Genomic DNA, 576,716 nt, shown 5'->3' with positions numbered 1-576,716 from the left:
CTAAGATTTTTACTTGTCTTCTGTCCTTTATTCTTCACAAAAAAATGAAATAGAAATTATTATCCCCATTGGAGAAAACTAAGATTTGGAGATTAACTGATTTGTCATACAGTTAATGAGTGATGGGATGGAGCTGGCTCTCAAATCCAGACCTCACACAGGAGTCCACGCTTCAGAACAGCACAGCCTGCAAATACAACATCTCTACACAGATTGGAGAGTAAGAGCAGGGCTAGTGCCTTTCATATTTGTATCCATAGCTCCTAGGACACATCCTGACATAGAGCTGGCATGGACAATAATTAGACACTTAAACTTTTACTCTGACCCAGGCCTCCAAGGACTTTAAGTATATCAACTTGTCTCATCCTTGTAACAACCCTGTAAGGAAGATACTATTATCATCTCTACTTTTAAGATGAGAAAGCTGAAACTAAAAAGAAGGAGGGGTGGGGAGGGAGGGAGGGAGAGAGAATGGAAGGAGGAAGAAGGAAGAAAATATTTTGGAAGACAGAAGGTGGCCTCTGAGCAGATTCCTTCTGTGACCCTGCTCATGTGTGAAGCCAAAATATGTACCATGCAAAAGTGTTGCCACTGCTTTCGCTTTACCTGGTACAGAAACAATCAGTGGTTTTGTATTATTCAGAGCATATATCCCAGCTGCTTCATTAGTCACTGTTCAGATTTAAAATGTCACCAAAACTCAACGGCCTCTCTGGGAGTATAGGGACAGCTGGGCCATTCTATTTCTGTGATTTTGAGGGTGTTTATGATGTGCCACACTATCACTCTGTAGATAAAGTTCCAGCAAAGCTGTCTGGGTGTCATTTCAAAATAATACAAAAGTTGGTATTCATAAAGACACAAAGGGCAGCATTCTAGAGACAGTCAGGGAACAAGGACTGGAGGCAAGAGCAGGGAAAACTGAGGGACAGAATCCAGTTCCGTGGTCACTTGGATCCTAGCAGGTCAGGGAAACAGAGGTCTAGGTATGCAGGCTGGACCAAAGAGTCTGCAAAGGAAGCCACGGCTCCTTCATCACAGAGCTGCTGTTCAAGTCAGGTCTGCCATTCTGGGCGTCTTGGAGACACTGGCACGCAGAGTGGGATGTTGGGCACAAGTATAGGCAGGAGCTCAGCTACTAAATTTATGGTACAAGATCAGGCCATTTGATCTTAGTTCTTAAAACTAAAACTACGGCCAGGGCACACGGGGGAAGCGCCCATTTGCTTCTCCACCCCTCCGCCGCGCCTTCCTCTCTGTCTCTCTCTCTTCCCCTCCCGCAGCTGAGGCTCCATCAGAGCAAAGATGGCCCGGGCGCTGGGGATGGCTCTGTGGCCTCTGCCCCAGGCGCTAGAGTGGCTCTGGTCACAACATGGCGATGCCCAGGATGGGCAGAGCATCGCCCCCTGGTGGGCAGAGTGTCGCCCCATGGTGGGCAGAGCGTCGCCCCATGGTGGGCGTGCTGGGTGGATCCCCGTCGGGCGCATGCGGGAGTCTGTCTGACTGTCTCTCCCCGTTTCCAGCTTCAGAAAAATGCAAAAAAAAAAAAAAAACCTAAAAACTAGATGGGGCTCCTTCTAAGATTAGTCCCAGAATCTAGTATAGAGCTGGATTTTCAACATGTGTACTTGATTTGGGTTCAGTCATCTTCCTTATGTCTAATTGCTCTTCAGTTGATTCTCGTGGGTTTTCTAGTTAATGTATGGCATCCTTTGGAAATGGTGATCATGCCGCTTTCCCCCCTTCCCCAGTCATTATAACCTCCTGTCCTCATCTTCTTTGCAGTGAGTAGGACTTCAAGAATTCTATAGGCCCATCTATCTTCATCCAAAACTCTTGGAACCAGATTGTTTTTGGAATTCAGGACTTTTCCAATTTTAAAAAGGTAATAATACTGTTTTTCATTTTCAGGTATAAGGTAGCAGTCCTTAACCAAACATGGGAATATTTCTTTTACAAACAAAACAAATGTTCTAGGGATGAATAAATACTATAGCTTTCAAGGCAACTTTTGCTCAGTTTTATACACACACACATGCTCTCTCTCTCTCTCTCTCTCTCTCTCTCTCTCTCTCTCTCTCTCCTGGTTTTTAGAGTTCTGAGATTTCATAATTCCAGATAAGGGATTGTGAACGTAGAATAAGAAGAATTAGTGACTATAATAGGAATTAAAAAAAAATTATTGGGTGACATTTGTTGGTAACGTTATATAAGTTTCAAGTGCTGTTCCATAATACATCATCTGTATATTGCATTATGTGCTCACCACCTAAAGTCTAGTCTCCTTTCGTCACCATGTATTTGACCTTCTTACCCAGGGGTCCCCAAACTACGGCCCGCGGGCCACATGCGGCCCCCTGAGGCCATTTATCCGGCCCCCACCGCACTTCTGGAAGGGGCACCTGTTTCATTGGTGGTCAGTGAGAGGAGCATAGTTCCCATTGAAATACTGGTCAGTTTGTTGATTTAAATTTACTTGTTCTTTATTTTAAATATTGTATTTGTTCCTGTTTTGTTTTTTTACTTAAAAATAAGATATGTGCAGTGTGCATAGGGGTATGTTCATAGTTTTTTTATACTCCAGCCCTCCAACGGTCTGAGGGACAGAGAACTGGCCCCCTATGTAAAAAGTTTGGGGACCCCTGCTCTTACCCTTTCAACCCCCATCCTCCTTCCCCTCTGATAACCACCATACTTTTATCAGTGTCTACTTGTTTGTTTTGTTTGCTCATTTATTGCTTTCTGTTTTATATCCCACATATGAGTGAAAGCTTGTGGTTCTTGTATTTTGTAACTTATTTTACTTAGCATGATACTTTCAAGGTCCATCCATGTTGTTGCAAATGGCAGTATTTCATCCTTTCTTATGGCTAAGTAGCATTCCGCTGTATATATGTACCACATCTTCTATATTTAACCATCCACCAAAGGACAATAAAGTTGTTTCTACATCTTGACTACTGTGAATAATGTTGCAGTGAACACTGGGGTACATATATATTTACAAATAAGGTTTTCCAAAATTCTTTGATAGATAACCAACGGAAGAATTGCTAGGTCACATGGTTGCTCTATTCTTAATTTTTTGAGAAACCTCAATGCTGTTTTTGATAGTGGCTGTATCAATTTACAATCCCACCAGCAGTAAATGGGATTTATTTTCTCTCACATCCTCTCCAACACTTGTTATTTCCTGTCTTATTGATAATAGCCATTCTTATAGGTGTGAAGTGGTATATCATTATGGTTTTGATTTTCATTTGCCTTATAGCTAGTAAAGTTGAACATCTTTTCATATATCTCTTGGCCACTAGTATGTCTTCTTGGGAAAAGTGTTTGTTCAGCTTGTCTGCCCACTTTTTCTTTTCTTTTTTTTTTTTTTACTTTTTTTTGTGCCCCTCCCTTCCCCCCACCCCTCCGTCTCCTTACTCCCCCCCCCCCCAGTTACCATCACATTTTTGTCCATGTCTCTGAGTCTCATTTTTATGTCCCATCTATGTATGGATTCATATATTTCTTAGTTTTTTCTGATTTACTTATTTCACTCAATATAGTGTTATCAAGGTCCATCCATGTTATTGTAAATGATCCAATGTCATCAGTTCTTATGGCTGAGTAGTATTCCATAGTACATATGTACCAAAGCTTTTTAATCCACTCATCCACTCATGGACACTTGGGCTGTTTCCAGATCTTCACTATTATGAACAATGCTGCCATAAACATGGGGGTGCATTTCTCCTTTTGGAACAGTTCTATGGTGTTCTTGGGGTATATTCCTAAAAGTGGGATAGCTGGGTCAAAAGGCAGTTCAATTTTTAATTTTTTTGAGGAATCTCCATACTGTTTTCCACAGTGGCTGCATCAGTCTGCATTTCTACCAGCAGTGCAGGAGGGTTCCCTTTTCTCCACATCCTCGCCAGCACTTATTCTGTGTTGTTTTGTTGATGAGCGCCATTCTGACTGGTGTGAAGTGATATCTCATTGTGGTTTTAATTTGCATTTCTCTAATGATAGGTGAGGTTGAGCATTTTTTCATATGCCTATTGGCCATCTGTATGTCCTCTTTGGAGAAGTGTCTATTCATCTCTTTTGCCCATTTTTGGATTGGGTTGTTTGTCTTCCTGGTGTTGAGTTTTACAAGTTCTTTATAAATTTTGGTTATTAACCCCTTATCAGACATATTGTCAAATATGTTCTCCCATTGTGTAGTTTGTCTTTTTTATTCTGTTCTTGTTGTCTTTAGCTGTGCAAAAGCTTTTTAGTTTGATATAGTCCCATTTGTTTATCCTGTCTTTTATTTCACTTCCCCGTGGAGATAAATCAGCAAATATATTGCTCCGAGAGATGTCCGAGAGCTTACTGCCTATGTTTTCTTCTAAGATGCTTATGGTTTCACGGCTTACATTTAAGTCTTTTATCCATTTTGAGTTTATTTTTGTGAATGGTATAAGTTGGTTGTCTAGTTTCATTTTTTTGCAGGCAGATGTCCAATTTTCCCAACACCATTTATTAAAGAGGCTGTCTTTACTCCATTGTATGCTCTTACCTCCTTTGTCAAATATCAGTTGTCCATAGAGCTGTGGGTTTATTTCTGGGTTCTCTGTTCTGTTCCATTGATCTATGTGCCTGTTCTTATGCCAGTACCAGGCTGTTTTGAGTACAATGGCCTTGTAGTATAACTTGATATCAGGAAGTGTGATACCTCCCACTTTATTCTTTCTTTTCAAGATTGCTGAGGCTATTCGTGTTCTTTTTTGGTTCCATATAAATTTTTGGAATATGTGTTCTATATCCTTGAAATATGTCATTGGTATTTTAATTGGCATTACATTGAATTTATAAATTGCTTTGGGTAATATAGACATTTTAATGATGTTTATTCTTCCTAACTATGAGCACAGTGTATGCTTCCACTTGTTTGTATCTTTCTTTTATCAATGTTTTATAATTTTCCGAGTACAAGTCTTTAATCTCCTTGGTTAAATTTACTCCTAGGTACTTTACTTTTTTGGTTGCAGTAGTGAAGGGGATTGTTTCCTTAATTTCTCTTTCTGACTGTTCATTATTGGTATATAAAAATGCCTCTGATTTCTGAGTATTAATTTTATATCCTGCCTCCTTGCTGAATTTATCAGATCCAGTAGTTTTTTTACTGCGAATTTTGGGGTTTTCTATATACAATATCATATCATCTGCAAATAATGATAGTTTTACTTCTTCTTGTCCAATTTGAATGCCTTTTATTTCTTCTTCTTGTCTGATTGTTGTGGCTAGTACTTGGTTTTTTATTGTTGTATGATTTCTTTATACTTTTTGGATATTAGCCCTTTTCAGATGTATTGTTTGTAAATATCAACTTTCATTTGGTTACTTGCCTCATTGTTGTGTTGATAGTTTCTGTTTCTTTGAAGGTTTTGTTTGATGTAGTCCCATTTATTTATTTTTGCTTTTACTTCCCTTGCTTTGGGGATCAAATTCACAAAATCCTTCTGAGCAAAGGTCCATCATTAAAGTATCTATGTTTTCTTCTATGTATGATATTTTATTGTTTCAGGTCTTACATTTAAGTATTTATTTTATTTTCAGTTATTTTCATGTATGGTGACAAATAGCAGACTAGTTCCTTTCCTTTGCATGTATATAGCTTTCCACTTTTCCCAGATCCATTTATTGAAGAGGCTTTTCTCCAATGTATGTTTTGGCTTCTTTGTCAAAAATTATTTGCCCATATATGTGTGGGTTTATTCTGGGTTCTCAATTCTGTTTTATTGGTCTGATTGTTTTTCTGCCAATACTATATGGTTTTGATTATTTTCACTTTGTAGTATAGTTTGAAGTCAGGGAGTGTGATACCTCCAACTTTCTTTTTTCTTCTCAAGATTACTTTGGCTGTTTGTGGTCTTTTACGGTTCCATACAAATTTGACAATTTTTTTTGTTCTATTCCTTTGAAAAATTGGTATTTTGATGAAATTGCATTAAATCTATATATTGTTTTAGGTAGTTATGGCCATTTAACCATGTTAATTCTTCAGTCCATAAACATGGAATATTTTTCCATTTATTTGTGCCTTTCTCAATTTCTCTCAACAATGTGTTGTAGTTTTCAGTGTATAGATACTTCGCTTCCTTTTAAGTTTATTTCTAGGTATCTAATCCTTTTTGTTGTAATTAAAAATGAAATAGTTTTCTTCATTTCTTTTTCTGATTTCATTGTTAGTATATAGAAATGCAATGAATTTTTATGAACTGATTTTGATTCTGCAACTTTTCTGTATCTTTTATTATTTCTAATAGTATTTTACTGGAGTCTTTAGAATTTTATATAAATAAATAATCATGTCATCTGCAAAAAGAGACAATTTTACTTCTTCATTCCCACTTTTAATGTGTTTTATTTTTTTTTTTTCTTCTTGATTATTCTGGCTAGGACTTCCAGTAGTATATTGAATAAGAGTGGTAAAATTGGGTGTCATTGTCTTATTCCTGATCTTAGAGAAAACCTTTCAGTTTTTCACATTGAGTATAATATTAGCTGAGGGTTGGTCATAGATAGCCTTTATCATGTTGAGTAAATTCTTTCTTTACCCATTTTATTCAGGGTTTTAATAATCAATGAATGTTGTATCTTGTCAAATAATTTTTCTGCATTTATCAATATGATCAAATGATCTTTATCCTTTATTTTGTTAATGTGGTGTATCATAATATATTATCTTTAATATATTATTGTATATGATTTGCTATTATTTTTTGTTTAGGATTTTTGCATCTATATTCATCAGAGAAATTGGCTTATAATTTGTGTGTGTGTGTGTGTGTGTGTGTGTGTGTGTGTGTGTGTATGTTGCTTTTGCCAGGTTTTGATATCAGGATAATGTTGGCCTCCTAAAATGACTTAGAAAATATTTTCTCTTCTTTAGTGTTTTGGAGAGTTTGAAAAGAACAGGTATAAAATCTGTTTTGAATGTTTGATAGAATTCACCAGTGAAACTATTTGGTCCTAAACTTCTGTATTTTGGTAGGTTTTTAATGACTGTTTCAATTTCTTTACTGTAGATAGTTCTATTTAGATTTTCTAGTTCTTCAAGATTCAGTCTAAGAAGATTGTATATTTTTAAAAATTTGTTTATTTCTTCTAAGTTGTCAAATTTGGTGGCATATAACCTTTGATAGCATTCTTGTATAAATCTTTATAGTTCTGTGGTGTCCATTGTAACCTCTTCTCTTTCATCTCTGATTTGGTTATCTCTGTTTTTTTTTTTCCTTAATCTAGCCAGAGGTTTGTCAATTTTATTTAACTTTTCAAAGAACTCTCTTTTTTCATTAATTTTTTCAAATGTTTAGTTTAGTTCAAATTCTCTAGTTTAATTCTGCTCTTATTTTTATTATATATTCTTTCTACTGATTTTGGGTTTAATTTGTTGTCTTCTATTTTTTAAGGTGAGGCCCTGGCTGGTTGGCTCAGCGGTAGAGCGTCGGCCTGGCGTGCGGGGGACCCAGGTTCGATTCCCGGCCAGGGCACATAGGAGAAGCACCCATTTGCTTCCCCAACCCCCCCCTTCCTCTCTGTCTCTCTCTTCCCCTCCCGCAGCCGGGGCTCCATTAGAGCAAAGATGACCTGGGTGCTGGGGATGGCTCCTTGGCCTCTGCCCCAGGTGCTGGAGTGGCTCTGGTCGCAGCAGAGCAATGCCCTGGAGGGGCAGAGCATCGCCCCCTGGTGGGCAGAGCGTGGCCCCTGGTGGGCGTGCCGGGTGGATCCCGATCGGGCGCATGTGGGAGTCTGTCGGACTGTCTCTCCCCGTTTCCAGCTTCAGAAATAAAAATAAATAAATAAATAAATAAATAAATAAATAAATAAATAAATAAAAATAAAAATAAGGTAAAATGTTAGATTGAGGTTTTCTTGTTTCTTGATAATAGGCTTGTAATGCTATATATTTCCCTCTTAGTGTGTTTTTTGCTGCATCCCCCAAATTTTGAAATATTGTTGTATCATTTTTATGTCTCTATGTATTTCTTTATATCTTCTTTTATTTCTCCTTTGACCCAGTAGTTGTTCAGTAGCCAGCTGTTAATCTCCATATATTTGTGGTTTTTCCAGCTTTCTTTTTGCAATTAACTTCTGGTTTCAAACTGTTCTGTTTAGAGAATATGCTTGGTATGATTTTAATCTTAAATTTGTTGTAACTAATTCTGTGCCCCAATATATGGAAATATTTCTAAGGATGTTCTATGTGCACTAGAGAAGAACATATAATCTAATGTTCTGGGTGTAAAGCTCTATAAATATAGATCATGTCCATTTGGGCTAATATGTCATTTAAGGCTGATATTTCCTTATTGACTTTCTGTTTGGATTACCTATTCATTGTTGTTCATGGATTATTTAAGACCCCTACTATAATTGTATTTTTGTCTGTTTCTCCCTTTAGTTCTGTTAGTAGTTACTTTATATATTTTGGTGCTCCCAAACAAATGATAAATAATATACCTTCTTGATGTGTTGTCCCTTTTATTATTATAAAATGTCCATTTTTGTCTCATATTACATTTACCTTGAAATCTACTTTTTCTGGTATAAATATGGCCACACTTGCTTTTATCTAAGTGCTATTATCTTGGAGTGTCATCTTCCATCACTTGGAGTCTATGTTTATCCTTGCAGCTGAGATGTGTCTCCTGACTGCAGCATATGGTTGGGTTTTTTGATCCAATGAGCTGCTCTGTGCCTTTATATTGGTAAGGTCAGAACATTTACATTGAGTGTCATTATTGATATCTGAAGACTTCCTATAGCCATTTTATCTTTGTTTTATTTTTGGTTGCTCTGATCTCCATTTACCTGTGCAAATTTAGACTTTTACCCTCTCTTTTATGTTTTTGTTGTCACAAAGAGTTCCTTTTTATGCTGTACATTCAGTTCAAAATTTCAATGGCTATTGTCCTTTTATAAAAAATACTTCAACTTTGATGTTATATTTAAGTATTTAATACCCTATTCTGAATAAGAGTTGCAATTTCCTGCTTCTGACTATCTTTTTGTCAGCCTACTCATAGTTTTTCTTCCTTTTGTCTTTTTGTTCCAGGTAAAATACTTCCTTTTAGTCTTTTTTTCTTTTTTTCAGTGAGAAGAGGGGAGGCAGAGACACAGACTCCCACATGTGCTGGACCAGGATCCACCTGGTAAGTCCCTTATAGGATGATGCTTTGCCCATCTGGGGCTGTTGCTTTGTTGCTTGGCAACAAAGCTATTTTTAGGGGCTGAGGCAGAGGCCACGGAGTCATCCTCAGCACCAGAGGGCCAACTCACTTGAAACAATAGAAGGGGGGGTGGTTGGAGAAGCTCATGGTTGCTTCTCCTGTGTGCCCTGACCAGGAACCAAACCCAGAACATCCATATGCCTGGCCAATGTTCTAACACTAAGAGAATCAACCAGAGCCTCCTTTTAGCATTTCTTTTCATGCAAGTGTTATAGTGGTAAGTTGCCTCAGCTTCTGTTTGTGTGAAAAAGTCATTATTTCTCCTTCATTTCTAAAGGGCATCTTTGCTGGATATATTATTCTTGGCTGGTGATTTCTCTGTCAATATTTTTAATATTTGATTTCACTTTCTCCTACTTTGTAGGGTTTCTGCTTAAAAATTCAGTGATAATCTAATAGAATTTGTGTTCTTATTCTTCCTTGAGAATTATTTGTTGTTACCTTTTATAGCTTTGTTATAATGTGCCTTGAGATGGTCTTCTTGTATTGAGATAATTAGGTATTCTGCTAGATTCTTATATTTGAGAGGCCAGCTCATTCCTTAGATTTGGGAAGTTCTTGTTGATTATTTGTTTGATAGGCTAACTGTTTCCTTCTGCCTCTATTCTGCTTTTAATATACTCCTTAGTCATATATTATTCTCTCTAATGGAGTCATAGTTTCATGGACTTCTTTCATTTTTTAAACTCTCAGTTCTTTCTGTCCTTCCACCTGAGTCATTTCTAGATTTCTATCTTCAAGATCACTAATTTATTCTTCCATCTGGCCTACTCTATTTTCTTAGCTCTAATTAATACACCAAGTTTTTTATCTCAATTGTTGAGTTCTTCAGCTCCAGAATTTCTGTTTCTTTCTTTTTTTTTATTGTAGTTTCTTTCTATTTGGTAAAGTATGTCTTTTTTGTTTGTTGATTTTATTTCTAAGCTCATTGAACTGCCTTTTTGTGTCTTGTTAAAGTTTTCAGAACTGTTATCTTGAATTATCTATCATTTAAATCACAGTCTTCCATATTTTTATGTTTATTTTCTGGAGATTTAAAATTTTCTTTCTGAACTACATTGTTACCCTGGTTATTCACTGATGCATTACTTCTCTGACTGGATTATTTAAAGAAATAATTTTTTTTAAAAGTACTGTCTTGATTGTTTAGCAGGTTGTTAGAGGGTTTTTTCCTTTTGTTTTCCAGTAGGTGGTGCTATAGTGCAACTTTTTGTTTCTCTTACTTGCGCTAAGGGGATTTCTGGCATCTCTTTTGGATGGTGTCACCTAATCTGTGGAAAATGCCCCATATTTCCCAAGAATATGGTACCTCCTTAATAGCCCAGTCACCTGGGTTTCAGGGCACTACCTCCATGGTGGCTGTGGTAGGCAGTGGCACTCCTGGCCTGTGTGTTCCCAGTGCTACTTTCTGAAACCACACTGCACTGTCTGGGATGTCATATTTTCAGAAGGCTGTAATCTTGACCATGCCAGAGACAACATGGATTGACAGTTTTCATGACAGTATTAGCTAAAGGACATTTCTAAAGCATCATGGAAGACTTGAGAGAGTCTGAAAAGGATGGAGCATGATTCAGTTACTCAGCCCAACTAACTGCAGAAAGTGAGCAAACACTTGAACTCAATGATTTTTGAGGTCACTGCAATGGAGGAAGTGCTCCTTGAGCAAGTGGACTTTCTCATAAAGTAGTTCTAAGTCCTCTGAGTTCTGAATTTAAACACCATTGTAAAAATTCCTTTTGTGGAAGCCATTCAGAAGAAATCCTGTAATAACTACCATCCCATTATTCTCTTTTATGCTTCTCTTCAGTTCTCTTCATATATATATATATATGATCACCCCATTCTCTTTCTCCTTTCATCTTGCAAACCCTCAATCCTGCCCAGCTTCCACTTACCAGTATCCCTGTATTTTCACAGGCAACTTCTCTCCTGAGCAAGTGCCTGATGGAGATACACATCTGCCTTATTAACCCTCGAGTTAGTGTCCAAAATCAAACTCATCACATTATCACCATCCCACTCCTTGTCCTGACTTCCAAATGTAGTTGGCCCCCTCAACTACAAGGGAGATTAGAAAATACAGGTTGTTTTAGTTGTCATTTGTCATTCCCCCTGAAATTGAGATAGAAGTAAATAGGGTGAAAAGAATGTTAAGTTGGCATAATCAGAGCCTGCCAGTCCATTTTATTTCTAAAATATATTTTCTCCAACTAGTTCTTATCTTCCCAATAGTCAGCTCAATCAGTTGATTTCTCAGTCATGTATCAAGGCCTCGTCAGTATACACCTGCTTTGCGAATGCTTCCTAGTTCCTCTTGCCGTGGGTTCTCTCCCTCCTCTGAATTGCCTTCTATACCCTTGCTATAGCTGAATGTTATTATCTCTCAGAATTCATGTAGTAAAACCTAATCTCCAATGCCATGATATATGGAGTTTGGGGTCTCTGAGGGGTGATTGGCAGAGCCCTAATGAATGGGATCGGTGCCCTAACAAAAGAGACCTGAGAGTTCCCTCCCTCCTTTCCTGTGTGAGGACATATCCAAAAGACAGCTGTCTACGAACAGGAAGAGAGCTCTCAGCAGACACCAAATCTGCTGGTGCCTTGATCTTGGACATCCACCCTCCAGAACTGAGAAATCTCTGTCACCTAGTCTATGATATTTTGTTACAGGAACCCTGTGGTACTAAGATAGCACTTTTCTGTCACATTTGCCTTGCCTACATTTATGTTACCTAATCTCACTAGAAATTATAAATTGTTTGAGACAGATGCCATACTTGTATCCCCTTGGCAGGCCTCCAGGATTGCCAGCATAGTGTCCTGCTCACAATTTGATGGGCTCTATTTTTTTTGGGGGGGGGGCTCTATTTTTTATAGCATACATAGATATTTAAAATAATCATTAAAAACATGCATATGTATATAATAATATATAACATATATAATATTTTATGTATGTAATACACAGCAGGCATTGAAGAAGTTTCACTTGTGCAGTTAACATACCATGACTCTATTTTTCCTAGTCTCTTTTTTATACCAACCAGCAATGCAAATTGTCAAACTGTCTGGTCCTCATGAAACCCCAAAATGATTTTTACACACAGGTTTTAAAATGCAGAAGAAAAGAAACTTTCAAACCCTTCATTTAGGGCCACTGTCTGGCTTTCATTAAGCCTTCTTCCAGGCCAGGGTTCATGGACCAGTGCCTGTTCACCTGGCTGGCTGAGATTAAAGTGAGTAATAGACCCTCTGTGCCATCAGTACTGCTCCTAATGCATTTTTCATTAGGTGGAACTCCCACTTGGGTCCTTTCTGAGGTTCAGACGGAGGTAAGAGCAGTATGCACTTGCTTGTTTACTGGCATTTAAACAAGGTTGCTCTTTTCTCACAAAGAAGGACAATTTTGTGCTTAAGATTTCTGGAAAGGTAGAAACATTGTGTTTATTTGACCATCTGTTAAGAGAGCACTGATTCATTAGAAAAGACTTCCAACTGATTCATATTTCAGAACTTTAATAAAATATATTTTTTTAATAATTTTATTTTTTTTAATGGGGTGACATCAATAAATCAGGATACATATATTCAAAGATAACAAGTCCAGGTTATCTTGTTGTTCAATTATGGTGCATACCCACCACCCAAAGTCAGATTGTCCTCTGTCACCTCCTATCTTGTTTTCTTTGTGCCCCTCCCCATCCCGTTTCCCTCTCCCATTCCACCCTCCACCCCGTAACCACCACACTCTTATCAATGTCTCTTAGTTTCACTATTATGTCCCACCTACGTATGGAATAATACAGTTCCTGTTTTTTTCTGATTTACTTATTTCGCTTCGTATCATGTTATCAAGATCCCACCATTTTGCTGTAAATGTTCCGATGTCATCATTTCTTATGGCTGAGTAGTATTCCATAGTGTATATGTGCCACATCTTCTTTATCCAGTCATCTATTGATGGGCTTTTTGGTTGTTTCCATGTCCTGGCCACTGTGAACAATGCTGCAATAAACATGGGGCTGCATGTGTCTTTACGTATCAATGTTTCTGAGTTTTTGGGATATATACCCAGTAGAGGGATTGCTGGGTCATAAGGTAGTTCTATTTTCAGTTTTTTGAGGAACCACCATACTTTCTTCCATAATGGTTGTACTACTTTACATTCCCACCAACAGTGTATGAGGGTTCCTTTTTCTCCACAGCCTCTCCAACATTTGCTATTACCTGTCTTGCTAATAACAGCTAATCGAACAGGTGTGAGGTGGTATCTCATTGCCGTTTTGATTTGCATTTCTCTAATAGCTAAAGAAGATGAGCATCTTTTCATATATCTGTTGGCCATTTGTATTTCTTCCTGGGAGAAGTGTCTATTCATATCCTCTTCCCATTTTTTTATTGGATTGTTTGTTTGTTTGTTGTTGAGTTTTATGAGTTCTTTGTATATTTTGGATATTAGGCCCTTATCTGAGCTGTTGTTTGAAAATATCACTTCCCATTTAGTTGGCTTTCTGTTTATTTTGTTATCAGTTTCTCTTGCTGAGCAAAAACTTCTTAGTCTGATGTAGTCCCATTCATTAATTTTTGCCTTCACTTCTCCTGCCTGTGGAGTCAAATTCATAAAATGCTCTTTAAAACCCAGGTCCATGAGTTGAGTACCTATGTCTTCTTCTATGTACTTAATTGTTTCAGGTCTTATGTTTAGATCTTTGATCCATTTTGAGTTAATTTTTGTACAGGGGGAGAGACTGTAGTCCAGTTTCATTCTTTTGCATGTGGCTTTCTAGTTTTCCCAGCACCATTTGTTGAAGAGGCTTTCTTTTCTCCATTGTGTGTTGTTGGCCCCTTTATAAAAAATTATTTGACTATATATATGTGATTTTATTTCTGGACTTTCTATTCTGTTCCATTGGTCTGATTGTCTATTTTTCTGCCAAAACCATGCTGTTTTGATTGTCATGGCCCTATAATAAAGTTTGAAGTCAGGTATTGTAATGCCCCCAGCTTCATTCTTTTTCTTTAGGATTGCTTTGGCTGTTTGGGGTTTTTTATAGTTCCATATAAATCTGATGATTTTTTGCTCTATTTCTTTAAAAAACGTCATTGGAAGTTTGATGGGAATTGCATTAAATTTGTATATTGCTTTGGGTATTATAGCCATCTTGATTATATTTATTCTTCCTAGCCAAGAACAAGGTATATTCTTCCATCTCATTATATCTCTTTCGATTTCCCTTAACAATGGTTTATAGTTTTCATTATATAACTCCTTTACATTCTTTGTTATGTTTATTCCTAAGTATTTTATTTTTTTTGTTGCAATCGTGAAGGGGATTATTCTTTTGAGTTCTTCTCAGTTGTTTCATTGTTGGCATATTGAAAGGCTATTGACTTCTGTATGTTAATTTTGTATCCTGCGACCTTACTGTATTGGCTTATTGTTTCTAGTAGTCTTTTTGTGGATTCTTTGGGGTTTTCGATGTATAGGATCATATCATCTGCAAAAAGTGATACCTTTACTTCTTCTTTTCCGATATGGATGCCTTTTATTTCTTTGTCTTGTCTGATTGCTCTGGCTAGAACCTCTAGTACCACATTAAATAAGAGTGGAGAGAGTGGACAACCCTGTCTTGTTCCTGATTTAAGGGGGAAAGCCTTCAGTTTAGTGCCATTTAATATGATGTTAGCTGATGGTTTATCATATATGGCCTTTATCATGTTGAGATATTTTCCTTCTATACCCATTTTGTTGAGAGTCTTAAACATAAAATTGTGTTGTATTTTATCAAAAGCCTTTTCTGCGTCTATTGATAAGATCATGTGGTTTTTGTTCTTTGTTTTGTTGATATGGTGTATTACGTTAACCGTTTTACATATGTTGAACCATCCTTGAGATTCTGGGATGAATCCCACTTGATCATGATGTATTATTTTTTTACTATGTTGTTGTATTCGATTTGCTAGTATTTTGTTTAGTATTTTAGCATCTGTATTCATTAGAGATATTGGTCTGTAGTTTTCTTTTTTTGTGCCATCCTTGCCTGGTTTTGGTATGAGGGTTATGTTGGCCTCATAAAATGTGTTTGGAAGTATTGCTTCTTCTTCAATTTTTTGGAAGACTTTGAGTAGAATAGGAACCAAGTCTTCTTTGAATGTTTGATAAAATTCGCTGGTATAGCCGTCAGGGCCTGGACTTTTATTTTTGGGGAGGTTTTTAATGGTTTTTTCTATTTCTTCTCTACTGATAGGTCTGTTTAGGCTTTCTGCTTCTTCATGACTCAGTCTAGGAAGGTTGTATTGTTCTAGGAATTTATCCATTTCTTCTAGGTTGTTGAATTTAGTGGCATAAAGTTTTTCATAGTATTCTACAATAATTCTTTGTATATCTACGGTGTCCGTGGTGATTTCTCCTCTTTCATTTTGGATTTTGTTTATATGAGTTCTTTCTCTTTTTTCTTTGGTAAGTCTTGCCAAGGATTTGTCAATTTTGTTGATCTTTTCAAAGAACCAGCTCTTTGTTCTATTAATTTTTTCTATAGTTTTTCTGTTCTCTAATTCATTTATTTCTGCTCTGATTTTTATTATCTCCTTTCTTCGGCTGGTTTTGGGTTGTCTTTGTTCTTCTTTTTCTAGTTCCTTAAGGTGGGAAGTTAAGTGGTTCACTTGGGCTCTCTCTTGTTTGTTCATATATGCCTGAAGTGATATGAACTTCCCTCTTATTACTGCTTTTGCTGCATCCCATAGATTCTGATATGTCGTATTGTCATTTTCATTAGTCTGTATATATCTTTTGATCTCTGCACTTATTTCTTCTTTGACCCATTCATTTTTTAAAAGTATGTTGTTTAGTTTCCACGTTTTCATGGGATTTTTTCCCTCTTTTTTGCAGTTGAATTCTAGTTTCAAGGCTTTATGATCAGAAAATATGCTTGGTACAACTTCAATTTTTCTGAATTTGCTGATGTTGTTTTTGTGGCCCAACATATGGTCAATTCTTGAGAATGATCCATGTACACTGGAGAAAAATGTATACTCAGTCACTTTGGGATGAAATGTCCTGTAGATGTCTATCATATCCAGGTGCTCTAGTGTTTTGTTTAGGGCCACTATGTCTTTGTTGATTCTCTGTTTGGATGACCGATCTAGAGCCGTCAGCGGTGTATTGAGGTCTCCAAGTATGATTGTGTTTTTGTCAGTTTTTGTTTTAAGATCAATAAGTAGCTGTCTTATATATTTTGGTGCTCCTTGGTTTGGTGCACATATATTAAGAATTGTTATGTCTTCTTGATTCAGTGTCCCGTTAGCCATTATGAAATGGCCATTTTTGTCTCTGAGTACTTTTGTTGTCTTGTAGTCAGCATTATTCGATATGAGTATTGCTACACCTGCGTTTTTTTGGATGTTATTTGCTTGGAGTATTGTTTTCCAGCCTTTCACTTTGAATTTGTTTTTATCCTTGTTACTTAGATGAGTTTCCTGTAGGCAGCATACAGTTGGATTTTCTTTTTTAATCCATTCTGCTACTCTGTGCCTTTTTATTGGTGAGTTTAATCCGTTTACATTTAGTGTAATTATTGATACTTGTGAGTTCCCTATTGCCATTTTATATCTTGCTTTCTTTTAGTTTTGTGTCTTGTTTGATCCTTCTCTTTCGTTTTTCTATCTTTTGTTTTTATTTGGTTGTATTCCATACATCTTTCCTCTGTTGCTATCTTTTTTATCTCATGTGCTTCTGTGGTGGTTTTTTCAATGGTGGTTACCTTTGAGTAATGAAATGGGTCCCTACCCTGTTCATTGTAGCAAACTATTTTGTGAGTACTTTTGAACTCCATCGTCCTTTGCTACTGTTAATCTCCATCTTCTCTCCCTCTTTCTTTTTGTTGTTGTCAGTTTAAATTTGGTTTTATTATGTTCTTCTTGGAGCTTTTACTTGTGGCTCTGTTTTTTTTTTGTTCTTTGTATCTGATTGGAGAACCCCCTTTAGTAATTCCTGGAGTGGGGGTTTTCTGATGATAAATTCCCTCATCTTTTCTGTATCTGTGAATGTTTTTATTTCTCCTTCATATTTGAAGGATAGCTTTGATGGGTATAGTATTCGTGGCTGAAAGTTCCTCTCTTTCAGGACTTTAAATATTGGGGTCCACTCTCTTCTAGCTTGTAGAGTTTCTGCTGAGAAATCTGATGATAATCTAATGGGCCTTCCTTTATATGTTGTATTCTTCTTTTCCCTGGCTGCCTTGAGAATTTTTCTTTGCTTTGGTTTGTGTCAATTTCATTATGATATGCCTTGGAGTGGGTTTGTTGGGGTTAAGAAAACTCGGAGTTCTGTTTGCTTCTTGAACTTGAGGCTTTAGTTCTTTCCACAGGCTTGGGAAGTTCTCATTTATTATTTGTTTGAGTATGTTCTCCATTCCATTTTCTCTCTCTTCTCCCTCTGATATACCTATTATTCTTATGTTATTCTTTTTGATGGAGTCAGATAATTCTTGTAGGGCTATCTCATTTTTTTTTAATTTTTGAGTCTCTTTCTTCTTCTCTCTGTTGTGCCTCAAGTTGCTTGTCTTCTATTTCACTAATCCTCTCTTCTATCTGACCTGTTCTATTAGCTAAGCTTGTTACTTCGTTTTTCAGCTCGTGAATTGAGTTTTTCATCTCTGTTTGATTTGTTTTTATAGTTTCAATTTCCTTGGACATATATTCTTTGTGTTCATTGAGTTGTTTTCCGAGCTCCCTAAATTGCCTTTCTGTGTTTTCTTGTATATCTCGGAGGATTTTTAGGATTTCTATCTTGAATTCTCTGTCATTTAGCTCCAAGGTTTCCAATATATTAAATTTTTTCTCCATAGATTTTTCCTCATCTAGCTGTGTTACCTCTCTTTCTTTTGTATCCATGATATTCGATTTTCTCTTCCTTAATGGCATCTGAGGGTGGTTTTGTTGATAGTATTAATGAGATTTAATAAAGAATAAAAAGTTAAAAAAAATAATAAAAAAAAATAAATCGAAAAGAGTTGTTTTTTTAAAAAAAAATATTAATAATGAAATAAAGAAAAATAAAATAAAATAAAAATTTTTTAAAAAGGAAATTATTCCCCCCCTCCTTTTTTCCTCTCCTCTCCTCTCCCCTCTTTCTTAAGAAAATCTTGTGGTGAACTGTGAATTATAACAAACAATGCCTGTGCTGGAGGGCCTGAATTGGGGAAAAGTAATAAAGCGCAAAAAAAAAAAAAAAAAGAAAGAAAAACAAAAAAGAAAAGAAAAGAAAAAAAAGAGCATATGGACCCACAAAAAGCAAATAAGGAAAAAATTGGGTTCAAGAATAAAATGATTTGCTTTTAGGTGTTGGTTGTCTAAGAGTTATGATGAGAGGAATAAGAGGAAAACGGAAAAATGGGAGGACAAATTAAAAAATTACTATTGTATTTAGTGGAACAAGAACTAGATAAAATGGAGTGCCAGGGATGGGAGCACTGCTAGTGAGTTTAAAAGGTGAAGTAAAAACCCCCAAAATGCCACAAACATAAGTTTGAGTCCCAGATAAGATAATTTGTTTGTTATTGAGGTTTGAATGAGAGGAGATGTAAAGGAGAAAGGAAGAAACTAATATAGAGGGAGAAAAGAAAGAGAGAGAGAGAAAAAAAGAGGGAACCACTAAAAGAAGAAAAAAGAAAACAGAGGAGAAAGAGAGAGAGAGAGTTAAGGGTTTTGGAGTGCAACCCTCATAGAGAGAAAGGAAGAGAAGAGAAAAGATAATGGGAGATGTAACACTTATGGGTAGTGTAGTTCAAGGAGAGGAGAGAGTAAGACCGGCAGAGAGTTAATCGGCCAAATTGGAGGAGGAAAAAAAGTATCAAGAATGAAGATAAGAGAAACAAACGAACAAATATAATAAAATGGGATAGGTTATAAAGTCTGCAGATTATTCTTGATTTTGAGAGGTTATCTTCTTGCTTTTTCTTTTCTCTCCCTCTTTTTGGTCGGTGACTCTGTACCCCGGGTTCTGCCCCTTTGGCATGCTCAGGTAGAGGTTTGCAGTTGATAAGTCTCTATGGCGATGTCATGTATTGTGCTTTAGTCTCGTTGGCAGTCGAGGCTCATTAGCATTTATAGGCTCCGACAGTGAAAGAGTCCGTGTTCCTGGAGCCTTTCTCCTAGTCTTTCCTTCCTCAATTAGTAGCCTGATAATCCAGCTATGGGGTTGCTGCTGCCTCTGCCTGGATAGTAAGAGGCTCAAAGAGCTGGCAACTCCCCACTCTATTTCCACTCAGCACAGGGCTCTGGGTAAGGCTCAGTCAGTCAGAGCTGCTAGCATAATCAGGCGGGCTTTCCGCCCACTCAAAGACCTCTGGCTCTGTCTGCCACTCTGTCCGGTAACACAGGCGGGCGCCCACTTCCGGGGCGCTTGGAGGAAACTCTCACTCACTGGCTGCGCACGCAGACCAGGATATCCGGCCAGCAGTCTCACGCTCTGAGTGAAACCCCCAACTGCAGGGAAAAGTTGCAGCGTTGGAATTGAGTCTGACGCTCCATTCCCGTGCGCGGCTTTTGCAAGGTGCTGGGGCAGCCCGAGATTCCGATTTGGCCCACACAAAGGCCCCTGACTCTGCCCCTCTGTGCGATAACACGGGCGCGCACTCCCGAGGCACTCGGAGGAATCTCTCATTCACTATCTGCGCGCGCAAACCAGGATATGAGGCCGGCCGCGTTTCTCTCTGAGTGAAAGCCCCTCCAGCACGGAAAATCTCCACCGTTGGAATTAGTTCTCACTCCCTCCCGTGCGTGGCTTTCCCAGGGCGCTGGGGCTGCCCAGAGACTCTGCCCTCGGCCCACAGAAAGGCCTCTGACCCTGCCTCTCCGTGGGGGCAACACGGGCACCCACTCTCGGGGCCTAGGAAGAAATCTCTCGCCCACTAACTGCACGCACTCCGACCAGGAGACCGGGTAAAATGGCCGCCCCGCTTGTCTTTCTTTGTTTGGGTTTGGCGCGAGTGTTAGCTTGTATTGCCCGGGTTGCCACAGGATCAGTTTTTCCTCGGCTTGGGTCTCCGTGCCACAGCCTGGTTCGCCCGTTTGTGCCGCGGCCTGGATCTATTCACCCCCTTTGCCCACCTCAGTTTCTATATTCACAGTTACCAGAGAAAGCCGCCCTGTTTAGGTTAGTGAGAAAGGCGGAGCATTTCTTACTCCCTATTTCCTTCGGGGTTTGGTTATATATTTAGCCAATTTTTCACTCGACCATACCTTTGGGTGTATTGCAAAGCATCTGGAGGCTCCAAGTATAGGTTTTTCTGTTTCTGGTTGAAGATCTTGTTGAGTTTTGGGGGAGATTTATCGGTATCGCTTCCTACCCCGCCATTACTCTGACGTCATCTGCTTTAATAAAATATTTTAAGCAAAGGCTAGCTGGATAGCATTCATTCCATAAAAAAGTACCCAAACAAGTACACATACATACCCATCACACATTCACACATACATGCATATAAACACACATATGCATACCTATATGCATGCACACCATGCACATACACATATATGTCTATACTTATATGTACACAGACCCATCACACATTCTCACATATATACACTCACCCCACACACATACACTTATCACACATATATGTGCATATTCACATGTATATACACTCATATGTCCACACACATGTATGCACATACATACTTGTACTAGGCTAAAAAGTGGCACCCAGAAGTATCAGGACCTAATCCCTGGCATTCCTTATCTTACTTAGAAAAAGGCTCAAGACTAATGAGACTAAGGATCTTGTGATACAGACATTATTTGGATTATCCAGATAGGTCCTAAGTGCCATCACTAATGTCTTTATAAGAGAGAGGCAGGGAGAGATTTAACACAGAAACAGGAGAAATTCTGTGTGAAGACAGAGGCAAAGATTGGAGTGACGTGACCACAGGTAAGGAATGCCAGCAGTCACGAGAGGCTGGAAGAGGAAGGAACCACTTCTCCCCTAGACCCCCAGAGGGAGTGTAGCGCTGCCTACACCTTGGTTTCAGCCCAATAGTGTCGATTTTGGACTTCTGGCCTCCTTAACTATGAAAGAATATATTTCTGTTGTTTTAAGCCACCAAGTTTGTGGTATTTTACAACAGCTTCAGGAAACACCCATCAATGTATGCACATTCATGCACAGTCTCACATTTACACACTCAAATAACCATGCACACACACACACATAGATATACACCCATCACTCATATTCACAAACATGAGCATACATATTACATTCGTATGCACACAACTGTATATATGGGCTGACAGGCTAAGTTGTTATCTCTAAAACACCTTCAACAAAACCAAAAAGTTGAATCATACCCTCCTCAAATAAAATAAATATGTAAGAAAATAATGTCAAATATTAATAACAATTGATGGAGAAAATCATGAATTTTTCCCATAGTTGGTCTTATACAATAAAAATAACTAACATTAAATAAAAGCCTGTTTTAGGCTCAACCTTTTTTCTTTAGACTTTATTTATTGATTCTCAAAGAGAGAAAAGAGAGAGAGAGAAAGGGGGTGTAGGAGCAGGATGCATCAACTAGATGCTTCTTGTATGTGCCTTGACTGGGCAAAGGGGTTTCGAACAGGCAACCTCAGCATTCCAGGTCAACACTCTATCCATTGTACCATCAGAGGTCAGGTTAGGCTCAACCATTGTGCTAATTGTTTCATAATCACAATCATACATATGAGAAACTGAGGCGCAGAGACAATGAATAACTTGCTCAAGATCAGAGTGATAGAGCTGAGATGTGAACCCAGGCATTAGGAGTCCAGAGGTCACATTTTAATCAATAAGGTATTGTATCTTCTAAAATCTCAACATTTTTCTTTAATATTGTAAAAACCTATGTATTTGGGGCCACATTTCAACTGTGTCACTTGCTACTTTATTTTAAGTCATAGCACCTGTGCAAATGCTGGAATCCAGGCTAATTGGGTCATCTTTACTGCAATCAGAATCCCATCTGGTAAGGAACTGTTCTTTCTCCTGCTATGCCCTGCCCAACCCGCACCCAGGGTTTGGGCCTTCAGCCACTGGAGACACAAACCATGAGGTCACACAGACAGCATCTTGACCGCACTATTCAGGCACTTGAAATTCTCCCTCCACTGGGCAAGCTGGAACCACTGGAATGTGTTGGACCTCTTTCTTCTGATTGTGATTTTAGAAATACTCTTATCTTTTATGTTCCCTGTATATTGGTCACATATTCTGATGCACAAATCAAATCATTCTATGATAAATACATTTTTATTTTAAGGGGCAGGATATTATAAATTGAGTCTCCCTAAATATAAAGAGACATGATTATCATACTTACGACTCTCATCATGCAGCCATGAATGGCAAACAATTTTCAGGTCCAATATTCAGATTATAGCAAAAACTACTTCACTAAAGGTATGAGGGTGGAGGATAGCATATTATTTATACAAAAATAAGCCATTCTAGGATATTAAATTATAACTTTACTCATCTAAGTACCTATTTAGGGAATCCTTTTTTTTAGGGTACTCTGGACAATCATCAGATTCAGTATATTTCCAATCTAGTTTTTGAAGTCCTCAAATCATCCATTTTCTTTTTTAAAATAATTTATTTTTTACAGTGCTTTACAATGTTATATTAGTTTCAGGTAGACAATGCAGTGATTAGATTTCTATAACTTTATGAAGTGATAACCCCATTAAATCTAGTACCCGTCTGACACCATACATTGCTATTACAATAGTAATGATCATATTCTTTATGCTGTACTTTACATCCCTATGACTAGTCTATAACTACTAATTTGTACTTCTTAATTCCCTTCACCTTGTTTACCCATTCCCCCAATTCTCCTTCCCCCTCTCTCCCGCTCCCTTCTGGCAACCATCAAAATGTTCTCTATCTATGGGTATGGTTCTGTTCTTCTTGTTTATATTTTGCTTTTTAGATTCACATATAAGTGAAATCATATGGCATTTGTCTATCTCTGACTTATTTCACTCAATATAATATCCTCTAGGTCCATCCATTTGTTGCAGGTAGCAACATTTCATTCTTTTTTTAGAGTGGAATCATAATTTATTATATATATATATATATACCACTTCTTTATCTACTGCTGGACAGTTAGGTTGCTTTTATATCTCAGCAATTGTAAATAATACTGCAATGAACATATGGATGCATATCTGTCTTTTCAATTTTGTGTTTTGGGTTTCTTCAAATAAAAACCCAGAAGTTGGATTGCTGGTCCTTCCTTTGTCTCCTGTATAGCATTTGTTTTAAAGTCTATTTTGTCTGTTGTAAGTTTTGCTACCTCAGCCTTTTTTTTTTAATGGCCATTTTCATGAAATATCTTTTTCCTTTCCTTTCAATCTGTGTCTATCTTTTGATCTCAAGTGTCATGTAGACAAGGCCCCCAACCCCCAGGTTGCGAACTGGTATTGGTCCATGGGCCATTTGGTACCGGTCCGCAGAGAAAGAATAAATAACTTATATTATTTCCATTTTATTTATATTTAAGTCTGAATGATGTTTTATTTTTAAAAACTGACCATATTCCCTCTGTTACATCCGTCTAAGACTCACTCTTGATGCTTGTCTCAGTCATGTGATACATTTATCTGTCCCATCCTAAAGGCAAGCCCGTGAAAATATTTTCTGACATTTAACCGGTCCATGGCCCAAAAAAGGTTGGGGACCACTGATGTAGACAGCATATGTAAGGATCCTTTTGTTATCCATTCAGCCATGATATGCCTTTTGATTGGAGTATTTAATCCATTTCCATTTAAAGTAATTATTTATAGATATGTATTTATTTCCATTCATATTTTGATTTTTTTCCATTATTCTTTTTAAAGAAGACCCTTTAACATTTCTTGTAATACTGGTTTGGTGGTGATAAACTCCTTTAGCTGTTCATCTGTTCTATTTTAAGTGATAGCTTTGCTAGGTGAAGTAGTCTTGGTTGTAGGTCCTTGCTTTTCCTCACTTTGAATATTTCATGCCAATCCCTTCTGGCCTGCAAAGTTTCTGTTAAAAAATCAGCTGACAGTTTTATGGGAGCATCCTTGTATGTAAATAACTACTTTTCTCTTGCTGCTTTTAAGATTTTCCCTTTGTCTTTGACCTTTGCCATTCTAATTCTGATGTGTTTTGGTGTGGCCATTTTTGGGTTCACTTTATTTGAGACTCTATGCTTCCTGGACTTGTATGTTTATTTCTTTCAATCAGGTTAGGGAAGTTTTTCATCTTTATTTTTTCAAATAGGTTTTCAATTCTTGCTCTCTCTGTTCTTCATCTGGCACCTCCATGATGTGCATGTTGCTATGCTTGAAGCTGTCCTACAGGCTCCTTTAATGATCCCCATTTTTCTGGATTAGTTTCTCTTTCTGCTGTTCTGATTAAGTGTTTTCTTCTCCCTTATCTTCCAAATCACTCATTTGATCTTCTGTTTCACCCACGCTACTGTTTATTCCTTGTAATGTACTCTTAATTTATTTAGTGTAGTCTTCATTTATGACTGCTTCTTTATGGTTTCTTTCTCTATGTTTCCTATCTCTTTGTTGAAGTTCTTAAGTTTATCTACTCTTCCCCAAAGTTTACTGAGCATCCTTATAAACAGTGCTTTGACCTCTACATCTGTTAGATTGTTCATCTCCATTTTATTTAGTTATTTTTCTCCATTTTTGTTCTGTCCCTTTATTTGGGACATGCTTCTTTCTCTCTTTATTTTGGCTATCACCTCTGTTTGTTTTTATGTATTAGGTAGAGTTGCGAAGTCTCCTGATCTTCGTAGACTAGCCTTATATTATAGGTGTCCTGTAAGGCCCAGTGGTGCAGCCTTCCCCATCACATGACCTGCGTGTTCCAGGTGCGCCCACCTATGTGAGCTCTGTGTATCCTCTGTTAGTAGCTGAGCCTTTATTGCATTTGGCACATCAATGGGAAGGATTTACCCCCAGACTGATGGGCTACAGCCCTGGGCCTGATCCCTGTGAAGGATCTGCTATGCAGAGGCTGACCCTCTGGAGTAGGACTCACTTCAGCAGGGCTCTGGTGCCCACTGAGTTCACCCCTTGACTGTGTGGTGCTTTGGCATGGTCTAAAGCTGTCTGATGTGCTGGCTCTGGGGTCTCCTGGAATGTGCAGGTCAAGGTCAGCAGCCATCTGTGCCCTTCCTGGAGCCCCTCAGCATGAGCTAAAGAGCAATCTGCAGGTGGCTGCTCCTTGTGCTGAACTTGGAGGTGCTAGGAGAGGCCAAGCTGTGAACCAAAGCTGGCTGCCGCTGGTGCCAGGCCACGCAGTAAGGGTACGGGACACACTATGGCCAGATACTGCTTGAGAGCTTTTAGAAAAAATTCAAAGCATTAACCAAGAAAAGGCATTTGTATGGAAAAACTACTGGAAATGGCTTGATGAGCCTATAAGTTGTGTGGGGAAGTGTCTCAGGAAATCACTAGGGCGGGATGGATAGTGTTAACCAGGGTGATAGAGACTCAGATATAATACCTATCTGCCGGCTCTATAGAGGGAGAGCTTAGCAAAGGAAGAATGGCCTCTGCCAGCACTTCTGTCTTGAGGAGAGCTTCCCCTCCAGCTCTTTTGCTGATGCCAAACAGTTCAGTTCTTCCCTGTATGTCTCTGGTGCCTCTCCAGCTGCTGCCTCAGTGATGGTGCTCAGAGCCAGTGAGCTGGAATAAGTCCATGCTTGGGCATTTTAAGAGGAATGCCTGGGACTCCATCAGAACCTCCAACTCACTGAGCAACAATCCCTGCTGGTTTTTATAGCCAGAGTTACAGAGACTTTTCTTCCTGGCACTGGAATCTTAGGGGTGGGGGGATGGTGTGGGGCTGGAATCCCTGGCTCCTCAGAGGGGACCTCCACAGCCAAAAAATCCATTCTCATTTTTAACTGCCACTCCTACTAGTCTTGACTGGCTTTTTTGGTTTATTTGTATAGAACTTCTGTTCAGCCAGATTTTGGGTGGTTCTATTGTTTGCTTATAATTTTGTTTACTTGTTATAATTTTGATGTGGCTGTGAGCCAAATCGATTTTTAACCATTGGTCCTGACCAAAATTTTACACCCAAATTCTGACAGTCACATATTGTTTATCTCAATTCCCAAAACCATCTTTCTCAGGCCATTCTGACGACTTCCTTGCCTCGGCAACCCTGTGAACAGTTAGATGGTCCTGTTTTCCCAGTGTCTACGCTCAGTTCTGTGTCAGTGGGTGGCTAGGTAGGTAGGTAAGAAGGTAGATAAATAGATGATATTTAAAGACAGGCTTTAATACTCACCAAAATGTCTGGATCCTGCCTTTTACCAGCTGTTGTTTTTGAAACCTGGTTCTGTCCTTGAAGCCTGTGATCCTAACCTCAACGTGAAGACACTTGCTGTAAGGGTGCCTCTTCATGCCACACATAGGACCATAGATGGCTTTCTGCTCTAGGACGGGCCAGTAGCTAGGGACAGACAAGGGAAGTGAAACATTTGGGGGTGTCCTGAGGAAGCAGAAGCTTGTCACTTGCCTGCACCAGACAGAAAGGGCTGAGATAGCTTTTAGAAACAGAGAACTGATTTCTTTATTCTTTTCTGGGCATTGTTAAATTAATTAAACAGGAGACCATTAGACTGAGGTCACTCTAAGGTCCTGGTGGCCTATGTAAGCAAACCAAAATCTCTAAGCCTGTAAATGCCCCACGGCTGTGAAATCAATACACTAAGGACAACCAATCACAGTCAAGTAGGCTGGCAGCTCCAGCCAATCAATAATGCTTTACCTTTGCTTTGGCCTTTTCTCTGTAAAAGCCTCTCCTGGAGCTCCTGTCTGTGGAATGTGCCTAACCACTTCTGGCGTGATGCTCCCCGATTATAAATAGAATAAATTTTTGTTTAAATACACTCTAAAAATATTTACTATACCTTAGTTTTTTTAGTAGAATTAACAGACCACCCCAAACATAGACCATGCTCAAAGGCCGTCAGCAGCCCCAGCCAAGTGGCCCTAGTACAGTGGTACCAGCAGAGACAATAGAGGTTTGTCTTCATTTTTTTAAAACTATAAATACATGAGGAATCTGGCCCTGCTCTCAAGTACTTTCCTGGTCTCCTTCCCTTCCCTTCTCTCATTTGCTCTGGGAAGAACACTCAAGTGAAGGTGACAACCCTAATCAGGGACAGGTGTGCATTGCTCAAGCAAGTGGAAATGTCACAGTCGGCCAGGTCTTGGAGAAAAAAAAAAAGTGTAATTGCTGCATGTTACAGGAGGACATCAGGCAGGAAATGGCCGTTTTCTGGGAGAGAAGCCACAAGCTGCACCTATTATGGAGTGTCAGCAAATCCTCCTGCTGTGACCTGCAGGGTGAGCGACTATTGAAGGAAGACTACGTGGGGAAAGGAGGCGGTGGTACCCTGTGTGGGGGGGAGGTGTGGCTGTTATCTACAAAAAATATCCAAGAGTCACTCACTTCCATCCGTGAACAATGGAAAAATGGTGACATTCTACTGGGCCTTGCATGGGCTTTTGTACAGTTTTTGCTTTTTTCTAAAGTAGAATGATTTCCATCACTGGGATGGAACCTTCCCTTGTAAATAAAATTGATATCCAGTGGGCACTGTTGTGATGCTGTCTACTATATCGTAGGATTTAAAACTGATTTCTCTGCTTTCCACTTTCGCTTCTTTTGGTTAAAAATAGTTATAGTGCTAGGCTGTGGGTGTTTGCTCTTAGAGTATTTTGAAATCTTTAAGTGTTTCTTGAATTTGAAGAAAAAAATATTTTCACACAATGTTTATGTAATCTGTAAACTGAGAATTGAAGAAAAATTAATCTGAGCCTGACCAGGCAGTGGCGCAGTGGATAGCAGGGGTCGGGAACCTAAGGTTCTTGAGCTAGATGTGGCTCTTTTGTTGGCTGCATCTGGCTCACAGACAAATCTTTAATAAAAATAATAATAACATTAAAAATATAAAACATTCTCATGTATTACAATCCATTCATTTTGTACAGCTCATGTTCATGGTTGCGGGTGGCTGGAGCCAATCACAGCTGTCCTCCGGGACAACACCAAATTTTTATTGGATGATGCATAACGTACATGGGTCGTTGTATGGCTCCATAGAATTATATTTTAAAATATGTGGCATTCATAGCTCTCTCAGCCAAAAAGTTTCCCAACCCCTGGGATAGAGCATCGACTGAGATGCAGAGGACCCAGGTTTGAGACCCTGAGCTCGCCAGCTTGGGCCCAAGGTCGCTGGCTCAAGCAAGGGGTTACTTGGTCTGCTGTAGCCCCCAGTCAAAGCACATATGAGAAAGCAATCAATGAACAACTAAGGTGTCACAATGAAAAACTAATGATTGATGCTTCTCATCTCTCTCTGTTCTTGTCTGTCTATCCCTATCTATTCCTCTCTCTGACTCTCTCTCTCTGTCTCTGTTAAAAGAAAAAAGAAAAAATTAATTTGAAATGGGAGCGCAATGAAGAGGAACCGCCTTTATTTCATTTCTATCATTCTTTCCTACCTTCCCTCTTCCTTCCTTAGTTATAGATTATTAGCTGAAGAATAGCTACTTGAAGATTAAACTTGTTCCCTCTGTTTGGGGAAAGACATCAAGATGAACCCTTTGAAAACACAAATGTAAGGGAAATGTTTATCCTTTGTATTCAGAGAAAAGTGAGCACAGGTGCTACGGATGAAGTTATCATTTTGTTTTTTGCCAGACTGTCCCCTGGGAGAAGGAGCATGTTTTCCCTAAATGTTGTGTCGAGTATCCTAGAACTGAATTACTGACACTGTAGGACATAGACTACTAACCATTAGGGGTATATGAGCTGGACCATTGGGGTACACCTTACTTGTGCACCTTACTTGTGCTTTAATGGGACTGACAGGTGGTAAATTTGTTCAGATGGGAGCTTAAGGGAGCACTGGATTTAGAGAAGCAAGTTATAAAACACCACAAAGGTGACATGGAGGGCCCTCATATTTCTGTGAATTAAACAGTAGGCAGGCATATGTAGCCAAGCAGCAGGCAGAAGTTAAAAACATAAAATCATTCATTACAGATCCCCAGAAATTATTTAGTGGGAAAACATCAAGAAGAAAACTCACTCCTTTGCAGACAGGTCTTTGCATGTTGGGAAAGTATTGTTTAATCATTTTTAATGACCTTAATTTACATCCATAAGCATTGAAGTAGAATATATGGATTGCAGTTTATTTCTATTCATTCTTAACTAAACAAGTTTTGTAAATTGACATTTCATATTGAAAATTTTAACTGCAAAATTTACCAAATAGTTACACATCCATATACCCATATCTTAGGTTAAAACACAGAATATTTCTGGCCAACTCTCCCCTAGCCGAAAGGTAACCACTACACCAGCTTCCATCACTAGACAGTAGTTTTGCCTGGAATTTAGCTTCCCATGAATTGAATGGTACAATATGTGTTCTTTTTTGTGTCTAACTCATAGTATATCTGTGAGATTCATCAGGTCATGGTGCTCTTATTGTTATGAGGCATTCCATTATATGAATATATAAAAATTTATTAATCCATTCTAACATTGATGGATGTTTGAGTTATTTGGGGGCTATGAGAAATAACAGTACTATTTCTACACATATTGTTTGGTGGATATTAACATTAAATTTCAGTTGAGTATATGCTCGAGACTGGTGCTGAGGGTTAAAGGAGATGGATACATCTAGCTTTAATGAGAGAGTTTTACAAATTTTTTTAAACAGTTTGCACCTCCTCCATCCCTATATGGTTGCCAATATATGGCACTGCCAATTCTTATTTTAGACATTTGGCTTAGTATACAATAGTTTTACAATGTATGTATAATTTGAATTTTTTGAACTTATGATATTAAGCACCTTTTGGTAATGCTTCATTTGAAAATCTCTTTTGTGAGTCACTGTTGTCTTTTACTTTCAGTCATTTTCTCTTATTGATTTGTATGAAGAGATGAAATGAATAGATAGCTAACTGGGAAAAGACATTTAACAATGCATGCACCTAACATTATGTATTGCCACTGTCTTCCAGAATATAATTTGCTTTGTTACTTTTATTGTTGTATTTTGATTAACCAAAGTATTTAATTTCATGAAGTCCCATTTATATTCCTTTGTTACTATGATATTTTGATGTTAAAGCTCAGGAAATTATTCCTATGCTAAGTTCAAGAAGATATTTTTCTAATATCTTATATGACAAGGTTTATATTGTTTTGTCTTACACATTTGGGTCTATAATAAAGCTCACAGTAATTATTGCATATGGTGTGTAATAGGAGTCAATGTTAATTTTTTCCCACGTGTTTAACCAACTGACTCAGCACCATTTATTAAGAGACCATCCTCCCACACTGCTTTACCCCCACAAACTGCAGTGGCTTCTCTGTCATAAATCAGGTGACCAAATATGTGTGAGTCTATTTCTGGGATAATGCTATCTTCATTTCTATGGTTTTATAATAAACACATCTTCATATCTGTAGTGTAAGTTCTCTATCTTTATTCTACAAGTTTGCCTTGGCTACTCTGTCTTTGGCTGTCCATATGTATTTTAGACTTAGATTGTCAATATCACACACACACACACACACACACACACAATGCTGAGATTTTTAATGGGACGTTATTGAATCTACAGGTCAATTTAGGGTGACTTCATATCTTAATAACAGTGATTCTTTGTGAAACAGGGCAAGTTCTTTTATTTAGATCATCATTAATTCCTCCTGGCAATATAGTTTTCAGTATAGTGGTCTTATATCTCTTTCCTTAGACTTATTCCTAAATAATAAAGATTCTTGGTGTTCTTATTAAGTTCATTAGTAGATACTAAAGATTTTTGCTTTCTTAAATTGTAACTTTTAATTGGTTGATGCTAGCTAGCTTATGGAAATAAAATTGATTTTTGTATATTGATGTTCTACCCAGGAATCTTACTAAATTCATTTAATATAGTAATTTATTTGTATATTAGTTAAATTTATATATTATTTTATATTTTATATGTAATAGTGTCACTTGCCAATCATGACAGTGTTGTTCTGTCTTCCAAATCTTTATAAATTTATTATTCTTTATTGGCTTGTTGTACTGGCTAGGATCACCAGTTACATAGTTGAATAGAACTAGAGACAATGAATATCCTTGTATTGCTCCTGAGCTCAGGTGAAGTAGTCAATATTTTACCAGTAAGCATTGATTTATATAGATATGCTATAACTGATTGAGGATATTCCTTTCCATTCTTACCTTGATCAGCATATTTAATACTTAAAAATATTAAAATTTATCAATTATTTTCCTGAATATTTTGAAATATTTAAAAAAAATTTTGTGCATATGTGGAAAATTACATTGAAATGTAATAGTTAAATCAACTTTGCATGTTTTGGTGTAATCTCCTATTACTATATACTGGAACTGATTTGTTAATGTGTTTTTAGGATTATTTGTGTATGTGTCTATGCTTGTAAAAAAAATTACCCAGTAAGTTCTCATTATTATAATGTCTTTATTTGGCTTTTATTCTTATATTACATTAGATATACAAAATGATTACAAGCTTTTCCCTTTTCTATTTAAAAAAATTATATAGCTGATATTAATTTTTGTTTAAATATTTAAAATAATTCATCAGTGAAAACACTTGAGCTTGAAGTTTGTGATTGTTCTTGCTGTTGTTTTAAAGAAAATGCTTTTATAATTAGATTTGTTATTTTAAATATAAATATAAAAAGACCCCATTTTTGAAAATTATCAAGTAAGTTTCTGCCAGACTGATACTCTCACAGATATCAATTTTAAATTTTGGACAAACTACAGTTAAAAAAAATACTAGTGAGACAACAAAAGAAGCAGATTTTAGAGAGAAGTTGACATTCAGAAAAGGAGAATAGCATGTGGGGTTTCCCTTTTGTTTTTATAGCTGAAAGCCAGAGGGCAGGCCAAAATTGGCACCATATGTAGAGGTCTACATTCCAATAAAAAGCCTAGCATATAAGCTCTCTGGCCTAGAAATTCAGAAAACAGAATTCCATGGTTACTGGAAAATGAAGAGAAATTACTACAAAAGTAGATTTAGAGATAAGGAGTCCCAAATTCTGACTATGTCCAAAAATCTGGCCAAACCATGAACCATGTATATATAAGACAGACTGACAGACTGAAAGAAGCCCAACTAAAGATAAAAAACTAAACTGACACTTGAGCATCGTCTAAGACAGAGTATTTCAATTTAAACCAACCAAGTTTAATGTCTCAAAAACAACAACAAAAAATCAACACTCTTTGGAGGTTGTAACAGAATCCAGAGTGTCTACTATAGAACACCCACAGTGTCCAGTGTACAACCCAAAATTATTCAACATACAACCAACCAAGATAATGTGACCCATTCTCAAGAGAAAAGATAGTCAACATAATCAAACCATATAATGATCTAGAAGTTGTATTTGAAAAATAGTGATTTTAAAACAACTATTATAAGTATGCTTATTGACATAAAGAAAATTATGCTTAAGAGAGAAATACAAAATGTAAAAAAGTCAAGTGAAAATTCTACAACTGAAACACAATATATAAACTTAAGAATTCATCTGATTGGTTTAAAAATAGGTTTAAAATAATGGCAAAATAGCAGTAAATTGACAATTAAGATATATAGAAATTATTCCATCCAAAAAATAGATTTAAAAAATAGTTTTAAAAAATAGATTTGAAGGAAACTCTAAAGAATCTATGTATAGAGAATCTATGTATAGAGTCCCAGAAGGAAATGAAAAACATGGCACAGAAAAACTATATAAAAATAAATGGATGGGAGAAAGATATATCATGCAGTCTATTAGTTTGATATATTTAAAACACATTAATGTAATTTTTTAATTTTTTTAATTCATTTTAGAGAGAAGAGAGACAGAGAGGGAGAGAGAGAGACAGAGAGAGAAGGTAGGGAGGAGCTGGAATCATCAACTCCCATATGTGCCTTGACCAGGCAAGCCCAGGGTTTCGAACCGGCGACCTCAGCATTCATTAATGTAATTTTAACAGTTTAAAACAAAATACATTTATTACCTCACAGACTTGAAGTCTAGACAGGCTCAATTGGTTTCATTGTTAAGAATCTCACAGGTTGGCCCTGGCTAGTTGGCTCAGTGATAGAGCATCAATCAGCCAGGCATGTGGAAGCCCTGGGTTCGATTCCTGGTCAGGGCACACAGGAGAAGCGACCATCTGCTTCTCCACCCCTGCCTCTCTTCCTTCTCTCTCTCTTTCTCTCTTTTCTCCTCCTTGCAGCCATGGCTAGAATGGTTCCAGCAAGTTAGCACTGGGCACTGAGGATGGCACCATGACCTCCTCTCAGGCACTAAAATAGCTCAGTTGCTGAACAATGGATCAATTTCCTAGATGGCCAGAGCATCACCCAGTAGGGGGCTTGCCAGGTGGATCCTGGGTCGGGTGCATGCAGGAGTCTGTCTCTACCTCCCCTCTTCTCACTTAATAATAATAATAATAATAATAATAATAATAATGGATCTCAAAGGCCAAAATCAAGGTGTCCAGCAGCCCTGGCCAGTTTGCTCAGTGGATAGAGCATCAGCCCAGTGTGCAGATGTCCCAGGTTCAATCCCAGTCTGGGCACACATGGGAAGCAACCATCTGCTTCTCTTCCTTTCCCTCTCCCCCTTCTCTCTCTCTTTCCCACTCACAGCCAGTGGCTCAACTTGTCCAAGCATCAGCCCCAAATGGGGTTTGCTGGTTGGATCTCAGTTAGAGTGCATGAGGGAATCTGTCTCTCTATCTCCCCTCCTCTCACATAAAAAAAAATCAAGGTGTCAGCCAGGCTAGGCTCTTATCTGGGAGCTCTGGAGAGGGGCAGAGGGAGGATCTACTATCAAGTTTATTTCAATAGTTGGCCAAATTCAGTTTCTTGCAATTACAGGACTGGGTCTTCATGTTTTTCCTGGCTTTTGGCTGGAGGTCACTTTCAGCAATGTGAGGCTTTGTCAGATACTTCCATGTGATTCCCTCCATCTCAACAATGGAGAAACTTATTTTATGTCACATTCCCCTGAAGCTTTAAATCTTCCTGACTTCTGTGAGTAGCCAGAGAAAGCTACTGCGTTAACAAGCTAATGATTAGATCAGGTCCATCCCAATAATCTCCCTTCTGCCATATAATGTAGCATATTCATAGGAATGATATTTCTTCATATTCACAGTCCTGGGAACTACACAGTAAACCTTTGGGGACCACCCTGGGATTCTTCCTGACATAATCAGTAAGTATAAGAAAGCTGAGGCTTTCTTATATCAGGTACAGTAGAGTTTAGACATATAAAACAACAATTATAAATGGGTCAATTTAACAAGAAATAACCATAAATGGATATATACCTAATAACAGAGCTTTAAAATATATAAAGCAAAAATTGACAGAACTAAATGGAGATATAGACTAGACCTAATTTATAGCTTGTAATTTGAATCTCTCTTTCTCAAAAATTAGTAAAATAACCAGATGAAATTTAGTAAGATAGAAAACTTGAACACCAACATTCACATCTTGACCTAACTGGTATTTATAGAGTACTCCTCTTAACAACTTCAGAAGACAAAAAATTTAAAGGGTACATAGTATATTAATCAACCTAGATCATTTGTGAGACCATAAAGCAAGTTTAAATTGAAGAGGATTGAAATCATATGTTACTATGTTCTCATCATGAGATAACTAAAATAAAATTAATTAGAAAATATACATATATATAAACAATTTGGGAATTAAACAACATGCTCCTAAATCTATAGATTAAAGGATAAACCACATTAGAAATCATTAAAAAGATTTAAACAGAATAATGAAAATTTATCAAATTATGTATAACTCTAAGAAAATAAGAAAGGTAAAAAAAAAAAATCTATGACCTAAAATTCTACCTGAGAAAGAAGAGCAAAGGAAACCCAAAGTAAAAAGAAAGGAAATAATCAAGATAATTCAAGAAATCGATGAAATAGAATATGCACAACTGATAAGGAAAATCAACAAATCTCAAAACTGGTTCTATAAAAAGATCAACAAAATTAATTTTCTAAAAGAATCCCTACTTAAACTTATTAGATACAAAATAAGACAGAATATAAATCACCTTCAGGAATGAAAGAACAGTAATTACATAACCATTTAAAAAAAGACAACTATGAAAAACTTTATGCTAAAAAAATCAACAAATTAGATGAACATACTCTTTGAAAAAGTTACCTTCTGTAAGTTAACACAAATGAAACAAAATTTTAATAGCCCCATATTGTTTTTCAGAAATGGAATTTATTTTTTAAAAAAGCTTCCCATGTAAAAAGATACAGGCCTACATGATTTCACCGGTGAAATATACATTTCTTTTTTATATATTTTTAAAAGATATTTATTAATTTTAGAGAGAGAGAGAAAGGTGAGGAGAGAAGTGGGAAGCATCAACTCGTAGTAGTTGCTTCTCATGTGTGCCTTGACCAGGCAAGCCCAGGGTTTCTGCATCCCAGTTTGACACTCTATCCACTGCGCCACCGCCTGGTCAGGCAAGCCCAGGGTTTCAAACTGGCAACCTGAGTGTTCCAGGTCGATGTTTTATCTACTGTACCACCACAGGCCAGACAAAATATACATTTCAAGAAGAAATATCACTGAATTTATGCAAGCTTTTTAGCATTAGAGGAGGAAATTGCTTAACTTGCTTCGTGAGGTCAGAATTAGCCCTAACAAAAAAATATGGAAAGAAGACATCACAAAAAAATAATACAGATCATTGTCCCTCATAAACAGATACACTGTCCTTAAAAATACTAGCAAACTGACTGCAGTAATATACAAAATTAATAATCCATAATGACCAACTCGCGTTTATTCCAAGTAATACAATGTTGGTTTAACAGTCAAAAAACAAAAACAATCAATTCATTTCATCATATTAACAGAATAAAAGAAAATACACATATGATCATTCTCATAAATGTAGAGAAAGCATTTAATAGATTAAACATTCATTCCTGAAAAAAAACTCTCAGAAAACTAGGACTATGTAAAGATCTTTTACAATTTAATTTCCAAAATTAATTTCAGCCAATGTCATATTTAACCATTAAATATTTAACATATTTCATTTAAGATAGGAAACAAAACAATGTTACAGGGGGTTCCTGTCCAGGAGAGCAACATAGGAGGCTCTTGAAGTTGCCTCCTGCCAAGGACACACGGAATCTACAGCTATACACAGAACAATTCCCACTAAAAGAAATCCAGAAACCAACTAAGCAGAGACTTCTACACACAAATCACACAAATGAATGGGAACTCATAACTTCCATCTTCTCTTTGAATAATAAAGGGTTTTGACTCAACTTCCAGTGTCCCAACGTTTAAGACTCCCACCTGAGAGAGTTTTGACATACGTAGCATGTTTTCATGATCAAGCATTACTTTATCATTTCCATTTTGTTTCCTTTTTTTACTCATTGATTTTAAAGTATATTATAATTAGAGGACATGCTGTATATTATTTTAGTTGTTTGGAAATTGTTGTCTTAACTGTGGTCCTGCATAAGGTCTATTCTCGTAAATAAACATTTGAAACATGTGAACTCTGAATTTGTTGATTTGAGAGCCTGTATTCCAATTGGTCGAATGTCTTACTTGTAAAATGCAAATCTTCTGTATTATTAATGATTTTTACTATTTTGTTCGAACCAAGAGAGGTTCTCTCTTTCTCTAATTCTAAATATTTATTTATTCTTCCAATTTTGTCAATTTTTGCTTTATATATTTTGAATTTTGTTACTAGATATTTGTATTTTTCTGGTGGAATTGACATTAAATATTATAAAATCTTATTTTATGTTATATTAATATAGATATATTAGCTTTTATGTGTTTGTGCTTGAATTAGTTTTTTCTCTCCTTTACTTTCAACCTATTTTTTTTTTTTTTGGTACAATTCAAGACTTTATTCAGATTTCCACATTTTTACCTGCACTTGTGTGTGTGTGTGTGTGTGTGTGTGTGTGTGTGTGTGTGTGGTTTAAGCAATTTAATTACGTCTCTAGATCCATATAACCATCACCACAATCAAGATGCAGGATTGTTCCATCAACACAGGATACCTCTTGCTGTCTCTTCATAGTTATACTTTTCTCACACATTTCTTCCAATCCTATACCTATAACTTTGTCATTTAAAGAAGGTCAGTTACATAAAATCATACAGTATATTCTTTGGAGTAAGGCTTTCTTTTTTCAGCATAATTTGTCCTTTAATTTGTTCTTTGTACAAACAGTGTTCCTGTTTATTGCCAAGTAGTGTCCATGATTTGGGTTCATCACTATTAGTTTTACAATTAATCTTTTTTTTTTTTTTTTTTTTTTTAATGGGGTGACATCAATAAATCAGGATACATATATTCAAAGATAACAAGTCCAGGTTATCTTGTCGTTCAATTATGTTGCATACCCACCACCCAAAGTCAGATTGTCCTCTGTCACCTTCTATCTTGTTTTCTTTGTGCCCCTCCCCACCCCCTATCCCTCTCCCATTCCCCCCTCCCCCCCCCCGTAACCACCACACTCTTATAAATGTCTCTTAGTTTCACTATTATGTCCCACCTACGTATGGAATAATACAGTTCCTGTTTTTTTCTGATTTACTTATTTCGCTTCGTATCATGTTATCAAGATCCCACCATTTTGCTGTAAATGTTCCAATGTCATCATTTCTTATGGCTGAGTAGTATTCCATAGTGTATATGTGCCACATCTTCTTTATCCAGTCATCTATTGACGGGCTTTTTGGTTGTTTCCATGTCCTGGCCACTGTGAACAATGCTGCAATAAACATGGGGCTGCATGTGTCTTTACGTATCAATGTTTCTGAGTTTTTGGGATATATACCCAGTAGAGGGATTGCTGGGTCATAAGGTAGTTCTATTTTCAGTTTTTTGAGGAACCACCATACTTTCTTCCATAATGGTTGTACTACTTTACATTCCCACCAACAGTGTAGGAGGGTTCCTTTTTCTCCACAGCCTCTCCAACATTTGCTGTTACCTGACTTGCTAATAACAGCTAATCGAACAGGTGTGAGGTGGTATCTCATTGCCGTTTTGATTTGCATTTCTCTAATAGCTAAAGAAGATGAGCATCTTTTCATATATCTGTTGGCCATTTGTATTTCTTCCTGGGAGAAGTGTCTATTCATATCCTCTTCCCATTTTTTTATTGGATTGTTTGTTTGTTTGTTGTTGAGTTTTATGAGTTCTTTGTATATTTTGGATATTAGGCCCTTATCTGAGCTGTCGTTTGAAAAAATCATTTCCCATTTAGTTGGCTTTCTGTTTATTTTGTTATCAGTTTCTCTTGCTGAGTAAAAACTTCTTAGTCTGATGTAGTCCCATTCATTAATTTTTGCCTTCACTTCTCTTGCCATTGGAGTCAAATTCATAAAATGCTCTTTAAAACCCAGGTCCCTGAGTTGAGTACCTATGTCTTCTTCTATGTACTTAATTGTTTCAGGTCTTATGTTTAGATCTTTGATCCATTTTGAGTTAATTTTTGTACAGGGGGAGAGACTGTAGTCCAGTTTCATTCTTTTGCATGTGGCTTTCCAGTTTTCCCAGCACCATTTATTGAAGAGGCTTTCTTTTCTCCATTGTGTGTTGTTGGCCCCTTTATCAAAAATTATTTGACTATATATATGTGGTTTTATTTCTGGACTTTCTATTCTGTTCCATTGGTCTGAGTGTCTATTTTTCTGCCAATACCATGCTGTTTTGATTGTCGTGGCCCTATAATAGAGTTTGAAGTCAGGTATTGAAATTCCCCCAGCTTCATTCTTTTTCTTTAGGATTTCTTTGGCTATTCGGGGTTTTTTATAGTTCCATATAAATCTGATGATTTTTTGCTCTATTTCTTTAAAAAATGTCATTGGAAGTTTGATGGGAATTGCATTAAATTTGTATATTGCTTTGGGTAATATAGCCATCTTGATTATATTTATTCTTCCTAGCCAAGAACAAGGTATATTCTTCCATCTCATTATATCTTTTTCGATTTCCCTTAACAATGGTTTATAGTTTTCATTATATAAGTCCTTTACATTCTTTGTTATGTTTATTCCTAAGTATTTTATTTTTTTTGTTGCAATCGTGAAGGGGATTGTTCTTTTGAGTTCCTTCTCAGTTGTTTCATTGTTGGCATATAGAAAGGCTATTGACTTCTGTATGTTAATTTTGTATCCTGCGACCTTACTGTATTGGCTTATTGTTTCTAGTAGTCTTTTTGTGGATTCTTTGGGGTTTTCGATGTATAGTATCATATCATCTGCAAAAAGTGATACCTTTACTTCTTCTTTTCCGATATGGATGCCTTTTATTTCTTTGTCTTGTCTGATTGCTCTGGCTAGAACCTCTAGTACCACATTAAATAAGAGTGGAGAGAGTGGACAACCCTGTCTTGTTCCTGATTTAAGGGGGAAAGCCTTCAGTTTAGTGCCATTTAATATGATGTTAGCTGATGGTTTATCATATATGGCCTTTATCATGTTGAGATATTTTCCTTCTATACCCATTTTGTTGAGAGTCTTAAACATAAAATTGTGTTGTATTTTATCGAAAGCCTTTTCTGCGTCTATTGATAAGATCATGTGGTTTTTGTTCTTTGTTTTGTTGATATGGTGTATTACATTAACCGTTTTACGTATGTTGAACCATCCTTGAGATTCTGGGATGAATCCCACTTGATCGTGATGTATTATTTTTTTAATATGTTGTTGTATTCGATTTGCTAGTATTTTGTTTAGTATTTTAGCATCTGTATTCATTAGAGATATTGGTCTGTAGTTTTCTTTTTTTGTGCCATCCTTGCCTGGTTTTGGTATGAGGGTTATGTTGGCTTCGTAAAATGTGTTTGGAAGTATTGCTTCTTCTTCAATTTTTTGGAAGACTTTGAGTAGAATAGGAACCAAGTCTTCTTTGAATGTTTGATAAAATTCGCTGGTATAGCCGTCAGGGCCTGGACTTTTATTTTTGGGGAGGTTTTTAATGGTTTTTTCTATTTCTTCTCTACTGATAGGTCTGTTTAGGCTTTCTGCTTCTTCTTGACTCAGTCTAGGAAGGTTGTATTTTTCTAGGAATTTATCCATTTCTTCTAGGTTGTTGAATTTAGTGGCATAAAGTTTTTCATAGTATTCTACAATAATTCTTTGTATATCTACGGTGTCCGTGGTGATTTCTCCTCTTTCATTTTGGATTTTGTTTATATGAGTTCTTTCTCTTTTTTCCTTGGTAAGTCTTGCCAAGGGTTTGTCAATTTTGTTGATCTTTTCAAAGAACCAGCTCCTTGTTCTATTAATTTTTTTCTATAGTTTTTCTGTTCTCTAATTCATTTATTTCTGCTCTGATTTTTATTATCTCCTTTCTTCGGCTGGTTTTGGGTTGTCTTTGTTCTTCTTTTTCTAGTTCCTTCAGGTGGGAAGTTAAGTGGTTCACTTGGGCTCTCTCTTGTTTGTTCATATATGCCTGAAGTGATATGAACTTCCCTCTTATCACTGCTTTTGCTGCATCCCATAGATTCTGATATGTCGTATTGTCATTTTCATTAGTCTGTATATATCTTTTGATCTCTGCACTTATTTCTTCTTTGACCCATTCATTTTTTAAAAGTATGTTGTTTAGTTTCCACATTTTTGTGGGATTTTTTTCCTCTTTTTTGCAGTTGAATTCTAGTTTCAAGGCTTTATGATCAGAAAATATGCTTGGTACAACTTCAATTTTTCTGAATTTGCTGATGTTGTTTTTGTGGCCCAACATATGGTCAATTCTTGAGAATGATCCATGTACACTGGAGAAAAATGTATACTCAGTCACTTTGGGATGAAATGTCCTGTAGATGTCTATCATATCCAGGTGCTCTAGTGTTTTGTTTAAGGCCACTATGTCTTTGTTGATTCTCTGTTTGGATGACCGATCTAGAGCCGTCAGCGGTGTATTGAGGTCTCCAAGTATGATTGTGTTTTTGTCAGTTTTTGTTTTAAGATCAATAAGTAGCTGTCTTATATATTTTGGTGCTCCTTGGTTTGGTGCATATATATTAAGAATTGTTATGTCTTCTTGATTCAGTGTCCCCTTAGCCATTATGAAATGGCCATTTTTGTCTCTGAGTACTTTTCCTGTCTTGTAGTCAGCATTATCCGATATGAGTATTGCTACACCTGCTTTTTTTTGGATGTTATTTGCTTGGAGTATTGTTTTCCAACCTTTCACTTTGAATTTGTTTTTATCCTTGTTACTTAGATGAGTTTCCTGTAGGCAGCATACAGTTGGATTTTCTTTTTTAATCCATTCTGCTACTCTGTGCCTTTTTATTGGTGAGTTTAATCCGTTTACATTTAGTGTAATTATTGATACTTGTGGGTTCCCTATTGCCATTTTATATCTTGCTTTCTGTTAGTTTTGTGTCTTGTTTGATCCTTCTCTTTTGTTTTTCTATCTTTTGTTTTTATTTGGTTGTATTCCATACATCTTTCCACTGTTGCTATCTTTTTTATCTCATGTGCTTTTGTGGTGGTTTTTTCAATGGTGGTTACCTTTGAATAATGAAAAGGGTCCCTACCCTGTTCATTGTAGTGAACTATTTTGTGAGTACTTTTGCACTCCATCGTCCTTTGCTACTGTTAATCTCCATCTTCTCCCCCTCTTTCTTTTTGTTGTTGTCACAGTTTAAATTTGGTTTTATTGTGTTCTTCTTGGAGCTTTTACTTGTGGCTCTGTTTTTTTTTGTTCTTTGTATCTGATTGGAGAACCCCCTTTAGTAATTCCTGGAGTGGGGGTTTTCTGATGATAAATTCCCTCATCTTTTCTGTATCTGTGAATGTTTTTATTTCTCCTTCATATTTGAAGGATAGCTTTGATGGGTATAGTATTCATGGCTGAAAGTTCCTCTCTTTCAGGACTTTAAATATTGGGGTCCACTCTCTTCTAGCTTGTAGAGTTTCTGCTGAGAAATCTGATGATAATCTAATGGGCCTTCCTTTATATGTTGTATTCTTCTTTTCCCTGGCTGCCTTGAGAATTTTTTCTTTGCTGTTGGTTTGTGTCAATTTCATTATGATATGCCTTGGAGTAGGTTTGTTGGGGTTAAGAAAACTTGGAGTTCTGTTTGCTTCTTGAACTTGAGGCTTTAGTTCTTTCCACAGGCTTGGGAAGTTCTCATCTATTATTTGTTTGAGTATGTTCTCCATTCCATTTTCTCTCTCTTCTCCCTCTGATATACCTATTATTCTTATGTTATTCTTTTTGATGGAGTCAGATAATTCTTGTAGGGCTATCTCATTTTTTTTAATTTTTGAGTCTCTTTCTTCTTCTCTCTGTTGTGCCTCAAGTTGCTTGTCTTCTATTTCACTAATCCTCTCTTCTATCTGACCTGTTCTATTAGCTAAGCTTGTTACTTCGTTTTTCAGCTCGTGAATTGAGTTTTTCATCTCTGTTTGATTTGTTTTTATAGTTTCAATTTCCTTGGACATATATTCTTTGTGTTCATTGAGTTGTTTTCTGAGCTCCCTAAATTGCCTTTCTGTGTTTTCTTGTATATCTCGGAGGATTTTTAGGATTTCTATCTTGAATTCTCTGTCATTTAGCTCCAAGGTTTCCAATATATTAAATTTTTTCTCCATAGATTTTTCCTCATCTAGCTGTGTTACCTCTCTTTCTTTTGTATCCATGATATTTGATTTTCTCTTCCTTAATGGCATCTGAGGGTGGTTTTGTTGATAGTATTAATGAGATTTAATAAAGAATAAAAAGTTTAAAAAAATAAAAAAAAAAAATCGAAAAAAGTTGTTTTTTTTAAAAAAAAAATTAATAATGAAATAAAGAAAAATATAATAAAAGAAAAATTAAAAAAAAAAAAGGGAAATTATTCCCCCCTCCTTTTTTCCTCTCCTCTCCTCTCCCCTCTTTCTTGATAAAATCTTGTGGTGGACTGTGAATTATAACAAACAATGCCTGTGATGGAGGGCCTGAATTGGGGAAAAGTAATAAAGGGGCAAACAAACAAACAAACAAACAAAAAAAAAAAAAAAAAAAAAAAAAGAAGAAAAAAAAAAGAGCGTATGGACCCACAAAAAGCAAATAAGGAAAAAATTTGGGTCAAGAATAAAATGATTTGCTTTTAGGTGTTGGTTGTCTAAGAGTTATGATGAGAGGATTAAGAGGAAAACGGAAAAATGGGGGGACAAATTAAAAAATTACTATTGTATTTAGTGGAACAAGAACTAGATAATATGGAGAGCCAGGGATGGGAGCACTGCTAGTGAGTTAAAAAGGTGAAGTAAAAACCCCCCAGAATGCCACAAACATAAGTTTGAGTCCCAGATAAGATAATTTGTTTGTTATTGAGGTTTGAGTGAGAGGAGATGTAAAGGAGAAAGGAAGAAACTAATATAGAGGGAGAAAAGAAAGAGAGAGAGAGAAAAAAAAAGAGGGAACCACTAAAAGAAGAAAAAAGAAAGGAGAGAGAGAGAGAGAGTTAAGGGTTTTGGAGTGCAAGCCTCATAGAGAGAAAGGAAGAGAAGAGATAAGATAATGGGAGATGTAACACTTATGGGTAGTGTAGTTCAAGGAGAAGAGAGAGTAAGACCGGTAGAGAGTTAATCGGCCAAATTGGAGGAGGAAAAAAAAAGTATCAAGAATGAAGATAAGAGAAACAAACGAACAAATATAATAAAATGGGATAGGTTATAAAGTCTGCAGATTATTCTTGATTTTGAGAGGTTATCTTCTTGCTTTTTCTTTTCTCTCCCTCTTCCTGGTCGGTGACTCTGTACCCCGGGTTTTGCCCCTTTGCCATGCTCAGGTGGAGGTTTGCAGTTGATAAGTCTCTATGGCAATGTCATGTATTGTGCTTTAGTCTCGTTGGCAGTCTAGGCTATTAGCATTTATAGGCTCCGACAGTGAGAGAGTCCGTGTTCCTAGAGCCTTTCTCCTAGTCTTTCCTTCCTCAATTAGTAGCCTGATAATCCAGCTATGGGGTTGCTGCTGCCTCTGCCTGGATAGTAAGAGGCTCAAAGAGCTGGCAACTCCCCACTCTATTTCCACTCAGCACAGGGCTCTGGGTAAGGCTCAGTCAGTCAGAGCTGCTAGCATAATCAGGCGGGCTTTCCGGCCATTCAAAGACCTCTGGCTCTGCCACTCTGTCCGGTAACACAAGCGGGTGCCCACTTCCGGGGCGCTTGGAGGAAACTCTCACTCACTGGCTGTGCGCGCAGACCAGGATATCCGGCCAGCTGTCTCACGCTCTGAGTGAAACCCCCGACCGCAGGGAAAATTTGCAGCGTTCGAATTGAGTCTCGCTCCGTCCCCGTGTGCGGCTTTTGCAAGGCGCTGGGGCGGCCCGAGATTCCGCTTTGGCCCACACAAAGGCCCCTGACTCTGCCCCTCTGTGCGATGACACGGGCGTGCACTGCCGAGGCACTCGGAGGAATCGCTCACTCCTTATCTGCGCGCGCAAACCAGGATATGAGGCCGGCCGCGATTCCCTCTGAGTGAAACACCCTCCAGTACGGAAAATCTCCACCGTTGGAATTAGTTCTCACTCCCTCCCGTGCGTGGCTTTCCCAGGGCGCTGGGGCTGCCCAGAGACTCTGCCCTCGCCCCACAGAAAGGCCTCTGACCCTGCCTCTCCGTGGGGCAACACGGGCACTGACTCCCGGGGTCTAGGAAGAAATCTCTCGCCCACTAACTGCGCACCAGCCAGGAGACCGGGTAAAATGGCCGCGCCGCTTGTCTTTCTTTGTTTGGGTTTGGCGCGAGTATTAGCTTGTATTGCCCGGGTTGCCACAGGATCAGATTTTCCTCGGCTTGGATCTCCGTGCCACAGCCTGGTTCGGCCGTTTGTATTCACCCCCTTTGCCCGCCTCAGTTTCTATATTCACAGTTACCAGAGAAAGCCGCCCTGTTTAGGTTAGTGAGGAAGGCGGAGCATTTCTTACTCCCTATTTCCTTCGGGGTTTGGTTATATATTTAGCCAATTTTTCACTCAATCATACCTTTGGGTGTATTGCGAAGCATCTGGAAGCTCCAAGTATAGGTTTTTCTGTTTCTGGTTGAAGATCTTGTTGAGTTTTGGGGGAGATTTATCGGTATCGCTTCCTACCCCGCCATTACTCTGACGTCATCTCTCAACCTATTTTTTTGTTAACCGATTTCAGTGTATTTCTTATGAAGAACATACATTGGGTCTGAGTTTTTTAATTATTATTCAAGTTGAATAATTAAATTAATCTTAGCTTTTAATTAGATTGCTTAGCCCTTTATTTAACATTGTTAAAAAATTGGGTTTATGTCTAGAAATTTACTATTTATCTTCTATTTTTCCATATTTCTATGTTACATTATTCTCCTTTTTGATCAATCACTTTTATTATTCTTTTACTTATCTTAGTTATACATTCTTGTATTATTATTTATTGTTACCCTTGAGCTTAAAATACACATCCTTTACTTACAGCAATTTACTTTAAGTATTTTTGGTACTTCTCAAACAATGTGAAGAATTTACAAGCTTTTAATTTCATTTATATTCTTCTGTCCTTTTCTTCATTGTTTTCATATCCCTTACTTCAAACATACATTATAAACTCTACAAGACATAATTATTGTTTTTGTTTTAAAGAAATATTACATTATCTTTACCCACACATGCATCTTCCCATTGTATTTTATTGCTTTGTCCTTTCCTGTCATTTCTGTCAAGGATCACTTTCCCTCAGCTTGAACTTCAGCTAATACTTTTGTTCTGCAGGTGTAACAGTGTCAAACTGTCTAATCGTTTTCTTGTCTTAAAAAGTCTTTAACCTTTAATATTGAAGGACATAACCACAATGTACATGGTTCCAGGCTGGCAGTTCTGTCCTCCCAGCTCTGTAAAGATGACAATCCATTGTGTTCTGATTTTCAGACAGCCTGCTGCAAAGCTGGTCATCAAGTTCATTATTGCTACATTTTGGGCTAACATGTCTTTTTCTTCCCTGTTGACTTTTCAGATTTGCCTTTGGTCTCTTGCAGTTTGATAAATTCTGCTTTTATAACAGTTCTTGGATATGATGATGATTAAAACTATTTTACAAAGGTTTATCTAATTATAATATATGTAATCCTCAATGTTCCCAAAAGACAGTCTTCAAATCCAGTTAATCCCATTAACCTTCTTTAATAAGAGAATTCTTAACCACTTAATTTTCCCCCCAAACATTTTTCATGTGTATTACCTTATTCAATATTCACAAACAACCCTGTGAACCAGGTAGAATCAGATAACTTTCTAGGTGAGAAAATTAAAGTTCAGAGATTTACCCTAAATCATAAAGCTAGCAAGTAGCAGATTCTCTCTAACCTGATCTGTGCATTCAAATTCCATGTTCTTCTTATTCTCCCTCATTGACATGAGAAAAGACTTTTGTGTCCGTGGTGTGGCCTGTAGTTCTCTTATGTTCTGCCGAGGTGAGTTGGGGTGCTGGGCTGCACGGCTGGTCACAGTATAGTGTCCACATGGCATTGGAGTGTTCACTAGAGGTGGGACAGAGAGCACTGGTTACGGACTCCGCGGGCTGTCGATTCCAGTTCTGCCATTTTTGTCAGCCCTGATAGTCTTAAGCAAGTTATCCAACCTCTTTAAACCTGTTTCCAACTTGGTTAATGAAAATAGTGAAAGAACTCACTCTCAGGATTGCCGAGTAATAAAGAGATCACATGTTTAATGTGCAATGCCCAGCCCAGGGAAGTGCTGCAGGAAAATGTTAGTGCGATGCCAGTGTCACCGTCATTGGTGAGACCCATGCTTGCTATTACATGGCTTTCTCAGTCTGGCTGACTCTCCTGCTGGCTGCAGATTAATATCTGAATACTGGACTCTAAATCTATAGAGGAAAATCTAGAATACTCTTTTATTCTAGATTTAGAGGCCCTCCACAATCTCTTCTGTCTTCGGTGTTTTAAGACTTCTCCCTACATCTCATCACACCAGCAGGAATCCCACCAACTCAAGTGCACTCTAAGAGCCCCAAAGCCCTGTGGGCACGACTACCTTATACCACCAGTCACTGTATTTTGATGTGATTCCATCCACTGCTTTCTTCCTAACACCCAATGAAAGGAGAGTTTGATGATGAAGAAGGAGAGGGAGGGAGAAGTTTGGGTCAGTGAAGGGGTAAGGGACAATGGCAGAAGAGTTCTTTGGGCACCTGCAGACCGTGGCTGGGGAAGTAAAAAGAAAAGTCCATGGGAAGGTGGTGTATATGCCTGATTTACAGTTTTCATCCAGGTTGGGTCTACACAACCTTTATTTTCTTTTTTTTTTTTTTTTTTTTTTTTTTTTTTTTTTTTGTATTTTTCTGAAGCTTGAAACGGGGAGAGACAGTCAGACAGACTCCCGCATGTGCCCGACCGGGATCCACACGGCACGCCCCACCAGGGGCGACGCTCTGCCCCACAGGGAGCGATGCTCTGCCCCTCCAGGGTGTCGCTCTGTTGCGACCAGAGCCACTCTAGTGCCTGGGGCAGAGGCCAAGGAGCCATCCCCAGCGCCAGGGCCATCTTTGCTCGAATGGAGCCTTGGCTGCAGGAGGAGAAGAGAGAGACAGAGAGGAAGGAGGGGGTGGGAGTGGAGAAGCAAATTGGCGCTTCTCCTATGTGCCCTGGCCGGGAATCGAACCCGGGACTTCTGCACGCCAGGCCGACGCTCTACCGCTGAGCCAACCGACCAGGGCCCAAACTTTATTTTCAATAGTTGCTTAAACACAGCCTTGCACTGGCCAGTTTAGACATGAATATCAACCTCTGATTCCGGGAAGCACAGTCCTAATAGAGAGGACACTCAGCTCAGTGGGAATCTTCTAATAAACATCTTCACTACACTATTTTACATTGGATTTATTGGGGTGATGTGGGTTAATAAAATTATATAGGTTTCAGGTGTACAATTCTATAATTCATCACCTATATGCTGCATTGTGTTCACCCCTCCCCCAAGTCAAGTCTCCTTCCCACACCATTTATCCCCTTATTACCCTCTTCTACCTCTCCCCACACCCTTTTCCTCTTATAATCACCATACTGTTGTCTGTGTCTGAGTTGTTTTTTGCTTTGCTGAATCCCTTCACTCAGCAAACCCTTCCCTTCTGGAAGCTGTCAGTCTCTTCTTAACCATTTAAAACTGTAATCCTGCCTGACCAGGCAGTGGCGCAGTGGATAGAGCGTCAGACTGGGATGCAGAGGACCCAGGTTCAAGACCCCGAGGTCGCCAGCTTGAGCGCGGGTTCATCTGGTTTGAGCAAAAGCCCACCAGCTTAAACCCAAGGTCACTGGCTCCAGCAAGGGGTTACTCAATCTGCTGAAGACCCGCGGTCAAGGCACATATGAGAAAGCAATCAATGAACAACTAAGATGTTGCAATGCGCAACAAAAAACTAATGATTGATGCTTCTCATCTCTCTCCGTCCCTGTCTATCCCTCTCTCTGACTCACTGTCTCTGTAAATAAATAAATAAATAAAAATTATAAAACCGTAATCCTGAATCTCTCATTTTTAAAAGATGATCCAAAAACATTGTGGTTTTGGAGAAATAAGTCCCTTGAATAAAACACTAGGGAATTCTGAATCCTTTTAGTGATCATGTCATCTTAAAGTTTATCCTTAGTTTATACCTGCACAAAATTAGCAACTCAGGTATTAATCAAATATATAAATTGATCCTCACTATTCATAAATTCTGTATATTTGGTTTTGCCTACTTGCTAAAATTTATTTATCACCCAAAATCATATGCATGTGTTTTCATTGTCATTTGTAGATGTGCACAGACTAGTGAAAAATTTGAGTCACCCAGCAGGTATGTGCCCAGTTGAAGTCAATGAAACTAACCTTTGCCTTGTTAGAGCTCTCATACTTGAAACAAGTGTCCTTCTCTCTGTCTATTTAGTCCTAGGCTTTTAGCATTTTTGTTCTTTTTGTTGGTTATTGTGCTACTGAAAGCAGTCTGCAAGCACAGTGCTTAAGTACTGTCTAGTGTTCCCAAAAGCAAGAAGGCTATGATATGTCTTACAGAGAAAGTGCATGTGTTAGATAAGCTTCATTCAGGCATGAGTGTGCTGCTACTAGCTGTCAGTTCAATGTTAATAATTCAACAATATATATTAAATAAGGTGTCTTTAAAGAGAAACACATATAAAACGAAGGTTATGTGTTAACTGGTTGAGAAATTAATGTGCCCAGAAGCTCACAGAAACCTGATTCTGTGTTTCTCCCAGAAGCAGTGGTTCAGAATTTACTAATTCAGAGTTACGGTGATTTTGTAACTACCAGGGGTAACAGGAATCAGCTATAAATAGAAAAGTTTTGGGACAAGTAGTAAAGCTAAGTATTAAGCAGATATTGGTATTTTCAAATTTAAAACATTCTCCAGTTATAAATTAGTGATTATATTAAATCCAATGTAAATTAGGTTTAAAAAATAGTTTATTCATAATAATATATTCAGCAAGGACAAACTGGGTGGTTTGCTGGAAAGAGAAAATGAATTTAAACCCCATTTGTAACTTAATTTTGTTAGAAGGGAACTTTCTTTACCTGTTTAATATTTTTCTTAACTGAAATATATTTACTCTCAAAATGGCAGAGCAACCACCTAGACTTACTATTCTTATCTTCCAGTCCCTATTCCCAGAGACCAAGGTTGCTTGCAGGTGATACGAACACCTGTGAAACAACTCATGAAGTAGAAGCTACTTTCTATGAGGTGATGTTCATTTGACCTTGTTCTGGCTCTTTTGAGGCAGTGTAGTGGAGAGACTTGGAGCATGGGCTCTGAAGCCAGACATCTGAGCTGGCTTGGCTCTACCCTACACCAGCTGTGGGATGGTGAACATAATTATGTGTCATTGAGTTTCCTAATTTATAAATGATGATGAAAAACAATACCACCTCAATGAATTAGAAAGAAGATTAAGTTAACATTTTTAAAACACTTAGAAGAGTGTCTGTACCTCAAATGACAGAACTGATTCCATTCATTTTTCTTAGCAGCCCTGTGTACAAGATAAAGATGCACCGAGGGAGATGTGAGTGGCTGATGAACATGCTGAAGAAGGTGGAAGAGCGTGTTTGACCCTGCAGGACTGTGTCTTCCTCCCTTTCCTGCTCAGAATATGTATTCTAATACATGTTAGATGTAGACATTGATTTCCTATAGATCAAATCTACGCATGATGTAGAAATAGAATAAATTCAGTTAAATTTATTTTCTTTTATGATACATATACTTTACTGCTACCAAAGTTACCTTTTAAAAACTTGCAACTAATTTTATAATTCCCTCCTTGAAGCATCTCATAATTGCGAATGCATATAGAGAATGTGAAGCTCTTCAGTTTGTCTCCAACTAAAGATTTCCTGAATTCAACCCCTTCTATATCAAGAGAAACGGCTTACAAAATATAAGAGTAAAGAGTTTACCATACTTATTATGCAAGGAGCATAGCTAGAGTACTGGTTTCAGTGCTAAATAATATCCTCCCAAAACATCAGCAAATTTAAGTTTGAACCACCCCCCAACAAAAAAAGACAGGTAAGAAAGATCTAGCACTCTGTCCCTCTGAATAACATAAGGATCAGTCTAAAACAGGTAATAGGAAAGGAGCGGTGGGAGAGTCGTGTGTCTCTGTCTGCTGTCCAGGAGGGAGTGAGCGGAGTGTTCTGAACTGCTCCTGTGTGAAGATGGGGGAGTATGAGACCGACAAAAGGTGAATTTCAGTTCAATAGAAGACAACTTTTCAAATGATTTTTTAAATGAGCTAAAGAGGTTATCTAGTTTCTTAGAACTATATTCATCTCTGAGTAGTTTTGATGAATAAAGTGGGGGATAGAAAAATATGTCGTTAACTAGGAGCAGTAATTTAAAACCAAACTCTGAATCATATCCTTTATGGCTAATCATGAATATGCAATGTTCATGGGCACAGTCTATGCTTCTAGATAGTAAAGAGGAAATTGAAATACATAATGAATTTTATACATCTTAATACACCTTCCCTTTGCAAACTAAAAAGGTTTCCAAACTCTTCAAATAACAAGTGAGTTGTTACTTCTAAATTTAACTCATGCAAACATGGCAATAGGCTGTCATCCAAAATCAAAGGCCAGTTTTAATCAAATTCTTTATCAGCTCAAGTTTAAAGATTCAAATTAATGGAATATTTGGCATTCACAATTCCATTTCTTCATGTAACCTCCCTGATTGATTTTAATTCGATGTTTTTTTTATAGCTAAATTACAAAGGGCTAATTATAATTATCAAAGTAAATAAAAAATTTGCAATAAAGAGCCATATCTAATCTATGATCATACAGCCTCTACTGGTAGGTATCCATGGCTAACATTTTGCCAAATAATCAGGACAAAGACCCAATCTGTAACCCCAAGGAAATTTATATTTATCTATTAGAAATAGCGTGTTCCTCAAGATATAAAGATGATTATTCAGACACTCAGGTTCCTTCCTTGTGAGTTTGGATAAAGCTACCTACCATACCAACTCGTAATTTATTATTGTGTTTTACTTAGAGATGCTTTTGGTTGTAACTATCAGGGTCCTACTTACTACCTCTCAGCACTTGGATTTTCCAGTCACAGGTTTTGCAATGAGAGTACCTGCAACTCTGAACAGGATGTTCTCCTTAACTGTGAGAACTTGTTCTGCCTATGTACATGGTGGACAGGAGTGGCCAGAAGTTTACACTTAGCATAATATTTTCAAGGTCCATCCACGTTGATGCAAATGACAGTATTTAATCTTTTCTTATAGCTGAATAGTATTTCATTGTATATATGTAACACATCTTTATCCAATCCTCTATGAAGCGGCACTGTGGTTTTTTCCATGTCTTCATCACCATAAATAATGCTGCAATGAACATAGGTTGCATATCTTTGTAAATAAGTGTTTTCAGATGTTTTGGGTAGATACACAGAAGAGGAATTGCTAGGTCATATGGTAACTCTACTCTTAATTTTTTGAGGAAACTCCATACTGTTTTCCATAGTGACTACACCAGTTCACATTCCTACTAGCAATGAATGAGGGTTCCTTTTTCTCCAAAACCTCTTTGATACTTATTACCTGTTTTGCTGATAATAACCATTCTAACAGGTATGAGGTGGTATCTCATTGAGGTTTTGATTTGCATTTCTCTAATAGCTAGTGAAGTTGAGCATCTTTTTGTATATCTGTTAGCCATTTGTATGTCTTCTTAAGAGAAGTGTCTGTTCAGGTCCTCTGCCTATTTTTAAATTTGATTGTTTATTTGGTTTGATGTTGAGTTGTATGAGTTCTTTATACATTTTGGATAATAACCCCTTGTAGGAGCTATGTTTGCAAATATCTTCTCCCATTCGGTTGGTTGCCTTTTTTTTGTTTTGTTGGCAGTTTCTTTTGCTGTGTAGAAGTTTATTACCTAAAATCATTGTTATCTTTTAATCTTAGAAAAGCCTTAAAAAGGCAACAGCTACAAAATAAATGGAAACCCCATAGTTGATAAAACTTAATGCTTTCCTCACTCTTAAGGCTGAAAGATGGCGTTTTTATAGAGGAAACATTGTCTTATATTCTTTCTCACAAAATTTCTTCCCCGACACCTTTCATAAACTCATTCTCTTTGCAAAATTGCTGACATTAATATCCTGTAAACTTCCTGCCCCTACCAACTGTCTGTCATAGTTAGTGTGTGCTCACTCCTATTTCAAAACATCACTATCGGCCCTGGCCAGTTGGCTCAGTGGTAGAGCATCGGCCTGGCGTGCAGAAGTCCTGGGTTTGATTCCCGGCCAGGGCACACAGGAGAAACGCCCATCTGCTTCTCCACCCCTCCCCCTCTCCTTCCTCTCTGTCTCTCTCTTCCCCTCCCGCAGCCGAGGCTCCATTGGAGCAAAGATGGCCCCGAGCGCTGGGGATGGCTCCTTGGCCTCTGCCCCAGGCACTAGAGTGGCTCTGGTCGCAACAGAGCGACACCCTGGAGGGGCAGAGCATCGCTCCCTGTGGGGCAGAGCGTCGCCCCTGGTGGGGCGTGCCATGTGGATCCCGGTCAGGCACATGCGGGAGTCTGTCTGACTGTCTCTTCCAGTTTCCAGCTTCAGAAAAATACAAAAAACAAAAAAAACATCACTATCTCCAAAATCAGTATTTCTCAAACTTAGCATGCCTCACAATCAACTGGAGTCCTTGTTAAAACATAGATTGCTTGTCTTCATCTGCATGTTTTCTGATTTGGGACAGGTCAGACAACATACAGTGTATCTATAAAGTCATGGTGCACTTTTGACTGGTCACAGGAAAGCAACAAAAGACGATAGAAATGTGAAATCTGCACCAAATAAAAGGAAAACTCTCCCAGTTTCATACCTATTCAGTGAAGTTCGATGTGGGCTCACGCACAGATTTTTTAGGGCTCCTTAGGTAGCTATCCCGTATAGCTTCTACAGACTCATCACTGACTGATGGCCTACCCAGAACAGGGTTTCTCCACCAAACTTCCGGTTTCCTTCAACTACTTATCCCACCAAGTAATGGTATTCCTATGTGGTGGTGCTTCGTTATAAACACGTCAATATTCACATTGCATTTGGGTCACGCATTTGAATTTAGCAAGCCACAGAACACACTGAACTTTCCTCTGTACCGTCCACATCTTGACTGGCATGGCCGTGGGCTGCTCCACTGTATACATGGTGTTATGTCATCATCTGCGCGTGCGCACATGCTGCCACATCATCCTACAGAAACTGGGAGGGTTTTCCTTTTATTTGGTGCAGATTTCACATTTCTATTGTCTTTTGTTGCTTTCCTGTGACCAGTCAAAAGTGCACCATGACTTTACGGACACACTGTATATGACTAACAAGTTCCCTGGTAGAGATGAGGCTGCTGGTCCAAGACCTCACTTTGAGAACTGTCTTTTACTTCTGTGTGATTCATCAAGTGCTCTGGAGTTCCATTTCCCTTTGCAATCCAACCCTTACTGCAAGCATTTATTTGTGGGCTCTTTTGCTAACTCTCCTAAGAAGGAAGGAGTCTAACTGCTGTTGTATTATGCAAGATGCTCATTTTCCCCTTCTATTTTTACTCTCCTAAGTAACTCAGCTACCCACTTTGTTTGATATTACTTTTAAAATAATGAGTCCCAATAATCAAGTCAATTGATGACTATCTCCCTTTTCCTTTCTCATTCTCTCTCTCTCTGCCTTATAGGGTGGTATCTTCTGTTTTCTAAAGAACACCTGTATTTGAATCCCCTGCCTATCCTTTTTTGTGTTCAGATCCAAAGGTTTTGGCAGGACCCAGCCCAATGTCTCCATGAGCATCATGACTGGATGACAGGCTAGTCACCTCATCAGCACCTCTATTCTTTCTCATGGCTATATATCACAACACGCTTTACATTTCTCACTTTGCCTTTTCAGGCTCATATTCATAATTATATGCCAAGACTAAAAATTCTTTTGTTAAATAAAACAACTTCCTGCCTCACAGTGTTTACTCATTGTCAGTGCCTTTTTTATCATCTAAGAAATGATTCAGAACTGTTTCTTGCATCTGTTAATTGTCAGCATCAATACTGTCTACCAATTTGCTCACTTTCATGGTTGACCTCTCAAACATGCCCCACTCTCTACCCTGATCTTTCATCCTCCTCTTCAAAGTGAGGCCTTCTTTCTCTTGGGGTGAAATCTTTTAATATGGCCTAAAATTCACCTTTCCCACAGTCTTTCCAGATGAAAGTATCTCACTCCAGATCCTATAATAATTTTAGCAATCATTTGATAGTGAATACAACCCATACTTGTACCTGTTTCCGATGATGTGTTTATAGGTGGTGCTTAGTTCAATTAGAAAAATCTCTCGGCCCTGGCCAGTTGGCTCAATGGTAGAGCGTCGGCCTGGCGTGCGGGGGACCCGGGTTCGATTCCCAGCCAGGGCACATAGGAGAAGCACCCATTTGCTTCTCCACCCCCCCTCCTTCCTCTCTGTCTCTCTCTTCCCCTTCCGCAGCCAAGGCTCCATTGGAGCAAAGATGGCCCGGGCGCTGGGGATGGCTCCTTAGCCTCTGCCCCAGGCGCTGGAGTGGCTCTGGTCGCAGCAGAGCGAGGCCCCGGAGGGGCAGAGCATCGCCCCCTGGTGGGCAGAGCGTCGCCCCTGGTGGGCATGCCGGGTGGATCCCGGTCGGGCACATGCGGGAGTCTGTCTGACTGTCTCTCCCCGTTTCCAGCTTCAGAAAAATACACACACACACACACACAAAAATCTCCCTATGTAAGGAATTCCTTCTTTATGTCCTTTGGTATTGGTTCCATGAATACAGTTCTGACCATGCAATTGTCCCAAGTATAATAATTAGCAGTACCTTTTTTTTTTTTTTTAAGAATGTGGACAGAATAATGTGACAGACCCTTTGTGCAAGTGGCTTCAATGTTCCAACTGACTGGGCCCTGTGATCCTGGTCACAAGCTCAATTCCTGCAGTTATGGGAACATTATCTTAATGAAAACATGTTGTTTGCCTGCATCTATAATACAAATTATCTTGGACTGAGAACCATCAGAATATAAAATTAATAAAGGTCCAAGATTTAAACAAAGATAGATAGATGGATAATCAGAAGATAAACAGGTGTTAGATAATTAGGTAGATAGGTATATACAGGCTGGTAGATAGACAGGTAATATTAGTGAATAATAAGAGAAAGGAAATTCAATATAAAATAGCTCCTAGAAAAAGGTATATCAGATTTGTGTTACTTTTAAAACCAAAGTCACATTAACTCATTTTATGTAAGCTTAAGTGAAAAATGGATGAGGCTGCATAATAGAAGGTTTGAATTCATTTTTTAAGTACACATTTTGTGCCAGATGTTATGGATGCCAAGACAGTCCATCCTGGCTCTAAGGCACACACAGTCTAGCAGAGGATAAAAAAAACTACACTATAAGACAATGTGTCAAGTGTGTCAAGTTGTAGTATCAGACACTTGATTGCAAGAGGTTAACAGGTAATTAAAAGATGAGAAACTGAGTCTGGACTATTATTTTCAAGGTGTGAAATGGAGTAGAATAAAGAGGGAGAAAGATTTAAGTGGATAAACGAGATGGTGTGTAGGCTACTTGGGAAGAGCTAATGAAAGGAGTGATGGAGAAGTAACAGAAATGGGAGGAAATGATGGAGAGGAACACAGGCACTATTTTATTGATCAAGTCCTAATCACAGTATAATAATATTTTTAATCATTAGAAGAATAATTTCTAATAAAAATGCTTAGGCATTTTTATTGATGTGATCACGTTATTGAAATATTTAGATAAAATGATAAACTATCCTGAGAATTTTTATTAAAAGGTACATTTAAAAATAAATTATTGGGGAAATAACTCAAAATGCAGAAAAAATTCAATGTCACAGCATATTATATACTTTTTATTTTGTGTGTGTGTGTGTGTTCACTACCCCAAGTCAAGTCTCCTGCCATCACTGTCTATCCCCCTCTACCCTCTCCTACCTCTCCCACCCCTCCTTCACTCTGCTGCCTACAAGTTTTGTTTCTTTTGCTTAATCCCTTTACTTTTTTCACCCAGCACATGCCACCCTTTATCACAACATACTATGTAACAATCCATTTGAACAAAGGTCCAAGAGAAAAATGGTTAATAATAAATCCAAATGCTAAAATATTATCCAACTCTTAAAATTTTTATGAAGATTTTTTAAATGCTATAACTAGAAATTTTACTGCATTTAGTGGGAGAAAGTATATACAGTATGATTATGTAGTTACATAAGCTAGAGGGAGGGGGAAGAGGCATGAAGAAAAGAATAGTATGATAAATATGTAAAAAAAATCTTAAGCAGTAACCTTTCATTGTTTTTGTAGTGGAACTATAGACAGGTCCTCACAGGCAATCTGAAATGATTCTATTTTGTATCAATTATTCAATATTTGATCCTCTCTCAGCTGTGAGATGATAAACAGGGGTTAGTCTCTGTGTTTTCCTAGGTCTGTTCTTCGTAACAGTCATTCTAGAAAAATGTTAATAGCCATTATACACCCTAAAAATATAGTTTTGTGGTAAAAGAAGTTTGAGACATACTAGGTTATTCTGGTTTCTTAACTGCAGCAGGAATTCTCAAAGCCTTTGAGCCAATGGCCATCTTGAATCTCCAGTAGGGTATAAATTAGACAGCACTTCATCAATGGAGTTGACCACCAAACACTTCGATGTGTGTGAATTATTGCATGAAACTAATTTTCTGCCAAACACGTATAGAGGGATTTTTCACTTGCTATTAAGACATTTATTTTTAAGTAACAAAACACAATCACTTGAAGCACTAACAAACAGCATGTTTCTCTGTGATAACCAAGGTGACATTAGGGTAATGAATTTGCAACCCTTTTTCTGATATCTTCTCTTCAGCTCTGAGTGCAGTTCTATATCATTACTGCCAACAAGTCCCTTCCTGTTCATTCCTCTGGGGGATTGGGTGAACACACTTGCTAATGTTTCTATTTCCTTGCCCCCAAACTTGACCAACTCATACCATTATTTCAACTCAGAATCATTTCATGAACCTCATACTCAGGTCTCCAACTCCCTCCTAAATACCACCTTCTCAGTTTCTCATGACATTCATAAGTACCACAATATGACAAACTCAACCTACCTTCTGTCTTTCTTATCTGAATGATAATACAACTACCTACCCAGTAACTCAAGCCAGAAATCTAGCATTCTATCTCTTCCATAGCAGCATGCTCTCACTTCCACAGTATGCCACTAGTGACCAATTGGATAGCTCTATTTACTCTCAGTCTCTGCTCCCTCGTTGTTAAGTCTGTGAGACACCATATCAAAGACAATCTGGCCCTGATTCTTCCTCATGAATTTCCAGCCAACCATTTATTGCAAGACAACTTGTATCATTTACTAAATTTTTCTTAGTTCAAACTTAGAAAAGAAATAAATAGTCCCAATTTATTTTTTAATGGCACCACAAAGATTGCTGCTCAATCAATGAATCTGTGAGTCAGATTCAGGCACCTCTGGCCAAAATACTTATGGCAATGAGGTCTAGGTCACTTCTAAGTAGCTAGAAAAAAGAATGACACCGTAGATATTCAGGTGGCCACCAAACAGCATAGGCTATAGATTCATAAACTGGCATGGTAGAAATTCTAAAACAAAATAAAGAAACCAAGAACTAAAGAAGACCCTTTAGCATTTCAAGTAATACTGATTTGGTGTTGAACTTTAGCTTTTTTATATTTGGGCTGCTCTTTTTATGTCCTTTGAGTCTAAATAATATCTTTGCTGGGTAGAGTAGTCTTGGCTGTAGGTTCTTGCTATTTATCACTTAGAATATTTCTGGCCAAATCCTTCTGGCCTGAAAAGTTTCTCTTGAGAAACCAGCTGACAGTCTTATGGGAGATCTCTTGCAGATAACTAACTGCTTTCCTCTTACTGCTTTTAAGATTCTTTGTCTTTAACAAATGTCATTTTAATTATGATATGTCCTTGTTGTGAGTTGGGGGTGCAGAGAGAGAGATTAGCAGACTAAATTATTAAGGACTAGCAAAGGACTACCACTCACTCAGGCAAATGGCTACGAGTTCACGCTGTGTCCTATTTTTATTCACAAGACTTCAAAAAGCTTGTTTACTGAGAAATTGGCATAACATTAAGTATAATTTAAGTATAATTTTTACTTAAAGATACATGGAGTACACCTGCATGATAGCTTAATAACAATATAATATCAAAAGGCATTAATTGCTATTGCTTCTATGGTTCCCACAACATTCCTCTCTTTATCTCAAGGGATAACCTTGAAAAGAACAGAAATCATATGAGAATGTTTTACTGAGAAAAAAGCCCAGCAACTGCCTTCAGTCACATAGACCTGTTTCAGTGACCCGCCTTCAAGTCACAAAACAATTCTCTTGGCAAAACATTCTTTTCTTGTTGGCTGTGTTCCCATAAGGCCATGCAATGGGTTATTCCACTACATGTCCTGGTGTGGGCCTCTTTGAGTTCAGGATATAAAAGTACAGCATAGGAGTATAGTCAATAATATTGTAAAAACTATGTATGGTATCAGATGGGTATAAGATTTAATGAAATGTTCACTTAGTAAGTTACATAATGTTTAATTATTGGGATATACACCTGGAACTAATATCACATTGTATATCAACTGTAATCAAAAAATAAAACTTTAATGTCAAAAAAGATTTTTACTCCAGTACTATAAGAAAAGGAAAAATAGAAAAATTAATAAAAGAAAGAAAGATACCAAGAACTAATATTTTGCTACCTAAACTGAGATAGGAGTTAATTGACACAGGAAATAAGTCAAAGAAGAGCTCCTGGTAGAAACTCATTAACTTTCCATAATTTGAGAGAATGAGAACAGAAAGTAGAAAAGATGAGAACCACTATACTTCTGCTATTAATGCTCATTTAAGATCTGTTGTGACAACAGAACAATCAATGGCATAAAAAGAAAGTGTTGCCAGATGTGGTGGATCTCTTCCCTGCTGCAGTGGTTAGTAGTTCCAACTTAAAAAAACAAACAAAAAAAAAACAACAACAAAAAACTGGTTTTAGTCACACCACATTCCTGGACATGAAGCTAGGCTTACAAGCTAAGAATCCTATGTGAAGAACTTCACCTATATGCTATGACCTCAACTAATCGTAGAAGAGAAAATAAAGAAGAATAAAAGATCCCCTGCTGGGGATATCTATGATATACCCCTTCCCTACCCATTTCTGGCTTCTAGAGCTGCATTGTCCAATACAGTAGCCATGAGCCACATGTGGCTATTTAAATTGAAATTAAAATTTTCATTCCTCATTTGCACTTGCTAGGTTTCAAGTGCTCAATTGTCACATATGGCTAGTGACTCTCATTGAACAATGTGACATAGAACTTTATCAGATTATTTTTATGGATTTCAAAAGTCCATGTATAAATATATATAGGGAAGAACTTGCCTTGAAGTAGTATTAAAATACATGTATGTCCAAAGAAATAGAAAATAGAATAATGTACTACTTCACAGTACAGAAATATATCTAAATATACATGGGAATTTTAAAATCATAAAATGTGTCACTTCAACCACCGGTATGGGAACAACTAAGTATAAATTTTGGAAGCAAATGAAATAATTACTAGCTACTTATTTCACATCAATAATAAAATTTTATATTAAAGATAAAGATCTAACAGCATTTAAAAGAGCTTAATAATCTTGAGATGAAAAGGACTTTCTAAAAAAGACATGAAGCCAGGTATAATAGGCACAACTATAGATCTAACATAGGAGAAAATTCTTAGGTTTATAACCTGAACTTGCTAATTAAAATGATTTGCTTTGTAACATGCTTAGTAATGAAAAGAGGCCGTCATCTAAAAATAGCTTTAACATTTTCTGAATTTCAATGATAAGGAGAAAATTCTAAAAAGGATCCAAGCAGTAAGAAGTTTTCTAAAGAAAAGAAAACATTCTATTCAAGATTCTTTTGAGAAGTAACAAAAATTAAGTAATGAAAATAACTTTAAAATCCCCAAAGTAGAAATAGTATAAGGCCACTTTTACCACAGTGCAATAAAGGAAGAAAAAGTTTTAAAGCATAAATTAAAAAACCCAATCAAATAGGAAACAAAACCACACTGTTCTAAATAATTCCTAGGGCAAGAAAGAAATCAAGCTGTAATTCCAGACTATTTGGAAAATAAGAATAATAGCAAGCTTCAGGTTCCTGGCAAAAGAAGAAATAGCTTGAGCTACTGGGTTCCTCTGAACAAAATTAAGAAGCAAAGAGGAAAAGAGGAGAAGTCATATCCAAAGAACTAATCTGCGAGAACCCTTTTCATTGAAATGAAGAGTGATCTGGGATCTTCCAGATGGAACAAGAAGGAGAAGCCCATCTTTGTTTCTTTATTAAATTTATTAAAAGGTGTATAAGCTAGTGTTCAGGTTTACCACCCCTCCTCGAATATTACAGCAGAAATAGCTATAGCCCCAGGAAAACTGAGTCACAGGCAAAGAGAAACAAAGAAAACAGCTAAACAATAAGGAGTATGTGACAAATTGTTTTTTACAAAGATGCCCCACACCTGTGTGTTCATACATTCCCACTTGCTTACAATGTACTTGCCATTTCTCTCACCAACATATATAGTCTAAGTTCTTTCCTCTTGTATTTGGGCAGAGACTCATGCCTGCCTCCAACAATGGAGCAGGGCAGGGGGGATGCTGTGTGACTTCTAAGGCAAGGCCAAGGAAAGGGAAAACTATGCCTGATCTTCTCTTTCTATCTCTGTCTCTCAACCCAACCACCATGTTTCAAGAAACCTCAAGCCAGAGAGAGGTCACATCTGGGTTTTCCTGTAGTCAGCCTCAGCTCAGACTCCAGTCAACACCTGCATCAGAAATCACAGCACAGAAAAAGTGAAGGAACGCAGTTCCCATACATCTCTCCCCCAACCCTCAAGCACGCAGCTGCGGTCCCAAACACCAGGGAGCAAAGACAAGCCACACTGCTGTATGGTCTCTAAATTTTTGGTCTACAGAAAACAAGAGAAACAACAAAATAATTATGGGTTTTAAAATCTCTAAGTTTTAAGGTAATTTTTCATGACTTTGTTATGTGGCAATATTAATGCAAAGTGTATTCATTACAAAGAAGAGCTTTATTTCATAAAGTAAAATTAAGAACAGGAAAAGAAATTCGCAAAGAAACAGGGCAGATTATAGGAGTATGAAACAAGTACCTAAAGTCAAAAAGAAAAAAGAACCAAGTAAAAATATTGTATATTGAAAATGTAATAGTTGGAAACTAAATAATAAAATCTATAGTGACTAAGAAGGGACAAAGAGATGGAAATTAATAGATATGGATAACGGAATAAGATACCAACATTTATAATACAGATCCCATAAGATGACCAAAAAAGATGGGAGAAATAGTCAAAGATAACTACATTTCTTTGAATTACAGAATTGTTAAAGAATTTAAATTCAAAAATCTATGCAACACAAAATGCCCAAGTTAAGGGAAAACACCCACTCTGTACATGTTATAACAAAATTTAAGAACATCAAACTCATAGAAAATCTTTTCCTTTCTTGTATTCTTCATTGGTTTCCTGCATTAAGAAATTGTGATTCAAAAAATAACACAAAGTATTTGGAAAGGTTGGGTGTCGCTTTCTCCAGAAACCCTTCCTTATCTAGATTTCTCTGAGGACAGATTAAGTGTCCCTATTTTGGGATTCCATAATATCCTGTTCATAGCTGGAAATTGTTCTTCCCATGCGGTGTCTTTACCTACCTATTAGCATGTTGCCAAGTGCTGCTTAACTAGAGTGACACATCAAAACCTCAGAGAAATTGTTTTTGTCACTGATGATGGTGCTTCTCAATCTACTTGCCAAAGTTCCACTGCAGGGCTTCTGAACCTGAATCTTTAGCAGTGGAGTACAGGTTTTTAAAAATACTATAAGAATAGTCTGGGTTAAATCCATAAATGTAGAGGGAAGTAACTACATGTTTATTTCTCTATCCTACAACTTAGTGCCTGGTGTATAGGACATGATCAGAAAGAAATGTTTGTTGAATGAACATGTGAAATATAGACACACATTTCTGACATGTACAAGCTAATGACACTTGTCTCTTCAAACCCACAGCAATTTGTTTTGCTGTATAAGTCAGTGTCATTATTAATCCTAACGTTGTCATCTGTGTGGTCTAGCACTATTACTCATTCTTCAAAGATTAATCTTTATTTCATTATTGACATACTGCCTAAGACCTTGGTTTCAAAGTGAACATTTTTTTCTAATGCTAGGTACTGAACAGTAGCAACTGAAATCTTTCATGTACCTTGCATTCCAGATTTAGCTACAAAATTTATACATGTTTTAGTCAGTGAACTAGATTCTCACCTCCCCTAGAATAATATGATATAGGTTTCTAGGTAAAAAAAAAAAAAAAAAAAAAAAAAAAAAGGCACTGAATTTAGGATCTCATAAATGGAAAAGGGATTTATTGCTGAATTATCAAGAAACCAATAACTTGCCCTTGCTTGGAATTTTAATTCTGACTAGTGAATAATTACTAAATGTGGAAGATTTTCTAAAACAATTACTTGCTTTCTACTTATTTCTTTTGGGAAGAATCCACATAGGTTTCTCCACCCACAGTGATTGTTTTAGTTTTTAAATGGCTAAGAAAATCTGGACAGTCCCCAGCAGATTCTGCCCAAAGAAGCCACAGAACACGGGCAGTTACATATTTAATTGTCATGTACTCCCAAGTTCACCACTTGCTTCTTTCAGTTGAATTCCTGGGAAGAAGTATAGCCTCGACTATGTGAAACGACGAAAGAGAATAGATAAGGGACACAACATATCAAGAAAAGAGAATCTTCATATTCTGTTGTGATGTGCTTTTTGTGTTATAGTCACCTGAAGAAGTTTCTTCTTTCCACAATTTAAAAAATGTTTACACTTTTAAAAGCCAGTTAATGTATTTAGAAGCACAGCCAGCACTGGAAAGTAGGTATCAGGGGTTTCGATCAGGATTTATAGGGAATGGTTTCAATGTGGCAGAAACTTCGGTATTTACTATAAAGCCCATTTGATCTTCACTCTGGTCTTATATGTCATTTACATTATCCCATCTTTCAAAGAGCTAAGTGCAGAGTTTTATGTCCTGTACCAGCAATAATCATGAAAATATGTTAAACATGACCCAATGCCAAAGCTTGGTTTCATAAAAAGTAAACTGTCCATGATTCAGCCGGAGGTGGAGTGAACAGCAGACTGATAGCTAAACTTTTAGGAAGTTAATGCCCAGAGGAAGCATATAAGACAGATGTGGAAATTCACAGAGGAGTTCATTATAGGACTGTGTTGTAGAAATGGGAAAAAATTATATATCTTTTTCCATTTACTTATTACACAGAAATGTTACAGGAATGAACCATTGAACCACTTAGATAAGAACAATTTACCTCTCCCCTCCAAAAAAGATAAAATAAAGAAACATCTAAATTCCAAATATCTTTATAAAAATCTATGTAACTGACTAGATATGCAAGAGGGACAGAGTAGTGACTCTGTGAGAGTTTTCCTATTTCTTAACTTAGAGTTTTTAAATTTTATAAATTCAGGCTTAATTTTAATTCTTAAAAAGAATTCCAGTGGAGGAAGAATGAATAGCTGGTTCATTCTAATTCGGCGGGCTACTTTTCCATTAAAATATATTTTTTTTGAGCAGCCTTTAGCAGTGTTCCATGACTGTGTCACAGTCTAAGGACTGTGACATCAGATAACATATGCCACGCAGATCCTGAACCACATTGGTGGGCCAGTAGGTCATCCTGTTTTCATCCTCATACAGAAGAACCCACAATGGAGCTACTGTCTGCCTCAAAACCTCTCATTAACTCATTCATGGACTTTTCTCAATCAACAGAGCAGAATAAGAGATGCCTGGGGCTCAGAAATTACACACTCATTCATTTCAAACCATCTCAGATGCATGAGTCTCTATAGACTCCGGGCCCATACACAGAAGACAATCAACAGAACTCCCACATTAAGCAATTCTCCTCTCTTTTTATACCCAAGATAAATCCCATAGCAATATCTATGATTTCTACTTTAGCCAACTCTTTCAGCTGCACTTAGAGCTCTTTGGCAATGTAGTGTGGAGACCCAGATTGAACATGCCTTCTTCCACACCTTCAATCTCCTGAGCAATGGATTTCAGTGGAATTTACATGGTATTTCAATATTGGAATTAAAGTAACAAGGACATATTCACTGAGTATTCATTTTTTGAGTACAGACTATAAGCCAGGCACTTTGCTCATTTTAAGTATTTTATAGATTTACATCAATAACTTCAATTGCTTCAACCACATGATATATGCTAAATCATGCACGTGAAGTTTAGGTACGTCAAGAAAGACATCTCACTGAAAGCACTGGCACCCAGGAAATGACCGTCTAACTGCGAGTGGTACAGCTCTTACATCACGAGCTGGGGGAAGGGAGCAGAGAGAGGCCTGCTCTTTGCTGCTAGCACTCGTTCACGTGCCTTCTCACCAAAGGGTTAACCAGTTACAATTTGATGTTCCAAACAACTTAAAAGTTTATACAGAAATAGATAACCTCCAAATGCTAAGACTTTAAATTCCTCATTCCAAGATTTACACAAGATCCTTTTTTACAGCTAGCTGTAATTTACAGAAGCCGTGTCTCCTAACCATGAAGGTGTTAAGATAATATATTTTTGTTTATTATAACAAGACTGACTTAAAAGAAGGTAGGCTTTCCACAGTTAAACCAAATAGAGATAAACCTGCAAAGATCGTGATGAATAATAATAAGAAGAAATGAACAAGTCTGAGATCTTGATCTATCGTACATCTTCCTCCAGTATGAATGATTTCATTTGCTTTTTAAATAAATACAAAAACAGCATTTTCCCTTGGCAAGAAAGTAACTGTTTTGTATTATTTACCTAGACTGCATCTGTGTTTTTTAAAAGGACGGTAAATACATTTCTGGAGCCAGACATGTTTCTGTGATAATGTGAGTAATGCCTCTCAAACACTTTGGAGATTGTTAGAATGCTTTCAGGAAGCTGCTGTTGAACTCAGTTTAACAAGAACACAAGATAAAGATGAGAAGACACACTCAGCATTCTTCACTACACTATTAGTAGTGTGTTGCAGTTGGAAATGCTCCCGGAGGGCCTGGACTCTGCCCACGCATTTAGCACACAATCCGGTTCCAAGCCAGTCTCAAAGCCACATCGGCCCAGGCTGCCTCCTTCAGGAGGGCCTTCTAATAAACCACCCAGTTTGGGCGGCACCCTCACGCCACTCCCTCCCACCCCACCCCCCAGTGACTGGACTAATTTCCGTCCTGCCCTGAGAATGTGGATTCACGGTATGGCTGTTGCAATTCTCTAATTAGTGTCCATCTTTAAGTGGAGAGACACTTCACAAGAGTGTCAAAGATAAATAAAATAGCTGGTTAGATATATCGTGAATATGCTGCCACCCAAGCCACGGCAGACCTGGGAGAATCATGGCTTATAGCAGCATCTTTCTAGGAGTTCTCAGACACCATAGAACTGTGAGGTGGTGATAGCATCCATGTTCTCATCCTTCTAGACATGACAGATTAATTCTTTCATTCAACAAGTATTTACTGTACTGCTATTATCTTCTCTCATGGAGCTTATGTTCTTATCTGGGGAGCAGACAAATAAGTGACAAACTATAATATATACCTAAATATGATAATTTGGTTGATTTCACATAAATGTTATAAGCGCTATCAAGACAACAAGAGAGTGAGTGATACTAATTTCAATGCAGCTAGTCAGAGATCTTGCTAAGAATAAGCCACTTAAAGAAGGGAATTATATGAAGAATTGGAAACAGTGTTCGTTAAGTTCTAGTTACTCAGGTCTTCAAAGAAATTTTTATAAGTCACTACAAGGTATGAGATATTTTTCCAGAACTGTGACATCAGAATATTTTAATTTTCAAGTTGAGCTTACCCTCAAATTCAACGTTTCTAAAACTGAATATATTATTCCATCCTTCCACCTTCCTTCCAAATCAAATATTCCTGCTTTAATTCATCTTTTCTGCTTAAGGGTAGCATCATCATCTCTTTTACTGAGATTTAAAATTTTGATATCATATTTGAAAAGACAGGTGTTTGTGCTATTTTGTTTTTGAAGTTATTTCTATAGGAACATGTTTAGTATTTACTTATATAGATTTATACTTAGAGGAATGCTTTTAAATAATATTGCAACCTTAAAAATATTTTCAGATTTCATATATCAGTTGGTTAATTACAACTGGATCAGCAAAATTATATTCATCATGTCAGTTTCAATGGTAGTTGAATAGAATCAGCCTTCTATGGTGAACACAGCCTACCTCTTCTAAGAACAAAGACAAATTGCCTGACCAGGAAGTGGTACAGTGAATGGAGCATCCACTTGGAACACTGAGGACCCAGGTTTGAGGCCCTGAGGCCACCAGCCTGAGTGCAGGCTCATCTGGCTTGAGTATAGGCTCACCAGCTTGAATGTGGGGTCATGGACATGATCCGATAGTTGCTAGCTTGAGTCCAAAGGTCGCTGGTTTGAGCAAGGGGTCACTGGCTCAGCTGGAGCCCCCTGGTCAAGGCACATATGAGAAGTAATCAATGAACAACTAGGGTGCTGCAACTAAGAGTTGATGCTTTTCTCATCTCTCTCTCTTCCTGTCTCTGTTTCTCCCTTTCAAACACACAAAAATAAATAAATAAATAAAATTTAAAAACCCCACAAATCTCTAGAATCAATATTCTAACAAATATAGTTTTTTATATAAAAAAACTAAATCTCAAATTTTTTAAAATATCAATCCTTGGACCTACTGAAGCAGAACTTGGACTATTATAGAAAAATCCTATTCCCCTTTCAGTAAAAAGGTTGACAGAAATTCAACTTTAGAATGACAAGATACAAAAGTATACTTAGCTTAAATTTTTGGTTTTTAGCTTCTGCTTCCACATGGGTACATGTGGTTATTACCTATCTAGCTATTGGCAAAAAAAATAATTTTTGATACTTTTGCTACTGGTTCACATAACTTAGTGGACACTTGATCAGGTCACAACATTGACCATGGATCTTTATCTCATCGATTTGCTAATTAATGGAGAAGCTGTGTTCATGTTATCTAAACCCAAGATGCAAACATAGATGCTTAAAAACATATATGCTTTAAAATGCCTTTATTTCCTTTTTAATGCACACAGCCATTCCCCACCCACTCACCTGTATCCACATGACTCTGGTAAATATTATGTTATCTACCCAAAATTTAAGGTATAGTTTTGTTTTTTCTTTCAACTTAACTTTTTTTGACACACAAGCACACATACAGTCTCTAAGAAAAATTAAACTTCAGAGAAGTTGCTTGTTGAACCTCCCACCTGGAAGAATCATGCTCATTTGTGTATTAGGAAGTCTGAATGATCCCAGCTGTCTAACATCACTTCAACCCCTTGAATAACAGAATTTTTTTTTCAAATAACACCTTTAAGATATCAAAGAACAAGGCTCCTTTGGAAGACCCTGTGGGAAGCCTTTTCACAGAAGGCTGGATTGTTCTACTTTCTTATTCTCCCTTCCCAGAACTTTCCACTACTACCTTCTGACCACGGCCAATCACCCTCCTTCATCCTAGAAATGCACCTCATATCTCAAGATGTTGGCTACTACAGTGTGTCCGTAAAGTCATGGTGCACTTTTGACCGGTCACAGGAAAGCAACAAAAGATGATAGAAATGTGAAATCTGCACCAAATAAAAGGAAAACCCTCCCAGTTTCTGTAGGATGATGTGGCAGCATGTGCACATGCACAGATGATGACATAAACCGTGTATGTGGAGCAGCCCACCGCCATGCCAGTTGAGATGTGGACAGTACAGAGGTAAGTTCAGTGTGTTCTGTGGCTTGCTAAATTCGAATCTGTGACCAAAGTGCAACGTAAATATTGGCGCGTTTATAACAAAGCACCACCACATAGGAATAACAATACCAGGTGGGATAAGCAGTTGAAGGAAACCGGCAGTTTGGTGGAGAAACCCCGTTGTGGTAGGCCATCAGTCAGTGATGAGTCTGTAGAGGCTACACAGAATAGCTACCTAAGGAGCCCTAAAAAATCTGTGCGTGAGCCCACATCAAACTGCACTGAATAGGTATGAAACTGGGATAGTTTTCCTTTTATTTGGTACATATTTCACATTTCTATAATCTTTTGTTGCTTCCCTGTGACCGGTCAAAACTGTACCATGACTTTATGGACACACTGTATCTGTAACAGCTAATATTTCATGCAAAACTAAGGAAAAGGAATGGAGAAAAACATAGTGTGCCCTAATATCAGAGGCATGGCATTCCTGGAGAACCAAGGACATTATGGTAAATCTCATAAACCTTATCTCAAAGGGTTGGTACTCCTGTCATTTCGAGAGCAGGATTTATATCCGTTGTACAAATTTAATTGCTTAATAGGTTTAGGCGCTAAAATATACTGCTCACAAAAATTAGAGGAAATTTCCAAATGAACATGAAGTGATAAAATATCCCCTAATTTTTGTAAGCAGTATATTTATTCAATAAGTGATGAGTATAACATTAAATGCTGATTTATACCTAATTAGGTACTATGCAAATAAGTTATGAATATTGCTCTTGACTATAAAAAGCTTACAGTATGTGAAACAGAAAAGAAATATAATCATCCAGTAGCAATTGAATTTAAAAGTTATTTAACTCATATATATATATTTTATACCAAATAGTGCAGGCATAATAAAGCATAAATAGGCTCTTGCTGAATCCATGGAGCTAAAAGAAAATAGTAAAAAGAAAGTCACATTCTTAAAAGAAGAGAGGCATAGGATATTCCACAAAAGAAGCAGAAAATACAACACACAGCATGACAGGCAGATTCTAAGGAAGCTTTCATGATTCTTAAAGTGGTCATGCCTTTGTGTAATTATCTTCCCTTCAAGGTAGGCAACACCTGTGGCTTGTGTCTAACTACTAGAAAGTGGCAAAAGTGATTGTATGCGTATGATTACATAGATATTATGCAACAGCATAAAACCCATTTTATTGGAGTCCCTCTGTCTCCATTGCTGGCTTGTAAAAAGCAAGCTGCTATGAACCCTGAAGCTACAGAAAGATGCTTTCTGCCAACAAGCTGAGGGAGCATGGAAGTCGACCCATTCCCAGTTAGTCCTCTAGATGAGAACCCCACTAAGGCAGGCTGGCACCTCGATTACAGCCTGCTGGGACACTAAGCAGAGGACCAGCTTCTGACTTACAGAAACTGTAAGATAATATATGCATGGTGTTTTAAGCCACTAAGTGTGTGGTAATCTGTCATGCAAAAGATAATCAATACAAGAGATTCGAAGGAAAGTCTATAAGGTTGTAAGCAATAGGAAAATTTTCATTGAAGAGGTACCATTGTTATAGAGGTTATGAATGTTAAAGAATGGTTATGATTGGAACTTTAGAAATTAAGGTAACAAATGTCTCTTAATTGCAGGGACCTAGTAAATTTAATTTGAAAATTAAAAATTACTAAAATAAAAGCATAGCATGTCAATAAGAAACAGCTCATACTTAATGGTAAGAAAGTTGAAGCTTTCCCAGTAAGATTAGATACAAGGCAAAGATGTCCCCTTTCACCACTTCTCTCACCATGGGACTGCAAATGCTTGTTAGTACAATATGGCAAGGAAGGAAATTAAAGGTATACAAATTGGGAAGGAAGACATAAAACTGTTATTGTTCACAGATGACATAATCATCTATGTAGAAAACCCGAAAGAATCAACCAAAAAATTCCCAGAACTAGTGAGCAAATATAGCAAGGTTGTAGAATACAAGGTTAATATACAAAATCAATTGCTTTCCTATATACCAACAATGAACAAGTAAAATTTGAAATAAAAAATACACATTTAAATTACCTCCTAAAATATTAAAATACTTAGGTATAAATCTAGCAAAATATATACAAGATTTACATGAGGAAAGCCTCAAAACTCTGATGAACAAAATCAAAAGTATAGAGACATATTCTATGTTCAGATATAGAAAGACTCAATATTGTCAAGATGTCAGTTCTTCCCAATGGTCTATAAAATCAATGCAATCAAAATCAAAATCCTGTCAAATTATTTCATGGATATTTATAAACTGATTTTAGTGATTATATGGAGAGGCAAGACCCAGAATAGTCAACACAGTAGTAAAGGAGAACAAAGTTAGAGGAATAATGCTACCCAACTTCAGAGCCTCATATAAAGTTATAGTAATCAAGACAGTGTGGTGTAAGGGTCAAGACATGGAGGAAATTTAAAGACATATTACTAAGTGAAAGAAGCATAGCTGAGAAGGCTATACACTGTATGATTCCAACTACATGACATTCTGAAAAAGAAAAAACTCTGGTGGATCAGTGATATTGGGGGATAGGGTATAGCTGAATCAGCATAGAAAAATTTTAGAGCAGTAAAAATACTCTGTATTATATTTATAATAATGGATATATGTCATTATATAAATACATTCATCCAAAACCATAGCTGTACAACACCAAAAGTGAAATCTAAGGTAAACTATGAACTTTGAGTGATTATGCTGTGTTTATGTAGATTCATCCTTGGTAAAATATGTACCATTCTGGTGAGTGATGTTGGTAATGGGGGAGGCTAGGCATGTGGGGAGGCAGAGGCATAAGAAACATCCCTACTTTCCTCTCAATTTTACTGTAAACCTACAGCTTCTCTAAAAAAATAATAAAGTTTTAAAAAAATAAGAACATCTATAGCCCAGACTGCTTAGGACATAAAGTATATACCTGGAATGAGTAGACAATATTCTTTAAAGGATGACCCTAATTATTACCCTGAGTGGTGTGTAATTTATCTGAGGAGCAAATAGAAGTCAATGAAGAGTTCTAAATTGACAGTGATGTAACCAAAGATGTTTTCAGAGAAAATAATTGTGAAAATACAAAGGTTAATCATTGTGCTGAAGAAAAGAAAAAGTCCACAGAAATCTAGAATAACTGAGGTAAGGAAAAGAATTAGGGGGAGGGGGGTGTAATGGGAGAAGTTTCCAGAAGGTGAAAGTGAATAGTCTAGCAACTTCTGAGCAGGGAAGGGCAGAGTTGACTCAGAGGTTTCAAACGTAACCTTCCTTCCTCTCATGAACACACAAGAGACCCACGAATGGCCAAAAAGGAAGGAAAGAGGAACTCTAAGATGGTGTTGCTGCCAAGCTTTTTTATCTGTGTGTCTGGATAACAGTCTTATCCAAATTTCCAAGCACCTCACTGAAAAGTCTGAAAACAAAGCAAAACTGTTCTGTGTGACACTATGGGAAATAAGAGTGAGCCAAACCTAGCTATCAGCTATGTTCATGCAGTGTCTGTAATCTTCCAAAAATATGAACTGGAATTAATAATTTTATCATTGTATTATATATAGATATATATATATCTCAAATGTAGATGCAATATGATTTTTTAATATAATGAGATACCAGACACTTATCTGCAATGACGGGTGAGGGGAAAAAAATGATAGCTTAATATCCTCAGCAAGCTAATTACAGGCAATTCAGAGAAACTCCAAAATCCAACATCTATATTTCCACCATCATACACATCAAAACTATCATGACAATACTGTCATTCTCCTTTGTGAGACTGAGGAAAGATGGCAGGCCCTAAATAATGCATAAGCTACCAACATACCTGCTCATATCCCTTTCAAAAAATGGTGAAGTGTCTCTTTTATAGTCCACAATGAATTGAAATCACATGATGAATCTGGTAATTGCTCTCCGGAGGAGCTCTTGACACAAGCTGCAGGTGGTTCAGCTCACCCACGTCAGGAACACAGACTGCCACTGCATCTACAGGAGCACGGCATCCGGGGCTCCTGGCTGCCTCTCCCAAGGCTGAGGGGCCCCACACCAGCTCCAAATCCTGCCTCTTCCTCTCACTCACCAATGCGCAGGTCCCTCACCTTCTCTATTCCCTCACCCACCCCATCCCTTTCCTATAAAGTCAAGTTAATATTAAACAAGTCAACAGTGCTCTCAAGGAAATGTGCAACTCTTTTCTTCACCTCTGAATACAGACTTCAGTCTAAGTAGACTGAACACAGGATATAGAACCAAATATAACCAATTGGTAAATTAACACTAGCCCTCAATTACTGAGCCACACAGATGCACACTGACGTTTCCCTGCTACCCTGAGAGTGGGACCAGAGAAGAACTAGTGAGGAAGAAGGTGTGGCAGAAAGAAATGGGCATTGCCCAAGCATAGGTGTCTTCCTCTTTCCTCTTTTCTCATGTCTCTGGATACTCCCTGGGCTTTCAACTTTCAAGATGAATTCTTCTAAGATCACCTTCACCCAAACAGCCCACACTCCTTGAGTTCATACCAGCACTACGAACAAAATCCTCCTCTATGAGATTTCTTACAGTGTGGTTTGTTTCGGCCTTTAGTGTGTGTGTATGACCTAGTTTCACTACCATGACGTAGAGAATATATAAGATCTCTGGATTACCATTTATATTCCTCCCAGTGCACAGTACTGGGCACATAACAGGTTTTCAGTAAATATTAGTGAGTGGAATAAAAACTAACTTTAGAAGAGCCCACTTCCATGGAAGAATGGGATTAGTGACATGTACAAGGTTTATCAGAGAGTAACCATGTTATTGTACTCTTCTATGAGGAGAGGTAAATATAATTCCTAGAAAGAAAAGAGGAAACTGGGAATTAGGTACCGAAAATTCACATGGTCCATGGTGTATTCACTGCTAGGGCCAAATGTTTTAATTTAGCCCAGTACTGTGGAAAGCTCTTAATACTATCTAATAGAGATGTACATATCAAAGATTATAAAGAGAAGATAAATCAGTTTATCCAAACATTTTATTATTTGCATGAATTTCTTTTGGAAATGTATTTTCTAGTCATTTCTCTTTCTAGGCACCTAACATAGCTTAGTCTTTTGTCTCATAGCCCTGGGTGCTAGCATATTGGTTGGCTGATCTCACACACACACAGCAGTAAATGATCCTTAATCTACTCTGTGCAGTGGTAGGATTTAGCTGGCTCACACCAGTTTGGCAGAACCAATTCCTAATCTTTTGTTGAGTTCGGTGAACCAGTTGTTAAAATGGTACTTGTAATCAGGGTTCTCTCTAAAGTGGGAGACTGGGCATCTGCCCAATGTGGAAATCACAAATTTATATCCCTTATTCTTTTTTAACATTCATCTGCCCAACAGCATATTCTAAGCACCCATAGCAATGTTCATTTCATCCATAGGTGAAAAGAATTTGCTTGTAATATTTCTGCTCACAAAACTTAGGGGATACTTCAAAATGAATATGAAGCAACAAAATAGCCCCTATTTTTGTGAGCAGTGTATATATTCATTTGCTAAAACTCATTATACCTTTGATGAAACATTATATTTTAATTCCTTCACATTTGTTACTTCAGTAAACAAACATATAAGGTAAAGAGAAAAGTGCCAAACAACCAGGGGGCGACAAGCTATCATTTGTTTCAGCTCTGTGTTCCACCCAAAATTCCCCCGAGATGAGGATTAACTAATATTTTTTCATTAATATTTTAAAGCTCTTTCTTATAATCTAGTTTTATGCACCTCTTTCATTGTTCTTATTTAAGTATTAAATGCATGAAATAGTAAACTACCTTTCGGTATGTCGCTTTTTCTCTTTAAAGAGGTCATTAGGGCAGAGAAACAGTTTTAAATTATTTGAATCCCACCACTGACTCTACATATGAAGAAACAGGCAAAGGGGGACAAATATTTTTTTTTAATTTTTTATTTATTTATTATTTATTTTTATTTATTCATTTTAGAGAGGAGAGGGAGAGACAGAGAGGGGTGGGGGGAGGAGCTGGAAGCATCAACTCCCATATGTGCCTTGACCAGGCAAGCCCAGGGTTTCCAACCAGCAACCTCAGCATTTCCAGGTCGACGCTTTATCCACTGCGCCACCACAAGTCAGGCAAGGGGACAAATATTTTGTTCATGGCCTCATCACATAACAACAGAAGTTTCAAACTGAGCCTTGACCTTTTTTTTTTTTTTTTTTTTTTTTTTTGTATTTTTCTGAAGCTGGAAACGGGGAGAGACAGTCAGACAGACTCCCTCATGCACCCCACCGGGATCCACCCAGCACTCTGCCCACCAGAGGGCGATGCTCTGCCCCTCCAGGGCGTCGCTCTGCGGAGACCAGAGCCACTCTAGCGCCTGGGGCAGAGACCAAGGAGCCATCCCCAGCGCCCGGGCCATCTTCGCTCCAATGAAGCCTTGGCTGCAGGAGGGGAAGAAAGAGACAGAGAGGAAGGAGAGGGGGCGGGGGTGGAGAAGCAAATGGGCGCTTCTCCTATGTGCCCTGGCCGGGAATCGAACCCGGGTCCCCCGCACACCAGGCCGATGATCTACCGCTGAGCCAACCGGCCAGGGCCGAGCCTTGACCTTCTATGACACACTTACATTTAGTATTCAGTCACTACACATCACAATGTCAGCGTGGAGAAGTGTAAGTATGTTACAGACCTGCTTTTGAGATACTAGACCTACGCAACTTTGGGAAAGTTACTTTCTGTCTCTAAACCCCAGTTTGGACATCAAAAAATAAAACAATTCCTAATAGGCATATTGTGATCAAAGATACATCTAAAATAGTGATTCTCAAAATTCAGAGTCCATCAAAATTTCCTGCACAGCTTGTTAAAAGACAGGTTGCTGGGCCCTCTCCCTCCACATTCTGATTTGCAGTTCCATAGTAGAGCCAAGAGTTTGCATTTCTACCAAGTTTTCAGGCAACGCTAATGCTAAGGGCCTAGGGACTACATTGTGAGAACCCCTGGTCTAAAGCAACTAAAATATTTTGTTTTAGAATTATCGCAGCTACATATCTCTGTTGGGCTATTTCTATCAATGTGTAATCTAAACCTCTATTTACTCTTCTGTTAAATGGAAAGGAAAATGCATAGTTTTATAGTTTTATAACTCTATTTAATCTTTTGAGGATCAATTGAAACTGAAATTTATTATTTTATGAATAATGAAACACTATTTTTTTGTATTTGTTACATTTGGACATCCAGTAATCCATGGCTATTATTATTTCCAAAGCAAGAAAGCAGTTGAATGAAATGCTAGATGATGAGAAGGCATTGAACATCCATAGAAGATATAACCAAGAGCACAAGTCTTGCTGGCCTGCAGTAAGATAGAAGGTCATCTCAGCCAAAGTAAATCTGACAGACTTAAGAAGGAAGGAAGCATTGCTCTTAAGTTTTATGCTAGAAAAAAATATCCCTTCCTTTCATTTTTTAATAAATGTATGTAATGGCTCATGCAATACACTGTATGGAAATGATTTACATGGCTCTCTTCCTCCTCTTCATGTGTGACCTCTTCCGCTGAATGTGGTGAAACTTTAATAGCCACAGAGTTGGATGATTAACATTAATGGGAGTTGCCTGTGTTAATCCCTTGTGCATAACTGGAAGACCGGATTTTTATCTGTTAAACTTTTCCAGATTTAGCCCTTACATATGTAATATATTGTAGTGTCAGAAAAATTCTGTAAATGTGTTTTATGTAAAAGTGAACACATGGAAGTTGGAATGTTGACTCATAAATATGAAACGTGAAAATACTACTGAATATCTAAGAGGTTTAATTTTAAACAATGCACACATGTTGGAGCAATTTGAGAGAAAGAACTGCTTAGTGACACAAATATCTCTTTTGGAAGTGTATAAGCAAACAGTAAACATTGAACTAGATATAAGTTTATGATTTGAAACTATACCTCTGCTCCTATTTCTATTGATTCTCCCAGTCATCAAAACTTAGAAGAAGCAAAGATAGGACAGATATTCCTGTTATCCACCCTTTATATCTGAGACTAATTCTGTCCTCAACTTCTCTCTCTCAAATATCACCTCATTTTCATCTCCACTTTCCCAGTACAAAGCCTCATTACCTCTCACCTACATTATTTCATTAACCACTTAATTCATCATTGTTCCACTCAGGGCCATTTTACATGTAATGCCATATAATTTTTCTCATGTCAACCCTCTATTTATAAGGCAACAGTTTGCATTGTCCAATGAATAAAAGAATAAACAGCCTGGCAATCAAGTCCTCCATGATTTGACCCCAAACCCATTATCCACCGTTCCACTGATTTTGTTGGTTATATTATTGCCGTATTGGACAACCAATGACTTCGGACAAATTATGAGCTTTCATTCTTCAATGTTGCTGCCCATACTATTTCTATCTCTTTAAATAATGCATAAAATACTTTAATGCTTTATTTATAAAACAATTTTTTAAAAGTGGTCTCAACTGATCCTCAAGGGATCAAATAGAGTTGTAAAACTAGGCATTTTATTCCATTTACCCAAAGAGTAAATAGAGACTTATAGAGATTACACATTGATAGAAATAGCCCAGCAGAGATATATCTGCAATAATTCTAAAAATCAAGTCACACACACACACACACACATACACACTTGGGAATCATTCCAGCCTTAGACAATTTCATCATATAGATCATAATAAGAAAAGAAGTTGCAAGATCTATACATCAGAATAGTTCATCTGAGAATGTGTCTTGATAAAACCTGAATCAACTCAGTGATAATTACATTTAAGGCAGGCTGACGTAGAATGAATTCCAATATCCTGAATATGGATCCTCTATGATGCTACCAAATAGTCCTAATAAAAAGTTTGTGACTAATGTGTTATTTATGAATTTCAAACCTAGGCAGTTTTACACCTCCAACAAATAAAATTTCCCCTATTTTTATTTTCTAAATTTCTATAATCTGGCAGCTTTTATGTCTTCTTACCCCTCAAAAAGTAATCCAAAAGTCTGTGATAATGAAAGCTGTCTTCTCACTGTTTAATATTGTTGTCAATAAAAGACAAATTTATTATATCACAAAGAAATAGATAGATAGTAGGTTTTGAAGTATAGAATCTAATAGATGTAAAGTTTGACTGCAGGACCAACTATGTCAACATTATCTAGTACTTTGTTTTAAAAATGCAGGTAAAAATCAAAATCATATATGGTCCCCAGACCTACATAACTTCAAGCACTTCAAATGATTCTGATGCCCTTTAATCTTTAAGAAACAATAGAAATCTTTCTCTTATATCAACAATGGAAGAACTTGTATAAGACCTAGCTTTGTGCCATGGACAACATAAAACGTATAAAATACAAAAAGGCTATTATTAGAGGAACATTGCAAAGTACAGTATTTCTCTTAAAAGGCCTCTTTCCTCTACTCTCAGCATACTGAAGAAAGCTCAGCCCCTGGTTCAGGCTGTCCTTGAGGATGGGGCTGAACAAGGTCATGGGGAAGGGTGTGAGTCTAAGGTTATGTGTCGTCAGATAATATCCCATGAGGAGAACACAGAGAGGCAGGACAAGTAATGTTTAATTAAGCCCAGTTCAACTTTAAATCATAGTCTGTCTTCTAAACCAATAAGGCCTTCCTACTCTAGGGTGGTAACCAATTTTCTATAGTCTTACTTAGATCAGAATACACACATCTCCTAAAGGGAAAAAAAAAGTTTTAAGTCATAGGTAAGGCAGTCAAATCGCAGATTTGAGGTTGGGTTGGGAAGAACTTATATATATAATTCTTCAATTGCCGAGTTCTTTTACTATATCCAAATATAAATTCCTAAACTATACTCTTAAAATCTGCCTAAAATGTCCTTTTTTAGTTAATTTTCTAATGCTATATTTTCTAAACTAAAATCAAGTCATATGTGACTAAAGATGGCTGTCAAAACGTTTCCTTCTGAAACAAAGATTACCCCCATTCCTGTATCCTCCCAAAAAACGCAGAAATTATTTGCAACTCCCCAAAATGACTAATTTTCAATAATTTAAATAAATTAAATATTTTCTTCACTGAATACACATTTATAAAATATTTACAACAGTTCTATGAATAAATGGATATCTATCGTGTTTAAATGGCAAAATATTAAATAAACATGATACCTAAAACTGATACCCTGCACTGGACTCCGAGCCACACGAAACCCTATGGGATCACAACTTTCTTTCCTTGGACACTGTACTTTGTTAAAGTGGTCTACGATAGCCTCCGTGGTCTAAGGTAGCTTCAGCATTCTCGGTAACCACTTCACCGCTCTAACTGTAAACATTTTGGTCAGTTACATAGAGATTTTTTTCTCACATGAATTACTGTCAGGCAAAGTCTCTCTCTACACTTCCAGAATTTCTCTCTAACTTTAGTGCACAACTTGATATTTAGCCCTCCATTTCATCTTTCTCATTTTTGCTCATTACTCATCCATCAAATAACCATTTGGATCCTGTTTGTCTTCCAAATGTTAGCTATTTCCCATCAGTTCTATTACTCATGAACATTATTAACTTGCCTGCTACTTCATCAACATTGTTGAGGACATTTTTGAACAAAGTAGAGTTTCAGATGGGATTCTACTGCATGCCCCTAGAGACCTCCATGCAAGGCTGATCTCACCCCATTATTTAACACCATAATCCGGGAACCAGAAAACTGCAGCCCGTGGGCCAAACTCAACCTACCATCTGTTTTTGTAAAGACGGTGTATTAGAACCCCTGCCACACTCATTCATTTATGTATATCTGTCGCTGCTTTCATGCTGCAAAAGCAGAGTTGAGTAGTTCCAACAGTGGCCATAGGCCACAAAGTCTAAAACAGTTGCTTTCTGACTCTTTCTAGCAGGTTTGCTGACCCTAAGTGACAGGAGGGTCAGCCAGGTGTAAACATGACCCAGTGGTATTTCATCCCCATTGCGATCATATGAACATTTTTCAATTGTCATCTTGCTAAAATGAAATAACTATGTCAGCATTGTCCTGGCCTATGAAATCTCATAGTATCACCCAAAAAGGAAATAAAATTATGTTTGTTGGGATTTTCTGAGTGCACTCCCCTGGCTCCTAATAATTATTGCTTCCTTTTCTCAACTAGCAATTTTCCCTCTTAATAACTCATTCTAAAACAGGAATTGGGAACCTTTTTGGCTGAGAGAGCCATGAACACCACATATTTTAAAATGTAATTCCATGAGAGCCATGCAACAACCCGTGTACATTATGCATTATCCAATAAAAATTTGGTGTTGTCCCAGAGGACAGCTGTGATTGGCTCCAGCCACCCGCAACCATGAACATGAGTGGTAGAAAATGAATGGATTGTAATACATGAGAATGTTTTATATTTTTAATGTTATTTTTTTTTTATTAAAGATTTGTCTGCGAGCCAGATCCAGCCATCAAAAAAGCCACATCTGGCTCACGAGCCATAGGTTCCTGATCCCTGTTCTAAAACATGGCTAGGAGTCTTCAATCTGTTTTTAAATTTCCTTTGTCCACTTTTTGGAAGTTGAGTCTGCCCTACTTTTCTGGAATATCTACCATTTTCCATAATAATGCACAAGGGTTCTACAATCAAATAGGAATTGTATTTCATTTATCCACTGTAATAACAAAGCAAAGTAACTACTGTGGTACTTCTGTATTTAACTCCAAGATACCTGTGGATATATCAGTGTTTTACCTTTCAAGAGGATTTATATTTTGCACCATCAGCTGAATTAAATAGTGCATTTTATTGCAAATATAAATTTTTTTAAATGTTAGAAAGCAATAATAAATGTGTAAGGCTTATATATTAAACATACATTATAATTTTATATAAATTATTAGCTGCTCCTGGCTCTATTGCTTCTCTATTTAGCCCACTCTAAACAAGTCTCCTGAAGTCGTCACCCCTAATGTAGGTCAGAATGAGTTTCAGAACCTTTAAGCTGAGCTGACTTTCTAAATAGTTTTCAGGATAGCTGCCTCCCAACTGTAATTCTGGTCTGCAAAGTGGGGCCATGTTACCACAATTATTTCATCTTCTCACCAATCCATGGGCCCTGGCCCTGGCTTAGTCTATATTTTCCCCAACAGAAATATTCACCCTTTTTAGAGGATTCCTCCTGCCAGCTCCATGCTTAACCCTTTACCCTTTATTTGGAGTTGAGAACTGGGCAGGGAGAGAGAAGGGCCTGGTATTGCCAGGGCCAGGGGCAGAAGAATCACAGGAGTGGACAGGGAGGAGAAAGGAGGGAAATATTGAAGCAAAGAAGTCAAAGAATAAAGGAAAGCCTGACCTGTGGTTGCTCAGTGGTTAGAGCACAAACCTAGAATGTTCAGGTCATGGGTTCAAAACCCTGGGCTTGTCCAGTCAAGACACATGTGAGAAGCAACTACTTCCTGCTCTTCCCCCTTCTCTCATTCTCCTCTCTCTAAAATCAATAAATAGAATCTTTAAAAAAAAAAAGAATAAAGGAAACAGCTGTCCAATGATTTGAAAATTGGTATAACACTACTCAGATTTCTTTTATTTGGGTACTTAAAAATAGCGAGCTAAAGAATATAGGGACTTTATTTAGGTAATTTAAAATAGAAAGTAATATAGAAACATAAAAAAAAAAAAACAATCTGAAGGTAGTATCATTCTGGCACTCCTGGCCTGACCTGTGGTGGCGCAGTGGATAAAGCGTCGCCCTGGAAACGCTGAGGTCGCCGGTTCAAAACCCTGGGCTTGCCCGGTCAAGGCATATATGGGAGTTGATGCTTCCAGCTCCTCCCCCTTCTCTCTTTCTCTGTCTCTTCTCTCTCTCTCTCTCTCTCTCTTTCTCTCTGTCTCTCCCTCTCCTCTCAAAAAATTAATAAAAAAAAAAAACTTGCAGCATTCTGGCACTCCTTCTCCATCCTGCTAGCTTATTGCAGGCCTTTATTTCCCCTGGACAAATGCAGTGACCCATGAGGCCACCTGATTTCACCACACCGCCTAGGAAGGTGTTCCCCATCGCCCACAGGTGTGATGCCCAAGTTCCTAACACACTGCCCTCAGGGTCCTCTTCTACCACCTTTCCTCGTGGACCTGAGAGTCCAGCCACAACACATCACATGGCCTTGAGCACAGGATGTTTCTGCATGTTGCACTTAGTTCTTCTTTCTAGAAGGACCCTCGCTTTTCCTTTAGAGTAACGGCTATTGATTTTCCAAGAAAATGATCATTTTAACTTGTTAAGTAAACTGCTCTTCTAAGCTACATTAAGTGTTTCTATTCCAATAATACTCCATACAAGACTCTAAAGGGACTTGTCATGCCATATTATAGTTACTTATTTATACGTGTTTCCCTACTAGAATCTGAACTCTTTGAGGAAAGGGCCATGCTTCCTTCTGCTTTGTATTGCTAACTGCTCTTACCTCCCACATAGCCAGAGCTCGGTGTACATAATGAATGAGTAATCGGATGGGAAAACTCATTCAAAACAGCCTGGTCCTTTCTTACAACTATATTCATCTTAAACCACAATTACAATTTAACCATATTTATTTGCTCCTTTCTATATCAGGCTATAGTCACACCATCTGTAATTTCTATATCCACAGTACGCAGCTTCTTTAATTTCATAATTTGAAATCCATTTTAAATGGATCTTTTCTCCTATTTTACCTCAAGTCAAATAAATGGTAAATTAAGCCTGCTTGCTTTCACATCCATCAATGCCTTTCTTCCACTGGGGCTATTTCTGCTTCACAGCCCTTCCCCTGCACACATGACTGACTCCTCCCCGAGGGTCCCTTCCTGCTTAACCATGTGCCCATCATTATACTGGTGACTGTCACTGCTGACTCCCACCACTTTCTGCCCTATTTGCTGTTCCTCTTCCTCGTGTTCCTTTGTCTTCCCCACAAGACCCTTCTCTCAGCATCACCAGGCGACGTGATGGGAAGATGGGAATCAGAAAACCTACAGCATAGCTCCAGCTTCAAGAGCAACTGACTGAGCAACTCAGAATGACAAATCGCACCCATCACTGCTGTTGAAGCAACTAGAGATAATGTATTACATATTTCCCTTGTGTTCTGATTTAATTGTCAAACACCCTGCAAAGTATGTTGTTACAAATATCTCCATTTAAAAAACAAAAAAGGAAATTGATACCGAAGTGCATTATCCATAGTCACATGGCATGTACACTGTGAACTCCAGTGAGGAAGCATGGAGGAAACAGGCAGAATAGGGTTCAGATCCTGACTCTCTCCCTTATTATTGGGCCCAACACTATCCAATTCATCTTTTTTTTTTCTTTTCATTTTTCCGAAGCTGGAAACGGGGAGGCAGTCAGACAGACTCCCGCATGCGCCTGACCAGGATCCACCCGGCATGCCCACCAAGGGGCGATGCTCTGCCCATTTGGGGCGTCGCTCTGTTGCAACCAGAGCCAGTCTAGCTCCTGAGGCAGTGGCCATGGAGCCATCCCCAGCGCCCGGGCCATCTTTGCTCCAATGGAGCCTCGGCTGCAGGAGGGGAAGAGAGAGACAGAAAGGAAGGAGAGGGGGAGGGGTAGAGAAGCAGATGGGCGCTTCTCCTGTGTGCCCTGGCCGGGAATCAAACCCGGAACTTCCGCACGCCAGGCCGATGCTCTACCACTGAGCCATCCGGACAGGGCCAATTCATCATTTTAAGTGACAGTTTTGTATCTATTAAAACATGGATAATACTACCAACCTTGCAGCACTGTGTTTGGTGAGAGCAAGCATGTGCAGAGCAAAGAGCGTGGTAACTGATACACCTGGGTGCTCAGAAAATGGTAACTTAATGTAACAAAGTGACACACAACTTCTAGCCCAGTTATCAAGCCTGTGTGCCTACAACCTCAATGCCCTGCCTCTTAAACAATTAATTTCTCCATTAAATAAGGAATACGATAGTCCTAAGAATTGCGAAGACCTGGATTCTCCTAGCTTAGCCACTTCAAAGGTAAGCTTTCCACTTAATCTCTGAACCTCAGTTTTGTCACCTACAAAATGGTGGGGGGAGACTTCTTTTCTAAATCCTTGGAGTTGTTGAGAGACTGATTACAGAAAGTGGAATATTTTGAGAAATATTTTGAGAAATATGTAAAGGAATCCCTCTATGGGACTTAACTGATTCAGACTCCCACACCACCACCTCACAAATGTTTAGAGCTTAAAAGGGTAAATAAGAATATATAAGCTATAAAAAAAATTATAAATTTCTGATAATTGAGGTGCTAGAAATCAACAGGTAAGTATAAGAAGACAGTAGACTGATCGGTGAAGCACTCTAATACTATTGTGATTATATTTGGTTTCCAGTTCACAAATTCATACCGAACATAATTAGTGGGAATTATTTTTCTTGCCTAAAGAGCATATTTCAACTAGGTAAGGGGAAAACTGTTCTCTACAAAAACAAAACAGAGCAAAACAATCTCCGCAGCATGCTGAAAACGGGGTCCGACCTGCGCAGCCAGCACTGACTGCAGCGGGAATGTGCGTGGACCAAATTCTGGACTCCGGAGCAACCTCACACCCAGAAATATTGTGGGATAGTGGATGGAGTGGTTAAACATTTCATTGGATGTGATGGGTGTTATAATTTTGGAATCCACTGTGAAAGATTTGCTTGGAGAATGGCTGAGAGCTAAGGCATACATAAGGCCCAGTAGAGCCCGTGTTTCACTCTACACTCTGTCTGTTCTTGCTGGGCCTAGATGTAAATAAAGCTGACACAGGTCACTTCTGTATTACTCGAGAAACTTCCCATATTCAGAAAAGTCACAGCTATTTAATAAAGAAGCCTTGGAACTACTGATTCCAGCCAGCCTGGGGACAAGCTCAGGGTCCTACATTTCCCTGATGGCACTACAATTTTCCCTGTGACTCAAATATCAGGTTTGGCTTATTACCCTTACAGAAATAGGAAGATGTGGTACAAAACAGTAAATAAAAATTTAGTACATTCATTTTGTTCATTAGATTTCACATATGAGTGAAATCGTGCGGTACTTGTGTTTCTCTGACTGGCTTATTTCATTAGCATACAGACTCAGAGAGAGCAGGCTGACAGCTAGCTGTAGAGGGACTGAGCAAAAAATAAACAACAGAATTCATGGACACAGCCAGCAGTGTGTTCATTGCTGAGGGGAGGCAGGTGGGGAGCGGTGAGGGTATAGGGGGATAAATGGGGGTGGACTAACACCTGACTTCATGTGGAGAACACACAATACAGTGTACATGTGACGTGTTGTAAAGTTCTGCGCCTGAAATCTGTATTTTTTTTGTTAACCAGTGTCACCCCAATAAATTTAATAAAAAGGAAAAGATAAAGAGAAAAGGTTTGGGCAGATAGTCAGACCGACATTCAAGCCCTCCGTCCAGCTCTGCCTTCCTGTGCTCTCCTTCTCTCCCGAGCCCCACTCTGCAACCATGTTTTGAAGCCCATCCCTCCCCATCAGGTTGCCCACATCAGTGATGTTTTGTGTCTCATAGATTAGTCCTGCGGTCCTATTGTCTTCCCTCTTCATCTGTAAGAAGATTCTTGGGTCTGGGTGATACCTTGGCTCGCTCTGCCACTTCCTTCCTTCAAGGGCCATCGGTCCTCAGGAGCAGCTGGTTCTCTGCTGCTTCTGTCTCCTCATTGTACAGTCACAGATGCCTCCTATAATGTCATTTCTATTTCCAATTTGTGCTGAAAATACTCTTTCAGAATGTCAACACTAACTTTCTAAATGTTAGCTTCTACTCTGTCTAGTCCTCACACTATTGAGAGTAGGCCCTGTTGGGCCAATTTTACCCATATTCTTGAACCGTTTCTCCTTTGCTTCAGACACTGGTTTCTGTTGATCTTCTAAGACTCCTGACTATTTGTGTTTTACTCTTCTATTTCTCTGCTTCATGTTAAATGTCAGTATTCACCAGGAGTCTATCCATTTCCTCTTTTAATTATTTACTTATGTCTATAATGATAAATATAGTCACAACTTGGTTGCAACAATCAAGATAACTGTATAATATGTGGCATTTACCAAGCATTCAATAAATAACAGTAGTTATAACAAATATTTTCAACTTCATTTCCTGCCACACTCAAGTCATAAAATCTATGTTCCAATACACAAATTTTATGCTTTCAAACAATTTGGTATTTCTCAGACATTATCTTCATCATGAAATGTCTTTCCCACTCACCCAAGGACTTCTTACAGCCTTCAAAAATCTGTTTAAATATTACCCTCTCCTTTTTCAGGATCGTACCAGAATTTTACTCTGACCCACAAGAGCAAATTTCCACCCCCATTAAAACTAATTGCTTTATGTATTCAATGACAATGTAGACTTTCAAAATGTCAGAGTCTCATGTGACTGACATACATTCAAAAGGGAGTCCAGCAATCAAAATATTGAAAATATATTACCAATTTGTATTTTCATTTCTCCATTTGTACTTGCTCTCCAATATAAACACCACAATAAAACATCTCGAGAAGTCATTTTGCCAGTTCTCAGTTCTTCATTATCTTCAACTGCTCTAGCGCAACTCACACTCGCTGCCTTCCAACCTTCTCCCATTCACCCAGTATCGTGGCATTTCTCGCTTCACCTTCTAGACTGAGTCAGCTTCTTTTATGTTGTTTGTGTTTGGTTGTTTGTTTGTTTATTTGTTTTCATCAATCTTCATATACTCTTGATTCTGCATCTCCTAAAACTTAAAACCTTCCTGGAAAAGGTAGAACTCTTTTTAATGTCATAGGATGTAGATAATACAAAGGTAGGGCAAAGAGAAAACTAGTAACATTCATACATATACAACATTGCATTTGTAATTGTATGTTTTCTTCCCCATTATTTATAATGGAACTTGCAGGCTCTACATCATTTGCACCCTTGCAGCACCAAAGCACCCATAATTCATACATTTAATTGTAGAACATGTAGTATACACATCATGCAGTGATAGAAACTAAGATATGGGTATGGGTGGGGGAAGGAGGAGGAGGGATAGAAGGAATAAGATCGAGAAGAATATTCCTCTTGGAGAGTTCATGATAAGTGATCAGGGTCAATATGCCCAGCACATTAGAGATGCTCAAAAGTTATTTGCTGAATTGATTGCACTCCCCTAGCTACTCATTTACATATAGAATCTATTCTCTATTGCACAGCAAACTGCGTAGAAAATTTCATAAGTAACTTATCTGTCATCAACCTAGGTGCTATATAATTGGTTATGAGAATAATTTATAATAACAGTTAAATATTCAAATTTTTCTTTTCATTTTTAAGATAAATTAGTTATTCCTGTAACAAGATCACTTTTGCTTATTTGCTTGAATATACATTCTTAGTTGAAAGAGAAACGATTGGAATGAAAATCAGTGTGCTGGAAATTGCTCATAAACCTGTGTGTATCCATGAGAGTGTGTCTTTTATGTAATCACGTGAGTTTACAGGGAAAAAAATGCTAATAAAGCTGATGGTAAAAAGGACCCATATTTACTATTCCTCATAATAAACCAGCAAAGAAAGCAATCTCAAAATGACTAAAAAACTCTCTGCCATGTTCATCCTGTCTATTTGTGTTTTTCCTCTTCCTCTAATATTTTTATTCCTTTCACAAACTCGGTTTCTTTCCAAATCCCTCACTCCTGTTATGAACTCTCTTTTATTTTACATTTTCATTTTCTGCCACCTTATATTTTTCTTGTTACTGCCACGCTTTTTCTGCTTCCTGCCCCCACCGCATTCTGCAGCTCCCACTTGGAAAGCAAGGGAGCTCAGAGCAGCAGCTGTGGCTGAGGAAGCTGAGCCGGAAGGGGAAGAGGGAAATGACACTGATTAGACCTATGAACATGTCATTCAGGAAGGCTCGCCAGCTTTCGCTTACAGCAACTTTACAGAGACTATTGGGGGAGGTGACACAGAAGAGATTTAACCCAAGGGGAGATTAAGCATACACTGACTAACTGGTCAAGGTCCACTGGGGTCTCATTTTACTTAGAAAGATGCTCCAGGATGCCAAAATTTAAAGCCCACAGTTCTCGTCATCCACTCTCAGTTTCTTCTGCACAGTAACCGGAACGCCTTCTTCACCCTACACTTTCAAACATTTTTCCATTGCCATCTTTCAAAATCCCCTGAAACCATGCTAAATTTTCCCTCGATTTTGAAGGATTAGAGGCCATGTGTCCTCATATTCAACCTTCAATATATCATTTTCTATTCTAAATATGTTATACCTTGTCTTTACACATAATTATTTAAGCAGAGGCAGATTAAGGTCAGTTGAGGCCCTGGGCACAGAAGAAAATATTGGGCCCATTACATTAGAAAAATTTGTAAAGTTAGGGTGTTGTGGGGCCCTTCAGTAGACGAGGCCCAGGGCACATGCCCTGTGTGCCCACCATTAAATTTGCCTCTGTATTTAAATAAACACTACACTTATGACAAACTTCAAGGGACTGGACAAGGCAAATTATTTGGCTGACTAAAAATTTGCATCTCCACTTTTTTTATTTGTAAGGTTTTTTTAAATCCCTCTTACCTCTCCAAAACTTTTTTTCAACCTCATGAATACTTTTAGTGCCAATTTTCAATTCCCCAAACAGTTATTTTAAATCTCCATCTTTCTCCTCAAGACCTGATCAGTTCATTTCACAGTAGATGACTTTCCATTCTTAGCCTAAAGGTTTCCCAGAAAAACATACCCTCAGCTTCTCACCTCTCTTCATAGAAATGTATTTACATTCACTCCCATCCTTATAGCCCTCCTTCCAGTCCCAGAGGAAAAAAGCACCTTTGCAGAGCACTCGTACCTTATTCTCTCAAACTTTCCTACCATCCATTTTCCCCTCAGCCAATATACTTTCTAAATAGTTTTAGAATAAATATTGGGTAAATGAATTGATACAGTCATTAATCTAGTATTTCTGTTCACCTTCTCTCCTTTTCCTCCCTCCCTTCCCAGTCAATATTTTTGAAAATCTAGCTTACTATTTCCTTGAAAACCAGGCCATACTGACTTAACTCTTCTTTCATTTCCAGCCACTTACCATAAGGCTTCATACTAAAGACATTTAATTATAACTAGCGATCAATATTTACTTTCATGTAATAATATACAGATATACCAGTAGTTGAAAACTCAGTGTTAATAAGACTTTGCACAGATGTTTTCTGTTCCTTTTTCTTTGACAAGACAACCATCCTCAAATTTTACTTTTAGAATTTAGTTCAAAACTTTTAAATAATATTCATATACTGCTATCTCTTCATCAGTTTCAAGCAGTATTTGTTAAATTGCTATTATGAGAATTTATACTACTTTCCTCTCTACATCCCATCTTGTTATATAGTTACCACAAATTTTGGTTATTTTCATTTCAGTGTTTATAATTTTATGATCGTGCAAGCTGTTATTTAATATTGAGCCAAGCAACAAACTAAAATGAGATCTCCTTGAAATAGAAGTTCCAGAAATAAAACCATACACTTATGTTCAATTCCTTTTCACAAACGTACCAAGATACTTTTATGGGAAAAGAGTAGCCTTTTCAAAATGGTGTTGGGACAACAGGGTATCTACATGCAAAAAGGCACAGAGTTGGACCTCTGCCTCTCATCATACACAAAACTGTAACTCAAAGCAGATCAAACACCTAGATATAAAAGTTAACTATAAAAATCTTAGAAGAAAACATAGGCACAAATCTTTGTGACCTTGATTAGCCAGTGGTTTCTTAGATCTGACAAGAAAGAAAAAGCACAATCAACAAAAGAAGAAAACATATAAATTAGACCATTAAAATTCCTGTGCTTCAATGGACACTACCAAGAATGTCAAAAGACCACCCACAAAAATGGAAGAAAATATTTTCTTTTTTTTGTATTTTTCTGAAGTTGGAAACAGGGAGGCAATCAGATAGACTCTCGCATGCGCCCGACCAGGATCCACCCAGCATGCCCACCAGGGGGCAATGCTCTGCCCATCTGGGGCATCGCTCTATTGCAACCAGAGCCATTCTAGTGCCTGAGGCAGAGGCCACAGAGCCATCCTCAGCACCTGGGCCAACTTTGCTCCAATGGAGCCTTGGCTGCAGGAGGGGAAGAGAGAGACAGAGAGGAAGGAGAGGGGGAGGGGTGGAGAAGCAGATGGGTGCTTCTCCTGTGTGCCCTGGCTGGGAATCAAACCCAGGACTCCTGCACGCCAGGCCAACACTCTACCACTGAGCCAACCGGCCAGGGCGAATATATTTTCAAAGTATATAATCTAGTAAAGAACTGGTACTTGGAATATATAAAGAATTCTTATGGCCTGAACAGTGGTGGCGCAGTGGAAAAAGTGTCGACCTGGAAATGCTGAGGTTGCCGGTTCGAAACCCTGGGCTTGCCTGGTCAAGGCACATATGGGAGTTGATGCTTTCAGCTCCTCCCCCCTTTTCTCTCTCTGTCTCTCTCTCCTCTCTCTCCCTCTCTGTCTCTCTCTCCTCTTTAAAAATGAATAAATAAAATAAAAATTAAAAAAAAAAAGAATTCTTACAACTCAACAGTAAAAATACAAATCAGCCAATTAAACAATGGGCAAAGGGTTTGAATAAACATTTCTTCGAAGAAGGTATACAGTGGCCAACAAGATGATGAAAATATGTTTAACAGTTTTAGTATTTAAGAAAATGCAAATCAAAGCTACAATGAGATACCACTTCACATTCACTAAGTTCACTATAATCAAGATGAACAATAACAACTGTGAGGAGGTGAAGACATTGGAATCCTCATACATTGATGGTAGAAATGTAAAATGATGGTCACTTACTTTAAAAACTGTTTGGCAGTTGCTCAAAAATTAAATATAGAGTTATCATATGACCTAGCATTTCACTCAAGTAAACACTAAACAGAAGTTTTAAAAAAATGTGTCCAGCTTGACCAGGAAGTGGTGCAGTGGATAGAGCATCAGATTGGAATAAAGAAGGCCCAGGTTCAAAACCCCAAGGTCACCAGCTTGAGCACAGGATCACTAGCTTAGGCGTGGGATTGCTGGCTTGAGCATGGGATCACAGACATGACCCTATGGTCGCTGACTTAAAACTAAAAGGTCGCTGGCTTGAGCAAAAGGTCACTGGCTCAGCTGGAGTGCCTCTCCTTGTCAAGGCACACATGAGAAAGCAATCAGTGAACAACTAAGGTACTGCAATAAAGAATTGATACTTCTCATCTCTCTCCATTCCTGTGTCTGTCCCTGTCTGTCTGTTGGGCTCTATTTATCTTGCTCACTAAAAATAAATAAATAAATCCACATGAAAGATTATACATGAAGGCTCATGGCAGCATTTTCCACAATAGCCAAAGTGGGAACAGTAGAAATGTCCATCAACTAATGAATGGCTAAACAGGCAAACAAAATGTAGTGTATCCATATAAAAAAAAACATTCAGCCATAAAAATGGGAGATGATATTCACAAACAACAGCTCTGATAAGTGATTAATATCTAAAATATATAAACTCAAAGCTCAGCAACATACAACCATTCCAGTTAAAAAATGGTGAGAGGACCTGAAGAGACACTTCTCCCAAGAAGACATACAAATGGCCAACAGATATAAGAAAAGATGCTCACCTTGATTAGCTATTAGAGAAATGCAAATCAAAACTACAATGAGATACCACCTCTCACCTGTTAGAATGGCTGTTATCAACAAGACAGGTAATAACAAGTGTAGGAAAGGCTGTTAAGAAAAAGGAATCCTCATTCACTGCTGGTAAGAATGTAAACTAGAATAGCCATTATGGAAAACAGTATGGCAGTTCCTCAAAAAATTAAGAATATAACTACCATATGACCCAGCAATCCCTTTACTGGATATCTACCAAAAATCTCAAAATCTCAAAAAACATTAGTATACAAAGATATATGCACTCCCATGTTCATCGCAGCACTATTCATAGTGGCCAGATACAGCCAAAATGTCCCTCAGTAGAGTATTGGGTAAAGAAGATGTGGTACATATATACAATGGAATACTACTCAGTCATAAGAAATGATGACATATTGCCATTTGCAACAATATGGATGGACCCTGAGAACATTATACTAAGTGAAACAAGTAAATCAAAAAAAGCTAAAACTATATGATTTCACACATAGGTGGAATATAAAAATGAGACTCATGCACACATATAAAATGATGTAGTTACCAGGGGGAGGAAAGAGAGGGGGAAGGAGTAAAGAGGGACAAATATATGGTGACAGAAAATGATTTGACTTTGGGTGATGAGTATACAACATAAGCAACAGTTCAAATACTATAGAAATGTTCACCTGAAACCTATGTACTCTTATTGATCAATGTCATCCCATTAAATTTAATTTCTCAAAAAAAAAAAAACAAACAATTCTTTTTACAATTGCTACAAAATAGACAATAAAATACTTAGAAATAACTTAACAAAAAATGTGAAGGACCTATATACTGAAAACTACAAAACATATTGAAAGAAATTGAAAAAAGACAATGAAATGAAAAAATATTCTATGTTCATGGCTTGAAAGAATCAACATAGTTAAAATGGCAATATTACCCAAAGCAATATACAAATTTAATGAAATCTTCATCAAACTTCCAGTGTCATTTTTTAAAGAAATAGAACAAAAAAATCTCCAGGTTTGTATGGAACCATAAAAGAAAAATAGTCAAAGCAATCTGAGAGAAAGAGATTTAAGCCAGTATCACACTACCTGACTTCAAATTATACTATAGAGCCATGATCATCAAAACAGCATGGTATTGGCAGAGAAGCAGATTTATAGACCAATAGAACATAAATGAGAGCCCAGAAATAAAACCCTATATGTAAGGACAAATAATCTTTGATAAAGGAGCCAAAAACACACAATGGAGAAAATAAATCCTCTTTAATAAGTGGTGCTGGGAAAATTGGAAAGCCACATGCAAAAGAATGAAACTTGACTACAGTTTGTCCCCCTGCACAAAAATTAACTCAAAATGGATCAAAGACCTACATATAAGATCTGAAACAATAAGTTACATAAAAGAAAACATAGGCACTAAACTCATGAACCTTGGCCATAGAGAACAATTTATGAATTTGACTCCAAAGGCAAAGAAAGTAAAGGCAAAAATAAGTGAATGGGACTATATCAGACTAAAAAGCTTCTGCACAGCAAAAGAAACTGACAACAAGACAAATTGGCAGCCAACAAAATGGGAGATATTTGCAAAGAACAGCTCCGATAAGGGGTTAATATCAAAATATGTGAAGAACTCACAAAGCTTAGCAACAAACAACAATCTAATTAAAAAATGGGGAGAAGACCTGAACAGACACTTCTCCCAAGAAGACATACAAATGGCCAACCAATATATAAAAAGATGCTCATCTTCACTAGCTATTAGAGAAAAGCAAATCAAAACTACAATGAGATATCACCTCACATCTCTTAGATTGGCTATTATCAACAAGGTGTGTAACAACAAGTGCTGAGGAGGCTGTAGAGAAAAAGAAACACTCATTCACTGCTTTTAGGAATATAAACCAGTACAACCATTATGGAAAACATTATGGTAGTTCCTAAAAAAATTAAGAAAAGAACTCCCATATGACCCAGAAATACCTTTACTGAGTATCTATCCCAAAAACTCAAAAACATTGGTACATAAAGACACATGCACCCCTATGTTTATTGCAGAATTATTCATGATGGCCAAGACATGGAACAACCAAAGTGTCCTTCAATAGAGGATTGGATAAAGAAGATGTGATACATATATAAGTGGAATATTTATATATTCCAGACATAAGAAATGATGACATATTGCCATTTATGACAACATAGATAGACCCTGAGAACATTATACTAAGTGAAATACATAAATCAGAAAAAGCTAAGAACAATATAATTTCACACATAGGTGGGATAAAAAACTGAGACTTGTGGTCATAGATAAGAGAGAAGTAGTTACCAGGAGGAGGGAGATGTGGCGGAGGAGGTGAGGGGAAGGGAATGAAAAGGGACATATACGGTGACAGAAAATGATTTCACTTTAGTTGATGGGTACAAAACATAATCAACAGTTTAAATACTATAGAAATGTTTACCTGAAACCTTATGTACTCTTATTGGTCAATGTAACTCTTTAAATTTAATTTCTAAATAAAAATAATATAATGGAAAAAAAAAGAATGAAGTTCTGATACATGTATGCATGAAACTTGAAAACATGTTAAGTGAAAGAAGCCAGACAACAATCCACCTATTATATATGATTTAATTTATATAAAATGTCCAGAATAAGCAAATCCACGGACATAAAGCTGATTAGTATCAGTTTCCAGGAGTTAGAGGAAGGAGAGAATGGAGGTCGAACACCAATGTGTACAGGGTTTCTTTCTATTGTATATAAATTATATATCAATTTATTTTCTTTTTTGTTTGTGATAAGTTTACACAATGTTGTGATACAGTGGAAGTCTTTTTTTTGTTCATCCATATTTATCAGGACAATTTTTAGCTACCACTCATATTTCTTTTCATGTGGAGAGAATTACACTAGAGTAATTCTCAGAGCCTCTTGTGCATTTATTCATTCTACCTTAGAGGAGGTAAAATGATGGTCGTAGTCCAGACTTTATTTTTTTTTCCCTGTAGATAACATGCTTGCACTACTTCTCAGGCTCTCTTGCTTCCCTAACCTTAAAACTTAGGCTTCAATGGACTGTAATGGTTTATAACATTATATCAGATTTCCACTTACTTGGTAGTACTCTGCTCTGGTGTCTGAAATATTCAGGCAAGGAGATCTTGTCCTGTGTCTTCCCATACTTGTATTCAATTCCCTCCATATGGTGGTTCAATTACAGAGGCCCTCTAGTTTCTTTGTCAATAATAGAGTTAAAATTGTTTGGGGACTTTTGTTTTGGATGAATTTTCACTATCATCTTAACTCCACTTAACTGGAAGTATCCCAATAACTATTTAACTGACCTTCCTGATTTTATCCTCTATATCAGGGCTGGAGTGAACTTGCAACACAGCTGATCATTTCCTTCCTCTGCCCAACATTCCTTAAAAGACCACAATGTGTGATTTAAGTTACTTTGTGTGACATATAGAGCTCTTGAAGATGTAGTCTCTGGACATCTAATTCCTCCTCTCTTTTAGCCCCAATCCCTTCTTTTTTTTCTTTCTTTTTTTCTTTTTTTGTATTTTTCTGAAGTTGGAAATGGGGAGGCAGTCAGACAGACTCCCGCATGCGCCTGACCGGGATCCACCCAGCATGCCCACTTTCTTGTTTATACTCAAGCTAGATTAATACACAGGAAGTCAGAGAACTGCAAATATTTTCACAACTCCCAAAACTATGCACATGGTTTTCTCTGTAAACATCTTTCCTTCTTGTGCCCTCCTAGAAAACAACTATTTTACACTTAAACACCCATTTCAGGTCAGATGTCCTGTCTGATGTGAAGGCAGATAATCACTCTGTCTTCCCTGCTTCTGTCCCAGGTACCTGAAGTCATCACACTCCACAGAAATTATTTCCTTATATAGAATTCTCACTCCTTTAAAATTATTTGTCTTGTGTTTGTTAGACAGCCTTTCAACTCATTAAGTCTTTCAAACGTTTACAGAGCAACAGCTACATTCCAGATATTAAATACGAAGACAAATAAAAGTATTTCATGCTACTAAGGACAAAGCCAGTGTCATTATTCAATTTCATATGGTTTTATGCCATATATCTCTAAGTATATATATTCTAAATACTTTGAGGCAAGAATCGTATCATATACATTACTCCACAATTTTTGATGATTAACAGCTAATCTTGCATGCTGTTGAAATTTGATATTGCAATAGCCTAAAAATTGGTCTTCTGTCTTCAGTTTTGCTCTAGGCCCTACCCCCAAACTCTTTTTCAAAAGAAACTCGGGAAATATTTCTAAAATACATGGCTATATAAATCATTACCTGCTTTAAAACATTTAATAACTCCTCTTTTCCTTTAGGACAATATCTGTGTTCCTCATTAAACTATAAACTCATTAACAAGAACTTCTATTTCTTATAATCCCAATGGTCAGCAAAAAGACCTGGCACCCAAATACTGGATAAAAGATATATTGGTTGAATTTGAATAAATATTGGTTAAAATTAATGAATGAATCTTGAGATGACTCTATGTTTTATTCAAAGACATTTTAATTTCCCTTGATTTGGAGCAATTAGGACATGACTTGTATTTTAGCTAGCTATACATTTATATCCCAGGCACACCATTCTTACCTGTCCTAGTGAAAAGAAACCATGAATTATTATTTACAGTATGTAGGATCTAGCATAGTAACATGTTTAAATATACAGCAACTGTTCACAATGGTGTTACACTTGGGTTAATTGCCGAGTTTTTAAAAAGTAGACAGTAACAAAATATAGATTTTTCAATGCCATATTTTTTGTTTAAGTACCTTTTCAATTTTACAGTTCCCTGGACTCTGATAAATATTTCATAAAATAACTAAGGACATATATTTTTCTCCAAAGAGCTTAAAAGTAACTGTCATTCTTGATCAAAGGAGGGTACTGAGATGAAGCAGACGAGTGGTGATATGATCAAGGTCACAAATATAATCACAAGCTGCAGATGATAGTGACATAAACAGAATCAGATAATGATTCGCAGAATACAGCGAGGACGGCCAGGAATACAAAGCAGGGAATAACGGTAGGGATGTTAGATAATTCTACAAACTAACAAACCTCATTCTAAGTAATAAAATCCTGACTACACATGGCAAAGACAAAGTCAGGATAAGAGAAGCAAAATCTGAAACCCTGTGTAAAATAACTATCCTCTCACTAAGATTTTAACAAAAAATAAATTTTAAAAATCCTACAGACAAAAAAGGAAGATGATGCTCCCAATAGAGGTTTTTCTAATGTTAAGACGATGTTCATCAAGAATTGGCATCGCGCCCTGGCCGGTTGGCTCACCGGTAGAGCGTCGGCCTAGCGTGCGGAGGACCCGGGTTCGATTCCCAGCCAGGGCACATAGGAGAAGCGCCCATTTGCTTCTCCACCCCTCCGCCGCGCTTTCCTCTCTGTCTCTCTCTTCCCCTCCCGCAGCCGAGGCTCCATTGGAGCAAAGATCGCCCGGGCGCTGGGCATGGCTCTGTGGCCTCTGCCTCAGGCGCTAGAGTGGCTCTGGTCGCAGTATGGCGACGCCCAGGATGGGCAGAGCATCGCCCCCTGGGGGGCAGAGCACCGCCCCTGGTGGGCGTGCCGGGTGGATCCCGGTCGGGTGCATGCGGGAGTCTGTCTGACTGTCTCTCCCTGTTTCCAGCTTCAGAAAAATGAAAAAAAATAAAATAAAATAAAAAATAAAAAATAAAAATAAAAAAAAGAATTGGCATCGCTATTTTCTGAAGACAACATGGGTATTACATAGGTCAAATACAGTTTGTTTAGCCCTCTCTGGTACCCAGACTCTTTCTCATTTCGCTTCTGCAAACTGACCTATATTTTTCCTGAACTAATGGCATGGTACTTGATCTCACAGTCCACTAATGAACAGTTTTGGATTTAAAATGCTTTTTAAAATTTTTATTGAACTTATTGTGGTGACATTGATTAATAAAATTATTTGATTTCAGGTATACAACTCTATAATACAGCACCTGTACACTGTATTGTGTGTTCACCATCCAAAATCAAACCTCCTTCCATCACTATTTAAAGTGCCTTTTAAAAAGGTATGATCTCACCCTATTTTTTGGACTATTTGCATTCCTTTCTCTCCCTATTTTATTCCAGTCATGCTCATAAGGAACACTCTTTTCTTTACCATGGATTTAGGTGTCCAAAGTCTTTTTATCCTCTTCTCTGTAAGGACCTAATTAGTAGCATCCCCCTAGTAGTTGAAGTCACAGCCTTGGCAGCCCTGACCTGGGGAGGAGCTGGGCCTTCCAGTCAACTCGGAAAGTTCAAGGACTTCCACATTATGAAGGGATTTATGTTGAATTTATCAGAAAAACCAAGTTGTACGAGGGCTCACTAAATGTTTGTTTTCAAGTAGTTATTTCTGGCCTGGCAACTAAGAAAATTATTCTTTGAATTATTTCTTACAGAACCACAGGGAGCAAATATAAAGAAGCAAGCCCTACAGATAGAGTACAAGTCAGAAAGGAAGGGGAGCAGGGATTTCTGACTCAGCTTTATTAGTTCTTTTTGAAGGATGCCTTGTGGAAAGAAGCTGAGAGTTTCTCTTTCCGTCTAGACTCACATGTTAGCTATGTCGATGATCAATATACAAGGTACTAGAAATGTGTGTATTTGTGAGTGGTTCTTGGGAGTCAAGTTGTCAAGAAGAAAGAATATCATCTATTCCATATTAAGACTCACAGTGAGATTCTACTAAAAACCTCCTGTGCTGCTGTAAACTACCGCATTGTGTGTAAATTCCATGGCTTGAGCTAAGTGAACCCTGTTTTTAGAAACTCCTGGTTTTATCTTCAGAAATCAGTCCCTGCCCTGCCTAGCCTCTTTCAAAGTTACTTATCTATTCATTGCCCATTTGGCTGTCTTTCATCACATCTACACATCTCAACCAGAAAAGCATTTGATTATAATTGTTGAGTCACCTGTGCATTCTGACAAACAATAAAATCTCACTAATATGCCTCTAAGGTGGGGTTAGTAACCTTCCAAAACTATTAGGCCAGTTAATCTTTAGACCCTCTTGTTCTGGCTTTGGAGCAGGAAGTGCTCAGGCTTTGGGCAGGGCCCATGGGTCATGCAGTGGCAGATATGGAGGTGACCAATCCTCTCTCTGAAAGAACAAACCTTGGTTAATATACACTTAGCTTTGAGGTTAACCAAAAATATCTCTTCTACCCTGCCTGAAATTCCTTGCATGTTGTCACACAGCTCAACAGTCTGCCAACTACATTTGTTTGGGTAAGTAACATTTGCTTTTTAAATGTCGTGACTTCCAGGAGGCTCATTCAGTTACTTTAGTTCTAAAGTCAAACTCAGATCAGCCTTCACACACAAGACATTAATATGGACGTGGGAACAAAAGAATGGATTTTGCAGCAGACAAGACCTCATCCCAGGGTGCTAACATAATAAGGACTTATAGCCACTGGTCAGCAACAAGACAATGGGACCAGGAGTTGGAGGGGAACAAGAAAGGCTGTGCAATAATTAGCTCATTTAATCACAAAACAATATAATAAGGTGTTTTTTTATTATGAACTTTTCTTTTACAAATAAAAAATAATAGAGCTTAGAGATGTTGTCACTTTCCCAAAATCCATTGGTACATGGTCCAGCTGAGATTAGGGTTCTAGAATCATATGTCAGGCTCTAGAATCATGCCCTTAACTATAGTGAGCACCTCCTGGAACTGCCCCGGGGGGGAGGGGGGCAGTCACTACTGTCAATCACACTAGGAGCAGGGACCACTAAGGTTGGGCTCTTCCTTGCACTTTCCCCTGTTGCTATGGGTAATTAAACCTAATTCAACTATAATCTCTTCAATTGGTTTCTAGGACTCCATAGAACAATAAACTTGGGAAAATGCCACTTTTTTTTTATGGTCTTACTATGATTGAGTATCATCAATTTAGCATGAATAAGGTAACCAAAGTGTGAAGAGTCTCGGTTCCACCTTTTTGGGTCCCTCACTCACCTGCTGCTGTGCAAGGTGAAGAGCATGGACCACAGAATCAGGGTGCTGAGTTCTAGTCACTACTCTTTTACCAGCCATGTGACCTGGGCTAAGTCTTCAGCTTTGCCAGGCCTTAGTTTCCTCAGCTGAAAAATGGGGATGATGAAAATTTCTCTCTCTTTGAATGGTGGTGGTAATGTAGGTAAGCACATTTGGCATAGAGTGAGCACTTCCTAGAGGTCAGCTAAAGGTGGCTCTACTTGAAAACTTAATTCTTGGGATATTTTTAAACTCTAACATTTTAGAATTGTGTACCTTCATATATGAATACAGAAAATATTTTCGTTAACTTTATAAAACTAGCTTAGTGATTCATTTAATATAATAAAAAATAAGACAGAATTTTAAAGACAAAGGGAAACTATGTCTTTTAGCAGAGACTTTAGTTTTCATGGGGTTGGAAATTAAATTGCATAAGCTGCGTTATTCTTTTGTAGCTATTTTCTCAAATTTAGAACTATTCCTAGGATTATAGGAACCTGTGGTCTAAGAGACTAAGTATTACAGTTTGGCTGTGATAGTCCAAGTTCACTAAATCTAGATATTCAAGAGTGCTATATAAATTAACCTTGATTGGTCTAACTAGGTCTTTCTGCAATTTACATCTTCTTAAAATCAGTTCCATTCTTTAACACCATTTCATTAAGCTGTAGTATGTAGTTTAATGCTTTTTCTTCCAAGTGTAAAACACAAGCTTAGGAACAGCATGCTTACAACAGCACTTTGGATCTGGCAGTCCTCAGGCAAGAGCAGGTTCCATAAGCCGGGGCCGTATGGCGCCCCCAGCAGGTGAAAAAGCATGCTGCGAAGGCCGGGCTGACAGTTCTCACACCATTTTCAGTGCCTATCCTCTGCATCTCCTCTATATCAGAGAATATGATTTTACATATTTTTCTAGAGAGAATTAACTTTCTATGTTTAGTTTCCCAGTTATCATAAAATATGGAAAAGAAGCTATGAAAATGATCGACCAAGGTTTTACTTTGCTAAGTGGAAAGCACTGTGGTTTCAAGGCGGGTCGTAACCCTAGGCAACCTTTGCCATCCTTAGAAGTGCCTCATCAAACAGTGAGGAAATCATTGCCCATAATGGGCACTGAGTAGAATCTGTGTAAGTTCATCCATGTATAGCTGCTAGATAAAATTTTATTAGGACGCCGAAGTCTCCTTTCAAATAAAAGCAGTGGGGAATTAAAAAACCATGTAGTCAGCATTGTAAGTTTTGCCATGAATTTAACTGAATTCCAGTTGAAACTCTCGTCAGCTGAAAGATATGTATCAATTGCAAGATGTCTCACTTTTAAACATTTTAGCCATAGCATTAAATACACAAGAAAACAGAGCTGTAGATTGTCATTTTATTATAATTTGAGGCTTTTAACAGATAGTTCACAGATATATTGACTACCTTGTGTATTTTTATTATGATAGTAGCTCTTTGGAATTATTACTAGTAAAAATGCACCTTCTAAACCATTCTAGTAAAATGCTTCAGAAAGAAAAAATTTAACTAGAAAACAGGTAATATTCTTAATGATTGCTATGAACTAAAAGCTTTGTTTCCCCTAAAATTCCTGTATAGAAGCCTAGATCACCAATGTGATGGTCCTAGGGCAGGTAATTAGGTTGTGAGGGTGGAATTCTTATGAATGGGATTAGTGCCCGTATCAGTGTATGAAGAGACCAGAGCTCTCTCTCTCTGCTCTCCACCAAACAGCAAGATGTGAAACTACAACAAGAAGTTAGCCATCTGCAAAGCAGGATACGGGTCCTCACCAAAACACTGGATCTGCTGGAGTGCTGATGTTGGACTTGCCAGCCTCTAATACTGGGAGAAATAAATGTTTGTACTTGAAGCCACCCAGTCTATGAAATTGTTATAGTAGCCCAAACTGACTAAGACAGTGATATTCTTCCAAAAGTATTCATTGTTCTTCCTCAGCTTCCTCTCCTTCCTTTGCCCTCCATTCCCTTCCTCTGTCTTCCTGAGCAATCCAGTCCTAAAGGCACTAGATGGGGCAGGGCAAGGTAGGCATCCGTGCAGGAGAGTGTGGACTACGTAGGGTGACAAGGACTTTTATTGAGGAGTAGAAATGGAGAGCCAAGCAGGGTGAGGAAGGCATTCACACTTGAGAGTAGCCTGGTAAAGAATGTCAGAGCACAAGCAGGCCAAGGCTGGGGGACCTCGAGGAGGGAAGGATCAGTGCGGTGAATTAGACACCCAGCAGGGTGAGGAGGGTGTCTGCTGGGGCGGGGCGGGGGGCTGCCTGATTCAGAGGGACAGAGCCTAGGCCAGCTGAGGAAGGCAGCCACAGTGGCGGGGGAAAGTCACTTCAGTGTGGAGCAGCTTGACAGACACCACCATAATAAAGTGATAAAAATGACCACACTGTTCACCATCTCATGGGTGTGCAAAATACAGTATCACCTCAGTGACATCCTTGCCAAAGATGCAGCAGCAGCATTTGATTATAATGAAACATCTGAGAATCCCACAGTCAGTGGCATTCTACAGGGTCCGCCCCTCCTGCACCACTCGGCTATACCTTTACCTACTGTCACTGTGGAGGCTTTAGCTGGCAGGACCTCACTGTTGAGTTAGGCACATCTAGACTTGAATTCTAGCCCTGCTGCCTATCATTGGGCAAAATACCTAATGAACCTTAACTTCCATTTTCTCCTTTGGAAAAGTGACAAAAATGGCATCCAGTTCAAAAGGCTGTGTTGAAAATTAAATGAAATAATGTACCTGTAAAAAAAAAAGGGGGTACATAAAATGTTCTCATTTAAATAATTATATTACTCTTATTATTCTCTGCCCATTTTTTTCTAATATACCTGCCTGCTCTGAATATTATTTAACTCTCTCTCCAGCTATTTATTCATGAATAGCTGATTAATGATAAGTTTTATTTCTCAGCTGTCTTTAATTCTTTATGCTCAGAATATTGCTCATTATAATGACATATACATGACAGATGGCCTCCTGCTCCCCTAGAGAAAATGAGCCGGGGGAGTGAGGGGCTTTGCTGAGGTTAGCTCAGGGAGGAGTCATGACCAAGCTTTAGCTTTTGGACTATTTACTCTCACATCTGTTCAAATTTAATGCTGTGCCCACATTGTGTTACTAGAAGAGATACTCTTCATTAATGGACATATTCATATAGTCTACATAGAAAACTAGTGACTTTAATATGGTATTGAGAAAGAATGAGGACCAATATTGATGTGGATACTTCAAAACAATTCTACACAGATAGAAATTTAGATTCCTTTTCACTTCTTTGGCCAGTATTTCTTGTCACAGCAAACATACTAATGCAGTAGTCTTGTCACATGTCCCAACATATTTGGTTAATGTATCAACATAGAAGCAATTTTGCCATTAAGAATCAAAGTTAGCAGTTTCTAAAGATATGGGTTTTGTCTTCAGATAGATCCAGATTCAGATCTCATCTCTATCTCTTACCACATGTGTGATTGAGAAAGTACCTGAGTCCTGATTCCTTCACCAATAAAATGGAGACAATGATAACTACTTTATAAGGTGGATGTGAGGGCTAAATTACACATTACCAACTTTGCACACTAGTAGACACATAGCCAATCCTAAATACACTGTAGTATTGATAGTTATTCCAGTTGGTCTTGTAATTGTTCAAAGAAGACAATGTGATGAGTAGGGAATCAGCTGTCTAGCTAAGTTTGAAACTCAGAACTCCATTGTACAGTAATTTTCAAGCACAGGATACTGAAATATCAGGTAGACCATAAGATGCGATATAATTTAATTCATATGGTATTAACACACCCATAAAACATAGAAGAATACCAACTTCCTAGATCACATTTGACAGTATTTGCAGTATTACAAAGTAAAGAGCAACTGTTTTCTTGGTTCCTAAGATGACAGTCTAAAGAATGTAAATGGCCACAGCTACTTTTTAGATAGACCGAACACACTATTAGTATTTTGAATGGATGGGCCTGGTGTAATTTTATTTGTATTGAGGCCCAAATTGAGCCTACAGACATCTTGTCTGGAAACTTTAAAAATTGGTTGACTTGGTAACCAGGAAACTGCAATTATTTTGGAAACTGTAAATCAGGCTTTCAGCCAATATCCATCTACAACAGTGAATGGTTAGCATACCAATCTCTAAAGCCTGAATATTAGCCATAGGCTGAAAAGCCAGGCGATATCCTGGGGCTAGCAGTGATGTGCTCAATAGCCCCAGGCCTGGGTAGATTTCAAGCCTTAATAGTCTCAGACTGTTGCAAAAACAGTAGCAAGAAATCTGTCATTGGGGCATTTGAGGTCAGGTTCTGCTGAAAGGGTGATGATTAATGTATATATATATATCAGTCAAAGGAGACAGGGCTTTCTTCTGGCACTGCATCTAAAATACATGGTAAGCGACTCAATAGAAATATGAGGAAAAAGCATGAAGTCCGAAACAACTTTGAATTTCTTCCTGGAAGAGGGGTCAAATGGTGTTGCTCATCACAATTCAAGCCAGAGAGATTTTAACTGGATAAAGGCAGCCACCATCTGGCAACTCTGGGCCACATCTCAGTCAGACCACCAGACGATGCAACAATAATCTTCTTGACAAAACCTAAGTACCTATGGACAAGTGTCCTCCTTTGCACCTTAGATGTCAAAAGCCTGGAGCGTGGAAACAAATGAAGCAAGTGTCTTCTTGCATTATCTGTAAGAGATGGTACCCATATGAAACTTTAGCGTCCTCTCTTTATCTAACTGCTGTTCATTACCTCGCGACTCTGGAGTAATGAACCTGATTTTAGAAATAACACAGATCATGTATGATGATGACAAACAATCTAATTTATCAAGGTGTATTTTATTCTGTTCTGTTATTATTTCTTTTCATATTTTATTTTTAAATTGTTATTTATTCTATTAACACTTATATAGCATTTACTTTGCCAAGCATAGGTCTAAGCATTTTATGAATATTAGCTCATTTCTTCCTCAGACTGGTCTTATGACATGCATAGCATTACTAGCCTCATTTTACAGATGAGGATGTTGGCAGTGGTGTGCCTTGGGTTTCTAAGAGTTTCTAAAATTACTGAAATAAAGACACTCAAGGAGATTATAGATTTCTCCAAAAGTGACATTTTAAAACACAAGTAAGTGAGTGGTATTCTTATCAGCATAAAACAAGCCCAAGAATCTAGAGACAAGAGTATAAAATACCCCCACACCCCACCCCACCCTCTACAAAAGCCAAGTCCTAGTTCTTTTCATTGCACATCTTGCAACTTGCATGTGAGCCAGGTAGATTCAAATGCCTTTGTTTCTTCCTTCCAGGTTTTGCTTCTGACTCCATCAAGGAACTAATTATCAGAGGACTCCTCTCCCTCTGCTACATTGCAGTGGCTCACAAAGACGTTGGCTAGGAGGGACACCAGTATGAAAGGATGTACTTCAAAGGCACAGCACCTTAAAGTGATTTGTCAGGAAGGTGTGGGATCTTGCTGAGGTGGGCTTGCCTGGCCCTGTCTCCCCTCATCTCCTTGCTCCAATTGCTACTCAGGGACTAATCAGTGAGGGAAAATATTTCATAGCTCAAGCCTCCCTGTGCACCAGCTGGAGAAAGTGATAGATAAATACCAGGTGTCACATCTTTTGTTTTGATTAAGTGCATGCTCTCAATAGATATCGCTGAATAACACTGTCACTTAATTTTCCCGAGTTTTCTTTCTCTTTGAGGTATTTGACAGTATTTTTTAAATCAGATATCATAAATGCAATGACGATTTGAGACAGTGTGCCCTAGCGTGTTGAGTGATGTAAGACTTAAAAGTGAATCATCTGTGATGTCGTCAAAATTGTATTCTTAGAGCTGCAACAATACATGTTCCAAGAAAGGAAGCAAATGAACTTGAAAGAGCCTATTGTGCTACAAAGCCAAATAAAGACTTTATCTTCAAAACTGGGCAGTCTTGAAAATACAAATATCTCGATGAAAACTGAAGGACTGTGATTGTCATACTGATATGTCTGAAATATCCATACCTTAGCTGTACTTTAGCTACAACCTTAGAGTTGTTTATGAGTCTCTCTACTTCTTTAATATCGTCCATTGCACTTCCTTTTGCATTCTCTCCACTTCCCAGCCCAAACCTTGCCCTGAAAAGGGATAGTGAATATTGCCTGAATTACTAGTGATGAATAACAGAGGGTATATATGAAGCCCTTTGTGTGCAACTTTTCCATGGCTTGAAATTGATGTGGAAGATGTGGACCCCCAAAGCCCACTTAAAGTCAATCTCAGGAGAATTCTGGATAACTAAATGCTTTGCCTCTTATCTTTCGTGGAATTTAAATTATAAATAGTTGATGGCAACAAAAACTATTATGATACTTTCTACTCAGTCTACCAAATATGTGATTCCACTGTACAAACAGGGTAATAGAGAAGAAGTTGTAGACAAAATATTTATTTTGAAGCATATGATTGACCTGACTTAATAGAGGTTTCTTTTAACACTTTAAGTATATTTCATTTTTATATGTCTTGCATTATTATTAATAAGTATATTCTAAAAAAATGTGATTGACTCATGCCCAATGTCATGTTTAAGAAACTTAGAAAGATTGAATTTATTAGACCTATAGTGCTAATCCCATTGTTATACTGTTCCCAAAGCCCATATTTTTCTAAAGCATCTATAGCTTTGTATTTGCAGGGCTATCTACAATAGAAATTTACTTTTAATGTGTTCAGAAACTGTGTCAAACCACTACTATCATGAGCTGAAAAGTCCAGAACCCAGTGCAAGCTGTTTCTTCTCCTTGCCTAAGAACAAAACAAAATATAACAAAAACAAAAAGCTAATCAAATTACATGGTTATGTTATTTGATGTATAAAAAGCACTTGACAAAATCCAACACCATTGGTGATAGAAACTTTAATCAAATTAAGAATAAAAAGGTGTTCACCTCAACTTGATAAAAAGCACCTACAAAAAAACCTACAGCTAACATCATACTTAATGATGAAAGACTGAGTGTTTTTCCTATAACATCAGCAGCAACGCAAAAATGTTTGATGTCTATGCTTACTACCTTTATTCAATATGCTACTGGAAATTCTAGCCATTTTAATAAGGCAAAAAATAAAGGCATACAAATTGGAAAAGTAAAATGAAACTGTCCCCATTTGCATAAGACATGATTATTTATATAGAGTATCTGAAAAAATCTACAGAAATAATTCTAGAGCTAATAAATGAATTCAGCAAGGTCAAATTACACCACACAAAAGTCAATCACATTTCTACTTACAGAATATATAAACAAACATACACCAAAATTAAAATCACAATCCCATTTACAATTTCTCTAAAGGAAATGAAATATTTAGGTATATTCAAACACCAGCACATACAGGATCTATATGCTGAAAATTACAAAATACTGATGAAATAAGTCAATGCCTGAAATAAATGGAGAGACATACTGTGTTTATGGACTGAAAAATTCAACATAATAAAAATGTTAATTCTTCCCAAATTGATCTACAGATTTAATACAATGCCTATCAAATCTCATTGAGGATTTTTTTGTATTGTTTTGTTTTGTAGACATAGACATTTTATTCTAAAATTTACTGGAAAGCCACAGACCCTAGTATAGTTAATAAAAATTGACAACAAAGGACATAATTGAAGGAGTCACTCTAACTGATGTTACTGTTTATTATATAGCTATAGTAATCAAGAGAGTGTAGTATCAGGGGAGGAATAGACACATAGATCAATGGATAAGAATAGAGAGCCCAGTAGTAGACTCACACCAATACACTCTGCTGATTTCTAACAAAGGTACAGAAGCAATTCAATGGAGGATGAAGAGCCTTTTCAACAACTCGTGATAGAAATCATTAATGATGCATCTATTTGCAAAATGTGAATATCAACCTAAACTTCACATCTTATAAAAATCAATTCAACATGGATCACAGGCTTAATTGTAAAATGTAAAACTATAAAACATTTAGAAAAAAAGGAAAAATAAAAATTTTCGAGATATAAGGCTAGGCAAAGATTTCTTAGTTGTCGTCAAAAGCACAATCCATAAGAGGGGAAATTAATAAATGGGACTTCATCAAAATAAAAAAATGTTAACCATACAATAAAAACTTGATGTCTAACTACCTAGAAATAAAGAATAATGCTACATTACAAAGCAACATAAAGTGAAAGGACAAATTGAATACTAAGAGAAGATATTTATAATGCATTAACCTCCAAAACATATTAAGAACTCATAAGAAAATGGTAAAAACTATGAAGAGGTAATTTTGTGGAAGAGAAAATATGAACAGCCTACAAACTAAGTAAGAAGCTCAACTTCATTAATAATTTGAAAAATAAACATGATACCTCAATAAAATAGTATTTAACTCAAAATAGAATGGGAAAAAACTAATAAGTCTGTCACTATCAAATCTTAGGTCAATATTAAGCAAAGCAGTTAGTATGGGTATAAATTGATACAAACTCTTAGAAAATAAATTCAGTATTATTCAGTGTAGATGAGCACGTACATCCCCTTTCTCAGCATTTCCATATTTAAGCACATACACTCAGAGAAACTCTTGCCCCTGTACATCAGAAGATATTTCCATGAATATCAATAACAGCGGTGTGCCTTACAGCTAAAATTCAAAAAGGTTTATTTTTTTAAAAAACTTCCATATCTATCTAAAAGAGAATGGATAAAGTTTTAAAATGCAGTCAAATATGATAGAGTGATAAAAATGAATATGACTACAAGCAATGACATGAAAGTATCTTAGAAACAATACCAGGTCAAACACATCAAACACAGAAGACTGAATACTCTGAAATCATTTTGAAAAAAATTAAAACAAGCAACGTTAAACATTGTTTAGAGATACCAACATATGTGATGACACTACTATTTTTTTTTGTGTGTATTTTTCTGAAGCTGGAAATGGGGAGAGACAGTCAGACAGACTCCCGCATGCGCCCGACTGGGATCCACCTGGCACGCCCACCAGGGGCAACGCTCTGCCCACCAGGGGGCGATGCTCTGCCCCTCTGGGGCGTCGCTCTGTTGCGACCAGAGCCACTCTAGCGCCTGTATTTTGAAGTAAGGAAAAAACAAATAGGTCAGAGAGTTCTGGAAGGAAAACCAGGAAGGTTTAGCAAACTTGGAAATGACTGTGCATAAGTAAGGAATAGACTCACAAGTGTTTGTGTTATCTTGTTTTAAAACCTTCACATATGATGCTTATGACCTTTCCAATATATCAATCAAAAATAACAAAATCAAATTTTTAAATCATTTAAAGCTAAGAGGAAAAAAATCAAGAATAAGGTAAAGAACAAAATGTAGATTCATAAATTTCCCAGTATTCATCTCAGTAAAATGACTTTTAATGCAATCACATATAATATTTGAGTGGGAAGAACACTTGTTTTAGTTTAATAATACACAGATGTAAAACTTGGCCCTGAGAATCCCAGGTATGTGCTTAGTGATTTGGGACAAGAGTTATGCACATCCACCTTCCTCTTCCACAAAGAGGAAATAATCTCACCTACCTCACAAACATACTGTAAAATTGAGTTAGGAAGTACATAGCACAGCAAGCACAGGACCGCTGGTGAAGGGTAAAGTGTGTCCCATCTACGTAGTTATAATGTTATTACTGATCCTTTACAATTGGCTAATATTTTGACTTAACAAGCAATCACCAGTATCCAAGTTGTAGAAATCATCTTATTTTCATCACCTAGAATGAAGGAGTGAGGAGTTAAGTAAGATGGAAACTACCATTTATTGAACACGTACTACTTGCCAGGCATTATTCAGTACTAAGGATTTTATAGATAAAAACATTTAATTCTCAGGCAACGTAATGAGGACACCAAAACATCAAATGTGGAAGACTGAATATGATATGAAATCATTTTGAAAAAACTCAAAAACAAGCAAAATTGTGCCTTGTTTAGATGCAGTAACTCCGTTTTACAGATGAGGAAACAGTTTAATTATCTGGCTCCAGGTCATTCAGCTGGTCACTAATAGAACCAGGATTCACACGTATGGAAGTGGGCTCCCTTGTCCACATTCCTGCCACTCCTCCAGTGTTCCTACAGGCATGATCAATACCCTCTCTCGCTCTAACCTGAATCCTCCCCTGTGGCCTCCCTCTCCAGTGACTCTTTCTGTTTGAAGGAGCTGTGTAGTTCACAGCCCAATTTCAGAAAAGTAAAACTTGACGCCTTCGAATTCTTATAAATTCTTAATGACTTCCTTGATCAAGTTCCTTCTTTTATTTTGCAAAATTCAAATTAGCTTCCATGGGTGATTAAAGAGAGTGACTGAAAAATTCTAGCAAAGTTTTACATTATGGAAACGTTTATGGTTTGTGCATATATCATAAGAATGATATTCAGACAGTGTTATTACCATGAAAAAAACCTTAAATTTTATCACTAAATCTTAGCAAAGCTACTGGGGAAGGGAACAGAGAAAAGCAGGAATTAGAGTGACAGGTAGAAAAAGACAGGAAGACTGGAAAATTCTGAATTGAAACCCGGCCTGCTTAGCAACAGTGACAATGATGACTCTTACTCCTGATGACATTTTATCGTTATCATCTTCCCCCTACTCAGAGCTCTCCTCTGTGTTCCCATCTACTTCATCACCAGTCACTGGCATTCTCATTTTATAACAGTTTAAATTGTCCACATTTCCTTTATGTCTGTCAATTTACAAATGTTTTCCTCTGAGATGGTTGGTGGGTGGGTAACAAATTGATGAACAGTATAGGCTCTGGAGACAGAACTTAAGCCCTATCCCAGTTCTGTTTCTTATTAGATAACCTTGGTTAACCTATTTTAACTTCTGAGCTGCAGTTTCCTCATCTATAAAATGGATTCTAATAATAGCATCTCTCTCATTGGACAGTTGTGAAGCTTAAATGAGACAGTGTAACACCTCTAAAGGATGTAGCTCAGGATCCAGGTATACTATAAGTGCCTAATATTTACCGGCAACATTGGCATCAACATGAAATTGTGAGCTCAAAAATACCATAATGCTAATATATTTTATACAGAATAGAGTCCTATGTGATGTTTGATGATATTGATGATACAAGATGATGATGTTACAAGAAACAACCAAATGGAGACTATGCTTCAAGAGAATTTTTCAAAAATATAATTGTAAGATGGTTCACAACAGCCCTGTTTAAATAATGAGAGCTGTAGGTAGAGCCTGGCCCTTAGGTTTTCCATTTCTATACTGTACCCGTTCCTTTCTCTTTTTAAAAAATTGCCTCAGCTTATAAAATAATTCATCTTACTATAGCAAGGATTCCAACACACCACTTAGAAAATAAGACTAACTGGAAAAAAGAAAAAATGAGAAAACAGCACATTCTTTCATATTTTTACTTTGTTTGGTATCATTTTCCCCCAAATATGATATAATTATTATTCTGAAAAGATGTATTCTTGGCAATTTCAGACTCTATAAGAGTACAAAAAAAAAAAAACTTAGGGCAATTTATTTTATATCCATATGGGAAAATTCATTTGGCTTGAACTTTTTTTTAGACCCTGATGAGGCTGTGAATTTATTACTCTCCTAGACTATAAACCTACAAAATACATAACATAGAAAACACTAATTATGGTAATAAGAATCAAGCATGCATAATTCCATTAAAAACAGTCACCACTTAGTATATCATGCAGGTTTTTTTTTTTTACAACTCTTCTGTTCATTAGGAGAAAATTACCTTCTAGAATTAAGTGGACTATAATGTACTATTTACATTGAAAGCAGGAAAGGAAAACATAATGGTATATTTCAGGTAAAATGATTATTGCTATTGGTGTTGCTTTACTGTACTTCTTTAAAAAGGTATGTAATAAATTTCAAGATTTGCATGTGCTGAGTTGTCTGAGCGTTCATTGCAGAACAAGAATATCCCCCTTCTGGCCTTGTGGGCAGACATTTGAATCCAGGCTCATGTGATTTATCAAGTTACCTTCTGTGTTCTTACTTTCCACAAGGGGCAGGTGTTTTCTAACCATATTCAACTATTAAGACAGTTTAACTTCCTTTTTATTTCTTCAGAAAACAAACAAGAAACCATAAGCAAACTCCCAGGGTTTCAGAGGTTGATTCCAAACTTCTGGCAACCTAAAGACTTTCCAAAGATAGACACTTTCAGGAGAAGTCCACTGCCTCAAAAGGTAACCTGTTCTGATGAATAAGCTCATTGTTAAACAGTTTTTTGCTGGTGTGAACTCTTATAGACACAGACTAATGATGTGAAAGCGAAGGAAAAGTTAAACAAATTGAATAAATACCACAAGACAAGTAGGGATATTTATGTGCAATAAAAATATTAAAAATTGTCTAAATTTCTATTACCAAAGAGATACAAATTAATGTTTTTGAAAAGGAGTAAATGTTGGAGAGCTGAATGAAGAGTAATGAGTGGGGGATAAGAATGCCCATACAATGCCAGAGGAATGTAAATTGTTATAAGGTCTTTTTGTTTGTTTGTTTTTGAGAGAGAGACAGGAGAGGGACAGACAGGGACAGACAGGCAGGCAGGGAGAGAGACGAGAAGCATCAATTCTTCATTGAGGCTCCTTAGTCTCCTTAGTTGTTCGTTGATTGCCTTCTCTTATGTGCCTTGACCAGGGGGCTACAGCAGAGTGAGTGACGCCTTGCTCAAGCCAGTGACCTTGGGCTCAAGCCTGCTAGCAACTTTGGGCTACAAGCCAGCAACCTTGAGCTTCAAACCAGTGGCCATGAGGTCATGTCTATGACCCCATGCTCAAGCCAGTGACCCTGCACTCAAGCTGGTGAGACACGCTCAAGCCGGATGAGTCCCTGCTTAAGCCCACAAACTGAGGGCTTTGAACCTGGGTCCTCCACATCCCAGTCTGATGCTCTATCCACTGCACCATCACCTGGTCAGGCTTATTATACATTTTCTAATGTGCATTTTTGTAATAAGTATCAGAAGATTCAAAAATATATTTTCTTTGACCTCAAATTTTCATTTCTACTTACTCTAAAAAATATGTATACAAAAATGTTCATGAAAGCATTATTTCAATATAAAATTAGAAGACATAAATATCAATATTTTTCTGATCTTAATTCAAAGAAGTTCACGGGGTTTTCAGAGTTAAGTTGGTTTACACTGGATGCCTGAAGCTTTCCTGTCAGCTTATCCAAAAATCACTTTTCTGGGATTAACCAAAGCAGGTCTAGAAACTTACAAAAGAAGAAAGTAAGAAACCTTGAATTGCCAATCTGGAACATCCTCCTTCAAACTGCATCTTCATTAATTCTCATTCTTTGCAATAGCAGCAACCCTAAACCTTTTTCTTACTCACAAGAGTGACCATCATTTGAGACATTTCATGAAGATTTTCACAATTAGTTTTAATAGAGCAAACAATTGAGAAATACAGTCAAGTAGTTGAAATTTTTCTTTAACATTTTTAATGTGACCTGCTATGCAATCTTAATAGACATATACTATCAAAGGTAATTATAATTATTGAATACTTTAAATTAAAATTATTAATTGCTTATACTATATATTTTATTTTTTCTTTATTCATAACTTAACATTTCCAAACTGATTTAAGGAAAAATTGTAATACCGATTTATTTCCAACTTGTTTAGCAATAAGTAGATATCCATTGAGTAAAATGTGGATCTAAGATGTATAAGAATAGAGTGTTGTAAATGACTAAATTTAGGTTAACTTAATTGAAGTTTGCAAATGCTCTTTATTTGGGTTTGCTCATGGTAAATAATAGTCATCATGGTAGAAGTCATGCAATAATAAAATTTATTTTTGTTTAGCGAGAGAAAGAGAGAGAGAGAGCAGAGAGAGAAAAAGAGGACAGACAGGGAGAGAGATGAGAAGAATTAACTCTTGGTTGTAGCACCTTAGTTGTTCATTGACTGCTTTCTCATATGTACCTTGACTGAGGGACTGGAGCTGAACCAGTGACCCCTTGCTCAAGCCAGCAACCTTGGGCTTCAAGCCATTGACTATGCGGTCATGTCTATGACCCTGTGCTCAAGCTGGCAACCTCAGGGTTTCAAACCTGGATCCTCAGCATCCCATGTCAATGCTCTATCCACTGAGCCACCACCTGGTTAGGCAATAATAAAAATTCTTATAAGAAGCACTACTAAAAACACTATACTACCTAATTGAAAATAGGGATCTCAAATGAGGGAAAAAAAACCGCTTGCTGAGTACAAAGAGCACAGTGTCCATCAAGTCAACTGCATGAATGAAAATACCCACATATCACTTTAAAAGCAATGTAAATAAAATAGAGCTAAAAATCAATACAAGCTAAACTGAAGGGACTTGAAAACTGTTCTTCTGTAATAGTGACTAGATTTCTAATAACCTGGGGGAGGGAAAAAATAAGAATTTCTTTATAGGAGTCAGGGAAAAAATATGACATGAAAGCCAGAGGCAACTCTGAGCCAGTGAAATTGTCCATTATTTAAACTGCAGGTGATGACATGCACATAAACTGGTGTAGCAAGATGCATCGAAAGTGAGTGGATTTACTGTGAAATTCACTGTGGGATTCTATACTTCAAGGGAGGACACAAGTGTGCTCTGCCTTAGGACAACATAGTGCTGTAAATTCTAACCTTGAAAGGAAACAGATTAAAGGGTAAATCATTGCATCTATAATTTCAACCCTACTTACAGCTTATTAACAACTTGGCAAAATATTTGGGGCATTAAGATTTTAAAAGTATAAAAAAAGAAAAAGATAACAAGAAGATAAAGAGCAAACCAGAAATGTGATGGAAGAGGAGATAAAGAAAAATGAAGAAATATGCCTGACCAGGTGGTAGCACAGTGGATACAGTGTCGGCCTGGGACACAGAGGACCCACGTTCAAAACCCTGAGATCACTGGCTGGAACGCAGGCTCATCCAGCTTGAGTGTAGGGTTGCTGGCTTGAGTGTGGGGTTACAGACATGACCTCATGGTCGCTGGCTTGAGCCCACAGTCACTGGCTTGAGCAAAGGGTCACTCACTCTGCTGGAGCCCCGGTCAGGGCACATATGAGAAAGCAATCAATGAACAACTAAGGTACTGCAACAAAGAATTGATGCTTCTCATCTCTCTCCCTTCCTATCTGTCTGTCCCTCTCTCTCTGTTTCTGTCTCTCTTGCTAAAAAAGAAAGAAAAGAAAAATGAAGAAATAAGAAAGACTATAAAGACAAGAACTATATTCAAGATAGGTAAAAGAGATTACATCCAGTGTTACCAATGTGTTGGAACTATATTAATGAAAACATCCAAAAAAGTCTTCTGCTTTCAGAAAAAGACTATGAAATTGATGGTGTTGGTCTTTATTATGCCCACTCTCAGCCTGTATTTCAGAGATCATAAGTACTTTCTGTAAAGGGCCTGATCATTAATGTTTTTAGCTTTAGCAACTACTAAACTCTGCTGTTGTGACAAGAAAGCAGCCATAAAAAGGTGTAAGCAATGTTCCAATTAAACTTTATGTACAAAAATGGACAGTAGGCCAGATGTGGCCAAACTGCCTATAGTGTTCCAATCCTCCTATTGTACCTTCTAACACTTCTCACTAACTATTGCCCTATCACCCAATGCCCCATTGTCTTCATCGCCCAATGCCCCACTGACCATCCACCATTTTTATAATTATGCTCCTTGTCTTCAAAATTACCTCCCTGTTTCTTCTCATTTTATAACTCTTTCTGCATCATCCAGATAGCAACTAACCATCATCATGACATTTCCCTGCTTAGAACTCAGGAGAGAAAGAGAACTATGGTAGAGAGTGAACAGCAAGATCCTTCTATCACTCTCAGATGCTCCTATCCAACATCTACATCAGTGTTCATTCAATCAGTTAAGAATTTAGTGTCTGTTATGTACTTTGACCTATAAACAAAGAACACTTAGAAAGTAATTCTTGAACTACAGAAGATGGCAACAGAGTAGGCAGATGCACAGACTCCCAGCTCACACCACCAAACTGGATTGCAAATTAATTTAGGAACAATCAGCATGAAAAACCAACTCTGGAATACAAGAACAGCTCTCAAAAACCAAGGAGCAAAGAAGAAGCCACACTGAGCCTGGTAGGGAGTGATGAGTCTCCCAATCTTACAGGAACAAAGGGGTTGTGAGGCTGAGCCCAGAAGGGCTCTCATTCCATGACAAAGAGTAGTAAATATCACTCACAGCCACTTGCCTGGGGACCTGGGAATGAGGTGTGTTGAAAGGGCTGGCTTATCTTCCAAAAGGAAAGGGGGGAGAAACAGACAGATGGTGACTGGCAGAGGAATGCATGGGAGGACCTGAGAAGCTGACTCATACTGGAGGCGGCCATAGCAGGGGGAGAGGTTGATCCTTCCACATAACACAAGACAAGTGGTTCGGGGTCACCCATCTCAAGATATCTCTCCAGCTCCAATCAGTGCAAGAAGAAACAGCTGAAAACAAGAAGTGGGGAGGAGGGGCACTAACTCAGGTCTCCATAGAAATCTGAGATACACCTCCCTCTACTGAAGTGGAGAAAGCACTCTGCCCCCTGAAAGAGTAACTGGCAGATCAGGCCTTTAGAGTCTCAGGTTACATCCACCACATTCCTGGATACAGTTTCAAATAAGCCCCCTGCTGAGATCAGTAAACAAGACTACCACTGAGATAACTCAGAAGAAAACAAACAAATAAAGACTTCAAAGCAGCTCTACTAGAAAAGCCAAACCTGACAGTGGATTACAAACAAAAGCTGATAACAACCCAAGAAGACCTAGAAATAACACAACTGAAAATTGGAGACAGACAACACAAAACCTAGACTCAACCAGCCCTACAAACAACACACTCTAACACACAGACATGATGAGAAGACAGAGAAATGCAATCCAAATGAAACCACAAGAGAAATCTCCAGAAAAGGAACTGAGCGATATGGAAAAACCAAACAGCCAGATGCAGAGTTTAGAATAATGATTATTAGGATGCTTAGAGATCTTAGAACAACAATGGATGGTCATTACGAACACCTAAATAAAAAGATAGCAAGTATAAAAAAGGACATTGAATAATTTAAAAAGAATCAGTCAGAGGTGAGAAATACAATATCAGAAATGAAAACCACAATGGAAGGAATTAAAAGCAGGATGGATGAAGCTGAGGATCGAATCAGCAAGTTGGAGGACAAGATGAACAAAGGCACAGAAGCAGAGCAGAAAAAAGAAAACAGACTTAAAAAGTCTGAGGAAACTCTGAGAGAGCTCTGTGACAACATGAAGAGAAATAACATCCACATGATCGGGGTTCCTGAAGAAGAAGAGAAAGAACAAGGATTAGAAACTTTATTCAATCAAATCATAGCTGAAAACTTCCCTAAATTGGTGCAAGGAAGGGTCTCACAAGTTCACAAAGCACAGAGAACTCCATTAAAGAGAAACCCAAAGAAACCTACACCAAGACACATCATAATTAAAATACCAAAGCTAAACGATAAAGAGAAAATATTAAAAGCTGCTAGAGAAAAGAAGGCTATCACCTACAATGGAGCCCCCATAAGGATGACATCTGATTTCTCAACAGAAACACTTGAGGCCAGAAAGGAACGGCAAGAAATATTCAAAGTAATGCAGAACAAAAGCCTACAACCAAGACTGCTTTATCCAGCAAGGCTATCATTTAAAATTGAATGGAAATAAAAAGCTTCCCAGACAAAAAGAAACTCAACGAATTCATTACAACCAAACCAATGCTGCAGGAAACGTTAAGGGTCCTGTTGTAAACAGATCAAAGTGGGAAAAGAATATAGCAAAAAAGGAATATAGCTTTAAAGAATAAAATGACAATAAACAACTACATATCAATAATAACCTTTTTGTGGAGAAAAAGGAACCCTCATCCACTGTTGGTGGGAATGTAAAGTAGTACAACCATTATGGAAGAAAGTATGGTGGTTCCTCAAAAAACTGAAAATAGAACTACCTTATGACCCAGCAATCCCTCTACTGGGTATATACCCCAAAAACTCAGAAACATTGACTCGTAAAGACACATGCAGCCCCATGTTCATTGCAGCATTGTTCACAGTGGCCAGGACATGGAAACAACCAAAAAGCCTGTCAATAGATGACTGGATAAAGAAGATGTGGCACATATACACTATGGAATACTACTCAGCCATAAGAAATGATGACATTGGATCATTTATAGCAAAATGGTGGGATCTTGACAACATTATACGGAGTGAAATAAGTAAATCAGAAAAAACCAGGAACTGCATTATTCCATACGTAGATGGGACATAAAAGTGAGACCAAGAGACATTGATAAGAGTGTGGTGGTTACGGGGGGAGGGGGGAGAGGGAGAGGGGAGGGGGAGGGGGAGGGGCACAAAGAGAAATAGATAGAGGGTGACAGAGGACAATCTGACTTGGGTGATGGGTATGCAACATAATTGAACGACAAGATAACCTGGACATGTTATCTTTGAATATATGTATCTTGATTTGCTGATGTCACCCCATTAAAAATAAATAAATTAAAAATAATAATAATAATAATAACCTTAAATGTAAATGGATTAAATGATGCAATCAAAAGACATAGGGTAGCTCTTTGGATAAGAAAACAGGTCCCATATATATGCTGTCTACAAGAGACACACCTTAAAACAAAAGATGCATATAGATTGAAGGTAAAAAGATGAGAAAAAAATATTTCATGCAAATGAAAATGAATAAAAAGCTGGGTTAGCAATACTTATATCAGACAAAACGGACTTTAAAACAAAGACTATAGTAAGAGATAAAGAAAGTCACTACATAATGATAAAGGGAGCAATCCAACAGGAAGATATAACCATCATAAATATGTACACACCTAATATAGGAGCACCTAAATATATAAAGCAGACTTTGATGGATATAAAGGGTGAGATCAACAGCAGTACTATAATACTAGGAGATTTCAATTCCCCACTAACATCACTAGATAGATCCTCAAGAAAGAAAATTAACAAAGAAACAGCAGACTTAAAGGACACACTAGATCAACTTGATTTAATAGATATCTTTAGAACCTTTCATCCTAAGGTAGCAGAATATACATTCTGTTCAAGTGCTCATGGTACATTCTCTAAGATAGACCACATGTTAGGACACAAAAGCAGTCTCAACAAATTTAAGAAGATTGAAATCATATCAAGCATTTTCTCTGATCACAAGGGCATGAAACTAGAAATCAACAACAACAAAAAAACTAAAAAAGACTCAAACTCATGGAAACTAAATAGCATGTTATTAAATAACAAATGGGTTAACAATGAAATCAAAGAAGAGATTTAAAAAATTCCTAGAAACAAATGATAATGACCAAACAACAACTCAAAATTTATGGGACACAGCAAAAGCAGTCCTGAGAGGGAAGTTCATAACATTACAGGCATTCCTTAAGAAGCTTAAAAAAGCTCAAATAAACAACCTAACCATGCATCTAAAAGACCTAGAGAAAGAACAGCAAGTAAGGCCCAGAGGTAGTAGAAGGAAGGAATTAATAAAGATCAGAGCAGAAATAAATGACATAGAAGCTAAAGAAATAATACGGAGGATCAATGAAACCAAGAGCTGATTCTTGGAAAGGGTAAACAAGATCGATGACCCTTTAACAAGACTCATCAAGAAAAGAAAAGAGAGGACTCAAATAAAATTAGAAATGAGAGTGGAGAAATAACAACCGCACAACAGAAATACAAAACATTGTAAGAAAATAATATGAAAAACTGTATGCCAAAAAATTAGACAAACTAGGTGAAATGGACAAATTCCTTGAAACATATAATCTTCCAAAAATTAACTGGAAGAATCAGAAAACGTAAACAGACCAATTACAACAAAAGAGATCGAAACAGTTATCAAAAAGCTCCCAAAAAACAAAACTCCTGGGCCTGATGGCTTCACTTGTGAATTCTACCAAATATTCAAAGAAGAACTAACTCCTATATTTCTCAAGCTATTTCAAAAAATTCAGGAGGAAGGAACACTTACTTCCAAGTTCCTTTTATGAGGTGAGCATAATTCTGATTCCAAAACCAAGCAAAGACAACACAAAGAAAGAAAATTATAGGTCAATATCCCTGATGAATTTAGATGCTAATATCCTCAACAAAATATTAGCAAACCGGATCTAGCGATACATAAAAATATACATCATGATCAAGTGGGATTTATTCTTGGGAGGCAAGGCTGGTACAACATTTGTAAATCAATCAATGTGATTCACCACATAAACAAAAAGAAGGAGAAAACCCACATGATAATTTCAACAGATGCAGAAAAAGCATTTGATAAAATCCAGCACCTACTTATGATCAAAACTCTTAGCAAAGTGGGAATACAGGGAACATATTAAGGCCATCTATGATAATCCCACAGCCAACATTATAATTAATGGACAAAAATTAAAAGCAATTCCCCTAAAATCAGGAACAAGGTAGGGGTGCCTCCTTCCACCACTCTTATTTAACATAATACTGGAAGTCCTAGCTACAGCAATCAGTCAAGAAGAAGAAATTAAAAGCATCTAAATTGGAAATGAAGAAATAAAAGTATCATTATTTGCAGATGATATGATACTGTATATAGAAAACCCTAAAGTCTCAGTCAAAAAACTACTGGACCTAATAAACGAATTCAGCAAGGTGGCAGGATATAAAATTAATACACAGAAATCAGAGGCATTTTTATACACAAACAATGAACTGTCAGAAAGAGAAATTAAGGAAACAATCCCCTTCACTATTGCAACAAAAAATAAAGTACCTAGGAGGTTAAAGACTTGTACTCAGAAAATTATAAAACATTGATAAAAGAAATCAAGGAAGACACAAACTAGTGGAGGCATTTACCGTGCTCATTGTTAGGAAGAATAAACATCATTAAAATGTCTATATTACCCAAAGCAATTTATAAATTAAATGAAATACCAGTTAAAATACCAATGACATCCTTCAAAGATATAGAATACATATTCCAAAAATTTATATGGAACCAAAAAAGAACACGAATAGCCTCAGCAATCTTGAAAAAGAAGAATAAATTGGGAGATGTCACACTTCCTGATATCAAGTTATACTACAAGGCCATTGTACTCAAAACAGCTTGGTACTGGCATAAGAACAGGCATATAGATCAATGGAACAGAACAGAGAACCCAGAAATAAACCCACATCTTTATGGACAATTGATATTTGACAAAGGAGGTAAGAGCATACAGTGGAGTAAAGACAGTCTCTTTAATAAATGGTATTGGAAAAACTGGACAGCTACCTGCAAAAAAATGAAACTAGACCACCAAATTATGCCATGCACAAAAATAAACTCAAAATGGATAAAGGACTTAAATGTAAGTCATGAAACCAGAGGTATCCTAGAAAAAAACTTAGTCAGTAAGCTGACCGACATCTATCACAGCAATATCTTTGCTGATTTATCTCCACAGGCAAATGAAATAAAAGACAGGATAAACAAATGGGACTATATCAAACTAAAAAGCTTTTGCACAGCTATAGACAATATGAACAGAATAAAAAGACAAACCACACAATGGGAGAACATATTTGACAATACATCTGATAAAGGATTAATAACCAAAATTTATAAGGAACTTGTAAAACTCAACACCAGGAAGACAAACAATCCAATCAAAAAATGGGCACAAGAAATGAATAGACACTTCTCCAAAGAGGACATACAGATGGCCAATAGACAAATGAAAAAATGTTCAACATCACTAATCATTAGAGAAATGCAAATTAAAACCACAATAAGATACCACCTCACACCAGTCAGAATGGCGCTCATCAACAAAACAACACACGATATGTGCTGACGAGGATGTGGAGAAAAGGGAACCCTCCTGCACTGCTGGTGGGAATGCAGACTGCTGCAGCCACTGTGGAAGACAATATGGAGATTCCTCCAAAAATTAGAAATGGAACTGCCCTTTGACTTAGCCATCCCACATATAGGAATATATCTCAAGGACACCATATCACTGACTGAAAAAAGAAATGCACCCCCATGTTTATGGCAGCATTGTTTACAATAGCAAAGTTCTGGAAACAGCCCAAGTGTCCATCAGTGGACAACTGAATTAAAAAGCTGTGGTACATATTGTATATACAATGGAATACTATGGGGCTATGAAAAAGAAGGAAATATTACCTTTTGCAACAATATGGAGGGTCCTGGAAACTATTATGTTGAGTGAAATAAGCCAGGCAGAGAAAGAAAAATATCATATGACCTCACTCATTTGAGGAACCAAGGAATAATGAGAACTGAGGAACGGAATTGAGACAGAGGAGGGATCAAAGGACCAGAGGGAAAGAGGACAGAGGGAAAGGGGATGATAGGATGGGGTAAACCTGAAGGGAAGGGGGGAGGGCGCTGTTGGGAGGGGGGCAAGTGTTGTTGAGGGGAATAGGAGAGAGGGGGATGCATTTGGGGTGACCCTAGAATCTATGTAAACACAATTAATTAAATAAAAAATAAATAAAGAATAAAAGAAAAAAGAGAAAGGGCAAAAATCTAAGCCTCTGCTGTTGACAAATGCCATGGAAGAATTCTTCTTAACCATTAAATGCTTGTTGTTGTGTTTCAGCAAAGACTTTTCCCCCAACATGAACAGGATCTGGTAGAGAGAAATAAATTTACAACGGATTGCCCCCGCAAAAATGTGCTGCTAATGAAGGCAGAATTTAAGACTTCAGAGAAGGTTTGTGCCAAAAAGAGAAACAAGCCCCGGTGCCTGTGACCCAGGTGTCTCAGCCCTCCACGTCCCGAGTTCAGCTTCAGGTTTTGGTGCTCTCCTTGGGACTCCGATTGATAGCCAGTGTCTCTGCAGACACGACTTGAACTAATTCCCAGGATAATGACCCAGGCCGCCCATGATATACTAACTCACTGCTGTGACGCAGCCCCAGCAGGGCTGGCTAATCCCTTAATGGTCCCTGCAGTGTGTCCGGGGCTGCTCCGAAAATTCCACAGCCCTGCCTGGAACACTGAGGGGTATTGAATGCTCTCTCCCTCCCCCTACCCATTGCTTCTCCCTCACCCTTTATCTTATCAGGTAGCTAATTACCAAAAATTATTGTGTGATTCAGGCAGAAAAATAAAATTGCTCTCAAAGCATTAAAAAAAAAAAAAAAGTAATTCTTTTTTTTTTTTTTTTTGTATTTTTCTGAAGCTGGAAACGGGGAGGCAGTCAGACAGACTCCCGCATGTGCCCGACCAGGATCCACCCGGCACGCCCACCAGGGGGGGGATGCTCTGCCCATCCCGGGCATCGCTCTGTTGCGACCAGAGCCACTCTAGCGTCTGGGGCAAAGGCCAAGGAGCCATCCCCAGCGCCTGGGCCATCTTTTGCTCCAATGGAGCCTTGGCTGCGGGAGAGGAAGAGAGAGACAGAGAGGAAGGAGAGGGGGAGGGGTGGAGAAGCAGATGAGCGCTTCTCCTGTGTGCCCTGGCCGGAATCGAACCCGGGACTTCCGCACGCCAGGCCGACGCTCTACCACTCAGCCAACCGGCCAGGGCAAAAAAAGTAATTCTTGACCTCAGATGACTCAATCTAGTATGGGTAGAAATTACTCACATGCCCACTACCTTTCTGTATCTCCCAATCCAATCAAATCATTAGAAAACCATTAGTCATCTCAATAGTGGGAAATTGATCTGGAATGGGGAGGTTAGAACTAGGAAAGACTAATAGAGAAGACATTTGAAAACCAAAGACTTGTTGATTTAGCAACTAGTTCTCCCCTTAGGAGTTTCATTTCTGGTGGACAACAAGAACTTGTTGAGTAGTAGGCACCAAAGAAGCTCTGTTCCAATAGAGAAAAAAAAAGAAGAAAATCAATTTAACAAACAAAAGACTACCGTATTTCCCCATGTATAAGATGCTCCTACATATAAGACGGACCTTAATTCTGGGGTCCGAAATTTGAAAAAAATGTATTACATAAAGTTATTAAACTCAAGTTTTATTCATCATAAAATTCATACAACTCCTCATCACTATCAGAACTCCCATCCATTAGCTTGTCCTCATCTGTGTCTGATGACGAATCACTGTCTTCAACAATGAGTGCAAAAACAAGCACGAAAAAGCAGGAAATGCAAGTAAAATAATCTACAACCACTGTGTAAGATACATCCAGGTTTTAGACCCCAAATTTTGGGGGGAAATGTGCCTCTTATACATGAGAAAATACAGTGTATTTCTTTTTAATTTCGTCATTTTGCAAAAAACCTTCCAGATAGAAGTGGTTCCTAACTGCCGATCCTTGATACCAAACTACATTAGAATTTTTATTAGAACAAGTAAGATTCAAGAATCTACTTATGGCTGTGAAACACTGTAGTATATGAGGTTAATCTTCCCGGTAGGACCAACTAGAAAGCAGAATACAACATAAGGAAACCTGCTCAAAGGCAGCAAATGGCTACTATAGCAACAAAGACAACCACGGAGGTACACAGTCTGAACACCCTTTAAGAGATGTCAGTGAGCTAACAGCCTCCACATGTCACGCTTTGGGATCTGCTGAAGCACTCACTCATCCTGAGGCCACACTCTCCAAGCTGCTGCTGTTCAACATGAAAATCTCCCAAGGAGCACTCTACGAGCCAGCCGAGCCGAGCCTACCTCAGGGCCGTGCTGGTCTGAGGCTTTCTACCCAAGCCTCCTCCTTCCTTCCTGTGCTCTCACAGGCATCAGTTCTGCACTGCAGTCTCTCTGCCTACTCCTGCTCTCTCCACCCTCTGATCAACAGTTCCCAACCTCAAAAATAATGATACTTTCTCAGTTGTGTAGCCACATTCCACAGGATTGGAGGCTAAGTAATGGTATTTTAATAACATATTTTGCTTTGTAATATAACCAACAGCTTATATAAACAAAGCAAAATACTTCCTACCATGTAACCTTTTGGAGTGTTTTTGCCAAACAAAATGGCTACAGTTTTTTATTAGTGTAGAAGATTTCCTGAATGGAAATGCACAATTTAGTTTTAATAAGAGTTTTCAAGCTAAGCTGTACATACAAAAGTGTATTTCTTTTTTCCTTATGTTTATAGCACAAGATAAGCTGTAGGCCAATTTTATGTAGCTATTTATGTGCAAATAAGAGGTTATTTTTTGAATGTTTTCAGTTTTACAGGAGACAGGCAGGAGAATTTCAAATGCAGTTTTTCCACTATAGTCAGAGAGTTGACATTTCTATTTCTTACTTTCTGGGGGCATCTTTAGCTCTTGACTACAGATGAAAACTGTTTAAACATTAAAACCTGAAAAATGAATAAAATTTTATAAACCATTTTACTCAAAGTAAAAGGAGTTCATTTTGGCTTTTTGAGCAGGAGTTGGATGGTCAGTTGACCTCATCCTCTATTCAGAGGCAAGAAGCATATTCCATATGGATAAGTCCCAGGCTCCTCGTATGAACAGATGTGAGAATGCGCCTATGGTAATGGTAATTCAGGTTAATAATGAGACATCCTCTGCCTTCACAGAATTGGTATGAGGAATTCATTGGCTGACATTAGTGGCCACAAAAGGAGTTCAGAAGAGGATTCTGACATGAACAGTCTACAGATCCCAGAACTGGAGCTTTGTTTTTGGCAAGATGGACAGATTTGGAAGGCCCTGTAGTCCTAACAGAGCTAATACAGCAAGCATGCTGTTGATCCAGTAATTCTCCAGCAGGGACAAAATCTGCATTGGCCAGTGTGGCACACTGAAGAAGCCAGCAGCCATTAGGCAGAGGCTCAAGTAGGCAGGTGGTTTCTGTCAGTAGATGGCCTACAAGTGGACACAACAGTGCGGGGAAGGAGGGGGAAGAGGTACTTGATGGGTAGAGGTTTGGGCAGGCATCAATATGAACGTGGCACGGCAGCAGAAAGCAGAGATTCAGCATGATTGTTGTCCTGAGGTGACTGAACAGAAGCCAGTATCCCAAATCAAGATAAAAGGAAGTTCTAAGCAGGACTTGTTCCCGAAGACGGAACAAAATCTACCTTCAAGTAGTGTGGTAAAAGGCCACAGGAAACCTGCCAGCAATTCTTAGATGCTACTTAAGAGTACCAGGTCTGAGGAGGGGAGAGGGTAAGGAGGGTTACTGAAAGTCACAGCCCTGAATTCTGGGGGAAGTTGTAATAGGATGCCAGACAGAATGTGTGGAAGAAGGGACTGCGGGGGATTGTAAAAGAACAGATCCTAATAAACCTCAGCTCAGTATTTTCATCTGGAAAACAGAAAACAATATGAACTGCTAAAGTTATTGAAATTATTGAACACAAAGTGGCTAGCTCAGGGTTAGGACTCCAAAGATGTGAGTTAACCAGCCCTTCCAGTGATTCATGACCAAGGACATTCTATAAACTTGGGAGCTTTTTGACAGGTCAGAACCACTATGGCAATAATAATAGCTAACATTCATTGACTACTTATTAGACTTCTTACATGCATATCCTATGTAATCCTGTCACCCCTATGAGGTGGGTGGTAGCAACAACTCCATTTTACAGATATGAAAACCAAAGAACAGAGAAGTTAAGTGACTTACCCTAGGTTACATTAGCAAGTAGCAGTGCCAGGATTTTTTTTTTTTTTTTTTTTTTTCCTGAAGCTGGAAGTGGGAGAGACAGACAGACTCCCGCATGCGCCCGACCGGGATCCACCCGGCACGCCCACCAGGGGGCGACGCTCTGCCCACCAGGGAGCGACGCTCTGCCCACCAGGGGGCGATGCTCTGCCCCTCCAGGGCGTCGTTCTGCCGCGACCAGAGCCACCCCAGCGCCTGGGGCAGAGGCCAAGGAGCCATCCCCAGCCCCCGGGCCATCCTTGCTCCAATGGAGCCTTGGCTGTGGGAGGGGAAGAGAGAGACAGAGAGGAAGGAGGGAGGGGGTGGAGAGGCAAATGGGCGCTTCTCCTATGTGCCCTGGCCGGGAATCGAACCTGGGTCCCCCGCACGCCAGGCCGACGCTCTACCGCTGAGCCAACCAGCCAGGGCCAGTGCCAGGATTTGAACACAGGTTCAACATCTCCACTAATGGTTTAGTTACACATAATGCCATACTTCTACAGGGGGGTGGATGGTAAAAAGAGAGAAAATATCTATGTAAGATAAAAAAAAAATGGTCCATTAATGCTTCTTTGGAACACCAGTGGCAAACTGCCACAGTCAGACACAGAGAAAGTAGTAACATCATGGCAGGACATTTTTATGTAATTTTTTTCCATTAATCATTTCTCTGGCTATGCTGCTGGCGTGGAGTTGTCAGGACAGCCGTGGCAGGAACGGGGTGTTTACAGCCAGAAGGTTTTTGTATTGCCCAGCATGAGCAGCAGTGGTGTGTGACCAGCGTCGTGGGTGTGTCCTCCGTGGTGCACGACACAGGCGGCGGTTGCTTCACTTCCCCTGATCTATAAATTCCGGGAGGGCCGAATTCCACATATTAGATGGTCTCATATAACTTATCAACAGAAACTTTAAGTATCAACTTACGCCCTCAAGGATCTGGAATATTTAATATGGTTTCCAAAGGCATCAACTTGAAAAGAATTTCAACGATAATTTGCCAAAAATAAAATAAACATGGAAGAAAGAATTTTTTTAAGCAGCAGCCTCACTTCCAAGATATATCTTCTGTGAGTTAATACATTTTGATATCATTCTTTTTACTTTTACATAAACCGTGTTCATTTTAGATAAATTAGAACATCACCTAAAAAATCACATAAAATATTAACAACCAGAGATAATCATTACATTTTTATTGTTAAGCCTTCCAGTATTCTTTCATAGTCATTCAACATTTTGTAAAAATAGAAATATTATACAATCTACTGTATAACTGCCTCTCTCATATTAACTATATTAGGGATATTTTCTCATGTTCTATATAAAATTCTACTTCTTATGATGACATTTTTATTTTGTTTTATGGATGACCATAATTTATTTTATTAGTCCCCCATTGTTGGATATTTAGGTTATTTCCAATTTTCCTTATTTGCTTATGAGAGCATTTCTTAAATTTAACAAAGTAACATTTAATCTGTTATGTAGCAATATTGTTATCCAGTTTCTAGTTTGCCTTTTCACTTGATTGTGAGTTTGCATTCAGAAGTTTGTTTTTAATTTTTATGTAGTTGAGGTGCATGAACATTTAACTTGTGAATTCTACCTCTAGTGCCACACTGAGAAAACCATTCAAGAATAAAGCACACCTCCTTCTTCCTACGATCATATAAACATTCATAGATGCTTTCCTCCAACACATAATGGCTTCATTTTTTTTTTTCATTTTACATGTTTTTGAAAGAGTAGATACTAATACAATCTTAGAAAATCACATACTAAAAACTCCCAGCTAGCTGGCTTCCTAAAAGAACACTGAGATGAATCTGCTTTGCAAGCGAAAAAAGCTCTTGTATACAACAAACATTCAAAGTGAAAACATTGGAGTTCCTTCTGTGAAATGGTTTAGATTGCATTTCTATAAAAGTTGATAAAACTGTAATCTGGTTTTACAAACAAATATTACCTCTGGTGTCAATGTCCAGACGGAACTACCCGATCCGTGACTAACAAGCATATCCATTCCCTATTCCATCCAGTTGTAAGGATTCTTCTGAAAATGCTAACGCTCCAATCATTTTATTCTAATTCTGAATTGACTGTCTCCGTAGCCTCATTTATTTCTTCAGAGAATAGGAGGGATGTTTTTACATCAAAGAGTACACTGGTCCAAAAGAGAAACTAAATGTCATGGCTGCTACTCCTAATAAACAGTACTACATTTCCAAACCATGTAATTCGACCACAGCGATTTTAAGTAGCAGCTAAGAAATCTGGCATGTAATGCGCAAATTGCAAAGCCCTGACAAGACTCCGTATGCCTTTTTCTTTTGCTGAGTTGATTTCTAAAGCAATTTTTAAGGTCCTACAATGCCTCCACAATTAAACTTTAATAGCTTTAAAATCAATTCATTATCCCATGGCCTCCTTTAAGACATCTGTCAGTGACATCACTACCTTCCCAGTTTAAGATGTTTTCCCCTTGGAAGAATCTGTTCATTACAGTCGTCAACAACTACTCGGTTAGCAAAGAGCCCTGAGACAAGGCATGGGACAAGTTAATGGTGTAACAAATCAGTGGCTGAGCTAAATGGTCTGTTTGCACAGTACAGTATTATTGCTTTATTGAATACAACTTAAAGATTTACAGCAATTACAGATTTACTTTATTCCAGGTGCAAGATGCACAAATGAAATACAGGGAGGTGCAGTTTTGTTTTATGCTGCTTTCATTAAGAACCCAATTGCACGGCAAAATCAGTTAGTGTATATCTCGTTCCCTGTGACAGCCAATTTTCCACTGAGATTGGAAACTCGTAGAGCCTTTCAATCCTTGATCCTACTCTAGGAGTATAAGAAGTGGACATTGCAGCATGTTTTTAATTTTTCTAATGCAAAGCATCAGTGGTAGCAAGTGCTTCTTCCCGACTCCAGCAATGAAATGTCTGTGGATGACGGTACACAGCCTTAACTCCAGGTCTACTTTGATGATGAACTCTGTCTGGGACATACTTATGCCCAATATATTGAGGTGGGTATCTTTCCCAATGAATTTCTTTTCACCGAAAATATGTAGTGTTCCAAACACAGCTGACACCAAATAACTTGTGACACAATCAACTTGACCGTCAAAAGGCCCAAAGCTGATTACATTCTAATTCAGTTACCAGTTTTTTTTCTGCATCTCTAGTGTTTGTCAGGCACTTTCAGAGATCTAGAAAGAGAACGGGTACCCATCCTCATGGGGTCTATATTCTTGCAGAGAAGGCGGATTTCAAAAAATTAAATATATTAAACAGTAATTTTGCTAGCAATGAATGCTATAAAGAAAATAAAATATGCTCATGAATAATATTGGGTGGAAGTCAACTACTAAATGTAAGAAGTAAAAATTATATTAGTTGGAGGACTGTAGATAATCACTCCATCAAGGGTCCCATATGTAAAAAGAAAGATAAACAAGTATTTCACTGAACACTTATAAAACATTCTTTTATATGCTTTCAAAGTCTTCCCTGCTGCTTTCCATTTATCTTAGTAAACCCTCTTTCTCTTCACAACAGAAAGAGCTACAGCAGAAGACTAAAGCTTAGAGTTTAGGGATAGTGTGCACTCCAGTGCACAGCACCATGTAAAAAATGCTTTTTACAGCAGTAACAACAATGATGAGAAAGGTCAGTATAACTGGGGTTTTAGAATAATTGCTTGGTTCTGATCTATAAAAAGCTATTAAATCAATTCTCTAGAGAATAACACATTTTCTTTTCTTCAAGGGCCTAAGTTATAGTTCCCTAGCTTACGGACTAATTCTGGACCTCAGCTTAATATCATTTAATATATTTATGTTCTATAGTTGCAAAACCACAAACCCACTTTAAATGTCTTTAGTGGAACTAAAATACCACACAATAAACTGTTAGATTTTTTATGTGACTCAAATAACATCTGACAATTCTTACTTTCCAAAATGGGTACTTACAAGCTAGCAAAAAATAATAATTCTAGAAACTTTGTTCTCAAAAGTATACATACTATTTGAAACATTTTAAGAATGAATTCTTTCAGTAAGAGTTCTTTTATTTTCATATTGTGATTGGCAAAGTAAACCCTTGCTTTCACAATCTAAAGACTATGTAAGATGAGATTGTGAGATTGTGTGTAGCTCAAATCATATGGTATATTTGCACAAATATAGATGACATCATTTCAGGGTCTTTTAGTTTTTTGTTCCAGTGGACTTTTCCCAATATAGACTGACAGTGTTTCTGTACTATTATATTAATACATTTATAAAACAGGCTCAACAAAGCAAAATTCATTGTCCTTGCCCCTTGGAGCTCATTGAAAATTAAATGAGATTTTCCTGTCATAATTCTCCTGGCTTTCAGCAGAAGAAGGGAGGTGTCTCAGCCAGGGTCCCAGCAGGAAATGAAAGGCATACTCTAAAGGGTGATCCCACAGAGTGTAATGAATGAGACATCTTACAAAGGGTGCAGGCAGGCTAGGCAAGACCAGTATGGGGTGGTAAAGCAATCTGGACCTAGTGACAGCAGGGATCACTTTCACTAGGCTTAAAAGGGGAAGAGAGTATATTAGTTTCCTCCTTCTGCTGGAAAAAAAATTACCGCAAATTCTGTGGCTTAAAAACAATAGAACTTTTTTTTATTTTATAGTTCTAGATTGGAAGACCCAAATGTGTCTCGCTGGGCTAAAATCAAGGTGTCAGCCAGGCTGCTTGCCTTCTGGAGGCACTGGCAGAGAATCCCCCCCCCCCCCGCCCCTTTCTGCAGCATTGTAGCTGCATCCCTTGCATCCCTAGGCTACGGTCCCTTTCTTCTTCTTCAAAGTTGCCTGTGTGGCATCTATTCTTTCTGAGTTTGCTTCTATCCCTTGGTTTATTTCTCATCTATCTGTAGTCAAATTTCACTCTATCCCCTTGTTTTAAGAATACTTATGATTATATTTAGGGCCCACCTAGATAATCTAGGATCATCTCTTCATGTCAAGATCCTTAATGATATCTGCAAAGGACCTTTCATCTTATGAGGTAATATTCATGGATTCCAAGGAATAGGATATGGGTAACACTGGAGGCCCTTATTCAGCCTACCACAGTCAGGGAGCTGGAGCAATTACTGGACCAAAGAAAAACTGTAGCCATAGGAAAAGGCTTTCTGATAGGAAGGAATATGGCTTAGAACCACAACCACATGTGGGAGCAGAATGCAACCACTGCCAAGAGATAGTCAAATAACAATACAGTCTGGGAAATAAGTGCCCCAGCCGCTCTCTTAGCCCCCCCCCCCCCTCCAGTTTCTTTCTGCCTGTTCTTCTCATTGGCCAAACCCAACCGGGAATGAGAGGGCATGGGAAGCCAGACAAAGCCATTCATAAAGATCAGCCTGCTAGAGTTTAGAGGAGGGCAGAGAAGGATAAAGAGTGAATCCTAAGATTTAAATGGGGAACAGCCAGCAAAGATGGGTACTAGGAGGAAGCTGACAACATTTCTGAGGCCAGATATAGGAATGAGACCTAGGGAGATTTAGGCCAGGTTACCATAGCTAAAACAACTCCAACTAAACAGCCTGCATTCAGAGAAGTAAGGTTCAGAGAAGACCATAGTATACAGGCTCATCCCAAAGTCCAGAAAGTCTATTCTAGAGTTGAGGAAATAGTCGCTGAGCACCCATCGAACTCAACCAGGCTTTAACTCTGCAAGACATAGTTGAAGGTCTTAGAACCGTGGCCAAGTTTCTCAGTTAGAGGTTTGCAGTTTACAAAAAAAAAAAAAATTAAAAATGTATTTGTTTTACTTTGGTGGGAAGAATATAATAACTCTCACCTTGGTTTGAATTAATAATGTCATAAAAGTCAATTTTGTATTTAGACCCTCATTTTTCTCTAGAGATACTTGAGCTGAAATTTAGGCACATGAACTTAGGGAAAGCAAAACTTGGTTTTGTTTGGCATCTCATTGACTTTAAGGCCAGGAATCAACTTGGTTATATCAGGGACTGAATTAGTGTCATCTCTAGGCTAAGATCTCAGGGAATTCAATCCATGTTCCCCAAATCTATAAAACTCAGGATGCTTGGCATTTCTCTGGCCACAGTATTAAAATCCAAAGTAAGAGTGCCAATCCTTTCTGCAAAACCCAAGGGATAAAAATGTTATAAAATGGTACATAATAAATGAATTAAGTATTAACACTTTGAAAATAATAATTATTGCAATTTGTTTGGATAGTAGGAATTCTAAGGACTAACCTCATTCTTATGTTAAAAGTTAGTAATTTTGTTTTTGAATAAAACTGTTAAAAATATAACAAAGCTCCCTCAAAACAAAATGGTTGCAATATAAATAATTTGGTCTATAGGTACACCAGACACACTTAATCAGTAGAGTCCCAAATGACTTTGATTTTTATTTTTTTTCCTAGTTGATTGGAATATAGCTTTTATATAGAGAGAGAATCATGACCACAGGGGCCCCTCCTGATCCACACCTAATGAAGAATACTGCTGCTACCACTGCCAGAGCCCCAGGAGATCCATGGACAGGTACTAGACAATTCATCTGACCCCAAAATGAGACTCTTCCCTCACCTGCTTCTGCCAGTCTTGTTTTATCTTCCACAGTCTTGCTGGGAAAGAGGACTGCAAACTAATTATCAATAGCTCAAGATCTTAGAGTGGATGTAAAACAAGTGGAAGATTCAATAATGAAAATGGGGAAGCCAAGGTGGGAATGATGAGGCCACGGATTTATTGGAAGAAGGAAGATGTATTTGGAAACCTCAACATTGGCAGAAACATCTATCCTATTTACAAAAGGAGAGAAAAAAGATGGCATTGTGAAGTTTCTAATAGACTTGACACACAAGGGTACAGAAAGTGATTGTTAATAAGAAGCTTCATTTCATTATCCTCAAGATCACCAGTTTTTTGTTGTTGTTTTTTATTCTTTTTTTTTTTTTTTAGAGAGGAGAGGGAGAGACAGAGAGAGAGAGGAGAGACAGAGAGAGAAGGGGGGGGTGGGAGCTGGAAGCATCAACTCCCATATGTGCCTTGACCAGGCAAGCCCAGGGTTTTGAACCAGCGACCTCAGCATTTCCAGGTCGATGCTTTATCCACTGCGCCACCACAGGTCAGGCAATCACCAGTTTTATATCCAGAACATCGTAACTCTTTGCCTAAACACTATAGGGCCACTCCAGAAACAGCAACAGCAACTCTCAACTCATTCTTACTTGAGAACCCACGGGTCATGATTTAATTTCAAATATTTGAATGGCAATGTATTCCAAGATGTTATCTCCCATAAAAAATGATTAATGAGAGAGGACAGGTTAGATGAAGAAAATGATGTTTACATATATGTTTCTTGCTGGTTTGGGGCTGGTAGTCGTCATTGGATTTTATCAACTCCTATAGAAACCAAAAGAGATCTGTACAGAAAGTAGAAATGAAATGCACCAAACCAGATTAATACAAATGTGGGTTTCTTCCTCACACAACTTTGAATCATATTCATAAAGCTTCAACCAGAAGCTTTTCCAGAAAGCCAGCACAGAAGAGATCAACAGGATCTGATGAGTAAAATGTCCTTTGGGCAACAATTAAGTCTTTACTAAACTGCCCCAGTATTCTTCAGTTTAAAGGGAATTAATACGCAGAAGCAATATCACCATTGAAGGCAACTGCAACAGATGTGTGGATTGAACAATCAGAGTCAATGACTGTAATAAGCCAGAAATGTGCCTCACTCACTTATGTAAAGTCACGTCTTTGCTTTCCTAAAACCACTAGAATTAATGTGTGTGTGTATGTGCATGTGTATTTAAATGATCTCATCAGAATCATTATTGCACTACCTGAAGTATGCCTTTAGGATACTAAATATATAACTGTGTCTCTTCTTACTGAATGTTTTTCATATTTCTCTACCCAAATACAAAATATGTTTTCCCAACATGATGGTAGATTTCACACCTAGAACTGTATGAAAGAAAACAATATTTGTTCCCCCAAATGGTTTCAAATCCACATTGAGGACACAGGTTGATTTCCTTTTGTTGTTTTACAAAGAATACTCTAAAGACACAGGAGGAAAAGCTAGTTTTTAATAGTTTTTTTTTAAGTGCTATTTTCTTTTCTTGCTCTTTAATTTGCACATTGAGAAATCTTTCCAAGGGTTCAAGAAGTCCGGATGACCTTTCCAGCAACAAAATTGTGAAGCAAGAAAATTTCTGCTCATTTTGCTATATAAGCCAAATCCTCATTTTTTAACAAGAAGAAAACACACACACACACACACACACACACACACACACACACACACACACACACCCTGGGGACAAGCTTTGGGTTAAGTATAAAACACTGACTTAGGTAACAATAATTCATAAAGGGTTCACTATTAAACATTGATTAATGAACATTTTTAAGTTCAAAAAAGTACTTGTTAGTTTTCATAAAGTCTTAAATACATAATTTATATATTATAGCACTTATAGAAACTGAACAGATAATCAAGTAATTTTACTGAAATAAAAAATCTCAGAAACATACATCCAAATCAAAAGCTACCCTTTTCTCCCCAAACATCCTCTAAGTAGGACACAGACAGACAGGTAACTATCTTCACAAGAAGTCATCCTGAAGACTTTGGTCCAAATGTCATAATATTAGTCCATGACTTTAATTTGACTCCCTCTACAGATTTCCACTGAGACATCAAAAGAAATATAATTAGCAATCATCCCTGGAAAATAGGTTAGAGTGCCATCCACATGCTAAAAGGTGTTAAGAACTTTTCATAAATTACATTACAGATTAAACCATTACAATACAGATTAAACCAGACTGAGGCAAAGACCTACCAAACTACACCACTAGGGATGATGAAAAAGCCTGTGCAGGGAATAATTATTTTTAAATGCCCCAATATAATTTAACTAATCCCCTTCACCATTCCTCAACTTGCACAGAAGAGGAAGAGGGTCATCAGCTCCTAGAAAGCAGTAATAATTTAATCTAGTCACACTTAAAGCCTCAGGAAGTGATCAGATTTTAGAATCCACACAGATTCTGCCAAAGCATCCCTGGCTACCATCTGGAATGAGCAAAATGGTAAATGGGCCGAGCAAGGGACATTATTGTTTGTAATACAGGTGCATTTGCCTGTTGCCTGTTGGAGAAGGTGGTTCCCTTTAAGAGTGAGGAAAGAGCCTCAGTGAATGAGAGCTTCAGGGATAAGTTTGCCTTTGTGATTCTACCTTCATAGGTGATTCAATTGTTCTGCCTAAATACTTGTTCTTAAAACCAAAAGTGTCAACAGGTTTTAACTAAATGTAAGTCAGGTTTCATCATTCTGCTTGGTTTTCAAAATTCTTTGACAATTTCTTTTTCATTTCCCCTGTCTCTCATGTAAGTTTTATTATATTAATATTAGATATACATTCTCTATGTCTCTTTTCTTGAATTTTATATACTATTTTATGAATCTTATAGAAATTTTTGAGTTTGTCTTCGAATAAAGCATTTTGGTTTTTATAAGATACAATTTACTGTTATCCTTTTAATAGAATAAAGCCAGTACAGAATTTTTCCTGGTCTTACATTACCCCATTTTTATGTCATTAGATATTATTTTAGGAGAGCAATATCCTCTTAACTCTCACAAAGAAAATAAAGTATTGTAATTGTTTATTCTTATTTTTTATTAATACATAATTATCTATACAAATTTTACCAGGTAGACTTCTGTGTTTTAAATGACAAAATCTGCATTTTGCTTGTTGTTTTTCCTCTGTTTGATCATCCTTACCAGAGGGAATCTTTGTAAATAAAAATGGAAAAAGAAACTTTCTGACTTTTACTTTCCATAATATAGATTTATTACTCTGCTGTTCTGTTATCAAATTAAAATGAATACAAATAAATATTTACTTCAAAAACTATAAAAATGAAAGATAGGATAAACTTAAGAGAACTAGAAGGTTATTATTAATGAAGATTAAGAGCTGAACTTAATTAATTAAAAATAAGGAATTCAGTAAATTAATTAACCAAAGAGCTGCTATTTTGCAGAAAACAAATAATATAATAGATGAAACCTTGGTAAAAATTAACTGAGCAAAAGTAAGAAAACAGAATTATAACCAGAATAATATTATATTATTTTTTAAATAAGATTTAAATTTTTTCCCATATCTTTGAAAATAAAGAAATTTCTAGGAAAATGGGAGACACTAAAACTGACTGATTAAACAGTGTATTTCAGCATAGTCCAACAGTCATAGAAGTTATTTTTAAAATTGTCAAAGAAATACGACCTCCCACCTCTGTTCACCTAACCTGTATATTTTAATGGCTTAATAACCTGATCATTCCTATAATATTTAATGGTTCTGTAGCATAAAGTCATCCCAGTTTTTTTTAACTAGCTAAACCTGTTACCAAAGCAAAAAAAAAAAAAACATTAAAACAAAACTACAGAGAAATCTCATTTGTGAATACTTATTAAATATTTCCAAATAAAATATTATCAATTGACTATACCAGTAAGGTAGGTATAGTGACTGATAGTTTCATTGTTAGTATAGGAGATATGCAATCTCCTTGTAAAAACCAGACGACTCCAAAAAAGTAAAAATCACGTGAATTTTCATTACCAAGATCTAATCAAGACTAACATCTGAATAATCATTTCTACATTTTCTCTCTAGACATACATGTACACATAGTTAAATATAAACAACTTTGTGTGAAGGAAATCTTAATATATGTACATAATATATATATTCTGAGAGTTTTACTCAACAATATGGCATGGACATTCATCCATGTCAATAAATATAGATCTACACCATATGTAATAGTCACCTATTATTCAATTGTAACTATGTACCATAATTTATTTAACCAACTTAATGTATATTTGGATTGTTTTTTATTTGGTGCTATTATGAATAGCTCTATGATATACCCCTGGCACAAAAATTTTTCCATTTTGTGATTATTCTCTAAAAGTATATTTGCTGAATTATATAACAACCATATTTTATATATCCCTATTTCCAGATTGCCTTCTATTAAAAGTTATACTGATGTATAGTTCTATCAACTGTGCTTACAAGTTCAATTGCCCCACAGCTTCACCAGCACATGGCTATTTCGTAACAAGTCATTATTTGATAGAGAAATGGTTAGTTATCTAGTTAGTTTACTCATAGTTTTTGACATTTATTCAACAAATAATATTGGATATTTGTAGGTGCCAGAAGCTGAGCTATGCACTGAGAATATGGTAGTCTATAAGATAGATAGGGAGAAGGGTTTTTTGAGAAGAGTGAGAAGACACTAAATTAAGACATAAATAAATGAAGAAGATAATTACATATTGAGTTAGTTGTCTGTAGGAAATCAAGATATGTTGAGAACAACAGTAGCAGGACCTACTGTAGATAGTAGTAGAATTAGAAATTGAATCTCTAAAGAAGTGATATTCAAGCTGAGATGAAATTTGGTGTAAAAATAGGTTCCATGCAGAGACAGAAAAGGTAAGATTCCAAAGCAGAAAAAACAAGAGTGTGCAGGGAAGGAAGGGTGCTCAGAATAGCTGGGTGCAGCAGAATGAAGAGACTTCGGAGTAGGCAGGAACCAGACCACGAACAACTTTGAAGGCCACAATAAAGATAATGAATTATCTTCTAAGTTCCATGGGAAGTAATTGAAAGACATTAAATATGGTATAGTTAGATTTACCCTGTAAAAAGTCTCACTGTCAATTCTATAAAGATTAGTTGAGTAATTCCTGGCTTAGAAAGCTGAGTCAATAGAGATGCCACTCACTGAAATGGGGCATTACAAGGCACCAGTATTCATTAGCAAGTATCCAGTACCAATTTCCACACAACAAAAAATACCCACAAATCATGTGGTTAGGTTGTTTATCTTCTATATGTTACTACTTCAAACTTTAAATGAGCCCTGACTGGGTAGCTCAGTCAGTTAGAGCAGTGATACCCAACCTTTTTGGGGCCACGAACCCAAAATATTTTCAGAAAATATTTTCACAGACCGGCCTTTAGGGTAGGATGGATAAATGTATCACGTGACCAAGACAAGCATCAAGAGTGAGTCTTAGACGGATGTAATAGAGGAAATCTGGTCATTTTTTAAAAATAAAACATCATTCAGACTTAAATATAAATAAAACAGAAATATTGTAAGTTATTTATTCTTTCTCTGCAGACCGGTACCAAATGGCCCACGGATTGGTACCGGTCTGTGGCCTGGGGGTTGGGGATCACTGAGTTAAAGCATCGTCCTGACACACTAAGGTTGCAGGTTTGATCTGGGCCAGGGCACATACCAGAAGTGACCAATGAGTGCACAACTAGGTGAAACAAGAAAAGAATGCTTCCTTCTGTCTCTCTAAAAATCAATTAATAAAAAAAAATTTTTTTTTTTTTAAACTTTAAATGAATTGATACTGAGTCTTTCAAAGTTGCCTTGGATAAAGGAAAGAATGAGGAGGTTGTCCTAGTCCTATGATGCAGGCTGAGCACTTAAGCTGCCCTCCCATTTTATTCTACTCTAAGAGAAGCACACTAACATTCTACCTCGCCAAGACCCCCAGTTCCAAGAGTATAAAAAGGAATCCATGCTCCCACGGTGAAACTAGGAATCTTTCTTCCTCAAGAACACAGACAAAGCACCAGGAATCTGGCCTTTTGTTTCTGTAAGATTCCTATAGAGGGCGCCAGCCACTGCTAAACACTAGTCTCTGCAGATATGGCCCCTTCTGTGAGGAGAGTTATCATTACTGCTATTGTTTTTCCTCACTGGCATATAATTGGAAATGGGGAACTCAAGGGAGAATCCTGATTAGAAGCATTAGTCTGTATTATAAAAAAATGTAATTAGAGAAGATGATATCTATACAAGCAACTCCAGACATTGTAATACAGTGAACTACAACATTGCAGCCAAAACAACATTTCGATAATGATCAATTCCTATTACAATGGGTCAAATACAAGCCCAAAAAAATGGAAGATAAATTTATCTTTCAGTGGCCTGTGTAAATTCTCTGGCTAAGGGAGGGGGTGGAAATGTGAAATATCACTAAAAAAAAAAAAAATCAATATCTTTATTGATTAATCAAGCTCCTATGATTTATTGGGTACTCATTCATTTGTTTGTTATAGTCATTCCATGCATTGCTATGGCTGTGATAAATGGTCTGGGCTCTTCTTTGGGAAAGATAATATTTACAAACAGTTGTTCTTGCAGTGTGAGCCTACCAGATGCCTGTGTGTTTGCTCCCATGGCAAGTTAGAACCTACAGATTGCTGTCTAGTGTGTGGCTTGAAAATATCAAATTCTCCCAATATAAATTCCCCAACAGCAGTGCACGCAGACATCAACTCTGTGTTCATCCAAAATGGAAACAGAAAGCTAAAGCAGAAGAACATTTGATAGCCAGGACATTTAATACACACTGACCTGCCTAGGCATCATTGTCTCAGAAGGGGCCCTGCAATTTCTGTATTATTTACTGTGCGTGTTCTCATTGGGGCGCTAACAGCCTAATTACTACAGCCGCTTTGTTTTAAAGGTATTCTATAAATTTATTCTTGATTTCCAGATCCTTTTTAAATGTATTCAGTAGACATTATCCCCCTTGGCCTCTAGTCAAAAAAAAAAATGTGGCGTAAGACACATTTATCACTGATTATTGGGTAATAGGTAAACTTTGGTTACTTTAAGTTAATGCAGTGATAAACGCAGTAATAAGAATGTCTAGTCCAAGGTGTCAAAACACCAGAATTGACATAGTATCTTATCTTTATTTGATTTAGTATTGTCTTCTCTTCCTGCAACTGGAGGGAGCATGGCACTTCCCTGCAATTTCACCCAACAGACTTTTGCCAGTACTTGACTTCCAGCTGCTGCTTTTTCCCCCTGGCAAGGTGTAAAGCAGAAGGGAGTAAGGATGGGTCAGTTCTTCTCTGACCAGATGACTTCTCATGCTCTGGGCCTGCTAGATGGTCAAAGCTACATCCCTAAGTGGTACATGGCCGACTGCTAAAGGTGACCTTTTCTCTCCAGGGATGCTTTCATTGGCTCTTCAGAGGTTCCCTGCTAGATCCTACTGGCCTACAGTTTCTCTGCCATAGGTCTGTTCTAAGAGACTAGAATAGGGCTCTGTTTTCAGCCCCTGGCTATCTTCTACTGCTGTTCCCCTGCCTCTCCAGGAGGCCCTACTGGACAGGACTCAAGGTGACCCTATTCTTGCTCTCTCTTCCATGTGGCTCATCTCCAGACTACATGAAAAATTCAGGCCTTTCTTTATAAATGCTGGGAATGTAGGCAAATGTCAGCACAACATTTAGGGTGATAGATAATCCCAGTTTGCCCAAAATTGCCTTAGTTTTACTATAGAAAGAGCCTTGAATCAGGAAATTCCACAGGGCAAACCAAGACCATCCAGAAGAGTTTTCTTGGCTGCAGCTTGAATTCTTACCCTCTGATTGCCTCCTGGGGTCAGACCCACCCAAAGCTATAATCTACTTAAGCTTTCTTGCTCCTAAGCCTAGCAGTAATTCTTTGTGTCTACAAAGAGATTCACCTGAAGACCCTCTTTTTTGGCTGAGAATAGAAGGTAGCACTAAGCTAAGAGGGCACATCTCTCACGCCCTCAAAGAGAGGACACAATGAGCCCAGAGAATTTCTTAACTGATATGATTATCTAGGCAGTGAATTAATGGACTGAACACATCTTCCTGATAATTTATCCTAATTATGTCCAATTAAGTAGAAACTTCACATGTTCTTGAATTTGTATGACACAGATTCACTCTTTTAAATTCAGGAAGACACAAGCAACACACACCTCTGGTCCTTACTTTTCACCCCTTCCAGAAAGTACCTCCTGCTATCTGAAGTTGTACTTTATACACCTTACAGATATCTATTGGTAGAAAAGGACAAGCCTGGATGACTGAGTGTGGATTACTAGGTTTCCATTCAAAGTGCCTCCTCACATGGCACAAAATGACATAATACCCTCATGCAATTTTTATGACACCATGCTAGCTAGAATGACAGTGGCTAGTAGCTGAACTTGGTGCTCAAGACAAAACATAGCCCAAGAATATGACAGGGAGAGACACTGCTCGTATGGATAACAATTTGCTGTCACTATCCAGAGTTTCATAAATAATTTCCCCTCCACAGACTAAGGATCCCAGGCCCTTTCCATTTCACATCAGGACTCAGCTTAGTTGAAGTCGAAAAAATCGCTTCATTCAGCCACTCTTCCTCATGCAGCTGGTAAAATTGCTCTACTATAATTGTAGCAACATTTGGGCCTTTGAGACTAACTTGCAGGTTCCCTTAAAATTATACCATTAGTCAAAGGCTGAAATATTTCTTCCAGCAATTTCATTCTAGAGACTTGAGGCCTTTGACCACCCAGGCCCAGATTCATACTAGAGATTCAACTTGAAACTTCCCCTGTAGCTACTCAAACCCCCAAACTACAGTATTCTCCAACCATCCCTCATGAATTTCTTCAGCCTCTCCTATTCCAGGCTCAAAGCCAAATTCTCACATCTTATGACTGCATCCCTTTAACCCTATACATCTGTTCCGACTTTAGAACTTTTTTTCTAATAGGACGATTGCACAAATTCTGCAAATCAGGAACAATGCTTCCTGATTCTTCCCAAGTTGTTTGCGTCTATAGAGAAAAACCTTCAAGCTGTTTTCCAACGACCTACTTCAGCATCATTATCAAGGGCTCTCATTGACCTCTCCAAGATTATCATACCCTCCCTCAGAAAGCCACTACTCCAGACATCCAGAGTAGGCATACACTGACCAACAGAATAGCAGGAATGGAAATACACTTCAGTTCTTTGAGTTGCAGACAGATGAAGATAATGTTGATTTACCATATAAATTTATAAAGGTTGTGATATACAAAAGATCTGGTGCCATAATTCATATGCCTAGTGGCAGGATAATAATTTATTTTCCTCCAAATATCATTAATACAAGCTGATGGCATAAAGACCTTCTGTCTCCCTCTACTTGACAGGACAGAGAACAAGAATCTTAAGGTGTCTGTCTGTCTGCTAAGTGCCATACACTCAAATATCTGCAAAGATAAAGAAAGTGAGCTCTGGTAAACGGGTCTAAGTTTAGAGAATAGGGAGTTACAGATCTTTTGTTCTTAGGTGGTACTGTTCACTGATGGCCTCTGAATAGACATGTATCCAAGAAGATAAAAGGAAAGAGTGTGATCAGCAACCCATTGTACTTGCTGACACAATTTAGTTAGTTCAGTTTTTTATGCTTATTTCCCTAGTCAGGGCTTCCTTGGCCACTCACCACCCCAGGGCTGTTCCTTACATGTTCTTATATCTTTCTTCTTATATGTTCTTATAATGCCTCTACTTGTCTTATCACAGGATCTATTGTGCTTTCTGGTAATTGCTTGTTTCAAACTAGTCTACCTCACTCCACGGTGGCCTTTGAGCATGCTGACCCTGTCTGCCTCGTTTGCTGCTTGGTTGCCCAGGGCTCTGCATACTTCCTGAAAAATGGCACAGGCACAATACTATTTGGTGAAGAAATGAGTGAATGAAACTATGAATGAGCTGATCATCACCATAGATATTCAGAGGTTTATTTTTTTTTAAGTATGATTGTTTGATTTTGAGGAGATATAAATAAACGATACGTCATTGAACTGACACAGTAATACTTTATATGCTTATTTTTTAACTTACCTATCCAATCAGGTAAAATAAATATAAAATACTAACCTAACTACTTGATGAACAAATTCTAATGCCCATGTATACAGCTGATCCTTAAACAACACAGCTTTGCACAGAGCAGTTTCACTAATATGCAGATTTTTTTTCAACAAATACAGTTGGCCTTCTACAAATACAGGTTTCACGTCTGAGGATTCAACCAATCGCAGCTGGAAATCAGTATTTTCCATCCCCTGTTGGGACTCCACAGAAGCAGAGGGCTGATGGTATGCACTCATCAACACCATTTCATATAAGCGACTTGAGCATCTTCAGATTTTGTTATCTATGGGGGGTGGGGGAGGGAGAACTCAGCCTGAATCCAATTCCTCAAAAATATCAATGGCCTACTATAGTTAACTTTGGGGGGAACCAAAATTTATATGTAAATTTTCAACCAAGGGGGGAGCATTGGCCCCTAACCCTTGTTCAAGGGTCAACTGTGGTTTACATTCACTTTGCTCTGGACCTACCCGAAACTCTAGTACTTTGAAATTGAATTTGGATGGATAGAGTTCATTTTAGACTAAATTTTCCACTTATTTAATTTTTTTACATATGGTCCAGAATGAGCCATAAATGAAGAGTAAGTTGCAACTACCCAGCATTTTTTTTAACAAGTAGTTTTTTGAACATGTTACTACATCTCTGGAAATTTTCACCTAGTAACGCTTTGTTTCCAAGTCAGAAAAGTAAAGAGTTTTGGAAAATGGAAAGAGGAGATCTTCCCCAAAAGTACAAAATCTTTTCAGGCTCACAACATGCCCCAGCCACTGGCTGTGTGCGCCCAGTAAGCCAGGCAGCAGCAGATACAGCCCAGGGTCCGCTGCCAACGCCCCTTCACCTACAAAGAGGACAACAACGCTCTCAGAGACTGAATATGTTTCTAAAGGGGTAAAAATATGTCATTCCTCCTTCTTATTGTCTTTTTTAATCTTTTTCTCTCCCCAGTCTTACCAGAGAGCTGGGGGAAATTTCTCTTTGAGGCATTTGCATACTTGTGAATTTTAGATCCTGTCTTATACTCAAAGTGATAGCAGCAGCCAACATTAATTTGAACTGGTCTTAAAAAGACATATTTTCTCCCTGCTTTTGGCTTAGAAAGGCACTACTTTACTTTAGTGGATGGATTATGTGTTAAATGACCTACAGCAGATGGTTTAATAACATCCGCTTCACATGAAGAATTCTGCACATGTTAGAAAAGTCATCCTAAAGGCATCTACTCTTGCCAAGGACCAACAGACTTTTCTCAAGACTCTGAAGTCAGTAGCTACTGACATTTCTCAGCCAACCAAAAAGTCTCCCTTATTGAAATTAATAATTTAAAGACAAAAATAAAAGTGATACCCTCCTCTTGGGAGATAGTTGTTATCTCCGTTTGTTCCTGGATTGGAGTCTCCCCTCCAATCAAAGAGCATTCTCAAATGTTCTTCCCATGACTCTTTTCAGTACCCCAGTATATGGTTTAAACAAGAACCATCCAGCCTTCCAATACGTGACAATTTCCAAACTGCTGAAATTTTCATCAGAGACATGTTTAAAGACATAAATCAGTGAGTATATATGACTTGGAAAACCTCCTCTGGCATCTGCAAATATGCCCTCATTGGGAGGGTATAATTTATCTTTGTTATTAACTGTCATAATTATCTGTATTGTTTTATGAAACTAATAAAAGTACATAGTGTTTAGCAGCAATCTCATGATTTGATAGGAAAGATCTTTCAAAAATTAAAGTAAATTCCACTTGCATCACTATTCTAAGAGCCACAGAATAACCAGCCTAGAAACAGTGCATGTTTAACCAAAATCAGTAGGTGGGCAGAGTCCAGTTATATCTCAGTTTCAATGTAGTGGGAAATGACACTGCGGGTGACATGTCATAAATAAGAGGGAGTCTGTGCACTGAATGTAATCCATCCATCATTCTACAGCCTCAAGTCACCATCGACAGAGATCAAGAGGGGCACTCAGAACTCTGTAAAACGCTCATGCCCAACACTCATGTCCTGGCCCTGCTTAACTGTCTGGATACCATTAACTGACTATTAGGATAGTCATATCATCCAGCTCATCCCTCATCCCCAGGACTCATAAACATATGGCTCTTTCTTACCAGTGTTCTCATCCTCATTCTCTGCACCAACTTCGCTTCTGATTTCACTGTTAATTGAAACAATAAGAAGAGAACTCTACAAGCTTCCACCATCACATCCAATCATTCTCCTGCATTGGGGTCCACATCCTCTGCTCTCACTTCGGTTTCTGTGCTTTTACCATACTCCTAAATTCAGCCAACCCCCCAACAATTTATGTGTCAGATCCCATTCTCATTTAACCAAGATGATCACTCTAGAAAGCCTCCCCTCTGTCTTGTGCACCATCACTTTATCATTTTCACTGATTTTCTCACTAACATACAAAATACTACATATTATCACTCCCTCTGTAAAATAAAAGCAGCCCTCTCATGATCCTACTTTTCCCTCTAGCTACTTCCCTTCTCTTTCCTCCCCTTGACAGCAGAATTCCTCCAATGAGCTGTCAAAATCATTGTCTGAATTCTTCTGTTTTCCCCTTAAACCTACTGAAATCAGGATTTTGCTCCCACAACTTCACAAAAAAAATGTATTTATTATTGTTACCTATGTGTTCTATCATATTATCCAAAGCTTTAGGGGTCATCCTTTTCAATAAATAAACCATCTGTGTGACTTGAGGAACACTGGAAAAATCCACTGCCCATCTTGATAAATTGAAAATATCCTCTCTGGAAACCCTCTCTTCCTATAGTGCAAGGTCCTTCTACAATTGCAAATTTCTTGCACAAGCATATTACACAGATTACCAACTATATAGGTCAATGAATATAACCCAAAAGAACAGAAAAATTAATTTACTCCATTCCATGCCTGTTAGTGCAAATCTACAATGAAGGAACTGATGGGGCACATCAGTCAGCCTGCATGTTAGCACGTAAGCCTCTGTCTGCCTTATGGGGCAGTCATCAAAAAGGCAAGATTAATTTATTTGAACAGATTTGTGTCATTGTCTCTCTTAGGGAAAAAGGCCAGAAAAAAAAATCACTTTTGTTCAAAAATATTTCCCTCCCTAAACCAGGCCTATAAATAACTAAATTGCTAAACTTAAGGGTTAAAACAATGCTGTCCAAGAAGGTTATCAGTTGCCTAGCTAACACATTAACAGAGATTTCTTAAGTTAATTAATAAGCCATTGATACCTATTAATAGATATCAGAGAATGGGGCCAAGAAGAAGCAGAAACAGTTCAGGAGAGGGGAAAAACCCTAATGGGATGGTGTCATGTTGGGAAGCAAACAGGGGGTGGTCACTTAGAGGGTCTGGCTGGCTGGTATCTGAGGAACAAACACAATTAAGGGATATCACAGGGAAATATTTTTTAAAATTGGTAGAAGGATACCCAAGTCTCTTAGCTTCCTTCACACTTTTGCCCAAGAATAAGCCCATTTTGAAGATGTCTGGCATTCTATTTTCACCTCTCAAGTCTGCTATAGTTTTTGGCTCCAAGAATATTAAGCTCCTATGGAAACGGCATCAATAAGAAACTCTGAAATGACTTTTTTGAAGAAAATAGAGTGGCAGTAAAGTAAGTTATTTCTGTTGACTCAAATGGGCTTCCAATCATTCTTTCCCATTTAAGCATTATTACTTAAACATTAAAGGTCTCCTACCTCCTCTTTTTTGGACTTTAAGTCTAGCTTCTATTAAGTTTGCTCAAATATTGTCTTTTCCTTCACCTTGTAATGAAAATTCTCTACCTCCACTTCCTTCTTCTTCTCTAATTTACCAATTTCCCATTCACTGTTATTTTTCTCTTTTTCACAAATTACCTGTGCAATGTAACCAAATGGTTTTAATTCAGCTAGTGTAGTCTTCATTGCTGGTATATTGACTACTCTCATCTCATTGCTGGTAATAAAGATGACTCCTAAAAAAAAAAAAAATTAGGTGAAGGAACTGAGCCAGACCTGGGACAGAAGAGAAATTTATCTTCTCAGTCTTCTCAGGACTACAGTTCTCACCCTAGAAGAGTCAGAGGGAGAATCTTAGAATACTAAAGCCAGAGGAAAATTTAGAACTTATTGTTATACAACCCCCATTTCATAATGTGGATAGCCAGAAAGATGGATTTTTCCAGAATTTTAAAACTGAACTCTCACCAAAGTTGTGACTAGGGAATTTTCTTGGATCAGAGACCCCCAAGCAGATTCTGAGACAAAGAATCGTGTACAAATGGTAGAGAAATGTTCCCAGGAGAAGTTGGTGAGGTCAGTGATTAAAGCCTGGCTGGTGAGGGGGAGGAGGACTCAGAGTCAGTCTCCCGAGCCTCTGGCTTTCTGGCTGTGGGCAGCCCGCTGGCAGTCCGCTGAAGGTGCAGCTGTTAGAGGCTAACCCACACAGGAGCTGGGGGCTGGCTCGCCCTGCCCTGCCCTGCCCGGCCCTGCGGGAGAGGAGAACCAAGGGGATGTGGGCGGAGATCACTTCTGTCTGCTCTAGGAATTCTGTCCGACTCCACAAGTGTCCTCCTATCCCAAACTGATGGGAGAAAGATATGTTCCCCTTTTGTACCTTCATTCTGTTTTACAATTACTTTATAGTAGTCTACTTTTAAAATATCAACCTCAAATTTCACCTTAATAATTTTCTCTACTGTGCTTCCCTTTTGCTTAGAGATTCAAGCCCAAACACTTCAGCCTGACATTCGAAGCCATCAAAAATATTATCCTAAACTCCATTTAAAGCCTACCTTACCCTGGCTGGTTGGCTCAGTGGTAGAGCGTCGGCCTGGCGTGCGGGAGTCCCGGGTTCGATTACTGGCCAGGGCACACAGGAGAAGCGCCCATCTGCTTCTCCACCCCTCCCCCTCTCCTTCCTCTCTGTCTCTCTCTGCCCCTCCCGCAGCCGAGGCTCCATTGGAGCAAAGATGGCCCGGGCGCTGGGGATGGCTCCTTGACCTCTGCTCCAGGCGCTACAGTGGCTCTGGTCGAAGCAGAGCAACACCCTGGAGGGGCAGAGCATCGCCCCCTGGTGGGCAGAGCGTCGCCCCCTGGTGGGCATGCCGGGTGGATCCCCGGTCGGGCACATGCAGGAGTCTGTCTGACTGCCTCCTTGTTTCCAGCTTCAGAAAAATACAAAAAAAATAAAAAAATAAAAATAAAAAGCCTACCTTCCACAACTGAGAAAAATGTTCTATTTGAGGCAAATTGTTAGCCTTCTCTCTTACATCTGACACCTTCCCACCTCCATGCCCTTCTTATACCAGCCAGCCTCCCAGTTCTGCCTACTCAGCAGTGTAAATCAGTCTTTCAAATCTCGCTTAGAGAAAGTATTTTGTACAAACCTTTCTCACTACATTTGTTTGAAATAATACCTCCCTCCCCTGAGACATTACAAGTTTTGTCTGAACTATGCATTTGGACATACTATGCAAAATCTTTCCTGTTGTGTTCTTCAGCTATTTTATGTTTAACCAAGAGACTTTCCTTTTTAGAGCAGTTTCAGACTTACAGAAAAATTAAGTGGAAATTAGAGAGTGACTATTTACTCTCCGTCTCCTTTACCCTCGGTTTCCCTTATTATTAAAACCTTGCGATTGTGTGGTACATTTGTTACAAAGAATGAACCAGATCCATAACTATTAACTGAAGTCCATAGTTTGTATCAAGGCTCATTTCTTGTATTGTCTGGTTCCATGAATTTTGTCAAATGCATCATGTCATGTACCCACAGTGACATTTTCATACAGAAGAGCATCACTGCCCTAACAATCCCTGTGTTTCACGTATCCATCCCTCCCCACCCTCCCCCCAGGCCCCTGGCAGCCTCTGATCCTTTTACTGTTTCCACAGTGTTGCCTTTCCCAAATTGTCTTCTTCGGCTATTTTTTAAATATCTCACTATTGTTCAAAAGTGCACACGCCCGTGCCTTGCTTCCTCATATAGATGGGAAACTTCTCATTATGGTCCCATTAGCACCTAAGAGAGAAAGGGCCCTGTGCACACAGATCCTAGTGAATATGCGTTATTTCTGTTTGAATGAACATGGCATCATCTTTCTTTTTTCTTTAGAAAAACTATTAAAATACCTATATCTTGAAATGAAGAATTGGCTTTCCAGTATAAGGTAGAAAAAGATTGCTAAAGATAAAAAGTCTTTTCTACCAAAGAGAATCAATTAAAAAAAAAAAAAAACACCTGCCAATATCATTCCCAGATGCCAGAAATAAGTTATTCAAAATATAAATGTATAAAAGATTGTGAATAGTCTTAAAAAATGTAAATATGTCAGAAAATTATCCCTAAGATATTTTGCTGAGAGACATAAAAAAAACCATTTTAATAAATGATGAGTGAAGCATATTTATGGACAGAAAAGCTCAGAAATATGAAGAAGTCAGTAATTCCAAGACTAGTTTATGATTTATTTTATAGAACTTAACATATTTCTTAAGTTCATCTGAAAAAATAAATGATATGAATACATAAGTAAGATGCTCTTTTCTGACAGATATAAAACATGTTAATGATAACAGTAAATAATAATTAAAAATTACTATAACCTCTTTGTTTTCTAAATGTGTTAAGAGCTAAAAGTTTCATAATTCAAAAAATAATAATAAAGTTAATAAATGAAAGACATAAAATCCATAAAATAGAAATAAAGAACTTTAAAATAAATAAAGAATATTAATAGATATAATAATACTAAACTAGGGTATAGTGGCTAAAAATTCTGCATAAAGAAGGTGGAGCAAAAATGGCCCTGGCACATTGGCTTAGCGGTAGAGCATCGGCCCTGCATGAGGATTTCCCAGATTCAATTCTCGGTCAGGGCACACAGGAGAAGCGCCCATCTGCTTCTCCACCCCTCTCTCTTGCTTTTCTCTCTCTCTCTCTCTCTCTCTCTCTCTCTCTCTCTATCATCTATCTATCTCTATCTCTATCTCTATCTATCTCTCTCTTTTCTCCTCCCCTCCTGCAGCCATGGCTCAATTAGAGCAAGTTTTCCCCAGGTGCTGAGGATGGCTTTGTGGCCTCTGCCTCGGGCACTAAAAAATGGCTCTGGTTGCAATAGAGCAAGGGCCCTAGATGGACACAGTATCAAGTGGGCTTGCCGGGGGAACTAGGTTGAGGCGCATGTGGGAATCTGTCTCTGCCTCCCTTCTTCTCACTAAATAAAAAATAAAATTTATATAAAAAGAAATTTTAAAAAGAGAAGGTATAGCCAAAAAATTACTAAATTCTTCAGTAAAATATGCTACACAGAACCGTACAAACATGCCACAAGGAAAGAACCCTGAAGATTTAAGAAATAGGCCATGTATCAGCCATGTTTCAGTACAGGGAACAAATAAAAACACTTCAGACATTTCTAGCAGAAAGGAATATAAGAGAGCATATTCGGTGCTTTCAAAATCTTCAGAATAGCTGGAAAACTGAGAATCAGGGAGACACAATAACTTGGATCTGGGATCCAAATTTTGCTCTCCTGGTATCTTTGCTGCTGACATCACAAAAGCTCTATCTATGAAGCTGGTGACTAGACTTAAAATGTGAATTCTGGGCAATGTCAACAACCACATATGCTGAGGCCACTAGTCCACCAGCCCCACTACAGAAAGGGAATATAAGTCCCTACTTTCACCTGTCAAAACTTGTGCTATACAGCTCGTTTGTACAATACAATTCACATGTAGGGACTTGGGGAAATTCAAATTTTAGTTTCCCAACCACTCAGAATAGAAAAGGGTTAAAATGAAGATTGAAAAAGCCTTTATGGCAAGAGAAGTGAAGGCAAAAATTAATGAATGGGACTACATCAGACTAAGAAGTTTTTGCTCAGCAAGAGAAACTGATAACAAAATAAACAGACAGCCAACTAAATGGGAAATGATATTTTCAAACAACAGCTCAGATAAGGGCCTAATATCCAAAATATACAAAGAACTCATAAAACACAACAACAAACAAACAAACAATCCAATTAAAATGAGAAGAGGATATGAACAGACACTTCTCCCAGGAAGAAATACAAATGGCCAACAGATATATGAAAAGATGCTCATCTTCTTTAGTTATTAGAGAAATGCAAATCAAAACTGCAATGAGATACCACCTCACACCTGTTAGATTAGCTATTATTAACAAGACAGGCCTGACCAGGCGGTGGCACAGTGGATAGAGTGTCGGACTGGGATGCGGAAGGACCCAGGTTCAATACCCCGAGGTCGCCAGCTTGAGCACGGGCTCATCTGGCTTGAGCAAAAATCTCACCAGCTTGAACCCAAGGTCGCTGGCTCCAGCAAGGAGTTACTCAGTCTGCTGAGGCCCCCGGTCAAGGCACATATGAGAAAGCAATCAATGAACAACTAAGGTGTCGCAACAAAAAACTGATAATTGATGCTTCTCATTTCTCTCCATTCCTGTCTGTCTATCCCTATCTATCCCTCTCTCTGACTCTCTCTCTGTCCCGGAAAAAAAAAAAAAAAAAAAAAAAAGACAGGTAATAGCAAATGTTGGAGAGGCTGTGGAGAAAAAGGAACCCTCATACACTGTTGGTGGGAATGTAAAGTAGTACAACCATTATGGAAAAAAGTATGGTGGTTCCTCAAAAAACTGAAAATAGAACTACCTTATGACCCAGCAATCCCTCTACTGGGTATATACCCCAAAAACTCAGAAATATTGATACATAAAGACACATGCAGCCCCATGTTCATTGCAGCATTGTTCACAGTGGCCAGGACATGGAAACAACCAAAAAGCTCATCAATAGATGACTGGATAAAGAAGATGTGGCACATATACACTATGGAATACTACTCAGCCATAAGAACTGATGACATTGGATCATTTACAGCAAAATGGTGGGATCTTGATAACATTATACGAAGTGAAATAAGTAAATCAGAAAAAAACAGGAACTGCATTATTCCATACATAGGTGGGACATAAAAGTGAGACTAAGAGACATTGATAAGAGTGTGGTGGTTACGGGGGGGGAGGGGGGAGAGGGAGAGGGAAAGGGGGAGGGGGAGGGGCACAAAGAAAACTAGATAGAAGGTGACAGAGGACAATCTGACTTTGGGTGATGGGTATGCAACATAAGTGAACGACAAGATAACCTGGATATGTTATCTTTGAATATATGTATCCTGATTTATTGATGTCACCCCATTAAAAAAATAAAATTATTAAAAAAGAAAAAAGAAAAAGCCTTTATAAGCATAAAAGACTAACCAGTTGCTAAAGAAAACACATGAGTGGAAAAGGATGTTTAACTTTACTTCTCATTAAAGAAATATAAATTTAACCCAAAATAAGTATAATTGTCTTCTAATATTTTAATAATAAGTTCTGAGAAGAGGTCAATAAGATGGAAATCCTCATGCACTGCAGAAGAGTAAAATAGATAACAACTTACCTGGACAGCAATTGGGCAACTGGTACCTAAAGTCTTTTTTTTTTTTTTTTTTTTTTTTTTTTTTGCATTTTTCTGAAGCTGGAAACGGGGAGAGACAGTCAGACTCCTGCATGCGCCCGACCGGGATCCACCCAGCATGCCCACCAGGGGGCGACGCTCTTCCCCTCCGGGGCGTCGCTCTGTCGTGACCAGAGCCACTCTAGCGCCTGGGGCAGAGGCCAAGGAGCCATCCCAAGCACCTGGGCCATCCTTGTTCCAATGGAGCCTCGGCTGCGGGAGAGGAAGAGAGAGACAGAGAGGAAGGAGAGGGGGAGGGGTGGAGAAGCAGATGGGTGCTTCTCCTGTGTGCCCTGGTCGGGAATCGAACCCGGGACCCCTACACGCCAGGTCGACACTCTACCACTGAGCCAACCGGCCAGGGCCTAGTACCTAAAGTCTTAAAAAAGATTCCATCCTTTGATACAGTAATCTGTTTCTAGAAATCTATCCTAAAAAATAATGTGGTCTCCACTTTGTGATCAGGAATACTGGCCATGGGAGAAAATAGGCAGCTTTATTCTAGGGGTGAAAATCTAGAAAATAGTGCTCAATGAAAGGGGAGTAGTTAGTAAGTTACATCACATCTATTCAATAGGTTATTATAAAGCTTTGTGATGACATTAGAAAACGATCATGTTAAATAAAAACAACTAAGGCACACATATTTATAAAATTTAAAGCTAGTTTTTAAACTATTCACAAACTGGATGAAACAGAGAGAAAGGACTAGAAGAAAACACAGAAAGGCTAACAGTTTATCTCTGATGGAGGAGGGGTGAGGATAATGTAGTCTTCATCTTCTTTTTAGTACTCTGTATTTTTCAAATATTCTACAGTGAAACTATTTTTTCTTTAGAACTATTAAAAATAAGCCAAAATTATCATTACAAATGAAGGCTATCTTTGGGGAAATTAAGCTTGTTTTCTTCTTTTTAATTTGAAAATATTTAAATGTTTTTTAATGGATTAAAGATTTCATCTCAATTTACAACTGGGACTTAACACGCCCTCTTTCTGGAAGCTGTATTTTTAACATATCAGGGATAGGGTGGCAGGAAAGGGCTGAAATTTGGCAAAAATATAGAATGACGTTGACAGCTGTGACACTTCCCAGGCACTCCAATGCGTGGTTTTCCTCACACAGAGTCAGCAAATCCATCGGACACATTTGTTTTTACATTTATTTCACCAGTTTAAATTCTGTTAAAAATTGGGAATTTCTGAAGGAAAAAAAAAAAGTGAGATGTCTCCACTTGTAAGATAATATATCCCTCTTTTAGCAAAACTCTCAGGAAAATAGGAATCTACCAGTTATCACATTTTGTGAAATGATCTTAAGAAAATAAGTTTCAGGAAATGGTGAATAGTAATCTTTCCAACTTAGAGACAATATTACAAGAACTGGGTAAAGGGAGGGGGAGAGGTAGAATGAGAACCAAAAACAAAAGTGAATAAAGATCACTGCTTTAGGCAAGAAGTACATCAACACTAGAACCCAGGCAGCAGCCCCCACAGACGCCAGCTTGGAGCTACTTCCTTCCTCCCATAGGCTTTTCCTCTCTCCAAGTGCTCACAGTGCCCTCCACTGGCCAGTACTGCCCCTGCACCAGCCCAGTGAGGAACCCCACATCCCCCTCCTCAAGTCCTGTCTCCGCACAACTGATCAGGCCGATGGTCTCCAGCTGACTTCCTTCACCCCTCCAGGTGTCTGCTGTAGTGTGAGCTCCCTACCTAGGAAATTGGGGGAAAAACCTTTGTCTTTAGCTATGTCTTCCAGACCATTTCTAGGTTCTTCTTTTTATGGGGGGGTGCCTTTTGTTATTTGCATGCCTATTAATTCACATAGCTAAAAGCATGACAAGAACTACAAATGAAACGTCATCTGTTAGTTTCATTTTATTTCATTTTATGAACCTCCTTTTAGGACTGCCCGTGTCATATATTCCAGAGACTCCTGGTTTTGGCTGAGGCAGTTCCAGTAAACATGTGGACTCTGTCACCAGCCTGGGAACAATATGGATACATTTGCTTTCAACATTAGCCCTGGCATCATTCTGTTCATGGGGAGTTTGTGTGGTTTGGCTGACAGCGCTGCCTTTCATAAAAAGCTAAGATGATTGTTTCCATGTATAGTATTACAACTGTAAAAACAAAAATGCAGTTTTCCAACACTCCATTTTTCTCATTTTATAACACACTCTTGAATTAAACCATCATAGTTTATCGATCAGAATTGCTCTGCCTACTTTTGTACAATCGTAACTATATATTGCTACAATAATGGAACCTAAAACTGTGATGTAGTCTCATTGGAACAAAAGAAGCTTTCCTCATTGTGAGAATTTTACCTCAATAACAAGAGTCTGTGCACCAAATTGATTAAATTTCTTGTGTAAAAATAAAAAAAAGACTAGCTGCCATTGCAAATCCAAAATAATAGATGGTTGACATGTGACGCTAATAGTAGCCAATAAAACAGCTACAGGAAAAATTTTCCCAAATGCTTTGTAAATTGATTATCTATAATACCCTATGATAAATTGACCTATAATGACATCTGATGGCTATTTATTTAGGCAGAAATTCCATCTGGGGAATATGAGAAACAAAATCTCAGCACTGCAATGATGATGGTAATACATTTCACAGTCTTTTAGAATAGCAGATACTATTTTGATTTACTAAGCTTTGTCTTTGTGCATTTGCCCAAAAACAAGATTTTTACCTGTTAGTTTGGTCTAGAGGCAAACCTATTCTGAGAAGAAACTCGATAAGTTCTCCAGCAGGAATTCAGACCGCTTCCAAACAAAATCAACTTCCTGATTTCCCTATTTCTGTAGCAGGACTAACACTAACTCAGGTTTCCAGGGCCCAAACAAGTCATCTTCAAGTTGACTCACAATTCAGTTATCACCAAGAGCAGCTCTTTCTCTCATTGTCTCTCACACATTCTTTCTTTGCACTTCCCCGGCCCAAAGACAAGCTTAGTCACCATTCCCCATTCTCAACACTGCCGCCCTCTTTCCCTCGACCACTGTGCCTCCAGACTTCCCCTCCATTCTGTCTTGTGAATCCCACACTGATCTTATATGAGGAGTCTCCCCTTATTCATAATGCTTCCAAGAGTCCCTCGTGCCAAGAACAGCAATTTTCCCATTGGTTTTCCACTGTGACATGAGCTTGCCATACAAGCTGGATCATAACTATGATATGTAGTCTGGCTCCAGTCCTCAGCTCTGTACATTCTGTTTTCTCTGTGCCTCCAGCCAGAATGGGCTCCTCCCCCTTATGCATTCCTATTTTATTTCACCCACCCATTGCTGCATATGGAAAATATTTATATATGTATTGTAAGATGCAGAGTTAGACAATGGCCTCCAATGGTTCTTCCTGGTATTTATGACCTTGCACAATCCCCTCTCCTTGTGTGTGGGCTAGACATGGTGACACTTTTCAAATTAAAGAATAGAGCAAAAGTGATTGGATGCCATGTTTTGATTTAGTTATAAGAGGCTATGACTTTGTCTCTCTAGCAGACTCTCTCTATTGACTTCTCAGCTGTACATTTTGGTAAAGTGGAATGTCATGCTGAAGAGGACCACATACCAAGGCACTGCAGGTCACCCGAGGCTGAACTACAGCAAGGAACTGAAGTCCTCAGTCCAGCCTCAGAGGAACTGAACTCTGCCGACAACCATGTGAGTGAGGTTAGAAGTGGATCCTTCCCCAGTTAAGCCTTCAGGTGACACCGAGCTTTGGCCGACAACTAGATTTCAGGGTTGTAGGAGACCCTGAGGCACAAGACCCAGCTAAACCATGTCTGGATTCCTGACTCACAGACACTGTGAGATAGCTGTTTTAAGCTACTAAATTTAGGAGCATTTTGTTGCCCAGAAGTAAATAAAATACATGTATCTTGCCTCACCTATTTAACTGTAGCATTTCCCAGGCAGAAACTGAATAACAAAACAAAGTGTAAGCACAGTACACAATGTAAATACTAATGCACAATAAATGCTAATGTACAATAAAGGCTAATGGGCAGAGTAACTGAATAAGTTACTTTACTAAGGTAATTTTCCCAATTGTTGCAGAAAATAAATATCATTTAACTTTTTCTAAACATACAATTTAGATATAACGTTTATACTATCTTTTAATGTCAGGCCCTATGTTCTCAATTTTGCCTATTTCTCCACTCATTTTAATCTTTTTTTTTTTTTTTTGCTCTTAGCAAATATGCTTGTGTCATCTTATCTAGTTATCTAATGATATGCTTGATTCACAGAATAATAATAAATGGTAACAAATTCGGATTCTATTTTGAAGAATGATATAAAATATATACAAATGTTTTCTTCTGAAACAAATATATTTAAACAATACAATGAATAGGATGTCATCTACATCAGTTAGGATACTTGGAGCTGCAAATAATGGGAAAATGGAAACTGTGAGTCATAGCAAGGATGTATTTCATACATTATTAAGGCTGTTGGCTTCAGGATTGGAAAGTTTAAATTGGTCTTCAAGGACTCAATAGTTTCCCATCTTTCTATTCTGCTATTCTCAGAATAGCTCCCTCATGGTTACAAGGTAGCTGCCCCTATTCCAATAGATACATAACCAGAAACTAGAATATCCAGTAGAAGAAAAGCTCATTCCTTCTGTGTGACTCCTTTTTAACAACAAATAAACCATTCCCAGAGCACCCAATAAATTTCCCTCTGCATCTCAGTGAACATGCAACGTGTCCCAAATGAAATCCAGATAAGGAAATTAAGATAACCATCATTGCTACGAAGGGCTAGATGCTTGAAGAAAATCCAAGCTTCACCAGCAAGGAAGAAGGAAGATGTTTGTTTACACCAGCAAAAGATGACAAAATAGTGCATAATTGGCCACAAAAAGCACATAATTGGTGTTCATGTAGATTCAGCAAAAGAGGCAATTATTGTCTGGCAATTATTGAGTGGACTGGGATATGATAAAAGGCTTGCAAATTAGGATTAAAACTATTCATTTACAAAAATTGTCTATGTTTCAATAATCTTATTAAACTTTGCAACTATAGTAACAGTACCATCAGTTCTTAGTCATTCAGTTCTTATTCATGAGATGATATTATGATCTTAAAGTTAATTTTTCAAATGCTATACTTGTGGGTTTATAAAAATTCATAAAGTTATAATCAATTTTGAAATGTGTATTTTCCTAGGACATGTGGATGATGGAGGAATTACTTTCCCTTTGATTATATATTCTTAATCGCCAAAGCTTGTACCTGGTTAAACCAAAAGTACAGAATGGGTTCTCAGAAACCTATGTTGCAACTAAAAGGCTTCTAGGAGAGAAAGTACACTCTGGGATCAGATAAGCAGTTGACTGCATTAACTTGTCTAGTTGCTACATTGAAAAGCAGTACATCATGGTTAAAAGCGTAGGATTTGGAATCAGATCTAGATTTGAATCTCAACCCCATATCTTATTAAAGATACATGGTCTAACCTCTATAAGCCAAAGTTTCTCCATCTTTAAAATGAGAATAATCAAACCAACTTCATGGGTTGGTATAAAAGTTAAACGAAATAACATCTATAAAACACAACATAGCAGTCGACACTTAGTAATTGTTGGTTGTCATTATTGTTTAAACTATTCTAATAAACATTTCCCAACGGCATCCCATTAACTGATCTCCATATGTCTTCCAGGGTTGGTCCGTAGGAAAAGATTGGGATCTAAATTCCCATGCACAAGGGTGGATTGGTGTAGAAGTTTCCAGGAGACTCACTGTGTCACTTCACAGTGGATTCCAACAGGCCGTATCTCGCTCCTGCTGGCCAGGAAACAGAAGCGGGCAGAAACTTCAACTCCATGCTAAACACATATCGTGATTAAACAGATTTCTCACACCGTTTCCTCTATCCTTCACCAGGGAACTCAGACCTCCTTTCTACTACCCTGACCACCTGTATGCTGCACTCAGGTTGGGATTTGCCCTTCCAACCCAGGATCTTGATCTCTCCGAGTGGCCTCTACTGACTGGCTTTGGGTTTGAGAAATGCAAATGGGCATGTGCCCTGCCCTGTCCTCCTCCTGGGTCTGGCATCGCTGAGAACATCTTTTAAACCTCAGAATATATTTCACCCTGTGATCTCTAAAGTTAGGTCAGTACTATTCTCATTGAACACTGAATAAGGCAGAGACAAAAGACTTGTAAAAGATGTTTATTTCATTAGCTTTTCTTCAACTGTACAATTGAGCTTTTTATAACTGATGGATATTCCTGGTGAATCACCTTTACTCCACTTGAAAGAAATCTGAATCCAGTCAAAGTTCCTCCTTGATTGTAAACCCGCCAGTTACATTATTTTCACTCACCACAGTCATGGGATTCTAAGGCTGCAAAGAGGAGCCTACTGAATAGGGTTATTTGTGTGGTATAGGTTCCTGACTGGAGACACGGGGACAGCATTTCCTGCTATCCTTTTGCTATTTGTGTTACACTGTTCTATTTTTTTGTTCCAATAACCATTTTTCAATTCTTTTAATAAAGCAGTCTTAGTGTATTTAGGGGTGAAAGAATCATCGCTATCCATTTTCTAAAGTGAAAAGTAATTTTAATTGTAAATACAAAGGTTAAAATCATTATCCTGGGATTCTTGTACTTCAATAATTATCTCCCAAACCCTGGCATATTGGATCAAAACACTGGCTTTTTTAGGCATCATGTAGTGATTTAGAAGAGTAAACCATTTTGAAAGAATCATAATAGAAATATTAATGAACATATGAAAATTAAACTTTAAGAACCTTTTGATGAAGAGCATACTGAAAAGTTGAAAATAAGTTATACAAATGGAATATGGAGGTTAATTTGGGTAAAATATATATAGTAAGTCCTCTTATCACCAGTATGTTCTTGGAACTTGTGGCAAAACAATGTACAAAGAAACAAGTTTTACCACAGGCTAATTGATATAAAACAGAGTTGAGTCCCCATGGCTTCTCATCAGTGTGTTCACCAAACAATGTTGAATGAAAGCATATTACTTGAGAACCTGCTGTACTTAAACAGTCAAAACTAGGTCAGTGAGACTGCACATCAAGATTTTTTTTTAAAACTTAATGAGGAGACATTTTTAAAAACTGAACTATACCCCAAATTATGTAGATGGTATCCCACACACAGTATCGTTCAAATATGAATAAAACAGAATTTGCAAAATGTGTCCATTTAGACTTTAAATAATTGTGTTGTTGGAAATCAAACCAACCTTTTAAGAGTGAGGACAGGATTTTCTCTGGGAGACAATAAAATTCTTACTGTCAGTTCCCCTGGGAAGAAGTCCATCATAGGACAGAAATGAGACCTCAGTGGAGCTTGGATTCAAATAAGAAAATTCCATGTTCCTTTATGTGAGTGTGGAAGTCAGTGTGGTTGGGAATCCCAAAGTTGGAAGACATCTGAAGTATGTCTGGTGGAAGGAGAGGCAAGTAGAAATGCATGTTGGCCTTCTCCACAGGGAGTAGGCAGGGGGCAGCCAGAGAAGGCGTCTGAACTGGCGTCGTTGTTATAAATTATTCCCTATATAGACTTTCTCTTCCTCTAGTTCCACAACCTTGAAGGGTAAACGCCACAGCCTGACCTTTTCTACACATTAGAGAATAAAGAAGAACTTACCTTAGCCTTGGGTGGGGCTAAAAGAAAGGCAGTCACAGAGAGAGAGAGAGAGAGAGAGAGAGAGAAAGAGAGAGAGAGAGAGAGAGAGAGCGCCAGAGTGCCTGCAGCAGCAGCAGACCCCTAGGAGGAGAAGCAGCAGCAGTGAGGACGCAAGATGTATAGGGCTGAAGCCAAGGAACTCGGGGCAAGGCTGGCAAACTCACAAGACAGTCAACAATTTAACTGCTGTTCTGACCATCAGTTCAACCAGATGGTTCAGTTTAGTCAAACTACAACTTAATCTTTCTTTTCCTATTAAACTCGCCAACTGGTTATTTAAACTTATTGTATTAACTGGCTCCTTTATGTTTTATATAGATTCAGCCTGTGAGGATCAAGAATGACAAGGGAGGGGGGACCTCACCGGCATCTGAATGTTCCTCAGACATTCCAGATCCCTCACACTTCAGGAAAAGACATTTTCCCCCTGAGCTATTCACTCTTTCTGCTGCCATGATTCTGTCATTAATTGAGACAAATTTAAAGAAAATTGGTAAAGTGACTATCTTTGATTTCCCAACAAGTCAGTGTCAAAAAGAGAGGCCTAAATCTGAACCTGTATCCAGGAAAAACTGTCCTGGTTAGAATCAAATGAAAGTTAGTATTTCACTCAGTTTGTTGTTATTGTTGTTGTTTACATTTGTTACCCTATTTTTCCTCTCAACATAAAATGCATTTGGTTATAAAAAATAAAGATATTCAACCTGTGTTCTTATCATCTAAAAATCTGTTAGGGAAAAATTCATGCTTCCTACAATTTATAAGTATATTTTCTTTTCATAAAATCAGATATATATTTCAGTTTGCTTATGAACTAATTTAGATTAGTAAAAGCTTATAACCAACACAAGAGAAAGAGATGGAATTAAATATCTTACTTGGAATGCTTCTATATATTGGTTCTACATATTGCATATGTTTTATTTTATTTCTTGTATCTTCTAGCCTACAAAAGCTTTTTTTAAAATGCAGAGGCAAGGTTGAATACTATAATGTAATCCAAATATTTTAGGCGACAAACCTTATTAATTTTCTGCATGTACACACACAACTTAATTCTCTACGCATAATTATTTTAATATTTATAAATTGCAAAATAAAACCAAGTCAGCCATTGAAATATATAAGAGATTAAAAGAAGAGTCAATCCAATTCTCTATATATATCAAAAAGTAAATAGGGTCAATTGTTTAGATGTTTGAAACAAATGAAAGAAACACCAACTAACAAGTTATGTACCTTTAAATTGTTTCCTTCTTTCAGGCACTGCATTTTACCACCTCAACTGTTTTGTGTTTTCTGTCTAAAAGGAACAGCCATCAACAGAGACAAGTGTCTCTTTAACTGTTGTATAGGATCAATTGCATTCCCAGTGCTCAATAAATAATTCCTTAAGAATAATGTTCCAGTGAATGGCACCTGCAGGCTAGACCTCTTGGTTGTATAGTAAAGCTTGCTACATAATTTAAATCATCTTAAATCTTGGCATTGCAACATCTGAAATCTGATAAAGTTTCATTTTCTTAAATCTTAATCTCAGAAGTTAATTCCTTCTTGTTGTGCCAGACAAGAGTCAAAGTAGATTGTTATGTTTAATTCCTTGACTGTTCAGAAAGTGAAGGACAATTCTTAAGGGATAACTTAAGTCTTTCTTTCTTGCATGTTGTATGCCTGTAACCAGCTTATATCTTGGGGGGGGGGGGAGGTCTTGTTTTGGTATAAATGATTACTTCAATATCTGTTACATCGGTTGCCAAGTTACACCTTTCCATTTTGTATTTGAAACAACTTGATATTTTTGTGATAGCTTCCATCATTCAACAAAAAGTTTAGATTTAGTATAGCTGACCTTCATTATTCAGGGATTGTGTACTTACCTCTAGTCAATAATATTCATTTGTAACCCCAGATCCAATATTCCTGGTGCTTTTAGGTTCATTTTTGGACATGCACAGAGCAGCAAAAATGTACGGTACCTAAAATTTGCATCTCAGCATTTCTGTTCAGCTCTCATAAGCAAGTAAGCAGAGGATGGAGACAGTAGGGGGCAGTGCAAGGCAGCTCAAGAAGCTCCAACTCGGGGGAACAGTGGGAGTTTGAGTCACAACTCTAGCAACTTGGGGTGACCCTAGGTAAGTCAAGGCAAACCACTTAGATTTATTCTTTATTTTCTCTTTTGTAAAATAAACTAGAATCTACCAGGATGAGTTATTTTTAGGGTCTAAAATTATAATCTATGAGGGTGTGTGTGTACCTATTTCCCCTAGGGGTAATGGTTCAGTATTTGTTAATTCGGTGTTGCTGGGATTTTACTCAATCTACCACAAATGAGAATTGGATGTTTGTGTACTGACTCATATAATCGTCACACAAATCCTCTGAAACAAAAGTGAGATAAAAACTGGAGGAAACAGCCTGACCGGGTGGTGGCGCAGTGGATAGAGCGTTGTACTGGGATGCGGAAGACCCAGGTTCGAGACCCCGAGGTCGCCAGCTTGAGCGCGGGCTCATCTGGTTTGAGCAAAAGCTTACCAGCTTGAGCCCAAGGTCGCTAGCTCCAGCAAGGGGTTACTCGGTCTGCTGTAGCCCCACGGTCAAGGCACATATGAGAAAGCAATCAATGAACAACTAAGGTGTTGCAACGCGCAATGAAAAACTAATGATTGATGCTTCTCATCTCTTCCTCCCTGTCTATCCCTCTCTCTGACTCTCACTCTGTCTCTGTAAAAAAAAAAAAAAAAAAAAAAAAAAAAACCTGGAGGAAACAGCTCCCTCCCTGGGGCTGTATACTTAGGTAAAGGAAGAGAAGCAATGACCTGAGCCTGGACCAGAGAGCTTGGAGGAGGTACTCAGAAAGGGTTATCACCCAGCTGCTTCTGCTGCCTCTGTTTACCTGAGGCGGGTCTGGGGAGTGGCAGAAGAGCTAGGGGCTGGGTCTTTAACTAGCCCCTGAATGGTGGGCATTAGCTGACACTGCTGTGGCCACACTGTCAGAATCAGAAGGAAAAAAAAAGAAATTCCTTCTTCCTGCTTCTTTCCTTTCAACTTCCAATTGCCCTCCGGTCTTCCCATTGGCAGAACCTGTAAGTAAACTGGCAAAGGAGTCTGGGAAATGCAATTTGCAGATCCGAGCCTCTGAATCTCAGGGAAAAATAAAATGGGAGATGTGGAGAGCTGAAAGATTTATGAGTACATTTATTAGCATGGGTTCCTCAGAAACCAGAGCCCAAAGCAAAACCTTATGTGCTCTTTTCTTATAACCTTCAATCCCAGGAAAACAAGAGTAAAGAAAAAGCAGAATGAGGCAGGAAAAGAGGGAGAATAAATAGCAACATGTTATCAAGCTCAGCACCACTTGGTATCATGTGCACCTGGTGCTCCATCTCCTGGAATTATCTGCCAAGATGTTTATAAATTACTTGGTCTCAGGAGGAAAAAAAGGAGTAGAATTGATTTGTTTGTTCCTGTCTCTGCATTGGGCAATGCTGGCACATAGGTATAAACATTCCACATTCCAGTGTGTATGCATGGGGCCTAAAAGGGCTTTACAAAGTCCTATTCCTCAGGTGCTACAGGGAAACTCAGGGCATGATGGGAACGGGATGAGGTAGGCATGACAGACATCATTGGGCTGCACTCAAGAGAAATCAGTTCTCTTACATGTGGCTGAGTAGAGCTATACACATTTGGCCTTGTATTTGGCTGAACCAAGTGGCTGGAGACTCAGAGGACAGTTGAAGCCAAGAGAACACAAGGTGGGTCATGAGAAGCATCTAATATAGTCATTGACAAGGAGTGAGGGTTCACAGAAGTGTATGCACTGCAACTTTTCGGTGTATTCAACATCAGGTTGAGTTAAAGGATTCATATAATTCACAATACAAACGAGATTTTTGTCTAGGACAAATGCTCTGACAGACAGTGCTAGGGACAACCGTCTTACACTGGGGATACCACAGACAAACTAAGATGTTTGATTTCTTTAAGTATAGCTAGAAGAACTACATAAAAACTAGATGTGTAAATGAGGCATAAGAAAATTTTACATAAATATTTGTCATTTTTTTCTATAAAGCTTTAATTTTATGTTAACATTAAGCTTAGTTTTGAAAAATAATCATTAGGCAAATAAAATTATGGAAATGACATGCCATATTTATAATATTACAAATAGACATTCTTTTTTTAAGAGAGAAAAAAAGAGAGAGAGAAACATCAGTTTGTGGTTCCACATATGTATGCATTCATTGGTTGATTCCTGTATGTGCTTGGCATGGGGTTGCAACCCACAACCTTGGCATGTCAGGATGATGCTCTAACCAACTGAGCATCTGGCCAGGGCCCTTTATTGACATTCTTGACCCTTGTATTAAGAACACTATAAATATTTCTTCTGGGTGTAGGCATAATTCAGGAACTGTTGTTTTTTTCACCTCTTGGTAATCCTCTCTCTTAATTTTCATTATACTGCTTTCATTATAGCTACTTATGAATTGACCAAAGAGAAAACTATCATCTTTGTTCAAGGCATTCCTTATGAATGCCTTTTTAACACATTCACTTTTCCACCTTTGCTAATTGTAACTAAGCACAAAGGATCTCAAGAAAGACAGCTTCATAGTGGAAAAAGCACCTTTAATGTTAAAAATAAAATAAAACAAAAACACTACACTTATACCTGTTAAAATGGTAGTAAAGATCTTATTCAGAACAATTGTGATATGGGAGAGAGATTGGGCCCAACTCCAGATACAATAAGGACAAGTGAGGATTTATAGCCAAGTAGCAAAGTGAGGGAGGTCAGGGGATGAAAAGTTACTAAGAGGAGACATTGAGAGTAGGAAGATTTTTGCTAAACCTATTTAACAGGATTCTTGTTGAAGGCAGGCCAGAGAGACCAAATATCAAGGGTGGAGATCGATATATTTTATCAGATATGAAGTGTGACCAGAAATCAAGGGTGGGGCGTACTCTCTGGACTGACTCAACAGGATTCCTGCTAAAACTGGAGACAACGCAGACAGACATCGAAGACCAAGGCCAAGGCCCAGTCAAGAAGAAGGTGTAGAGGAGCCTAGCTAAAATTTAGTCAAATAAAGTCCTTATCACTAAGAAGGTACTTATTGTAGGGAAGCGACATGGAAAGCCCTCCTCCCCATGTCCTCCAGGGCTAGGTCCTAGCATCAGCTTTCACTAAATGGGCGACCCCATCTCGCTCTCTCTCTGTTCTTTTTTTTTGGGGGGGGGGTGTTTTGTTTTGTTTTTAGTCAGAAAGGATGAGGAGAGATGAGAAACATCAACTCATAATTGCATCACTTTAGTTGGTCATTGGTTGCTTCTCATTGGGTGACCCCATCTTTATTAATACTTTTCTGTTCTTAAGTATGTTCTTTTAAAGACCAGAATTTACCTTGCACATTTTCATGGGCCGATATTTCTGACACAATTTCAGAAAGCGAAAATCCCTTTTTAAGGCAAAGAAGAATGGGCTGTGCTGGAGCTCTAATGGATTTCAGCGGGAAGCCCATCACCCAGCACTCTGCCTGAACGGTCCTCAGCTGGACAGCACTCACGAGCCCAGATGCCAAGCTGTGGACAACTGTCTCCCGGCAGCACCATCTGCTTTCATGGGAATCTCCCCAGGCACTTGGTTGGCAGATTCAGATTAGCCTTGAGGTCGGCCATGTGGGGAGAGCACTGCTGGGAGACTGTCTGGCTTTTCTCTACACTTGGGAGCTCATTTCCTACCATTTACCAGAGTTACCATTTGATTAGGTTTTCTTTCTTTGAAGACAATAGTTGACAGTTGAGTTCTCCTTTGCAGGAATTTAGCAAAAAGTAAAACTGAGCTCAATTATCCCTCATTATTGTTGGGAGAATTGGGGTTTTTTCCCTTATGACAACCAAACACAGGGCTTCTCAGAGAATGTGTTGCAGACCTCAAGTCTGCACACAATGCTGCAAGAGAATGCAAAAGTCAAAATAAGTTTGAAAATGTTGTACAATCATGTTTCCTTAGAGTTTCACCATGCACGGTCAGTAGAAATGCCCCTGAGAAGTCCTACAGTTAAAAGTAATCACTTTAACATACCTTAACCCTGTATTTCCTAAACTAAGGGAACAGAAGTTCAACTCAATTCAGCTACACTGCACTTCACCCTGTGAGCTGTGTAACTGGCTCTCAGAAGAGAGATCATCAGAATAGGCAGGCACCGCCAGTCATCAAAACAGCTTAGTATCCTCCACAAAGCCAGTGTGGGCTGCCCAAGAGAGGACAAATGACCTCCATATCTTTTATTTTTTGTGGTTATCACAATACCACATGTAATTTAAGATGGGTAGAACTCATCTGTTCACCTTTTTCTCCATGCCCTTACTGACCCCACATAGTGCCTGTTGAAACCGAGCCAGGATCCCTTCTCCACAAAGCCCTCCACCCCCAAGTTTCTTGCTTACAACAAATCAGACCTTTTTCCTCATATTCACCTAAGTTAACTTTCTCAGACCTAAATCAGGATCGTGGGGCACTAGTTCCCCACTCTGGAATCACAAATAACATATTAACACATACTTTGAGTTGTTTTTTGTAAAACCTCCACCAGTTACAAAACTGCTAAATTTAACTGACCACCATCACATAAATCCCCAGACTAGCTGATAACCAGAACTCCAAAATTCCCCTTTGTAACTACAGCTCCAACCAATCAGAAGGCCACAAGCTGATCATGCATTGAAGACCCCTACCTGCAATTTCACCATTCAAAACCAACTGCCAGTAAGCAGACAGGGAGTTCAAGCTTTTAAGTGTTGACATTCTCATTCTCCTTGTGTATTGCTGCCAATAAAGTAAATTTGATTTCTCCACTGCAATTCTCTGTGTTCAGTGTTTGACTCTGCTGGCATTGGGTGGATAAACACTGTTCAGTTGCAGTTACTAGGCATCTAAAAGCAAACCAAGTAACATTGCCCGCATTATACGCAAACCAGAAAGATGCACATTAGAGAAGTATTAATAATGAAAGGCAATGAGTTACCATAGCATCAGGATTCACTTCTACATATTTTCTTTAGAAGTCTCATTGATTAGCAAGTGCTTACCTCATCTGGAGAACAGGTTAATGCCTCTCACCAGGAAGTCTCTTCCAGCCCAAGGATCTGACAAACAAGTCCATCGGATGGCGGATGGCAATACAACAAGGGAAGGAGCACTGAGAAAAAAGATTAAAGATAAGGAACAGATCGTGAGTGCCTTTTAGAGTCAAACACAAAATTCTTGACATCAACAAAATTCTGCACAATACTAGAAAAGATTATTTTAAGATCAGAAACTGTTTCAGATAGCTTTTTATCCCCTTAATCACTCTATTGTGTCAGCCACATAGTAGAAACATTGTGAATCTTAGACAAAATATAATACTGTATTTTATATAGAGGATAGTAATAATGCCATGTTCACACAACAAGCATTCAATAACTATTTACTGGGTGAATAAATGAAACATTTCATTTTCACACATCGAGGGTCATTTACAGTTTTGCAATTTTAAAGTTTGAAATGAGACATACCCCAGATTATAAAAATTGAGAAAGTGAAATAAAGAAGTATTTGTTGAGCCTCTTATTTGCCAAGCAATTTTTTGGAATGTACACATTTATTTAATTTGCACACTCCTTGGGAGCAGTGGCAAATTTATACAAATTGCCTTCTATAACCCTAGTTCTGGGGGCTATGCCAGTACTAGTATTGGCAGAGTAAATATTTGTTGAATGGAGGAAAAGGAGAATAAGTGAATTCTGTCCATCTTGTAATTTAATCCTCAAGATAAACCCATGAGGAAGATACTGTACTCCCAAACACTATCAGAAAAGTATTGCTTTATATTCTTCCCAAGATCACCCAGTCTTTGAGAGACAGGTGCATGGTAATCAAGTTGAACTGCTCCTAACTTCTGCCAAACCGTCTCTTAGATGACGGTTTATTTCACATTGCTATTCTACATGAATGGAGTGTTAATAAGCACATCCATCTCATATTGTCAATTGTAGTTTCAAATTTCTAGGTAAAAATTTGAATTCTTGACAAGGATATATAGGATTCTAAGTCAAAAGCGTGTGGCATGCTGTACTGCATAGTTACTCATGAAAATCTATCTCCTCTTTACCCTAGACCTTAGCTAATAGCTCTCATTTTCTTACCTTGAGCTAGACTTGCTCAAGGATCTGCTTTTGGGACTCAGACAGGTTCAGTGCCCATGTTAACAGCTTCTCCTCCTTCTCTGGCCATGCCCACCCCTACTGCCTTTAACTTCCCAGCCTCTCCTTATATGCGTGAGTGCACACATATATACATACTTCCCAGTCACTTTATTTTAGGCAAGTGCCCTACATACTCTCATTCTAAAAGTTAAAATTGACTAGGGGAAATTGTAAAGCACAAAAACAACCAATCCAGCAAATTAGTACAATAGGTAGTCTGCCGTACTGCTAACTCATTCTCCTGGTTTTACTTGAAAGGTCCCTAGAACTTTTTTTTTTTAATTGAATTCATTGGCGTTACATTGGTTAAGAAAATTATATAGATTTCCAGTATACAATTCTACAATTCATCACCTATATATTGTATTGTGTGGTCACCACCCCAAGTCAAGCCTTTTTCAATCACCATTTATCCCTCCTTGACCCTCTTCTTCCTCTTCTCAACCCCCATTTCCTCTGTCAATCATCATATTGTTGTCTGTGTCTATGAGGGGGGGGTTTTTTTTTTTTGCTTAATTCCTTCATCTGTTTCACTAAGCCACCCAGCCCACCCCACCTCTGACAGCTGTTAAGTCTCTTCTCTGTATCTATCAATCAGCTTCTATATTTTGTTTATTCTGTTCATTAGACACCACACTTAAATGAGATCATATGGTATTGGTCTTTCTCTGACTGGTTTATTTTACTTAGCATAATACTCTCCAGGTCCATCCATGCTGTCATCAAAGGTAATATTTGTTATACTTTTTTATTCTTTTTTTTACAGCTGAGTAGTATTCCACAGTGTAAATGTATAACAGATTTTTTATCCACTCATCTTCTGATGGGCACTTGGGCTGCTTCCAAATCTTGGCTATTATAAATTGCACTGTAACGAACAGAGGGGTATGTATAGTCTTTCAAATTGGTGTTTCAGTTTTCTTCAGATATATTCCTGTAAGTGAAATCACTGAGTCATAAGGCAGTCCCATTTTCAATTTTTGAGGACACTCCATACTGTTTTTCACAGTGGCTGCACAAGTCTGCATCCCCACCAACGTATGAGGATCCACTTTTCTCCACATCCTCACCAAGACTTGTCATTTGTAGATTTACTGATGATAGCCATTCTGACAGGTATGAGGTAATATCTCATTGTAGTTTTAATTTACATTTCTCTGATTATTAGCAGCATTGAACATCTTTTCATATGTCTATTGGTCATCTGTTTGTCCTGCTTGGAGAAGTGTCCATATAGGTACTTTGTTCATTTTTAATTTGGATTATTATTAGGTGTTTTGGGGGGAGGGGGTTGAGATCTTTATAAATTTGGGATATTAACCCCATATCAGATGTATTATTGGCAAATATGTTTTCCCATTCAGTGAGTTGTCTTTTCATTTTGTTGATGGCTTCCTTTGGTGTTTAATAACTTTTTAGTCTGATGTAGTCACATTGTTTATTTTTTCTTTTGTTTTCCTTGCCCAAGGAAATATATCAGGAAAAAATGTTATGAAAAATATCAGAGATTTTACTTCCTATGTTTTCTACTAGGATTTTTATTGGTTTGAATTTTACATTTAAGTCTTTAATTTATTTTTGATTTTATTCTTGTCTATGGTGCAAGGAGGTAATCTAGTTTATATATATATATATATATATGTCCAATTTCACCAACAGTATTTATTGAATACGCTATCTTTACCCCATTGTATATTCTTGCTTCCTTTGTCAAGTGGAAGCAAATGACCATAAAGGTGAATTATTTCTGGGCTTTCTATTTTGTTCCATTGATCTATATGTCTGTGTTTATGTCAGGACCATGATGTTTTTATTACTCTGGCCTTGTAGTATAGTTTGATATCAGGTAGCATGATATATCCAACTTTGTTCTTTTTTCTCAATTTTAATGGTCTTTTATGATTTCATATAAATTTTTGGAATTCGTTATAGTTCTATAAAATATACCACTGATATTTTGATAGGAGTTGTATTGAATCTATAGACTGCTTTGGGTTGTATGGACTTTTAAATGATGTTAATTCTTCCTATCCATTAACACAGTACATTCTTCCACTTGTTTGTATCATCCTCAATTTCTTCCTTCAGTATCTTATAATTTTCCAAGTACAAATATTTTACCTCCTTGGTTAAATTTATTCCTATGTACCTTATTATTTTTCTACTATTTTGCAATTGTAAATGGGATTCTTTTCTTAGTTTATCTTTTTGATAGTTCATTCCTGATGTATAAAAATGCCACTGATTTCTGAATATTAATTTTATATACTGCTACTTTGTTAAATTTATTTATTAATTCTATTAGATTTTGGTAGAGTCCATAGTGTTTTCTATATAAAGTATCATGTAAGTTTTATTTCTTGACTTCTAATTTAAACATCTTTTGTTTCTTTCTCTTGTCAGATTGCTGTGGATAGAACATCTAGTACTATGCTGAATAAGAGTAGTGAAAGTGGATATCCCTGTTTTGTTTCTGATCTTAAGGGAAACACTTTTAGGTTTTGCCCATTGAATATGATGTTAACCTTGGCTTTGTCATATATTATGTTGAGGTATATTCTCTCTATTCCTACTTTGTTAAGAGTTTTTATCATAAATGGATGCTAGATTTTATCAAATAATTTTTCTGCATCTATTGATATGTGATTTTTATCCTTCATTTTATTTGTGGTGTATTACATTTATTGATTTGTGAATAGTATACCAAACCTGCATCCCTGGAATAAATCTCACTTGGTCATGGTGTATGATCTTTTTAATGTATTGCTAGAAAGAGTTTGCTAATATTTTGTTGAGGATTTTTACATCTATCTGCATCAGGGATATTGGCCTATATATTTTTTCCTTTGTAATATCTTTATCTGGTTTTGGAATTAGGATAATGCTGGCTTCTTAAATGTACCTAGAAGTTGTCCATCCCTCCTCTTGAATTTTTTGAAATAGTTAGAGAAGTATGTTAGTTCTTTGAATGTTTGGCAAAATTTGCCTGTAAAGCTGGAATATTTTTATTATTGCTTTAATTTCATTAGTTGTAATCATTCTATTCAGATTTTGTGATTCTTGCTAATTGAGTTTTGAAAAATTGTGTGTTTCTAGAAGTTTATCCATCTTGTCCAGGTTGTCCAATTTGTTGGCATATTGTTCATAACATTTTCTTACAATCTTTTATATTGCTGTGTTGTCAGTTGTTACTTCTTTTTCATTTCTAACTATATTTATTGGGCTCCTCTCTCTTATTTTCTTGATAAGTCTGGTTATAGGTTTGTCAATTTTCTTTATCTTTTCAAAGAACCAGCTCTTGGTTTCATTGATATTTTGTATTATTTTTAGTCTCTATATCACCTATTTCCACTCTAATATTTATTATTTTCTTCCTTCTGCTTTTTTTGGGTTTTATTTCTTGTTATTTTTCTAGTTCTTTTAGGTGTAAAGGTAGATTACTTCTTTAAGATTTTTTTTCAATTATTTGGATAATGTCAGAGTAATGGCAGCATGAGATATACTGCTGATTTCTCCCCTTCAAATTTCAACAAGTTGAACAACTATACCTATAGTTGAACAACTATAACAAGCTATGGTCAGTGAAGGGACCATAGCTGGGCGTGCAGGCTCACCTGGAAGACCCGCACACAGAATGGACTAAAGGTAGGATGGGGTGAAAGGTAGGGTGGAAGATAAAACACATTTGCAGTGGGCTTTGAAGAGGAGAGGAGACAAACCTAGAGTGACTGGTAATTTTTTTCTCTGCTGGACTACAGGGATGAAGGAAGCTCAGACTTTCTGGATTTTGTCTGAGGGCAGAGAAGGAAAGTGAGTTTCCTTCTGCCAGGAGGAACAGTGAGACAGAGGGACAGAGGGTGAGATAAACCAAAGCAGTCAGAGCATGGGGTCACCGCCAGAGTTCCCACGGTCAACCGGCAGCCCATACTAGACAGAGAAAGAAAAAAATAAAGTGTGGCCTCCAGCCTCCCAGATCCTACCTCCTCACCTCACGGAATGGAGAGAGGCAGAGAGAAACCCCACAGCTAGCTCTCCCGAGCGACTCTCTCCCCTGAAGAGCAGAGGTGCTCCATGTCCAATCCCCGGGTATGTTGAGATATGGGAAGGAGCACACAGAAGCCTAAGATTGCCATTGCTAGAGCTGTAAAGCCATAAAGCTGAAGCAGTAAGGCCAAAGCCGTAAAAACCTCACAACACACCCCACCCACCAACACACTGTGGCCCCACCTACATCATTGTGACAGCAACATCTCAGCAGAGGAAAGACCAGAAACTTCGCAGAGCTGAAAGTTATAATATAGTGACATATACTGGAGAAAACTCTCAAAACCAAAATATATTTTTCTTTTCTTCTCCTTTTTCCTTTTTTTCTTCTTATTCATTTTTCTCTTTTTCTTATTTAAATTAAGTTATCTTTAATTTTAGTTATCTTTAATTTTTAGTTTTTTTAGTTATTTTAATTTTTATATTTTTATTCTTTTTTGTGAGTGTTTTGTTTTTTATTTTTTGTTTGCTTTTGATCTTTTTTCTGTGGTTTTTCTTCTCATAATTTTTTAAAATATTTTATTGTATTTTTATTTTTATTTTTCATTTTCTCTTAATTTTTTGTGACAGAGACAGAGATAGGGGCAGATAGGGACATACAGGAAGGTAGAAAGATGAGAAGCATCAATTCTTCATTTGTGGCACCTTAGTTGTTCATTGATTGTTTTCTCATATGTTACTTGATGGGGGGGCTACAGCAGAGCAAGTGACCCCTTGCTCAAGCCAGCAATCTTGGGTTTCAAGCCAGCAACTTTTGGGCTCAAGACAGCGACCATGGGGTCATGTCTATGATCCCAAATTCAAGCCAGTGACCCTGTGCTCAAGCTGGTGAGCATACACTCAAGCCAGATGAGTCCATGCTCAAGCCAGCAACCTCAAGGTTTTGAGCCTGGGTCCTCTGCATCCCAGTCTGATGCTCTGTACGCTGTGCCACCGCCAGGTCAGGCTAGTTGTTTGTTTTTTTTGTTGTTGTTGTTGTTGTTAGGGTTCTTAACAATATTATTTTCAAATGCCATTAAGGAAGAAGAAATATAATACCATGGCTACATAAGACAAAGACATAGTTCAGAAAGAAAATGAAAAATCTCAATCACATGAAAACCTTAGAGTTAAATAATAAAAAAATCAAAATTGAAGTTCTGAAAATACTCAACAAGATGTAAGAAGACATGAGTAGGCAACTTAATGAGTTCAGAAAACAAATTAGTGAACAAAACGAACACCTCACCAAGGAAACTGAAACTTTAAAAACAGAGAAGAACTCAATGCATGAATTGAAGACTGAGGTAACAGGTTTAGCTAATAGGACAAGCCAGATGGAAGAAATAATCAGCGACATGAAAGACAGGCAACTAGAAATGCTACAGAGAGAAGAGGACAGAGATACATGAATTAAAATAACAGAAAGCTTTATAAGAATTGTATGACTCCATCAGAAAGAGTAATATAAGAATAATAGCTATATCTATAAAGACTAGAGGGAGAAGGGAATGAAGAGCCTATTCAAACAAATAATTGATGAGGAATTCCCAAGCCTATGGAAAGAGAGCCTCAAATCCAAGAAGCAAACAGAATGCTGAGTTACATCAATCCAAACAGACCTACACCAAAGCACATCATAATAAAATTGTCAAAAATCAATGACAAAGAAAGAATCCTCAAGGCAGCTAGGGAAAAGAATATGACATATAAAGGAAAGTCCATTAGGTTATCATCAGATTTATCAGCAGAAACTCTACAAGCCACAAGAGAATGGACCCAAATATTCAAAGTACTGAAAGAGAAGAATTACCAGTCAAGAATACTATATCCATCAAATTTATCCTTCAAATATGAAGGAGAAATAAAAATATTTATAGACATACAGAAGCTGAGGTAATTTGTAACCAGAAAACCTCTACCTCAGGAAATACTCAAGGGGGTTATTCGACCAGACACAAAGAACAAAACAAATCAAAACTACAAGTAAAAGTTTCAACAAGGTCACAATAATAACAAGGATAATCTATGGCAACAATAACATAGAAGAGGAGAGGATAAAGATCTACAGTAGCAAAGGAGGATGAACTCTTGTACATATGAACATTTTTCTCTTACTAACCTAATGATAACCACCCATGAAAAAGCAAATACTGAAACACACAGCTTAAAAAAAGAAGAAACAGGGGAAAGAAGTATGGAATACCACCAAACAAAAACTGACAGAAACAAAAAAAAAGAAAAACGAAACAAGACACAGAGCTATCAGAAAACAAAACATAAAATGGCTAAAGGAACTCCTCAAGTGTCAATAATTACCCTAAATGTAAATGGGTTGAACTCACCAATAAGGAGGCACAGAGTAGCAGATTGGATCAAAAAGCAAAACCCAGCCATATGCTGCCTCCAAGAGACACAGTTAAGCTGCAAGGACAAAAGTAGACTCAAAGTAAAAGGTTGGAAAATGATTCTCCAAGCAAACAATATCCAAAGAAAAGCAGGTGTAACCATACTCATATCTAACCATGCTTGACAATGCTGACTTCAAGAAAACAAAGGTAACCAGAAACAAAGATGGACATTTTATAATGATAAGGAGACATTGTATCAAGAAGACATAACACTTTTTAATATGTATGCACTGACTGAACCAGAGAGCACCAAAATGTATGACATCTATCTACTAACTAATCTAAAAATAAAAGCATACATAAACACAATCATACTTGGAGATTTCACAAACCACTGATGGCTTTAGGTAGATCATCCAAATAGAACATCAATAAGAAATATCAGCCTTAAATGACACTCTGGACCAAATGGACATAATAGATATTTATAGGACATTTCATCCCCAAATGTCAGATTATACATTCTTCTCCAGTGTGCATAGAACATTCTCAAAGATAGATCATATATTGGGCCACAAAACTAACATCAACAAATTCAGGATGATTGAAATTATACCAAGCATATTTTCTGATCATGAGGCTTTGAAATTATAATTCAACTGTGGAAAGTAAAGAAACCCACAAAAATTAAACAACATACTTCTAAAAAATGACTAGATCAAAGAATAAAAGCAGAGCTCAAAAGATATACACAGACAAATGAAAATTACATTTGCAGGAGAAAGCTCTGGGCATTGGAGGGACAGGTCAAATGAGTCTCCCATTGGGGGAGTAGTGTAGGCTAAGCTTATGGAGGAAGGGGTAAAAATGGCTCCTTACACCAGAGCTGCACACCCAGTACCTATCTGAGTTCTGTACTAGAGCTTCCCAGGACAATGTGCTCAGAAGTTCCTAGCTCTGTGCAGCACTCTGGAAGCCCTGTGCCCCTACCTTTGACCTATTTATATAGCAAGGTATCTTCATCATAGTGCATTTGTAATGAGGTCACTTATTCTGCAGATCCAATGAGACTGTTTCTTACCTAACACATCCTCTGTTCTGAGACATGCCTGACAGGGTAATTACTTCAGTCATTAAAAAGATTTATACTCTCGCAAAGAAAGCTGGGCTTTTAGTCTTAGAAACTGAAGTTTGCATATCAAGCTTCAGAGTTTTTGAATGGCACATTTAGAGACGGATTACTTAGCAGGTACATTAGAATTCTTGCAAATAATGCAAACTAGTTAATTATGCTAAAAGCTGAATCAAAAAAACTGATTAGATTTTTCTTGAAAACCTCTATGTAAACAATAATATGTGAAGGAAAGAGATTAAATGAACATCTTATATTTGTATATACATCAAACATCTCAAAACGACAGTGGAGTTGCCTGTTTCTAGTAAAATCTTTTATTTTCTCTGTTTTATATGAACTAGAAGTGTTAATGATACCAAAATGTCTTGGAGTTGGGCAGCAAAAAGGAGAAAAAAAATGAAAGGGTCAAGATAATTGTCATCAAGATTCTTTTGCTCCCTGAAAAATTGAGTGTGGATGTTCAGCATGAAAGGCATATTTTTTCCCACACATCTTTATATTAGAAGATTGAGTCTTTCCTTTTTCTCATTTGTATGGAGGAACAAATGAACAGAAGGGTGGGAGTCTGCCTGGCTCTCTCTTTGGGGCAGGCAGTACCTAATTCCTCCCTTTTAAGATTTAGTTCTGTGAAGTCTATACTTCAAGGAGAAATAGGCAAAAATCCAGGTTGTTTCCTAGGAATTCAAAGTATTCTGTATCTTTTCTTAAAAGATACTGATTGGGTAGAGGCTGCAGTCATCTGTAGCCACCTCCCAGAGGCTGATTGACGTCATCGTGGTGTGTGTGGCCGGTGGTCTAGAAGACAGTATATTGCTGGAGAGGAGCCCCCAAGCTCCAACCCCTCGGCATCTTGGAGTGGGATGGATTCATAGAAAAACTCAGCAACAGCAGAAAATGAACTGATTGTTGAGACAAATCAATAATGATTAAGAAAATTAAATCCTGGCTGAAAAGGGTGAAAGCACCATTGAAAGCTCTAAGGCTCTAAGTAGCAATGGAAGGGCTAAATTTAGGACCTTTTGGGTGTTCTCTTTGTCCTCAGTGCTGATTACTTGACCTTTCTCTACCTCCTTGTTAGTTCATCATTTCAGAAGACAGAGTTCCTGGCTTTCACTGCATAAACAACTGCTCAGAGAAGTAAATGGCAGTGGACGCAGGTCATTTTTATGTGGATTTGTATCGGTGTGCTTTAAAAGGGTTACTAAATGGAAGTCCCTGTATTCTCTAAGAGCCTGGTACAGGCACACACAAAACAGCCAGAGACATTTTATGAAAGAAAGAACAGCACCAACAGTAGTTATCATGGTCAAGAATCCCCCCTCCGTATTTGTGATCATCAGTTATCTAACATTTCTTTCTTGGCCCCCAAATATCTATTGTCAAAGCATACACACAGGTGAATAAAAAGCAAAGTCAGAGGAATATTCAACTCTTAAGTCCTTCCTTGATAGACATATAAAAGCCTCTTAGTAATATTTTAACTCGATTACCATGTTATTGAAATCCAGCCTCAAAAATTAAAAACTGCCTTTGTTTTTATTAGAGCATGGAAAATTCTAAAGGATATACATATTTTTTTGTCAAAAAATCTTTCCAGTGTTCCCTCTAGCTCCACAGAATAGAAAATGATGTAAATCATAAAGGCATAGAACAAAATATACTCCCATTGTTGTCCTGCCCACTCATGCAGGCCCTCAGAATGTCTGAGTTTGCCCTTGCCCGTGTTCACAGAAATGCTGACTTTATCTGTGAGGGGCTTGGAACTACATTGGAAGGTATGAGACCAGGACAAGAGAGGGTGCGGGGCTGGGGCTGTGAGAAGGGCCCTTCTTAAAAGACTGCATTGGCCCTGCTGCCCTGGTCCCGCCCAGGTGTGACACTGACGGAGCTCAGAGCAGGCCTCTGCAAGATGGGCTTCTTCTGCACATGGATTATTTTGCACTGAAGGCAACTGAGACCCTGTGGGCTCATGAAAAACTGTTACCTCTCCCTAAAAAAATTTATATTAGAGGCTTTTCCAGAAATGACTTCTTCAGGCCTTATGCTATAGGGCATAAGATTACCGAACACTCTAATTATTGAACATCTGCTCTTATTATCATCCAGGGAATGACCTTCCTCCCCTTTGAAGCCCCAAGGTGCCTTACCTCATCCTTAGCTCAGAATATCATATATACACCTCTTTTTTTTTTCTGTCTCTGAACATCTCATATATGTGGGGTCTCTGACTCTCTCATGTATGTGAGCTTTCTAGACATTTAAAATTGAATTTGGTTATTTTGTCTTGTTAATCCTTTCATGTTGATTTTATTATTAGACCAACCAGAAGAAACTAGAAAGGCAGAGAAAATGTCTTCCTCCTGCACAGTACACTAAGGCAAACCCTCGAGCAGCATGCAGTGATAGCCGATGGGACTTTGTTTGCTTGGCACTTGATATTTTACAAAGCATGTCTTTTCCTATTATTCAACTGGTGAGCACAGCAATCTGTGAGGTAGGCAAGACAGATACTTTTGGTCAGTGGATAATTTGGTTTGGTTTGGTTATTTTTTAAATGCTAAATGATTTGCCCAAGTTTTCACTTACAAAAAGACGCAGAGTTGTGCGAGAACTCAGGCTCCGATACTTGGCCCAATGTGGTTCTGCTACAGGCTAGCTTCCCACAGCCATTTGCAGGAGGAGGCTTAAACATTTTCAGGAAATGGAGAGAATCAACTTTAAAATAACCCCTGAGAGAAAGGCAGATGGACCCAATTTTCCCTTTATTACCAAAGAGAGGTCAGTAATAACACAAGCTTTGATTCAAATAAAAACCTATCATGTTGTAGACTGAATAATAGCCTCCCAAATACATCCACATATTACTCCTTGGATCTTGTGACTGTTTCTTTACATGACGAAGTGAGTTTGCAGATGTGATTAAAATTTGAGGTGGGGACAGTATCCTGGATGATGGTGGATCCCATGAATCACAAGGGTCTTATAAGAGGGAGGTACAAAGGTCAGGAAAGGCAGAGAAGGTGATGTAACCATGGAGTCAGGGCTGGAAAGATGTGAGAGAGACTGGAAAATGCTATTATGCTGGCTTTAAAGTTGAGGGAAGGTGGCCATGAGCCAAGGAATTCAGGCAGCCTCAAGAACCTAGAAAAGACGAGAAAATGGATTCCCCAAAGACTCCAGAATGAATGTAAACTTGTCAACTAAAGTCCCAGAAGATCTGTATTAAGCATCTCACTTCCAGAACTGAGATATGATAAATCAATGTTGTATTAAGCCACTAAGTGTGTGGCGAATCATTCCTGCGGCAATAGAAACCAATATATGGCACCAGCCAGCTTTCCGTCGCAATAGCTACAAAGTGTTTTTCCATGAAATTGAACCCAAAACTTGACCCGTTAAAATTTGAAAACAACTGCCAAAGGCAATTATTCGGGTTTACAGAAGAAAAATTAAAGTTAATATCTATTGAATGTTCAGCACATGCCATGAAATATTCCACACCGTGTGTGTGTTCTCATTTAAGCTTCAACATAACCCAGATTCGAAAGGCAGACACTGCAGACCAAATCAAAAACATGAAGCTGGTGTGTTCAAAGAGGAAAATTAATTTTAAAAGCACCAGCATGCAGGTCGGCTGAGGCCAACAAAGGGTGCCAGCCCTGAGGGAAGGATAGAGCAGGGGTTATCACATAACCACTATATAGAATAATCAGAGGGCTTGAGGCCAAAGCGGCTGACATTGCTGCAGCCATTGGTGGAAGACAGTTTCCCCTGTGGATCGGAGTGTCACCACAGCTCCTCAAAGACTCTATCAACCATCCCCTATCATCACCGGCTGCAAGGGGGATTTGGGCCATGCCAGTCCTTCTTCATCTTCTGGGCCTGCATTGTTCTCAAGATGGCAGCTGAGTAGCCATTTTCTCTATCAAAATTATTTAACTTTTCTGTATCTCATTTCTCCCAACTATAAAATGGGTATAACAAAAGCCGGTCTTTAATATATTTTGTTGTGGTAGCCAGCTTCCAAGATGGCTTACAATGGTCACTTGTGATACTGTAATTTATATGAAATATATATTTGATCTTTAAAACTGTTCTTGGCATGTAGCTCTCAAAACTTTTAGAACTTATTAAGTAGTTAGAGCAATAAGGACACCTTTTCTTATATAATATTTGGATTTTGTCCTCAGTTCCTGAAATAAGCTTCAGAGGGATAAAGGTGACAGGTATTTTGTTATTCATAACAAACCCCTTTCAACCACACCTGAGTCTATGTTAATGAGGGGGCGTTTAAAAAGCCTAAGGATGGGAGATAGTCGCCAGAAAAACCAACCATAATTAGAAGGTTGGAACTTTCAGGCACCATCTGCCCTCCCCCATTGGTCACTGAATCAATCACCAGTGACCCATGATTTAATCAAACATGCCTATGTAATGAAGCCTCCATAAAAATATAAAAGGGTGGAGTGCAGAGAGCTGATGCATCTGCAGAGGGTCTGGGAGGGTGGGGCCTGAGGCCTGAAAACTCTGTGCCCCTTCCCACAGGCCTCGCCCTATGCATCTCTTCTGACTGGTCCTGAGTTGTAGCTTTTTATAAGAAATCAGTGACCCGGTAAGTAAACTAAACTGTTTTCTTGGATTCTGTGAGCCGCTCTAACAAATTAATGGAATTTGAGAAGGGGGTGGTGGGAGTCTCCAGGTCCATCAGAAGCATAGGCAACAACAACCTGGACTTGCAATTGGCATGGTAAAAATGGAGGCCTCCTGTCAACAACCAGCACTAACTTGTCAGGCTGATGAGTGAATCACTTCGGATGTTGGTCTTCCAGTCCAGGTCAGGCCTTCAGATGACTGTAGTTACAACCAGCATGGCTATAACCTCATGAGAGACCCTGAAACCATAACTACCAGCTCAATTGTTCCCAAATTCCTGTCCCTCAAAAACTATATGTGAGAATCAATATCTGTTGTTGCTTTACACTCCTAAATTTTGCGGTCATTTGTTACACAGAATTGATAACTAATACAGTTGTTATGAGAGTTAAATTAGCTAATATTTTAATAAATATAGAGTCTTAAAATAGTGCATAACATGTAGTAGATATTATTTAAGAGTTTAAAGGAGTTCATTAAAAGTATAGCTACTAATAGTTGGATATGGTTAAGAGATAGTATTAGAAAAATGACAAACATGATTCTTGCCTTCAAGTAGCTCATATCAAAGGACAGAGAGAAATAATAAACAGGTATATAATTCCTGTTCTGCACAGCACAGCTACAAATGTGTGAGTAAACAGTCACATGTATGAAAGATTTAATAAGCCATTAAATTTTATACAGTTCAGTAAATTTATATCAACATAGACTGTTTCAAAAATTAAAATAAAATGTGCCCAGTGGTTTGATTTTTCTGTAACTGTTACTCTCTCACTTCCACATTTAAATTACACATCAAATATTAAGAAAAGGTTCTATCTCTATGTAATAATAACTTGTGGTTGTTCTAAAGGAGCTCTGAATATTAAAATCATTATTATTATTATTATTTATGGTATTAATTTTTGCATTTTTTCTTTGGGCCTTTAAGAAAACATCCTAAGTCACTCAAAAGGTAAAATAAGAAATGTTTTTAAAGGAGGTTAAATTTGCTCTTTATTTTCTTCTTATCTTAGGAGCCACTCAAAAGCAAATCTACCACACCAGCCTTTATCAAAGTAATGTTGAAAAATAGGGAAAGTCTGTTTTTTCTGTGAAATATGAATTAAAATTACTGACCCTGGCTGGTTGGCTCAGCGGTAGAGCATCGGCCTGGCATGTGGGGGACCTGAGTTCGATTCCAGGCCAGGGCACATAGGAGAAGTGCCCATTTGCTTCTCCACCCCCCCTCCTTCCTCTCTGTCTCTCTCTTCCCCTTCCGCAGCCAAGGCTCCATTGGAGCAAAGATGGCCCGGGCGCTGGGGATGGCTCCTTGGCCTCTGCCCCAGGCGCTAGAGTGGCTCTGGTCATGGCAGAGCGACGCCCCAGAGGGGCAGAGCATCGCCCCCTGGTGGGCAGAGCGTCGCCCCTGGTGGGCGTGCCAGGTGGATCCCGGTCAGGCGCATGCGCAAGTCTGTCTGTCTCTCCCCGTTTCCAGCTTCAGAAAAATACAAAAAAAAAAAATTACCCCAGTGAGTCTAAATGAGACAGAAGCATTGTATCCACTTATCTCAGTTCTTTTTGTGGTCCAGCAGTGTGGAACACTGGTCAATGCACTAATGTTTCCATAGGTTATATATCTTAGCCTCTGCTACTGAGGTTCTCATTACATTTTTTCAAATTCTGCAGTTGACAGAGCTAAAATCAAAATATCCTTTTAGCTCCTCAAGAATACATATTGAACATTTGTTTTAGCACGTAGAAATGCTGTAAGAAAAACAAGGTGGGGGAGAACGCCTTTAATTCTACAAGGACAATCTCCAGTTTCATGGAACACTGAGGATGTCAGAGCTGTCGGCTCTTATAATACCTGTCTGCAGTTAATTTGATTTCTCCATTCAAGTAAAATGAATTGCATAACTGAGCAGCCGAACACTTTCTATCTTATTAAACCAATGAGTACATTATACACTGTGCACTTCCAGTCATCCTAACTGAGCTCTCCACTCACGGCCCAAAGATTTTAATTGCATAACCAGCTGTTATTGTCACTTGAGGCCCTATGTGGAGTAATTAGTGAGAAGACACTAAGTCAACCCAAGAGAACTCTGATAAAATTACATTCTGCCCACAGATGTGCAAATCAGCGTGTGTGTGTGTGTGTCTGTGTGTGTCTAGATAATGACAGAAATAGCCTCTCAAGTCCCCTAAATACCTTCAAAGCTGTATATTTGGGAATGGGTTCAATTCCTGGATAGGAAAAAAAGGGTGCTCCAAATAATGGAGCAGCAATTCACCTGCAAGAGAAAACAAAAGAACAATACCGAATTGTGAAAAATCAGCTGTATCTGAGAACAGCAGGAAGTTGGGTCTGGTGGCTGGGAGGCAGGTGGTTCATCTACAGAGTGGTTCCAGCAGGATTGCAGTGGGTTTATATATGAAGCTAAGGGGGCTGGAATTCAGTTTGAATATAATGGTAAAGCATGAATGTTTAAGTGTGTCAGTGTGTGTGTGTGTGTGTGCGCATATGTGCATATTGGTGGGCAGAACATTAGCAACAAACTCACTGGGAAAAAGAGAGGGGAATGTACTAGGAGCAGTAATGAAGTCGTGATTTAAATAACTGGAAACGTTATTTAAGTTAATATAAAAAAACTTTATGTAAACCCACTTTTAAATAAAGAAGAACCATTAGGAAGAAAGGGGAGGGCGGGAGGGAAGTGAGGGGGGGGCTGTCAGTAGAGAAAAAGAAGAGTGAATGGGGAGAATATATAAAGTGCAAAATTAAACATACTTGGTGGCCAACTTTCTTGCGAGAATGTGTGAAGAGACAAGAGAATGATGCCTTGATAGTTAGTTTGAGATTCAGTACAAGAGAATGGTAAAGGTATCTTGAGATGTAGCTGGATATAGGCAGTCTGCAATTGGAAATGTGGTTCTAAGGCGTAGGAAAAGTCATGCTTGAAGATTTAGTAGTCATCAGAATATAGAAAACTGTATTTACCAATCACTCATTCCCTTCTAGGAACTCTGTCATGTACTTGACATATGTGGTCTCAATTAATTAAAGGAACTCACATTAATTTTAAAAACTGCCTTTTACAAATGAAGGACCAAGATTTAGGAGGATAAGTAACTTTTTCAAAATCATAAGGCTAGCAACATGTGGTTAAGCCAGAATTCAAAATCAGTAGCTATTCAGTTTAATTTCTGCTGAATCCATCTAAGTACTTTAGAAGACCTCTTATTCTTCCAGGATGAATAGTTTTTTATTAAAGAAGAGAATCATTAAAAATGGTTGCATATAAATCTTAAATATTTTATTTATATATGTATATGTATATATATATTTTTTTAAGTTAAATGTGTGTACATATATATTTCAAGATAAATGTGTGTGTGTGGTTAGATGCTGGGTTAGGATCTCTTCTTTCAATATGGGTTCACTGATAAAGAGATGCACCTCCATAAACAACACATAAATTATATACATCATTTTTTGCCTATCAATTTCTACTTTGTATTTCTTAAGAGGAAAGAGAGCCTAAAGATATTTGTGAGGCAATAAGTGCAGATGGTTTTTTCAATATATATCTTTGCACCACCCACACTTAATTTCTTTTTTGTTTATTTGTTTGTTTTACTTTTTACTAAACTTTTAATTTATTGTGTTAACATGGGTTCAAGTGTCCCACTCAATATAACATCCTCACCCCCAACCATGTGCCCTCCATTACACACTTAATTTCATAGCAATTTTTAGAAACTCATTTTTATCAAATCTTTCTAAAACTTTCAGCTTAATTTTTATAGGAAACATGACTTTTTCTTTTTGTACTCAAAAGCTTAACACTTTGTTTTATATTTAAATACATTTTTGGTAGTAAGTAAAATTGGAATTAACTGGTTTTGAAATTGGCACAGGTCTCTTGGTAAGAAAACAACTCGACTATTAGGAGCAGAAATGTGCCAACATGCATAAAAATAGTAGGCTGCTCCGTTCAGAATGCTCAGTATCATCTGAGCATCAGTACTTCTTAGCCAGAATAGAATGAGACCATCAATCAACCTGGTGAGACAGTTCAGTGACAATCTGTTAAGAGAGCTAATACTCTAGCTTTATGTCATGAGAATTAATATTTTGAATAATATTCCTAAATTATAAACATTTTGAGCACATAATCATTGTGCATAAAAAAAAGAAAAAGCAAGATCTTGCTCCTGTGCCCTGGGGAATTTAAAATCTAGTCATTGAAATAAAAACCCTTAATCATAAAATATATGCAAAATGCTATCTGTTGAGTACTGTGAATATTACCAGGCACTAGTCTAAGTGTTGTACATATATTATTTCATAATAATCCTTGAGGTAGGTACTATTAAGATCTTCACTTATCATGTAAGGAAAATGAAGCATAGAGAGGTGAAATAATTTGTAGAAGGTGACCCATTTAGTAAATGAGGGGTGAATTTCAAACCCAAGCAGTCTTATATACACAGTCTGAGCTAGCTATTAGCCACCATCATATATCAATAAGCTATGACCATCTACCAGGAAGTATACTGTGCCAATCATATATTTTATCTCATTTTGATGCTCAGATAACACTTCAAGATATATATTAATAGTCGCATTTTACAACATGTCATGTCATAGAGCTATGAAGTTGCTGAGCTAGAATTCAAACACAGATCATTTAATTTTTCATATTCTTTAATCTATGTATCACTGTCTCACAATATTATTTACAAATAACTGAAATGCTAATTTTTGTGAAGAAGCCTGAAGAGAAGCAAAGAAGTAAATAAATTGTACATACTATATCTAACTCAAAAGAGCAGTTGAGTTGCTCCATAAAATCATGGGGTGCCATAACATTCAGATGACTTACCCTTGTTCTAAATAATAGAAAATTATTTTCTCACAAAGGAAATAAGTGAATAAATGTAGACAAGTTTTCCAATATGATTATAGAAAAAATAGAAATTTTAGAAAAGTGAAATGAAGAAAGTAAAAACTATCTATAGTTTCACAATTAAATATAATCTGTGAACATTGCTTTAGATTATCTTCTAAATTTTTCAGTGTGTGCATATAAGAGTTTCTTCTACAGATAATAGTTTCAATGTGACTTGGCAATGATGTAATTGAATAATTAGTAAACTTCATTATACTATATGGAGGAGTGTTTTGTGACTCCATGCTTTGTTTATCATCTGTATGGGTGATTAATGTGATGAGAATTTAAAATTAACTCTTATGGAGATGGGGAACATATCGTGGCTTTCTTCTTATCTCATTCTGGCTGCTGCTTCTTATTTTCTTTGGCATATTTCTCCTTCTCTAATAACTGAATGTTGGTTTGCCTAAGGGCTCTGAACTGAGCACTCTACTCTACTTACTCTGTTTTCTCCAAAGTGATATGATTCACTCCTGTGGTTTCTATATTACCTATGATTTGATATCTCCCTCATTTGTATTTCTGGTCCATTCCTCCCTTGTGATATTTACAAACATCTCCATGGTACCTCTATATGGATGTAAAATATATCTCAAAGTCAACTCTTTCAATACCTGACACATCTATTCCCCTTCTTGTCTTTCCTCATCCACACAGTTCATTAAGCCAGAACTTTGAGAGGCATTTGTGACATGTCCCTTTCATACATATTTTATAGAAAATTCATTACAAAATCTACACATAATTCCTTCAAAATCTACCTGTAATCTGTCTACTTTTCTCCAGTCATATCATTGTTTAAGTAACCATCAAGTCTCAATATAGTAGGTAATAGTTTTGTTTCACTATTTCTACTCGTAAAAGCCCCAACATCTCTTTTCCAAATAGAAACTAAAATGATCTTTCTAAAATAAAATAATAAAAAAAAGATAAATTCATTCCATTGCTTAAAACCTTAACATGGTTTTCCATTGCACCTAGAATAAAATTCAAACTCCATAATATAACCTATAATGTTTTGTGTAATCGGCCCCTCCTACATCTCCAACCTCAGCTCACTCTATATTCAGTTCATTCCTCCTAAGTTGTCTCTTCCAGTTCCTCAAATACAGTTGACCCTCTCCAGGGAGGAAGAATAAAAATTGGAATGAACAATGACTTTAGTCTAGACAAGAAGCCATAAACCCATTTCTCTGTTTCTTCCCAATAGACACTATAAACCCTGGAAGTAATGCAATAGACAATTAAAGAAGAATGCTGGAAGGTGCTAAGAGGCAAACTTGTTTGGAACCCCAAGACCAGAGGAACAACATAGAGGCAGGGTATTGTGTGCCTTTCCCCAAGAGAACATGTAAGTAATCCAAACCCACTATGTCCAGACCTGCAACCCAGCAACAAAAGCTAGTGAGAAAAGCTCCTTCCCTTCCATGAAACAGTGGGAGCCCTTCTAACAACATCAAGGAAACCTGGAAGAACTGGCAAGAGAGATCCATCAGGAGCCTCACTAACAATTAATGGCCTGAAAAACCACTTTTATTTCCTCTTAGGACTAAGACTTCCCTTTTCCACTGAAAGATAAGAGAGCTATCCATGCAGGAGTACTGGAAAAGGAAGTGAGGCACAGCAAGCATCATAGTCCAGGAAGCCCATTGACCCTATAAGGCTGAGACTCCTCTCCCTAGCTGGAATAAACCCAGTGGCCCAGCCTGGGTATACCTTTCCATCCCCTCAGCAAGCACCAGCAGGCACTGTTGGGAGTGTTGGGAGCCCCAGCAGCAAAAGATAACTTCAGTAGACCAAAATTGCACTGCAACAGCTGTGAAAATTAAGCCGTCATTGTGACAGTGGCCCACAATGCAGGGTCTGCATATTAAACAGGATGACAGCCCACTAAAATAAAAATTTTAATTAGGACTCAGAGACTCAACACATTAGACAAATTTTTAAAGATACAACTGCATTCTTCCTCCACCTTCAAAGCAAGCAGCAGAGCATCTACAAATCTCTCTCTGACTATGACTTCTGTTTCCATTATCATATACCTTTCTTTGACTCTCTGTCTCCATCTAGTAAGAACCCCTGTGATTGTATTGGTAATACAGTATGATCCTCTCATCTCAAGATCTTTCATTTCCTCACATTTTCAAAGTCCCCTTGCTATATAAATTAATGTATTCACAGGTTTCAAGGATTCAGACAAGTGGACATCTCTTGGGGGTGGGGGAACAGTCTCTTTCCCTACTAATAGATTGTGATAAGCCATTTGGCATATCAAAATACCTAAAGCAATCACTATAAAAACTATAAAAAAAATATACCTAGATGTACTATAAATAAATCAAGATGATATCCTAAAAATATGTTAAAATAATCTACAAGAAGATAAAAAGAGAAATAGAAGAACAAAAACAAGAGGGAAACAAAAAAAAAAAGAAAATGGCAGATTTAAGCACTAATATATCAATATTACCTTTATGTAAATGGTCTAAATGCATCAATCAAAAGAGTTTTTGGTAAAGTATATTTTTAAAAGTAATCCAATATATGTTGTTTGAAAGAATTTATTTAAAATTTAATGGCATATGTATATGAAAAGTTTTAAAAGAAAAGGAAAAGTTATATAAAAGATAAAATCGAGGATGTCAGAGAAATGGTGTGATGAAGGGTGCTCCTGATATCTCCCCCTGAAATTTCAACAAATTCAACAACTAGAGACAGAGAAACAGTCTCAGGAGCATCTGAAATATACAGACACCAAACAAAGGTACGATTGAGCGAAAAAATGGCTGAATATATAATCCACTCTGAAGAAAATAAGACAAAGAATGGAGTATTCCGCTTTCCTCACTGATCTGAGGAAGGGCCGCTTTCACTTGGAACCGAGAGAAACAAAGGATTAGGGGTGAGGGAAGAAGCTGGGTTAGGGCAGATGATCAAGCTGAGGAGAGAGCACACTGGCAGTTCAGCCTGAGATTGTGGATGTAGAGCTAGCACGAGCAACAGACTCCGGTGGAGGTGACTGTAGCGGGTTGCCTGTGGAGGCTGGCACCAGAGCAGCCTTTGGGCTTTGTTCACTCTGGGTCTGCAATCATGGGCAGTGTGAGAGTGGCTCCACCTGGTGCCACTGGCATGGGCATGCATGTTTGCAGGCAGAGGGGCTAGGCCAGAGATAGTCAGCAGTGGACTTCTGCATGGGCTTTAGACAGAGTTTCTGTGTGGTCCCAGCTCCCTGACCAATAGCTCAGGAAGTGCAAAAGAGCCAGGATCCCTAGGCCTGGATCTGTCCAGGAGGGGCGCCTCCATCAGCCAAACAGGTTACAAAGCACATTCCCGCAGAGCAGACCAGAGAGCACTGTGGAAGTTGTGGGGACTGGACTGCGGGCTTCCTAATAGGGTACAAGGGAGAAAAGCTTGTGGAGATTAGACCCGTGGAGCACTGAGGCAAACTAGACATGCCCGGGAGGCCCTTAGAAAGGTGCTGACCAGAGAAATGCAACACAAATGAATCAAGAGAAATCCCCAGAAAAGGACCTGAATGAGTCAGATATAACCAAATTACCAGATGCAGAGTTTAAAATAATAATTGTTAGGATGCTCAAAGATATTAGAACAACAATAGATAGTCATTACAAACACCTAAATAAAGAGATAGTAAATATAAAAAAGGACGTTGAAATAATAAAAAAGATTCAGTTAGAAATGACAAATACAATATCAGAAATGAAGAACACAATGGAAGGAATTAAAAGCAGGATGGATGAAGCAGAGAATCAAATCAGTGAGTTAGAGGACAAGATAAATAAAGGCATGGAAGCAGAGCAGAAAAAAGAAAAAAAAACTTAAAAAGTCTGAGGAAACACTAAGAGAGCTCTGTGACAACATGAAGAGAAATAACATCTGCATCACAGGGGTTCCTGAAGAAGAAGATAAAGAACAAGGGATAGAAACTTTGTTCAAACATATCATAGCTGAAAACTTCCCTCAATTAAGCCAGGAAAACATCTCACAAGTTCAAGAAGAACAGAGAACTCCATTAAAGAGAAACCCAAAGAAATCTACACCAAGACACATCATAATTAAAATACCAAAGCTAAGAGATAAAGAGAAAATATTAAAAGCTGCTAGAGAAAATAAGAATATCACCTACAAAGGAGCCCCCATAAAAATGACTTCCAACTTCTCAACAGAAACACTTGAGGCCAGAAGGGAATGGCAAAAAATATTCAAAGTAATGCAAAACAAGAGACTACAACCAAGACTACTTTATCCAGCAAGGCTATCGTTTAAAATTGAAGGAGAAATAAAAAGCTTTCCAGACAAAAAAAAAAACTCAAGGAATTCACTACAACCAAACCAAGGCTGCAAAAAATTCTAAGGGGCCTGTTGTAAACAGATCAAAGGAGAAAAAAGAATATAGCAAAAGAGGAATACAATTTTAAAGAATAAAATGGTAAACAATTACATATCAATAATAACCTTAAATGTAAATGGATTAAATGATCTGATCAAAAGACACAGGGTAGCTGCATGGATAAGAAAACAGGACCCATATGTATGCTGTCTACAAGAGACACACCTTAAATCAAAAGATGCACATAGACTGAAGATAAAAGGATGGAAAAAAAATGTTTCACGCAAATAGAAATGAAAAAAAAACCGAGGTAGCAATACTTACATCACACAAAATGGACTTTAAAACAAAGACTATAGTAAGAGATAAAAAAGGTCATTACATAATGATAAAGGGAGAAATCCAACAGGAAGATATAACCGTTATAAATATCTACGCACCTAATATAGGAGCACCTAAATATATAAAGCAGACTTTAATGGATTTAAAAGGTGAGATCAACAGCAATACTATAATAGTAGGGGATTTCAATACCCCACTACATCTCTAGATAGATCCTCAAGAAAGAAAATTAAAAAAGAAACAGCAGACTTAAAGGACATACTAGATCAACTTGATTTAATCAATATCTTCAGAACCTTCCACCCTAAAGCAGAAAAATATATAAAATTTTTCAAGTGCTCATGGTATATTCTCTAGGATAGACCACATGTTAGAGCACAAAAGCGGCCTCAACAAATTTAAGAAGATTAAAATCATATCGAGCACTTTCTCTGATAACAATGGCATGAAACTAGAAATCAACCACAACAGAAAAACTGAAAAATACTCAAACATTTGGAAACTAAATATTAGCATGTTATTAAATAACAAATGGGTTAACAATGAGATCAAAAGAAATTTAAAAATTCCTAGAAACAAACGATAACAAGTATACATCAACTCAAAATTTATGGGACACAGCAAAAGCAATCCTGAGAGGGAAGTTCACAGCATTAAAGGCATACCTCAAGAAGCTAGAAAAAGCTCAAATTAAAAAACTTGACCCTGCATCTAAAGGAACTAGAAATAGAACAGCAACTAAAGCCCAGAGCTAGTATAAAGAAGAAAATAATAAAGATCAGAACAGAAATAAATAACATAGAGGCTAAAGAAACAATACATAGGATCAATGAAACCAGGAGCTGGTTCTCTGAAAAGGTAAACAAGATCAATGAACCTTTAACCAGACTCACCAAGAAAAAAAGAGAGAGGACTCAAATAAATAAAATTAAAAATGAGAGTGGAGAAATAACAACTGACACAACAGAAATACAAAATATTGTAAGAAAATACTATAAAGAACTGTACACCAAAAAACTAGACAACCTAGATGAAATAGACAAATTCCTTGAAACATATAATCTTCTAAAAATTAATCTGGAAGAATCAGAAAACCTAAACAGACCAATTACAACAAATGAGATTGAAACAGTTATCAAAAAAACTCCCCAAAAAGAAAAGTCCTGAGCCTGATGGCTTCACAAGTGAATTCTACCAAATATTCAAAGAAGAACTAACTCCTATCCTTCTCAAGCCATTTCAAAAAATTCAAGAGGAAGGAAGACCTCCAAGTTCCTTTTATGAGGCAAGTATAATTCTGATTACAAAACCAGGCAAAAACAACACAAAGAAAGAAAACTATAGGCCAGTATCTCTGATGAATTTAAATGCTAAAATCCTCAACAAAATATTAGCAGACCGGAACCAGCAATATATGAAAAAAATCATATACCATGATCAAGTCGGATTTATTCTTGGGAGGCAAGGCTGGTACAATATTCGCAAATCAATCAATGTGATTCATCACATAAACAAAAGAAAGGAGAAAAACCACATGATAATTTCAATAGATGCAGAAAAAGCATTTGATAAAATCCAACACCCAATCATGATCAAAACTCTCAGCAAAGTGGGAATACAGGGAACATACCTCAACATGATAAAGGCCATCTATAAAAAACCCACAGCCAACATCATACTCAATGGGCAAAAATTAAAAGCAATCCCCTTCAGATCAGGAACAAGGCAGGGGTGCCCACTTTCACCACTCATATTCAAGATAGTTCTGGAAGTCCTAGTCAAAGCTATCAGACAAGAAAAAGAAATAAAAGGCATCCAAATTGAAAAAGAAGAAGTAAAACTATCATTATTTGCAGATGATATGATATTGTATAAAGAAAACCCTAAAGTCTCAGTCAAAAAACTACTAGACCTGATAAATGAATTCAGCAAGGTGGCAGGATATAAAATTAATACTCAGAAATCAGAGGCATTTTTATACCCTAACAATGAACTGTCAGAAAGAGAAATTAAGGAAGCAATCCCTTTTCTATTGTAACCAAAAAAATTAAGTACCTAGGAATAAATTTAACCAAAGAGATTAAAGACTTGTACTAGGAAAATTATAAAACATTGATAAAAGAAATCAAAGAAGATACAAACAAGTGGAAGCATATACCATGCTCATGGTTAGGAAGAATAAACATCATTAAAATGTCTATATTACCCAAAGCAATTTATAAATTCAATGCAATACCAATTAAAATACCAATGACTTACTTCAAAGATATAGAACTGATCTCACTTGCACAAGGGCCGCTTAATTATGTCTTGCCTGAATAGTCAGGTTTTTTATTCTTCCCTCAAAGATCTCTGTTGTGGGTGTTGATAGTCCTATTTTCTGCTGCTTTGTTCAATATATAGTGTTTCCTTTATTCCTCCTACCTCATTTCCCACTCATATTTCAGGCTGGGACCTACTCCTAATTTAGAGCTCTCTTTCCCCCCTTTGCCAACTTCTATTATGAATTTACTTTTGCCACCCAGCTTAGTGTATCCCAAGGTTCTCTTCACCATGCCACAGTCGCAGAGCTCCAGGGAAAAGCAACCTGGTCTCATCTCTCCAGGCAGAGGAGAACAGAAGCTCCATCTCCACACATGCTGCAGATGGCTTTTCCAGTCTACTGAATCATTACCAGCTAGAAGCTGCAGTCATTGGGACTTGGACGTGAGCTGCAAAGTATAGAATTGTGACAATTCCAGTGCCGTGCAGACTTTTCCTGGATGTGGACTTTTCCTGGACTCCTGCTCCTTGTGACAGCTCCTAATGGACTAAACTAGGGTTGGGTTGCATTTGCAGGGATTTGGAATGGTGTTGGTGCCAACTTGGACTTGGTGAACATGTTAAGGACACTACTCTTTTATGGATTCTTGCTGTATTGGCCAAGAGTTTGCTTAAAGGCCTTAATCACTGTAAAAAAAAATAATAGAAGACTGGATAAAGAAGATGTAGCACATATACACTATGGTATACTACTCAGCCATAAGAAATGATGACATCGGATCATTTACAACAAAATGGTGGAATCTTGATAACATTATACAGAGTGAAATAAGTAAATCAGAAAAAAACAAGAACTTCATGATTCCATACACTTTTGGGACATAAAAACGAGACCAAGAGACATGGACAAGAGTGTAGTGGTAATGGGGGGGGAGGGAAGGAGAGAGAGGGAGTGGGGAGGGGGAGGGACACAAGGAAAACTAGATAGAAGGTGATGGAGGACAATATGACTTTGGGTGGTGGGTATGCAACATAATGAATGATAAGATAACCTGGACATGTTTTCTTTGAATATATGTATGCTGATTTATTGATGTCACCCCATTAAAATTAATAAATATTTATTTATATAAAAAAAGAAATATCACAGAAAAAAAAGATATAGAACATATATTCCAAACTTTATATAGAACCAAAAGAGAAGACGAATAACCTCAGCAATCTTGAAAAGAAACAATAAAGTGGGAGGTATCACACTTCCGGATATCAAGTTATACTACAAGGCCATTGTACTCAAAACAGCCTGGTACTGGCATAACAACAGGCATATAGATCAATGGAACAGAACAAAGAGCCCAGAAATAAACCCACAGCTCTATGGACAACTGATATTTGACAAAGGAGGTAAGTGCATACAATGGAGTAAAGACAGCCTCTTTAATAAATGGTGTTGGGAAAATTGGACAGCTACCTGCAAAAAAAATAAAACTAGACCACCAACTTACACCATTCACAAAAATAAATTCAAAATGGATAAAAGACTTAAATGTAAGTCGTGAAATCATAAGTATCTTAGAAGAAAACATAGGCAGTAAGCTCTCTGACATCTCTCACAGCAATATATTTGCCGATTTATCTCCATGGGCAAGTGAAATAAAAGACAGGATAAACAAATGGGACTTTATCAAACTGAAAAGCTTCTGCATAGCTAAAGACAATAAGAACAGAATAAAAAGACAAACTACACAATGGGAGAATATATTTGACAATACATCTGATAAGGGATTAATAACCAAAATTTCTAAAGAACTTGTAAAAATCAATACCAGGAAGACAAACAATCCAATCCAATAATGGGCATAAAAATGAATAGACACTTCTCCAAAGAGGACATACAGATGGCCAATAGACAACTGAAAAAATGTTCAACATCACTAATCATTAGAGAAATGCAAATTAAAACTACAATAAGATACCACCTCACACCAGTCAGAATGGCGCTCATCAATGAAACAACACACGATATCTGCTGGTGAGGATGTGGAGAAAAGGGAACCCTCCTACACTGCTGGTGGGAATGCAGACTGGTGCAGCCACTGTGGAAAACAGTATAGAGATTTCTCAAGATATTAAAAATCGAACTGCCTTTTGACCCAGCTATACCACTTTTAGGAATATACCCCAAGAACACCATAGCACTGTTTGAAAAGAAGAAATGCACTCCCATGTTTATGGCAGCATTGTTCACAATAGTGAAGATCTGGAAACAGCCCAAGTGTCCGTCAGTGGACAAGTGGATTAAAAAGCTTTGGTACATATATACTATGGAATACTACTCAGCCATAAGAAATGATGACATTGGATCATTTACAACAACATGGATGGACCTTGATAACATTATTCTGAGCAAAATAAGTAAATCAGAAAAAACTAAGTACTTTATGATTCCATACAGAGATGGGACATAAAAATGAGACTCATAGACATGGACAAGAGTGTGGGGGTTACGGCATGGGGGGGAGGAGAGGGAGCAGGTTGGGGGAGGGGAGGCGCACAAAGAAAACCAGTTAGAAGGTGACGGAAGACAATTGGACTTTAGGTGATGAGAATGCAGCATAGTGAAATGTCAAAATAACGTAGAGATGTTTTCTCTGAACATATGTACCCTGATTTATCCATGTCACCCCATTAAAATTAATTTTAGAAATAAAAGAAAGGTGCTGACCAGCAACTGTCTCCCTGCCCTGCCTGCTTATGCTGGCAGCTCTGGTTGAAAAAGCCTTACCCAGAACTGTGCTCTGAGCAGACCTGGAGAATGGACTTGTCATCTCTTAGAGCCTCTTGCTCTCCAGGCAGTTGCTGGAGCAACTAACTACACATCTGATTCCCCAGGCTGCTGGCTCAGGAAGGAGAGATGTGGGGAGAGATACCTGGAAAACTGACTCTCCCATGGTCAGAGCCTGCAAACCCTAACAAGCCTTGTCTACCAACAGGACTGAGGCCTAGCTTACATCATTGCTATAGCAACACATCAATTGCAAATCACTACTCAAGAGTGCCACAGAGGTAAAACCTGTGGTACACTGCTACCTGCTGAAAAGAAAAAGAAAAAAAATGAAGAAACTATCTCTCAAAACCAGAAAAAATTACATTTAATTTAACCTTTTTCCATTTTTTTCTTGTTTTTTTTATCTTTTGTTTTCCACTTTGGTCATTTTATCATCTTTCCATCTTATTTTTTTCTTTTTATTTTGAACTTCATTACCCATAGGTGTTACATTTTCCATTCTTGTTTTCTTTTTATGAGAGATACATTTCAAAAACCTTAACTTTTTTTCTTTTCTCTTCTTTTCTTTTTTCTCTTTTACTTTTTCTTCTCATTCAATCATCTTTTAAAAACAAGTTATTTTACTCTGGATTCATATTTTTCCTTTGTGGCATTTTGTGTGTTTTTTACTTCATTTTTTATCTCTTTCTCATTTTCCCCAGCTCTGGCTCTCTGTTCTAAGTAGTTTTTGTCCCACTTAGCATAATAGAATTTTTTTTTTTTTTTAATTTTTAAAATCATTTCTTACTAGTGTTATTAACAATACCACTCTCAAATGCCATTAAGGAAAAAGAAATCAAATATCATGGATACAAAAGACAGCTGTAGCTCAGATAGATATGGAAATATCTCCAGAAAAAAATTTTAATTATTTGGAAACCTTCAAGTTAAAGACAGAGAATTAAAAATTGAAGCCCTAATAATCAGGGAAATACAAGAAAGCACAGAAAGGCACTTTAGAGAGCTTAAAAAAGAATTCAATGAACAGAAAGAATACATCACCAAAGAAACTGAAACTATAAAAATGAATCGAACAGAAATGAAAACTCAATACATGAACTAAAAAATGAGGTAACAAGCTTAGCTAATAGAACAGGCCAGATAGAGGAGAGAATTAGTGGCATAGAAGACAGGCAACTAGAGACACTACAGAGAGAAGAGGAGAGAGACTCATGAATTTAAAAAAAAAAATGGGAAAGCCCTACAGGAATTGTCTGACTCCATCAGAAAGAGCAACATAAGAATAATGGGTATATCAGAAGGAGAAGAGAGAGAAAATGGAATGGGGAACATGTTCAAACAAATAATAGATGAGAACTTCCCCAGCCTGTGGAAAGAATTAGAGCCTCAAATTCAAGAAGCAAACAGAACACCGAGTTATCTTAACCCAAACAGACCTACTCCGAGGCACATCATAACGAAATTATCACAAACCAATGAAAAAGAAAAAAATCCTCAAGGCAGCCAAGGAAAAGAAGAATACAACATAAAAAGGAAGGTCCGTTAGGTTATCATCAGATTTTTCAGCAGAAAATCTACAAGCCAGAAGAGAAAGGACCGCAATATTTAAAGTTCTGAAAAAGTGGAACTTCCAGCAAGAATACTATATTTATCAAAGCTATCCTTCAAATATGAAGGAGAAATAAAAACATTCACAGATATAGAAAAGATGAGGAATTTATCACCAGAAAATCCCCACTTCAGAAAATACCAAAGGGAGATATTCAACCAGATACAAAGAACAAAACAAAACAAAATTACCAGTAAAATCTCCATCAAGATCACAATAAAAACAAGGCTAATCTGTGACAACAAAAACAAAAAAGGGGAGAGGACAAAGATTAACAGTAGCAAAGGAGGATGGGGTACAGAAGCATTCATGAGATGATGTATTACAATGAATATGATATGTATCCTTTCTATTACTCAATGGTAACCACAACTGAAAAAACCACTACAGAAGCACATGGTTTAAAAAAAAGAAGAAACAGAAAAAAGAGGTATGGAATACGACCAAACAAAAACAAATGACAGAAAAACAAAAGAGAAGAACCAAACAAGACAGAGCTATCAAAAAGCAATATATAAAATGGCAATAGGAAACCTTCAAGTGTCAATAATTACACAAAATATAAATGGATTGAACTCACCAACAAAAAGACACAGTAGCAGAATGGATCAAAAATGAAAATACAACTGTATGCTGCCTTCAAGAAACACATCTAAGCAACAAGGATAAAACAAATTCAAAGTGAAAGGTTTGGAAAGGTATTCTCCAAGCAAATAACATCCAAACAAAAGGAGGTTAGCCATATTTATACTAACAATACTGACTAGAAGACAGCAAAGGTAATCAGAGACAAAGATAGTCATTTTATAATGATAAAGGGGACATTGAATCAAGAAGACATAATGCTTCTTAATATATATTCACCAAACTAAGGAGCACGAAAGTATATAAGGTATCTACTAGCTGACCTAAAAATAAAAACTGACAAAAATACAACCATACTTGGAGAACTGAATACACCGCTGATAGCTCCAGATCATTCATCCAAACAGAAAATCAATATAGAAATATCAGCCTTAAACAAAACACTGGAACAATTGGATATGATAGACATCTACAGGACATTTCATATGAAAACACAAGAGTATACATTTTTCTCCAGTGTACATGGAACATTCTCAAGAATTGACCATATGTTGGGTCACAAAACTAACATCAACAAATTCAGAAAGACTGAAATTATACCAAGCATATTTTCTGACCATAAATAAGTCTTTGAAACTAGAATTCAACTTCAAAAATGAAGTATACAAACCTACAAAAATAAGAAAATTAGACAATATACTTCTAAAAAGTGAGTGAGTCAAAGAAAAAATAAAAGCAGAAATCAAAAGATACATACAGACAAACAAAAATGACAATATGACATATAAGAATCTCTAGGATGCAGCAAAAGCAGTAATAATAGGGAAGTTTATATCACTACAGGCCTATATAAATAAACAAGAGAGATCCCAAGTAAACAACTTAACTTCACATCTTAAGGAACTAGAAAAAAAAGAACAAAGGCAATCCAAAACCAGCAGGAGAAAGGAAATAATAAAAATCAGAGCAGAAATAAATGAAATAGAGAACAGAAAAACTATTGAAAAAATCAATAAAACAAGGAGCTGGTTCTTTGAAAAGATGAACAAAATTGACACCTTTGGTAAGACTCACTAAGGAAAAAAGAGAAAGAACTCATATAAACAAAATCCAAAATGAAAGAGGAGGAATCACCACAAATATAGATATACAAAAAATTATTGGAGAATAATATGAAAAACTATAGCCACCAAATTTAACAATCTAGAAGAAATGGATAAACTACTAGAACAATACAATCTTCATAGACTGAGTAATGAAGAAGTAGATAGCCTAAACAGACATATAAGCAGGGAGGAAATAGAAACAACTATCAAAAAGCTCCAGAAAAATAAAAGTCCTGGGCCAGAAGGCTATACTAGTGGTTTCTGTTCTACTCAAAGTCTTTCAAAAAATTGAAGAAGAAGCAATACTTCCAAACACATCTTATGAGGCCAACATAGCCCTCATACCAAAACCTGGCAAGGACAACACAAAGAAAGAAAACTACAGACCAATATCTCTAATGAATACAAATGCTAAAATACTAAACAAAATACTAGCAAATCGAATACAACAACACATTAAAAAGATAATTCGGAGATGACGTCAGAGTAATGGCGGGGTAGGAAGCGATACCGATAAATCTCCCCCAAAACTCAACAAGATCTTCAACCAGAAACAGAAAAACCTATACTTCGAGCCTCCAGATGCTTTGCAATACACCCAAAGGTATGGTCGAGTGAAAAATTGGCTAAATATATAACCAAACCCCGAAGGAAATAGGGAGTAAGAAATGCTCCGCCTTCCTCACTAACCTAAACAGGGCGGCTTTCTCTGATAACTGTGAATATAGAAACTGAGGTGGGCAAAGGGGGTGAATAGATCCAGGCCACGGCACAAACGGCCGAACCAGGCTGTGGCATGGAGATCCAAGCCGAGGAAAAACTGATCCTGTGGCAACCCGGGCAATACAAGCTAACACTCGCGCAAACCCAAACAAAGAAAGACAAGCGGGGCGGCCATTTTACCTGGTCTCCTGGTCGGCGTGCGCGCAGTTAGTGGGCGAGAGATTTCTTCCTAGGCCCGGAGAGTGGGTGCCCGTGTTGCCCCACGGAGATGCAGGGTCAGATGCCTTTCTGTGGGCCGAGGGCAGAGTCTCTGGGCAGCCCTAGCACCCTGGGAAAGCCACGCACGGCTAGGGAGCGAGAACTAATTCCAACGGTGGAGATTTTCCATGCTGGAGGGGGTTTCACTAAGAGGGAAATGCGGCCGGCCTCATATCCTGGTTTGCACGCGCAGATAGTGAATGAGAGATTCCTCCGAGTACCTCGGCAGTGCGCGCCCGTATTATCGCACAGAGGGGCAGAGTCAGGGACCTTTGTGTGGGCCAAAGCAGAATCTCGGGCCGCCCCAGCGCCTTGCAAAAGCCGCGCACCGGGATGGAGCGAGACTCAATTCCAACGCTGCAACTCTTCCCTGCGGTTGGGGGTTTCACTCAGAGCGTAAGACTGCTGGCCGGATATCCTGGTCTGCGTGCACAGCCAGTGAGTGAAAGTTTCCTCCAAGCGCCTGGGAAGTGGGCGCCCGCCTGTGTTACCGGACAGAGTGGCAGACAGAGCCAGAGGTCTTTGAGTGGGCGGAAAGCCCGCCTGATTATGCTAGCAGCTCTGACTGACTGAGCCTTACCCAGAGCCCTGTGCTGAGTGGAAATAGAGTGGGGAGTTGCCAGCTCTTTGAGCCTCTTACTATCCAGGCAGAGGCAGCAGCAACCCCATAGCTGGATTATCAGGCTACTAATTGAGGAAGGAAAGACTAGGAGAAAGGCTCCAGGAACACGGACTCTCTCACTGTTGGAGCCTATAAATGCTAATGAACCTCGACTGCCAACGAGACTAAAGCACAATACATGACATTGCCATAGAGACTTATCAACTGCAAACCTCTACCTGAGCATGCCAAAGGGGCAGAACCCGGGGTACAGAGTCACCGACCAGGAAGAGGGAGAGAAAAGAAAAAGCAAGAAGATAACCTCTCAAAATCAAGAATAATCTGCAGACTTTATAACCTATCCCATTTTATTATATTTGTTCGTTTGTTTCTCTTATCTTCATTCTTGATACTTTTTTTCCTCCTCCAATTTGGCCGATTAACTCTCTGCCAGTCTTACTCTCTCCTCTCCTTGAACTACACTACCCATAAGTGTTACATCTCCCATTATCTTTTCTCTTCCTTTCTCTCTATGAGGGTTGCACTCTAAAACCCTTAACTCTCTCTCTCTCTCTCCTTTCTTTCTTCTTCTTTTAGTGGTTCCCTCTTTTTTTCTCTCTCTCTCTTTCTTTTCTCCCTCTATATTAGTTTCTTCCTTTCTCCTTTACATCTCCTCTCATTCAAACCTCAATAACAAACAAATTATCTTATCTGGGACCAAACTTATGTTTGTGGCATTTTGGGGGGTTTTTACTTCACCTTTTTAACTCACTAGCAGTGCTCCCATCCCTGGCTCTCCATTTTATCTAGTTCTTGTTCCACTAAATACAATAGTAATTTTTTTATTTGTCCCCCCATTTTTCCATTTTCCTCTTATTCCTCTCATCATAACTCTTAGACAACCAACACCTAAAAGCAAATCATTTTATTCTTGACCCAAATTTTTTCCTTATTTGCTTTTTGTGGGTCCATACGCTTTTTTTTTTTTTTTTTTTTCGTTTTTCTTTTTTTTTCTTTTTTTTTTTTTTTCTTTTTTTTTTGCCCCTTTATTACTTTTCCCCAATTCAGGCCCTCCATCACAGGCATTGTTTGTTATAATTCACAGTTCACCACAAGATTTTCTCAAGAAAAAGGGGAGAGGAGAGGAGAGGAAAAAAGGAGGGGGGGAATAATTTCCTTATTTAAAAATTTTTATTTTATTTTATTTTTCTTTATTTAATTATTAATTTTTTAAAAAAAAACAACTCATTTCGATTTTTTATTTTTTTTATTATTTTTTTAACTTTTTATTCTTTATTAAAACTCACTAATACTATCAACAAAACCACCCTCAGATGCCATTAAGGAAGAGAAAATCGAATATCATGGATTCAAAAGAAAGAGAGGTAACACAGCTAGATGAGGAAAAATCTATGGAGAAAAAATTTAATATATTGGAAACCTTGGAGCTAAATGACAGAGAATTCAAGATAGAAATCATAAAAATCCTCTGAGATATACAAGAAAACACAGAAAGGCAATTTAGGGAGCTCAGAAAACAACTCAATGAACACAAAGAATATATGTCCAAGGAAATTGAAACTATAAAAACAAATCAAACAGAGATGAAAAACTCAATTCAAGAGCTGAAAAACGAGTAACAAGTTTAGCTAATAGAACAGGTCAGATAGAAGAGAGGATAGTGAAATAGACGACAAGCAACTTGAGGCACAACAGAGAGAAGAAGAAAGAGACTCAAAAATTAAAAAAAATGAGATAGCCCTACAAGAATTATCTGACTCCATCAAAAAGAATAACATAAGAATAATAGGTATATCAGAGGGAGAAGAGAGAGAAAATGGAATGGAGAACATACTCAAACAAATAATAGATGAGAACTTCCCAAGCCTGTGGAAAGAACTAAAGCCTCAAGTTCAAGAAGCAAACAGAACTCCGAGTTTTCTTAACCCCAACAAACCTACTCCAAGGCATATCATAATGAAATTGACACAAACCAACAGCAAAGAAAAAATTCTCAAGGCAGCCAGGGAAAAGAAGAATACAACATATAAAGGAAGGCCCATTAGATTATCATCAGATTTCTCAGCAGAAACTCTACAAGCTGGAAGAGAGTGGACCCCAATATTTAAAGTCCTGAAAGAGAGGAACTTTCAACCATGAATACTATACCCATCAAAGCTATCCTTCAAATATGAAGGAGAAATAAAAACATTCACAGATACAGAAAAGATGAGGGAATTTATCATCAGAAAACCCCCACTCCAGGAATTACTAAAGGGGGTTCTCCAATCAGATACAAAGAACAAAAAAAAAAAAAACAGAGCCACAAGTAAAAGCTCCAAGAAGAACACAATAAAACCAAATTTAAACTGTGACAACAACAAAAAGAAAGAGGGGGAGAAGATGGAGATTAACAGTAGCAAAGGACGATGGAGTGCAAAAGTACTCACAAAATAGTTCGCTACAATGAACAGGGTAGGGACCCATATCATTACTCAAAGGTAACCACCATTGAAAAAACCACCACAGAAGCACATGAGATAAAAAAGATAGCAACAGAGGAAAGATGTATGGAATACAACCAAATAAAAACAAAAGATAGAAAAACGAAAGAGAAGGATCAAACAAGACACAAAACTAACAGAAAGCAATCTATAAAATGGCAATAGGGAACTCACAAGTATCAATAATTACACTAAATGTAAACGGATTAAACTCACCAATAAAAAGGCACAGAGTAGCAGAATGGATTAAAAAAGAAAATCCAACTGTATGCTGCCTACAGGAAACTCATCTAAGTAACAAGGATAAAAACAAATTCAAAGTGAAAGGCTGGAAAACAATACTCCAAGCAAATAACATCCAAAAAAAAGCAGGTGTAGCAATACTCATATCGGATAATGCTGACTACAAGACAGGAAAAGTACTCAGAGACAAAAATGGCCACTTCATAATGGCTAAGGCGACACTGAATCAAGAAGACATAACAATTCTTAATATATATGCACCAAACCAAGGAGCACCAAAATATATAAGACAGCTACTTATTGATCTTAAAACAAAAACTGACAAAAACACAATCATACTTGGAGACCTCAATACACCGCTGACAGCTCTAGATCGGTCATCCAAACAGAGAATCAACAAAGACATAGTGGCCTTAAACAAAACACTAGAGCACCTGGATATGATAGACATCTACAGGACATTTCATCCCAAAGTGACTGAGTATACATTTTTCTCCAGTGTACATGGATCATTCTCAAGAATTGACCGTATGTTGGGCCACAAAAACAACATCAGCAAATTCAGAAAAATTGAAGTTGTACCAAGCATATTTTCTGATCATAAAACCTTGAAACTAGAATTCAACTGCAAAAAAGAGGAAAAAAATCCCACAAAAATGTGGAAACTAAACAACATACTTTTAAAAAATGAATGGGTCAAAGAAGAAATAAGTGCAGAGATCAAAAGATATATATAGACTAATGAAAATGACAATACGACATATCAGAATCTATGAGATGCAGCAAAAGCAGTGATAAGAGGGAAGTTCATATCACTTCAGGCATATATGAACAAACAAGAGAGAGCCCAAGTGAACCACTTAACTTCCCACCTTAAGTAACTAGAAAAAGAAGAACAAAGACAACCCAAAACCAGCCGAAGAAAGGAGATAATAAAAATCAGAGCAGAAATAAATGAATTACAGAACAGAAAAACTATAGAAAAAATTAATAGAACAAGGAGCTGGTTCTTTGAAAAGATCAACAAAATTGACAAACCCTTGGCAAGATTTACCAAGGAATAAAGAGAAAGAACTCATATAAACAAAATCCAAAATGAAAGAGGAGAAATCACCACGGACACCGTAGATATACAAAGAATTATTGTAGAATACTATGAAAAACTTTATGTCACTAAATTCAACAACCTAGAAGAAATAGATAAATTCCTAGAACAATACAACCTTCCTAGACTGAGTCAAGAAGAAGCAGAAAGCCTAAACAGACCTATCAGTAGAGAAGAAATAGAAAAAACCATTAAAAACCTCCCCAAAAATAAAAGTCCAGGCCCTGACGGCTATACAAGCGAATTTTATCAAACATTCAAAGAAGACTTGGTTCCTATTCTACTCAAAGTCTTCCAAAAAATTGAAGAAGAAGCAATACTTCCAAACACATTTTATGAGGCCAACATAACCCTCATCCCAAAACCAGGCAAGGATGGCACAAAAAAAGAAAACTACAGACCAATATCTCTAATGAATACAGATGCTAAAATACTAAACAAAATACTAGCAAATCGAATACAACAACATATTAAAAAAATAATACATCATGATCAAGTGGGATTCATCCCAGAATCTCAAGGATGGTTCAACATACGTAAAACGGTTAACGTAATACACCATATCAACAAAACAAAGAACAAAAACCACATGATCTTATCAATAGACGCAGAAAAGGCTTTCGATAAAATACAACACAATTTTATGTTTAAGACTCTCAACAAAATGAGTATAGAAGGAAAATATCTCAACATGATAAAGGCCATATATGATAAACCATCAGCTAACATCATATTAAATGGCACTAAACTGAAGGCTTTCCCCCTTAAATCAGGAACAAGACAGGGTTGTCCATTCTCTCCACTCTTATTTAATGTGGTACTAGAGGTTCTAGCCAGAGCAATCAGACAAGATAAAGAAATAAAAGGCGCCCTGGCCGGTTGGCTCAACGGTAGAGCGTCGGCCTAGCGTGCGGAGGACCCAGGTTCGATTCCCGGCCAGGGCACATAGGAGAAGCGCCCATTTGCTTCTCCACCCCTCCGCCGCGCTTTCCTCTCTGTCTCTCTCTTCCCCTCCCGCAGCCAAGGCTCCATTGGAGCAAAGATGGCCCGGGCGCTGGGCATGGCTCTGTGGCCTCTGCCTCAGGCGCTAGAGTGGCTCTGGTCGCAACATGGCGACGCCCAGGATGGGCAGAGCATCGCCCCCTGGGGGGGCAGAGCACCGCCCCTGGTGGGCGTGCCGGGTGGATCCCGGTCGGGCGCATGCGGGAGTCTGTCTGACTGTCTCTCCCTGTTTCCAGCTTCAGAAAAATGAAAAAATAAATAAATAAATAAAAGGCATCCATATAGGAAAAGAAGAAGTAAAGGTATCACTTTTTGCAGATGATATGATCCTATACATCGAAAACCCCAAAGAATCCACAAAAAGACTACTAGAAACAATAAGCCAATACAGTAAGGTCGCAGGATACAAAATTAACATACAGAAATCAATAGCCTTTCTATATGCCAACAATGAAACAACTGAGAAGGAACTCAAAAGAATAATCCCCTTCACGATTGCAACAAAAAAAATAAAATACTTAGGAATAAACATAACAAAGAATGTAAAGGACTTATATAATGAAAACTATAAACCATTGTTAAGGGAAATCGAAAAAGATATAATGAGATGGAAGAATATACCTTGTTCTTGGCTAGGAAGAATAAATATAATCAAGATGGCTATATTACCCAAAGCAATATACAAATTTAATGCAATTCCCATCAAACTTCCAATGACGTTTTTTAAAGAAATAGAGCAAAAAATCATCAGAGTTATATGGAACTATAAAAAAACCCGAATAGCCAAAGCAATCCTAAAGAAAAAGAATGAAGCTGGGGGCATTAAATACCTGACTTCAAACTATATTATAGGGCCACGACAATCAAAACAGCATGGTATTGGCAGAAAAATAGACACTCAGACCAATGGAACAGAATAGAAAGTCCAGAAATAAAACCACATATCTATAGTCAAATAATTTTTGATAAAAGGGCCAACAACACACAATGGAGAAAAGAAAGCCTCTTCAATAAATGGTGCTGGGAAAACTGGAAAGCCACATGCAAAAGAATGAAACTGGACTACAGTCTCTCCCCTGTACAAAAATTAACTCAAAATGGATCAAAGATCTAAACATAAGGCCTGAAACAATTAAGTACATAGAAGAAGACATAGGTACTCAACTCATGGACCTGGGTTTTAAAGAGCATTTTATGAATTTGACTCCACAGGCAAGAGAAGTGAAGGCAAAAATTAATGAATGGGACTACATCAGACTAAGAAGTTTTTGCTCAGCAAGAGAAACTGATAACAAAATAAACATAAAGCCAACTAAATGGGAAATGATATTTTCAAACAACAGCTCAGATAAGGGCCTAATATCCAAAATATACAAAGAACTCATAAAACTCAACAACAAACAAACAAACAATCCAATAAAAAAATGGGAAGAGGATATGAATAGACACTTCTCCCAGGAAGAAATACAAATGGCCAACAGATAAATAAAAAGATGCTCATCTTCTTTAGCTATTAGAGAAATGCAAATCAAAACGACAATGAGATACCACCTCACACCTGTTCGATTAGCTGTTATTAGCAAGACAGGTACTAGCAAATGTTGGAGAGGCTGTGGAGAAAAAGGAACCCTCATACACTGTTGGTGGGAATGTAAAGTAGTACAACCATTATGGAAGAAAGTATGGTGGTTCCTCAAAAAACTGAAAATAGAACTACCTTATGACCCAGCAATCCCTCTACTGGGTATATATCCCAAAAACTCAGAAACATTGATACGTAAAGACACATGCAGCCCCATGTTTATTGCAGCATTGTTCACAGTGGCCAGGACATGGAAACAACCAAAAAGCCCATCAATAGATGACTGGATAAAGAAGATGTGGCACATATACACTATGGAATACTACTCAGCCATAAGAAATGATGACATCGGAACATTTACAGCAAAATGGTGGGATCTTGATAATATGATACGAAGCGAAATAAGTAAATCAGAAAAAAACAGGAACTGTATTATTCCATACGTAGGTGGGACATAATAGTGAAACTAAGAGACATTTATAAGAGTGTGGTGGTTACGGGGGGGAGGGGGGAATGGGAGAGGGAAAGGGGGTGGGGAGGGGCACAAAGAAAACAAGATAGAAGGTGACAGAGGACAATCTGACTTTGGGTGGTGGGTATGCAACATAATTGAACGACAAGATAACCTGGACTTGTTATCTTTGAATATATGTATCCTGATTTATTGATGTCACCCCATTAAAAAAATAAAATTATTAAAAAAAAAAAAAAAGATTATTCATCATGATCAAGTGGGATTCATCCCAGAATCACAAGGATGGTTTAACATATGTAAAACAGCTAATGTAATACACCATATCAACAAAACAAAGAACAAAAATCATATGATCCTATCAATAGACCTTGGCCATAAAGAGCATTTTATGAATTTGACTCCAAAGGCAAGGGAAGTGAAGGCAAAGATAAATGAATGCGACTACATCAGACTAAGAAGCTTTTGCACAGAAAAAGAAACTGACAACAAAACAGACAGCCAACTAAATGGGAGAAGATATTTTCAAACAACAGCACAGATAAGGGCCTAATATCCAAAATATACAAAGAACTCACAAAACTCAACAACAAGCAAGCAAACAATCCAATAAAAAATGGGAAGAGGACGTGAGCAGACACTTCTCTCAGGAAGAAATACAAACGGCCAACAGATATATGAAAAGATGCTCATCTCCATTAGCTATTAGAGAAATGAAAATGAAAACTACAATGAGATACCACCTTACACCTGTTAGATTAGCTATTATCAACAAGACAGATAATAGCAAATGTTGGAGAGGCTGTGGAGAAAAAGGAACCCTCACTCACTGTTGGTAGGAATGTAAAGTAGTACAACCATTATGGAAGAAAGTATGGTGGTTCCTCAAAAAATTAAGAATAGAACTACCATATGACCCAGCAATCCCTCTACTGGGTATACACCCCCAAAACTCAAAAACATTGGTTCGTAAAGATACATGCAGCTCCATGTTTATTGCAGCATTGTTCACAGTGGCCAAGACAAGGAAACAACCAAAAAGCCCTTCAATAGATGACTGGATAAAGAAGATGTGGTACATATATACTATGGAATACTACTCAGCCATAAGAAATGATGACATGAAGGATCATTTACAACAACATGGATGGATCTTGATAACACTATACTGAGTGAAATAAGTAAATCAGAAAAAAACAAAGAACTGTATGATTCCATACATAGGTGAGACATAAAATTGAGACTCATGGACATAGATAAGAGTGCAGTGGTTACCAGAGGGAGGGGAAGTGAGAAGTGGGAGGGAGTGGGAGGAGGTGAGGGGCATAAAGAAAACCAAATAGAAGGTGACGAAAGACAATTTGACTTTGGGAGATGGTTATGCAACATAATCAAATGTCAAAATGACCTGGAGATGTTTTCACTGAATCTATGTATTCTAATGGATCAATGTCACCCCATTAAAATTAATTGTCTAAATAAAAAAAAAATTTTAAATAATAATAAAGATAAAATAATGCAAACATTAAATTTTAAAAGCAAGAGTGGCTATATTAATATTTGATAAAGTAGTTTTAGAGCAAAAAAAATTAGTATAGATAAAGAAGTATCAATGTACCAGGAAGACATAACAATCCTAAGTGTATATTCACCAAATAACAAGACCCAAAAACTGATAGAGTTGAATGGAGAAGTAGACAAATTCACAATTATAGTTGGGAACTTCAAGTAGTTTCCAAGTAATTCAAGAACCTTTCTCTCAGAAACTAATAGACTTATTAGACAGAAAATAAGAAATGATATAGGAGATATTAACAATACTATCAACTAATATTATTTCTTTATTTTTAATTCAGTGAGAGGAGGCGAGAGAGAATCAGACTCACACATGCCTGAACTGGGATCCACCCAGCAAGTCCACTAGGGGGCAATGCTCTGCCCATCAGGGGTGTTGCTCTGTTGCTCAGCAAGCAAGCTCTTCTTAGCCCTTGAGGCAGAGGCCATGGAGCCATCCTCAGTGCCCAGGGCCAACTTGCTCCAATAAAGCCATGGCTGCAGGAGGGGTAGAGAGAGAGAAAAGTAAAAGGGAGAGGGGTGGAGAAGCAGATGGACACTTCTCCTGTGTGCCCTGACTGGGAATCGAACCTGGGACATCCACATGCCAGTCAACATTTTACCACTAAGCCAACTGGCCAGGGCAACCAACATAATCTAGTGAACATATGTAGAACACTCCACACAACAAAAGCAGAATACATACATTTTTTTAAAGTACCCATTGAACAGTCACGAACTCAGACCGTATCCTAGATTACAAAATAAATTCAAGAAAAAAATAGAATTAAAATTAAACTACACACGTCTAAGTAAGCCAGGGATCAAAGAAAGCTCAAAGGAAATATTTAGAAATACATACACAATGGAATAAAAACAAAAATACATGTTGTTGTTTAAGCAATGTTGAGAAGGAGATTTATAGCATTAAATTCATTAAAGATGATAAAAGGTTTTAACCTAATAATCTAATTTCCTGCCTGATTATTCAGTGGCCCAGTAGAAGAAGCGTCTGCCTGGAATGCTAGAACCCAGGTACAAAACCCTGAGGTCACCAGCTTGAGCGAGGGCTTATCCAGCTTGAGCATGGGATCATAGACATGACCTCATGGACGCTAACTTGAGCCCTAAGGTCACTGGCTTGAAGCCCAAGGTCTCTGGCTTGAGCAAGGGGCCACTGGCTCAGCTGGAGCCACCTGGTCAAAGAACATATGAGAAAGCAAATGAACAACTAAGGTACCACAACTATGAATTGATGCTATCTCTCTCTCTTCCTGTCTGTCTCTATATGTCCCTCTCTCTCTCTCTCTCTCTTTCTCCCCCCCACTTAAAAAATTCTAATTTCCTACTTAAAAGAAACAATAAAGAACAAAAAATTTAAAACAAGTAGAAAAAAGAAAATAATAAAGAGACATTAATAAAATCAAAAATAGAAATACAATAAATAAAATAAATGAAACAAAAGCTAGTTCTAAAGCTGGAGGTATCACACTACTGACTTCAAATTATACTATAAAGCCACAATAAGCAAAACAGTAAAAAATTATCAGAAAACCAGACACACAAATTTAACAAAATTAAAAACCCAAAAATAAACCTACATGTACATGGGCAAATAATTTTCAATAAGAGAGCCCAAAATAAACAATGAAAAGAAAGCCTCTTCAATAAATGGTGCTGGAAAAAAACAGAAAGCCATATGCAGAAAAAAAGAAGAAGAAAGACATTAGACTGGTAATGTAAAACCATACAAAAATATTTACTAAAAGTTGATCAAATATATAAGACCTAAAACAAGAAAATACATAAGAGAAAACATAGTTACCAAACTTATGGACCTTGATCTTAAGAAGCTTTTATGAATTTAGCCTCAAAGGCAAGGGAAATAAAAGTAAAAATAAACAAATGGGACTACATCAAATTAAAAAGCTTCTGCACAGGAAAAGAACCCATCAACAAAACAAAAAGGCAACCAACCAATTAAGAGAAGATAGTTGTAAACAACTCCTCCAATAAAGGATTAATATCCAAAATATATAAAGAACTCATACAAGTCAACAACAACAAAAAATCAAATTCAAAAATGGTCAGAGAACCTGAACAGCTACTAATCCCAAGAAGACATACAAATAGTCAACAGATACATTACATGATGCTCAATTTTTGTATTAGGGAAATGCATATCAAAACCATAATGAGATACCACTTCACACATGTTAGAATGGCTATTATCAATAAGACAAAAAATAACAAGTTCTGGAGAGGTTGTAGAGAAAAAAGAAAGCCTCATACACCACTGGTAAGAATTTAAATTTGTACAGCCACTATGGAAAATAGTATAGATAGTCCTCAAAAAATTAAAAATAGAGTTACCATTTGACCTAGCAATTTCTTTTCTGGGTATCTCTATAAAAAATTTGAAAACATTTATTCATAAAGATATACGCACCCTTGCCTGACCAGGTGGTGGCGCAATGGATAGAGCATCGGAGTGGGATGCGGAAGAACTAGGTTGCAGACCCTGAGGTCACCAGCTTGAGTGTGGGCTCATCTGGCTTGAGCAAAAGGCTCACCACCTTGGATCCAAGGTTGCTGGCTCAAGCAAGGGGTTACTCGGTCTGCTGAAGGCCTGCGGTCAAGGTACATATGAGAAAGCAATCAATGAACAACTAAGGTGTCGCAACAAAAAACTGATAATTGATGCTTCTCATTTCTCTCCGTTCCTGTCTGTCTGTCCCTGTCTATCCCTCTCTCTGACTCTCTCTCTGTCCCTGTAAAAAATAAAAATAATAAAAATAAAATAAAAAGATATATACACCCTTATGTTCACTTCAGTATTATTCATGATGGCCAAGACATGCAAACAGCCACAGTGTTCTTTGATAGATGATTGGATAAAGAAGATGTAGTACATATATACAACAGAATACTACTCAGCCATTAGAAAATATGAAATACTGCCATTTGTGACAACATGGATGGATATTGAGAATATTATGTTATGCAAAATAAGACAGAAAATGTCAAGAACCATATGATCTACTCATATGTGAAAAATAAAACTGAAAGCAACAAACAAATAAAACCAACAAATAAAAACTCAGACACAGACAACAGCATAGTGGTTACCAAAGGAAAAAGGAGTGAGAGAAAGGTAGAAGAGTTATAAAGAGAGTCAAATATATGGTGATGGAAGGAGACTTGATTTTGTGTAGTGAACACACAACACAATATACAGAATTGTACACTTGAAACCTATATAATTTTATTAACTAGTCTCCCCAATAAAGTCAATAAAAATTTTAAAAGCTAGTTCTATTAAATGAAATTAATAAACCCTTAGTATGACTGACAAGAAAAAGGGTAAATGACATAAATGAGAAATATTGGGATACCATTACAGATCCTGCAATCATTAAATAATTGAGGAATATTATGAATAACTTTATGCTCATAAATTTAATAACTTTGAAAAAATTGACCAATTTCTTGCAAAACACAGACTTCCAAAATTCAACCAAGATGAAACAGAAACCAGAAGCAAAGATAGTATAAAAGAAAAATATTGCAGACCAATAGCTCTTAAGAACATAGATGTAGCAATCCTTAACAAAACAACAGCAGCTTGAGTCCAACAATGCTTAAAAGAATTATACATCATGGCAAAGTGGGGTTTATTCTAGATATGCAAGACTGTTTCAACATTTGAAAATCAGTAAATGTAATCCATATGAACAATCAAACAAAGCAAAATCATGATATCAACTGATAGAGGAAAAGTATTTGACAAAATCGAACACCATGATAAACCTTTCAGCAAGTTAGAAATATAAAGCTATTACTTTGCCTGACCAGGTGGTGGTGCAGTGGATAGAGCATCAGTACCCAGGTTCAAAACCTGAGGACCCAGGTTAGAAACCCCAAGGTTGCCAGCTTGAGCACAGGCTCACCAGCTAGAGCGTGGGATCATAAACATAACCCCATGGTCGCTGGCTTGAGCCCCAAAATGTCACAGGCTTAAAGCCAAAAGTTGCTGAGTTGAGCCCAAGGTCACTGGCTTGAGCAAGGTATCATTGACTCAGCTGGAGCTCCCCAGTCAAGGCACATATGACAAAGCAATCAATGAACAACTGAAGTGGCACAGCTAAGAGTTGATGCTTCTCATCTCTCTCCCTTTCTATCTGTCTGTCCCCACCCCACTAGAAAAAGAAAAAAAAATACCCAAAAACTAAAGGTAACATCATACTTAATGGTAAAAGATTGAATGCTTTCCCAATAGAACTGGGAGCCAAACATGAATGTCCATTCTCATCACTATTATTCACTGTAGTATTAAATGCTGTAAATGTAAAAGGTAAGGAAAAGAAATAAAAGGTATACAGATGAGAAAGGAAGAAATAAACCTGTTCCTATTTGCAGATAACGCCCCTGTTTATGTAGAAGCTACAAAAAAAAATCCTATAACTAACAAATGATTATAGTAAGTTCATAACATAGACGATCAACAAAGTCAATCATATTTCTTTGTACTTTCCATGAACATGTAGAAAAAAATTAAAATATAATACCATTTACTGTATCTTCAAAGAAGAACTACTTAGATATACATTTAACTAAACCTATTTAGAGTCTATATGCTAAAATATTACAAAATGAGAATGAAAGAAAAAGACCTAAATTTAGAAATACATTGTGCTCATGGGTTGGAAAACTTAACATAGTGAAGTTGAAAATTCTTCCAGAATTAATCTATAGGTTTAATACAATGGCTATCAAAATCCCACCAAGGTTTTCTGCAGCCACAAAAATATTCTAAAATTTATATGAAAATGCACAGGCCCTAAAAAAGCTAAATCAATCTGTAATCTTGATAAAGAAGAATAAAGAGAGAGGAATTAATCTATTGTAGTGGATTGAATATTAGCCCCTAAAATGTATGTCATGTCCTAATACATGTCATGTCATGTACCTGGAAATATTACCTTATATGGCAACAGAATTACTATTATCTTATACAGAAAAAAAAAAAATGTCATTAAAGTAAAAACTCTTAAAAGGGGGAGCTCATCCTGGATTATCTGGGTGGGCCCTAATTATATACAATGACATGTATTCTTATAAGAGATAGGTAAAGGGAATTTTAGGACAGACACAGAAGACATATCCAGAGGAAAGGATGATATAAAGACAGAGTCCGAAATGGAAGTAACGCAGTCATCATACAAGGAAGCCAAGGATTGCCAGTAGCCACCAGAAACCGAAAGAGGCAAAGGAGAATTCTTCGCTCCAGGCTCCAGAGGGAACACACCCCTGTCTAAACCAGGATCTCAGACTTCTGGCCTCTAGAACTGTAAGAGATTACATTCCTGTTGCTTTCAGCCACCAAGTTTGCAGTAATGTGCTATCGTGGCCCTATGAAATTAATACATGGTATTAAGACATTATATGGCTATAGTAATCAGGACAGTGTGGCAGACATGAATCAATGGAACATATAAAACCTAGAAATAGATTCATATAAATATGCTCAAATGATTTTTGAAAAAGTTGCAAAAGCAATTCAGTGGCGGAAACACAGCCTTTTTAGACAAAAATTGCTAAAGCAATTAGACGTCCACAGGCAAAAAATGAAACAACCTAAAGCTCACACCACGGACAAAAATTATATAAAAATGTATTATAGGCTTAAATGTAAAATATAAACTATAAAACATTTAGAAAAATAAATAGGAGAATATCTTTGAGATTTAGGACTAGGCAGAGAATACTTAGACTTGACATCAAAAACCCTATCTATAAATAGATGTGTCTTTTAATCATAAAATTGATCAACTGAATCTCATCAAAATTAAAAACTTTTTATCTGCGATTGCCTGTACAACAGGATAAACAGAAAAGCTACACACTCAGAGAATATATAAATATTTGCAAATCACATATTCAACAAAGGACTGGTATCTAGATGATAAAGAACTCTAAAAGTTCAACAACTAAAAAAAAAAATTAGGAAATGCGTAAAAGTCACGAACATAAATTAAACTGATGAGAATATATAGATGATAAAAAAGCACATGAAAATATTTCAACATCATTAGCAATCAGGGAAATACAAATGAAAACAAATGAGTTATTACTACACATCTATCAGAAAGGCAAAAAATAGTAATAGAATCATATGCTGTTGAGGATGAAGAGAAGCTACATCTTTCATACACTGCTGGAGGCAATATATAAATAAAATGATAGAGCTACTCTAGAAAACAGTGGGGCAGTTTCTTATCAATCTAAAAATACAACTACCATATGACCCAGCAATTGCAATTTTACACTTTTATTCCAAATTAAAAAAATGAAAAACTATATTACATTAAAACCTACACATGAGTGTTCATAGAAGCTTTATTCATAGTAGCCAATATCGGGAAAAACTCAGCTGCTCTCCAACAGGTGAGTGATTAAACAACCTGTATGTATAGATTCCATGGAATACTATGCAGCAAAAAAAAAAAAAAAAAAGAACAAACTATTGATATACCTAAGTCCCTGAGTTACAAATATCACATACAACTCGTACTTATCAGTGGAACGCCATAAGGGCTATGGCTAATGAGCTGCAGTTGGACATCAGTGAAAATGATGTTATAGAGTTATACAACTCCCATGGCAAAGAACCAACCAATGAAGACGTTATGGAACTAGAGTAGCAGATGATAGCATTTAGGGAAGAAGACCTAGAAATTCCAGAACTGAAAAGTATTTTACATAAGAGCTGATGCTTTTCATCTCATTGAAGCAGGAATGGCAAAGTTAAAGAGCAAGATCCTGATAGAGAGGCTCACTGAAGTTTGCTGTACAGTTACTGAAGGCCTGAGACGCTACAGGGCTCTTTCTGATGAGAAAAAGAAAAGCTCTGTACAAACCGCCCCCCCCCCGATGCTACTTCAAGAGACTGACTCCAGCAGCAGAATCAAACCTCTGACACCAGTTGTCGGGAGCCGATCCACTAATGCTGGCTAACTAGGTCACAGCAGAAGAAGATCCACAACTGCTGGTTGACAAAGTCACAGCAAAAGAAGATAGAGTCACCGCAGTAAAGACCAACAGCTGTGGGTTGACAAAGTCACCGCAAGGAAAGGCACGATACTTCCCCCTTTAACTTTTTAAATTAATCTGGCCTTATATCCCCCCTTTTTTCTGGGTGTGTGCTATTAATTATGGCACAGGGATAATAGTACCGTGCTTTCCCTGTAGATTCATAGTAATTTCTTTGGAAATGAGACAGAGGGTGTAAGATCCACAGAAAAGCCTGTAAGCCCCTTGAACTGGGCTCATAGACATAAGAGGCTGGCTATGATATCCCTCATAAAGGGTTAAGTTTGTAGGAGAATTCCTTCTTAATCATGTTAGAAAGAATAGATTGTGACTTGTGACTAGATAGGAGGCAGTGGCTGTGCACAGAGCACCTCTCGGCCTTCACTTAATTCAACATTTTTCCTCCTAGCCTTTTCATGTAATAGAGTAAAGAAACATTCCTTTCTTCTTGCTTATTTGATCTGCAGATAGTGATACACTCTGAGAAGAATAGAGGTAGAACTTAACTAGTGTTTAAATATAATAAATAAGTAATATTTGACTAGACAATAGTATCTTAGGTAAGGTATAATAGAATGGCCCATTGTGTGGCCTAGGATGAAAGCGCAGTCAGCAAGAAAAGAGTGTTTTACTAAGAGAATTGTCTTTTGACTAAAGGCAATTGCTAGGCTTTCTCAATGAGATGTTCTCATAAGATTTACATACTTTCCAAAATTCTTTAATAATGAGAGAAATGTAGGGAAATCCATAGAAGTAATAACAATTAATGTCTTATGTTGCTACTAGGCTATCTTGCAAGTACACTCTGTATATCTTTGAATGAAAGCTACTCTTAATGTTACTTTCTTTATAGACAAGCCTTTTAGAATCTTGTGAGAAAAAGTAGGACACTGCATAAAATCAAAGCTATTTACCTAAGCAAGCGGTGGTCCATTGTTAGTCCTTAATGATTTCATCTGCTACTCTCTCTCTGCCCCTTAACTCACAACAGCAGTAAAGTTAGTTAACTATTAGTACTAATACTTTAAAAGCTTTTACCAATGTTGTTATCACTATTCAAGTTATTTTGTATTTTGAATGATTTGCTACCTAGTTTGTAATTTATAGATATAAATTAACTGTTATCCAGAAACATGTAAACATAGTGAAACAGAAGCAATGATTAACACCATGTAATTGTAACTCAGTGTGTGTGTATAAAAAGGGAGCTATACTAGCATTGAGCAGAGATGCCTGGCAGTAAATGCTAACTAGAGAATAAAGAGAAAGAAAAGAATTCGGCTCTCTCACTCGATTTCGCCGACGCCGTCTCTTCCTGTGGGACCCCTGGATCCCCCCCGGGGCTGGACCCCGGCAACCAGTCCCATCCTCTCCAGCAAGTCCATCATCTTCTGCATCATCCAAGATTGTTTAAGGTTGTATAAGAATATGTTTAAGTATCAATATTTACATGCACAGAAAAGTAAAAATAAAGACTATGTTAAGACAAACATCTGTCTCTAAGTTGCATTTAATAGGTAAATGTGCCTGTTTCAACTTACATACAAATTCAATCTAAAAACAAACTGACAGAACCTCTCATTTGCAACCCGGGGAACTGCTGGTACTCCACAGCTTCAATAAATCCCAAGTTTATGCTGAAGTGAAAAAAAGCTAATCCCCCAAAAGTTATAGATTGTGTAATTCTATTATATAACATTTTGGAATGAGAGCATTTTAGAAATAGAGAATGAATTAGTGGTTGCAAGGATTAGGGATGGAAATGGGGGTGGGGACCAAGGGGCAGGAAGAAGGTAGATACGGTTATAAAAGGGCAACATTTGGACATTCTCAAATGAAAATATTATAAAACAAGTAGAAATTGTTATTGCTAATATTATAAAACAAGTAGAAATTGTTTTTGCTAATAAAGGAAAAGCATTTTGGATAATTTAACTTTTCATTCAGTATTTTAAAGTGATTTCTCAATTCACATATATAATTTTACTAGACTGTGAGAGTGAACTACTATTTTGCTTTGTAAACAGAGATTGACTTTATATCAGCTGAATTCTAATATATGTTTATTCTCAAATAGAGACAAATCTAAAATAAATGTTGTGAAAGATATTTTCCTGAAACTTTCACATGTACTATGTGAATATTAATGATGTATATGTACTTTACTACATGATTTTAAAAGATTTATTTAGAACCAAATCCAATTAAATGTCTTTCATTTTTGCTCCTCCAACCTATACAATTGTTCTTGCAGAGCTGAAAACATTTATAACCTATTGCTCCTCACATTTAATATGGGAATACCTGTTCATACATCCCCTTATGTATTTTTTATAACTGAGAGGAGGGGAGATAGCATGACAGAGTCCCACATGTGTTCCAACTGGGATCCACCTGGCAACGATTTGGGACCGATGCTCAAATCAACCAAGCTATCTTCAGCACTTGAGGCTGATGCTTGGACCAACCAAGCTCTCCCAGCACTGGGCCAATGTTTGAACCAGCCAAGCCACTGGCTGTGGGAGTGGAAGAGAGAGAAGGAGGAGACAGAGTGGTGAGAAGCAGATGGTCACTTCTCCTGTGTGCCCTGACTGAGAATCGAACCCAGGATATCCACATGCAGGTCTAACACTCTGTCCACTGCTTATATTTTTTCAAAATTACTAGGTGAATATTGATTATATCTATGTCTTGAATTATGTCAGTCTGAACAAAAATATACTGTCTTTACAAACATCATTACTACAGGTTTGTTATCTGCCACTACTATCACACAGATGAATGCCAGCTTAGAAAATATTTAACTAGCAATTCCTCTAAAATGATAGTATTTTAAGTCTTTTATTAAATGAAGTATTTATTCTCCAATACAAAAGCAATAAATTCTCATTATTGAAAACAGATAAAAAAATTAAAATGTAAATAAATCCAGAAAATTTTCTACCCATAGAAATTCACATCTAACTCATTGGTCTCTATAATTCTATGGTTATTTGTATGCCTATATAAGCATAACAATACTACAATATTTTGTATATTTGATGAATTGTTTCAAAAACATAAAACATCTTTTCATATAAAAAGAAGCATTTAAGATATCTTGTTAACTTTTTATATTTATATAGTATTCCATTATATGAATGTATCTTAATTTATTGATCCGATTCCCAATGATTGAAAATTTAGATTTTTCCAATAGTTTGCTATAATTAAAACGAGAGCTAAATGTTTTACATGCCATTATTTACACTGCTCACAAAAATTAGGGAATATTTTATCACTTCATATTCATTTTGAAATATCCCCTAATTTTTGTGAGCAGTATATTTTTTAGGATAAATTCCTGAAAGTGAAATTGCTTTATAACTTATTGACAAAATAACTAGCAGAAAGAGTTCAGCAATTTATAATATTATAATGATTTTTCAAAAGGCCAGGGTTGGGGAATAACTCTGTCCTTACCTTCCCTGAAACCTTGCCATCACTAAACATACTTTTATGTTTGTCAATTTTCAGACTAAAAATCATATATTAATTTATTTTTTTAAATTATTGATGTAGTTGAGCAAAATATTCTTTTTACCTATGTATTGGATTTTCTAATGCTTTTATGGTATCTATCTGTGTCCTTAAATTAGTTTTTCTTAATGACTTCATTTTATATAGTGGAGACACGAATCCTTTGTCACATGTTATAACATTTGGTTATTTACTGAATATACAGATATTTTTCTTTTGGGGGCTATCAAGTCTATCAAACTTCTCTTTCAATCTATTCTTTGGATGAGGAAAGTTCTTCTTCATTTTTTTTTTTTTTCTGAAGTTGGAAACAGGGAGGGAGTCAGACAGAGTCCCGCATGCACCCGACCGGGATCCACTCGGCACGCCCACTAGGGGGCGATACTCTGCCCATTGTGGGGCTTCGTTCTGCCGCAATCAGAGCCACTCTAGCGCCTGAGGCAGAGGCCACAGAGCCATCCTCAGCGCCTGGGCAAACTTTGCTCCAATGGAGCCTTGGCTGCGGGAGGCGAAGAGAGAGACAGAGAGGAAGGAGAGGGGGAAGGGTGGAGAAGCAGATGAATGCTTCTCCTGTTTACCCTGGCTGGGAATCGAACCCGGGACTCCTGCACGCCAGGCCGACGCTCTTCATTTCTAGGTTATATAAATACTCTCCTATATAAAATCAGGAATTTGAAACTGCACTTAGATATTATATAATTCAACCCCACCATTTTACAATTAAGAAAAGTAAGTTCTTGAGAGATTTTATGACTATACAATGGCCACATTTTTTATTTCTCCTTCTTCCAAGAATAGAATCACAGTATATTACTCCCCCAGCTAGTAGAGAATTAAGCAGACAAATGATCTCCTTTCCTTCTGAAAAATCATTGATGAGATGTTCTGGCTGTCAGCAGTTGAGGGGTGAGGCCCCATGCTCACTTCCCATGCTATCCACCCCAATTCAGGTTATGTTTTCCAGTCCCCTAGGTCGCACCTGATTCATAGAACCTGAGCATGCCAGGAAACAACCCATAGATTAAGAATGATAACCCTGACCTGTAGTGGTGCAGGGGATAGAGCATCAACCTGGAACACTGAGGTCATGGGTTCAAAATCCCAGCCTTGCCTGGTCAAGACAGATATGAGAGTCAATTAATGAACAACTGAAGCAACTATGCTCTCGCTCCCTTTCTTTCTTCCTCTCTCTCTAAAATCAATAAATAAAATCTTCTAAAAAAAAGAATGATAGGATCTCCTGGTGGCCTCTGAGTTGTGCTGAAAGCTATGGATGTGTGGTTGTGGAGTTTTGTGGATGACCATCGCAGCTTCCTCTGTTTGAGGAAAGAGAGAGAGAGAGAAAAAGACCTTTCTGGTAGATGATCATCAGGTATTTCCATTAATGTCTAGTGGATTAAGACAATATAGCAGAAAAAGCCAGGAAATGGTCAGTAGGGAGAAGGGGATTTATCATGGCAGAATCACAGTGGTTCTTAAAAACAGGCAGAACTCCAATGTGTCTCTTTGCCAGTACATGTTCATGTGGGTCATTTGGCAAGCTATTTCTTCCAGATTCCAACCACTGAACTTCCTTAAGTTTGGCCTACAAGAAAATGTTTCCAAGTCATGCTCTCCATGAGCCTGGTGATATTAAACCTTCAGTTCTATTCTCAGAATTCAAGGATTAGTGGAGGCCAACCTTCCTCTGTCGTCCTTGCCAACCAGATAAACAGTAAGTGCCAAGCAATAACCATGTCATATTTTAAAAGCAAGACACACATAAAACACCAAGAACCATCATAATTTCAACCTGCACCTCCCCACCTCATCAGGCAGCATTGGTGATTAAGATTTATTTAATCTACATGGTGCAGCTCCTTCAGTGAAGACTGAAGGAATTTGCAGATGGAGGCAGCACAGTTACTGCTGACTCCTCGGCTCACAGAAACCCCCTAATGAGGACCCGAGCGCCGCCGCGCTCTGCTGAGACGGCTCAGAGGTCGGGGCAGAGACACTCCTGCTTATCAGGATTAGCAAACACTGTCCAAGAACTTGACTTTAAAGTGCTTGATTATCCAGCCAGGGAGGTAAATTCTCCAAGAGATTAAAGAAAGGGAAAGTGTTTTTTGCTGTGACTTGGTTAAAAACTGAGGCAGAAGGAAAGCCAGACAAAAGGATTAGAGAAAGGGCTAGCCTTGCAATGAGTTATTGGAAAGAAAGATGGGGCCAGGAAACAAATAATATTTCTAGATGAAGTAGAATAAATCAGAAACTTTCTCTTTCATTCACCCATTTGCTATGTGTGTGGGATATTTTTAAACGTCTTAAACTCTCTGAACCAAAGTAAAATTAGTTTCATCTTCCCCTCCCTCCAAAAAAATTACTTTGAAAAAAATCCTTTTCTGAACCATCGATGCCCACCTAAATATAGCATCACTAATAAGCGCTGTGATAGTAATCATTTTAAGGAGATGAAGATTCTCTTTGCTCTGTAGGGGAGGGACAAAAAGGTCTGATTTTCCGGGAAAATACAGATTGCCAAATGAATGTGACTTGAAATGAAATCAGCTTTAACTCTGCTGGAAACCGAGCCTCTGACCCCCGGAGTTCCAGCCTTCCGCCACCACACCCACAGGCTCCCATTTCATGCATCACCCTGGTGGGTCCCCAGGATACCAAGGCTACAGATCTCCCGCCCATTAGCTGCAGGAATCCAGAATATCCATGGCAACCAATCTCTAACCCCAGGGAGAAGGCAGCAGAATTGAAAGGCTCCGTTCTGTTTCTACAACTACAGCTCGGTGAATTGACAGCTCGGTGGTTCCCTCAGTTCCCTCAGATGAGGATGCACTTCTCTCCCTTCCTTTGTGTCCTCTTTTTACCTGGGTAGGTCTCAGCCAAGGTTAAGGAATTTTTCAAATGCGTATTCCCCCTCTCCAACTACTTCTACACCTCTCCGGAAGCATAGTCCTGAAACATTCCTGGCTTTGCAGCATTTTTGTAAATAAAACAAATTCTAGTTCTGCTATTGGTTTTTTTACCTTCCTACAAAAAAATCCCATGTTTGGTGTTCATGTTGTGCAAATGACAACGGATATCCAATTTCTAAAAAACCAAGTCCTTTGCACGACAAGATCTCATAAAAACCGACAGAGGGATAATAAATACATATAATTTTATCATGAAATTAAGTTGTAGCATCAAATAACTATAATCATGTTTAAGCGATTGTTTGCGCCACAGATATTTAGACGGGATGACAGATTGCACGGCGCTCTCGCTGTTTGCCAGTGGAGCCTGAATAACTAATTTGCTCTCCATGCCCTGTGGAATGGCAGCTGAGTCCCCAGTGGAAATGGGGCACTTAACAGAAGCAGACCATTTGGCATGCAGAATCAAGACGAGGCAGAAACGTTATGTACTGTACACAGTCTAGATTCACATGCTGCATCCATGGCTGCCTAATAATAGGATTGTCAAAGGAAGTCAACCTGCCTGTCAGGGCTTCCACGCTCTTGAGTAAAGTGGGCCCCTTAGAAAGCCAGTGCGAGTCGAGGTCTCCTCCCAGGCGCAGGTATATGGTGTGAAGAGGAAAGTCAGATAAAGTGTTCTCTGTTGCTCAGAATTTCACAGAAGCCACAAAGAATGAGGATATACAGTCAGCACCAAGGAACCCCTCTGTATCCTACAGGGAGAGGTTACTCCCCAAACAGTCGTTACTGGAATACAGGTGCACCTGGAGGGACACCAAGACTTCCAGAGGGGTACAAGGCCACAGACAATTTTATCAAATGAATTCTAGCTTATGTATATAGTGAACTATATATATTTAATAGATATATAAATACATTATATATATATATAATTTTTCTACAGATTTCATCTCCTTTTTTTATAAGAAAGGTCAATGTCTCACCCATCCCTAACTCAACTCTGGTGTATCGTTTAGGTTGTGAGCAATTGTCACCCCAAAGAGACGACACACATACCGCGACTGGTCATGTGCTGTTCATCAAGCCCCAGATTTGAGTCTCAGCAGCATGTTTTGATTTCAAAAATAAAAAGCTGGGAACTCCAAGTTTACTGATAACAGATTAGTATTATACGTTTAAGCCAAATAAATATAAAGATAGGGTATTCTATTTTCTTGTAAGGAGAAATATTTTTAACTTTTGACAGAAGATTATTAAATACCTTAAATATCCATTTGACTTTTTATTACTTAAGGTCATTTATTTACCTCTTGTCTCCTCAATTACTCCCTGGTACCATGTAATTCTTTTATGTGGTATTTACTTAATGGAAAGGCTTTATAGATTTCAGTGCAAATAGTGTCATTAAGGGTTGTAATGTGTCTTTTGTAATCCCATACTTCTTCAAGGCCCAATACTTTATTTTATTGCTGCTGATTTCCACTAAATCCTTACTCATCCCTAAAACTGAAAGGAGAAGAAAGAGGAGGAAGAGAAGGATGAGAAAAAGGAGGAATACGAGGAGGAGGGAGAGGGGGAGGAGGAAAAGGAGGAAGAGAAGGAGGAGGAAGAGGAGGAGGAGGAAGAGAAGAAAGAGAAAGAGGGGAGGAGGAGGAGGAGGGAGAGGAGGAGGGAGAAGAGGAGGAGGAAAAGGAGTTAAAGGAGGAAGATGAGGAGGAGGAAGAGAAAGAGGGGAGGAGGAGGAGAGAGGTGGAGGAGGAAGAGGAGGAGGGAGAAGAGGAGGGAGAAGAGGAGGAGGAAAAGGAGTTAAAGGAGGAAGATGAGGAGGAGGAAGAGGAGGAAGAGAAAGAGGGGAGGAGGAGGAGAGAGGTGGAGGAGGAAGAGGAAGAAGGAGAGGAGGAGGAGGGAGAGGAGGAAGGAGAGGAGGAGGAGGAAGAAGAGGAAGAGGAAGAGGAGGAGGAAGAAGAGGAGGAAGAAGAGGAGAAGGAAGGCATCAGTTCTTTGGGTGAAGTGAAGTGGAATAAAGAGTTCAAGGGGGGATAAAAGAGCAATGTAACATCTCCAACTATTGAAAGAGTTATTTGTGTTGCTGGGGAGGTAGTGGTTGATTATGGTGATTTAATTAAAAGATGATAGTGGGCATCAAATCACCATAGTACTTAAGTTCTATTAGGTATATTTATAAGAGTAACTTAAACATTTTATTTTAAAATATTGTTTTAATAAATTAAAAATTATATCCCTTGGTCTTATTTAAATTTATGGTTAAAAATTTAGGTATCAACATAAAAATGTATATGGAGTACACAGTTCAATTTCAAAATAAGCTTAAGTGGTCTGAAAGTCACAGTTGGAAGATCAGTGCCCTAACAGATAATGACCAGTTGTGCCAGCACCTGCCCATGAGCAGCTGCCAGGTTATCCAAGAGGAAGTAGAGAGACTAAGGAGTGGGGTTTTCTTTGAACAGATTTCAGTAGGATGGCCTACTTTCCTCTCATTGCCCATGGGGGAGAGTAGACTTCCTCACCTAAACCCTTAAGAAGCTATGGCCCAACTACAGCAGAGTAAAGAGAAAGGGCAGTGTTGGGAATGGTCACACTTCCAGAATTTGACAAGGCAAATGCTATGTGAATTCTCCACTTGACAGATACACACCTCACAGGAGAGGGCTGTGTTCCCAGTCATCCTGAGGGAAAGGCTCCTAAGAAATCCTGGAAGCATGACACAGAGAGGCCAGTCTCTGGAACCAGGGGACAAGGGTCTGGGGGTGCGGGCGATGATCAGATGTAACCACCAGAGCAGGTAAACCTGGAGTGAACAAAAGGCAAGTTAGTGATTCTCAGGCACAGGGGAGGTCTCCAAAAACACACAAAAAGCCCCATGAGGAAAGAGTCAACTTTTGATATCTTTCATAGCCAGAGAAAATGAACACCAAATAAATTATGAACCAGAATAAAAGTTTTTTTCCCCTCTGTCTTTCCTTGCCTTCAAAAACAGCTGGCCAATGAATGAAAATAGAAAAAATACTACTCCTTTGTCCCACTGGAAGATTTCAAGATTCATTAAAGATTCAATTCTACTCGTTTATTCCCATTAAACTTTCCTTCGATAAAAATACATATTTAACTTGTATTTTCTGTGATCATAAGGTACTACATACTTAGAAAATTTTGTCTGAAGTAAGTTATCATAAAAATAATTAATACTCACTTACTTGATCAAAGCAAAACCACTAGTGGTCGTGAGAATCAAATTGAATTAGAGTTTGTTGTTATGTGAATAATAAGTTGGACTGGACTTTTTATTATCTGAATATAACCAGGAGAATCTTGAGTTCTGCCCAAATTTGTCCCAGTGAATGGAGAATAACAAGTCCAGAGAGTAGAACTGAATGAGGTATGGTATGAAGCCCTCAGCTTTCACCCTATTGAATCCAACTTCTCAGTAAACCAGTACATGCCTTCCTCGGCAGTAAAGATTGACAACCACTCCCTGCATCCACACTACCTCTTGAGAGGTGGGCAGTGATGAGGAAAGCAGGTTCCTTGAGAGGTAATAAAAGGAATACTGACTTAACTTAATATTTATCCAGAAGAGTCATTAGCATGGGAAGAGAATGATTTGATTTAATTGGCTGCTGTAATTTTTCTCCCCACCATTAGCAGGATTGGGGGAAGGAGGACTGAGCACAACTTTATCGGTTATTAAAAGTAAAGAGGCCCTGGCGGGTTGGCTCAGCGGTAGAGCGTCGGCCTGGCGTGCAAGGGACCTGGGTTCGATTCTCGGCCAGGGCACATAGGAGAAGCGCCCATTTGTTTCTCCACCCCCCCCCCCCTTCTTCCTCTCTGTCTCTCTCTTCCCCTCCCGCAGCCAAGGCTCCACTGGAGCAAAGATGGCCCGGGGGCTGGGGATGGCTCCTCAGCCTCAGCCTCAGGCGCTAGGGTGGCTCTGGTCGCAGCAGAGCGATGCCCCGGAGGGGCAGAGCATCGCCCCCTGGTGGGCGTGCCGGGGGGGAGGGATCCCGGTCGGGCGCATGCGGGAGTCCCCCCCCCCCTGTCTGACTGTCTCTCCCCGTTTCTAGCTTCAGAAAAATACAAAAAAAAAAAAAAGTAAAGAAAGCTACAGATAAGCACATCCAGGTTGTACTGCTAATGTACTACAGGCACGTAGAGTGTGATTGGAAAAATAAAAGTAGAGGTCATCACTGAGAGGTGTGTAAAGTGGGAAAGGGTTGCACAGGAGACAGAAACAGCACCAATCCCTAACGGGATGCCCAAAGCAAAGAGCCCACCAGGATCAATGAGAATAAACAACCAGAGACACGAGAAGAACTTGGAGGGTAAAGTCATGGATGCCAAGGAAAGAATTTCTAGAAGTGGTCTATATTCTCAAATGCTGGTGAATGTCAAGTATTATGTGAACTGAAATATGTCTTTTAGGTTTAGCAGCATGAAAACAGTCAGTGGCCTTGGCGAGAGCAGTTTGACTGGAGAAGTGAAGATAGAAACTAGATTGAAGAGATAGATATTTTTTTTTTACAGAGACAGAGAGAGGGTCAGAGAGAGGGATAAACAGGGACAGACAGACAGGAACGGAGAGATGAGAAGCATCAATCATTAGTTTTTCATTGTGCATTGTGACACCTTAGTTGTTCATTGATTGCTTTCTCATATGTGCCTTGACCGCAGGCCTTCAGCAGACCTAGTAACCCCTTGCTCAAGCCAGAGACCTTGGGTCCAAGCTGGTGAGCTTTTGCTCAAACCAGATGAGCTCACGCTCAAGCTGGCGACCTCAGGGTCTCGAACCTGGGTCCTCCACATCCCAGTCCGACGCTCTATCCACTGCACCACCGCCTGGTCAGGTGAGATAGATTTTTTTTTTTAAGTTGAGCAATAGAGATGCTTGAGTATAGACAACTCTTTCAAAAACTCTAACAATAAAGAAGATGTGGTACTACATTTTGAACTGTCTACTTCCTTTATTATAGGACGATGCATCCTCTCCATTACCTTGTAACTACACTTCTTTTCTGTAGGAGATGGGCATTTCTTCACCCTGTTGACACTGAGTCTGGTCAAGTGGCTGCCTTTGGACAATGGAATGTGAGCAGAGTGGGTGGCGATAGCTGGAATAGGAAATTTTGCCCAAGGAGATATTTTCTTTCTTTCTTTTTTTTTTTTTTTTTTTTTTTTTTTTTTTTTTTTTTTTACAGAGACAGAGAGAGTCAGAGAGAGGGATAGATAGGGACAGACAGACAGAAATGGAGAGAGATGAGAAGCATCAATCATCAGTTTTTTGTTGCGACACCTTAGTTGTTCATTTATTGCTTTCTCATATGTGCCTTGACCATGGGGCTACAGCAGACTGAGTAACCCCTTTCTCGAGCCAGCACCTTGGGTCCAAGCTGGAGAGCTTTGCTCAAACCAGATGAGCCCGCGCTCAAGCTGGCAACCTCAGGGTCTCAAACCTGGGTCCTCCGCATTCCAGTCCAATGCTCTATCCACTGCGCCACCGCCTGGTCAGGCAAGGAGATATTTTCCTAAGATGGAACAAAGTACAGTATGTTTAAATGCTTATAGAAAGAGTATGAAGAAAAAGCTTAAAGATACACAAGAGATAGGATTATGAAAGAAGCAAGAATCCTGAGAAGGCAGAAAGGGATTGACCTTTAAAACAAGTGAGCACAACTGGCCTATTGGATGAAGGTCACCTCCCACATTAACAAGAATTAAGGAGGAAAAGATGGATGTGGGAAAATATTAATTTTGCAGGTTAAGAGCTGGCAGAGAGTCAAGATGGCACCTAATTTCATTATCAAGTGGGAAGTGAAATTATTTAATAGGGGTAGGGGAAAGAAAGACAGGGCTGGAGGGGAAAAGGGATTTGGGCTTTTTAAGATACTAGAGCATCAGATAAAGCAAGTCATACATAAGACAGTGAGCAGTATGGAGGACCAAATTGAGGTTGGTGACCTGAACATTTTGTAGCAACAGTTGTGTGTGCGATCTCCCAGCTCTACTATCATACAGATGTCAGAGGAGGGAGGCAAAGTCGGGGCCCCACTAAGCATGAGGGATGATAGGCAAACTAGGGAGAGACTGAGGATATTGGCAAGAAGTATTGAATCCAGTGTATCACAAGTGGTAGAATTTTACATTTGCCTTTTTGTTTTCCTTTTATACTGGCTACCCTTGTATATATTATATACTCACTCCTTTATTCCTTCCAACAACCTAGGGATTATTACTTTATAATTACTTCACATATATAAGAAAATTGAAACTCAGAGATATTACACTATTTAACCAGGATCACCCAGCTAGCAAGTGACAAAATTGGAATTAAAACCTGTGTTGTACTGTACGATTACAAGTTCAGTGGACCTTTTTCCTAACACATCCCTGTTGCTTTTTCTCCTTCCTTCCCCTCCCTTCCCCTCTTCCTTCTTTCCTTCTTTCCTTTTTCCTTCCTTCCTTCCTTTCTTCTTCCCTTCCTTCCCCTCTTCCTTCCCTCCTTCCAAGGCTCTATAAACCACCCCCATTTAAGATTTAAATTGCCTAAAATAGAGATTTTCATGTATGAAATCCAAGTTCCTGATGAAAACATAAAGTTTCCAGCTAGGAATTCTAATTTCTCCCCTAACCTGTATGAAGCTCATCAATGAAGACCTCTAGCCATGCACTCTTAAAACAAGGGCCTTGTTGACATCCCATTTTTTCCTCACCCCTCCTTCTTATGTGTGTAAATCCTTATTGAACAAACAGAGAATATATTGAACTGAACATTTAATTTATCACTTTCAGGTACCTTTTTTAGCTAGGACCCCTTAAATTAGAGAATAGAGTCAGAAGATAGCCAGGGCTGTTCTGTGAAGCATGATTTCAGGGGCACTACTTATATATTCTATGGGAATAGTGTTCCCGGAAGTATGTAGCATGCCACAGCCCTACCAATTTCCTTTGTCATGAACTTGTCAAATTACCAATGCTCAACTGTTGTCAGTGTAAACAGAAGATTTCCCAGACTGGTCAATGTGAAAATATTGTAACCTTCAACCTCTGGAATCTGTCTTTGTTTCCTACTTACTACACAATTTTTTCTCTCATAGCATTTACCTGACACAAAGTCCCTTACCTCTTTTCTGCTTTTTCTAGCCAGAGAGTTTTGGAAGTGTTTTTCTTAATTACTTTATTCCAAGATGGGGTGGAGACTACTGGTTGCCTTCCAATATTCAGTTCTTAACAAAAATATTGGGCTCCACCTATTAGTAATATAGTACCAATATTTTGGCTGAGCGCAAGGCTTCCTAGATTAAAATATTAAATTCCCCAGTCTTCCTTTCAAATACGTGTAGTTACATAACTAAGTCTTAGCCAATGAGATAAATCTGAAAGGACTGTAGGCAAGTTTCAAAAAGTATACTTATAGGAAGCTGACTCAGAATGTCCTATTTTTCCCTCCTGCATGGAATGAGAAGGTGATGTCTAGCTCCCAGCAGCCACCTTGGACCCTGAGGAAAACTCAATATGGTGGTGCCAAAAGGAGTCTGGGCCACTAAGGGCTTTATGAAACTGCCTGTTTAAGTATTATTTTTTGCAAGAGATTAAAATAAACTCTTGTGTTCTGAGCCCACTGTATTTCAAATTTCAATGACTTGATTTTGAACATGATTCTTAAGCGGTACAGAAGACAGATGATGAATTCCAGGCTAAATTTCCATTTCTTTAACAAAAACATCGTGTTTACAGCTAAGATATTTTATGAATAAATTAAAATTTAAAAACAAATATGAAGCGAAAACCAACCAAGGTATATATATCCAGAAGGTAAAGTGTTTTCAGATCATTTTATCCAACAGCGTGCTCTCCTCACAAATACCAACACTGCTCTGGCCGTTTGGTCCTTCCTCTGAGATCTCCCAACCTCAGGATGACTGAAACTAAAGTTTCTCAAGCACACACTGAAATTTTATCGTCTGTTCATTTATTGAGATTCAGGAGGTACAATTCAATACTCAAACTAAACTGAGTTGGAAAATTTTCCTCACAAGGAGTGCTCATCTGTTCAGTTGATTCTGAACTGTTGTTTTGGGATGTTTTTTGCCTCTTTGAGTAAAGCACTCAAACCAGTTGTTCATTCCCTTAAAAATGCATAAAGAACCTATATGTTGTGCCTGGCCTGTGGTGGTGGTGCAGTGGATCAAGCGTCAACACTGAGTTCACCGGTTCAAAACCCTGGGATTGCCTGGTCAAGGCACATATGGGAGTTGATGTTTCCTGCTCCTCCCCCTTCTCTCTTTCTCTCTCTCTCCTCTCTAAAAAATGAATAAAGACTTTAAAAAATATATAAAAAGAACATATATGTTCAGGTTTAAACTTTCAGTTGTAAAATAACTAGTCCTGTCTGATCTGTGGTGGTCCAGTGGATCAAGTGTCGACCTTTTTGAAACCTCGGACTTACCCAGTCAGGGCACATAGAAAAAACAGGGAGTTGATTCTTCCTGCTCCTCAGCCTTTCTTTCTCTCCTCTCTAAAACCAATAAATAAAATCTTTTTTTTTTTTTTTTTTTTTTTTTGACAGAGAGAGATTCAGAGAGAGGGAAAGATAGGGACAGACAGGAATGGAGAGAGCTGAGAAGCATCAATTCTTCATTGTGGCACCTTAGTTGTTCATTGATTGCTTTCTCATATGTGCCTTGACCAGAGGGCTACAGCAGAACGAGTCACCCCTTGCTCAAGCCAGTGACCTTGGACTTCAAACCAGTGACCAGGGGTCATGTCTGTGATCCCACACTCAAGCCAGTGACCTTGGACTTCAAACCAGTGACCAGGGGTCATGTCTGTGATCCACACTCAAGCCAGTGACCCCGCACTCAAGCTGGTGATCCTGCGCTCAGGCTGGATGAGCCCCCGCTCAAGCTGGCAACCTTGGGTTTCCGAACCTCGGTCCTCTGCATCCCAGTTTAATGATCTACTGTACCGCTGCCTGGTCAGGCAATAAATAAAATCTTTTTAAAAAATAATATAAAATAAATAAGTCCTGTACAACATGTAATGTATAGTATGGTGACTATAGTTAATAATACTGTAGTGTATATTTGAAAGTTGCTAAGAAACTAGATGTTAAATGTTTTCATCACAAGAAAAAAGTTGTAGCTCTGTGTGGTGATGGATGTTAACTGAACTTATTGTGGTGATTATTTCACAAAATATACATATATCAAATCATTATGTTGTATACTTAAAACTAATCAGTTTTCAATTATATTTCAACTATATTGCAATAAAAAAAAAAAACATGTTTCCCAAGCTATAGGTAGTTCTTTCATGGACATCAGCATTAGAAAAGAAATACTATATTCAAGAGATTGAAATACTATTCAGCCATAAGAAAATATGAAATATTGATATTACCATTTGTGACAACATGGATAGATCTTGAGAATATCATGCTAAACAAAATATGTCAGACAGAAAAAGTCAAGAAGCATATGATTTTACTCCCATATGATTTTATCCCATATGTGGGATATAAAACTGAAAGCAACAAATGAACAAAAAAGAAAGCAAAAACTCATAGACACAGACAACAGTGGTTACCAGAGGGAAGGGTTGTGAAAGGAGGTAGTAAAGGATAAAGAAGGTCAAATATATGGTGACCAAAAAAGATTTGGCTTCAGGTGGTGCACACACAATGCAATATACAGATCATGTATCATAGAATTGTACACTTGGACCTATATGATTTTATCAACCAATGTTACCTGAATAAATTTAATGGAAAATAAAAAGATATTTTTCTCTAGGTCACCTAGCAATTTACTGCCAGAACAATATATCCAGGCATTAAAAGATGGAGTTCCCACCACATAACGGTATCAGGGCTCTCCCAGATATAATGTCCAGGTAATGAACGAGCATCACATAACATTTTCCTGATCTGATCCCCAAATAAACCACACGAGCCTCTCATCTTTCTCTGCCCAGTTGGGATGGCACAGAGTCCCCTTCTTCAGACCGCTCTGCTCTTTCCCCCACTAGCCAAGTTCACCCACAGCTGATCGGGAGCAAACCAAGTTCACCCACAGCTGATCGGGAGCAAACCGCACCAGCCTCTGGCAGCCTGTACAAGTGCTGAAACATCCTCACAGAGGATGGACACTTTCTTTCCCACAGAAGACACCAAACACCCCACTCGAGAACAGCAGGGCCTCTCAGTGATGAGAACCACATGCCCTCAAACCCCAACTTCCTTCCCTGAGATCTCACATGCACCAGATACCACTTCCCTTCCCACTGTCAATACTTCAGTCTTCAAATTTTCATGTTTCCAGTATCCTGCCTCTCCAACCAATTACTAAAATATTGTTATAAGCCATTTTCTAGAAAAGGGTCCCTTGTCTAAATCTGAACAACTTTATGTGCCATTAAAGGGTCTTCATGGTTTGATACCCAAGTGTCCCAATTTACCTCCTTCATTCTCCAAAATATACCTAGGGTTTGGTCAAATTGATCTCTTTGATTCCAAACTACTACCTCTGTGACTGAAGTCATATTTCCCCTGGCCTAGAAATCTCCTGATATTTCTTTTTACTTACTTACTATGTTAAAAAACAACAACAACAACAACACCTTTATAAAACTGGGAAGAACTACATAGACAAAAGGAAGGTTTTACTTTCTTTTGTTTGAGATGTATTATAGTCTAGAGGGAAAGTATGGAAGTATGGAGATTTCCAACCTACTACATTGGAGTATATCTGCTCTGATTGCTTGTCTCATTGTTGGCCGGCTGCTGAACGAGGCTGCAATCTCCAGTCTAGTCAAGGGAGACTATGACTAGACTCCCTGTTTATTGTTGATGTCTATGACCTGACACAGTGCTTGACATAACTGGGGAATGAATAAGTGGTGAATGTCTGTAACTGCTTAGTAAGTTGCAGAAGTAGAATTTAACCTAAATCTTTGACATAGTTTCTCTGGGTCTGTTTACCTATAAAATAGAAAACCATTTCCATAGACCAAATATAACTTTTGCCTCCAACCTATACTTTCTTCCTGAGATTTCCTCATAATAAAGTACATTTGTCCTCCAGATGAGTGACAGTAACATGGAATAAAATATTAAGGTAGTGAAGCATCTAATAGGGCCCCTGGTGTGCACTAGGTTCTCAGTAATGTTGGGGGAAGCAATGCAGGTGAGGAGGGAACAGTGAAAATAAGAAGACTGGATAAATTAAGGCAGAAAGAAGGAAAGAAGTACAGACTACTGGTTGCTCCCCATATCTATTTTCCCCCTCCTCTATAATTAGAAAATTTTTATCTGAGGATATGGCTGACCACAGTACATACATAATTCATTCACAGTACATGCATACACTGTACATACACAGTTACACACATGGCCACAGTAAACACTAATTTTCTACTTTTCTTGTAGCTAGATATACCATATTTCCCCTTATATAAGGTACACCTTCTTTCAAAAAAGTTGGGGTCTAAAAACTGGGTGCATCTTATTCAGTGGTTATAGAAGTGTGGCATTTAAAATGTCATAGATAGAACTAAGGACAAGGCAATATATGAAGACTGATTCGTCATCAGACACAGATGAGGACAAGCTAATAGATGGGAGTTTTGACAGTGATAAGGAGTTGTATGAATTTTATGATGAATAAAACTTGAGTTCAAAAACTTTATGAGTCTGACCTGTGGTGGTGCAGTGGATAAAAGTGTCGACCTGGAACACTGAGGTCGCCGGTTCAAAACCCTGGGCTTGCCCAGTCAAGGCACAAATGGGAGTTGATGTTTGTTGCTCCTCTCCCCTTCTCTCTCTGTCTCTGACTCTCTTCTCTAAAATAAATAAATATATAAAAATAATTCAAAATAAATAAAAGCTGAGAAAAACTTTATGTAATACATTTTTTTTTCAAATTTCAGGCCCCAAAATTAAGGTGCATCTTATACATGGGAAAATATGGTAACTAAGCATTTAAATTGTGGCTAATATACAGCTCACAAAAATTAGGAGATGTTTCAAAATGAATATGAAGTGATAAAAAAAAAGAAACATTTGATTTCTATTTGTGTGTGTGTGTGTGTGTGTGTGTGTGTGTGTGTGACAGAGACAGAGAGAGGGACAGATAGGGACAGACAGACAGGAAGAGAGAGATGAGAAGCATCAATTCTTCACTGTGGCACATTAATTGTTCATTGATTGCTTTCTCATATGTGCCTTGAGCGGGGAAGGGGGTGGGGGCTCCAGCAGACCAAGTGACCCCTTGACCCCTTGCTCGAGCCAGCGACCTTGGGCTCAAACTGGTGAGCCTTGCTCTAACAGATAAACCTGAGATGAAGCTGGTGACCTTGGGGTTTTGAACCTGGGTCCTCTGCATCCCAGTCCAATGCTCTATCCACTGCAGCACCACCTGGTAAGGCTGATTTTTTTTTTTAACAAGAACATCAGAAAAGCAAATGACAAGTCAAAGAAAGTTGTTTGATTATGCAAATGAGATACAAAACCAACTTTTATTTCATTGGTGAAAATGCACTATACAAAAGGCTGAAAGTACTGGAGTATCTGGACGTTCCCTGATCCCCTAATTTTTGTGAGCGGTAAGTAAAGGCATGTATCCTTTCCTTTGCTAATCCTTCTTCATCCTGCTGCATGAAGGTGGGGTCAGCATCTTGGGCTGCATCCTAGGGATGACAGCAAGGGGAACTGAAAAGAGTCTGAACCCTGAGGACTGTTGGAAGCAAAGCCACTGAATCAGACCTAGAACACTTTCCACCAGCCTCTTGCATGAGAGCCAAGTACACTCCTACCTTGTCTGAGAGTCACACTTAAACCTATATCCTAACAAATCAAAAAGAAAGGGATAAGATAGAAATAAGTGAAGAAGAGGCAGTGAGGCAAACACGATCTCTGCACAGTATTGAAGCAGAAACACTCTATCCACAACTCCCTGTTTTATGGGAACATTATAAATTCAAAAAGAGAGAGTAGTTACCAAGGTGGTACTTGCTACCTTTATCAAAATTAGCATAGAGAAGAAGCTCTTGTAGAAGAAAAGAATCATTAAACTACCATTATCAAAAACCATGATAAGTGCTGAGGAAACTGAAATTGACTAAAATGGTAGAGGAAGAGTGTGTGACCAGAGGGTAAGCCAGAGGAAAGCTCTTAAATTCTGCTTTTACCGCTCCCAAGCCTCGCCTGGGGCAGTCTTTGCCTGGTGCTTTACTGCAGAAATCAGTCTCAGCACTGGCCTCATCAGTTTAACGCAAATACCTCACATGCCTAGAATGCTAATAATAATAGTGAGGGACCAGCTGCCTTGAGCCCTCACTATTCAATCCTATCCTCATCTGAGGCACCACACTGGCTCCTCCCAGTCCTGTGTCTCTAGGTAGTTAAAGGTGACATCTGACCCTAAGTGTCAGGTAAATGTTATCAATGGTGACTGGGTAGAATCAGGACACGAGCTTGCAAGGCAGAATAACTAGTCATCTGAGGAGCACAATTATTATAAAGACAACAAAAGGAACAATATCTGAAGCAGCATTGTTTGGATGACAAAGAATTTACAATAAGCATGGTTTACAATTTACAACTGGGAAGATTAGAGAAGCAATTAGTAACATGAAACTTCAACGGGAAGTCCTAAGAAAAGGAACACAACTTGGAAATATCAGGTATGAAAAATAAAATAGGTGGAATTTTTAACTAGAGCAACGGGATAAACAGTAGGATGGATACAGGTGGAGTACAAATTTGTGAGTTGGAAGATTAAATTGGGAAACTCTCCAGAAGGCAGTAGGGAAAGATAATCAAGTATGTGCCAAACAAAAGCTGGATAGGCATCTTAGTGTCTTGACAAAATGTTTAATGTTATACAGAAAGTGTAACCCAAAACCAGGACTCAAAGCAGGTCTATTGGGCCACCAAGTCAATTTTCCTCTCTGTGTTATAAACTCTTTTACATAAAACGTCCAAAAGTAGGCAAAGACGAGAGAAGAATAAATAGAACTCTTACTTGTGTGCCCCATTACTTCTACATGTTCTGGCAAAATCTCAAGGTATAGTCAGACATCAGGACATTCAAGTAGAGGCAGGTTGTCAGCATAAACTCCGAGTAATTTTTGGATCATAGTGCCTAAAAATCCACCTTGACAATGTCTCAGAAACTGCCATTAGGAAACAGCCTCTGAGCTGTCTGGCTGATGAAACATAGGAAGTATTTTTCTTCTATCTATAGCTCTTGTACATAGAGCTGTACCTTTACAGAGGAATGCAATGCACTATATTATAGGCAAGACTGAACAGTGAGCTAGCCAAGGACAGGGGCAATGCATGGCTCAGAGAAAACAGTCAATATAGTAAGTTAAATTCAGCCACACTACATACAGAGGGCTTAAGTCAAAAAGCACTGCTAGCATGTGAAATAGTCCTCTCAATAGAAAACAATTCTAAATATTATAAAAGAAGATAAATTAACTCAAATATTAAAAAAACAAGGTTGTTATACAATGTAACTATGAGAGAAAGGTATCGATATAGCACCATGAACACAGAAGATACAATTTGATTCAAAGCACGAGTAGACTACTAGTGATTTTCGTGATAATTCACCTGAAGCATTTTTTCAAATTGAACCAAAAATTAAACTTAGTTATAAAAGAAATCAATGAGCATTATTAGAGCTTTAACTTTCATATACTGTAATTTTCAGTCCTCAGAAACATGAGAAAATATTTTGCTCACTTTTCAAATATTGGCCAAACAGAAATTGAGAAAAAACCTACTTCAGAAAATCACCACTACTTAAAGTGTCAAATATCCACACAAGTTTCAACGGCCCAGACATCTGTTTTCAAAAGCATCAAAGAGTCGACTCAGATCCTTGGACTTGGGCATGGTAAATGGAAACATTTGTATGACAAGTTTCAGAATCTTTTCCTATATCAGCAATAATTTTCTGTGTTTTTCCCTGCTGTCATGAAAGTAATTTGTTTCTGAAGAGGAGCTTCTCCTGCATTGAAACCGGTTTCACTCTCAGCTTGATCCTGCGTGAAGTCATCGTAATCTTGTTTTTATGATGCCACAGTCTGTTGCCATGAAAATGATTACAATGTCATAAATTTGGCATTTCAACTTTACAGTAAGATCAAGAAGGAAAAGATGATGAGGTTGTTTGAAGGGAATGGTACAAGCATTTCTGGTAATTAACTGGAGGAACATAGAAATAGTAAAATGCACAGGGAGAAAGAAAATGGATACATGAGTCCAGGTCCTTTCATTTAAGCCACAAATCTGCCTCACATGCTACCCTTGAAGGTTTACCATGTAGCCCATTTTACTATTAATATCTGTGTGCCCACAGCAAAACCAGTGTGCTTCCATGCCCTCCATGAGCTGAAGCGCCTGTTCTTTGTATTCAACACGAATACTTTGGACCAGAGGCTGAATCTTTGAGATATGGTTACTAAACTTTAGAGATTAGATGGGCTTAAGATGTTGCACGTATGGCCCTGGCCGGTTGGCTCAGCGGTAGAGCGTCGGCCTGGCGTGCGGGGGACCCGGGTTCGATTCCCAGCCAGGGCACATAGGAGAAGCGCCCACTTGCTTCTCCACCCCTCCCCCTCCCTCCTTCCTCTCTGTCTCTCTCTTCTCTCCCGCAGCCAAGGCTCCATTGGAGCAAAGATGGCCCGGGCGCTGGGGATGGCTCCTTGGCCTCTGCCCCAGGCGCTGGAGTGGCTCTGGTCACGACAGAGCGATGCCCCGGAGGGGCAGAGCATCGCCCCCTAGTGGGCAGAGCGTCGCCCCTGGTGGGCGTGCCGGGTGGATCCGGTCGGGCGCATGCGGGAGTCTGTCTGACTGTCTCTCCCCATTTCCAGCTTCAGAAAAATACAAAAAAAAAAAAAGAGGTTGCACGTAGAGTTTTTTCCTACCTCATTAGAGTATTTTTAACCTTACATTTAGCAGAAATGTATCACTTTGAAGAAATAAATGAAAGAGAATTTGTAATTCAACTTAAGAATAAACTTTTGAAGGCCAAAGGAAAAACAGTACTCCCTGATTCAGAAACCTTCAAAAGCAATTGTTACACAGTTAGCTCTCTCTGGTGCATGCCACCCTCCTAATCTGAGATTATCACTTTGATTCTTACCCCCTTATTGTTGTGTAGCGATAATAGGATACTCTTAGCAGGGATAGTGGGAAAGACAAGTGTTCAGCTAAGTACCTTGCACACAATAGATGCTCAAGAACTCTAAGTACCTTCCTGTCTCCAGGACTTCTATGACACATTCTAGTTTTTTAAACGTTCTATGACAGCTTCACTCTCTGTTCTAGTTTGGCCTTCCGTCCTAACTGCAGTGACATCTGGAACTTCCATGACTACGCTTGCTTATTTTTTCTCCTTTGTTTTTTGGCCATGTCTTCTCTTTTTCGTTTCTTTCTTCCCTACTTGATCATTAAATATCAGAGTTCCTCATGGCTCCTCAATGTTTAGAAAGGTCCCTGTCTCTTTCTACACAATCCCCCACCCCAGCCTCAATGAGACCCATAACTTCAGGTACCATCTAGATACTGATTAATCAAAAATATATTTCCCAACCCAAACCTCTCCTTTGAGCTTAGGACTCATCCACAGAGAGATATGACGCACACGGCATGCCATTACTCAAATGAGCAGTGAGTCCTCACTTAATGTCACTGATAGGTTCGTGGACGCTGTGAGTTTAAGCAAAATAATTAATAATGAAAACAGCTTACCATCGGCTAATTGATATAAATAAGAACTAAGTTACTTCGGTATATTTCTGATCACAAAAGTGTCACAAAACTTTCAGATAAAGACTGAAAACACTTCCCATATGTGAAACAGGAATAAATATGAGCTATCCACACATTTAAGAAAGATTAGTAAAAACAAGTAAAAAAGCACTTATCCCAGTTCAGAGTGAACAGAGACTGTCCTGGCAGCTCAGGGCACAAGCAGATAAAACAACTAAGAAATCCTAGAATTTGTAACTAGAAAGCAGCTCTAGAGATATTTTATCTCCGAAGCTTTGGGGTAAATTAAAGATAGTGAACAAAATATTTTACTTAGATATTTATTTGCTGGGGTTTACTAGAGAATACTATAACCTGAGTTCCAGAATTTTAATAATATATTATATATAATGGCTTTGGCGGTTGGCATGACTGGAATGTAAAATAAATTAAGAGACGCATAATTTTTAGAAAGGCAGTATGCCCAACACTAACAACGATGAACAGCTCTCCCGTCTCACTTCCCTTCCTTCCGCTTGCACTGGGGTCTAGCAGTCTGTGTTGCAGTAAAAGCTCTGAGCATTTTTGCTACTGGCAAAATTGCATATTCCTAGTTCTGTGATCTGGAGGAGTCAGCCATTTCAAATTTTTGCAGATGAAATGGAATATTAATGACCCTAATGATTTTTAAATACTATTTGCAAGGTTGTTTAAAATGACTGTGTCATAGTGATGATCAATAACGTAATGAATGTAAAAATACTCTGTGCATGGGAAAGTGCTCCCCAAGCATAAGTGAAAAGATGAAAATATTCAAAAGTACATTTTCCTTTAAAAGAATAAAGTAAATGGTAAACAATCATAACATATTAAAATAGAGAAAATATTAAGAACAAAAACCAAACTAGCATCAGTTGCTTGAGAAAATGGAAGCCCATAGTCAGTTGTTTTAAAACAGGGAGAGATTGATTTTCCAAATAGGAAGCCATCCAAAAAATGCGCAGCCCTTTTAAAGGTCCGGCACAAAATGTTCCTTCCTTATCTTGAGCTCAAGACTCTAAAGCCTAGAACAGCATTTGTCAAAATGTTTTCCTAGAATAATTCTACAGGAACAAAGTGTTTAGAGTCGCAAAACTAGGTCATTCTGAGTCAAACAGAGTTTAAAGGACTGTTTGAGTAATTTATATAAACTCTACTATGATAATAATAATATGAAAGAGTAGATAATATGAAAAGAGAAATATATTATGCTGCTTTTTCAAACTTATTTGATAACAGAATTATTTTCCTCAAAGCCTGCCATGAGTTTGTAAAAGGATTGTAATCTAAAATGGGACAAAAAGATATTAAATGGAGAATTTCGTGCATGTACCCTCAGAAAAACAAAACTGAAGAGACTGAGACTGATTTCCAGACATGCCTGAATTATAGAAGACCAAAACTTATCTCCACACCAATAAACATCCCAGAAACTCTCCTCAACTTAGAGCCGATGAACTCACTGCAGGGTCCCTGGCCTGACTTCCCTGCTTCTCTACTCCTGACCCATAAAAACAACCCACCCTTGGCCCCAGCCAGATAATTCAGTTGGTTGGAGCATCATTCTGGAATGCCAAGGTTTGCAGTTCAATCCCTGGTCAAGGCACATACTGGAAGCAACCAGTGAAGGCACAACTAAGTGGAACAACAAATAAATGTTCTGTCTCTAAAGTAATTCTTAAAAATTTTTTTTTAAAAAGCCCTTGCTGGTTGGCTCAGTGGTAGAGCATCAGCCTGGCGTGTAGAAGTCCCAGGTTCGATTCCCGGCCAGGGCACACAGGAGAAGCACCCATCTGCTTCTCCACCTCTCCCCCTCTCCTTCCTCTCTGTCTCTCTCTTCCCCTCCCGCAGCCGAGGCTCCATTGGAGCAAAGATGGCCCGGGCGCTGGGGTTGGCTCCTTGGCCTCTGCCCCAGGCACTAGAGTGGCTCTGGTCGCAGCAGAGCGACGCCCTGGAGGGGCAGAGCATCGCCCCCTGGTGGGCAGAGCGTTGCCCCCTGGTGGGTGTGCCAGGTGGATCCCGGTCAGGCGCATGCGGGAGTCTGTCTGTCTCTCCCAGTTTCTAGCTTCAGAAAAATACCAAAAAAAAATAAAAATAAAAATAAAAAATAAAAAAAAATGCATCCCACCCTTGACTCTCATTGGATTTGTCCATAGATTGCTGCAGTTTTCATGACCCAATTGCAAATCTTCTACTGTTACAAATAAACTATTTCTGGTAACTTGATCTTGCCTCAGTTTACCTCTTTTCACAGATCTAACATGGTCAATCTTTAACTAGAAACACCATGAGTTAATATTATAAATGACTTAGAAAATCAGGAACCCTGATGAAGATCAGAGTGTATGAATTTCGCAAAAACACAGTGTAACTTTGCACTGATGTGGATAAATACAAAGATCACTAATTGCCAAAATATTTCATTAAAGGGGCACTGCAGGAGGGTTTAGATTATATAGAAATCTGGAGGAAGTTTGTATCTAAATGGAAGAGCAAATTGTGAGAATAAATGTCGCTACTATGTCAGCCAAATAATTTCTATTTAATGAAACCCAACTTATGTGAACCCTCAGAGTTCCAATCAAACAAATTCCAAAGGCCAGGATATAAGGAGAATTCAAGATTGAAAGCTACAGGTTAAGTGTTTCTGAAAGACTTATCCATGGAGCCTTGGCCACCTGCATGAGTTGCCTATGAAATCAGTCCTGCCCAGTCCCTGGGGGACTTGTGCAAAGTGGCTGTTTCCACCACCCATCAACCACTTTCCTCAGCATTTGTCACCTCCTTCCATGGCCTGGGAAATCTCAGTCACTTTCTAAACCCCACACTAAACCTGAATTCTGTAGGAAGCCCATCTGAGCCACAGCAGGCCGACACATGCGCTGTGCAAAGACCTCTAGCTGGGGGAGCAAATGGCGCAAAATCCAGGCTGCATTCTGTTTGTCTGGCAGTGTGCCTGGGCACCTCACTGCCTCCACCTGCAGGAAAGCGGTTTTTGACTCTGGCAAAAAGGCCTAGTCAGATGGTCCAATATGTACCTACCACCTCCATGCACTACCACCTCACTGGGCCGCCCTATCAGCTTAGAGCATTCAGCTCAGTCAGAACCCTCAGTCTTGACTACTTGAGCAGTCACTTCCACTCTACTGCCTGAGAAGTGCCCTGTGGCTCTGGTGACCCCAGATAAAAGACTTCTCCCTTGGTCAGAACACGTGCACCCACACCTGTTAGCCTGGGAAGTCTAGAAAGGCTTTTCCATTCTGTTCCCCTTGTCCTGGGCAGAAATAGCAGGAGGACTTCAGAAAAAGAGACAGGACTGCTGTAAGATTAAAAATGCATAGAGTGTGTTTCAAAATTTAAATCCCTGTTACAGAATCTATTGGCCTAACATTCCTGCACCAAGTACCCATGTCCTGGGCAGGCGCAGTGTAAAAACACCTACTACTGTATCTCTTTAGCCTTGAGAACAATAACAATTCTTATGTGAATTAAATAACCCTGCTTCCTTAACTTTCCACATTAGATTTTATATCCCAACTCTTGGAACTGTAACTTTCCTATGCACCTTTCCTGAGTTCCAAGTCTCCTTTAGGTGTGGAACAGTTTTATAAGCGCTTTGGTAAAGATACACTTCAGAGAGCGACTTGGGGAGTCATCGTGGTTCACGCCTGTGTTCACTTCCTAATAGCAGGCATCCCTTTTAAAGCATTTTCACTTTGATGACAGCATGGCCCTCCAGCAGGTATCCAAAAAAGAGGAAATAAGCAAACCCTTTCACAGAGCGGCTGGCTTTGTGAAGGAGTGACTCCCTACAGCATCTCCCTCAATCTCTCTGCCGGTTCTTATTCCCGTCTGCACCAGGGAGTGATCTGGCCAAGACTGGGACTCTCAGAATACTCCTCAGGGAGGGAAGACTGAATGAGCCAACCAAAGATTCACTGGGAGACTGACAAAGTAATCAGGTTTACACTACCCCAGGAAAATGAAAGGACTTGGGTGCTATGTGCCCTTCTTTTATGAAATATCCCCAATAAGCCTGCTTGCAGTTGTGCTAAAAAGCTTTGACTGAAGGACAGTGAGAAATCAGAAAGGCTAGAAAGAAAAAAATCTCTCCTGTGCTTACCAGGAGCCCCCTGCACGGAGGCCAGCTGTGAAGTCCCTCAACCTTCTAGGAACGTGGACAGTGGTTCTCACTGAGGAAAGTGAGACATCGCAAGGTATCATGGAGCTTGGACAACACAAAATTTAACATTTCAATTCCCGTTCCTTCAGAGAAAAGTCCCCATTCCTATCCCTTCTGTGTTAGAATTAATTGGACATTCATTTCTCATGTCCTCTCTGCATGCCAGGATATTTGTCATTCATTTCCAGGATGTCCGGCTATTCCAGGAAGGTTTCACTGTAGGAAAAGCAGCAAACACCACGACGGCGTGAGAGCTGGCCAGATGCCGCGGGCCTCGTCCTCCTGGAAGGCTCAGAAGATTTCTTCCCACCGGCTCTGTGCAAACCGTTTGCAGCTGGGTATTTTCCTAGTTGTGAAAAAAAAGGTTGTCTTCCCAGCAGAGCAGGACCTATTTGATGAATGGTGGCGGAGGGCTAAGGTGGAAGTGGATTTTGATCGCCTTGATTGCAAGAATCCAGGCATTTAAAAATGGCCTAGATGGCTTAACCTGTTTTTATCTGTGTTACAGGAAGTGATAGAACAACAACAGAAAAATCATGGATCTGCTCTGACACAAAGTGGGAAATAAAGGGTTTTTCTCAGTGTGATCACAATTATTGTCACTGTTTAAAAATTATTTTATTACATAAATGTATTTCAGAAAAAAAAAAAAGATTCAAGCAATATAGAAGCACAGAGATTAAAATGAATAAGTCCATTGTGTACATCTCTCATACTCCAATTTTTTCTCCCCAAAGATAACCAAACTGGTGTATACGCTTCTGGTCACTTTTCTATATATTGACATTTATAAATGATAGATTTTTCCTAAACGTAGTTTTCTGCTTGTTGCTTTTTTCACTAAACATCTTCCAGGTCCTTCCATGTTGGTATAAACAGGTCTGCCTCTTTGTCTTTGATGGCTGCAGAGTGGCGATCTGATATCGAAAATAGAAAGTAATCATTGTATTGTCATGGCTCAAAAGAACTTTGCAAAAGAAGTGTCTCATTTGCCAAGTTTTGTAGTAACTTTTTTCAAAAACAATAGCTTGCAGAGCCATGCTTGAATGGCTTGTCACTGACACAAAAATGCTCCACAAAAAAAAAGCCATAGAGCTTGCTGTCCCTGGAAGCAGCCTGGCATGAACCTCGCCGTGACATCTGGATGGTCTTGGGGTACGCAGCTCTGCAATACCTCCTTAAAACCGAGAGAGTGCAAATAACTTCCAATCCTGGAAATGCTTTACATATAACCTGTATTTTCCCATGACCCTGTTAGTCCTTAACACAAAGAGAAGGTTGTTGGGGGTGGGGAGGTGAAAAACGAAATAGAAAAAGGACGACACTGATTTGTTAGGTTGATATTTCTGATAGCTCTTACTTGCTTTCCACAAATCCTGTAATGGTTAAGCAATCCCTCGTTAAATTAGGGGTTCTTAATTGGGTTACTCACCTTATTACAACATTGGCCTCTGTTTCCCCCCCCCCCCCCATGAATTATTACCCTTTTGCTCTGAGCAAGTTAAAGACTTTTTAACCTTTCAAGTAACCAAGTTTCAGTTATTGCCACAGAAATACATCATGAGGAGTATTATAGTTATCTTCCTTTTCTTTTTTAGAAAGTAAAATGATCATGAAATTTAAGAAAAAGAAAAACCAATTGCATTCTGTGACACCTCAGGATTCTATGCTTTTAAGCAAAAGTATATCTGTTTCTCTCCAGAAACTAGTATCATTCATTTCACATCCACTTGTAATGAATTAGCACAAATCTGTAATCAATGCTATCAAAGGCTAGTGAGAGCACCAGTAACATTGACGTGAGAAAACTTCGTATTGATATAATGCCTGAAATCCATCAACCTTTCATTATTCTGTCTCTCTCCCATTGCTCTTGCAGATGTGAATAACATTAAGATCCTCACTTCCCAGAACCTTCCATAAAGAGGGAAGTGGGATCCACTGGAGAGTCTAGTACAGCTACTGGATTTGACACCATCAAAAGCTACAGTGAGTAATCTTAGCATCAAAACACTATTCTTCCTGCAAGGAAATATCAAAACTCAAGTGGTCATGGCACTTCGAGACCGCCTTATTTATAGAACTTTCCAGTTTCCTATCCCTCGCCACAGACTGTGATTCCTGGAGGACATGGTCCACAGCAGCAGCGAGGCCTCGCGGCCGGGACTGGGCCTGAGCGCAGCTTGGGCTCTCCTCCACATTCCACTCTTTCAAGTAACCTTTCCAGGGCTGTGCAGTCAGGCCAATTATCTTAGAAACAAGCAATTATAACCACATTCACTGCTCCCTAAAAGGGTGAGTGCATTCCAGTAACAATTTCTCATGAAAGAAAACAGTAATTGAAGGATTGGCAAGGCTATTGCAACAGACCAAGACCTCTGGAAAGACGTTTAATAGCACATGTGCACGTCTACACACACACACACACAGAGAGAGAGAGAGAGAGAGAGAGAGAGTTCACTTGCTTTCCCAACAGAAGAATTTTTCCTTTTTATCCAAATACATTAAATATTTTCTGGAGAAAAATATAGGCAATAGGAAGCAAAATAGATGAAGCTAGGGCTGGCATTCTGGGTTCTGGTCATGCAGTGTTACTTAATATCTTCATTTTTTTCCTCTCTTGCTTACAGACTGCTACAAGTTAAGTCTCAACCTTAAGTATTTGTAAAGTGTTACCTCTGAGATAATACGGGCCAAAGTACTTTAAGAAAGGTAAACTGTTCTATCAGCTTAAGGTAAACTAAGCCCTTTTTGGAGCCTAATTCACATCTTTATCCACAGAGCACAAGACTAGCTCAACCCAGGCATGGTACCTTGAGCAATCAGACCATCTTACTTATCTGGATGTATTGCTCTAAGTGGAGAACAGTCCTCAGACCTAAATCCTGACTGAATACAGTACACATACTAGCAAACACATGCAACCTACATGCACTTATTCAAATCCATACACACAATGCTTTGGATCTAATTGTCTGAAGACCATTTACTGGTATCTAGGACCAGGTGGTAAAGTCCTTGAGGGAAAGAATTTACTTATCTGAGGATTCCCCACAAAACAAACTATAAGACTTTATACATCATCAAGTTAGTAACTAGTTGTTGAATTGATTAACTATCAGACAGTCATGATAGTTTTATAGATATTGGACCTCTGCAATGACGACACATTAACACATTCTGAGTAGACTGGTGAAACGTACTGTTCAAAAACATTTGCTTTTGCCCAAAGAAAAGACATGTGTTTCTTCATTTATTTTATTTGTATGTGCTGATATATTTCTTCCCTTTGGGCAAAAGTGTACCTTTGTGGAATATGTGCATACGCAAACACGCCTGTTTATATATACGTGGGCAGCAGGGCACTCATTGCATTTGGTTCAGGAAAACAAGACAAACCACTGTGAGAGGAAGGGGATGTCTGACCTTGCTGCTTCGTTTTACATGAGTATTAGGACAGAGGGGAGACAAAAGATAATTGAGCTGGGATTCTGGGGAAACATTTTGTAAGTGAATAAAAGGCCACAGTGATGAGTTCAGCGGCAGAAGGAATTTCCAAACACATCTCCAGAGAATCTGGAGTGAACCTAAATAGAAAGGCTTTCTTTCTCAAAATGCATAAAATGCTAGGTTTAATATTTGCCTCTTGCCCGCTTGGGTAACACCAGTTTTCAGTTTGGACCACAGAGCCCAGCTCCAAATGCCTGCGCTCCCTGCGCGGCTAAGTGGTGACAGAGCGCCACCTACTGGCCACAGTTGCAAAATGCACCCCGCCTGTCTCTGGAAGTGGAGACTGAGAATAGATCTTGATCCGTCAATAGGGCTTTTGAAACCTCATTACTCAAAGGTAGGAAGAAAGGGGAAACAATGAAGGGCCTATGCTTTCAACCCCCTCCCTAGCTATTTCCCCAAATATCCTTGGGAAGAAAATGCAAAGGAAAAGAAATGGAAATGTCCCCTAAGAAAAGAAGGGGAGGGCAGAATTTGGCTTGTCTGGGGAAAGGGAGAGAAAAGGGTTGGTTTCGGCTCCTTGAGGCCAGGCTCTAGAAAAGGCTTAAGCATGACCTGGCTGGTAGCTCAGTGAATAGAACGTCTGCCCAGTATATGGATATCATGGGTTCGATTCCCAGAGTACACAGGAGAAGGAACCATCTGCTTCTTCCCCTCCCTTTTTTCTCCCTCTCCCCCTCCTATAGCCAGTGACTCAAATTGTTTGAGTGTGGGCACTGAGGATAGCTCTGTTGCAGGTGTCATCCTCAGATGCTAAAAATAGCTCAGTACTCCAGCATCAGCCCCAGATGGGTTGCCAAGTGGATCCCAGTTGGGGTGCATGTGAAAGTGTGCCACACTATCTCTGTAGGGTAGTCAGCAATGGGGGACAGTCACGTGAGGAACTCAGACCCGGGAATTTTGGTTAGGGCTGCCCACAACCAAGCACGCCAAAAGATACTTCCCAGAGGTCCTTGGGAAAAAAGCGACCATCCATCAGCCAGTGAGATTTCACCACGTCATATTAGCTCACCCACCCTAGAGGACCCCTTTAAATATCCCTCACGCAGTTTAATCCATTCAACTCCTCTGGCCTCTGTCCCCCAGGACCAGAGGGCCTTGTCGGGCGGGATGCACTGTACTAAATAAAGCCTTTGCTATTCCACACTTCATGGCTACAGCCCATTTCTTCCTTCTTGGCAGGGAAAAATACCTTACATTTTGGTGCCAAAAACCAGAAGGATTTTTGTTTGTTTGGTTGGGTTTTTTTTTTAAGATTTTATTTATTCATTTTAGAAAAGGGGGGAGAAAGAGAGAGAGAGAGAGAAGGGGGAGGGAAGGGGGGAGGAGCAGGAAGCATCAACTCCCATACATACCTTGACTGGGCAAGCCCAGGGTTTCAAACTGGCGACCTCAGCATTCCAGATCGACGCTTTATCCACTGTGCCAGGGAGGATTTGAAGTCCACAAGGACCATTCTTCTCCCCTTCCCCTCCAAGAAAGAACCAGGACCTCCGACCTTCCACCCACTTTGACACACAGTGCAGTAAATTCCCTGCCTCTAGCCTCCCCTCAGTTCTTTCTGCCGAGACTCCCTGTCCGAAACTAGCTACATCAGGGACCTCTTTCTGTCCGAGTGCATGTGCCTGAGGAGACATCCCAAACACATCCACTTTTCCTATCCTTCCGTGGCCATAGCTTGAGTTTTGGGACGCCAATTCTCATTTCTGACCACTCCAAGGACTGAGGGTGGCTGTGGGGGCACAAGAATCTAAACCTAATTCAAAAACACTCCGGGAGTTGCCTTATCCGAAATCTCTCCCTCCCTAAAGAAGAGGAAACTGTTCTTCTTCTCCGCTGTGGCCAGGCCACAGAACCCACTGACTGGATTATCGGATCAGGTAGCCTCCAGAAGGAACTTTCGGTTTTAACACCCTCACCAATTTAAATTTATCACCAAAAAAGCTGGGACCTGATTGGAGATCCCCTACATACAGGGCTTCTAGTTATTCGCATGCCCATCTTTAATCTCTGTGCCTCCTGTTCTATGCGCAGGTCTATTTTTTTTTTTTCCAAAGAAACCCACCTAAAACCTCTACTCCTAATCTTTCCTTCTCCATGGACTCCCAACTCTCTCCCCCTCCTGCCTGACCCCCAGGGGTGCCCCTCTCTCGGGACCCCTCTCTGATTCCTCTGAGGACCTCTTCCGCTTGAGTCTCTTCCCTCCAGAAAGCCCCCTCCCTTCGCAGGATCCTGTTTCTCATTCACTTGCAAATACCAGTCTCTCTTTCTCCTCCCCTGCTGGCCAGGGGCCCCTCCCTTCTCCACTGTGTTCTTACGTCCCTCCTCCGTCAGGCCATTCTCAGCCTGCCATTGGCCCTTACGCGGGTTTGCAGGATGCCCAACCCCAATCTGCTTGCAGGAAGTTCTGGCCCTGTCCTGCTTCTAGCCCCAGCGTTTCCAGCTGGATCTGGATGCCGGACCCCCTAGGAGCCCTCCTCCTTTTATTCTCAACCCCCAAACCCCTATCCGGGACCTGTGAACATGGCATTTAAAATGTTCAATAATCGTAAAAGACCAAGACTGTTCACCAGGCCCACATGCAGCAGAAGGTAACGGTCCAAACCCAGGCTCTTGTGGCAGCCCTGAGGCCGGCAGAGCAACAGGGGCAAGGCACAGGAGGTGCCCGACCCAAGCTCAGGCCACAAAGAAAATCCCCACCAGGAGCTTGCTTTAAGTGTGGCAAGCAAAACCACTGTACCCGACAGGGCCCTTGCCCGTGGCTGGCCACTGAGCCCTGCCCTAACTGCAAGCAGTCCAGTCACTGGCAGAGTGATTTCTCCTTTGGGCAACAGGCTTTTTCCTCAATGCCTCTATGTGGAGGACGAGCCAGCCAGGTGGGCGCATCGCTCAAACTCCTAGGACATACCTGGACTCGGAGAACCCAGGGTATGCTGCAACTAGTGGGTAAGCCCATCTCATTTCTTGTGGACATGGGGGCTACCTTCTCTGTTTTGCCATCACACTCTGGACCTCTAATTCCCTCACAGATCTCAGTTATGGGAATGGATGGAATCCCTTCTTCTCCCCTTTGCATACCACCCCTGACATGCAGTTTGAACGGAATCCCCTTTTTTGCACTCCTTCTTAGTTATGCCATCGTGCCCTGTACCCCTTCTGGGTCGAGACATTCTACACAATCTCAGAACTACTATCCAACTGACAGCATCTTCCCACTTACTCCTACCATTCCTCAATACAAAGGACTCCCCCATAATCAATACTACCCTCATTTCTAACCATGTCTCTCACCTCAAGCTTGCCCCCATGCAGGATCGCTGGCAGTTTGGAACCACTGGGCCCTACCCATCTCCAACTCACCAAAAGGCTAGACCCTACAAATCCTCCTATTACTCCTCTTTTTTTTTTAGTCCTTACAGGACCATATCAGCGAAGTTTCTCAACTCACGGCCAAACAGATGTTCCTCCCAACTCCCCTCAAAACCACCAACTTCCGATCTCCCCTCCCCACAATACCCCTAATCAGCAGGAAGTAGCCAGACGAATAAGTAGCGCCCCTAATTAACACCAAAAGGTTGGAATGTAGGGTGGTCAGCAATGGGGGACGGTCACGTGAGGAACTCAGACCTGGGAATTTTGGCTAGGGCCGCCCACAACCAAGCGCACCAAGAGAAACTTCCCAGAGGTCCTTGGGAAAAGAGTGACTATCTGTCAGCCAATGAGATTTCACCACATCACATTAGCTCACCCACCCTAGAGGACCCCTTTAAATATTCCTCATGCAGTTTAATCCTTGCAACTCCTCTAGCTTCTGTCCCCCAGGACCAGAGGACCTCGTTGGGCAGGGTGCACTGTACTAAATAAAGCCTTTGCTGTTCCACACTTCGTGGCTACGGCCCCTTCCTGCCTTCTTAGCAGGGAAAAATACCTTACAATCTCCCCTTCTCTTACCTAAAAAAAATTTTTTTTAAGAAAAGAAAAAGTTTATGTTGTAAAGTACTGTTCCGCCAGATTAATAAAGAGACACCAAGTCCAAATGAATTTTTAGGAGTTTTATTAATAGGAGGAGATTTATTAATAAGCCGGCTGCATATGACAAACACGGGGTATAGCTGACCCAAATTGTGCAGCCCAGTAAATATAGCTCTGAGACTGGTTCTATACACTTGATCACATACAGGTTGGTGGGAAAAGGAGGGGAGCATGACACAATCATTATTGAGCTTATAACATTCGTCTATAGGATTTATAAAAAACATTCTTACATATTAAAACTTATAAGGTAACACAATAGCAAAGGGTGTCGTTCTGCATTTCAAAAGACATCTTCAAATCTTTTAGTGTCCATCTGCCACCCCTTTGTCTAGAGGTGCATACATCAATCACACGATTTCAGGATGGGAGGGGTTTACATGATGTCAGAGGATTAAGCGTTTAAAGAAAGAAAGGGGAGAGGAAAAGGCCACTTCATCTTTCTCCCCTCCCCCCGCCCCCTCCCCCCGGCACCTGGCTAGGTGTTTACCTCCTTCCTCACAGGTGTGGGGGGAGGGAGGGAATCCCAGTCTCCTTCCCACCTCCATTAGAACCCAGCACAAAACCTCTCCATTTACAACACGATGCTGCCATCCATCCTGACCTGGTGAAGATCACATACAAGGATAGAAATCATATTTACAAAATCACTCTGTATGCTTAGCCCAAATTATAAAATGTCCTTTAAGCTTCTTATTAAAGACGATTTCTTATCTCAGTACATAGTATGTCTAGGAAACTCCCACATTCCTCTCCCTTCATTCTCTACAGAAAGGAGGGGGCAAGAAACCTAACTCTTTCTCCTAAAATATTTTTTTTTTTCTTTTTCATTTTTCTGAAGCTGGAAACAGGGAGAGACAGTCAGACAGACTCCCGCATGCGCCCGACCGGGATCCACCCGGCACGCCCACCAGGGGCGGTGCTCTGCCCCCCAGGGGGCGATGCTCTGCCCATCCTGGGCGTCGCCATATTGCGACCAGAGCCACTCTAGCGCCTGAGGCAGAGGCCACAGAGCCATGCCCAGTGCCCGGGCCATCCTTGCTCCAATGGAGCCTTGGCTGCGGGAGGGGAAGAGAGAGACAGAGAGGAAAGCACGGCGGAGGGGTGGAGAAGCAAATGGGCGCTTCTCCTATGTGCCCTGGCCGGGAATCGAACCCGGGTCCTCCGCACGCTAGGCCGACGCTCTACCGCTGAGCCAACCGGCCAGGGCTTCTCCTAAAATATTAATATTAATTTTTACAACTCTCTGGTACCTTACCACCCTTAAACCCATGCTGCGTGCCATCCCCCTCCATCTCAGTCAGCTCAGCTACCTAAGGAGATGCTGGTTACCTGGGTCTCAGGAGCCACCTGCAACAAAGGGACAGTGGGACAGGACTGCAGGCAAGTGCCGTCAGGAGCTGCACTCTGAACCCTGTTTATCCTGGCAGAGAGGTGCTTTCATGCCTAAGTGTGACAAAGGCCCCGCCTTCCTTGCCATCCCAGATTCCTGCAGATTGAAAGACAGCCCTAGTGTCACCCAGAACTACCAGGAGTCTACCAGCTCCCATAGGTGTCTATCTTCAGACCCCAGAGAGTTTGATTTTCACCACGTTCTGTGATTTCTGAGCCGAGGTGGGGCTGCCACACCACTGGCAGACACCCTCACTTATGCCCCACGACCCACAGCAGAGCCCTTATGAAGTCTTCACTTTTAAGGCATCCACATTTCAAGAACCACAGAATTCTCCCTTTCAAAGGGCTGGCACGTACAAAGACAAAATGCACTAAAAGACCCAAACTGGGAACAATTTCTTAGCTATCGAGTTGAATGAGTAGTCCAACAGAGCCCTTCTCCCAGGTTTCTGATATGTGACTGTCAAAATGAGGAGCCAGTCAGTCACTGACACAGTCACTCACTCACACACAAGATCAGCAAGTGTGACTCACACAAGGTAGTTTGCACCACGTCTCGGTCCGCTCTCCCCACCCTCCCTCCTCAGGGGGGGCTGCAGCCGGCCACCACCTCCCACCTGCACTTCTTTGACTCCCTGGATCTGGGCCAGTCATCTCAAAACAATGAGAATCTTTTTACAGAGAACTTAAAATACATTTTTCAGTTTTGAAAGGCTGTAATGACTCTTTTGCTGAAAATGAGACAAGGGACTCCACATTAGATTTATGCCATGTTGTCTTCATTTTGCCAAGTTCTCTTAAAATAAAAAATAATCCCAAGAAAGAAAGCAAAGAAGCACACGACAGATACATTTTTCAGCCTTACAAAACTTAGAAGGGGCTGTGCAATCTCATTCCTTGAATTTAGGTTTTAAATCACTTATAACCCAAGAACAATTTCAATACAAAAGAACCAAGCAGGGATGATTCTTAGAATGGTGGTCACAACCTAAAGTTCTGGTATATCTATGACATTGAGATAGTGAAAACTACCTCTTCTTTATTTAACACTATGTCCCTTCTTTCTTTTTCAAAAACTCTGCAATATTTAAGACTTTTTTAAGAAATGAACCTACCACTAGTAGATGCACTAAATAAAGCAAAACCTAAGTATTGACGTGTGTGGCGATGTTGATTAAAATGGAAGGTGGGGCCAGCAGGGAAAAGGGAGATGTGTCCTGGTGTGCCTGTGCCTATATGCATTCTTCTTGTGTTGCCCACATCTCTCTTCATAAAGCACCAACTCCTCCTGGAGAGAACATTTTTGTTTTCCTTCCTATTTCATATTCAGGTCCCTAACACAGTGCTCTAGGGAGAGCAACTACTCAGCAACACCTTGTTTCACCTGGCTCGGGCTGCCCTGGTTTTTTTAAGTAAATCCATCCTTATGGAGAAAGAAGAAAAGCCTGCTGGTTCAGACATTTACATACCATCTCAGGATCAGAATCAGGTACCTCAAGAGCAAGTCTAGATCAACTGCATTCTCGTGGCTCCTACTGGGGATCTCCAGAGAGGTTTCTCCTGTGGCCCCCCGAGAATCCCCTCGACCATGACCACCATCTCCCATTGTTGGCTTTGTGATAGGTATGCTCCTGCTATGGGCTTTGTGCCTGGATTCTGGCCTGTAACTCTAGCCTATTTCCCCATCACTTCTGAGCATGAAGTTTTATCTTGAGTTCCTAGATTGCTAAGCTTTGCTCTTGAATGATGGTCAGCTATCTGCTTGCTTGGACTGCCAAACACTGAATGTCTTTGTCACTTTGATTCAACTCCTGGCCACTTTCATCTCATCTTGGTCTCCATATCAGTAAATAGTTTGCTTATTTCAACTGGCAATGCTGTGGTTCTTTGTACATCTTTGTATGTGCCCAAATTCCAGGCGCACAAAAGAGATACATGTACAATAAAGATGACAAAACAAATGAACAAATTAATAAGTATATGATATTAGTATTACCCAATTGATAGCACCCCTTGGGCACCCTCAAACCAATTCATCCCTAGTAGGAATACTGTATGCCTGGTCCCAGGGTCTCCTGTCCCCTGCTTTCCTTCTGTAGACATAAATCTAGAGATAAGTTAGGGTTCTAAGTCTTCCCACCCAAAGCCAATGGGCAGGTGTGGAGCCAGGTTCTCAATCATTCAGAAGTACCCTTCAGTCATGAGTAGACAGCCAGACCTCCGGTGAGTCTCCAAGTTGTGGCAGATGTGGTGAGAGACAGGTTCAGACCTGGCATCTCCTAAGAGCCACCATTATATTTAACCAACACCTACAGAGTACTTACTACTTTGTACAAGACATTTATTTAATCCTCGTAACAGCTCTGTGGTTATCACTGCACTTGATCCATGCGAAAACTGAGACACTCTGATGTTAAGTGACCTGCCCAAGGTCACATACTGGCAGGGCTGGGCCCTGAACTTAGGCAGGCTGGCTCCAGAGACTACGTTATTATCCTCTATGCTACCCTGACTCTCCATTCTGTGACATCCCTTGTGCTATTCTAGTCATCCCATCAAGAAAGAAGACAAGGAAACAAAAAGATGGCAGCAGAGTAGGCGGACACACAGATGCCCAGCTCTCACCACCAAACTGGAATACAAATCAATTTAGGAAAAATCAGCATGAAAAACCAACTCTGAACTGCAAGAACAGCTCTCAAAAACCAAGGAGCAAAGAAGAAGCCACAACAATCCTGGTAGGGAGTGCCTGAATCTCCCCTGCTTACAGGAACGGAGCGGGGGGGTGAGGCTGAGAGCCCAGAGAGGATCTCACACAGGGAAAAGAGCAGAAACTACTGCTCACAGCCACTTACCTGGCGACCAGGGAGCAAGGTGTGTTGAAAAGACCAGCTTATCTCCCAAGTGGAAAGGACAGGGAGAGGGACAGACTGTGAGGGGCTAAGGAATGCAGGAAATGAACTAAAAAAGCTGACTCATCCGTGCTGGAGGTCGCCATAGCTGGGGGAGGGACTGAACCTTTCACAAAACAGAGCTGAAGTGCTTCCGGATCAGAGATCTCCAGACATCTATCCAGCTCCAATCAACGCAACAAGACACAGATGAAAACAAGAAGTGGGGAGGAGGGGCAGTAACTCAGGTCTCCATGGAGATCTGAGATACACCTCCCCCTACTGAAGCTGAGAAAACATCCTGCCCCCAGTGAGATTAGCTGGCTAAAGAGGCCTTCAGAGTCTCAGGTTACACCCATCGCATTCCTGGATACAGTTTCAAGGAAGCCCCCTGCTGAGATCAGTAAACAAGACTATCACCTGTTAAGAAAACAAACAAATCAAGACTTCAAAGCTGCCCAAATCCAAAAGTGGATTACAGATAACAGCTGATACCAACCCAAGAAGACCTAGAAATAACACAACTGAAAACTGGAGGCAGAAAACACCAAGCCTAGACTCAACTAACTCTACAAATAAAACACCCAAAAACAGATGATGAGAAGACAAAGAAGTGCAATCCAAATGAAACCACAACAGACACCTTCAAGAGATGAACTGAGTGATATGGAAATAATCAAACTTCCAAATGCGGAGATCAAAATAATGATTGTAAGGATGCTTAAGGATCTTAGAACAACAATGGATGGTCATTATGAACACCTAAATAAAGAAATAGCAAGTATAAAAAAGAATCAGTCAGAGATGACAAATACAATATCAGAAATAAAGACCACAATGGAAGGAATTAAAAACAGGATACATAGAGCAGAGGATCGAATCAGCGAGTTAGAGGACAACTGGAATGAAGGCATGAAAGCAGAGAAGAAAAGAGAAAAGAGACTCAAAAAGTCAGAGGAAACTCTTAGAGAGCTCTGTGACAACATGAAGAGAAATAACATCCGCATCATAAGGGTTCCTGAAGAAGAAGAAAAAGAACAAGGGATAGAGACTTTGTTCAATCATATCATAGCTTAAAACTTCCCTAAATTAATGCAAGAGAAACTCTCACAAGTCCAAGAAGCACAGAGGACTCCGTTAAAGAGAAACCCAAAGAAACCTACACCAAGACACATCATAATTCAAATACCAAAGCTAAGCAATAAAGAGAAAATATTAAAAGCTGCAAGAGAAAAAAAAGTTATCACCTACAAAAGAACCCCCATAAGGATGACATCTGACTTCTCAACAGAAACACTTGAGGCCAGAAGGGAATGGCAAGAAATATTTAAAGTAATGCAGAACAAGAACCTACAACCAAGACTACTTTATCCAGCAAGGCTATCGTTTAAAATCGAAGAAGAAATAAAAAGCTTCCCAGACAAAAAACAACTCAAGGAATTCTTTACAACCAAACCAATGCTGCAGGAAATGTTAAGGGGCCTGTTGTAAGCAGATCAAAGTGGGAAAAGAATATAGCAAAAAAGGAATACACCTTTAAAGAATAAAATGGCAATAAACAACTACATATCAATAATAACCTTAAATGTAAATGGATTAAATGATCCAATCAAAAGACATAGGGTAGCTGTGTGGATAAGAAAATAGGACCCATACATATGTTGTCTACAAAAGACACACCTTAGAACAAAACACACACATAGATTGAAGGTAAAAGGATGGAAAAAAACATTTCATGCAAACGGAAATGAAAAAAAAGCTGGGGTAGCAATACTTATATCAGACAAATTGGACTTTAAAACAAAGGATATAGTAAGAGATAAAGAAGGCCACTACGTAATGATAAAGGGAGTAATCCAACAGGAAGATATAACTATTATAAATATCTATGCACCTAATATAGGAGCACCTCAATATATAAAGCAGACTTTGATGGATTTAAAGGGCAAGATCAACAGCAATACTATAATAGTAGGGGATTTTAATACCCCACTAACATCACTAGATAGGTCCTCAAGAAAGAAAATTAACAAAGAAACAGCAGACTTATTGGAAACACTAGATCAACTCAATTTAATAGATATCTTCAGAACCTTTCACCCTAAAGCAGCAGAATATACATTCTTTTCAAGTGCTCATGGTACATTCTCTAGGATAGACCACATGTTAGGGCACAAAAGTGCTCTCAACAAATTTAAGAAGACTGAAATCATATCAAGCACTTTCTCCGATCACAACAGAAATGAATTACATTGTTGTAGAAATGAATTACAACAGAAAAGCTCAAAAATTCTCAAACACATGGAAACTAAATAGCAGGTTGTTAAATAATGAATGGATTAAGAATGAGATCAAAGAAGAAATAAAAAAATTCCTAGAAACGAATGACAATGAGCATACAACAACTCAAAATTTATGGGACACAGCGAAAGCAGTGCTGAGAGGGAAGTTCAGAGCACTACAGGCACACTTTCAGAAGCTAGAAAAAGCTCAAATAAACAACTTAACCCTGCATCTAAAAGAATTAGAAAAAGAATAGCAAGTAAAGCCCAAATGTAGGAGAAGGCAGGAAATAATAAAGATCAGAGCAGAAATAAATGACATAGAGGCTAAAGAAACAATACAGAGGATCAATGAAACCAGGAGCTGGTTCTTTGAAAAGGTAAACAAGATTGATGAACCTTTAACTAGACTCACCAAGAAAAAGAGACAGAGGACTCAAATAAATAAAATTAGAAATGAGAGAGGAGAAATAACAAATGACACAACAGAAATACAAAATATTGTAAGAAAATACTATGAAGAACTGTATACCAAAAAACTAGACAACCTAGATGAAATGGACAAATTCCTTGAAACATACAATCTTCCAAAAATCAATCTGGAAGAATCAGAAAATGTAAACAGACTGATTACCACAAATGAGATTGAAACAGTTATCAAAAAACTCCCAACAAAGAAAAGTCTGGGGCCCGATGGCTTCACAACGGAATTCTACCAAATATTCAAAGAAGAACTAATTCCTATCCTTCTCAAACTATTTCAAAAAATTCAAGAGGAAGGAAGACTTCCAAGCTCCTTTTATGAGGCGAGCATAATTCTGATTCCAAAACCAGGCAAAGACAACACAATGAAAGAAAATTATAGGCCAATATCTCTGATGAATATAGATGCTAAAATCCTCAACAAAATATTAGCAAACCAGATCCAACAATATATGGAAAAAATCATACACCATGATCAAGTGGGATTTATTCTGGGGAGGCAAGGCTGGTACAATATTCGTAAATCAATCAATGTGATTCATCACATAAACAAAAAGAAGGAAAAAAACCATATGATAATTTCAATAGATGCAGAAAAAGCATTTGATAAAATCCAACACCCATTCATGATCAAAACTCTCAGCAAAGTGGGAATACAGGGAACATACCTCAACATGATAAAAGCCATCTATGAGAAACCCACAGCCAACATCATACTCAATAGGAAAAATTAAAAGCAATACCCTTAAGATCAGGAACAAGGCAGGGGTGCCCCCTTTCACCACTCTTATTTAACATGGTCCTGGAAGTTCTAGCCACAGCAATCAGACAAGAAGAAGAAATAAAAGGCATTCAAGTTGGAAAAGAAGAAGTAAAACTATCACTATTTGCAGATGATATGATATTGTATATAGAAAACCCTAAAGTCTCAGTCAAAAAGCTATTGGACCTGATAAATGAATTCAGCAAAGTGGCAGGATATAAAATCAATACTCAGAAATCGGAGGCATTTTTATACACCAACAATGAACAGTCAGAAAGAGAAATTAAGGAAACAATCCCCTTCACAATTACAACCAAAAAAATAAAGTACCTAGGAGTAAACTTAACCAAGGAGACTAAAGACTTGTACTCGGAAAATTACAAAGCATTGATAAAAGAAATCAAAGAAGATACAAACAAGTGGAGACATATACCGTGCTCATGGTTAGGAAGAATAAACATCATTAAAATGTCTATATTACCCAAAGCAATCTATAAATTCAATGCAATACCAATTTAAATACCAATGACATACTTCAAAGATATAGACCACATATTCCAAAAATTTATATGGAACCAAAAGAGAACACGAATAGCCTCAGCAATCTTAAAAAAGAAGAATAAAGTGGGAGGTATCACACTTCCTGATATCAAGTTATACTACAAGGCCATTGTACTCAAAACAGCCTGGTACTGGCATAAGAACAGGCATATATATCAATGGAACAGAACAGAGAACCCAGAAATAAACCCACAGTTCTATGGACAACTGATATTTGACAAAGGAGGTAAGGAAATACAATGGAGTAAAGACAGCCTCTTTAAAATTGGACAGCTACCTGCAAAAAAAAATGAAACTAGATCACCAGCTTACACCACTCACAAAAATAAACTCAAAATGGATAAAAGACTTAAATGTAGGCCATGAAACCATAAGCATCTTAGAAGAAAAATTAGGCAGTAAGCTCTCGGACATCTCTCGGAGCAATATATTTGCTGATTTATCTCCACGGGGAAGTGAAATAAAAGACAGGATAAACAAATGGGACTATATCAAACTAAAAAGCTTTTGCACAGCTAAAGACAACAAGAACAAAATAAAAAGACAAACTACACAATGGGAGAACATATTTGACAATACGTCTGATAAGGGGTTAATAACCAAAATTTATAAAGAACTTGTAAATCTCAACACCAGGAAGACAAACTATCCAATCCAAAAATGGGCAAAAGAGATGAATAGACACTTCTCCAAAGAGGACATACAGATGGCCAATAGGCATATGAAAAAATGCTCAACATCACTAATCATTAGAGAAATGCAAATTAAAACCACAATGAGATATCACCTCACACCAGTCAGAATGGCGCTCATCAACGAAACAACACAGAATAAGTGCTGGCGAGGATGTGGAGAAAAGGGAACCCTCCTGCACTGCTGGTGGGAATGCAGACTGGTGCAGCCACTGTGGAAAACAGTATGGAAATTCCTCAAAAAACTGAAAATCGAACTGCCTTTTGACCCAGCTATCCCACTTTTAGGAATATACCCCAAGGACACCATAGAACGGCTCTAAAAGGAGAAATGCACCCGCATGTTTGTGGCAGCATTGTTCACAATAGTGAAGATCTGGAAACAGCCCAAGTGTCTGTCAGGACGAGTGGGTTAAAAAGCTTTGGATCAGCGCCCGGCTAGCTCAGTCGGTAGAGCATGAGACTCTTAAAAAGCTTTGGTACATATATACTATGGAATACTACTCAGCCATAAGAAATGATGACATCGGATCATTTACAATAACATGGATGGACCTTGATAACATTATATGGAGTGAAATAAGTAAATCAGAAAAAAAACTAAGAACTATATGAATCCATACATAGAAGGGACATAAAAATGAGACTCAAGAGACATGAACAAGAATGTGATGGCAACAGGGGTGGGGGGTGGGGGGAGGGGGGATGGGGTGAAGAAGGAGAGAGGGGTTGGGGGAGGGGAGGGGCACAAAGAAAACCAGATAGAAGGTGACAGAAGACAATTTAGCTTTGGGGGAGGGGTACACAGCACAATCAAATGTCAAAATAATCTAGAGATGTTTTCTCTCAACATGTGTACCCTGATTTATCAATGTCACTGCATTAAATTTAATAAATAATTTTTTTAAAAAAAGGAAGAAACAAAATTGTCACTAGTCACAAAAATAAAATTATCTTATTAAAAAAAAGACAATGATAATTTGATACAAATTAAGTTATGAGAAAACTCAAATTTATACTAAATATGAAACTAGTCTATTCATCTATTCTCTGTTCCAACAAAATACTGCTTAATTCAGAAAGGGGACTAGGCCATAGCAATCTTTCAGCTCAGAGGTCGGACCATGGCAGTGGGAATTCAGGAGGAGGACAGGTTAGCTCTGAGAAATATGTAGAATTAGAAGGACGTGATGTCTTGGTGGAGGAGTTACAAGACAAAGTAGAGACTAGGATGGCCCCAGCCCTCTTAGGACTCTTGACTGGGTGAATGATAGCACTTCTAATGAAGGTTCGGCTATAGGATATGAGCAGGTTTTGACGGAAAAGGAATGGAGATGATGATTTACTTTATATAGGCTAAAAAACACAAGCTTAAGACATGCTTTTCCCAAGAGGCATAGACAATGTAAAAATAGCACCTCAACAAAACAGCAAAACAACCTGAAAACATTTTAGACCCATAAAAATGTTTATTTCCTGAAACTTGATGAATGTTCTGCTGGCAATATCAGCCAGATATTTGATTGAATATACTATACTGCACACACTTTCACAACTTCACATTTTCAGACTTGCATATGGACCCGGTTATCCCTCCAATGAGGGCCACACTCCTGGCCAGGGCGCCCGGGGGGGAGGGGGGGGCAGGCGGGGGCTCGCCCGCCCGCCAGGCTCGGCTCATCCCCCAGGAGGTCTCCCGGACACCAGGCTGCGGCCCCGAGTGAGCGCCAGCGGGCCCAGGTGCGGAGAGCATGCCCGCAGTGTGGACCTGCCCAGGGGGATTCAGGACTGAGACCAAAAAGTTGATTTAAAGCACAGGTAAGGAGTCAGAAGTAAAGGAATCGGAGGTGAGTAAGGAGTCTGGAGTCAAGGAGTCTGAGGTCTGATTGTAGAGAGATAGATGCTCCCCAGAGGCTTCCGCTGGCTGGCCGGGGAAGTGACGGATACATTAGGAACAGACGAGGGGGCGGCAATTCAGGTAACCCCTTTCGTTTTTTTATTTTTTAAATGTTTTATTGGTTTTAATTTGTTATGTTTACATAGTTACAAGTGTACTCCCGAATATATTTCCCTCCTTCCCCCTCTTGTCCTCCTTGATCCCCCCTTACCCCCTCCCCCTACTACCTTCCCCCCTTCCCTCCATGATTTACTGTCCTGCCCTCTATCTCTCTCTGTTATGTGTATATACTTTCACTGATGTCTTTCCTTTCTTTGTTCCCCTCCTCTCATCTCCTTTCCCTCTGGACTCTTTGACCCCTTCTCTACCGCTCTTCCGTTCCTCAGTTCACATTGTTCATTGGATTCCTCATATGATGAAGTCATATGATATTTTTCTTTCTCTGCCTGGCTTATTTTGCTTAGCATAATAGACTCCAGGTCCATCCATGTTACCTCAAAGGGTAAGATTTTCTTCTTTTTCATGGCCCCATAGTATTCCGTAGTATATATATATACCACCGCTTTTTGATCCACTCATCTACTGCTGGACACTTGGGCTGTTTCCAGATCTTGGCTATTGTGAACAATGATGCAATAAACACGGGGGGTGCATTTCTTCTTTTGAATTGGTGATTTGTTATTCTTAGGATATATTCCTAGAAGTGGGATAGCTGGGTCAAAAGGCAGTTCTATTTTTAATTTTTTTGAGGAATCTCCCAGGTAACCCCTTTCTTAGAAGAGATGGTTCAGGTCAGTGACAATAAACTACAGACCCACTTACACGTTTACTATCACTTGTCCACATGTAGTCTGTTTTGCATGGACTCACACCCAGGTCTTTGCAGGTATCTGCCCTCTTGCTTCCCTTGCTTGGGCCTCCTAAGAAGCTTGTGGCTGCCTCTTCCCACAGTCACATTACAGACAATGGGGGCCCACAGCCCTTCGTCATTGGTGATCAGAAGACCGGACACTCCCTTTCCTTGTATTTCAGTGCAGCCAATCAGAAGTGTCTCCTTCATGAATCTATCAGGGCTACCATTGCCAGCAAATAAAATGACATAAAACCAAATTCTGATTTTCAAATAAGCCAGAAATATATTTTTTTAGTATAAGTATGTTCCCTGAAATATTTGGACATAAATATACTAAAAAAAATTATTTGTTAATCTGAAATTCAAATTTAACCAAGCAGCCTATATTTGATTTGAGAACACTGTGGGCTTCAAAAAAATTTTTTTCTATAATCTGCAAGTATCCACAAGGGAAGCAAAAAAGTTTAAATACATAAACTAACTGCTGAATATAATCTTATAAAGAACTGGGAAGTCATAGTCACTCAAACTCTGCCAGAGCCTTCTCCTCTTCCGGCCTTTCTAATCTTAATTAGTGACACTACCAATCACCCAATCGGAAATGCTGGGAACCATCCTAGACTCTGCCCCCGCCTTAGCCCACACACACCTGGGCAGCAAATCCATCTGCCAACCAGCTTTCAAATTCACCCCTCTCCTTCTCCCATTCTGACGGGGCTCTTGGCTGAAATATTGCCATTGTCTTCCAAAGAGATCTCCACCTCCATCTGACCCTAGTAAAATGAGCCTGGAGACTCAGATCCATCTTAAAATTCAAATCTAATTGGGTCACTTTGTTTAAAGCTACTGAGCAGCTCATTCCTTGCTCCGATGTGTAGGCTGTCTGCGGCGGCCTCTGCTCTGTGCAGGGGTGGCTCACACAGCCCCAGGAGAGCCACCTACACCTGGCTCTGCTCAGCTCTGCATTCAGTGACACTGTGCTGTTTGCTTGATGGTGTTAAGGCTTTGTATTTTTGAAAATAGGAGAGTAGATTGTGAAACATTTGCCAGCATGTCCCTTACTGCCTAGGTCAGTGGTCCCCAACCCCTGGGCCACAGACCAGTACCAGTCCATGGGCCATTTGGTACCGGTCTGCAGAGAAAGAATAAACTTACATTATTTCCGTTTTATTTATATTTAAGTCTGAATGATGTTTTATTTTTTTTTAAATGACCAGATTCCCTCTGTTACATCCGTCTAAGACTCACTCTTGACACTTGTCTCGGTCACGTGATACATTTATCCATCCCACCCTAAAGGCCAGTCCATGAAAATATTTTCTGACATTAAACTGGTCCATGGCCCAAAAAAGGTTGGGGACCACTGGCCTAGGTCACTTGAGATCCATTCAGGTACAAGAAAAAGAAACTGCAGCTAATGATACCTAAACCACCCATGATTCCCCAAATGTGGTCCTAGGCTAGCAGCATCGCCATCATCTGGGAACTTGTTAAAGATACAGACTCTCAGGGCTTCCCTCACCTTCTGACTCAGAAATGCAGGGATGGGCCCAGCAACCTGAGTTTCAACAAGCACACGGCTGAATCTGATGCCCACTAATGTGTGAAAGCTATTGACTTAACCCTGTGCTCAAAAACTCTAACTTTCACATATTTAACTAGAACACTTGTTCAAATGCAGATTCTGATGCACTAGGTCTAAACAGGGGCCTAAGATTCTGCATTTGTGCAAACTCCCTGGAGATGCCAGTACTGCTGGTTCACCAACCATGTGTTTAAGTAGCAAGTTATTAAACCACAAAGTCACTTGTAGTTCATTTAACAAGAAGCTAGAAGTTCCCTTTGTGACACAATCCTGCACCCTTTCTATCCATGCAAGTGGTGTGCTAATTAATTTTAACAGCTGGCTGGGGTGGGGGCACCTGCTGATTTGTATCACTTTAATTTGTAACAGTTGCCAATTTCCATGGTGTCAATATTTCCTCAATACTTCATTTTAACCTACCCAAGTGATATAACCAGTCTGCAAAATTCTAAAAAATTTAGCAATCATCTCTCACAAGCCTGTATGAGCTGACTCCAGAACACCGCTGGCTATAGAGCAGTGATCCCTGGGTACACAGAAAGGTACCACTACTGGGACCGCGCTCTGAGCATGGGAGTCCTCAACTGTACAGATGTAGGCAAGTCGGCTATACTTTATCAAAGGCTCATGGGTGAATAGCAAACCTTATTATTGGTTTTAAGTCATTCGAGACAGATGAGGACTATCCTGTTTGAAAATTCTGAGTGACTTTATGAAGAGATGAGGTGCAAAAGAAAAAAAAAAACCTCTGGAAGTAAATACAATTCATAAAATAACCCACTATAGAAATGCATGTTGAGTCCCTACTGTGTGCCAGATGCAATGCCACAGTGAACAAGACAGCTAGAATCCCTTTCTTTAAAGTGCTTACCATCTAGAAGCAGAGCCAAAACTCCAACTTAAAAAGTGAAATATTCAGTGTAAGAGTATAGCCATCATGTAAAATACACACCCGCAGTAGACAGTGAGCTCCCTGCGTGCAGGAATGTTTGTCCACTCTGCTCACCACTTTGTTTCAGCACCTCCCATCACCTGGCACATAATCCTTAACAGCCCCTTGCTGAAAAGGAGTGAAAGCAGGCCCTCCCCTGCACAGCGCCGCAGCCCCAGCGTTCAGAGCAGAGGGCCAGGAAACCGCGAAACACGCACTGGGGTGAACAGGCGAAGACACCCTGCCTTCGGGTTCTCCTGCGAAGCCACAAAGCTAAGAAGTGGTATCTGCTGCCCTGTGCGGCTCGACAATTAGTTCAGGAAGGAACCCCATCAAATTAATAGTAAGGCCTAAATAGAACAGATGTTTAGCGGCAAGTACCACCCAGAGCCTGGCAGAGGGCCCTGAGTCCCCAAGTCTCTGGCACTCCCCCTAATTCACAAGAAATTAGCCTTCAGTGTGTAGTTCTCTGGGTTTAGACTTCCTTCTGTGTGTGGGTTTCTTTCCTCTTAATGTTTAACTTTTTTCTCTCCTAGTCTCCTGAGCCAATCCCAAACTTTATGTTCTAATGCCCTTTTAGTCTGCGCGGGCTGCCACAAAGAAATAGCCTGGACTAAGTGGTTTATGCAACAGAAACCTGCTTTCTCACAGCTCTGGAGGCTAAGCGCCCAAGACCAAGGGGCCAGCCGGCTGATATATGATGAGGGCTCTGCCCTTGGGTTGTAGGTGGCTAACATAGTCACCTATGTTTTTGCTGTGTGCTCACATAGTCTTTCCTCCACGTGAGTGTGAGTGTGTCTGTGTGTGTGCGTGTGCACACGCACATGTGGAGAAAAGGTGAGCAAACTCTCTGGCATCTCTTATCGTAAGGACCCAAAGTCTACTGGATCAAAGCCTCATTTTCCAGTCTACCTGAATCATTACCAGCTAGAAGCAGCGGTCATTGGGACTTGGACATGAGCTGCAAAGTATAGAATGGTGACAACAATTCCAGTACCATGCGAACTTTTCCTGTGGGGAACTTTCCTGGACTCCTGCTCCCTGTGACAGCTCCTAACAGACTGAACTGTGGTTGGGTTGCATTTTTCAGGGATTTGGCATGGTGATGGGGCCAACTTGGACTTGGTGAACATGTTAAGGACACTACTCTTTTATGGATTCTTGCTGTATTGGCCAAGAGTTTGCTTAAAGGCTTTTAATCACTGTAAAAAAAAAAATAGAGGCCTGGATGAAGAAGATGGGGCACATATACACCATGGTATACTATTCAGCTAGGAGAAATGATGACATCGGATCACTTACAGCAGAATGGTGGAGTCTTGGTAGCATTGTGCGGGGTGAAATAAGCGAATCAGAAAAAAAACAGGAACTGCAGGATTCCATACATTGGTGGGACATAAAGGCGAGACTAAGAGGCATGGACAGGAGTGTGGTGGTTACGAGGGGTGGGGGGAGGGAAGGAGGGAGAGGGGGAGGGGGAGGGGTACAGAGAGAACTGGATGGAGGGTGGCGGAGGACGATCTCTCTTCGGGTGATGGGTATGCAACAGAACTAAATGACAAGATAACCTGGAAATGTTTTCTTTGAATGTATGTACCCTGATTTATTGATGTCACCCCATTAAAATAAAAATTTATTTATATTAAAAAAAGCCCCATTCTTCTCACCTCATTTAGCCTTAATTACTTCCATAGGGGCCCCAACCCTGGAGTTAGTGCTTCAATATATGAAATTAAGGGTAGACACAATTCAATCCACAGCACACACCCTTTGTGCAATTTAAACCAGCTGAAAAAAAAAAAAAAGACCAAATCTAAACCCTGAGAATGAATAAGGCGCTCTGCAAGTGTAGGTGAGATAGACTTAAAACCTGCACACATACACTCATGGCCCAAGAGAACCCCCCATCGACTAATAGAAGCCTGTGTCAGCAAGAAATTCCACTCCACTGAGATTCTAGGGAAACTAAGCACGTCTTTAAATTGATAATACTTTGTGAGTCATTTACAAGTCATCCCCTAATTTTAAGAGACAAGTTAGGCAAAGATTCAAAACAATTTGAGTCACATACAGGGCAAATAACTTCAGGTTTCCTTGAGGAGCTGGGAACTCAAGCCTCCTCCCTCCCCCCTCCCCCCCGGACATTCAATGTCCCTGGCACAAGCTGCAAAGGGCCGGGAAAGGGAGCCACCACCTTCTCTTCTCTGCTAGAGCTGAATGAGAGTTAAATACACCCCACCCTTCTCCATACACCCCAGTCTATGGGAATTCAACAGGATCACAAAAACAGTCCAGATTGCATTTTTCTTATTCTGCCCCCATCCTCTATTAACCCATTTATGCCTCATGCTCCATTATTGGGACGGTAATGACGTGGGAGTTATTTATATTCTACTGCTCAAGGTCATCACCGAGGTCTGATTTTTCACACATGTCTGCCTCCAGAGGGAACGTGATATCGCGTGGTTCACAGAGTTAGTCACTGCTGCAGACATTGGCGTGCTGGGAGCTTGTCAAAAAGTGATGTGAATTTTCAGAAAAATTTTGAGGAATTGAATTTGAAAATTTTCAACCTCTGGCATAAATGGGTTAAAGGAATTTTAACCTCCACAAAGGTCTCTATCTGCTACCTAGAGAGTTATTTCTACATGTTCCTAGAGGATAACTTGAACCCAGACTTCTCTGTTTCATAGAACTCCTTATGTTGAAATGCTAAGATCTCTCTCCCAGAATAGGACAGGACCCCTCAAATACAGCCTGTATCTTCCACAGCTTTCCCCCCCCCCCACCTTACTGCTTTTAAGCTACACACACTGGCACTTGCTGGGGCTGGGGCTGCAATTCTGCCACTCCCAGACTGGGAGAGGAACAACACCCACCTGGATCTCTGTGTGACATGATGGCAGTAGACGACATGGCTTAGTAGTGAGCTTGTCCTACAACATGCTAGCGGAGCTTGATTCTTGCTGCCCTGAATGTAGGCTCCTTCCTCAAAGGCTACTTGTTCTTTCGAGTACACAGAAAACTTACAAGGCCAACTATATTGAAATTAGGTGAGCACAGTTTGAATCAAGAGGACTTTCTTCCTACCAAAAGAATCCAGAAAGAAAGAAAGCCTTTGGAAGGAGACTCTGAATTGAAATGACAACAGAGAGTTGTTTAGAAAACAAGTTCAAGCCTGTCCAGGCGGTGGCACGGTGGATAGAGCGTCAGACTGGGATGTGGAGGACCCAGGTTCAAGACCCCGAGGTTGCCAGCTTAAGCACAGGCTCCTCTGGTTTGAGCAAAGCTCACCAGCTTGAGCCCAAGGTTGCTGGCTCGAGCAAGGGGTCAATCGGTCTGCTGTAGACCCCCGGGGTCAAGACACATATGAGAAATCAATCAATGAACAACTAAAGTGCCGCAACGAAGAATTGATGTTTCTCATCTCTCTCCCTTCTTGTCTGTCTGTCCCTATCTGTCCCTCTCTCTCTCTGACTTTCTCTGTCTCTGCCACACAAAATAAAGAAAAAAAAGAAAACAAGTTCAAAATAGAGACAAAGAATGCATTTCCAAAATATCAAAATAAGGACCTCCAAAAATTTACTCCTTCATAAAAGCAACAAGAACACCAGCAAATTAACCTTCCAGAACTTTGGGAATTAACCAAAGGCTTACAAAAATCTAAGGAGCATTTTTTAAAAATAAAAGCATGAACAGCAGGCTTGGTGGTGTTTGAACTTGCTCTGTTTCCATCACTCTCTCCCATCTGCCGTAGCTTTGGAAACAAGCAGCCCCACAAGCATGGCAGCTGGGAAGACTCGCAGCCATGGTGGGTGGAGATGGATTTGAGATCCCCAAAAGTCCCATTCCCAAAGGACTGTGTACATCTGACTGGTCTGGAGGTTCCCTGGAAAAGTTCCATTTGTAGAGCTGGCCTTTATTTGACCTGACTCAGAGCTTACTCAGGGGGAGAAGTCCTATTCCCAAGGTGTTTGTAAAAATAAAACAGGCAATTGTTTAAAATTGCAGCTGCCCGAGGCAGTAATACTGTTTGGCACAAACAATGGCCTGGCTTACCAATTTAAAAGGAAAATACAGGGAATGAAAAATCCATAAAGGGCTTTACAACATTCAGATATGTTCCTGGAGATCCAGAAAGCCACTCACACATAGGTCTGTGTGGTCATCAGGAAGACCTGAAGAGGTCTCATCTCCCATTCCAGCTGACCTCACAGCTGACTATGCATGAAGAGGAAGTCAAGGATAAGGCAGTATTGCAAACTTCTGAGCATTGAAGGCTCTCCTGTAATTAGTGGCCTATTGCCGATGTAACAAATTACCACAAACTTAGTCGCTTAATAAAAGTCAATTTATTTTTTTATATTTCTGGAAATCAGAAGTATGAAATGGGTTCTGGCCAGTTGGCTCAGTGGTAGAGCATCAGCCAGCATGTGGATGTCCCAGGTTCAATTCCCAGTCAGGGCACACAGAAGAAGTGACCATCTGCTTCTCCTCCCCTGCCCCTCCCCCCACCTCGCAGTCATGGCTCGATCAGTTCCAGAATGTTGGCCCAGGCACTGAGGATGGCTCCATTGGAGCCTCAGCCTCAGGCACTAAAAATAGCTTGGTTATAAGCAGCCCCAGATGGGCAGAGCATTGTCCCCAGAAGGGGTTGCCAGGTAAATCCCGGTCAGGGTGCTCATGGGGGATCTATCTCCCTGCCTCTCACTTGGAAAAGAAGAAAGAAAGAAAGAAAGAAAGAAAGAAAGAAAGAAAGAAAGAAAGAAAGAAAGAAAGAAAGAAAGAAAGAAAGAAAGAAAGAAAGAAAGAAAGAAAGAAAGAAAGAAAGAAAGAAAGAAAGAAAGAAAGAAAGAAAGAAAGAAAGAAGAAAAGGAAAAGAAGTCTAAAATAGGTTTCACTTTGAGCTAAAACAAAGTGTCGGCAGGGCTTTGTTCTTCCTGGAGGTTCTAGGAAAGAATGTATTTCCTTTCCTTTTCCATCTTCTAGCGCTGCCCTACTCCTTGACTCAGGATCCCATATCAATCTGACCTCTGATTCTCTGGTTATGTCTTCTCTAACACTGACTTTCCTGCCACCTTCTTTCCTGTTAAGAACTAGGAGTAGCATTACACCAGCAATGACATAGATGAAATGAACATACAGTTGTTCGTATGAAAAATAATACAATAATAACTAATAACACAAGAAGTAACTCTGAGTTTCATGTACTCACAAGTGTAAACCTACTTTTGCCCTATCCTATAGTCCTCAAAAAAGCATAAGCAACCAAAAGTGACTCAAGAAGAAATTAAAAATGTGAACAAAGTAATGACCAGTTAAACTTTAGATTATAAAGGTAGATTGTAAAGGAAGATTGTAAAGAAAGAAGTAAAACTATTTCTGTAATAAAAGATTATAAAAGAAAAAGTAAAACTATTTCTATTCACAAATGACATGATCTTACAGATAAAACATCTGAAGGGGTCCACAAGATACTATTTAACAGCTTGTAGATCATTTCAGCAAGGTTGTATGTAGGATATAAGATCAGCATACAAAAATCAATTCTCTTTTAAACACTGGCAAGGAACAATCTAAAAATAAAATTAAGAAAAGTATTTCATTCATGATAGCATCAAAAAAGAATAAAAGGCTTAGGAATAAACTCTGCAAAAGAAGAGCAAGACCATTACACCAAAAACTACAAAACAAGGGAAAATGGGGAATGAATGCCAACGAGGAAGGAGTTTCTTTTCGGGCTTACGAAAACATCCTGAAATTAGATAGTGGTGATGGCTGCACAACGTTGTGAGTATAATAAAAAACCACTACAGGTGAATTTATGGTGTGTGAATTATATCTCAATAAATTGTTACACTTTAAAATAGCAGCAAAAAAAAAAAAAAAAGCAATAGGATCTAGACTTATTCTACATAAAAAGTACCTGTTAAATGACAAGGGGTTTCTACATAAGAGTGGCCTGGATACTTTGTAAAAATGTAGATTCTGAAGAAATGAGATTTAGGAAGAGACCAGAATCTACATTTTTAATAGATCTTCAAGCAATTTTCATGCACACTGCTATTACAGGAGCATAGAGAATATACAATGCATAAAATGCAAAAGACTCGGTCCCTGCCCTCAGGGAGGTTATAAAACAATGCTGGGTAATGAGTCCCCAGTCCCCGGGTGGCCTGTCATTACATTAGTCTTGGCCTCTGGAGTCACCAGGAGCAATTTAAGCAAAGATCAAGCTGGGAGGTTAGGCAGTTTAATTATTCTCAAGAGGCTCCCCAAGTGAAGGAGGCCTAGATTGTTGGGTACATTATTGTCAAAACTTACTAAGGTCACAAGAAAACCTCTCCCCTAGGACAATATTTCACATTCTTCTCCCCATTTCCGGCCCTTCTGCATCACTGTAAGTGTTCAGGAGAAAGGCTATTATCAGAAGAAGGGGAGGTTTTTTTTAATCCTAAACTTCACCTAAAATTCAGAAGTGACTGTCTTTTGCAGTCTTTTCTCCTTGACTGTCTTTCCTCTGTAAATTTTTGCAATCTCATGATGCTTAGTACGTGCCCAAAACACTGAACAAGTCCGCTCCAAAGGCCTGAAAGAGGCCCCTCCTTCAGGTACAGAATCAGCCAGGTAAGAATCAATCTGTGGAGGGAAATCTGAAAGTTTCTAGCATGTATACATCCACTAGCAGTGGTCGGCAAACTCATTGGTCAACAGAGCCAAATATCAACAGTACAACAATTGAAATTTCTTTTGAGAGCCAAATTTTTTAAACTTAAACTATACATTCCTTATCGAGGTAGCGCCAGCACATGGTATTTTGTGGAAGAGCCACACTCAAGGGGCCAAAGAGCCGCATGTGGCTTGCGAGCTGCAGTTTGCTGACCAGGGCACTAGGGTCAAGAATGTATATCTTTAGCCTACATAATTAAGGAAAAGGCACACATTCTAAGAAAATGAGGAACGCAGGCTACCTCTGAATGCCCCAGTTTAACAGGTAAAGAAACACAGAATTAAATAATTGGTTGCTGCAAAATGACAAGAGGTTTATCAATTCCTAATTTTTAAAGATATAGAGAAATTTTTCCAGATTTGAATTGATGCCTGCAGTGGAAAACTCATGTTTCCCCATTTCCAAAAGACGCTTCCTCCTTTACAGCCTCTCCAGCACGTAAAGCATAAGGATAAATATAATATAATGCTAGTTCATGGCACCAAATAAGACTGGTCCCAGAACGCAAGGCCTCTTCCACCTGCAGAGGCCAAGTCCATGAGGAAGAAGGTGCCTTGTATTACAGGAGAGATGTACCATGTACTGCAGGATGCAATGCAATGACCACTAGATTTGGCTTCTGGAGTCTTGAATTTGAATTCTAAATAGTACTACCTTATTGGGTATTTGTTGACTACAAAAATTTGCAAAATTCCCCCAACAGTCCTGGGCCTTTATTTCCTCATCTGTAAAATGGGTATTCTCTAAAGATTATTCTGAGGATAACAGGATTAGTAGCTACTGTGGTGCACTCCTTAGATCTGCCCCCTTACCTGTAAGACTGGATCATTCCATTTCTCCTCTGCTGAGAGCTTGGGACTGTCAGCTCACCTGAAGCTCCCACTCCAGAGACTGTCTAGGCTGAAGAGAGCTCCCCTTCCCAAAGACAAACCCGGGCGGAGGGAGGGGTGTTGGGCAGATAAAATATATTATGCTCACTTTGTTAAAGATGGTGCTGCCTACATGAGGCCATCGCCCAGGTGATATTAATATGTGTTGAGAATCCTTGTAGCCTGGGGCTTGGTTTTGGGATTAAGCCTTTCCCACCCATTTTGATGTGGGGTGGTACAATCCCATCATGCCTCAGAGAGGTGACTTTGTATTAGAGACTTCCCTATTTTGTATATTGGATTAAAGGTTGTGAAGCTACACTATAAAATGGGGGCAGAACGGGAGCTTGCTCTCTTGGTTCCTGAGATTATCATTAGAGGAGAGAGCAGAGAGGAGAGAAGAAAGAGGCCATGTGGCCAGGAGAAGCAGCCAAGATGGCGGAGTGCTGAGTGAGATGCCAGTTTGTGCAGAGTTTGTATCTGGGATAAGGAAGGAGATGGGGAACTGAGGAGAATAAGGCTGGTGAGCTAGAAGCCTTTGATTCTAGGAAACTCGGATAAGTCAGTGGCTTTGTGAGCACTGAATGTGAGTGGGTTTTGGAGCTCAGTGTGTGTTTTTGCTTGCCTGCCAGGTGCAAGCTAGGATTAAAGACTATGGCCCACCAGTTTGTGGCTCCATTGTTTCTTTACCGACTGTCCGAATCCAATGCGAACCTGCATGGGCTGGGCTGCTCTGATGGTGGCCCTGGCCGTGGCCACTGGCTTTACAAGGGGTAGCCAGCTATTTGCATCCAACAGGGAGAGACTGCATTAAAGTCCAAGTCTGTGCCACAACTACTTGCAACTCTGCAGAGCTGGCTGAACTGCTGAGCTCAGGTTGGGGTGGGCATATCAGTAAGGTGACCAACTTTTTCACAATGAAAAGGACAAAAATAAATTGAAGAAAATATCATAAATAAAAGAAACATTTTATTCATTGCAACAATAATACACTATGATAAATGCATAATAAAAACATCTGTAATATTTTATATTGTAATTATGCTTACATGCCCATTAATTTTTAATAATAATTGTAAGAAAAAAGTACTCGTTTAGATAATATTATCTAAGTCAGTACTCATAATCGTGTCTTGCGGCACTGTACTGATCCTTGACGAATCATTGTGTCAAATACAAATACGTCACATGTTGGGCAGATAAAATATATTATGCTCACTTTGTTAAAGATGACACTGCCCACCTGAGGCCATTGCCCAGGTGATATTAATGTGTGTTGGGGATCGTTGTAGCCTGGGGCTTGGTTTTGGGATTAAGCCTTTCCCACCCTTTTTGATGTGGGGCAGTACAATCCAATCATGCCTCAGAGAAGTGACTTTGTATTAGAGACTTCCCTATTTTGTATATCAGATTAAAGGTTGTGAAGCTACAGTATAAAATAGGGGCAGAACGGGAGCTTGCTCTCTTGGCTCCTGAGATTAACATTAGGAGAGCAGAGCAGAAGAGCAGAGAAAGGCCACGTGGAGGAGGCCAGGAGAAGCAGCCAAGATGGCGGAGTGCTGAGTGAGATGCCAGTTTGTGTAGAGTTTGTGTAGAGAGAAGGAAGGAGATGGGGAACTGAGGAGAATAAGGCTGGTGAGCTAGAAACCTTTGATTCTAGGAAACTCGGATAAGTCAGTGGCTTTGTGAGCACTGAATGTGAGTGGGTTTTGGAGCCCAGTGTATATTTTTACTTGCCCGCCGGGTGCAAGCTAGAATAAAGAAAATGGCCTATCAGTTTTTGGTTCCGTTGTTTCTTTACCGACTGTCCAAAATCAATGCAAACCTGCATGGGCCGGGCTGCTGTGATAGTAGCCCAGGCTTCTGGCTTTACATCACATCACACACAATGGATTGACTCTGCATCGATCAAATATGGACATTTACAAATTAGTCTTCCAATATCAAAAAGGAGGACATGTAGAAGGACACTTTTCAGGGGAGGACAGAACTTACAAAAGAAGGACTGTCCTCCCTAAAGGAGGACGATTGGTCACCTTAGTACCATCAGCCTGTGTCTTAACTGCACTGCAGCCCAGACCCTCTCTCTGCTCGGGCTTTCTTCCTTTATTCCCACAATTAAGGGTCTGCCTGCTAATCTGAGTCCACCTGCAGGAACCCTGCTAGAAAAAAAGATTATGTAAATGTGTTACACTTTGCAAACAGCTAAGTACTACTCAAATGTTTTATGCCCATAACACCAGCCAGTGCATGCATTAAAAAGTAAATTCGTAACAAAACAGCTGCAGTGCACTCCCAAAAGCTAAGGGAACCAAACTCCCCCTCTCTTCACCACCCCTCATATAAACACTTTCCTCAAATTACTAAGCAGGGTGCACAAATTTCCCAGATGTGTGCATCAGCTGCTAAAAGCTCCAGGGGCAGCCTGGGCTACCTTAAGCACCTCTTCCTTCATTCCAGTCTTCAGAGCTGCTGCCGCCACTGCTGTACTTCTGTTACCAGCATTTGGAGTCCTTGTGTTCTCCAAGATAAAAATCAAAAGGGAACTCCAGAGAAATTACCAGACGGTTTTTTTAAGTTTATGTTCAAGCACAAGGGAGACAACACAGAGAAAAAGAAGGTTCTCTAAACTGACTCAGGCTGGCTCTGCTGGCCGCTTTTATAAGCTGGAAACAAAGTGGGCTTGTGTGAAAGAGGGCTTTTTTTTTAAAAGATAGGTTTGTATGAAAAGGCGGGCTTTTGGAATTTTTCATTTCAGGGTTGGGTAACTTCTTTCACTAGTTGCCTGGTAACTATGTATATTTGCACCTGTACTGCGATGGCAAGAAGGCAGACTGCTCATGAATGCCACCCTAGAAAGGTGGTATAGTACTCAACCTTGATCAACTGCGCATGTGGTCAGTAGTTTCAACATCTTTGGGGAGGCAGACAGTTAGAAGGAAGATAAAATCAGCACGTCTGTATTTGTATTTTTTTTTTTTTTTTTTTTTTTTGAGTAGGGAGTGGAGGGATGGTGACATTCTTGTGGGTCACTTATCTAGCATTTCCTCTGGCCACCTGATCTTAACTTGGCTTCCTGTTTACCCGGTATTTTTCCATTTGCAGACCCTGTAGTAAGGTATCAAAAAAGCTGCAAAATTAATATTGATATTCTAGGAGGAAAGGTCAGGCTTTCCTATTCCATCCTTCCTTTGGGGAGAGGAGGGAGAAGAACGTAGAAGTTTCTGGCTTGCAAGAACAATGGGTCATTTAGTTTTAAATCTAAAATAAATGTTAACCGAGAAACTTCTTCTCTTACAATAGGAGGCAGAATTTATATACCATATTACATTGATTGTAGTTCCTCCCCCTTCCTGGAATCTTGAGAGGAAAATACCTCTAGGCAAAGGAGGGAAGATGAACCCTAAAAGATTTGTAAACATTTTTGATTGTGTTACCTTAAAAGTCCCGGCATATTTAATAAATCTCCTCCTTTAATAAAACTCTTCAAAATTCATCTGGACTTGGTGTCTCTACGTAAACCCACGGAATTGAGGTACGGTACTTTACAACAACCCAAGTCCCTATGCTGACTCACTTTCATTCACCAGAGCTTTTGCAATCCCTGCCCAGCCTCTGAAGCATTATCCCACCATCCCCGTAGGAAAAGCATCATAAGGTATCTCTAACCCATTCTCCCTCAGAGGAGTGAGTTTTAAGCTTCTTTCTTTCTCCTGGTTCCTTGGCAGAGGGCTCTCCCAAAGAGCAAAGCTGCCCGGGCCTTGGGTGCAGACCCAGGCAGTGCATGGGTGGGGCTTCTTTTCTTTGCCCCTTTCCCAGGCCAGACAGCAGCTCTGACCCGGCTCCTCTCCCACATCCCTGAGGAAGGCAGCTTCCAAGGCGTCCATGACACCAGCCTCCCAGCTGCCAGAAGTCTGCTTTCTTCGTTTTCCTTTTAGTCAGCCACGTTCTCCATACGATTCAAACCACAGTTCAGCTGGGGTTTTGTTTGGGGGTTTTTTTTTGGGGGGGGGGTTGGGGGGGGGATCTGTGTAGTTCCCTTAATGATGAGTAAGCTCTCCAGAGAGAGAATCAGAGCGGACGTAGGAGACAGGAGCAGTGTGAAGAAGGACGCGAGGAAAGAAGGCGCAGGGGCTGCTGCAGACTGAGGATGCTGCTGAGGGTTACGGAGAGGCCAGGTGTTGGGCAAACTAGTGTGAGACAAGCAGTTTAGGTTTGCTCGCTTGTATTTTGCATTGGCCTGGGCAGTGCCGTGTGTGAAGTCCTTGGAAGGCTGCAGTGCTTGCCCACAGATTGCCTTTCTGCTTGGGCGGGGCCATTGCTGCTATTGTTTGCTCAGAAGCCTTTCCCCCCAGCCTGCTTAGGAAGAGAGTGCAGAGAGAGAAAGAAGAGAGTGAAAGAGGGAGAGCTACGGGGCTTGGGAGCCCTGCTGAGGATGGTGGGGAGCCTATGAGTCCGGGAGAGTCCAGAGTGAGAAAGGGAAGCAGTCTTCCCTGCCTGTTGGCTTGTCCACCATTCGCCCTTACAAGACTTTAATAAATGTAATGGCCCCCCATTTTCTGACTCCACAGTTTCTTTACAGTCTTCCTAAATACAGTGTGAACCTGCCTGGCTATGGTGGTGGCCACTGGCCCTACACCGGAAAAGGACGCGGTCCCACTGCACAGGCACTTAAAGGTCAGTCCAAGGAGTTTAGAATTTGCACCACAGACCAGCAATTGGAAAACTGATGCCCCTTGGAACTAATCCCATGCAACTCACTGTGGAAGTAAGAAAAGACCTGCGAGGGTGGAGAATGAAGTATTTTTTGCCCAGTAGGTGTGGGAAACGGAACCAACCACAACCAGTATCTCCTCGAGTGTATCTGAGGCTCACAGAAGCCCCATAGTGAAAGCCTCTGCCCTTACCGCTAATCTATTTCACTTGGTCTAACAAGTGCTTTCAAATTAATGAAAGCTTTATTTAGGTTAAATTAATGCATTCTGTGGGAAGTTAGGCATTAAGGCCAGTGGCTGCCACACTGTGGCCATGCAGATTCACATTGGATTCAAACAGGTGGTAAAGAAACAGTGGAGCCAAAAAATGGTGGGCCATTCCTTTATTAAAGTTTTGCACCAGCCAATGAGCAAACACACAGGGAAAACACATCCCTTTTATTTAGGGCTCCCAAAGCCCTAACACATTATACAGTTCCACAACCAGGAGAATCTTCTCCGGTTCCTCCTAAAGTCAGAGGCCCCCCACAAACCTCAGTAGGGCTTCCAAAACCCCTCAGCTCTGGTTCCCCATCGGCACACCTTCTCTCTCTCTGCAAAACTGGCTTCTTCTTCAGCGCTCAGCATTCTCTGTGCTCTCCCTGCAAAATCAGCTGGGCCCACAAAGACCCCTCCTCCAGCAAACATTAGCAAAACAATGATCCCTCACAAGCAGGAGTGCAATCCGCAATTTGCAATCAACTGCCCTGCTCTGAGGGCAAGCACACACATGGCTGCCCAGCGCCATTTTTTAACAATAAAAATGAGCAACTCAAAAAATGCACATTTTACAAACTCATTTGCCCAACAGTAACTTAAAATGTTTGGAACAGTAAACTGACATATTTAAATAATAAAATTAGAAAATTAATTTGAAGTTCAGAAGGTTTTGATATAGAAAAGGGAGAGACAGAGGTCAAAAAGGTTTCAGCAAAAGTCAAAATAAAGGTGTATACATCCAGGCCATGAGGGCTGTGGTGAGAATGGAAAAGATGAGAGAAAATTAGTAAAAGAAAAAAAAATGTGGAGTTAGCAGAAATTGTTTACTGGCTGAATTTAGGAAGACACTACAATAAATAAAGGAGATAAAGGTTAGCACCTGCATTCTAATTAAAGGAACAATTTCATGCTGAGAGAAATAGGCTAGCAGGAGGAGAAAGGTACTAGATTTAATTATTTATTTCAGATGTGGAACTTTTATTTTCTTGTTATTTTGGAGCTTGTTTCTCTTGTTCTACTCTGTATTTCTGAAGCTTTACCCATAGTAAGTTCTCAATTAATGTGATTTGTTGGTCGAATAAGTTTGTAAATATGATATATATGTTTGCTAGCTTATAGTTTGCATTGGATGTGGGGACAGACTGTAAGCAGGCAGGGTCGTTATAGCCTAAGGCTTAGTTTTAAGACTAAGCCTTTCCCACCCTAAGTGACTTTGTATCAGAGACTTCCTTGTTTGTATATTGGATTAAAGGTTTTGATTTCTACACTATAAAATGGGGCAGAGGAGCCCATGCTGGGGGAGAGCAGAGAAAGGCCACATGGAGGAGAAGAGAAGCAGCCAAGATGGTGGAGTGCTGAAGGAGAAGCCAGTTAGTGCAGAGTTTGCACAGAGAAGGAGATGGGGAACAGAGGTGAATAAGGCTGGTGAGGTAGATACCTTTGATTCTAGGAAACTTGGATAAGGCAGTGGCTTTGGGAGCCCTGAATGGAAAGGGAAGTGTTTTCTCACTGTGTGTATTTCTTGCCTGCCGGGTGCAAGCTAGGATTAAAGCTAATGGCCCACCAGTTCTTGGCTCCATTGTTTCATTACCATCTGTCTGAATCAAATGCGAACCTGCACAGGCCAGGCGGCTGTAATGGTGGCCGTGACTACTGGCCTTATATGATTGAATAAGTCACAAGGACTCCAATAAACAACATTAGTAAAAGATGTAAGAAAAAAAGCCATGGGACTACTGTGTCCAGGAGTAGTACCACATCTGTGAAAAAGGCTGGAGTCATCTTGGTCTTGTACATCATTTCATTCTAAATCCACATGTAAAAGAGGAAATTAGAGGTCCTCACATCCAGAAAAAGCAACACCGGAGAATACAGTGTCTCTTTTCAAACACTGATTTTTATTTTAAAGAAGATAAATGGGAAAATAGAACCATCAAAGGAGATAAAAACAGTAATCTAGTAGGTTGTAGGGCAGCAGAGCAAAGCTAAATAGTGATGGAAATGATGTCTAAGAACAAATAAATGGCTAAAGCTAAGACCCTAAATGTAGAGGGGATATTTAAATATATTTGATATGTTCATATTCTTAAAGCTTATTATTTTTTATATAAAATTTCCTCACCCTCAAGAAAGAGGAGGAGAAAAAAAAGAGAGCTTTAAGAAGTGCCTGCTTCAGGCTTGTGGAAATCTATTGTCTGCAAGCATCAGATGTGGTATTTACTTCAAGCGATATTCAGCCATGTCTAGTATTTCAAAACTGTCACCTAGTAATTTAAAATGACAAGAAAAATAATATAATGGGCACGGGCCTGATTTCTCCCTCTCCCATCACACAATAAGGGTGAGGGGTTGAAGCCTCTTGATAATTCAGCAGAAGTAGCAAAGAATTTGAAAAGAGCAAAGTGGATTTCATTTCTCCTTGCACGTTTCCCTCAATGATGGGGAACTCATCGATTCCTTTCCCCAGGAAGGGAAGCAGCACACTATGAGGGCATCAGCATGGGGCAGGCCGATGTCCTGGTGGTGTTTCTGTTTTCCTGTGTGGAGTCCCTTCCCTTTCAGGGAACTGTGCATAGGCCCTTCTAGAGTGCAATAACCTAGTCTTTAATTACAAATTTTTGAAAACGCCTTATAACAGGACCTTTCACAGTAGGACTCAGCTACATTTTTCATGATCTTATCTCCCATCTGTTCTTCCCAGGATTCTACACCCCCAAGCACATGGACACCCCCAAGTACATGGACGCCCCCAAGCACATGGACACACTCAGGCACATGGACACCCCCAAGCACATGGACACCCCCAAGCACATGGACACACTCAAGCACATGGACACACTCAGGCACATGGACACCCCCAAGCACATGGACACACTCAAGCACATGGATGACCCCAAGCACATGGACACACTCAAGCACATGGACACACTCAGGCACATGGACACCCCCAAGCACATGGACACACTCAGGCACATGGACACCCCCAAGCACATGGACACACTCAAGCACATGGATGACCCCAAGCACATGGACACACTCAAGCACATGGACACACTCAGGCACATGGACACCCCCAAGCACATGGACACCCCCAAGCACATGGACACACTCAAGCACATGGACACACTCAGGCACATGGACACCCCCAAGCACATGGACACCCCCAAGCACATGGACACACTCAAGCACATGGACACACTCAGGCACATGGACGCCCCCAAACACATGGACGCCCCCAAGCACATGGACACACTCAGGCACATGGACACCCCCAAGCACATGGACACACTCAAGCACATGGACACACTCACAGTTCTTAATGAACTCGTGCCCATTCATACATTCTTGTCTGCGCATATTCTATTCCCTCTGCCTGAAAGTCCCGTCACCCATTCCCAATTCCTACTCTTCCTTAAGAGACAGTAACCTCCTAGGAAAAACTTCTTTACTATTGCACCACCAGGTGAGTACCCACAGCCAACCACAGGAACATACCAAAGGAAAGGGGAAAAGAAAGCCTAAAGGATATGAGGCCAATAATACCTCTGAAATAAGCAGCGTTCATTCTTTTTTTATATAAAAAAAATCACTCTAGGCAGTGATAATCAATGGCTGTTAACATCATAAAAAATAAAAGTAAAAAACAGACCAGCAGGCATTGAAGTCTTTTAATGGAATCACACAGCATCACCTACAGACTTCCACCTGTGGTATTCTTGCCAAAAAAAATCAAGCCTGTGTCTGATCAAGCCTGTAGATCTAATGCCTATTTTTAGGAAACACAGATAACACCAAGGATGTAATCAACAAAATCCAAGTTATTGGAAACTCTAGGAGATGAATAATCACATTTGGTCAACAATGTAATAAGAAAGAATATAAAAAGAGAAGAGGAAGCGCTTTAGATTAAGAGAGCTTAAAAGACATCTCAACCAATTGCAATTACACCTTCTCTTCCTCTGCAAAACTGGTTTCTTCTTCAGCATTCTGCATTCTCTCCCCTCTCCCTGCAAAATTATCTGGGCCCACAAAGACCTCTCCACCAGCAAACATTAGGAAAACAATGGTCCCTCCCAAGTGGGAATACAGTTCACAATTTGCAATCAACTGCCCTGCTCTGAGGGCAAGCACACACATGGCTGCCCGGCACCATTTTTTAACAATAAAAAATACACATTTTACAAACTCATTTGCCCAACACTGGCTATTTGTTGATGTTAAGCAATTGTTATTATTTTTCAGGGGTGACTATTGATGTTATGGTCATGTTTGAAATTAAGGGTTCTTAGGGTCTCATCTGACCCTCCAGTCTCCGAAACTCAACCCTATTCCAACATGGAGGCCCAGAGTTTAGGAATATCAGTGTAGAACCCAAGAAGAAAGCAATATGCTCTTGATCTCTAAGATCAAAAGGCACCATCCCAGAGTAAGACAGCAAATATTTGAAAGGGAACATAAATAGGGTGCTAAAAGGCTAACTTCAAAATATTAAAAACATGACTGTTAGGACACTTTGAAATCGAACAGTCAAAAGTTTTATTCAACTCATTCATTAATAAGGAAATGAGTAAATGCTAAACCCAGTTCAAAAGAGAATTTAACTATTAGAGATGTATATGATAGGAAATCAAGAATGCTAAAATAAACTTGCTAATAGGTGCAAAATTGGTTAAGTTATAGGGCAATAAAATATAATGTTTGAGATCATATTTTCTGTAATTAAAAACCTAGAGTCTCTCTAGTAAGCAAAATTCATTTGCATTGCTATGGACAAGAATCATTTGCATTACTAATAGTTCTTTAATAAGTTAACTTCTTATTCTACGTGATGTAAAACAGTCTAGTCATCAAAATAACAATCAAAGAAACACACCCTTTTAAATCATGAAATCTCCATAGAATCCATAAGGTCATGGTTTCTCAACCTTGGCACCATTGACATTTTTGGCTACATAATTCTTTGTTGTAAGGGCCTCTTTTATTCATTGTAAGATTTTTAGTGGAATCCTTGGCCTCTAACGATGAGATGCCAGTAACATAGCCTTGCCCTATTATGACAATCAAAAATGTCTTCAGGTAGATCTCAAGACTTCTCATTACAAAGATAAAAAAAATTTTGTATGTCTATGAGAGTGAATATTAAAGACACTGTGGTAATTATTCAACAATATATAAAAGTCAAGTCATTATGCTACACACTTTAAACTTGTACAGTAGCAATTTTCAACCTGCGTGATACAAGAGGCACACTGGGCCCTGACTGGGTAGCTCAGTGGGTTAGAGCATCATTCCAACATACCAAGGTTGTGGGTTTGATCCCCAGTCAGAACACATACAAGAAACAACCAATTAATATATGAATAAGTGGAACCTAAAATTGATGTTTCTCTCTTTCTCTCCCCTCTCTATTCCTCTAATAAAAATAAAGGTACATTGGTGTGCTGCAAGAATTTTTAAAACATGATCTACCTGACTATTTAGTCAGGGGCACTGACCTCTTTGCCCTTAGATTGTCAAATAAAACATGACAACAGCCCACACAACAAGTGCTGTCTGGTGTGAATGAATCAAAATTATACCGATTTGTTTTGGTCAGATCAGGAAAAACATATATATATTTTGGACTGCTGCAGAATTTTAATGATTAGTTTACTTGTGCCATGAGATGAAAAAGGTTGCTAATCACTGTTGCACAGTAATGTATGTCAATTGTAACTTAATAAAAACTGAGGCAATGTCTTTAGACATTGCCAATTGAGAGCCACTCTTCTAGACCACCCCCATTCTCACAGAAAGGACATCTAGTAGTCTGCTTTGCCCACTACCAAGTCTTAGACAATGTTTTCTGGCAAGTCAAAACCAGTTTTATCTCCACATCTTTTAAACCAACTCCTGGAAAATAAGAGCTAGAAAAACCATCTGGGTTAGGTAGAAATGGAGAGAGTTCTTAGGAAAAACCAGAAGTATCTGAACCTTTCCTCTCTTGAGTTAAGTCCCAGGACTGGAATGAGGGAAAGAACAAAGGATTTCCTTTAAATGATATGGCTGTTACTGCTTTTACTGATTCTACCTTATAGCTTCTGTAAACTTGCTTCTGCATTCCGCATACTGTGTAACATTGCTCAACCATGTGACCATAAAACCCCCAAAGACCCTGCCAGTTGGAGCTCCAACTTCGGAGTGGTAGCTCCTCTGGGCCACCAGCATAATAAACTGGTTCTCCAACTCTGAGTGTCACTTGGCTTTCTGAGTTCCATTCTGCCATAACATTTGGTTCCCTGACTGGGAAGCCAACTATACTGGCCCCTTGTGCCACCAACCCAGCAACAAGAGCCACCCAACAGTGGGGACCTTCCATGTGAATGAGGCGGCACCACCAAGAGTTTGCACAGGACCTCCTTCCCGGAGGCCCCCACGCCCGGACAGTAACTGGACCCCACCAAACTCAACAGAGAGATGGACTAACCTTTTCAGGATGTGCATCTGGACAAGGTAAGGTCCCAGGACCAGTCACGCAGTCAGGCCCATCTCCGGACAGAAGGGGAACTTGATCATCTCCCATGGTCTCAAGATTGAGACCAGATAGGGATACCCCAGGAAGGGAGGAAATGTTATAACTTCTGAATGAGTGTTTGTGTGAATGACTGATTGTGGTTCCACGGCACAAGCTATGGAGTCTGTCTGGGCCCTAACCTGTGGTTCCAGAGCAACATTATAAGGCATAACGGTGACTTGTCTCCCTTTTGGGAGACAACCAGGCCCCGGTTGTTATACGAGTGCACCTTAGCCAAGACGTGCCTTACAGTCTCGTAAGAGACATGGTCAGGCATGCAACTGAGTGGCCTCTGAAAAAGGAGCTCCCACCCTTTGTCTGTTTTGCGACACCAGACATGGGAGGGTTTACTGGAAGGTCATATTTAGACTAGACATGGGGTCTGGTCAGTCCAAACCCACTGCATTAGACTGCATGATTAGGAATGTTAAAAAGGGGTTTTCTGATGATTATGGCATGAAGTTGACCCTGTAAACTATGCACCCTCTGTGAACTCAAATGGCCCAGCTTTCAGGTGGAGTGGAACCTTAGATTTACCAGTGGTCCGGGCAGTTTACCGGATGTGACAGGTAATCCCAGCCACCCAGAGCAGTTTCCCTGTATAGATTCCTGGTTAAAGATAGCACAGACCATGACCCCACGGGTTCGGTTCTGCATTAATAAGAAGGGACAGTGCAAGGTCCTGGTAGCCCACCCTTCAAAAGGAAGGAAGCCCCTGAAACCTGACCAATGTGCATATTGCAAAGAGATTAGACACTGGGAAAATGAATGCCCCAACCGAAAGCAGCCTCTGGCCCCACTGCCAAAGCCGCTCAGTCAAGAAGAGCAAAGTATCAACCAGAACCAGCGGTCCCGGACTTGACTGGGTTAGCCAGGGTTGATTCCAATTAGGTAACACTGGGATCCACGAAATTAGGCCCCAGGAGCCCACAGTCAGCATGGCGGTAGGGGGCCAACGAGTGACTTTTATGGTAAACGGGGGCAGAACACTCAGTAGTCACCATTCCAGGTTCACCTTTTACTGAGCGGGAGGTCACCATAACTGGAGCCCCAGGTGCTCAAACCACTCACCCTTCTGTGGGTCTCAGACGTGCCAACTCAGGGGACACCAGGTTGTTCACGAGCTCCTGTGTCTGCCTGAAAGCCCTATTGCTCTTCCAGGAAGGGACCTGTTGACCAGGCTGGGAGCCCAAATAACTTTTATTCCTGGAAAATCTGCTAGGCTGACACTGGGAGCAAAGGAAACCCTGGTAATGTCTGTGACAGTTCCCAGGGAGACTGAGTGGAAACTCCATAGCCAGGAGACAAATGCACAAAACCCTCCCAAACTGCTGGAAGAATTTCCACTGGTCTGGGCTGAGAAACCCCCCACCTCCCCAGACTAGCTAAGAACCACGTGCCTGTTGTGGTAGATCCAAAGCCTAGAGCCATCCCAACAAGGCAAAGGCAGTACCTGGTGCCCAGGAAGCTCTGATGAGGATACAGGAACCTGTTAAGAGACTCAAAGAAGCCGGGATTCTAGAAGAGTGTCAGCCCCCCTGGGAACACACCTCTACTACCAGTGAAAAAGCCAAACAGAGGTGGGTACCAGCCACTCCAGGACCTATAAGCAGTCACTAGCGCAGCTGTTACTCTGCACCAAGTAATCCCAAACCCCTAAACCCTCATGAGTCTTCTTCCCCCAGAGCAAGCTGGTTCACCAGCCTGGACCTTAAGGACTCCTTCTTCTGCCTACAATTGGCCCCGAAGAGCCAGCCACTGTTTGCGTTCGAATGGAAAGAACCTCACATGGGTAGGAAAGTTCAGCTATTCTGGACATACTTGCCCAAGGAGTTCAAGAACTCACCCACCCTGTCTGGTGAAGCTTTGGACGCTGACCTACGGCCTTTCCAGGGAAAGAAATAAATTGTGCTTTCCTATAATAGGTAGATGATTTCCTCCTGGCCAGTGACTCATGAAAAAATTGCTGGAAAGGCATGAAAATCCTACTACAGTTGCTGACCGACACAGAGTACAAGGTATCATGGAAAAAGACCCAGATATGCCAGCCCTGGGTCCGACAACTTGGGTTCATCATCACCAAAGGACATCATTCTCTAGAGCCCGAGAGGAAGCAAACCACCTGTTCAATCCCTAGACCCAACAACAAAAGGAAGTTCCAAGAGTTCCTCAGAGCAGTGGAATTCTTGGGAAAGGCAAAGCCCCTATACGAAGCACTCAACGGGCCCGAAGAGAAACCCCTGGACTGGTGCAAAGACGGGAGATGGCATAGCAGGAGATAAAGAGATTTCTCACTAGTGCCCCAGCACAGGATCACCAAATGTGAATCGCAAATTCAATCTCTTCATCTGTGGAAAGGACCGTGTGGCACTAGGGGTCCACACCCGGACTGTCGGACCAAGGAAGAGACCAGTGGCCTATCTGTCTAAACAGCTCATCCCAGTGGCTGCCAGTGGCCCCCTTGCCTCTGGGCACTAGCTACCATGGTGATACTTGTCAGAGAGGCTGACACGCTCACCTTAGGCCAGAACATCCATGTGAAAGTCCCACAAGCAGTGACAACCCTAATGAATAACCGGGAGTACTGGTGGCTCATCAACGCCAGGATGGCCCACTATCAAGGACTATTGTGAGAAAACTAGAAACAGTACACACATTGAACCCAGCCATGTTCCTCCCCACTGAGGATGGCCCGCCAAAATATTTATGACTGTGAGGAAGCCATGGATGAGGTCTACTCAAGCCTACTTGACTTAACAGACACCCCACCACACACACAGAACCTGAACTGGAACTGAAGCTGTTCACAGATGGGAGTAGCTTCATCCAAAATGGGTAATGGAAAGCTGGATATGCAGTGACCACCCAGGACTGGGTCATTGAGGCGGAAGCATTACCACAGGGATGGTTCGCTCACAGAGCAGAACTATGGGCGCTAATCCAAACACTTCGATATTCAGAGGGGAAGAAGGTCAATATCTTCACTGACTCTAAATATGCCTTCACAACCGTACATGTGCATGGGGCAATTTATAAGGAAAGAGGACTACTCACGGCCATGGGTAAAGGAATCGAAAACAAAAAAGAAATTCAACTACTGGAAGCAGTCTGGAAACCCAAAAGAGTAGCAGTCATACACTGCAAAGGACATCACAAAGGAACTGACCCAATAAGATTGGGAAACTCTTTTGCTGACCAAGTGGCAAAGCGGGCCCGCCTTCGTGTCAACCATTAGGCAATAGCAACAGTATTTAAAATCAACTAGAAATTATAGGCTACATACCAGCTTCAGACTTCAGGAAAAGTTGAACATATAAATCAAACGCTAAAGGCCACCCTAAGTTCTGCTAGGAGACAGGCCTCCCATGGGTAGACATGCTACTCCTCACCTTGCTGCGGGTACAAAGTACTCTTGGACCCATAGGATTAATTTCCTCTTTGAAATCTTATACAAGAGAATGCCACCCATCATTAATAAACTGAGAGGAGACCCCCAACAGGTAAGAAATTAGGCCCCTCAACCCAACTCCTGATGCTAGGAAAAGTGTTCCACAAGATAGCCCGAGATGTTCTAGAGAGGGTCCCAATCCTCTTAGGGAACTGGCACCACTCCTGTCACCCTGGAGACATAGTTGTCCCTCCCCATATCGCGGTTCACTTTTCGATTCTCACTGTATCACAGATTTTCAAATTGTATATACCTAATTTTGTATTGTGGATTTTTCGCTATATTGCGGGATTTTGCGGTATATAGGTATTTTTATATATTTAGTATTTTAATTATTTTTGTGGTAAAATAAGCATTTTCTAGCCCCCAAAATTGAAAAAATATATAATATATATAAAAAACATTAATTAAAACATATTAGTATTCACTGAATTTATATAGAATTTAATATGTTGTTAAAATTACGTCGGTTTCAGAGTATAGAAAGTGTTTAAGAGCATAGGAAGTGTTTATAAGAGTGTGGGAAAGGTTTATAGGAGTGTGGGGAGGGTTTATAAAGCCTTAAAATATATATAAATAATAAAATAAATATAAGGCTGCTACTTCGTGGATTTTTGCCTATCACAGAGGGTTCTGGAACCTAGCCTCTGCGACAGATGAAGGGCCACTATAGTATGGGTTAAAGCAGGGGTCCCCAAACTTTTTACACAGGGGGCCAGTTCACTGTCCCTCAGACCATTGGAGGGCCGGACTATAAAAAAACTATGAACAAATCCCTAAGCACACTGCACATATCTTATTTTAAAGTAAAAAAACAAAACAGGAACAAATACAATATTTAAAATAAAGAACAGGTAAATTTAAATCAACAAACTGACCAGTATTTCAATGGAACTATGGGCCTGCTTTTGGCTAATGAGATGGAAAGTGTCTGGTTCCATATTTGTCAATGCTAGCCGTAACAAGTAATATGACGTGCTTCCGGAGCCCTGACGCGTGCGTCCCGCATCGCTGCGCTTTGTGGCACCACCACATACAGCACACAGGATGCATCCTGTGCTCTCTCTCTGACCACCAATGAAAGAGGTGCCCCTTCCGGAAGTGCGGCAGGGGCCGGATAAATGGCCTCAGGGGGCCGCATGTGGCCCGCGGGCCATAGTTTGGGGACCCCTGGGTTAAAGACTAAAAAAAAAACAAAACACTCCAACCTTTGGACAGGTCCACATATAGTTTGGACAGGTCCACATATAGTTGTCTTGACTACTCCAACTGCCATTAAAATTGCAGGTATGGTGCCCTGGATTCATCATATCTGAGTCAAAAGAGCCAATACTGTGGGCCCTTGAGAGACCCGGACCACTCACAGTGACCGCACAAAGCCTTCACAAGTGATGCTGCGAAGGACCACGGAGCCCAAGGAGCAGCCAGGACTGGAATGATCTGCCAGCTGCCGTTCCTGATCGTTGTCAGGATCCTGACTCTGCTTCTGGGTCACAGGACTAGCTGCAAGTGCTCCAGCAGATTGGAGTAGACTAGAGAGACTGTTACTAATATTTACTCTTGAGCTGTGCAATTTTAATGCCATCATTCGCCTCATCAAGACTACTGTAGCCAGAAAAACCACAGCCCTATACTAGCACTCCAGGGCTGTCAACCATTAAGACCCACCAGTCCATATACTATATATAGTGATGTCCCATAGATGTAGTTATAGGGCATCAAAGGGGGGAATAATATGGCTGTTACTGCTTCTTTGTTCTGCTTTTACTAATTCCACCTTTTTGCTTTGGCATTCCGCATACTGTGTAACCCCACCCAACTGTGTGACCATAAGACCCCAAAGACCCTGTCAGTTGGGGCTCAGATTTCGGAGTGCTTGCTCCTCTGGGTCCACTGGTGTAATAAACAGGTCTCCAACTCTCTGGGTGTTGCTTGGCTTCCCTGGCAGTCTGTTCTGCCATAACATAAAGAAAAGGATTCAAGAGGAGAGAGAGGCTGAGCTGTGGCTCCCAGGTATACTTCAGAAAGACAAGACACGTTGGAGAAGTTTCCTATCTGTGTAGTGAAGAGGAGAAATATCAGAGGACTTCAGCCTGACCTGTGGTGGCGCAGTGGATAAAGCGTCAACCTGGAAATGCTGAGGTCGCTGGTTCGAAACCCTGGGCTTGCCTGGTCAAGGCACATATGGGAGTTGATGCTTCCAGCTCCTCCCCCTTGTCTCTCTCTCCTTTCTCTCTCTCTCTCTCTCCTCTCTAAAATGAATAAAAAAAAAAAATGGAAAGAAATATCAGAGGACTTCGGTAGGCATGGGAGAGTTGGAGACAACCCCGAGTTTTGTAAGACGTAGGAGTGCACACCATAATTGGGACCTAGTCTTTGACGAGGAAGATTGAACCAGAAGGCCTAGGCTGCAGCTGAAACAAAAGAGGGCTCCCGCAGAATGGTGCAGCATGGACAGTGCTGCTGAGGACCAGCTGGGCCGAGTTGTATGTCAGATGACTGCTGGTGCCCTAGAGCTAAGGGGATCCCACTCAGGACCTGCCCCATCACAGCATGCCTGTATGAAAGCTCCTCACATTCCCTGTGCTGAGGACCCAAGAGAACAGGTCATGAACTGGCAGAGGACAGACTCAGCACAGAGAAGATGCAATTCTCCCCTCTTTGCCACTGTACTCTGCAATTCCCACTGTAGAGTGCAGCCGTGAGTCCATGGGGACAGAAGAACAAAACCTAAAATGTCCTGACTGTAACAGTCTCAGTGGCTAAGAAATCACTGAATGTGACCAAAATTCCCTGGAGGTTACCGGATTGAGTTTTATGCTACCTTCAGAGTCGGAGTTCAGGGCCCCAGAATAAAACTTTATAGACAATAAAGTTATATTTTTGCACATTAAAGTTAGTGACTATAAAATTTGTACCAGTGCAGGGATAAGAAGGCGAGTCCCTGGATGTCTAGAAACCGGAGGTTTTTCTACATATAAACATAGAGCTTGTGGAAAGAGTAAAACTGAACTAAAGAAAATAATCAAAAAACAATAGAAAAATCTGGTCTTCCTAGGAACTGAACCATCCTTCAAAACTATAAGAGACATTAGCCAATGTCCACTGAATAGTTGTAAAGTACCACAAAATGCCTGCAGCATAAAATCTAAATAGCATCTGGCTATTTCCATAGCATAATTTCTTTCTCACACATTTTAGCCACCATACCACAAATGAGTTATTTCCAGAAAATAGAGACATCCAGAAAACAGACATATTGAAAACAAGATTTCAATCTACTTGAGGGAGTTGCAATTAGATGTATAAATCATTTATAAATAAAACAACCATTCACTGAGCATCTTATGTGCTAGATGCTGGTGTAGGCACTGGAGACAGAGTCGTAACAAATGGATTAATACCCCGCTCTCCTGATGTTAATACTCTAGAGGGAGAGACAGAGAGAAACACCCCAAAAACAAATAAATACTTAATGTGATAGGTACTGTAAAGAAATATAGATCAAGGGGAAAAGACACAGTAGTACACTAGGTGAATATTCAGGACAGACTTTTGAGCAAAGTCATGAATAAAGTCAGGGAACAAGTTACTAGCTATCAGAGAAAGAATGTCCCAGACAGAGGGAATAGTAAGTTCAAAACCCAAGACCTTTGAGTATGCTTGGCCTATTTAGGAAGTGCCAGGGTAGGAGCAAATGAGAGGATGGTAGGCAGTAGGCGTTCAGGACAGAGAGGTAGATGGGAGCAGTTATGTAGCTCATGGGAAAGGCTGTTGGACTTTATTCTCATGAGATGGGAATCCACTGGAGAGATGCTAAAGAGAAGCAGGCATGGATCTGACTTACCGGTGTACTGAAATGGATTACACAAGTTACACATGGAAACAGGCAAGCTACCTAGGAGGCTTTGCAAGAGAGCATATGGGATTAGAGCGGCGACAACGGAGTCAGTGAGAAATGGTCATTTTTTAGATTACTTTCGAAAAGCAGAGTCAACAGAATTTTCTGGTCAATTTGAATATAGGGTATGAAGGAAAGATAAACATCAAAATAATTTCCAAATTTTTGGCCTGGAGTTCTCATTTATTGAAGACTGGGGGGAAGCAGTTTGACAAGAGACACAAGAATTTGGAAAAAAGTTGACATTAGATATTCGAGACTAGAATTCAGGAAAGAGATTAGGGCTGAACATATTATATTTGTGAACTCATCAGCATATGGACGGTGTGTAAAGCCATGTTCCTTCATGGGTTCCCCAAGAGTACTTTTGTCTTGAAGGACTTCCAGTGTACGAGGAAATATTGTCGATTTGCAGTTTAAAATTCAAACTCACAGAATAGATATATCATTTTAATCATTTTAGCTGTCAGAGAAGAATCTCAGTTAGATATGAAAAAATTTATTTCTATCACAGCAGATGGTGCTCCAGTGAGGTTAGGTCAAAAATCTATATTTATTAAAATTTTAAAACAAGAAACTGACATTTTCCTTCTTATCACTTTGTTCTATTGTATGATACATATTGAATATATTTGTGTTCAGCCTTCTGAAACAGACTATACAAAAAGCATCACAGTTACAATTGTTGAAATCATTCAGCAATGATACACAAATGATTAATCATTGTTAGTTAATAGAACTGTTAAAACAAATAGTAGGTAATAGATCAAAAGATCTTTTTTTTTTTTTAATAATTTTATTTTTTTAATGGGGTGACATCAATAAATCAGGATACATATATTCAAAGATAACAAGTCCAGGTTATCTTGTCGTTCAATTATGTTGCATACCCACCACCCAAAGTCAGATTGTCCTCTGTCACCTTCTATCTTGTTTTCTTTGTGCCCCTCCCCACCCCCTTTCCCTCTCCCATTCCCCCCTCCCCCCCGTAACCACCACACTCTTATCAATGTCTCTTAGTTTCACTATTATGTCCCACTTACGTATGGAATAATACAGTTCCTGGTTTTTTCTGATTTACTTATTTCGCTTCGTATCATGTTATCAAGATCCCACCATTTTGCTGTAAATGTTCCGATGTCATCATTTCTTCTGGCTGAGTAGTATTCCATAGTGTATATGTGCCACATCTTCTTTATCCAGTCATCTATTGATGGGCTTTTTGGTTGTTTCCATGTCCTGGCCACTGTGAACAATGCTGCAATAAACATGGGGCTGCATGTGTCTTTACGTATCAATGTTTCTGAGTTTTTGAGATATATACCCAGTAGAGGGATTGCTGGGTCATAAGGTAGTTCTATTTGCAGTTTTTTGAGGAACCACCATACTTTCTTCCATAATGGTTGTACTACTTTACATTCCCACCAACAGTGTATGAGGGTTCCTTTTTCTCCACAGCCTCTCCAACATTTGCTATTACCTGTCTTGCTAATGACAGCTAATCGAACAGGTGTGAGGTGGTATCTCATTGCCGTTTTGATTTGCATTTCTCTAATAGCTAAAGAAGATGAGCATCTTTTCATATATCTGTTGGCCATTTGTATTTCTTCCTGGGAGAAGTGTCTATTCATATCCTCTTCCCATTTTTTTATTGGATTGTTTGTTTGTTTGTTGTTGAGTTTTATGAGTTCTTTGTATATTTTGGATATTAGGCCCTTATCTGAGCTGTTGTTTGAAAATATCATTTCCCATTTAGTTGGCTTATCTGTTTATTTTGTTATCAGTTTCTCTTGCTGAGCAAAAACATCTTAGTCTGATGTAGTCCCATTCATTAATTTTTGCCTTCACTTCTCTTGCCTGTGGAGTCAAATTCATAAAATGCTCTTTAAAACCCAGGTCCATGAGTTGAGTACCTATGTCTTCTTCTATGTACTTTATTGTTTCAGGTCTTATGTTTAGATCTTTGATCCATTTTGAGTTAATTTTTGTACAGGGGGAGAGACTGTAGTCCAGTTTCATTCTTTTGCATGTGGCTTTCCAGTTTTCCCAGCACCATTTATTGAAGAGGCTTTCTTTTCTCCATTGTGTGTTGTTGGCCCCTTTATCAAAAATTATTTGAGTATATATATGTGGTTTTATTTCTGGACTTTCTATTCTGTTCCATTGGTCTGAGTGTCTATTTTTCTGCCAATACCATGCTGTTTTGATTGTCGTGGCCCTATAATAGAGTTTGAAGTCAGGTATTGAAATGCCCCCAGCTTCATTCTTTTTTTTTAGGATTGCTTTGGCTATTCGGGGTTTTTTATAGTTCCATATAAATCTGATGATTTTTTTGCTCTATTTCTTTAAAAAACGTCATTGGAAGTTTGATGGGAATTGCATTAAATTTGTATATTGCTTTGGGTAATATAGCCATCTTGATTATATTTATTCTTCCTAGCCAAGAACAAGGTATATTCTTCCATCTCATTATATCTTTTTTGATTTCCCTTAACAATGGTTTATAGTTTTCATTATATAAGTCCTTTACATTCTTTGTTATGTTTATTCCTAAGTATTTTATTTTTTTTGTTGCAATCGTGAAGGGGATTATTCTTTTGAGTTCCTTCTCAGTTGTTTCATTGTTGGCATACAGAAAGGCTATTGACTTCTGTATGTTAATTTTGTATCCTGCGACCTTACTGTATTGGCTTATTGTTTCTAGTAGTCTTTTTGTGGATTCTTTGGGGTTTTCGATGTATAGGATCATATCATCTGCAAAAAGTGATACCTTTACTTCTTCTTTTCCGATATGGATGCCTTTTATTTCTTTGTCTTGTCTGATTGCTCTGGCTAGAACCTCTAGTACCACATTAAATAAGAGTGGAGAGAGTGGACAACTCTGTCTTGTTCCTGATTTAAGGGGGAAAGCCTTCAGTTTAGTGCCATTTAATATGATGTTAGCTGATGGTTTATCATATATGGCCTTTATCATGTTGAGATATTTTCCTTCTATACCCATTTTGTTGAGAGTCTTAAACATAAAATTGTATTGTATTTTATCGAAAGCCTTTTCTGCGTCTATTGATAAGATCATGTGGTTTTTGTTCTTTGTTTTGTTGATATGGTGTATTACGTTAACCGTTTTACGTATGTTGAACCATCCTTGAGATTCTGGGATGAATCCCACTTGATCATGATGTATTATTTTTTTAATATGTTGTTGTATTCGATTTCCCAGTATTTTGTTTAGTATTTTAGCATCTGTATTCATTAGAGATATTGGTCTGTAGTTTTCTTTTTTTGTGCCATCCTTGCCTGGTTTTGGGATGAGGGTTATGTTGGCCTCATAAAATGTGTTTGGAAGTATTGCTTCTTCTTCAATTTTTTGGAAGACTTTGAGTAGAATAGGAACCAAGTCTTCTTTGAATGTTTGATAAAATTCGCTTGTATAGCCGTCAGGGCCTGGACTTTTATTTTTGGGGAGGTTTTTAATGGTTTTTTCTATTTCTTCTCTACTGATAGGTCTGTTTAGGCTTTCTGCTTCTTCTTGACTCAGTCTAGGAAGGTTGTATTGTTCTAGGAATTTATCCATTTCTTCTAGGTTGTTGAATTTAGTGGCATAAAGTTTTTCATAGTATTCTACAATAATTCTTTGTATATCTACGGTGTCCGTGGTGATTTCTCCTCTTTCATTTTGGATTTTGTTTATATGAGTTCTTTCTCTTTTTTCCTTGGTAAGTCTTGCCAAGGGTTTGTCAATTTTGTTGATCTTTTCAAAGAACCAGCTCCTTGTTCTATTAATTTTTTCTATAGTTTTTCTGTTCTCTAATTCATTTATTTCTGCTCTGATTTTTATTATCTCCTTTCTTCGGCTGGTTTTGGGTTGTCTTTGTTCTTCTTTTTCTAGTTCCTTAAGGTGGGAAGTTAAGTGGTTCACTTGGGCTCTCTCTTGTTTGTTCATATATGCCTGAAGTGATATGAACTTCCCTCTTATTACTGCTTTTGCTGCATCCCATAGATTCTGATATGTCGTATTGTCATTTTCATTAGTCTGTATATATCTTTTGAACTCTGCACTTATTTCTTCTTTGACCCATTCATTTTTTAAAAGTATGTTGTTTAGTTTCCACATTTTTGTGGGATTTTTTTCCTCCTTTTTGCAGTTGAATTCTAGTTTCAAGGCTTTATGATCAGAAAATATGCTTGGTACAACTTCAATTTTTCTGAATTTGCTGATGTTGTTTTTGTGGCCCAACATATGGTCAATTCTTGAGAATGATCCATGTACACTGGAGAAAAATGTATACTCAGTCACTTTGGGATGAAATGTCCTGTAGATGTCTATCATATCCAGGTGCTCTAGTGTTTTGTTTAAGGCCACTATGTCTTTGTTGATTCTCTGTTTGGATGACTGATCTAGAGCCGTCAGCGGTGTATTGAGGTCTCCAAGTATGATTGTGTTTTTGTCAGTTTTTGTTTTAAGATCAATAAGTAGCTGTCTTATATATTGTGGTGCTCCTTGGTTTGGTGCATATATATTAAGAATTGTTATGTCTTCTTGATTCAGTGTCCCCTTAGCCATTATGAAATGGCCATTTTTGTCTCTGAGTACTTTTCCTGTCTTGTAGTCAGCATTATCCGATATGAGTATTGCTACACCTGCTTTTTTTTGGATGTTATTTGCTTGGAGTATTGTTTTCCAGCCTTTCACTTTGAATTTGTTTTTATCCTTGTTACTTAGATGAGTTTCCTGTAGGCAGCATACAGTTGGATTTTCTTTTTTAATCCATTCTGCTACTCTGTGCCTTTTTATTGGTGAGTTTAATCCATTTACATTTAGTGTAATTATTGATACTTGTGAGTTCCCTATTGCCATTTTATATCTTGCTTTCTGTTAGTTTTGTGTCTTGTTTGATCCTTCTCTTTCGTTTTTCTATCTTTTGTTTTTATTTGGTTGTATTCCATACATCTTTCCTCTGTTGCTATCTTTTTTATCTCATGTGCTTCTGTGGTGGTTTTTTCAATGGTGGTAACCTTTGAGTAATGAAATGGGTCCCTACCCTGTTCATTGTAGCGAACTATTTTGTGAGTACTTTTGCACTCCATCGTTCTTTGCTACTGTTAATCTCCATCTTCTCCCCCTCTTTCTTTTTGTTGTTGTCACAGTTTAAATTTGGTTTTATTGTGTTCTTCTTGGAGCTTTTACTTGTGGCTCTGGTTTTTTTTTGTTCTTTGTATCTGATTGGAGAACCCCCTTTAGTAATTCCTGGAGTGGGGGTTTTCTGATGATAAATTCCCTCATCTTTTCTGTATCTGTGAATGTTTTTATTTCTCCTTCATATTTGAAGGATAGCTTTGATGGTTATAGTATTCGTGGCTGAAAGTTCCTCTCTTTCAGACTTTATATATTGGGGTCCACTCTCTTCTAGCTTGTAGAGTTTCTGCTGAGAAATCTGATGATAATCTAATGGGCCTTCCTTTATATGTTGTATTCTTCTTTTCCCTGGCTGCCTTGAGAATTTTTTCTTTGCTGTTGGTTTGTGTCAATTTCATTATGATATGCCTTGGAGTAGGTTTGTTGGGGTTAAGAAAACTCGGAGTTCTGTTTGCTTCTTGAACTTGAGGCTTTAGTTCTTTCCACAGGCTTGGGAAGTTCTCATCTATTATTTGTTTGAGTATGTTCTCCATTCCATTTTCTCTCTCTTCTCCCTCTGATATACCTATTATTCTTATGTTATTCTTTTTGATGGACTCAGATAATTCTTGTAGGGCTATCTCATTTTTTTTCATTTTTGAGTCTCTTTCTTCTTCTCTCTGTTGTGCCTCAAGTTGCTTGTCGTCTATTTCACTATCCTCTCTTCTATCTGACCTGTTCTATTAGCTAAGCTTGTTACTTTGTTTTTCAGCTCGTGAATTGAGTTTTTCATCTCTGTTTGATTTGTTTTTATAGTTTCAATTTTCTTGGACATATATTCTTTGTGTTCATTGAGTTGTTTTCTGAGCTCCCTAAATTGTCTTTCTGTGTTTTCTTGTATATCTCAGAGGATTTTTAGGATTTCTATCTTGAATTCTCTGTCATTTAGCTCCAAGGTTTCCAATATATTAAATTTTTTCTCCATAGATTTTTCCTCATCTAGCTGTGTTACCTCTCTTTCTTTTGTATCCATGATATTCGATTTTCTCTTCCTTAATGGCATCTGAGGGTGGTTTTGTTGATAGTATTAATGAGATTTAATAAAGAATAAAAAGAAAAAAAAATAATAAAAAAAATAAAAAATCAAAGAGTTGTTTTTTTAAAAAAAAATTAATAATGAAATAAAGAAAAATAAAATAAAATAAAAATTTTTAAAAAAGGAAATTATTCCCCCCCTCCTTTTTTCCTCTCCTCTGTTCTCCCCTCTTTCTTGAGAAAATCTTGTGGTGAACTGTGAATTATAACAAACAATGCCTGTGATGGAGGGCCTGAGTTGGGAAAAAGTAATAAAGGGGCAAAAAAAAAAAAAAAAAGGAAAAAAAAAAGAAAAAAGAAAAAAAAAAAGAGCGTATGGACCCACAAAAAGCAAATAAGGAAAAAATTGGGGTCAAGAATAAAATGATTTGCTTTTAAGTGTTGGTTGTCTAAGAGTTATGATGAGAGGAATAAGAGGAAAATGGAAAAATGGGGGACAAATTAAAAAATTACTATTGTATTTAGTGGAACAAGAACTAGATAAAATGGAGAGCCAGGGATGGGAGCACTGCTAGTGAGTTAAAAAGGTGAAGTAAAAACCCCCCAAAATGCCTCAAACATAAGTTTGAGTCCCAGATAAGATAATTTGTTTGTTATTGAGGTTTGAGTGAGAGGAGATGTAAAGGAGAAAGGAAGAAACTAATATAGAGGGAGAAAAGAAAGAGAGAGAGAGAAAAAAGAGGGAACCACTAAAAGAAGAAAAAAGAAAGAAGAGAGAGAGAGAGAGAGAGAGTTAAGGGTTTTGGAGTGCAACCCTCATAGAGAGAAAGGAAGAGAAGAGAAAAGATAATGGGAGATGTAACTTTTATGGGTAGTGTAGTTAAAGGAGAGGAGAGAGTAAGACCGGCAGAGAGTTAATCGGCCAAATTGGAGGGGGAAAAAAAGTATCAAGAATGAAGATAAGAGAAACAAACGAACAAATATAATAAAATGGGTTAGATTATAAAGTCTGCAGATTATTCTTGATTTTGAGAGGTTATCTTCTTGCTTTTTCTTTTCTCTCCCTCTTCCTGGTTGGTGACTCTGTACCCCGGGTTCTGCCCCTTTGGCACGCTCAGGTAGAGGTTTGCAGTTGATAAGTCTCTATGGCAATGTCATGTATTGTGCTTTAGTCTCGTTGGCAGTCGAGGCTCATTAGCATTTATAGGCTCTGACAGTGAGAGAGTCCGTGTTCCTGGAGCCTTTCTCCTAGTCTTTCCTTCCTCAATTAGTAGCCTGATAATCCAGCTATGGGGTTGCTGCTGCCTCTGCCTGGATAGTAAGAGGCTCAAAGAGCTGGCAACTCCCCACTCTATTTCCACTCAGCACAGGGCTCTGGGTAAGGCTCAGTCAGTCAGAGCTGCTAGCATAATCAGGTGGGCTTTCCGCCCACTCATAGACCTCTGGCTCTGTCTGCCACTCTGTCCGGTAACACAGGCGGGCGCCCACTTCCGGGGCGCTTGGAGGAAACTCTCACTCACTGGCTGCGCACGCAGACCAGGATATCCGGCCAGCAGTCTCACGCTCTGAGTGAAACCCCCAACCGCAGGGAAAAGTTGCAGCGTTGGAATTGTGTCTCGCTCCATCCCCGTGCGCGGCTTTTGCAAGGTGCTGGGGCGGCCTGAGATTCTGCTTTGGCCCACACAAAGGCCCCTGACTCTGCCCCTCTGTGCAATAACACGGGCGCGCACTGCCGAGGCACTCGGAGTAATCTCTCATTCACTATCTGCACGCGCAAACCAGGATATGAGGCCGGCCGCGTTTCCCTCTGAGTGAAAGCCCCTCCAGCACAGAAAATCTCCACCGTTGGAATTAGTTCTCACTCCCTCCCGTGCGTGGCTTTCCCAGGGCACTGGGGCTGCCCAGAGACTCTGCCCTCGGCCCACAGAAAGGCCTCTGAACCTGCCTCTCCATGGGGTAACACGGGCACCCACTCTCGGGGCCTAGGAAGAAATCTCTCACCCACTAACTGCGCACCGACCAGGGTAAAATGGCTGCCCCGCTTGTCTTTCTTTGTTTGGGTTTGGCGCGAGTGTTAGCTTGTATTGCCCGGGTTGCCACAGGATCAGTTTTTCCTTGGCTTGGATCTCCGTGCCACAGCCTGGTTCGGCTGTTTGTGCCGCAGCCTGGATCTATTCACCCCCTTTGCCCGCCTCAGTTTCTATATTCATAGTTACCAGAGAAAGCCGCCCTGTTTAGGTTAGTGAGGAAGGCGGAGCATTTCTTACTCCCTATTTCCTTCGGGGTTTGGTTATATATTTAGCCAATTTTTCACTCGACCATACCTTTGGGTGTATTGCAAAGCATCTGGAGGCTCCAAGTATAGGTTTTTTTGTTTCTGGTTGAAGATCTTGTTGAGTTTTGGGGGAGATTTATCGGTATCGCTTCCTACCCCGCCATTACTCTGATGTCATCTCAGATCAAAAGATCTTGTGTACTTAGCCAATACTGTTTGTTTGAGTCATGGAAATGCTTTGCAAAAATGTATTGTATTGTTAACTTCTATTCAAGATTTTCTTGAAATAAACTGAACACTTGCCAAATATTCAATAATCAAAATCAAAATCAAAAACAAAAGGGTAACGTGATTTACGAATTCTCATAGATATCACACTGCATATGAATGAGCTAAATCTGAAGCACCAAGGAAAACTTATTTGTGACAAAGCTAGACAAGTATAAAAATTTATATTAAAATTGAAAATTTTCATAATATACATAATAAGGATTTTATAAGTTTTTCTCACATGAATCAATATGCAGAAGATTTTCATTGTAGTTGGCAATGTTATATAAATTGGCTTTGAAAATTTTGAGAAACACTTTGTTTATAATGATAAATTTAGAGTTGCTTTTCAATTTATGCAATCTTCTTTTGAATCCAGTGTTAACAATACTGCACTGATGCAAGAGTTAGTGAATTTACTTAACTTGAACAGATGTAGTTTTGAAACATATTTGGCTTTAAATTCAAATTAATACTTCTGCAGAAGAATCCATTTGTCAATGTGAATGTGAATTTAAGAGGACAATTTTTTTATTGATTGATTTTAGAGATAGAAGGGAAAGGAGAAAGAGAGAATGTACTTATTTATGCATTCATTTGTTGATATGACCTGGCCAGGGATTAAACCCAGAACCCTGGCACATTGAGACAATGCTCTAACCAACTGAGCACCCAGCCATAGCGAGGACAGTTCATGTTCAGTACTCAATTTATTTATTCAAAAACTTTTAAATGTGTTTGGAAAAAAACTTGGGTATGAGTCTACTTTTAACTATAAATTTTATTAAATGTGAATGATGATCAAGTATTGCCAATGAAAGTTCTGCATTTAGCATCCAAATTGAGATATGTAAAATCTATACCAGATGTCAAAGCATTGGTAAGAAAAAGAGAATGTAAAATATTTTTTAATATTTTTGCATTGATTACATGTTAAAATGATATTTTGGCTATATTGGATTAAATAAAATATGTTATTAAAATTAAATTTACCTGTTTCTTTTTTTTAATGTGGCTACTAAGAAATTAAGACAACATATGTGGTTGCCCTGGTCAGACGGCTTGGTTGGTTAGACCATTTTCCTGAAGCAGAGAGGTTGCTTGTTCAATCCCTGGTCAGGGTACATACAGGAACAGACTGATGTTCCCATCTGTCTTTCTCCCTTCCTCTTTCGCTAAAATCAGCCAATTAAAAAAATAACTAAACTATGTGCGGCCTGCATTATATTTTCATGGGACAGTACTGGTCGCGGATATGTGTACGTGTTGTAGCATGCAGGTCAGAGAAAACACTGCTATTTAACCAATACATACTAAATGTAAAATGTCTAAATAGGCATCTCCAAGGGTGAGTTTATTTTACTGGTTCTATATCTGAAGTGTCACTTTTTAAGTCTAATAAGTCATTCATTTTACATTAAGACTTTAAGCAGGAAGTTCTTTGGCCCAGAAAGGTCAAACTCATCTGCTGGCTTTTAAACACACAGACTTGGCAGAGACAGTGTGCAGATGACAAAGAACATAGACACTGAGCATTCAGATTAAACAGATAGCATATCCCCAATACATAGGGAAACATACAAAAACCTTCACAAAGCATTTCATACAGAGGTCAACATACTTGAACAAGACTTAGTATATAAATATTATACCTTGAACAAGTGTATGAGCAAAGATCAACTTTTCTGAGTCCTGAAGCAGCTAACACAGCATCGACAGTGATGAATCTACAAAGGGCCTCCACAAAGCCAGAGAGGAAAAGAGATCACACCAGGTACAAGTAAGTTCCCGAATTACAAACACTCAACTTATGTACAACTTATATATATGAGTGGAGCACCAAAACGGCTACTGGTAACCAACCGCAGTTAGACATCAGTAAAAATCATAGAGTTGGCCCTGGCCGGTTGGCTCAGTGGTAGAGAGTCAGCCTGGCGTGCAGGAGTCCTGGGTTCGATTCCCAGCCAGGGCACACAGGAGAAGCACCCATCTGCTTCTCCACCCCTCCCCCTCTCCTTCCTCTCTGTCTCTCTCTTCCCCTCCCGAAGCCAAGGCTCCATTGGGGCAAAGTTGGCCCGGGCACTGAGGATGGCTTTGTGGCTTCTGCCTCAAGTGCTAGAATGGCTCTGATTGCGACAGAACAATGCCACAGATGGGCAGAGCATCACCCCCTGGTGGACATGCCAGGTGGATCCCAGGCACATGCGGGAGTCTGTCTGACTGCCTCCCCGTTTCCAGCTTCAGAAACACACACACACACACACACACAAATCATAGAGTTACTTGACTCCCGTGGCAAAGAACTAACCAGTGGAGACCTTATGAAACTAGAACAGCAGACGATAGAATTTGGGAAGAAGACTGGGACATAGAAACACCAGAACCGAAAAAGCTTTCTAGAAAAGAGTTAGCTGATGCTTTTCATCTCATTAAAGCACGAGTGGCAAAGTTAGAGGAGCAAGATCCTGATACAGAAAGGTTCACTGAAGTTTACTGTACAGTTACTGAAGGCCTGAGATGCTACAGGGCTCTTTCTGATGAGAAAAAGAAAAGCTCTGTACAAACCCCCCTTGATGCTACTTCAAGAGACTCACTCCAGCAGCAGAATCAAACCCTGACTCTGATGCCAGTCCCATCCTCTCCAGCAAGTCCATCATCTTCTGCATTATCCAAGATTGTTTAAGGTTGTATTTGAAAGTGTTTAAGTATTTTTTTTTGTATTTTTCTGAAGCTGGAAACGGGGAGAGACAGTCAGACAGACTCCCGCATGCGCCCGACCGGGATCCACCCGGCACACCCACCAGGGGCGAAGCTCTGCACACCAGGGGGCGATGCTCTGCCCCTCCGGGGCATCACTCTGCCACAACCAGAGCCACTCTAGCGCCTGGGGCAGAGGCCAAGGAGCCATCCCCAGCGCCCGGGCCATCTTTGCTCCAATGGAGCCTTGGCTGCGGGAGGGGAAGAGAGAGACAGAGAGGAAGGAGGGGGGGGGTGGAGAAGCAAATGGGCGCTTCTCCTATGTGCCCTGGCCGGGAATCGAACCTGGGTCCCCCGCACACCAGGCTGACGCTCTACCGCTGAGCCAACCGGCCAGGGCCTGTGTTTAAGTATTTATATGCACAGAAGGGTAAAAATAAATACTGTTATAAGATAAATATCTAAGTTGCATTTAATAGGTAAATGTACCTGTTCCAACTTGCATACAAATGCAACTTAAGAACAAACTGACAGAACCTCTCATTTGTAACCTGGGGAACTGCCTATATTATTAGGCGCACTGGCTAAGTACAGGGTGGGGCAAAAGTATGTGAAACAGTTTATTCTTGTATTATGATTAATGATTATATTATTTTCCATATGAACAACTGTAAACTACTTTTGCCCCACTTGTATTGCCAGCATTACCTTAGTAAAGAAGAATTGGAAGTTAATATTAAAGTTCACTTAAACTATTCATAGTTAGTGCATATTCTGTGCATTTATTCTCTGTTAAAAAAACAGAGGAGTCTCACTCAACAATTTGAGGTCATAGATTTTTTTTTTTACCATCTTCACAAAAATCTAATTTAAACAACCCATGTAAGGGAATTTACAAAAGACACAGGGACTGAGTGGACTCTCACTATCAAGACTAGATAGAGGCTGATGCCTTCACAGGAAAACCAACAACAAATGAACAGTCCCTTCTAAGTAACTCAGCTTGAGACTGGTTTCCATCTGGATGAGCTACCGCTTTCCCTACCACCCTCACAAGTCAGGAAAGAATCATGACATCAACACTTGGACTTTATATACCAGTTCTGCAAAGTACTACATGAGAGATTACCTGCAACATATATTGTTAAACATATTAAGAGAATATGACTGCTAGTTGACCCAGTGGCCAACTGGGAGGGTCCTCAACTCCTCCCAACCTGGGAATATATGGTCTGTCCCCTGTTCCTGCATGAGGAGCCACTTCAAAGACACAGCCTTGAGAGAGCAGCATGTTTTTTGAGACTGTCTGGACCGCGTTAAGGAGATTCTGGAAGGCAGGGTGAAGATCTTTGCCTTGGTGACTGCCCAAGTTCCCTTGCTTATTAAAATAGTCACCTACTAATCAGCAGCAGTCTAGCTCTGTCTTCAGTGTCTCCTTGCCCCCCATGTATGGGACCAGTTTCAGATTTCACCTGGTAAACTGAGGTTGCAAAGCAAGATACAGTCACATACCATAATAATGTTCTGGTAAACAACAGATTGCACATATGACAGTGGTCCCATGAGATTATAATGGAACTGAAAAATTCCTATCGCCTGTTGTAGCACAATGCATTAGTCACACGTCTCTGCCGATGCTGGTGTAAACAAACCTACCGTGCAGCCAGTCCCATAGAAGTTTAGCACATACAATCATAGTGCTAGGCTATGCCATCTAGGTTTGTGTAAGTGCAGTCTAAGATGTTGGCCCAATGATGAAATCACCTATATCCTGTTAAGTGATATTTGACTGTATATACATATTTATCTAATATCCTCAATCGATTTTTAAAAGGAATTGTCTAAAAAGTAGGTATTGGTGGATGGATGTTATTTTATTTCTCTGGAATTATTTTTTTCATGTAAATTAAATTCCCAAGAATTTTTCTAAATAAACATTCACATCTATGCCTGACCAGTGGTGGCACAGTGGATAGAGCATCGACCCGGGATGCTGATGTCCAGGTTTGAAACCCCGAGGTTGCTGGTTTGAGCATAGGGCTCACCAGCTTGAGCACAGGGTCATCAGCGTGAGCACAGGATCGTCAGTATGATCCAATGGTCACTGGCTTGAAACCCAAGGTCACTGGCTTGAGCAAGGGGTCACTGGTTCGGTTTGAGGTCCCTGGTCAAGACACATATGAGAAGCAATCAATGAACAACTACAATGATGCAAGTTTGAGTTGACGCTTCCCTTCCTTCTCTCTTCCTGTCTCTCTCTTTCTCTAATAAAAAGAAAATCCCAATTCTAGGGACTATTACCTGCCTTGACTGGGGGAAGTTGGGAATAGACAGAAAGAAGTAGTTTTTATGTGGTTTTTGGGAGAAAAATTCCTAAGCTAAGTCTCCATACACTGCTCAACTTGTGAACCCCACCCCCCACCATAGTCCCCAGCCAACTAAAACAACCCCTGATTCTATGATTCATTGAATCATAATGACATAGCATAGAACATCTCTCTCCCACTGAATTCTGTGACATTTGACAGCAAATAGCCTATCAAAGATAATGAAGTTCCTATGACAAGCACTCCACTAACCTCCTCCCCCCCAAAAAAAAAACCCTTAACACCCTCCCTTTAATTTATTCAAATCATTTTCACATGCAAACTGGAGCCAAATTAGAAAATTAAACCTAGCAGACAGACACACTAAACATTTGCAGAATAAGCACATGAAAAGTACAAATAGTTTTTATTATGAAATTTGTAAAAGAAACTCTCTTCCAATTTGGAATCTGCTTCCTAATAATTTTTCCCGTCCTCCGCGCTGTGCAGGGAGTGTGAGTTGTTGCAGTCCCCACTGTCTCAACTCTAGTTCCACTGAAGTTGGAGTAAATAAGATATTCTCCACCATATTGAGCTGATACAGGGGATTTCAAATTTTAGTCATCCAGAGCACATTCTGGACACATCTCCCTCAAATGTTTGGACATCAGTTAGCATATAGGGCACAGTAACTGATAAATGACAATTCAACCAGTGAACAATTTACCATTTAAAATGTTTCTCTCTTCTATTTTGCATTTGAAGAGTAAAGTATTACTCTAGGATTATTTTCTTTGGAGGATAGGGTTTGAAATTAAATCAACTAAAAATTGCATTTCTAAATAATAATATAAGAAAGAGATTGCCTGAAATATTTTGCCAGCCTTCCTGAAAAGATGTCAATGGATGAGCTATCTCTCTTAGAAAATTTTAGATTGACAATAAAATAATATGTAAACACAAGTGGATACAAAAACTTGTTCTCTTTCTGCAATAAAAGTTTTGAAATCACTTCTCCATTTATATGCTTTATAAGAAAAACAATAAATTTCAAAATGGAGGGTAATATATTTAAAATACATATTTAGAGTTCCATAAAAAAAATACCCCAGAAAATGTCACTAAATTAAGTATATGGACTGTCACCATCACCTGTATCTCAGAAAGTAAGAAATGGTTCTTTGGGATTTTTATAAACTCACCTAAAACTGAGTTTGAAGTAAAAAGGAGAATAAGAACTATAGACAATGTTATGGGTTTTTTTTTTAAGATATTCCAGTTCTGACAGATATGGTTGATAAGTTATGGATTTACTTGCTTTATATTTATTATATGTACTAACTTTACATTTTATTGTTCAAATACTATGTCTTTATTAAGCTAAGTCAGAAAATACAAAGTCAGGCTTTGCAATATTATTATCCAGAGATGGTCATTGATTTTTGGTTTTATTCTGTTTTTAGTTGACATCAATAAAAATAAAAATTTACGCCCTGGCCAGTTGGCTCAGTGGTAGAGCGTCGGCCTGGTGTGCAGAGAAGTCCCGGGTTCGATTCCTGGCCAGGGAACACAGGAGAAGTGCCCATCTGCTTCTCCACCCCTCCCCCTCTCCTTCCTCTCTGTCTCTCTATTCCCCTCCCGCAGCGAAGCTCCATTGGAGCAAAGATGGACCGGGCGCTGGGGATGGCTCCTTGGCCTCTGCCTGGTCGCAGCAAAGCGAGGCCCAGGAGGGGCAGAGCATCGCCCCCTAGTGGGCAGAGCGTCACCCCCTGGTGGGCATGCCAGGTGGATCCCGGTCGGGCGCATGCGGGAGTCTGTCTGACTGTCTCTCCCCGTTTCCAGCTTCAGAAAAATAAATAAATAAATAAAATAAATAAATAAATAAAAATTTACTTATTTCCAAAAAAATCCAAATGCTGGCATTGTCCAGAAAACTTTATAACAATTATGAAAAAAACTCTTAAAGTTGAACTGCTGAAGTTTATTCACTGAAATATTTTGACTTGCCTTAATATTTTTTGTCCCAACATTTATATTTTAAAAATTCACACACAAATGAAAATGGTAAAACTGCCAATACCTGATTTCTATCCCGTTTTCCAATTACAGTCATATACTTAGGTATCTTTTGACATGATGGGAAAAAAATATCTAAGGTTCAGAACTACCAACAAGAGTAAGAGAATTTATTTTAAAGAATGAAACATTTTCCATCATAGTGAATCCTTAAGTATGTTCTCCACGTGTGCGGCATGCTACCTGGATGTCTTTGGGCATAACTGTTACATGTTCGGCACAGGTTGGTGTCTCCAAAACAGCCAACCAGACAGGCCTCACTTGCTTCCTGCACAACACCAGTAGCTGCACTCTGGAAGCACAGATCTGACTTGAAGTCCTGAACAATTTCTCACGCCAGATTCTGGAAGGGAAGTTTGCAAATCAGAAGTTTAGTGGATTTCCCATCATCTCTAATTTTATAAAGTGCCACAGTACCAGGCCTGTAACAATGAGGTTTCTTTACCCCTCCTATAGAGGGTACACTCTTGCCAGTGGCTTTTGTAGCCAGTTGTTTCCTCTGTGATTTACTACCTGTGCAGGCAGTGGGGTTGGTAGGAGCCATGGAATCCAGACCTCCTTGCCACCCCTTCTCCTTCAGCTGGAGCATGGGAGTTAGAGGCAGCACTGGCTTTAGAAAGGTAGGGCAGCAGGGTGGTGGGAGCAGAGAACACAATTGGATGATTAAAGACACCAAGCCTATCCTCCAACATGCTGTGTGCCAACCAATCACACACAATGGAGGGAAGGTTGGGCTATGCCCCTGCTCTCTCATCCTTTGCCCCCCAGAGATGGCTGTTAACACACCCTATGGACATTAAAAGAGAGAGAGAGAGACAGACAGACAGAGAGAGAGTGTGTGTGTGTTTTAGGAAGAAATTTTAAGATAGCATTTATTCCAAAAACTCAAGCATCTACAGATAAACATAGCAAGATATCTCGGAGAAATTTTGCTTTTTCAGAGGAGTCACTTGACTGATATCACTTAGTTATACAGAAATAAGGATAGCAGGCACCTATTGCCTGGGGAAAAGATATAGCAGAACCTTCTGGAACCTGACAGTCTCATCCTTCCTATATCCCTTGAAATGTAGAGCCAGCACTTGTGGAGAAGGTGGACAATCATGTACAGGGGTCTACAAGTCTCCCAGGAGAAAAGGAAGGTGAGCATCATAGTTTCCATTTTTGAGGTTCAGTGTTATTAGAATATGTGGGGTGAACTTTAAAGTGGCCTGGTGGGAGGGAAGGACTACAATGGCTCTACAATGGTAGGAGAAGTCTGTGGTACCCCATTCTCTCTAAGTGAGGGTCTGAGCTCTGGGGGAAAGGGCTTGTCCCAGCGCAGTGTGTGGCCGAGTTCAGAAGAGCCTCACGACCGAACCAGTTATGTGAGTACAACAGAACACAAAAGAGATAACCTTGAAATTTTGAGGGTGGAGCCCCACATTCCCTATGTTGGTATCTGAAGCAGCCAATAGATTAGTGAGTCACTGCAACAGGGAACAGAGACATATGAAATAGAACCCCCAGAACATGATGTGACCCAGAGAAGAAACGCAATTAAGAATCAGGGAAGGAAGGCAGGTAAGAAAGCATATGGACCAATCAAACGAAAGCAATGACTGCTAAAGCCAAGGCCTACTATTGAACCATTAGATTATGCACAGACCCATTTAAGCTACATAAAGCCCTGAGGTTTTTGAACAATTTGTAGTGGAATAGTTTTAAAGAAAACTACAGATTTTCTCCTAAAATAAAACTCTAGAATCCCAAAAGATTTTAGTAGTGGGAGGGAAGTGACTCTATTTGTTTTCTTTTGCTTTTTAGAAATTAAAATAGGCTGACATTGATCAATAAGAGCACATAGTTTTCAGGTAAACATTTCTATAGCATTTGAACTGTTGATTGTGTTGTGTGCCCACCATCCAAAGGATGTGACTATTTGTAATCCAAGCTAGTGAAATAACTATACCACTAACACATATGCATATGTGTGTATTTTAAAACAGAGCATCAGATGAAACATGAAGTCCTATAAATTGCTGGTTATCTCTTAGATTACATGTGAGTTCAAATATTCATTCATTCACAATTTCATTAAAAAGACTAAAATATCTAGTAGTAAAACTTAACCAAGGAAGTGAAAGACCTTTACTCTAAAAACTATAGGACATTGAAGAAAGAAACTTCAAAGGACACAAATAAAAGGAAGGATAGACTGTGCTCATGGATAGGAAGGATTAATTTTGTTAAATTGATTATACTACCTATAGCAACTTTACAGATTCAATACAATTCCTATCAAAATACCAATATCTTTTTTCTCATAACTAGAACAAATAATTCTAAAATTTATGTGAAGGCTCAAAAGACCTCAAATAGCCAAAGTAATCTTAAGAGAACAAAGTTGGAGGTTTCCCTGACCCCAAACTATATTACAAAGCTCTAATAATCAAAACCATATGGTACTACTCAAGGAAAGACACATAGATCAATGGAACAGAATAGAGATCACAGAAACAAAGCCTTACCTATATGGTCAATCATTCTACAACAAACAGTCTCTTCAACAAGTGGTACTGAGAAAATTGAACAGTTACATGCAAACAGATGAAACTGGACCACTCTCTTACACCATATTCAAAAATAAACTCAAAATGGGTTGAAGACTTAAATGTAAGGCCTGAAACCATAACATTCCTAGAAGAAAACATAGGAAGTAAACTGTTAGATAGCAGTATAAGTAATATCTTTTTGGATACATCCCCTTGAGCAAGGGAAACAAGAATAAACAAATGGGCTACATCACACTAAAAATCTGCACAGCAAAGGAAGCCTTCAACAAAACAAAAGGCAACCTCCTGACTGGAAGAATATATTCATAAATGACAGATCCAATAAGGGGTTGATATCCAAAATGTATAAGAAACTCATACAACTCAATAACAAATATGAAACAATTCAGTTGAAAAATGGACAGAGGACATGAAAAGACATTTCTCCAAAGAGGACATACAGATGGCTAACAGTTTCATGAACAGATGCTCAACATGACTAATCATCAGGGAAATGCACAATGAGATACCACCTCACACCAATCAGAGTGCCTATCAAAAAAAATCAACAAATGTGTTGACAAGAATGTGGAGAAAAGAAAACCCTTGAGCACTGTTGGTGGGACGCAAACAGGTGCAGTCCCTATGAAAAACAGATGGAGATTCCTCCAAAAACTAAAAAACAGATATGCTATACAACCCAACAATTCCAATTCTGGGTATTTATCCAAAGAAAATAAAAAACACTAAATCAAGCTTAACCAGGCAGTGACCTAGTGGATAGAGCATGAGCCTGGGATGCGAAGGACCCAGGTTCTAAACCCCAAGGTCGCCAGCTTGAGTGCGGGCTTATTTTACTTGAGCACAGGCTCACCAGGTTGAATATGGGATCATAGTCAAGACCCCATGGTCACTGGCTTGATCCCAAAAGTTACTGACTTGAAGCCCAAGGTCACTGGCTTTGCTGGAGCCCCCCCTTTCCCTCCCCCTAGTCAAGGCACATATGAGAAAGCAATCAATGAACAACTAACGTGCTGCAACTATGAGTTGATGCTTCTCATTTCTCTCCCTTCCTGTCTCTCACTCAAAACAAACAACACTAAATCAAAAAATATGTGCAACCCTCTGTTCATTGCAACATGGAAGCAACCTAGGTGCCCATCAAAAGATGAATGGATAAAAAAGTGGTGTGTGTAGGGTGTGTGTGTGTGTGTGTGTGTGTGTGTGTGTGTGTGTGTGTGTAAGTGCCATTTGGTAGAATTTAATAAAGAAATTTTACTTATATTTTGGGGTATTATACAAATGGTAGTCATTCCTATTACAACTTTGGGTTTCTGTCACCTTTCTTCTCCATTCAGCAAAGAAAAAATATAGACACATATAGAGAAATGGTTACCAGAAGAAAGGGGTGGGGGATGGGTAAAAAAGTGAAGGTTAATATAGTTAAGAATATTGTGATAAATTTACACAGTGACAGATGATTACTTGAATTAGTGAAGTGATCACATTTTGAGATGTAAAAATGTTCAATCACTATATTGTACACCTGAAACCAATACAACCAATATAAGATTGTATACCAACTATACTTAAATAAAAACAAATTTTAAAGAATGTTCATTCATTCAATAAACACTTATTATGTATAAGACATTGTATATACTACACTGAGCAATGCACTGCCTACCTACAGGATTTCATAGTTTAATAGGCCAGTACAATAAATAACCACAGAACTTGGTAAGTGCTATTATTAAGAAACAAAAGCAGCATGGAAGGCAGGTTAGTATTATATAGAGATGGTTTACTTCTTATAACTCTGACCTCTATCCAATCTCCCTTCTTTTCTGTTTGACACAGAAGAAAAGAAGGTGAGGTAGGATGCTTAGCATGTCAAATGTTCAAGTCAGACGAAGGCTGATGACATCATCAAGTTTAGTACTTAGCGGGTCATTGTTAAATCATTCAGAAAAACCATTTTATTTAAAACTGCAATCTTTGCTTTTCAGTGAGGACTCAAAGTGAAGGTGCTATTTTAGTAAAGAAATTTTGTTAATCTTTTGGTACTTAGTATTACAACTTTGGATCTCTGTCACCTTCCTTCTCCACTCAGAGCAAAGAAACTAAGCTAGCCTGTGTGTGATGGATATGTTCGTTCAACTACATTTACCTGCTTGTAATGGCGGCTGCCCACTCAATTTCCCTTTAAAAATCCCCCGTTGTGTGCAGCAATGATTGTAGGTCTACTGGCAGCTGATCTGTTTTTATAGCGTGAAGGAGTCGCCATCTAAAACCTATAAACTGTCACAGTCTGTCATTATTGCAAAGAAGCAACCATTATTTAAATTAGACTCTGAATGATTTTTTGCTCTGCGAGGGCTTTCCAGAAGGTGATATGTCATAAGCAAGCCACAATAAGCTGGTGATAAGCATTCTCAACCCATTAGCCCTGCCCATAATTTGGTGCTTTCAGGAAAGCATACTGATGATATAAAAAAAAAAAAAGATTTTGTCTCTGTTTACGCCTGCCAGGAAAAAAAATCCAAGGAAATCTTTTTGACAGAATGACCTGAATGCGAGGGGCCATCCTGACTACTGGGGGCGGGGGGGGGGGCAGAGAAACAGTTAAGTACGTCTCACTTATCTCCCACTGTGAGGAGCTGTGGGTGAGAAGTTTCTCTTTCAATCAAGGCAAAAGTAATCTCACCTTTGTTTAGTAGTCACGAGTTCATAAAGCCTTAAAATGACATCATTTCACTCACTTTTCACAATAATACTATGCATTGGTAGAGCACACAGTCTCTTCACTATTCTCGTTCTCAAATGAGGAAACTGAGGCTTAGGAAAAGTTGGGAGATTCAGCCAAGGTTACAACAGAGTTAGTAAATAAAGGGAGGACCTAAACCCAGGGCCTCTATGTCCAGAGCTCCTCCCTACTAAAGCCTGATGTTGAATCCTTCTCCCTTGAACCTCTATTTTAATGTAGTGAACTCATTTTTAAGTGTTTCTAAAAGATGAGCAGTCAAGTTCAAGAGACAGCTTCAGTTTCCTCATCCATAAAAAGGAATGATGGTCGTACTTACCTTCTACATTTGTCTTGATTAAATGATATCATGCAGTGGTTATCCAAGTGCAGCCCCTGAACCAGCAGCATCTACATCTCCTGGGACATAGTCAGAAACAGAAAAGTTATTAGCCTCACTCACACCTATGGAATCAGAAACTCCAAGAGTGGAGCCGACCAGAACACACATACCTTGGAGATACTGTAGTTCCGCTCCGGACTGCAATAAAGCAAGTGTTGTCATAAAATGAGTCATGATCCCTTTTATAGTGAAGGGTCTTGCCTCCAATTTGTAAAAAAGGCCAACATCTGCGAAGCGCAGTAGAGGAAAGAGCAATGAACCAAGCTATGCCTGTATTTAAGGAGAAGCCTCCCAGCCGACTGTATGCATGCTAGTATTTGATCACAGATACTATGCTTCTAAGTGGCTAGGCCAGTGCCTGGTGCAAAGTGCTCAACAAATGCTAAGTATAATGTTGTTCTTAGGGTTCATTTCTTTCACCCTGACAGCATGAGTTTCATTTCAGGGCTTCCGGCAGGTGACCAACCACAAAGGAATGTCCGATGTCACAATTCTGAGAAGTCATGGACGGTTGAAACTGCTGATGGTTGAAAATGTACCAACATCCCTAATTAGTGGAAAGCACCCCTGCGCCCAGCGATAGTGGCAGCCAATCAGCAAATGCCCCGCCACCCTTCCTATTTCCCTAACCTAACCCTTAAAATGTGGCCTGAGACTGTAGCCGGGGCTGCTCTCCCTTACGAGACAGCCTGGCAGGTTGCCTTTCGTTAAAGCCTGTTACACTGGGCTTTCGGACTCCGATTGATTCTATCAGTTGTGATTATCAACATCATTGTTGTCATCCATGTTTGTGTGAAAGGTCTCTAAAGCATGGTAAAATTGCCTCTAAAATAACAGCTGGAAATGAAATCACAGCCAACCAAGAAGGGTAGGATTAATGTCAAGACTATCGGCACAAATAATCTTTGTCCTCATGAACCATTCAACACTCCTGGTGAATTTTAATCATCTGATCATATCATTTCTCTCTTTAAAGATGTAGCAATCGTTATAACTGCCCGTGGTACCAAATTTAAAATCACGCTTTCCTTCCTTATCAATCTGGTGAGTGTCACTCTCTTCCTCCTCGTTTACATCCCTGACTTTCCTTTCAGATTTTTGAATAAGTCATGCTCCTGTCTCTCTCCACATTCCTGATCATTAGTTGCCCTATAAGAATCATTCTATCTCTAGCAAAAGAAAGGATGAAAAATAAGTCAGAAATGAGTTCATTGGTCAAAATAGGTGGACCAGGTTCTCTCCCTGTGCCTGCTGTAGTCCCAGTAAAGTGCTGGGGTATGAGCAGCAAAGAGAAACAGACCCTCCCCTAATGCAGTCTAACGGGGGAAAAAAGAACAGGCATTAAACCGGTGTTCACAAATAATTAAATTGCTACATATGTGCAAAATTCTACAAAGAAGAAGTGCAAGATGTTAAGGAAGAGTATTCTGGGATGCATGGCCTGGTCTGCCTATCAGCAGAGGCTGGCTGGTGGGCTCAGGGAATGACTGCTGAGAAAACGATGTCTAGCCTACAGCTGAAGATGTGTGGAAGCTACTAAGCAGGAAGAAGGAACGGAGGGTGCAGATGTTCCTTGCTGGAGGAAATAACAAGGTCCAGAGGTGGGAAAGAACACAGTGCATGCAGAGATGGTTTGGCCTGGACAGGTCAGAGCTGATGAATACCTGTCCACTCTAGTCTCTGTGATCAACATCGGAATGAAGTGTGGTGATTTACGCTGTATTCTCTGTCTGAGAACCCAAGAACCATTGTTAAGTCGTATTGCTGAAACTTTGGAAAACTAACCAGTGAATCAGCCATAAACAAAAGTCTAAAGTTCTCGGAGTATTTCGGATTCCATGTGGATTCCAGATCTCATCAAAAACTAGACAGAACAAATGGTGGAAAAAATGTGATGAAAACTTAAAAGAAATTATATTATTTTTGCCTTAAGGAAGAAAAGATGAAAAGCACTGTTATATTGGTCTTCTATATATGAAATACTTTTATATATAAGAAGATGATCTGTTTTTCTTCATCTCCATTGAGAACAGAGGAGGAAAAAAATGTGTTTAAATCAGCAGTATTAAAAATATAAGTTTGATATAAAAATTTCTTGACAATAAAGAGAATTAAGTTTTAGGGATGTTACAAAAGGGAAATTTAAGTACTTTCCCTGAAGGCATTACTAAATAAGCCAAATTTTTCTATATTGGAGATATTTTACCTGGAAGCAGAATGGTGAACTAAATTTCTTCAAGTAGCTTGCTGTCCCCTGAAGCCCATTCCAAAGAAAGCAAAGATCAATGCAAACAAATTGAAACAATTTTGCCATCTAGTGGAAATCTCAATAATAACACCCAAATATACCAATCTATGATTGAATAAATCCCTATGTACTTTATATATTAAAACTAATTAATCTTTTTAAAATCTAGGTGCAAACTTATTTCAAGATTATATTTTCCCTTTCATAATTCAGCCACATACTCTTAAGGGAAAAACAAGCCCAAAATCATTAGGCCAATTGATGAATAAACCCTCCAGAGGAAAGACCGATTATAAGTACTTCAGTAGTCAGAGTTTAAAGACTAAACCCAACAGAATTAGAATGATTTAATTAAATTCTTAACAGCCACACTCCTACTGCCTGCTTTGAGTTTCCCAGATTTGAAGTTGTAGTGCTGGTGGCTGAGCCAGGCAGGTTCACAATGGATTCGGGCAGTCTGTACAAAAACTGTGGAGCCGGAAGGGTTGGGCCATTCCGTTTAAGAAAGTCTCACAATGGCGGATAAGCACACAGGCAGGGAAAACTGACTCTCAGGCAAATGAACAGCAAACCGACCCCTCACAGTGGCGGGCAGGCAATCTGTACACCCGCTCCCCCGCCCCATCTCTCTGGAGCGCAAGCACCCAAAGTCTTACATAGACTACACACACGTGGCACAGCCACACACCCACGCACCAGTCAGGCAAAGGGCTTGCAGCTGGTAACCCTGCGAGCAAGCCTAACACAGCTGCCCCACATCCCACCCCTTTAGGGTTGCTCGCTTCACAATAGGTACATTACATACATTCCAAAAATGACAATTATAAAGGTGCCCTTCACAATGTCTCCCCAAGCACTCTACCTAGGGAGTTAACTGGAGGCCCACCCCCAACTCCCCACCCCACGGTGCCAACAAGGCCTCCCATTGTGGGGGGGGGGTTGTACAGTCCAGGGCCATGTCCATTGAAACCAAAAAATGTCCTTGGTGCATCTCTGCAACTGGGTGAGAGCAGCGTCCCAGTGCAGAAAGGTTTCCACAGGTGCCACGCCCCCCCAATCAGGGTCTCTCGTAGTGGCAGTCCAAGATCAATCCATGATAGACAGCCCAATTTTCTGTGCAAATCACCAAGGTAACGGTCCATTACAGGCAACTAGTCACACAGCTCTTTATTAACGGACCTCAGTACCTTTCCATAGTGTGCTGTTCATGCCACAAGCCCCATCCAAACCCCTCAACAAGCTCACAGGGCCTGGCAGGGTCAAACACATTGAAGGCATGTGTTGCCTTAACAGTTTTCTTAGCTGCAAAAAAGAAAGAAAGAAAGAAAGAAAGAAAGAGAAAAGAAAGTACCTATTACCTTCTAATGCCAACACCTGTTGCATATTAGAAGGGCCCAGTGGATTGCCAATTCCACATGGGGCCTCTGGCCCCCACCTGCCCCTGAGAGAGGGGTCCTTTGCCCTTCCCCCTATTCAAACTGGAACAATAGGTCTTGTGGATCCTGCAACCTGAATGCCAGCTATTTTCCTGGCAGATGCTGGGGCCACCCACTTCCCTTGCTTTTTCAGTGGCTGGAACCTCTGTTCTGACTTAAGCTGCCACCAAAGCTCCAACAAGACTTTATTAGGTTTGCCATCTAATTTCTCTCTATCTGCCCTGGCCGCAATCAAATCTACCCACATCTGTGTTCGGGTAACTTTTACAGGCCCGTTTCTCTTGTTAGTTGGGCGGGGGGAGGGGGGGGGACACAGCACAGGCAGCAGCCCTCACAGCCTTATGATCCATCTCTGTTCCGGAGAGCATGATGCCATCCACTCCTATGTCCTGCAGCTGTACCAAGCAGGCTGCCAGCGGCTCAGTGGGTTTCTGCTTGAATTTCACCAACTCCATCGGCTCTGCCTCGGTGTAGGGCTGGACCACAGAGTGCTCCACTACCTGGGGAGAAGGCTGCAGTTGCCCCTGAGGGACTCTTGGCTGCTGGGTCTTTACCTTCTTGGCGTCCACCGGTCAGGCTCCAAGTCTGTGAACAGAAGTTGCAGCCCAAGCTTCCCCCTCAGAAGAGGAGGAGTTGGAAACGCCTGCTCCTGCCGACTCAGAGCCACTCCACCAGCAGGAATGCAGCTCCATCTTCCGCGCCTGCTTTGGCTGCCAGCTCTCAGCCTGAAGCTGACTCTCGAGCTCCTGAACCCGCTGTTGTTTTTCCATCAGCCCCTGAACCCGCTGTTGTTTTTCCAACAGCCGTCGCTGCCAGTGTTCAGCTTCCAGGGCAAACTGCAATTCACGAACCCATAACCTTTTGTCCAGAGACCGCTCCAGTTCCAGGCGCTGTTGGCGCTCAGCCTGCACCTCACACTGCGACTCTCACACCCGGTCGGCCTCCCTCTCCAGCGCTCGCTCCAGTTCACACCGTCGTTGGTGCTCAGTATGCAACGCATCCTAGAGCTTTTGACCTTGCTCAGCTTCTCACACGGAGCTCTTAGTTTCTCCTTACAGGACTGTAAAAAAATCACCCAGCCTATGGCCCCCGAGAGGACAGCCATGGGGAAACATACACTGGAGAACAGTGACCACTCCTCTACCCCACCCTTTAAGGGTATCCACGGCTCCATATCCATCTGCTCCTAACCCTACTCACTGCGCCAGATGTAATGCCAGTGGCTGAGGCCAGGCAGGTTCACATTGAATTCAGGCAGACGATAGAGAAACTATGGAGCCAGAATGTGTTGGGCTGTATCTGTTTATTGGAGGCTCACAGACAGGTGAGCAAATAAATATCATAAGGAAAAGAGCTAATAAAAAAAGAAAAATCTGCTATTCGCAGTAAGGGCAAGAGAGAAAGAAAAACCGCATTTCACAGTGGCAGGAGAGCCATCTGGGTAAATCGCTGTCCAGGGGAATAACCCATAGCCTTATATAGGCCTGTGCCACATGCTTAGACACTATTCAAGCAAAGTGCTTGCAGCTGGTAACCCCAAGAGCAAGCCTAACACAGCTGCCCCACGGAAGTCACGTACAAACCTCTGTTGCTGAGATAAAGGGTGATGGTTGATGAGCAGTCATCAGAAAGCTAAAATGACTGACAAAGCCCTATCCCTTTAGGCTGCCTTTCTGTTTGTCCCTGATAGGTGATCTCTCTCAGAAAAGGTCCTTTGGAAAACACCCCATTGTTTTAGTTGGTCTTCATCACTGCAGATACAAAATTCCAGTGTTGTTGTTAGTCAGAAAAACTTATGTTCACAAGATGTTATAGACTGAATTTGTCACCACAGAGGTAAAGCGTTTTGAAGAATAGCTCGTCAAGAAATGTCAAAGTCTGGCTAACAGGCTCTGTCCTCATGCCTTCTACACTTCCTCTCTCCACCTACCCCCCTCCACACACACACACACACACACACACAGACAGACACCCACCTCCCTACACTGATTCTCTTCTGACACTTAGGGGCTTACTTAAAAGTTTCCCTTGCCTTCCCATCTGCCCTCCTAGGAACAACTTATTGTTTCCTCACTTACGCACAAACAAAGCTTCAAACATATCTTACGGAACTCACCAGACTAAAATAAAGATATTTGTGTCCCTCTCCCAAATACAGTATATACATTAGATGTTTAGTAAATGTTGTATGAATTTAATTGAATGATGCAAATTTCAGACATGCCTGAAGTTAATTGGTGCTTTTCAAATCACTGATTAGTTGATTATTCCTCCTATTCAAAGTTCTGACAATAAAATTATTAATACAAAAATGAGGTATGGTTTCCAAATTTGAGTTCTTTTTTTTTCTTTTTTTTAATTTTTCTTAAGTGAGAAGTGGGAAGGTAGAAAGACAGACTTCTGCATGCACCCGACCAGGATCCACCCAGCAAGCCCCCTATGGGGCAGTGCTCTGCCCATCTGGGGCTGTTGCTCCATTGCTCAGCAACTGAGCTATTGTAGTGCCTGAGAGAAGGCCATGGACCCATTCTCAGTGCCCAGGGCCAACTTGCTCAGAGGAAAGGGAGAGGGGGAGGGGTAGTAAAGCAGATGGTCACTTGTCCTGTGTGCCCCAACCAGGAATCAAACCCAGGACGTCCATACGCCACTGGGTCAATGCTCTACCACTGAGCCAACCAGCCAGGGCCCAAATTTGAGTTCTATAAGCAGTAATTCTAGATAGCTTAATGCATGTGTTTATCTAATAATTAAAACTCTCCTAAATCACAAGGGACGATGCAAATCTGAGTTGAAGAGAAACTATAGGTATCAGAGAACCAAATGCATCTACAAAATACTTTGAATGACGTTCCTTTGAATGATGTTAACACAGAAGTTAGAGTCATGATAAGTTACTTTCCATTTATTATTCTCCTAATAAAAAGAAAGCTCATTTCCTAGATAGTCTAGACCAGCAGTAGTCAACCTTTTTATACCTACTGCCCACTTTTGTATCTCTGTTAGTAGTAAAATTTTCTAACCACCCACCGGTTTCACAGTAATGGTGATTTATAAAGTAGGAAAGTAACTTTACTTAATAAAATTTATAAAGCCGAGTTACAGCAAGTTAAAGCATATAATATCATAATAATTACTTACCGAGTACTTTATGTCGGATTTTTGCTAAATTTGGCAGAGTAAATCTTTATAAAACAACTTACTATAGTTAAATCTATCTTTTTATTTATACTTTGGTTGCTCTGCTACCGCCCACCATGAAAGCTGGAATGCCCACTAGTGGGTGGTAGGGACCAGGTTGACTACCACTGGTCTAGACCATTCTGTTAAGGGAAAGTGGCCCAACATTTTTTTTAATGATACTGCTTAATTACTTTATCAGACACCAGTGCTCCAAAACATTGAGAGTTCTTCCATCTATTCACCAAGTCATCCAGTCAGTACAATACTAAGCGCAGACATAATCTCATAAATCCCCCATTCTAATCTGTTAGTCCTGCCTTCTCCACATTGTTCCTCAAAGTAAAGCAAGACTTACTTTACACCATACACCTTGCAAGTCTCTAGAAATCCCTAGATTCAAATTCAATAAAATCACACAGCTTTCTTTCAGACACACAGAAACATCTGGAATCAGACAGGCCTGATTTATCTTCATCTTGACAGATACACTCAGAACGTCCCTACAATTCCACTTCTCCCCCATAAGCCTGTCAGAACAAAATACTGCAGTTCTCTGCCCTGGCTGGATAGCTCAGTTGGTGAGTGCATCTTCCTGAAGTGCAGAGGTTGCCGGTTCAGTCCCTGGTCAGGGCATATAGAGAAACATCTTAAGAACAACTTGATGTTCCCATCTCTCTCTCTCTCTCTCTCTCTCTCTCTCTTTCTCTCTTTCTCTCTCTCCTTTCCTCTCACCAAAATGAATAAATAAAAATTAAAAATATATATATTAAAAAAAATATGACTGCAGCTCTGGCTCCTTCCCACAACAATTCTCTTCCCTAGTCAGAGCCACAGGGTAAGGCTGAAGGACACAGTGGGTGGGACATGTCCTCCTCTTTACTTCCCCAGAACCTGCATACTGCACATTTCCCTCAGGGTTGATTATATATTTAGCCAATTTTTCGCTCGATCCTACCTTCGTCTTCAGGGTGTGGAACTCTTGGATGCTCCAAGGATAGATTTTTCTGTCTCTGGTTGTTGAACTTGTTGAAATTCTGGGGAGATTTTTCGGTCCATGTCCTCACGGCACCATTTCTATGACGTCACTCTACAAATTCAGTTTTCATGAAAAAAATTTGAGTGATACTTTGTAGATTGTGAAAGGATTCTACCTTTTATCACAAATGTATGCTATGTGCTATATATAATTTTATTATATATATAATATATTACACTTTACCATAAATATGTTGCAGTCCAGGCTAGAGCTGTCACATTGTGTAACTCAAGAACATTATTTATCAGAGTATAATGAGAATAGTGCTTCCCGGAGCCATGTAATATAGCAGTTGTCAAAATATATTGCATATTAAATAATATACAAAATAAGCACATGGGCTTCTGGGTGGGGATGCACTGGGGATTCAGAGTCCTGCCCAGGGGTTCCCTTGATAGATATCTACTAGTGTGGACACTGATAGTTCCCTAATTTACTGTGTGCAGGCTCCAAGGAAAAAATTACTGCTATGTGCTGTAAATTGATTTAGATATGGGACTCTAGTAAGACGTCAACAGGAGTTCATAGGCATTCTCTGCTTTGTTTAAGGCTCTCCTCATCAAAGTTTTGTAGATTACAGGTCATCAGAGACCAAGAGAATTCCTTTTGTACTTTGCTTTCTTTTCTCCTCCTCTTTCTTCATTCATCCCTCACACTTCTGACCCCCCAATCTTTAAACATTCCTTCCATTCTGAGCACTCCTAAATTGCTTTTCTCAGTGAAACTAATATGAGAAGCATTCTCAACTTGAACAAATGCAAAAGAAACCACATTGCAAGACTTTTAGGTGATGCAATGCAGAGGCCCCTGAGAACAACTCGGTGACCAAATAAGTCTACAGTAATACGACAGTCACTGAAAACACAGTCACTGAAAAATTCTGCAGTCAGAACATGCAGTATTTGAGCCCCAACAGCACCACTTTGTGGTTTTATTTTCTCACTTTTAAAAGAAGGATAAAGTGTATTTTACTTCACAGAAATACTGCAAAAATTAAATGAGATAATTCATGTAAAATGCATTCATATAGTAAATTATCAATAGTGATCATTATTGTTAGTTACTGTCTAGATACAAGCCTCCTGGAATAGTAAAATTATGCCAATGAAGACAATGAAATACTAAAATCATGTTAATGTTGATCATAAGCTGTGTGGGATACATGCTCTCAGTTCTCAACATATTATGTATATTATTTAATATGCAATATATTTTGACAACTGCTATATTACATGGCTCCGGGAAGCACTATTCTCATTATACTCTGATAAATAATGTTCTTGAGTTACACAATGTGACAGCTCTAGCCTGGACTGCAACATATTTATGGTAAAGTGTAATATATTATATATATAATAAAATTATATATAGCACATAGCATACATTTGTGATAAAAGGTAGAATCCTTTCACAATCTACAAAGTATCACTCAAATTTTTTTCATGAAAACTGAATTTGTAGAGTGACGTCATAGAAATGGTGCCGTGAGGACATGGACCGAAAAACCTCCCCAGAATTTCAACAAGTTCAACAACCAGAGACAGAAAAATCTATCCTTGGAGCATCCAAGAGTTCCACACCCTGAAGACGAAGGTAGGATCGAGCGAAAAATTGGCTAAATATATAATCAACCCTGAGGGAAATAAGTCGGACAAAGAAACTCTCTGCCTTCCTCACTAACCTGAGCAAAGGCTGCTTTCACTGGGAACTGAGAGTCGGGAGGAGCTAGGGGTGTGGAGGTAGCTAGGCTGCAGCGTGGATGTTCGTTCAAGCCAAGGAAAGAGTGTGCCTGTGGTGAATCAGCCCACACGAGCAAACGCCCGTGCACCATGCCCTGATCATCCCAGCCTCCCGCCCGCGCCAGAGCTACCACCCAAGCCCCGGGCCATGGGCAGCCCAGCCTCCCACGCCACACCAGGAGCAGCCCAACCTCCCACACCGCGAGCAGCCCAACAGCCCGCGCAGGCCAAGAGCAACCACCCACCCACCCACGTGCGAGTAATCGCACGGGGAGTGCACCAAAGCGAACTTCCCTACACCCGAGCTTCTCTAGGCGGGAGGGGCGCCTCACCCAGCCATTCAAGCTAACAATCAAGCCTTGGGGGAGGGGCACACGCGCAGCTTGCAGTTCATTCTGGAGAAATTCCGCGGATCCAATCACTGAAATTAGCCTAACCCACAGGCTGCTCACCTCCCAACTGACCTATGCGGCTATAATTAACAAGATCTCTCTCACTCCAGTGATCCAAGACAAGAGGCGTGATATTTTTTAGTGCCTCTTCCTAGAGGGGTGGGGGCAACTTCTGATTGGCAGAGCTTTCATACTCAGGGACATATGCTAAAAAGAGGAACTTGGCAGATGTTAAGACCTCCTGTACTACAGGTAGTGACTAGTGCATCTTCTTCCTAGCCAAAACAGGCTACAAAGTGCGGAAAGCCTGGGGACAGTGGTCCCACAGAGTGCTAGGTGTGCTGAACAGGACTGGAAGCTCAGAGAAAGTCACCTTGAGAGCAATTGGCTCCCAGCCCCGCCTGATTATGCTAGCTGCTCTGACTGCCAGAGCCTTACCCAGAGCCCTGCATTAAGTGGGGATAGAGTGGGGATTTGCCAGCTCTCTAAACCTCTTACTCCCCAGGCAGAGGAAGCGGCAGCCTCATAGCTGGATCATCAGGCTGCTAATCCAGGAAGGAGAGACTAGGAGAGAGGCTCCGGGAAAATGGACTCTCTCATTGTCAGAACCTGCAAACACTAACAAGCCTTGACTACCAACGAGACTGAAGCCATATATATGGCATTGCCTTAGAGTCTCATCAACTGCAAATCCCTACCTAAGCATGCCACAGGAGCAGAGCCTGGGGTACAGAGTCACCAACCAGGAAGAGGGAGAGGAAAGAAGAGGGAAGAAGAAGTTAACCTCTTAAATTCAAGAAAAATCCACAGACTTTATAATTTGTTCCACTATTTTTTTTTGTTTGTTTGTTTCTTTCATCCTCTTGCCTTTATTAGTATTATTTCTATTTCTTCCACCTTGGTCCTTTTATTCTCTGCCCATCTTACTCTTTCCTTTAATTGAACTACACTACCCATAAGTGTTTCATTTTATTTCTTCTCTTCTTCCTTACTTTCCGTGAGGGTTACACTCCAAAACCCTTAACTCTCTATCTCTTTTTGGTTTTTTTTCTTTTTTCTTCCTTTCCTTTTCCCCTTTTTCTTGTTTCTCCCTTTCTATTAGTTTCTTCTTTTCTCCTTTTAATTTTGCTCTCATTCAATCCTCAATCACAAACAAATTATTTAATTTGGGACTCAAGTTGTCTGGGGTTTTTTTGTGGCATTTTGGGTGCTTTGTACTTCGCTTTTTAACTCATTAGCATTCCTCCCAACCCAGGATCTCCATTCTATTCAGTCTTTGCTCCACTTAACACAATAGTTTGGTTTTTTCCCCCTTTTTCTGGTTTCTCTATTATCCCTCTCATTATATCTCTTAGTCGACCATCACTTACAAGCAAATCATTTCATACTTGACCCAAATTTTTTTTTGCATTTTGTGGGTCCCTACTTCCTTTTTTGCCCCTTGAACAGTTCCCCCCCAACTCAGGCCCTCCATTATAAGCAGTTTTTGTTTCATTTAGCATAATATAATTCACAGTTTATCACAATATTTTCCTAAGGAGAAGGGAAGAGAAGAAAGAAAAGGGGAGGGAAAAAATAAATTATTATTGGGTCTCCTTGTGTGTGTTTTTTCCAAATTTTTTATTTTTTTCATTTTTTCTACTTTTTATTCTTTATTAATTCTCATTAGTGCTATCAACAAGACCACCCCCAGATGCCATTAAAAAAAAGGAAATCAAATATCATGGATACAAAAGAAAGAGAAGTAACACAGATAGATGTGGACAAATCTATGGAGAAAAAATTTAATATATTGGAAATCTTGGAGCTAAATGATAGAGAATTTAAAATAGAAATCCTAAAAATACTCAGAGATATACAAGAAAACACAAAAAGGCAATTTAGGGAACTCAGAAAACAACTCAACGAACACAAAGAATATATTACCAAGGAAATTGAAACTATAAAAACAAATCAAACAGAGATGAAAAACTCAATTCATAAACTGAAAAATGAGGTAACAAGCTTAGCTAATAGAACAGGCCGGATAGAAGGTAGGATTAGTGACATAGAAGAGAAGCAACTTGAGGCACAAAAGAGAGAAAAAGGAAGAGACTCAAAAATTTTTTTGAAAATAGGAAAGCCCTACAGTAATTGTCTGACTCCATCAAAAAGAATAACATAAGAATAATAGGTATATCAGAGGGAGAAGAGAGAGAAAATGGAATGGAGAATTTATTCAAACAAATAATAGATGAGAACGTCCCAAGCCTGTGGAAAGAACTAAAGCCTCAAATTCAAGAAGCAATCAGAACTCTGAGTTTTCTTAACCACAACAAACCTACTCCAAGGCACAGCATAATGAAAATGGCACAAATCAACGACAAAGAAAAAATTCTCAAGGCAGCCAGGGGAAAGAAGAATACAACATATAAAGGAAGGCCCATTAGATTATCCATCAGATTTTTCAGCAGAAACTCTACAAGCTAGAAGAGAGTGGACCCCAATATTTAAAGTCCTGAAAGAGAGGAACTTTCAGCCAAGAGTACTATACCCATCAAAGTTATCCTTCAAGTATGAAGGAGAAATAAAAACATTCACAAATACATAAAAGATGAGGGAATTTATCATCAGAAAACCCCCACTCCAGGAAATACTAAAGGGGGATTTCCAACCAGATCCAAAGAACAAAACAAAACAAAACCACAAGTAAAAGCTCCATCAAGAACACAATAAAACCAAATTTAAACTGTGACAACAAAAGCAAAAAAAAGGGGGCGAGGACGGAGATTAACAGTAGCAAAAGACGATGAAATGCAGAAACACTCACAAGATAGGGTACTACAATGAATATGGTAGGTACCTTTTCATTACTTAATGGTAACCACCCTTGAAAAAACCACCACAAAAGCACATGACTTAAAAAAGGTAGCAACAGAGGAAAGAAGTATGGAATACAAACAAACAAAAACAAATGATTTTAGAAGATGGCAGCAGAGTAGGCGGATGCACAGATGCCCAGCTCTCAACACCAAACTGGAATACAAATCAATTTAGGAAAAATCAGCATGAAAAACCAACACTGAACTGCAAGAACGGCTCTCAAAAACCAAGGAGCAAAGAGGAAGCCACAATAATCCTGGTAAGGAGTGCCTCAATCTCCTCTGCTTACAGGAACGGCGGGGGGGGGGGGGGAGGGTGAGGCTGAGAGCCCAGAGAGGATTTCACATAGGGGAAAGAGCAGAAACTACTGCTCACAGCCACTTACCTGGCGACCAGGGAGCAAGGTGGGTTGAAAAGACCAGCTTATCTCCCAAGTGGAAAGGACAAGGAGAGGGACAGACTGTGAGGGGCTAAGGTATGCAAGAAACGAAATAAAAAAGCTGACTCATTCGTGCTGGAGGTGGCCATAGCTGGGGGAGGGACTGAACCTTTCACAAAACAGAGCTGAAGTGCGTCCAGATCAGAGATCTCCGGACATCTATCCAGCTCCAATCAGCACAACAAGACACAGCTGAAAACAAGAAGTGGGGAGGAGGGGCAGTAACTCAGATCTCCTTGGAGATCTGAGATACACCTCCCCCTACTGAAGCTGAGAAAAAACCCTGCCCCCAGTGAGATTAGTTGGTGGAAGAGACCTTCAGCATCTCAGGTTACACCCACAGCATTCCTGGTTACAGTTTCAAGGAAGCCCCCTGCTGAGATCAGTTAACAAGACTATCACCTGTTAAGAAAACAAACAAATCAAGACTTCAAACCTGCCCAAATCCAAAAGTGGATTACAAATAATAGCCGATACCAACCCAAGAAGACCTAGAAATAACACAACTGAAAACTGGAAGCAGACATCACCAAGCCTAGACTCAACCAACTCTACAAATAAAACACCATTATGAGAAGACAAAAGAGTGCAACCCAAATGAAACCACAAGAGACACCTTTGAGAGATGAGCTGAGTGATATGGAAATAATCAAACTTCCAGATGCAGAGTTCAAAATAATGATTATAAGGATGCTTAGGGATCTTAGAACAACAATGGAGGGGCAGTTTGAAAACCTAAATAAAGAAATAGCAAGTATAAAAAAGGATATTGAAATATTAAAAAAGAATCAGTCAGAGATGACAAATACAATATCAGAAATGAAGACCACAATGGAAGGAATTAAAAACACGATGGATACAGCTGAGGATCGAATCAGCGAGTTGGAGGACAACTGGAATGAAGGCATGAAAGCAGAGAAGAAAAGAGAAAAGAGACTCAAAAAGTCAGAGGAAACACTTACAGAGCTCTGTGACAACATGAAGAGAAATAACATCCGCATCATAGGGGTTCCTGAAGAAGAAGAAAAAGAACAAGGGATAGAGACTTTGTTCAATCATATCATAACTGAAAACTTCCCTAATATAATGCAAGAGAAACTCTCACAAGTCCAAGAAGCACAGAGAACTCCATTAAAGAGAAACCCAAAGAAACCTACACCAAGACACATCATAATTAAAATACCAAAGCTAAGCGATAAAGAGAAAATATTAAAAGCTGCAAGAGAAAAAAAAGTTATCACCTATAAAGGAGCCCCCATAAGGATGACATCCGACTTCTTAACAGAAACACTTGAGGCCAGAAGGGAATGGCAAGAAATATTCAAAGTAATGCAGAACAAGAACCTACAACCAAGACTACTTTATCCAGCAAGGCTATCATTTAAAATCAGAGGAGAAATAAAAAGCTTCCCAGACTAAAAACAACTCAAGGAATCCATTACAACCAAACCAACGCTGCAAGAAATGTTAAGGGGCCTGTTGTAAACAGATCAAAGTTGGAAAAGAATATAGCAAAAAAAGGAATACACCTTTAAAGAAGAAAATGGCAATAAACAACTACATATCAATAATAACCTTAAATGTAAATGGATTAAATGATCCAATGAAAAGACATAGGGTAGCTGCGTGGATAAGAAAACAGGACCCATACATATGTTGTCTACAAGAGACACACCTTAGAACAAAAGACACACATAGATTGAAGGTAAAAGGATGGAAAAAAACATTTCATGCAAACGGGAATGAAAAAAAAGCTGGAGTAGCAATACTTATATCAAACAAATTGGACTTTAAAACAAAGGATATAGTAAGAGATAAAGAAGGCCACTACAGCCCTGGCCGGTTGGCTCAGTGTAGAGCGTCGGCCTAGCGTGCGGAGGACCCGGGTTCGATTCCCGGCCAGGGCACACAGGAGAAGAACCATTTGCTTCTCCACCCCTCTGCCGCACCTTCCTCTCTGTCTCTCTCTTCCTCTCCCGCAGCCAAGGCTCCATTGGAGCAAAGATGGCCCGGGCGCTGGGGTTGGCTCTGTGGCCTCTGCCTCAGGCGCTAGAGTAGCTCTGGTCGCAACATGGCGACACCCAGGATGGGCAAAGCATCGCCCCCTGATGGGCAGAGCGTCGCCCCTGGTGGGCGTGCCGGGTGGATCCCGGTCGGGTGCATGCGGGGGAGTCTGTCTGACTGTCTCCCTGTTTCCAGCTTCAGAAAAATGCAAAAAAAAAAAAAAAAAAAAAGAAGGCCACTACATAATGATAAAGGGAGTAATCCAACAGGAAGATATAACTATTATAAATATCTATGCACCTAATATAGGAGCACCCAAATATATAAAACAGACTTTGATGGATTTAAAGGGCGAGATCAACAGCAATACTATAATAGTAGGGGATTTCAATACCCCACTAACATCACTAGATAGATCCTCAAGAAAGAAAATTAACAAAGAAACAGCAGACTTATTGGAAACACTAGATCAACTCGATTTAATACATATCTTCAGATCCTTTCACCCTAAAGCAGCAGAATATACATTCTTTTCAAGCGCTCATGTTACATTCTCTAGGATAGACCACATGTTAGGGCACAAAAGTGCTCTCAACAAATTTAAGAAGACTGAAATAATATCAAGCACTTTCTCCGATCACAACGGCATGAAACTAGAAATGAATCACAACAGAAAAGCCCAAAAATTCTCAAACACATGGAAACTAAATAGCAGGGTGTTAAATAATGAATGGATTAAGAATGACATCAAAGAAGAAATAAAAAAATTCCTAGAAACGAATGACAATGAGCATACAACAACTCAAAATTTATGGGACACAGCGAAAGCAGTGCTAAGAGGGAAGTTCAGAGCACTACAGGCACACTTTCAGAAGGTAGAAAAAGCTCAAATAAACAACTTAACCCTGCATCTAAAAGAATTAGAAAAAGAACAGCAAGTAAAGCCCAAATGTAGTAGAAGGAAGGAAATAATAAAGATCAGAGCAGAAATAAATGACATAGAGGCTAAAGAAACAATACAGAGGATCAATGAAACTAGGAGCTGGTTCTTTGAAAAGGTAAACAAGATTGATGAACCTTTAAGTAGACTCACCAAGAAAAAGAGAGAGAGGACTCAAATAAATAAAATTAGAAATGAGAGAGGAGAAATAACAACTGACACAACAGAAATACAAAATATTGTAAGAAAATACTATGAACAACTGTATGCCAAAAAACTAGACAACCTAGATGAAATGGACAAATTCCTTGAAACATACAATCTTCCAAAAATCAATCTGGAAGAATCAGAAAACCTAAACAGACCGATTACACCAAATGAGATCGAAACAGTTATCAAAAAACTCCCAACAAAGAAAAGTCTGGGGCCCGATGGCTTCACAACGAAATTCTACCAAATATTCAAAGAAGAACTAACTCCTATCCTTCTCAAACTATTTCAAAAAATTCAAGAGGAAGGAAGACTTCCAAGCTCCTTTTATGAGGCGAGCATAATTCTGATTCCAAAACCAGGCAAAGACAACACAAAGAAAGAAAATTATAGGCCAATATCTCTGATAAATATAGATGCTAAAATCCTCAACAAAATATTAGCAAACCAGATCCAACAATATATGGAAAAAATCATACACCATGATCAAGTGGGATTTATTCTGGGGAGGCAAGGCTGGTACAATATTCGTAAATCAATCAATGTGATTCATCACATAAACAAAAAGAAGGAGAAAAACCATATGATAATTTCCATAGATACAGAAAAAGCATTTGATAAAATCCAGCACCCATTCGTGATCAAAACTCTCAGCAAAGTGGGAATACAGGGAACATACCTCAACATGATAAAAGCCATCTATGAGAAACCCACAGCCAACATCATACACAATGGGCAAAAATTAAAAGCAATACCCTAAATATCAGGAACAAGGCAGGGTGCCTCCTTTCACCACTCTTATTTAACATAGTACTGGAAGTCCTAGGCACAGCAATCAGACAAGAAGAAGAAATAAAAGGCATTCAAGTTGGAAAAGAAGAAGTAAAACTATCATTATTTGCAGATGATATGATACTGTATATAGAAAACCCTAAAGTCTCAGTCAAAAAACTACTGGACCTGATAAATAAATTCAGCAAAGTGGCAGGATATAAAATCAATACTCAGAAATCAGAAGCATTTTTATACACCAACAATGAACAGTCAGAAAGAGAAATTAAGGAAACAATCCCCTTCACAATTACAACCAAAAAAATAAAGTACCTAGGAGTAAACTTAACCAAGGAGACTAAAGACTTGTACTCGGAAAATTACAAAGCATTGATTAAAGAAATCAAGGAAGATACAAACAAGTGGAAGCATATACCGTGCTCATGGTTAGGAAGAATAAACATCATTAAAATGTCTATATTACCCAAAGCAATCTATAAATTCAATGCAATACCAATTAAAATACCAATGACATACTTCAAAGATATAGAACACATATTCCAAAAATTTATATGGAACCAAAAGAGGACACGAATAGCCTCAGCAATCTTAAAAAAGAAGAATAAAGTGGGAGGTATCACACTTCCTGATATCAAGTTATACTACAAGACCGTTGTACTCAAAACAGCCTGGTACTGGCATAAGAACAGGCATATAGATCAATGGAACAGAACAGAGAACCCAGAAATAAACCCACAGTTCTATGGACAACTGATATTTGACAAAGGAGGTAAGGAAATACAATGGAGTAAAGACAGCCTCTTTAACAAATGGTGTTGGGAAAATTGGACAGCTACCTGCAAAAAAATGAAACTAGATCACCAGCTTACACCACTCACAAAAATAAACTCAAAATGGATAAAAGACTTAAATGTAGGCCGTGAAACCATAAGCATCTTAGAAGAAAACATAGGCAGTAAGCTCTCAGACATCTCTCGGAGCAATATATTTGCTGATTTATCTCCACGGGGAAGTGAAATAAAAGACAGGATAAACAAATGGGACTATATCAAACTAAAAAGCTTTTGCACAGCTAAAGACAACAAGAACAGAATAAAAAGACAAACTACACAATGGGAGAACATATTTGACAATACGTCTGATAAGGGGTTAACAACCAAAATTTATAAAGAACTTGTAAAACTCAACACCAGGAAGACAAACAACCCAATCCAAAAATGGGCAAAAGAGATGAATAGACACTTCTCCAAAGAGGACATAGAGATGGCCAATAGGCATATGAAAAAATGCTCAACATCACTAATCATTAGAGAAATGCAAATTAAAACCACAATGAAATATCACCTCACACCAGTCAGAATGGCGCTCATCAACAAAACAACACAGAATAAGTGCTGGCGAGGATGTGGAGAAAAGGGAACCCTCCTGCACTGCTGGTGGGAATGCAGACTGGTGCAGCCACTGTGGAAAACAGTATGGAGATTCCTCAAAAATCTGAAAATCGAACTGCCTTTTGACCCAGCTGTCCCACTTTTAGGAATATACCCCAAGGACACCATAGAACGGCTCAAAAAGGAGAAATGCACCCACATGTTTGTGGCAGCATTGTTCACAATAGCGAAGATCTGGAAACAGCCCAAGTGTCCGTCAGAGGGCGAGTGGATTAAAAAGCTTTGGTACATATATACTATGGAATACTACTCAGCCATAAGAAATGATGACATCGGATCATTTACAATAACATGGATGGACCTTGACAACATTATACGGAGTGAAATAAGTAAATCAGAAAAAAAAAAAACCAAACTAAGATGAATCCATACATAGAAGGGACATAAAAATGAGACTCAGAGACATGAACAAGAATGTGATGGCAACAGGGGCGGGGGGTTGGGGGAGGGGGTGAAGAAGGAGAGGGGAGTTAGGGGAGGGGAGGGGCACAAAGAAAACCAGATAGAAGGTGACAGAATACAATTTAACTTTGGAGGAGGGGTATACAGCACAATCAAATGTCAAAATAATCTAGAGTTATTTTCTCTCAACATATGTACCCTGATTTATCAATGTCACTGCATTAAATTTAATAAAAAACAAACAAACAAAAAAAAAAAAACCAAATGATAGAAAAACAAAAAAGAAGACTCAAACAAGATACAAAACTAACAGAAAGCAATTTATAAAATGGCACTAGGGAACCCACAGGTGTCAATAATTACACTAAATGTAAATGGATTAAACTCACCAATAAAAAGACACAGAGTAGCAGAATGGATTAAAAAAGAAAATCCAACTGTATGCTGCCTATAAGAAACATATCTAAGCAACAAGGATAAAAACAAATTCAAATTGAAAGACTGTAAAACAATACTCCAAGCAAATAACATCCAAAAAAAAGCAGGCGTAGCAATACTCATATCTGATAATGCTGACTACAAGACAGCAAAAGTACTCAGAGACAAAAATGGTCATTTCATAATGATTAAGGGGATGCTGAATCAAGAAGACATAACAATCCTTAATATATATGCACCAAACCAAGGAGCACCAAAATATGTAAGACAGCTACTTATTGACCTAAAAACAAAAACTGACAAAAATACAATCATACTTGGAGACCTCAATACACAGCTGACGGCTGTAGATCGGTCATCCAAACAGAAAATCAATAAAGATATAGTGGCCTTAAACGAAACACTAGAGCACCTGGCTATGATAGACATCTACAGGACACTTCATCCAAAAGTGACAGAGTATACATTTTTCTCTAGTGTACATGGAACATTCTCAAGAATTGACCATATGTTGGGCCATAAAAATAACATTAGCAAATTCAGAAAAATTGAAATTGTACCAAGCATATTTTCTGATCATAAAGCCTTGAAACTAGAATTTAACTGCCCAAAAGAGGAAAACCCCCCCACAAAAATGTGGAAACTAAACAACATACTTTTAAAAAATGAATAGGTCAAAGAAGAAATAAGCGCAGAGATCAAAAGATATATACAGACAAATGAAAATGACAATACGACATATCCGAATCTCTGGGATGCAGCAAAAACAGTGTTAGTAGGGAAGTTCATATCACTTCAGGCCTATATGAACAAACAAGAGAGAGCCCAAGTGAACCACTTAACTTTACACCTTAAGGAACTGGAAAAAGAAGAACAAAAACAACCCAAAACCAGACGGAGAAAGAAGATAATAAAAATCAGAGCAGAAATAAATGAAATAGAGAACAGGAAAACTATAGAAAAAATTAATAGAACAAGGAGCTGGTTCTTTGAAAAGATCAACAAAATTGACAAACCCCTGGCAAGACTTACCAAGGAAAAAAGAGAAAGAACTCATATAAACAAAATGCAAAATGAAAGAGGAGAAATCACCACGGGCATCGTAGATATACAAAGAATTATTGTCGATTACTATGAAAAACTTTATGCCACTAAATTCAACAACCTAGAAGAAATGGAGAAATTCCTAGAACAATATAACCTTCCTAGACTGAGTCAAGAAGAAGCAGAAAGCCTAAACAGACCTATTAATAGAGAAGAAATAGAAAAAAACATTAAAAACCTCCCCAAAAATAAAAGTCCAGGCCCTGACGGCTATATTAGTGAATTCTATCAAACATGCAAAGAAGACTTGATTCCTATTCTACTCAAAGTCTTCCCAAAAATTGAAGAAGAAGCAATACTTCCAAACACATTTTATGAGACCAACATAACCCTCATATCGAAACCTGGCAAGGACGGCACACAAAAAGAAAACTACAGACCAATATCTCTAATGAATACAGATGCTAAAATACTAAACAAAATACTGGGAAATCGAATACAACAACATATTAAAAAAATAATACATCATGATCAAGTGGGATTCATCCCAGAATCTCAAGGATGGTTCAACATACGTAAAAAGGTTAATGTAATACACCATATCAACAAAACAAAGAACAAAAACCACATGATCTTATCAATAGATGCAGAAAAGGCATTCGATAAAACAACACAAATTTATGTTTAAGACACTCAACAAAATGGGTATAGAAGGAAAATATCTCAACATGATAAAGGCCATATATGATAAACCATCAGCCAACAGCATATTAAATGGCATAAAACTGAGGACTTTCCACCTTAAATCAGGAACAAGACAGGGTTGTCCACTCTCTCCACTCTTATTTAACGTGGTGCTAGAAGTTCTGGCCAGAGCAATTAGACAAGAGAAAGAAATAAAAGGCATCCATATCGAAAAAGAAGAAGTAAAGGTATCACTTTTTGCAGATGATATGATCCTATACATCGAAAACCCCAAAGACTCCACAAAAAGATTACTAGAAACAATAAACCAATACAGTAAGGTCGCAGAATACAAAATTAACATACAAAAGTCCATAGCCTTTCTATATGTCAACAATGAAATATTAGAAAACGAACTCAAAAAAATATTCCCCTTGACGATTGCAACAAAAAAAATAAAATACCTAGGAATAAACATAACAAAGAATGTAAAGGACCTATATAATAAAAACTACAAACCATTGTTAAGGGAAATTGAAAAAGATACAATGAGATGGAAAAATATTCCATGCTTGTGGATAGGAAAAATAAATATAATCAAAATGGCCATATTACCCAAAGCAATATATAAATTTAATGCAATTCCCATCAAAATTCCTATGACATTCTTTAAAGAAATGGAACAAAAAATCATCAGATTTATATGGAACTATAAAAAACCCCGAATAGCCAAAGCTATCCTAAAGAAAAAGAATGAAGCTGGGGGCATTACAATACCTGACCTCAAACTATATTATAGGGCCACGACAATCAAAACAGCATGGTATTGGCAGAAATATAGACACTCAGACCTATGGAACAGAATAGAAAGTCCAGAAATAAAACTACATGTATATGGTCAAATAATTTTTGATAAAGGGGCCAACAATACACAATGGAGAAAAGAAAGCCTCTTCAACAAATGGTGCTGGGAAAACTGGAAAGCCACATGCAAAAGAATGAAACTTGACTACAGCTTGTCCCCTTGTACTAAAATTAATTCAAAATGGATCAAAGACCTAAATATAAGACCTGAAACAATAAAGTACATAGAAGAAGACATAGGTACTAAACTCATGGACCTGGGTTTTAAAGAGCATTTTATGAATTTGACTCCAAAGGCAAGAGAAGTGAAGGCAAAGATAAATGAATGGGACTACATCAGACTAAAAAGTTTTTGCTCAGCAAGAGAAACTGACAACAAAATAAACAGACAGCCAACTAAATGGGAAATGATATTTTCAAACACCAGCTCAGATAAGGGCCTAATATCCAAAATTTACAAAGAACTTATAAAACTCAACAACAAACAAACAAACAATCCAATAAAAAAAATGGGAAGGCCCTGACCAGTTGGCTCAGTGGTAGAACGTCGGCCTGGCGTGCAGGAGTCTAGGGTTCAATTTCTGGCCAGGGCACACAGGAGAGGCACCCATCTGCTTCTCCACCCATCCCCCTCTCCTTCCTCTCTGTCTCTCTCTTCCCCTCCCGCAGCTGAGGCTCCATTGGAGCAAAGATAGCCCAGGCGCTGAGGATGGCTCTGTGCCCTCTGCCTCAGGTGCTAGAATAGCTCTGGGTGCAACAGAGCGATGCCCCAGAGGGGCAGAGCATCGACCCTTGGTGGGCATGCCAGGTGGATCCCAGTCGGGCGCATGCAGGAGTCTGTCTGACAGCCTCCCCTTTTCCAGCTTCGGAAAAATGCAAAAAATAAATAAATAAGTAAATAAAAATAAAAATAAAATAAAATGGGAAGAGGACATGAACAGACACTTCTCCCAGGAAGAAATACAAATGGCCAACAGATATATGAAGAGATGCTCATCTTCATTAGTTATTAGAGAAATGCAAATCAAAACTACAATGCGATACCACCTCACACCTGTTAGATTAGCTATTATCAACAAGACAGGTAATAGCAAATGTTGGAGAGGCTGTGGAGAAATAGGAACCCTCATTCACTGTTGGTGGGACTGTAAAGTAGTGCAACCATTATGGAAGAAAGTATGGTGGTTCCTCAAAAAACTGAAAATAGAACTACCTTATGACCCAGCAATCCCTCTACTGGGTATATACCCCCAAAACTCAGAAACATTGATATGTAAAGACACTTGTAGCCCCATGTTCATTGCAGCATTGTTCACAGTGGCCAAGACATGGAAACAACCAAAAAGCCCTTCAATAGAAGACTGGATAAAGAAGATGTGGCACATATACACTATGGAATATTACTCAGCCATAAGAAATGATGACATCGGATCATTTACAACAAAATGGTGGGATCTTGATAACATTATACGGAGTGAAATTAGTAAATCAGAAAAAACCAAGAACTACATGATTCCATACATTGGTGGAACATAAAAACGAGACTAAGAGACATGGACAAGAGTGTGGTGGTTACCTGGGGTGGGGGGGAGGGGGAGCACGGGAGGGAAGGAGGAGAGGGGGAGGGGGAGGGGCACAAAGAAAACTAGATAAAAGGTGACGGAGGACAATCTGACTTTGGGTGATGGGTATGCAACATAATTGAATGACAAGATAATCTGGACATGTTTTTTTGAATATATGTACCCTGATTTATTGATGTCACCCCATTAACATTAATAAAAATTTATCATAAAAAAAAACTGAATTTGTAAAATGAGAACCTACTCAAAGTTATTAGGGGGACATTTTTCTGGTCCTAATTCTTGCAAAATAGCTGACCCATAGTAGGCTATTAAGAAATATTAAAATGCTAAATAAAATTACACTTACCTCTCAATTTACCCAAATCCCTTGACATGTTTTTTAAAACAGGGTACTTATAAAGATAGCTTTTTAAAAATATGCATAACCCCTTCTAGGCTTCCTGAGACCAAGCTGAACAGGTTATCGGACACAAGACCACGAAAGGCCAAGTGCATCATCTTAAAGGTTGGCTGATCCTGGTTAGAATGCAAGGCTCCTGAAGGGTTCTATGCTGAGGATAAACTTGGTGAGGGTCGTTATGGGAAGATCCCTGTGCCTGAGGTGAGGAGCAGTCCAGGTAAGAGATGATACCTCATGTTTGGGTAGGCTCCCTTTGACACAGCCCCTGGTGCTGCACTCTCCTTGAAGTGTTGCAGCAAAACAAATCTGGTTCCGTAACGTGAAGCTCCGAAAGACTGACATTGTACTGCATGTCATGGGTACATAGGTGGGAGAATAGGCTGTCAGAGCAAACAGCATTTCACTGAAAAATCCCCCCTCGATGTCTACTGTTTCCTTTCTATCCTTCCGGTTGATTCCCTCTCTATCCCAGCTCCTTCTCCTCTCTTTGACCAAAATGTTCAGCCGGTCCTCTCACCTCTCGTATGCAGCAAAACAAACCACGTGGTTCACCATCTGTAACAGGAATTTGCCCCCAGACATAGGGGATGGTCTCAGTTTAACCCGTCAGAACAAGGACATGAGCTAAGGTAGGTGCAGCAGCGCTGGGGGAAATAAGCAAATATTTTGCAGATAAAACCAACACATTTCAGTAACTAACTACAGTGTGTCCGTAAAGTCATGGTGCACTTTTGACTGGTCACAGGAAGGCAACAAAAGACGATAGAAATGTGAAATCTGCACCAAATAAAAGGAAAACCCTCCCAGTTTCTGTAGGATGATGTGGCAGCATGTGCGCATGCACAGATGATGACGTAACACTGTGTATACAGCAGAGCAGCCCAGGTCCATGCCAGTCGAGATGTGGACGGTACAGAGGAAAGTTCAGTGTGCTCTGTGGCTAGCTAAATTCGAATCCGTGACCAAAGTGCAATGTAAATATCAAAGTGTTTATAACAGAGCGCCACCACATAGGAATAACATTACTCGGTGGGATAAGCAGTTGAAGGAAACCGGCAGTTTGGTGGAGAAACCCCGTTCTGGTAGGCCACCAGTCAGTGAGGAGTCTGTAGAGGCTATACGGGATAGCTACATAAGGAGCCCTAAAAAATCTGTGTGTGAGCCCACATCGAACTGCACTGAATAGGTATGAAACTGGGAGAGTTTTCCTTTTATTTGGTGCAAATTTCACATTTCTATTGTCTTTTGTTGCTTTCCTGTGACCAGTCAAAATTGCACCATGACTTTACAGACATACTGTATATCAGAGAGCCAACTTGTTTTCCAAAGCCCACTGCCCTCAGTCTGGCTTTCACTCTTTTTCAGGTCAAGATTTTGATCACTGTTACCTAACTGCATCTCCTATTCCCTAGTTTCTTTCCTAATGTATAAAATGGATTGGAACAAATCAGGTTATCTCTCTTTACAGGTTACTAGACTTATTTAATGCTTCCCACTTCTCTCTAGATAGAGTTCAAACTCCTTCACAAGGTCTACTAAGAAGTCCTGGTATGTCAGGAGACGTGTCCCAGAGGAACACTATACTTCAGGAATGAGTCATGGTGTCAGAAATGCACCACCCTTTCTCATTCATTTACTACTGAATACAACCCGCTCAACTTCAACTGGCTCTTCTAGGCTCACTTCCCCACTTAGCATATCTGTTACAATATAAACTCTCTTGTTTTCTAATTTTCCCCTTGCAACTAGACCACAAGCCGTGTGAGAACAAAGACTGTATCTTCTCCACCCCTGAACACTCAGTATCGAGTTTGGCTTACAAAAACAATTGATTGAATGATAAGTTAGAGTAGTCGAACCAAGATGCAGATCCTACCCAGTCTTCCCACCTTAAATCCAGTGCTTTTCTAATATATCAGAGCTAGTAAGAGTGACACGTTGCGGCAGAGGATGGCATACTTCAGAGGACAGATGTCCTAGTCTTAATCTAGCACAGTAGAAAAAAAAATGGATAAATGGTGATAAGATGTGTTACATCAACATGGATATTAAGAGAACAAATGACACAAGCCTATACTAACACTCAAAATGTCTACTACAAAAAGAAACTTACTACATGTAGTGTAAAATATTGAAAAGTTTTACTACTGAAATCAGCAAGAAGATATAGTATCCTTTATTAGATTACAAGCACACTTAAGAATATTCTGAAGATATTTACAGGGTGCGGCAAAAGGAGGCTTATAGTTCTAAGTGGGTGAAAGTTTACTCTTAGCATTATTTATTACTGTATTATTTTCCATACAAACAACTGAAAACCTACTTTTGCTGCACCCTGTATTATATATAAACATAATTCATATCGTATCCACCAATAAGTGCCTTATTTGGGAGCTAACCCATTTAAAAATGTCTTTTTCTCCCTTGCTGTTTATGAGGGAGCACAAACCACAAAGAGGGTAGGGTGCAGAGCTGTCAGTGTGACAATCTTTTTCTTTTTACGTTCAGTAGCCAAAGGCTCCACTGGGAAAGAAGTTGAAAACTGGTACCCAACAATGTACTTTGACAAATGTTTCTAAAAATTATTATTTGTCTCTGTTAAAAATAACTATCATAGTGAATCAATTTTAAGTAGCAACAATCCAACCCATGCAGATTTTGTAAAGGACTCTAGCCAAAAGCTTCTCTTCTCCTATAACAAGTGAAAATAAAACAAGCCATGGAAACTAGAGCAATGTATTTATTGGAAATGACTAGACATTACATATAACAGATGAAGATGTAACAATGCATGAAGCATAATTGGTATAACATTTACAAAATCACAAAAAAGGAAATTCATTTTCAAAAGAATTACTGTATGCAAAACACCTCAATCTTGGAACACCATTCTACAACTCATAGTGTACCTCTCAACACCCAGAGTAAAATGTACTTCAAACTGAACTGAAAAGTTATTCTTCCCAACTTAAAGATTCTTTGGCTACCACCTGTGTATGACACAAATCAGGTAATTTTCATCACCAGAAAGTAACCAGAGGATAATTTTCATATTCCCCACAACAACAACAACAACAAAAAACCTTTCCTACAAATAGAGACATTTTGGGGAAATCCAAGCAACAAATCATTTACTGGCCCCAAATGAATGGGGTACCAACAATCAGAAATTACATTACCTTGACTAAGAAGACTTCATTTTCTTTTAAGAAACTGCCTGGATTAGAGGGCATACTGATTTGTAACAAAAGTCATTAGTTACATTGAGTAACCTGTGGATGGGGATACCAGATACTAATCGTCTGCTCACCAAGGTTTTCCAAAACCTTTAGAGCTTGATTCTTCTATAATACAGTGTAGCTTGTATGTTATAAACTCCTTTCAAAGAAAATTATCCCAGATAATCCATCTGTGATAATACAAGTACTGCAAAAAGCAGTAATGGTAAATATTGTTTGGAAAGGCAAAAACGCTGTATCAGCTTCCAGAGGCACTATTGCAGAACCATCTCTGAACTGGAGAACTGCACGTATACTTTGAAAACTACTTTCCTTTTATGCACCTTGCAAGCGAGTGTCTCCTCATATGCTGCCTGTGGCTGAGAAAGGCAGGGTCCACATGCGGACTTGTAGGTTTCTGAGGGGCTTGGTGCCACTTTCCCCTCACCTTCCAATGGACTTGAACAGTTTCTTTTCAACATTTCACAGTTTTCATCAATTTTCACAGAGAAGGGGAAGATGATTATGAGCTTATTAAATTCTATCAATTGTCAAAAACAAAAGTATCTGAACACAGCCCATCATCTTTAGAAAAGCAATCATAATTGCATTTCCTTGTGTTTAATTTAAGGTAAAGAAAACTAAAAGCTCCCACATACATGTTGGTGGGAAAGTGGTAAATTCTTGTCACCAACTGTGGCATCAAATGTAAGAAGGGAAGACAAATGTAAGATTAATTTAAATAAAGAGGAAAAAAAACTGATCAGGACAATTTAGGTTCTAAATTAAAATTCTGATATTTTTAGTTTGAGCTACAATGCTGGTCTAATTTGCTAGAAAATAGGCAACGTTCTCTTTTACTTTAACCTGGTAGGTAAACTTGACCACAAAGCCTTGCTTCCTCCTTAGCGACAACTAAGGCCCAAGCAGACTCAGAATGCATGGACACATAACGTGCTAGCTGGCACAAAGCAGGCAGAGGAGGAAGACCCCATTTTCCTGCAAAAACCATAGAAGCATACTGACAGTAATTTTCTTCATATGTACAATGCCAATACATTTTAAGACAGACACACATAAAGTTACACAACGGTTTCCACCTCTCCACCACTGAGTGAAACATGCCATTCTTTGGAGGAAAAAAAAATACATTCTTTTTTTTTTTTTCAAGTATAGTTCAATATACAAAGATTCTCTAGCTTTGTTTCACTACAAAGAGGAAATGACTTCATATGTGTCTAAGGGGAATTTCACTTTAACTTCCCTTTGGTGTGTATTTCATGAAGTTTTGATTTTAAAAAATTGCTCTGAATATACATTTACTCCTTTTATCCGAAAGCATGAATTCTTGATGTCCATTTTATATATATATATATACATAGTCAGCAACAACAACAAAAATTAGTCTACCTATGTACAATGGCTTTAGGATTGGCATACTCTAATGACAGCGAGCCCAGTGGCTGGGCTGGGGCGGGGCTGAGCACCGGGATGGGCGGGGCCAGCAGCGTGAGGACTCCCCGCCGCAGCTCTGCAGCTCCGAGCGGTGTGTGGGCAGCGCGCCCGGGTTACCCGGCTAAGGCTTGCTCCCCGTCCTGGCTTTGTTGTTAGGGCTGCCGTTCAGGTCGCTCAGCAGTGCCTCGCAATTGGCCAGAGCATCCGCGGGCAGCAGCTTCCGGATTTGCTCCACCATCTTCTGATAAGCCATTTTCTCCTGTTCCAGGGTCCGAATTAAAGATTTCATTTTGGTCTCTCTGGTCAAAAGATTTTCCAGGTTGGATTCCAAGGTCTGGATTTTGGCATGAGCCGCCTGTTGGAAAGGGAAAAAATTAAAATTAAAAATCCCCCAAATCAAAAATGTGAAGATTCTGCCTCTTCATTGTAGTAGCAACCAGACCTTACATACATGAAGCAATCCTATCACATGACTTAATAAAATAGGAAACTTTCCATGAAAGACAGAGGTTTCTCAAAACTATAACGATAGCACTAACAAAATGCATCTCGTGTCCCTGAAGACACCAAAAATGCAACAAAAAGTCACTATCCCAAGGTGGTGAGAGTCTTCACTCCTCATGCTGCTGCTCCCGCACAATGAGTGGGATCTGATGGAGAAAGGGGATCCCCAACTCTGCCCTGAGCTGCCAAACGGGGCTTTTTACTCTCTAAATGGAAATGCAGGCTTTTCTGAACACATGCGGTACCTGGCTTCCTATCAGTTTCCACGGGTATAAGACAGCATTGAACTGTCAATAAAAAACGTTTATAACCATAACAAAAGTCATTGATAAGATTGTGGTGGTTACAGGGGGAGGGGGAGAGGGAGAGGGAAAGGGAGAGGGGGAGGAGGAGGGGCACAAAGAAAACTAGATAGAAGGTGACAGAGGACAATCTGACTTTGGGTGATGGGTATGCAACTTAAGTGAACGACAAGATAACCTGGCCTTGTTATCTTTGAATATATGTATCCTGATTTATTGATGTCGCCCCATTAAAAATAAAATTATTAAAAAAAAAGTCATTACAGTATAAAGCAGACACAAACACACCTCACCTAATAAGGAAGTACTCAATTAACCACCATTGAAATATCCATGTAAAAATAAACAATTCCCCAACTGTTTTTCTTTTTTAAAACAAACAACGTTGATTTTTTTTTTTTTTTAATTTTTCTGAAGCTGGAAACGGGGAGAGACAGTCAGACAGACTCCCGCATGCCCCTGACCGGGATCCACCCGGCTTGCCCACCAGGGGGCGATGCTCTGCCCCTCCGGGGCATCGCTCTGTCGCGACCAGAGCCACTCTAGCGCCTGGGGCAGAGGCCAAGGAGCCATCCCCAGCGCCTGGGCCATCTCTGCTCCAATGGAGCCTCGGCTGCAGGAGGGGAAGAGAGAGAGAGGAAGGAGAGGGGGAGGGGTGGAGAAGCAGCTGGGCGCTTCTCCTGTGTGCCCTGGCCGGGAATCGAACCCGGGACTTCTGCACGCCAGGCCGACGCTCTACCACTGAGCCAACCGGCCAGGGCTTTTTTTTTAATAACAAAAGGTTTATGTCTGACCAGGTGGTAGCACAGTGGATAAAGCTTTGGCCAGGCATGCTGGGGACCCTGGTTCAAAACCCTGAGGTTGCCGGCTTAAGCATGGGGTCACCAGCTTGAGCGCAATGTCACCAGCTTGAGCACAGGCTCACCAGCTCACACAGGGTTGCTGGCTTGAAGCCTAATTAAGGTCTTTAGTCCAAGGTCACTGGCTTGAGCAAAGGGTCACTGGCTCAGCTGAAGCCCCCACCCCGGGTCAAGGCACATATGAGAAAGCAATCAATGAACAACTAAGGTGCTGCAATGAAGAATTGATGCTTCTCATCGCTCTCCCTGTCTGTCCTTCTCTCTCTCTAAAAAAAAAAAAAAAAGTATAAATTTTTCTATGGGCCAGAGCTAATGTAAGATGAGGTAAAAGGAGTTAAGAGTTCCTATTCTTGGGGAGCAAGAACCCTCAAGTTCCCTCGTGTATGAGCTATTTCTCTCCTCGCTGGTCCAAAGGCTTCACCACACAGAAGCAGGCGGTAGTGTTCCCTACTTGGGGACAGCTGCAGTGTTAGGGAGGGAGGGCTAAGCAGAAACCAAGGAGCCATCAGGCACTGAAGCTCTAACTCAGAACTCATCTCCCCTGCCCCCCCCCCGAAGGATCACCTTCCAATCGCTCCCTCCACTGAACACCCCTCAGGGCTTGAATACATAGCACAGACTGTAGAATTTGCAGATGAGAAATAGTAATTTCCATTAAATTGTATATTGCCTTTGTAAGTGTGAAGTTATTTATAAATAAACATACAATATCTTATATCCCCTAGTAACTGTATACTTGTTGATGCAGGGATTATGTATCACATGTTTTCATTCCATCCTCCCAAACATGTCTCCTTTTCTATCCACTTTTGTGAGTTTTACTCCAGATAGTTATCATCCCTGGTCATATCGTTGCAAGTGATTTCTAGCTGGCCTCCCTACCTTCTCTTACCATTCTAGTCTGTCCACATCTAAGTTTACAGGCTGGTCTTTCTAAAGCATGGCTCAAAGCTTGGGGACATCTTCCTCTCGACAGGATGAAAGCCATGCTCTTCTGTAGGTGACACCGAGTCACCTGCAATGCTGCCTCCATCACACTTCTCCCATCGCTCCCCAACACAGGTCAGAAACCACTGCTACCCGCTGCTACGCCACTCGTCCTTATTTACCCCAACCCCTCCCTCTCCTCACTCACATCTTCAGCCAGATGTTCAGAGGTGGCTAGACCCCAGTTCCCCAGAGTGTTCCCAATTTCCCACATGCAACCCCTCCTTCCTTGAATTTAACCAAATATAGGCCGGGGCAAACAGGTTTACAATTGTGAGTATGCGAAACACAGTTTATTCTTGTATTACTATTTATTTATTATTGTATGTTTTCCATATGAACAACTTAAACCGACTTTTGCCCAACCCTGTATGTACAACACCCATCAGATACTTAAGCAGATTCTCCTTCATTGCCCATTTTATGAGTGCACATTTCCTCTCCTACGTGACATCTAGATCAGGGGTCCCCAAACTTTTTATGCAGGGGGCCAGTTCACTGTCCCTCAGACCATTGAAGGGCTGGACTATAAAAAAAAAACTATGAACAAATCCCTATGCACACTGCACATATGTTATTTTAAAGTAAAAAAAAAACAAAATGGGAACAAATACAATATTTAAAATAAAGAACAAGTAAATTTAAATAATCAAACTGACCAGTATTTCAATGGGAACTATGCTCTTTTCACTGACCACCAAGGAAAGAGGTGCCCCTTTAGGAAGTGCAGCGGGGGCCGGATAAATGGCCTCAGGGGCCCGCATGTGGCCTGCGGGCCATAGTTTGGGGAACCCTGATCTAGATGGAAGTGTGCAGGCGCAGCCCCACAGCAAATGAACAGTCTGACACCCCGTGGCCCATCGTCAGTGATGTTCAATCCATGTCACATCCTCACCATTCCCAGTACAGTTCTCTTCAAGCAGGAGGCATGCAAGCACTTTTTTGGTCAAATCTTTCTCTCTTTACCTGTAATTTTTCTAGGAGGTCCATGTTTTGTCTCTTCAGTTGACTATTGGCCCTCTCCAGCTTCTCCACAGGCTCGCTGTCCTCGCAGGTATATGAAGATTCCTGCAGCTCATCCTGCAGCACGTGATACTCCACCTCATAGGCATGCAACTGTTTAGAAATGTCCATCTCAAACACCTGCCATGAGAACACGGGGGTTAGGCTGGCCCTCAGTGGGCACACCAAGACACAGTCTGTGGATCTGGTATGTTTCATAGCCATTTCCAAATACGTATCAATGAGGAATAGTATGGCAGAGCAAAAAGAAGAATAACAGGCATGACAAACAGATTATCTGAACACAAATGAAACTTTCTCATAATAAGGCCAAGCCACTGCACAAGTTCATGTTTAAAGATCTTTTATAACCAAAATAATCTAGTAACTATCTCCCAAGTGTGGCATACCAGATAATCAACATTAGTTATTGAATAACTCCTACCTGTTAGAGATTATCTTTGCTGATTAGTAAGCAAAATTGCTTAGCGTGTATTTCTTTAATAATGACACACAAAGCCCTGCGAATTTGGCCTTGGGGCAGGGAGGTCTTACACTAAACATTCTGACCCATTTGCTAGTCCATGTGAGCCTCTTAGGAGACACCTACATATTCTGTCACACAGAGAATCTTCAGAATTGTACACCCTGAGCACCGCACAAAGCCATCAGGTTTAATCAGGGCTGTCCTCCCATATTGCCACCAAATAGGAAGACAGGCTATTTAGCAGTTAGATGATCGGTAACCCCACCTTAGTCTAAACTCGTGAGGGAAGGTGAGGTTGCAGCTGCCCTTTAAGCTACGGTGTCTCTGAAGGCTGAAGGTGCCCAGGGCCATCGGCCCCATCTACGACACTGTGGACGAGCCTAGGGTATTTCTTCCAAGAAGCAGGTAAACTGATCTCATTTGCACAAGGGCCACTTAACTATGTTTTGCCTGAATAGTCAGGTTTTTTATTCTTCCCTCAAAGATCTCTGTTGTGGGTGTTGATAGTCCTATTTTCTGCTGCTTTGCTTAATATATAGTGTTTCCTTTATCCCTCCTACCTCAATGCCCCACTCATATTTCAGGCTGGGACCTACTCCTAATTTAGAGCTCTCTTTCCCCCTTTTGCCAACTTCTATTACGAATTTACCTTTGCCACCCAGCTTAGTGTATCCCAAGGTTCTCTTTACCATGCCACAGTCGCAGAGCTCCAGGGAAGAGCAACCTGGTCTCATCTCTCCAGGCAGAGGAGAACAGAAGCTCCATATCCACGCATACTACAAATGGCTTTTCCAGTCTACCTGAATCATTACCAGCTAGAAGCAGTGGTCATTGGGACTTGGACATGAGCTGCAAAGTATAGAATGGTGACAACAATTCCAGTGCCATGAGGACTTTTCCTGGATGTGGACTTTTCTGGACTCCTGCTCCCTGTGACAGCTCCTAACAGACTGAACTGTGGTTGGGTTGCATTTTTCAGGGATTTGGCATGGTGATGGGGCCAACTTGGACTTGGTGAACATGTTAAAAACACTACTCTTTTATGGATTATTGCTGTATTGGCCAAGAGTTTGCTTAAAGGCTTTTAATCACTGTAAAAAAAAAAAATAGAAGACTGGATAAAGAAGATGGGGCACATATACACCATGGTATACTATTCAGCTAGAAGAAATGATGACATCGGATCACTTACAGCAGAATGGTGGAATCTTGATAACAGTATGCGGAGTGAAATAAGTGAATCAGAAAAAAACAAGAACTGCAGGATTCCATATATTGGTGGGACATAAAAACGAGACTAAGAGACATGGACAGGAGTGGGGTGGATACGAGGGGTGGGGGGAGGGAAGGAGGGAGAGGGGGAGGAGAGAGGGGTACAAAGAAAACTGGATAGAGGGTGACAGAGGACGATCTCTCTTTGGGTGATGGGTATGCAACAGAACTAAATGACAAGATAACCTAGAAATGTTTTCTTTGAATATATGTACCCTGATTTATTGATGTCACCCCATTATAATAAAAATTTATTTATAAAAAAAAAAAAAAGCTACGGTGTCTTCACTAACGCTGTGAAAAGAACCCACAAAGAATCTGACTGACTTACCCTACTATAATTAGATATACTCAAATCTTAGACTTTAAATGAGATTTCCAGACAATCTTGTCATACCTCTCAAACAAGTATGACTTCTCCCCTACTAGTATGTATGGACACAAGAGACTGTGACACAGTCATTAAAAATGAGGGTATGGATCTATATTTATTGGCTTGAAAAAAATGTCTAGTACGTACGTACTTTAAAATATTTTAATTTAAAAATCATGTTATACAATAGCATGTACAGTATGATTTCACTTATGTAAAAATACATCTTCATTTATATAGATATTAGCAGAGATGTATAAAAGAAAATTTAAAAGGTTTTAAATCTCAAAGTGTCAAAGCTGAAGAATTAAGAAGTACAAACTGGCAGTTATAAACAGTCATGGGGATGGACAGCACAGCATAGAAAACAGTCAATAAATTAGATCTATGTATGGTGCCAGGTGGAGATTAGATTTATCAGGGGGATCACTTGCTAAGTTATATAAATGCCTAATCACTATGCTGAAAACTAATACCTCTGCATAATACTGAATGCCAACTGTAATTGACACTTTTCTCCATTATTTGCATTTTTTTACAGTGACCATAATAAAGCTCATCAAAGTTTCCTTTAAAATCAGCAGTTTCTCCCACGGTTAGTCAACTCTAATGTTAGAAAAGTCTTTCTAAATCAAATCCAAATCTACTTGCCTGTTAATTCTATCCATTAATCCTAATAATAATCTCTAAAGCCAGTTAATTCCCTAATTATTTTGAAATTACATATCACCTCTCTCTAAAAGCACAATCTCTGACTACTTGCCAAAGATGATATTTCTAAAGAGTAAATACATAAAATGTGGGGGGGAAAGGCTATACTTTTCATAGGGAATCACCCCTCTAACCTTGAACCCTCTATGACTTGGTTGGGGAACTTTGGTTAAAAGCCCTGAATGAATGTCTCTTGGATGCAAACACCAAGAAACTGTGTGAGTGAGTGACCTTTGTGCAGACACAAAGGAATGCATGTGAACTGGGCTTCAGAAAATTAGCCTAGAAGTTCTAGATTGCCCCTTCCTTTGTGCATATTAATTAGCAAAAGAAAAAGAATGTAACAACTCAAATTAGCCCTTTCTCCATGTCAGCAAAATGGCCATTAGTCATTCTTTCCCCTTGTCACCTGGTCTCCCTCCCTTGTAATCCTGTTACTTCTGTTCTGCTTCTGATCTATAAAAGCTAAGGGAGAAGGAAATTCAGGAGGTCTTCTTTGCCTCCCATGGCAAGCCTCCCTCTCTTCCTCTTCACACAAGTTTGTGTCTTGAGTAAGTTTCTTCCAGTGACACTGGTAGTTCCCAGTGGGTTGGAGTACTACAACTTTTCAGCTTACAGAGAGCATTTTAACAAGTAAAAACTGTTCATAGATATTTATGAAACAATCTGCTTGCAATTTAAATTTTATGTAGTGGAAAGAAAAAATTTACATGTAATAATATAATGAGTTCATGTTATAGTGTGATTTACAACATAAAAAAAATTCAAACTCATTGGTTATATTTGCTTCTATAAACAATATGAAAAAGTAGTAAGATCATTATTTTTGTTCCCATTTTGTAGGGAAGGAAGCTGAGACTCAGACAGGTTGTAACTGAGCCAAAGTCACAGAGCAGGGCACCAGAACAAGATATCCAACTCCCTTTATTCTGCTCTGAGTTTTGTCTTTTATCAGCCATCCCAAGGGCCTGTAGGAAAGAGACCAACTTCATCACAAAAGATGACAGCCATATTACAAATAGGGTCTTAAGCTTGTTCACGTCATCTAAACATCAACATGTCACTACCACTTGACTGGACCCTATGAAAAGCAGGGACTAGATCAAGACCCATTCTCCACTCTTATGCCTTTTGCTGGACCCTGGGAGGCAGACCTGGGTTCCCCAAATGTCCCTATACTTTATTTCCTGCTGGCTTTGGGTTGGGTGTGGCCCATGGGAGGTGCCAGCAGGTGATCAGAGGGGCATGAGGAAAAGTTGGGGGTTGGTTTCTTCCTTGCTTCTTGCCTGCATGGCTCACCAACAACCTCCAGAGATTCCCCCTGCATAGTTCCTGCTCTTACTGGGCCTGGTAACACTATCACCGGTATATACACCTCAGTCCCTCAACACCATGGGTATGAACAGTCTTCCTCTTTTACTAGTTCCTGTGCATCTCAACATGGATTGTTGGTTCCCTTAACACTGCCCACAACTTTGTAAATGTACCTTCATTTGAATAATTAATGGCAGACTTTGTCCCACGAAAGGCTTTGATTGCTCTAAGTCTCCACATTTAAGCCATCACAAAACCCCTCGGATGAGTTTAGTCCCATATTGAAAGTGAGCATACTAGGTTTCAGAGGATTAGGGGTGCATGGCAAAGAACTAATGATGAAAGAGCTAGAAGATGAGGCAAACTCCATACCATCTAATTCCAAAACTTATGCTCCTGCCACATGGACTTCTTCTATTTTTAAGCAGAATTACAAATATTACAAACGTAAGTGGGTCTCATTTTAATTAGGTCTTCCTAACTCTATCAGTTCGATCTTCAGCCTTACCATTGGTCTAACCTGAAAGATTCCTGAAAACTGATTGTGTAGCACTGAACCACTTTTTTTGTGTACAACCACAGAGCAAATGTCACAACAGTCTCATTTCTAAATAAAATATGTCTGAGCAAATAAAGCAACACCCATCAAGCAAAACTACATCTGTATGCTAAAACACTTAATATATAATTAGTAGAAGAAACTGACATATAATCTTGTATTTTATTACTATCATTTAAATCATACCTGGGTGATAATTTTTTCCATTTCAGATGTATTCATATCAGGTAGTGTGCTTTTAAGAAATTCAACAATATTTTCAAAGTTTTCACATTCCATTATAAGTGCCTCTTGGCTGCTCAGTAGGCTGAGTGCAACCTTAAATATAACTTCAGTTCCTTGAAGAAAAATTATATCTAAAAACAAAGATATAATTTTTATAATCAAAATTATGCATTCATTATTGTAAATAGCATGTTCTTGGTACTAATAATATTTGTGTGTGTGTTTTTATTCTAGTGTTGTTTTTAATCACTGAAGCAGAACCATGAAATATTTTTCTCACACACACACAAATCACTGGGGAACAATTTCTTTTGCATTTTCTGTTGCATAAGGTTTTAGAACTGTTTCTATATATTTCTACATCGCTGATTCCAAATCTGAAATCCATTTTTTGGTGCATGCTCTAGTTTCTATGCAATTTTAATTTCTTTTTGTTACAGTTAATGGCATGCATTGGTTTTTAAATTGGAGTTAAAGGGCAATGACTCTTAAATTGAACATAACCACAAGGCAATTAATGTTTTACAAACATCACTTTTACATAAATGTAGTTGTTTTTAAATGTAAAATATTAGTATCTGATCAAAACATCCTCTTATTTTGTTTTAAGATTGATTCATGGCTTCTTCGAGTAGGTATAAATGTAAGAATAGTCCTGACATCTTCTGTTATAAATGTGGCTGTTACACACTTCAACGTCAAAGGTGCAATATTTCATCATTTGTGACACGTGCATATATTGCCTATTTTCAAGTTCCCGTTGGCGATCAAGACAAGAATTGAGCTCCTCATATGGTGTGTCATAATTGTGAGGAAATGCTCTGTGACTGGACAAAAGGAAAATGCAAAGGAATGCCTTTTGGTATTCTCATGGTTTGGTGTGAACCTAAGGACCACAGCAGTGACTGTTATTTCTGTCTGATCCATACAAAGGGCATCGGCAAGAAAAAACGGCATATGATCGCATATCCTAATATTCCTTCAGCAATACAACCTATCCTACACTCTGAGACACTCCGGTTCCAGTTTTCGATGGTTTTATTTCTTCTAAGGACAAAGAAAGTGAACACGGTGATCAAGTATATTTTGATAAGATGCATGAGGAAATGGTTGTAGAATCTGAAGGGTCTTCTTCTGATGTCATGCAGTCATTAACACCTCAGCAGTTTAGCCACCCCGAATTGAATGACTTAGTGAGAATGACCTAAAAATTGTCCTCGACTTCCTGAAATATGAGGATCATAACTGGATCATTTGTGTGGATCTTAAAATGGTAAATTTCCTGCTAGGACAACAGAGAGGTTTCACAAAGTATCCTTGCTTTCTGTGTTGTGGGACAGCCGAGCTCAGGAGAAACACTGGACACAGAAGGAGTTGCCAAAACGTGAAGCTCTGGAAGTAGGGATGCAAAATATTGTGAATGAACCTGTAGTTAATCGAGACAGGATCATTTTCCCCCCACGTCACATCAAACTTGGCTTAATGAAGCAGTTTGTTCAGGCTTTGAATAGAGAAAGTGAATGCTTTCAACATATTATTTCTGCTTTCCCTGCCTTGTTTTCGAGAAGATAAAAGCAGGTGTATTCGATGGACCTCAAATTCGAACCCTCATACATGATGAAGAATTTGCCAGGAAGATGAATAAAGAGGAGAAAGCAGCATGGCAGTCTTTTGTGGAAGTTACAAAGAACTTCTCTGGCAACAAAAAAGCAGAAAACTATGAACTTCTGGTTCAAAGGATACTGTTGGCTTTCCGCAACATTGGATGTAACATGAGCGTTAAGATTCACTTCCTGAACAGTCAGTCACCTTGATAAGTTTCCCGAGAATCTTAGAGCTGTTAGTGATGAGCAGACTACTTATGGAGCATCAAACGAGATTGTCCTCAACAAGTACACAAACACAAGAGCTACAAACGCAAATTTTTGCCTGAATAGAATTTAAATTAAGTTTTGCGCAAATTTTATGATTAAAATAAATGTTTTAATATGTTCTATTTTGAAATTGTAGACAAATTCTGATGTAATCATATCTTTTAGTGTATTAGTGTATTTACTGTATTATATAAATTATTATATTTTTCACAAAGATGATGCCCAAGAAGATATTCTACTTCATTATGTTAAACTAAACGTTGAAAATTTTACAATAAGATGAAAACCTAAAATCTTGAATTGCAAAAAAATGTAGCTTACAGAGAAAAACTAATGTCAGGTTTGAGATCAGCACACTCGAATTAGGTAAGAACAAGTGTTTTTGTGGATGCAACAAAAATTTTGTTCCCCATTGATTGGTCAAAATCACAGAGATATAAAAATAAAAAATATGACAAACAAACAGAAATCTATTCTTCTTACTAGAGGTATCATCAAAATATCACCCTTAAGTAGTTAACTCTATAAAAATGCATTAAAATATCCAATCTATTGTGATTTCAGTAACTAATGTTTACAAACCAGAAAGCTAAAATTCATAGTACTAAATATAAAGGGAGCAAATTATCTGTTTGATCTTTATTTATAACACATATCTGTGGAAACTAAGGTTTGACACAAACTGTAAAAGGAAAGAAAGAGCCACAGGAAATCATAGCTATAAAATAAGAAGTTTCACTACAGGAAAACTTAAGGTTTTAAAAAATAAGATTATTATTTTGATAAATCATACTGAAAAAAATCATATATTTCCCTTAGACCATTTATAATTTATAAACTAGACATACTGAGTTATGACAACAGAAATTATGTCAAAGTACTTGGGTAGCACAAAAATCAGAGAAATCTAATTAGCAGAATAAAAAAAGCATAGCATCCAAAGCATTCTGTTCCTTCTGGCGTCTCTAGAAAGAACTGTGAAACAATTTCTTCCCACATGATCACTCCTCTTGCTCATGCATCTCTCCCTTCCCTGAGGGTCTCTGTTCTCTACTCAATTCAAAGAAAAGGACTGAGCAGCTACGGGAGAGCTGACAGCGCCATTCATCTATGTTGTCATTGGAAGAAACAGACTACTGGGAAGATTAATTTCTTGAATTCTGATATCAAGCTTCCAAGGGTAAGTCAGAGAGATGCCCTGAAACATCACAGCATCATTGTGTTTTAATAAACTATTTTCCAAGAAGAATATATATATAGTTGTATATAAAGGATGTATAGAAGGCCCATTAATAAGAACCCCAGCTCCAGAGAAAACTTCACTGGAGAAAAGCAATCATCTGGCCCTGGCCGGTTGGCTCAGCGGTAGAGCGTCAGCCTGGCGTGCGGGGGACCCAGGTTCGATTCCCGGCCAGGGCACATAGGAGAAGCGCCCATTTGCTTCTCCACCCCCCCCCTTCCTCTCTGTCTCTCTCTTCCCCTCCCGCAGCCAAGGCTCCATTGGAGCAAAGATGGCCCAGGCGCTGGGGATGGCTCCTTGGCCTCTGCCCCAGGCACTAGAGTGGCTCTGGTTGTGGCAGAGCGACACCCCGGAGGGGCAGAGCATCACCCCCTGGTGGGCAGAGCATAGCCCCTGGTGGGCGTGCCGGGTGGATCCCGGTCGGGCGCATGCGGGAGTCTGTCTGACTGTCTCTCCCCGTTTCCAGCTTCAGAAAAATACAAAAAAAAAAAAAAAGAAAAGAAAGAAAAGCAATCATCTGTATTCAATAAAGAAGAGAAATTTGATGAAGAGTTGATCCCATGCATCTTGATTTTACACTTTTACTGCACTCTGTCTATAGATTGTATTGTTGCTAATACAGTGTTTTAACTTTTTAAACCACAGCCCCCTATAAGAAAAACACTGCACATTTTAATCTGGTATATGTATACATATTACACATATGTCTTAAAAATTGAAATTTCTCCAAATAGCATTTTTCCTTATTATTTGCAAAACTCTGATATTGCCTGACCAGGCAGCAGCACAATGGATAGAGAATCACCCTAGGATGCTGAGGACCTAGGTTTGAAACCCCGAGGTCGCCATCTTAAGCGTGGGCTCACCAGCTTAAGTGCAGGGTCACTGCCTTGAGCCCAAAGGTCACTGGCTTAAAGCCCAAGGTCACTGGCTTGAGCAAGGGATCACTGACTCAGTTGGAGCCACCCCCTCCCCTGTCAAGGCACCTATGAGAAAGCAATCAATGAAAAATTAAGGTGCCGCAACTATGAGTTGATACTTCTCATCTCTCTCCCTTCCTGTCTGTCCCTGTCTATCCTTCTCTCCCTCACTAAAATAATTAATAATTAAAAAAAAATAACTCTCTTCACAATTCTCTATTCATTTCATTTTTTTTGCTAATGCTGGTAGTGACCTACGATTAGGCCAATACAATGTGACGAAAAGCTCCACCTGAGCAAAAGGACAGTTCCAGATACTAACTGCTTGCACCATGGATACCATAGATGGGTGGAACATAAAAACTGGGGGAGCCCTTTCTGAGGTCACGAAGGTGCTAAACAACATTAGAACAAAATCCAAGTAAAGAGCTGTTGCTGTTTTTTTTATTTTGCTTTTTAAATAATGAACTTAGACAAATTCAGCTAAAGACTTGGGAGCAGACTGAAAGGTCCCCAAAGGGAACATATCATGTCATAGTCTCTTTATTCCCGATGCCTAACTCTGTGATGGAGCTAGACAGGAGCCCAACAACTGCCCAGGTGCCAAGATCGGCATCACCACAGCACTGGCATGGAAGGAAAGTCACTTAGGCCACAAATTTCATTACCTTGTTAACAACAAAAAGTCAGATCCATGGCCTCTACCTCAGGTGCTAAAACAATGGCTCTGGTTGCAGCGGAGCAAGGGCTCCAGATGGGCAGAGCATCGCCCCCTAGTGGGCTTGCCGAGTGGATCCCAGTTGGGGCTCATGCAGGAGTCTGTCTCTGCCTCCCCTACTCTCACTAAAAAAAAAAAAAAGTGACTTTGGAAATAACATTGTACTTCCACTGACCCAGTCAGAGAACATGTTTCTCCGTAGTTGAAGAGAACAATGCTGGGGGTGGGGGGCGGAGGGGAGTAGAGGTTGGAAAGATATACATAAATATTTGGAAAATTATACAGAATAAGTTCTTAGTTTGGATTTTTTACAATGTGTACTCTGATTTTTAGGTATAAACAAAAGCAAGGGCTCCAATACAGCTTACTCAATACAGAAGCCCAATTCTTCTTCTTTCCCTTGTAATACCAATTTTCTTTAAGACCAATGTGGTTTTAAATTACTCTCAGAACAGAGCCGGGCACATTTATTAAATTCCACTGGTAATTTGCTATACTATAACACAGGATAAAACAATGGCTAGGAGTATGTTCTTTGGAATAAGTAATACTGTTCCATCTGATCACAGGAATCTCTTACCAAAAACGCGGGCTACAAATCCTAATGGAAACTGAGAGGCAAACAAGGTGAGGAACCAGGGAGCAGCATAAAGACTGGGGCTGATTTCATTTTCTTCAAGGTGATTGTAGAGATCTCTGTGATAGTCATGAAGGAGTCTAGACAGCTGGTACATTTGAATCTAAAGTTAATTGGGAGAAGAAAATAAAATATGCATTTATCTGAGGGTGCATAGAATACATAAACTTTAATTTTATTACTCTAATATTTAATGACAAATTCACATATACTCAATAAATAAAAGCAGTCTTATTTTATTTTTATTGTTATGTAGAAGTTGATATTAAAGTCCAAGTTCACTTAGCTACGGTCATAAAAGCAAGTCACAAAAAGGCCAGTTAAGACTATTGAACAAGTTTTGCCATCTTGTGTGTTTTGGTTTAACATATATGTGGAAATGGTCATTATTCCTCATGTAAAAAGGCATTGCTTTTGGTGTTTAATCAGAACTGTCCTGGTTCAGGACTCTCATGGAGAGCCCATTCTAATTTCAGACCAATCCTAGAAAAACCTCCATTCTAAAGAATCCACCACCCTCAATTCAGAAGCGAAGCCTGACTCGATTTGTTGGGCCCAGCATCTGATTAATGATGGAGCTCTAGCCTAGACCCACCAGGCAACCTGCAATGCTAGGACACAGTGAGGCTTAGAATGTAATGGAGCCAGAAGTTTCAAATCTGATTCTAATGTCCAGGGTATTCCAGCAGCTTATTTTTCATTACAAAGGGGATTACAGTAAAAAGTGCAGTCTGAATGTTTCTAGTTTTAAAAGAAGAAATTGTTTCATGTGGCTCTGAGTTGATTACTGGTATTTCAAACAATTGTAAAGACAGGCCCTGGCCGGTTGGCTCAGTGGTAGAGCATCGGCCTGGCGTGCAGGAGTCCCAGGTTCGATTCCCAGCCAGGGCACACAGGAGAAGCGCCCATCTGCTTCTCCACCCCTCCCCCTCTCCTTCCTCTCTCTCTCTCTCTCTCTTCCCCTCCTGCAGCCAGGGCTCCATTGGCGCTGGGGATGGCTCTATGGCCTCTGCCTCAGGCCCTAGAATGGCTCTGGTTTCAACAGAGCAACGCCCCAGATGGGAAGAGCATCACCCCCTGGTGGGCGTGCCGGGTGGATCCCAGCCAGGTGCATGCGGGAGTCTGACTGCCTCCCCGTTTCCAACTTCAGAAAAATACAAAAAAAAAGACAGCACACTGTATTTAAATTAATGTCTGGGGTAACTAAAGGTTAAGCAGCAAAAACTAATAAACAAACTGTGAATTGGGCTTTACTTTATATTTTTATCCACACAGTAGCAGATGAGTGGTTCCTTGATCAGTTATATCAGCTTGACCTTTAGGTGTGAAATGTATATAATATTTTATAAAATCTATCAGAACTTCTTTCACTAATAGGTATCATCAAAATATCACCCTTAATAACTCTATAAAAATATATTAAAATATCCAGCTCTATTGTGAATTCAGTAACTGCTATTTTCTGAGCACAAAACTAAAGTTGAAAGTACTATATATAAGAAAATTATTTGTTTGATTACCTGTAATACATATCTGTGGAAACTAAGGTTTGACACAAACTGTAAAAGGAAAGAAAGAGCCACAGGAAGTCATAGCTATAAAATAAGAAGCTTCGCCACAGGAAAACATGGGGCTTAAAAAAATGAGATTATTGCCTGACCTGTGGTGGTGCAGTGGATAAAGCATTGACCTGGGACACTGAAGTCGCTGGTTCAAAAGCCCTGGCTTGCCTGGTCAGGGCACATACGGGAGTTGATGCTTCCTGTTCCTCCCCACCCCCTTCTTTCTCTCTTTCTCTATCTCCCTCTCTCTCTCCCTCCCACCTCTCTAAAATGAATAAATTTTAAGAATGAGATTATTATTAAAAAAATAATCATATATTTCCCTTAGGCTATTTACAATTTACAAACTGGACATACTGAGTTATCAGTAGAAGTTCTGTCAAAGTACTTGGACAGCACAAAAGTCAGGGAAATCTAATTAGTAGAATAAAAAGAATCAAAATCACTGTATCTGATTTATGTATCCTGGTGAACACCTTTCATATGAACTTACACCTGAAGACTGAACATTGAGAATGAAGCCCTATCTCCCTAGCAAATATTTCATCATCATAAAAACAAGTGGAGCACCCCTTCTCCACTCATTCTCTCAAGAAAATCCCACTTACTATAATATTCATTAAGTAAAAACATAGTCTTTTTACCTATGGGTTGCTGAGTAAAATATTTAATGAGAAAACTGATCACTGAGAACCAGAAAAAAAAGTATATTTTAAAAGCATTTTTAAATAGTTTACTTCTTATCTAAAGCATAGTATTATGACTAACTGGGTCTAATGCCTACCTCACTCACTTCAAAGCAGAACACTGACATTCCTCTCTTTAAAGTCTTCCTTTATATTTTTACTACTAAAAGCTTTAAATTGCAAGGTAGTAACTGTTTGGGATATATCAATAGATAAAATTTAAACTTATTAGAAACTTACACATTAAGGAATATGAATTTAAATTAGAGCGGAGAAATGTATAAACAGGGAGTTTAAAATAGGTTGAAGATAATACTAACCGTGAATAGCCTGCTTAACCAAAAAGTATTAACAGAGCTTCTCCAGAGCATGCTAAGAAAAGCTGGCTGAAACAGTACCACCCACTTTGAACACTTTTTCTAAGGAACTATCTGACCTTAAGATAACGGAGGGGAGACACTGTAAGCTCAAGAACAGGGGTCCCCAAACTATGGCCCACGGGCCGCATGCGGCCCCCTGAGGCCATTTATCTGGCCCCCGCCACACTTCCAGAAGGGGCACCTCTTTCATTGGTGGTCAGTGAGAGGAGCACATTGACCATCTCATTAGCCAAAAGTAGGCCCATAGTTCCATTCAAATACTGGTCAGTTTGTTGATTTAAATTTACTTGTTCTTTATTTTAAATATTGTATTTGTTCTCATTTTGTTTTTTTACTTTAAAATAAGATATGTGCAGTATGCATAGGGATTTATTCATAGTTTTTTTTTATAGTCAGGCCCTACAGCAGTATGAGGGACAGTGAACTGGCCCCCTGTGTAAAAAGTTTGGGACCCCTGCTCAAGAAGAACCATGACATAGATAGACATCTGCCATGTATGCACCCAAAGTAAAACAATAAAGACATTTTGTTTCCACATTTTTAAAAAAAGGTCTACCTATGATTCTTTGCAACTGACAAGGTGAGCAAAAGTGAATAAAGATGACTGGATTCCATGTAATATGTGGACTTAGGGGATAAAGACTTGTGTACCCATGACCTTTCTTGAATTGCTTATTTATTCACTTCAGGAACTTTATGGAAAAGTTATTCTGCATATGGAGGTAATATACTTAGAGGTTTAGCAAAACAGTAAATTCCATGGACTGAAATATACTCTATATTCAAGTTCCAAGACAATGGGTCCAGAGTTCTTTAAGTCTGCTGTAATTTAAAAGAGGGTTGCCGTTGGCCCTGATAGGTAGCTCACTGGATAGAGCGTCGGCCCAGCATGTGGACATCCCGGGTTTGATCCCCAGTCAGGACACACAAGAAAAGTGACCATCTGCTTATCATTCCCTCCCTCTACCCCATCTCTCTCTCTCTTCCCCTCCCGTAGCCAGTGACTCGATTGATTTGAGGATCAGCCCCAGACAGGGTTGCCAGGTGGATCCAGGTCAGAACACACGCAAGAGTCTCACTGTCTCCCCTCCTCTCACTTACAAACAAAGAAGAGGGATGCTATTTAGATTTCTGGTAACAACTTGATGCATTCCTCATGAACATCTAACAGCCTCACCTGTAGTGACATCATGTCGGGTCTGTACTGCTTGCGGAAGCCCAGGTCATACATGAGGAATTTCAGCATTTCAAAGGCTTGCTCTTCACTCATATGCAAAAGCAGGACTCCAGCCACAAAGCTGATCCCCTGACAGTAACCCACTTCTTTGTCCAGCAATGAGTAGGCTTTCAAGAGGTTGAAGAGTGACAGCTGCCCAGCTCCAAGCTGTGCTGAAAAGTAAGGGTGAGTAGGAAAAGTCCTTCCTGCAGAAGAAAAGAAAAAGAAATCTTTTTTTGAGATGTCCTGATGCTTTGGAGACTAGACCAAAATTGCAATTCAGTGATTTCCAGGAATAAGTAAACATTCTTTTTCAAACCAGTGAAAGTTGCTTGGAATACCCACGTAACTAAGTCTGTCTTTCTGTCTGTCTGTCTCTCTCAAGTCCCAAGCCTTAACTGCCAGATCACTACCCTATCTCCACATGTAAGATAGGGAAGTAGACATTTTATGCTAACCAGAACTTCTCTCTAAGGAAAAAATCCACAAACAAATCAAGAACATATCCAGAAGAGATCTCAAGAGAATAAAATCTAAAATTTATTCTGACTCAAAATCAAGGCAAATTCTAAGATCACATAAAAACCACCTGCTATCTGAAACCAGAATTCTGTAAGAAGTATCATTTTATTTGAAAGGAAATAGTAGTAGTCCTAAGCAGATTCGTTCCTGCTTCTCTTATATGACCCTGAAGAGACTTTGTGGGGTTGTTTTGTTTTACATTCAGTCTCTCATTCATGAAATAGTTATTTGTCAACCACCTTTTGCTCTTTGTTTCTTTTTTTTTTTTTTTTTTTCATTTTTCTGAAGCTGGAAACAGGGAGAGACAGTCAGACAGACTCCCGCATGCGCCCGACCGGGATCCACCCGGCACGCCCACCAGGGGCGGTGCTCTGCCCCCCAGGGGGCGATGCTCTGCCCATCCTGGGCGTCGCCATATTGCGACCAGAGCCACTCTAGCGCCTGAGGCAGAGGCCACAGAGCCATGTCCAGCGCCCGGGCCATCTTTGCTCCAATGGAGCCTTGGCTGCGGGAGGGGAAGAGAGAGACAGAGAGGAAAGCGCGGCGGAGGGGTGGAGAAGCAAATGGGCGCTTCTCCTATGTGCCCTGGCCGGGAATCGAACCCGGGTCCTCCGCACGCTAGGCTGCTCTTTGTTTCTTAAAACACCTTTATGAGCCTTGAAGACCTCTTCCTTTTTTTTTTTTTTCCAATTCATTCCAAAAAGGCAAGGAAAGTCACGGGTTCCCTTCTATCCTGACCAGGCAGTGGTGCCGTGGATAGAGCATCAGCCCGGGATGATGAGGACCCAAGTTTGAAACACTGAGGTTGCTGGCTTGAGCATGGGGTTGCCAGCTTGAGCATAGGGCCACCGGCTTGAGCGTGGAATCACAGACATGACTCCATGGTCATTGACTTGAGCCCAAAAGTCACTGGCTTGAAGCCCAAGGTCACTGGTTTGAGCAAGGGGACACTGGCTCGGCTGGAGCCCTCTAGTCAAGGCATATGAGAGAGCAATCAATGAACAACTAAAGTGCTGTAACTATGAGTTGATGCTTCTCATCTCTCTCCCTTCCTGTCTGTCTACATTTGCCTGTCCCCCCTTGTCTCTCTGTCTCTCTCGTGCATGCACTTAAAAAATTCCCTTCTGAAATTCACCTTCAGGTATAAAATTACCATGGAGACACTTCCACAAGCAAACACAGTGCCAGATCACTAAAAAGCAGGCACTAACAGTGAAACAAACCGCCTTCACCACCACAGCTGTGTATCTCGTATGGGGCTTTCCTTGTGTCATGAAAATAAAGGGACGTTAGTGTCTTTGTGAAATGACTACTCATGTCAGATAAAACTCGTAAGAATTTCAGATTTTTTAATGTTTTCCACCACATATGCTTAAAACTGATTCCCCTGCCCCCCCCCGAAACTGATAAGATTAATTCTTCAGAGCGAGTAAGAGGAAGATAAGAGAAAATAATAAGAACACACTAAGGAAACACAGATGGCTACAGGTAGAGTTAAATAAGCATTTTTTAAAAAATATCATTTTAATCTTTCAGTTCAAATTTTTGCTAAAGAAGTAAGTTTTATAAGTAAGTCCCTATAATCTGATCTCCTTATTGCCTTTTCTTTATTAGTACACCTTGACTAGCCCTAAATATATCATCCCAATTTCTAGTCTCATCGTCAATTTCCCATCACAGAACCACAGCTCTGCGGTGATACAGAGGGACTGCCTAGTTCCCAGTCCTCATTGAAGGAAAGGATTGAGGCTCAGAAGCAAAGTAACTTGCCTAAAGCCACAGCTCAGTGGTGAAATCAGGACAAGAACTGAAGTTTTCGGTTTCTTTGTAAAATTCTCCTTTTTATTTCTATTAGACTCAAAAAATACTAACTGATTTGGGCCCCCTTCCCAAAAAAAGCTATCATCTAAAAGAAACAGTGATCAAAACTAGGTTTTAGCCATTGATTTTTATATAACCTAAAATAAGGGGACTCCGAAGACAAGGTAGCCAACCCCTTCTTTCCACAAGTGGGCTCAAGTAACATATCTGTCCACTTTAGATTCACCACTTACAGGGATACAGATGAAATAGTTAAATGTCAATAATATTTAATCCAATAATTTTTACATTTTAACATAATAAAATACCTATTATAACATATTAACTTAGAGAAAAACTAGACAGTATAATTTTTAAAATCATACTATTTTTCCTGTCTTAAGTTATCTGAAATTCAGCATTTACAAAAATAGTTTTATGACGCTGTCACTGGACATTCTCTCTCAGGTCATAATTACCCATTCACGTAACATTACAGCTAATTTTTCTTTCATTCTATACGTACGTATTCACGATTTCCACACCGTAACCACTTACTATATTGCTTTTTAAAGTCATAGCCAAAGGCTTGTTTTCAGCAATATGTCCATATATCCTTAGTAAGCATTTGTAGAAACAAATTTTAGTATCCCTTTTAACCTATTCTAACCTATTTCAAAATCAGCATTGAGATAACTATCTACCCCAAACAAAAGTCAGTTATTCAAAACACAGCAACTGAGAGCACCTGATAGATAATATGACCTTTATAATGATTCACATATCACTCCCTTTTCCTAAGACAAGTTTGGGGACAAAAACTTCATTCCAGACTCGGGCATTTATGGTATCTTCAACTAGATATAAAGCCAACTTGCCCTCAAAACAGGACAAAGTCAGCAGCTCTGCAGGCCAACAGGTCCTCTTTCATGATACCAAAAAAAAAAAAACAACAACAAGCAAACAAACAACCTGTTGTTTGCTTTTGTCAATAATAAGCGATATGGGCCCTGGCCGGTTGGCTCAGTGGTAGAGCGTCGGCCTGGCGTGCAGAAGTCCCGGGTTCGATTCCCGGCAGGGCACACAGGAGAAACGCCCATCTGCTTCTCCACCCCTCCCTCTCTCCTTCTTCTCTGTCTCTCTCTTCCCCTCCCGCAGCCAAGGCTTCATTGGAGCAAAGATGGCCCGGGCGCTGGGGATGGCTCCTTGGCCTCTGCCCCAGGTGCTAGAGTGGCTCTGGTCCTGACAGAGCGACGCCACGGAGGGTCAGAGCATCGCCCCCTGGTGGGCGTGCCGGGTGGATCCCTGTCGGGCGCATGCGGGAGTCTGTCTGACTGTCTCTCCCCATTTCCAGCTTCAGAAAAATACAAAAAAAATAAATAAATAAAATAATAATAATAATAATAATAATCGATATGACAAACATACCTAAATCCACAAGAATAGCATGCTGCTGAGCAGTGAGCTGCTTTAGAAGTTCTTTATAGGAGATGTCGGGAGGTTGCTGCTTATTGGGCAATCCATGCCTCAGACGATACTGTAAAGCGAGGAACTGCCAGATTTCTCCTCGTCGACTTTTGGGAACACCTACAATCAAAGATAAAATAGCAAGGTCTTAAACTCTGGAGGGAAGTTGTTAGATCAGAGCTGGTGAACTAGGTAATGCTTGGAAACAGGCAGCTGTCCTGCCCTGCGTGCCATGGTATGGTCACGCAGCACAACGTACTGACAGCGTTTCTGACAAGTTTGATTCTATAGTTACTGATATCTTGCAAAAGAAAACCCTCAAATACCAATGATAATAATGGCAACACTAACAGCATTGGCCAACACGGAGAGAGCACTGATACATTTATTGAGGGTGCCTCACTACTAAGTGTGGTAAATGTGCTCAGAAAACAACCCAATGAGACAGATAATGTAACTCTTTCCACTTAACAGATGGTGAGGCTGAGGCAGACAGAGGCTAAGTAACTTGCCCAAATTCACACAGCTAGCGAGTGGCAGTTCAGAATTAGAGCTCCGGAAATGGAGTTTCAGAGGCCAAATCCTGAAATCCTGAAGTGTATTACTGTCTATCATCACTTTTTATTTGGTTTGAAGCTAGTAATGAATGCCAATCTTCGTATTGTAACTTCTAAATATTTGTCATAAACGAGTCACTTCGTAAAAGGGAATTAAACTACATTCTTATATGGTCATAGAAGAATAAAATAAGAAAAATAAGAAATACAACAGGAAGATATAACTGGAGTGCTCCAGAATAATCTTCAGTCTTTGAGAAGAAACACGCAGCACACAGTGAAGCATTAACTCCCTTATGCTTGAAAACCAAAGGGTATCCACAACAATCCAAAGTAGGTTAAAATGGTGCTTTTTACCCCAAAGGACATGAAGCAAGCACTAGGAGGGAAAGAATTCAATTCTTTACAGAGCAGCTAATTTTATTTCACTATGTTTTCTCAGTTCAGACAGACTGTATCTGGAATCAGACTATATCCTGAGCTCCAGCTGGTTAAAGGAAGGTTTAATGGCAATAATATTTTTTTACTGTAATGCCACAGTTTGCATAAGCTAAAAGTATTACTGTCCCAAAGGTATAACTCAGGCTCACTGACATGATTTATAAGGCCCTACACAATATACCTCCAAACTACCTCTTTCAGTCAAATTACCTCCTATATACCCTACCATGCACTAAATATAAGAAGGTTATGGTTATTTTCACACATCCAGTTTCTTACTGTTGCTTTATGGAAATCCAAGGCCCCCTATTTGAATGCCTAGTGTATTTCTGTTTGTCTTTTTTTTTCTTAAGTGAGAAATGGGGAGGCAGAGAAATAGACTCCCACATGTGCCTCCACTGGGATCCACCCAGCAACCCCCCTATGGGGCGATGCTCCATCTGGGGCTGTTGCTCCACTGCTCAGCAACTGAGCTATTTTTTGCACCTGAGGCAAGGCCATGGAGCCATCCTCAGTGCCTGGGGCCAACTTGTTCCAACCGAGCCATGGCTGCCAGAGGAAAAGAGAGAGGAACAGAGAGAAGGGAGAGGGGGAGGAGTGAAGAAACAGATGGTCGCTTCTCCTGTGTGCCCTGACCAGGAATTGAACCCAGGACAACCACACACGAGGCCGACACTCTACCACTGAGCCAACCAGCCAGGGCTCTGTTTGTTTTTATCAGTCAGCCTGAATGCTATTCTCCTGCTGCAGGTCTCCCTGACTCCCTTCCCACACACTATCTGACTCGTACTCTACTAATAACACTGCCATATTGGATCCCAGTTAGCTCTATACTGTACGCTTGTCTATGTTCCCCACTTCAATGGTAGGCTCCTTGAGAAGAGTGAGCATATTTCCATCTCTGTGTGATAAATTTTAAGAATACTGTATACCTTGTTATTCAAACATTTGTTGAATAAATGAATGAATGATCTCACGAAAAATGTCATTCTTCAAGGGTGATTTTCATTAGCTCATTAAATGAATTACTGATAACAGGAGCAGAATGGTTTATTATCCACCCAATAACAGTTTTACAAAAAGGTAATTTACTTCAGTTAAACACGATTTTATTGAGCATCTAACATGTAGCAGAGTATAGAGCATGGAACTGAGGGCATATCACTAAGAGATGAATGAATTCATTCTCAGGAAAGTTAGTCTCATTCATTCATCCACCCATTCAGTAATATCTTGTGAAGATGCTTTCTTAGATGCAAGGTGTGCAGTGGTGGAGTGAGAAAAACATTAAACCAATTTACACATAAATACATAATTACAACTTATGATCACCACAGGGAAAGAACATAAGAAAGAATAATAAAGTGAAACTAACTTCTTTTAGTGAATGAGAGGACGGGCATATTATATCTGAGGAAATAAAATTTGAACTGAGAGGTGAAGGATATTTAAGATTCTCCAGACTGGGCCTGACTGGGCGGTGGTGCAGTGGACAGAGCGTCAGACTGGGATGCAGAGGACCCAGGTTCGAGACCCCGAGGTCGCCAGCTTTAGCGCGGGCTCATCTGGTTTGAGCAAAGCTCACCAGCTTGGATGCAAGGTCACTGGTTTGAGCAAGAGGTTACTCGGTCTACTGCAGGCCCGCGGTCAAGGCACATATGAGAAAGCAATCAATGAACAACTAAGGTGTCGCAACAAAAACTGATGATTGATGCTTCTCATCTCTCTCCCTTCCTGTCTGTCTGTCCCTATCTGTCCCTCTCTCATCCTCTGTCTCTGTCAATAAATAAATAAATAAATAAATAAATGTGTTTGAACATTTAAAAAAAAAGCTTCTCCAGACTGGAAGTGTAGGTGGCAATCATGTCAGGCAGAGGAATGTGTGAGCACCCTGAGAGGGGCAGAGGAATGGGGGGGGGGGGCAGTGAGAAGAAGATGAGATGGAAAGAAAGAGAGAGAGAGAGAAGGAGAGCAGGTAGCACGGCAAAGAAGGAGTGTAGAGAGGCTGCCTCATTCCCCGTGAGAACTAGCCTGGGGCATGCTGGGACCCACAGTCACTCAGGAGCACATGACACAAGGTAGGAGAGGCAGGAAGTGAGATCAGAAACATGAAGGAGGAGAGATTAGGGAGGGCCTTGGGCATGAGGCTCAGAAGTTTAAACTGTATCTTATAAGCAACAGGGAGATGATAAGTACCACTAAACAGGAAGATAAGTACCACTAAAACATCTTTAAGTCATACATCTCACACACATTCTATTAACCACTGTTTTTTGTCTCCCAAGCAATGCATTCAATGAAAATCTTTAGGAGTTTCATATCTTCAAGGAAAAACACCAATATATTAGGCTTGTAAATGTAGCATCTTACAAAATTGTAATTTAAACTTAGTTATATAATAGTTTCACACATTACCGTAACCTTTTTTAAAAAATTATTTTTAATTGAATTTATTAGGGGACAGGTTTAAGTGTGCAACTCAATAAAACATCTGCACAATGCATCATGCACCCATCTCCCCAAACCAAGGTCCTCCATCCACATTTTTCCTGCCTTTGCCCACCTCTACCTACTCCCCGCCCCTCTCTGGCTAACACCGCACTGTTGTATTGGTCTATATTTTTTATTATTTTTTTTACTTAATCCCTTCACCTTCCATCATCTAGTCCCCCAACCCCCATCCCCTCTGACAGCTGTCAGTCTGTTCCTTGTATCATCCATGTCTGTTTCTATTTTGTTCATCAGTTTAATTTGTTCATTAGATTCCACATATGAGTGAAATCATATGGTATCTGTCTTTCTCTGACTGGCTTATTTCACTTAGCATAATAATCTCCAGGTCCATTCATGCTATTGCCAAAGATTACCATAATCTTTTAAAACAAGATTCCTTATCAGATTTCTTTGGATATTTTTGGATTTTTATTTTATACCCAATTTATGCAGGCAGGCCATGCAGATTCTCAACATATGCAATCTGGGGCACTGAAATGCACCTGAAGTATTCACATGTTAACTTTCATTTTTAAAAGATGTTTAAATATCAGTCATTTTCTATGGCACAGCGGTAATGCAATTAAATGGCTAAATAAAAGTAATTTTTCCAAGATAAATAAGAAAATAAACAGATGGAAGAAAAACTAATTGATAAATAAGAATATAATTCTGTATATATAATCACATACATGTAGGTGAATATACATACACCTACAACTCTACATCTATACATGTATGTAAATAAAGTCTTCTGACCACATGAGGGGAATAAGTCAAGTTTGTAAGTGTGAATCTTTTTTTTTTTATTTAATAGAAGATGTTCCCAATAAATCCACTCATTCCTCACTAAACAATAAAGAGCTGACAACAGCTGGATGCAAGTCAGCAGAGGTATTGGCTGTCTTCTCGGGGACAGTCTCTCCATTAGCACCATTTCTCACCAACCGAGTCACTGACAGCCGGCAGAACTAATTACTTTCCTTTCTCAAAGGTAAAACACAAAGACAAAAGTATGCCCATGGTGCACAAATCAAAAAAGTCACCGAAAAAAATGTTGAGCTGCTCCCAAATACCTTCTTTAAGAGAAGTATGAATGTCTTCCATATCACACCGGATTTTTGCTCTGCAGTTTAACAGCTTCTTATCCCAGGTTATTAAGACCTCCTTCTGACACACACCAACTTCCTCATAGTCCAGTTTAACTTTTCGGGTATGGAGTTCATCTCTGCTTGCTGAGAAAATCAAGGGAATTTATGTAAGACCTATGTGTTTTTAAAACATAGTTATTTTTAACATTTTACTGTATTTGTAAAACCATACCAAATGACTTTTAGGGATCAACCACTAACATTTTCTCAAAAAAGAAACTTCTAAAAAATTTAGAGAGCCTGGCCTGTGGTGGCGCAGTGGATAAAGCGTCGACCTGGAAATGCTGAGGTCGCCGGTTCGAAACCCTGGGTTTGCCTGGTCAAGGCACATATGGGAGTTGATGCTTCCAGCTCCTCCCCCCTTCTCTCTCTCTCTGTCTCTCTCTCCTCTCTAAAAATGAATAAATAAAAAAAAGTAAAAAAAAAAATTAAAAAAAAAAAGATGTTAAATTCATAATTCCCTTTATAATTTATAAGTAACTTTAAAAAAAAAAGAAAAAAAAATTTAGAGTACACGAAAGGTTCTTAAACTTTGAGTCATTTCATGTAAGAAAATGTCAGGAATAACTTCTAAGGAGGTTTTACTCTGTATTTGATAGACTGTAACTCTGCTAAAAATAAAAACAAACTGTGTTTACTATGCTATAAATTTCAATTTTTTAATAAATGTGATAGCCTCAAAAGTGACAACCTGCATTATTTCAAACACCATTAAAGTGTTAATATTTTATATTTGACATATAGGAGAAAACAATGCCTCATGCTACCCTTGATTCCAGAAATATTTGATCATAATAAGCTGGTATATTTTTATAACTATTTCCAGAGTTATTGGCACTGTTATTCCTTAACAATACTGAGTAATGTTCCTGTGTTCATTTTTAATAATATTAAAGAAGAAAATCCATGTTACTAAATGTTGGGCAAATGAGTTTGTAAAATTTGTATTTTTTGAGTTTGCTCACTTTTAGTGTTAAAAAATGGTGCTGGGCAGCGCCAGGTATGTGATCTGTGAAATTGCTAATTACCTTCCTGCTTGGGAAGGGCCACTGTTATGCTAATGTTGCTGGAGGAGAGGTCTTCCCACCAGAAACATTTTAAAAAGAGAGAAGGAGAAGGGGAAAGAAAGAGAAACCAAGATGGCAGGGAAAGAGAGAGAAACCAGTTTTGCAGAATAAGAAGCCATGTTGGTAGATGGGGAACCAGAGGTGAGGGGCTTTGGGTGAGGCCTTTGAGAAACCGGAGAAGATTCTCCTGGTTGTGGAACTGAATAATGTTAGTAGCTTTGTGAGCTCTGAATGAGTGAAAGGGAAGTGTTTTCTCCCTGTGTGTTTCTCATCAGCCAGTGCGAGACTTGAATAAAGGAATGGCCCGCCATTTTTTGGCTCCACTGTTTCATTACCGTCTGTCCGAATCTAAAAGAAACCTGTATGTTCATAGCCACGACCATGACAACGATGGCCGTGACTACCTGGTCATACACTAAAGTGATCACTACTTCTATTTTTCAAATCGTACAAAATTCGCTTTCATTTGATAGTCTAAAACAGTGGTAGTCAACCTGGTCCCTACCGCCCACTAGTAGGCGTTCCAGCTTTCATGGTGGGTGGTAGTGGAACAACCAAAGTATAAATAAAAAGATAGGTTTACCTATAGTAAGTTGTTTTATAAAGATTTATTCTGCCAAACTTAGCGAAAATCCGATATAAAGTACTTGGTAAGTAATTATTATTATATGCTTTAACTTGCTGTAACTCTGCTTTATAAATTTTATAAAATAAAGTTACTTCCCTACTTTATAAATCACCATTACTGTGGAACCTGTGGGCAGTTAGAAAATTTTACTACTAATAGAGATACAAAAGTGGGCGGTAGGTATAAAAAGGTTGACTACCCCTGCTTTAAAATATAAGCCTGGGCTCATTAAAAGAAATGCCTATAAAAGCAACCACTATCTAGTTTATTTTATTTCAAAAGGGAGAAGGAAGAAAAATCATATAAACACAATTTTTGTTTCATTAGTATCACACTGAACAGGAGTCTCCCAGAGTAACTTGTATTCACTCAAGTCCAGTGCTCAAGCACCTTACCTTCTGCAACACAAATCTCTGTCATGCATCCCAAAATCCTCGACAGCACAAAACAACAGCAAAACGAGCATTACTCTTTACTTAGGGTGTGTGAAACCTTTTCAAAAGCATTTAAATATCTTATATGAGACTGCTATTCAAGCAGAGCTATAAAAATTTCTACTTAAGAGTCCAGACATAATTAAAATATAAATCACACTACAAAGATATTCCTCTTGGAGACCACTAGATGGCTTTCTAACATAATTTAGCTTTGCTTCTCAATTTGTTTTGTATTTCCCCATGATAATTAAATAAAAGTTCATTAAAGCTAATAATAAATATAATCCTACATTTTTTACTAATGATTTTTTTCACAATGAACAGAGCATAATATATCCTCAGATTTTCTTTATCTCCAACCTTCTCTAGGCCATTTTTCATTTAAAATAATAATTAGTACCTACTATGTGCTAGCTGCAGGCCCGGAGGATAAACTGCTTGAGTCAGAGCAGTTCATCTCTGCCCTCAAGTGATTAAGTAGGTGAGAATAAAGCACCATCAAGAAATGACTATCTATTGGCTAGAATTTCAATAAGCTAAATTATTTTTTATCTTTGTTACATAAGTATAGGAATAAATAGAGAAATATTGAAGGTTTCTATAATATATTCTACATGTCTCCTCCTTTCTTATTCTGTCACTTTACATGATATAACTGACTTCAGAACATACCAGATATTTTGCATTAAAACATTCCACTTCCCTATTAACATACGTAGCTGAGAAATACTGTGCGTAATGGGAAAGCCCAAGAACCATGAGAAGTAAACCTGAGTTTTCATGCTTGTCTGCCAGTACATCACTGTGTGGCCTTAGGTTAATTCCTTATCCTTCCCAAGCCAATCACTGACTCAGTGCAGAATAAAGGATGGAGCTTAATAACCTCTAAAACCATTTTCAATTCAAATAGTCTGTGATTCTAAAACTACTTGCACATACTCCCAGATGTTAATGAACGCTTTAAATGTTTTAAAGGAATGATAGCCATCCTTTTTTCAGCCTCTTTTTCTGTTTATGAGCTAGTTTAAGATGTAACCAATTCCTTAAAAATTACACATAAAGGGGCAAAAGTAGGTTTACAGATGTGAGTGTGCAAAATACAGTTTATTCTTATATTATTATTTATTGTATTCTTTCCACACAAACAACCGTACATCTACTTTTGTCATACCCTGTACAATCAATTTCTTTCAAAAATCTACAGAAGTTCAAGTGGGCACACCATTTATCACACCAAACTTTTAAAAGCTATGTCAACAGCAACTGTAAATACATTTTTATTTTAAAGAAAAGGTCTATTTCTTAGGGATGTGTAAAATCTTAGTACTTTTCATTCTGATAAGAAAATAACAACAAAGAAAATAAACTGTGTGCCTGCAGACTAAATAGTGTTGAAGTTAAAAATTAAATTGAATAACAGGTATAGTAAGAGGAATCTTTAGGTGAAGAACACAGAAATGTGAACACTTGTATTAAAAAACTTTTCAGAAAACAACACAATCAAAGCAAACCAGAGACAAAGCTAGACTGTATAGTTTCTCAGACTCTGAAAAGTCAAAGGCCCATATAAGCTAACTTTCATTTTACAAATGTAAAAGACAAGGCTCTTCAATGTTAAATGATTTGCCAAAGATACTGGCATTAATACATTTTGGTACTGTCTACACATCATCTTCTTGTGTGTGATTTTATCAGTACCAGGGTAAACATCAATATTTCAAAGTCTGGAAAACACATTCTAAAGCATTTTGTATTCAAAAACTTAGCATTAAGGCACCATAAATAGCACAAGAGCTATTATAAGTTATCTAATTACAAATTTAATGATTTGAATATGACTTGTTAAATAGAAAATTTATAAAGCAGTAAAAAAAACACAAACTTTGATTTGCTAATGTAATTAATTAGATAGTTGAATTGGATACAATTTATTTGAAAAAGTCATATTTCTCCTATTACAAAGACAATTAGCCTGAAAGTTAAAAATCATATTCAACAAGACAATTTGCTTTTACATGTTTAAAGAAATGCACAATGATATTTCAGTCATATCAAATATGCTGATGATCAAATACATATATAGCTCTATTACTGTACTATCTATACTCTCTATTACCCAGATATACAATAAGGATGACTGATGTTTTAAATCTATCAAACCAAAATGCAAATATCTTAAACTGGCCTTTCCCATGTCATAACCATGTCACAAAATAGAAATAAACAATTATAATCAGTAGTCTAGTAAAAGTGTGCATACAATCCAACAATGAGTGAGAGTTTGGGGGGCAGAAGGATAGTTTTAACCTACAACCTTAAATTATAATACTCCTTAGCCCTGTTGGAATGGCTAACCTTCAAGTTTCTGGTTTTCTTTTTCCATTCGAAGCAACAAAATTTGTTGGTGTATAGCTTTTCTCCACAAACTCCTCAGTTCTTCTGATTTTTTTCTTTCTTCAATTTTTTCTGGGTCATCATCCCCAGACATGAATATAACCAGCGGTTCCTCCTCCATGGTTGGAGCAAGAGGGGACAGTGGCAGCAGCTCATTCCTGTCCCGTCCATCTGCAAAGAAGAAAACAGTGAGAGGCATTCCACAGCAGCAGCCCAGACTACGGGCGTTTTCTCTGGAATCGGCGCCTTCTCATCCTCTAGTCCATCCTTAAAGCTTTGCACAAAGCCCACTTTCCCACTAACTGTTTGTTTCTGGAACTAATGGTTTAAGTAAACTCACTAGACTGAATTCCCCTTCCAGATTTCCCTCTCGTAGTGAAAGTGTATCTAAATTTCACCACTTCTCCTTTCTGCACAAAATGACCTATAAGATAGGTGCTCCAAAATGACTGGCCTTTCCCCAGAGTCTTAACACTTCTGCATTCCACACGGGCAGTTTGATTGTGCAAAACCAAGATTACGTGAGTTGCTACAAGGGATCTCCCAAAGGCCGCACCTACCGTCCGAATCCTTGCCAGGGAAAGCAGCCCAGCCACTCTGGACAGGTCCTGGCTCAGCACCCCTGCTCGTCTGCAACACTCTCTTACCCAATTCCCGCAGCTCTTTTTCTCCCTCTGTTCCAGGCCATCTTTACTACTGTTGCCAATTTTTTCCTTCATAGTAACAAACATGACCCTGTCTCTTAAAAGCCATTTCACTTATATCCTAAAGGACCAAGTCCAAACTACTGGGGATAGCACACAGACCCCTTCAGATTGTGGCCTCATAACACTTCCAGCCTTGTCTCCAGCTCCCATCCTCTGCTCCCGAAGTGTAATTTCTCATGATTCTGATCCACAAAACTCCCTCCAACGACACTAGAGCTTTGCTAGTTCTTCTTTCCGAAGCATACTTGTACCAGCAGTGAGTTTAAATAAATAGCTAACTTTTCCGTGAAATTTTTCCTGACCAGCATAGGCAGAGTTAATTTTATCTTTAGTAATGTCAATTGTTTTTTCTTTTTTTTTAATTATTAATTGACCTCTGACCTTATTCTTATTTATTTTCTTAATAAATAGGTGTTGTTTTTTTAATGTATTCTAGTGCTCCTGTTCTAGCTTCTTCAGTTGACTATTCAGTACATTTGAGTTTTGGCTTTCTTAATTTTAGAAATGCCTTCTAAATACCCCCCAATATTGATGTACAGAGCTCTTATATTTCCTCCCCTCTAGTGTCTACTGGAGTTTCCAGTTGCTAAACAAATAAAATATTTGTTGCCCTCTAATTGTTTATTCCTTTATTTCTTTCATTTTGCCTTTCTTTTTTCTTATTTGCATTGTGATCAGAGAATATAGTATAAGTGATTGTGATAGTCTGGACTTCATTAAGAAATCTTTGTAGCCCAGTATATAATTAATTTTTATGACTTCTACATGTGCTAAAAATGAATGAATTTTTTTTCTGTAGATGGGAAGGTTCAGTATAAATATTAAATCAACCTTAACTGTACTTCTCAATTATAACCTGTATTTAATTTCTCTATATTTAATTTTCAGAAAGGAATATATTAAAATCTCCTACAAGAGCTACTGATTTATTTCTGCCCAAAACTGTGTTATTTTCTAGCTCTCAAGACTGTATAGTTATGTGTGTTGTCATTATTGTTGTATCATTTTGCTTATTGTTACAGTTACTTTGCCCCTTTGTATGTTTTTGCTTTAATTTCTAAGAGGCCTAACATTCCAAGACAGCTGCCATGCTCTCTTCTGTCTGATATTTGCCTAGGGGGTCTAGATCCTTTTCTTTATCGTTCAACATTTTTACGTCACTTTGTTTTATGTGCAACTCTTAAAAAAGAGTATATTGTTTTCCTAATAACAAAATGGTCTATGACTGTGGTAAATGTCAACTATAATTGAATAGAACAGGCTGACAGCTGTTAGAGGAGGTTTGGGGGCGGGGTGAAAAAGGTGAAGGGATTAAGAAAAAACCCACATAGACACAAACAACAGTATAATGACAGCCAGAGGGAAAAGGGGTGCGGAGAGGCGGAAGAGACCAAATGGTGGTGGAATGACACTTTACTCTGGGTGGTTAGCACACAATTCAGTATGCAGTTAATGTAGTATAGAGCTCTACACTTGAAAACTGTATGGGTTTATTAAACAATGTCACCCCAATAAATTCAGTTTTTAAAATATTTCAAAATTAAAAGAAAAAAAAGTTTAAAAATATTTATCATTTCTTTTTTTGTGACAGATACAGAAAGAGAGACAGAGAGAAGGACAGATAGGGATGGACAGAGAGATGAGAAGCATCAATTCTTCATTGCAGCACCTCAGTTGTTCATTGATTGCTTTCTCAGATGTGCCTTGATCGGGGTGCTCCAGCAGACCAAGTCACCCCTTGCTCAAGCCAGTGACCTTGGGCTCAAGCCAGCAACCTTTGGGATCAAACCAGCAACCTTTGGGCTCATGCCAGCAACTATGGGGTCATGTCTGTGATCCCACATTCAAGCCAGCAACCCCACGATCAAGCTAGTGAGCCCACACTCAAGCCAGATAGGCCTGTGGTTTTGAACCTGGGTCCTCTGCACCCCAGTCTGATGCTCTATCCACTGCGCCACCACAGTTCTATCATAGTTCCTATTTTCAGAAACTCACTCACTCATTCATTATTCATTCAACAAACGTTCCTGAGTGTCCAATGTGCTCTAATGATAACTGAGAGGTTAACCAGTATATCAGATATAGAAAAAGAAATTATTTCTCCATTGTAATACTTAAATCTCTTTGTACACAAACCACGCATTCCATTCCCTAATTCATACGAGTGAGGAGTGACACTTGAGCAAGCACCGCACAGACCCTGCTGCTGCATTGCCGAGGGAGACTTGTTCATGGGAGAGGCAACCCTGAGGAAGATGCGCTGCCGCCAGGAGATCCGACGAGGAGTGACGGAGGTTCCTCCAACATTTAGGGACTCATTGCTGCAAGTAGACGAGGTCCTTTTTCTCCCCTCTCCATCACTGCAGAAAGAAAATAAATATATAACTTGTAAGGACCACTGCATAACGTGGTTCTTCACAGCGATATGGTAGCACAAGCCATTCACAAGTCCCGTCACAGGCAAGCACAAGCCACAGGCAACACGGAGCATGGCGTCAGGAGGCACACTGGTCACACAGGCCCCACCCGGTCACGAGAAGCTCACCTGTTTCTACTCATTCCATAGTAGCCCACCTTTTAAGTCCTAAAGTAAGGTTAATATAGAGATTTTTCTTCTAGTTCTTATAGAATAAGCTAATAAAAATAGCTTTAATTGCCTGTGACTGTTAAGATTCTGTCTCCGAAATGTTAGCTAACAAGAGCTGGCTCATGGCTGAAAGTAACCTGAATAAAAGCAGAATGGTCAGCTTTGGGTTTATTGTTACGTAACATTGTTAGGAAAAAAACTGTAGTCAAATAAGATTAGATAGATTACACTTAAATACGTTCTTGATAGCAGGACTTCATAGAGACTGTAATATGCTGGCATGCATGGTGACGCTCCTAGAGAGAAACTTATTCAACCCCAGAATCACCCTCCCAACTTTTTTTTTGGGGGGGGGAGTGTCACGTCTTTTTATACTAGTGCTTTTTGAAACAAATATGTAGAAATACGGATCTCCTCTAAGAATTTCATTTCCCAGGAGAGATGACTCTAAGTTATGCTAGGCAATAGTTATCTGCAATAAAAGAACATTATGACTCAAACTTACTTTCGAGACCAGTCATGTTAGCAGCTGGAACACCATACCATAATTATTGCTGTTAGTGGTGGGAAGAGTATATACTTTTGTAAGTGTCAAGGTCTCTGAACTTTCCTAATGATGATACCAATGTTCGCAGGTGGAGACACCAGCAAGTGATGATGCAGGAATTTTGATAAAGTCAAGAACTCTCAGTTCTTAAGTCAGAAGTGAAACTCGGCCTGAGAAGCCACAAGCCCACTCAGACACTCAGAGGAACTCAGAGTGCTGAGGCCATCAACAGCCAGGGGAGCAATTCTGCACCTGCCTGTCATTTTCTTATTTACTTTATGTAGTAGCATATCAGGTAATTCCGTTATGTCTAATCTTGATCAATCATCTTGGAAGTATTACTTCAGGATTAGCTAAATTAAGGTTAGGAAAAAAACATAACTGCAAGCTGCTACACAGACAGCAACTGTTATGATGTTATCTTGATCCTTCAGAAAGTAGATGATACATACATCTAATGCAGTCAAAGCCCTTTTGTTGTATATTCTGGGTAAAATTATCACCCTAATATGTACCCATGGTACAAAACTCCCTGTAACAGTGATTACATTTGTTCATCTCTACTTCCATTTTGGAAAGTATTCATTCAAGTATTACTCTTTTAGAAACTGTGATTCAAATGTTCTAAAACAGTCATATCCTGATAAACACTTTCATTTTAGTAACACTATCTCAGAGGCAGCTATTCGCTAAGTGCCCGCTCATGACTGTGTTTCCAGCTCCTAGCGTACTGACTGGAAAACAACCGTAACCACGCTACAAATATCCATTGGATAAATTAATATTGTAAAACTATATGAAACATTACCTCAGAACGTTACTAAAATGGACAAAAAGTACTATTGGTTAGGCTAATATGATAGGAATAAATAAAAGATTGACCTTCTTAAAACTTTTGTTGGCAGTCATAACCTTTAAGTCTTTCTGTTAAAACGTTCTGTTTCCCAAAAACACAGACTAAGCTGTTGATGGCACTGGTAGCTGTCGACAATGATAACTATATGTTAGTAAACAACATAAGGCATCTTTTTTTCCATATAAGTGCTGTTCCTTTCCCATATAAGGGTATCTAATTTATAATTTAATTGAAGTTAATTTTATCTTTAGTAATGTCAATTTTTTTTTCTTTAAAATTTATTACTTGACCTCTGCCCTTACCCTTAATTTATTTCAATAAGTAATTTTTAAAAGTTTTATTCTATCACTCCTGAATATTTATAAATAAAATATTATATAAAAGCACCTAGTTCAGTACCTCACAAGGGTATCTCTTATTAACTCTTGCTAATCACCTATTGACCTCTTCTTAACTCTAATAAAGAACACTAGACAACAGCGTGGTGATTACAAGTGGATGGGTGAGGGGTAGTAGAAAACGGGATAAATGGTGGTGGAATGGGACGCAGGGTGCTGCACGTGGGGTGCAGGATACAGATGGCGCATTATGAAATGGTACATCTGAAACCGGTGTAATTATATTAACCAATGTCACCCCAATAAATTCAATTAAAATAAAATGAATACTAGTGTAACCAGAAGCTTCCATATTTTGATGCTGGAATTAAAACAGCTTTTAAAAATCACCTTCTGATTCACTGTTAATGACATTTCAAGTGCTTAGAAAGTACTACAAATAAGACTGAGAAGTACCTATATTAATTTTATTGCCTGCAGAATATAAACTTTTTGGGGAAAACATTATAAAACAGGTACATACAGTACCCTTACATTATTAGCCTTACATATCTGGAAATTTTATAATGTCTATCATTTTAAATACTGCAGTCCAAATAAAATGTCAAATGACCCATTGTCCTTCTATGTCTGGAATTTAATGGCAAGTAATAAGCCAAAAATTAGCAGTCAAAATATAAGATAATGACAAGGTAAAAGGAAGAACTTACATAACAGACCACTGACCCTTATCTTATACTAAAAAAACGACATCCTGAAAAAGCTGTTTGGTGGCTGAGATAAGGCAAAAGCTGCGAGAAGATAAGTATTCTGAAGTCAGGGTCAGGAGTTCAACAGTCAGTGCCCATAAGCAACCTACAGTGGTTTAATTTCTGATTTACATTCAGTGAACAATCTTTTTTTTTAAAGATTTTATTTATTTGTTTGTTTGTTTATTTATTTATTTATTTTAGAGAGGAGAGAGAGAGAGAATGGGGTTGGGGGAGCAGGAAGCATTAACTCCCCTATGTGCCTTGACCAGGCAAGCCTCGAGTTTCGAACCGGTAACCTCAGCGTTCCAGGTTGATCCTTTATCCACTGCACCAGCACAGATCAGGCACAATCTGACATTCTTATGGTGGTAATTGCAAGAATCAAAACCATATGAAAGATGGTGCATGAAAATTCTTACATTCCACCTTGAAAACTACACTCGGATGAGGTGAAAAATGTGGGTCTTTTTTATTATTAATTATTATTATTATATCTTCTGGTTGTTTTTGTACTTAAACATTACTGTTCACTTTGCCTTCTTCTTTAATTAAATCCAGCAAATCGCCCAGCATAATGTCCACTCTCTGAGTGAAAACAAAAACAAAACAACATGTATGGTATTTACTACAGTAGTGACAAAGCCAACACAAAAAGCACATACTAGGAGCCAGGCATTGTTCTAAGCACTTTACAAGTTATCAGCTCATTTCATCATCATAGCACCTTTCAGGAAAGGTGTTATTGCTATTCTGATTTTAGTGAGAAAACTAAGATAGAAAGAAGCTAAGTAACTAGCCCACGGTCCCATGGATAGACAGTAAGGGAAGGAGCCAAAATCCAAACCCAGGCGGTCCAAAATCCAGACAGTTAAGTACTGCAGTTTATCTTTCCAATGTAAATGCTCTTTGCATCAGTTCAGAAAAGCACAGTCTACTGAACCTCAAAAAGGCAGCTGTCAGGACTCCCAGGATCCCGTGTATTTTTGGTGAAAAAAATTCAGTGTCTAATTGGCATTAAGTGTTTTGATCAGTACATCTCATTTTATTTTTAATGTAATAATGACATTTATTTCAGTAGAGAAATAACTTCAGAGTACTATTAGGTGTTCATTTATGAACGTTAAGTGTCTCACTTCCTTCTCTTTGCTCTTGAAATCATTGTGTTCCAAAATGTAAAGACACTTTATTTTTAAATAGGAAGATCAAATCAAAATACATTCATATGGTGGACTCTACATATATTAGTATATTAATTATCTTTACTTTTTTTTTTAATCAATGGGTGGGGAGGACAGACAGGGACAAACAGGAAGAAAGAGGATGAGAAACATCAACTTGTGGTTGCAGCACCTTGGTTATTTAATGCTTTCTCATCTGTGCCTTGACTGAGGGGCTCCAGCTGAGCCTGTGACTCCTTGCTCGAACCAGCAACCTTGGGCTCAAGCCAGTGAACTTGGGTTCAAGCCAGCAACCTTGGGCTCAAGCCAGCGACCCTAAGCTTCAAGCCAGCAACAATGGGGTCAAGTCTATGATTTCATGCTCAAGCCGGCAACCCCAATCTCAAGCCAGCAACCTTGGGGTTTCAAACCTGGGTCTTCAGCATACCAGGTCGATGCTCTATCCACTGCACCAACACCTAGTCAGACATCTTTACATTTTTTTAAATAATTAAACATATTAAAGCTATTTCCTTATTTTTTCATATAATGTTTTCCCACCTTCTGCATTTTGGAATATCAACATGTACAGTATAAAACTGATTTCCAAGAAACATATTCAGGAAAAGTATTCTGTGTCAGCATTACCATAATTTAAATTTATTAAATTTAAAATGAGTAACAAGGAGGAAAATACAATGTGGAGAATTCCCACCTATTTTTGTATGGGTGTATTCCATCTACTCTTCCTATTACTAGTCACAAATTAATCAAGAACAACAACCCAGCTCTGGCCGGATGGCTCAGCGGCAGAGCATCAGCCCAGTATGAGGATGTCCCAGGTTTGACTCCCAGTCTGGGCACACAGGAGAAGCAACCATCTGCTTCTCCACCCCTCCCCCTCCACCTTCTCTCTCCTTCTCTTCCCCTCCTGCAGTCATGGCTTGAATGGTTTGAGCAAGTTGGCCCCAGGCACCCAGGATGGCACCATGGCCTTGCCTCAGGCACTAAAATAGCTCGGTTGCTGAGCAAGGGAACAGTGGTCCCAGATGGGCAGAGCATCACCCTACAGGAGGTTTACTGGGTAGATCCCTGTTGGGGCACATGCAGAGTGTCTCTCTGCCTCCCTGCCTCTCAATTAATAATAATATTAATATTAATAATAATAATAATAATAATAATAAACAATCCATGAACAAAATGAAGACATATAAGGGGAAAAAATATGTGTATCATGATGTGGGCTGGGAGGCATTTCCAAGTCATTCTGGACACAACCTTGATCAAAAGCTATGGCTATGACATAAACCACCTTGCCCACAGGGCTTCTAGATAACTTTGTTTTCAAGATAACTTTTTAATAATATATCTTTGACCAAGCAGGTATAGCCTTCACCACATCATCTATTAAATTAACATTATACTTCTTATGTTAATACTGAATTTAAAATTCTGTATTAAAAATTCTGCCTGCTTTAACAACAATTAATTTACTGGATATTGTACAGAATGAAGGCATTTAATGACTACTTACAGGGACTCAACTTCAAGAAGGATACCATCATGTTTTATTTCCCACCAGGGCAACATAGATACACTCACTTTTCATAAAGGCAAACTCTTGGGTCAGGACTGGTTTTACAGAGATGTTGTCCTGCTGAGCAGCAAACTAACTTCAACCCCAGGCACCCATCTAAAACTACTGGTTTCATCAAGTCTGAATAAATGACTACACACCGATTGAGTCTAGAGCTAAATCACAACGTATAACAACTCAAGATAGAAACAAAGCTTGATTAACGTAATAGCAACTATTTACAATTATTTACCAGAAATCTTAAAAAGCTTTCTTTTTGTAAATGCTCCAAGAAAGGCTGCATGGAACAACACAATGATGAAACTGTAGTTTTTTTTCACAAGATATAGTACAATTTAATTCCTAATCGCATCAGGTGCACTAATAGTTCATCTCCATCCTGGCTTTCAACTGGGTAAACATCTATCATCCTATGGAAAATCTTTACTAATTAAATGAAATGGAGATTGAACTATTCTAGTGGAAATCAATATACAGCATCTGACCTGAGCCAAATCAGTGGAATAATGTGCAAAACAAAACAAACAAAAAAAGAGGAAGGAAATAGAGTTTTATTTCCTAAACTCTACATTGAATGCAAAATTCTTTTTAAAATTGTTTTTTACAATGGAATTTTAAATATCTCCAGGTAGCTCATTTATTTACATCCTTTTCACCTAAGATTAAGAAAATTAGCAGCCTGACGAGGTGGCGGCACAGTGGATAGAGCATCGGCCTGGGATGCTGAAGACCTAGGTTTGAAACTCCGAGGTTGTCGGCCTGAGTGCGAGCTCACAAGCGCAGGTTCACCAGCTTGAGCATGGGGTCACTGGCTCGAGCCCAAAGCTCGCTGAATTAGCAAGGGGTCATTAGCTCTGCTGGAGCCCCCCAGTCAAGGTACATATGAGATAGAGATCAATGAACAATGAAGGTACCGCAACTATGAGTTGATGGTCCTCATCTCTCTCCCTTCCTGTCTGTCTGTCTGTCCCTCTCTCTCTCTCTCAAAAAGAAATAAATATATAAATAAAAGAGGAAGAAAAAGAAAATAATAGCAGGCATAACATTAAATCTTCCCATAGCTCAATTTAAACACATGTAAAATTTTTTAAAAAACTAGGAATTAAATGATGTCTAAGGTAATAAATCTAATTCTACGCTGTTCTAGAACCTAAAAGGACAAAAAGTAAAACTTAATATTGCCACTAGGCTTTTAAAAGTAGATAAGAATTATTATTTAAACAGTCTTACACCTAACCATAAAAAAAAAGTATAGGCCAATTACAAGTATCATCAAAAAAGTCACTTTTTAGCCCTGGCTGGTTGGCTCAGTGGTAGAGTGTCGGCCTGGTGTGTGGATGTTCCAGGTTCAATTACCAGTCTAGGTACACAGGAGAAGCGCCCATCTGCTTCTCCACCCCTCCTCCTCTCACTTCTCTCTCTCTTTCTCTCTCTCTCTCTCTTCTCCTCCCCTCCTGCAGCCATGGCTCGATTAGAGCGAGTTGTTCCTGGGAGGGCTGAGGATGGCTCCATGGCCTTCGCCTCAGGCACTAAAAAGTGGCTCCAGTTGCAATGAAGCAGGGCCCCAGATGGGCAGAGCATCGCCCTGTAGGGAGCTAGCCGGGTAGATCCTGATTGGGGCACATGTGGGTGTCTGTCTCTGCCTCCCCTCCTCTCACTTAAAAAAAGAAAAGTCACTTTTCATGTTTCCAATATGGTCAAAATAATTTTTGGAGAACATTTTTCTCCTTATATATCTTATTCTTGTCCAATCTTTAATCCTATGTTTTTACTCCAACTTGAAAAATATCCAAATGTCAGTGGTCCCAAATAGGAATCTGGGCGTGTCTGTCTTTCATTGAGCTTACAATATAAGTAAAGCATAGAAACTAGAACAAAGCAAAGAATAACCATTTCCAGTTAACTTGTTCAGCAGTGATTCTGGATGCTTACCACAAAAGCATGCTGGTCAAGAGGAAGAAAAGTCATCGCAGATGTGGTCAGACTTTTATACTAAGGAAGTAGGTGTTTTCCTGTGTCCAGACTAGTGGGAAGTCTGGAAGGCCTCAGCAGTGTCTCAAAGTAACCAATGCGACAGAAATTAAGTTGAGCAGAAATAGATTAATAATCCTCTTCAGGTTAAAACGAGATTCAATTTTATGAGCATGTTTCTTGTAGGTTCCTATTTCTACATCTTCTTGGGATTTAGAACAAACTCCTTATATGTACATACGTACCTCCAAACTGGTTTATATAAGGAATTTATAGGTACTAATTCTACTAATTTAAAATTAAAAGCAGGCTTTGATTGAAGGACACAGCAGTTCTAAGGAAATCTCAACATGGAATAGAGTAGAAACAGGATTTCTGTTTGCAATCTACGTTTTATTTGATCATTTGTGATCTGTGATCATATCAGGCACCTTATTTCTTCTACTATGCAACCCTCATAGCACCAGAATAATGGCATGCATTCAGGAGAAAGCCAAAATGTTTTTTAAACTAATGGTGATATTCAGCTGGAAGAATTTATTAAACTTCTAATGAAAATATTTAGACCTCTAATCACCTTGATTCTGAAGCAGTGTCCTGTCTAATACAACAGGAAACAAAAAATGATTAGCGCAAAGAAAAAGATATTTGTCCATTTAGGGTTTAGAATAAAAAGTCAATAAGTAAAGTATAAAGAAGGTTATTTCAATAATAAACCAAAATGAGTGATTACACTACTTTTGTCAGTGAATATGAGAGAATTACAGAGAATCAAACTGTGTGACAAAATATTTCATCAACTAATATCTTATTTTCTCATTGAAAAGTTTTATAAATTAATAGAAATAATGACTGTCATTTACTTTTGACAAATGAACTTCAATATAAGTAATTTTTAATTATAGGCTTAAAAGCTGAGAAGCAATAATGAGTAAACAAGATGCCTGCTGACAGAAAAGATATTATATTTGATAAATGGATATTATATAAATACCTTGTATCATCACAGACAATTATATATTATAGTTTAGCTACTAAACAATGAAATAGCATTAAATTTAAAAAACAATTTGAAGTAAGGTAAAATAAAACATATACTTATTCTTTTTCCTTTACCATTCTAAAGCTATGTAAATGAACCTACTACTCAATAAACCAACATTTAAAAATATCTCGGCTCCTTTTTCTCAGCCTGCTTGAACACAGTAATCAGGAATGTTTTTAATAATTCAGAATAGTGGTCCTAGAGAAGGATGCCTAATCTGAATTACAAATTTCAAATTAACATACCTTCTAAAAAATAGTACTTGTTAGCTTGTACGCTAACATACTCTATACCCCAGTTGATTATGCATAGTTAGAGAACTGCTCTATAAAGCTAGTAAGATATAAGAGACTCAACTGAAAAGAAAACTATAATTCTTGGTATTATGAACGTCCTTCCCTCAATATTCTGAGTAGATCTAGATATCATGGTTATCATTTAAGTATGATGTTCTCTCTGAAAGTAATGGTGAGAGATGTAGAGTTCAATCACTGGATCAAAACCATGCTCTTGAATATCCCCCTTTTTAGGAAATACACACTAAAATATTTCAAGTAAAAGAACACGATATATGCAACCTATTCATAAGTGGCTTAGGATAAAAAAAATGTATATATGCATGCATGGACAGAGAGGGTGATTAAACAAATGAGGCAAATGTTAAAGATCAATGAATCTGGGTAGAATTAGCAGTTTTCCATATTTGTGCAACTTTTCTGCAAATTTGAAATTATTTCTAAATACAAATTTAAAAAATACTCTCTTCAAAACTGTAACTAGTAAATTCATGTCTAAGTGACTTAATAGTTGAAATAAGCCTGTTAAGAGTGCATTCTGTCTAACAATTTTATTACTGTGTAAACAGTCACTAATAAAGCACAGGAAAGACAACTAAAGACATAAACAATAATAGCCACGACAGTACTCTTTAAGAGCCAAAGCATAGAAATACCTCATGTGCCCATCAGCAAAGGAATGGAAAAACTGTGAAATAATAACTGGAATACTATATAGCAGTATAAGTGAATAAACGGAAGTGTAAATGAAAATAAGAATAAATCGCACAAACCAATGCTCAGTGAAAGAAGCCGATATAAAAGAATTTATACTGTATTCCATTTTAATAAAGCCCAAAACCAGGCAAAGCCACACTCTGGTATTTGAAGTCAAGATGGGGGCACGGCTTGCTGGTAAGCCAAGAGCAGCCGCAGGGCTGCTGGCTGCATTACAGCTGACTGGGGGCGGCTACGTGGCGTGTGCTCTCTGATGAAAGATGGGGGGTACTTGCTTGCTGGTAAACCCAGAGCAGCCGCAGGGCTGCGGGCAGCATTACAGCTGACTAGGGGCGGCTACGCGGCGCGTGTGCTCTCTGATGAACCATGGGGTACCTACCTTCTTAATAAAAAATATTTTTAATGAAAAAAAAAGGTGTCTTTTTAGCCTATTGATTCTATGCTGTCAAATAATTTAAAAGCATACAAAAGTATAGAAAAAAGTGCTTTCTGATTTCAGAATTTCTCAGAGCCAAGAAAATATTACAAAGTACAAAAATACAGTTGTCCCTTGCCGTTTCGTGGTTCGCTTCCTGTGGTCTCACTGCATCGTGGGTTTTTAAATTGTATGTATCTAATTTTGTATCACGGATTTTTTGCTATATTGTGGGATTTTGCAGTATATAGGTATTTTTATATATTTATTATTTTAATTGTTTTTGCGATAAAATAAGCATTTTCTAGCCTAAAATGTTGAAAACAATATAAAAATATTAATTAAAACATATTAAAATAATATTACTGTATATTCACTGGTGAGTACCTATATAGAACTTTATATGTTGTTAAAATTACGTAGGTTTAAGAGTGTAAAAAGTGTTTAAGTGCATAGGAATTATTTATAAGAGTGTAGGAAAGGTTAATAACAATGTGGGAAAGGTTTGTAAGAGTGAGGGGAGGGTTTATAAAGCCTTAATATATATATAAATAATAAAATAAATGTAAGGTCGCTACTTCATATATTTTCGCCTGTCGCGGGGGGGGGGGGGTTCTAGAACCTAACCCCCACAACAGACGAGGGACCACTGTACAGAAAAATGTTTGATGATCCCATAAATTTAAAAGTTCTCTTCCTGTTTAACTACAGCACTTCAAATAAGATAGCAACAAAAAGGTACAATTTTTCAATGCCAAATGAACATATATTTGCCCTCTGGCCTTCAATATCCTTCTACTAGAATGAAATATTATAGAGCACCAAGGGAAGCTATGAGAAAGAAAGATACATACACCTAAGCAGAAACTACTAAAGATGAACACACACCCTTATATTAAGCACTATAAATAATCTTTAAAAAGTCACTGATTTTGTCCTCTACATCCTATTCACAGCTAACCTTTGACCTTCTTAATGGCTGGTCCTACTTGTCACTTTCAGGCCTGGTTTTGTTTCAGGAAGGAAACTGATTCTCCAGATGTTCACTTTAACTAACACAACATTAAAGAACTGCAAAGAGAGTCCACTAAAAACGCTGTGCTTTTTCCTTGGTGAGACTATAGAGATAAGGCAAACTGATATTGTTACGTGCGCACATTCTTGGTTCTCTACATTCACTGATATTCTATACATATTATACTATTTTTTGTGGCTAACTTCCTTTAAAATTTCTCTCCTAAGGTTGTCCCTAAAAGTACTTTTAAAATCAATTCTTCATCAACTTTCTTCACTAGAAATTCAATGTTTGAACATGACTATACTAATTCAGAGAAAAGTTTATATTAAAAAGTTCATTAATTCAATATGAATAATCTTTGTTGGAGTGAAAAATACTGGCACACATGGACAAAAAAGATACTCAGAGATAATTCAACGACTGGTCTAATTTATCTAGTTACTGACAACTACCTAGTTACATGTTAATTTGGGGGATTTCCTAAGTCTAATGAAAAGGAGGCCAAAAGAATACACAAGGAGATCTGAGTGGCACACAGGCTGATTGATAGCATATATTCTTATGCTTGACTGCAAGAACGGCCAATTATCCAACTATCTGAAATAACACAAATGTCCATAATAAAGAGAGCGGATAAACTGTGATGTATTAAATGGAATACTATACAGCAATAAATAGAAAAGAGTCAAACCACACATAAAAACAGGCATGAATCTTATAAACTTCTAAACCAACAACAATCCCTTCGGAAAAATTCCCAACTTAACCCAACCTCTTTTCAAAGGCTGGAACACCCCACTAAGAATCTGAATGGTCAGTAGGAGTTCATAATTTCAAGCTTTTTTAAAAAGCAGTTTTTCAAAATCACTACATCTAATTTTGTGTAGTTGTAAGAGCAAACAAGACTTATGGGGTTATACATTTTCAATATTTGGGGGCCAAAACGAAACAAACTTGAATGTCTATAAAATTCAAGAGATCTCTCATGTTATCTGAAAGTGTTGCTATCAACATAATCCTGTACCCATTATGTGACCTGCAGAGATTCAGAGAAGTCAGTCTACGTCATTAGAAAAGCACAGATGCCTAGGAAATATTCTATATATTTGAAAATAAAGATATATTACATCCATCATTTTAGTGTAGTTATTTAAATCAGTGGCTTTTAGATTCCATCAGATGTGTCCAGAGAGGCTAAGGAAAAAAAGCATGAGGTCCACTTAGTATGTGTTAGCACCGGATCTTGTTTCAAACAAAAACGAAGCTTAGATTCTGGGACGCACAGCAAAGAAACACACAAAGAGTACAAAAATAATAATAATTTTAAAAGTACTCAAAAGCTGGTTTTACAAGTTTTCTTAATAAAATTAAGTGAAATGAAAATCAATATATTAGAAACAGATTAGAACAAGGATGCATAAATGCTACTCCACAATTAGCCACTTTTTAGTCACATATCAGTATATCACTGCAGAAAATTTTGCTTTGCAAACAGAGGACACTGATCTCACCTGAGTTCATTTTCATACTGTGGGGACAGTCTACCTGAATTCTGGTAAAAGCTTTTCAGGAAAGAGGGGGCAGTGAAGGAAGGGGCAGAGATGGAAGTGTGCAGACTTGGAAGGCTGGAGGAAGAATTACTCTCCTTGTGCATGCGCCGAACAGATGGAAGGATGCTAAGTACAGAAAACACAGCAAATTTGTCTTAATTTTTAGTTTGGCAAAATCTTCATTCACTATGAAAAAATATATAAACTGGTTCTTGCTATTAATTTAATCTTTCTTTTAAAGGCTCAGGGCTGAGTCTTATATGGGGGGGGGGGGGTGCATGCAGTTCTCTCTAATTAAAAGTATGACCTGGTTTCACCCTTTCACAAATTGAATTCCTCCTTGTCTACGCAGTATGCGTCTGTCTCCAGCAATTTCTTCACAATTTTAGGACAATAGGTGTTTGTTTTTACATGCAAAAGATACTTCACTGGGGGGCGGGGGGGGGGGTAGGAAAGCACAAATAATTACAGAAAACAAGTTCCAGAAAGAAAAATTGATTATTCGTACTTCAAAGACTTAGCTATTTTAAAGATATAAATTCTTCTAAAAATTTAAGAACAACACGTTTGTTTGTTGGAATCATCATAATACCTTTGGCCTAACAAACATTAATTCCATATTCTTTCCTGCAGCTGGTAGAATTGTGCAGACATGGTTTTTTCTGAATCCCTAAATCTCCAGCAGAGCTGTTTTTATTTTTAGGAGATTCTTTTCCTAGCAAGTTTTTACAACAATACAAACAGCACTTTCTATATTGATAGAAATTATTTGAGCTTATACATTATAAAATGTAGAAAACATAAGACAGTATAGAGACATCATTTGTAGTTTAAATAATATTTTAAATTCTTAAAAATAATTTTCCCAGAAAAAAGAATTTTCTGTATTGGTAAATATAAATAAAGTTATCATTAAAAAAAATCTCAGAATACTTAATTCTGTTAATTAAGCCTATATTTATATATCCTAAATATTTCATTTTTTAATCTCAAATCACTCAAAACAGAAGAATTAAATTGTATCCGTTAAAGAAATGCAGGCAACTTTGATAACAATGTAAAATTTAACCTCTTTTGATTTAGAGTTCTGTTCTTGTTTTTTCCCCTCAAAGGGGGATCCCTATCAGACCCCGTTTCCTGTATCACTCTCAGAGGGAAAGAAGAAAAACAAAATTTAGGCTATAAATTCTGATTTGTGTTACACAGTAAGAAATATTAAAATTCTACTATTTCAGATTTACTTTATTATTTTTTATCTAATGCCAACACTTTGGTTATTTTTTTAAATACCATGTAAGATCATTCCTAATGGCTACTTCCTGTCAATTATGCTGTGTGTATTTTTATAGACATCACATTAGTCTAGATACAATTTTCTTATTTGGCTTTATTTTGAGATAAAATATAGCCAATTTTTGTCTCACGTATGAGGGTAAGTTAGGTGGTTTTTTTAACCCTTGTATTCTATTGTAAGCTAACAAGAAGTTCTACTGCTATGTTATTTTTGAATTTGCTGAGTTTGTTTAATTAAGTGATCACCAAGAAGACACCGATAACATGTATTGTCAGCAGGTTATTCAAGCATAACCACATCTATAATATCTTGCTACCTCTGTTTTTCTGGAGAAAAAAAATTTCCATCCAAAAATGCTTTAACTCAGCTCTTTGGGTATGCCTAAAGTTTGCCTTGTTTCCCATAATAACTAAGCTTTTTATAATTCAATTTATTTTTACGGTCTTTCTAAAAATTAAATGTTTGGCTACAGCACAAAGTCACAAGTCTTGAGTCCACAGTGATCAAAGCAGGTTGAAAGGAGAACTTCACTTTCCTTCCGGAGAGCGGTTCGGACTCACCTGCACTGTTCACTGGAGCGCTGCCTCAGGAGAGGGGAGCGGACACCCGGAGCCCGCCCATCCTGCAAGTTCAGCCTCCGCCTCGTGCTGGAAGGTGGGTGGCTGAACGTGTGTGCCCGTCTTCGGAACTGTGGGGAGTCAGAATCCTCTTCAGGGAACGCCTGCCACACTGAGGACGGAGGGGAGGCCGGCGGGGTCCCTGGGGGAGAGTCTCCTGGTGAGTAGTCCTGTAAAAGCAAGCAGAAGTGAGTGATTCCTCTCCCACAGGGATCATGGCAGACCTGCTCAAACACAGAGCGCAAAAGTGACAGGGCACCTCTTCTTCCTCCTGGGTTGTGACAAAACTAGTATTTCTTTTTTTTTTACTCAATTTATGCTGACGGCTAATCAGCATCGCCACAACCCGTTTCTTCTGATAAGCAGCTATAAGACAGCATCCGTAAAGCGAAAGAGAAGATAAGAAAAGGTATTCTTTTCCCTTACACGTTGTGGTAGGTGCAGTAGCTGTAGCTACTGTACTTTTCTCATTGTTGCCAGAGATGAAAAGAGACCATGACCATAAAAGGGTGGAGCCTGCATTTACATATCTACTGATTTCGTGACCTATCCATTGCATGCTTTCCATGCTTCCTGTACTATCAAAACAATATCACAACGTTTAAGTGTCCAAGCCTGGTCGCAAAGCCTCCAGGAAAATAAAATATAGCTTGTTAAGTATCTTCCTTCACTATGGATGTTTCTATCCAACTACACACTCCCTGATGTAACATTCTTTAAAAGCCATGAAAAACAGGAAATGAATGAAAAGTGACTTATGCTGGAATGCATCTCATATTGCATGCGGAGACATCATAAATCTTTCAATTCAGACAGGTATGCTGTTTATACTTTCCAGAACAAGCAGCACTGTAGAAACGCTTAGCTTAATAAACGTGGGTTAGGGCTAAAAAGACTCGCAGCTGAGCTAAGTCTTCAATTTTATCAACAGAGTTAATAAAAATATTTTAATATTTTTCCATTAAAAAATAGGTTGCATATGCCTCAGGTTACATGTTGCATGATACAGGAAACAGGAAACCAAGCCTATGAGAATTGTCTGTGAGATAAAGAGCCTAACATTGCAGTTAAAATGGTTAAAAGTGGGGGTGGGAAGTAACATGGGGAGAATACGATAGATAAAAAAGACCACTGTACAAGTGCAGTAATTACATGGCTCGTTTTTTCTATGGCTTTGGAGCAAACAGTTGCTCAAATACTGTCCTCCAAAGCATCCTCACTCCAGTGAAAGGCCTGACAGCAGAGTTAGTCTGAAGGTGATGTGTTTTGTGTCCCCATGAGAAAGCTTCAGTGGAATAAAGAGCAACACGCTAATATCCAGAATCTTCTTATTTAAAATAATGACACCTCAAATAGTTACTTTAAAAAAAATCATAAAGGACTTGGAACAAAATAACTAAGCATGCATTTCAGTGTTGGTTTGTGCCAAGGCCCAATTAGTAGTAAAAAAAAAAAAAAGGAAGCTCTGCTTAGATACCTTGTCTGAAGCAAGACTGTTGGCCCGTTCAAAGCTGTCCACACTGCCAAATCGACCTCTCATTCTGTTAGCTCCCTGAGTGAAGAGAATTAAATCATTCATATGGTTTGAATTTTGACTTTATTCTCTCTCTCTTTTTTTTTTTTTTACAGAGACAGAGAGAGGGACAGACAGACAGGAAGAGAGAGAAATGACAAGTATCAGTTCTTCGTTGCAGGACCTTAGTTGTTCATTTATTGCTTTCTCATATGTGCCTTGGGGGGAGGGACTACAGCAGACCGAGTGACCCCTTGCTCAACCCAGCAACCTTGGGCTCAAGCTGGTGAGCCTGACTCAAACCAGATGAGCCTGTGTTCAAGCTGGCGACCTCAGGGTTTCAAACCTGGGTCTTCCGCATCCTAGTCTGATGCTCCATCCACTGTGCCGCCACCGCCTGGTCAGGTTGAATTTTGACTTTAAAACTACTATAAAAATCAGTTGCCTCTTTAAGTAAAAACTAAATTGATCCTTTTCATGGTTCACTCTATTTTCTTGGCAGTACTAACAGCCATTCCAGCAGAGTAAACAGAACAACTCACAATCTATTTCCATTAGTTCTAAATCGGCCATTAGATAACTAGATACTCAAACCAAGCTGTTTTGAAGTTACTGTATTGTGGTTACAAGGTTAAACATTATTCATCCATACGGTCAGGAGAGCCCCATAACAGCAGTGAGAGCCCCATTAACTTTGTGTCTTATGGAGAGAGATGTGGAAAGTACAGCCCAACTAACCACAACACGGGTTAATATACACAACCTCCCCACAACCAAGATTATATGTATCATAATTCACATTTCAGCATTATAATAAACACAGATTAACAAGACAAAACTTCATCCTAAAATATGTGGATTTAAGCTTCATTCATTATTCCATAGGCAAAACAATTTCAATAAAGCATTTCTCGCTAAAAACACTAAATAATAGTCCACTTCAATACTGGGAAATTGACTTTTTTTTATTACTTTTCACACAGCCCTTTGGTATGGATTTCACAGATGATCTAAGAGAGAGGAACCTAAGAGATCATCTCGTATACAGGTTGGGGCAAAAGTAGGTTATGAGTACATGAAACACAGAGTTTATTCTTGCTTTATTATTTATTAATTATTGTATTCGTTTCCAGTACAGTTTACAACTGTAAACTTCCTTTTGCCCCACCCTGTATCCCTTCACTTGATACAGGAAGAAACTGAAGCCAACTTTGGAAGGAAAAAGGATGGAAAGACAGGCTGAGAACCACATACACAGAAGGTCTTAAGAGACAAAATACAGATGGAGGCATTCCACATAATTGTAAAACACACGGAAACATTCCAAGAAGAATAACTAGAAATAAAAGTCAAGTCAATGTGAAGGTGACTCGGCAAAAGGAAGAATGCACAATATTTGTATAGCAGTTTATAGTTTCAATGTTTGTGGCCATACACTCTTGGGTTTAATTTTTCTGAGGGAAGAAGGCAAAATTTCATTTTAATTTTTAATCAAATTAATACCGGCACAAAATTTCAAAAACCAAATTGTGCTACCAAGCTCAAAATGAAAAGCGGAAGTCACTACCCCACCCCCTCACACACTGAATCCCATTCTCTCCAAAAGCAAACACTTGAAAGTGTTTGTTATAATGCTTCTGATATTCACCTAATATTACTATTCCTTAATTTTCCACGTTAGGCACTACATATTCTCTCTGCCTTGGAGGATGAAACTTAGTATTCTTGTTCTGTTATCCACTGCTGTCCACACTCTCTCTTTCCCTCTTCTCTCAACACAGTTACACCAGAGGTTTCAGTTAAAACAATAATTTGTGATTAGATTATTATGACATTATATTTAGTATTTGCACCTGAGCTATATATTTGACTATTACTATAACATGTACAATTTGTGTTTCAAAGAATTAACATCTATTCAGCATTCACTAATGTATTACAAAATCACCAACCGATCTCTATGGTCAAACATCCCATAATCCATTAATGACAATTTTTTCTTTTTCTTGAACTAGAAACACCTCATTATGAAGACCTCTGTCTTCCTGCCCCAGTCTGGACTGGTTGCAATTTAAGCTTGCTGAACAGGTCTTCCCAGTATTTCCCTTCACTTTTATTAACCTAGGAAGACCCTTTCCTGCTACCCTACCTTGGAACTCCTGTTTCCTTAACCCCACGGCTTCCTCTTTCTCAATGCACCTCTGCATTTTGGTGCTTTCTGAGAAAGGGAGACTGGGAAGTAATTTTTTTTTTTAATTTATATGTCTGTGATGTCATTATTCCATTCTTATATTTCATTAACAGTTTGGCTAAATATATCATTTTGGTTAGAAACTTTCCTCAGAATGTTCATGCGTCTTCTGGCACAGAAGTCTAAAGCCACTGTCATTTCAAGCCTTTGTATGACCTGCTCTTCTCTGGAACAGATTCTTAGTTTAACCAAAGGTGTTTTGAAATATCACAATTATGTGTCTTGGTATGGCTTTATTCAGCCATTCTAGTGTACATATTCTGAACTTACTAAATCTGGAAACACATCCATTAGCTCTGAGAAATTTATAAAACAATTTCTTTGAACATTTCTGCATGCACATTCTCTTTCTGGAACTCTTACCATTTGGCTTTCGGATCTTCTTTAACTTTTTACCCTGTTCCTCTGTTTTCCATTTCTTTATCATTTTGCTTTACTTTATTGAAGATTTTTTTTAACTTTAGCTTCCTAGCCTTCTGTTGAGTTTTTCTTTTTATGTCTACTATCAGAAAATTTTAAGAATCCTTTCTTCTGCTCCAATCAACTATTTTATATATATATTGATAGTATCCTAACTTGTTTCACAAAAGCAGTACTTACTAGCTTTATATCACTGGTGGTTCTCTAAATAACAATTATATACACAATACAATTATAAGCTTCACCTATTATTACTGAATGCTTAAAATGTACTATATACTATGTTAAGCATTTTACACTGCATTATCTCATTCATTCCACACAACAATTCTATGAGGTGGGTGTAGTTTTTAGCTCAACTTTATAGATAAGGATACTGAAGTTCTGATGTGATTATGTTGCCAAAGTTTATACAGCTAGCTAAAGGACAGAGCAGTGATTTGAACCCAGGATGTACAATTTAAAAGTGAAGCTCTTGGCATGGTGGACAGAGTGTTGTCCCAGAGCACCAGGTTGCCAGTTTGATACTGGGGACACCAACTCAAGCCCCAGTCAGGAAACGTTTGAGAAGAAATAAATGGGTGCACAACTAAGTGGAATAATGAGTTGATGCTTGTCTCTCTTGAAAAGAAAAGAAAGCGAAGTTCTTAAGCTCTTACTCAATATTCCCTTCATAAGATAGAACTTTGAGAAAAGTAGAATTACAGATAAAACAAACTAGCCTTCATTGGTTAAGCGTAATTTTGCAAATGCCTAGAATCTGATCAACATTACTTCAGTTCTTCAGTTCTATACTATGACACAACATACTTCCAATAATAAACTGTATTTGTGGCTGATAGATCATTGGGTTAATATGTGTAGCTAAGAAGTAAATATTGTAAAGACAGGTCACTTTTTGCCATTTTTTTAGCTGCTACTTACATGCCCACCTGCCTGGTTATCTTAAACAGGTGATTTGGTCACAATAGTAAAAGTTGTCAGAAGGGTATTTCAACATTTGCTCATTATTACAATAGCACATTATTAAAATTTAAATCACACATTTTACTCACAGGTCTTTTATTCAAGTGTTTTTTTTTGTTGTTGTTTTTTTTTGTGTGTGTGTATGTGTGTGTGTATGTACAAAGAAAAACAAACCTACCTTATTTATTTAATTAATTATTCACACCTCTCCAGGAAGTAAGGACAATGGATATTACCCTGAGGAAAGCATGAAATGAGGATTTTTTTCTAATAACTCACACTTTATTTTATATTCCCCTTTGGAAAATGTATATATTAATAAGTGTACTCATAAATATTTTCTTCCAGTAAACTTCAACTTACAAAAAAGCAACAAACAGCCAGAATACAAGACTGTCTCTTCACCTTTGAACAGACAACTTTTCCAGTTTTATTAGAGGATGATTTGGTAACACATGTGTCAAGCCTTCTCCCTTGGACCCACTTCTTAATTGTTAGTGAGCTGAGCTTCCAAGCTATTTAAAAATGTATCCTATTTCATAAACAACTGTAGTTAAATAAAATATTTTGACATTTAAAAATGACCGCAATTATGAACCAAACTTTGTGACTCAAGTGTCAATTTTCTTCTTTTACCCAAAGAGAAATAAACTGCTAAGTTTTAGAAGTACACAAAAACCGCTTCTCTACGTAACCTCTGCTGCAACATGGGTGGCTGCCAACCTTCCCAATAAGTTCATTCTGTTGCACATGGTGCAAGCAAGTCCTCGTTAGGTCACATCATTTATGACACTTGGCAGCATTTGTGATACAAAAGCTAAAGCATCCACCTTAACCAAAATAGATTAGCTGGACCCTTGCTCGAAGTGTCATTACAGTCATTCAAGGCTATGTAAGTGGCACTTCAAAGTCAGCGGTGTGGGCATTGTACAGAATGCCAAGGTATTACCCGGGGACAAAGAGAGTAACTCTAAAAACTTTTGTCATTTGGTAAATGGCAAGATTTCAGAGCTCCCACCATTCATGCCACCTCATATCTATAGTGTGATACTTGCTTCGTACTCTGATACTTCATCTTCACAAGAATGCGAGATAAGCAGGTATCAGTATGCCTGCTTTACAGATGGGAAAACTATGGCTTAGAGAAGGCAAATATAGTAATTTGCCCCAAATCATAAATTTAAAATCTGTTAGGGTCAGGTCTTATATTCAGGTCCCTTTGACCATTTATTTAAATGAACTTTCTACTAAAATTCTCACTAAAACATCTTGGGAAAGAGGGAGAAAGGGGAAGGAGAAAAGGAGGGAGGGAGAGGGAAATGCAGGGAGGGAGAGAGGAAGCGAGGAAGGAATGAATACAAGATAACTAATTTGTAAATTTTGAAGAAAATAAGGTAGTAAGGTTTTACAAAATGTGGCATTAACACACTTTTTTTTTTTAGCAGAGAAAGAGAGAGAAACAGAGAGAGAGAAAGAGAAGAGAGACAGGCAGGAAAAGAGAGAAATGAGAAGCATCAACTCCTAGTTACGCCACTTTAGTTGTTCATTGATTGCTTTTTCATGTGTGCCTTGACTGGGGGCTCCAGCTGAGCCAGTGACCCCATATTCAAGCCAGTGACCTTAGTTCAAGTCAGTGACTTTGGGATTCAAGCCAGTGACCTTTGGCCTCAAGCCAGCAACCTTTGGGCTCAAGCCAGTGACCATGGGGTCATGTCCATGATCCCATGCTCAAGCCAGCGACTCTGTACTTATGCTGATGAGCCCTCATTCAAGCCAGCAACCTCGGGGTGTCGAACCTCGGTCCTCAGCGTCCCAGGCCACTGTGCCACCGCCTGGTCAGGCATATTAACACAATTCTGAGTAATCTGTTAGATACTCTTTTTCTAGATTCTGTTTCTGCAGATAAAATAATAGCATTGACAGCTGACCATGTTTGCTACAGGGCTTTTGTTAGAATTGAAGAACTTAAATCATTAAGGGAAATATCCATTAAAGTGTTTTGAGTCCTAACAAAATAAAAAGAAATACATAAGAGCATCATATATCAGAAGTTACTATGCCCTAATGCTCTACTGCACTTCCCCGTCCTTGACACTTTGGAAGATAACAGACGAGTTATTTCATGGACTGTACAGAACTTGAGTTTGTTGATGTTTCCTCAGGATCAGGTTCAGGTGCTGCTCCTCGGGCAGGAACACCAGAGAAGGGCTGCTGTATTTCTTTATCAGGTGTCCCATTGTTATGTTCAATTGGATTACTTAATTAAGGTGATGTCTGCCAAACTTCTGCATTGTAAAGTTATTATTTTCCTCTTTGTACTTAGTAAATATTAATTAAATTCAGTAACTATCCTAATCCCGACCAAACTCTCAATGTACACTTTTGTTTTTCATATCAGAATAAACTCGTGGTTTCCTATTTTATGCAACAGATTATAGTCTGTTGCTATCACTTATTTCATGCTCAGATTGTCTCAGATGTCACCCAGTGGGAGCCTTTCATGGTTTTTATGTCTTTATGACATATCAGTATTTCTCTTTGAGCACTTCATTACTGTCCAGAATACAAGATACACTCGTCTTATCCTGCACTTTCCCTGCAGTCTTGGCCATCTTTCCAAGGACTTTTGAGGAACAGACTTAGGATCCTGGTTCCCTCTTATAGAATGATATATAGAATCCCAGACCTAGGTGTTCGCTGTCACCCAGCAAGACTTAATTTATTATCTGGTATTTGTGGAAGAACTGGTCCCAACTCCGTATCAGTGGACAGAGCCAGGGACCACATGTACACACTTACACAAACACAAACTCACATACATATGTGTTAATACATATCATACATGTATTATATATAAAGTTCTATTTCTCAAAAATAGATAGATAGATAGATAGATGATAGATAGATAAAAAACCAAGATTTTACAGATACTTCTGCACTGAAACTTACAACACAGGATTCATTATAATTTCTCCCCTTTGTATATTTGTAATTCCTTTCTTCCAGCATCCCACTATCCTTAATACATTTATATATAGTTTATCAGTCCCCTGTGTATAGCCAGTCTCCACAACTGCCACCTCACAGATACTCCCCTCATCCTATTCAGGTTCCAACACCTATTCTGGGGCTGCCACCCCCAACCCTGGATGCTCTCCTTGCCCTGTACTGACTCTAATTCTTGTATGGGGCACCTGGAATGCTACCCCTCCACTCTGGCTCTGAGGCCCTGTGCTGGGCCACCAACTCAGGCTGCGACTCCCTGAAGGAAGTTGCCTTCCTAAACTGGCCTCCTGCTCACCCCACTCTGGTTTCCACATGAGTCAGGGGCCACCCTACACACAGCGCCGAATAGGCTCTGTCTCCCTGCTCTGAGCACTGTAGCCCCCAACCCACCAGCCCCAACACACCTCTCTTGTTTGATCTCATCGAACAGTGATAGGACTGAATTGTTCAGGAAGGAGAAAATAAAGGGGAAGAAGAATCACTTTGCTACTTCTGAGTAGAGTATTTTCTCCCTCCAAATTTACTAAAAGAAATACATAAATGGTTTTTAACTTACACTCACTATTTTCAGCATTTCCTATCAGCTCCTAAAATGATCAAAAGAAGGTTTTCTTTATAACTTTATGTAGTAAGTGGTAAAACGTCCCTATAGTATTGGGCACCAATATTGTATTCTCCCTTTTCCATGCACAGATCTCTACTAACCTATCTCTACTACTAAATTCAGATAGGATAAGCATCAGAATAAATCTACCTCTGAGAATTAAACTTAGTTTGTGAGGTCATTTTCAGTTAGTGTTAATGAAATTAAAGTTATCTTAGTAGTTTTTGGGTTTTTTTGTTTGTTTTTAAAGAGAGCTAGTTGAGAATGAGGCAAAGCAGTTACAAACACAGACATTAATACCTGAAAGAGTCTCAGTGTAATCTTACCCTTGAGAAGATATTTTCCAGGGAGCTAGTCAATGATCTCTTAGCTTTATTTTTCAGAATGTCAAGTTTGAACCTTCCACCGCTTGTTGTATGTTCCGGAATTATACTATTTGAAATAGTCTATAGAAATAAAAACAGATGAACTTTAGTTTGGGAATACTCAAGGTTAAATGAAGCTTTAAAGACGGGCTTATAACTAAGCCATTAAAGAACAGAAGAATTCTTCTGTAGCTCTATTAAGGAGTAACAATTTAGGTTCCGCATTGTGAACACATAGATTATACAGAAAATAATTTACTTTCTAGTATTTTAAGTAATAAAAAGGACAGAAATAAGACCTTTCCTTTATGCCTTTTCTTTCCACTAATTTATTTCTGCTGCATTTCACAAAAATTACCCTTGAGATGTTTTTATTGCTGTTAGTTTGATTAACAACTATAACCATCCTTTTTCAAGTTGCATAATTGTGTCCAAATTAGCAAGGAAAGCACAGGAAGTGTGTTTCAGAAAACAAAGCATCTTCTGGTAACGTTGGATCCCCCTATGGCCTCTATAATCTTTCCACTTTCACTTGTGAGTGGGTCATTTACCTTCTGGATCCATAACTCTTCACTGATAGTGCTAAACTGTATGGGAATCTACAATGTGTACTCTATACTAGGTTCTCTCTATAGTTCATCCTATTGATCTAACAAGCTACTGTGTACATTATTCTTAGAGCCAGAAAACTTCCAAGACAGAAAGCTTATCATCATGCTTGAGGAGGGAATGTCTACATTAAGCAGGGACACAAACATGTAAGTATCAAATCTGGAAGGATGAAGATGGGTTGTGGGTCTCAGTAGTCAAGAAGAATAGGAGAGGCAAGATTCAGAGAAGTGGAGATAAGAGGATGAAGACATTCCCAGAACTGCAGATGGTGTTAGCAAAATCATAAAGACTAATGCTCATGCGATAGGGAGTCTCCTTCCTGTCCACCTTGACTTCTTTCTTCCTTCTTCTTCACAAACTTTTCTTGGTGCGAAAATCCTTCTTCTGGCCACATTAGCATAACAATGGGCCGTCCTAAGCAGGAAGGTAATTAGCAGTTTCACACATCACATGCCTGGGCAGCGGCCCATTTTTAACAATAAAAGTGAGCAAACATAAAAATCACATTTTACAAACTTATTTGACCAACACCACCCCTCCCCCTTCTCACTCTCTCTTCTCCTCATGCAGCCATGGCTCCATTGGTTCCCATAGGCTTGCCTTGGCCCAGGACACTGAGGATAGCTTTGTGGGGCCTCTGCCTCAGGCACTAAAAATAACTCAGTTGGGAGTAGCCCCAGATGGGCAGAGCACAGGCCCCAGCTGGGGACTGCCAGGTGGATGTTCCCTCCTCTTACTTGGAAAAGAAGAAAAAACAAACAAAAAAAACCTAAAAGCAGTCCAGGGTGGGTAGTCATGTCCTAGGGAGGTATATTCCTCAAACGAAGGTCCATGCTTACTTTAATCAAGCCCGTCTGTCTCGTCCTTTGCATCTACAGTAATGCACCTGATAACATGCCTTTGAAATATAAAAGCAATCTTCTTTTCCTGTCCCCCCAGGGTGCAGCCACCCCACCTGTGCAGAGACCACAAATCCCCTCACAGCTATCGTCACCATGTTAATTACCTATGAATTACCTTTTTCTTGCCTATGTAAAAAGAAAGTTCAGTACTTTTTATCCCGTCCCAGAGATTTTCCACTTTGCTTTCTCCCGCCTCACTAATCTACCACCAACCCAATTCATTTCATGTAACCCCCGTATGTCTCTGTATAAAATAAGTGGTAAAACCTCCATTTTCTGGAGCACTTGCTCAATCCTTTGAGACTCTGCTTCCCAGTAATTGTCAACAGTTTGGCTCAAATAAACTCATAAAAAATTCTTACAGGTTTGGAAATTTCTTACATGGACACAAGAATCAACCACTGAATTCATAAATAAGTGGAACACCAAATCGATGTTTCTGTCCCTCTCTTCCTTTCTCTCTCTATTATCAATTTCAAAAAGATATAACCTGAATTAGTGTTAGAAGTAAATATATCATCCTCTCTTTATATGCTGTTGCTGGTAGTCTTCCTTTATTTATAGGCAGCTGGAAACACATTCTAAACCACCTGCACAAAAAATATCCCTTACTTTGCAGTTACAATAACTGTTTATATGATACTAGTGTTTCTTTGGGTGTGTTAGGTAAACAAGCGTTTCTTTTCAGGCTTGCTTTCTTGTCCTGGGGCAGCGCCATGTGTGTACAGTCTCTGAAAGGCTGAGGGTGCTTGCCCTCAGGGTGGCAGACTGCAAGTTGAGGATTGTCTGCCGCAGTGGGGGGGGGGGGGGCAACTGTTTGCTATTGTTTACTGGAGAAGGGTTTTTCCCCCAGCCTAGTTTGCTGGGGAGAGAGAGAAAGAGAGAGATGAGGGGCTTGGGAGCGCTGAGATTTCACCCAGCCTGTTTGGCTAAGGAATGCTGAGGGCCTTTGGGAGCCCTGCCTGTCTGCTCATCTGCCATTACAAGACTTTAATAAATGGAATGGCCCACCATTTCCTGTCTCCACTGTTCCTTTACCATCTGCCAAATCCAATGTGAACCTGCATGGCCATGGCAGCGGCCATCGGCCCTACAGGGCGTTTACTGTTTACCTTTCAAGGCTTTGTAAACTTTTAATCAAATATGTGTTTGAAGGGGTTCAGAGGAGGTCTCCCCAAGATGTGCTACTTTGGTGAATTATTTTGAACTGAAGACAATCATGACCCTGTGGGCTTACAAGGAACTTTTGCCTCTTCTTTAAAGAATTTAAATCAGAGGCCTTGCCCATAACACAAGTTATCACCAGAAATAACTTATGATCTATCTATAGGACAGAGCAAACTTATTTTATTTATTTATTTATTTATTTATTTATTTAAGTGAGAGGAGGGGAGATAGACTTTATCATGCACCCTGACCAGATCCACCCAGCAACCCCTGATACTCTGCCCTTCTGGGGATGATGCTCTGTCCATCTCAACTGAGCTATTTTTAGCACTTGAGGCAGAGGCACAACAGAGCAATCCTCAGCACCTGGGGCCAACAAGTTCAAATCAATCGAGCCATGGCTATGGGAGGGGAAGAGAGAGAACAACAGAAGAGGGAGTGGCAGGGGAGGAGAACCAGATGGTCCCTTCTCCTGTGTGCCCTGACCAGAAATCAAACCTGGGACTTCCACATGCCAGGCTGACGCTCTACCACTGAACCAACCAGCCAGAGCCACCAACTTCTAGTTACTGAACATCTGTTCTTATCATTTTCTTATACTGCAGTGACCTTCCTCCCCACAGAAGCCCAAGGAACTTGACTCCGTCCTTACCTCAGAATGTCACACTGACCTCATTTTCCCTTTCTGTCTCCAAATCTCTCTACTATATGGGGGTCTCTGACTCTCTCAAGTATGTGGGGTTCTCATATACATAAATATAATTAAATTTGGTCATTTTCTCTTATTAACTGTCTTATAGCAGGAAGCGGCCTGATGGAGGATAGACACTCAGATAACTTTATTAGAGGAAAAGATAATTTATTAAAAGCTGGTGGAGCATGTGAGATTAGTAGCTCCAAAGACACGTGTTTCCCGAAATTTATTTTCTTACAAATTATATACCTTTATAGTATCTAAACAATGAGCATGTGATTTCTTTGTTTAAGGTTTCCCAGGAGTCAAGGAGAGGGGAGGGAAAGTTTCAGTGAGATCAGCAAGAGGGAAGGAGTTCCCAGATCACTGGTCATAGTTACATACAGATCCTGTTCTTGCTTTGTATTGTAAGTGACTCTAAGCACCCATTTAGAGAACTATGGGATGTAGTTAATTTATCACTGGCTGACTCGATTACCCCTGCTGGCTCCTTTCCCTTGTATTCTTTTTGTTTCTTCCCTCCCAGGGAAGAGGGGGCCTGCCCCTCCTTCCTCAGTCACATGTCTATTTGATTATTAGACCAGCCAAAAACTCCTACAAGGGTGGGTGAAAGTATCTTCCTCCCCCATATGTTCATACAAAATTTGAAATGAAATAATGGACTAATGTAACTTAAAAATTCATGTTCATTCTAAATCATGAACATATTATTGTTTTCATATAAAAAACACAAGTGTTTTTACATTTTAAAACCATAACTATCTCAATGTGCCAAGGCCTATTAAAATTTCCTATGACACTCCTAAAATGCTGAAAAATAAATCTGATAGGACTTTAGTCGTAAAGATAAGAACACAAAGGAAGAAAACTCCTTTCTCACTTTCTGTGATAATTTGACTAAATATAGAAGCAAACACTAGTAGATCAAGGAGAAAACCTCTTCTCACCGATGGGCCTTCCCCGATGTGAACGTGTGTCTTCTGCTTGGCTTCACACAGCTGCCTCAGGTGTAAAATCACAAGTTCATTTTCCTCCTGGTCATTGACTGGCTTCATTTTCTGTTGAACAGACAAACCAAGAGCACACTATGGCAACACGGCTCCTCTTGTTCTATTTTATTCCCACTTGGCCTTATCTGTCTGGCAGACAAAGACAAATAAAGCTCAGCCTTCAACTGCTCTTAGGAGGAAAAGTAACAGTGGCATTCTCGCTACTCTCAAATAGTGTAACAGGATGCATATCTTTAACTTCAGATACAGAAACAAGAAAAGGAACTTCAGGAAAACAGGCTATAATTCCCATTACTTATGTCTCATTTGCGAGAATTGTAAGTAATGTTACCTGGACTCTTTCAAAGATGTCAGCTTGCTCATTATCTGTCAGTGATGAGAGGTGCCTCTGAATTACCAGTTTGGCTCTTGGAGGGTAGAGACCTAAGGAAAATGATGGGGTGAGTATTAAGCAGAGTGTAGCTGCAGAGAGCAGTATATAATGTGTCACCACCTATCCTTTCACCAACAGGCTCTGAAGTTAAATCTTCTCTGGGAGATGAGTCCCTGCCTATAGCAAACTTTGGAACACTACGATGCAATCATTAAAACATAATGTGAGGTGATATCTCATTGTGGTTTTAATTTGCATTTCTCTAATGATTAGTGATGTTGAGCATTTTTTCATATGCCTCTTGGCCATCTGTATGTCCTCTTTGGAGAAATGTCTATTCATTTCTTTTGCCCATTTTTTGATTGGATTGTTTCTCTTTCTGGTGTTGAGATTTACAAGTTCTTTATAAATTTTGGTTATTAACCCCTTATCAGACGTACTGTCAAATATGTTCTCCCATTGTGTAGTTTGTCTTTTTATTCTGTTCTTATTGTCTTTGGCTGTGCAAAAGCTTTTTAGTTTGATATAGTCCCATTTGTTTATCCTGTCTTTTATTTCACTGGCCCGTGGAGATAAATAACATTATAAGGAGTGAAATAAGTAAATCAGAAAAAACTAAGAACTATATGAACCCATACATAGATGGGACATAAAAATGAGACTCAAAGACATAGACAAGAATGTGATGGTAACAGGGGGTGGGGTGGGGGATGGGGAGGGGGTGAGGAAGGAGAGGGGGTGGGGGGAGGGGAGGGGCATAAAGAAAACCAGATAGAAGGTGACAGAAGACAATTTGATTTTGGGTGAGCGGTATGCAGCATAATCAAATGTCAAAATCTGGAGATATTTTCTCAGAACATATGTACCCTGATTTATCAATGTCACTGCATTAAAATTAATAAAAATAAGATTAAAAAAATCACAATGGGAAACCTCATCACCAAAACCACTGGCCCCCTGCCAGTGACACTGAAGTCAGATTTACTAACAACAAAAAAAAAATTTCTAAATCACACCACACCAACATCTTAGTCATATACCATTGAATATGGTAGCAATTTAACTAGTCAACACAGAAACTTTTGGTGAATTAACATCCTAGTTCCTGACATGGAAGTAAATGCTAACCACTAGCTTTGGCCAAAATCTCTAAGAAAAAACCTGACCTTTGAAAAAAAAAAGAAAGAAAGAAAGAGAAACTGATAATGTTAAAAGGCAGAGCTCCAGCCAAGACTGGCATCCCACCCCCTCGCACAGGTCTTGTCGTGTGGTAATAAAACTTCAAGGACAACATTAATATTTAGTGACATTTTCAATGTTGCTGTTTTACCAAGAAATTGTTTACTTCTTTATATCATGTTATTTATATATCTATCACATTGTTACACATAACTTTTATTAAATGCATGGGCACACACACAAAACAAATGTTTTCTAAGAAAACATTTTTGTTTTTATAATTGTTTTAAAAAGAGAAAACATAAGTGGCACCTAAGGGAATTTGTTCATTAAAAATAGATGGTCATTTGAGCCTGCGCAGGTGGTGGCGCAGTGGATAGAGTGTCAGACTGGGACGCAGAGGGCTCAGGTTCGAAACCCCAAGGTTGCCGGCTTGAGCGTGGGCTTATCTGGTTTAAGCACAGCTCACCGAACCTTACAGTAATCTAGCACTTTAAAAATCACTGAAAGAATTACATTAAAACATGCATTGTTTTAAAAAGGAACTAGAATTATTTGCATGGCTGTCAGAATGTAAACAGCACCACCACTGGAACTGTTTTAAACCATTCGTATGGTGTACACTGGGAGAAAGAAAAGCCACTGAAAACTGCCGCTCTGCCTGGCTCTGTGCAGGGCACAGCATGACCCTGGGCCCGCCCCGTGACTGCACACAGAAACGGGGCACTAACGCTCATTTGCATATGTGATGACACCTCTACCATAGCTCATTGATCGGCAAAGTCTCCATTAAGAGGTTCCCTAGTCAAATATACTGCTCACGAAAATCAGGGGATATTTCAAAATGAATATGAAGCAATAAAATATCCCCTGATTTTTGTGAGCAGTTTATTAAGAAACTGATTCACATGATTGTTTTTGTTTTATTTTATGTTGTTTACTATTCTAAGATAAAACAAGGGAGAAGTAGAGAGGGCAGTTATTTGAAATATGTAACTAAATCCACAGCCTCAGAAGTTTCTTTAAACCTTTATTTCAGTAGAGAATTGGAAACAGCTGGAGCTTATTTTCAGACTCTACATGCCCCCTCCATCGCTGCGAATGTGACTTGACTTCCTTCCTCTCCCCGTTTTGAAATCACAGATAAGTGAATTACTGACACTGAGAGGCAAGCATATTATTTATCCCTCATGCTTGTTAGTGTAGAAAGACAAGCCTGAGATCATCGCTCCACCTCCATGATGCCCAACATCACTTTAGTTTCACATCCTGCGGTCTGGTCCTGGGGAGCTAGACCTCCCCTTAGACATTGCCTCCTGGATCCACTTTGGTCCACAGGCTGGCTGGCCTAGTGCCTTCAGTCTAAATGGTGAGACTCACTTGACATAGGCATAGTCGATTAGCATACCCATCAGCTTACATCAGCACACTTACCTACTTCCTTTTTTAAAAAAAATAAAAATAGAACTCATTAATGCAGCCAAACATATTGGCAGGATAATATAATCCTCAGTAAGTCATATGAAATAGTATCTACATACTACTTTGGGGGGGGGGGGAGAGGGAGAACAAAGGGAAGAGAGAGGGGAGGAGAGAGAGAGAGAGGATGAGAGAGAAAGGGAACAGGGAAAGAAGAGAGAGAGAGAAAAGGGGAGAGAGAGGGAAAAGAAAAGGGGAGAGAGAGAAAGAGAGAAAGGCACATCAACTCGTTGTCTCTGACTGGGGCTCCAACCAGCAACCTCGACCCCAGGGTCAAGCCAGAACCCCCCAGCCCCGGGGCTGCCTTGGGATTGAACCGGCACCCTCAGGGCCAGCGCCCTGGGGTTGAACCCCGGTGGGCTGGAGCCCAGAGAGCTCCAATACCATTCTCTCTATCTACTGGGCCACTGGCCAGGGCTATACACACTACTTTTAAATATCTTCCTCACTAAATTCCTATTTCTACTAATTTCTGTTGAATCTAAATGCGGTCCTTTTCCCAGCTTTACACTTTGTACCTTAGCATAAACCAAATTTAGAATTCACGCTGATGTCTTACTCAGGTAAAAATAACCCTCTGGGAAACAAACACACCAATGCCCAGCTTCAAGGCAGCTAGGCCCTGAAAACCCCTGCCTTCTGCTCGTCCCTCAGGGAGAAGGCATCGGTGGCTCTGGAGACAGACCGAACAAGTTCAAGTCCTGGTCTGCCCCTTCCAAGCACATATTTCTCAACTTTGTGTCTTGCTGCCTCAGTTTCCAGGTGAGTAAAATGAGGATTAAAAACAGTACCTGACTTTTGGGGTTTCTATGTGGATTAAGCAAAAGACAATAGTGCCTAGACACAGTGACTCCTGTCGTTATTACTCTCATGCTCACAATGACAGCACTGCCCTGTCTTATGCTCTCTGCCTGACCTCAAAGGCAGGGATCAGAGAAAGCGCTGTCCGAGGCCTCTGGGAAAGAGCCTGTGTGAATCTTTTCCCAGTCAACACAGACCTCTCCTTTGCTCCCTTCAGATAGATGCATAACTTAAAGCTAGGAAAACTTAAGTTTTAGAGTCCCTTCAAGACCTCAGGAGGGGCTCTGCTAATTCTGGATTCATAACTTGTATGCTTTCTCTTTAGAAAGGTCTTTAAAACTATAAACACCTCAGGTGCCACCAAACTGAGGTCCAGCCCTATATACATATAGACAGAGTCCTTCCCGTCTGCTATCGCTCCTCCCGGCTGTTAGAGCCAGCTTCTGACGGACTATCTACGTGCGTGAAAGCTTAAAACTTCTTTTCTGTAACAGAAAATATACTTTAAAACACACCTACACAAAGAGAAAAAAAAAAACAACACCTACAATGCAGTTTTTAAAAAGAGAAATACACAGTTCCTTCTTTACTAAAGTGTTTAGCTCTGTCTACATAGACATAATTTATTTCTATAGTGTGAGGTTTGAAAACTAAAAATTCAAAGTGGAAAATATTATTCATCATTATGCTATTAACATTTGGGGAAAAGAAGTCACTACCGTTATAGACTTGCTTTTTTATTTTATTACCCAAGTAATATAAGTTGTACATTTTTTAAATGTAAGTTGTACATTTTAAAAATACTAGAACATTGTCAATAGAGCTAAATTTGCCTTTTATTAGTGAGCACAAAGGCATGAAAGAAAAATGATTTGTGTAGATTCAAACTGTCTTCCCTAAGATATTTAAGTCCAGGAGGAAGAAGAAGAACTTGATAGTAGAATACTGCTGAGACCACCCTGACCAGGTGACAAGGGGGATGCGGCACCATTCCATAGTGAGAGGAGGGACTCACTGTAAATAGGAGGAGACATCAAGACAGGCCCAGCTAAGAGACATCGAGCAAAATAACTGAGCAACACTCACTGTGGATGTTGTGGTCACAAAAGACAAGGGAAGACTGAGAAAGAGCTGCAGGCTGCAGGGGGTGAGGGGGAAACAACTACATATAACATGGGATCCTAACTGAAATCCTGGAACCGAAAAAAAGACATGAGTGAAAAAATGGTGAAGATCAAATCGGGTGCTTAGTTTGGATAATAATATTGTACCAGTGTTAATATTCTGTTCTGATCATTGTACTGGGTTACGGAAGATGTTAATAGTGGGATTGGATCGGGGAGGAATATTTGGAAACCCACTGCAACTTCTATATAAGTCTAAAAGTAGACCACATTAAAAAATAGTTTTGAAGAAAAAATGATACCATTCTATGTATTTTTCCAGATATAGTATCAAAGTGTAGGTGTTATTCAGCAAGATATTTTTCACTCAATAATGTAATTTTAAGATATGTTCCAGTTGATAAAGTTATAATTCATTTTTATTAATCGCTCCAGTATATGAACATACTTTAATTATGCTACTGATAAACATCTAGGTTGTTTCCAATTTTCTATTACAAATAGAAAGGTTGTATTTACAAATAATACAACCTTGAAAATAAAAGTGTTGCATTTTGAATCTACATAACAGTTTCTCTTATTAAGACATGGAACTGCTGGTTAACATGATATATGCAATTTTAGGTTAGTGAGTTTCTATTAATTGTCCCCCCAAAATGGCTATGCTAATTTGCACTTCATTCAGCATCACATAAATGTATCAATACCTCTACAATTTCACCAGTAGTTAGTCTGATGAGTATCTTATTGTTTTCATTTTCCTGTCTGACATGTAGTAAGATAGAGCATCTTCTCATTATTATTATTAGACCTTTTACTTTCCTTTTCAGAGGAGTATTTTTAATATGGTTTGTGTCATTTCCAACCTGTGGTTTTATCTTTTTCTTATAGATAATAAGACTTCTTACAAATTCTTAATACCAAGCCATCAATTCCTCATTTGTCATTTATCATTCAACTTCCAAGGAAGCAGTTACGATGTAAAAATTTAAAATTTTTATAAAGTCAAATCTGGTAATGTCTTCTTTTAATAGTTTTTGCATTTTTGCATCTTAATAAAGGCTTCTTTGCCTGACCAGCCAGTGGTGCAGTGGATAGAGTGTCGACCTGGGATGCAGAGGACCCAGGTTCGAAACGTCAAGGTTGTGGGCTTGAGCATAGGATCATAGACATGACCCCATGGTCACTGACTTGAGCCCAAGGTTGCTGGCTTGAGCTCAAGGTCACTGGCTCAGTTGGAGTTCTACACCCCAATCAAGGCACATAGGAGAAAGCAATCAATGAATGACTAAGGTGCCATAACAAAGAATTGATGCTTCTAATCTTTCTCCCTTCCTGTCTGTCTGTCCCTATCTGTCCCTCTCTCTGTCTCTCTTGCTAAAAATAAGTACAAAAATAAACAAAATAAAGGCTTCTTTGTTTAATGACATAATAATATTCTTTTTTATAATTATTTTAATATTTTGTTTGTTTACACACCAAGGACTTTGATCCATCGACAATGACATTTAAGAGGGTAAGTAGGAGAAATCTTTCTCTCTTTGGATAGCATATGGCTCTAACACCATTTATTGAGTGATTCAGCCTTTCCTCTACAGATTTATAATGTTCCCTTTACCATACACCAAAAAATGTAGCATTTTAGGAAAACATATATATATATATATATATATATATATATATATATATATATTTGAAAACAATGTGAATGTGCATTCTATAAAATTATAATTACAAATTTTAAAACCTGAATATCACATTTAAATAGTCCTCGATCACAGAGCTGAGTTAAATAAATGCTGCCGTTCACCATGGATTCTGCCCCGTGCCTGTGATTCTGCTGCCTACTGAACAGGAATCACAACTTGCATTTACAAGAACTAGAGCCCCCAAACTTTTTACACAGAGGGCCAGTTCACTGTCCCTCAGACCGTTGGAGGGCCGCCACATACAGTGCTCCTCTCACTGACCACCAATAAAAGAGGTGCCCCTTCCGGAAGTGCGGCGGGGGGGGGGGGGGGCCGGAGAAATGGCCACAGGGGGCCTCATGCGGCCTGCGGGCCGTAGTTTGGGGATGCCTGGTAGACCATCTCTACTTTGTCTGCAGTGTGCACTCTCCCTGTCCAGTATAACACCCATCATGCTGAACTGCGTTCACCGGCTCACATGCCTGTCTTCCACTCTAGTCTGCGGGCTTTCTGAAGGCACAGTCCTCATCTCAAGCACTTCCAAAGCCCCAGTGTTTAGCACACTGCCTGCTGCAAAGGAGAGGCTTACCACGTGTTTATTAAATTGTGTTTCTTCTCTTGTGCTGTATTTTTCCAACTTTGTTAGTAAGAAAGAACAAGAAGAAAGGGAAGGTGAGTCATACCGCGCTACTCCCGAGAACACTTCTTTTTTAAAAAACCTGCTTTATGATATCACACTTATCTCTGTCATGTTAAAATGTCCCTCAAAGCCCACAGAAGTTCCATTCACATCATCAAGTGAAAGGGTTTGAAAAGGAGATGGCTTTGCCTCTCTCCATTCATTCAACAAATATTTGGTCAGTTCTCACTATGTACATAGCACAGTTTTAAGAAGTGTGGGAAATACAAGTTCCTTCCTTGAGACTGCCTTCAGGGAAAAAAAAAAGTTAAAAATGAAAAAGGGAGAGAAAGAAAGAGAGGCAGTGGGGGAAGCCAAGTGCCTTGGAGAGACAAGGATTCTTTGGGCCCTTGTTTCACCTTGAAGCAAAGAACCTTTCAATGACAGTAGCAACTTTCTGGCTTCCCAAAGGACAACGCAAACTCCTCTTTTCCAAAGGCTAGATTATATTGTACCTTCAATCCTTTCGCAGAGCTTATGCAAAGAGTGCATAGGGCAGGCCTCACACAGCTTAACCTGGGTCTTGGCACTCTGCAGGGCGGCTGCCGTACTGAACGCCTGCTTCAGAGTCAGCATAACCTCGTCCACCTACAGGGAGAAACGAAACTCGGGTCTATAAAAGTTGCTTTCATGGTAACACATTAAAATCCCAATAGCAATGTGAGAGTTCATTGCTGAAGACTCAGCAATAAATAATGTAATGTTGATGACTACAGAACTTTCAGAGAGAATATATTGTCTTGAAGTTGGAGCTTCAGTTATACACATAATTAAAAGCTGGATGAAATAAGACCATTGTCATGTGTATACTATAATATTGATCTGTTACTTAAATGCTATTTTTTAATCCAACTAAGTGTTATGCTGTCACAGTTCAATAATCAATCAGGTCTCTGTTTAAATAGTTATTCAGATAAAGAGCTCTTTAGAAGATTTACCTGCAATATATAGTGAGTGACAAAATAGATTTACTATTCACTTGTGTTAGCAGGTATCCTATTTACTTTACCCTTTTGGACCATTTTTAGTATAAAAACAAATAAAGCATATTTAAGTGAAGTTCTGGGGAGAAACGAGTTCAATTTAAATAATGTTGGGGAAGTCTACAAAGGTTGCTCATCTCATGTCTGTGTCTTCTAATTTATTATCATTTTCCTTTTGATTTGAGACACTAAGAAGTTCTGGCATCGTGTTGTCTAATAAATAGCTGGTCGCACCACAGGGCTAGCAGCTTGGAAACTGCCAGCTACTTTCTTCCTTGCTTTTCCAATGACTCAGTCAGTAGGTTGGAACCTTAGCATTCTAGTTTCCTGGTTGCTTCTTTGGGTCAACTAATAGCTCATCCTCAGACACTGTTAAACCAACTTCAGGCCATGTCGCTTTTCCTGGGAAACAAACACCAATGTAAGGTGTGGTTTTCCCACACACTGTAGAACTAAGATCAAAATCTAAAATCTAGATAGAGAGCTGCAGAGACTAAGGGGCTCATCAGAACTACTTTGATATTCAGAACTGTTCACCATGCTTGTAGCTGTTTTTCTTTTTGAAGATTCTTTTTCCCCTTCCTTCCCCTACTGCTTAGTTGAAAAACAACCTAACATTTAAAGAATTTAATCTACTTCTGCATTTGAATGTATGCAGAGCCTGGAATAAAAAGAAACTCGGCCTGGCCTGTGGTGGCGCAGTGGATAAAGCGTTGACCTGGCATGCTAAGTTCGCTGGTTCGAAACCCTGGGCTTGCCCAGTCAAGGCACATATGGGAGTTGATGATTCCTGTTCTTCCCCCCTTCTCTCTTTCTCTCTCTCTCTCTCTCTCTCTCTCTCTCTCTTCTGCCACCTCTCTAAAATGAATAAATGAAAATTTTAAAAAAGAAACTCTATTCTTCTAATATTACTAAAAGTAGAGCTCAAACACTAAGCAAACAGCCAGTCACTATTCAGTTATGCTTTACTATATTATCAATTTTGAAAAGGCTTATGAATAATTTTATGTCACTCCCTGAATTAAAATGGCTTATTCATACAATGTTCTTGAAAATAAAAGCACTACATGTTTTTTTGTTTTTTGTTTTTCTTTTTGTATTTTTCTGAAGCTGGAAATGGGGAGGCAGTCAGACAGACTCCCGCATGCGCCCGACCGGGATCCACCCGGCATGCCCACCAGGGGGCGATGCTCTGCCCATCCGGGGCGTCGCTCTGTCGCGACCAGAGCCAGTCTAGCGCCTGAGGCAGAGGCCATGGAGCCATCCCCAGCACCTGGAACATCTTTGCTCCAATGGATCCTTGGCTGCGGGAGGGGAAGAGAGAGACAGAGAGGAAGGAGAGGGGGAGGGGTGGAGAAGCAGATGGGCGCTTCTCCTGTGTGCCCTGGCCGGGAATCGAACCGGGGACTTCTGCATGCCAGGCCGACGCTCTACCACTGAGCCAACCGGCCAGGGCAGCACTACATGTTTAATGCCCTCACATTTTTATTTCATTTGCCTTGATATGTATTCAAAAACCATTCTAGCCTGACCAGGCGGTGGCGCAGTGAATAGAGCATCAGACTGGGATGCTGAGAACCCAGGTTCGAGACCCCGAGGTCTCCAGCTTGAGCGCAGGCTCATCTGGTTTGAGCAAAAGCTCACCAGCCTGGACCCAAGGTCGCTGGCTCAAGCAAGGGGTTACTTGGTCTGCTGAAGGACCATGGTCAAGGCACATATGAGAAAGCAATCAATGAATAACTAAGGTGTAGCAGTGTGCAACGAAAAACTAATGATTGATGCTTCTCATCTCTCAGTTCCTGTCAGTCTGTCCCTGTCTATCCCTCTCTCTGACTCTCTGTCTCTGTAAAATAAAAAAATTATGATGCAAATGTTTATTTCTATTTTCTTGTTTCTTATTTATTTAAGGCTTAGTTTTCACACAGGTTTATTATTTGTTATTTAGTAATACTGCCTTGTAAATGGCCTCCAATGCAGATACTAAACTTTCATGTTTCCTTATCTATTTCTGGATGAAACTGAAGGTCATTTTAATGATATCTGAAATGTGGTTACCAATTTCTTCCAGCCACAAATGTTACTAAAATCTTCATCTGATTTCTGAAATTTTAAATGTATTAATTTTAAATTTTTTATTGATTGATTTTAGTTTTTTGTTTTATTTTATTTGAGAAAGACAGAAACACAGGGAGAGAAAGAAAGATCCATTTGCTATACTATTCAACTTATTCATGCTGTCATTGGTTGATTCTTGTATTTGCCCTGATGGGGATTGAACTCACAATATTGGTACGTGTTGGGTAAATGAGTTTGTGAAATCTGTATTTTTTGAGTTTGCTCACTTTTAGTGTTAAAAAATGGCACTGAGCAGCGCCAGGTATGTGATCTGTGAAACTGCAAACTACCTTCCTGCTTGGGAGGGGGCATTGTTTTGCTCATGAGTGCTGAAGGAGAAGCCAGTTTGTGCAAAGAAGGAGAGGAAGGAGGAGGAGGAAGGAGCGAGAAGCCAAGATGGCAGGGAAAGAGAGAGAAGTCAGTTTTTCAGAGGAAGAAGCCATGTTGGCAGATGGGGAGCCAGAGGTGAGGGGCTTTGGGACTGGTGAGGCCTTTGAGAAACCGGAGAAGATTCTCCTGGCTGTGGAACCAGATAATGTGTCAGGGCTTTGTGAGCTCTGAATGAGTGAAGAGGCTAGTGACTTCCTGTGTGTTTGCTCGTCAGCTGGTGCAAGTGTTCAATAAAGGCATGGCTCACCAGTTTTTGGCTCCACTGTTTCTTTACCATCTGCCTGAATCTAATGAGAATCTGCATGCGAATGGCCACAGTGGCGGTGGCCCTTGGCCTTACAGTATGTCAGGACAACACTCTAACCAACTGAGCTACCTAGCCAGGGCCAAATGTTGTCTTTTTTTTAATCCACCATTTTCCCCCCATACAGCCTATAAGTTCTATCATGGGATCAGAGCAACTACAAGTACAAATTAGTGTAATATGAATAACTTGTTTTTGTTTGGATGCAACAAAAATAATCATAACAAGAAAGGTTAACAGTAAACAAAAAAGATTAGCAAAAATGGTTAACAGTAAAGGAATGGGTAAAGATAAATCAATCATATGCGAACAAAAAGGAAGTATTCTTATGTCACCATCAGGCCAAAACAATGTCCAGTGAAAAGTACGAGATGGGACAAAGAAAACCAATTTATGATACTTAGGTGAAAATCCATAATGAAGATAATGCTCATAAACATTTATACACCAAACTTAGGTATTTTATAGCACTTTAGAATAAGTCTGAGAATCACAGAATGTGTAAGGCCTCAAAAGATTACTGAGTCTAATTCTCTGAGAAAGAATGAAACCCGAGTCCTGGCAGCCCGGGGAGTTTCTGTTCTTTCCCTGGATATTGTTGTCTGCATCTGCGGAGCTTTACTCTTTCCTTGTCTCCAACTTCCATTTTTTTTCACATCTTATAAACCAATTTTGAAGAAACCAGTTAAAGGCTCTTTTCTATAAATCTCAAGGGCCAGTTAAGCAAAATTAACCTACCTACCTACAGCAATTTTACGGACGGAAGGAAGGAAGGAAGGAAGGAAGGAAGGAAGGAAGGAAGGAAGGAAGGGAGTATTGAGCACCTAAACTTCCAGTATAACCCTTAGTCTAGGGCCCATCAGAACACTATATTACTTATCAATTTATAGCAGTTGCTACAAAGAAGCAAAAGAAAATGCAGGTAGTGTATTCTTTGTACTCAGAGAAGTCAGCATGTGTGGTTTTGCAATATTTTGTCTTACAAAGCTGCCAAGCCACATCAATCATAACACTACTTAGACCTGTAATATTTAATTAACTGCTCTGTTTCGTTCCATATGCTAGCTGCTTGAGTCATCCTCTATTGTGCAGGAAATTCGCATTTAATTTTTCTTCTAGCTTGCAGTTCTGATATCTCACTATTCAGTTAAGATGCCTCTTCTGATAAAATCAGAGTAAACAGGGTTTCAAAGATTCTACTAGCATATGTCTGTTCCTAAGAATAAGGGTAACAAAACTGAGATTGTAGTCCAGACTCACTGTAACATTCTCAGCCAGTCTAGTCTGTTGCCTTAGACACAGAACTTCTTAACGTAGAAATGCAGCCTGTTCCCAGACTGTCCACTCTGAAAATCCCTGTTTTAAAACTCATCCTACATGCCTGAGGGCAAAACAAAAATACTAAACTACAAACAAAATAAAACTTGTAAAAGAAGTTGGAAATAAGAAGTTTCTACAGTCTTCTTTTTACTGTAGATTATCCTGTGATCAGAGATTAACTGGCATTCAGAAAATGATTGTTTGAAGTTAAGCATAATACATTCCATCAGTCAAAATACCCTTCGCAAGCACCTGATATCCGCTGGGGGAGGGGGCGGAGGAGGGCATGTGACAAGAATACAGATGGTCCTAACCTTGTGGGATTCACAGTCTGATGGAGTAGAAAGTGATGAATAAATACAAATTGGGATTTGTAGGACCTGTTAGTGGCCTATGAACAAGGTGTAGTAAGCGCCCTGATGACAGAGCAATTAAATAAGTCAATTTCTGAGAAAAGGCGTAGAAAAGGGTTCACTAGAACATGATATTTAAGTTGGGTCCGAAAAAGTACATGGTACAAAAGAAGAAGAAGTGAAGTTAGGTCATAGTAGAGTGAGGACAGGCCTGTTTCACATCTAATGAAACAGTGGGAAAGAAAATGTAGAAACAGATAACAAGGCACTACACCATCTCCTTGTTTAGTAGCAGGGCAGGCCCTGGGTGTCCATGTGGTCTTTGTCCCTGCCTCACAGTATAAAAGCAGTAGCCTGGCTCTTGCTTCCCTTGACACAGCAGACTCCTCCCTCTATGGGAGGAGCCAACAGTGACCTCTGAACTTCAGCTGGACTTCTGTAAGCCCCAGCCACTCACTTAAATCCAAGATCTCATGTATCACGTGCACAAACCATTTGCTGATTCAACAACAAACCAAATAAAAGCAAGGTCACACCAGCTTCTTAGGTCCAACCTAGACAGACAACAGCTTAGGGGACAGAACAGCATGTGTAAGGACATTATAATGAGAGGGTGAGGCCTTCCAGTGGGGACTAAAGAAGAATGAGGCAGGTCCTTCTGCATTGCTAGACCATCTAGAAGTTGTCCCCTAATAAAAGGGTATAAATTGGTTTTTGCCTGACCAGGCAGGCATGCAGTAGATAGAGCATCCACCTGGGACACTGAGGACCCAGGTTTGAAACCCCGATGTCACTGGCTTGAGCGAGGGCTCATCAGGCTTGAGCATGGGCTCACCAGCTTGAGCACAGGGTCTCCAGCTTGAGTGTGGGATCATAGACATGACCCCATAGTCGCAGGTTTGAGCCCAAAGATCACTGGCTTAAAGCCCAAGGCCACTGGCTTGAGCAAGAGGTCACTGACTCTGCTGGAGCCCCCAGTCAGTGCATGTATGAAAAAGCAATCAATGAACAACTAAAGTACCACAACAACAAGTTGATGCTTCTTATCTCTCTCCCTTCCTGTCTATCTGTCCCTGCCTGTACCAGTATCTCTCTCTCTATCTCTCTTTTAAAAAAAAAGGTATAAACTGGTCTTTGATGAGAAGGTGCTGTGAGAAAGAAAACTCTAAGATAATACAGAAAGTGTATAGAAGACAGAGTAAACCAGTGGCAGGGAGACTAGTTAGGACACTAACACAATAATCTAAGATGAATGTCCAAAGTCAGGGTGCGGACATAGAGAGAAAGGAGGCAAGATGAATAGAAGAGACATTTCTATCTTGAGTTAATAGAATTTGGTTAGCAGTGGATACTGAAGGTGAGGAGAATGCACTGTCTTCTCTAACTTGGGAAATTGGATAAATGGAGCTGTCAAAATAAAATATGGGGTATATGACATGTTTGGGGAAGGCAGGAGAGTAAGGCATCCAGAACACGGTGGAAGAATCAGTGTTAGCTATAAAGAGGGACCGAGGAGGGGAGTAGGAAGGGGTGAGTTGGGCAGAGGATGGTGAGGAGGAGGGCACTGGTGGCGGAGTACCCTACATCATCATTCTACCTACTACTTGGTTGGCTTTTCCCAGTATTGTGTCGTTGGTTCTCTTTGACTTCCTCTCTCTTGCTCCCTGTGCTCATCCACCCCCATGCCTAGACCTGTATACATAATAACGTTTACATAATAACAACCCTCACATTTCTATCTCCAGTCTTCAACTCAACTATTACACAGTAGTCACCTGGATATCATCATCTGAATTTTCCATCTGTGTGGTGAATTGAGCAATTACAAAATTCAAATGGTTCTGTCTTGAATAAAAAGCTGTTTGAGGCCCTGGCCGGTTGGCTCAGTGGTAGAGCGTTGGCCTGGTGTGAGGGAGTCCCGGGTTCGATTCCCGGCCAGGGCACACAGGAGAACCGCCCATCTACTTCTCCACTCCTCCTCCTCTCCTTCCTCTCTGTCTCTCTCTTCCCCTCCTGCAGCCAAGGCTCCACTGGAGCAAAGTTGGCCCAGGAGCTGGGTATGGCTCTATGGCCTCTGCCTCAAGTGCTAGAATGGCTCTGGTTGCAACAGAGCAACGCCCCAGATGGACAGAGCATCGCCCCCTGGTGGGCATGCCGGGTGGATCCCGGTCAGGCGCATGCGGGAGTCTGTCTGACTGCCTCCCCGTTTCCAACTTCAGAAAAATACAAAAAAAAAAAAAAAAGCTGTTTGAGGTGAGAATACTATGATCCTTAGAGGAAAAGGTTGAGACACAGAAGGCACTTGTCAGAGAGTGGCTTGGTATCAATCCACTTCCATTTCTTCATTATTCCAAAACCTGGTCTCCACACTAAGACAATGGAAGGCAAAAGTGACACAGGAATTGTGCACCAAGGAAACGGATGCTGCCTGGCTTACTTGCATATGTCTTAAGTGGTGTGTGGGAGGAACGTTTGTGAGAGGGCCTTATATCCAAGGAAATATTTTTCTTCACGTTATGGTGGTTTATATAAAGGTTTGTGTTAAAATGGCTAAGAAAGATAACACGAGTGGTAAATAAGTAGGAAATTTGAGGGGTAAATGTCAGTATATTTTTATTCATTCAGATGGATTTCCATGTTTGCCTTATATATTTATTCTCAAACTCCAACAGCCCCCATAAAAGGTGTGTGGGGAGGAATGTGAGGACAAGAATTGACTATCAAATTACAAAAAAGAAAAAGGCTAAAGTAAGACCTTAAAGAAAGAAGTATTTTTAAAATAAGAACAGGACTAATGAAATAAAGCAAAATCATTCTCTGCTTTGTGTATAAAAGCATTATCTATTCTGAGATGTTATAGCAATTAAGATAATAAGAGGTGCCAGGCAGTGGCGCAGTAGATGGAGCATTGGACTGGGACATGGAGGACCCAGGTTCAAAACCCCGAGGTCACTGGCTTGAGCAAGGGATCCCTCGGTCTGCTTTAGCCCCTCAGTCAAGGCACATAGGAGAAAGCAATCAGTGAATAACTAAGGTGCCACAACAAAGAGTTGATGCTTCTCATCTCTCTCCCTTCCTGTCCGTCTCTAGTCCCTATCTGTCCCTCTCTCTGCCTCTCTCTGTCTCTGTCACAAAAGGAAAAAAAGAGAGAGAGAGAGAATAAGAGGTCATTGGCCTTCCTTATCTTCATATGTGAGCAATAAAAAATATCACAGCTTTTCTTTTATTATTAATCTTTTCCTACCTTTTAAGATTACTTCTGGTAAAAATGACTCGACTTGCTACACTCAAGAAAGCATCTTGGCTTAAAAATTATCATAACAACTTTTGTTTTTCCTATTGTGCTGCTTTTAAAGAGCAGAAACCTATATCTAGGTGTCTTCTTTTTCCACTGATGGCTGTTCTGTGAGACTTGGGTCGTAAGAGATGCATCTCCTGTGAGCCGGATGTCTGGGCAGGAGCAATCGTCCCACTTACCAGAGATTCGCTGGCACACTGGAACACGTAACAGATATACTGGCTCAGTCCAGGCTCTGGTGACTCCCGACAGATAAAGCCAAAGTGATCGACATGCTTTATGCCCTGGGGGGGAGAAGTGGGTGTTTATGAGAATATGTCCTTTTAATGAACACCATGAAATCAACATCAGCTCTATGCTTTCACACTCCCACAAATCTCCCTACAGCACTATGACAAGGGACATAATGTCAGAACAAATTTATATGGTGGCCTTTTGAGACATAAAATAAAGGGTGAGACCAAAACACTCTTTTTTATTATTATTATTATTTCAAACACTTTGTTTACTCAGGGCCATAGAAGGAAAAATATGATGGCATGATCCACTGTCTCTTGTAATAAAATTGCTGCTCAGTGTTTGCAAGTAATGGAGTTTTCAATTTATTAGTCTTAGAATGGGCAATCTGGTGACTCATCATAAATCCTGTTCTTGTCTATCTGCGGCTAAGAATCAGAAAACTATACTAACAATGTTCTAATTAAATGTCAGGCAATTCCCTAAAGTATGCATTAAGCAGCCATACCTGCTAGAAGACAAAACATTAAAGAAATGATGGAAGATGTCAAGTTATCCAAATTCATAAATCACTGTGCCTCCTGAATGCAGGCTAAAAACCCTCAGCTACACTTAATAAAAAATTCTGAATCATTTATGAATCTCAGTCAGCCTGAATACATACACACCAATTAGTTGACAGTACCATGTTATTTTAATAGCAAGCATAGGACTTTGAAAAGCTAGGTAGGCAAATATTTAAAGTTGTCCTGTAGTCAATCTAACCCTCAATTTAAAAAAAGAGTGGGGGAGCTTTGGAGTCAGAGGATTTGTGCTTCAATCTTAGTTCAGCCACTTACTATGTATGAGACATTGTGCTGGGTTGCTAATAATTACCTCTTGGGCTCCATTTCTCATTATAAAAGAGTAGTAATGGCATCTATTGTGAGAAATATTTGTGACTTGGAATTAAGAAATATCTATCATAGTTCCTAGAATGTTTGATAAATGGTAACCACTATTCTTGTAATAATAAGCTTAAGCTATCCAAGACATATGATAAAAAAAGGGAAATCAACTCTGATGGAAAGAAAAAAGTCAATAATGAAAAGTGAGGTTACAATTCATGAGGTGAAAGTCAGCTACAACTGGTACAAATCATTAGTGATTAAAGTATATCTTTTACTAGCTTAGTACTAATTACTAAGTGGGAAAAATTCATAGGACTTCACTAACTCAGTGACTTTTCAGACAGTGGCACTATTTCCAGTAAAAAAAAAACAAAAAAAAAAAAACCCTCTCTTATTCCCCATGCTTGCCTGGACACAGTCCTACAGATTCTGCAGAACAAAACATTAGTAGATGTGCAGGTGTCAAAAAGCACACCTATTCCTGAACGTGGCCACACTGTGTCAGTTCAATCTGTGGAAAGAAGTAGTAAGTGCAGGGCCACTTAATGAGGAGCAGAGGTTAACTTGACAATTACTCCAGTCAAAAGTCTTTCCACAAATTTGTTAATTTTTTTTTTCTGTACCAGAATGTCAGAATAGAAAGCTCACTTTAAAAAATAATAAAAAGGCAAAGCAAAAAATTACATTTGAATTGCTAGCTTTACATATTTGCTTTGGTTGGTTCTCCCTCCTCCCTTTATTTATTTACTTTTTCCTCTGGGTGTTCAATGAGCATTGCCGGGTTTCTTACTGAAAGGCTTGGGGACTGCGGGGCTGAGAGGCACTTTCCAGGATGATTCTCCATGCTCTGGCTGCAACAACTACACTGGTTTGTACAACACCCTCTTCCCAGTATTCAGCATAAGGCCCTACATGTAGAAATATCCACTTCACATTTATTGAATGACTAAGTGTTGAGATCTGTCTTAACACATCTTATTCTGATGCTCTATAGAGTAAGACACCTGCCCTCACAGAGTTTATAATCTTGCAGGGACTCCCAGGAAACAGATAATTATGAGAATGCTTAATAAATACTTTTTCTGTTAAAAAAGATAATCTTTCTACACAATTTTTTATCTTTTAAATAGGAAATTAGAAATTTGTAATATATTCTTCCTATGGAGAAATGCTTCTCTCTCTGTTACTAGAGTAGAAAATATTTACCTTTACATTATAAATTTATGTCTCCATATGACAGAACAAAATGAGACAGCATCAGCTGAGGTGAATAATCAAGATATTATATATGAAAGCTTGTCATTTTCCAAGGGAAAAAATGTCTGAATTTCATACCTATGATAATGCTAACTCCATTTTTTTTTTTTAAGACAGGGTTGATTTTACAACATTACAATATAGGAAGGGATTCTGGCCAGATCCAGGTCCCCGTGGGAACCTCTATGTCACCTTGCTAGAAAAGAACTTAATCATTCTCTATTCCAATGACCTCCTCAAAGGCATCCTTGCACTTTTAACCTGCCCATGTTTAGATTTAGATACTCTCTCAACTCCAGTATCTTCATTTTTTTCCCCCTGTGTTTACAATATATTTAGGTAGTTTTAACTTTTGGATAGATATTCCAAATTATTGGTACGGTACTTAAGACTCTACTTTGTGCCTAAGATGACTTTGTACACATTTAGCTGTATCAATTATTTAAACAATGTTCAAACGCACTGTTTGTGAATTAAAAATAAACAAAAGAACAAAAATATACCAAATTCTTCTTTTCCAAATTTAGCATTCACATTGATAGAAGTCGAAAGTGTTGGTTCCCCTTTTACTGCCTCCTACAGTGTAAAGAGCAAGCATGACGCAGTGACCCACAAGTTCCACTGCCCAAGACTTCAAGGAACGCTATCTGAGAAGGCATTTCCAAAAGAGCTCATCACCACAAAAATTCCATCAGTGGAAAGAATTTAGTGAAGTGATGCTACAAAGAGAAAGGGTTGACGAAAATGAAGACAAGGAACCTGGGCAGAATTTTGTTACTGACACAGACACAAGCATATGAATACCCTTACTTTAAGACAAATCCAGTTAAAAAATTAAAATTTAAAAAATTAAAATTTAAAAAATAGCTCAATTGGAAGATCTTTAAGTCCAGTTACTTTGTGGTTAATTTAGAAACAAGATTTAGTATAGTTGGTTTCCTCAAAACTATGATCTACTTCAATACATACCTGTGAACAAGAAGAGATATCTTTAAAATTCTTTTCAAGCACAACTGATTTAGTGTCTGGACTGATAAGGTTAATCTCAAACCGCCCAACCTTAAAAATAAGAACATTCCAATTAATTTTAACTCACAAGGACCGAACTTCTTACTTTACAATTAAGTATTCAACTAATAATATATTGATATATTCAAATGCTATATCCAGATATACATATTCACATGTGCTTCATCATCAAATCCAACATATATATATTTTTTCCTTTTATCTAAAAAAATCATAAAAATTAAGTTGATCTTAATTTATAAGATACAAGAAAACTTTTTTTTCAGATTAAAAGTGGTTCTCTTTTCAAACGAAAATGTAATCTTTCCTTACTTTGTGATATATATATATGTTTGTATGTTTCCAAAGTGAGATGCGGGGGAGAGGCAGACAGACGGACTCCCACATGTGCCCAACCAGGATCCACCTGGCACGCCCACCAGGGTGCAATGTTTGGCCCCTCTGGGGCATTACTCCCTTGCAATCGGAGCCTTCTAGCACCTGAGGCAGAGGCCATGGAGCCATCCTCAGCACCTGGGCCAACTTTGCTCCAATGCAGCCTTGGCTATGGGAGGGGAAGAGAGAGATAGAGAGAGAGGAAAAGAGGGAGGGTAGAGAAGCAGATGGGCGCTTCTCCTGTGTGCCCTGGCAGGGAATCGAACGCAGGACTTCCACAAGCTGGGCCAACACTCTACCACTGGGCCAACCGGCCTGGGTCCAACCAATATTTTTACTACAAATATGAGCTGTCTCATAATACTTCTTCCTTTTGTCTAAAAAAATCATAAAAATTAAGTTGATCTTAATTTATAAGAAACAAGAAAACTTTTTTTTTCAGATTAAAAGTGGTTCTCTCTTCAAATGAAAATGTAACCTTTCCTTACTTTGTGATTTCTAAAAATACCAATTATTTAATTAGAATTTAAAATCTGGTCAACCAAAAGATTTATCAGGGTAGGCAAAAGTAGGTTAAGTTACCAGCCATCGTTACCCAAAAAGTAAATCATAAGTAAAGATACAAAATAATAACAGTAATAATAATACAACAAATACAAATAAGTAATACAATAATTAATCAATGACTAAGAAAACAAGAATAAACTGTCTTTCGGTACTCACAACTGTAAACCTACATTTACCCACCCCTGTATTTGCCATTGGGCAGATTATTAAATTCTTTTTAATAAACAATCATTCAGAAAAATAAACAGCAAGGACTGTCTAGCTAAGAAAAAGAATAAATCCAATACCCAAAAAAGAGGGAAACAGTTAACACATCACCAAAGACATGATAGACACTTTAATTACATGTCTAGAGTTATAAAATAAAACAAAATAGAACAAAACTAACAAAGTCATGAACTTCTGATAAAGCAAATAATACACATAAGGACTGTTTACCAAATCATGCTGTGGAATTTCTTTCTCCTGGGTTTTTCACAAGTTAAATGGACAACCACTCTTTTTACTCCCCCAAGAAAACTATAATCTTACAAAGTTAGGATTAAAGAGCCTGTACAGCACTTTGTAACAAATTAAGCTCTTTTAAGTGGAACTTATTTTCTACACCCAACTTCAAAACTCTTTACAACTAAGATGTTATCTTTTACACCTATAATATGTCTTACATCAAATTATTTTAATCCCTAATCCAGTAACTCATCAGGTCTATGGTGTTTCTTTAACATTCTCTTTTGTATATAATCTCATCTGAAAATACACTAATGGGCCTCCCGGACTTTTCTTTTTTTCTCTTTCTAGAAAACTTTCTGTTCCATGTCTAATCACACTCCAGATTCACATCTTTAAATCCTCTATAAAAAGTGGCTTTCTGCAGGTATTTAAATAGCAGCAAGAACGTTCATTTAGGAATCCACCTAAGAAGGCAAGTTGCTGGTGATACCCTTTCTTTAATTTTACTGCCCTGCCCTCTATCCCTGCCCTGCTCCCTCATCCCTTACAATCCTTGCATTCCGCTTGTGCCTTCTCCACCTGCCTCATCTGCTTCCAGGTGGGGGCAGTGGGGAGGGGGATAAAAGTGAGGTTATTGCAGAATGAGCAAGCAGGAGGGGCCGAGCTCCTGGCTGCTTCTGCCTAGCAATGGATGATGACCGCCCGAACCCCCACTCCAGGGCAGCACCTGAAACAGCATGGTCCTGTTCTTCTCCGAATCCGAGGGCTGCACGTGGCTGGGCGCGCTAGCGTGTCTCCTTCGCGGCTGTGGTTTTTGGCTGTTGTCGTGGACTCTCCTTTGCAGGACTCCGGTGACGCTGCTGCACCGCGACCTGAACTCCTGCTGTTCATCAAAGCCAGAATCTTCCAAAATCCGCTCAGGGAAACACATTCGAGGGCTGGACAACGCAGGCAGGCTGGCCACAGCGGGTAAGGTAGGGTGGGTGTTGCTGACGCCATCCCCTTCCTCCAACAGAATGTCTGCGGGGGAGCTGGGGCCCCCCACTTCGAAGAGGACGGGGTCACCACCGGCCTCCGGGCCGCACTGCTCACCCTGGATCTTGAGGCGCTGCTGCTCGTGCAGGCTGAACTTTTCTATGCAGTCGTCAATGAGGCTGGACGGGGCCTTCTTGTGGGTCACTATCACCTTTCCGCAGTACAGGACTTCGAACTTCTGAGAGTTGTAGAAGGCGTCTTCGTAGTCCCTGCTGGGTTTGGCATCCTCCTTCATGGCCGCTTTAGACAGCTGCCTTATGCTGCTGATAACATCAGGAACCTAAAAAATAATTTAAAATACTCATTTTGGTTGACTAGAGATAAAGTATGTTTACCTAGGCCTGTCATCACACAGAAGTGCATTCTCCTACTAAATAAGATATAGAAAGTAACTACTGTCAGACCCTACATAAGATAAAATAAATTTGCCACACTATCAGACATAAGTCCCTTAAAAGTAAGGTTGACATTTAACGATACCAGTATTATACATTCCCATTTCAAATACATATATTAATTTTCCAAAAACAAAACCATGAGATGATAAAGGTTACTATCAACCTTTAATAAATCCTTTGAGTACTTTTAAAAAGTTATTATGAGGGTTCAAAGTTAAAATTGGGGGAAAATATTTTTTTTAAAAAGTGTAATGACTGAAAATACATACATACATACATACATACATACATAAATAAATAAAAGGTATTGTGAACCTCAGCTGAAAGGAACCAAAGTTTTAACAAGGATAAAATAAACTTTCTAGTTGAAACCAGACAACCTTCATTAGCATTAGCCATCAGGGAAAATACAAATTAAGACTATCAGGCCCTGGCCGGTTGGCTCAGCGGTAGAGCGTCGGCCTAGCATGCGGAGGACCCGGGTTCGATTCCCGGCCAGGGCACACAGGAGAAGCGCCCATTTGCTTCTCCACCCCTCCGCCACACTTTCCTCTCTGTCTCTCTCTTCCCCTCCCGCAGCCAAGGCTCCATTGGAGCAAACATGGCCCGGGCGCTGGGGATGGCTCTGTGGCCTCTGCCCCAGGCGCTAGAGTGGCTCTGGTCGCAACATGGCGACGCCCAGGATGGGCAGAGCATCGCCCCCTGGTGGGCAGAGCGTCGCCCCATGGTGGGCGTGCTGGGTGGATCCCGGTTGGGCGCATGCGGGAGTCTGTCTGACTGTCTCTCCCTGTTTCCAGCTTCAGAAAAATGGAAAAAAAAAAAAAAAAGACTGACCAGGCGGTGGCGCAGTGGAAAGAGTGACAGACTGGGACGCGGAGGACCCAGGTTCAAGACCCCAAGGTCGCCAGTTTGAGTGTGGGCTCATCTGGTTTGAGCAAGGCTCACCAGCTTGAGCCCAAGGTTCCTAACTTGAGCAAGGGGTCACTTGGTCTGCTGAAGCCCCCTGGTCAAGGCACATATGAGAAAGCAATCAGTGAACAACTAAGGTGCCGCAATAAAGAATTGATGCTTCTTATCTCTCCCCCTTCCTGTTTGTAGGTCCCTATCTGTCCCTCTCTCTGTCTCTGTCACACACACAAAAACTATCGTAAGATAACATCCCACCCATTAGAATGGCTAATGTCCAAAAGACCAAGAGCCTACTGGGATGTGGACCAACTGGAACTTTCAGGCATTGTATTCAGAAATGTACAAAGGGCTTGACCAGGTGGTAGCGCTGTGGATAGAGCCTTGGACTGGTACACAGAGGACCCAGGTTCAAAACCCCAAGGCCATGGGCTTGAGCACAGGCTCATCCAGCTTGAGTGCGGGCTCACCAGCTCGAGTGTGGGCACACTGGCTTGAGTGTGGGATCATAGACATGACCCCGTGGTCACTGGCTTGAGCCCAAAGGTCCCTGGCTTGATGCCTAAGGTCGCCGGCTTAAACCCAAGGTCACTGGTTTAAGCAAGGAGTCACTCACTCTGCTGTAGCCCCCCAGTCAAGGCACATACGAGAAAGCAATCAATGAACAACTAAGGTGCTACAACGAAGAACTGATGCTTCTCAGCTCTCTCCCTTCCTGTCTGTCTGTTCCTTTCTGTCCCTCTCTCTGTCTCTCTCTGTCTCTCTCTCTCTGTCACACACACACAAAATAATAATAATACTATATTGTATATTTGAAAGCCGCTAAGAGGAGATCTTAAAAGTTCTCATAAAAAATTGTAACTATATAATGCAGCTATTTTCAACCGTTTTCATTGCATGGCAGATACAAGCTAATTACTAAAATTCTATTGCATGCCAAAACTATATTTTTTGCTGATCTGACAAAAAAAGATATAATTTTGTTTGATTTAGAAAAGAATAACAATAACAATTACCTACCCTTTTTGCTCCAAAGTGACTTTTCAAAAAATCAAGTGCCTATACTTGTATACAAGAATTTCTGGTACCAAGAATTAACCAATAAGATGAAATATTATTGTGCAAGATGACCAATAAGATGCAACTGTATTATATGACCTATATATTTATGGTTCAAGAGAGGGCATTCATATCCAACAGCTATTATTGTTTTGGCTGTTGTTGGTTTTTTGTTTTGTTTTGTTTTTTTACAATTTAAGGGAAAAGAGATCAGTGCACTGACTAAATAGGTATTGAATGTTTTAAAAATTCTTGTGGTACACTGGTTAAAAATTGCTCATATAAGGTAATGGATGTGAACTAGACTTATTGTGCTAATCATTTTACAATGCATCCATGTATCAAATCATTATGTGTTGTATGCCTTAAACTAATACATTATATGTCAATTATATTCAATAATACTAAAGAAAGAAATGTGAGTGGATAAAATGTGGTACATTCACACAATGGAATACTACTTATCAACTCTCACCTGGTTTACTGCAATAACCTGTGTGTGTGTGTGTGTGTGTGTGTGTGTGTGTGTGTGCGCGCGCGCGCACGCATGTGCGTGTGTGAAAGAGACAGACAGACGGACAAGGAGAGAGATGAGAAGCAGCAACTCATAGTTCAACACTTTAGTTGTTCATTGATTGCTTCTCTTATGTGCCTTGATGGAGAGGGGCCTCCAGCGGAGCCAGTGACTCTTTGCTCACGCCAGTGACCTTGGCCTCAAGCCAGCGACCTTGAGCTTCAAGCCAGAGACCTTCGGGCTCAAGCCAGTGACCACGGGATCATGCTGATGATCCCCCATGCAAGCTGGCAACTCCACGCTCAAGCTGGTGAGTCTGCTCATGAGCTTGCACTCAAGCCAACAACCTCGAGGTTTCAAAGCTGGGGTTTAAGTGTCCCAGGTCAATACTCTATCCACTGTGCCACCACTGGTCAGGCTGCAATAAGCTTTTAATGAATGTCCCTTGCACCCTTCAATCTATGCTTAAACGTCAAAAGGATTCTTTTTAAAGTTGTCATGTTACTCACCTGCAAATCCTCCAAACTCCCCATTTCATTAAGGGTAAAAGACAAGATCCTTACAATGTCCTACAGGGCCCTTGCCAATTACAGATGACATACATATACATTAAATGTGCACTGTGGCTATACATTCTCTATATGATCTTTAGAGAGTCAACCTGGATTTTCATTTCTCCATCCCCACCTCATTAGCTCTGACATCACTCATTCATAATACTGCCTCTCACTCACTCGACTTCAGCCACACCAGCCTCCTAGCTACTCCTTGAATATGCCAGGAACACTCCTCTCCCATGGTCTCTGAACTCCATGCCCCTCCCCCAGAAAACTACAAGCCTCACTCTCTCACCTTATTTAAATCCATGCTCTGAAGTCACCTTGTAAGGCAGCACCCATCCCTACTCCAACACACACTCATACACACACACACAGCCAGCATTTACCTGGATTTCCCCCCCTATTTTATTACTCTGCATAAGATGTAATTCATGTACCACCTGTAAGATAAGATGATTCATGTACCACCTTTAAGATTCTGTATAATTTATTTTCTAAAATGTAAGCTCTAGGAGGGTGGTGATTCCTTTCTTCCTCCCTTCCTTCCTTATTTTTTCCTTATTGTATCCCAAGAGCCTAAAATAATTCCAGGTACATATTAGGTCCTCAATATGTATACTAGCAAAAAAACTTGTTTTGGTCATTTTTATCTTTGGAAAAAGAAGAGATCATATATTGGACATTATGATATATCTTCAAATCTTCTAGCATCAATTCTAAATCCAGAATTTCTTCCCATTTGTGTAATTATTTGGGAGACATTGCCAGAGAATTCACAATTTAAAAATCACAATAATTTCAGCTGTCTTGTATGAGTATTTCCTATGAAAAGATAAAGTCCAAACACTATATTTCAGTGACTCACTCTGAACACTTGACATGGTTCAGGAAAGAAGTCAGGTGTTTTGATTAAAACATGGTCAGCAATCTTGCTCTCTGACATTGTCTTTTTACTTTAATACCTGACAGGGTTCAAAGCTATGGAGAATGAGCTAGACTAGATGGCATTAAGCGCTGCCAAAGATAAGATGATTCTAGTGCATAAGGCAAAGCCCTAACATGGAATGATGCCTTCTTCCTCAAAAACCAGATTTTTATTAAATACTTTCCTCTGATTTTATAACCCAAGTGCTTCGAAATTTCCAAACATGTCTCTATAAGAGTACAGAATCAGAAATACTATTGGTAGGCTTATTTTGAACCTGAAGAATTTCTATCCTGTTACAAATATTTAAATTATTTTGGTGTGGTATATTTTTAATGTTAAATTATTTTCTTGTATTAAAATACACTATTCTTTTTTTTTTTTCCTGAAGCTGAAAACGGGGAGGCAGTCAGACTCCCGCATGTGCCCAAAGGGGATCCACCTGGCATGCCCACCAGGGGGCGATACTCTGCCCATCTGGGCACTGCTCTGTCACAACCAAAGCCATTCTAGCACCTGAGGCAGAAGCCACAGAGCCATCCTCAACACCCGGGCCAACTTTGCTCCAATGGAGCCTTGGCTGCGGGAGGGGAAGAGAGAGACAGAGAGGAAGGAGAGGGGGAGGGGTGGAGAAGCAGGTGAGTGTTTCTCCTGTGTGCCCTGGCCAGGAATCGAACCCAGGACTCCTGCACGCCAGGCTGACGCTCTACCACTGAGCCAATCAGCCAGGGCTAAAATATACTATTTTAATACATTACCCTTCATGTTAAAAAGAGTTAACATATCTTAATTAGTATCCTCAGCCCAGACTTCTCCCAAGACATCTTCTGTGGAATGTTAATGGATACTTCACATTAGGATGTCCAAGTCTGAGATTTGCATTACTTTTCTTTTTCTTTATTTATTTTTTTTTAAATTAAATTTAACAGGGTGACATTGGTCAACAAGAGTATATAGATTTGGGGCAAACATCTCCACATCATTTGGACAATTATGTTGTATACATATCACCCAAAGTCAAATCATCCTCTGTCACCATATATTTGTCCCTCTTTATACCCTTCTTTCAAACCCCCTATCCCCTCCCCCTCTCCCAACCTCCTGCCCCTGGTAACCATGTCCATGAGTTTCAATTTTGTACCCTACCTATGTGGGAAATCATACAGTTTTAGCTTTTTCTGATTTATTTATTTCACTCAGTATAATGTTATCAATTAAAGTTGTATTCCACCACTGAGAGTACAAATAAAGTCAATTTAACCTTAGCTGTATCACACATTTGTACTTTTTCTTTATATTTAGAGCTCTTACATGAAGAACTAATTAGTGGCTGAGTTTCTAGAGTCTCACAGGACATTCCCTGCAAGTGCAGGTAAATGCTCAACACCTGAATGTAATTCCATTAATAGCCCAGTTTATACAAGCAAAGTTCATCATCTGGACTGAACTGAGTAATATAAGCTTCCAGTAACCTGAGTTGTTGACTGCACCATAAAACACAAATTCTAGGTGCCTATAATACCTTTTCTCAGGTCCTAAGTAACCACAGCTTTCAATGACCTGGGCTGCAGAGACTTAAACTGCAACACTGATCTAACAACATTCAGCTCTGTTGTTGCTTGTCATTATATGGAAGACATATATAAAAGTATTATACAGTCCTTGTCTACACACTCAGAGCCGACACCAGATGAGTCACACTGATAAAAACAGTAAAATATCCATAGTGAGAAAGAGTTATCAGTGAACCATGAAGACCTTCTAGTGAGGCATTTATTTAAAGTAGTAATCAGAAGCAGCAGAGGAGAAATAAAATCTCTATCCAGTATTTGCACATAAAAATGATATTTTGGAAAAACACAATTCTCCCACAGGACAGTGTTAATCGGCATTATATTTCTACATATTATAATATATCTATATTATGCATTATAATATAGATACATTATAATGTATAATATATACATTATAGTGTATATCATATAATATATAATATATATACATTATAATATATATATACATTTGATTTCTTGTATGTATTGTATCTTTCAACATCTTTTCTTTTTTCTATACCATTATACCAAATGCTCTTAACTGAAAGAATGTGTTGAAGTGATTTTGAATCTTACTTAGAGCTCTTCCATATGACCTCTGGGAAAGTGTTTTGTGCTCAGAATAAGTCAGGCAACTGTCCTCAGCAAACAGGCATATAAATAGTAGTGAACAACTACTTTGTTCTCTAGGAGTGAGATAGGTTTATTAAATTCCTGCTGATAACTTAAGAGATGTGGCAGCGCCAAAATGGAGAGCCCTGGCTTTCCACTCTGCTTAGCGCTCACCCCAACTGAGAAGCGACTGTGTGTGTCTGGAACATCTCCAGGTGCTGGGGGGCGCCTCGAGCTACACACTCTGCTGCTCACTCTAGTTACTCACACTCCAGCTACAAAAAAAACCCTGCTCAGAATCCACCTACATCACACAGAGCCTGATGAGGACCTAATGGCAACTAAAGGCAAGGTTTCTATTCTGTGGCAGCACATAATCTTTAACATAAAACAAAACAACGACTATAAAACCCTACCAAATTAGAGATTGAGAGATTAATTTCTATCCCCAGCTCGGCCAGAAACTTTTGCTATTCTGCGCCCCAAGGTTTCCTGTCTGGGAAAGGGGTGGGGGTGCTAGACACACGGTCAGTAAGGTCTCAGTCACATCCAAATGCTGTGGGTTTACTTCTGTATCAATGTCACTATTGGAGCAAGGTAATATACATTAAAAGGAGATGGAAAATAATCTCTATTGTTAAGCCAGACATATTGTAACTCATTGAAATTATTCATCTCCACTGACACACAATAATCAGTTCAACAAACAATATAAAACAAACAGGGCTTTTTTCAAATGCCTCAAGGTTGTTTAGAAAAAGCACAGTGCCACCTTTAGCTAGCCCTTCGTCGTTACACTTCAGTAATCTCACTAAAAGAATTTAGATTCAATTATCAAAAATTCAGACATTAAAGCAAAAATTCAGACATTAAAGATATTAAATCTTACTCTAGTTGAAAAGACATTTTCCATTAGAACCGTGAATGCCATGCTGTTATCCTTCATTAATTATCATAATTATTTACCATACTCCAAGCACTTCAGTGGTATTGTAAAAATCACATTTTGCATGACCTAAGAAGCAAATGCTACAATTACAACAACTAGAACACAATAATGTTTAAAGAATCAAACACAGGATAAAAATCTAGGTCATTAAAAGCACTAAGGAAAGATAATAACCTTAACTCAGGAAACCAGTTGAAAATCGTTCTCCAAGAGCACTGTATAAACCAAACTGATGTAATCCTCAGTATTAGCCTTCTCTCGCACTTAAGAAATTCTCTTTCTTTTTAAATAAGTCAGCAGCAATTTCATTGTATGTGTTGAAAGTCCATATTATCGTTATGCAGCCAATTATAAAACCTTCCAGGAATAACCGTTATTGCTTCAAAAGCAAAGTATTTCCTGACTCTGCAGTCAGGAAACACCCTTATTGTTCAGGAGTGAAGGACAGAGAGTTAGCTTTCTTTAAAAAGAACATTTAAATTTTGATAACTATTGTCTTTGTTATGCTATTTAAATAATCACAAATTCCCAATATTAATTAATAATGAAAATATTAATCTACAGCACAATGGCTTTTCTCTTCATAGACTTCATTGATAAACAGATGAACCTCAGCCAGCATTTAAAAATGGATACAAATACAAATGTGAGAATAAGCTGCTTAAAATATATTTAAATTAAAAAAATTTTTAAACCTGGGTAAATCCTTTTACAATTGATCTGACCTTAACTGCTTGATTGCTTATTAGTCTCTTTACAACAATTAGAGCAAGCACAGCAAGATATAGATAAATACAAAAATTAAAAGAAAAAAAGAGAGAAAAGGTAAAATTTTTCTGAGGGAAACACTACTTAACATTTCAAGTAAACTGAAGAAAACTGCCTCATGAGAAGAACTAACAATTTAATCTAGTTCCCAATCAGACAGATACAGAACAGAAAACAAATAGATTTGCTTTGGAAGTAACCAGTGCCTTAAAGGGAAGATTGGCTTCTTTTCCAATTATGTTTTACTGAAACTATGAAGATCAGCTCAGCATTTGAGAAAAGTCTAATTTTGTCATTTAGTGTTATAATTTCTACGTATTTGGTTTTTTAAGTCTCATCCTCAGCCACTGGAAAGTGATCAGAAGCACACAAACATCACGAAATAGCTCACTCACATTAAGGAGTTACCAGAGAGAGACCCCATGAGTTTTTCCAATCCCACTTACTTTGGTATCACTGTCATTTTTTTTTGTTTTTGTTTTTTGTTTGTTTGTTTGCTTTTTTTTACAGAGACAGAGAGAGAGTCAGAGAGAGGGACAGATAGGGACAGACAGATAGGAAGGGAGAGAGATGAGAAACATCAATTTTTCATTGCGGTTCCTTAGTTGTTCATTGATTGCTTTCTTATATGTGCCTTGACTGCGGGCCTTCAGCAGACTGAGTAACCCCTTGCTCGAGCCAGCGACCTTGGGCTCAAGCTGGTGAGCTTTGCTCAAATCAGATGAGCCCACGCTCAAGCTGGCGACCTCGAGGTCTCGAACCTGGGTCCCCTGGGTCCTCTGTATCCCAGTCTGATGCTCTATCCACTGCACCACCACCTGGTCAGGTGCACAGTCAGTCATTTTTAAGGTGAGTAAAAATGACAATCTTAATAGAAAATAAAAATGATTTTTAAACCATTTTTACTTTTATCCAAAAGTACTTCAGCAATTCTTTCTATTTAGTTAAAAATATAAATAATTATTTTAACAAAAATATTGCACAGTAAAAAAAAAAAAGTAATTTTCCCTAGGTCTAGATTCTAAATTGACTGGAGTAATACAGTGATTTTAAAATTATAAAATTTTAAAACTAAAGATGCACTATCTCGTTTCACAGATGTGAAAACAAAGCGTTTACATCAAAAGTTAAGCCAATAAAGAAGAAAATAACTAGATTACAAGAAGTGAGACTATCCAGAACCAAAGAAAGCAGAATATCTCTGTGACTTACTTCACAGACACACAAGTTACTGGTCTCTTGGGCCTGAGCCAAAACAGTTTCCTCTCAGATATTCTCACTTTCCTCCAAACTCGTTTTTGGCTCAGCAACTGTAACTGCTGCTTTCTTGGTGGCTTCTGAGTTAGCACAAGCATCAGAGAGAGAAAGTCCTTAAACCTTTCAGCTAAGTGCTCCCCTCCCATTCCCTTTGAATTCGTTCCCTGGAAGATACGACCTGTGCCTTGATGACCATTTAAAATAGCAAGAGTGCAGTGGTAGAGCGTCGGCCTGGCGTGCAGAAGTCCTAGGTTCGATTCCTGACCAGGGCACACAGGAGAAGTGCCCATCTGCTTCTCCACCCCCTCCCCCTCTCCTTCCTCTGTCTCTCTCTTCCCCTCCCGCAGCCGAGGCTCCATTGGAGCAAAAATGGCCTGGGCACTGGGGATGGCTCCTCGGCCTCTGCCCCAGGCGCTAGAGTGGCTCTGGTCCCAACAGAGCGGGACGCCCCGGAGGGGCAGAGCATCGCCCCCTGCTGGGCAGAGCGTCGCCCCCTGGTGGGCGTGCCCGGTCCAGCGTATGCGGGAGTCTGTCTGACTGTCTCTCCCCGTTTCCGGCTTCAGAAAAATACAGAAAAATAATAATAATAATAAATAAATAAAATAGCAAGAGTGGTCATATATAAAATATATGAGAGTAACTCACAGAAAAAACATGGGGACTCATGCAACTGGACCACGAGAATGGAATATCCCCAGTAGCAGCCGAGTTAAGTGCTACAGGAAAAGATGAGTACAAGACAGAAGACAGGGGCTGACAGAAGTCACATGGTGACTGGTAGGTAAGACCCGAACTTTACAAATTCTCTTTCAAAAGCAGAATCATTATTTTTAAAGTGGATTAGTCTACAGTGTGGCATATTAGAAAAGGACATAACATGCAGTTAGAGGTCTTAAGTTCAAAGCCCTATTCCAATATCCATTATTGTCTATAGAAAAGACACCATAACCTCCCAGCTTCTGGTCTTTTTCTTCTGTAAAATGGGAACCACAATGTTTACTTCGGAGGTAAGCTGGGGAAATTAAGTTAAATGTGTAAGTGTGCTGACACACTGCTGGGGTAGTGAAAGCACTCAATGTTCAATTAAACCTGACTAGGTGGTGGTGCAATGTATAGAGCACAGACCTGGGATGCTGAGGACCCAGGTTCAAACCCGAGGTCACCGTCTTGAGCATGGGATCATAGATAAGACCCCAACATTGCTGCCTTGAACCCAAGGTTGCTGGCTTGAACAAGGGGTCACTGTCTCGGCCGGAGCCCCTAGTCAAGGCACATATGAGAGAGCAATCAATGAACAAATAAGGTGCCCCAATGACAAAGTTGATGCTTCTCATCTCTTTCCCTTCCTGCCTGTCCTTGTTTGTTTCTTTCTGTCTTTCTCTCCATCTTTCACTAAAAAAAAAAAAAAAAAAAACAAAGAAAACAAACAAAACTCTCAGCAAACTGGAAATCAAGGGGAACTTCCTCAATTTGATTAAGGTTATCTACAAAAAATGTAGAGCTAATATTACACTTAATGGTGAGAAACTCAAAGCTTTCCCGCTGAGATCTTTGTACAAGGCAAGGATCAGATACCCAGTAAAATCACTATTCCATTTCAACATCACACTGGAAGTCCTTGCTAATGCAATAAAGAGAAGAAAACTGAAGGTATAAAGATCAGGAAGGAAGGAATAAAACACTTTTAGTTCTCAGATGACATAATTATGTAAAAAAAACCCTGAAAGTAACAATAAAATAAACTCCTAGAACTAATAAATGATTGTAGCAAAGTTGCAGAATACAAGGTTAACATACAAAAGTCAATTGCTTTGCTATCTGCCAGGAATGAATAAACAGAATTTGAAATAAAAAACACAATACCATTTACACTAGCATCCTCAAATATAAAATACTTAGTTATAAATCTAAGTATTTATGTACAAGACCAACATGAAGAAAACAATAAAGCTCTGATGGACATAATCAAAGAAAAACTAAATAAATGAAAGATAGTCCATGTTCATCATTAGGAAGACTCATTATGTCCCCATATCAGTTCTTCCAACTTGATCTACTGATTCAATGTAATTCAAGTCAAAATCCCCAACATGTTAGTTCATGAATATTGACAAACTGATTCTACAGTTTATATGAAGAGGCAAACATCTCAGAATAGCGAACACAGTACTGAAGGAGAAGAATAAAGTTGAAGGACTGACACTACCTGACTTCATGATTTACTGAAAAGTTAACTTAAGACAGTGAGGTCTGGGTAGAAGAATAGACAAATAGATCAATGAAATAGAAACTACAGCCCCAAAATAGACCCACTGATCTCTGACAAAGTAAATAAAGTCAACTGATCTCTGACAAAGTAGCAAAAACAATGCAATGGAGCAAAAATAGTCTCTGGAACACATGCAAAAAAATAAAAATTAACTAAAAAATAACTCAAAATGGATTCTATACCTATCTGTAAAATGCAAAAATATAAAATTTCAGGAAAAAAAACTAGATAATCTTGGATATAGTGATGGCTTCTTAGATGCAACTTACCAAAGACACAATCCATGAAAAACATAATTCATAAGTAGGCTTCATTAAAATTTAAAACTTCTGTTCTGCAAGAGACAGTCTCAAGAGAATGAGAAGATAAGCCATAGACTGAGAGAAAATGTTTGCCAGAATACAGTCACACGAAAGATATACAGAACTCTCAAAACTCAACAATAATAAAACAAACACCAATTCAAAATGGGCAGAAGGCCTTAACAAACACTTTATCAAAGAAGACTTACAGATGGCTAATAAGCATATGCAAAGATGCTCCACATCTTATGTCATCAGGGAAATGCAAATTCAAACGAGATCCCACTCTCCACCTCCTAGAATGGCGAAGTCTAGCACACTGCCAACACCAAATGCTGATGTGGACGTAGCGCAACAGGAACTTCCATGCACTACTGATAAGGATGAACATGATACAGCCACTTTGAAAGACAGATATTTTTTCAAGATAGTTATAAAACTAAAAATACTGGTTTCTCACAAAACTAAACACACTCTTATCATTTGATATAGCAATTCATGTACCTTGGTATTTACTCAAAAACTTATAGCCATACAAAAACCTGCACATACATGTTTACAGAATATTTATTCAGAATTTCCTGTTCTTGGAAGCAACCAAGATGTCCTTTAAGTACATAAATGGATAAACTGTGGTACATCCAGACAACAGAACATTATTTAGCACCAAAAAAAAAATGACCTACTGAGCCATGCAAAGACATGGGGGAACTTTACATGCATATTAATAAGTGAAAGAAGACGATCTGAAAAGGCTATATATGATTCCAACTATATAAATCCTGGAAAAGGCAAAACTGTAGAGACAATAAAATGGAGAGGGGGGCATGGCGAGGCAAGACACAGGAAACTTTAGGGCAGTGAAAATACTGTGTATGATGTTATAGTGATGTATCTATGTCATCATACATTTGTCCAAACCAAAAGAGAGTACAACACCAAGAATGAACCAACTCTAAGGGAAACTGTTTACTTCGGGTGGTCATGATGTGTCAATATAGGTTCACCCTTGGTAACAAATGCAGAATTCTTGTTAGTCATACTAATAACTTGGGGGCTTAGGTATTTGGGAAATGTGTGGTGGCGGCCGAGGTATTTGGGAAATCCCTGTATCTTCCACTCAATTTTGTAATGAACTCTAAATTGCTCTAAAAAAAAGTCTACCAGAAAAACGCATGCGGTTCAACACATTTGTACTTACTCCAAGAAACGCTAGAGGGAGCTTTCCCACATGAACTAGTTTACCTAAGCAAAAAAAAAAAAAAAAAAGAGGCTTTTTTTTTAAGTTTTTTTTTTAAATTTTATTTATTCATTTTAGAGAGGAGAGAGAAAGGAAGAGAGAGAGAGACAGAGAGGGAGAGAGAGAGAGAGAGAAGGTGGGGAGGAGCTGGAAGCATCAACTCCCATATGTGCCTTGACCAGGCAAGCCCAGGGTTTCGAACCCACGACCTCAGCATTTCCAGGTCGACGCTTTATCCACTGTGCCACCACAGGTCAGGCAAAGAGGCTTTTTATAATACTAAAAATGCCACACCTTATAAAATATTATTACTACTGCTCCCATTTTAGGCTTATAAAGTTAATCACTGGCAAGTAAATTAACTGGAATTTTAACTGATTAGACAAGTTTGGCAATAAAATTAGTTAATAAAGCTAGACTGAAAAAAAATTAGAGTATATCAAGATAACCAGCATTTGATAACATTTCATCTGTTAGATATTTTTATACAGGACATAATAAATCTAGTAAGAACATATGTTTTGGTCCTTTATCATGATCCATGAAAGTATAAAGCCATCCAAACAAAATGCTAAAACTAAGTAAGCAATTTTAACTTATGAAATGTCTAAACTCATGAGAGGAGAACTATTCCAACAAGGCCAGTTGTGAAATGGACTGGGCCTTGGAAAAGAAGGCAAGGGAGCGAAGGCCAAGCCCAGAGGGACCTGGACACGACAAGCTCTGGCTGAGATCAGTAGATAACGCTGTAATATTATCAGGAAGCAAAAAACACCACAGATTTCCCAGAAACCTATTTTCGTCCTGGCTTTCTCTCTTACTTCAGATATTTATACCACCAGAAGAGATTTTTCACCTTGCAAATGAAAATAACAACACTGTCGAGCTTTCCTATTCAGCGACACCAAGTTTCTTGCGCACATTATCATTACCCACACAATACGCAAATCTCCCTTCTCCTAAGAAGAAATGCTCTAACTGCCCGCTACCCAAGGAGAGAAAGAAAAACACACGTTCACCTCTCTCTAAAATTAGGCTGGAAGAAGACTATGGCAAGCAACCAGATGCCTCATCTCTGACGCGGACTTGCCCTTTCTGTAGACGAAGGAAAAGCAGTCTCCACATAGAAACTGTTCACAATAGAGCTCTACACTGCACCAACCGCAGCCCTTCCCACACAATTAACCTCCTGCCAACACAGTCAAGTCATGGAGTGTGCATGATACAGTTACTCCTAGTAAAATAAAAAGTGAACACAATGAAAAACTGCTGCAAGACTTGCCTTTCTAGCTTTCATTCCTTCTTCCTGTTTGCAACTAGGATGAATATTACCTAGAGAAGTTTCTGGTCAGAAAAGACTTTTTTCAGAGCTGATACCAGCTGTTTAAAGATTTTCTTCCTTGTTCACTAAGTAACAAAGCTCCCGCCCCCCACTCCCCTTCTCTTGTGTGGTCTAGTTAAAGGATACCAGGGGAAAGCATATAATGATTTAGATGACTCAAGCACCCCATTCCCGTCATCTTTCACTGCAGAAAACAACGAAAAGCTTTAGCCTTTGAGAGTCCTAGAGAAAGAATATATTCCTTCTATGCGCTCCACAGACATCTGACTTGAAACCACATTAATGAATGTAGTAATTGTAAAGCAATAAGCCTCTACCTTTGAAGTCTCTGTAATGTCACCACACTGCTTAAAAGCAACCTGGAAGGGTGCATTGTCACGACAAGGCTTTGCCCAACACAAACCAGGCCCTGCCCACCCTTGGTCGTGCATTGTGGACAGAGATCTCCTCTCCCTTTCAACAGAACTCAATTCATGGGAGTTCTGTTCAATTTCCTAATCTTTTATGATGAGGTTTTCAGGTAAACTGGTAACTCAGAATAACAAAGCCCACTCCAAAAGGTATTTTTACTTATCAACTTTATGTATGTCAAGCATTTAAATGCCAAATTTTAATTCCCTGAAGGAAATTCTCAATTTAGAATTTTAAATAGAATGTGTAGCAACAAAATATTTCTCATGATGTAATAGCCTTAATTTTCTAACACCCAAAGGCTTGCTCATATCTATACTAAATGGATTAATGATTACAACAATGCTTCAATCAACATGTGAAGATAAAAAAAAAATTTAAGGCAATCTATTCGGTGGCTACTAATAATTAGCCTGTACAATGTAAATGTAGCCAGAATTCATTTTCATTAAAATTTCCAAAAAATAGATCTGAGAGCTGTGACTTGCAAAAATTCACAATTTCAATGTCAGAGAGCAAATTAAAAACAAATTTGCAGCTTTTGGGGGTTTTTTACCCCCACATGTGGATGCTTTCAAGAAAGAATATGATTCTTAAATCGTGTGAACAACTCAACTGAAACAGTTACTGTTTTATCTAGATAGCATCCACCTAAATTAGAACAAATTGCTCTGGTGGATACAGCTAATTCTTGCACCATTCCCCTCTCCCAATCTCACCACCCCCACAAAGTAGGCCACAAGGAAGGACATGAAATCCAAGCTGGACCAGTGGCAGATAGAGAGCTGGGCATGGGACCCAAGTCAGGTCAATCTGAGTCACTCCCTGACATTTTTCACAGAAGATGAGACAGACCTGCCCACCATCTGAGGTCCCCAGCTGATGAGGAAGTTAGTCTGGCACCACAGGGGCCAGCTCCATTCCCTGAAGAGAGCCAGCCTGGAGTAACAAAAAATAAAAACTAGAGGAAGTAAGTATTAAAACCAAGATGCAGAGAGAAAGAGTCCTTCCTGGTAGGTCAGATCTCTGGTTGTAGACAGCCTTGGAAGTACGTCTTGGGAGCTCTAGGTCTCCAATTCCGGGGGGTCACTCAGGATCCTTTCATGGGTGGCGGTTTTCACCCTGGCCTCTGAGGTCCTAACTAGTGGCCAAGTCTATGAGAATCCCTGATATTGGTTCCAACTGAAACCCAAAACAGCAACTGGTTCCACAAAACACAAGTTTATTTCCCTCTCATACTCGTCCAGTGGGGTGCAGGGCTGTTTTGGTATTGCATCATGCCACAAATCTCAAAGATGCGGGTCTCCAATATCTTCCTGTTTTGGACTCAATCCTATTGTCCAAAACAGTGTCACTGTACTCCAGGCAGTAGGACGTGAAGAAGGAATGAATAAAGAGAAAAAGAGAACAAGGGACACCCCCTCCCTACCTCACCATGCGGCGCACACACACCACACACTGGATACTCTCTTTCTTAAGGAAGCTGTCACACAAAAATCTACTTACACCCCGCTGGCCAGTACTGGAGGAATTCCCAGCAGCAAGAGAAGCTAAGAAATGTAGCCCTAACTCTGAACGGGCATGTACTCAGTTCAAAATTCCATCACTAAAACAGGGAGAACAGACATCAGAAACAGCTAGGCATTCCTGTCATAATTGTCAATGACTCATCAGGAAAAAGGCATCAGTCAGAGTTCTTCAACGAAGAAAACCTGGAGATAGGTATAAGTCAGAGTACTTAAATCATATAATGTGTAGAAGAAGAAAAAAGGACTGCGTCAAAGCTGTAGAAATATGTACTTCATAAAGATAAGACTAGACTAGGTGTTCCCCAAAACACCTAAAACCAACCCTCATGGGACTATAGTTTCTCATTCAAAGATAATAAAACACTTCTGACGGTAATGCAGTTAGCTACATAACAGTCATCACTGAAATCTGTAAATACTTCTAAATGGAACCACATTAGCATGGTAATCTTTAAGTCAACGTTTACATCTATATAGAGACACAATGGGGCAACAACCCCTAAATAACCACCTAACACTTATTTCGACCTGTAATATGCCCCTGCATATAGTATTCTGGTACAGTCACAAAGGAATGAAACTAGTTAATAAATATAATTAAAATTAAAAATTTAATTATGTGTTATCTTGGAAACTACAGATTCAATTCATTCCAATAGACCAAGCACAGGAACATTATCACCTTTTAAACCAGCATCTTACTACAAGAATGTATGAAGCAGCTGAACATGAACTGTGCTTTCTGTAACTTCTCATTTTAATCATTTGGGGTGTGTGCATTATATACATCTCTGTCTTCATAAACAGTATTACTAGACGTAATGTAAATATTTCTGTCTGTTGTAAGGTGTGAATATCGTACCGTATTTCCCCATGTATAAGACGCACCCTTTTTCAAAAAATTTGCAGTCTAAAATCTGGGTGCGTCTTATACAGTGGTTGTGGCATTTCAAATGCCATAGATGGAACTGAGGACAAGGCAATATATGAAGACAGTGATTTGTCATCAGACACAGATGAGGACAAGCTAATGGATGGAAGTTTTGACAGTAATGAGGAGTTGTATGAATCTTATGATGAATAAAACTTTAGTTCAATAATATTTTTTTTCAAATTTTGGGCCCCAAAATTAAGGTGCATCTTATACATGGGAGTGTCTTAGACATGGGGAAATATAGTATCTTCAGTGCAACACAATAGGGTCCGCTAGTACCTAGCCAACTGCTAAATTAATATAAAAAACTAGTTGCACCATAAAGAACCTTCAACTTCAAACATTGGGAGGCGGTTGTCAAATACAGCCCCCCTATTACTTCCACAATACAGAGCGTTTTATAACAGCTGGAGGTCAATAAGAATAACTGTTATAGCCATCTGTTTACTTTTGTAGACTCTGTTCTCCAAAACTATAGAAGAGGTGTGATATATAAATTACTTTTTGATTCTTCACTAACTCCATGCTTGTTTCTAGAAGAAAATGTCTTAGTAATTTTCTTTAATATACTTTTATTTCCTCTTGTATATTGTTTTTTTCATTAAATTTATTGGGTAACACTGGTTAATAAAATTTGATGATACGTTTCAAGTATACGATTCTAAGATACATCATCCGAATACTGTATTGACCACCCAAAGTCAAATCTTCTCTCGTCACCATATATTCGATCCCTTTACCCTTTATGTCCCCCACTACCCCCTTGCCTCTGGTAACCAGCAACTGTTGTCTGTATCTATGACCCTGATGAAAAATGGTAACCAAAAGGCCTAATTGCACCATTATTTGATACAAATATCCAGTGATAGGATTCAAATAATTTAACAATGGGTTCTCTGCCCTAATGACCATTTTAAGTATGAAAAAATGATATACCAAAAGGTAGTTTAATATTTCATGCATTTAATACTTAAATAGAATAAAAGAGGTATATAAAACTAGATTATGTTCTAAGAAAGTTTTAAAATATTAATGAAAAATATTAAATAATAACTGACAAAAATTAGTAAAACTGTTATTTAAGCTATTTCCATATTGCTTCTTTATTAGGGTCCTCACTTGCAATTTTTTTACCTATGGATCAAATGAACATTACTACAGGCACTTAGACTACGCTATTGCACAGATGAATGTTAAAAAAGAGTAAAGAATGTTAATTTGTGATTTCCACATTGGGCGGCTGCCCAGGTGCCCACCTTTGAGAGAACCCTGATTACAGGTGCCATTTTAACAACCAGTTCGCCAAACTCAACAAAGAATTAGGTATTGGTTCTGCCGAACTGAGCAAACCGGCTGAATCCAACCACTGCAGATATCACTGCACCATCCCATGGGCACTACAACTGTTTCTTCAAACACAGATGAGCAAAAACAAACACATTCCCTGACTCTCCAGCCATTCAAGTATAATTTCACTGATAAAGACAAGTCAGAACTTGCAAGAATTTAAATTATGATAGTATTTTAATAATATTGTGTTATATTAAAAACATTGCTTGTTTCACTAAACCAGGCCTAATAGAATTCACTTGGGAACTTACTACAATAAATACATAAGAGTAGCATGCAATTGTGTATTAAAAACATGCAAAACTGAGGCCCTGGCCGGTTGGCTCAGTGGTAGAGCGTCGGCCTCGCGTGCAGGAGTCCCAGGTTCGATTCCCAGCCAGGGCACACAGGAGAAGCGCTCATCTGCTTCTCCACCCCTCTCCGTCTCCTTCCTCTCCGTCTCCCTCTTCCCCTCCCGCAGCCAAGGCTCCATTGGAGCAAGGTTGGCCTGGGCACTGAGGATGGCTCTGTGGCCTCTGCCTCAGGTGCTAGAATGGCTCTGGTTGTGGCAGAGCGACGCCCCAGATGGGCAGAGCATCGCCCCATGGTGGGCATGCTGGGTGGATCCCAGTCGGGTGCATGTGGGAGTCTGTCTGACTACCTCCCCGTTTCCAACTTCAGGAAAAAATTAAAATAAAAAAAAAATAGAAAGATTAAAAAAACCCATGCAAAACATACTTCCTTTTTATTAATTTGTGAAAGAGAGAGATAGGGAGGGAGGTAGAGAGAGAGAAAAACACTGATCTGTTGTTCCACTTAGTTGTGCACTCACTGGTTCCTTCTTGCATGTGCCCTGACTGGGGATTGAACCCACAACCTTGGCATATTGAGACATCACTTAAACTAGCTGAGCAACCTGGCCAAAATATACTTCTAATTGATATAAACAATTTAATGTTTTAAAGTTTCTCTTTTGAAACATAAAAATCTTATGATAATTTGATGTCATATCTTAAAAGTTTCATAAATTATAATTATTATAATATGCTAAAGAGCAACACTATAGTTATATCCAACATTTTGTTGGTGAAAAATCCATCCACATGATTTTACTCCTTATCCTTTGTCCAACCTTAGCCTGTTTTCCATATATCCCAATTTGTATAAAAAATTCATCAATATATTTTAAATTTTATTTTACTAAAAGTTGATTGAAATTATTTAACATTTTATATGCATACTAAATCTATTAAATGTAAATTGTTTTCAAGTGATTAGCATATGAAAAATATTACAAAAAATCAACTACTCATTCTTCTGTTGTTTCTTCTCAATCCTTCGATTTTTATAAAACTATGTATTTAGAAAAAGAAAAATAACAAAAATATCACTGCACTAATTACCTAATAATGAGAGAAAATAGTAAGTAGTGGAAATGATTCATGATGGTGATCAGTGACATTAGAAATTTAGGGATTGCAAAAAAAAGATATCACAATAATATAATAATAGCTTAAGAATGACAACCAGAGCTAAGACTTTTACATTCATTAATTCCCACAACTCTCCAAGACAGGCTCTATTTAACCCCATTTACAAAAATAAAATGTGGACTATCTTCTTGATTTTTCTATAATCTAAATGTGTTCTAAAAACTAGTCCATTAAAAATAATAAATTGGAAAAATGATCAGAGATGCCATAAGTGTCTAAAGTTTAGAAGGTGCAGATAAAACGAATGTACAATTTAAGAGACTAGTAAGGTTTTTAATACACATTAGAATTTCTGCAGTACTTTGCAAGCCTTCATCTTTTAAGCTTCTGCAAAACTTTCTCAAGGTTTCCTATATGGAAGCTTTACTATTACTGATGCTGACTGGATCCATTTATTATTTAACAAGTTTTAGCTTCTACTGTAAGGAGAAAATAAATTTAGGGTTTTAGAGCACTTTTTTAAAAGTTTATGCATTTCAATCATATAACACCATAATTGAATTTAACATTTGAAGAGCTCACAAATATTCTTTATAAATTACTCTGTAAGTAAATAAGAAAATGAAAATCCAGAGAAGCTAAATGAATTGCTCAAAGTCACAAAGCTAAACCATTATTTGATTTACACAGATGTAAATTTTTATACACACACAGAGCTCTTCAGCATACCTCCTTTTGAAGAATGTAAATTGCCAGTGCTCAATGAAATCAACACCTTCAATACCAAATATTACCATGTATCGGTGTATATTCATTTGTATAACAATGCTTTTAAAGTCTGCCAACCCCACTGAATTTTAAGGAGTATGACAGCAGGACAGTGTCTATCTGGTTCACTACGACACCCCTGTGTGCCACAGTGCCTGAGTTCAGTGTTCAATAAATATTTGATGACTGCATGAATCCTTTTGGAATTCAACAACAGCCTCTTATGTAATATGGAATCCCATATACCAAAATGTCTATTTGACTTACACCTATTACAAACATAAAGCCTACCAAGGTGCTGAGCAAAGAGTAAACACAGAAGATATATTAGATGGCTAATTGATATTAGAAGTCGTTGGGGCCTTAATATAGTCTCATTTCAGAAAATGATTCATCAGCTATAAAGAGTATCCTTTCACTCTCTGGGGTCAGACAAAGCTGTTTCCAGTTGACCCAATCAACTAAACACATTTATCATTCCTGATAAAATTACAACAGCCAAATGAAAGCCAGTGTGTTCATCCCACTTTTTTATTAAACTGCAGATACTTTTTTTAATTGAATTTTTCGGAGTGACACTGGTTAAACATTATACAGGCTTCAGGTGCCTAATTCTACGACACATCTCTGTACTCCATATTATGTTTCACCTCTGGAAGTCAAGTCTTCACCCATCACCATTTATTCCCCCCTATACCCTCACCTGCCCCAACTCTCCCCTCTCCTACCCCAGGAATCACCACACTGTTGTCCAAGCTCATGATTTTTTCTCTTTTTCTTTTTGTCCTTTTTTGCTCAATCCCTCTATCGCCTTCATCTAGTCCTTCAACAACCCCCCCCCCCCCAAACACACATAACTGTCAGCCTTCTCTATAAGTCAAAAGGCAGACACTTTTCAATCTGAGAAGTCTGTCTAGGTAAGATAAATATAAGTCTTAACTAGATAAGATAAATATAAGATACTTTTTATTAAATCTTCAAGGGATGTATGATAACTTATAAACAACCAACTTTCCTGCATTTATTAAGTAGAAATTATCTCCCTCCCACCCATGGCACAGAGCAGGCACTCAGTAAATATTCATTGAATAAACTGCTAAAACATTTTGTTTTTATCTTCATGGTACTCATTACATTGTGACTTGTATATAATTTGGTTTTTGCTCCTGTGGCTCCTACAAGATTCTAAATTCCTTGCTTGGTACTCTTTCTTACTCATTATGTCTTTTCTGGGCGCACTGTTTCCCTGAACTATTCTTTCCTATCTCCTATTCTCCAGCTCTTAAACCATTTCTAACCTTATCTCCAGGACGCTAACAGACTCCTTTCTGCATCAAATCAACCTGACAGTAACTCTCCAGTTCCTCAAAAATTATACTTCAATTTAGCGACATAAAAAGATCAAGGGAAAAAATAGTCTTAAAACGATGTTATTACAAAAGGTAAGAACATGGACCCAAAGATTTAAACATTTAATTATAATAAAAGGTTTCTTCATGCAGATACCAGTTAAATGGTTTTCTAATAATTAATCTACAAGTTTGTGAATTGACTTAGAAAAAAATGGGGAAAGAGTATTCCTTCAATGTTTCTGAAATAAAACAAATAACAATTATATATATTTTTAAAACTCTAGTTATGGTTAAAAGAACCCAAGGAATTATCTTTCAGAAACCACCTTGTCTTTATTAAATACTCCTAAAACTTTTGATGGCCTATAAATATTGGAAAAACACATATGCTTGCTGTTAGCCTAGTGAATAGAATGTGAAGAACATAAAAACATGACTAATAAATCTTCCATGCAAACTGCCTCCAGGGCACATCAGTAGATGATGGAAAGGTCCTTGGAGAATTGAAACAAGTGAGAAGAACAAAGCCACACTGCTCCTCAACCTGGGGCCCTTTTGACTTGGGAGGCTCTTTTGCCCACTTGGTTTCTGCAAGATAACATCATTCTTCTCAGGGAAATTTCCCTCCATCGCCCTTTCCAACTGCTGCCCAACCCAAAGCCCAGGAGCAGCATCCACCAGGCCCCTCCAAATCACCCACAGACACAGCGAACCATAGTTAGTAACCCAATGGCGTTTCTCTCTCCCACAGATGTCTCCAGCCTTTTTATCTATTCCTGGCACAAAGCATAGCACATATGGCTCACACTCAATATATGTCTGCAAAATGAATGAATAAATGAATGAGCAAACAAATAATCAAAGAGAAAATGGTTCTGCTAACTTTCCTAGAGCAGAACACTGCAAAGTTTCTTGCCTGAACCCAGACTGTTTTCATTTGGGAAAATAGTACTAATCAAATTATGAATGCCACCTAAAAGCTCTAAAAACAAAAGCAGATAAGGGCCTTTCCATAACCATCACTAATGTAAATAAATACTGGACAATTTATAAATGAATACTGGGTAAAGATAGCTCTTTGTAAATAATGTTTGCTGTGGACTAACTGTGCACACTTCCTAGATAATAACAGTATTTACTTTGTGCATTTCCTGAATAATTTATTGAGTACTTATTATGTACCAGAGACTGTTCTCAATGCTTTATATATTTTATCTCCTTCAATCCTCACAATCATCCTTTGAGGTAATTCTATTATGATTCTCGTTTTACTGATAAGAAACTGCCATAGATTCTGCAAATTTGCTTAACACACTCACTAAATCATGCTAACCACACCAAGAAAATGAATGTGACAATTTCCAAACTTGAGAAAAAGATGAGATCAAAGAAACTAGAGATCAAATACTGGTTTCTGTGACAGCATTTGCCAATAAAGCCGCCATGTCCTGATATGATATTAAACAGTTTACAGTATTTTTACAAACATCCTCAGTATAATTCTGCCTCAAAGGCTTATTCATAAATAGTAGGTAGAAAACCAAAGGAGTAGTAACATTAATATACAGCTGCATTATCAAATCTCTAATATCAACACCTACTGGGTCAAACAACCAGTAACCCCATCTTAAATATGTACATTCAAACTGCCATGCTAAATTGTTGGGCAATAAATTTGGACCACAAAGTGTAACTAATATTTTTTTAAGTGAAAGAAAGGGAGATAGAGAGACAGACTCCCCGCCTGTGCCCCGACTGGGATCCACTCAGCAAACCCCATCTGGAGCTGAGGCTTCAACCAAAGCTATCCTCAGCGCCTGAGGCCAAAGCTTGGACTAATAGAGCCATGGCTGCAAGAGGGGAAGAGAGAGAGAAGGAAGAGAGGGAGCGGAAGAGAAACAGATGGTTGCTTCTCCTGTGTGCCCTGATCAGGGATCAAACCCAGGACATCCACACTCCAGGCCAACGCTCGATCCACTGAGCCTGCTGGCCAGGGCCAACTGCAACTGTTATTTAGCATCTCTAAAAATGAGTGGACAGCTCAGATGTTCCTTTTTCTCTGGTCTCTCTCTCTCTCTCTCTCTGTCTGCCTCTCACCAAAAAAAAAAAAAAAAAAAAAAAAAGCATGCACTATAAAAATACTTTTTACAAACACATTTCTACACTTTTTATATGGTTTCATCAACATATCAACATGACACAGTAAAATGTAAAATGATGTATCATTTAATGATTCCTGCTCATTGTAAAATAATAAAATAAAAAAGACAAGCTCAAATAAGAAATATTCGTCCACAGATTACCAACACTGAACTTTCGGTGAACCCCCTCCAAACATAGTTTAAGCACATATAGTTATAAAATGTTGAGTAATTACAATTTTTTTTGTCACTCCCCCTTAGTGCTTGAAAACATGGCTTTGGGCACTCTTCCCTCTCAATAATTGTATACCTTTATCATTAGTTTTAAAGTGTTTTCTAGAGCAGTAATTCTTATGTTTTAAAATAACTGAAAGATTTAAAAGAGCTTTTAAGGAATCAATCCCCTTTACCATTGCAACCAAAAAAATAAAGTACCTAGGAATAAATCTAACCAAGGAGATTAAAGACTTGTACTCGGAAAATTATAAAACATTGATAAAGGAAATCAGGGAAGATACGAATAAGTGGAGGCATATACCGTGCTCATGGTTAGAAAGAATAAACATCATTAAAATGTCTATATTACCCAAAGCAATTTATAAGTTCAATGCAGTACCGATTAAAATACCAATGACTTACTTCAAAGATATAGAACACATATTCCAAAAATTTATATGGAACCAAAAAAGAACACAAATAACCTCAGCAATCTTGAAAAGGAAGAAAAAAGCGGGAGGTATCACACTTCTAGATATCAAGTTATATTATAAGGCCATTGTACTCAAAACAGCATGGTACTGGCATAACAACAGGCACATAGATCAATGGAACAGAACAGAGAACCCAGAAATAAACCCACAGCTCTATGGACAACTGATATTTGACAAAGGAGGTAAGACAATACAATGGAGTAAAGACAGCCTCTTCAACAAATGGTGTTGGGAAAACTGGACAGCTACCTGCAAAAAAAATGAAACTAGACCACCAACTTACACCACTCACAAAAATAAACTCAAAATGGATAAAAGACTTGAATGTAAGCCGTGAAACCATAAGCATCTTAGAAGAAAACATAGGCAGTAAGCTCTCTGATATCTCTCGCAGCAATATATTTGCTGATTTGTCTCCACAGGCAAGTGAAATAAAAGACAGGATAAACAAATGGGACTTTATCAAACTAAAAAGCTTCTGCACAGCTAAAGACAATAAGAACAGAATAAAAAGACAAACTACACAATGGGAGAATATATTTGACATAGCGTCTGATAAGGGGTTAATAACCAAAATTTATAAAGAACTTGTAAAACTTAATACCAGGAAGACAAACAATCCAATCCAAAAATGGGCAAAAGAAATGAATAGACGCTTCTCCAAAGAGGACACACAGATGGCCAACAGGCATATGAAAAAATGTTCAACATCACTAATGATTAGAGAAATGCAAATTAAAACCACAATGAGATATCACCTCACACCAGCCAGAATGGCGCTCATCAATAAAACAACACAGAATTAAGTGCTGGCGAGGATGTGGAGAAAAGGGAACCCTCCTGCACTGCTGGTGGGAATGCAGACTGGTGCAGCCACTGTGGAAAACAGTATGGAGATTCCTCAAGAAATTAAAAATCGAACTGTCTTTTGACCCAGCTATACCACTGTTAGGAATATACCCCAAGAACACCATAGCACTGTTTGAAAAGAAGAAATGCACCCCCATGTTTATGGCAGCATTGTTCACAATAGCAAAGATCTGGAAACAGCCCAAGTGTCCATCAGAGGACGAGTGGATTAATAAGCTTTGGTATATATATACTATGGAATACTACTCAGCCATAAGAAATGATGACATAGGATCTTTTACAACAACATGGATGGGCCTTGATAACATTATACTGAGTGAAAGAAGTAAATCAGAAAAAACTAAGAACTATATGATTCCATACATAGGTGGGACATAAAGATGAGACTCAGAGACATGAACAACAGTGTTGGGGTTACAGGGTGGGAGGAGGAGAGGGAGGGGGTTGGGGGGGAAGGGGCACAAAGATCATGGCTTTTCAGCATTTGCCATATTCCCCCCTTAATCTATAGACAGCAAATATTTACGTATGGTGTTTCCACTATAAAGACTGCTGTCTTAGGGACAAATGCTGATAAACTATTTCAGCAGTTCCTTCTTCTTCAAAGACTTATATGTCAACATAGAGCTCCATGTTTCATAGGACATACTCAAGCTCACTCCATGCTCCCTGGAGCTTTAGCACAAGGGAATGCCCCCCCCCTTTTTTTTAGTATTTTTTCTTTTATTTATTTATTTTTTGTATTTTTCTGAGGATGGAGATGGGGAGGCAGTCAGACTCCTGCATGCGCCTGACTGGGATCCACCTGGCATGCCTACCAGGGGGGAATGCTCTGCCCATCTGGGTTGTTGCTCTGTTACAACCGGAGCCATTCTAGCGACTGGGGCGGAGGCCATGGGGCCACCCTTAGCGCCCGGGGTGGCTTTGCTCCGGTGGAGCCTTGGCTGCAGGCGGGAGGAGAGAGACGAAGAGGAAGTAGAGGGGGAGGGGTGGAGAGGTAGATGGGCGCTTCTCCTGTATGCTCTGGCCAGGAATCGAACCCGGGAATTCTGCACACCAGGCCAATGACTCCGACGGGTCTACCATATCATGCTTTTTACTTAAAAAAAAAAAAAAAATTTACATTTCTTTTGAATGCTGATGAACAGGAGACACCAAATCTTTTTTGCCTGCAAACTACTACCTTCTTTATTAGATCTAGCTAATAACACTGTTTTGTCTTTTTCCAAATAGCTCCAGATATATGGAAAAGATTTATATAGGCGGATGGGGATCCTCAAACCCCTCAGCGAGATCTTCTGAGAATGGCTTTTAAGATACCTAGAGGCAGAAAAAGCCCAATAGAGATCATGGGAACTACCAGCTTTTAGGATACACCCTTAAAGGCTCCAATGCCCCAAAGGGGTCTCACAGGATGCCATCTGGGTCCTGCTTCAATAGTGGAAAGGAAGGTCATTGAGCTAAAGCCTGCCAGGCTTACACGCCTCTGCTGCGAGGAAACAGGGACACTGGAAGGTGGGCTTCCCCCTCGCTCCTCTAAGGGAGAGTTCAGTCTCTTCCAGCCCTGCTCCAGCCACCTATGACCTAACCTTTCCCAGAAAGCTGGGGTTTGCCACTGAAGGCTGAAGGTGCCCAGGGCCGTCGGCCCCATCTATGACACTGTGGACGAGCCAAGGGTATTTCTTCCAAGAAGCAGGTAAACTGATCTCATTTGCATAAGGGCCACTTAACTATGTTTTGCCTGAATAGTTAGGTTTTTTATTCTTCCCTCAAAGATCTCTGTTGTGGGTGTTGATAGTCCTATTTTCTGCTGCTTTGCTTAATATATAGTGTTTCCTTTATCCCTCCTACCTCAATGCCCCACTCATATTTCAGGCTGGGACCTACTCCTAATTTAGAGCTCTCTTTCCTCCTTTTGCCAACTTGTATTATGAATTTACCTTTGCCACCCAGCTTAGTGTATCCCAAGATTCTCTTTACCATGCCACAGTCACAGAGCTCCAGGGAAAAGCAACCTGGTCTCAACTCTCCAGGCAGAGGAGAACAGAAGCTCCATATCCACGCATGCTGCAAATGGCTTTTTCCAGTCTCCCTAAATCATTACCAGCTAGAAGCAGTGGTCATTGGGACTTGGACATGAGCTGCAAAGTATAGAATGGTGACAACAATTCCAGTGCCATGCGGACTTTTCCTGTGGGGAACTTTCCTGGACTCCTGCTCCGTGTGACAGCTCCTAACAGACTGAACTGTGGTTGGGTTGCATTTTTCAGGGATTTGGCATGGTGATGGGGCCAACTTGGACTTGGTGAACATGTTAAGGACACTACTCTTTTATGGATTCTTACTGTATTGGCCAAGAGTTTGCTTAAAGGCTTTTAATCACTGTAAAAAAAAAGTAGAGGACTGGATGAAGAAGATGGGGCACATATACACCATGGTATACTATTCAGCTAGGAGAAATGATGACATCGGATCACTTACAGTGGAATGGTGGAGTCTTGGTAGCATTGTGCAGGGTGAAATAAGCGAATCAGAAAAAAACAGGAACTACAGGATTCCATACATTGGTGGGACATAAAAGCGAGACTAAGAGGCATGGAGACAGGAGTGTGGTGGTTACGGGGGGTGGGGGGAGGGAATGAGGGAGAGGGGGAGGGGGAGGGGTACAGAGAGAATTGGATGGAGGGTGGCGGAGGACGATCTCTCTTCGGGTGATGGGTATGCAACAGAACTAAATGACAAGATAACCTGGGAATGTTTTCTTTGAATGTATGTACCCTGATTTATTGATGTCACCCTATTAAAATAAAAATTTATTTATAAAAAAAAAGAGCTTTTGTGTGGCTGTATCTATAAATATTTACCATTTTAGATATTACAATTGAGAAAATTTTAAATACTTATTTATCCACTTAAAATAACAATAAATCATTACATATTAATCTAAGTGCCTAAGTGATATATTTTTGTAATAAGTAACTGAATTTTTCAAAACAAAAAATTTTAAGAATATTGGTATTGTTTTACATTTTTGCACATCCCTTAAATGGCTAACTTAATTGAAGGCAATTAGATTCTCTTATCTAGTTCTGTAGTCAATCTGCTGCATTATGTTGCTCTGCTTGAAGTATATGAAGCAAGTCCAGTAGCACACAAATACATGTAATTGGACAAAGGAGGATTTTAAGAACCCTTTCAAATAATTGTGACTATTCTTCTTTTGACACTATCCACCAAACCAATAAATGGTGGTTTTGTGTTGTGAAATCTGAAACTGTATCATTGAACTTTCTGTATGCCATTCAATTAAAATCCATTTCTTTTTCTCCCACTTTGAATGGATCCTTTATCAATGCATGACTCATGCTTTGGTCTTTTGGAAAATACTGGTTTACTGAGTTATACAATGTTGACATTGACACATTCTATTAAATATTACCGAAATATCACACTTGTTAATATCACCACTGGTCTCGCCGCAAGTCTTTAGAATTGACAGGTTCACAGTGATAAATACGTATTTCCAAAATTTTCAGCACTATCAGTTGTTTTCCTTGAAGTGGTAAGATCATTTAGTCCATTTTCAAGAAAATCTGTGCCAAACACTCAATATTGATTCAACATCTTTTATCATGAGTCATTCTTCCAGGTGATAATGGTGTTCCATAAAAAACTGGCTAGTTTGGGCCCTGGCCAGTTGGCTCAGTGGTGGAGCGTCGGCCTGGCGTGCAGGAGTCCCAGGTTCGATTCCCAGCCAGGGCACACAGGAGAAGCACCCATCTGCTTCTCCACCCCTCCCCCTCTCCTTCCTCTCTGTCTCTCTCTTCCCCTCCCGCAGCCGAGGCTCCATTGGAGCAAAGTTTCCCCAGGCACTGAGGATGGCTCTGTGGCCTCTGCCTCAGGCGCTAGAATGGCTCTGATTGAGGCAGAGCGACGTCCCAAGATGGGCGGAGCATCGCCCCTGGTGGGCATGCCTGGTGGATCCCAGTCGGGCACATGCGGGAGTCTGTCTGACTGCCTCCCTGTTTCCAGCTTCGGAAAAATACAAACAAACAAAAAAAAAAAAAACTGGCTAGTTTGGTGCATAACTTGTACTTTGCTGCTGCTGCCCTATCAAATCGCCAGACTTAATTTAAGGTCTTATAGTTCTGTGTGTCAAAAGCCCAGTGCAAGTCTCAGCAAACTAAAGTCACAGCAGTGGCAGGCTCCATTCTTTCTTGTCGTCTGTGCGAGAGAATCATTCCCTTACAGATGTACCACTGAATATCATTTTCCTTCTGGCTATCAACTGAGGGTTCTTCTCAGCTTCTCCAGGGCATATGTATGCCTTGGCTTGTGGTCCCTTCCTCCATCTACAAAGCCAGCAATGGCAGGTCTAGGAGGTCATCTCATCTCACGTTTCTCTGACCTCCTCTTCTATCTTCCTCTTTCCCTTTTTAAGGACTCAATTGATTACACTGGGACCACCTGGATAATAAGGATTAAGTCCCTATCTCAAGATGTTAAACCTGAACCACATCTGCGAAGTCACTGTTGCCATGCCAAGTGAAATATGCACAGGGATTAGGGCATGGACATATTTAGGAGCCACTATTCTGCCAACCACACAACTCATACAATTGCACAGTCATGTTTTCTCTGAGCAACCACTGTATCTGGAAATATATGCACTTCCCATTTTGTCATACATATTAAAGAGATGTGGTCTCAAGGGTCAAAATTTAATAAATTGAATAATTTCTACTGACTCATCAAGGACATTCTTTAACCCTTTGAGTAGTGAGTTTTTTCATGCTTGCTGACCCCTGGGAGTAAGTTTTTGTTTGGGTTTTTTTTTTTCAAAAAATGAAATTAGTTATAGTTACAGTTTTATTAACTTAAAATCATATTTGTTTGATAACCAATTTATGGAAACAAGAAGAGCATGCATTTGCCTTTTTTAAACACATTTTTTAAATAAATCAATCATACTCTGGATGGTCAGGAGGCACGAGGACATACATGAACGTTCGTACTACTCAAGGGTTAAGCGGATGTGGTTTCTTTTCGTGTTTGAACTGTGAGTTCTTGCTGGTGAAGAATACAGTGAGCACCGGTAGAGTTGGTGCCACGACATGGATTCGTGCTAAGGCACCAGCAGCTTTATCTACCATTGCTTTCCACCAGCAGTGCCTATGTCAACATAGTGAAAAGGACATAAAATGTCTTAACATCATGATGAAAACAGTTTTGCCGACCCACTAAAAGCATCTCAGGAAACCCCAGACTTCATGGTCTCCACTGCATTCAATTATCTGCTAAACTTACATACATATATTATAAATGTAACGCGCCTTTCAAAATTGTTTAAACAGGCTACAATACCAGCTCTCCCCTTTACTGCCTGTGTGGCCTTATACAAATGGATCATAAACTTTTCTAAAACTTTAGGGGTTTTTTTCACATATATAATAGTTTAATGATACCAGTTCCAATGATTGTATCAAGGAGTAAATGAAATAGTGTATATATTGTATATATGTGCCTGGCACATAGTAAGTGCTCACTAAATGGTAGCTATTGTTGCTCAAAATCTATTCTGGGTTTAAGTATTTAGGCATTTTTAAAGTTGATAGACTACAATATCTGAGATTCCTCCCATACTTAAAACAGGACCTTAATATGCTTACTTGAATCCTATTTTTATGACAGCTAGAACATATTGCCAGGAACACTCACTCCACAGACTGGGCCTGCTTCTGTTGGTTACCTACCCAGCAGCCAAAATGAATTATAAGCAACCTTGAAAGGAGATATGAAAAAAAAAGACAAAAGCATTCATCATACGGTGTGTTTCATACTAAAATTAAGTCATAACCATATCTCATTTCTATGTAATGTTATTTATTTCAAAGGCTACCATCAATGTTTTCTTTGCTCTTTCAGGAAAGCACTATATGTAAAAAACAGATTTGTTGCCTGACCAGGTGGTAGCGCAGTGGATAGAGTGTTGGACTGGGATGCGGAGGACCCAGGTTCGAGACCCCGAGGTCGCCAGCTTGAGCGTGGGCTCATCTGGTTTGAGCAAAAAGCTCACCAGCTTGGACCCAGGGTCACTGACTCAAGCAAGGGGTTACTCGGTCTGCTGAAGGCCCACAGTCAAGGCACATATGAGAAAGCAATCAATGAACAACTAAGGTATCGCAATGCAGAACAAAAAACTAATGATTGATGCTTCTCATCTCTCCATTCCTGTCTGTCTGTCCCTGTCTATCCCTCTCTCTGACTCTCTCTGTCTCTGTAAAAAATAAATAAATAAATAAAAATTAAAAAAAAAAAAGTTATATAAAAAAAAACAGATTTGTTCATAGAAAAGCTTAGTTTTATCTATTATGTTTTCAGAGTTGGTTTTTGTTTTACTTTAATATTGTAGCTTATGTGATACAGTTTATTAAATAAATAGTATAAAATTAGAAAACATTTTGACTAGTTAAGTCATTTCTTAATTTTTGAAAATCATTCTGATCAATTCAAGCATAACAATTATAAAAATTTATGAACCTCCAAAAAAATACAATCAATTCTGTTATAGTCTAACTGGCTACTGCATACCAATACTAGGTGTCAAACAATCATGTTTGTCAGTGCAGACAAAGACCAGCAAAATGTGTGAGCAGAAAAGATCTGAAACTTAACAAGTTTAAACACAAAATACTGTGAAAAATTATCAGCAAATCAGAAGTTGAGGTTCCAGATATCACAGAAAGAATTAGCGCAGAATATAGGTGATTCAGGCAAAAACTTAAAATGAAAAAGTCAAAACAGAGATTAAATGGAAAATCAAGTCTCATTGGTCAAAAGGTCCAGCATCCAGGAGACCAGGCACGAGTCTATCTGCAGAGTGATCAGGACATGGAATCAACTGAGACAGGCTTTTCCCTCACTACCTCAGGGCCAGAGCTTCTGCTCAAGTGTCACTAATTTCTGACACCAGGGAACTCTTCTACTGCCACCTTCAGCAATCTTCATTCACCTGTGTGACTCCTGTTCTGATTTTTTAACATCTAACGGCAGCCCCAGACTTAAAACATAATCAACAAAAACGAACTGTACTTTAACAGTCTGCCTTTCCAACGGCAATTCCTTAAGGCTTGGAGTAAAAGCTTAAGGAAGCTGCATGTGAACTTCAAAGAGATTTACAAAAAAGACCAGAAAATTACAGCAGGCCTCAAAGTATTAGTCAGCAACTGTCAAAAGACAAAACCTCATCTTTCTTTTCTACTTGGTTTATCAGAATCGCTGTGAGTGTATTTGTATGTGTGTGGGGGGGTAAATAGATAGGTAGGTAGGTAGACAGGCAGATAGATAAACAAAGGTATGTATGGAGACCAGAGATTTTCAACCGTTTTCATCTCATGACACACATAAACTAATTATTAGAATTCTGTGGCACTCCAAAACATATTTTTTGTCAATCTGACAAAAAAAATTAGGAATAATTTTGACTCATTCACACTGGATGGCTATTGTTGTGTTGGCTGTTGTTGTGTTTTTTTTGTTTGTTTTGTTTTTTTGACAATCTAAAAAGAAACAAGTCAGTGTACTTGACTAAATTGCATGTTTTAAAAATTCTGTGGCACACTGGTTGAAAATCACTGATGTACACAAACAGATAAAATACATATTTGAATATATTCTCAAAGAAAGCTTTCACAAATTCCTCCTTCCACATCTAATCACCTAGCTGCATCTTGCCTTTACATACTCTGTCTTCTCTCCTGACATCATGAATAAGGCCACCTTCCATTGCACGCACACATACACACACACACACATGCACGCACTATGAATACCCAGCTACCACTGCCTATTGCTTACTCCAGGACACTCCTGTAACAATTCTCCCCTCTCTCTGCTGCATCATCCATTTTTCCTTCTCTATCTTTCCCATCAGTTTACAAATGTGCTGGGGGGTTTTCCCATCCTAAAAGAGTTATTTTGACCCCATTTCTCTAACTACCAATGCCAATTTTCTTCTCCAGTTGCAATTAAAATTCTTGCAAGAGTTACCTGAGCTCGGCCCTGGCCGATTGGCTCAGTGGTAGAGCATCGGCCTGGCGTGCAGGAGTCCCGGGTTCGATTCCCAGCCAGGGCACCCAGAAGCGCCCATCTGCTTTTCCACCCCTCCCCCTCTTCTTCCTCTCTGTCTCTCTCTTCCCCTCCCGTGGCCAAGGCTCCACTGGAGCAAAGTTTGCCCGGGCTCTGAGGATGGCTCTGTGGCCTCTGCCTCAGGTGCTAGAATGGCTCTGATTGCGGCAGAGTGACGCCCCAAGATGGGCAGAGCATCGCCCCCTGGTGGGCATGCCGGGGTGGATCCTGGTCAGGCACATGCAGGAGTCTGTCTGTCTGCCTCCCCGTTTCCAGGTTCGGAAAAATACAAAAAAAAAAAAAGAGTTACCTGAGCTCACTGTTCCTAAGTGATCTACTCCCTTTCCTTCTTGTTTTTTTTTTTAAGTGGGAAGAGGTGAGATAGTGAGAAAGACTCCCGCATGCACCCTGACAAGGATCCACCCGGCAACCCAGTCTGGAGCCAATTCTCGAAACAACCAAGTTATTTTTAGCACCTGAAGATCATGCTCAGACCAACTGATCTATTCTCAGCACCTGAGGCCTATGTTTGAAACAATCAAGCAATTGGCTGCGAGAAGGAAGAGGGAAACTAGGGAGAGAGGGAGAGAAGGGGAAGAGGGAAGTGTGTCCTGAGAATTGAACCCGAAACATCCATACATACTCTGGGCCAACACTTTATCCACTGAGCCAACCAGCCAGGGCCTCCCTTTCTATCTTGAAACCACATCAGCCACGCAACTGCTCCCATGATGCCATCAAACCAGAGGTCTGACTACCACATTGCAACTAACTCCAGTGGTTAGTTCTTAGTCCTCTTTCTGGACTCATGAGAGCATTTGATAGGTAAAATCACTTCCTCCCCTTGGGAACATTTCCTCACGTGGCTGCCAGACACCACTTGGATCTCATTTTTCTCCACTTCCCTGGTTCTTCTTTTTCAGTCTCTTTTGCTTATTCCTTCTCATCTCCCAGAACTCTAACCTGTAGAGATACCCAAGGCTCAGTGATTGGTCCTCTTCTCTTTTCTATCTATATTTACTTTACTTAGTAATGCCGTCCAGTCTCACAGCGTACAAACCCCTACACTACCTGATTCCTATTACCTCTCTGAGCTCATCTCCTATCACTCTATTCCACTCAGTCTGCGCCAGTCAAATGGCCTCCTTCTGCTCCTTCACAGACCAGGAGGCTTCCTGCTCAGGTCCACAGCACTCCAGTCCCTCTCCCTCACCTCCTTTAGGTCAGACTCAACAGTCATCTTCTCAGTGAGAACTTCCATGGCCACACTCCCCAACACTAAATCTCTCTTATTCTCTTTCATCCTTTCTAATTCTCTCTCCTTCCTTCCCTCCTTCCTTCCCTCCTTCCTTCCTTCCCTCCTTCCTTTCTTCCTCCCTCCCTCCCTCCCTCCTTCCCTTCCTCCCTCCCTCCCTTCCTTTCTTCCTTACCTTCTCCCTATTTTCCTTCCTCCCACTCTCACCCTTTCTGCATAATTTTTCTTCTTCTCAATTACAACTATTTAACATACTATAAATTTTACTTTTTTATCTTTTCAACGGGTCTTCTCACACTAAAATATAAGCCCTGTGAAACCAAAGATTTTTAATAAATATTTGTCAAGTAAACAAAATATTTGTTGAATAAACAAAAGGCCGTGTTTTTAAATGCATCTATAATGACGCTAAAAATGACTATTTAAAAATCCAAATGGTATTTTTCAGATATTACCATAAATATCTCATCTCCCTTCATACTTTGTTTCTACTTCATTACCCAAACTCAGTCTCTATCGCATCTCTCACATGCACATTTCCTACAGTTCCACTTATTCTCCAGTCGTCTTAATCCAAAGGCACAAAGCAGGTCCCCACAGCAGACAATCCACTTCTATTGATAGTTCATTGTTTTTGTGCAATCACGTAGGTTCTTCTGTGCGCCCTATTTCACTTCATATCTCACGGCACTGTGTGGATCTTCTGAAACTTTCCTCTAACGATTGCAGGTGTCTCTCTTCGCTTCCCTCAACTAAATTCTTTTTTTTTTTTTAAGATTTTATTTGATTTTAGAGAGAGGACAAGAGAGAGAAAGGCAGTGGAAAGGAGCTAGAAGCATTATCTTCTCGTTGCTTCTTGCATGTTGCCTTGACCAGGCAATCCCAGGGTTTTGAACCAACAACCTCACCATTCCAGGTTGACATTTTATCCACTGCACCACCACAGGTCAGGCCCTCGACTAAATTCTTCATCATTAGTAAATCTAATCCATTGTGCCTCCTGGGAGATGGGACTCCAAATTTTATAATGCACCCTCTTCTTTAAGACTTCTGATCATTTCTCCTCGGTGAACTTCACCTTTTCTGTCATCTTAAATGCATACTAAAATTTAAACTTAACACACACACACACACACACACACACACACACACACGGCCTTTGTCTGATCTCACTACCCCGCTGAGGCTTGCGTTTCCTGCCTTTGGCTGCCCAGCTCTCTGTCCCTGAAGTGGACAGTCTTCCCTACACATATTGAAACCCATGCCTTCTCACGTTTGATCCTCAGTCTACTAAACTGGTCTCTGGAATGTTACGCTTAACCACCATTTTTACTAAAATAATTAATATTTTATTGGTTTTTAAAATTTATATAATAAAAGTGATATAGGGCTTTTTGTGCACCAAGCTCCACTCTAAACAATTCACAAGTAAGAATCCTTTGCTGTATGAAATTCACCACATAATATACTACCCAATACCGCCCACTCGGCATGCTGGGTGCAGGCCAAGTCTACAAAGCGTAGGCTTCCCAACACTATAAAAGTATTTCAACTCATTTCAGTTGACTCTTAAATTACCTTATGAGGAAGACAGGACAAGTATAATGATCTTAGAGAAGTAAACATGAGTTACTGTCAACCCAGACCCATTTATTTATTTTTAAGCTCAAATTCACATTACCATATTATTTTCTTATTCATTAGGCCAGATTTCGTAGAACCATAGTTTAGCTTCCACAAATTTTAGATCTTGCTAGGGCCCTTGTGAGTTATGAAAAAATTAATAACATGACTAAACACGGAAGTCATGAAAAGCACGGCCATTTATGAGAAAAGCAGTGGTAATTTTATCTGTGTGTGTTACATCAGTTCGCCCCATGTGTCAGCTAAGAATTTTTTAAAAAAATAAGAAAAACAGAGAAAAGAAAAAAACAAGTGCTCAGAAACAACCACCTACACACCAAATACTTGCTAAAATATACGCCTTATTATTAAATAGCACAAATCATTATATTTCACATTTCAAATACAACAGAAGCCAGATTTGACAGCCAATCTTCTAAAAATTAAAAAGTCCCTGATTTATCAATGTCACCCAATTAAAATTAATAATAATAAAAAACATAAAGAAAAACAAATAAAAATTTAAAAGTATGTAGCTTACTGTTTTATTCGGTTCATTTTTTATTTCTCAGTATAAGTCATGTCAAATATGCTCTTCCCAATGGCTCTGAACACTGGCAGCAATGCCACGGCGCTCTCAATATGCCAACACAGTGCAGACTCTGAGTTAAAGGGAAACAATAGTAGGAGCAGGACTGCATCTAATCAATTTCCTTCAGCAAACATTACTGAGCATCTCATATGTGCAAAACCCTTGCTAGATTTGCCAGAGTGTACAATGGGAGTAAGATCACTTCCTTCAAAAAAGACTGTAACTAGTAGAGAAGTTGCCAAATATACAAACAATAACCATTTACAGAGTGTGGGTGGTGAATGCAATAAATCTGAATGCAGAAGTGTGTGAATTGAAAAATGAGTATACTCAGTGTTGGGATTTAGCTGGTTTGCACCAGTTCGACAGAACCGATACCTAATTTTTTGGTGAGTTCTGTGAACCGGTTGTTAAAATGGCACTTATAATCAGGGTTCTCTATAAGGTGGACACGTGGGCAGCCGCCCAATGTGGAAATCACAAATTTACATTACTTACTTTTTTTAATGTTCATCTGTGCAACAGTGTATTCTAAGTGCCCTTATTAATAATGTTCATTCTGTCTGTTGGTGAGAATATTTGACGGAACTATGCTTTTAACATTTATTTATTTATTTCATAAAACTCATTATACCTTTGATGAAATACTACATTTGAATTCCTGCATGTTTGTTCAGTAAACAAACACATAACATAAAGAGAAAAAGTGCCAAACAACCAGAGGCAAAAAGCTCTCCTTGGACATATCTTAAGTAACAGTTTTATTGTTCTTTGTCAAGTATTATTTAATATTTTTTATTAATATTTTAAAACTCTTTCTTTAACATAATCTAATTTTCTGTACCTCTTTTATTGTTCTTATTTAAGTATTAAATACATAAAATGATAAACTACCTTTGGTATATCTTTTTTTTGTTTTGTTTTGTTATATTTTTTTGAAGTAAGAAGTGGGGAGGCAGACAGACAGACTCCCATATGTGCCCGACCAAGATCCACCGGGCAAGCCCACTAGGGGGCGATGCTCTGCCCATCTAGGGCTTTGCACCATTACAACAGGAGCTATTCTAGCACCTGAGGTGAGGCCATGGAGCCATCCTCAGCACCCGGAACCAACTTTGCTCCAACAGAGCTTTGGATGCAGGAGGGGAAGAGAGAGACAGAGAGAAAGTAGAGGGGGAAGGGTGGAGAAGCAGATGGGCACTTCTCCTGTGTGCCTTGGCCAGGAATCAAACCTGGGATTTCCACACCCCAGACCAACGCTCTACCACTGCACCAACTGGCCAAGGCCAGTATATCGGGGGTTTTTTATACTTAAAATGGTCATTAGGGCAGAGAACCAGTTGTTAAATTATTCGAATGCCACCACTGGTGTATCATATTTTAATATATTTTCTTGAAAGATGACTGCTGTTCCTTTAAGTATTAAAGCAGTCATGTAAGGGAAGTTTAAGAACAAAAGCAGAACTTCTCTGAAACCCAGAGATTAGAGGATGGCAGGTGCAAATACTGGTTTGTTACCGACTCAGCAGTGTGTTAGAGTTAGGCCTGGGAACAGTACATCTACTCTCCTTCCCCCAGTGGCTTCTCACCATAGAGGCTGTGGCTCTTAACTCTGTGGAGTATCTAAAGAGGATGATGTGTAAAAAGTTGACTTTATATGAGAAGACCTCTTTCACACATTTTAAAAAGTGAGTAGCGAAGTTCACAAGTCATTATATAAAATGCATTCCTCAAACCTTACAATAAAATACCTATATACTATCAAAGGATATTTCCACAAAGATGCCTTATAGTGCTAGAAATAGCAACTCTAAAAACATTTTATGAAGTTCACAGTCCACTAGAGGGGGGAAAAAAAAGACAACTTCCTATGTATCATGGCTCCAGAACAGTTAATTTTTGTGTTCCTTCCATTTTAATTGGCTGGCTTATTTAAGCATCCTCATTTATACAGAGGATCAGGTGGGTTTTGCAACCCACTGGCTCTGGACTTCCCAGCAGAGCACCTTGTTTGTCTCATGACCTGTTGTTAATGTAGTTCTTGCTCTCAGGCAATGTTTGCCACAATGTTATTTCACATGCTTATAATTTAGGCAATGGGTGAATGTTTAATCCAGTTGCCTTCATTAAAAATCACAAGCTTCAAATCTCACACCTCCACAGGTGCAGAAAACATGCAGTACAGGCTCACAGACTGTTCCATTCATTATACTAAAACAATAAAGCACAGTTTGCTTCCAGGCATGCATGTTGCCAAGGGAGTTTATATCTCAACCTTTTATTATTTCAACATCAGGTTCAAAGAGGGGCAGGGTAGAATTGTAGAATCGACCTAAGAGCGCCACCACTCAGGGGTCTAAAACCTCAAAGCTTCAGTTCACGTGAAGGGATAAACCTTCCTGAAGTAAGAGTCGTAAACAGTCCCCCCTGATCTCACCAGGTTATAAAGCAGAGATTCTTAAATAAGGACTAAGGGCCTACTCTAAACATTTTTACAGTCTTAGGTAAAGCTTATCTATTTACTTTACAATAATAATTTAGGTAAAATTTCAGGTTTGTTAATTACCTAATGTAATTAATTACCAATAAATAAACCCAACAGGCCCTGGCCGGTTGACTCAGTGATAGAGCGTCGGCCTGGCGTGTAGAAGTCCCGGGTTTGATTCCCAGCCAGGGCACACAGGAGAAGCGCCCATTTGCTTCTCCACCCCTCCCCCTCTCCTTCCTCTCTGTCTCTCTCTTCCCCTCCTGCAGCCGAGGCTCCATTGGAGCAAAGATGGCCCGGGCGCTGGGGATGGCTCCTTGGCCTCTGCCCCAGGTGCTAGAGTGGCTCTGGTTGCGGCAGAGCGATGCCCCGGAGGGGCAGAGCATCGCCCCCTGGTGGGCAGAGCGTCGCCCCCTGGTGGGCGTGCCGGGTGGATCCCGGTCGGGCACATGCGGCAGTCTGTCTGACTGTCTCTCCCGGTTTCTAGCTTCAGAAAAATACAAAAAAATAAAAAAATTAAAAAAATAAACCCAACACCTAGTGTCTGATTGCAATTACTACAATTCAAAGCTGTGAATACCAAAGTGAAAAAAATAAACAACAATGATGTAGTGGACAAACTAGATCATAACATAGATTTTGGGGGGAAAAACACAAACAAGTAATTATATACCTTTACATCTATTCATAGCATAATTAAGATACAATGTTCCAAGTACTGAGGGATTTTGTTTCCACCAATGTTGAAATAAATTCTGATCAGAATAAATACATTTTCAGACAGGAAAGATTCAGAAGATTTCCCACACAGCATTGTGAAAAAGTTATTTAAAGATATTGTTGAAAGAAACAAAAGAATAAAATGAATGAAACAGGAGTCATGGGACCTAGGAAACAGCGAGTCCAAACTTGAGGGCTGTCCACAGACAACAGTGTAACGGCCCCGCCTGAAGCAGAGCACAGAGGTTGTGGCCATTGGGACCCAGGAAGGAAAGGCTTTCACTGATGAGCTAGTACGCTTGGGATGTTAGAGGAATTTAAGGATACAATTAAAGAAGGCAAGAAAATAATGGTAGAGACTCCAGGAAAAAAGAAAAAACCTGTAAAAAAAAATGTATAATTATGGCACACTCTTCTGTGAATATTTACATCAGGGGTTGGGAACCTATGGCTCGCGAGCCAGATGTGGCTCTTTTGATGGCTGCATCTGGCTCGCAGACAAATTTTTAATAAAAAAATAATAACATTAAAAATATAAAACATTCTCATATACTACAATCCATTTCCTACCGCTCATGTTCATGGTTGCGGGTTGCTGGAGCCAATCACAGCTGTCCTCTGGGACAACACCAAATTTTTATTGGATAACGTGTAAAGTACACCAGTCGTTGTGAGGTTAAGAAGTAAACTTCCCTCCTTTTAATCAAGTAGTCAGCTAGCTAATTGCAGAAACCCTTTTGACGAAGAAGATGGCTAAAAGAAAAAAAGATGAGGAGTATCATACTTTTCAGCAGGAATGGACAGAGGAACTTGCCTTTATGGGGACAGCAGGTTTTGCAGTGTGTCTAATATGCAATGATAAAATTGCATCGATGAAACGGTCAAATATAAAGCGGCACTTCGACACATGCCATACTACATTTGCATCGAAATATCCAGGAGGGAACAGCAGGAAGAAAGCATGTCAAGAGCTACTGTGCAGAGTGCAAGCTAGTCAGCAACAACTCCGTGTTTGGACCCAACAAGGTGACTGGAATTCGGCCAGCTTTGCTGGTGCTTTAGCAATTGTGTGAAACGGAAAGCCATTCACAGATGGGGAGTATGCCAAATCATTCGTGCTTGATATTGCCAATGAACTTTTTGATGACTTTTCGGATAAAAACAAGATAATCAAACGAATAAAAGACATGCCTCTGTCGGCAAGAACTGTTCACAATCATACCATCATGATGGCAAATCAAATTGAGGCAACACAAGTGAAGGACATAAATGCAGCACCATTCTTTTCTCTTGCTTTGGATGAGTCAACAGACTTAAGCCATTTATCCCAGTTCAGCGTGATTGCAAGGTATGCTGTCAGTGACACACTACATGAGGAAAGTCTTGCTGTTTTGCCTATGAAAGAGACAAAAAGAGGAGAGTATTTATTCAAGTCTTTCACTGAGTTCACTAAAGAAAAAAATCTACCGATGGATAAACTTATTTCAATGTGTACTGATGGTGCTCCGTGCATGGTGGGGAAAAACAGAGGATTCGTAGCGCTTTTTCGTGAACATGAAAAGAGACCCATCCTAAGTTTTCACTGCATCCTACATCAGGAGGCGCTTTGTGTTCAGATGTGAGGTGAGCAGCTTGGTGAGGTGATGTTGCTGGTCATTTGGGTGGTCAATTTTATTGTTGCCTGAGCTTTAAATGATCACCAGTTTAAAACACTGCTGGATGAAGTTGGGAATAATTATCCTGGTCTGCTTCTCCACAGCAATATGTGTTGGTTGTCAAGAGGGAAGGTGCTCAGCCATTTCGTGGCTTGTCTGAGTAAAATCCAGACTTTTCTTGAAATGAAAAACATCGAGCATCCTGAGTTAGCTAACACTGAGTGGCTCCTGAAGTTCTACTATCTCGTGGACATGACTGAACATCTGAACCAGCTCAATGTGAAAATGCAAGGTGTTGGAAATACAGTCTTATCCCTTCAACAAGCAGTGTTTGCATTTGAAAACAAGCTGGAAATCTTCATTGCCGACATTGAAACAGGTCGTGTACTATACTTTGAAAAACTGGAAGAGTTTAAAGATGCATGCACAGCAAGTGACCCTGCTCAACATCTTGATCTTCAGCAGCTAGCAGGCTTCACATCTAATCTCCTGCAGTCATTCAAAGCACGCTTTGGAGAATTTCGTGAGTTCACTCATCTTTTTAAGTTCATCACCCATCCACACGAGTGTGCAGTGGACAGCACCGACCTGAGTTATATCCCCGGTGTTTCCGTCAGAGATTTTGAGCTACCAGCTGCTGACCTGAAGGCCTCAGACATGTGGGTGAATAAGTTCAAGTCACTGAATGAAGATTTGGAAAGACTTGCATGACAGCAAGCAGAGTTGGTGAGCAAACACAAGTGGGGAGAAATGAAAAAACTTCAACCCGCGGACCAGCTGATTGTCAAAACTTGGAACTCGCTTCCCGTCATATACCACACACTGCAGCGTGTGAGTATTGCTGTACTGACAATGTTTGGCTCTACGTATGCATGTGAGCAGTCTTTCTCACATCTAAAGAATGTTCAGACCAACCTACGTTTAATGGATGGAAGCCTCAACAAAGGAGCCAGGACTTACTGGCTCCAACAGTAAAACTGCTTCTCATTGCAGTTTCTCTCAGCAAGAGAATAAAAAAATAGTCTCCAGTTTAAGAGCAAAAACCAAAACAGGGCTTGGCCAGTAAAAATGTCTGCAGAATAAATAACAAGTAAGTAAGACTCTTTAAAACCTCAAAAATTTGAGGACCTGCCTCCTAGACTCAGCTAGACAGAGGTGCTTCTGAGTCTAAGGTGTTGTCCGCAGCAACCTGACAGCCAGCCTAATGTAAGGAAGGGCAAATCCCTCTCAAAAATATTACTCGGTATGACATTCGTCCAACATAGTAAGATTAGAATTTGATTTACAGGAAGCCCTTAAAAGTTTGGACTAAAATACGTGAGACATTCCAAAATAAAAATAGGTCTCTGGGCCCCCAAACTTGTACGGGTAGGAAGCAAACTGCAATAGCTATTCAGTTGCCAACATAGTCATTTCTCATTGGAAAGAAAGAATGACAGAGAGGACAAAGGCAAGGATTGCAGAAAATCATTTCTAGTGACAACTGGACCCTAATGAATATACAACTCCTTCCCCGCCCCCGTCTCCAGGACAGGAAGAATTGGCTGGATTTCAGAATTGCTATGGACCAGTATCTGTTATATATAGTAGCTCCATAACCCACCTGTCCCTATCTTCCCATTTTATATTGAAAGAGGGGAGCCAGATAACTAATCCTTTTAGTCTACAGGTCTCTGCACCTAAGAAATCACACCTACACACTTCATCTGTACCTAGACATGATTTAATGAATAAAATTCTGGCATTTGTGTCTGAGTGAGATGATGTAATGGTATGAGACTGCTGGGCATCTTAGGAGTAGGTGAGTATATTTTGCCTGTGAAAGACCATAAATAATTTGTAGCCAGAGGAAAGATTGTGGTTAATTAAATATATACCCATAAATTATTTGATGGGGCTATTTCCACTCACCTTAAATCTGGTCTAGCCTTGCAAATGCTCTGACCAATAGAATGCAATGGAAATAATGTTCTGGGATTTCTGCACCCACTCATTAAGAAAGTCTTCAGCTTCTACTTTGTACTCTGAGGAAGAGCTAGGTGTCTATGAGAAGTAAGACTACTGAGAGACAGACATGCTATAAGGATACTAAAGCGAGCTGTGTGCAGAGACCACAAGGAGAGAGATTCCTGGCCAGCCTTTTCATGATAGCAAGCACATCTCAGGCACCAGACTGTAAAAAAAAAGCCATCCTGAGCCTGGCCAATTAGCTCAATCAGCGCATCATCCTGAAACACCAAGGTTGCAGGTTTGATCCCTGGTCTGGGCATATATGGGAAGCATCAAATGAGGGCAGAACTAAGTGGAACAACAAATGAATGCTCTCTCTCTCTCGCTCTCTCACTCGCTCGCTTTTCCTCTCTGTCTCTCTAAAATCAATCAATAAAATAATAACAAAGTCATCTTGAATATTCCAGCTCTATCAGATAGCACATCAAGTATAGAGCAATTCTTACCAATCCCTGTCAAAATTGCAGAATAGTGAGCAATTCAACAATAGCTAGGAGTTTAAGCCATTAATTGGTAAGGTGATTTGTTATGCACCCTAGACTATCAAAACACATAATTTCTCACTCTCCTTTTACCCCCACCTAGCACCAATATACAGATAATCATTAAATTCTGTCCGCCTCCTGAATATTGCTCTAACAAGTCTCCTATTCTTTTCACTCACACTTTAGAATCAGCCTCATGATTTTTTTGAATGGACTACTCCAGTAGCTTCCTAATAAAATCCTTCACCCACTCACCCCCATCCCAGATATAACCCATTCTCCAAATTACAGCAGGTCCTCAAATAACATTGGTTAATTCAATGTCATTTCATTGTAACATTGACGAGATTACATTTAACTCGTTTATATCAATTAGCCAGTGGTAAAACTGGTTTCATTATAGCACATCATTTTTGTTTAAAGTCATAGAACCTATAAACAATGTTAAGTGAGAACTTAGTGTACAAAGTTTCCAAATGCAAATCTAACGTCATGCTCATGCTTAAAATCATCACTAGCTCCCCATCACACACAGGAGAATCGCCCAGCATAGCCTTTCACAGCTTTGCTTCAGACTACCTCTTCAGCATCACGACCCATCATTTCCCATCAGAAATGAGCACTTCAGAAAAAAATAAGTCTAGTACAAAAAATATATATCTGAGACTAGGTTCTGAAATCTAGATACCTGTATCTTGTCATTGATTAACCATGTGAGCTTGGGCAAGTCACTTAAAACAGGCTTCAGCTTCCTTTACATAAAACACAACTGTTAAAAACTAGGCAATCTCTTGATCTCTTAATTTGCTGTATTTCTCAAAATGGTTTTTAAAAATCAGTCAGAAAAGGAAATCATGTTTCAAGAGGGAAGTGACACATGCTAGCCTTCTCCTTGGCCCCCGCCCCGCTCTTGCCTACTTGAGAGCTTGTCTCCAAGATCAGTTTCTTTATCTGTTCTTTTTTTTTTTTCAATTACAGTTGACATTCATTATTATGTTAGTTTCAGATACACAGCATAGTGGCTAAACAATCATTTACTTGACAAAGTGTTCCCCCGATATTTCCAGTACCCACCTGGCACCGTACATAGTTATTACAACATCACTGACTACATCCCCTGTGCTGTACTTTACCTCCCCATGACTATTCTGCAACTGACAAGTTGTACCTGTTAATCCCTTGACCTTTTTCCACCCAGTGTTCCAATCGCCCTCCACTCTGGCAACCATCAGTCTGTTCTCTGCATCTATGTACGAGTCTGCTTCCGTTTTCTTTATTGATTCTCCCCTTTCTTCCTCTCAAGTCACATTATGTTCCACAAGCCCTCCACGCTTCTTTGTCATGCTGGCCTGTGATGTGAAGGTGAGCTGAGCGGGGAGGGCCCCTTCTGCACTGTGCAGGCACTGCTCATGGATCAGGTGCTTTCCAGGCAGCACTGCCTCCTAAGTAGTTTCAGTCTACTACTAGTCTACTACTAGTGAATGACCTCAGTATTAGGCAGCTTGTTCAACAGCCAAAAACGAAATACAATGAGAAAGCACACAGTGCTTCACCTTCAGGGGCACAATCAACTCTTTTCTGTCAAGAGCTCTGTATAAAATTTGAAAACACAGTACTCTGGCAATAAGAAAGTCTCTTAGCAATAGTTTAAAAAAAAAACCCTACAGATTCCTATGCATTTTCTCACCCAGAGAATGTAGCAGATTTATTTTCCAGATAATAAAAATGTTTTTGGTTTTGATTTTTACATGCTAGTAAAAAACAAAGGCTAGAAGTTCAAACTAGTTTTAGGATGTGTCTGTTAAACTAGAAATCACAGGGAAACATTGTAAATTGCACGAAGAGAGATGCTTTTTTCAGTCCTGGAGACTAGAGTATTTGTCAAATTAGTGAATAAATCTATGAAAAGTGAACATTAAACGGTGAGGCATTACTCAAATCATGAAAACCTGTGGACTTTTGTTCAAGTAAACACTTGAAATAAAAATTCTGCTTTGCATCTTCTAAAACATGCAGATCTTGAGCTTTTCTTCCTCCATCTATTACAAGCTATGTAAACAAAGTCAGGTGTACTTGATTGTGTAACAGCTGCCCAAGGGTGTTCCAAAGTCAAGGATATACCTGGCATGTCTTCTCGAATCATTCTTACTTGTAGATGGGAGAGGAGGGTTAACAATTGTACTAACAAACAAATTAAAATATTTTATATTAAAATAAACAAGATGTATTATACAAGAAACTAAAATCTGCCTTTATTCTTAATATCCATCGAGACTTAAAAGCAATGAAGAGCGTGTGGCGGACGGCAAGGGTTTTCCGCTCCCAGGGAGCCCAAGTGCAACCTTCGCTCTCCTCTACCTTTAATACTTGGTTGAAAAGTTCAAAAGGACTAAATGAAACATTTCACAGGACATTTCACCATTATATTACTAAAAGACCCACACATTTATATAACAATAATGTAGTATAAGTACTTCCATTCTCAGGCAATGGTTTAAAAAAAATAGGATACAGTATTTAAAATTGAACTTTCTGTTCACATTCCCCATTAAGGGCCGTTTGTCAACCTGACTCCATATATTTTATTTGGTACATACAATTTTACTTTCAAAGTCATTTTCCATGTGATTTTCCACCCTTAGTAAAACATACCACACACACACACACACACACACACACACACACACACACACAGAGGTACAATGATCTGTGACGAAAAGATTTCTAATGAATTATTTCATATATGTATTTTAATTCAGGTGAGCATAGAATAAAGGGTAACATTTACAAAGAACGTAAAGGTGAGAGAAATACAGGCTTTTTATATCTAAAATCATTTATTGTCTAAGGCCACAACAGGAAAACAATTCACACAGAGGTTGTCTCTTTCTCCTCTCTCTCTCTCTCTCTCTCTCTCTCTCTCTCTTACACACACACACACACACACTTCTGAGTTCCTGTCCCCAGCCAAACAAGAAGAAGCTGTGAAGCATGCCGCCATCAGAGACCCCGGCTGAACGAGCTTCACAGCCCGTTTCACAGCATCCTGGCATCTGCAGTCATGGGGAAAGAACATGCAGCCTGTGGGCTCCCGGGCCCCTCTCTTAACTGCTCCAGGCAGACAGGTCCAAAATAAACCAAACCAGAAGACTGAACTGCCTTTCACCCAGGGGTGACGACCTGCTCCTGCACATGCCAAATACAAGGTCTCCCAAATACAAGGTCACTGCATTCTCATTTCCTCATCTTCCATATCCCTGCTTCACATCATTACCCACTCTAGATTTCAGAGGAAAGTCTGTGGATTCTTTCAGTTGTGGGGACGGCATTCAATGATTGGTCATGATAAAATCACTTGCGAATAACTAGTTTTTCACCATTACTAAACATGTTATTACAGACTCTATTATTTCTATTGCTTAAACTACATTCTATACAATTTTGTGGGGGGTTTTGCATATTACCATACAGTTACAAAGGCAAGAAGCGTAAATAATTTTGTTAAACATTCCAGCATTTCCAAAATTCACATGCTACTTCAAAAGAATTACTCATAAACAAAGGCAATGATATATTACTTACTATTATTTGTTTTTTCTTTCTAGTTTTATTGGGATATAATTGACATATATACCATTGTATTAATTTGAGGTTTACAACATGATGGCTTGATTACTTAATATTATTTTAAACATCTCATAATACAAATTTCAATACATTAGACTTAACATAATAAATTACACTTTTTTTTTTTTTTCATTTTTCTGAAGCTGGAAACAGGGAGAGACAGTCAGACAGACTCCCGCATGCGCCCGACCGGGATCCACCCGGCACGCCCACCAGGGGCGACGCTCTGCCCACCAGGGGGCGATGCTCTGCCCATCCTGGGCGTCGCCATGTTGCGACCAGAGCCACTCTAGCGCCTGGGGCAGAGGCCACAGAGCCATCTCCAGCGCCCGGGCCATCTTTGCTCCAATGGAGCCTTGGCTGCGGGAGGGGAAGAGAGAGACAGAGAGGAAGGCGCGGCGGAGGGGTGGAGAAGCAAATGGGCGCTTCTCCCGTGTGCCCTGGCCGGGAATCGAACCCGGGTTCTCCGCACGCTAGGTCGACGCTCTACCGCTGAGCCAACTGGCCAGGGCAATAAATTACACTTTTTCCTGGACCTCCTAGTTGCACTACAGTATCATTCTAAAGGATTTCTTACAACACCCAATATCTCTGTTTTTCTGTTTACTATTAAAGGTTTTATGTTGCTTATTTAAAGAGCTCAATCAAAACTGACAAGAAAAACACACATTCAAGTGGGACAAAGGATGTGAACAGATCATTCTTAAGAGAAGTAGTAAAATAAAGATAAGGGAGAGATGTTTAAATTCAAAAGCAATTAAAAAAATACAGATTACCTCAATAAGATGCCGGTTCTGAAAAAGTTTTTAAAACTATAGATGAGCCTGACCTGTAGTGGTACAGTTGGTAAAGCATCAACCTGGAACACTGAGGTTGCTGGTTCAAAACTCTGGGCTTCCTGGTCAAGGTACATATGAGAGTTGATGCCTCCTGACCCTCCTCCCCTTTCTTTCTCTCTCCCTCTCTTTCTCCTTTCTAAAATAAATAAATAAGACCTTTAAAAAAAAAGCTATAGATACACATGCTGGAGAAGGTCACCAAACACACACCTGTACACTTTGGTGGTATAACTGGAAACTACAATAGCCTTTCGGTAAAACAAATAAGCAAAATGTTTACTATTTTCATTCAAGTTGATCCAGTAACTCCACTTTTAAAAAATTCATATAGAAGTATACTATTTCTGCAAGTTATTATTAAAAATGTTTTAAATTACTTATTTTTTCTATTTAGTGAGAGGAGGGGAGGCAGAGACAGACTCCCTCATGTGCCTCAACTGGAATTCACCCAGCAAACCCACTAGGGAGTGATGCTCTGCCCATCTGAGGCATTGCTCCATTGCTCAGCAACCAAGCTCTTCTTAGTGCCTAAGGTGGAGGCCTAGAAGCCATCCTCAGCACCCAGGGCCAAGTCATTCCAATCAAGTCATGACTGCAAGAGGGGAAAAGAGAAAGAGAGAGAGAGAAGAGGGAGAAGGATGGAGAAGCAAATGGGCACTTCTCCTGTGTGCCCTGACTAGGGATCAAGCCGGGACATACACACACTGGGCTGATGCTCTACCACTGAGCCAACTGTCCAGGGCATGTTTTGAATTATTTAAAAAAACATTTTAAAATTTTTTTCAAAAAAGGGGTACAAATAAATGATATAGCCATTTAGCAGAGCATTACTAATTATTAGAAACAATCTATATGATATATATCCAGCATGAAAAAAAGATCAGTTGGAGCACATTCATTCTGAAAATAATAACAACCACTAATTATTTTTAAAAATGACACAATAAGAAAAAGCAAGCCTAATTTGTGGTGGCACAGTGGATAAAGTGACAACCTTGAATGCTGAGGTCGTGGTTTGAAACCCTGGGTTTGTCTGGTCAAGGCACTTACAGAAAGCAACTACTATGAGTTCATGTTTCCTGTTCCCCCACCACCATCTAAATCTCAATAAATAATTTTAAAAAATTTTAAAGAAAAAGATAAAACTGTATATATAGTATAATTACAAAACTTTAAATTTTCTTTTCTTTTTTTCTTAAGTGAGAGGAGGCGAGACAGAGAGACAGACTCCTATATTTGCCCTGATCGAGATCCACCTGACAAGTCCCCTACTGGCAATGTTCTGCTCATCTAGGGCCATTAAACAGCAACCAAGCTATTTTTAGTACCTGAGGTGGAGGCTCCACAGAGCCATCATCAGCCCCTCGGGCCAGCTTACTTGAACCAATTTAGTCATGGCTACGGGAAAGAGAGGGAGAGAGAGAAAGAGAAGGGGGCGGGGTGGGATAGAGAAGCAGATGGTCGCTTCTCCTGTGTGCCCTGACTGGGAATGGAACCTGGGACATCCACACACCAGGGCAGATCCTCTACTACTGAGCCAACTGGCCAGGGCCAGTTTAAATTTTTTTTTAATTTTATTTAGAATAGTTTTAGATTTACAGAAAATATGTAAAGACAGTATAGATAGTAAAGAATTTTAATATAATGCAAATTCAGTTTCTCCCATTGTTAATATCTTCCTTTGGCATAGTACATTTGTCACAATTAATGTACCCATATTAATAAATTTTTATTAACTAAAGTCCACACATTATTCAGATGTCCTTAGCTTTTCCCAAATGTCCTTTTTTTCTGTTTCAGGATCTATTCCAGTATACCACTTTCTTTTTCATCATGTTTCCTTAGGCTCCGCCTGGTGTGGACAATTCCTCAGACTTCCCTTGTGATTGACGACTTTGACAGTTTTGAGGCATAATCATCTACGATTTTGTAGGACGTTCCTTACCTGGGATTTTTCTTATGCTTTTCTGTGGATAAGATTGGGGTGATGAGTTTTGGTAAGGAAGATCACAGAAGTAAGGTGCTATTTCTAACAGCACATTAATAGAAGATATAGGAAAAAAGTAGAATACAACGTTAACAATAATTAATTTGGGTCATGAGAGTCTATGGGTAACTCTTTTCTCATTTATCTAAATTTTTTTAATATTTCATTGAAACCATTTTGTATGACTGCAAAAGGGAACACTGAAAGGAAAAGCACAGAGTTAAAAATGGAACAAGAGCAGAAATCTGTCCATCTGCTGTCCCTCCTCCCATACTCAGAAATGGGAATGGCTACACTTGTCTACCAGCTGCTGCTTCTCCTCCATGTCACCAGCAGCCATGGAATTGATTTGACAGCTGCTGAATGACTTCTAGGCACTGGCACATCTATTTGGGCTGGCGCTGGAGAAGGGCAAACCCTGTAGGGAGGCTTGTCTTCCCTCCTGACATCTTTGTTACATACAGACCTATATGGATACCCTTATGAATACAAAAAGGGAGAATTCTGCTCATTAAATTCTCACCTATGTGGAGAGAAGATCATAAACTATTAGGTGAACAAATAAATTTGTAAAATAATATAAATAGTATGATGCAATTTTTACAAAAGGATATAATAAATACATCTCCAATAAATAAAACATATATATGGATTTTTATGTCTAGAAGGGTGTACATCAGACTTTTCCTGAAGGAAAGAAAAAAGAGAAACTTTTTACACTTTTATGTTATATAAACTTTACTATAAGCATCTTCTGTTATTATTTTTCAATTTTTTAATAGAAAGGCTTTAAGCTTAAAAAACTCATTTATTTAAGAAGTTAAATTAAACACCATATACAAAGTTAGGCATAGTTGCAAAGAGTAAATAAAAAAAAGGAAGTTTTAATAAATTTGAAGTATGGCATATCGAGATTACACGCCTTCATTTATTTTCTAAAAATGTAAATGCCGTTTTTGTGTTTTTTCCTTTTTTAATCAAAATTAAACGTAGCCGCCTGTATTCCTTGCACATCTCTCTCCCCACAGCTCTCATTGTTTTAGGGGGGATGTTTGTGACCAGCACTAACCTCAGGGAGAGAGGTTTCTCAGCTATAATTGAATTAGTTCGCCCAAGCCTTTGAAACAGCTGCAGTGTCTAAAAGCATACAACCGTGAGGGTGAGGCTACATATCCCCCGGTTTCTTAACAAGCTGATTTGACACACGCATCTCGAGAGAATCTGTTAAGAAATCCATCCAGGAGTCCAACCCAGAGATGCAATTCTAATCAGGTTCCGTCACTCAGACAATAAACACTGTGCTCCTTATAATTTTATTATTTACACTCCTGACTTATTTCCAAAATCATTGGGTATCACCTGGATTTGAAAAATGGCACAACTATTCAAATTTCCACCCAACTGAACTTCTCTGACTCAAAACCTTGCAAAGGCCTTTGTTACAACACAAATAAAAATACACTGTCATGTTTACGCCTTTGTCCTTCATTTTTAGCACAATTTCGTCAAACTGAATGTTGCAAAGCACAAAATACCAAGGAAATGAAAGATGGGAAGAGAAGTGTTGATGAGACTCAACGGATCGGATCGGGAAAGATTTAGCACCTCCCAGCAGCTGGCCCAAGGCAACCCAGAAGCAGTTTCAGAACACAGGAGGGCCTTGAGAATTCATCTTTGTAAGATATATAGTTTTATTTACCAAGTTTTCATGGTTCCTAGGAGAGGAGAATAAACAGAACTGACTAGAGATCCAAAGGAGCTCAGGAAAGAGCAGGCAGTTTCCACCAGTATCAGACTGGAAGGTCCTGCATGACAAGACTTTAAATCATATATGTGATTTGTTCACCCACAGGCTGGGCTAGGTTAAAAAAAGGAATCTGAGGCCATGGACTCCTGGCACATAGACCACAGAACCTAAGGGTCTATCTACACTCCCTCCAGTGCATCCAGAACCCAAGCAACCTAGACCATCAGTATCTAGGATACTAGAAACCTCTAATACAAGTTCTTGATAAACTGAGGCAGGTAAAATAGCTGAATAGTTGAACAAAGACTTCCCAGTTTCTGACCTGCATATATAAGGAGGGGAAACTATTTTTCCAGATACTGTTTATGTCACAACTGGTAAGTGGGTACTAGCTATAAATTCTAGGTCACTTCTATTTAATGGACAAATATTTATCTGGGTGTTAATTAATGCCCTGGCCTGTGCTAGGTGCTGGATTTGGAAAGGTTAATAAACCATAAGCCCTTCCCTCTAGGATGTTAAAATCTCCAGATTTGATACATGCATCTCAAAGAGGATCTGTTAGGAAATCCATCCAAGAGACCACACAATATACCACAGGGTTTTTGCCATAACAGTTCTTTCCAAATCTCTTCCTCAGATTGTCTGAAAGACTATTCTTCTGAATTCTAGAAAGGTGGCAGCAACAATAGACACACATAAAAAGAGAATAGTCAATACCAAAGCCAAAACCCATGGATGACGCCACAACAGTGGGTGGGAAATTATCCTCTGAATTCCAAAATGCCAATGTTTGGGTACAAATCACACACACCCACAAGACTCGCATTCTCCGCAGCTCTGAGGAGAGAAGGGAAGCAACGGGGCGACTACGGGGTCTGAGGACAGGAGGCCCCCAAGCAGCCACAGGTCCTCCCTGGAAGCCTGGCTGGCCAACTGGGGAGCAGCTGCCGAACTGGAAAGCTTCTGCATGCTCCAATGCCAGGCGAGCGGAAGGGGCCCACAGCCACATCCGCCAGCCCACGCTCTGGAAACTGCTCCCCCAGGCCTCACAAGATAGGAATGCACAAGGGTAAGAAACTGCTGAGCACAGGAGCAAACTTGAGCAGAGCAGGGAAAATAGAGAAAAGGGAAAGAGGAGGTCCAGATCAAAGAGAAAGAGAAAGAGGAGAACAAGCCAGGAAATCTCAGAAAATAAACTACCGTATTTTTAATAGCTTTATGAGTATATCATTTATAAATCATAAGCCTTTTTTTTTTTTTTTTTTTGTATTTTTCCGAATCTGGAAACGGGGAGGCAGTCAGACTCCCGCATGCACCCGACCGGGATCCACCCGGCATGCCCACCAGGGGGCGATGCTTTTCCCATCTGGGGCGTTGCTCTGTTGCATCCAGAGCCACTCTAGTGCCTGAGGCAGAGGCTATGGAGCCATCCTCAGCGCCGGGGCCATCTTTGCTCCAATGGAGCCTCGGCTGTGGGAGGGGAAGAGAGAGAGAGGAAGGAGAGGGGGAGGGGTGGAGAAGCAGATGGGCACTTCTCCTGTGTGCCCTGGCTGGGAATTGAACCAGGGACTCCTGCACGCCAGGCCGACGCTCTACCATTGAGCCAACCGGCCAGGGCAAACATGCCTTTTTAAAGCATACAACTCACTGGTGTTTACTATACTTATAAAGTTGTGTAACCATCACCATGACCTAATCTTAGAACATTTTCAACACTTCAAAAGTCAACCTGTGTCTATTACAGTCACATTCCAAACCCTTGACCTTCCCCCATTCCTCCACTAATCTATTTTCTCTATGTATAGGTTCAACTATTTTGAACATTCTATATATCACATAATATGTAATCTTTTGTGACTGGCTTCTTTAATTTAGCACTTTTGAAAGTTCATCTATGTTGTAGCATGTAGCATGATTAGTATTCATCACTTGAGGGAGGGACATTTGAGTTTTTCACTTCTAGGCTATTATGAACATTTATGTGCAAGCGTGTATGCAGTTAGGTTTTCATTTCTCTTGGGCAGATACCTAGGAGTAGATATGCTGAGTCGTATGGCAATGCTTTGACTTTTGAGGAACTACCCAAATGTCTGCCAGAGTGGCCGCACCATTTTATATACCCTCCAACAGTAAATGAAGATTCCAATTCTTCCACTTCTTCATCAACACTTGTTATTGTCAGTCTTTTATTATAGCTGTTCTGGTCGGTATCAGGTAGTGTCTCATGGTTCTGATTTACATTTCTCTAATGGCAAATGAAGTTGAACATTTTTAACGTGCTTATTGAACATATATATATATTTCCTTTGGGAAAATGTGCACCCGTTGATTGTTTTTCATCTGTGCCCTGACTGGGGCTCAAATTGACACCTTCAGGATCGAGCCAGTGCCCTCAGGACCAAGCTGGCAACAAGGGCAGTGACACCGAGATCCAGTCGGCAACCCCAGGATTGAAACGATGACCTCAGCACTCCAGGACAACACTCCATCCACTGCGCTACCAGCCAGGGAAAGACTTTTTATTCATTATAAAACAATCTGTTTTAACTTCTGCTAATGAAGTTAATCAACTGCTTAAATTTAAGGATAGGGAAATAATGACTGGGTTCACAATTATTTTGTAATTCCATTTCAGTTGTTTTAGCAAACAACTGGTTCTTTTCCAATGTGGATTCACTTAAAAATACTCACTAGGGTTTTTATTACCTTCAAAATACTCTGGTTAATGGATTAAGTTAAAGTATGTGGCTCCTCTTGAATTTCTGCAAATCAGTTTAGTTCATTTCAGTTTGAAACGAACAGATTGATTCCGATTGATCCCTGGTGAAGTTTCAGAGTAGGACAAACAAAACCCTAGACATAACTTTATAGAATAAAAACATAAATCTCTTTAGCAGATTAATATTTTGCTGCCAACAGCATCTTCAAAGAGGTGATGAATGTTGTCTGCAACCCCAGCTTTTCTTTAGACATTTATGGAATTTCAATTAATAAATTTTGCAAACCCTTTGCTAGATAGCTACAAAAGATCCTTCTAAGCTTGAGATATCAAGATACTAGTGTCACTATATTATATTTGTCCTGTTGTAGCAACCCTTGAGAAAAGGAATCTGAATGTAAAACTTTTAAATGTTCTGATCCATTTCACTGAAGGTATAAAGGATTTACTCAACTTCAGGATTTTTAACTTTGCTCACCAAATTCATGTTTCTGTATTTTATCCTGACTTGTCACCGCCCTAAAACTCAGCTATCTATTTTGTACAAAGGAAATAACCCCCTCGGTAAACTGTTGTGTGGTGTAAATAAGCTACCATATATAAAGCTCTTACCACAGTACATGCTCTGATAATCACTCAATATATAATAGCTCTAGTTGGCAATATTTAAATATATTTTCAAAGCCTTTCTATATTATGACCATCTCTCCCCTTTCATACTAAAAGTTCCTAAGCTTTCAGTCCGTCCTCCTCAATAGCCTGCCTAAACCACACCCACCATAATGTATAATTCAAGAGTGGACACACCCCAGTATATCATACACACGATATGACACGTGTCTTCTGTCTCCTTCTCCTCAGCTGACCCTTAAATATTGCAACCCATAACCCTAGTGAGTGATGCCCCAAATAAACTAGGAGCCAATGAAGACTAGATGTCAAAACTATAAATAAACTTCACATGTGCTATATTTGCTTAAGTAGATGGGTCAAACACACGGCACAGAAGAATGCAGATCTACATTTGGTTACCAAAAAGTAAAGACCTCTCTTTTTTCTTTTCAGAGATGCTAAAAGAAAATTAAAAGTGAAAATAACCACCTTAGAAACACTGAAGCAGAAACTGTACACCCTACATTCTAAGTATTATAGTATAAAATATTTCAACCCATGTCAAATGCCAGACACTTCACACAAGCCACAAATCCGAGAAGCAAAAACTGTGTCAGATGAGGAAGTCAAAAGTGTCCTCACACAGTGCCACAGATTTTACAACAAATAATCGAATGATTCTCTTCTCCACAACTTTTCCTTTCCTTTACTGAGCTTAAGACAAGCATATGGTAAATATGGAACTAATTCAAATTCTAATGCTAATAATCGGAGTGAAGTAGACTCCACTAACCATTTTTTCCACCTTCTCAACGTAATGTAATGAAATGGAACGAGGTACCACTTAGTATAGAGCAGGAGGTTTTTACCTAAAACCCAATTAATAGTTTCAATATTACAACTGATACAATTACACACAATCCAATGTATCAATAAAGACCTTTGCCCCATGAGGCCTTTAGGATCCTTCTCAAACTCACAGACATTTGGGGAAAAGAACTTTTCTCAAAATGCTTCAGTGGCAGGAAGCACTTGACCAGTGTTTTAAAAGGACAATGCTGAAACTGCTGCATGAAGCCATAGCAACGGCCCCTACTTACTGGGTCAGTGACCACAGAATACTACAGTCTTTTAAAGCCATTAAGGATCAAAAAGAACTACCTCCATTTGCAATATTAACTTTACTTAAGCCTATAAATTTTCATAAGGCTAAGCATGATTCAATCTGCTTGCCTGGATATAGCCTCAGGTTTTGACGTAAGATGAAGAGGATTCTAGGCCTAGGCCAATGAACAAGCCTCACTGAGTTCTGGATGATGCCAAAAAAGTAGACAACTTTATCAGAAGTCTCAAAAAGAGCACAGAAATCTCCTATGTACAGAAATCCAGGAGCAGGTGGAGGAAGAGTTCGCAACAAAGCAAGATAAAAGGTGAACTGCCTATAAAGTCAGACTGAGACATGCAGACTACATTCTATCAGCATGAGGAGCCATCCCTGAAAAGATTTTTAATATGTTAAAATGAATGAAAGTATTTCAAGATAATGAATCTAACTATGAATTAGATCAATTAAAGTGTGTGTGTGTGTGGCCTGATCAGGCAGTGGTGCAGTGGATAGAGTGTTGGACTGGGACACAGAGAAGCCAGGTTCAAAACCCGAGCTCAGCCTGACCTGTGGTGGCGCAGCGGGTAAAGCGTCAACCTGGAAACACTGAGGTTGCCGGTTCAAAGCCCTGGGCTTGCCTGGTCAAGGCACATATGGGAGTTGATGCTTCCAGCTCCTTCCCCCTTCTCTCTCTCTGTCTCTCTCTCCTCTCTAAAAATGAATAAATAAAAAAATAAAAAATAAAAAAACCCGAGCTCACCGGGCTTGAGTAAGGGCTCATCCAGCTTGAGCATGGGGTCTCAGGCTTGAGCATGGGATTATACACATGACCCCATAGTTGCTGGCTTGAGCCCAAGGTCACTGGCATGAGGCCCAAGGTCCCTGCCTTGAGCCCAAGGTCGCGGCTTGAGCAAGGGGTCGCTCACTCTGCTGTAGCCCCCCCCACCAATAAAGGCACATATGAGAAAGCAATCAATGAACAACTAAGGTGCCTCAACAAAGAACTGACGCTTCTCATCTCTCTCCCTTCCTGCCTGTCTGTCCCTATCTGTCTCTCTCTGTCTTTCTGTCTTTGTCACAAAAAATAAATTAAAAAGTATGTGTGTCTGCACACTTTCTGTGCAGGAATGGTATGAAGGGTGTGTTGGTGTGTGAGTGTGGTCTATGTAGGAGTGGGAATGTAGTATGTGTATGTTGGGGAACAGAAAACAAAAGAAGACAGACCAATTAGAATGCGATAATTCAGATAAGAGGTGTTCCAGCTTTAAATTAAGGATTTGGAAGTGGAAAGAAAAATACATTCAAAGTCAACGATGTGGAGATTGTTTGACAGGGGTAGAAAGAAAATAAAACAAAGGTAAAATATGAGGCTTGGGGATAGGTCACTGAATTATTGACATAACTGAAAAGAGGAGATCAAGAGAAATACATAAGACTGAGTGACAAGACATCCAGTCGCAGGCAGCACCGAGGGCGGGTATGGGAACAGTTCCAGTGACCAAGACTGCTGAGAATGAGTGACACTATGAGAAGTATTGGATAAAAATTCCCCTTACAGATAACTAAGTTGTCTTCAAAGACAAGTTTATGAAGTTGTTTTTTTTAATATTTTATTTATTGATTTTTAGAGAGAGAGAGAGAGAAGGGGGAGGAGCAGGAAGAATCAACTCCCATATGTGCCTTGACCAGGCAAGCCCAAGGTTTTGAACCGGCAACCTCAGTGTTCCAGGTCGACGCTTTTTCCCACTGCGCCACCACAGGTCAGGCTATGAAGCTGTTTTTACATAGGCACCCATTTCATAGTACTCCTAATCTCAGAATTGTTTAATTTTTAAACTGTGCTTGTGAACACATAAATATTCAATAATACCACCCAATGTAGTTCAGGCAAATAGTGATAAAGTGCATATTACATTATTAACACAAAATTGATTCTGTTGCTTGAATTTACTTAGGACTTTCAGCTTTTCAGGTATTTTTTCTTACATTAATTGTCTTACATTAACTGACTTTTTCTTTATAATTTTTCTGTGAGGAAGACCACACAATATGTTTGGATCAAGGATATAAAAGCTGAGCTATAAAAAGAGGAAAATTTCTTAGATTAAAAAGTTTTATTTGGTCACTTCCTGATATTTTATGGTTTTAATAAAAACTACCTGAACCAAAAACAATCTTAACTTTTAATATATTTTATTTCTGGCAACAACATGAAACACTCCATCATGGACAGAAGAAGATAGTAGTTCACATAAATATTAAGTTCCTCTTTAACCATTTTCAATAAAAGCATAACTATTTCATGACAGTCAAGGGACTTAGTGGTACCACTCACTAGGAATTCGGCAATATTGTTTGCTTTATAACTAAAATTAGGAAGCATAACACAGGTAGAACGCAAACTCATGAAGAAGCTTATCAAATACTTAGTATAAAATCTTATTCAGAAGTCAAGCTGGCTACTCTTTGAAACGAATACTATGGCATTCTTTCCTGTACTATCTCACTGTAGGAAGTACAGTGTGTACAAAGAAAAAGTAATTACTGGTTTATTGGTAGTGACCAATGAACCATATTAAAGTAAAATTTTAACAATAGGGGAAACAGGGCAAGTATGTAGGAACACTGTGATATCTTTGCTAACTTTTCTAAAAATGTAAAACTATTCAAATAAAACATTGGCTTTGAAAAAAGAAAACACCATACCTTTTTTATTTAAAGACCGCATTTTGTTTAATTTCATACACCAAACATCTAATCAATAAGTGTGTATTGAACAGGTGCTTAGCTCTGTACCACGTACAAAGGAAACTAAGTCCTAATGACAAAGAGATCACTTCCCTCAAATTTCCAAACTCCCACAGCCAAGGAACTCGATGTCCAGCAGAGAAGAGATAAGATTCAGGATGACAGAAGAGCAATACAGGAAAGTCATAAAGTAACATTTTATCCTTTCTCCTGCACTCCCAGAAACCTGTTCTACCAGGATAAATCTTCCTCCGGCCCTGGATTAAATCTAAGATAGGCTCCAACATTGTGTGCCCGGTGTTGAATAATAAGAAGTCCCTAAAGTAATCTCAGTTCAGTAATTAAATACCCAGTCCATATAAAAACCAAGCTCTGGACTTCATTCAAAAGCACAGCATTGCCTCCCCTAGCTCTGGCCAGCTGCAGGCACAAAGCCCGTAGTGGGGCTGGGGTGGAAGGCAGGTCAGCTTCTTCTCTTCCCTTGGACAGCAGACCTGCCCAGTCCTTAATAACTGATGAGCACTTGCTTCTGACCCCCTTTGGGTGGCTAAAGGGGCAGAGAAAGTCATAACTGCCCTGCAGCCGTCTGATTGGTTTGCTGTGAGATGCTCAAAACTGACTGCTCCACCCACAAGGATGAATACACCTTCCCTGGATGGTCACTTACACTTTCACAGAACACCTCTAGCCCACTGTCAATGGAAAACAGTTCCATCCCATCCACTGTCCTCTGCTCTCGGCCACTGGCTGTATCAGCCAGCTTCTTCCCCCTTTAGATTTCTTGGGCATGACTGATACACACAGTCCCGTTTCCCAAGCTCCAGGGCACACATACGAGGCTCCCTTTGCGGCCTTCTCACTGGAATGGGGTTTTACAGCACACTGGCCACATCCTCTCCTACCTCCAAATCTCCTTTCAGCCGGGGCAGCCTCATCTCTACACTGCAGGTGGTGCTGAGCTGGCATCCCCAAGCCTGGCTCCTCACCCACCCTGAGCAAGTCCTGCGTAGGTGGCACAGCACTGTGTTTGGGGCCGTGAGAGTGACAGGCACTCAGGACCTCGGCTCAATCCCATTTTTTCCTTCTGTTGACACTGTAACATAGATAGAAAATAAGAGTCATAAAAATAAAAACACCACATGGTTTTAGAATAGAATGCTGTTTCTAGTTTAGGGAGTAGGGACAGGCTTGGCCAAAGGCCTGGTTTGGAGTCAGACCTTGAACTGGTGGGGACAGGAGTGAGTGGAGACGAGGCAGAGGAGGAGGGGTACTTCCACGGAAGGATATGGCTTCCTTAGGGGTTCAACTGTGTCTTCTTTTTCAAATAGAAGAATTAATATATGAAAATTTATCTTAACTGGCACTATTTATTCTTATTCCAATGATTTGTGAGTTATCAATATTTCTAAATAAATGCCCCAGATGACTGCTCATTCTGTTCACTAGAAGCTCAGAGATCAGTTAGAACTAGGTTCAAATATTGCCAATTACTAGTCAGGTGACCTTCAGTAAGTCACATAATCTTTTCCTCGTCTGTCAACATGATAGATAGTAACACCAACAGCACCATAGGGCTGGTGCCCAAACTAAATGAACATACGTATAAGTCACAGTATATGGAATATAATAAACTCCTTGTAAGTGTTGACTACTGTTATTTTTATTATTGCTATTATCATCATCATTATTGTTACAAATACCAAAAATTACAGCTTTCTCCAGTAATCATAAAATGTTAATTGACTTGTCAGGGAGTAACTTGAAAATCATCTGGTAAAATTAATTTGAAGTTAAGTTAATCCAATTTTTTACCTTAAAGTGCTAGCTTTTTGTCACTGTCATTACTTAGCCCTAAAATATAGTATTGAGGACACCACAGTATTTAGCCTCAGTCTATTGGGAAGTCAGAATGTGAAGGAAAACTGTAATGAAAGGTGTGAAAAAAACAATCTAAAGAAGAATCCAGATGGAGAGACAATTATTTCTTGTGCCAGAAAGGGGATGAATCTGGGCCAGTTACATGGGTCAAGTGGCATCTGTGCTGGGCCCTAGAGGCGAGTAGAAATCTGCCAGGTAAACAGAGAAGAAGAGAATCCTAGCAAAGTCAAAGTCAAAGGCATACATTTAGCTATCAGGCCAAAACTTCTTGTTAATTAATCTAAGAAATGATCCCTTAAATATTTCCAAAAATATCTATATTTTAAAAACAGATTAGTTGCATGATTGTCAGAGGTAGAAGGTAAGGGTGGGTGAAAGGTACAAACTACCAGCCATAAAATAAGTAAGTAATGGGGAGGTACGTACTGCGTGGTGACTATAGTCCATCCTACTACATTGCCTATTTTGAAGTTACTAAGAGAGTAGATCTTAAATAGTCTCATCACAAACACACAAATCTGTGACTATGTATGCATGGTGACGGATGTTGACTTACTGTGGCGATCACTTTGCAATATATACATGCATCAACTCATTATCTTGTGCACCTGAAACTAATAAAATGTTGTATGCCAATTATGCCTCAATAAAAATTTTTGATTAACTGAACTAAACAGAGCACTCGTTTAGTTCTAAATAAATATTTACTTGACAGTATTTCAAGCAATGTTAAATTAAATGAAAAATATTGATAACGTGAATACACAGTTCTACATAAGTAATTGTTAATAATCTATTATAATTTGGATAGTCTAATTACAAATAACTCGTAAGGCACTTTTACAGTAATTTAGATTCGAAAATGACCTTTGCTTAAGCAGTCCCTTTACTATGCAGCTCATTTTACAATTCCCTCAGATAATTGCTTAAGAAAGTTACTCTGGAGCCTATTGTGTTAGTCCGGTGCTATGTAAACCCCAGCAGTGATTTTAAGCAATCATCCGGCCTCTTTACTACTCTGCCCTCTAGATCCCTTTCCAGGCCTGGAGGGGGAAAAAAGTTGCTGAAGTTTTATTCAACATTCTCACATTCATTCCTTAAATTTCTACCTAAAAATGCATGTATCTAGTTAAGATATTGCCAACTCTTTAGATTTACTAGTCTCTTACCAGCTTTAAGGTAGTACAGACTAAAAGAAGGCAAGACTCTTAGTTCAGATTAAGCTATCTCAACGTTCTATGAAAAAGCTATTAAAATAATATTAAATGAGAAAAAAAGTCTTCCAAATAGTCTAATAGATGTATTTCTTAAATCACAATAGAAAACGAATGAGAACCACCACAAAGTAGTAAAGGGTTTATAACAATTCACAGTCTTCCAAAGGATGAGACTAACACAGGCATCAAACATTAACTGTGGTTTCCCAGTCATCGCCACCTTACATGTGCTGGTGCATCTGGGCCTCACAAACGTCCTTAAACCCAAAATCTTTCCAGTGCTTCCTACATGCATGATACCATACTAGATGCTATAGGGAATAGTAAAATAAATTATATGATATAGGCCCTGGCCAGTTTGCTCAGCGGTAGAGCGTCAGCCCCGCGTGCAGGAGTCCCGGGTTCGATTCCTGGCCAGGGCACACAAGAGAGGCGCCCATTTGCTTCTCCACCCCTCCCCCTCTCCTTCCTCTCTGTCTCTCTCTTCCCCTCCCGCAGCGAGGCTCCATTGGAGCAAAGATGGCCCGGGCACTGGGGATGGCTCTGGACGCAACAGAGCGACCCCCCAGAAGGGCAAAGCATCGCCCCCTGGTGGGCGTGCCGGGTGGATCCCGGTCGAGCGCATGCGGGAGTCTGACTGCCTCCCCGTTTCCAGCTTCGGAAAAATGAAAAAAACATATATATACGATGTAACTGCTATTCTCAGGGGTGGTAAGATTCATTCATATAACCATAGAATAGCAAATATGATAAACCCTAAAAAAACATGATGCAGGAAGAGGCATTAGAGCTAGATTTTGAAAGAAAAGCAGGACTGCGCTGGGCAGAATCGGGAAGAACACTACGTTAACAAACACACAGAAAGAGGAGAGGGAAGAATGTATTGGAAGACTTCAAGTAATACATTTCGGCTGAGACAGAGTAGGCCAGAGAACGTCAGAGGGGATCGTCTGGGAAATTCTTCAGTGGCAAAGGAAGAAGTTCAATGCCAAAGCTTCTGGAACGGGGTAGGGAATGAGCGCGGGCAGAGCAGTAGAAACAGGAATGAGAAAGAGGGTTCTCTTATTTGAGAGACACATGAGCCCAAGAGAAGTTCAAATGAGTGAAGACGGCACTACTGACCAGTATAGTGAGCCTTTGAACCTCATGGCCCTTGCAAACTCGGAGAGCGGTAGAAGCAGTCACACCTATAGGTTAACTGACAGTAAGGAAATCTTAAGTATAGAGTCTGCATAAGTTTTAGATTTTAAAAGTTTGAGTTTCCTTTTAGAGTGCTACTTTAATAAGTAATCAACAAAATCTGGATGCAGGTATCCTACCCTTTGTAGCTGAAACCACGTGAGTCTCAAGTGGGGATTTGGGGAAGCACACACGCAGGAAGTTTAGAAGTACTTAATGCAACCTGAAGAGCAGATACTTCTATTTTCAGGAAGATAAGCAAGATACTTCTATTTACAGGAAGATACTTCTATTTTCAGGAAGATAGGTTCCTAGAACATAATCAGACATAACAAAGATTTTGAAATACCGGGAACCTCACACAATTAGGCCTTGTGAGATCCTTATGAATTTTACCCAACAATTATTTGAGGTACATCTAATAGAGTGGAATATGCAGATACCAACAAGACAGGAAGAAAGCAAACAGTACAAGAAAACATAAAACCAGTAAATCATTCAGGAAGGAGAACACATTCTAGAGAAGAAACGTAGCATGTATAAGAGTTAAACAAGGCTTTCAGAAAACAGTTTGAATAAATGCAAAACACAAAGCAGTAGGAATGATTTAAGCAGATTTATACCTGCTTAAGAGCCTGACTTTAGACATTCCAACAGTTAACAATAGAAACATCTTTCTTCATTCAAAATTTAGATATTTGCTTATCAACAGAAAAACGACCTGCACATTCAAAACAAAGCACTAATAACATTTTGGCAACCTTTGCCAAATTTGTTTTCCAAGTGTCTTTCAGAGAAGTAAAACACTGGGAACTGAATGGCACCATCACACCACAGGTATTTAAGGTACTTCTGCAAATCTCATGATGACAGAAATGATATATCAAAACAATAACAATAAAACAAATCACTTCCTTTCTTCACAAAGCCTTTTCTTACCCTTTTGGCCACGTTAATCTGTCCATCCTCAGAAACATCTCTGTTGTTGATTTTGGTCTCTCCGACACCATGTCCAGTATCTCTAACTGGCTAACTGTGTGATCTCATACCCCAAGTGAGTTCACAATAGTTCTCAAGGGGAGGAGTTGGGTCACTCTCATTTTTGCAATCCCTGAGGGCCTAGTATAGAGTCCTCAGGAATTTCTTGAAGAATCGGAAACTCGGTTACTAAATTTTTCTTTGTAGTATATTTATACATGCTTTCCTGTTACAAACTGTTCTATAACAAGAACTCTAGAATAATTATTTTTGCTAAGAACAATTACACTTCAAAGGAGCACTAATGGTTACTGTATTGGCTGTGGGTAGAATGAAAAAAAACATGATATGAATCAGTAATTCACAGACTAGTCAAAGAGAACTCTAATAAATCTCATTTTCAATAAAACATTTTAGGCTTTAAAGCTACTTGTACTTCATTTCCTTTAATGTTAAAAATAAGGAATTGCTCTGAAAATAAAAACCTTCTCAGCAAAAGGAAACCATATTCTAAACCGTTCTAAGGTTAATGCTTTGGCTTAGCTTAATCACTGGCACTGGGATAAATCAGCCACTTGGGTTCTCTGTTCTTCCATTTCATCCAGTATTGTACAAAGACATTTCCTTCCCCCCCACTGGTACATGGGATACAAAGATTGTGCACTAAAATGAAATTTTAGTGAACTGTTCTTTTTCATGTCACCCATTGTTGTATCACAGACCTTATTCCAAGGGGTTAAAGTTGCTGATTCACATTGTGAAATACTGAGCAAACTTGAATCCTTCTGTCCCCTGACCTCATGGAGTCCTCTGGGATGCTATATATAGTGTTAAGAGGGGAAAAAATCAAAATAATTCATGCCTCCACTTAGCAGACCACGGCTTCTGTGGCAGCCAGAGGATGTTGTCCTCCCTTTCTCATAACCAAGATGAGCAGCTGTATGTTACACACGATCCAATGCTATTTAACTTATCTCCATCTTAAAATACTCTTTGATAAGCATATGTATGTCAAGCAAAAATTTGTTAATTATGTAAGATAAAAAAATTAATTTTGGAATCAGATAATAGTGGAAGTTCATTTTAAAATATTGAGATTTCTCCTATACATTTTTCATTATCAAAGAAAATTATTTCCTTTATAAGTTTGAAACACATAATGCAATATATAAGTGTATTATAGAATTGTACACCTGAAACCTATAATTTTACTAATCAATACCACCCTAATAAAGTCAATAAAAAAAAGAAAAAAGAAATCTATCTTTTTTAAAACTGCTGTACTTTTGTTATACATTTTTTGAAATACTTTCAAAACTGTTCCAGAAAGACTGGGAGAAGGATATTCTCTGGGCATTTATAATAAGCCTCCTAAAAAAATTACTTTTTTTCTAATAAAAATTGGGACTGAGGGGAAAAACCCTCAATGCATTTATAAATATCACAGAATATTTATGAGATCTTTAATTTTATAATCTTTCTATACAAGCAAAATAAAAAAATCAACCAGCTACTTTTGGATTTTAAAGTGAATTTTTGCCTTAGTTTTTTAATACTTTTATGTCTAGCCACCATTTGTTTATCAATTCTACTTAATATACCTTATAGTTTTTACTCAAATTAAACTTCAAAAAAATCAGGCCCATTTTTGAGCTGCATTCCCTACTAGCTATGCCAATGACCTGGCGACAGAGAAAGCATATTATAATGGCATTGTACCAGAGCTAATTTTGGGAGGGAAGTTTCCAAAAGCAAAACACTCTAAATTGGAAACAGAAACATTAGCCCAAAGTAATCACCAACTAGGTCTAAAGAGGAGCTGGCATTTGCCCTCAATCAACAGAAAATAGCTACAGTTTTATTGTAATATATCTATCTACATTAATGTTTAACTTATACAGCTAGGTATGTATATATTTAAGTTTTTCTTTACTGTTTAAAGCTAATTATTGCCCTAGCCGGTTGGCTCAGCGGTAGAGCGTCTGCCTAGCGTGCGGAGGACCCGGGTTCGATTCCCGGCCAGGGCACATAGGAGAAGCGCCCATTTGCTTCTCCACCCCTCCGCCGCGCTTTCCTCTCTGTCTCTCTCTTCCCCTCCCGCAGCCGAGGCTCCACTGGAGCAAAGATAGCCCGAGCGCTGGGGATGGCTCTGTGGCCTCTGCCTCAGGCGCTAGAGTGGCTCTGGTCGCAATATGGCGACGCCCAGGATGGGCAGAGCATCGCCCCCTGGTGGGCAGAGCGTCGCCCCTGGTGGGCGTGCTGGGTGGATCCCGGTCGGGCGCATGCGGGAGTCTGTCTGACTGTCTCTCCCTGTTTCCAGCTTCAGAAAAATGGAAAAAAAAAAAAAAAAAAAAAAAGCTAATTATTAAGTCTTTGGGAAATATCTCAGTAAATTTCCACATAACTTATTTCCAAAAGGATGTGGCATAAGAGCATGTATATTTTCCCTCGGTTATTAGAGCTGTAAAAATACAGGAAGTGCTGATTTTAACAAGAAGTGGTTTGTTAAGACTACTGCCTTGCTACAGAAGTTACATTTAAGAAAAAGAGTTTTCTCTTAAAAAAAAAAATTTAAGTCAGTAAAGCTGTAAAAAGGAGATTAAAAAACCAACTGGAGTCTGACCAGTAGTGGAGCAGTAGATAGAGTGTCTACCTGGGACACTGAAGTCCCAGGTTCAAAACCCCGAGGTCACGGGCTTGAGCACGGGCTCATCTGGCTTGAGTGTGGGATCATCAACATGATCCCATGGTCACTGGCTTGAAGCCCAACATCACTGGCTTGAGCCAGGGGTCACAGGCTCCGCTGGAGCCCCCCAGTTAAGGCACATACAAGAAGCAACTGAAGTGCCACAACTACAAGTTGATGTTCTCATCTCTCTCCCTTCTTGTCCCTCTCTCTCTAAAAGTAAAAAAATAAAAATAAAAATAAATTGGAGGGGGCATAAACCCAAGCAAGTGACGACATCAATCAATTCCGGACATTAATTACTCTACTGATTCCAGGTACTGAAGGCTGAGGAAGGAAGACTTCTCTGCAAGACTACAGACAAAAACTTCCAAAATAGAGCAACTCCACGGCTACTTTTTCTGCTGAGTCTCTCTTTTAAGGCCGTTCTTATATAATTCCTTTTGGCTAGGTCTTTGTTTTATTTTTATACCACAGGCTTTATTCTCTCTCAATAAAATTTAATTTTAAAATATTATATGTAAAGACTTGCTCCAAGAAAAGTCAGTAAATAAACTGGCTTTTTTAACTGCTTTTTTATAAAATTATTTTAGATAATGCTTAAGTAAAACCATTTTTTTTTTCAAAACTAATAAGGGAGTGATTCTTATTATAAAGTGATTTCACAAAAGAATGCAAACAGCCAGTAACTGGAAGGTAGTTAACCTTTAGTTATGATTGGCTATGCCAATCCTATGATTCTAGACATATTAGGACAAACATACATAAATCAAATAATGTTGCTCTTCATTCATCTCAAATTTAATTCATTTTCTGGCAACATTGGTTTGAAATTCAAGAAAGTACTCAGCCACTGGTTCAACTTCTTACCTGCTGGGCAAACACATAGGCAGGCTTGGAAGCCGTTCTGCACAATCTGATGTCTGGCAATAACCACAAGAGACTTTTGGTGTCTAAAACCATCATGAAAGGAAAAACATCCCCTGATAAAAGATCTTTCAATAAAAGTAGAAAGAATGTATATCTGCAAAACACGAATTTTTAAGTACCCGTGTATATCAGCATCATTAAAACAGAATTTTGAGAGCAGGTCGTGAACCTGGCACTGAAGGTTGAGGCTGGCTGGCTTCCTTCTGTATTTACATCTCCCTGGGAGTTGACCTTTGGCCTCCATTCACACTGGGAACTACTCACACACACCACTGCCCTCACGAGACTTCTAAGACCTCCAACGGGAAGGCGACCACTGGTCTCGCTTCTCTTTACATCCACTTCAGAATTTCCAACAGTGCTTTAGTCACTCTTTAATTGGAAAATCTTTAAAACACATTGTACATTTCTGTTCTTTTTTTTGCTCTGTGTTGGTTAAAGGAGCAAAAATAAAATATTAAATTACTTTTGTCATAATACTGGAGTAAATTATTCATTAATTTCTGTGCACTTTGGGAAACACTCTAACAATTTATCAACAAGAAGAAGGGCTCAAATAAGGTATAGACTATGAGAGTATGAATCATAAAAATAAAGGGACCAGAGGAAAAGAGAACAGAGGGAAAGGGGATGATAGGATGGGATAAAGCTGAAGGGAAGGGGGGAGGGTGCTATGGGGAGGGGGGCAAGGGAGATGTTGAGGGGAATACGGGGGAGGGGGGATGCATTCGGGGCAACACTAGAATCTATGTAAACACAATAAATAAAATAAAATAAATAAATAAATAAATAAAGTCAGAAAGTAAATACTTAATACTTGGTATTAAATAGTATAAAACTTGGTATTCAATAACTGGTATTCTCTATGAGTATAAAAATTTAACAGAGGATATAATAAGCAGCCTTTACTTCTGCCATGCTTCTGTACTGTGGGGTTTTTATGGCTTATTAAAAGAAGTTTTTGGCCCTGGCCAGTTGGCTCAGCGGTAGAGTGTCGGCCTGGCGTGCGGGGGACCCGGGTTCGATTCCCGGGCAGGGCACATAGGAGAAGCGCCCATTTGCTTCTCCACCTCCCCCTCCTTCCTCTCTGTCTCTCTCTTCCCCTCCCGCAGCCAAGGCTCCATTGGAGCAAAGATGGCCCGGGCGCTGGGGATGGCTCCTTGGCCTCTGCCCCAGGCACTAGCTAGAGTGGCTCTGGTCGCGGCAGAGTGAGGCCCCGGAGGGGCAGAGCATTGCCCCCTGGTGGGCGTGCCGGGTGGATCCCGGTCGGGCGCATGCAGGAGTCTGTCTGACTGTCTCTCCCCGTTTCCAGCTTCGGAAAAATACAAAAAAAAAAAAAAAAAAAAGAAGAAGTTTTTTTTTGGGGGGGGAGCAAGAAATAAAGCCAGCAAAATTCTCAGATTACAGTATAAATGCTTCATTTCAAGAGACAAATCTTAAACATGTACCTGTTTTATACATTTGACACTAATTTCTGATGTGAATTATCAAATCAGATTTTTTAATTTGAAATTTTATCTATGAAAAATTTCACATTTCACATACCCCTTAGCATGTTTCTGTTCCAAGCTTACTTTTTAAAATTATGTATATATAATAATAAATACTGGAAAGCCAGATCTAAACTAGATTTTTCTAGAAAAACACACAAGTCTGGGGAAAGAGTCTTCGCTTGAAATGGGGGTGCGTAATGTAGTATGCAGATGGTGTTATATTGAGCTGTACGTTTGAAACCTGCATGGTTTAGTGAACCATGTCATCCCAATAAACTAAAAATATACTTTTTAGAAAGTAATACACGCACAAAAAAAAGAAAAACAAACAAGTCGGGAATCAATACATCATAATTACATCTAGCTCTTATGAAAAAAAACAATACTTTTATAAGCTAAAACACTCTATATATAGAATCAGGGCTTGAACATAACAGAAACAAAAATATAATAGACCATCGAGGAACAATTTTCTTCCCAAGTGGATTTTGGTGACATAGCTCCCTGAATTGGCTCGCTTGTCCATTCTGAAATGAAATCACACTGCATCTGAGGCAATATTACAAAACCTAGTGCCTTCTTGGACCAAAGCCTGCCACAAACATCTTCAGAGCAGATGAGGGAGAGGTAGAGAGAAGAAGGCCAGCTGTCACCCAGGACCCCTTCATCACACATTTCCGATGGCTCCAGAGTCTCCACCCCTTAAAGCTCTGGTCTTTAGTGGCTATCTTTCAGAGAAATAACAATCATGGGAGCTCCACTGCCTCGAAATGCATGCATTCTGGAGATAAGAATAAATTAACTGTGGAAACTGCCACTGCTGAACAACCCACTATCACGAAATCTCATACACCGCGTGCCCAGATTACCATCACCCAGAGCCACCAGTGGTGACAATCCTGGCTCTGTGTGAGCCGTTTTGTGTTTTTATTTTCAAGCATCACTGAAAAATAAAAATCATCACATTATATTTTTATGACATTAAATATCACCTGCTACAAAAAAACAAGAACGCCTCTAATGAGACCCTGGGCACTTTTCATAGTGTCTGAGTATCAAGAAATATCACAATAGCAATTATTAGGAAACTTAGCATTTTATGCCTCCACATGTGTGTAGATGCATGTTCAGATAGAGGCATTTTTATATAATGAATTCATAAACAGAGGAAAACAATGCAAACCTGCTTATGGCATTTACTCATATTGGAAGTCATGTCCATTATCAATGGTTGTGGATGGAAAAGAGCAGAGAAGCATGCATCTTTAATCCTGTCCCAGGGTTACATTTACCACCACACAGAGTCAAAGACAAACACCCTCGGTTGTCCAAATCTATTCAGTTCCTGGGTCTGGATAAAGTATGTGTAGATACTAGGGGTATACAGATTCCAGAGCGCCAAAAAAGGACCCATCCTCATCAAAGGCCAGGCTCTCCATGGGCAGGCTCACTCCTCCTACTGGCTATAAATTTCCTGTCTTGTTTTGTTTACACCTATGGCCAATGAAGAATCAGTTCCACTACATGTGCCCAAAAAAGTTAGGTCAGTTTCTACAAAAACTATTCACAAACCATAAAATCTAATATTTCCTCTTATGATTAATGGTCAATGCTCATTTTGCAATCTTATTTTGCATTTTAATAAAAAGTATATCGTGCAGAATTTATCAGAAGCCATAATGCAAAAATAAAGCAAACTGAAAAGTTTGGGAACAATGACGTTTTGATACAGCTCCTAAGTAACTACTTTGTTTCAATTATCTGTCTAGTGGTAAAACATTTGACTCTCAAAACTAAAGGATTACATGACTTTTCCACTAAACATTTATAGAATATTAATGGCTGTAAATTTTAATTAACAGTAATATAAGAGTCTTCTGAGCAACATGAAATATAAATTAAACATTTTTGCATATCCAAAAGGGGAACTACTGGATCACTGGGAGAGATGGTCTCCAGAGATTATCACATGAAAATAAGAAAATAAGAAAGTCAGGCCCTGGCCGGTTGGCTCAGCGGTGGAGCGTTGGCCTGGCGTGCGGGGGACCCGGGTTCGATTCCCGGCCAGGGCACATAGGAGAGGCACCCATTTGCTTCTCCTCCCCGCCCCCCTCCTTCCTCTCTGTCTCTCTCTTCCACTCCCGCAGCCAAGGCTCCATTGCAGCAAAGATGGCCCGGGCACTGGGGATGGCTCCTTGGCCTCTGCCCCTGGCGCTGGAGTGGCTCTGGTCGAGGCAGAGCGACGCCCCGGAGGGGCAGAGTATCGCCCCCTGGTGGGCAGAGCTGCGCCCCTGGTGGGTGTGCCGGGTGGATCCCGGTCGGGGCGGGAGTCTGTCTGACTGTCTCTCCCCGTTTCCAGCTTCAGAAAAAGAAAAAAATAAAATAAAAAAATTAAAAAAAAGAAAATAAGAAAGTCAAAATTTTGTTTTACAAACCTATAACAAAATATTAAATAAGTTATAAGAATTATCAGGCGAAAAATTAAATGAGGTTTAAAAGAAGCAATAAGGGAATGAACCAAGTGGTCATGGGGCAGATTTCAGGGACAGCTTTATTAAAGTGGACCAACGTCATTGTAAAGCTACAGGACAATTCCAGACGCCACATGAAAACTCCACCTCCTGGCATCACCAGCCTTTGACCACTGTCCACTGGCCAAAACTTTCATTAGGCAGCAATATAAAAACCAGATCGAGTCGAGACGTACCGTAAAGCAAAGGGAACACATTTTTACTACAAACCCATGACTGAGGACATCATCAACAATGCCTTCTAAAACTCCAATATAAAAATGATAAAAGCACCCCTTTAATCGAACACCAACAAATTAAGTTTCCAATGTTAATGGAAATTGGCTATATAAAGAAGTCCTATGTTGCAATTTAATGTAAAGTTCAATATCCTTCTATAAAAGTTTTAATAGTCCTTTATAGAAAGAGAACATCATTTATTGAAAGAAAAAAAGCCAAGAATTCTGTGTTCTAATTCCAACCATCATTAAAGTTGGCATACGATCTTCAGCATGGTATTTTTCTTCATCTTATTGGGGTGGCTCTGGTTAATATAGTTATACAGGGTTCAGGTGCCCAATCTACAACTGACTTTCCCACCTGTAAAGCCGAGATAAATACTTCTGTCCTGACTACTTACCAGGCAGTTGTGAGATTCAAATAACATGATTTATATGAAAGTACTTTTAAAATCATGTCTAAATATTTTAGCTAGTGCTTTTTTTAAAATTATTGATTTTAGGGGGAGAGAGAGAGAAAGAAACATCAGTTTGTTGTTCCACTTATTTATGCATAGAGTGGTTGGTTCTTCTATATGCCCTAACCAGGGATAAACCCTCAACATTGGCATATCGGGACAATACTCTAACCAAATGAGCTACCCATCCAGGCCCTGTTAGCTAGTGCTTTCGTTTTCTTCTGGAGTTAAAACAGATTAAGACACTCTCACAGAAACACTTCCATTTTAATGATGACTGAATAAATGCTAATTGTTATCCCATGTGCATCCCGGGAGAAAAATTATATATGAGTAACGCAAATAGATTGAGGAACACTGCATTACACAGAAGGACCCATGAAGTCAGTAAGTATCATTATCAATATTTTTTTAAACATTTTATTCCATTGGATGTTTTAAGTTATCATTAATTTTTCATAGCCAGGACTACTTTATGTTTGATGGTAGTTTTCTTTCAGGTAACCTAGTAAAGCAAAGTTAAAATGATCATAAATGCCTACTCTATAAACTCAGTAAATATGGAAATCAACAATCTAGAGATACAAAGCAAACTTTCTCCCTTCATAATCTCCATCACTGAAAGGAAAACTTTCAGTTCCATCGTTCAATTAATAAACCGAAGTCCTAATATGGAACAGAACTTCTGGGGTGTGATTACAAAACAGAGTGATCCAGGGCAGACCCAGGGCTTTCTGGATCTTCTGGTTTGACCCTGTATATCTAAGGCTTCAGGGCCTGACAAACCTATGTGATTTAGCAGGACTTCCATTCCTGAGCATTTGTATTTCTATCAGATTAGAATGTCGACACAGGCCTTAGCCAATTGGCTCAGTGGATAGAGTGTTGGTCAGCGTGCAAAAGTTCCAGGTTCAATTCCTGGTCAGGGCACACATAAAAGTAACCATCTGCTTCTCTCCCCTTTCTCGCTCTTCTCCTGTCACAGCCAGTGGCTCCACTGGTTCAGGCGTCAGCCCCAGGCGCTGAGGATTGCTCCGCTGGTCTGAGCGTCAGCCCCAGGCACTGAGGATTGCTCTGCTGGTCTGAGCATCAGCCTCAGACACTGAGGATAGAGCTCCGTTGATTCAAGTGTCGGCCCCAGACAGGGTTTCCAGGTGGATCCCAGTCAGGGTGCATGCATGATTCTGTCTATCTCACCCTCCTCTCACTTAAAGAAGAAAAGAAAGTCTATACAATTTTTCTTCAAAATAAAAAATCCTTGCTAACATAAAATAAAAGGTTTTAATTTAAATGATCCCAACATGCTTTTTAAATTCATGTAAAATAGTTCCAAAAAATAAAAAAAAAAGAATTTAAAAAAAACTGGGGCAAATTAGAAAAAAAAAATTTTTAATTTAAACCTTAAGATACGTGTTATAGACTGAATATTTGTGCCCATTCCCCCAAATTCATATGTGGAAACATTCCTTTAGTGTGCCAGCATTTTGAGGTGGGAACTTGGGAGGTGATAAGTCCTAACACTAGAACCCGAATGAATGGGATTAATGCCCTCAGAGACCCCAGGGGGCTCCCTTGCCCCTTCTGTGAGGTTATAGAGAGAACCAGGAAGCACCTATGAGCCAGGAAGTGCCCCCCACCAGATAATGAATTTGCCAATGCCTTCATCTTGGACTTCCCAGCTTCCAAATTGTGAGAAAAAGGTTTCTGTTGCTTATAAGCCACCCAGCCTATATTTTGTGATAGCAGCACAAACGGATTAAGCCAACACTTAAATGCAAAGAGGAACTTAGAAAAACCTCAGTTTGAGAACCTACAGGACTTCAGAGTATAGAGTAGTCCTAAAGAAATTGAATAGATTTTTAGGTTAATTCTGTAATCTACAGAATGAAGTATTCAAAAAATACCCGCATGGAAAAAGAGGAACACCTGACCAGGGGTGGCACAGTGGATAAAGTGACAACCTGGGATGCTGAGGTCCCTGGTTTGAAAGGCCGTGGGTGCTGGCTTGAGCACAGGATCATGTAAGGGTTGCTGGCTTGCGCCCCAAGGTCACTGGCTTGAAGCCCAAAGTTGCTGGCTTGAGCAAAGGGTCACTAGCTCAGCTTGAAGACCTTCCCCCACCCATCAAGGCATGTATGAGAAGCAATCAAAGAATAACTAAAGTGAAGTTACTACCCTGTGGAATATAATAAAAGAAAATAATAATATAATAAAATATAATATAATATAAATATTATAATATATAATATATTATAATAATATAATATAAATATATATAAAATAATATAATAAATATAATAAAAGCTCACATGAAATACTCTTGGAGTAGCTGTACCTGTAACTTACTATAGATTTACTCTGAGACTGAAAATCACAAAATTTACACTGTAATCTGAATAAAGAGATAACACAGTTTACACTTTAAGTCGGAAGACATTCCTATTTCACTATGAAACACACAAGTGCTTTAAAGGCTGACAACTTTCTAATCTGAAAAACGGAGTTTAGTTTAGCACTGTTTCACTACTTTAATATTAAATAAATGAATTTGTGATTTCTAAATTAAATAGACCATTTTTCAAAACACTCTATACTGCTCCCTCATCCCATCCCAAGCACACACTCCAAAATCTTTTTTCTTTCTTATAGCCCAGGCTTCTGCCCATACATAAGCAAAGGGTCTCCACGGGAATTTAGAAAACAGATGAGAAACTGGCGTAACTGGGAAAGAGATCATTAGAGGGGCTTCTTGTAAAATGTGTTGCTTTATAGCAGTTTAGTATTCTAGTTCATCAGGGGACAGATGGAGAAATCACAACTTATCAAATGTTTATTATACATGCAGATGGCTGTTTCTCTTTTGAATCTTTCATTCCTTTACTTGCCCCTTGGTTTGTGCAGATATGAACACTAGCTCCCTCGAGGGTTCTTCCTGGGGCAGAGCAGCCCACTGTCCCTGACCCGCACTCTTCCTTTCAATACGCCTGTGTGGCCCCACCCCTAGGGGTGTGTGCTTGCACTTGCCTTCCTACACGACTCCCCACAATCCCAGCACGATAACTGAAAAAATCTTGGTAGTTTCTCACTCAAAGAAAAAGTGGATTTTAACTCGTGTGGTTTAAAATGAGCTGGACTCAAACTCAGTTCCTTGCAAGCTTAAGCTAAACTACTCCTGGAGGTGTCCCAGAGACAATAAAAGGAAACCAGGGTCCTGGCTGGTTTGCTCAGTGGTAGCGAATCGGCCCAGCCTGTGGAAGTCCCAGGTTCAATTCCCAGCCAGGGCACACAGGAGAAGCCCCATCTACTTCTCCACTCCTCCCCCTCTCCTTCCTCTCTGTCTCTCTCTTCCCCTCCCGCAGCCAAGGCTCCATTGGAGCAAAGTTGGCCCAGGCCCTGAGGATGGCTCTGTGGCCTCTGCCTCAGGTGCTAGAATGGTTCTGGTTGCACAAAGCAATGCCCCAGATGGGCAGAGCATCGCCCCCTAGTGGGAATGCCGGGTGGATTCCCATCAGGCATATGTGGAAGTCTGTCTCTCTGCCTCGCTGCTTCTCACTTCAGAAAAAAATGGGGAGGGGGGGAACCAGGCTGTAATGGGCTGTTCAACAGCTTAATTAAATACTTCTAATCAATTACAGAAAATGATTTAGAAATTTGGAATTTGCTATTTGATTTGTAGAAGCTGGTATTAATATGCACAAATTATGAGCAGTCTGAGTGTTGGCTCTTTATTTCTGTTATTTTTCATTCTTGAGAAGTAAGAAAACAGATGTTATATATCTATCAAGCATATGGACGGTAGGATTACAGACAAGTTTGGTGCATTTTCTAAGTTTTCTAAATTATCTTCATTACTCTAATGAGCAGGGCTAGGCAACAGAGGTCATGATAAAAATAAATAAAAGAAATTTTATGTTGTGTCCTGTTACCAAAGATTTTTCTTCAGGAACTATTTGCAAATAGTTAGATGGCCGTTTTTTGCCTTGTCATTCAATAAATTAAACAAATAATTACTGATTATCTACAATGTGCTTGAATCTGTATTAGCATTATGGGTTCAGACTTTTTTAAAATTTTTATTTATTTACTTTTTTGCAAGAGAGAGAGAGAGCAAGCAAGAGAAACAGACAGGGACACAGACAGGAAGGGAGAAAGATGAGAAACATCAACTCTTTGTTGTGGCACCTTAGTTGTTCATTGATTGACTTCTCATATGTGCCTTGACCGGGGGGCTACAACAGAGTGAGTGACCCCTTGCTCAAACCAGTGACCTTGGACTCAAGCCAGCAACCTTAGGCTTCAAGTTAGCAAACTTTGGACTCAAGTCAGCAACCATGGGGTCATGTCTATGATCCCACGGCTCAAGTCGGTGACTCTGTGCTCAAGCTGGTGAGCCTGCGCTCAAGCCAGATGAGCCCACACTCAAGATGGTAACCTCATAGTTTGGAAACTGGTTCCTCAGCATCCCAAGCCACAGCTCCATCCACTGCGCCACCACCTGGTCAGGCAGGGTTCAGAATATTTATATTGTAGAAACGGAACATAATAGGAGACAGAGACTTGTGCACATAGACATTTCAAAATAATACATTAAGTATTGTAAGGAATCAAAAAATTACCATTTCACCATTTTCATAGTAATAATGGATTTAGGCAAGAATCATCAATGAATGCTAATGGGTAAAAGTTTGAAATATTTCATCACAAATAGTTATTATCAATCTATAAGTACAAAATTTCATTAACTTTACACTAGAGAAGCCTGGTAGACACCATCTTAACAAAGCGAAAAAGTTAGCATCACCATAATCACCATATAATGTTGTATGCAATTATATCTCAATTTTTAAAAAAGTTAGCATCATCAGTAATGGGACAAAACAACATCGTATGCCTCCTGATATGCTGCACTGAGAGGGACATACATCTGTGGTATTTCTTCTAAAAAGTATACCTAAATTGAGAGATAGCCTTAGTAAGGTAATGAAAGGGAAGAAAAGACTAAGGAACTATTCCAGTTTGAAGGAGACTACAGAGATATAACAAACAACTGAATTGGATAAAAATCCTGGACCTATGAAGCATATCATGGAGATCATAAAATTTGAATGAGGCCTGTGTATTAAACAGTAATAGATCAAAGTTAAGCTCCTGATTTTCATGATCGCACTGTCAATATATAATAGTGTCTTTGCTTTTAGGAAAAACATACAGTGGTAATGGGTTAGTAGGGCATCACATGTGCAACTTCATCTCAAATAGTTCAAAAAAATTCATTAAAATATGTAAAAATATATGAAGGGAAAATTATAAGGAATTTTGGCAAAAATGTTAACAAATGAGAAATCTGAGCAAAAGGAATAAGAATTCTTTGTAATGTTTCAATGTTTCTGTAAGTCTGAAATTATTATTTTTATTTAGACAATTAATTTTAACAGGGTGACATTCGTCAACTAGAGTACACAGATTCAGAGAAAACATCTCCAGATCATTTTGACATTCGATTATGTTGAAATTATTTCAAAACAAAAAAGTTGTTAAAAATAGTTTTTTTAAACATCTGCACTCAGCTACAGTGTGCACGGTCCTTGAGTCCAGTAAGAAAAATATTCCCGCCTGACCAGGCAGTGGCGCAGTGGGATAGAGCGTCAAACTGGGATGTGGAGGACCCAGGTTCAAGACCTGGAGGTCACCAGCTTGAGTTCAGGCTCATCTGGTTTGAGCAAAGCTCACCAGCTTGGACCCAAGGTTGCTTTTTTTTTTTTTTTTTTTTTTTTTTTTTTTTTTTTTTTTTGTATTTTTCTGAAGCTGGAAACGGGGAGAGACAGTCAGACAGACTCCCGCATGCGCCCGACCGGGATCCACCCGGCACGCCCACCAGGGGCGACGCTCTGCCCACCAGGGGGCGATGCTCTACCCCTCCGGGGCGTCGCTTTGCCGCGACCAGAGCCACCCTAGCGCCTAGGGCAGAGGCCAAGGAGCCATCCCCAGCGCCCGGGCCATCTTTGCTCTAATGGAGCCTCGGCTGCGGGAGTGGAAGAGAGAGACAGAGAGGAAGGAGGAGGAGGGGGTAGAGAAGCAAATGGGCGCTTCTCCTATGTGCCCTGGCCGGGAATCGAACCCGGGTCCCCCGCACACCAGGCCGACGCTCTACCGCTGAGCCAACCGGCCAGGGCCCCAAGGTTGCTTTGAGCAAGAGGTTGCTCAGTATGCTGAAGGCCCACGGTCAAGGCACATATGAGAAAGCAATCAATGAAAAACTAAGGTGTTGCAACGAAAAAGTGATGATTGGGGATCTGGAAGATGGCAGCGGAGTAGGCGGACGCCCAGACGCCCAGCTCTCAACACCAAACTGGAATACAAATAAATTTAGGAAAAATCAGCATGAAAACCCAACACTGAACTGGAAGAACAGCTCTCAAAAACCAAAGAGCAAAGAGGAAGCCACAATAATCCTGGTAAGGAGTGCCTGAATCTCCTCTGCTTATAGGAACAGAAGGGGGGGGGGTGAGGCTGAGAGCCCAGAGAGGATTTCACAGAGGAAAAAGAGCAGAAACTACTGCTCACAGCCACTTACCTGGCGACCAGGGAGCAAGGTGGGTTGAAAAGACCAGCTTATCTCCCAAGTGGAAAGGACAAGGAGAGGGACAGACTGTGAGGGGCTAAGGTATGCAAGAAACGAAATAAAAAAGCTGACTCATTCGTGCTGGAGGTGGCCATAGCTGGGGGAGGGACTGAACCTTTCACAAAACAGAGCTGAAGTGCTTCCGGATCAGAGATCTCCGGACATCTATCCAGCTCCAATCAGCGCAACAAGACACAGCTGAAAACAAGAAGTGGGGAGGACGGGCAGTAACTCAGGTCTCCATGGAGATCTGAGATACACCTCCCCCTACTGAAGCTGAGAAAAAACCCTGCCCCCAGTGAGATTAGTTGGTGGAAGAGACCTTCAGCGTCTCAGGTTACACCCACAGCATTCCTGGTAACAGTTTCAAGGAAGCCCCCTGCTGAGATCAGTTAACAAGACTATCACCTGTTAAGAAAACAAACAAATCAAGACTTCAAAGCTGCCCAAATCCGAAAGTGGATTACAAATAATAGCTGATACCAACCCAAGAAGACCTAGAAATAACACAACTGAAAACTGGAGGCAGACAACACCAAGCCTAGACTCAACCAACTCTACAAATAAAACACCATTATGAGAAAACAAAGGAGTGCAACCCAAATGAAACCACAAGAGACACCTTTGAGAGATGAGCTGAGTGATATGGAAATAATCAAACTTCTAGATGCGGAGTTCAAAATAATGATTGTAAGGATGCTTAGGGATCTTAGAACAACAATGGAGGGGCAGTTTGAAAACCTAAATAAAGAAATAGCAAGTATAAAAAAGGATATTGAAATATTAAAAAAGAATCAGTCAGAGATGACAAATATAATATCAGAAATGAAGACCACAATGGAAGGAATTAAAAACAGGATGGATACAGCTGAGGATCGAATCAGCGAGTTGGAGGACAACTGAAATGAAGGCATGAAAGCAGAGAAGAAAAGAGAAAAGAGACTCAAAAAGTCAGAGGAAACACTTAGAGAGCTCTGTGACAACATGAAGAGAAATAACATCCGCATCATAGGGGTTCCTGAAGAAGAAGAAAAAGAACAAGGGATAGAGACTTTGTTCAATCATATCATAACTGAAAACTTCCCTAAATTAATGCAAGAGAAACTCTCACAAGTCCAAGAAGCACAGAGAACTCCATTAAAGAGAAACCCAAAGAAACCTACACCAAGACACATCATAATTAAAATACCAAAGCTAAGCGATAAAGAGAAAATATTAAAAGCTGCAAGAGAAAAAAAGTTATCACCTACAAAGGAGCCCCCATAAGGATGACATCCGACTTCTCAACAGAAACACTTGAGGCCAGAAGGGAATGGCAAGAAATATTCAAAGTAATGCAGAACAAGAACCTACAACCAAGACTACTTTATCCAGCAAGGCTATCGTTTAAAATCGAAGGAGAAATAAAAAGCTTCCCAGACAAAAAACAACTCAAGGAATTCATTACAACCAAACCAACGCTGCAAGAAATGTTAAGGGGCCTGTTGTAAACAGATCAAAGTTGGAAAAGAATATAGCAAAAAAAGGAATACACCTTTAAAGAAGAAAATGGCAATAAACAACTACATATCAATAATAACCTTAAATGTAAATGGACTAAATGATCCAATCAAAAGACATAGGGTAGCTGTGTGGATAAGAAAACAGGACCCATACATATGTTGTCTACAAGAGACACACCTTAGAACAAAAGACACACATAGATTAAAGGTAAAAGGATGGAAAAAAACATTTCATGCAAACGGAAATGAAAAAAAAGCTGGGGTAGCAATACTTATATCAGACAAATTGGACTTTAAAACAAAGGATATAGTAAGAGATAAAGAAGGCCACTACATAATGATAAAGGGAGTAATCCAACAGGAAGATATAACTATTATAAATATTTATGCACCTAATATAGGAGCACCCAAATATATAAAACAGACTTTGATGGATTTAAAGGGCGAGATCAACAGCAATACTATAATAGTAGGAGATTTCAATACCCCACTAACATCACTAGATAGATCCTCAAGAAAGAAAATTAACAAAGAAACAGCAGACTTATTGGAAACACTAGATCAACTCAATTTAATAGATATCTTCAGATCCTTTCACCCTAAAGCAGCAGAATATACATTCTTTTCAAGTGCTCATGGTACATTCTCTGGGATAGACCACATGTTAGGGCACAAAAGTGCTCTCAACAAATTTAAGAAAACTGAAATCATATCAAGCACTTTCTCCGATCACAACGGCATGAAACTAGAAATGAATCACAGCAGAAAAGCTCAAAAATTCTCAAACACATGGAAACTAAATAGCAGGATGTTAAATAATGAATGGATTAAGAATGAGATCAAAGAAGAAATAAAAAAATTCCTAGAAATGAACGACAATGAGCATACAACAACTCAAAATTTATGGGACACAGCAAAAGCAGTGCTGAGAGGGAAGTTCATAGCACTACAGGCACACTTTCAGAAGCTAGAAAAAGCTCAAATAAACAACTTAACCCTGCATCTAAAAGAATTAGAAAAAGAACAGCAAGTAAAGCCCAAATGTAGTAGAAGGAAGGAAATAATAAAGATCAGAGCAGAAATAAATGACATAGAGGTTAAAGAAACAATACAGAGGATCAATGAAACTAGGAGCTGGTTCTTTGAAAAGGTAAACAAGATTGATGAACCTTTAAGTAGACTCACCAAGAAAAAGAGAGAGAGGACTCAAATAAATAAAATTAGAAATGAGAGAGGAGAGGTAACAACTGACACAACAGAAATACAAAATATTGTAAGAAAATACTATGAAGAACTATATGCCAAAAAACTAGACTACCTAGATGAAATGGACAAATTCCTTGAAACATACAATCTTCCAAAAATCAATCTGGAAGAATCAGAAAACCTAAACAGACCGATTACACCAAATGAGATCGAAACAGTTATCAAAAAACTCCCAACAAAGAAAAGTCCAGGGCCCGATGGCTTCACAAGTGAATTCTACCAACTATTCAAAGAAGAACTAACTCCTATCCTTCTCAAACTATTTCAAAAAATTCAAGAGGAAGGAAGACTTCCAAGCTCCTTTTATGAGGCGAGCATAATTCTGATTCCAAAACCAGGCAAAGACAACACAAAGAAAGAAAATTATAGGCCAATATCCCTGATGAATATAGATGCTAAAATCCTCAACAAAATATTAGCAAACCGGATCCAACTATATATGGAAAAAATCATACACCATGATCAAGTGGGATTTATTCTGGGGAGGCAAGGCTGGTACAATATTCGTAAATCAATCAATGTGATTCATCACATAAACAAAAAGAAGGAGAAAAACCATATGATAATTTCAATAGATGCAGAAAAAGCATTTGATAAAATCCAGCACCCATTCATGATCAAAACTCTCAGCAAAGTGGGAATACAGGGAACATAACTCAACATGATAAAAAGCCATCTATGAGAAACCCACAGCCAACATCATACTCAATGGGAAAAAATTAAAAGCAATCCCCTTAAGATCAGGAACAAGGCAGGGGTGCCCCCTTTCACCACTCTTATTTAACATAGTCCTGGAAGTCCTAGCCACAGCAATCAGACAAGAAGAAGAAATAAAAGGCATTCAAGTTGGAAAAGAAGAAGTAAAACTATCATTATTTGCAGATGATATGATATTGTATATAGAAAACCCTAAAGTCTCAGTCAAAAAACTACTGGATCTGATAAATAAATTCAGCAAAGTGGCAGGATATAAAATCAATACTCAGAAATCAGAAGCATTTTTATACACCAACAATGAACAGTCAGAAAGAGAAATTAAGGAAACAATCCCCTTCACAATTACAACCAAAAAAATAAAGTACCTAGGAGTAAACTTAACCAAGGAGACTAAAGACTTGTACTCGGAAAATTACAAGCATTGATAAAAGAAATCAAGGAAGATACAAACAAGTGGAAGCATATACTATGCTCATGGTTAGGAAGAATAAACATCATTAAAATGTCTATATTACCCAAAGCAATCTATAAATTCAATGCAATACCAATTAAAATACCAATGACATACTTCAAAGATATAGAACACATATTCCAAAAATTTATATGGAACCAAAAGAGGACATGAATAGCCTCAGCAATCTTAAAAAAGAAGAATAAAGTGGGAGGTATCACACTTCCTGATATCAAGTTATACTACAAGGCCGTTGTACTCAAAACAGCCTGGTACTGGCATAAGAACAGGCATATAGATCAATGGAACAGAACAGAGAACCCAGAAATAAACCCACAGTTCTATGGACAACTGATATTTGACAAAGGAGGTAAGGAAATACAATGGAGTAAAGACAGCCTCTTTAACAAATGGTGTTGGGAAAATTGGACAGCTATCTGCAAAAAAATGAAACTAGATCACCAGCTTACACCACTCACAAAAATAAACTCAAAATGGATAAAAGACTTAAATGTAGGCCGTGAAACCATAAGCATCTTAGAAGAAAACATAGGCAGTAAGCTCTCGGACATCTCTCGGAGCAATATATTTGCTGATTTATCTCCACGGGGAAGTGAAATAAAAGACAGGATAAACAAATGGGACTATATCAAACTAAAAAGCTTTTGCACAGCTAAAGACAACAAGAACAGAATAAAAAGACAAACTACACAATTGGAGAACATATTTGACAATATGTCTGATAAGGGGTTAATAACCAAAATTTATAAAGAACTTGTAAAACTCAACACCAGGAAGACAAACAACCCAATCCAAAAATGGGCAAAAGAGATGAATAGACACTTCTCCAAAGAGGACATACAGATGGCCAATAGGCATATGAAAAAATGCTCAACCTCACTAATCATTAGAGAAATGCAAATTAAAACCACAATGAGATATCACCTCACACCAGTCAGAATGGCGCTTATCAACAAAACAACACAGAATAAGTGCTGGCGAGGATGTGGAGAAAAGGGAACCCTCCTGCACTGCTGGTGGGAATGCAGACTGGTACAGCCACTGTGGAAAACAGTATGGAGATTCCTCAAAAAATGAAAATCGAACTGCCTTTTGACCCAGCTATCCCACTTTTAGGAATATACCCCAAGGACACCATAGAACGGCTCGAAAAGGAGAAATGCACCGGCATGTTTGTGGCAGCATTGTTCACAATAGCGAAGATCTGGAAACAGCCCAAGTGTCCGTCAGAGGACGAGTGGATTAAAAAGCTTTGGTACATATATACTATGGAATACTACTCAGCCATAAGAAATGATGACATCGGATCATTTACAATAACATGGATGGACCTTGACAACATTATACGGAGTGAAATAAGTAAATCAGAAAAAAAAACTAAGATGAATCCATAGAAGGGACATAAAAATGAGACTCAGAGACATGAACAAGAATGTGATGGCAACAGGGGCGGGAGGTTGGGGGAGGGGGGGAGGGGGTGAAGAAGGAGAGAGGGGTTAGGGGAGGGGAGGGGCACAAAGAAAACCAGATAGAAGGTGACAGAAGACAATTTAACTTTGGGGGAGGGGTATACAGCACAATCAAATGTCAAAATAATCTAGAGATATTTTCTCTTAACATATGTACCCTGATTTATTAATGTCACTGCATTAAATTTAATAATTAAAAAAAAGTGATGATTGATGCTTCTCATCAGTCTTTGTTCCTGCCTGTCTGTCCCTCTCTCTGACTCTCTCTCTCTGTATCTGTTAAAAATAAAGGAAAATATTCCCATGAAACAAATTCCTTTAAGTTTATTCTCATTATAGACAGTATAAAGAAGAAGAAAAGAAGGAAGAGGAGGAGGAGGAGGCTTCTGTCTAGCTCCTCCACACAAGAAAACCAACATACAACTTTTCAGATTTAATACACTAAAAAGTTGTTGACCTCTTAAAAAGTTTGGCAGCTCTCCAGTGGATAACAGCCTCTCAGAGACTAGCTAACTCACCAGTAGCAGCAGCTAATTAATTCTTCCACAAAGCTGAGCAGGCTGTTAAGTGTCCTGACTTCAGTGAGGGGTCACTGTTATTCGCTGTGAACTATTTGAAAATGCCTTAACTCTTTCTGGTTACTGGCAGAAGACTGTCTTATAAAGTGTAGAGATGTGCTTAAAATCATTAATAAGCCTGTTTTTTAAACAATCCTTTCTAAACTATTTTAGAGAAAACATATCTGCAATTATTGCTATGAGGGGAAAATGTTGTTAGCCTAGTCCAGGGATTTTCAACTTTACATAATTGACTGTACAACCTTTCTCATTTCATGGCACAGATAAACAGATCACTAAAATTCTGCAGCACACCAAAAAATATATTTTTTGCCAATCTGACCAAAAAAATAGGTACGATTTTCATTCATTCACACAAAACGGCTATTGTTGTGTTGGCGGTTGTCACTTTTATATTGCACAATCTATGGGAAAAGAGATCAGTGCCCTGGAGCGAATAGTCAGGTATTGCATGTTTTAAAAATTCTTATGGCACACCAGTTTAAAAATCACTGGCCTAGACAATACTAGGAAAAGCTAAACTAATATGGAGGGAAAAAAATAAAAAAGCCTGCAGACTCTGCCATCCCACCATAATGTTTCAACATTATAAACATTTTGTCATTCTGCTTTATCCACTAGTTAAAAGTAAAGATGAAGACAACTTCTGCCTTTTAATTTTCATAGTCAAGCCTTCCTCTTAAAGTTGTACATATTTCATTAATTAGATTTTCTAGGAACTATCAGAAGCATATCTATAAAGAATAAAACAAATATGTTTGACCAGGCAGTGGTGCAGTGGATAGAGCACCAGCCTGGGGCTCAGTGGACACAGGTTCGAAACCCCGAGGTTGCTGGCTTGAGTGCAGGCTAATCCGGCTTGAGCGTGGGCTCACCACCTTGAGCGCGGGATCGCTGGATTGAACAAGGGATCATAGACATGACTCCATGGTCGCTGGCTTGAGCCCAAAGGCTGCTCATTTGAAGCCCAAGATCGCTGACTTGAGCCCAAGGTCGTTACCTTCAGCAAGAAGTCACTCACTCTGCTGTAGCCACCCCCCTGTCAATGCACATATGAGAAAGCAATCAATGAACAACTAAGGTGTTGCAATGAAGAACTGATGCTTCTCATCTCTCTCCCTTCCTGTCTGTCTGTATCTATCTGTCCCTCTCTCTCTGTCTCTGTCACACACACACACACACACACAAAGAATAAAGGAAATAAGCATCTCTACTAATCTGATCATGATAAAAAAAAGAATTCAAATAATTAATTCAAGAAATGTTTATGTTCAGTTTTCTCTAGAAACATTTTATTAACTGTTTTTTAATATTAGCTGCTCCTGAAATATCCACCTTAACAATAGCCTTGCAAATGTCCAAAGATGAAAAAAAAGGGAAAGCTCCATCCTAGATGCACAGAAAGGGGCAAATCCAATCAATGTTCTCCAAACACCTGTTGCTTTAGGAAGCCTAGCCAACAAACTTGTAGCTAAATTTTCTAACAATGGTAGATCTAAAAGACAAAAACTTGCAAGACCATATAACACTGAAAATTCAAAGTTATAAACAGGAAAACTCTTACCATGTTAAGACTCTCAACCAAAAACATGGCATGGTTCTTCCTTTTTGTTTTATAGCAATTTCATGTTAACCTCATCCACTACAGATAATCAGTGCTTAATCCAATTCCCTTACACTTATTTTTTTAGAAAATGTAGAATCATTCCCTATAGTTATGTACCTTTATAGTAAAAAAAGCATATGATGTGAGATTAAAATATTTATGGATTAAGGTAATTTAAATGAAAAGCTACATTTTTTAGTACCTAATGTTTAATACTTTATTTTATAGTACTGCGTGCACCATATATTTTGAGAACAAAAAGCTTAGGTGCTGCAGCTGAAGATACTCTCTAGCAACATAACTATTAATGTTTCTCTTCAAAAATGGCCTTCTCATCCAAGAGATAATTCCAGTTTCTTGATGGAGACTTTAAATAAAATCTGCCACATCTAAATATCTTTATGCTAAACTTTAATAAAATTTTGGCTCTTACTGTATCTATGCTGATTTTTATTCACTTAAGGCAGGCGTCCCCAAACTCTGGCCTGCGGGCCACATGCGGCCCCTGAGGCCATTTATCCTGTCCCCGCCGCACTTCCAGAAGGAGCACCTCTTTCATTGGTGGTCAGTGAGAGGAGCACTGTATGTGGCGGCCCTCCAATGGTCTGAGGGACAGTGAACTGGTCCCCTGTGTAAAAAGTTTGGGGACCCCTGGAAGGCCAAGTATTGTGATAATATTTATAATTTTTACTTTTAGCAGTTCATATTTAATACTTTGTTATCTGCTTGAATATGCTCCTAATAACAGTAAGCCTAATACGCTTGATCTTTTGACCTCTTATTCTTTCTCCTACGCAGATCATACTGTTCACTTAAAAATATTATATTAATTATACAAAATAATAAGGTTGATATTGACAGTATTTAGCAGAAATTATAAACCACTTGGTATATACTGATAAATATTTCACTTGTAGTTGCTTATAACACATCCTTCAATCTAGTCTTCTCTCTGTATATTACTATTTTGGCTTTGCTCACTGTTTAGAAAACAAACAAACTTTTAAGAGAGTTTAATCAGTGTGGCAGGCAGAATAATGCCTCCTCTCAAAGACATCCCTGTCCTAATCCCCAGTACTATACCTGGCAAAAGGGACTCCTCAGGTGTGATTAAATGAAGGGTTGGGAGATGGGGAGATTATCCCGTATTATCCCAGGGGGTGATGTAATCACAATAGTTATAAGAGAAAGGAGAGGCGAAGGTGTCCAGAAGCAGATGTTAGTGGTGGTAAGACACAGCGTGACACAGTTGCTGCCAGGGAGCCACAAGCCAAGGACTGCGTGGGAAGCCACAGATGGACGCTCCCCGAGAGCCTCAGAAGGCCAGCCGCCCTGCCAACACACTGGCTTCAGCCCCCTAAAACCTCCTTCAGACTTCCGTCTTCCAGAACTGGAAGATAATAAATCTGTGTTGTTCTCAGCCTCTAAATTTGTGATAATTTGTTACAGCAGCAATAGAAGTCTGATACCCTCGTTTTTATTAATTACTAGTGTACACTGTGTTAGAATGAAAATAAGCTGGTGTATATACAACAGTCAAAATTCCTTAGAAAATAGTATACTAGATGTTAAAATTAATGTCTGACTTTGAATTGACTTTGACTTAGAGATTCTTTATACTTAATGAGCATAAAAACTATGCAGGACTCTGAGAACAGCACATACTTATTAGGCAACCATTTTTTAAATCTACTCACTATGTGTCAGACTCTGGTATTTACAAAAGGAACAATAGCGTAACCAGGCAGTGGCGCAGTGGATAGAGCGTTGGACTGGGATGCTGAAGACCCAGGTTCGAGACCCCGAGGTCACCAGATTGAGCATGGGCTCATCTGGTTTGAGCAAGGCTCACCAGCTTGAGCCCAAGGTCGCTGTCTCGAGCAAGGGGTCACTCGGTCTGCTGTAGCCCCCCAGTCAAGGCACATATGAGAAATCAATCAATGAACAACTAAGGAACCGCAACAAAGAATTGATGTTTCTCATCTCTCTCCCTTCTGTCTGTCTGTCCCTATTTGTCCCTCTCTCTGACTCTCTCTGTCTCTGCCACAAAAAAAATTAAAAATTAAAAACATTTAGAAATTTAAAAATAAATTTAAAAAAAGAATATAAATATATCAAGGCAGAAATCCCCATCTTGAAGGAGTTCCAAAGAGTCATATAAGTGAATCAAAATTTACAACAGGGAACACAGTTGAAATGGTTCCATTGTCAAGGGGGAAGAGGTCCCTTGAGAAGTCTGAGGGTAATCTGAACTGGTCACATCATGAAGTGGACAGCAGACCATGCACAAAACTGGACTACATCTTTCCTTCCTTCTTTCCTTCTTTCCTTCTTTCCTTCCTTCTTTCCTTCCTTCTTTCCTTCTTTCCTTCCTTCCTTCCTTCCTTCCTTCCTTCCTTCCTTCCTTTCCTTTCCTTTCCTTTCCTTTCTTTCTTTCTTCCTTCCTTCTTTCTTCTTTCTTTCTTCCTTCCTTCCTTCCTCCCTCCTTCTTTCTTTTCCTTCCTCCCTCCTTCTTTCTTTTCCTTTCTTCCTTCCTTCCTTCCTTCCTTCTTTCCTCCTTCTTTCTTTCCCTCCATCCCTCCCTCCCTCCCTCCCTCCCTTCCTCCCTTCCTTCCTTCCTTTATTCAATGAGAGGAGGGGACTTCTCCATGAGCCCTGATGGGAATTCACCCAGCAAGCCCACTAGGGGGTAATGCTCTGCCCATCTGGAGCATTGCTTTATTGCTCAGCAACTGAGCTCCTCTTAGCACCTGAAGCAGAGGCCATGGAACTATTCTCAGTGCATGGGACCAACTCGCTCTAATCAAACCATGGCTGCAGGAGGGAAAGAGACAAAAAGAAGTGAGAGGGGAGGGGGGGAGAAGCAGATGGGCACTTCTGTGTGCCCTGACTGGGAATCAAACTCGGGACATCCACATGCTGGGCCGATGCTCTACCACTGAGCCAACCGGCCAGGGCCTGGACTTCATCTTTCAAATAATGAGAAAACAGCTGGGGGTTTTAACTAGTGCAGTGACTGTTACAATTAAACGTTAGAAAAAATAAATAAATAAAACACTGCCTGTGATGTAAAGAATATGAAGACTAAACTCAAGAAATACATATTGAAGACTAAACTTATGATGTTTACATCTCCATATTTTAATATTAATTCACATTCAGAGATCAATTACTTCTATCAGACAGGAGCTATGCTAAATGCTAGATGATAAGAAAGAAGGAATAAGACATGATTATTACTTTTAAGATATAAAAAACGATTGCTTTATATATATAATATGCAAAATATTTACAATGAAGGCAACTATCTCTTCTTTAGTACTCATCCAGAAAACATATTTTCAAGAGCAGACACCAAATACCACAAGAAACCATGAATTAATATGAAGAAACAATTCTTACGTGCATATTTTTCAAAAATGCAATCTAATCAATCTCAAACACAAAAATTGAAGTATTTCATTCTTACAAAAAATTCAAATAGCTCCTCGCAACAAGTACCTTAAAAGCATTATATTCTTAGTATTTCTAAGAAGATTAAAAATATAGTTTCTTCCATTCTGGCTGGTTGGTTGGCTGAGTGGTAGAGCGTCTGCCTGGATTCGGAAGTCCCAGATTCAATTACCAGTCAGAGCACACAAGAAAAGTGACCATCTGCTTCTCCACCCTCCCCTTCTCTCTCTCTCTCTCTCTCTCTCTCTCTCTCTCTCTCTCTCTCTCTCCTGCTCCCACAGCCATGGCTCTATTGGCTCAAGCAAGTTGGCCTTGGGTGCTGAGGATGGCTCCATGGCCTGGCCTCAGGTGCTAAAAAAATGGCTCCGGTTGCAACGGAGCAACTGCCCCAAATGGGCAGAGCATCGCCTCCTAGTGGATTTGCCGGGTGGATATCAAAGGTGCATGTGGGAGTCTGTCTCTCTGCCTCCTCTCCTCTCTCCAAAATAAAAAATAAAAAGTTTCTTATTTGCCATAGCCCAGGAAGGTCTATGTACCACACCCACAGGAATACAACATCTACTATGTTGCAAAATAATGTAGTCTTGACAATTTGAACTAATTAAAAAGTGCAAGCTGTAACAGGATCAGTTAAATTCAGAAACGGAATGACAACTCTGTAGCTCTCCCCAATCCTGCCAGTAAACATCAATCATGGCATTCTCTCTACTCCCATTGTAGTTTTCCCTCCTGAATTACAGCAGCCATCACAATCTGATCTGTAGTACAGTTTCACTGTATGGGTCTATTTCACCCATAAGAAGACAAACTAGACTCACTTTATACATCTTTGTATCTAATGGTACAATGTAGCTATACTCAATATTTCAACTCAATGTGTTGAAGAGAACTCAGCTAAATGTACTTATTAATAATGCTTAGTCAATATTTCCATTTTAGGGCTACTCAATGGTTTCAGTAAATACTTGGATAATAAATAAACATCATAATATATACTATATATACATATTTTGTGTACTTCCTCAGTTGTATAATCAGTAACCTCAGAACAAAATCAGGTCTCAAAGAAGAGGAAGTGGTTTTAGTTAGTTTTTGGCAAATGCTGTTTTTGTATTTAACCTTTTAAAACCTGTTTCTTCTTCCATGAAACTGAACTAATAACAAAACTTACTCACAGAATCATTTTAGAACTAAGCAAAATAAAATGTCCAGTACAGAATCTAGCCCATACTCGATGTTCACTAAACCTAAGCCATTATAGTCATTATAATTAATGTTATTATTATTAAGATCCTAATGATCAACAGCAATAAAATATGGCAATGTTATAATAACACAAAACAGAAGACAAGTGTAAAATCACATTTGGTTCTGAAATATAATCTAAAACTAATATTTAAATTTGAGTGTGACTTATTTGGGGGGAGGGGGGTGATGAGGAAAATATAGTGAAGGGAAAAAAGAAAAGATAGTAAAGGGAGACAGAGGAAAAAAACAAACAAAAAACAGTACAGACTCCCTATTCTGCCAGGGTTGAGACCTCTACTCTGGGTCTTGGCCTAAGCTAAAGATAGCATCACAACTTAGCCTGATTACAAGCACCACCGTGGATAAACTGCTAAATGTATCATTGATCTGTTTATTTTAGGAAGTTTATCACAGATCCTCTGGGCTTAATTATTCAGTTTAGAGGTCCCTCATTGAATATAGGCAGATGAAAAGTGAACACAGCAATCAGAATATATCAGTGACAAATAACTGTGTGACTGCTGTTTTCACTGTTGAGTTTAATTGGTTTAACCATGAAGAATTTAAAAAGCAAGATTTGTCAGAGTTTCAAAAGTATTTATATATGAAAAGAATATAAAAATTAGAATTATATACACTTAGGTAGCCAGATTTGCCTGATTATCTGGTTTCTAACCAAACAATGTTTGAGCTTTCCATATGAATTTATAGTGTTTCAGAATTCTTATTACAATCATCTGAAAGTATTAAATATAGCATCACATAAAACAAACACATAATTACATATGCATCAAAGCACACTGCCAGCTACCTGGTAGGAAAAGCCCTCATCACACCATGTCCAGAACAGAAGGGAGCACAGCAGAGTCAGAGGACAGCACAGCTCTATCAGACATGGCCTTCCAGCCACCATTCCAGAGCTGAAGTGACAAGGGAGGCAGCAACAGGGCTCCTACTGCCTTCCTTCTTCTACATCAGTGACTCTCAAGCAAAGGAAAAGGAAGATTGTTCCTTTTCCTTTTATTTGTTCCTTTTCCTTTTATTCTGCAGAGACGAAATATTCCCTCTTGTACCCCGTCCCTGAGAGCACTGGTTGGAATTTGTCGGGGGTCCATGTCCCTCCTCAGAACCATAACCATCAGCAATCAGAGACCAGGAAAAATTAGGCTGACGGTAACGTCTTCCACTGCCCAGCCAAGCACATCAGACCACCAACAACTCTGACAGTTAGAAGAACACAGACACATGACAACAGAGTAAGTTTCATCGTTTGCTTGAAGCCTTTTATAAGCAAACAAAGTAGAGACAAAAGGAAGACCTGAAAAAATAGCTGTCAAAGTAACAGAGAGCAAAGGCAAGATAACTCCCGACACTAGATATGCCCAAATGCTCAAGAAAATATATATATGTAGTTGTTGGTGAAAGGTGAAAGAATGTAGGTGTATAAATTAAATATTCCTTAGGAAAAAAAATATATACACTGTGCTCATGAATTTAGATAAAAGAATAATAAAATATATACAAGAGAATTGAAAAAAGTGCATCAAAAGTTTAATAATTTCACACTGCAAATAAGAAAGCACTTTTCGTTCATGTTTCATTTCTTTATTTTATTGAACACCTCGATGAAATACGGACTCTTGGGTTCAAACAGCTGTGTTGTATTCCCCAGCTTCTATTAGCTGCTTGATCAGGTGGTAGTGCAGTGGATAGTATCATCCTGGGACGCTGAGGACCCAGGTTTGAAACTTGAGATCGCTGGTTTGAGCAAAAACTCACCAGCTTGAGCATATGATCATGTTTAAGTCACTGGCTTAAAGCCCCAAGGTCGCTGACTTGAGCAAGGGGTCCCTGGCCTGGCTGGCATAGCCCGGTTAAGGCACATATGAGAAGCAATCAATGAACAACTAAGGTGCCACAACAAGTTAATGCTTCTCATCTCTCTCCCTTCCCCTTTCTCTCTCTTGCTCTCAAAAAAAAGACAAAACAATCACTTCAGCATATATGAACAAACAAGAGAGAGCCCAAGTGAACCACTTAACTTCCCACCTTAAGGAACTAGAAAAAGAAGAACAAAGACAACCCAAAACCAGCCGAAGAAAGGAGATAATAAAAATCAGAGCAGAAATAAATGAATTAGAGAACAGAAAAACTATAGAAAAAATTAATAGAACAAGGAGCTGGTTCTTTGAAAAGATCAACAAAATTGACAAACCCTTGGCAAGACTTACCAAGGAAAAAAGAGAAAGAACTCATATAAACAAAATCCAAAATGAAAGAGGAGAAATCACCACGGACACCGTAGATATACAAAGAATTATTGTAGAATACTATGAAAAACTTTATGCCACTAAATTCAACAACCTAGAAGAAATGGATAAATTCCTAGAACAATACAACCTTCCTAGACTGAGTCAAGAAGAAGCAGAAAGCCTAAACAGACCTATCAGTAGAGAAGAAATAGAAAAAACCATTAAAAACCTCCCCAAAAATAAAAGTCCAGGCCCTGACGGCTATACCAGCGAATTTTATCAAACATTCAAAGAAGACTTGGTTCCTATTCTACTCAAAGTCTTCCAAAAAAATTGAAGAAGAAGCAATACTTCCAAACACATTTTATGAGGCCAACATAACCCTCATACTAAAACCAGGCAAGGATGGCACAAAAAAAGAAAACTACAGACCAATATCTCTAATGAATACAGATGCTAAAATACTAAACAAAATACTAGCAAATCGAATACAACAACATATTAAAAAAAAATACATCATAATCAAGTGGGATTCATCCCAGAATCTCAAGGATGGTTCAACATATGTAAAACGGTTAACATAATACACCATATCAACAAAACAAAGAACAAAAACCACATGATCTTATCAATAGACGCAGAAAAGGCTTTCGATAAAATACAACACAATTTTATGTTTAAGACTCTCAACAAAATGGGTATAGAAGGAAAATATCTCAACATGATAAAGGCCATATATGATAAACCATCAGCTAACATCATATTAAATGGCACTAAACTGAAAGCTTTCCCCCTTAAATCAGGAACAAGACAGGGTTGTCCACTCTCTCCACTCTTATTTAATGTGGTACTAGAGGTTCTAGCCAGAGCAATCAGACAAGACAAAGAAATAAAAGGCATCCATATCGGAAAAGAAGAAGTAAAGGTATCACTTTTTGCAGATGATATGATCCTATACATCGAAAACCCCAAAGAATCCACAAAAAGACTACTAGAAACAATAAGCCAATACAGTAAGGTCGCAGGATACAAAATTAACATACAGAAGTCAATAGTCTTTCTATATGCCAACAATGAAACAATTGAGAACGAACTCAAAAGAATAATCCCCTTCACGATTGCAACAAAAAAAAATAAAATACTTAGGAATAAACATAACAAAGAATGTAAAGGACTTATATAATGAAAACTATAAACCATTGTTAAGGGAAATCAAAAAAGATATAATGAGATGGAAGAATATACCTTGTTCTTGGCTTGGAAGAATAAATATAATCAAGATGGCTATATTACCCAAAGCAATATACAAATTTAATGCAATTCCCATCAAACTTCCAATGACGTTTTTTAAAGAAATAGAGCAAAAAATCATCAGATTTATATGGAACTATAAAAAACCCCGAATAGCCAAAGCAATCCTAAAGAAAAAGAATGAAGCTGGGGGCATTACAATACCTGACTTCAAACTATATTATAGGGCCACGACAATCAAAACAGCATGGTATTGGCAGAAAAATAGACACTCAGACCAATGGAACAGAATAGAAAGTCCAGAAATAAAACCACATATATATAGTCAAATAATTTTTGATAAAGGGGCCAACAACACACAATGGAGAAAAGAAAGCCTCTTCAATAAATGGTGCTGGGAAAACTGGAAAGCCACATGCAAAAGAATGAAACTGGACTACAGTCTCTCCCCCTGTACAAAAATTAACTCAAAATGGATCAAAGATCTAAACATAAGACCTGAAACAATTAAGTACATAGAAGAAGACATAGGTACTCAACTCATGGACCTGGGTTTTAAAGAGCATTTTATGAATTTGACTCCACAGGCAAGAGAAGTGAAGGCAAAAATTAATGAATGGGACTACATCAGACTAAGAAGTTTTTGCTCAGCAAGAGAAACTGATAACAAAATAAACAGACAGCCAACTAAATGGGAAATGATATTTTCAAACAACAGCTCAGATAAGGGCCTAATATCCAAAATATACAAAGAACTCATAAAAGTCAACAACAAACAAACAAACAATCTAATAAAAAAATGGAAAGAGGATATGAACAGACACTTCTCCGAGGAAGAAATACAAATAGCCAACAGATACATGAAAAGATGCTCATCTTCTTTAGCTATTAGAGAAATGCAAATCAAAACGGCAATGAGATACCACCTCACACCTGTTCGATTAGCTATTATTAGCAAGACAGGTAATAGCAAATGTTGGAGAGGCTGTGGAGAAAAAGGAACCCTCATACACTGTTGGTGGGAATGTAAAGTAGTACAACCATTATGGAAGAAAGTATGGTGGTTCCTCAAAAACTGAAAATAGAACTACCTTATGACTCAGCAATCCCTCTGCTGGGTATATACCCCAAAAACTCAGAAACATTGACACGTAAAGACACATGCAGCCCCATGTTTATTGCAGCATTGTTAACAGTGGCCAGGACATGGAAACAACCAAAAAACCCGTCAATAGATGACTGGATAAAGAAGATGTGGCACATATACACTATGGAATACTACTCAGCCATAAGAAATGATGACATTGGATCATTTACAGCAAAATAGTGGGATCTTGATAACATGATACGAAGCGAAATAAGTAAATCAGAAAAAACCAGGAACTGCATTATTCCATACGTAGGTGGGACATAAAAGTGAAACTAAGAGACATTGATAAGAGTGTGGTGGTTACGGGGGGGGGGGGGGGGGGGGGGGGAATGGGAGAGGGAAAGGGGGAGGGGAAGGGGCACAAAGAAAACAAGATAGAAGGTGACAGAGGACAATCTGACTTTGGGTGATGGGTATGCAACATAATTGAACGACAAGATAACCTGGACTTGTTATCTTTGAATATATGTATCCTGATTTATTGATGTCACCCCATTAAAAAAATAAAATTATTATTAAAAAAAAAAAAAAGACAAAACAACTCAAGGGAAAAGAATAAATAAAACAACCTTAGGCTCTAGGATTGATCATTTATCCCTGCAGTCTGTATGTTTGTTGTTTGTTATAAACCAAATCTTCAGTTTTGTGTTGGCTTTGTGTTAATACATTAATTTATATGTGATTTAATTATTATAAGGGTTTCCCTTCTCTACTTTATATTTCAATATTGGAAGGAAATTATATTAATGACACCCATTTATTTTTTTAGCAAGCAAAAACTATTTATGGAATAATTCCAATATTTATAAAAGGAAACAGGTAATAAAAATATACTCCCAGTTGGATTATAGATTGTATCTCTGCACATTATAAAAATAGATTATTATATCCATGTAAGTAAATGAGTACACTCTTGCCGTGGCTCAAAGTAGGTAGCTGTCAGGAAAGAAAATAGTCACCCCAACTTTTGATGGTCTTGAAAGGAAATCTCTAATTAGCCATCTCTAAATAGCCAAAATCTCAGGTAACTACTCTTTATTGATACCAGGCCTGTTATGTGCATGGTCTCATTTAACCCTCACAAAATCTCTGTGAATAGATACAATCATCTCCATTTTCCAAATAAAAATCAAAAAGAAGTCACTTGCCTAAGATCACAGACACTTAACCAATGGAAAAGCTAAATATTGTCATCACAACTATATGAACTCCAAAATTTGTGCTTTTCCTTTATACTATATAAAAACTGGTATTTTCTAATAATATTATACAGCCATCAAAAAATATAACCACAGAGATAATCACCATTTCCCAATTTGACATCTTTACAGAATTTGAAGTAATCTACAAGTATATATTATACATTGTGTATCCCATACAGGATATAGAACAATGAATGGCACTGTTTTTAAAATGCTCTAGCTGTTATTGAACAAATACCTTCAAATATGTAGAAAAGAACACTTCCTGTCTACATGACCCATTGGACTTCTTGTGGAGATTTGAATATGAACTAGTTACGTCACATGTACCAAACAACGTAATGTTTTGAATTTTCCTCAGAAATCATTGTAAGGATTCAATGAGATAATATATGCAAAATACTTTCTAACCTGTAAAATCCTCTATGAACATAAGCACTAATACCAGCAATCATATTCACCCAGAGTAACATTTAGTAGTGATAATATAGTATTTATTTCATCTACTTTGTGATCTATGGTACAAAAGCAAAGAAAAAATTGTGAATTGGTAAACCTACAATTTACCAACATGCAGCATACCAGGAAGGGGACATCGATTGATGATACAAACATTTTCAAGCCTAAGTGGAATTTACCACTACCTTCTGGAAAGTGTGAAGAGATAAAAAGTGGTGAAATGTTGCTGTCATTTTACTATCATATTCATAATCTTCAGTAGTCGGCAAACACATTAGTCAACAGAGCCAAATATCAACAGTACAACAATTGAAATTTCCTTTGAGAGCCAAATTTTTTAAACTTAAACTATATAGGTACGTACATTGTTATTATCTTAATTAGGGTATTCCTAAGCTAGCCAAAAAGCCGCACTCAAGGGGTCAGAGAGCCGCATGTGGCTCACGTGCCACGGTTTGCCGACCACTGATCTAGTTCAATGACTGCTGATTCAAAGGGCCTGAGTCAAAGCCTAGAAACTTGTTTTTCTTTTGTTAAGTGAGCGGAGGGGAGATAGTGAGACAGACTCTCGCATGCATCCAGGCTGGGATCCACTGGGCAACCCCTGTCTGCAGCCCATGCTCGAATCAACTAAGCTATTTTTAGTGCCTGTGGCTGATGCTTGGACCAAGTGAGCCACTGGCTAAGAGAGGGGAAAAGGGAGAGTAGGGGAAGAGAAGTAGATGGTTGCTTCTTATATGTGCCCTGACTGGGAATCGAACTTGGACATCTGCACACTGGGCCAATGCTCTATCCACTGAACCAGCTGGCCAGGGCTAGAAACTTGTTTTTGAAAAGCTATTGTAGGCCCTGGCCAGCTGGGTCAGTGGTAGAACATCAGCCCAGCATGTAGATGTCCCAGGTTTGATTCCCAGTCAGGGCACACAGGAGAAGCAGCCATCTGCTTCTCCAACCTGCCCCCCTTCTCTCACTCCATCTCTCTCTTCCCTTCCCACAGCCTTGGCTCAGTTGCAGCAAGTTAACCCCAGGTACTGAGGATGGCTTCATGGCCTCACCTCAGGCACTAAAATAGCTTGGATGCTGAACAACAGAATTGCCCCAGATGGGCAGAGCATTGCCCCCTAGTGGGCTTGCTGGGTGGATTCCAGTTGGGATGTCAAAGGGAGTCTCTCTGCCTCCCTGCTTCTCAAGGAGGAAAAAAAAAAGCTATTGTAGCCTGGCCTGTGGTGGCATAGTGGATCAAGTGTTGACTGGAAATACTGAGGTCTCTAGTTCAAAATTTTGGGCTTGCCTGGTCAAGGCACATATGGGAGTTAATGCTTCCTTCTCTCTCTCTCTCTTCTCTCTCTCTCCCCTTTCTCTCTCTTCTAAAATGAATAAACAAAATCTTTTTTAAAAAAACTATTGTAAAAAGTAAATATGGAGTCACAACTGCTTTGAAAACAACTTCAGTAGTGTCCCCATTATATACGTATTGTCTTTAATCAAATCTAAGATGCCATAGATTGTAAGACACATCCAAACTGCAAAAATACTAAAAAGAGGGGAGAAATATATATATATATAAATTAATGGCCTGACCAGTGGTGGCGCAGTGGATCAAGCATCAACCTGGAATGCTGAGGTCACCGGTTCAAAACCCTGGGCTTGCCCAATCAAGGCACATATAGGAGTTGATGCTTCCTGCTCCTCCCTACCTTTTCTCTCTCTCTCTCTCTCTCTCTCTCTCTCTCTCTCTCTCATCTAAAATGAATAAACAAATAAAAATAATTTTAAAGAAAGAACAGAAATTAATGAAATACACGTAGTTAAACTGAAGACTCATGTCTTTATTAAAAGATAACCCACAACACGAGAGTATGCAAAATTTAGCAGCACGGTGGCTGTACTTGTGCAATCTATACACTTCTGAACGCTCTATGGTTTAAAAAATAAAAAAATAAACATTGTTTTGTTTTCATTTTTATAATCATACAAGGTTATTATAACTGTTTTGCAGAAACAAAACATTCAACTACACATTGACTGTACTGATATTACCGTATTTCCCCATGTATAAGATGCACTTTAATTTGGGGGCCCAAGATTTGGAAAACATATATATTATATAAAGTTACTGAATTCAAGTTTTATTCATAAAATTTGTACAACTCCTCATCCGCGTGAAAAAACAGTAAATGCAAGTAAGCCTAACCAGGCAGTGGTGCACTGGATAGAGTGTCAGACTGGGACTTGGAGGACCCAGGTTCTAGACCTTGAGATCGCCAGCTTGAGCACGGGCTCATCTGGTTTGAGCAAGGCTCACCAGCTTGGACCCAAGGTCACTGGCTCACTCAGTCTGCTGTAGCCTTCCCCCCCCCCCCCCATTGAAGGCACATAAGAGAAAACAATCAATGAACAACTAAGGAGCCACAACGAAGAATTGATGCTTCTCATCTCTCTCCCTTCCTGTCTGTCCCTATTTGTCTCTCTCTCTGACTCTCTCTGTCTCTGTCACAAATACAAACAAACAAACAAACAAATAAAAATACCTACAGCCACTGTATAAGATACACCCAGTTTTTAGACTCCAAATTTTTCCCCAAAAGGTGCATCTTATACATGGGGAAATACAGTACTTATCAAAAAATTTATCCTTTATATTATCAGGACTACACTGCTCACAAAAATTAGGGTATATTTTATCGCTTCACATTCATTTTGAAATATCCCCTAAATCTTATGAACAGTATATTTGGTCTGGTTTTGGAAGATTTTTCTACACTAAAATTGTTCTCAGCCCAGGCCTGTGTCATGTAACGTGCAAAAATGATCACACTTCAGTGAGTGTTGTTTCATTTATGAAGAGAAGGGACTGAGGAAGATTACTTCTAAAATTCCTTCTAGATTTAAAATTCTATTTCTAAATTATTGTTTTTAAATTGTCTCTTACATGTAATATTTTCACCTCCAAACAGACAATCAATTTCTTAAGGACAAAGAGCTTAAATAACTTTGCCCAGGATGTACATGTATGCACACGCGCATGCGCACACATACACACACACGTGCCTAGCAAGCACTGGCCTTTTCACACTATGTGCTCTGCCACATGGGACCCTCTCCTGCTGGGACAAAGAAATGCATGCCCCTCCCCTCCCACCCAGAATTTTCCAGAACTCTTAATCACAGCCTCAGTGATGAGAAAAGAAATTCAAATATCTAGTGCCAGCCTCAATTTCTGCTCTTCTAGCCCTTTTGACAATTTTGTCATTTCCTATAGCAAATTTCTTCATTTATTACTCTGATGAAAAAAGTCAACCAGAGTAGTATCTGTTCCCTATACTGATACCTAACTAATGAAACATTTAATTTATATTGTTTACATATTCAAACAAAATAATGTGAAATGTAACAGTGTTGTTTACTTAGAACCATCAAAATGTCAGCAAATCCTATATCACTGGCTATTTAGTCTTAAGGTACTATGTAATGTTAAAACTATAAATTATTTATGATATATATGTTAATATATTGTGTTAATACTATATAATTATAATCATATATAATTATATATATAGTTCAAATGTGTACATGCATGCATAATTCTTATAAAGACAGGAGTTTCACAAGCTGTGATAGAAGTGTTATTTTCACATTTTAGAAATCATAACTAGAACAAACTAGTACAAAAGTTTACATAATCTGCATTTTCAAAGCCTGGGTTAGTTTGTTTTTAAAGTTTGCTAATGTTTGTCATTTACTAAACTTGACTTGGGGAAATGTTTTAGATCCGCTGGAGGAAAATACCTGTTTATATTGACTTCTTCTCTTACTACCAAAATATTTTTTCTTCTGTAAAAATCCTACTCATTTCCATACTTTATGGCTTACATTTTAGCTTTTCATCTATCCAGCCGAGAACCAAAAATAAAACATTTTTTAATTAATATGTTTAATATGGAGCATAAAGTGCTTTTTCAAAAATATGATAGAGCTAATAAATGAATTCAGTAGAGTTGTAAGAAACCAACATACAAAAATCAGCTGCATTTCTGCACACTAACAACAAATTATCTGAAAGAGAAATTAAGAAAGAAATCCCTTTTACAATAGCATCCAAAAAAAATAAAATACTTGGAAATAAATTTAACCAAGGAGGTGAAAGACCTATATAACAAACACTAGAAGCCTGACCAGGCGGTAGTGCAGTGGATAGAGTGCTGGCCTAGGACACTGAAGACCCAGGTTCGAAACCCCAAGGTCTCACCAGCTTGAGTGCTAACTCATCTGGTTTGAGCACAGGGTCGCTGGCTTGAGTTCAAGGTCAGTGGCTTGAGGAAGGGGTCACTGCCTCAGCTGAAGCACCTCCCACAGTCAAGGCACATATGAGAAAGCAATCAATGAACAATTAAAGTGCCACAATAAAGAATTGATGCTTCCCATTTCTCTCTCCCTTCCTGTCTGTCCCTCTCAGCTCACTCTCACGAAAAAAATAAAAAATAAACACTAGAAGACATTGATGAAAGAAATTGAAGGAGAAAAATAATTGGAAAGATATCTTATGCTCTTAGATTGGAAGAATTAATATTATTAAACTGTCCATACTACCCAAAGCAATGTAATGATTCAGTGAAATCCCTATCAAAATCCCAATGACATTTTTCACAGAAATAAAAAAAAAATTCCTTAATGTATGGAACCATAAAAGACCCGAAAGAGGCAAAGCAATTTTGAGAAAGAGCAACAAAGCTGGATGCCTCATGATTCCTAACTTCAAATTATATTACAAAGGTACAGTAATAAAAACAGTATGGTACTGGCACAAAAGCAGACAGCCACAGATCAACAGAACAGAATAGGGATCCCAGAAATAAATCTGTGCATATATTGTCAACTAATCGTTAACCAGAGCTCCAAAAACACATAATGGGGAAAAGGATAGTCACTTCAACCAATGGGTTTGGGAAAACTGAATATCCACATACAAAGGACCCCTATCTCACACTACTCGCAAATTTTAACTCAAAATAGATTAAAGACTTAAATGTAAGGCCTGTAACAGTAAAACTCCTAGAACAAACAAAGGGAAAATGCTCCCTGTCTTGTCAACAATTTCTTGTATATAACACCAAAAGCCTAGGCAACAAAAGCAAAAAATAAACAAGTAGGACCACATCAAACTAAAAAGCTTCTGCACAGCAAAGGAAACCATTAACAAAATGAAAGGCTGTATATAGAATAAGAGAAAATATTTACAAATTATCTATCTGATAAGGGGTTACTATCTAAAGTATATAAGAAACTCATACAACTCAATAGCAGAAAAAGCAAATAATGTGATTTTAAAATGGGCAGAGGACCTGAATAAATTTTTTTTTTTTGGATATGTTTCTAAAAACATACGGAGGGCCAGAGGTACATGAAAAGGGGCTCAATATCACTAATCATCAAGGAAATGCAAATTAAAACCACAATGAGATATGATCCCATACCTGTTAGAATGACTATTATCAAAAACATAAGAGATAACTTTTGGTGAAAATGTAGAGAAAAGAGGACCCTCTTAGAAAGCTGGTACAAATGAAAATTGGTATAGCTATTATGGAAAACAGTATGGAGGTTCCTCAAAAATTAAAAATAGAACTACCGCATGACTCAGCAATCCCACTTCTTGGTATATACCCAAAGGAAACAAAATCAGTAACTCACAGATAATAACTGCATTCCCATGTTCATTGCAGTATTATTCACAATAGCCAAGCTATGGAAACAACCTACGTGTCCATCTACAAGAATGGATAAAGAAAATATTGTGATGTTATTTAGCCATAAAACAGAAAGAAATTCTGTTTTTAAGAACCACATGATTTCACTCATACATGGGATATAAAACTGAAAGCAAGAAATGAACAAACAAAAATCAATCAAAAACTTATAGACACAAACAAAAGTGAGGTGATTACCAGAAGAAAGGGGGATGGGGGACTAGTGAAGGGTAAAGAGGGTAAAATATATGGTGTCGGAAGACGATCTGACTTTGGGTGGTAGGCACACAACGCAATACACAGATCATGTATCAAAGAAATGTACATTTGAAACCTATATAATCTTATTAACCAAATGTCACTGCCAATAAATTTAATAAAAAATAAATAAGTAAATAAAAAACAAATTCTGAAATCCTGTTTTGTAACAACATGGATGTATCTGGAGGATATGATACTAAGTGAAATAAGCCTGATAGAAAAAGACAAGTATTTTATGGTATCAGTTATATGAGGATCTAAAAAGGAAAAAAAAGTTGAAATTCTAAAAAATAGAGAGCAGAATAGTGGTTGCCAGGGGGTAGGGAGTGGGGGGAAATGGTAGGCAGTGGGGGAAATGGAAACATGTTGGTCAAAACTTTCAGTTATAAGATAAATAAGTTCTAATGTACAGCATGGTGATTAATAAGACTGTATTGTGCCTGACCAGGCGGTGGCGCAGTAGATAGAGCATCAGACTGGGTTGTGGAGGACCCAGGTTCAAGACCCCAAGGTCACCAGCTTGAGCAGGGCTCACCAGCTTGAGCCCAAGGTCACTGGCTCGAGCAAGGGGTCACTCTGTCTGCTGTAGGCCCCCCCCCCCCCCATCAAGGCATATATGAGAAAGCAATCAATGAACAACTAAGGAACCGCAATGAAGAATTGATGTTTCTCATCTCTCTCCCTTCCTGTCTGTCTGTCCTGATCTGTCCCTCTCTCTGACTCTCTGTCTCTGCCACACACAAAAAAAAGACTATTGTATACTTGAAATTTGAGAAAAGAGTAAATTATTAAACATTCTCACCACACACACAAAAATTAACTTTAAGGTGATAGATGTGTTAATGGACTTGATTGAGGTATTCATTCACAATGAATATGTACCTTAGGTCATCACATTGTGTGCTTTATATACAATTGTACTTGTCAGTTATAACTCAGTAAAGCTGAGGATAAAGACGGGAAATAAATTTTCACATAAATTCAATGTAACATTGCATCTGACTTAACAGAGACCTGTACCCCAGGTCATTCAGTCAGTCAGTCAACAAACTTTTATTATGCATTTGCTCCACGCCAGGCTCTATAGTACATAGTGGGAATACAACAATGACTAAAATAGTCCCTGTAGAGGGTATTCATATACTACCAAAGTATCACTCCAGAGCTCCTTTATTAATTACAATGGAGAAAACCTGTAAATAAGAAGTTCTGGAATACCACTTTAACCTACTTATCCAACAGAATATCACCAAAAACAGAACAAATGACACGTGCCTTTTGGTGTGATGAAATTGAGGAACACAATCTCACCTCTATAACATTCTTGCCGTAAAGTATAACCCGAATCCAACAGAAAACACAATCAAACAAAAGCAGACTAAGAGGCATTCTATAAGAAAACTGGCTTGTAACTCTTCAAAACTATCAATATTATGAAAGATTAAAGGCTATAGGGGATTTTCTAGATTGAAGGAGACTAAAGAGGCATGACAACCAAATGCAAGGCATGTTCCTTGATTGAATCCTGCATTAAAAAACCAGCTATAAAGGACATTTCTGGGAAAACTGGGAAATTTTTTATTTTTTTTTATTTTTTATTTTTTTTACAGAGAGAGAGTCAGAGAGAGGGATAGATAGGGACAGATAGACAGGAACAGAGAGAGATGAGAAGCATCAATCATCAGTTTTTCGTTGCGACACCTTAGTTGTTCATTGATTGCTTTCTCATATGTGCCTTGACCGGGGGCCTTCAGCAGACTGAGTAACCCCTTGCTCCAGCCAGCAACCTTGGGTCCAAGCTGGTGAGCTTTTTTGCTTAAGCCAGATGAGCCCACGCTCAAGCTGGTGACCTCAGGCCTTGAACCTGGGTCTTTAGCATCCCAGTCTGACGCTCTATCCACTGCGCCACCACCTGGTCAGGCGGGAAATTTTGAATATAGACTATGTATAGATAACTTCACTATATCAGTGTTTAATGTCTTGGCTATAATAATGATAGAGTGTTATGAAATAAATGAAAATATCCTTATTTTTTAAAAAAACATGCTGAACCCTGGCCGGATAGCTCAGTTGGTTAGAGCAGTGGTCCCCAACCTTTTTTGGGCCATGGACCGGTTTAATGTCAGAAAATATTTTCACGGACCAGCCTTTAGGGTGGGACGGATAAATGTATCATGTGACTGAGACAAGCGTCAAGAGTGAGTCTTAGACGGATGTAACAGAGGGAATCTGGTCTTTTTTTTTTTTTTTTGGTATTTTTCTGAAGTTGGAAATGGGGAGGCAGACAGACTCCCGCATGCGCCCGACCGGGATCCACCCAGCATGTCCACCAGGGGGCGATGCTCTGCCCATCTGGGGCGTTGCTCTGTTGCAACCAGGGCCATTCTAGCGCCCGAGGCAGAGGCCACAGAGCCATCCTCAGTGCCCGGGCCAACTTTGCTCCAATAGAGCCTTGGCTGCAGGAGGGGAAGAGAGAGACAGAGAGGAAGGAAAGGGTGAGGGGTGGAGAAGCAGATGGGCGCTTCTCCTGTGTGCCCTGGCCGGGAATCAAACCTGGGACTCCTGCACACCAGGCCAATGCTCTACCACTGAGCCAACCGGCCAGGGCCATCTGGTCATTATTTAAAAATAAAACATCGTTCAGACTTAAATATAAATAAAACGGAAATAATATAAGTTATTTATTCTTTCTTTACAGACCGGTACCAAATGGCCCACGAACCAGTACCAGTTCGTGTCCCGGGGGTTGGGGACCACTGGGTTAGAGCATTGTCCTGAAGCACAGAGGTTGCCAGTTTGAACCCCGGTCAGAGCACATACGGGAACAAATCGATGTTCCTGTCTCACTCTCTTCCTTCCTCTCTCTAAAATAAAAATTTAAAAAGGATACATGCTGAAATATCATGTCTACAACTAATTTCAAATGGTTCAACATTTAATAAAAGGAGATAATACAAATGTCCCAAAATGTTAACCTTGGTGAATCCACATGAAGGGAATACCATATCCACAGTATTTTTTTTCCACCTTTCGTTGACTTGAAAATTTTGTAATCATAACCTGCAGTTTCCTATTCTATAAAAATAAGTACTGTAACAATAAGAATCCCTTTTTGTATTATATCAGAAAAAGTGAGGCCCTGGCCGGTTGGCTCAGTGGCAGAGCGTCGGCCTGGCATGCAGAAGTCCCAGGTTCGATTCCCGGCCAGGGCACATAGGAGAAGCACCCATCTGCTTCTCCACCCCTCCCCCTCTTCTTCCTCTCTGTCTCTCTCTTCCCCTCCCGCAGCCAAGGCTCCACTGGAGCAAAGATGGCCCAGGCGCTGGGGATGGCTCCTCGGCCTCTGCCCCAGGCGCTAGAGTGGCTCTGGTAGCAACAGAGCAACGCCCCGGAGGGGCAGAGCATCGCCCCCTGGTGGGCAGAGCGTCACCCCCTGGTGGGCGTGCCGGGTGGGCACATGCGGGAGTCTGTCTGACTGTCTCTCCCCGTTTCCAGCTTCAGAAAAATACAGAAAAGGAAAAAAAAAAGAAAGAAAAAAGAAAAAGTGTTAATGATTATACCCAGGTGCACTGAAACTGGAACTCTCCTAACTGCTAGCTGAACTATAGATTTGTGAAAGCGTTAGGAAAAACTTTGAATGTAGCTATATAGAACCAATAAAATCTACTTTAGTACTTCCAAACTTCTACTGCTGGCCATATAATTTGCCAAATCTAAATAAGGCAAGTTTTGCCTATAAATATCCCCCAATTATTTCTAGGTTTGCCACCCACCTAGTCCACTGACTAAAAAAGGAAACATCTGTAACCATGCACAATAATTGTGCATCTTTGTGCCCAGCAAGGCTCACATTTAATATCACCTATGCCTCATGACATAAACATGTAACAAATACTTTAGCCCTCAAAGTATAAAACATTAACCACAAAATATAACCCTGGCCCAACCAGGCCCCTACCCACTCAGAACCTGCGGACAGGGGCCTTTTTAAGGACTTCCTGCCATCCTCCCATTCTGCCTCTTTCTACTTTAAAAAAAAAAAAATTACCTGGACTAATTTGAGATCAAGATCAAGCAGATGGAATTCAAATATCAGTGATTCTGCTATATCTAAAATTCCCTCACAGAATAATACTATGCCCATAACTTTTACTGAACGTTATTACAGAAAATGCCGTATTAAAAATGCTTCAGCACCCACTGTAAAACTGTAGTCGTTCTATGTTATGTCGAGTCGCACATGAGAAATTTTCCTTAGAATTGAATGTTAAGAAAAACTGTTTCCCCTGAGGAGGTGGTATTCCTTTCCGCTTGTCAATTACTTATCAGATGTACCTTAATCCTCTGCTGCTGGGACACCTAAGAGTCAACTATGACATTGAATAAAAGGACTGTAACACTTGTAGATTACATATTAGTTTCCTTCTCCTTTCCTCGGTCCTGATCTCCATCTCTACTTTATTAATAGTTTTTATTAAATGCCACTTCCAAGCTCTTTATAGAAAAAAAGCCAGTATAAATAACTTCAGTAAACAAAATTTAAAGATATAATACAGTGATGAAAATGTTTTGGATCTAGACAGAGGTAACGATTGTGCAATTGTCACTTCTGTCTAGTAGTTCCAATGCTACTGAATTGTACAGTTTATTTAAGTTAGTTAATAATATGTTCTACTTCAATTAAAAAAAAAAGGTACAGCATTATCCCAGCAAGTAGCATATGGTTAGCAGCCAAACAGCCACATTACATTCTTCACATTTTCACTGCAGAGTGTAGAGAGGAAATGAATCTGTCTTCTGCCATATGTATAGCTTCTGCTTTCTTCTTCTCTATGTTCTATTATAATTTTCAACTGCTCGGTTTATGTTTAAAATCCTTAAACATTCTCTTAGGCCAGGGGTTTCTAAACTAGCCTGGTTTTGGACTCAGGAAGAGTCTTTTTTTCAAAGAATGTCATTCCTGTAATCCCAGTATGTAAGTCAATTAAAACCAGCTGCTCTGGTTCAAGATGTTGAGTGAGAAGTCTAAGACCTCCAGACACTATCACCCTGAGTTTCCTCCTCAGATTTCCCCAGAACAGCAACAGGCTACATCAAAAGCTGCAGGCATTTCACACACACACAAAAAAAAACAACAACAAACAAACAAAAAAACTTTCATATGACATTTCTAAACAACCACAACTAAAATGTTATCTTATCTCCTGTTACACAGATAATCACCTCACTCCTCCACTCACATATGAGAAACTGAAGTGTTTGAAAATATAATATATTCTAACCTCGCCTGGCCTGTGGTGGTGCAGTGGATAAAGTGTCGACCTGGAACACTGAGGTCACCAGTTCAAACTCCCGGGCTTGCCAGGTCAAGGCACATATGGGAGTTGATGCTTCCTGCTCATACCTCCTTCTCTGTCTCTGTCTCTCTCTCTCTCTCTCTGTCTCTCTCTCTCTCTCTCCTCTCTAAAATGAATAAATAAAATCTAATATATATATATTATTTATCTTTTATGCAAGAGGTACAAAAGTGCACCTTCTGGACACAAAACAACGTACAGTGAGTAATCCCAGGTGTTATAAAGTGATTATAAAACATCTGTAATAAATAAGACTTTATAACTAGAATAGAAAAAAGAATAAACACAAATAAGTGCATAACTAATGTAAGCAACTTAAAAAAACAGTCAAATCTCAAGTAATTGGTATAATAAAAGTAATACAAAACTAGTCAAAATATGGTACAAAAGACATTTACTTATTTAAAATTATATCTTATATTGAAAGAATTAATTTAGCTTGACCAAGTGGTGGCACAGTGCATAGAGCATCAACTTGGGATGCTGAGGACCCAGGTTCGAAACCCCGAGGTAGCTGGCTTGAGCACAGGTTCATACAGCTTGAGCGTAGGGTCACAGACATGGCCCCATGGTCACTGGCTTGAGCCCAAAGGTCACTCACTGGCTTGAGCCCAAGATTGCTGGCTTGAGCAAGGGGTCACAGGTTCAGCTGGAGTCCCTTGGTCAAGGCACATATGAAAAAGCAATCGGGAGATGACGTCAGAGTAATGGCGCGGTAGGAAGCGATATCGATAAATCTCCCCCAAAACTCAACAAGATCTTCAACCAGAAACAGAAAAACCTATCCTTGGAGAAAGCAATCAATGAACAACTAAAGTGCCACAACTACAAGTTGATGCTTCTCTCTCTCTCTCACTATAAAAAAAAATTAATTTACAGATATCATCCAAAAATACATAACTATTTCAAGTAGAATAATTTAAAACACCAATCACTAATTGGTTTGCTTAACAAGAAATGCCCAAATGTCAAAATAGTTGCATCATCTGCTTCTTAGCAAAATGTTCCTTTCTATATATACATTAATATGTCAGTTTAATACATATTCAAATTTATTACAAACACATTTGTAATAAATTATAACAAACCTATAATATAAATAATATATTAGTATAAAATTATTAATATCTTTAATATAGTATTAAATATATAATAATATAAACTTAATATAAATGTTACAAATAAGAGCCAAATCAAAGACGGCCCTAGCTGTATGCTTATGAGTTTCAGGAAGAAAAGAACCTACTGTTTCTTAAACATAGCACTGACTACAGTGTAAATAGGCACACTATAATAATGCTTATTATTTTAGATGGCACCTTTTATATGCAGGCATTCCGTAAGGCACTTTACTTTTTTTCTAACAAGCACATTCTATTAGCTCCATTATACAGACAAGAAAACTGAGGTTCAAACAAGTGATGTACCCAAGGCCACATAACCAGTGGTCGAGTTCTGAATCAAGAGTTTTGATGCTCACTGTAAGTCAAATATGTAAAAGAAATGATGCATACTTCAACTTTGTAGGCACCAAATGAAATAAGACATACTATACTTTTGGAGGGAATAGAAGGGTCTATACTAAGAATTTGGCTGGCTTCTAAACGTGGGAACTTCCCAAGTGACAGACATATCCTTATTTCCCAATGGGCCCCAGAGACCACATTCACATTTGCTAGTTTACCCTAATGAGGTTATGCTATAAGAAGAAAGACCAGAAAGACCAACCATGCAATGATTCAATCAACCCTGCCTAGGTAAAGAAGCCTCAACAAAATCTCTAGACACAGAGGTTTGGGTGAGCTTCCGTGGTTGGAAATACTCTGCATACTGTCACATACTGATGTTCCAGAAGGTAAATCAATGGTGCTGAACACTTATCAGAAGAGAGTCAAGTTATCGATTTTATCCTTTCCGTTTGTATTTTCCTAGAAAAAAAAATACACTTGTAACATGTGCCTGTGTAAATATTAAATAAATACCAAAGATGCTATGAATGGCTTAACACTAAAGGACTTGACACTCCTTTATGAAATTATAAAGTAAATAAATAACAAATATACAAATTTGATACATGCATGTTGCTGTTACATTAAATGTAAAATAAAACAGTATACTTCTAGAAAAAAGATGGATACTCTGACAGCACATGATAATGAAGAAAAAAAAAAAAAAAAAAAAAAAAAAAAAACAATACAAGGCCCTGGCCGGTTGGCTCAGTGGTAGAGCGTCGGCCTAGCGTGCGGAGGACCTGGGTTCAATTCCCGGCCAGGGCACGCTCGAGAAGCGCCCATTTGCTTCTCCACCCCTCCCCCTCTCCTTCCTCTCTGTCTCTCTCTTCCCCTCCCGCAGCCAAGGCTCCATTGGAGCAAAGATGGCCCGGGCGCTGGGCATGGCTCTGTGGCCTCTGCCTCAGGCGCTAGAGTGGCTCTGAACGCAACATGGCGACGCCCAGGATGGGCAGAACATCGCCCCCTGGTGGGCAGAGCGTCGCCCCATGGTGGGCGTGCCGGGTGGATCCCGGTCGGGCGCATGCGGGAGTCTGTCTGTCCCTGTTTCCAGCTTCAGAAAGAAAAAAAAAAAAAAAAATACAAAAGAAATAAATGGCAACTATGACCACTGTAATGTAAGGTAGGAACTCAGTAAATACAGGCTTAATTAACCCATAAAATGGCAATTATGAAAATATTGGTGTTGATAAATTTCAGTCTTTTCTACTAAAAACACTAAAATTTCAGGAATATTATTTTCAAATGCATTAAAACTATCAGCTTGCACAACTTTTATTCTTTGTAATTCTAATGTACCTGGCACAAATCAGTCATAGCAAATGACTTCTGAATTAATTAAATCTGATACTCTGTTGCTTTATAAATAAGTAAGTAGAATTTTTAGGAAAAATATTTGTTTCCAAGTACCCTCAAGCACAGATTCGCACACCTAGAATTAAGCTGATTACAAGGTTTTCTTAACTACTCAAATCCAAATTTCCTAAGAATCTCTAACAAACAATACAGTTTATATATTACAGCCTTTATTTTCAACACAATAATTAAATTATACAATTAAAGCTTAAGTTTTAATTTTTTATCAGTTCATATTTTCCTCTACAAATACTGCCCCAAAATTGAGTTACTCCTATACATATTTAAATCAAATTATTCAATCTTCTTTAAGCAATATTAATTATTAGTATAGTAATGCTAGGGAGAAAAAAAATTACTTTAAAAGATTCTTACCTAAAATGGTGAACAAGAAAAATCACATGTGTATCCTAGTACCTGGAATTATCAACAGTAAATTAAGCGAAAATAAAAATAAAAGGAATAGCTTGTGAAATGCAATTATTTCTAACAATGCTTCACAAAATAAATCTCAATTGTGACTAAAAAGTATATAGTCTACCATTCTGAAATGTAGCTTAAACTATCTACTCATATTATTTAAAAGTTCTTTCCAGGTTTAAAAAAAAATACTGATACAAATGCTAGCATAGATGTTCCATTTTAAATTCTTACAAGACCTCCTACAGTATATAAAAATATTGTTCATGTGGAACTGAAACTATATGCAGAAATTACTTCCAACTTTTAACTGAAATATTTTATGTAAAAGATACTACTACTTCCCAAATTAAACTCAGATTCTATCTTGCCACATTCATTCAGCTTCTACAGAAGACATTTAGGAGCTGCTAGACCTTACTGAGCAATCCTCAGCTTCCAGGTGGCAGAGTGCTTTCCAACAGCATTGACGGGGTGGAATTTGGCTTGTTAACACAAGGCTGACTCTAGATACAGACAAGCAAGCCCCAACAAGAGCCTGCAAGTCCCAGTCCTTTCATCCAGGGTTTACAATGATTTCATCTAAGGGTATATATACTTTTTAAACACAATCAAGTACTTTACATAATTACATTGGAAACATACTCAAACATAACCTTTTATAGTTGTTCGACCCTTCTATCAAATCCCAAACTATTATTTTAAATTTGAAAACTCAGTATTCTCTAAAAAAATGCAAACACAAACATATGCTTTTCCTAATTAAATACATTCTGATTCTTTTCAGAAAATATAAACTGATGAAAAATCCAGATTTAAGTTTTAATTGTGTAATTTAGAGAGGTTAGAAGAAGTAGACGGTTACTATGTAACTAATCAAAAAGACAGAACACCTGCTTTCTCTTCCTTCCCACCCTGTCTTCCAAATTACATGGCTCAGTGAGAACTGGAGAAGCTCTTTAATCAACCTTCCCGAAAATGAGCTGATGAATGTAAAGCATTCATGTCCCATGTGCCTACAGGTCCACTGACTGCTAGTAACTAGGGACCACCCTCCATACACGAAAGTTTATCTGTCCCCCGAGCTGAATCCTGTACCTAAAGGGCTAGTGTGTTTGTCCCCAGTCATGTTTGTACTCACTCCACAGCTGTTGCAATCATATTCATGTAACAAAAAATTATGTAAACTGATAAAATAGAAGACCCAAATGGGTGGGAAAAAGGACTAAGGCAAGTCAATGAAATAAAAAACTGTTATCAAAATCAGGTATAGACTAAACAGCCATTAAGAAAAACAAGAAAAATTGTAAAAGCATAGGATGACTTTGTACTCAGACCAATTCACAAGTGTCTTTCCATTCTGACTCCACTTTAACAGGACCTTTAAAGTGTGGTTTAGTTTAAAAATGGATCAGAGACTCCACTCTCTAATGTACCCATCTGCAAAGAAAGGACCTTGACCAGGACCTACCTCAAGAGACTAGCAATATATATATGCCTGTTACTCATATAGGCTTTTTATAGAGTATCCAACTTCAACCAACTGTAGTATACCAAAAGAAAAAAAAAAGCCTTTATTACTTTAAATCTGGTTCACTACAAAGGTCAGAGCTGACATAGAAGCCTGATCATCAAATGACCTCAGGTGTCTGAGACAGGAAATGATTTCCCAACACAGTAACTGTCAACCTTTTCCATCTCATGACACAGATAAAAGTAATTACTAAAATTCTGTGGCACACCAAAAAATATATTTTTTGCTGATCTGATTTAAAAAATAGATATCATTTTGATTCATTCACACCAGACAGCTATTGTTGTGTTGACTGTTGTCATTTTTTAATTTGAAAATTGAAGGGAAACACAGTCAGTGCCCCTGACTGAAGAGTCAGGTATTGCACGTTTTAAAAATTCTTGTAGCTCACCAGTGTGCCCCAGGAACAATGGTTGAAAACTGCTACTCTTAACAGGTCACAAAAGCACTAATTATAACAGAAGGTTGGTAAACTGGATTTAATTAAAATTAAGCACTGCTATCTCAGCCCTGGCCAGTTGGTTCAGTGATAAAGCATCAGCCTGGCATGTGGATGACCTGGGTTCAATTCCCAGTCGTGGCACACTGGAGAAACGACCATCTGCTTCTCCACCCCCTGCCTTCTATTTCTATTTCTATTTCTATTTCTCTCTCTCTCTCTTTCTGTTGAGCCATGGCTCAACTGCTTTGAGAGCTTCAGCCCGAGGCAATAAGGATGGCTCCATGGAGCCTAAGCCTCAGGTGCTAAAAATAGCTTGGTTGCAAGCATGGCCCCAGATGGGCAGAGCATCAGCCCCAAATGGGGGGTTGCCAGGTGGATCACAGTCAGGGAGCATGCGGGAGTCTGTCTCTCTATCTTTCCTCCTCTCACTTGAAAGAGAAGAGAAAATAAATAAAATTTTTTTAAAAACCTGCTATCTCACAAAAGAGAAAAGAAAATGAAAATGCAAGTTTGCAATATACATATCTCTGAAAAAGGACTCATATCCAGAATATATTTTTTAAAACTATTATAAATGAATAGCAAAAAGACAAATAATCCAAAAATTTTTTAACTTAAGTATAGTTGGTATACATTTTTAATGGGCAAAAGACTTTAAACAGGCATTTCATGAAAGAGAATATCCAAATGGCCATTAAGTCATATGAAGTGCTTAGCACACCATTAGTCATCTGGGAAATGCATATTCAAACCTCCACAAGATACCACTATACTTCCACAAAAATAGTTAAAATGTAAAAAGCTGACATTATTAGACAGTAGGAAAGAATTAGAGCAACTTCACTGCGGAGATCTAACATTCAGGAAGCCTGTTTGGCTATATCCACTAAAGCCAAATAGGCACTATCCCAAGATCTGGCTATTCCACTTTGTAATGCTGGTGGCCAAGGCCAGGCAGGTTCACACTGGATTCGGGCAGATGGTAGAGGAACTGCAGAGCTGGAAAGCGTTGGGCCATTCCCATGTAATACAGTCTCGCAATGCCAGACAAGCAAACAGGCAGGGGAAACTGCTTCTCACGGCAGCAAACGAACAAACAGCAAAACGGCCCCTCACAGTAGCAGGCAGCAATCCGCAATCCTCCCTGAGTCCAACCACTTGTAGCCTTACATAGACTATACACACGTGGTGCTGCCCTGTGCTCAAGCACTATCATGCAAAGTGCAAGTGAGCAAGCCTACCACAGCTGTTTTCCCAGCACACTCCTAGGAATATACACAAGAGAAATGATTGCCTATGTCCAGCAAAAGACACACACAAAAATGTCCACAGCACCTTAATGATAATAGCCGAAAACTGGGGAAAACACAAAATCTGTCAACAGTAAAATGGATAACTACATTGCAGAAATACATACTGCAACAATAAAAAAGAACACACTTCTGCTATATGCAACAACACAAATATATCTCCCAGATTGAACAAAAGCAAGACTCAAAAGAGTACGGACTGTATGATTCTATTTATATAAAGTCCAGGCACACACAAAACCCCTCTCCAGTGATACAGGCTAATGATTTCTGGAAGAAGAATGGGTATATAGGAGGAGGGCACAAGACACTGAGTGGTAGATAGTCAGTTTAAGATTTAGTTAATGAACTAATTATTAATTAATACAAACTTAGGGCTAACAAGCCTCTCTCAACCTTGGTATTAATGATATTTGGGGGCAGGCAATTTCTTGTTTGTGAGAGGCTGTCCTGTGCATTGTAGAAGGCAGCATTATCCACAGTCCCTCTACCCACTAGGTGCCTATAGCACCCACAGCCCTAGAATGACAACCAAAAATGTCTCCAGATATTGCCAAATATCCCCTGGGGGATAAATCCCACCTGCCTCTCTAGGCCTAGGTTAACCTCCTGGTATATTGAGGAAAATATAATAAACCTTCCTTATAACCGCTTAAACTCTGAATCAGAGTACGATCAAATCATAACTTAAAAATTTACAGCCAGACAGCATTGTTCACAATAGCAAAGATCTGGAAACAGCCCAAGTGTCCGTCAGAGGACAAGTAGATTAAAAAGCTTTCGTACATATATACTATGGAATACTACTCAGCCATAAGAAATGATGACATCGGATCATTTACAACAACATGGATGGACCTTGATAACATTATACGGAGTGAAATAAGTAAATCAGAAAAAACTAAGACTATGTGAATCCATACATAGATGGGACATAAAAATAAGACTCAGAGAAATGAACAAGAATGTGATGGTAACGGGGGTAGGGGGTGGGAGGGAGGGGGGATGGGGCATGGAAGGAGAGGGAGGGTGGGGGAGGTGAGGGGCACAAAGAAAACCAGATAGAAGGTGACGGAAGACACTTTGACTTTGGGTGAGGGGTACACAGTATAATCAAATGTCAAAATAATCTGGAGATATTTTCTCTCAACATATGTACCCTGATTTATCAATGTCACTGCATTAAATTTAATTTAAAAAATATTTTTAAAAAATTTACAGCCAGAATCCTCGACCTATAACAGGGGTCGGGAACCTATGGCTCGCAAGCCAGATATGGCTCTTTTGATGGCTGCATCTGGCTCGCAGACAAATCTTTAATAAAAAATAATGTTAAAAATATAAAACATTCTCATGTATTACAATCCATTCATTTCCTACCGCTCATGTTCATGGTTGCGGGTGGCTGGAGCCAATCACAGCTATCCTCCGGGGCAACACCAAATTTTTATTGGATAATGCGTAATGTACATGGGTCATTGTATGGCTCTCACAGAATCACATTTTAAAATATGTGCTATTCATGGCTCTCTCAGCCAAAAAGATTCCCGACCCCTGACCTATAAGGACACAATGATTTCATAGTCTTTTCATTTGACACAAGCAGTACTCATCTAAGCTGCCCAATTATAAAAGGGTACCTGGGATACTTATGAATTTCTAGGTGCTTTCCCTAGAAATTCAGTAAGTCTGGGGTGAGGCTTATAAATCTAAACTGTCTAACAAGCACCTCAGGTGAATTGTATAAACATGTAAGTCTGAGAACAGTACTCGAAGACTGCTATATTTAATGTATATACCTTAGATAAAAAATGTTTTGGTTATATTGCATGACAAAAATCCTGAACATTTGTACAAGCATAATAAACAAGACTTTCTTTTTCTAACTTGTGCTAACATAAAAATAAAAGGCTACTAAAGCTGAAATACTGTGCATAAGAACTGTCTAATATTTGGAAACAGAGGGGCTATGAACTCCCTAGATGCCTGTGAGACTGACACCACTTCTGGATTGCTGACCTTGCCTTTCAAAGGGAGGGCAATAGGAAGAGAAAGCACTCGTAAATTTAAACCTGGATCCTGTTTCTGATAAACCTTTCTGCCATTCTTTTACCTCAACAATATCCCTACTCACCTCCACCACCACTCTATCTCTTGTCACCATCTGCCCCCGCTGCAGTTCCCCACTTTCCACAAGTCACCCTAATTACCAGCTCACTCTTTCAGCACACCTGCTCCCACCAGCAGGTCCTGGGCTGGTCACACTCCCTCATCACTCCAGTCTCAGCAGAAAGCAGCTCATTTTTTACCAGCCTCAGGCAAGCACTGCCTTAGCTTCAAGGTCATTTTCTTTTCGTTCGTTCTTCGTGCTCAGCCCTCACCTGCTCTTCGAACCCCTCCGCCTCTCCCTCCCCCAAACACTGACCTGATACATGTTCTTCCCAATTTCCTTCTGGCTAATCTGATTCCTGACACCTTACCTCTATCTTCTCCGACTGTATTTCTGACTGATAGGACGATTCGCTTTCTACAGTTCTCTAATAATGGTGTGTTTCTATGCCTGGTCACTACAATTTCATGATAACAAGTATAACAACAATCATAATAACAAGTTAGTATCATGTGAGCATTTCCTTTGTTGCAAGCATTATGTTAAATACTTATAGGAATTATCTCACTACTTTTTCATAATTCTGTGAAGTATGCACTAATATTATTCCCACTATAATAGAAGAGGATAAGAGACTTAGATTTAATTTACTGATTCTCCCAATTCCATCTGGTTTCCATACTCAGGCACTGTTTTGTTTTGTTTTCTTTTCTTTTCCTCCTTCACAATAGATTAAGCTATTAATAAGGAGACCACACCACCAGAATGGTGGATAAGAAGACATTCCCAACAAAAAGACCACTGTGTGACCATAAAGATGTAGCAGGCCAGGTGGGCATGAGAACTGGGAAGTTCAAGGAGGAGGCTGGAGGCATCCTCTCCATCCAACACCCCACTTTCCTATACCACCTCTTCAGTGTAAAAATAGTATCCTTCTGACCTGTGGTGGCGCAGTGGATAAAGCGTCGACCTGGAAATGCTGAGGTCGCCGGTTCAAAACCCTGGGCTTGCCTGGTCAAGGCACATATGGGAGTTGATGCTTCCAGCTCCTCCCCCCCCTTCTCTCTCTCTGTCTCTCTCTCTCTGTCTCTCTCTCTCTCTCTCCCTCTCCTCTCTAAAATGAATAAATAAAAAAATAAAAATAAAAAAAAATAGTATCCTTTACACAGTTCTCTCTGGAGGACTTGTATGCTTTTTCCACGTTCTTTTTCTTAAAACAGCAGCAGTACCATTCACTGCCTTAAATTATGGTATTTAACATTTTCCTTGTGTGCCTTTTCTCTTCCAACTGCATTATAAACCTCTTAAGGCCCAAGTCAAATGTCACCCTTCTTATACTCCTAGACATATAACACAGTCCCACTCAGAAAGAAAACACTCAAAAACAACAACAAAGTATATATATAAATATTTTGTTGGAATTATATCAACAAAGCATTGATGAATGCCGAATACATATCAGTCATTGTGGTGGATACTACAAATATAAAAATGTCGTTGCCCCAACATTTTTTAATTTTATTTTTCAATTACAGTTTACATTCAATATTATGTTTTTAGTTTCAGGTGTGCAGCACAGTGGTTAGACAATGTCTCAACCTGCAATGAGTTTACAAACTAGTAGTAAAGAGAGGCTCGCAAATGAACAACAAGAATACTAGACAGCTGCATAATAAAGCTATTAATAAGGAGTACGGGAGCACACAGTTAGAAGCAACTTTCAGATGGGGACTGGGGGTTGTTATCAAAGATGATGTTATAGAAAAAGAAGTGACTTGAGTGGCGTTTGTAAAGATTAGGAGACCACACCACCAGAATGGTGGATAAGAGGACATTCCCAACAGAAAGACCACTGTGTGGCCATAAAGATGTGGCAGGCTGGTGGGCATGAGAACTGGGAAGTGCAAGGAGGTTGGAAGGCAGAACTGGAGAGCCAGGTGGGGGCGAGGGCGAGGGGCAGGACTTAGCAGGACCTCCCTGTTCAGGAGGTTGGGCAACTCTCTGAGTAACTGGACTAGGCCTAAGAAAGGAGAGAAAGGAGGACTGAATAAAAGGCTGAGTCAAATACCCCATCAGTGACTAAGAGTCTTACACACCAGACACTAACATTATACAAGATTAAGCTAGACCCTTTCATAATCTGTTTCCATGAACAGTCAACATAGTTGATTACCATCTTCAATGATATCATGATTACTTAAGCCACTAGAGTACAAAAGAGTGCATCTAATATTTTGCATAAATGTGAGGTCCAATGAGTGTCTGTGCCATAGAAAGGAAGCAACAAAACAATCAGGAACTCCTATTAAGTTTATTGCTTTTTTTTAAGGTATTCTATTTATTTTTTATTTTATTTTAGAAAGAGGTAGGTAGGTAGGTAGGTAGGTAGATGATAGATAGATAGATAGATAGATAGATAGATAGATAGATAGATAGATAGATAGATAGAGAAAGCAGGAAGCATCTACTTGTAGCAGTTGCTCTTCTGGTATGTGCCTTGACCAGGCAAGTCCAGGGTTTCGAACGGGTGATCTCAGTGTTCCAGGTCGATGTGCTTTATCCACTGCTCCACCATAGGTCAGGCTAAGTTTATTGCTTTTTAAAAACATTTTTAATATTTCTTAGAATCTTCAATACATAATGGCATAAAAGAAATGCAAGTGAGCTTAAAAGAAAAAAGTTCACACTATGTTTGTTTCTCGCCAGTCTGGAAAGGACTTCAAATGAAGTACTATGTGTGGATTTCCATCACCCTATGCTTTCAAGCTCCCATTTTCATACATACTGGAGCTATAAATTTCTTCGATACTACAACTTCAAGAATCACTAGGGGGTAAAAACTTTCCAGCCCTACCAACATGCTCTTTCAAAGTGCCATGATTAGGTTTCTGAGCAACTTGAAAATCACTCGAAGCTCCTCAGAGAAATGTGTAATTCAGTTAACCTATAAATGCCATATTCTTTCTAGAAATTTAAGAATGACAGAACAACCACTGCCGTTACATTTTCCTAATAACAGAGTTCTTCATCTTCTTCATACAGGTAGTAGATGTACTGACTTTAAAAAGTCTCAGATTAAGGACAGCATTTCATTAAAGAACAAAACCCTTAACTGTTAAAAAATTACCTGTCTTTCTTCTGTAAATGCTAGAACCAGCCCCTGAAACTTCCACATTCCTCGAGACCCAGAGCAGATCTGCTTTCGGAGATCATGGAGGGACCCGGGAAAAGTGTGTTCGCTCAGCAGCTTCCCCTCAGATGCAGGCAAGCTCACGCTAAGACCAGTGTTTATCTTGTTTCAGCACAAATCACTGAAATCTCTCATGCCTGGTTGCTAACTCACTAATCTTACACCTGATTAGCTCAGCCAATATTTGTTCACGGCCATGGTGGAGCTGATAACGGGCGGTAAGAAGGAAATTAAAACACTCCGATGACAATGAGATTTTCATGGCTTCCACTCACATAACCAAAAAAATCATCCTCTAAACATCCTACACTGACACCTTTATTATTCTTGTTTTTCTCAGATCAACTAATTTTTAAATGTAAAAGCCAGTTTAATTATGGATAGTAAATTGAACCAGAGGAACAAATGCAAATGTGTTCCATGTTCTAAAATTTCTCAGATACCTGAGATAACTCCCACAGTGTCTAAGACCTCAAAAATAAACAAGCAAAGAGAAGACTGTTGCATTTACACCTTGTTTTCTTTCTGGGGAACTCAAACCAGAAACCTATCTCTTACTAGGTGGTAATTGGTATGCTGCAGCCTCTTCCCAGGACTAAATGTTCTCCATCCACCACTAAAAACCAACGAGGGTAGAGGTGGAAGGAGGAAAAAGAAAAGTGGCAAAGCAGAGCTAAATCTTCCCCAAAATACCTGCAGCATTTTCAAAGTTGAGAGAACCACCTTATGCAAATTGCCTGGCTGCCAAGTGCACCCCCAAATGACCATAAATAAAACCTTAATTACATTAATTAGCACAATTTCTTTCTGCAGAGCATCTCATTATTTGGGTGCTGTGTCTCAGCCTTGAAGCCTTATTCACCCTCGTTGGCTCCTCCCCATCACAGATATCCCACTTCCTCACTGCTTCTAACACTGCTCTTGGCGTGCCTCAGTGTGTCCTTGACTCCCTACTTCTCCAGGACGGCCTCCCACTGTCTGAAAACAAATGTCGCCTGTTGCTACTCTCTGGCTTGGGCAGAGCATGGGTAGTAACGTACATGCAACAACTATGGAACATAACCTTATCATTAGTGGCTGGCGGAGCACCTGATTTCTCATTAATTTTACCCAGTTACTGACATGTAAGGTGATTTTTTTTTTTTCTGAAGCTGGAAACGGGGAGAGACAGTCAGACAGACTCCCGCATGCGCCCAACCGGGATCCACCCGGCACGCCCACCAGGGGGCGATGCTCTGCCCACCAGGGGGCGATGCTCTGCCCCTCCGGGGCGTCACTCTGCCGCGACCAGAGCCACTCTAGCGCCTGGGGCAGAGGCCAAGGAGCCATCCCCAGCGCCCGGGCCATCTTTGCTCCAATGGAGCCTTGGCTGCGGGAGGAGAAGAGAGAGACAGAGAGGAAGGGGGGGGTGGAGAAGCAAATGGGTGCTTCTCCTATGTGCCCTGGCCAGGAATCGAACCCGGGTCCCCCGCACGCCAGGCCAACGCTCTACCGCTGAGCCAACCAGCCAGGGCCTAAGGTGATATTTTTAACTGCTTTTTTAGTGACAGATGTTCTAATAACCATCAATCAAACCCCCAAGCATTGGTAACTGCTAATACGCCTGCAATATTGCCAGTACGCCTGCAGGCAGACATAGCGTCCTATCACTACAGAAAGAACACCTGTCATAACAATCTGACCAGCAGTGGCGTCAAGAAGCAAGAGTCACGATGGCAGCTGGGACATCATGATGAGACTGTGCTGTGCCTACTCCTATGGGTCTCCCTGTTTCCTAAGCTTAAATGAACTGAAATGGGTTCCTAGAGTTATAATCAAAACCCCTGTACAGGAAGGGGCCTTGCACCCCTTACGCACTGGTTCTCCCAATCCAGGCTGCACATTAGTGTCAAGATGGCTACGTCGCAGTTACCATTCCTTAAATAGATTCCCGGGTCTCATCCTGGAGATGTTGATTCAACATACCTGGGGAGGCCCGAGAATCTAATAAACATGTATACTTTTAAAGTCCCCACAAGACTCTTATGTGCTCTCAGGTTAAAAACACCTGCATATCCCACTCCCCACCCTGCTGGAATTCTGACTTCAGTGGCCCCAATGTTCATGAAAAATGCTGCCAATGTCCTAGAAATCGTAATTACTGATAAAGGATGCCATCTCTCACAAGTAGCTTTGGTCAAAAACAGAAAAAGTGTGCAAATCACTGCTAACACCCAGCCCACTTATTTCACAAATGAAAACTCTTCTCCCTTGCTCCTTCAACCAGCCTTCCTCATATCTGTAAACAGCATGAAATGCACCCATTAGTTTAAAAAAAATCTGCAAACCCGGGAGTTATTCTTATCATCTCCACAAATGGCCTTCCTTCCCTAACTCATCTCTTGCTTTTGTCTACAAGTACAGAACATTCAACTCAACCCTCACAAACTGAAAAGGCCAACAGGTAGGTGGGACAGGATTGTTCCCACCAGAGTTCAGGAGCGGTTCTCCCAAATCCTTCAAGAGCACTGCCCTCATTGTGTCAGTGCCGTCCTCACTCTGACAGTGAATTAACTGTAACAGTTCTAGGCTTTACGTCTATACGCAACAACCAACGAGACAACGTTCTCAGGAGCCCCAACCAAATTTCTCTCCTCTTGCATCGGCAAATACTGAGACTCATTGCCTGGATCGCCAGGTACCTTAAAAACCAGCTTGTGCCTGGATTCCTGGATGAGTCAAGGGCATTTCCCCCCTGGAGCTGGGAATGGGCCAGCACTCCTGTCGCATATGGGCTGAGTGGCAGAAGGAGACATCACTTTAAGAAAAATTTAAGATTTTATTAGGAAAAGAGTTGGAGAATGTATCAACTGCTCAACACAATATTGAGTAAGTTTTCTTTTTTTACTCGCTCACAGCCCTTCTCACAGTTTGAAACTGGGTCTTTGTGCAAATGTAGCTAGCATTTCAGAGCTCTTCTTATATGGCACTGTGCTAAATGCTTTATATAAATGGGTTCCCTTAAACCTCAGGAATAATTCTATCATCCCCATATTATAAATGAGGAGGGCAATGTACAGAAAGGTGCAGCTGGCCCAGGGCCATGGAGCCCACAGCTGGTAGAGCTTTGAGTCCCAACCATCAGACTCCATAGCCTAGGCACTCAACTACTACACTATGTGTTACTTTTTCCTTAGTTTTTTCTCACTCCTCTACAAAACTGTAAGATATATGAATCATGGGATACATTTAGTTTATATACCATTTCATATCAATATCCAATATAGTACCAAGCATATGGAAAACATCCAATTCATCTAATATTTGACCAATTAACAGATGGTGGGAGGAGTAAGTGAATGAATGAATGAATGAATGAATGAGGTGATAAAAGAACTTGGAAAACCATTAATCCAGATTCACAGATTTTTCATTTTATGAAAGAATGGGGTCGACATCTTCAATTTCCTATGTCTGTATCTCTAACTGGGGGTCTGTTATCTCCGCTCCACATGGTCAGACCTGCATAATCAGTAATAATTGGTCTTTTCTCCTTTGCAAAGCTACCAAACAGCAAATGAAGACTCAAGTAAGAGTCAGTCACTTCTTTTCAGACAGATCATAAATGAACATGTTCAAAACACAGAAAGATATGAGTTAAGGTTGAGAAGTTTTTGCATTTACCCTATCTGCATTTGACAAATGAATACTTTGTTCATTGAGAGTAAGAACCCAAAACTGTAAATACTGTATACACATATAAAGCCCTTTGCTGCATCAGGCACTGAGGAAATTTATCAAACATTTTTTAAATAAACAATTTTCAGTCAGTAAACTAAACAGTTCAGAGTCTCCACTTGATTTACAGAGATCTAAGTATAAAAGAGTTTGTGGTAATTCTCTTTCATGGTGGCAGAAGGGCTTTTAAAAATAAATCATGTGGAAAATGTAAGTAGATAAGAAGAGAAAATTACAATGTATACATATGTCAGTTCCCACTGTCAAAGTCCAGAATTAATTCTGCTCTCAGAAGAAAAATCACAGCAAAATCATAGCAAACAAGATTGCCAGAGAAGTTATTAATTGATACAATCACATACATGTACACAAAAGCTATTAACCTGTTTCCTCAGGATAATATAAACAAGGTAACAAAGTCAATGCTAACAAATATCAACTTCCATGCTCGATATGGACATTACAGCCTGTCTCTGCAGAAGTGACTCCTGACTTTATCCGCCAGTCCAGGAGCAAAAGAAAACAACCTTCTGTAAATGGGCAAGCATGTTATGAAACTATTTACATGTCTGCCTTTTGCCTGAAAAAGAGCTACATTTGCCATTTTGAACAAAGAACCATCAGCAATATCTGTTTTCAAGCCAAGCTTATTAATAGAAATGTTTTCAAAGATCATTTTAATCATTAATAAAGGACAATGACAAAAACAGAGAGGCTCAATTAGAAAACACATGCTGCTTCATCAATGAAACAAAAGGTAATCGCCTACCTTGTGGAAGGGACTGAACGCTGAGGGAACGTGGAGATGCTGGTCAGTAGACAAATTATACCTGAAGGCAATGAAGGAATGAGAGAAAATGCCCTTTTCTGAAGGGGAAAGGAAGAAGCAGGGGTCTGTATTTATAAAGGTAAATGATTGTGGTACTTTTAAATTTTTCCTAGAAATATAAAGTCACCTCTCTTCATGTGTATATTCTTTCAAACCAAGCCTCAAAGCCATGGGAGTATTGTACTGCAGAATGTGAATACCACCTTACTTGCAGCTTCTTGGTTCATGTCCCTGTGGCTACTGAGAACTGTAATAAACCTACGAACTGCTCTTGTTCTAAACAACTGATAAAATGAATACAAGGGTAGTAATTACTCTGTCACAAGGACATACTGTTAAAGCAAACAAAGAAACCTGGAATACAAATCCTACATATTACCATTGGTCATGAGTTCACTGTGGACATTAGTCACAGTTTTCTTCTTTCCCATCCCTGGTCTCATCCTAATGGATCTCCTCTCCATTCATTCATTTCCCTTTTTGATAAAAAAATAATAATATTTGAGACACCTCTTGAGTCTTCCCTGCTCTTTAGGATAAGGCTTAAAATTCAGGGTCTAAGAAAATAGTCAATTTTAGACTCTGGAGTAAAAACTTACAGAATCCATTCAAAGCACCATGTAATAGCCTTCCAAATGAGATTTTTCCACTGAAAAGCCACAACAACTGAGCTGAACTGAAAAATAATCCAATTATTGCAAGGGCACATTCACAACGCCACTCTTGCTGACCATCTTCCAGATGCCTGAAAGCTCAATTCTCGTGATTCAACAAAAAGGCCCGAGTCTTCTGCTCTGGTGTTGACAGCAATAGGAAATTTCCTGTTTTGATGGGGGGAGAAAAGTACAAACTTTTTCCAGGAACTACATGACTTAGTTTAAAAAATGCCTGTGCTATAATCACATTTAATATTACATGCAGTACTTTGTCTCTGAAATTATACACATCTATAACAAAAAATAACAATATTGTACAAACAATACAACAAACACTTGTTAAAGTTAATGATAACGAACGGCAACAAATGTGGGAACATATGCACATCCTCGCCAGTAAACTTTAAACTCTGTCGTGGATTTAAATTCTTTGAGGGGAGGGCCCAATTCTTCCTCGAGTTCATTTGACTTTGCTCAGATGAATCCCTGCTATAAAACAAGGTCCTGGGCATACAACTGTGAACAGGTCTCTCCCCTATGGAGCTTTATATTCTAGGAGTGGTGACAGTAAACTCAAAAAGTGTTAAAATTTTAATTGTAAATGTTAAAGGGACAACAGAAATAGGAGTAAAGGACTGAGAGAGAAGTGCAGAACTGAGATCTCTACCTCATTTATTAGACAGAGGGTCACTGGAGGCCAAGCTGAAAAAGTGACATTTGTGAATTAAGCAAAGAACAGAAATATGAGAAAATGATCTAGCAGAGACCAGGAGCCACGCACGCAAAGGCTTTGAAGCAGTCTAGGAGCTCAGCCTGTGTAAGGCTGGCTAAAAGGGAGAGCAAGCTGGAGAGAACAGTCTGAGACAAGACTGGAGATTCTAAACTGGGCGAGTCACACAGGATCAGATGAGAAGGAACTTGCCCATTACTTTGAATGTAAAGGAAACCTGATCTGCTCTGACTTTGGCAACAACCGCTCCTGCTGCTCCAGAGGAGAAGGGACTGAGAGGAGGACAAGAGGCAGCTGGGGGACTCCGCTGTGAGGAGTCTAACAGTCCCAGCAAGTGATGGTGAGAGTGAGACCAGGTGGCGGCCCTGCTGATGGAAAGATATGGATAAATTAAAACTAAGTTTTGGAGGCAGAATCAACGTGACTTCCCTCCGGGACCATAACTGGGAAGTGAAAAGCAGGACTCAAATATAATTCCTAGGTTTCCTGAATCAGCAACTACTTATTCAAGTGCAGGTGTTAGGTAAACATTTAGATGGGGGGGGGGGCGGGGCTGAAGCTCAGAGGAGAGGATGAAGCTATAGCCATAAATCTGAGGGCCAGCAATAAAAATTTACCAAGTGGGTTTTAGAAAGGGCATGGGTTTTGGAAACCCGGATCTTCTACTTGCTAATCTGTGTCCTTAGGAAAATTACATATTTAGCTTTCCCACCTACAACATGATATTAAAAAAACCTATTTTTAATAGGATTGTCTAGAGCAGAGACCAATAAACTTTTTTTCTGTAAAGGGCCAGATAATAAGGATTTTGGACTTGGTAGCCATAGGGTCTGCATCAAAAATAGTCACTGCTACCACTGTAGCATGAGAACAGCCACAGACAATATGCAAACAGCTGAGTGGGCTTGTGTTCATATAAAACTATATTTGGAATCTAATGAACACAATAAACTGAGGAACAAAATATAAACAGAGGCAGGGTCATCGGGAACAGAGGGACAGCTGTCAGAGGGAAGGGGGAAGAAGGGATGGGACCAAGGAAGCTGTAGGGATTAGCTGAAATCATATATACATAACAGGTATATACAGACAACAGGGTAGCAATAGCCAGAGGGAAAGGGGGGTGGAGGTGTGGGGGACAAGTGCGGGAATTGAGGGTGGGGAGAAACTTTGCATGGGGCATGGGGGGACACGATGCAGGGTACAGAGGGTGTTATATTGAGTTGGATACTTGAAACCATGTCAACACAATAAATTAAAACTAATATTTTTAAACTGTATTTACAAAAATAAAGGCCACAGTTTGCAAACCCCTGGTCTAGAACAGCAGTTGTCAAAGTGTGGTCATAGACCAGCAGCACCAGTAACACCTGGGGATTGTTAGAAATGCAAACTCTGGACCTCATCCCAGACTTAATGAATCAGAAACTCTGGGAGCGGTATGGTTGTCCAGCAATCTGTATTGTAAAAAACGCCCTAGGTGAGGCATGCTAAAGTTTGAGACTCCCCCCATCAAAAAAATAAAATATATATTTACATCTTAGAGCTATTATTACTGTTCATGCATACCTATTATTATTATTATTATTATTATTATTATTAACCTGGCTCCTGGAAATTTACAGTATAATTCCTAAAGATAGAATCAAACACTGGATAATTGTGGTGGGTCAAACAAAAGAGAGATAAGAAACTCTGTTAAACTGTGCAGTGTGTTTACGTAAAAATACTTGAGAAATTAAATGACAGTGAACTTCACCAATCTAACAAATGGTGAAGCTGAACTCTGGTCTATCTTTATGTAATAGTGTCCTTACGAATGACAGGAAAGTGAAGGATGAGAGTCCATCTGTAACCTTTTCAACTACTTTAGTTTAGAATAAAAAAAATGAGACCCTGGCCGGTTGGCTCAGTGGTAGAGAGTCGGCCTGGCATGCAGAAGTCCCGGGTTCGATTCCCGGCCAGGGCACACAGGAGAAGCGCCCATCTGCTTCTCCACCCATCCCCCTCTCCTTCCTCTCTGTCTCTCTCTTCTCCTCCCGCAGCGAGGCTCCATTGGAGCAAGGATGGCCCGGGCGCTGGGGATGGCTCCTTGGCCTCTGCCCCAGGCGCTAGAGTGGCTCTGGTCAAGACAGAGCGACGCCCCCTGGTGGGCAGAGCTTCGCCCCTGGTGGGCGTGCCGGGTGGATCCCGGTCAGGCGCATGCGGGAGTCTGTCTGTCTATCCCTGTTTCCAGCTTAGGAAAAAAAAAAAAAATGTTTAGGCTTTGTATTTAAAGAATAGGTACAATCATGCATCTGAATATATTTTACTGAATCATAACGTATATAAATATTGCAAAGTATTACAATTTTACTGTGATATAAAAGTATATCATTATATAGCATAAAGTATAAAATGATTAAAATATACAAATAATGCATCTTACCATCATCATACAACATATACAATAAAGCAAGGGACATTGGGATCAAGTTGTATAATCTTAATTACCTTGGGTGAAGGAAAAAGAATATGTAAATTTTAAGGTTAGATAAAGCCCAATGACCTGGTGAGCTGATGTATGGTTTTGCAGGCATTCAAGTAAAAATAAGTGGTTCCAAAAACGGGGGAGGGGAAGACACCACAGTAATATCAGCATGCTCAACTATGCTATATATAGCATCCAGTGCAATAGTCATGTGTTTGGAAAATGACATCTTGCACCACATTGAATTTAGGTTGTTAGTAAATATGTTATTGGTTATATACTTGTGTTTGTGGGTATTTTGTAAATTGCTTTTGGTTTTAGAGTTGCTTAAAATCTATAGCTACGCATATATGAAGTTTATATCTACATTTTTGTGAACATACTTAAATAAAGTAACAGTAAAATAATTACAGTATGTTAACAACTTAATTTACCTTTTAAAGGGTTCTGAAGCCCTCACAGATTGGCTCAGTGGCATAGCATTGGCCGAGCGTGTGGAAGTCCGGGGTTCGATTATGGGTCAGGGCACATAGGAGAAGCAACCATCTGCTTCTTCACCCCACTCTTTCCCCCTTTTCTCTCTCATTCTCTCTCTCTCTTCCACTCCCGAAGCCATGGCTTCAAAGTTTCAAGCAAATTGGCCCCAAGTGCTAAGGATGGCACACTGGCCCTGCCTTAGGCCCTAAAATAGCTCAGTTGCCAAGCAAAAGAGCAGCAGCCCCAGATGGTCAGAGCCTTTCCCAGTTGGGGGCTTGCCAAGTGGATCCTAGTCAGGGGACATGCAGGAGTCTGTCTCTCTGCCTCCCCACCTCTCACTAAATAAATAAATAAATAGGGTTTTGAACAACCATAAAAGTTTAGACTGTCAGATGTTATTAATATGTCCCTGATACTCTATGACTAGATGGCAGAAAGGGAAAAAATGTAGGATTAAAATTTTGGTTGGTTTAGTTTCAGATAATCTTGACAGAAGTTTTTGCAGTCCCATCAAAAGCCTATTGAAGTTATTATTATTTAAATTACTGATCTATTCCAAGTTTTATTTCTTATAAGAAGCTGAGATGGAAAGAGGATTTCCAAGTAATGGGATGTTCCTGACTAAATACACAACCTAAATTTGCTGCTCGAGTTCTTGAATTTGTAAATGCCCTTAACCAGTTAAAGAGTCTTTACTTTGGAACTGTTGTAGATTTTTACACACGTTTCTTAAATACTCAAATTTAGAGCCCTAGAACATTGTGCTATCCATATTATATAATTTGTTAGTAATTTATCAATTTGAATTCTAAGTCAAACAGTGCTTCTGTTTGAGCAAATCAAGTACCTCACAATTGCATCATCACACACATTTTCATATTAGGTCGTATAATCTGAAGAAACACATTTATGGCTTGAGTCTTTAACAAACCAATAAACAAATCTGTTTTCAGGCCCTAGATGGTTCCAAGCTTTTTCAATTCACCTCTTGCGCTGGTTTTAGCCATTTAATTCTCATTAGCTGGGCAGCCCAAAAGTTATTCTTCTGTTTACCTGGAATTAAACTAATGGTCTTCCTGCTTGGTTCTGCAAATATTTCTCCCCCGTAGGTATCTAGCAGCATGTTCTTCAAGCCTGTTGGGATAATCCATTATTCTGTGCTGGACAGCCGGACTCTGCTGCTCACCTGAAGGCCACCTAATGCCTGTTGCCTAATCCTTTAAATATTGTGCAGTCTGCTTGAATAAATTTCTTCCCAGTTACTAAATCTGGTCTTTCCTATTCTGAGAGATGGACTGCTGCTGCCCCTTCCTGTTGGCTCCTTGCAAGGTTGTTAACCGCTGCATACTGCTTTTATTTTAGTTTTCATGTGGATTTTGTAAAGGCCTGTTGGGCATGAGCAGAGCCTTGTGGTGGCAGTGGGTACAACCCCTCTATATTCATCCATAATTCTCTTATCCAATTGAAGCAGGTTCAGATCTCTGTCTAGTTTTTATTGGCAATATTAAAGCAATATTAAAATGGGTGGCGTTATATTCTATTTTCTGACCGCCCTTTATATTTTGACTTGCCCCATTGAGCCTACAGCTTTTCCAGTGGTCTCGGAAAAGGCAACTGGTTAGCTTCACCAGCCTAACAAATCAAGTAGGTTTTTACTTCCCGTTAAAAGAAAAGGGCATACTGGCATAACTATATTCAAGTACACGTTCAGCATTAATTATCATTTGACAAAATTCACAGGCACATTTAACTGTGGAGAATTTCAATATAAATGTAAAAAATATATAAATACTCACTTATACATGGAATATAAAATACATGCTCTCACTTATATATATATGAAATCCATAAATATCCAACTTTTTTTCTGTGTGTGTGACAGAGACAGAGAGAGGGACAGACAGGAAGGGACAGAGATGAGAAGCATCAAGTCTTCATTGTGGCTTCTTAGTTGTTCATTGATTACTTTCTCATATGTACCTTGAATGGGGGGGGCTACAACAAAGCAAGTGACCCCTTGCTCAAGCCATCAACCTTGGGCTTAAGCCAGGGACCATGGGGTCGTGTCTATGATCCCACACTCAAGCCAGTGACCCCATGCTCAAGCTAGTGAGCCCATGCTCAAGCTGGTGACCTCGAGGTTTCGAACCTGGGCCCTCTGAATCCCAGTCTGATGGCTCTATCCACTGTGCCACCACCTGGTCAGGCCAAGATATCCAACTCTTAAATGCAGAGTAGAATAGTGGTTGCCAGGGGCTGATGGAGGGGAGAAATGGGTTATGTTGGTCACAGGGTACCAGCTTCCAGTTATTCAGGATAAAGGAGTGCTGAAGATCTAATGCACAGAGAGCACGGTGACTATAATTAATAATACTACATTGTATACTTGAAATTTCCTAAAAGAGAAGATCGTAAGTTGTCTCACCACAAGAATAAAAATGATTTCCAGCTCAATCCCTGGTCAGGGCACATACAGGAAAGATCAATGCTTCTGTCTCTGCCTCTGTCTCTCTCTCTCCCTTCTTCTCTCTCTCTAAAAGCATAAATAAATAAATATTTTTTAAATGATAATCATGTGAGGTGGTTGTTGGGAAAACAGCTGTGTTAGACTTGCTCGCTAGTGTACTGGCTTGATTAGTATGTGAGCATGGGGAAGGGTCCTGTGTATAGCATATGTGAGGCTATGGGTGCTTGCACTCAGGGGAGATTGCAGATGGTGGATTGCAAATTGCCTGTCTGCCTGCCACTCTGAGGGGCTATCATTTTGCTGTTTGTTTGCATGAGAAGTGGTTTCCCTGCCTGTCGGCTCGTCCACCATTGTGATATTGTATTAAATGGTAATGGCCCAACGCTTTCCGGCTCCACAATTTCTCTACTGTCTGCTCGAATCCAAAGTGGACCTGCCTGGCTTCGGCCACCAGCATTACATCTGGCATAGTGGACAGGATTCAGATCAGATCCACATGGAGCTGCTGACAGCCTTGAAGAGTGGGGTAGAGGCATGGTTGTTGTTCTCCAGCATATGGCTCCCCATGGCTGTCCTTTTGGGGGCCGTGGGCTGGGTGTTTTTTATAGCCCTGTGAGAGAAAACCGAGAGCTCTGTGTGAGTAGTTGCACAACATCAAGAGCTCCAGGGTGAGCTGCAGACTGAGCAGCAACAATGGCATGAGTTGGAATGGTCATTAGAGGAAGAGTTGCAGATCCGAGAACCGCAGGTCAGGTTGCAGGCTGAGAACCAGCAAGGAAGTGAACTGGAGCGAGCACTGGAGCGGGAGGGTGACCATCTTCAAGAGCTGCAGTGTGAGATGAAGGCTAAGCACCAGCAGCGCCTGGAACTGGAACAATCTCTGGAGAAGGAATTACAGGTTGCAAGTTGCAGTTTTCCCTGGAAGCTAAACGTTGCAGCAACAGGTGTTGGAGAAACAACTACAGCAGTGGTAGTCAACCTGGTCCCTACTGCCCACTAGTGGACATTCTAGCTTTCATGGTGGGCGGTAGCTGAGCAACCAAAGTATAAATAAAAAGATAGATTTAACTATAGCAAGTTGTTTTATAAAGATTTATTCTGCCCAACTTAGAGAAAATCTGACATAAAGTACTTAGTAAGTAATTATTATTATATGCTTTAACTTGCTGTAACTCTGGTTTATAAATTTTATAAAGTAAAGTTACTTCCCTACTTTACAAATCACCATTACTGTGGAACCGGTGGGCGGTTAGAAAATTTTACTACTAACAGATACAAAAGTGGGCGGTAGGTATAAAAAAGTTGACTACCCCTGAACTATAGGTTCAAGAGCTCAAGTCTCAGCTTCAGGCCAAGAGCCGGCAACCATAAGAGCCAAAGCGGACATGGAAGACAGAGCTGCATTCATGCCAGCAAAGTGGCTATGAGTCAGCAGGAGCAGGTGTTTACAACTCCTCCTCTTCCGAGAATGAGGAGGTCCAGGCTGAAGCTGCCGTCCACCAACTCAGAGCCCGACCAGTAGTTGCCAAGTAAAAACCCAGCAGCCAAGAGTCCCTCAGGGGCAACCACAGCCCCTTCCCCAGGTAGTGGAGCCCTGTGGTCTGGCCCTACACCCAGGCAGAGCTGATGGAGTTGGAGGTGCAATTCAGGCAGAAACCCACTGAGCCCCTGGCAGCCTGGTTGCTGCAGTTGTGGGACATAGGGGGATGGTATCATACTCTCTGGAACATCGAGAAATTGGCTGCCATTACCATGCATTCCTCCTTGAGGCAGCATCTTCAGAACTGCCATGACAACCCTGGAAACCACACCCTATTAGAATGGGTGATGGCTGTCATTCATTCAGTCTGGCAGAATGCTGGAGACTTGCTGGGGGCAGTGAGTCGGTGGCAGTGCTATAGTGAACTGCCTTGGGTCCTTCAGGAATTAGGTATGAAGAATTCTGCTTTCAACACGATGTCCTGTGAGCCAGACAAAAAAGTATTTGTAGCAGGGATGAGAGATCTCATTCTCTGCAGCTCCCCATCAGCCCTTTTTGAGTCACTAGTGGCTATCCTGGGCCCCTATGTGAGACAATGCAGTTACACAAATGGTAGCAGATTTGCAGGAGCTGGAGGCAGCATGGAATCATAGAACTGTGAAGGCTGCTGCCCATGCTGCCCCCACGACTAATGAGGGAAATGGGCCTGTAAAGGTTACTGAAACACAGATGTGGGTAGATTTGACTGCGGCTGGGACAGATAGAGAGAAATTAGATGGCAAGTCTAATAAATTTCTTTTGGAGCTTTGGCAGCAGCTTAAACCAGAACAGAGGTTCCAGCGACTGAACCAAATGGCCCCAGCAGCTACCAATAAAATGGTTGGTGCACAGGAGGCACAGTTACAAGATTATATGATGGAGACATCTGAGGGAGAGAAGGACCCCCAGAATCCGTTATCCTAGCTTGAATAGGGGGAAGGCTGAGGAACCTGTTCAACAGGGACAGGCAGGGGTCTGAAGAGCCCATGTGGAACTGGCAATCCACTGGTCCCCTTCTAATGTGTAGCAGGTGTTGGCCTTAGAAGACAATGGTGCTTTTTTGCAGCAGCAGCAGCAACAGCTAAGAGAACTGTCAAGGTGGCACAGGACTTGAATGTGTTTGACCCTGCCAAGCCCTATAAGCTTGCTGAGGGGTTTGGATGGAGCTTGTGGCAACAGACAGAGAGCTTATGAAAAGGCACTGAGGTCCATTAATAAAGAGCTATATGGCTAATTGCCTTTAGGACATTTACCTTGGTGATTTGCACAGACAGCTGGGCTGTCTATCATGGACTAATCATTGAGTGCTGTAATGGTCTCTTGGACTGTGACCAGAGGGCAGCACCAGCTCCTCTGATGAATGGACATGCCATTTATGGACAGTTCTACAAGAGACCTTGATGGGGTGACACAGCACGTGTGAAGGCCATCCTGCACCAGGAAGTTGTTCCCATCCAGTTGCAGAGATGCACCAAGAACACAGCCCTGGACTACACAGGCATCCCACCTACTGAAGGGTAAGGGGCTAGAGGTGGGCCTCCAGTTGATGCCCTGGGCAAAGTGCTCACAGAGACACTGTGAAGGGCACCTTTGTAATTATTGTAATTACTGTGTAACTTGTGCTACTGCTGTAATCTCTGTTTATGTAATACCTCACTTCTTGCATAGGGACCATTGCAGAAATACCTGTCACGTAGATTGTGGAGTGAGCAACCCTAAAGGGATGGAATGTTAGGAAAATGGCTGTGTTAGGCTTGCTCGCTTGTATACTGGCTGCAAACACTTTGCTTGATTAGTGCATGAGCACATGGAAGGGCCCCCGTGTGTATAACCTATGGAAGGCTATGGGTGCTTGCACTGAGGGGAGATTGTAAATGGTGGATTGTGGACTGCCTGTCTGCCTGACACCGTGAGAGGCCACCATCTTGCTGTTTGATAGCCTGAGCAGTGGTTCCCACCTGCCTGTTTGCTCGTCCACCGTTGCGAGACTCTATTAAACAGGAATAGCCCAGTGCTTTCCGGCTCTGCAGTTTCTCTACCATCTGCCCAAATCCAATGCGGACCGGCCTGGCCTTGGTCACCAGCATTACCATGATGAATATGTTAATAAGCTTGATTGACTGCAGTAGTCATTTCATTTGATACATATATCAAAACAGTACAACTTAAAGTATATACAACTCTTGTTAATTATGCCTCAATAAAGCTGGAAAAAATAAAATGAAACTGCTCTATTAAAAAAAGAGTGGGAAAAACTGATAGCATAAAAGTTCATAACACTAACAATTAAAAACACTTTTCAACAACTGCATTCTAGAGCAGCATATAAGAGAACAGGGTTTAGAACCTGCCTGCCTGGACTGCAATCTGCGTCCATGACTACAAGCCTGTTTTCCTGGAGAGATAGGTTAGCTTTTCCATACCACTTTTGTCACCTATAAAATGGGGGGGGAAACGTAAATACTTTACATGGCTGCTATGAAGATGGAATGTGATAATCAAAAAAATACACTAAGGCAGTGGTCCCCAACCCCCAGGCCGCGGACTGGTACTGGTCCATGGGCCATTTGGTACCAGTCCGCAGAGAAAGAATAAATAACTTACATTATTTCCGTTTTATTTATATTTAAGTCTGAACGATGTTTTATTTTTTAAAAATGACCAGATTCCCTCTGTTACATCCATCTAAGACTCACTCTTGATGCTTGTCTTGGTCATGTGATACATTTATCTGTCCCACCCTAAAGGCTGGTCCGTGAAAATATTTTCTGACATTAAACCGGTCTGTGGCCCAAAAAAGGTTGGGGACCACTGCACTAAGGGCAGTGCCATCACCCAGCAGGAGCTCAACAAACGTTAACTTTAACGCAGGGGTCCCCAAACTATGGCCTGCGGGCTGCATGTGCCCCCCTGAGGCCATTTATCCAGCCCCCACCACACTTTTGGAAGGGGCACCTCTTTCATTGGTGGTCAGCGATGCAAAGCGCAGCATCGCTCACCTACAGTACTACTTCCGGTGACACGGGCGCACACATCACAGCTCCGGAAGCACGTCATATCACTTGTTACGGCTAGCAGTGACAAATATGGCACCGGACATTGACTATCTCATTAGCCAAAAGCAGGCCCATAGTTCCCATTGAAATACTGGTCAGTTTGTTGATTTAAATTTACTTGTTCTTTATTTTAAACATTGTATTTGTTCCCGTTTGGTTTTTTTACTTTAAAATAAGATATGTGCAGTGTGCATAGGGATTTGTTCATAGTTTTTTTTATAGTTCAGCCCTCCAACAGTCTGAGGGACAGTGAACTGGCCCCCTGTGTAAAAAGTTTGGGGACCCCTGCTTTAAAGAAATGCTTAAAAAAACCTTCCTGAATAGACATACTATGGTGTGTACTATCACATTATAGCCTTAGAGTAAAAAGCCAATGGCATCCTTAGTTGATGCTCCCTAATGAGTTATTCAATTTGTATTAATATTTTATGTAGATCATATTTAAAGCACAGTCCTTTCCCTGGTCACTTTGCTTGATTAGTGCGTGAGCACCTGGCAGAGGCATGTGTGCATAGCCTGTATAAGGCTATGGTTGCTTGTGCTAGAGATAGATGGGGAATTTGTGGATGGCGGATTGCCTGCCCACTACTGTGAGGGGCCATTTTTGCTGTTTGTGTACTGGAAAAGCGGTTTCCCCTGCCTGTGTGCTTGTCCGCCATTGTGAGACTTTATTAAACGAATGGCCCAACCCTTTCCAGCTCTGCAGTTTCTCTACCATCTGCCCAAATCCAATGTGAACCTGCCTGGCCTCAGCCACCAGAATTATATCTGGCGTAGTGGGCAGGATTCGGAGCAGATGAGTATGGAGCCACAGCCACCCTTAATGGGTAGGGTAGAGGACTGGTTGTTGTTATGGCTCCCCATGGCCGTCCTTTTGGGGACTGTGGACTGGCTGGTTTTTACAGGCCTACGAGAGGAAACCGAGAGCTCTATGTGAGAGGTGGCCTGAGGTCAAGAGCTCCAGAGTGAGTTGTGGACCCAGCAGCAGCAATGGCTTAAACTGGAGCAAGCACTGAAGGAGGCCAAATGGGTTTATGAGTTGCAGTTTGCCCTGGAGGTTGAATGTTGGCAGTGGCAGTTGTTGGAGGAACAACTTCAGGTTCAGCTTCAGGCCGAGAGCTGGCACCCATAGGAGCTGAAGATGGAGCTGTGCCAGCAGAGTGGCTCTGAGTCGGCGGGAGCAGTTGTTTCCAGCACCTTTTCTGAGGATGAGGAGGCTCAGGCTGAAGCTGCCATCTGCACACTCATAGTTTGACCAATGGTCATCCAGAATGTAAAAACCCAGCAGCAAAGAGTACCTACCAAGCCCCTGGTAGGCTTGCTGCAATTATGGGGCATTGGGGTGGATGGCATCATGCTCTCCGGAGCAGAGGAGGAGAGGCTGGCCACTGTTGCTATGTGCTCCTCCTTGGGGCAGCGTCTTCAGAGCTGCCATGATGGCAGGGATGAGGGGCGAGGCCTGAGGTTCTATGTGAACCTAGTTGCCTATAATGGATCTTTACCTTGGTGATCAGCACAGACAGCTGGGCTATCTATCATGGACTGACTCTTGGACTGCAATCAGAGGGGGGCACCAGCTCCCTTGATGGATGGACATGCTACTTTTGGACAGTATGAGAGACCCTGATGGGGGGGGGGGGCGGCAGCTTCAGTGGAGGCCCTCCTGCACCGGGAAGCTGTTCTCACCCAGTTGCAGAGACGCACCAAGGACACTCTATGGTTTCAATGGACATGGCCCTGAGCTGTACAGGCTACCCATTGTAGTTGGGGGGCCTGTACAGCTCAGGGCCACCTACGATGGGGGGCCTTGTTGGCACCATGGAGTGGGAAATTGGAGGTAGGCCTCCAGTTGACTACCTGGGCAGAGTGCTCAGGGAGACATTGTGAAGGGTACCTTTGTAATTGTCATTTTCGGTATGTATGTAATGTACCTATTGTGAGGCGAGCAACCCTAAAGGGGTGGAATGTGGAACAGCTGTGTTAGGCTTGCTTACTGGTTTACCAGCTGAAAGCACTTTGCTTGATTAGTGCGTGAGCATCTGGCAGAGGCATGTGTGCATAGCCTGTATAAGGCTATGGGTGCTTCTGCTCGAAAGAGATTGGGGATTTGTGGGTGGCAGATTGCCTGCCCGCCAGTGTGAGGGGCCATTTTTGTTGTTTGTTTGCCTGAGAGGCGGTTTTCCCTGCCTGTGTGCTTATCCGCCATTTTGAGACTTAATAAAACAGAATGGCCTAAAGCTTTTCAGCTCCACAATTTCTGTCTGGCTTCAGCCACCAGCATTACAATTACTAAATTAAATTATAATTAATCTGTCCCTCATTTTACAAGGGGGCTACATCTAAGTAACTGCATGTTGACTTGACTCAAAAATGCTAACATGGCCCAGATGAAACAAAACAAAGGCCCTGCAATTAAAGAAAAGAAAATGAGAGAGAGAGAGAGAGAGAGAGAGAGGAAGGAAGGAAGGAAGGAAGGAAGGAAGGAAGGAAGGAAGGAAGGAAGGAAGGAAGGAAGGAAGGAAGGAAGGAAAAGAGAATTGTTGCAGTAATTATTCAAAGTGGCCATCATCTTATTTACCAGTGTCAAATCTGTTTCTTTTTGCTTGATTTTCTTGATAGCCAGTATACCAAATATGCTGAATGCTGTTATTTCTCTAGATGCAAATAAATCTTCATTTTTTGCAAAAACTTATCAGAACATTAGGATATATCCCAAAATTGCTTATTTCCTTTGCAGAACTAAAAATTTTTGCTTGAAAGGTAAAGTTTTCTCTCAACATCATCTTAGACCCTGATAGTCGTATGATATCTGACCAAATAATGCCTATCAAGGGAAGAAGATATGCAAAGCTATTAAGCTAGAAAATGAAGAGTTTCATAAAAATCTCCTGTGGTTAGATATCATTCCTCCTCATACTCAGCTTGAATTTTCAAATCTGAGAACAATGTTGGGCAAACAAGTGTGTTAGGCTTGCTCACCCATACTTTGCCTGATTGGTGCATGAGCACAGGGCAGCACCTTGTCTATAGTCTATGTAAGGCTGCACAAGCTTGCCCTCAGGGCTGCAAATTATAGATTTGCGGATTGCCTGCCACCATTGGAAGGGGATTTTTTTTCTTTTGCTATTGTTTGAGGGGAAGCAGTTTTGCTCTGCCTGCTAGCTCGTTCACCTTTGTGAGACTCTAATAAACGGAATGGCTCACCATTTTCCGGCTCCACAGTTCCTTTACCATCTGCCCAAATCCAATATGAACCAGCATGGTGACAACCACTGGCCTTACAATTGTAAAGATAACCAGAAGGAATACAGTGGTCACAGAACCAACTAACCACCTGAACAAAATCGCTGAGAGCCATAGTGCTCAAACTTGTGGCTCCCAGACCGGTAGTCTAAGCATAATCAAGGAACTTGTTAGCATCAGAAACTGATGCAATCTGTTTTAACAAGCCCTCTCGGTGATTCTGACACATAATCAAGTCTGAGAACCTCCGGCTTATGATAAACAAGTCCTGATACTGAACAGCCTTAATCTTCATTACAACTCTCCTTCTCCACTGGGAAGCTCTGGGCACACAGTTTTACCTTCCCCCAGATAGCACTGCCAAGATTCTCCCATGGAGATAGAGCACAGTCCTCCACCTCAGATCAGGAGGAAGGGAGAGAACATAAAAGTAACATAGCCAACATGAGGGGAGAGAGGGCTACCTGTCCAAAATAGCAAAAGACTCAGTAAGCAGAACAAGAACTGTGAAAATCTCCACATTTCTATTTCTCTACTTACCTGACTAGTATATTCACTAAACTATTGACCATCAATTATGAAGAACCAAAAAATGACCTTGTTGAAACAGATCAATAAAAATTAATTCATAAAGTGTTAACCTGAATGAAGCTCAGAAAAGATGTCCTTGCAAACTTCAAAAAATAACATAAAACAATTTCTGCTTTTTAATAGGGAAACTGAGATAATGCTATACAGCCTCTTTCTAAAAGGATATAAAGAGAAATATTTGAAAAATTTTAATGACTCATCCTAGATCTTAGGTAGATAATCAAATATTCTTGGATCCCTACAACTGAATTTATGCCAGTGGGATGTTTTTTAAGTAAATAGAGTTAAACACTTTTACTAGTTCAAATACCAAGTCTGACTGAAATGTGCTAAGGTTGACATTTCTCTTGTGCAAGACTACACAGGCTTGAGTAAATGGGAACCAATCTGTGTTGGCATATATTTGACTTGAAACTGGTTGGTTTGCTCCCAACCCCCACCTGTCTTTGCACTTGGGAAACCACTCTGTATTAGACTATTAGGGTTGAGCACTCTTCTTAAGTTGACTCTGACCCTACAGGAAGGTCTGGAGCCAGAGGACACATCACTATGGCAACTCCCCCAAAACAGATCCAAGCTACGAACAGTGCTTATATCTCTGAGGTCGCATATAGGTCCACCTCCAAAAAGATGTGCAAATAGATATTCTGCAAAACATTATCATTTTATATATAGAAACCACTATTTTCTATGTTCATCTCAGTAGCTCAGCAGGAATAAAAATTGCCACTTAACTACAGCCCCCATATATCCCGGCTTGCGCTAAGATCTAACTTTGTACTTGTTATGCTTGTGTAATTATTAATGGCGCCCTTTTTCCCCTGAAAACTGTCCCGGATTAAACAGTAAATTATACAGTCATGCCACAAACAGGTCCATTTCAGAAAAAGGACAAGAACAAGGGACAAACCAGAGGCACGTTTATTTGAGGATGTTTCCAGACCTACTGCTCTGGGCTACCTTCCACACTTCATTCAGTGACTGTGGAAAACACTTGTGACTTTCTTAACCATGATCTTAAAAGTACAACTAAATAATAATTCTCCTCTTCAAATGTAGAACTCAGAGACAAAGCAAACAGCAGGTCTTTTTCCTTCTGATTTCAAGAGTGCCCAGAACCACCCAGAGCCTACCCTGTATGAGGCATACTGATGGATAGTAATAATGTGGTGAATTCATCCCTCTAACAAGTGCTGAAGAATCATCACTTATGGGAGTTTTACTTAATACATGCTTCCTCAAAAATATTTCTAATGTTCTCTCTTATAAGAGCCATTTCAGGTGTATTCAGATACTCAAAAGGAAACATGGTAACAGCACACAATGTCTGATGACTACACTTGTCCATCCAACAAATATTAATGCCAAAGAGTGAAAGTGGCAGTCTGCAGATCTCTGAAGCCAACCTTCAGATTTGTTTTCTTTGGCCCAGAAGGATTTTTAAATATTTAAGATATTTGCTAATACTATAAAATGTGGAGTGATTCATAAAAAATTCTGATTTCCACTTTCCCTTGGGAAATCAGCTCTGGCAACACTGGGCTTGTATCTTGTTAGTGCAATTTCTAACTGGAGCAGAACAGCACCTTAAGACACCCACTGTCTAGTCCTCCACTGTCCTCCCTCAACCCTCTTCCCAGGCATTTGATTTGTAACCCCTGATTTAGCGCTAGATATAATCTTTAGAGGGACAACATCTGGCCTTTCTCAAATTAACAAACAGAAATCCATAATCTTTATTTTTTATTAAATTTATTGGGGTGATATTAATTAACATTATATAGATTTCAAGTGTAGATTTCTATAATACATGATTGGTATATTACATTGTGTGTCCACGACCCAAAGTCAAATTTTCTGTCACCATATATTTGACCTCCTCCTTCTTTACTTTCCCTCCAACCCCTTCCGCCTGGTAAAAACCATACTGTTGTCTGTACGTATGAGTTTCAGTTATGTATCACACATAGGAGTGAAATCAGATGGGTCTTAGCTTTTTCTGACTGCCTTATTTCACACAGCATGATATTCTCAAGGTCCATCAGGTTGTCACAAATGGCAGCATTTCATCTTTTCTTATGGCTAAAACACAAGAGAAGTAAAGGCAAAAATAAACAAACGGGGCCCTGGCCAGGCAGCTCAGTTGGTTAGAATGTCACCGTATATGCCAGGGTTCAATCTCTGGTCAGGGCACATTTAAGAATCAATCAAAGAATGCATAATAAGTGGAACAATAAATTGATGTTTCTCTCTCTCTCCCTCTACCCCTCCCTCTCTCCCTCTAAACTCAAAAATTTTTTTAAATGAATGAATGGGACAATATCAAACTAAAAAGCTTCTGTACAGCAAAAGAAACCAACAATAAAACAAAAGGTAATTAATGAAAGATTATATTTGCAAACAACTCCAACAAGGGGTTAATTTCAAAAATATATAAAAAACTCATACAACTCAACATAAAACAAACAATCCAATTAAAAATGGGGAGAGAACCTGAACAGACCCTTCTCCCAAGAAAACATGCAAATGGCCAATTGATATATGTAAAGATGCTTAACTTTACTAACTATTAGAGAATGCAAATCAAAACTACAATGAGATACCACCTCACACCTGTTAGATTGCCTGTTATCAACAGGACAAGCAATAACAAGTGATGGAGAGGCTGTGGAGAAAAAGGAACCCTCATTCACTGCTGGTGGGAATGTAAAATGGTGCAGCCACTATGGAAAACAGTATGGAAGCTCCTCAAAAACTAAGAACAGAGTTGCCATATGACCCAGCAATCACTCTTCTGGATTCTAACCGAAAAACAAAAACATTTATTCACAAAGATATATGCATCCCTATGGTTCATTGCAACGCGATTCTTAGTGGCCTAGACATGGGAACAACTAAACGGTTCTTCCATAGATGACTGGATAAAGATATATATAATATATATATATTACATAAATATATATATTATATAAAGTATATATATTATATATATACACGCACACACACACTAAGGAATGCATATCTTTAGATCAAAGACTCAACTGGGAAATGGGAATAAACAGGAAGTTATGTTTTTTCTTTTTTAAATCAAAAAGCCATGTTATTTCCACTGCTCCTACAGAATCAAAAGAAGGAAATAAGCCTAAGCACATTATTATTTGTAAAGTAATAACACATTCAGCCTTTAACACCTAAATACACATTCAAGGTAAATAAAAGGGGATGTTTTTAATGGACCTACCAATGAATCCAGGAGTTATTCAACAGCTACTGTTGATAATTCAAGGTGCCATGACCCATAAATAAACTTTGACCATCAATGAAATTAGCAATGATGTGTCATGTATCAGATCAGAATAATTTTAATATAAACCACCAAGAATCACAAAAAGTTCTTGAAAGTCCTGGAAAGCTGCAATTTCCTCCTCCTTGCTGACAGAATCAAAGATGACGAAAACTCTCAGAAAGAAAGAGCATGCTGAACTCCAATTCACAACACTGATGAGAAATAAAGATAAGTTTTGAACAAATAAGCATAAATAAAATTTATTTTAATCATGTTTAGGATCTTAAAATAACTCTTAATAAGGTATTTTACAATATATATAACTGTAGTCACATAAGTTAAAATTGCTCTCTTCACATTAGGCGGTTCTGTTAAGATATTAAACTATTACAAAGTGACTGGTGAAATACAAGACGATGAATGAGCTTTTATTTTTTTCAATTTAGCCTCAGGCCTTTTGTGAGAATCTACTGGACAAACAGAAAGTCTTTCAATTACAGATAATATAATAATGAATTTTTAAAAATTAAAGTCTTATTTATAGGATTTTTTTTTCTCATCTGTCAATTTACCACATACCAGAGGAACAGCCACAAGGTGCTACTTAGACTTTACTTATTTGTTTATTTATATTTAGAGAACACTTTTTCCAAAGGATCCAAAGTACTATGCAAACATTAAGTAATTACCTCTAGAATAGCATTTTGGGTTTTTGATATAGTAAAGACTCTTCACCCATTTTTTAACGCCTGTTTTCAAAGACACAATAACTATGGTAAAGGTATATTTAGCTTCCTCTCACCGCTAGATAAAGAACCACGCCAGTTTTTAAGGAAGTAAAATGTACTGTTTGGTAACAGACACTTCGATTTAGTAAACTCTGGAGAAGTAATATTAGAAAACAGATTTCGACCTGTTCTGTGACACTGATTTTTTTAATCGCCCAAATAGGTATTGATTCTGTCTCTAATCAGCGTATAAAAAACATTTTTAACAAAAATCTTTCTACTCAACATCTAAACGCAGATTTTTGTATTTTGCTGAGAATCTGATAACTTAAGTAAACTTTTCTTAATTCCCGCTTCGAAAGAGCCTCCCAGACCGACACCTGCAGGTGCTGCTGTGACTAGGATGCGATCATCCAAATGGGTTAAAGGGCAGAACTCCACCCAGACCGAGAGGAACGCGGGGCCTCTAGAAACCCAACTCTCTCCCTCTTTCGCTCTTCAACACAACATATGCGCAGAGGCCAGGCATGCCACCCCCAGTCACACCCAAACACAGCGATCCTCCCAGGACGCGTGCTGCTCCCGGCATCCTTCCAGGGCGCACCCGTTCCTCCACCGTCCCGGGACCACTGTCTGTCTGCCTCCCTGTCCCCTGCTCCCGCGTGTGGTCAGATCCCGCCAGCCCATTCCCGCCTCGCCCCCGAACGCTCGCTTCCCCACTCAGGGTCTGGGGAGCAGGACCTGCCAGCGCTCAAAGGCGCCACGTGGAGAGCGCGCGCCAGCAGCCGGACCACAGTCGGTTCTCCCCGTAAGGTCCCAGCGCCCCAGCCTGCTACACTCCCCAGGTGCGGCTGGACCCTCCCCCACGCCCTCGAGCCGCCGCCTTGCCTGATTGGGGTCCGTGGCGCGGAAAACGTGGCAGGCCATCTGCGACTCGGGGTCGTCGGGCTGCGCCTTGATCAGGTAGGCAAAGTAGGTGAGGTCGTGGCTGTTGTGGATAAAGCGCGAGATGTGCTGTGCCTTGTGCTCGAAGATGAACACCGCGGTGCTGGGCTGCGCGGCCGCGGGGCCGGAGCCCCCCGGTGCCCCGGATCCTGGCGCGGGGACGCAGCGTAGAAAGGGCGCGCTGAGCACCAGGAGCACCTCGCGGGCCGCCGGCGCCCCGCAGCCGCCCGCCTCGGGCTTCTGGCTGCGCCGGCGGATCTCGGCCATGAGCCAGGGCAACATGGGCAGCGTGGTCCTGCGGTCCAGGCATGACCCCCCCACGTACCACAGCCGGAACCTCTTGTCGCCCGGTTTCCCCGGGCCGGGCTGTGCAGAGGCAGCCGGCTCGGGCTCCAAGGGGTGCGGGAACGGCTCGTCTTGGATGCAGCTGAGGGGCTCCATAACTCGAGCCTCACGAGGGCACCGAAGCGGCGGAAGAGGCGCGCCGCGCCCAAACTCCTGCACCGAAGGCGCCGCCGCAACTGTGCCAACTGCCTGACCAGGACCCCGCGCCGCCCCGAACTCCGCGCTTCAGTGGCCCTGCCCCATGCGGCACTTTCCCGGGCGCGGCGCGGCGCGCAGGCTCCAGCGGCGGGCACCCGGGAGCGCCGGGCAGCTGCACTGGCAGGAGAGGGCGGCTTCAATCGTCACCCTCCTTCCTCGGGCTCGCGCCTGGGGGCCGACTCCCCCCTTCCTCCGCCGGCTCTCCTCGGCAAGACACCGAGGGCCGAGGGCCGCCGGGGGCCGCCTGCTCCAGCGCTGCAGAGCCGCTGCGGCCGCTGCGCTCGCCCCGGCGGGCACTGGGAGGCAGGGCAGGGAGCAGGCTGGGGGCGGGAGGGGACGGCTGGGGGCGGAGCTGACTCCTACCAGGGTGACCGGCTGTCACCTGGAAGGTTGGGGCCGCCGGCCTTCGACTCGGGCAACCTTCGGAAAAGGCCTGCGAGAACTGTTCGAATGGAAAATAACAAAAACAAAACGTGGCCTCGTGGGGGCCGCTCCTCCTCTTGTCGCCACAGCCCAGTTCACTGCTCCTCCTCCAACTGTTCCCGTCCCTCCCTCGCTCCTTCCTTCCTTCCAAGCTGCGTCTTTAATCGGGCTGCTACCCCGCCTCCCGTCCTACGAAAGCATAACAGTGAAGTTGCCCCTCCGCCCCTTCCTCCTGCCCCTGTACCAGCCCGCCCCTCCATTCCGCCCCCGGGGCAGCACTCCTTCGCCTAGCGCGGGCACTCCTCAAACCAACTCGGCCTCTCTCAAGTCGCCTAGACCTCTGTCCTCTTCTGGGCATCTCTGCTGCCCCCTGGAGAGGGGACCACGCTCAATGGGGTGCTGGGATTTTCTTTTTTTATTAACAATATTTTCATGGTTTTAATTCCTTCTAAAGATTGCATGATAATTTCTGGCTCTTATTTCCTAATAATCTCAAAAAATACTCGTTTTTTAAATCACAATATCACAATATTGTAATTCCAATTTAACATAAAAATATAACATTGTATAAGAAATGAATCTTCCTAGCTCTTAGTACAGCCAGCTTCTTAAAATAGGGGAAAATTATATTTTATTCATTATATATACTCAGTTCAGAGCTACAGTGGAGATTTCTCACCGTTTAATATGTAGTAATATGTATTTACAAGGAATTCAAAAAAAATGTTCGGGATAATTTGTTCGTTCTAATTTTAAAACAGAAAGAGAAGTATTCTTCATTCATTTTAGCAAATTGGACTCTTGGCTTCTCTTTTCATTCTTACAAATTATAGTTAAGAATTAGACAAGAGGTAAACAAAACAAATGGGAAAGACACTGAAGATTACCAACTTTTTCCAAAATGCTTATCGGAAGAATGAAAACTTGGATTTCTGATTTTTAGTTGAATGATAGTATCCCATTCTATAAAGCCCAATATTTTTTATCCTATTTATTTAAGATCACTATAATCAACTGCCATTATTCCTATGCTGAATTTCTGGGTTCACCCTGATGGCTCTCTTGTAAATAAGCATCTAAACTCTAAAATGGAGACATTAATTGCTTACTTTTAGTCATTTGGTTTAATCATTCCACCACAATTTTGTGCAAAATAAGCTCATGTCTTCAAAAAGCAGTGAAAAGTTCCTAGAATGTAGATTAAAACCTTCTAGATTCATATCAGAAACTCTCTCATAAAGATCCCATTTCTCTAGGCCACATATCTGAGATCTAAAAAGAGAAAGAAAAAAAGATCCAGGGGAGGCATGAAACTTTGCAGGTTCTACCAAATCAGCCAGCTTCAGAACTAAGATTGAATTTGGAGCCCCAGCAGGCCATTTCCTAGTGGTTAAAGAAAGTGAAGCAATAAACAGCTTTAACTTTATTGACAGAAAAACAAAAGAAATGTCTTTTACTACAGGACATCCTAACTGTGATTGCTTCCTGCTCTGGAATGCCCTTAGCCCTTTCTTTGTAACCTCTTGTGATGTTTCTCTTACAATGCATTACTGAATATTTATTACTGTTTACCAATATCTGATCCTCTCTGCATCCTAACACATGGGAAGGTAGGTACCTGTTCCCTGCCCTCTTAAAGTCAGGCCCAGCCGTAAGACTTGTTTTGACAATGAAATATGAACAAAACTGACTTGGGTCACATCTTGAGTAGAAGCGTTTAATTGCCATTAGTCAATGATCCTACCTACTCTTGCTCTCCAGCCCCACTCTTCCCCTCCAGTAGAATCAAGGAAACACATCCATGTGGAAGTCCTCCTGATCGAGGTAGCCCAGAATGCTGCGTCTGCACAGGGAGGACAGTTGTCCTAGAGAACCTCTCAGGCTCACAGCACACTTCTGAGTGAGAAATAAACTTTTTGTTCTGTTAAACCACTGAGATTGAGGAGTTGTTTACTACCTTATTGTTAATCTATCCTAACCCATTGAAAAAACTTATTATATTATAGTAAATAATATATTGGGTCTTTTGTTATTTATTTTATTATAATTGCTACATTTGACTAATTACATTCATGAACTAGATGGTAAGCTATCAGTTTCTTACCACCGTTGTATCATCTGCAGAATCTTAGAGAATTGCATGCACATAGAAAGTGCTTGTTACATATTTGATCGCTTGGATGTAGAAAAGGATAAGAGAACAAGATACAATTTGTAAACATTTGGTAGAAATTACACACAATATACATCTCTGTAATGTTTACTAAACAGTGAGGTCATAAACCAACCTCGGACCCCCCAACTCTTCCACACTTAACCTTAACCACACTTCCCCAAAACTGGGTCAAAGAATAGGCTTATTTATGAAAAGTATTTCCAACAATCTACAAGGATATGTCCTGAATAGTTTTGTAAGTACTTCTACCTATGATATCCAAAAGTAAACACATGGTTTTTAAAAGTTTCCCTCTAGCTTGACTGGTGGTGGCGCAGTGGATAGAGTGTTCGCCTGGGACGCTGAGGTTCCAGGTTCAAAACCCTGAGGTCACTGGCTTGAGT

At 39.4% G+C, this 576,716-nt stretch overlaps 1 protein-coding gene and 1 non-coding gene across 6 annotated transcripts; one reads left to right on the top strand and one right to left on the bottom strand.

The window, feature by feature from the left end:
• Positions 1 to 340,322: 340,322 nt before the first annotated feature.
• Positions 340,323 to 573,764, bottom strand: TBC1D4 (TBC1 domain family member 4). Of its 5 annotated transcripts, XM_066380773.1 has the most exons (21): positions 495,415 to 495,453; positions 495,236 to 495,318; positions 425,650 to 426,237; positions 423,471 to 423,560; positions 420,297 to 420,401; positions 411,810 to 411,942; positions 404,363 to 404,454; positions 403,969 to 404,079; positions 399,608 to 399,727; positions 391,999 to 392,073; positions 390,465 to 390,691; positions 388,572 to 388,736; positions 375,964 to 376,124; positions 373,019 to 373,228; positions 368,457 to 368,615; positions 363,851 to 364,009; positions 360,062 to 360,306; positions 356,200 to 356,359; positions 350,829 to 350,998; positions 345,891 to 346,067; positions 340,323 to 342,626 (listed from the first exon to the last, which is right to left on the bottom strand). In XM_066380773.1, the coding sequence occupies exons 1-21, from the start codon at positions 495,431 to 495,433 to the stop codon at positions 342,393 to 342,395; spliced, it is 3,483 nt and encodes a 1,160-aa protein (XP_066236870.1). In that variant the 5' UTR covers positions 495,434 to 495,453; the 3' UTR covers positions 340,323 to 342,392. The 5 variants fall into 5 exon arrangements, with proteins under 5 accessions (XP_066236870.1, XP_066236868.1, XP_066236871.1 ...); XM_066380771.1 differs by lacking the exons at positions 495,236 to 495,318; positions 495,415 to 495,453 and adding an exon at positions 573,135 to 573,764; XM_066380774.1 differs by lacking the exons at positions 495,236 to 495,318; positions 495,415 to 495,453 and adding an exon at positions 433,608 to 433,626.
• Positions 445,144 to 445,219, top strand: TRNAA-CGC (transfer RNA alanine (anticodon CGC)). Its single transcript has one exon. It is a non-coding gene; the product is annotated as a tRNA-Ala (tRNA).
• Positions 573,765 to 576,716: the final 2,952 nt, after the last annotated feature.

The sequence above is a fragment of the Saccopteryx leptura genome, chromosome 4, assembly GCF_036850995.1.
Source record: "Saccopteryx leptura isolate mSacLep1 chromosome 4, mSacLep1_pri_phased_curated, whole genome shotgun sequence".
Lineage (NCBI taxonomy): Eukaryota > Metazoa > Chordata > Mammalia > Chiroptera > Emballonuridae > Saccopteryx > Saccopteryx leptura.
The sequence above is the reverse complement of the archived record's forward strand: the minus strand, read 5'-3'. Positions and strand labels throughout refer to the sequence as shown.

Excerpts from the sequence above, each read along its gene's own strand:
- TBC1D4 (XM_066380771.1), bottom strand. The coding sequence starts at position 573,632 with ATGGAGCCCCTCAGCTGCATCCAAGACGAGCCGTTCCCGCACCCCTTG. Across the intron at positions 404,455-411,809 it reads GCTCTGCGAAAGGATTGAAG|GTCTCTACCCTCCAAGAGCC; the intron begins GTACAATATAAT and ends CATTTTCCTTAG. Across the intron at positions 376,125-388,571 it reads CAGTATGAAAATGAACTCAG|TGATGGAGAGGGGAGAAAAA; the intron begins GTGAGATCAGTG and ends TTCTTTCTGCAG.